This window comes from Pogona vitticeps, chromosome 5, assembly GCF_051106095.1.
Source record: "Pogona vitticeps strain Pit_001003342236 chromosome 5, PviZW2.1, whole genome shotgun sequence".
In the NCBI taxonomy this organism is placed as follows: domain Eukaryota; kingdom Metazoa; phylum Chordata; class Lepidosauria; order Squamata; family Agamidae; genus Pogona; species Pogona vitticeps.
In genome coordinates this window covers 50,365,092-50,941,807 of record NC_135787.1, presented here as the reverse complement: position 1 = coordinate 50,941,807, position 576,716 = coordinate 50,365,092, and the positions used below count along the sequence as shown (strand labels likewise).

At 40.4% G+C, this 576,716-nt stretch overlaps 5 protein-coding genes, 1 long non-coding RNA gene and 1 pseudogene across 19 annotated transcripts; 4 read left to right on the top strand and 3 right to left on the bottom strand.

Annotated features, from left to right (window-relative positions):
• Nucleotides 1-184,426: 184,426 nt before the first annotated feature.
• On the top strand, nucleotides 184,427-381,328 carry MARCHF1 (membrane associated ring-CH-type finger 1). 4 transcript variants are annotated; one of them, XM_073001492.2, is made up of 8 exons: nucleotides 184,759-185,003; nucleotides 254,592-254,731; nucleotides 289,894-289,944; nucleotides 334,115-334,194; nucleotides 334,475-335,236; nucleotides 348,060-348,240; nucleotides 375,587-375,734; nucleotides 378,019-381,328. In XM_073001492.2, the coding sequence occupies exons 2-8, from the start codon at nucleotides 254,630-254,632 to the stop codon at nucleotides 378,318-378,320; spliced, it is 1,626 nt and encodes a 541-aa protein (XP_072857593.2). In that variant the 5' UTR covers nucleotides 184,759-185,003; nucleotides 254,592-254,629; the 3' UTR covers nucleotides 378,321-381,328. The 4 variants fall into 4 exon arrangements, with proteins under 4 accessions (XP_072857594.2, XP_072857595.1, XP_072857593.2 ...); XM_073001493.2 differs by lacking the exon at nucleotides 254,592-254,731 and having other exon boundaries at nucleotides 184,427-185,003; XM_073001494.2 differs by lacking the exon at nucleotides 334,475-335,236 and having other exon boundaries at nucleotides 184,579-185,003.
• LOC140707826 (U1 spliceosomal RNA) lies at nucleotides 214,669-214,822 on the bottom strand (annotated as a pseudogene).
• A 2,296-nt stretch (nucleotides 381,329-383,624) lies between the features above and the next one.
• Nucleotides 383,625-423,049, bottom strand: TMA16 (translation machinery associated 16 homolog). Its single transcript, XM_020809931.3, has 7 exons — nucleotides 420,661-423,049; nucleotides 414,000-414,112; nucleotides 403,095-403,132; nucleotides 390,860-390,944; nucleotides 389,051-389,199; nucleotides 386,662-386,704; nucleotides 383,625-385,464 (listed from the first exon to the last, which is right to left on the bottom strand). The coding sequence occupies exons 1-7, from the start codon at nucleotides 420,736-420,738 to the stop codon at nucleotides 385,326-385,328; spliced, it is 645 nt and encodes a 214-aa protein (XP_020665590.3). The 5' UTR covers nucleotides 420,739-423,049; the 3' UTR covers nucleotides 383,625-385,325.
• Nucleotides 423,050-448,856: 25,807 nt separating this feature from the next.
• On the bottom strand, nucleotides 448,857-475,657 carry LOC140707558 (neuropeptide Y receptor type 5). 2 transcript variants are annotated; one of them, XM_078376671.1, is made up of 4 exons: nucleotides 475,520-475,657; nucleotides 474,369-474,437; nucleotides 466,108-472,082; nucleotides 448,857-452,041 (listed from the first exon to the last, which is right to left on the bottom strand). In XM_078376671.1, exon 4 carries the CDS (start codon nucleotides 452,030-452,032, stop codon nucleotides 450,695-450,697), a length of 1,338 nt encoding a protein of 445 aa, XP_078232797.1. In that variant the 5' UTR covers nucleotides 452,033-452,041; nucleotides 466,108-472,082; nucleotides 474,369-474,437; nucleotides 475,520-475,657; the 3' UTR covers nucleotides 448,857-450,694. The 2 variants fall into 2 exon arrangements, with proteins under 2 accessions (XP_078232797.1, XP_078232798.1); XM_078376672.1 differs by lacking the exon at nucleotides 474,369-474,437.
• Nucleotides 475,403-489,988, top strand: NPY1R (neuropeptide Y receptor Y1). Of its 10 annotated transcripts, none has more exons than XM_078376674.1 (4): nucleotides 475,413-475,665; nucleotides 481,252-481,589; nucleotides 488,114-488,977; nucleotides 489,333-489,988. In XM_078376674.1, exons 3-4 carry the CDS (start codon nucleotides 488,279-488,281, stop codon nucleotides 489,786-489,788), a joined length of 1,155 nt encoding a protein of 384 aa, XP_078232800.1. In that variant the 5' UTR covers nucleotides 475,413-475,665; nucleotides 481,252-481,589; nucleotides 488,114-488,278; the 3' UTR covers nucleotides 489,789-489,988. The 10 variants fall into 10 exon arrangements, with proteins under 10 accessions (XP_020665598.2, XP_078232801.1, XP_078232800.1 ...); XM_078376673.1 differs by having other exon boundaries at nucleotides 475,413-475,788; XM_073001495.2 differs by lacking the exon at nucleotides 475,413-475,665 and adding an exon at nucleotides 475,829-476,175.
• Nucleotides 489,989-509,120: 19,132 nt separating this feature from the next.
• Nucleotides 509,121-512,153, top strand: LOC144583223 (uncharacterized). The gene is made up of 2 exons (XR_013536891.1): nucleotides 509,121-509,224; nucleotides 512,022-512,153. It is a non-coding gene; the product is annotated as an uncharacterized LOC144583223 (long non-coding RNA).
• Nucleotides 512,154-548,012: 35,859 nt separating this feature from the next.
• Nucleotides 548,013-571,961, top strand: NAF1 (nuclear assembly factor 1 ribonucleoprotein). Its single transcript, XM_020809932.3, has 8 exons — nucleotides 548,013-548,742; nucleotides 557,792-557,927; nucleotides 559,612-559,708; nucleotides 563,476-563,558; nucleotides 565,864-566,024; nucleotides 569,107-569,158; nucleotides 569,782-569,875; nucleotides 570,995-571,961. The coding sequence occupies exons 1-8, from the start codon at nucleotides 548,087-548,089 to the stop codon at nucleotides 571,444-571,446; spliced, it is 1,731 nt and encodes a 576-aa protein (XP_020665591.3). The 5' UTR covers nucleotides 548,013-548,086; the 3' UTR covers nucleotides 571,447-571,961.
• The last annotated feature ends 4,755 nt before the right edge of the window (nucleotides 571,962-576,716 follow it).

Sequence of the window (576,716 nt, the reverse complement as noted above, 5' to 3'; positions counted from 1 at the left end):
CTAGAAAGATATGACTGTCATGGCAGCAGGCCTATAAGGTCCACACAATTCCTCCACTGGAAACATGAGACCAATTGAGAAGTAGCACAGGCATGTAAACTGTTGTTTTTGGCACATTCCATTCCCCTCTACCCCAACAACTATGAGGATTCCACCTAAGCTCAGAGGGAACATGGCTGCTGAGCAGGATGAATCACTGCTCCTGTTACCACTGCAGTCCTGTGAGGCCTGACACAACTGCTTGTGTGATAGGAAGATGACCAAGTTATGTTCCTGCAGTGGGAATGAGCTAAATCAGAATTCCTTCAGGAATGCGTAGAGATAGATGGAAATTGCTGAAGACATTTCTTTAGCAATTTCATTGTTCTTTTCATAACCTGCACTGTATGGTCTTATAACCATTCCTGCTGTTTTATTCTGCTTATGGTCACTGGGCATTGTGGGTATTGAACAAGCTACCATTTTTCTGTGACCATTTAATGCTTATGTGGGATGATGGTGAATATGCCTAATTAAGAAAATGAAAATATCCTGCAGAGTCATAAATACGGTGGACTATTGCAATATATTTTACTACCACACTGAAAGACCAATTTTATTTTGTGTAGCATCTGTTTTGCAAGCGCAAGCAATGAAGTCAGTACACAATCTATACTATAGAGCTATCTCTAGACTGCATGAGTTGGTTCAGGAAACAATTTCTGTGCAATGTCTGGAATTTGGTGGAGAATGGATAACTGTAAGTAGCTTGCAGTGTGCCCAGAAGTGTTTTAATGTGTGAGTGATTCGGGTGTGATGAGCAGTGCCTCCTTTTCAGATGTATTTTTAAAGATCTGCTTACTTTGTATATGAAGAATACAATTATACATTTGCATCCTAAAAGGTAATCTACACCTTTCCCTCTCCTTCCTTAGTCATCCTTGATTACAATAGCAGCCCTTCCCTATTTGTGAGGTTGGGAAGTTTAGACCCTTTTGTCCCTTGATAACTAGCTTAAGTTTGGCCAGTAACTTTAGCAGATGTTAAGCTGGAAAATAAAGCACTAGTTCTGGGGGACCCACTGTCATCTTACTTGTCCTCTCCCATTGCCCTCACAAGCAGTAGCATAGTATAACCTAAGCATGACGAGGAGTGCCATGATAGAGAGCCACTGTTCCTACGAAGAAAAGTGAGAACTGAGGCTGCCCCCCCCCCGCCAAGTCCAGCAAGGCTTATGCTGCAATTCCTCCTTTGTGTACTCAACCAGTATTTGAGGGATTGTGTTACTGCAGAAGTGGTAGAGGGAGGGGGAGGAGGAGGAGATGGCAGTACTCTGGCTCAGTGCAAAATGAGCCCAGATCTCTTGTGCAAGCAGGAACACGAGAAACAGTAGAGCAAGGGTTGGCATGAGTCAGATTGGGTCCAACCACCAGACTTCTTATCTGCCCATATTCCAGCAGTGCTTTTCAGACCTCTCTTCTTGTTCCAACCCTGTAACTCCTCAACCATCTGGCATTAGGTTTGAAGGAGAGGACAATCTAGTCAAAATCCAGACCAAGGGGTGTTCTAATTCTGCTTTATCAAGGTTTCCAAGTGTGCAGCAGATTCCACCTATGGAGATGGCTCCAACTTGTGTATCCTTGTCCCTCCTACTTACAGTACCTTGCATGTAATGGATCCTTCCTGCACACTTGCTAGAAAGGAATGAAGGTACTGAGGCTTCCCTGCTTGCTGTACTTTTGATAAAGACACTACAAGTACATGCATGTATGGGCCAAACTACATAACCTGTCAACATAGTAGTGAAATCCTTAATTGCTGTAAGTAATTGTTATAGTGGACAATTTTCTCAACTTGTGTAGTTTAAATATTAGCTTATTTTGTTTGGTGATTATTCTTCAAAAGCTGAATACAAGATTATTTTATTTTATTATTATTATTTTTTTGCAAGTCTGATTTCACAGACAAGGAGTTTGGCTAGGTCACTTCTCTGGAGCAATAATACAATTTCAGCTCCTCTCCTGATGCATCATATATAACTTTTATTTTTTTTTTTCCTTGAGACAAATGCATGTTCTGTCACTGTTTCATTCTCTGTTTCTTTTGATCCCCTTCCTTTTGCACTGTAACCCTCTCAGGGTTAGCTACTTAGTAGCTAACTGCTACTAGCCTGTTTGTCCTGATGCTGCTGCTGATAATGATGAAACTACCTATCACCCAACAGGTAAAAATGTAGCTAGCACAGCCTCTGCAATAACAATGGGAAAACAGAACCCACAAAACCTCTGCCAGTCACATAATTCTCTAAAACTCCATAGGGAAATTTCTTTAGAGGAAGCAAGTATAGATAATGCACTCAGCCCCTCCTCAATGATATTAAGTCCTTTCTTTTTAAACACAGTCAAATGTTTTAAAACCAGATGAAATGTGGTTCCAAATAGTTAAGCAAAAGTTGGCAACCTCCTTTGGAGCAGCTGGTACATAGAAGGCAGCATTTTAAGCTTGTGTTAAAAATTCAGAGAACTCTAAGCTGAACCACTGAGGATATATATTTTTTAAATGTTTCCTGTGAAATGTGCTCTCTGTAGTGACTCCTATGTATGTTTTTAAAAATATCACCCCATGAGTGAGAGATTCCTTCTGAATAGTGCTTCCTGGAATACCTCTGTGGGGAAATATCTACAGCTAAACAGCTAAATTGGGAGGGTGACTTGAGGCTGTTTGAGATAAAACTCAGTTAGCAGAATATGTCAGTTATTTCCATATAGCCACCTAGTGTTTCATTTTATTCCAGATCAAAGTCCTAGTTTTTTGTCCCTTAGGCTGGTAGAGAGCTTTATTTTTATTATTATTATTATTATTATTATTATTATTATTATTATTATTATTATTATTATTATTATTATTATTATTATTATTATTATTATTATTATTATTATTATTATTATTGTTGTTGTTGTTGTTGTTGTTGTTGTTGTTGTTGTTGTTGTTGTTGTTGTTGTTGTTGTTCTTGTTCTTGTTGTTGTTGTTGTTGTTCTTGTTGTTGTTGTTGTTGTTGCTGTTGCTGTTGCTGTTGCTGTTGCTGTTGCTGTTGTATTAATAAAAACAGAAACTATAGAGACATCACCCAGTGAGGCCCCATGAAGCAAAATACTAATTTCCTTACTTCAAATATTTTGTAACTAAAAGAAAAAGATGGGAATTGAGCGGAAGAGAACCACCTTTTTGTTGTTGCTCGAAAATATTTTATATAGTAGGCTCTTTAAGCTGGGAAAAGTCCTATCAGCAAAAAAATTGTGAGAATGTAATTTTACTCAACATCTTGGATACATTTTGGATGCTTCTCCCAAATGATTTATTCAGTCAATCTTTATTTGTGGTCTCTGACCCATCAGGACAAATTATTTATTAAAGCATCTTTTTTAGGCTCTGTTGATTCACATTTGTATTGGTATGACAGTATAGTTAAAATACTGTTAATATTTATTCATCTTTATAGGACAAAAATATAATGCATACTTCTAAAAACATTCAAGCCATTTCAAGCCTGCCTAATATTTAAACCACATATCATTTAGTATATTTCAAGAAATAGGCATATGTTAGTCTGGTATTTCCAAACATTTATATTATTCTTTTAAGTTCTTCCTTTTTGTACTCGTATAAAATGTCTAATATTGTGAAAGAATAGCTTTTTTAAAAAAGAAAAAGAAAGTGAAAACAGGTCATCAGAGTACAAAAAAAAAAAAATAATAACATGGCTGACCAAAGTAGGTAATACAATTGTGAGCGCCCTCCTGGTCCCTCTCCACAACAACACTGCTGGTGTTTTATTGAAATAAATCTAATTTAAACATACTTGGTCAATGGGCTTGGCTTAATGGTGCCCCAGCTTAGGCCTTGATGTCAGCTTAGGCCTTGATTACAATTGTGGTTCTGGCACTGGTTCTTTTGCTGGCAGGCTTCCTGGTGCAGGCTTCCTGGTGCCAATGTATGCGGGCCACTTCTTCGGGTGGCACTGGAAAATACCCCCAGTTGCCAGTATCTGGATCATGCTGGCAGAACACCTCCCAGTCTTCCTGTAAGGGTGCTTCTTGTGACTTCACCTGTCCTGAATCAAGCTACAGAAGACCTTTAACAACTTCAGTTTCTCCATTGTTAACCTTTCAGTTATGTACCGTATTTTTCGCTCCATAAGACACACCTTTCCATAAGACGCACCAATTTTTAGGAGAAGAAAACAGGAAAATATAATCTGTTTTCCTCGCTCCATAAGACGCACAGACTTTCCACCCACCCCCCGTTTTGTGGGAAAAAAGTGCATCTTATGGTGCAAAAAATACGGTAATTCTTTTCTGCCTTCCCAATATTCAACTGCAATCCTGTGTTTGCACTTTCTTCTTTAACCTTCCTCGATAGCTATTGCAAGTCATTGCTGCTGTCTGCCAGTAATATGGCATCATATTATATCATATCTTAAATTATTGACGTTTCCTTCACCAGTTTTCAGTTTTTCATGTGAACCTTGTCCAGTGAGGAACCCAGCCACAAAAAAGAGAGAAGAAGCTTGCAGATGATCGCTATTTGTTGGATTTATAGCCCTTTCTCTCACACAAACGGAGTTCAGGCAGCTCACAACAAGAGCAAACAAAGCACAGAGATGAACTCAAATATTAAAAATCAAAAGAGAGAAAATATAATTCAAAAGTGTTTGAAACATATCACTGGGGAAGAATAAAACACCTACACAGCAAATAGTTCTTTCCTCAACAAGGAGTCAATTGCCCAAATACTGACTGAATAGAAAGGTCCCAATCTAGGTTAAATTTCTTTGAGTGGAGGATGCTCATAATCTTAGGCAAGTATCCTTCATATCATCTGCTAAGATTTCATAGACTGAACATTCAAAAGACATTTTCTACTTGCTATAGTATTTCTTCTCACTGTCTTTATGGTCTTTACTTGCTCATTTATTTGTCTGGTGTGAGACTTCATGGTAGCTCCGTGAACTTCCAGCACTCCAGCCTTTTAAAAATCTACTGTACTTCTTCCTCTAGTTCAGGGGTCTCCAAACGATGACCTGCAGGCCACAACCAGCCCTCCTTTCCTTTTTATCTGGCCTGGGCATAGGAAGAGGAGGGAAGGGGGACCCAAGCGATCCCCCACCCCTGCTTTCATTGCAAAGACAGCAGGGGTGGGGAGTTGCTTCTGTCAGGCTTCACTCCTCTTCCTATCTCTGCCCAGGTATAAGAAGAGGAGGGAAGGGGGGCAAGTGACCCCCCACCACCACTGTGACACCCCCGCTTGGGTCCCCCTTCCCTCATGTTCCTATGCCAGGCGGAGATAGGAAAAGGAGTGAAACCTGACAGAAGCGATCCCCCACCCCCGCTCTCTTGGCAAAGAAAGTGGGGGTGGGGATTGCTTGGGTCCCCCTTCCCTCCTTAAGCCCTTGAAAATGTGTAAAATATATGATGTGGCCCTCACACTGAAAGGTTTGAAGACCCCTGCTCTAATTGCTAGAATCCGCAACTAAAATTCTACTTCTCCTTGATTCTTGCAGATACAACACTTAGCTTATTTCCTCTGTGTTTTTCAGTGTGTCCTGGCATCTGGACAGCCATCAGCAATCAGAGAATGTTGCTCACTAGCTCCGTCTCCTCTCCTGCAGTTTACTGATGACGCAGCTTTTCTCTGCTTCTGTGTATCAGGGCTTGATCAGACGGACATTTGTCCTGCTGTTTGGTCCACTGCAGAGATTATTTGGTTCGCTCTCCCTCACCCCATCATATCATGTAATTGCTAGAATGAATCAAACTGCCCTCAACCTCTCAGCAGTCTTTGATACCATTGACCGTGGTGTCCTCCTGGGGATTGGTGGCCTGGCTTTGTCCTGGCTCTGGTCCTCCCTCAAGGAAGGAGGCAGGAGTTGATAATCTCTCCTCTTCTTTTTAATATCTATATGAGGCTGCTAGTGGAGGGGGGTGTCATCAGGAGTTTTGGAGCTTCGTGTCAACCAATATGTGGATGACACACAGCTCTCTGTCTACCTCCACCCTTCTGCAATGGATGCTGTTCCATCCCTTGAGTGCTGCCTGAATGCTGTGCTGGGGTTGATGGGAGATAATAGACTGAGGCTGAACCTGGACAAGATGGAGGTCCTGTGGGTGGATATCCCTAGTATCTGTGACTTGGGTGCTTTTGGAGGGGCTATTTTCTCCACCAAGAATGAGGCACACAGCCTGTACATACTCTTGGACCCAGCACTGTCCATAGACTTTCAGATAGTGTTTGTGGGCCACTCCACCTATCTCCAGCTTAGGTGGATTGCCCAGCTATATCTCTACCTTGCATTAGATCCCTCACCACACTGGTCCATGCACTGGTAGTCTCAAGATTAGATTACTGTATAATACTGTCTACGTGGGGCTGCCCATGAGGCTGCTATGGAAACATCAGCAAGTCCAAAAAATGGTGGCCAGGTAGGTGTGGAGTAAATAAATATCAGCATATCTCTTTCATCCTGGCTGCCTTGCATTGGCTATCTCTTGGTTTCCATGCCAGCTTCCAGGTGATGATGTTAACATACAAGGCCCTAAATGGTTTGGGACCTCAATACCTTGCAGAAAGCCTTTTTCCAGTGAGATCTGCTCACCTATGCACTCATTCCAGGCTGGATGGATCAGGACATTGACCCCAAGAGAGGCCCAGAAAGAGAAGACCAGGAATTGGGCCTCCTTGGCAGTTTCACCACATCTTTGGAATAAATTCCCAACAGATATTTGCTTGGCCCTTTTACTGAGACTTCTAAGTGTCTTTTGAAAACCTGGCTATTCAGACAGGTATGCCAAAATATTATACCAACAGAACACAGAGGTTCTTCCAGCTCGTAAGTTACCAATTCAGCCGTCTTTAATGCTTTCATTAAATGTCTTAAGTGCTGTATTTTTTTTTCTTTTAAGTTTAATGATTAGTATCTGTTTCTTTTCTATTTTTAAATATTATTGTGATGCTTATGTTCTTATTATTTAATGTTGTTATTAGTGTTTCATTTCATTGTAAACAGCTCATAGTGGCCTTAGTAGTCAGATGGGGGTTATATCAATTAATTAATTAAATTAAATAAAACAAGCAAATACATAAGAACTCAATGGCTTCTAGTGCTGCTTACTCTGAGAGTTAAGGTCTAGTGAGGCATAGCAATTCCCTGAGGCTTCAGTTGGTGCCCTGGCCACCCTACTCATGGGGTCTTTTGTGAGGAGAAAATAGGAATACCATCAGTGTGCATGCTGCCCTGAGCTTACGGTTAAGAAAGGAAGAATATGTAAATTACTAGAAGCAACAGGTATTGATAATTAATATTGTGAGCAGTGTGATTGATTTCTTCTAAGACAGTGGCTGAAATCCAGTTGTGTAACCACACCAGTGTGCCCCAGTGTTATGTAAGTGGTAGTGCTCATCATATCAAGTGGTGGGAAAGCAATCCATGACAAATTTCCACATGCACACTTCAAAATGGGAACCACACTACCAATTATGCAATAAAATGTCACAACTCTTCTTGCCTGAGCAGAACAACTGGCACATTAACCGATGTGTACTGTTACATTGTACCTAGAGAAACAGGATTCCAGCTAATGAGTGGGCTCTTACAGGTTCAGTTTCGATATCGATAGTTAGATATTGTGAAATGGCTCCATGCATGTTCATATCGAGAATAAAGCAGAGAGTTCAGTGCCTGGAACTGCATCTGTCTTCCTCTTGGACTGAAATAATGAGATAAGCATATTTTCTTATCCATAGGAAGCTTTGCCCTCAGGTATGGAACGATGAAATAATCCCAACTCTCCTCTTTAAGTGATACCAAATAAACTAGCTTTTTAATCCCACAGGTGGCAAGCAATAAACATAAACAGTAGCAAAATTGATTTTTGTTTATTGTAGGTGTTAGTGTGGAAACATGTAATTGCTGTTACAAAACCTGGGGAGAATAATCTTCTTTCAGTGCTCCTTGTGCATGTGTAAGTCCTAGACTAAAACTACCTATAAAGAATATTATAGTCCTATGCAATTTTTCCAATTAAAATGTAAAATGTATTCATATTAGTGCTCTGCATGGATCCACCATCTGACAGGCTAGTTTTAGGGCTACCAAATTTTTCCCAATACAATCTGAGCAAATTTGTGCCTCATCTGATTCAGTTTGTGCCTTCCACATGTATTTTGTGATTAAAGCTAATCCATCAAAACCCCAAATAACTACAATTTTATTTCATTCTGTGCTAATGTGTGTGAAATCAGGAAGCATAATATACCCCTGGCAAATTTTAGCTTCAGGAGGCACTTTCAAAGTTTGTTTATTTTTTTAAAAAGGGAATGGAAGAAGAAAGGTTTCTGCCCTATCCACTTTGATATGTCCTCCAGATACAAATCAACTATAACTTTGCTTGCACTCTGAAAGTGAATCTGACTATTTCACTGATCCAGGCATTCTATAAATTGATCTGAATCAGGCCGATTTGATTCAGGATTTGTCATTTGTTGTATCTAGTGCATAGATGTACTTAGTATTGTGACTGAGAGCAAAGACCAAAGTTCAGCTGAAATGCATGCGGGACTTCCTCTTCACCGATGATGCAGCTGTTGTTGCCCATTCTGCTGAAGAGCTCCAACAACTTATGAATCGCTTTAATAAGGCCTGCCAAAATTTTGGACTAACAATCAGCCTGAAGAAAACACAAGTCATGGGCCAGGGTGTAGACTCACCTCCCTCTATTACCATCTCTACATAAGAATTGAAGGTTGTTCATGATTTCATGTACCTTGGCTCAACGATCTCTGACACCCTCTCTCTAGATGCTGAGCTGGATAAATGCATTGGCAAAGCAGCTGCTATGTTCTCTAGACTCACAGAGAGAGTATGGCTTAATAAGAAGCTGATGGCATATACCAAGATCCAGATCTATAGAGCCTGTGTCCTGAGTACACTCCTGTACTGCAGTGGGTCCTGGACCCTTTGTGCATGGCAGGAGAGGAACCTGAACATGTTCCATATGCATTGTCTCTGATGCATTTTTGTATCACCTGGCAGGACAAAGTTCCAAACAGAGTAGTCCTAGATCGAGCTGGAATTTGTAGCATGTACACATTACTGAAACAGTGACGTCTACATTGGCCAGGGCATGTTGTGAGAACAGCTGATAGTCGGATTCCAAAAGATTTCCTGTATGGAGAATTAGTGCGGAGGGAGACCGCAGCTGAGATACAAGGATACCTGCAAGCTGGATCTGAAGGCCTTAGGAATGGACCTCAGCAGATGGGAAACTTTGACATCTGAGCGTTCAGCCTGGAGGCAGGTGGTGCAGCATGGTCTCTTCCAATTTGAACAAGGCACTTGTTCAGCAGGCTGAGGCAAAGAGGCAGTCCTAAAACTAGCAAAATCAGGGAGCTGGACAGGGCACCGATTGTATTTGTTTTCAGTGTGGGAGGGATTGTCACTCTCATATTGGCCTTCTCACCCACACAAGATGCTGTTCCAAGACCTCTATTCAGAGTACGTTATCATAGTCTCTTGAGACTGAAGGATGCCTACTAAGTGATGAAACACCAGATCTCTGAGAGAGCAAAATATGTTTCTTGTCTTTTCATTATTTGCCATTTATAATGTTATAGAATTTCCTTTACTATAGTATACCTTAATCTAGAAAACTGGAAGAAATTGGGTTTATAATCTGCATCGGGAATTCTTTTTAAAAAATATATATTTTGCTTGCAAACAAAAGCGTTATTTTTCAGTAGAGGGTATCTTGTCTTTTGTTTTCTTGTTCTATACTTGAGAATGTGTCTGAACATTTATTTGGCAATATCTGGGCATCCTTTGTTTCCTTCTATCACTTTTGCTTGCTCTGTCCTAAGAGTAATTTCACTCTCTCTGTCTAGTGAAATTAAACAGTTCTGAATTATTAAGATTAATTATTTGTTAAATGAGCAAACGTTTGCCATTGCTGTATCCTCAAACCTAAGGACTTAGGGGAAAACACCACTAATTACTTTTCTGATTTAAAGCATAAGGGCCAGGGAAATCACCTATGTTTAATGGAATTGTACACAAGGAGATATTAAATAGAAAATATGGCTCTATCTTTTCTGAATAGAGGGAATGGGAAAATTAAGTCCAGTGACTGGTCAGAAAGAAGAAGTGCTTATTTTAGAGTAATAAAATAAACTTAATGTATTCTCGAAGGCTTTCACGGCTGGGATCTGATGGTTGTTGTGGAATTTTCGAGCTCTTTGGCCATGTTCTGAAGGTTGTTCTTCCTGATGTTTCACCAGCCTCTGTGGCCAGCATCTTCAGAGGACTGGAGTAGGAACTCAGAGCATGGACAGAGTTCCTACTCTAGTCCTCTGAAGAAGCCGGCCACAGAGACTGGTGAAATGTCAGGAAGAACAACCTTCAGAACACGGCCAAAGAGCCTAAAAACCCACAACAACCATCAAAATAAACGTATGTTGGTGGTAAAGAATAGAATGTGATTCTAATTTTTAGTGGACTAGCAGTTATGTAAGAATGCAAAAATAATATTAAAATGTCTGATGCATTCATACTGAGATGGATTAACCAAAACAGATTATGCAACATTCTAAAACATTATCCTGGTTTAAGATCAGAATGAAGGCTCAAGATCTACAAAGCCAGGATGCTGAATGCTAAGTCCTGTTATTCTGTGCAGTTTCACAAATTGTGCTTGGTTCCAAGTTCTACTTCTACTTTTCCTAGGTTTTTTCAGGCCCAAATTTGAATGGGAAGATGGAGTATTTTGGACCAGTGGAGGTGTTCTGTCTTGTCCTGATTCTATGTGGGTCAACCCACAGGGGTATTCTTTTAGCAGTACAATAAGTCTGAGATGCTTAATAACAATTATATGCAATCAAATCAATTTCCACTTGTGGCAGCCTTTTCCAGCAATTTTTTTTAGTTGTAGAGTATAAGAATACTGGCGTACAAGATGAATTTTGGGCCAAAAAACATGCCTCCAAGTGGGGGGGTCATCTTGTACACCGGGTGCACTTCATTTGGGCCAGGAAGGAGCCACCACCGCGGTTGAGTGACGCGGGGCCGCACTGGCCAGGGAGGAAGGCAGGCGGGCAGGCAAGCAGTCGGTCCGGATGGATGGAGGGAAGCAGAGCCGGCCATTCCTGAGCAGCCAGATCCCACCGCCGGGCTGCCCGCCGCCCCATGCTGCTGAGCCAGCGGTGCGCTCGCTCACCTGCCATCCAACTAGCTGCTTCCCCTCTTCCTCCTCCTCCTCCTCTTGAGGCCGCCCGCCCAGCTGCTTCCCCTCTTCCTCGCCCTCTCACTGCTGAGCCAGCTGCGCGCTCGCCCACCCGCCACCAACCCGGCCGCTTCTCCTCTTCCTCGCCCTCCTCATCGCCATCCTGGCCTGGGCAGAGCCATCCACTCTATATCTTGAGTGGAAATGTTGGGGGGGGTCATCTTATACAGCCAATCGCCTTATACGCTGGCAAATACGGTACTTATTTCTGCCAATGAAAAAAGATCAGTATATGGCTTTTACTTGTCTTCGTGGTGATGCAATAAAGATTTCAGGGCATCCCAGTGCAAAATAGACTCTGTATTAGTGGGGCAGCCAAAGTGGAAAGATTTGACCTGCTTGTTACTGGAATGGTAGTTATATGTCCCCTACAGGGAATGTAGCTTTTTCTCCTCCAAGGATCTAGTCATTTTGGATTGATGCAGGGAATTGTTTTCCTTGCTATTAAAACAGCTAGTTTAAGGAAAAAAAGAAAATGACGCTTTTTAAAAAATTAAATGAGTTACGCAAAAAGCCTTAATCATTGTGGGGTTGATTTCCTTTAGAATGGATAGGTTTGTTCTCCTTGCAGTCCAGGGGACTCTCAAGAGCCTCCTCCAGCACCACAATTCAAAAGCATCAATTTATTGGCGGTCAGCTTTCTTTATGGTCCAGCTCTCACTTCCATACATCGCTACTGGAAAAACCATAGCTTTGACTATGCAGACTTTTGTTGGCAAGGTGATGTCTCTGCTTTTTAAGATGCTGTCTAGATTTGTCATCACTTTTCTCCAAAGAAGCAGGTGTCTTTTAATTTCATGGCTGCTCTCACCATCTGCAGTGACCATGGAGCCCAAAAACGTAAAATCTGTCACTGCCTCCATATCTTCCCCGTCTATTTCCCAGGAGGTGATGGGACCAGTGGCCATGATCTTAGTTTTTTTGATGTTGAGCTTCAGACCATTTTTTGCACTCTCCTCTTTCACCCTCATTAAGAGGTTCTTTAATTCCTCCTCGCTTTCTGCCATCAGAGTGGTATCATCTGCATATCGGAGGTTGTTGGTATTTCTTCCGGCAATCTTCATTCCGGCTTGGGATTCCTCCAGTCCGGCCTTTTGCATGATGTTTTCTGCACATAAGTTAACTAAGCAGGGGGACAATATACAGCCTTGTCATACTCCTTTCCCAATTTTGAACCAATCAGTGTTTCAATATCCAGTTCTAACTGTTGCTTCCTGTCCGACGTATAGGTTTCTCAGGAGATAGATAAGGTGGTCAGGCACTCCCATTTCTTTAAGGACTTGCCATAGTTTGCTGTGGTCCACACAGTCAAAGGCTTTTAATGAGTTTACCAAAGTCTATTTTATTAAAAATATTTATATCATTCTGAGTATTTAATTGCCTTAGTTTTTAGATTTAATAGTATAATGTTTTACTATTTAGGTAATTATTGCTGTCATCTGTGTTAATTCATGTTTATTGCATTTGAAATGGCCTGATGACTTACATAGTAAAGCCGTTGTTCCCTTACTAACAAGATGAAAAGTAAACAAGGTGTTCAGAAGCCAGCTCGCCCTCCCCTTAATCAAGAAGGGTGATTTCTGTACCCTCTGCCAAAAATGTACTGCCAGCAGACCCCACTGCAGCTTTGTACAAAAATATTCCCTGGTATGTCCCAGAGGAAGGGAAACTGTTTAGAATAGGGATAGCCTGGGGCCACATACAATGCTCCAAAGCTGGTCTTTTTCTTTTTTCTTCGGCCCTGGACATTATTTTGGGGGGGGGGGAGCGGGGGGGGGAGAGATGGTGTTCCTGCAAGCTTCCAGGAATGGCAATTCAGCTTTCAAACAGTTCACTTGTCCACCTGCAGCTTTTAACCCACCAATACCCCACTTTTTCAAAACTGGGAGTGGACATTAGCCACTTCTGGTTCCCATCACTCTTTTCCCTCCCTGCCCCTTTTGGTCTGTGAAGATTCTGGAGGGTCCCATGGTTAGAAACTTGACCCAATGTCCCATTGCACCATCTCCACTCTGTCCTGCATGAGGACCCTTTTCCTGAAGCATCTGTAAAACAATACATGCTATGCACATGAATTATGCGTGTATCCTGTTTCCCACTAATAATAATAATAATAATAATAATAATAATAATAATAATAATAATAATAATAATAATAATAATAATAATAATAATAATAATAATAATAATAATAATAATAATAATAATAATAATTCTGTGGGTAACCCTGTATAAATCCCTTTTTGTCAATACAAATTGCAGTTACAAAGAGCCAAAAGGTTTAGAGCATCCTCTTGTTAGGAGTCAGTGCAGATGAATATGACATCCTGCATCGATGAAAGTTTTGAAATGCATCGTAGCCTAGGTCATCTGTTTTTAAGGCACAGAATGGGTGTTCTGGTCATTCCCACATACTCTGAATATGTGTCTTTCTTCCCCTTCAGTCATGTTTTCCCCATGTATCAGACTTTAAGAGAAATGTAATGCAAGACTATACCTATTCAGCCACATACTATGTGAAAGGAAAAACAAAACAAAAATTGAGCAACCCTGGGAGTGGCAGCACTGACAGAATGAGGTAAGATGGGTAAGGCTGAAATAATCACCAGACACATTTTTACACCTTTTCCATTTAGAAAAGCCTAGACATGCTCAGGAAAGTTTATTTTTCTTGCTGCTTCTTTCTTTTAAACTTGTCTGTTTTCAGTCTGCCTTCCACTAAAAGTGCTAGGTATAAGGCTTATTATTTCTCTATTGTGTTTTACATGTATGCATTTTGTTGTTGCTGAATCCACAGTTTGGTCTTATCAGCACCACCATGTCACCAATGAAATTATTTTTAAAAAATCCAGTAACACGGCACCAGCAATTTGCTGCATGTATTAACAAAATTCTTAAGTCAAATGTAGGCATCTGGCCAAATTATTGTAAAAATAAGAATTTGAGAGTCCTGGTATTACTGTATTTCCTCCCCCCCACTACTCATCCTATGACACTATGTACAGTTAGCTCAAGCTTGTTTATATTTCCTTATCAGTTCAGCCTTCCTCAGTAACCCAATGAAAAGGAGAACTAATGGGTGGATGTTGGAGCGGGCTCAGGAAGGTGAAATGTGTGGGGGGGGGCAGAAAAAGAGCTGTGTAGTCATGCTAGCTCTCCTGAAGAAAGCTTTAACCTTGTGTTCCTCAATAAATCTGACAGCTTAATCCACCACTATAGCACATTGGCAAACAGTGATGCACCCAGTGAAAACTTTCATATTTGTTTCATTTTGGGTTTTTAATTTTCATGTCTTTTCTCTACCCACCCAGATTATTTTGGGTTCTTTCAGTTTGTTTTTTTCCCCATTCATGTTCTATCAGACACTTGTTCAAAAGCCCTAAAGAACCCTTTAAAATACTCCCAAAAAAGCAGGGACAAGGCAGGCAATATAGAATCGGTTCAGAGGCACTAAAGAACCTTTAAAAACTACTCTAGAAAGAGGCAAGGTAACAGAGAAGAATTACTCTCCTCTGAAAGCAGTGCAAGAGGAAAAGATCATCAATCACCCACCACAAGACACACCTTTAACAGAATAAACAACAAATAGAATCAGAGTCCCCCCCACCTTCCTCAACTAAAACACTGAGAATCTGGTGAGATTTCTGTCCCTCCTGCCACTTGATGTCTTCTTCTATTTTGAGTTCAACAGCCAGCCAGGAACAGGCAGCACAGTACAAGATAGAGGGCTAGCATACAGATACCTACAAGAGTGATTGAAGCAGAGCACTTCTCCTTATGGAGTTCTAACCAATCAGGGCCCTTCTACAGCTTCAAAATTCCTTCTTCCTGCTCCTGGACATTCTGATTGAATGCTGACAGCAACCATTGTTGTGATGCTATGTGATGAAAAATTTCCTAGGTGATTTGATAGACTAAGGTGAAAGGAAAAATAGACAAAAGAGGGAAATTGTGAGAGAGCACAAAACTTTCATGTACCTCTCATTTAAGCTAGCCATTCATGTTTAAGAGGCCATTTTTTTGGAAACTGATGAAAGAATACAAAAACAATGAAAAAGAGCCTTTTTCATTGATTTTTTCAGGTTTACACAGAAAAAGCTCACAGGCTCTTTTGTAGATATAGAGAGCAACTGGGTGGTGTTCATATTCATTTATATTATTTATATTAATATTATTAATATAAATAATATTGAGGATAATTTGAGCTGTTGCAGTAGGTAAAAGTAGTTGACTGGGGGGGAAATCACACTTAAAACACAGTCTGAAATCCAATGGTAAATGGCAACTCAAAAAAACCCATTGAATCAGTGGGGATTCGGTGAGTCAATTTCTGCGTAAGTTCCATTGATTCAATGGGCCTGCTTTAGTTGCAACTTGCTATTGGATTTCAGCCACAATCTCTGAAGTGAAAAGAAAACAGTCTATGCTATTTAATATTCGATTACTTTTTGGCTATTTTACACACACAGTTAGTGACATGTACCTATGGATCTCTACTTATGGAGTCAATATATTTATCCCCTTTTCATAAATGCAACCGCTGAGCAACCAAGTGCTACATTAGCTTGCTTGACTTGGTTACCTTCAGGTGTTTTGAATGATAATTCTCATCAACACGGGTTCCTTTGGTCAATGGTTAAAAATAATTGTGGCCTAAAAAATCTGGAGGGCACGAGTTTTGGGGAAGCAGCACTACATGGTGGACAGTGCAATATGTCATGGTAGCTGTGCTTTAGGACAAATGAGTTCTCCTTCTTTCAAGTCAACTCCATACCTTTGAAACTGAGGGAAACAGCAACTAGCAAACATCAAATTTTAAATTATGGAATGACTGGTAGCAGGGTAAGGCAGTTTTTGACTAAAAGTCTACTTTTCTGTATATATGTATTTCAGAATTATTACTTGCTTCTGTATGTATGAATACCCATTTTCCCCCAATGCTCAGCCCATTACTCATGGTTCTGCTAATCTGTGGGTGCCATGCCTTACACTTCACCAATATCTCATCCAAAATACTCATTCACTTAAACTAAAAACAGGTTTCTTCAAACTTTCTATTAATAGAAATGCTCAAAGTGGCTTATTTAGAACAACATGCTTACTTCTTGTCAGATAACTGGCAACTACAGCCACACACTTTATGGAGACTAGTGAGACAGATGACCAATCGATTGGGAGAACAAAAAAACCCTTTCAGTGAAAAGCCCCTACCTCTCAAGCCCAAATAAACACATCCCCCACAGGACCTGCCCCATGCCCTACCCCTCCCTGGTTCTCCTCTTTCACCTTTTTACTCCTCTTGCCTTACTCCTCCATGACTCAGGTGAGGCTCAGAGGCATATTCCTACTCAGGTCCTCTCTGTTCACTGTGCCATTATTGTTGCATAGGGAAAAACTGGAAACTCAGGTGGAGCACAAGTCGCCCCTGCTGTGGCAGCAACAACTTTTCAGTCCTGCTGCCATCTTGATCATCAGTGTTCCTGGTGTGCACTGCGTGCACGCCTCTTTCAGCTAGGCTACCTGCCACTCCAGTCCAAAGGGCTAATGTCTGTCCTCCAAAAGTGGATGCAGAGAGAAACAAGCAAGAGTGGCTCTTTCCGAGGGTGTAGGAGTAATGTGCATGTATATAAGAAGAATCCACCCAAAGAGATACAGAAATAACTAAGAATTCTAGATTGCCTAAAATTCCATTTCAGATTAAAATTATCTATCTGTGGGCCAAGAGGATCAAAATAAAAGCATTGGATGCGTCATATTTAATATAATAAATATAAAAATAATTGTAACTAAAAATAGCCATGCAACACACACACACACAGACACACGCACGCACGCACGCACGCACGCACGCACGCACGCACGCACGCACACACAACTCCCTTGGGGGTCCCGACCCCCAGTCTGGGAACCCGTGTATTAAATAATCCACCTTTATGATAGGAGAAGGCTTTGGTGGTAAATATGGTAATGAAAGACCGTCCTGAAGAGCACAACCAAGTATGTTTTTTAATGGTGTCACTTCAGCTATACAGTACTTTTCAAATTCTGCCTAAGAACTTGCAGTATCAGTCTGCTGACTTGCAGGTTGTGTCTCAGGTTGAAATATCGTAGCAGTCTGTTTGTGTTCTTTTGGAAGGCGTTCAAACAAGGGGGTAACCTCTTCCCTAAGGAATTGCTAATAGGCCCTCACACAGGCTTGGTAATTTGCAATTTTCACTGGCAGAACAGAGGCAGAATAAAAAGGCCTTGTCTAAAACACCCTTTTTTCCTCATCAGAAGATGAAGAATGGTGCTTCTAGTGTGGCATTTTCCTTTTAACTATTTCCACTATTACGGAATTTAGCTGAGGGTGCTTAAAGAGAAGTGTATGGGTCCTTTTCTTAGATCCTGCTGGTCCAACTTGTTTGAAACATAAAGTACCAAAAATGGTACTTTGTCAAGACTGCCTAAGAACATGAAATAGTGGTCTTAGCCATAGTGTTCAATTTGCCAGAGGCAGGGGAAAAAGGAAGGCTGATTGGGGAAGAATATAACCTAGGAACTGAAGCAGCAGGGCCTCTTGGTTGTGTTTATGTTTCTGGCTCCTCCTCCTGCAGATATATTAAAGCAGATACCATGGCAGAGGCATGAGGAACAAATGGAGAAAAAAATAAGGAAGACTGAGGGCAAATTTACACTGGCTTTTTAGAACAAATTGAGTTGGGCTAAATAGGGACTCCTGAGGTCAGGTGGATGTGCAATATGCCATTTGGTGCAATCCTCACATCCAGGTAACCATATTTGGTTCATCTTCTTCCAACATAGTGAACAATTGTGTTCCAACACTTCAGGATATTAGCCAATTGAACACTTCCTCTGCTCCTTGGCAGAAGGATAGGGGACATGAATCCTTTTTTTAAAAAAAGACTCTGGTAGACTATTGTGGGTCCTTTAAGAGAAACTAAAGAAAATATTGTGGTTTTCTCTCTTTTTTTAAAGCAACATAGCATACCAGCAGTGGTCTATTAGAGCCTCTTAAAAATACCACTTCCCCCCCTCCCTTCCCCTGTCCCTGTCTGAGGATCAGACAAAGTGTTTAACATGCTGATATCCTGAAGTGGCTCATTCATTAAGCCACTTCATGATAGTGAAAATCCCAATTGAAAGAGCCTTGATAGCCAGAAAGGCTCCCTTTTGGTCTGTTTCCAAAGATAACACATGCTGAATATGGACTAAACCAGGGTGATCCTTTTGTTGTTTAGTCGTTAAGTCATGTCCGACTCTTCATGACCCCATGGACCAGAGCATGCCAGGCCCTCCTGTCTTCTACTGCCTCCCGGAGTTGGGTCAAATTCATGTTGGTAGCTTCGATGACACTATTCAACCATCTCGTCCTCTATCGTCCCCTTCTCCTCTTGCCTTCTCTCTTTCCCAACCTCAGGGTCTTTTCTAGGGAGTCTTCCCTTCTCATGAGATGGCCAAAGTATTGGAGCCTCAGATTCAGGATCTGTCCTTCCTGGTGATCCTACCCACACCAAAAAGTAATACTGTAGCCCCTGACAGGGGCTGAAGAAGATGCAAGTAGCAATGCTCTGGGGACTGTTTGGTTCACTCCAATTATTACATTGTGTGATTGCTAGGAAAAAAAAGAGCAGACCAAATCACCCCCAAAGTGGACCAAACAGTGGGACAAATGTCCATCTAATTGAGCCCTGAGTCGTTTGACAAGTAAGGTATCTGCTAATGGACTGTTGCTGCATTAGACCAAAAGGAGCTGAGGTGAACTATAGAGAATGCTTCAGCGTGTGCACCAAGAAAGTGGTGCTCATTCCCAAAGACTGTTACAACAGCTGTAGAAGGTTCAAACCATAGCTTATATAGGCACCGGAATTTCCCTATCCATGAGTCATATCGACCACGAAGAATAAGCTTCACTTGACAAGGAATTTTAAGGTTTTTGCTCCTGATGTTTTATATTAAAAATTAAATTTATCACTTGGCTTCCGCTTCTTTCCCTTGTTTTTATCACGTCAAGACAATGAAAAGAGGAAAAGAGAAAAACTGAATTATAAATTCATACAGAACTACTATGGCTAAATTGCTCTCGGTAAGAACATTACAAAGAGAAAGGTAATGTGTTTCTCATTCACCAGGTGTACTGTATTCCCAATTTCCCCATTAACCTTCTGCTAAGACCAACATCCCAGCTTGTATATTAAGGGCCTGGAAATCTATTTAATTATTTTTGGCTTTGTTCCTTGTGCTTCTGTACTAATTGCACAAATCTAAGAGCAGTGTCTCCATTGTGGTCAGGAAGATCCTTCTGCCTCAGGGAGTAAGCATTCCTTCCATGCAGCTTCACTTTTAGTACTGATCAGTAGCTGTTGATAGAAGCCTAAAATCTTCCTTACAGAGCAAATTAGATGCTTCAGAGTCCAGATTATAATTAGGGTTTTCACCCCACAGCTTTCAAATAAAAACAACTAACCTACTTCTCATATTTACTTATTCTTTTGTGTGGACACAGAGGAATGAAGTATTTCTTTAACTTCAATAGCTTTGATGAGCAATGCCTGAAGACCTGTTACTGAAACACATGACAGAAGAAACAAGATAACTTTCAAAATGGAGAGAGAGGGGGCAGAGAGAGACATGATGAAGTATATACTCTTATTTTTGGTCTTAAACAGAAAGAATCTGTTTAAATTTTGAATTTATCTTAGGGGAATATTTAGCAATAAATTATTTGGGATATGATCCTATCAACATTAGGCGTGTTTCAGTCCCATTCAAATTGGTGAGATGGAATGAGGCACATCCTTCAATCCCGCCCAGTGAAGCCTCTGGGATTTGAATGTGTTTTCTGTTGGCTTAATGAGACCTTTATGTATTCCATTTATAGAAAAGATGGCAAATGTGTGCCTTCCAGATGTTGCCAGAGTGCAGTTCTTATTTTTCTTAGAATCAATTATGCCAGCTAGAGCTGATGGAATTTCAGTCCGATGACATATTAGAGGGCCACACAATCCCCTCCTCTAATTCTATAGTTGTTCTGTGGGTTCATTGGGCCATGGAAAGAACACAGTCTAATTGCAGACAATGTTGCAAGGGAGCAAAGAACAACATCCTTTGAATTCTTCCAAAACTTGGTTATTAAAAGAACCAAGAGAAGACATACCTAGTCCAGAAGCACTGTATAGTATGGAATATCTACCCAAGTCTGTTTTCATTTTATGGCCAAAGTGCCTATCTCTGCTCTTTAAAACTACTTTTTGGCTACCAGATGTAATCACTAAAGCAATGAGAATTTACACTGGGTGAAAGGTTGATTACTACTTTATTCCCTATAATACCCTTCCTTTTAACTAACATCGGCTTTATCACTTAATTAGATTCCACACATACATTCTACATTTTTGTGTCTGTGGATGCTCATATTTTGGCTGCTGAAGAATCAATACTCATCTATGAACTTTAGATATATGATACAATGTAGCTGATACCACAGAATATGCCATTCAGAATATTTTAAAAACATACCATTATTCATACAATCTCTCCTTAAGTTGTTTTAGTCTTTGCATTTCACCCATATATTAAATAATCATATAGAAAAATCATAGCTGTAACATATGTATACACACACACTGAAATATGTATGTGGTTGTTGCACCCATAGCGAGAGTGTTGAAAGTTGTGGCCTTCTAGCTGTTCTCAGATTCCAGACCTTGGCAGCCTCAGCCAGTATGGCCAGTGTTCAGGAACAACTGGAATTGGACCGTCACAAGAGGTGAGTATTCAGGTGGAATGTTCTAACCAGGCCACAGTATCCCCAGGATGTATAAAGCCAGTTGAAATATGAACAAGTTCCTAGTTTTTTCTTTCCATTGTATTGCACAGAATGCTATGGAAGCAAGCAATAGCTATTATGAAGGAGGACAGACTAGGTAGAAGCCCTTAGCCTTTGAACAAATCTGTTTGTTATCTGGCCACAGTAAAATGCATTGTATAGTCACCTATCATGTAGTTGTGAGTCACAGTCCTACTGGGAACAGGGGTTCATCCTAGAGAAGTGGAATGAGATCTTCCTTCCAGACAGTAGTCTCCCTAAGATGTCATCTGACTTGATCTGACTGACAGATAATGGTTTTGGTATGTTCCTGTGGATGTAAATTCCTTTGTGGAGAAGTCTTCACTTTCAGCACGGCCAATAGTTAGGGATGATGGGAGCTGTAATTCAAAACGTCTGGAGGGTGCAGGACTGTGAAGGCTGATTCAGTTACCTCTCACATTCTCAGTTCATTCTGTTTCTATTTTAATAATTCTTACTGTGCCTTTTTAATTATACACATAGTTCCTGGGGGAAGCTCTTTCAAGTTAGACTTCATGATTAAATGCTAACATTAATTTCCCCACGTCTGCTGTGGGACAAAACAAAGAACACATGAGGACAAACAGAGCAGCTACACTGGCTTGCCATTTGCATGGGATACTAGTCTGTTTCCACAAGCAACGTGGAACGGCTTGGGACCAGTTTACCTGAAGTAGCATGTACAAGAGAGTGTTCTGTAGACTATCTTGACTGCTAATTGGTATGGTCAACATTCAAGCTGCCCTTTGCCTTGTAAAGCTTGGCATCCTTTTCCCTGTTGGCAATGCAGGCATAAGAACTAGGTCAGTGGTTTAGCTCTCTGGCTGCAGAACCAGAGACTGGGAGTTTGATTCCTCACTGTGCCTCCTTGACAAGACTACACCTGATGAACCACAGAGCCTCTTCCTACTCTGCAATTCTAAGATGATGATGGTGTTGTGTAGTAATATTGGTCCTATTGTAGCATTTGGAATTGGAAATACACTCATAAATTGAAGGCGATTGAGTTGAATCCCATTAAACTGATTCTCACAAGCATGATGGAGGGACACATATTCCTCACCCAGACATAAAGGATCCATCCTTTGACTTCTCTTTTCCTCACTGCACATTTTGTTTTTGTTGGTGAAGATCAGGAGAAGCTTTTAGACCTACCACCGGCAAAAAGAAAAACGAGAGTCGCCCATGCCAAATGCATCAATACTTGGCAGTTATTCTGAAGCAGCCTGAAAAGTATGAATTAGCAATTAGTAGCTTATTGAAAAGGCATTTGTGCAATAATCTAAACTGTTTTAATTAATTTTAATGACGCACTTACATATAGCAAAGTTGGTAAAATTCCAATTAAATTGAATAAACCCAATTAGCCACTAATAAAGGATAGAAATCTTTACAAAATTACAATAACAAAAGTTTTTTTAATGTGGTTAATTGTGCTTTTCATGTTCACTATTTTTTGAAGGAAGTCTCGTTTTCCTAGAAATATGCTTTTAAGATGCACTTTCTTTTTAGACAGAGATGTTTTTGAAAAGATATGGGAAATGACATATCAAAGCTTTAGTTTAAACTACATAATTTCATACTCTTATTTTAATAATTTAAAATATTTGCAGCAAGCACAATGGTTTATTAGCCTTCTCTACTCAAATAGATAAATAGTAGAGAGGCAGACTGAGGAATATAACAGAGATTGTCTGAAACTCAGTTAATAATCCTGAACAAATGCTTGACTATGTGAGAATAAATATATGTTCTCCCCACTGTTTTGGCATACAGTTTAAAAGCTTAGATCACACTGGTGATTTTTAACAATAAATCAAGTCTGGAATCCTGCAGCTCTTTAGCTGGAAGTAAGTCTCGCTGATCTCAGTGAATCTTACATCTGTGTAAATATATACTGGATTAATAGGTAGATATATAGAGGCTGACAATGTTGCTTTGAGTTTTGGGATAGCCACAAAATTTACATGGGATTTTTAGCATATGCATCTGAACTGCAGTATTCACCATATCTTGGGCATTCATGACACATATCTTCCAAAATGGTGACAGTTAACAGTTTACATCTTAAAAATGTGACTTGGGAAAATCTAAATAGTAGAACGTCAAATATACCATGCAAACATGCATGCTACCCGTAGAGTATACTTGTTCTATTTCCTCCTTTTGTGAAGGAACTGCTGGATAGCTCTGTGGTTTAGGCATCTGGATGGGAGCTCAATTCCCCCCTGTGCCTCCTTGACAGGGGCTGGATTCAATGATCCAGAGAGTCCCTCCCAGCTCTGCAGTTCTAAGATTTATTTTTTTAAAAAAATATGTAATCCAAATTGTCAAGCTGTCAAGAGAGGACATAGAACAGCTTAGTTCAAGTGGGAATAACGTGAATGAAATTAACATGCTGCTTAACAAACTGAAGACCTAACAAGCTGTATATGGTATCCCAGTAGCAATGGTACATGATAAAGTACATGATATTCATGGTAATTTCTAGAGCATGAAATAAACATAACAGCCCTTGTCAAAGGCTAACCTACATAGTTGGCTGATGTAAACACAATTTAGTAAACATGATGCCTAATGAAAAGGTAGTGAAAGGGCGAGTATAATTTAGAGTGACAATTATCCTGTCAGTGAAGTTGACCTTTGGGGCACCTAGTTTAGCTTGACATAGACACTTCTTATCAGGCACTAGAATCTGTTAATATCATAAAAAATAAATGCACATCATGAATGGTGCATGGATTGTTGTGGAGGAGTGTGAGAAACCTACAAGTGCTGAGGATCGGGAAAGTCCAAGGGAAAGCCCAGTATCTAGGTCAGTCGTAACCCAAGGTTAAGTCAAGGAATCTTTCCAGTCCAGTACAGAGGGAGAGCAGGAATGAAACACAGACAAACAACAAAGCAAGGGGTCCAATAGGCATGTTTGTTGGCATCATCAATTCACTGAAACTTTGAGAGGGAAATTAATAGTGCTTCCCTCTACCCTCATATGCCTTTGAATTGCAACCAGACCTCAGCTTGAGAAGAGGACCTAATTTCCCTGGCTTAAACTGGCACTCCCAAACTTCATCCTTCTTTAGAAGCAGGTGGTGGTGGTGTGCTCAGTATAATCTGACAAACAGATTATATAAATGCTTCACCATGAACCAGAGATTTATGTGCATTCCCAACCATTTTCTTTTTGGCCTGAGCCAAAACCACAGTATGAAAGACATATAGACCCAATCAGGATTGTATAAGTCACATACTTAACTTTACAAGGTGGTGTCTGAAGAATTGTTTCCCATCTATAGCCCCCTTCATATGTGCCAGGGCCCCCTAGGAGCAATATGGGCCCTGTTGAGAATGGCTGATCTACACAAAAAATTGCAGCTGTTTAGTTTCACTGTAGTTGCCATGGTTCCATCCTAAAGAATACTGGGATCTGTAGTTTGGTGAGATATTTAGAATTCTCTGCTAGACAGCCTAGTGCACTTCCCTGAACTATGACACTAGGGGTCTTTAGCAGAGAATGCTAAGTATTTCATCATACTAGAAATTCCAGGTTTCCGTAGGATGAATCATAACTGTTAGAATAGTATCAAGTTGCTATATTTTGGATTAAATAGAACCTAAAGCTACAGTGGCCCCCCTGCCCTACCACTGTCCACATGCCAAGCTTTAATTTATTATTATTATTATTATTATTATTATTATTATTATTATTATTATTATTATTATTATTATTATTATTATTATTATTATTATTATTATTATTATTATTATTATTATTATTATTATTATTATTATTATTGTAGGATGGTTTTTAAAATCCAAAAGAGGAATTCTGATCAACTTTGGTCCTAGTGGGAAGGAGTAATGTAGCAGCAGGTGACACAATGAAATTGAATTCTATGGATTATAAATATTCTAATTTGTATTATAGATGCTGTAAGGATGTAGGTGCTTATTTCCATATGGGATGGGAATGTGAGGATATAATGAAATTTTGGAGGTTGGCTTTTAATGAAATATTGAAGTTAAATGTAGAGACATGTCCAAGAATAGCGCTTTTATCAGTATTTGATAGGGAACAATGGGATTGGACAATGAATGAATTAATTACAAACTCATTAACAATAGAAAGACTAATGATGGCAAAGAATGGGAAAGCAAAGTATGACTTTCAGTTAAATGATTGGTATAACAAAGTATGGAATAGAACTATTAATTATGTTAATTTGCAACATTAAAGTAAAAAGGAGGTTGATAAGAGTATTTTTAGTAATATTTGGGGAGCTTTTATTAATAAAAGGAAAAGGTTGTGTACCTTCACAAGATACAACACAGTTTTGGAAGCAGAATGGGGCTTTGTAAATGGGGAAAATATCATTTAATATATGTCCAAATTGTACCAGTGGAGAGGTACACTGTTCATGAAAATGTATAGTTTATGTTGGTTTGTGTCTATTAATTTCTCCCCCAGGTTTCTATTGTTAGGTGATTTTCTCTCTCTCTCTCTCTCTCTCTCTCTCTCTCTCTCTCTCTCTCTCTCTCACTCACTCACACTCACTCACTCACTCACTCACTCACCCTCTCTCTCTCTCTCTCTCTCTCTCTCTCTCTCACACACACACACACACACACACACACACACACACACACACACACACACACAAAATTAAAGGTGAAGTGTGCTGTGGCCCTTACAATGCAATCCTGTGTATGTCTGCTCAGATGCAAGTACCACTGGGTTCAGTATGATTTACTGCCAGGTAAGTGTGGATAAAACTGAAATCTTTGTTATCGTAAGAACAATAATTTTAAAAAACAAAACAAAGATCTTTTACAGTTCAGGGCTCAGTGTCATTAAGGTTTCATTTTCAATTTCCATTGTAACTTGGAACAGCTGATAGAAGGCTTAAAAAAAACCAAAGCTAAATCTGAACACTTGTGTTGTGCAGCAAAAGAAGTTGCCAAAAAAAAGCTGATTTGCATCACAATATTCCTCCTTTTAAAACCTTCCCGTTTTCTCACATCAATTACTGAATTTCCTTGAGAAATGGCTAAAAATATTCCTCGTGTGCTAGCAATTGCAGATGGTATGCTGTGGGGAGCATTCACTCATATCATACTTTCATAGTCTTACTTCTCAAGTGAAGAGAAATGGAGCTAAAAGAAGGCTTCTCCTTTCCCTGTTTTAAGGCCTGCTTTTAAATGCACCTCAGGCCCAGACCTACCTGGGTTGATTGAGGAAATTTTACCTGACTAATAGAGTCCAAATTCAATAGAATCCGGGGGGGGGGGGAGTGTAACAAAATCTATCATACCCAATGCAGGCATTCCAGAAGACTTTTGCTCTGGCTGAACAAGAGGATAACAAAAAAAGGACATTTGCCAGAGATACATCAGCAATTATAACATCATTGATATTTCACCATCGCCAAGTGGTACAACAGACCACTTTTTCTCTGCAATTATTTCAAAAAGACATTATTTTAACTCTAGCATATTGGTGCAGGAGGGGGACCTTTCTGAACAGTTGCTGTGCTTGTTGATCACTTGCCTCATTCACTTACTCATTCACTGTGCAACATGAATACATTTAAAATGTCTATTTGCTCTGAAGGCAAAAATTAGAAAAGTTTGGTTATGTGTCTTCAAGTTGGAACTGACTTGTAGCAATCCTAACAATGTGATATTTAAGGAATAGTTTTACCAGTTCCAATTCCCTCAGTGAGTTTCCATGACTTGAATTCCATGGATTTGAATCCAGGCCTCCTGAGTTCTAACCTATTACGCAATCCACTACCTCATATTGGGTATTTTAGCACATATGCTATGGCATAAAACTTTCATATAGGTAAACTTTCCTTTCCTTTCTTCTTCTTCTTTGTCCTTCATCTCCCCCTCCCTTTTTTTTTGATGCATTAGAGTTAAATGTCGGGGGTTCCGGTTCCGGCTCAACCAGGCAAGACGCTCATGGCTACACAGCGGTGATTTTATCTTTATTTTATGTAATTTTATACGGTTTTTATAGCTTTTGTTTAGTTGAAGTTCCTATTCTACTTCTTGGCTGAAGGCATGATTTTAACCTTGGTAAAAGTAAACACAGAGATAATGACCACTGGAGCCATTTTTTGAACAATTGAGTTTATAATACCTCTGTACGGCAAAATTACACAACTGCAGCCTTGGGAAGAAAACAGAAGAAAATAACACCGCTATTGCGGACAGTAAGCACCTGCCTGAATCAAGTCTGCAAGAAAAACATTTACTTTGTTTAAGAAAAGCCATCTGCCTTCGGGGGTTGTTTGGCATACAGCAGGGGCTGATCCGCTGACTCCGTCAATCTACAATTGACTCACAGTGAGTAAAAGTCCTCCAAGGAACGGGTGGAACAACCTGCCCTTTAATGGTTTATGTTTGAGTGTTTACCGGAGCTAAGAAGTGTTTTATACAGCTACTACTGACCGTAACTGTGAAACCCACATTCTTCTCCCTTTGAGTGGTAGTTTGCACCTGCAGAAGTAGAAGGGGACACTAAATAAGCTTAATTTGTGGAGTACAACTATGGTCACCACTAGGACCAAAAAAACCTATGGCAAGTTAAAAAAGGCTCCCAAAAAGCGAAACCAGAAATCTATAGCAGACTTCTGTGTGGTCTCAGATCAACGTGAACATGTACCCTCCTATAATCAAAGGCCGCTGAGGGAATTTACATCAAGTACCCCACTTACTACGGACAATGTAGGCATAAGTAATGGAGAGACATACCAGGGGGCTGCAGTCGGAACTCCGCACTCCGGAGGAGAAATTGGCAATTGGTCTCTGGACCCAGAACTCCTAGAGAAGGCTCTCTCTGCCTCTATGGAATCATTCTATAAATACTTAAATCTATCAACACCGGGGCCTAAGGAGAACCATATGGAAGGAACAGCAGGCCCCCAAGATGCTCAAGGGCCCGAGAGTGAACAAACTAGGATTATTTACACCCAACTACGTGATCAGTGTCTCCTCTCAGCTAAATCCAACCAAACAATTTTCAATAATCTGCATGATCTAAAGAAAGAAATTGCTGATACTAAAGCAATACTACAATGCATTGCTGACATGATAAAGCTGGGGATTTTAAAAGCAGCACCCCCCTCAAACCCTCAGAATACTGAACAGAGAGGACTTCAGGCAAAAAAAGAGCTGGGTACAAAAGATCAAACACACAAAGATAACTCCCTAGCCTTTAAAGGTCAGAGTTACCCACAGTTATCAGAAAAAGCAACTCAGGACCGAATGCCCATCTCTGGGAAGACCCTAAAGGCCTGGGTTGATCCATATGAGCGAAATGAGGACACAGAGGACATAGAGGGACCTGATCTAACATCCTCTAATCTAGAGCTAATAACCATAGACGAATGGTGGGGAAACACCCCAGAAGAACTCTATCCCCAGCATCCACTTGCTGTGACAACATGCAAGGAAGATATACAGATTAAAAAACCCCAATGGTCAGCAACCTCAGACAGTGAAGGGTCCACCCCTGCTGAAAGCCCATCACTCAAGCCTGTGAACCACATCACCATCTACAACTGGCCACTAAGAAAACCAAATGGCACCTGGGCCTCCAACTCAGAAGTATTGTGGACAATAACAGAAATTCTGGGCAAGGATTGGGATGCTCAAATGAACACAAAATGTTACTGCATCTATCCCAGCAAGCCCGGGCAACTAAGAGGCAGGGTGCACTTGATCTTTGCCAATAGTGAACAGGCCCATCATTTTTGGAGCCTGTTGTACAAGTTTGAAAAAATAGCAGTATCTTTCAAATGGGGAATACATACAACTTACTCAAATATCAACCTAAGACCGATCACAAAATTGGACACCTACAAACTAACAAATACATCTAGAGAAATTCAGGTTCCAGAACAAAGAGATGGCCCCACAGCCGCTTCCATAAGGAGGATAACAGCCGAAAACCCTAGCTATGACCGGTACAGAGATAGGGCTGAAGCTTCCACCATTTACAACAGATCACCTTCCAAAACCAAATCAGATGGCAGAGGAAAGGAAACGCAGATCAATGTTGCAACCTTCCCAAACAATATCCCAATTAACAAGCCTCGTGATCTTACAAGCAAAATCAAAAACCAGAGTAATCAGGTGAAAATGCTCTCAAGGCCAAGGCATCTTTCAAAAGGTATTACATCCTCCAGAAAATATAGAATATACCATCCATACAAAGAGAAGTTACATCCAGCCTGCTCGATGGGAACTATTTCCGACTCCACCTCTGAGTGGCATATGGGCAATAGATATGCCCCTTTAGTAGCTTATCCCCAGAACTGACTATTGGAAGGCAAAAATTATAAACATCTTAAGAAGCCTTTGTCCAGGAATATTGCATGGGGGGAAAACAAACAAAAAGTCCAACTCCACAAAGATACCACAGTTCCAAACACAACAACGACTACCTACCTGGGTAGAGCTGAAAGATATCCCTTTAGCAGAGAGACACAAAGAAATCAAAACAACAAAGACTGGGCCCGTAAAGATTATCCTTTTCCCACACCAGTCGCTCCCCTCACCTACAGAGGATGTCAGTCATCAGATGTATCCCTGCCTGCTCTGGAGAAGCTAACATTATACAAGGAAGGGAACCCCATTAAAATGCTCTCTGCCACAAGAGGGGAAATGACCCCAAAGGCAGAACAACTGAACATTCAGGAGCGAAATGAGGCACCAGACACTCAAGAATCACGGTGTGCTCCAGAAAGCAACCAAACATCTGCATCTAAAATTGAACTTTTATCATGGAATGTGGCAGGTTGGACCAGATGTATCTCCCAAACCCATGATACTCCTTTCTTTCGTAGCAAATATGACATCATTCTTTTGCAAGAAACTTGGTCTGACAAAGATATAATTCTAGATGGTTTCAATTCTTTCATGGTAAAGGCAATCCCAGGGCGCGGACCGGGGAGACTGAAGGGGGGACTGAGCATCCTGGTATCAACGGCTCTGAAAGTGAAATCTACGATGAAACCCCCCCTGAGACAGCTGGCCATGGCAGTAGTACTTACAGGAAGTATGAAAACCCTATTGATTATTAACATATACTTACCTCCCACATCCAGAAAAGCTGAAACAGAAGGAAACTGGACAGACCTTGAAAACTATGTAAGAGAGCTTATCATGGAACATCCGGATGCTCTGGTCCTGACTGGTGGGGATCTAAACGCCCGTATGGGACCAGATGATGACTATCTGGGAACCAAATTTAAGATGATAGCCAACATAAGAAATGATAATGTGGGGACCCTGAATCAGGAGAGGGCATCTAAGGACCAACATGCAAATTATGCCGGGGCCTGTCTGTACAAATTTGCCTTCAGACTGGGCCTCTCAGTTTTAAATGGCACAATCACAGGTGATACTCCAGGAAAATATACATTTATGGCAGCAACTAAAGCTAGTACAATTGACTACATCCTGGTGTGCAGGGGGCTCCTTTCCATGGTCAAAACTCTCCAAGTACTGCCTTACATGGAGGGGGATCATTTCCCCCTACATCTAAGTTTCCACCTAAACGTCAGAAATTCAGACACAGAACCAAGATATTATACTGAAATTACAGCACTAGAAAGAGTGGGTTGCCGAGTAAGATGGTCACCTAAACTGGCACAAAATTTAAAACAACTTTTAACTTCGAAAAATCTGATTGATGCCCTTAATCCAGTAGGAAGCCAGACAGTCCACTGGAATCCCATAGATAAATATGAAATTCTCCTACAACAATTACAGCCACATCTCGTCCACTCATATAGCAGAAACCTTCAGAATTCATATAACCGATCCAAACCTTGGTTCAACCAAAGATGTAAGGCAGCAAAACAATTAGTTAATCAGACATATCAGGAATACCTGAGAGCAGAAGACCATGTCAAAAAAGAGGCCCTCCTAAAACTACTGGTACATAAGAAAGAATACAAACAGCAGATACATCACAGTAAAAGAGAACACATGAGAGAACTATGGAGGAAGGTGATTGAAGCAGCAAAAGCCAAAAATCCATCCCTTTTCTGGAAACTAATCTCAGGCAGACTATCAGAGCCCAAACACCCATTATCCTCTTGTATTCCACCAGATAAATGGGTATCCCACTTTACAAGTATGTATGAGGATGTCATTGTACCCCCTTCTCCAGTAATCCTTGGAAGCACTCCAAAATGGCCCCCGGTGACCCCAGGTGAAATAATAGGTCATATAGATCAGTTAAAAAATGGAAAAGCCCCAGGCCTTGATGGCATCCCACCAGAACTCCTAAAAGAAAACAAGACATGGTGGGGCTCCTTTCTAGCACCTCTCTTCACCCATATTAATGACACAGGCCAAATCCCAATATCATGGAAAACGGCCACAGTGGTCCCATTTTATAAGAAAGGGAAAAGGGAAGATCCAGCCAACTACAGGCCAATAAGTTTGCTGAATATTATAAGCAAACTATATGCAAGGCACCTCCTAGACAAACTCCTGGAGTGGCTCGAAGTAGAAAATATCATTGGGGCAGAACAAGCAGGCTTTCAGCCAGGGAGATCCACAATAGAACAATGCCTAATTTTACAGCATCTTATAGAGAAATACTCAGCCAAAGGAGTAACATCACTCTATGCCGCCTTTGTGGACTTTAAATCAGCATTCGATTCTATATCGAGAACACACCTCTGGGACAATCTATCAAACTCATCTATAGACAAAAGACTTCTATATCTAATCAGGGCCCTACATGAAGAAACATACCTGAGAGTCAGGTGCAGCAGACAGGGACACCTCACGGAATCTGTGCAAACGCACAGAGGTGTTAGGCAAGGCTGCCTACTGGCACCAGCATTATTCATATTTTACATAAACGACTTATCAAGCTGGCTTAACACCGCCGATCTCCATTCACCTAAACTTACAGATAGAACAGTGCCAGCCTTACTCTATGCTGATGATACAGTAATTCTATCCAGAACCCCCATAGGGCTGAGGAGGGCACTTAAGAAGCTTGCCTCATACTGTGAATATAAATCATTAACGATTAACTATCAGAAGACCAAGATAGTCGCCTTTGGACAGAGACCCAAGAGTAGGTCATGGCAAATAAATGGACACAGTATCGAGCAGGTGAACAGCTTCAAATATCTGGGGGTAGTATTACAGGCCTCAGGATCTAGGCTTCAGCATAGTAAATTTGTGGCTGATCAAGGAGAAAGATCGGCAAATAGTATAGTAAAATTCCATCTCTCCCAAGGAGGGTCCTTCATACCAGCAGCCCTCAAATTGTATAGAGCAAAGGCATTAGCCCAGCTGCTGTACGGCTCATTCATTGGGCCACCCAGTTCTCACTTTGCACCACAAGAAATAGTCCAATCCAAATTCTTAAGAACTATACTCCAGGTCCCAAGATGCGTGTCAAATGCAAGGATAAGGCTAGAAACAGGATGCCTTAAAGTAGAAGCCTGGATTAGAATTCAGTCTATATATATGTGGCTAAAGGGACAGTCAAATCCAAAAGGCCTATTTTCCTTATTATCTAAAGATAACTATCAATCTAAATGGGTTAAATCGGTCCAGGGCTACTTGGGGAAAATTGGCCTCTCACCTCAGGCGCTTATATCCTCTGGAATAGAGCAGGCAAAACAAATAGTTAAACAAAGAATAGAGGACAATGAATACCAAACAGACCTTTCTAGCATCCAAAATATGGCAGCAAGGACTTACATCAAAAATTGTATGGTACCGGCCAAATACCTAACATCTTTGGAAATTAAAGGAATTAGAAGAGCCTTTACTCTGGCAAGGTGTTTGGCCCTCCCCTCTGCTGTACTAGAAGGGAAGTATAAAAATACCCCTTTTGCTGAAAGGTTATGCTCCTGCCACCTGAGGGAGATCGAGACCATACAGCACATGTTCTTCACCTGCCCATTGTATGAAGCAGTGCGAAAAGAGACTATAACCCCCTTAATAGATAGATTGCCAGGACGTTCGGAGGGAAATAGGCTAGAGTTCCTTCTCTCAGATGTTGATGTCCAGATCACCTGTCGGGTTGCGAGGTTCTGTGTAGCAATTCTTCGATTGCGGAAGTTAAATACCAATTAGATTGCCGTTCCCAGTTGTATGTATGCCAACATGTTCTAATGGAATATTGAAAGTTAGAAATTTTAAGGTTTTATAAGGTTTTATACTTATGTGACTGGTCTAAGGACTGTAAATAAACTATTGATTGATTGAAGAGTTAAATGTCAGAACAGATTGCCACAAGCCAATGAGGTGATAAACCTGCATTCAAATTACATAATTTTGCCAGAAAAGGCTCATATGAGAGAACATTCCCCATTCTTCATGTACACAGAAGAATTCTCTATGGATAGATACACAGAGGTCAGAAAGAAGGGTGATAACTTGCTTTTCCTTTGAGAATCATCTAATTACCTATGTAGATATATAATGTTTTTCTATCTATTCGGGATGTGGTGGGGCTGTGGGTTAAACTGCTGAAGCCTCTGTGCTGCAAGGTCAGAAGGCCTGCAATCGTAAGATCGAATCTACACAACGGAGTGAGTCCCTGTAGCTTGTCCCAGCTCCCGCCAACCTAGCAGTTCGAAAGCATGCAAAATGCAAAAATGCGAGTAGATAAATAGATACCACCTCAGTGGGAAGGTAAATGGCATTCCATCTAGCCACGTGATCATGGAGGAATGTCTGTGGACAAATGCTAGCCCTATGGGTTGGAAACGGAGATGAGCACCGCCGCCTAGAGTCGGACACAACTGGACAAAATTGTCAAGGGGAACCTTTACCTTTACTATCTATTTGGGAGCAGAATTCCAACCTATGCACTCCGATCTGCAGCATATGTAGACAGGTTTACGACTTTGATAATAGTTTTTCTGAATCTTACTCTTGGGATACATCCCTTCCTGTCCTATTTAGGTCTTGGAAGTAACTAGCTACAAGTAATTGCTTTTGCAAATGTGCTTGCGAAGATGTTTTTCTCTCCATGAAAAGTATACTGTATGTGCTGCAACTGAGCTATGACTGCCTTCTTCAGATCATGCTTCTTAGGGCAGTGTTCCAAGTTCTATTCAGTTCTCATATTTTACTTGGATCCATGTTTATGATACGTTTCTTTCGTGCCTTCCCTATACTGTTTTTTCTATATAGTGGAATGACCTATCTGTGAGATCTGTATCTATGGATTCACGTATCAACTGCCTGAAAATAATAAATTAAAAAATTCACAGGCACGCACGCACGCACACACACTCACACTCAAACTCACACACCTCACACTCACACTCACACACATGTATGTGTATATGTATGTATTATAAATATGTATTTGTGGGTTTTTTTTAACTTAATATTTTCAGGCAGTGGATATCTGAATCCACAGATACAGATCTCACGGATAGGTGATTCCACTGTATATATATGTATTTCTATGGTTTATTTACCAGAACTGGTCACTAGAGATCACCAGAGAACATGTTATGTATAGTGTTTTTTATTTCTGTGTTTTTGTCATCCGCAGGGTTGGCCTTGGAACCACTCCTATTGTAGGGATAACATTTTATTTACGTCTCTGCTGTTGCTCCAAGACAGTGAACTCTAACTTCATGAAACTCAGCATGAATACTGAGAGGACCCTGAGGGTATGCATCAAGGAGTTGTTGAGGTTTAAAAAATGGATAATGAATTTTGATTAATTAAAATTTGTAGCCCACATTGAGCCACACAAAGCTTCTCAACAATAAAAGATCTTCTGAGGAGTAGAGGTTTCCTCAACAGCAGGAAGAAGATATTTTATCCAAATATTTGCAGCTGATTTGGAGCATATATTTGCTGTTGAAACCTTGTTCTCTGTGTAGGAAAGTATTCAGGAAAGAATTAGAATTTCCTGCTTCCTGGTGGAGACAACAGTGAGGAGGAGAAAGGTTGAATGAGTAGTGAGTGGTGGAAAGAGACAGTTGACAGTAAAAAAGAAAGAATGGAAGGGAGGATCATCATATTGGCCAGATAACTGGATTTGTGTGAGGGAAAAGGGAATATCTGTAATTTGTTGCAATTTATGCAATATGTAATCTGCAAACCATAACCTTTGCCTTCCACAACTTCTGCCTTTTTCTTTAGTATTGTTGTCTTTTCCTGGGCATTCAAAGTTAATCAATAGGTGAATTAATTAACTGAAAACTCATATGATAAATCACCCTGGTTTGCAATTTTATATCTCTTCAATCATCATCATATGCCATCAAGTCAATTCTGACTTAAGGCAACCCTTTTTTCTTGATAGCGAGTACTTGGAAATGGTTTATCATTCCCATCTTCTAGGGGCATCTAGGGACTGTGCAGTTTGCCCAAAGCCACACAGGCTGGCTCTAGTGTGATACACCGTGCCTCTGCAGCCAGAAACCTAACTCACTGAGCTATATCCATTTATGTGGGATTAATCCCCACTGAATTCAGTGAGTCTTACTTCTGGGTAGTTCTTTAGTTGGACAACAGCCTTTCCTCTTGCCTGCCTCCAGCTAATTGTCTCAAACTTTCCTTGGGGCTCTTCCACAGAAGCTGGATGAAGTTCAAAATATTTTATACGATATATCCTGTAACTTATTTATTTTGCTATCATTGTCGTTTTGTCAAGGTGATTTTCAATGCCTGCAAACAGAAACAGATTGACAGAGCTAGACAGTGAGGTTTTTCTTCTTGTACCTGCTTTTTAAAAAAAGCACAGCATTAGCAGAGCACGCTGGCTCCTTCGTATATCTTAATCCTGCACAAAACCATCTGCAGAGGCAAAGGAGCAGCTTGATTTCTCTGCCAATCCATTCCTTTAATTCTCTGGTGAGGCTTATGGGGGGGGGGGGAGAGGACATTTTTACCATTCGCAAGAGCTTGATTGTCCCACCATCTCATTTTGTACTGCAACGAAGCTGCTGAATAGCTGACAGATGGGTCCACCCTTTGCCTTGCTTCAAATGCATATCCACAGCCAAAAAGTGAAAGATTTTCTAAGTGAATGATTCCTTTCAGTATTATAAAAATGCCAGATTTCCCCCCAGAAAAGGTGTTTTCTCTTTTGTGAGAATGTAACATGCTTATCTGAAGGGAGGAGAAAATAGGGTCAGGGGATAAACTAGAATGGAATTACTTATCAGAAATCCAGTGTGCTACAGGAGTGTGGACACATGGGATATGTACAGGAAAGGAACAAGATGGCTGCAGGAAGTGATGGGGTTGACTTTGGAAATGTTGTTTTTAACTTATACAGTCTGAGAATCTGAACTGATAGCCCCCTACTGAGTTTGAAACTGTTATAACGCCATCAAATACTTCTAAAGCTGCAGCAAACTGGCTGGATAGCTCAGTGGTTTGGGTATCTGGCTGTGGAACCAGAGGTTGGGAGTTCAGTTCTTCACACTGTACCTCCTGTAAGGAGAGCCAGCCTGTATGGCTTTGGGCAAACTGCACAGTTTGCCCAAAGGGTCTGATCCATTGTACCAGAGATGCCAGATCATGGTGTATGAAGCTGGGCAGTTCCCAATAGGAATGCTTTCAGAGAGAGGTGGGATAATAGTGTCTAATCATATCTGTTCACATTCAAGCTATGAATGAAATATCAACTGGTTGTGGTGGGTTTTTCAGGCTCTTTAGCCATGTTCTGAAGGTTGTTCTTCCTAACGTTTTGCCAGTCTCTGTGGCCGGCATCTTCAGAGGACAGCACTCTGTGCTCTGGTGTAGTTTGCTTGGGAGTGGAGTATTTATGGCTGTGAGATAGGCTTTTGTCCTATTCAGGAGATGGGTGGTTAGTGTGTCTTGTTGTGGGTGTATTGTTGTGGTAAGGAGAAGAGATTATCTGTCACTACGACTGATGGGTGTCATTAGCTGGTCTTTTGTGTGTAGTGATCACCGGTCCTTGTGGCTCGTTGATCTTTTGCATGCTGTATTTTTCAGAGCTGGAAGCCAAGTTTTGTTGAGTTTCAAACTTTCCTCTTTTTTGTTGAAGTTCTGCTGGTGCTTGTGGATTTCAACTCTTTTTCTAGATCCTTACAATCCAAATGATTATCTGAGCAGTTCTCCTTTCTTCAGCGCTAGATATAGTGGTGGAGAACATTTCGGGCAGGGATGTTGGCAAATCTTCGGGCCCAAGTCCCAAGCCTGAGTCCTTGGAACCAAGTCCCGAGTTTCAAGTCCCTATTAAAAATAAGCTGTTTCCTCAAAAAAAAAAAAAAAAAACAGAGGGGGTGGGTGGGTCATGAGTCGTGAATTGACTCCGAGTCATTTGGAAAAAAACTGAGTTGAGTCCAAGTCAAGTCGTTGGTAAGACTTAAGTCTTTGATCTAGTCTACACTGCTTCCCAGGTTATTGAAGAGCTGTGTGAGGAGAGATTTTAAACCAAGAAAAGCTGCAGAAATTATTTACTTTTGTTGTTACTGAAATGAACATCAGAAATGTTATGCAATTAGCATCATTAGGATCTTATCTTTTAGTCACACTCATATAGAAAAACAACACAACCAAACGGCAGTTCTTGCACATATTGCTCTGAATAAAGTATGCGGCAGCAGCTGCAACCAATTACAAGTACCATTTTATTTAATATGCATAATCATTTGCTGCCAGAGGAGCACAGTATATTAACAATGATGATGTACACAATAAAAAGATGCTCTACAGTTTTAGAACTTTACTAACAAAAATATTTCTCTCCACTGTCTAATTGGGTATTAAAGTTTCTTGACAATAAGCTAACATACTGTATATTGATATCACAGGAAGACTGTTGCTAAGAGACACTTATAAGGACCCTAAGATAATTTTGACATAAACTGAACAGGATCATTACCATTTTCAAATTGATTAGACACATTTAATGAAGGAACCATGGTTCCTTTTAAAAAATTTCAGTGTTATTTGAGTGGAGAAAGTTAAATGGAATGCTAACATATGTTTCACATAGAGTCATAACGGATGTCAAGAAACCTTGAATCCTTGATTAAATATGACAACATGGATCAAGCTCTGGAAAATTCTGTCTCCAAGTGATTTAGTTAAATTAACTTTTGAGCACCACAGTTTGTGATAATTACTCTTCATTTCTGCCATTCTTCCCACCCGCACCCTGCCACTGCTATTCACCCAAAATTTTATTCAAAGGTTCAGTATCTCAGTTGATCTCTAGCCTTACTATGAAAGTCAAAAAGACAATTTTACCTATCGAACCAGTTTCTGCTGACATGAAAGATGGCATCAATTTTCTTGTTCTTGCCAACACAGCTGGATCATATTTGACTATCTTTCAGTGTGTTGATAACAGTGTAATTTAAAAATATTCAAACAACTTTTTACACTCATTTAAAAATGGCATTTCCCATATGGTGAGAAAGTGATGGTGCTTCATTTATAAGCAAGGGATTTCCTCACACCCACATGGAGCAATCATCTTTATAAAAGGACACATACATACCAGTCCTTATGGGCAGAGGCAAAGTTATGAGCCTTCACTACTTTCTAAGCTGGGCTCAAATAATGGCTGAGGGGTGAATCTTTTTGTTTCAAAATTTCCTCTATTAAAATCAATAGGAGAGGTGAACTAAACCACCTCCAGGCTGATATAGCTGGGGGTCTGATCCTAGTGTCTTTTGAAGGAATGGAGGAGTTTTGAATCCAGCATCTCCAAAAATCTCTATACCTCATCTTCAGAATACCTCATTATGGGGCCTACTAAGGTTGCCAGGCCTCTCTAGTCCACCAATTCTCCAGGAAAGGAGACAAACTTCAGAATGCAGAATGTTAGAGATAATAAAATTTACATGTGCATGTATTTGTATAAGTTGGCTTCATCTCCTTCAGTTCCATCAGGACTCAATGGCTCCATGCAAGGGTGTTCTGTTTGTACAACGTCAGTGTTCCATTAAAAGACGCTTTGATGGATAAGCCAGGTGGCTGGGCAGAGAGCTGGTGAGTGCAAGTATTTGGGCCCATTATGCCATTTAAAGCAAGATGGCAGTGGAGTATCAGCATCATGCTGTGTGAACATTTCTGTACCTGGCACCTGTGGGCAAGCAGTGAACCTTCCATAATCCCCTACAGCAACCCAGGAACTAGAAAAGATTCTTTACACATCACATAAGTAAGGCCATACAGGTTGAGATCCCTCGTGGAATAGTGGTAGCCAGTGTAACTGCTGAGCACATGTGGTGGCCTAATCACTTTTTTAAAAAAGGTTTCCTCCTCCCTAGTTCTGGATTCCATATTATGTGGTTAATTGAGTTTTGCCCAGTTTCTGGGCCTGTCTACCTGTATACTCACCTATCAAAATGTGAGACCCCTCTGGTCTCACATTTTGGCCCTGGAATCTCAGGAAATGTGATGCTACTGACTGGAATCCCTTGGACCCACTGCTTGTGGAATGCCACTGGCAATAGATTGAGATCCGCTTGTGAGTGTTCTGTGGATGTTCTTGGACAACTGTGAGAAATCCTGGCCTGCACAGCTGGTGCTGATGGCTTCTGGGAGTTTTAGTTCAGGAACATCTGGAAACCCAAGGTTGAGAACCACTGAACTAAGCTAATCTAATACAATGTTCTGGAATAAGTTCATTATGATAAGACATATTTAACAAATGTTAAAAGGCAAACTAGTAAAGTACAAATCATGTTTATGATATTATGAAAATGGTTATGTTCTTTTTAATGGAGAATATAGATTTAGAGTTAAATATGTCCAGAGATGTATTCTCAAATGCCTATCTCAGTGAGTATAGGGGTAGAATGCCTAGATTCCAAGAGGATTCCTGTAGTGCTTGAAGAGAATAACACCAAGCAAGTCAATAAAGAAAAGGTAACAGCATCATCACTGGAGAAGGGTAAAGTGAGAATTGCATGGTTGGGTGGGGGGCAAAACAGAGCTAGGTTGCCAAGGCAACTGGTCTTCTAACAGCGACTTTACCTATGACTTATAACATTCATAAGGCAGTTATTACAGTACTCTTGTGTCATTTGTGAGCAAGGTTACGATACTGAGCAAACTCAATAGAGTTATCAGTATAAATACCTTTTAAAATCACAGCTTCTGAGACCAGGCCATAGTTAGAGGTCAATTAACTGATTTGTGAGACTCTCAAATTATGTAGGAATAGTAGGTTGGATTGGGGACGTGGTGGTGCTGTGGGCTAAACCACAGAAGCCTCTGTGCTGCAAGGTCAGAAGACCAGCAGTCATAAGATCAAATCCACGTGACAGAGTGAGCTCCCATCGCTTGTCCCAGCTCCTGCCAACCTAGCAGTTTGAAAGCATGTAAAATGTGAGTAGATAAATAGGTACCACCTTGGTGGGAAGGTAACGGTATTCCGTGTCTAGTCGCACTGGCCGTGTGACCATGGAAACTGTCTTCGGACAAATGCTGTCTCTATGGCTTGGAAACGGGGATGAGCACTGCGCCCTAGAGTCAGACATGACTGGACTAAATGTCAAGGGGAACCTTGACCTAGTAGGTTAGATCTCTTAAATATTGGGACAAAGTGTATGTTAATAATGGAAAATAACTCTCTCAATTTTGAAATATTTATATTCTGCCTCTTAGCTGACAAAGTGGAGGAACAAGAGGTCACTGCTGGGCTCATATCCTGTACATGGACTTCTATAGTCACTTGGCTGTTGTCCGCTACTTAAATGGAATGTTGGACTCAATAGCTCTTTGGTCTGACATAATGTGGCTATTCTTGTTATACTCTGACACTGTGCCACAGCAACAAAGTGTGGAAGCCAGTATTTGTCTATAGTTATCATACAAACTAAAGGAAAAGAAAAAAGAAAAGAAGAGATAGATATTTGTAGGCTGAGCATTGGTGACAACCTACATTCCCAGTTACAGGTTGTGGCAGGTAATTGCCACAATGAGATAAACCTGATTCCTAATGGAGATAGACAATCCAAAAGGATGCCACTGTTTGTGGTAAAATATGTCAATGAGTCAGAAAAGAAGATCAGTATGGAAAATCAACATCAGTATTCTTTGGGCTTTTTCCTAGGGTAGGTTGTCCTGCTGGGCAACTGAGACAAATTCTGCCATCAGAGTAGACTAACTATCATAGTGATATGTATTCAGATGTAAATGGTCATTCAGAAATGAAATTGGGCATCTACTACACCTTCGCCACCCAATGGCATTTTGATGACTAAGTGAGAATTAGCTAACTCAAATGAGTATTAATGACATTTCTCATGAGAGATTTCATGGCATGCCTCTTTTCTGGCAGCTTGGCCAACTTTCTCTTTTCAAAGAAGAAGTCATTCAACCTTCCCTGGTTGGGCACTGTTCTCCTGAATGTAAATAGAGTTAATCAGCTAAATGTCAAGCATTCTGTGCATTCTTTCAACCAGCAGGGACTGAAATTTGTCTACATAACAAGGGCATGAAAAAACAAAATATTCATTCAGTAAATGGGCTTATATCAAAGCAGAGATGGCATTTTTTTCAGATAAAACCAATGAACTAAATTCAGTGTTAGTCTCACCTGGAGAAAACCACCTGAACTCACTGAAACTTAAATCAGTTATAGCTGATTCATTTCAATGGACCTACTCTAGGTAAAAACTATTGTTAAATTAATTCTACAACAGCAAAAGCAAACAGTTCCAATGGCTACTAAGGATTTCCATGACTCATCTTGGAGGTCAAGATGAAACAGGCTTTAATTATCATTAAATAATTATCATTTTAAAAAAACCCTGGACTCTGTTGAATAATACTATGGATACAATGACAATGGACTAAGACCCAAAACGGGTTCAAACACTGAGACTGAATCCCCAAGAGATTATTTCATCAGGATTCTTTTCATCATCTCTGACACCTAGCCAGTAGGGTTTGTCTCAATTATTGGGGTATTGTGTCTTTGGATGATCATGCCCCATAAAGTCATTTTTAACAGAACTTGATCAGAATTTTGATGGAAGCTCCAGCGATGTTATTTGGGAAGTCTCCTTCACTTCCCTCAAGCTATTAAGATTCATCTGATTGCACATGTAGGTCAGCTTAACTGGTCCACAGTGTCTGTTTCCAGAGACTTTACACCACTGTGGTGGTATAATAAGTTTTAGGTACACCTGGAACTATAGCTCTTTTAATTTGGTATTGACACATATATCAGGAGCATAATTAAGACTGGAATAGCAAAGGACATAAATGCAAGTAAGTAAGTAAGTAAGTAAGTAAGTAAGTAAGTAAGTAAGTAAGTAAGTAAGTAAGTAAGTAAGTAAGTTAGATAGATAGATAGATAGATAGATAGATAGATAGATAGATAGATAGATAGATTGATTGATTGATTGATTGATTGATTGATTGATTGATTGATTGATTGATTGATTGATTGATTGATTTCTGGCCATTCCTGATTTGCTTTTGTGCCATGGAGCATTTAAGGCAGTCTGGATGTTCCCCTGGATGTTCTTGGAGCAGACAATTGGCCCAGGAACCTGCCCAAATTGCTCTCTACTGTATTTCTCTAATACAGAGATAAAGCAATGCAAAGCAAATCATGCTGCTTATATACTGCTCCATAGCACTTAAAGCACTCTCTGAGTGGTTTATAATTATGCAGGCTACGCTTTCCCCCCAAGTGAGCTTGATACTTAATTTATTGACCTTGGAAAGATGGTAGGCTGAGTCAGTCTTGAGAAAAGCAAACAAACCGTGTAAGACCCTTCGGAAATGCAAAAAAAAAAAAAAAAAAAAGCAAACAAACTGTGCAAGACTCATCGGAAATGCAAAAAAAAAAAAAAAAACCCAAAGCAGAAAGCAAACAAACCATGTGTGGTGATTCGCCTTGTTGCCCCTTTATTTCCTTTGGGCTCCACAAAGATAAACACGCCTTTTTCCTTTTTTTCACCTTCGCTGCAGCTGAAGGCGTTGCAACCATCGGATCCCGGCCATGAAAGCCTTCGAGAATACATTTCCCCTTTTTTTCTCAATTAAATCTAAAGGTCAGAAAAAAGATTCCAGCCTGTTCCTTTCTGGCTTTTACCCCAACCAAATGAATTTGGAAGTATGATCCTTTCAATGAAGTCTGAAAAGAAACTAAAAAAAATAGAAGGAGCTCAACAATGAGGAAGAAATTCAACCCAGAAGACTTAAGACAACAAACATAACTCTGCAAGAGTGCATTTTAACTGGAAAGATTTGTTGGAAAAGTGAAACAGAGTATTTTCTGGGTATTTTCCTAATCAAACTGAACTGCAGATTTTCTGAAAATGATTTAAAAAAAATCATAGTGATATCTGTTGATGACCTGAATTCTGATCAAGAAAATCCACTTAGCTTCCTCGGCATCACAGTCCTGACAGATGATGAGTTTTCTGCAGCCAAACATTTCCTAGAGCAAGGGAGCAACCCCAGTTCATTTCCAGAAATCTACCAGCAAAGAGTAGCTTTTGGAGATACCAATCAGATTCTGGATGCCACAAACAACTTTACATGCAGCACGTTAACATTTTCAGTTTTAACATTAAATCAACCACAGAATTTTCAAAGGCTCTCAACATTTCGCAAATGCAGCCTTTCTGTATATGAAAAAGAAAAGCCCACAGTGGTGATTAGGATTAATTATTATGCTACTTTGTGGGAAAAGATCAAAAAGCTGTAGTTGTCAATATAGTTTTATGATTTTTGGTACGGTGTATTTTTTTTCCTCTCAGAGGGCTTTTTCAGCTATAGCACCCAGCTATGGAATACTTCCCTTCTGGACACTCAACTGGCACCAACATTGGCATCATTTCAGTGCCAAGGCAAAACAAAGATATTTTGGAGTTAGGATCTTGTCCTGAACAAGTTTTAATGTGATTGTTTTAATATTTTTATTTTAAGTATTTAAACTGTTTAATTTTAAATTGCTTAAAAGATTTTATGTTTTTAAATGCTTTAACAAGGTTTTATAATCCACTTTGAGATCTTATGATATAAGGTGGGCTATAAATGTTTTGTGGTACCAAGTATGGTGTAATAGACAAGAGTAATTGAGTAGGACTCAGAAGGCCTGCTAAGTCATGGAAGCTAACTGAGGATAGAAAACTGATAAATATTTCACTTACCTTAAAAGCCTTATTGGGGTCCCTATAAGTCAGTTCCAATTTAATGGCACATAACGTACATGTTTTAAATAAATAATTAGTGTGCTCTGACTGTCTACCCCTCTCTCTTTTTGTATTGGTATTGCTGCCATAACTACTCTGCACCAGACTTAATGTCTTAGTTGCAGCATAACACCTCTGTTTTACACTTTTTAGTATCATTAACCTTTTTCTTCTTATGAACAACAACAAAATATGCCAGTCATTTAATCCCTGGTGATTGTACCAGTTTACATAAAGCACTAGACCTTGACATAGTGCTTTATTTAAATTAACACACAGTTACCTGAATGAAAGAGAATAGTGGAGGTCACTGTCTTTCCATTCCCCAATCCTGACCCTGACATCCCATCCGCAGTGAGCAGAGGATTGTCTGGTTATGTATGTTCCCACTCCAGGGCCCCATCTAGAAATGTGGCTGCCCCAACTGAACAATAAAGATAGGGCTATAGGGGCTCCTGAATTGGTAAAGATATTTTTCAGCAGTACTGGCCAATTTTCTGGCTGTTCGGGGGTTCCTTGTTTGACAATATGGACTTAGTGGTGCCTTCCAACTTTTTTCATTATTGTTAATGCTAAGCAAAAATAATTTACTGAGCATTTGCCTAGAATCTGATGGAAGATGATAACTATTTGTATGTTACAATTCATCCCAAGGCTACCAGGGTCTGGATCTCATGTGATCATCCACTTTAGTTTCAATAGAGAAGAAAATGGTTTGACTTAGAGGGCCTGGTTTCAATGCTGTACTTGATCAATGTTATTCCTCAATGTACTTTTCTATTCTGGTCAGTTAAATCACATGCAAAACAACAGCAAAGGGCTGTGTGAGACATCAGCCTGTGCCTGTAGTGTGCCTTTTCTATTCAGAGAAGAGTAAGGTCCTATTCAGTACATATTGTCAGAAAGGACATTACAATGCAAACCAGAGCAGTACAATGGTGCATTGACCTACGAACATTCCGACATACCTCCATTTCGAGTTACGACCAGCTCCGGCTGCAAAATTTTGCTTCGACTTGCGGCTGGAGCTTCAAGTTACAAACCCCCCCCCAAAAAAAAGGGAAAAAAGGTGGGGAATTCAAATTGCTAACTGTTGGTGGCAAAGAGGCTGCTTCTTTGTAGCTCTTTCGCTCCAGCACTTAGAGAGTGTGCAATCGGAGGAGGCTTCAGATTGCCTGGTAAGGTAAGGTGCTGCTTTCTGCTTTTTAAAAACTGTTCTGGGTGGGTTTTACAGTGTGGTTTTGGGCTGGGTGGTGGTGTTTCTATGCTTTGATGGGTCTTGCAGGGTTTGTTTGTTTTTTGGGGGGGTTCCCCATTTCCGATGGGTATTGCAGGGTTTGTTTGCTTTTTTGGTTTTCCCCCCATTTCCAATGGGTCTTGTGGGGTTCATTTGCTTTTTCCTTTTTTTTTTTTTTTTTTTTTTTGCATTTCCAAAGGGTCTTGCACGGTGGCACAGTGGTTAAATTGCTGTACTGCAGCTAAAACTGTGCTCACGACCTGGGGTTCAAATCCCAGGTAGCCGGCTCAAGGTTGACTCAGCCTTCTATCCTTCCGAGGTCGATAAAATGAGTACCCAGCTCACTGGGGGGGGGGCAATGTGTAGCCTGCATAATTAAATTGTAAACTGCCCAGAGAGTGCTTGAAGCGCTATGGGGCTGTATATAAGCAGCACGCTTTGCTTTGCTTTTTTGCTTTGCTTTCTGCTTTGCTTTTTTTGCATTTCTGATGGGTCTTTCATGGTGTAGTGCAGTGGTCCCCAATCTTGGGCCTCCAGATGTTCTTGGACTTCAACTCCCAGAAATCCTGGCCAGCACAGCTAGTGATGAAGACACCTGGGAGTTGTAGTCCAAGAACATCTGGAGGCCCAAGGTTGGGGACCACTGGTGTAGTGGACTGCAAAAAGGTGACATCATTCCTGCCTGTCAATCAGAGGATAGGGCAGGAGGGGCGGAGCCAAAAGGACAGTTAAGACAGCTGGAAGAGACAGAGAGACAGTTGGAATGAGATAGGAATAGAGAGTATTAGGGACAAGAAGATGTGGAGAGAGCTAGGGTTTAGGAATAGATAAAAAGGGGTTAAGGAAGGAATTTTGAAAGAGTAAAACATCTTTTGCCATTAATTACTCAAGAGAAAACAATTTTAAAAATAGCTAGTATGACTGTGAATGTAATGGGTGCTTTCAAAAAGAAAAAGGTGACAAGATATATGTTTTTTCAGATCAGTTTAAGTTGTCTGTTTATTTCACCTCTTAGTAATAAGCGCCTACTTCCAATAAATGCATGAGAACAAGTGCAAAATAAGCTAACTCCTACATCTTGCAAGCAAATAAATAGACTTCTTTATTTCTGGCTGGGAGAAAACACAAATGAAATAGGAAAGTAGAGCAAAGGGAAGTTCAAAGGGCCAAGTCTAACTCCAGATGGTGGCACAAAGTTCAAATATTTTACTCTTCAGGGCTGGGTTTGTTTGCTGTTGTTTTAAAACTTTCAGCATCACTTGAGTCATTGGGGTGACTGCAATCATGAAAAATCCACCTACGGGAAAAATGAGTGATCAGACTTTGGGAGGGGGAAAAATCTCTTTCAGATAAGAATTTACTATGTTTCTGCCCTGCATTATTCCTTGATTTCCCCCCACCCCACAGAAAAAGTTGCTCTTTTTCTGAAAATGGGTTGTCCTTCTTTAAGTGGAGGCTATCATTTTCTTTCATATCAGAGATTAAATGACAATTTCCCCCCAAAATCCTGCGGTGGAAAGCCCATCTCGGGTGGGGCATGTGTACCCATTCCTCCCACACTAGCTGCCAGGCTGAATTCACATAATAATGTTTTGCAAAATACTCCTCTAAAGAAGCTTCATCGTTACTTGGCATGGCAACCAAGTGGGACACATAATGAGTGCACAAGCTGTTGATAAAAACCTGGTCCAAATACATCCTATTAATGTGAATATTGGGCAGAATAGCTTTTATTATTGTGAGTGACGTTATTGTGCACTCCTTGAGACTGCGCCAGGAGAAGAATCAGCTGTGTTCCAGTACACAATATAATCGTCTTCTTCAAAATCTCTGCCTTCCTCTTTTGCAAGGAAACAAGGTAGTTAATTAGCAGTGTATGACCCAATGAAGAAAGAAGTGGAAAGTACAAGCAGAGATAGCTAGTCTCCCATTTCAATTATGTCAATACAGTGAATTATCTTGGTACCAGCTTAGTATCCTGGGATTTAAATGTGTTGATTATTTCGGTGTCTATTCAAACACCCAGCTTTTAACATGGCTTTCTCCAATCTGTGTATCCACAGGATATGCACAGACTGGAAAAATGGGAGTGGAATAAAGGAAGATTCTGGCCTGGATACTAAGGATTGCAGCAGTACAGTAGTCTGCTTTATTTACATTTTGGAAGCACTGCATTGATACTGAGATATAAAGCAATTGTTCTGTTTACATAATGATATTGTTGATATTATTATACGTTTCAAGGCAAGGAAGTTGCCTTGAATCATTCTGGAATGTGAAAATCAGTCAGATTCTGCTCTTTAAATGCACTCTTAAGAGAACATATATAAAATAAAATATGTGGCCAAATCACATCCCATTTCCTGTTGTGAAGAACGAGAATGCTACAATTAACAATGATGGTGCTGACATATAATTGGACAGAAAATACATTTGATAATCCCTGAAATTAGAATCGAAATAAAGGGGTGAGAAGACTGTATCAGGGATGCAAACCCCCACAAGTTTAAGCATAAGTGCTTGGGTATATGATATATGATTGTTGATCGCAGGGGTGGGAAATGTAGGTTCATGCAACTCTATTTTGAAGCCTCCCCAGCACTCCTATTGTTGCAGGACTAATGGCTGCCATGACTAAGACATTTGCTATTGAACCTGCAGTTGCTTTCTCATTTCCTGTAACTAGCAGAGCTGAATGGAGCAGGGGGACATTCTAGCATCCACTTACACCAAGGGGAGCCACTACAGTTGCCTTCAAGTTTTTGGAGCACCTACAAGAGCAACAAGGCCTCAAATGGGTTTCAGCCAATCCTAGGTAACCCTATGACACTGCACAGTTTTCTAACCTAATTCACTGTTTTAATCTTTTCCAGATTTAATGATGGCCCACTATTTTCTTCAGAGGATAGTTGTGTTATTCTGTTGCAGCAAAAGCACTTTTGTAACTGTGAGATGAGAAGAATACCTCCCCCACCCTCCTCTAATTCCATTCAGTCCTAAAATAGCACCTTTCATTCAGCCATAGGACCATTGAATGTACATTTTTCCTTCTTTGTCTCTACCTTGACATTTAAAAAATATGCTTATATATCTTCCATCATGTCACCTACTCATAATGTCTTGTGTTCCTTTAAATATCACTGGGTATATTGAATTCTTTTGCCATCAGGAGTTAATTGTGATCTCTCTCTCTCTCTCTGTCTGTCTGTCTTTTTTTCTTCTTTAATTTACATTCCTACCCCCTAAACTGAGCTCAAATATTGAACAAAACTCTCTTTTACCAATATGGGAATGAGACGAATTCCTTGATAAAGTCTGTTACTGTTTCTAATGCAGTTGAAAACCAAACTGGGCAACAGAATAGAGGTCTGTCTGATGAGCTTATCTTCAGAGTTTACCTTCCACAATGTGTGTTTACATTTTGAAATAGCACCTACATGGGAATGGGGGGGAGGCTGCTCTGGATTAGGATGTGACATTATCACAGAGGCATTTCCCAGCTGCCGGAGCAATGGCAGATGGAGGGGGACAGGTACATGGAAAATAGTGCAGGCAAAATAATTAATTACCTTTCTTTATACTGTGGTTCTGATTTGGACTTCTCCTAGCACATTCTCACTTTGTGGCAAGTATTAGTCAACGTTTGAAGAGGCAAGAGATCTGTTTTTATATTGCTGATATATATATTGCTGATGCACAACCTAATGGGTCATGAAGTAGATGTATTGTTGGGCCTTGGATGCAGCATAGCTGAAATACAAAGCAAAAAGGAAAACACTATGTACCTCTTCTTTCTCTTTCCTTTCCTTCATGAACATGTTTAAATAGGATATAGAAGTGTTGCTTCTGAATGTAGATGGCAAAGCTCAGCAGTTTAAGAAAACCAAATTAAAGAAGAACAAATTACAAAGGAGTTGAAAAATGAACCCAGCTAGACATTTCATTCTATTAACTTAGGTTGCTTTAGGCCCGGTGAGAAAACTGGTGAATCATGGCTTAATTGTTGCACCCCTCAGTTTATTGCTTCTATTTGCCTCCCAAGGGGGTAATAATTTTTTTCTTTGAAGCCAGCTGGCTTCCAGTACCTGTGTGGTGGTTGATAACATGTTTATCTTTAGAAGGTAGTTTTCTGTTGTTGTTTTGCAGTTTCCTTCTGCTTTTCATCTGGAATAAAGGTAAAGGTAAAGGTTCCCCTTGACAATTTTTGTCCAGTCGTGTTCGACTCTAGGGGGCGGTGCTCATCCCCGTTTCCAAGCCATAGAGCCAGCGTTTTTGTCCAAAGACAATTTTCCGTGGTCACATGGCCAGTGCGACTTAGACACGGAATGCTGTTACCTTCCCACCGAAGTGGTCCCTATTTATCTACTTGCATTTGCATGCTTTCGAACCGCTAGGTTGGCGGGAGCTGGGACAAGCAACAGGCGCTCACTCTGTCGCGTGGATTCGATCTTACGACTGCTTGGTCTTCTGACCCTGCAGCACAGGTTTCTGCTATTTAGCCCGCAGCACCACCACGTCCCTTTCATCTGGAATGGTGATGCTAATAATAATATTTCTGAAGGTTCTTCCAAGAGTTACCATAGACATTTTTTCAAAACTTCAGTTGGTAACAAGGATGTGGATGGCTTTGGTCAAACTGTGTGAAAGTGTGTTTGCAAGCCTATGAAATCAAAGAGCATAGGGGAAATTACAGAATGATTTGATGGAGGCAGGAGCTCATATCAGAAATTCTAAGTCCTGAAACGCATCAACAGGTATTTTTAAAAAATCCATAGAAAGACTTCTCTGTATTTAATTAGCTATATAGCTTTGAAATCAAATCAGTGTCCAATCAAAAAACAGAAAGACCATTGCAATTATACTAACAAACCTCCACCACATGTTGGTCTGGGTCTTCTGAGCAGGGCCAGGTGTATATCATTACCATGCTCAGAGTTTTTCTTTGCACAACCAAGATTTATTGTGGGATTATTTCCAGATATGGCCCAACTTTTCTCTGCACCTGAAATTTACTTTGGTAAGTTAACTCAGAATCAAGTAAAGGAAGATAATTGGAGTGTGTGCTTTCACTAGTTATTCTGTTCTGGAAATGTCTCATTTTTTCAAACTATTTCTTTTCTTTGGGATTGGAAGTTTGGGTTTCTCTTCCGCCTAGGGTACTGAATACATTAACATGGCATGTTTCAGTTCTGCAATGATGTGCTGTTAATCCTTTTACAATGTTAGTATTAATAGAAACATAATCCTTTTCTTATCCATGTAGAGAAGATGGCCTTTCTAAACTTATTTCCCAATCTTGTGTTGGGCTGCTATGCCACATGGCTGCCGTAATTCCTGCTTAATGCCCTTCTTGTTCAACCTTTTGGTTCCTGGTCTCCTCTTGTATTAAGATTGTGGCAACCACTGATATTGTCCAAGATTACTTTGACTTCCTTAGCAATGTATTCTTGCCCCACTATGGATTTCACACAATCTGCTCCTTTGATATGCTGTCTTATTCTCACATTTGAAATCTTGGAATGATCACATTGTCTGTTTAAGGATATTCCTTACTTTGGGCTTTTCGCACTTCACTTTTTCATCACTTGCAAAAAAAAGCGCACTTTCTTCCTTTCCTTTCCCGATTTATATGAAGAATCTATAAAGTAAGAAGCAGTTATCAGATATTTCTGACTAACCCTATTAATTAGCCCCACCTAGAGTTGTTTCATTGAACGGGACTGGTTAAATCAACATTTAGGAGGTTTCATTCATTCAGTGGACCGAAGTTAGTTGGGATTTATCAACTGGGTTTAGACCCCTATTCCAAGACAGTAATGTATGACTTTGGTACTATTTTCAGTGATTGCAATTTTGACCAGAAACTGTAGATAGACAATGAAGTGGAGTGAATTCTTATGGAGCACAAAATGACTAAAGCTGAAATGATACACATATGTAAATTGAGAATAATCCTAATTTATTCGTGACTAAACATAGGATCATTCGGTTAGTGCAGAACTTTTTAAACCATTCAGTTTTATTTGTTTTGGTCATTTCCTTCTGATCGTTAATTATTTTTGTTTTATTTATTTATTTATTTGATTTCTGTACCACCCATCTGGAAAACCAGGCCACTCTGGGCAGTTTACATAATATAATAAAACAGAGTATAAAAACAAAACAATACAGTAACAGTTCAAAGTATACATTAATCAATACAATATTAAACAAATAAAAATAATATCAATAAACATTAAAATGAAAATAGGAAAAGGAAAAAGATGGCAGGGTTGAGTATTAACTGTTGAATCAAGATAAGGTAGAGTCCAGGAAGTCCTGTCTGAATAAAAACATTTTAAATAATCGCTTAAAAGTTCCCAGTGAGGGCACCAGGTGAATTTCGGGTGGGAGAACATTCCACAATTGCAGGGCTACTGCTGATAAGGAATGATTTCTAATCATTGATTTTAGAGCCTCTCTTGGGGTCAAAACCCTCAACTATCTGCAATGAATGCACAATTTTGTTTTGTAACCATACAGATTATTTGGGGCCCATATCATATGAAGATCTCCCATGAGTAGGAGAAGATTTATTCTTCAGAATCATGGTGTTGACATATAGGAGAGTGATGACAACAGAAACAGAGGGGTGGAGCTCCCTGCTCTGTGATGACTGTAAATGAGTACCTAATACCTAAACTGGGATCCATCAGTGTGCTTCATACTCATGCTGCTTTCCATGAAGTTCTGATCTATATTCATTTCCTACCCCTACCAATTCTCTTCTAGAATTGTGTACAACACTTAGTTCAGCAGAAGATAAATGAGTTATCTGTTCTTTCTCCAAAATGTCAATTAGAAGTAAACCGTATACATTTTCCTTTGCCTGCTTGTAGCCCCCAGTCTCACTTGAACTGTTTTTAGTTGTCAGCTCAGGCAACATGCTCAGTTGCAGAAAGTGGTTAAAAGAAATACACTCCAAGCAATATGTGATGGAAAACAAATGGGCACAACTTATCAGTTACAGCTGAATTGAGCTGGTTAGCGAAGAATAAGGGAGTCATGCACCACCTCACCCAACCACCAGCCAATGACACCAACTCGGCACAGGTGAGGGAGGCACACATGACCCATTTCCTCAGCTGGATCTGGCCAAATACCCCAAAACTGCCACAGGAGGTGGGCTGGGCCCCACTTGATTTTTCTTACTCCCATTAACCTAATGCATCTGTTGGGGGGGGGAGCACTAGGTTGATTCTTAACGTGTTAAATCATAAATCTGGACCAAACTCTGATAAGTGTACCTCATTTGGCCTGAACAACACTTCTTGTTTCAAAGAAATATTGCAATGATGGAGCCAATAATCCCTTAATAGTGACAACAGCCTGCCCCAGCATCTTAATGACCTTCCTTCTGGCAATATCCACCTTTCTTGGCTTTCTGGTATCGCTTCATACACCCCTTTCCAGCTAATCTAGCCAGAAACATGTTATGCTAGGGAACACATTCTGGAGTTTAGTGAGGTTGGTGTCTGCTGCTTGGATAGGTTTGAGGTCAGAGTAGGCTGAGGGGTCTAGGCAATGCCAGTGTTTCTGTTATGATCTCAGGCATTGTTACCTTTGTGTACCCCTTCTGCTTTGTCTTGGACCACCAGATAAGGAGTAGAACCTTGTCATTGCGTAAAGTGATGTCAGCTGAAGTCAATGCCCTCTTAAAGGAATCATCCTTCAACCCAAGGAGTAGTGTACTGATACTGAATATCCACCAAAAAGGCAGGGGAACAGCCATCTCAAAAGGGATGGCTTCATATGCTGTTAGGAAAGTTATATGAAAACCTTTCACCAGGAAGAGGAAAGTGATGGGCTTCCTTTCATCCAGCTGCGTTGGGGACTGTCTTCCCCTCCCCTCTAAAGCACACTGGACCCAAAATTATGTATGTGGGCCAGCAAAGCCATGGGCTTTACTAAAGAACAAATAGCCACTGGTTGAGAGTCAACTGACCTACCTGCCTTGCAGTGTTCCCTCATAGCACAGCAACATTGTTTCTGTGGTCACCCTTGTGCTGGGATCTCCCACAGTCAAGAAAAACACAGGAAATCCTGCTGCTACCCAGGAATATGAATGAATCATTGATGGGGCAATGATCAATGTCAAGGTTCCAAAGTTCCTGAAGCAATGGTTCTAGTTGCTGTGCCATATCAGATGCCAGGTGCAAAACCTTTCCTCTTAAACATGAAGCAGGCCATCCACTATATTTTTAATTACCCATGGAACATGGCATGTTGAGAAGTTAAGGTTAGCAGACAAGCACCAAAATAAATTCCTGACCATAGGCATAGACCTTCTGATGAATACAGCCTGATTGTCACATCGAAAGAGGGCCCCTTTCAGACAGTGCCTTCTACAAGTGTATGAATAACTCAAAGAAGGTGAGCTCCTAGAATAAGATAACCCCCCCCCAGCATACACACTGCTGAGCACAAGATCACAAAAATATACTGGTTTTGCACCAAACACTTGGGGCTGTCACTGGTGCTTGAATCAGTTGATGTGCTCTTGTTTTCCTGCTCTCCCTGGCCCTCAGGACTAGCTTACCCATCCCAGAAGGCTGTGCTGCTGCTGATCCAGTACCACTGGTTCTACTGCACCCACAGTGACAAGCAGATCCACTTACTTCACTAGACAGAGCAGCCCTTAGTTAGCCCTTAGGAGAGGGCTTTTGCCAAGCTCTAGCCTGCTGGCAGCTATCCTGCTGTAGGCTGGTGCTAGGAGATGGCTGGTCTTTCCTTGGGTCCTGGGCCACCTCCTCCCAGGAGTGTCCTTTGATCACTGGTGCCCCTGATACTTCCCGTGACTAATGTTGCCCCTGCTGATCTTGATTATTGTTGTTTTTTGGAAATATGGCACAAATTGATTGGATACTGCAGTGAAGCCCCCTGGCTGAGATCTATCTACAAAAAGCCTCTGCTCCCAGGCTTAGAGCTCACATGGAGGTTACCACTATACTGACTGCTTTTTTCCCTACCCATAGCTTATAAATGTGCAGCGTATAAGTGTGCAACAAGCAAGATGCTGGGGGAAGCTGGGCTTAGGAAGTTGGCAAACCCTTTATTTCCAATCCTGTTCTACCTGGCAGTAGTAGGTATTGGTTGTTGTGGGTTTTTCAGGCTTCTTGGCCGTGTTCTGAAAGTGGTTCTTCCTAACATTTTGCCAGTCTCTGTGGCTGGCATCTTCAGAGGAGGTATGTTCACCAGAATGTGTGTGTGTGTGTGTGTGTTGGACTGGAAAGTTGTCCTAACTACTGGGCTGGGAATCCTTGTGCAAAATTGGCCAGATGGGCACTAGTGGGCAGAGACCTGTATGCTGCAAAGCTGAAACAACATTCCCACTGCTGGGCAGATTTCTGTATGCTGTGAGCTGGCTGGAGGTGTGTGCCACATAAAGCACTCATTTGTTTTGTCCAAGCCCCATATGCCCATCAATGGGCCAATATTGTAGCCTGCTGCAGATAGCTAATGTTTCCCCACCACTAGTGACTCCCTGTTGTTGTTAGGTTGGCAAACTCTGCTGCAGATGACCACGGTTTCCATACTACCACTGATCTCAGCTCTTTATGGGCTCAAAGCCCCAAGTGATGGTACTCTTTGAAAGAGAAAAATAGACACACCACTTCACCTTCACCAAGACCTTGGACCTTCATTCCCTCTTCTTCCTTCACATGCTCTTCTCTTTTCTTCCTCTGGCATGACTCATCATTTTCATTTTCCTCCTTCTTCTGCTCCTCTTCCTCATCAAAACTTCTCTAGGCAATGCTCCGGAGCAGACTGATGCCACAAAAATGAACTAGACAGAAAAATTTCTCACTTTGAAATCTCCATCTCTAACCCAGTCATCTTAATCCCATTGGCTAGCTGGGCACACCTCTGTTGTTGCCACTGCTGTCCCCACCATCACCACTATCAACAAGACAGTTTTTTTATTTCTACTCCTTGGACAAGAGTTGCAAAAAGAACCCCAAGATGAGTCAAAGGACCCTCCTTTCACAGATTCTTTGGAATACAAATATTTTTTCTGGAAGACAATCACAATTTGTTGACTGTTGTGTTATGGCTATAGCTGTTGCTGTATTGAAATAATGTAAAAGTCCTGGGGCATTGTTTGACCAATTTCAAGAAAGTTGTGGGCGCAACTAATTAGCTTGTTGAGATTTGCTCCCCTCTCTTACTGTGTCACTGCCATCTTTATCTGTCAAATTATGCTGAATTTTGAAAATAATACACTATGCTGCTTTACCTCTGCTAGACTCCAAAATTCATGTAATCTATAAAACACAATTAAATCCCTCCATCCTCTTTATTCAATGTGGATATTTCATTATAAGACAGTATATAATTACATTCATTTACTCTGATTATTTAATTTTGTTACCTCCATCATTCATTTCCTTCTCACTCTTTCCCTTTAATTTTGTAAATACAGCCTTTACATCAGAACTCTGTCTCCCCTCTCCCTATAATTTCATATACTTTGAATATAGCAAAGAAATTTGCAGATGTCTGCACATGGATTCGCAGGTGAATACAGAATAAACTATTCGAATTTGCCTCACAGTGAAATTGGCAGTACAAGTACCCCTAAGCCAACTTTTTCCTCTGAGGATAGAATGTGAAATGTTCAGAAGACATCTTAGGACAAACTGGCAAATTTAAAAGTTGAGCGGTTGGCATATCCAGATAGATTACACTCAAGAGTTCTTCAGGAACTCAAAATATCCTATTGGCTAAATGTGAAGCAGTATAAACAGAAGTCATGTACGTGTTCTCTCCTCCATGCAAACCAGGCAGGTTTCCTGTTGCATAACTAGTTATTTGACTGACCTTGCAACAAATGTGAGAATAGGCACATGACAAAAGCCTTCCAGAAAAGAGGGGATGCAATATCCCTTCCCCAAGGATACGAATATGAATAGTGGCACCATAGGTGTCTTGGAGGCCCATTCCCTTCCCCCAGAACCAGCCGGCCCACTCACCTTTTGCAACAGGGTGCTCAATTCTATTGTTGTCATCATGAACACTAATCATTGAAGGAGCCTGGCCAGCAATTCTCCACCTCCCTGCACTCATCGAGATTCGTATCCTTGGGGATACGATCAGGGAGCAGGGAGATTCGTATCCTTGGGGATATGAAGATGAACAGTCCACGTCTACTTGCTATTTAGACTGCTCCAGGTGCATTTGGTTTGAATCAAAGTATGGCATCCACATCTGTTTTAACTTAGAGCACTCTGTCTTGGCCCCTTTTAGAGCTGCCCTACTGCTTTCTCACATAGCACTAGGACTTCTTTTTTAAGCATGATTTGGTGAACTCCTAATTAAGTTGTCTAGCTTGTGTGGATTGTTTTGAGGAAATATTTTGCTCCCTACTCCAACATAGTCCTTTTCATTTACAAAATTAACATTATTTATTTATTTATTTATTTATTTATTTATTTATTTATTCATTCATTCATTCATTCATTCATTCATTCATTCATTCATTCATTCAATTTATATACTGCCCAACTAACCAGTTTGCAGTATATAATATACATAAAATATCATAGGTCTGATCAAAAGTGAAGTTAAAATTAAACTAATCTAACATAATTAACGATGCATGCCTTCTCTAAAACCAACTGTACATTTAACTGTGCATTGGTTTGATGCTAATGGAAGGCTCTGGTTTTGCTGAGCATCATCTTCACGTTGAATACATATCAGTCTTAAGTCTGAATAAAATTCTCATGGTGGCTTCTCATGGATGTTGCATAGCTTAAAGACAAAAGAGAAACCTTGTGGTACTCTGTAATAACAATTCCCATAGGGCAGATCATCTGTCCTTTAGAACTATCTTCTGACAGTGATCAATCAGGTAGAAATGGAATTCTCCAGAACATAACGTAGGCAATTGGATCCACATTCCCCCTGCTCTGGCAAGCTCTCCCTCATGTTCCTGTTCTGACACTTGTTGCAAGATCAGTCAGACAACAGGCTATCTGTCAGGATTGGGGGAACGTATGTGTGACTTCTCTTCTGCTTTATGTTTAGGCAACAGGATCCAGACAGTAATCCCAATAGTACATCATACTGAAAACTTCATGGAACACAAGGAAAATTAAAAGGATTATAAAATATAACATGGACAACCATTACTTTTTTCTTTAATGATATCATCAAAACATTAGCATTAATAGGTCATTTGTATTTCTTAATATTTGTTATTGCAGTAGGGATGGGGAAAAATCAATTTTCCACAGATGATATGAATACAATAACTTTGTACTTTCTCCTCATATACTGTGATGGGGCATTTTAGTCCCTCAAGATCATATTTTCTTGTAGAATCTACACAAATGAGACCTGTATAGCAGATATTACTTTCTGTAACATCATGCCTCAACAAGAGGTTAGTGTAGTTTTTGTCCCAACCAACATATGTTTTGGGGACAATAAATGTCAAATGTCATTTTCCAGTTAATCAGAATACCTCAAACTAGACGTGAGGTGCTCTGGTTACCAGTGGATTGGCTCCACTGAGGAGGGACTGGCATTTCTTTTATGAATTCTCACTAGATCAGGAAATATATTTTCCCCAGTTCTAACTCTAACCCTCATTATACTGGAATTTTCATTGAGGATGTCAGACAATACCCCACAACTCAATTATGACCACTTTTTTTTTTAATCTGGTTCATGAAACTTAAAGAAAACAAATCATTTGTTAGAGTAAATGTACTGTTTCACTTATTTTTTATAAACTTATTAAATGTATTTTAATAAACTGTACTCTCTGCTTTTCCTTCACTACCTTTTCCCCTCTCATGTCTGATATTTTGTCAGGGACAGTTTGTCAGTTTCATATTGATTTTTCCCTGTGTCCTCCTCTTTTCAGCCTATATTTTTATTCACTAACGAATACTATTCACTTCCCCAGTTTTTCCCCTTCCCCGGTTTTTTTTTAAACGTTCTTTCTCTGCAACCTGAGGCAGCCACAAATTCAGCTTTTCTTTGTCCATATGTTCTCTTTTCTGCAGTTTCTATGACTGAGTCCCAGCTCTGTTCCTTAAACTGAAAAACTCTTTATTTTACTTCTTTTCTGTGATTCTTGCAAATCCAACCAGCCCTAAATTCATTTCTTTTCGTTCCTCAGAACTAATCCCTCCTGTGATCTAGTGCTGAGAAGGTTATTTCTTAAATTAGCAATCCAAGCATGTTAAAATTACACTATTGGATGTGGGGTTTTATTCCCCATCTGTGGAGATCTGTACACCTTCTTATTTGTTCCTAAAACCAAAATCGTTTGCCTGTCTTCTCTCCCTTCCCACCACTGAGCTGAAGAATCATTACTCTTAACCTACCTGAATTTCTCACATCCTCAGGCTGAGATCTGCAGGTTCTCACATTGAATGCTGGGACTTTCTTTGCAAGGTATTTAAGTACACAGCTCACCAATTTCCTCTGATCATTTTCTTTTCTTTTCAATAACCACATATCATCTTTATAAGCGATTCTCGATAAATCTGTAAATCAAATAACTGAAATTTTAGAATAGTTCAAATTAATTTGCCTGAAAGATCACCTACTTAAGCCTGAGCATACTTTAAGACCAATTTTGAAGGCTCTCCTCCATCGTCTGCTCCTGCTATCTGTTGGGAGAGGCAGGTGGCAGCTGAAGTTGAGGCTTACCAGGTTGTCGATCTTGCTTGTCAGAATTTTCTCGTTAGGGCAGCCTATCATACATTGATTTTGATGGCCTTACAGTGTCAAGCAAAAATCCTTTGGTTTGTAACTTTAAAACATGGTCACATGATTTCTCATACATACACTGAAGTTGGTTCTTTTTTGTTGTGTTCACTATTCATTCAGTTGTGCTTACTCTGATTTTTGCAAGTGAGTATAGGGGAAAAATTTATGAGGTGTATAAATTGTAGCCCAGTTCGTCCTCACTGCTGAATGAAAAACTACAGGGAGGAAACTTATACCTCTCCTTGCTGCAAAGTGGTATATCTCCCCCCTTTTTTGTCAGCCTCTGATAGAATATGTGTACAGTGGTGCCTTGCATGACGATGTTAATTCGTTCCACAAAAATCGCTGAAAAACGAAAACGTCATCATGCAATGTTTAAAAGCCCATAGAAATGCATTAAAACCCAATTAATGCGTTCCTAGGGGCTTCAAACTCACCGTCCAGCAAAGATCCTCCATAGCACGGCCATTTTCGCTGCCTGTGCAGTGAGGAATCCGTGTCAGAAAACAGCAGGCAGCCATTTTTTTACCCGGCAGCCATTTTGAAACCGCCAATCCGCTGTGCGAAAATCATCGCTTTGTGATGATCGGTTACAGAAACGGGACCGATCATCGCAAAGCGAAATTCCCCCATAGGGAACATCGTTTTGCAATCGCTTTTGCGATTGCAAAAACATCGACATAAAGTGATTTCCTCATCAAACGGAGCGCTCGTAATGCGAGGCACCACTGTATTTAGATTAGTTCAAATTAATTTTTATGAATATCTGTGAATGAACAACAGCAAATATAACTCAGTGAGTTAGGCGTCTGGTTGAGGATTTTGATTCCCTGCTATACCTCCTGGGAGAAGAGCCAGCTTGTGTGGCCTTGGGCAAGCTGCACAGTCCCAGAGCACCCCCAGAATAAGGGAATGGTAAACCAGTTCTGAGTTCTCTCTTTCTAGAAAACCCAGAAAAGGGTCACACCCAAAAAAATCTGAATTGAATTGACATTATTATTATTACTGCTAAAATAAATGCCTTGGATTGGAAAATGGGGTTAATCTATCTCTCTTTCCTATCCTGACCTGAGGACGTTGGCCTTATCCATGCGTAAGGTCACTTGGCAGAAATATGCTAACCTGCTTTTCTGTTTTAATTCAGGCAGCGCATAAGTGAAACTGCAGGTGCAGATCCTATGGATACAGTGATCCTATTGTAATTTAAATGTGCATTTGATGCCCATAGTAACAAACCTGGTACTGTACATCACTTTCTGTGCTGGGAGATGTTCTCTGAGGGACAGAGATTGCAGTGCCATACCCTTCCTCTGCTGTGGGGCAGCCACCTGACTGGGCATGGAGTGGATGGATCCCTATCTCAGCAGGCTGCAGAAGTGTATCATGATGGCAGATATGCCTAGTGATCCCAAGAGCCATTTCTTAACAGCCAGACAGCTTTAGGTAAAGATTTCACTGCATCACATTAAGGGCACCTTCAGCCTCACTGAGCTGAATGTGTTTGCTAGTAAATAAAGTGAATGCTACAATATAATGTGTTTGTCATAGTCTTTCAAAAGTAAATGGAGGGACATGTGTCTCATGTCTGTATGGAGGGCTCCTTTTGTCTCTGTGACGGTGAGTTAGCAGCATGAATTCTGCAGTCTCTAGTTCTTGGTAAGATACAGGGGGAAAAAAGAGAGAGAAAACAATCACACTTCCCTTTCTAGCAAAATATCTGTGCAAGAGATTTGCCCTTGCCCTGCCAAGAAACCTTCCAGAAAATCTTGTGGGATTTCTCAGAACTTCTGGGCTCTTTTTCTTTCTGGAAGAGGCACAAAGCTGCACAGTATCATTACAGTTCCCATGCAGAATGGCATCTTTCCTTGGTAGGGTTCACCTGGAAAGGGCAGAAGAAACATCAAGGTTGTGCAAGATTGTTACAGTTTTAGCATAAGGATGCATCTTTCCTATAATGAATTAAAAGTTCTCATATCCACACATTCCTCTTTTCTAGAACTCATTCACAAGAAGATTAGGATTAAGTGCAGATGCTCCCTATCCTGCTGTGAGAAATGGTTGCAGGCTTTATCCATCTAGGAAGCTATATTCCATCCACAGAGACCTTCCTTAGCAGAGGTTTGCTGATGATGGCTCTTGTGTTGGCACAAGTTAAGTGTAGGAGCTATATAACTCCAAAAAACTGTATTGTAGCCTCCACACAGTGGCAAAATTAAAGTTTGAAATGTTCCTATTCCTCAGTAAATGACACTTTTACAAGTATTTCAGTCTTTGGGGTCAGAACCGGCATGAGAGAAAAGTAAGGGGGAAAAAAAGCTTGCTGGATAAATGCCTAGGAACATAGGGTGCTTGGTCAGAGTTAAAAATAAGAAAAAGGCTGGTTTTCTAACATTCATCAAAGGAGTGAAAAAAGCTTGTCTTTTACTAGTTTCATCTGCAAAAAGAACCAATTTCCTTTTGCTTTTTATCTTGAACGGTGGTGCCTGTAATCAAATTTCTGAAGGTTCTTCCAGAGGCCATCAGAAATGTGTTTTTCCTCCCAAAACTACAATTGATAACAAAGATGTGGATGGCTTTGGCCAAACTCTGTGGAAATGTGTCTGCTGGTTTATGAAGTAAAGGAACACAGGGAAAATTACAAAATGGTTTGATGGAGGCAGAAGCTCATATCAGAAAACTGAAATTGCGAAAAGCATCAAAAGGTATCAAAAATTCCACAGAAAGACCTCCCTGCATTTTATTAGCTGTATAGCTTTGAACTCAAATCAGTGTCCAATCAAATTACAGAATAGTAGACTCTACCACATATTGGTCTGGTTGTTCTACATAGGACCATGCATATACAGTTATCATGGACATAATTTCTTTTTGCACAATCAAGTACTACTGTGTGATTATTTTTAGGTATGGCCCAACCTTTATCTGCACCTGAAATTTCCATTGGTAGGTTAACTCAGGATCAAGATAAGGGTTAGTGAGATAAATATGTGTTCACAAAACTTACATTAAAATATAAGAGTCTTTAAGGTACCACGTGTTTTTGTCTTGTTTTGTTTCTTTGGATTTTGCCTAATATCCTTTTTTTACGCAAATGATTCTTTCTCAATTTCCCACTGCTGTTCATCTTAATTAAATGCCCTGGATTGGAAAATGGGGTTAATCTACCTTTCTTTCCTATCCTGACTTGAGGAGTTGGCCTTATCCATGTGCAAGGTCACCTGGTAGAAATATGCTAACCTGATTTTCAAGGACAATGTCTATGGAGCCATGGTAGAGAAGGCAATACAGCATGATTTTAATGAAATACAATGAAATTCTACTGCATTTGTAGAGTCTTTGCTATCACATGAACAATTATGTTTCCTGAAAAAAACATACCCCTGGTAGATGGTGAGAATTCTGTATACGTACGTAACAGCAAAACATTTGACAATGTGGCCTATGATATTCTGATTAGCAAGTTAACTAGGAATGGGCTGGATAGTAGAACTGTCAGAGAGATATACGTACATTTGGTTACAGAATCATACTCGGAGAGTGCTTATCAATGGCTCCTTCTCAAACTGGGAGGAGGAAACTACTGGGGTACCACAAGGTCTGAGCCTATCAGTTCAGATTCCAGTGCTCTTCAATATTTTTATTAATGTTTTGGATGAGGGAGTGCAGGGAATCCTTATCCAGTTTGAGTAGAATAGTTAATACCCTGGGAGACAGAAACAAAATTTAAAAAGACTTTGATAAGCTCAAGCACAGGGCTGAAAACAACAGAATGAAATTTAACAGAGACAAGTGCAAAGTTCTACATGTAAACGGGGGGGGGGAACAAACACACAATTACAAAAAGGAGGATGCTTGGCTCAGTAATATTGTGAGGGAGAAGGGTCTTGGAATTGTTGTAGATTAAAGCGTGAATATGTGCAAACAGTGCAATGTGGCTGCAAAACAAAAAAGGCAAATGCCATTTTAGGCCACGTTAATGGAAGTCTAAGTCTCCAAATCCTCTGAAATACCAGTTTCCTGCATTCAGCACTGGTTAGGCCTCATCCTGAGTACTGTGTCCAGTTCTGGACACCACATTTTAAGATGCGTTCAGAAAAATTGCAGCAAGTTCAGAGGATGGCAGCCAGGATGATAAGAGGACAAAACCAAAACTGAAAAAACTGGGCATGTTTAGCCTTAAGAAAGGAAGACTGAGAGGATTTAATACAACATTTTAAAAATACTTGAATGACTGTCGTACAGAAGAAGGGCAGGATCAGCTCTTGATCATCCCAGAATGGAGGACATGTAATAATGGGCTCAAGTTACAGGAAGCCAGATTTCAGTTGAATACTAGGAAGAATTTCCTAAGTGTTAGAGAAGTAGAACAATGAAACCAATTAACTCAGGTGAGCACTCCAACACTGGAGGACTCAAGAGAAAATTGGGAAACCATCTGTCAGATATACTTTAATCTGGATTCCTGTGTTAAGCAGGGGGTTAGACTCACCTTATTTGTCTGTCCTATTTATGGTGGGTGGGTAGGGTGTTTTAATTATTGTAAACCACCCGAAGTACTGTCTTGTTGCTAGATGGACAGTATATAAATGCAACAGATGAATCAATCAATCAATCAACCAATAGCTTATAGGCCCCTTCCAACTCCATTATTCTATGAATCTATTATTTTATGAAAATTAACTCAAACTATAATTTATTTAAATTGTTTTAAACCAAGCCCTGTATCTTTGCTTTCTAATTGTACAAAATGAAAGTAAGATATTCACCACCATGTTTTTCAAATATCAGATACTGCTGAATGTCAAATATTGACTGCAATCAAATATCAGGGGTTAAATATAAAATGTTGTTGGAGATGAAACACAAATATTAAGTACTGAAGTCCAAATATTTGATGAACATTTGACCTTCGAATCTATAGTGGGAAATTTTGAGGAGGATTTACCAAGGCAAATTGATTTTAGCTTGAGAATTGAAGCTGAATCTCTTTGCTAGTCAGTGAATATTTGTTTAGAAAATGATAATAAAGGACCTATCCTGTCTCTGAAGAAGGTCACATGTATGCAGATACAAAACCTCATCTTATATCTTGCCTAAAGACAATTGCCTGTTTCAAAGTCTGAAATACAGTTAAATCTGTAATGATAAAAGAAAATGTTTATCTGTCATAGCTTTAGCTTTAAGACTATAAAACCTAGACACGTGGAATTTGACATGTCTGCTATGGCGAATTTAGGATGTGTACATGTTGGCTATATATATTTTGTACATTGAATTTAATTAATTGAATAGTGTTCTAGAGGGCAGACTCTTTAAACCAGCGCATGGGCTTACAGTCAGTAATCAGAAGTGGTTGGATATTTAGTGAATTACGACAGACAGACAGACAGACAGACAGACAGACAGACAGACAGACAGACAGACAGACAGACAGATAGATAGATAGATAGATAGATAGATAGATAGATAGATAGATAGATAGATAGATAGATAGATAGATAGATAGATAGATAGATAGATAGATAGATAGATATTGGTTGGCATGATTCATGGCTAGAGAGTCTGTCTATCTATAAGGCAGGTTTTTGTGTGAGAAAGAGTTGGACAGAAGTCTGAATTGAATACAGTAAGAGTTTCTGTTAGATTTAATGCTGTTAGAACTGAGTAAGCACTATTTGTTGAAGAAACTGTGGGTGATAGTGTGATCTTGTTAGTGTTGAGATTTTGATATGAATATGTATTAAATATACATGTTGTATAGTTAAATGTAAAATGGCTGATTTTACCTGGGTCACTGTACTGATTGTATTCAGGTGTGGGTATCAAGGATTAAGACTTAATGTTGTACAGCTGTGTACATGATGAAACTTTGTGTAACAGAAAATGAAGTAATGTATTTTCAGATTGGTCACAGAACTGTACATAAGTCATGTGTAAAATGGACGTCTTTATCTTCTGTAAGTTAGATAACTTTTTCCTATGCTGTGTGTCGCTTCTTGTCATGTTATGCTGCCAGAGGAAAGTCTATTCTCTATGTATATATGTAAATAGACTAAGTTGTTGGTTTTACTCTCTCAGTGTCATAAGTATCTCTGCTAACCAGTATCTCCTTACTCTGCTGATGTTATGAGAATACATATTATAATCAAAATTCTCAACAGTTAGCGCATCTCTCTCTCTCTCATCTAGAAAACTGTTAAGTGTTTTAAAAATTATAATGCAGGCTCATGACTGTATCATAAAGGACCTAACAGCAAGAACATTGTTCTTATAGTTTACATTTTGGTTTATAGAGCCTGCTCATATTTTTTGGGAACAGTAGTCACAAGACATTCTACCCACACATACCGTGGTCAGTCCTAGGACACATGGTTTATGTAGCATCACCTAAGTAACTAAGGCAGTGTATTGCACCAAACCCCCTCTCCCCCCCTTTTTTTTTGAAAGGCAGTATAATGTCAGCCCTTGGACCAGCTGTGTAAAAGGGAACAATGGCTCTTTGCCTACATCGGTTATAGAGATAATACAAGTGAAAGAGTCCCTATTCTCAAAGTTAAATGGCAACTCTGGGCCTAGAACAAGGATTTGAGATTGGTTGTAATTTCAGTGGTGACACACAAGGGTAGAGAAGGTTTGTGGGCCATCACAGAGTAGACTATCACAGAGTAGACTTTGGGACAGAGATATAGGACTGTCCTCTTCCCCCATTGTGGGGTAATTCTTCCCAAGATCATCAGCACCTTCCTCACGTCATGGAGCATAGCACCGTGGTTTCAGATGTGTTTCATGATCCCAGTGGCTCCAGTGAGATAGTGTCTCCTTTTCTTCATCTTCAAGCACTGCGGGATGGTAAATAAGTTGAAACAACAACAAAAATAATCCACAGGTGATGCTGTTCAAGTTCTAGATCGCAGTTTATCTGCAATTATGGACTTGACAAGGGGCAGTAAACTGAAACTCAGTCCCAACAAGATGGAGGTTCTCCTGCTGGGTGGCTCCACTGACCAGCTAGAGGGGCTGTTGTTATTTTTTCTTTTGCCTGGTTTAGATGGGGTTACATTTCCCTTGAAAGACCAAGTATGCAGTTTGGGAGTGCTCCTGGATCCATCCTTATCAATGGAAGCTCAAATTTCATCTTTGACCAGGAGTGCCTTTTATCAAATTTGATTGAGTGCCCAGCTGTGCCCCTATATGGATAGAGAATGCCCCCAAACAGTAGTGCATGCTTTGGTAATCTCAAAAATCAATTACTGTGAACCTCTCTATGTAGGACTGCCCTTAAAAACAGTACAGAAGCTTCACCAGGTCCAAAATGTGTGGCCAGACTTAATATATGTATTAATAGATTTGACGTATCACCCCAGTTCTAGCTCACTTGTACTGACTCCTTGTCTTCTTCCATGCTCAATTCAAGGTGCTGTTTTTAACCTATAAAGCCTTAAATGATCTTGATATCTGATTAATGTCTTTCCCTAAACTATTTGTCTTCTCTGTTCCTCACTACAAATGTTATTAAAAGTATCAACACTGAGTGAAGCCAGAAAATCTACAATGAGAAATCAGGCATTTTCTGCCCTGGCCCCATTGTTGTGTAGCAATCTTCTGTTGGCAGATTGCAAAGCACTGTCTCTTCTTACCTTTAGAAAGGTGTTACGAACTGAACTCGAGAGCTTTTAAATCTTACACCTGAGAAAACCTGTGAGCATTTGTCATAGGATTTGTCATGTTATTTCAGGTTTGGGTGGTTAGGGTATTAGATTGGGGTCAATGTTAATTTAATTATCTTTATTAAGCAGAGCATACTATGCCATTATTTTTTATTTATCATGTTTTGTTATTTGTTGATCATTAATATGATCAACGTAGTGGTGGTGCTGTGGGCTAAACTGCAGAAGCCTGTGCTGCAGGGTCAGAAGACCAAGCAGTCGTAAGATCGAATCCACGCGACGGAGTGAGCTCCCGTCGCTTTTCCCAGCTCCTGCCAACCTAGCGGTTTGAAAGCATGCAAATGCGAGTAGATAAATAGGTACCATCTCGGTGGGAAGGTAAACAGCGTTCCGTGTCTAAATCACACTGGCCATGTGACCACGGAAAGATTGTCTTCGGACAAACGCTGGCTCTATGGCTTGGAAACAGGGATGAGCGCCACCCCCTAGAGTCGGACACGACTGGACAAAAAAATTGTCAAGGGGAACCTTTACCTTTACCTTTAATATGTTTAATTGTCCTTTGTCATTGTTGTAATATATTTTTATAATATGATATCCTGAGCCTGTTCACTAAAATCATCATCATCTGTCACCAAGGCACTTCTGACTGATGGTGACTCTTTTTCAGAGTTTTCCCAGTAGAGAATATTCAGAAGTGGTTCACCATTCCCTTCTTCTTGGAGTACCCTCAGACAGTACACGTTGCCCGTTACTCACACAGGCTAGGTCTCCTCCCACAAGGCACAACAGGGAACTGAACTCCCAACCAAACCACTGAACTATCCAGACAGCTCTGTTCACTATGGGGTGGTATAAAAATATCATATCTACCTACCTACCATATTGAAAGAGTTGAAACATTAAGGACATTTCCACCAGTTAAACATTTCTATCAGTTAGAAAGGTATAATTCCTTTAGGGAGTGTAGGATTGCCAGCTAGTCGTTACAACAAATGGCTTGGTTGTCTGAAAAGATCTCTTTATATATTCTGAAAAAAAATAAAGAAAGCTGGGTTCATCTGTGAGAAAAATCCCCAAATGCAAACCAAGCAACACCTTTCATCAAGATCAACCAAAATGTCACAAAACAGTGAGGAAGCTGCTCTTCATCAAGCTGCATGTCAAGCAGAGGATGCAGTGAGGGGAGAGAATGAAAAATTGGTTTGACATCCAAGCCCCAAAATTTGAAGTAAGTTATAGTCTTAATATGGAGTGTAGGAAGAAAGCAGGTTTGCTTTGAACTCTGCTAGCTACGTGGTGGGATGTGGTGGTGTTGTGGGTTAAACCACAGAAGCCTCTGTGCTGCAGGGTCAGAAGATCAGCAGTCGTAAGATCGAATCCATGTGACAGAGTGAGCTCCCGTTACTTGTCCCAGCTCCTGCCAACCTAGCAGTTCGAAAGCATGTAAAAAATGCAAGTATATAAATAGGTACCGCTACAGTGAGAAGGTAACAGTGTTCCGTGTCTAAGTCGCACTGGCCACATGACCACGGAAATTGTCTTCAGACAAACGCTGGCTCTACGGCTTGGAAACGGGGATGAGCACATTGGATTGCCCGGGTAAAGAAACACAACAGCTGTTCTCTCATTTTTGCAATCCCCAACTTTAAGCCAGACTCAAGGTTCCTGCTTTACAATCACTGACCAGAGTCCATACATTCAGTAATAGGTATATTGGAGGAGTGTGAGCTTCTTCCCATCATCATAGTTGTCATCAAAAACATTTTTGATGGGATCCAGACCCACTGTGGAAACATCAAGGCAGGCAACAGTTCAGTTTATTCAGTTCTCCCTCAAACACTGTAAGATCATGCAAACAATTGCACTATCAGATGTTTACAAAAAAGTCCACTTTACATTAAGAGGTGAAACTGGTGATAAAAGGAAGGATTTGGTATTCTTCTACTGCAGTATTCAACCAGTGGTGGTCTGGAACATTTTTCAGCCCTTTGTGTATAAATGTATGAGGTGTGACTAAGTCATCTGGGCATTGCTTCTCCACATCAGCCTTCCACAATCTCATGCTGTCCATACGTATTGGACTAAATCCCCATCATCCCAAGATTGGGAAAGACTGCACTACATAAATACCAGATGACAAACAAAATTACTTCCCAAAGAACAATGGAAAAAAGAGGTAATCGCATATCCGTCAAAACAGCATTGTGTAAGCAATTGCTGACAGGCAAAGGCAGTACAAACAAAATGTTATAACTTTTCAATGAGTTCTTGAACCATAACCATGTTTGGCAAAGTGATTGTAGACAGCATTGGCTTCCTGTGTGCCAATTTTGGAGAAGGTTGGAAAAGTACTTTTAATCCGTTGGCAAATTTTTAATAGTATATTATCACCTTTCCTTGTTTACATTTTGTCAACGAAAAGGTAGCTTGTCATGAGTTTAGTAGTTAATTTTTCAATGCCTACCTCTGTTACCTTAAAACGAAATGACTCCTGCTACACACTTCTTTTATCAGAAGTTGATCTGTCATTTAGAAGATATCAGACCATAATGATGCTCATTCTACATAGGAAATTTTCATAAAGTCTGGATGCATGTCTCCACTGAAGTATTCTGTAGCCATTGCCCAGATTTCTTCATGAAATGAATGAGTCTCAGGATGTGACTAGACATGGGAATTTGGAGCAATTGGGGTCTCATTTAAAAGACTCTTCACTGAGATCTATGTTATCCAGCACTTCAGCAGTCCTCCCGTTCACATGGGAGACATTTCTTCTCCTGCGAGAAGGATTCAGACAACACTTCAGATCACTCCACTTTCTCCCCTTTTTCATTATTGATGGCCCTTCCCCTGCCCCTTCCTTCACCTTTTGTCACAGCTGTCATTCCACAGGCTGCAGTGATTGCCTCCTTTTTTGGTTTATTAAAAGGCATAGCTCTACAGCAAAACATCATCCCATCATGGATACTTATATCTGAAATAGCGCCGTGTCACTTAGAAGAATATTAAAAACTTGTGTGAAGAGGAAAATGTATAAAGGGAAAAACCTTCCAAAATCACAATGAAGCTTCCCCTCAAAGGAAAGTACTGTCCTAGACCTGGCTTGTTATTATCCACTATCATGCCCCTTCCAACATATGGCGGCCCTAATAGGGTTTTTGGAGGTTATGTGAGACATTCACAGAGTGCTTTGCCCTTGCCCTCCCCAGTGATTTTCTGTAACTGGCAAGCAGGAATTTGAATTCAGGTCTCCTGAGTTCTAGTCCAGCACTCTCCCTCCTACAACACACTGCTTCTCATACTAGTATTTTTAAGGGATATGAGAGGTTCAAGGAGTTGTTTACCACTGGTGCTCCAAATTTAGAACTGCTGCCCATGGTGAAGCAGAGATTTGAACTGAGGTTTCTTGGGTCTTGGTATGATATTCTATCCATCACATCACACTGGCTCTCAAATCCACCTTACCCACATTTTATGGAGGCGATGTCTGTGTAGATCTGTATAAAAGTACTGTTTGTATGGTTTGGGATTTGGTCGTTTACCTAACTACATATATCTGAACTCCACAGCATATGCCCTGCAATTTACAGTACATTGATGCCCGGCCTTTTCTCTGGTAAGCTTAAATGGCATGCATATCTCTCCCCTCCAATTTTTCCTCACAACAGTCTTATGAGGTAGGTCAGGCTAAGGGAGTCTGACTGAACCAATGACTATGAGTGTGTTTCGTGGTTCAGTGGTTACTAGCTGTGCATGGGTAGCTAGTGTGAGAAATAGGATGCAGAACAAAATGACATGGACTTTTGGTCTGCAGAATTATCAGGGCTCTTACAATCTCAGCCTTAGTTCCTAAGTAGATCCTTCAAGTCCCAGGAAACTGAATTGATGTTACGAGGTAAGATATTTCAAGGGGTGTTGCACTATTCTGTTGCAACAACAAAAAAAGTAGTCTTGTAGCATTTTTTGGACTACAGCCCATGATGTCAGATATAAGTTGCATCTGGAGAAGTGCCTTATAGTTCATGAAACCTTATGCCAAATAATGTCCATTAATCTTCAAGGCGCCACCAGACTCCTTGCTGCAATTAATTTCTGAACAGAATAGATACTGCATTTTTATTTGTCTCTTAATTAAGCTGTGTTAAAGGGGAAAAGCTCTAATTTTTGACTTTTATTTTATTATTTTTTTCCTGCTATATAATACAAGCAGGCACTGACCTTACTGTATTGTTGGCTGCTCACCAAGATTACATACCCACTGAAGCAGAAACATGAGCTGCCCTATCGCCTGACATCTTGGGCATAGTATAATGCTTTTCAGATGATGTCATTAATGCAATTAAAGTTTTAAGTAGTCAGTTTGTTCATGTTCTGCTTCTTAAACACCGAGATAATTGCTTCAGTGTAATTCGGAAGGGAAGGATTGCCTTCAGAAATAACTGATCTTTGGAATGAATGCATGGAAAAGCAAGGATGCTATTAAGACAGATACATTGCCTATTAAATGAAATACTGCCATAAGTTGAAGAAGTCATTGTGATCAATGATGAAATAGGTGCTTACTAATTGAAGATGTTACAGACAAACAACAACAACAACATAAGACTGTCTGTGCTTCTTTTTCTTTCCTTGTCTTTCTGCCAGACTCCATGGATCTTCTGCAGACATACACAGGTGTGGAAATGCTGATCCTTAGGAACAAACTACTCATAATTGAATATGTATTGTGTCACTGTCTACCAGGCTGTTGTTATATGCCACCAAGTCAGTTCCAGTGGATGGTGAGCTTATGAATTAGTGACCTCCAAAGGTCCTGCTACAGGACAGACAGACAGACAGACAGACAGACAGCTAGCTAGATAGCTAGGTGGATGGATGGATGGATGGATGGACGGACGGACGGACGGACGGATGGATGGATGGATGGATGGATGGATGGGTGGGTGGGTGGGTGGATGGATGGATGGATGGTCGTTCTAAGGTGACCCTTCTACAGAAGGCCTTTCCATCTATCATTTCCAGGAGATTCATGTATAAAGTATAACATACAGTACCAACATGCAGAGTTCTTGTTTCTGGACCCTACATATGACCAGACTGGCTAGGGATCCTGAGATGGTTGTCTAGAAAATAACATTTCAAGTCTCTTTGTTTTAGCAACTTTAGCAAGTTCTTAAAAACAAGAAATTGATATGTTATGTTACACAGTCTACATGGAAGTAACTTGCTGCAATGAGTTACCTGTCGTTAGCTGCTTTTTAGAACAATCAGGGTTAGACTATGTCACATTATAAAAGTAATGATAACAATTTAGAGGCTCTCCACCTCATTAAAGACAAAGACTATGTAAAAAGTGAAAGCTCAGCTTTCTGTAACTTATTAGTGATCCAATAAAAGTGTTACTTAATGAAGAACTTTGATTCTCTGAATGGATCACATGCCTATATTTTGGATCAGCTTTGGGTTATTACTGTGATGACCCACCTGGGAAATGTTCTGTTGCCATAGGAAAAAAAGTTTTTTTTATGAGAGAACTCTAGTCATCTAACTATAGTTTCATGCTCCCTGTTTTTGCTGCTCCTCTTTTAGCTCTCTGCTGTTGATTAATAGAGATCTGGTTTTGTTGTTGCTTTGCCCATTTCATTAAAGAGCAGGGACTCACCTGCTCTCTCAGGTGGCTAAGGTCTTCACCTTCTGCTACCCTCCTCCCAAACTGTCTTCATACTCAATTCAGTGTGAAGCTGGGGCTCACCTCATGTCACTTCTCTGTTCTTGTCAACAGATTCACTGCACTGCCTGTTACAAAGCTTCTTCCTCTTTGTGGATGTCTGTCCACATAAATAAGTTCAGAATCTGTGGAGTGCTAGAGCGGTGGCACATTTCAAAGCAAAGACTCAGCAGAATAGCATTAAAAGCCAAAACAAGGCAGTATAAACATAATTCAAAATTTCACTGCAGCGGATAGAATGAATAATTGCATTTGATTAGCAACAGTGGTCTTTTTCTTAATGGATTTTCACAAACTCTGATCTTATAGAATCTCAGAGAGGACATTTCTTTCATGCATGGAACCTACAAATAAATTAACAGAGGAAGTAAGGCCTCTAATCCACACAGACATGCTAGGATTCTTTTTCTGTGGGATTTAACATCATCATGCTGGCATGATATAGCAGGGTTGATCTCAAAAAAATAGTGACCAAAATCTTGTGTTTTTTCCCTGCATGTGTCATGCTTCATTGCACATGTTGTTGTTTTTTATGTCAGATGTACATGGATGTCTTCATTATTCCTTTGCATATGCACTTGTCCTGTTGTTTTTAACAGGGTGATTTACAGCTTGCATGATGTGCTTTGCCAACAGGATGCTCTGTGATTGCCAATGCATGAGCATGTCCAGGTGTTAAGATGATCAGGAGAAGCTGATATGTGTGTTTGTCTGTCATAACCCTAAGAAGCCTAGATACCTGAAAACGATCAGAGAAGTGCCCACTTCAGTGTTATTTGGTTCTTAAAGAATTATGATTAAGTGTACTTAATTTAAATATGGCTGCAGTCTACTGTACCATTTTCAGTCACAAGGTGGCAGGCATCCCTAGGCAGCTTGGATAAAATTACAGTTATTGCCCAGATTTATTAATCCAGAGAATTTCTAGGTAACTCCTTCTGTGTTAGAAGCATGATGGAAGAAATGATATGCCAGGAATGGCTGCTCTCTGTTTTTTTTAGAAAAGTATAGAAGATTCCCCCCACCCCCAACCAGGCAGGGAACAGACAAAAAAGCAGAACAAGCAACTGATTGGAAGGCAGCAAAGACTAAAAAGAAAAAAAGAGGAAGGAAGAAAAGAGAAAAAGAGTGAGCATTGGGTTGGGAGAAGATAAAGATCACCAGGCTGCATTAAAAAGAGAGAGAGAGAGAGAGAGAGGAAGTACACTTTGTTCTACAGGAGAACAAGAACAGGGAAGTAGGTGAGTACGTGAAGTGAGGAAGATTATATAGTTTGGTAGGTGGATAGATGATGGGAAAGAAAAGTGCCTATGCAGATATGAAGAGAACAGCACCAGATGGAACCAAGGGAGTTCTTCATACTGTGACACTGGAACTTCTACCAGTATGAAACACAGAATTATGTTCTGTAAAAGAAAGAGGGACTTTAGCAATTATGGCACTAAATCCATTTATAATCTAGACTAGAGTGGACCCACTGAGACAATGAAATTTACAGTAGGTGTACATTGACTTAGTTTCCATTGATTCAATAGGTTTATTCTAGTTGTAACTACAATCAGATTTAGGGTGTGATATGCACAGAGGAAGTTAAAGAATTTTTAAATTTTTCTGTTTTGAAAATAGTATGATTAAATATTCTGCAATGAAGGATTATAGAATTATTGAAATGCATAGCTGGAATGATTCCAAAGGTCACTACTCCAGGCCCCAGGAAACCCACAGCTGAAGCATTCCTGACAGACGGCCATCCAAATGTTGCTTAAAAGATCCAAAGAGAGTCCATCATCAAAATGTTCTTTATCAGCCATTCTTGAAAATCTCTTACCATCAGGAAATTCTTCCTAATGTTTAGTCAAAATCTTGTTTAAAAATTGGTGAACTGAAGGAAATGGACCAGATCACCCTATCTCCTGAAAAAAGACAAAAGCTGTTCCCACAGCTATAAATATTCAACTATCCAACAAAGAGCAACAGAGCATGGACAGAGTTCCTACTCCAGTCTTCTGAAGATGCCGGCCACAGAGACTGGCGAAACGTCAGGAAGAACAACCTTCAGAACACGGCCAATGAACCCGAAAAACCCACAACAGCTATCAGATCCCGGCCATGAAAGCCTTCAAGAATAAAATGGAGCAACATCAGAAAAATACGTGTGTGTGTGTGTGTGTGTGTGTGTGTGTGTGTGTGTGTGTGTGTGTGTGTGTGTGTGTGTGTGTGTGTGTGTGTGTGTGTGTGTGTGTGTGTGTGTTGAATTGGCTCTATTCCAGTAATGCCATATGGCTACATAGGGAATGGGGATAAGATTGTCTTATGCTTAGGCTTCTCTCTTTGCACTCTCATCTGTACAAAGCCATAGAATCTGTACAGAATCCTTGTCTTGACTGCAAAGATGAAGACTGAGGGTGAAGCTAGCTATTCTCCTGAGCTGGATTAGCTCCACTGGCAGACTGATGAAGACAAAATCTTTTTTCCCCCTTTAGCCTAGTAACAGCCTCATAGAACAATGTGGGAGTTAATTAAGTAGGCATTAAATATTTTCATACACACATCCCCTGTTTGTAAATTAATGAAACCTAGTGCTTAAAACGTACTCCAACAACTACTTTTTGATTCAAATAGGTGGAGTTGTTATGTGCCATCTAATGTGTGACCATAATAGGATTTCCAGATCACATGAGAAGTTCAAGGGGTGATTGACATACATATGTGCACACATGTTAAGAAATTTATATTCAGTCATACTTATGCCTAGCTGTACTTAGTATAAGGAGTACCATTTTGTATTAGCTCGGTATGTTAGGTATTAAGAAACATAGAAGCTCTGACCTTTACTCATATAAGAAAATAAATGTGTTGAATGAGTCGTTAAAAGAATTAAAGAAAATAAGAATGGGGCAATATGAGAAAGGTTATAGATGAGACAGCAAAGTAGCCTAAGTATAAGATAGAGGGCAGAAGTTACCTAAACCAGCCAGATAAGGAATGCAGATAAGGTCAGTGATACATTACTTTTGTTGTTTAGTCGTTAAGTCACGTCCAATTCTTTGTGACCCCCATGGACTAGAGCACGCCAGGCCCTCCTGTCTTCCACTGCCTCCTGGAGTTGGGTCAAATTCATGTTGGTGGCTTCGATGACACTGTACAACCATCTCATTCTCTGTCATCCCCATCTCCTTTTGCCTTCACACTTTCCCAACATCAGGGTCTTTTCCAGGGAGTCTTCTCATCTCATCAGATGGCCAAAGTATTGGAGCCTTAGCCTTCAGAATCTGTCCTTCCAGTGAGCACTCAGGGTTGATTTCTTTCAGAATGGATAGGTTTGTTCTCCTTGCAGTCCAAGGGACTCTCAAGAGTCTCCTCCAGCACCACAATTCAAAAGCATCAATTCTTCGGCAGTCAGCCTTCTTTATGGTCCACCTCTTACTTCCATACATCGCTACTAGAAAAACCATAGCTTTGACTATGCGGACCTTTGTCAGCAAGGTGAGGTCTCTGCTTTTTAAGATGCTGTATAGGTTTGTCATCTCTTTCATCCCAAGAAGCAGGCATCTTTTAATTCCGTGACTGCTGTCCCCATCTGCAGTAATCATGGAGCCCAAGAAAGTAAAATCTGTCACTGCCTCCATATCTTCCCCTTCTATTGGCCAGGAGGTGATGGGACCAGTGGCCATAATCTAAGTTGTTGTTTTTTTATGTTGAGCTTCAGACCATTTTTTTTGTGCTCTTCTTTTTCACCCTCATTAAGAGGTTCTTTAATTCCTCCTCGCTTTCTGCCATCATAGTAGTATCATCTGCATATCTGAGGTTGTTGATATTTCTTCCAGAAATCTTAATTCTGGCTTGGGATTCCTCGAGTTCAGCCTTCCGCATGATGTATTCTGCATAAATTAAATAAGCAGGGAGACAATATACAGCCTTGTCATACTCCTTTCCCAATTTTGAACGAATCAGTTGTTCCATATCCAGTTCTAACTGTTGCTTCCTGTCCCACATATAAATTTCTCAGGAGGTAGATGAAGTGGTCAGACACTCCCATTTCTTTAAGGACTTGCCATAGTTTACTGTGGTCCACATAGTCAAAGGTTTTTGCATAGTCAATGAAGCAGAAGTAGATGTTTTTCTGGAACTCTCTGGCTTTCTCCATAATCCAGCGCATGTTAGCAATTTGGTCTCTAGTTCCTCTGCTCCTTCAAAATCCAGCTTGTACTTCTGGGAGTTATCGGTCCACATACTGCTGAAGCCTACCTAGTAGTATTTTGAGCATAACCTTGCTAGCGTGTGAAATGAGTGCAATTGTACGGTAGCTGGAGCATTCTTTGGCACTGCTCTTCTTAGGGATTGGGATGTAGACAGATCTTTTCCAATCCTCTGGTCACTGCTGAGTTTTCCAAACTTGCTGGCATATATAACAGCATCATGTTTTAAGCTTTTAAATAGTACAACTGGTATGCCATCACCTCCACTGGCCTTGTTGTTATCCATGCTTTCTAAGGCCCACTTGACTTAACTCTCCAGGATGTCTGGCTCAAGGTCAGCAACCACACTACCTTGGTTATCCGGGACATCCAGATCTTTCTGATATAATCCTCCGTGTATTCTTATCACCTCTTCTTGATGTCTTCTGCTTCTCTGAGTTCCCTACCATTTTTGTCCTTTATCATGTCCATCTTTGCACCAAGGGTTCCTTTAGTATCTCCAATTTTCTTGAACAGATCTCTGTTTTTTCCCTTTCTATTATTTTCCTCTATATCTTTGCACTGTTCATTTAAGAAGGTCCTCTTGTCTCTCCTTGCTATTCTTTGGAAGTCAGCATTCAATTTTTGTAACCTTCCCTATCTCCCTTGCATTTTGTTTCTCTTCTCTGCTATTAGTAAGGTCTAATTGGACAGCCACTTTGCTTTCTTGCATTTCCTTTTCTTTGGGATGCTTTTTGTTGCTGCCTCCTGTACAATGTTATGAGCCTCCATCTGTAGTTCTTCAGGCACTCTGTCCACCAAATCAAGTTCCTTAAATCTGTTCTTCACTTCCACCGTGTATTCATAAGGGATTTGGTTTAGATTATACCTGACTAGCCCAGTGGTTTTTCCTACTTTCTTCAGTTTAAGCTTGAATTTTGCTATAAGAAGCTGATGATCAGAGCCACTATCAGCTCCAGGTCTTGTTATTTGCTGACTGTATAGAGCTTCTCCATTTTTGGTTGCAGAGAACATAATCAATCTGATTTTGGTATTGCCCATCTGGTGATTTCCATGTGTAGATTCGCCTCTTGCGTTGTTGGAAATGAGTGTTTGTGATGACCAGCTTGTTCTCTTGACAAAATTCTATTAGCCTTTGTCTTTCTTCGTTTTGAAGTCCAAGGCCAAACTTCCCTGTTGTTCCTTTTATCTCTTGACTCCCTACTTCAGCATTCCAATCCCCTATAATGAGAAGAACATCTTTCTTTGGTGTCAGTTCTAGAAGGTGTTGTAAGTCTTCATAGAATTGGTCAACTTCAGCCTCTTCAGCATCGGTGGTTGGTGCATAAACTTGGATTACTGTGATATTGAAAGGTTTGCCTTGAAATCATTCTATCATTTTTGAGATTGTATCCCAGTACAGCTTTTCCCACTCCTTTGTTGACTATGAGGGCTACTCCATTCCTTCTACAGGATTCTTTCCCACAATAGTTGAATTCGCCCATTCCCATCCATTTTAGTTCACTGATACCCAGGATGTCAATGTTTATTCTTGCCATCTCCTGTTTGACTACATCCAGCTTCCCAAGGTTCATAGATCTTATATTCCAGGTTCCCATGCAGTATTTTTCTTTGCAGCATCAGACTTTCCTTTCACTTCCAGGCTGAGAGTCCTTTCGGCTTTGGCCCAACCACTTCATTAGCTCTGGAGCTACTTGTCCTTCTCCTCTTCCTCAGTAGCATGTTGGACGCCTTCCGACCTGAGGGACTCATCTTCCAGCGTCATATCTTTTAGCCTTTTGTTTCTGTTAATGGGGTTTTCTTGGGAAATATACTGGATTGGCTTGCCAGTTCCTGCTCCAGGTGGATCGCGTTTAGTCAGAACTCTCCACTCTTGATGTCAGTTCTAGAAGGTGTCCCTGCCCGGCATAGCCCATAGCTTCTCTGAATTACTCAAGCCCCTTCACCATGACAAGGCAGCAATCCATGAGGGTGAATACATGACTAGTGGGGTATATAAATGCACATCATAAACTCTGAGACACATGGTTTGGAGTTTATGATGTGCATACCCTTTATTCTGCAGAATAAATAGCTGAATAATAATAAGTCATTTCATAGTGGGTGCTTTCCTTTTCTCCAATTTGTTGGCAATTGAAATTGGCCTACTAAGGTGTTTGAACTGTTAATTTTTGCAACACACACACACACACACACACACACACACACACACACACACACACACACACACACACACACACACACACACACACACACACACACACACACAAACAGACACCAACCCAGTGAGTTTCCATGGCTGAGCAGTGATTTAAATGGAAATCTCTGAGTCCTACCCTGGCAATCTATTCACTACACCACACTAGCTCCTATAATTACTAAATACAGGTTTTAAAAAAATCACAGTATTTGTAACTTGTCTTAGATAAGAATTTCTAACTTTTTTTTTACTTCCATGCTTACCACAGCTCAAGTTGTCAAGATATTAAAAACAAGAAAACATTGAAGAAAATGATGCTCCCATATACTGAAGACTCAAAAATTTTATTCTGAATAATATTCTGAAATACGACTGAACTTAATTGCAATTCCTTTTTATTGCTGTAAAATATTTAGCTGACTGAGAGAGCTACTGAAAGCAGATTTAAACTAGTGCCACTCAAACCCACTTGCATTCCAGTCCTCGAAACCTTATGATCACAACTTCTATCTCCAGATTTGTGGTTTGTCTCCCCATGACATTCCCACTGTTTAAGCCATACATTTGAGAAAGTAATGACTTCAGAATGTAATGTTCCAGCTTAAGAAACTGATCTGCATTTTCTAATGCCATGGCTGTCAAGACCTACAGAAAGATGCTTGATAGTATGACATTCATCTCAGCACGAGCATCTTAATGCTCGTGTAACTACTTATTTTTCTCCTACTATAATCAGGAAATAAGATATGTAGCATTGGCATTAAAAGAGTCTCTCTCTTTTTGTTTTAACAGGGTGATTATGTTGAAAGTGAAAAGAAGTTGTGAAATACATGCTTAGACTAAGACATTAGTATACAGTATTTTGCTAAACCATTACCATAATTTGCAAAAATAATCTGTGTTGGTTTTCACCTTCATTCAAGACCTTCCTCTTGGTTTGAAAAAAATGTGTTTCTCCTCCTCTTTTTCCCTACAACCACCACCATCACCATTACAGGAATGGTATGTCTTAAATGCCAACTCTTTTATATAGTTGTCTGAAAGAATTCACTGGTATAAAGTCAATATTGAGTTAAGACAAGTTGTTAAAGAAGGTGGTACACTGGAAAGAGGGTGAAGTGCTTGAATCATAAATAAATAAATCATTTCAGTTGATGAGGCCATCTATTTTGGTATCAGCAGTGACCTACTTAAAGAATTGTTTACTCCCCCACCTCCCAAAATGTGGACGTGTACATGAATTTGTTGCAAATATTTGTAATTTGAAATCCAGTGATAAATTCTAATATTCTTTTTTGTTGTGGGTATGTTTCAGAATGAGTGCAATGTGCAGCAGTCTATTTAGGACAAGACATTGAGTGAACACACTTGGGCAAATCAGACTATGACTGTGACATTAAAGGGACATCCTCCATACCCCAAGCACACATTTTCCCTGTGTGTGCCTCTCTGTGAGGGGTGGAAGGAAGCAAGGAAGCAAGAAAGGAAGCAAGGAAAGGTGTGAGAGCAATCCAGCAAGCTGATAAAAGCTTTTCTTAAAACAGAAGGTCTACCACATTACCAAGTTTATGGTGCTGTCTAGCACTCTCCATTCACAGTTATAGCCCTTGATTTCCCCCGTTTTCAGTGTTTCTATTCCCAATCTGGAAAAATACAAATTCATACAAATCTTTGTGGAAACAAGAAAATCAGTTCAAACCACCTCCATATCAGTGTGAGACAGATTGGTTCTGATTTCTGTGACAAGTTTTAGAATACAGTGATGCCTTGACTTACGACCATAATCTGTTCCAGAAAATGGGCATAACTCAAAATGGTTGTAAATCGAAGCACCATTTCCTATAGGAATACATTGAAATCCCATTAATCTGTTCTGGCCAAAAAAATAATCAAAAATAAACAAACAAAACCTGTCAGAATGTGATGGGGCTGAAAAACAAACAAACAGAGCAAGCCCCATCGAAATGTGATGGGGCTGAAAAAAACACACACCAAAAAAATCACAGCTCAGTAGTGCAATCTCACCACCCAAGGGGGAAAGTTTAAGCCTCAAACAACTGGCATGACTGTTGATACTCACTTTCTCACTGACTGATTTGACACTGCTTTTCTACATCTATCATTCCTGCTTTTATTCTGTGTACTAGAATAAATGACCTGTGTTCCCTTTGTTGACAGGCAGGTTATAATTGCTTAAGATTGGGACAGCTTCTTGATGAGGATGGTGGGCCTCTCCCCAAAATGTTAGGGAAGAAGTACCCTCATTTGAGTCACAATTTCACCCTGACTTAAGATGATTAAATGCTTCAATACATTCAATCACACAGTGATGTGCAGAAGTGCTCTGGAACCTAATAAAGAGAAGGTCTTGCAGCATCTAGAGACAACTCTGAATCTATTTTATTCCTATTCATTTGCTCCCTTAATATAACAAAAGGTATATATGGTGCAAAGGCAATTTGGTTTGAAGTTTAACAAGTGTTGCTGAAAGAGAGGACCATGGAGGGTGATATAGTTTCGCACAAGATAAATGAACCCTCAGTTATCAGTATGAATACAGTGATGATTCTCAGGGAACCCAGGACTGGAAACCTGCCTATATAGTATAGTGTCAGATTGGCTGTTGTGGGTTTTCCGGGCTATTTGGCCATGTACTTAAGGTTTTTCTTCCTAACATTTCACCAGTCTCTGTCACTGGCATCTTCAGAGGACAGGATTCAGAACTCTGTCTGTGCTCTGGTGCAGTTTGTTGGATGGTTGAGTATTTATAGCGGTGGGATCAGCTTTTGTCCTTTTCAGGAGATTGGGTGATTATGGTGATCAGTGTGTTTTTGTTGTGAGTGTATTGTTGTGATAAGGGGGAGACATGATCTGTCACTGTGACTGATGGGTGTCGTTAGTTGGTCTTTTGTGTGCAGTTATCACCGGTCCTTGTGGCTGGGTAGAGTTTGTTGACCTTTTGCAGACTGTTATTTTTCAGTGCTGGGAGCCAGGTTTTGTTGAGTGTCAGATTGCTTCAGGAAGGTGTGTGAGAGAGACATGTGAAAGAGCTTTCACTGACTCAGAACCAACCCTATTTGTAAGTATAGTGAGGGAGTTGTCTTTGGGAGCAGGTTTTTATTTATTATATATTTAGTTAGCTATTATATATTCACTTCTAGGGAGTAAGGTGAGGAAAGGTGCTTGTGAGATTTTTTTTTGTTTCCTGTGCCAATAGAATATTTTTGTAGAGTCAGTGGGTTGGAGCTCATGGCTGGAGAAGCAGGGGCAGGAGTTCAAATCTCATTGTTTCTCCTTGCCTGCGGATTGAGTGGTTAATGGGGTTATATGTCCTGCAACCTGTGCAGGCTTTAGCAAGTGGAATGGTCTCAGAGCACCACCAGTGGGAGATAATGCTAAACAATTTCTGTGTGGTTTATACCTGGAAACTCTGGAAGGGTCATCATAAGGCAGAATTGGCTTGATGTTACTTATAGTTATTATAGGTTACTGTGTATCTTGACTAGAACCTCTTAGCCTAATCTTGCAGTATTCCTGTATTGACCTGATGCCTATACATTCTTATAGCTTAAAAGGTAGGGAGATTTCCAAAAGTGAAATATCCCTTTGCTTTAAAGTAAAGTTATGGCTGAAGTTATATCCCCCCCAAAAGGAAGGAAATTCAGACAACAGAAAATCTCCCTCTGCATTTAAAACAGAGACACACTGATGCACCTTCCTCTACCTTATCTTTCATTTGAAGCAAACACTACAGCATAATGCCACTAGCAGTGAAATTCCCTAGATTGCACATAACAACAGATGTAGGAAGAACACAGATTAGTTTTGATAGTCGCAATATCTTCAAACAGCAGATTTGCAGAACAGCTTTATCCAGAACTACATAAGTATTTACATACTACTTCGTATTGCTTGATTTGTGGTTGTGGGAGGTAGCCTTGTTGTATTTAATGGGCTTGGTCTTAGCTAAGCCAAGCCTTGTGTTGTTGTTGTTTTTTTTAATTATCCTGTGCTTATTTAGGGAGGAAGTTAAGGTACAAGAAGTGGGCACCAGTGTGCCTGTGTTTTCAGTGAGGAATGGTTTGAACTGTGGTCCAAATCTCTTTATTTTAACCATAATTTTTGCCCACCCCTTCAATTTTTTTTAAAGGCACAAGCAAACATGTACCATAGTCTAATTCATCACATGCATGGAGTTGATAAATCTGTGTACACATTGACTAGCTACCTGAACAGGTTGTATACTTTGGAAATCGGTGAGCCCAACCTAAACCAAGGCAGTGCATATACTAAGATGCTGAAGGTACCCATAACTAAGCAGTGGGACCCAGAGCATTGTCCTACCATTGTTATGTATGACTAAAGTTAATTTTCACACACTGTCTGAATGTTGGCTGCAGTTCTCTTGGGCGGATGTGTACATTCTTAATAATATAAAATGTGAATATTCTGATACAGTTCATAGAGAATATGAAAATGTGGCAGAAAATCTTGCCTTGTTCAATGTCTCTATTTAGAGATACTTGTGGAGGAGGGATGGTGGTATTTTGTTGAGTGGAAATTACTTTTAATATTTTCTTTAGCAGGTAATTATCTTGCATTCTATTCACAGAAAGCTGACAGTCCCGTCTAACAGCATATTCCCCTGTTTCCTTCACAATAGCTTTAAAAGCATGATTAATGTAGCTCGATTCTTATTCAGAAGCTATTTGTTATTATGCTTAAAAATGAAAAATTATTTGTGGGTGGCATTCTTTTTCCCCCCGCCTCCTGACATTCATGTATCCTGAATATCTCACCATCTGATACAAACTTAAATTTAGCTAGCTGAGCCATTCAGGGCAAAGATAATTGGGCTGCCTTACAAAATAAATTTGCAACTAGGTTTAGGAAAATGTGTCTGTTACATATATTTGTAAGCAGCAGACTTGAGAATTATTCAGAACAGTTAGCAAAAAACATATTTCACTGATTCATATTTTTTAAAAAGGTGTAACATGGCCAGCATCTGGTATTTAATTATTTTTCTTCCACTTTGCTCTCCTTTCCTTGACTCTCTCTTGCTCTTTCTGTCCATGGCACCCTTTGTCTCTCTGTGGCTTTCTCTCTTTTCTCCTCTCTTCCTCCCCCATAGCCCATGAGTTTTCTCTCTCTTTCTCTCTCTGTGGCTTCTCTCTGTCTCTTTATATCCCCTCTTTCTTTCCTCTGGTCCCTGTTCCTACCCCATGGCTGCTCTTTGTGCCTGTGTTAAGGCTGAAGTCCCAGATTACGATCTCGCCCAGAAGTAAGCACCACTCACCTCAAAGAGTCTTGTTAGTTTCCTGTGGTACTGGCAAGAATTTTGGACCCTGGCTACAGAATACTTCAGTGGGCAAGCACAGCCAGACTTAATGAAAATGTTCCTATGTAATATGAACATCCTTAAGGTCCTGTATCTTCTAAATGTCAGGATGGATAAACTTCAAATAAAACAAGCTTGTAGCAGGAATTGTTTCCTTTTGAAAAATCAGTAGTAGGCATTGGGAAAATAACTATCAGGTTCACTATAAACTGACAAAAAAATGAGACCAGAACTCAGTTGCTGGGCTGGTGGTGTGAGGGTCGAGTTGGAATGTTATTTTTTAAGAATAGAAATTAGATATTTAAAGGTACTTGTCCATTGCCCCTCCCCCCCAATTTTGGCATAAAGCAAGCCTATACCATCTACAATCGCTCTGCTAAGTATAATCCTATTTATGAACCCATTCAGAAAGGTAAAACATTCTGTTTGGATTGCCCCCTCCTATCAGAAATGGCTAACAGAATGTTGCTTTGACTGATCATGCAACATCAGAGGTACACTTTTGTGTACATTTTTAAGAAAACAATCCTTTCTACAGTGGTTGACATCCCTCTGCCCACAGCCATGCTGGCTGGCTAAGAGATGCCAGAATTGCTCTGTGTATATTGTGCCCTTTTCTTTCATGACACATACTGTTGAGAAACTGGCTAGAGAATAAGGGTGTGGAATATAGACAATCAGGTATTTCACTGAAAATAGAGTGGTACAGAGCACACACCTTAACAGTTTCTGATCTGGAATGCACAATATTAAGAATTAATCCAGCTGTAAACAGGGACTTGACCTAATTATTGGACCTTAGTACTGAGAAAATAACCCTGTTATGTGCTGTCAAGTTGGAAATGACTTATAGCAACTCTAATAAGGCATTTAAGATTACTGAGATATTCTGTTCCTAAAAAATCTCCAGTTTATAAACATGAGAGACTGTGCTTCTGTATCTATGATTCATAATTCTGGGAAAGGGCCTAATAGTGCTGCACAATATCGTACCTATGTTGCCAGCAGGGAAAAGAATGCCACATTTTACCTATTTTAGCAAAGGCAGCTTAAATATTGATGACTCCAGTGTCATCAGTCAAGATGGTCTGCAAGACACCTTCTTGTGCTCACTTCCATTCACAAAGAGACACGAAGTAGGAGTAAATCCCAGAACCTGACATATTTTTTCCTCAGTTAACCACTTCCCACACAAACACAAAGCAATTTTCAAGGCTCTTTTTCAACTAATTATTTAGATATTTTTTCAGGATAAGCAAGGTCAATCTTTTCTATTTGTGTGATGTGTTTTAAATCTGGGTTTGTTTGGGGTTGTCTGTTTCTGAAAGGGGGGAAACAGATACACTTTAAAAAAAATCTTAACTCAGAACTTCCAAACTTCCCCAAATTTGGCACGGAGCAAGAGCAGATTGTCTACTAAAACTGTGCAAGATTCGGTCCTGATCTAGTTTCAAAGTTATAATTCTTTATTTGAGCTGCCCCTATTCATAGAATTGACTTGTAGAATGTTGATTTGTTCTGCTGCACAATATTATAGATGCACTCTCAAGCAGTCATAATTTGAGGAGTGGTAATACCAGTTGTGCATGCACATGCACCCGCACACAAACACAGGTAAGCTTCCATGGCCAAGCAGGGATTTCAACTAAGTTCTTCGCTGTGCTAGTCTGGAAGAATTAAGCTAGCAAGTAGCTGACTGTTGTAACAGTTTGCATCAGAAATAGTCACATAGCATCTACAAGGCTAACTAGTTTTTATTTTTCATATGCTTTTGTGTGTCTAAGCACGCTTTTTCAATTGATTGAAGTGGGCTTGTCTCTGGGTGGAGTATAAAACTGTTGGTAATTTAAAACTACAGTATTACCAACAGTTCAAAACTATATATTGAACAGGGAGTAGATCTAGTCTGTCTCTCTGTTAAACCATACAGGAACTCTACCTCGCGCTTATAGGCTTTGATTTTTGAAAGGTTTCTTTTTGGGGAGACACTCTAATTTCAGATGCATATGAGACATATCCACCCCACTATTCTGGTGGGTAAAAACACAGAGGAACGAGGGTGCATTTTCTCATGGGATTAATGTTGAAATAAAGTTCAAAATAGCTATAGTGAAGTAGAATACATATAACAATACAGTAAGTTCACTAAAGAAACACACTCATTTTAATTTGAATAAAAAATCCAAATAGTCAAAGCTATGATTTTTCCTGTAGTGTTGTATGGAAGTGAGAGTTGGACCATAAAGAAAGCCGACCACTGAAGAATTTATGCTTTTGAATTGTAGTGCTGGGGGAGGCTCTTGAGAGTCCCCTGGACTGCAAGGAGAACAAACCTATCCATTTTGAAGGAAATCCACCCTGAGTGCTCACAGGAAGGACAGATCCTGAAGCTGAGGCTCTAATACTTTGGCCATCTCATGAGAAGAGAAGACTCCCTGGAAAAGCTCCTGATGTTAGGAAAGTGTGAAGGCAAAAGGAGAAGAGGACAGCAGAGGATGAGATGGTTGGACAGTGTTATCGAAACTACCAACATGAATTTGACTAAACTCTGAGAGGCAGTGGAAGACAGGAGGGCCTGGCATGCTCTGGTCCATGGGGTCACAAAGAGTTGGACACGACTGAATGACTAAACAACAACAAAAGAAGTGTGAAGGGCTTCAGTCCTAGCAAATAAATGCAAATGATGGTGCTGTCATATACATTCTATAAGGAAGATTTCTTGTTTTCTAATCTTGCTGAGTAATTTTGTACCTAATCGCTGTCCCTGGGATTTTATATATTGTGTTTTCTTCCTTGCCTGTCTTTGGAATCTACTTAATATTTCAAGGCTCTGGTGATGAATATCACTGTGTTTAGCGGACTGGCTGATTCGTTGATTGGGTCTGTAGTACAGATGAAAAATATAATTTCATTGTAGTTTGTGCTAGATATTTATATACTTCACCAACCTCCAGGTCTTAGTAATCAGCTCTTCTGCACGTTTCCTTGTAGGAACAACTCAGACATGCATGCATTATTTTGTGGCTTCTTTCTCTAATGAGAGCAAGGTTATGCCCAGCTGCTTAGTGAACAGGAAAGGGTAGGTTCTGAAGGCTAGGGGAAGTTCACCTGCCATCACTATCCCTTCTTCAGCTTCGCTAATTAACTGGCTTCAGAACACTTGCTGGAAAAGTGACATTTTGGATTATACATTGCAGAATATCCCTGCCAGCATGGTCAGTGGCATTGTTGGGTGAGGTATTTTGGTAGCTGTACTTAAAAAGAAAACGTTTCTCATGTCTGACTGAATTTCAGAAACAAGCCCAAGTACTGGGGCAGAGACACATGCTGTTTGGGATGCAACCCTGCCCACTTTTCTTCTACTAGGAAGATCTGTTCAAGTTCCAAATAACTGGAGATCTGATGCCTTGTAAAGGAAAAGGAGGAATGAACAGTATGACATATATTCTTTTTACTACAAGCCATTGACATCCAGTCCCATCCCAGTCAGGCTCTTCAGAATCATACAATGTTCAGTGAAACTCAAAAGTCAAAGAGAGAACACAGAATATATAATAGACTGAGGCAACGAAAGCTGGCTGTGTCTCATTATTGCTGTCCCTTAACAGACATAAATTGGTAAAAACAGTCACACGTACTGTACACCAAGTAGAAAACCCTAAGAGCTAAGATTCCATCACTTACTTAATAAGCTTGCCAAAGAACATAACTTTGAACCCTATCCAGAAATCCAACAGGAAGGACTCTAAAAATAAACAGAAAAGCAAGGACCATACCAGCAGTTCTTTGGGGCAGAGTTGTGCAGCTTCACACCACAGAGAGGCTTTAATCACCCCTCTTAACCACATGGGCAGTCTTCCCCTGGCAGCTTTTCTAAATCTGGAAGAGCAGAAGCCAAGCCTGCATGTGGCAGATCTCACCTCTTCAAAAGATTTGTCTCCTTGCTCAAATTATACAAATGAAAGAAATTCAAAACAGCTGATGCTCCAAAAACTGCATCAGTGTACTTATAATAGAAATACATTTCAGTCAAAGTAACAGGATGTATTTGTTTGTTTTCTGTCAATAGGTCTGACTTACAGTGATTCTGCTGGATAGCTTAGTGGTTTAAATGTCTGGATATGGAGCCAGAGATTGAGAATTCAATTTCCCACTCTACCTCCTTAACAGGGACTGGATTTGATAATCCATAGGGTCCCTTCCAGCTCTGCAATTCTAAGATGATGATGATGATGATGATAATGATGATGATTGAGACTTCAAGGCCTGTGAGATTTTAGAGTACTATATTTTAACTGTATGTTAATTGTTTTATCTTTTTATCTTTTTTACTGCATTTAAATTGTTGTAAGCCACCCAGAAACCTTTGGGTAGTGTGAGGGGGCATATAAAAATTTTAAATATAATAAATAAATAAATTAAATAAACTATGCCACACCCAGTGAGTTTCTATGAGATTTGAACCAAGTTCTCTTTGAGTCCTAGTCTATAAGCTTGGAAGAAATCTACAGTACTATATCCCACTAGCACTCAGCTGATTATATTAGACATAGAGCAAGACCCCCCATATTGGTGGTGGATAGGTTTTAAGCCACAGCCCCTGTGGATGTATGAAACCTCAGATAATAGCAAACCCATTAAAGACAGAGCACTTCAGGCTGAGTTGCAGCAGCAACATGTGCAGACAGTGAAAGGCAGGAGGAAGCCAATATGAGAAGTTAGGTGCATATGTGCACTGTGGGCTGAATTGAGCACTGGTGAATGCAGACAGCGAGAGGCAGGTGGAAGGGTGAGAGGAGAAGGTAAGTGCACATGTACACTGCAGGCTCAGTTGCAGCAGTGGTGACTGTGGGCAGCAAGAGGTGGGGGAAGGTCAAGAGGCGGATGTAAGTGCAGTTGTGCAATGTGGGCTGAGCGGTAGCAGAACTGACCACGGATAGCTGAAATTGTGGATACTGGCTTCATGGATACAGGGGACCTATTATATGTAATAAAATAGAGGAAGCTAATGTGGTGTAGAAGTACATTGTTTGACTCAGACCTCGGATATCTGGGTTCAAAACTCTGCTCAGCCTCTTTGAAAACACTTACATATTTTGAGTTAGGGTTATCATATAAGTTAGAAGTGACGTGACAGAAAACAACAAGAACATTGAAAGAAAATAGACAGCTTGGATTGCTTATATAACAAAGTAGCACTGGGTGTATTCTAGTGGGATGTTACTGTGAAGTTCTTACAATAAGGATTTCAATTTTGGCCTTCTGTACTATGTCCAAACAGTGGCATAGTTTGACTGACTTCAGCTAGGTATTGTAATATCAGAGCTAGTTCCAAATTTAAATGCTGCAGTGAGATCAATACATCATGTCAATGAATACAATTGAATGCAACTGAAACCATGCAGAATTGAAGCAGCTTATGGACTTAAGCCTTAGAGGATCCAGCATTCTTGGACAATTTTACAAATTATTGGAAGAGCTCCAGGAGCCGAGGTCTGGCTAGGGATATTTTCTGTAGCCTTTCATGGCTTCTTTCTTCAAAATGACTTCAATATTTTATGTGATGATGAAAGTTGTGCTAAATTAAAATGCGTACTAACAGCATTGTATCTGAATTAATAAATCTTGTGTTTTAACTTGCATATTTTTCATCTAACACATATCCCGTAAACATCATCCCCCATCCCTGCACAAGGTTGCAAAGCTTCTCACTATTCGTATCACTGAAAGCCTGTCCACCAAAATAAATTGTCAGAATGTTATAGTGGGATGAGGCAGCAGACTGGAAAAGGACTACTTCTGGAAGATCATTAATATCCATCCATCTTTTCTGCAAGCATTCATTTATTAGAAATGTTTGGATGCGTAAGTCAGTCAACAAATCCTCTACTTCAAGCTTGCTGTTTTTCAGTTGTCATGCAAAATTTATTATCAATAAATTGTCCATCCCATTAGCTTGTTCAGATTGTGTACACTCCTTCTTTCATGTGTCAAAAAGAATGTGAAGCATAAGCTGCCACACAGGTATTCTGAAATCAGCAGAAACAAGCTGTGAAAGCCAGAAGGAAGATGTGGATTTATCACTGGCAAAGCCTAAACTCCCACACCTCTGAAAATAATGTGTAAAATTGTTTTCCATATCCTGTCATTTAGAATAATGTTTACTGCCTCATCGTAAACCTGGGAATAAGCTAAAGCATTCCCTGCAGTTCACAGTGAAGGGCTGAAGGTTAACACAATGAACGGAAATATAGAAACACTAAACTCTTCGCGGAGTCCTTAAATGATAAAGGTGCAGCTTTAGGAATGACCTGAAGTTGCCTTTATTGCCTTGAGAACGTGCATTGGCACAACCGTTTTTTTCCCTTTTGCCTTGCATGGCTTCCACAGAGCTTAGTTTACATTCAGGAGAAGAGTGACATGGAAGCCGCCACCACAGAGAATGCCAGCAATGCCTGATATTTATACTAATCCGGGGTAGCACACAGAAGTCTACAACCGTCACCCAAAGTGGGAAAGATCACATAAGAGGATGGAAATAAAATTAGAAAAGCAGTAAACATGAAGTTCAATTTTCACTTTTCCTTTTGGAAGAATAATCTTACATCATAAGTACGGCGCCTTTTAAGTCCAAAAAATATTCCTCAGTTAATGAATAAGTTGTATGAACTATTGCTTTCTTAACCACAAAAGGAACAAAAAGCTACAAGCCAATGACAAGCATCCCTTTCATTGACAGAACTCACATAATTTCCATTTCTTTCTTCCCAAGTGTTCAGTAGATGCCAGAAGATAAGATTTGGTGCCTCCTTATACAAACTCCTGACCCCTGTTTGGCTGTTATCTTGTTTAGTGGACTGACGTTAGGGAGACCAGACAGCAAGCTGCTCTCTGAGAGAATTGTACCATAACAGCAACATTACCTTTTGGGACAACAGCAGTAGTATTACAAACAAGTGACCATCAAGCTCTTTTCCCATCCTGACAGCTGGTGCTAAAAAGTGGTGGTGCTAAATATATTTTATATATTTATATTTTATATATATTCATTTGCTCTCTCTTCCTTAAAACTACACTTTCAATATGCAATCTAGGTATGATTGCATTTGTTTTGCTTGATAAGGATTTTAATCATTTCCCCTCCAAAACGGGCCTTCCTTGTACCTTATCTCATCATAACTTATAACAATAAATTCCTGATTGGAAAATGTTATCATCATCTATAGTGTTTCCTGTGCAATTGTAAATTTTGCTTATGCCTTGCTATCGTAACATAAAAAGACATCAAGGCTTAGATTCTTCACCAGATAGTTATATTCAATTTTTTGAATAATGGGAAATGATTGCAGAATGAATGGATGCTTATGTAGAACTGCGTCAGGACAGAGCCATTTTCTTGATCAACAATTAACCTAATCCAAAAGTCCATACTCCTGCAATAAAAGAGGGCCGTTTTTCCTCCCAGTCATTCATTTTAGCATTTCAAATAATTAAAGTTTATATAGATTATACAGTACTGAGATCCTCTTGTTATTTTCATAAAACAACCCTTTGGTTTTTCTGTGGCATTCCATATTTCCAGTGCTTTTTTGCTCAGGCACAGACGTTTCAAAAACTAGAATCCAGCAGAAATAGTGCTGTTAATGGGTTTTTCAAGTAGTATTCTGAAAAAAGTGGTATAATCTGGGTAATAATTCCCTATGTCATTTTCCTTTGCTTATCTAATGACAGCTCCATTTGCAGAATAGACAAGTCAACCTTTTATGTCACGCTGTAGCTGTACCATGTGATTCTTTTGCCACTCTCTCAATGTTTCTCAATACTGACTTGATAGGAGACAAAACAGCGAACAGAAATATATAAAAAAATGTTCTAGCAAAATTGTCATTCATTCCATTTTGAAGGCTTGTACAGCTGTTGTTTTCTCCTCACAACAAGATTATAACTTCCTAGTGAATTGTTCTATCAGTATTAGAGCTCATAATAAAAGATATAGAGTGTGGGAGCCTCATTCTTGTGAAAGAAGCAATTTCATGCCAGAATCCCCAACTTACACAACAGAATGGAGTAGATTCAAAGTGGGAGTGTTTCTAGTAGCAAAACTAGGGATGAGTGCAGTCTTTTCCCCCCCACAAAAAGTTGCCGGTCAAATTAAAGTAACAACATATACTTTCCATGGCCAACCCATTATCTCTTTAATGGTTCACCTTTCATATGTGCTTCCGTACACCAGTTGGCTTGTTCTTGAGCAAAAGTGAAATTATTTCCACATAAGGTGCTTTGTTCAAATCTACACTAGAAGCACATTAACATCACAGAATTCCTAAGGAAAGCCACCACTCTTTCATTTAACACTCCCTCCCATGGAATATAAGTGCATGTGTAGTAGTTTAGCTTAGGAGACCAGACGCTGGATCTCTACTCAGCATTGTCCATGGCCAGCCACAGTCTGGGAAACAAAGGAGACACAAAACCATTCATACAGTCGGCAATCATGTGAATGTTTCATTTTTTTAGAACATTTTTTCTCTCAAAGCAAATAACAGATGCAGGGGTCAATGAAGGTCAGAAACCCAACAGAAGGCAGAGGGTTAAATCCCTCTGTCGCTCATACAAAGGTTGGGGAAACTCTTTTCGTTTTTGTTCTTGTTTTTTATTACATTTCTAGAATACCCCAATATACATTCTGAACTCAATGTGGGCCAGGAAAGAGACAAATGTGAACAATGATAAAACAGGCAGTGGTTTATCAGGATTGTCCATAGCCTCTTTGAGTCACAAATAAAATAGTTTTGTGCTCAAAGATACCTAGCTAAGAACATCACCTGATGGCAGAATTAATCCAGACTCTCTTAGTCTAGAAAGTGCTAAACAGAATTGCTTGGGAGTGATTTTTATTTTGGGGGGGGTGATTTCTAATGTCTTTCCTTTTAAATCTTACTTCCTATTTCAGGGTGCAGTCATATGGGCAATTGTCCCATTTAAAGGAAAAGAAAAAAACAATACCATCACAAATTCACCTTCATGCTTTGCCTAAGCCACTTAATAGTCTTGAAACAAAGCTTCCTTTCTAACTCACCTGTGAAGGGGTATGGAGATGAACCTTTCAATTTCTTTTTAATTGCTGCTAATGGACTCAACACACACACACACACACACACACACACACACACACACACACACAGAGAGAGAGAGAGAGAGAGAGAGAGAGGGAGAGAAGCCCTTTCAGAGCATCAATGCATATCAGGAACAATTTAAAAGAAATACTAAACTTCCTTTCCCTTCTCCTCCACAGGCAACTAGAAAGGAAGCCTTCCATTACTCATGATTGTTAAGTGGCTTCAGCAAAGGAACAGCCAGCCAGCCACTTTGGTTTGATCCCAGTGATTGCACACATTGGAACTTAACCAAAATGGGGTGATCCAACTTGCACCAAAAAACAAAACAAAACAAAACAAACAAAAAAAACAGCACTCCCTGTTAGGGACCCAAAAAAGGTAGGCATTGATAATGTGGTTGCTGGGAAAAGGAGCCAATGATCCTGCCCCCAACCTGGACCAAATCATAGGACTAATGCCTGTCTCATCACACCCCGAGATAGGTAGTATCACTATCCAGCTCATGATACTTCATATGCAGCATAGACATGGTAAGGGATTATGTGAACTGCAGATAATGTCTGAAGTGCTCTGAGTTCCTCATCACTGATTTAGCTAAAACTAAATTTGCTTGGCAACTGGTCCACATGAATGGCAGAGTGAAGAGACTGTCCAGAGGATCTCAAGGATGTTCCATCCCCAAATCTGTTTTCATAAGGACTGTACCTTTACCCTTGATATATTCACTCAAATTATATTCTTAGTAAGTGGGCTTTGGATCATAGCTCAATTTTCTGTTAATGGCCAGAATCCTGTTACTTATCACCTGCCAGGCATAAGTCCAATGGCATACATCTCAGTGGTAAATTGCTGCTTGTTAAGAAGTCAGTGCTTGAATTTCTTGTCACACACCTTGGGGGTTGGGTGCAACTCTTATAGTTTCCTGGTAGAGTGATAAGAGATTAACTAAAATATGCAACCCAAGGGAATGAGCTTTTCAGAAATGGGGAAAAATTTGATAGATACCAAGTAATTAAAAGTAATTGTTACTATCTATTCATGATAAATAAGCTTTACTTAAAATTTTCCCCAGAAACATGAGCAAACTCTTTTCACATTACATAGAATTATTTTCTTTCCTACAGAATGTTGTTTAGGGTACTACATCAAAGTAATCTCATGCCTGCACGTCTACCAGCTGTGCCCTAGCATCCTTTTGAAGCAGTTTTGGTTATTGTGTGTGTGTGTGTGTTTAGTCGTTTAGTCATGTCCGACTCTTCGTGACCCCATGGACCAGAGCACGCCAGGCCCTCCTGTCTTCTACTGCCTCCCGGAGTTGTGTCAGGTTCATGTTGGTTGCTTCGCAGACACTGTCCAGCCATCTCATCCTCGGTCGTCCCCTTCTCCTCTTGCCGTCACACCTTCCTAACATCAGGGTTTTTTCCAAGGACTCTTTTCTTCTCATGAGATGGCCAAAGTACTGGAGCCTCAGCTTCAGGATCTGTCCTTCCAGTGAGCACTCAGGGTTGATTTCCTTTAGAACTGATAGGTTTATTCTCCTTGCAGTCCAGGGGATTCTCAAGAGACTCCTCCAGCACCACAATTCAAAGGCATCATTTGGTTATTAGAAGGAACAAATACCTATGTAGGTAAGAGCGATCATGCTACCTTTAAGTGGTGAAATATATCTCTTGCTATTCTGATTTCTTCATTAGTTCCTACAGACTTTATGTGCAGATAGATCTTCATAGGAAACCAACAGCATTTATGAATAATATCAGCCCACTTCTATTTCCTGGCTCCTCAGATGATATTCAATTTTGTTTGGACTAGCCTTTTCTGGCTGCCTTGTTTCTCTTGAAAACTTTGCTTGATCTGTCCACTATCACTTTCATTTAATTATTTAATGTACTTAATGTACTGCTTTTACAACAGTTTATTACCATTGTACCTTGCAATAGATCATGAAAGCGATACCAAGTCAACACTCAGAAACATTCACTGTAAGTCAGCAGCTGCAACCTTTTCATAAGGAGGTAAAAGCCATCAAAAATATACCTAAAATTAATGGAAATTAAATAACAGAGTGCGGGAATTTAAAACGACGTTTGTGAAATGCCTCTTTTAGAAACAGCCTCAGATCTAAATGGAGGGGCGAGGAGTACCCAGAATTTGTTTGTTTGTTTTATTTCTCTGCCACCTATCACCGGTGAAGGGGCTGAAGACAGCTCACAAAAAAATTAAAACAAGTTGGACAAAAATCCAATAGATAACACAGATTAAAAATAATTAAACAGATAATAGGAATTAAAATGGGCGTCTAAAACTTTTAAAAGTTTTGAAAAAACACTTGAAGGAATGGAGGTGTAGCATCATGGAGAGTTCTATTTAGTTATTAAAAGCCTGCCTAAAAAAGCAGGTCTTTAATTGTCCCCAAATGAACAAGGGGGAGGAGTCCAACCTAACTCCTAAGAGAGAGCATTCCATAACCTGGGAGCAACTACTGAGGATGCTCTCTCTTGTGTCCCCATCAAATCACCTCTAATGGCAAAAGAGCCAAGAGAAGGGCCTCCCCAGAAAATCTTAAGGGATGGGAAAGCTCATATAGGGAGTTACAGTCCTTCAGATAGCCTAGACCCAAACCCTATACTATATGTACAAGTAGCAAAAACGAATCTGAACAAATTTTGGAGATAATTGTACAAACTGACCTTTTATTTCTAGGGAAATGAGAAACAACCAACAAACCAAAACTCCTTCAAATGCTTCTGTTAGTAATATGTCATCCTAGGAAGAATGGTCACTAGGATCTCCCAAATATGATATTTTCTAGGGTTATGGAAGATACATTTTGGCTGTCCTGCAGAGGATTCTTGTAATATGGCTTCCTTACCACAAGACGTGCAGCCAGTTGTAATAGAAGACAATGTTGTGTCCAGCTCCAGGAAAATGGTGAAGCTACTTTCCTGCCATTGCTTCTCCTCCACATTTTCGAAAAGTTTATTTCCCCATGAAAAAGTATTGCATTTTTATGCTCCATTTTCCAGGTCCATTAGAATTTCTTTGGTTGGTAATTTGAACTTACCATAACATTGCAAGGTGAAAAAAATTGCACTCTCTCTTCCATCCTGCTTCATCATTGTGCAGTTCCCTGCTTTCCTGCACTTCCTTAGCAGAAAATGCCCTGTGGGAGAGTTAACTTATGACATCTTCCCCTGGCTTTAAATGAAGTGTCACATGATGTATTCTATCGAGTGCACCAATCTTCCTTACCAGCATCTTTTTGAACCCCTGTCAGGGGCATCTCTTTTTTGTGCAGGATGGTGTGCTCTGGTTTTGTCCATTTTCAGCATGTGCAATTTCTGGGAATGAATGAAAATCAAGCTTTGCCGCTGTCTAAGCTGCTAAGGCTCCTTTAGGTGTCAATATCTGGTATTGTGAAGTTGCTTAATAAACAAGCCACTTCGGGATACTGGCAAATTGAATGCTTCAATGGAAGAGCAAGGGAAATGAAATTATAATATTCATATTTGCCTCTGCTAGATCGCTGCTGATGTGCTGAATCACTTAGATTACATTTTATCTATCAATCTATCAATCTATCAATCTATCAATCTATCAATCTATCAATCTATCAATCTATCAATCTACCTACCTACCTACCTACCTACCTACCTACCTACCTACCTACCTACCTACCTACCTACCTACCTACCTATATATCTATCTATTTATTTATTTGCATTTGTGTGAAATGCCAATCAAAACTGCCACTGCAGATAGTTTCTTGATTGGCACTTCATAGAAACAAAGACTGTTTTCAAAAAAAAATGTAATCTAAGTGATGTAGCACACCAACGATGGTCTAGCAGAGGCAAGTAATAATTTCACTTCCCCTGGCCCTCTGTAGAGGAGCAGGGAAGTGTTCGATTTGCTGATATTTGAAGTGGTTCACAATACTGGAAATAGCATCACTTAAGGTCAGTATGCCATTTGGACCATATTAAATGCCATATTGCTCCTCCCCACAACCTCAAGCAAATTTATTTAGATCATATAGCCTGCATCAAAAAGGCCAGGTTTGTTGCATCCTTACTTGCATCCTCAGCTACTTTACAAGTAAAGTATGTACAGTATAAGAATCTGTAATCTTTCCCATGATAATTTCTTCAAAACAACTTTTCCTTAGAAATTCTTTTTCAATGGATTTTCCCCTATCACAATGAATAAGAGTGGTCAAAATTTTCATGGTAGAAAATTTTGGAACAATGCTATTAAAAATACATAAACATATTTCACATGAATGTTTTTCTATATTCATGGAATATTTAGAATTGATATTTGCTTTATTCTCTGCAATGAACAATTAGATCTCAGGATGTGGCCACATCCAGTTAGTAGTTTCAGCTAGGGCAGATGCACAGAATAATGGTTAAATGGTAAGCTATCACTTACATAAATTCCATTGACCCAGTGGGTTGACTTTCCCTAAGACTAGGAATTTCAGAGGGAATATGCTAGGAAAGACTGGGAAGGACACCATTTGACAACACTTGCAACATATTGTCAAGATTCACCACTTTTGTTGTAATTGATTGTTAACACTTTAGAAATAATTTATAAATGGAATATTGTAACGGATAACTCTTGATATTTAGAAACAGCTGCATTATTTCATTAAATGTTAAAACTCGACTCCTTGTTTTCTTCACAGAATGTGTTTTGGATCTCAGAGAAACAAGTGCTCTCTTCAGATCTGAAATTTTATACTTAAAAACAACAACTGTCATCCAGTAGTCCTCCAAACATTACCATATGGGTATTTGCTTGAACACATCTCTTAATCACTTTCATTTTTCTACTTTTAAATGTAGATGGCAGGAGGAACTGAGATCTCTTCATGTAAACACCTGCATTATTCATCATTTTGCATCTTGTTCATAGGCAACCAAGCACTAAAGGCAGAAACACTGAGCTGATGACTGCTAATTTGTGATTTTGCTGGAAGAATTAGAAATCACTAGATTTCCTATTGTGTTTTGTTGGAGCTCTGTGTGTGTGTGTGTGTGTGTGTGTGTGTGTGTGTGTGTGTGTGTGTGTGTGTGTGTGTGTGTGTGTGTCTTGAGTCCTAGAGACCTCATATTGTTTTGACTTTTTGACTTTTTATTAATAATCCTGGTCTTCTATAAATACAGTGCATGGACAGGAGCACACCAAATGGCCAAAGTGACTTTAAAGCTGACACCTTGAGGAGGTACTTATTGTTGCTGCAATGACCAAGTCTTAATTTTTTTAATTAAACATTTGAGAATTACACAAATTTTATGGCTAAAAATTGCATTGCAACATCTTGTTGTTATTGTTCTATATTTTCCTTGCAGAAATAATTCAGACCCTTATTATCATTTTTTCGTGCAGCATGCCAATGAAGCTACAATAATGCTAGTTTTATAGGGAGAATCTGACACAGCGGCACAACAATTGGATCAGAGCTACTGGTTGACTCAAACTGGAGCAGAGATGGGAGCCCAGTTCAGGCTCCAACTTCCTTTGTGCTGCAGACAACATGAAATAAAAGGAAAGACAACATTGCCCTAACATTCCTTTTCTGTTGAAGGAAGCAACCTGGTTACTATGGCAACCTTGCTTATCTGGACCTTTGTATTTTGGACATGCATCTTATTCCATCTTCACAAAAGAAACAGACTTTCCTTTTTCATGATCATTCTGTCTCAGATACATTTCATGCCACCCATCTGCCAAAAATGTGGACGCTTGGGGAGCATTGATCTGTACTGATACTGGTCCGATGCATTCTATGTCTGCTGTTGGCAGATAATATAAACACTTTCTTTCTGGCTAAACTGCATGAGGGAAGGATGCACAGTGCCAGGTTTGCAAGTCCCAAGAAAGACAATCAAATATGCTGAAAGAAGTACTGCCTTGGGATCTCTTCACATAGCATCCTATTGATGTGATTAGCAATCTACTAACAGACAATTTCCCATAACTGGGAAGATCTAATTATATTAGATGATTTTCATTACCATTGAATTTATTGTTATTTATTTAAAACATTTCTTTAATGCTTTTCCTGAAAATCTAAGGCAGCTTCCAACAATGAAACACCTCCATCTGAGAAGGTGTGCCCACCAGTTTTGGAGAGTGCCAAAGTGGAGCAGAGTTGTTGTTTCTTGGGGGCTGTGAAGGTTTGAATGAACACTCTCCCTTTGACAATAGGGTATAAAAAGCCAAGGGGGAAAAAAGGCTTTCTTCTTTTCTGGCAGTTGGCCTGTAAACAACATTTAAACCAGGTAATTTCCTTCCCAATTGTTTAGCAATACCAGACAATATTCGATACTGTCAGAACTGCTGTCCGAAAGTGGAATGAGTCTCTTTTTTTTTGTCTCATGGTAAGCACTGTTATCTTCACTGATGATCTTAATTTGGGCAAGCCACTTTGTGCCTTCTGAGAGAGTGGGAAACTTTTTCATTATCAAAACTGATAAATTATGATTCTATATGTTTCAAGAGAGGAGCCTTAAACTTGTCTTTTCATCTTGAAGAGAAACCTGGGTAGTAATTAAAATGTTGTTTGTATTTCATGTGCCTCTCATGAAGGAGGACTGCAGTGGCAAACATCCCACAACACAAAGTCTGGACAAAGTTTCCTTTAATTGGTTGATTTTTAAAAGTTGTAGATTACAATTTAAATATATTCTGATAAACAATATTTTTTGCTTGACCACTCTTTATTTTATTTCTGTAAACTTACAAAGCTCCCATCTTTAACAGAATTTATCATCATGTGCCTTTGATATACAGCCTTCAAGCACCTCAAGAAACATGAATTAAAAGAGCTGTTATTTGTATGTTTTGGGAGAAAAAATGAGAAAAGATTATTAGAAAACTGGTGCACCTTTACCAATTATTATCTTTTCATACTCTGTATGTATGGCCAATCAGCATACTGTTGTTTACTGGGTTTGGTTTTAAATATGAAAAACAGCTGTTGAATTGTAGATATTTTTCACTAGCAAGGCAAGGTTTTCTATGCCACGTGTCTCAGCAACTGATTTGAAAATCCTAAGGATACAATGGCTGTATCAAATTTAGCTAACTGTTCCATTCTCTAAGCAGGTGCTGTAAGGATGTGTAAGCATTCCAATGACAGAAAATCTAAAACCTTATTGAAATGATATTTTTAACCAAACGTAAATAAATTGGACTGCCTTTAAGTCTTGACCCGCAACACAATGGCCTCAGTCTAGTCAGCAAGTCCAACTAGAGTAGACCCACTGGATCAAGGGGATTTATACAACTATTGATTCAATTTGATGTGCTTGTGTCTTCAGTCTCAACAGGTCTCCATGCAGTTAGAGTAAGGGATAAATGAATTAGAGTATATAGTAAGCTTAGTACCTGACAAACCCATCGTAAATTACTTGAAGGAACCAAGTCTTGGGAAATGAACAGCTTTAGTGGGACTTGTCCCCCTTCTTCTTGTCTGGTATCTTTGTGGTGAACTCCCAAGAGTCATCCCACTATCAATTTTTTCCCAGTGTGAGAGTCCATTTAATTTATAGCCGTCTGGAGCAATTAGGTTAAGTGAAACAGCCTGTTGAGCAAGAAACAATGGCCAGAATTCTGTTACTTACTGTAATAAATAACACTAGAGCAGGCCCATTGAATCAGTGGGGATTTGGTGAGTTAGCTATTCCATACGTTCTATAGATTCAAATGGGCCTACTTTAACTGTGAGTTACACTGCCATAATAAGTGCCAAGAGATGGGTCTGAGACAAGGCAGTCTTCCAGGTCAACAGCAAAGAGACAGAGATTCACAGAATACACTTATCTGTAAAATAAACGGACAGCACATCACAGAGCAACTCTTCATACAAAGCTCCACATTCCACTTTAGTGTGCAGCACTTATATAGTGTGAACAACCAATCACTGGTGCATTACCTGATGTATTCTCCTAGACATTACATCATGCCTAATATACATTTTGAGTATCGCATCATCTACATGTGCTGATCTTGTCGCTGCACATCTGTTATAAAATGGATTCCTAATAGAACACTCTGGTTCATGCACTCTGGTTCATGTAGAAAGAGCAAATTCTACATTATAGGCTACAACATCCTGATAATAAGTTGCATTTAAAGTAGACCCATTTAAATCAATGGAGTGTATGGAGGAGTTGACTCACTAAATCGCATTAATTCAATGGACCTATTCTAGTGCAATTTATAAGGCTAAGCAACAGGAGTTTGCACTTTAAGAAGGATGCCAACAAACTGGAGCAAATTCAAAGGAGGGAAACAAAGATGATCAGAGGATTGGAAACCAAGCCCTAGGAGGAAAGATTGAATACACTGGGCATGTTTAGCCTGGAGAAAAGAAGGTGGGGGTAAGATATGATAGCACTCTTCAAATACTTGAAATGTAGTCATCCAGAGGAGGAGAAGGTCTTGCTCTTGGCCATCCCAGAGTGCAGAACATATAATGGGCTCAAGCTACAGGAAGTCAGATTTAGACTGAATATCAGGAAAAACGTCTTAACTGTTAGAGCAGTATGACAATAGAACCAATTACCTTGGGAGGTGGTGAACACTCCAATGCTCGAGACATTCAGGAGAATATTGGGCAAGTATATGTGAGATCTGCTTTGATTTTGATTCCTGCCTTGAGCAGAGGGTTGGAATCAATGGCCTTATAGTTGCCTTCCAACTCAATTATTTTATGATTCTATGATTAACAGCCACCTTTAAGACTTCAATTGCCTCCCCTCTGCCAACTGCATGTTTGATCTAAGCTTTGTTTTGTTTTGTTTGAAGTAGAATCTGTGTTTTAGTGTTGGTAAGGAAAGATACTTTTTTTACTTCATGGACTTGAAAAAAGAATAATGAGTTGCTCCTTTGAGTAGTATAAAACAATTCAGTGTTTTATATCTCCTAAGTGTCAGAAACGTAAAACAAGAACTGGATCCAAATTAGTGCTGCATATTCCTGTTGAAACCAGCAAATAAATTCAATAAATGACTAACGTTTTTTATTGATTTCAGTGAAAGTTACGTGTAATTAGATTCATGCAATAGTGTTTTGAAGGGGTGGAGGAAATGTATGTGGCCATACAGGTAGAAAGCTTCGCACAGGACTCATCTTAGAAGCTAGACTCTAAAGCTGTGGAAGCACATTCAAAAGCCATTGAGATACTTATCTGAAGCTTTTATTTATCTAACATGTAAACACATCTGGGGACAGATTGGATTAAAGAATGTCAATGAAAACAAAGTACTCACGTTTCCTCAGATTTGTTGCAAGTCTTCTCAAGTATTGTTGCACAGTTTACAGGCATTTCCAAGAATTCAAGTGTATACAAAACAATGGATGTATTTTAAACAGCAAAGGATTTAAACAGTCATAACTGAAAGATATACATAGTTGCTCTTTAGTCATGCGGTAGATAAAATACAGAAAACGCACACATTAGGAAAGATATGTAGAAATTGTGGAGGAATTTCTGTGTGTGAAGGAAAAAAGCAAAGTCCCTCACCCTGGTATGAAACCAGGATGGGAAGAAAATGCAAGTGGCATTTGGTGAAATTCAACAAAATTTAAATGGATAGATTTTATACATTTCAAGTGTACTATTATTATTATTTGATGTTGCTTTTTTCATGTTCTTTCAATAAAGATCTCAAAAAATTGGAAAATTTTCCCCCTTCCCTAAATCTGTAGTCATAGTTCTTAAAACATATTTGAAATGCATTATATTAATGACTGCAAGTCATGGCATTTAAAAGACGTTTTCCTTTACTAATTATCACATATTTCGATTTTGAGCAAAAAGGGCTAGAAGGTCATATGTACCTTAATGAAACGTAGGCTTCTAATCAGGCTACATGTCCTGTTAAAGTCAGTACCATGCATTGTATCTTCTTTCAAATCATTCTCTTGCTTCCATACTTAATCATTTCTTAGTGTTCTCAGTCAAAGCATCATCCATTCAAGGTATTAAAATAAAGCCAGTAATAACTGGCTGACATTTCAGCACCCAGCTTTATTATTCAGCTGCTTGTAGCATTTCCTCTTTCTTTGAGAGACCACATAAAGAGGAGCTATCCATTCACCAAGTTTACCAAAGAATTTGCAAGATTACATACGGTCTTGACAAACTGCTTGGAATGCCTATCAGCATTTCCTAACAAAGGAAATACTTTGCACCAGATGTAAGACGTTTATAACATTAGAACCATAGAATCTTAAAATAATAGAGTTGGAATGGGTCTATAAGGCCATCTGATAGACAGCTGTTTAGCTTTCTCTTGAATGCTTCCGGTATTGGAGAGCTCATCAACTCTAGAAGTAATTGATTTCTTTGTTGTACTGCTTTAACAGAAAGTTTTTCCTGATATTCAGCCAAAATCTGGCCTCCTGTAACTTGAGCCCAGTCCTGCATTCTGGGATGGTAGAGAACAGATCCTGCACCTCCTATCTATGGCAATCTTTCAAGTATTAGAAGAGTGCTATCTCCTCTAAGTCTTCTTTTCTCAAGGTTAAGTATCTCCAGATCTTTCCATCTTTCCTCATTGGTTTCCAGTCCCTGATCATTCTTGTTGACCCCTTCTGAATCTGTTCTAGTTTGTTTGCATCCTTCTTAAAGTGCTGTGTCCAGAACTGGACACAGTACTCAAGATGAAGCTAACCCGGTGCTGAATAGAGGGAAACTTGTACTTCACTATACTTCTATTGGTAAGGGTGTGACCTTGGTCTAAAGACCTACAGGATGTAGTGTATGTATGGTTCTCCAAACAGCCCATATCTTGCTCACACCTCTGTCCCATGTCAGCCATTTCACTTATTTTATTTATTTATTTATTTATTTATTTATTTATTTATTTATTTATTTATTTATTTATTTATTTATTTATTTATTTATTTATTTATTTATTTATTTATTCAGTTTATATGCCGCCCACACTACCCAGAGGTCTCTGGGCAGCTTACAATAATTAAAATTCAACTTGTCCCCTTACTCGATTCAGCTGTAAAACTAAAGAGTAGCCCGTTGTGCTCACATTGGCAAAGTTACGTTTTTGGACTATGATTTCTAGAACCTTCCAGCCAGAGATTCTGACAGTTATAAACAACAAAAGTAATTTTTTCCAAGTTTGGTAAATATAATATGCATTTATCTCCACCAACAAGTAACAGGATATTCTTGTATATCCTCTGTGCTTGGGAAGCATGTATCATCAGGACTCCCCATCATGGGGGGAGAGTGTATATTTATACAGCAAATTTCCATCTTTAGATGTTACTTATTTAAAAGATTTCTAGGTCATGTTTTGAGCAAAGCCTCCTCAAGGCATTTCCTAGAGTAAGACACAGTAAATGAAATAGCATTAAACAGTTCAAGCAACCATAGGATTTTTTAAAAAAAGTTTTATAAACAATGGTTCTGCTAAAAGCAGCCTGTAACAATCAGATCTTTCAGAGGTGATTGAAAACACCCATCTAAATGTCCTAGAGTGGGAGGATAAGGTGGCCAGGAGTGAAAAGACCATGGAAGTATGGACTGGGAGTGGGATGACAGCATGACCGTAGGGGTAGACCAAGTAGGCATACTTGTGTCACTTCATGTGATTAAAAGTATGTGGACAGTGTCGAAATATAGCAGGTACATATAGAAACACAGTAATTCCAATATATGTAAACTTGACAAATGGCAGACAGACTTTACTGATATTTTCTAGATAAGGAATATTCTTCCAGGGCTGTCAAGTTTATCTTGTTGAACATTTCCCCAGTTTCTGGATAAACAAGTTCACAATGAGAAACAACAGTGTTACGTGAAGAAAGAGTAAATATAGTTCAGGAGTGCCAGTATTCTTCTACCAGATGTTATAATGAAAGAAAAAAAATATACCCTAGTCTCTCTGTCACCATAGCCTCTTTTCAGAGAAGGACACCTGCCGTCTGCTCTACCACAGTGTCATCACTCCAAATGGCTTATTGGAAGCCAGTAGACTGAACATAATGAAACGGTCCAGACAAGACCAAAGTGCTGCTCAATTTTGATAGACCAAGAAGGCTAAGGAAGGAGGATTGAGATGTTTCTTAGATGAAGCCGAAGTCCTCCTGCAAAATCAGGTCATTAAATTGAGTGGACTGTTAGATCTAGCCATACAGATACATGCTCAAATGTTGTATGGGCAAGCTGCATCCTTCCTGGAAAATATGATCTTGTCACAGTCATCCAACATTCAGGTCAGTTTACTGTGCATCTGCTGTACTTTGTATTCAGGATATACATTAGGAGCAATTCTGCCCATAAACTTTCTTTGAAAGTACAGGATACTGCAAAACACTTACACAGAGAGTTAAATTTCACTGTCTTTCTCACGAAGCAGATTTTAATAATTCTAATGTAGTAGCCACTGGTCAACAGTTTAATCTCAAAATGACATTTTTCTTCCTCCTTTCCACCATCATGAAATTATGAAATTATTTCATAAATAAGAAATATTTCTTGTATTGAGTGAAGATGACAGGCCATCTTGCCTCCCAATGGCCAGAGAAGATTTTCCCAATTCCAGCTCTCCTATAGATATAGGGGAGCTATGTCAGACAGAGAGCAGGGAGAAAATATAGAAATGGTGGGAACAACCCCTAGGGGAGGGGGACGAAGAGGAGGAAAGAATGTGGGAGAGGCTGAAGAGACAAGAGAGATATGGAAGGACACTAAAGAAGAAAAGAAGGTTTGCCTGAAGGTAATGGATTTTCAAACAGACTGGGAATGAATGGAACATGAGGGTCCTTAGACTTGGGAATGGGGCACATTACTGCTCTGCTGAGCAAGACTACCACATAAGTCCTTCTTTTAGGGTGAGAAAAAGGTGAGAGAAGAGGAAGGAGCTCCAAGAGTGGAGAGCAAGAAGATGTTTGACTCAGACTGTCCCATTCACTGGGAGATGGCCTGTCAAATCCCCTGACACTAGGAGAGGGAGAGGGAAGGAGGGACAGCTCCCTCTTCAAACAGTCAAGCATAAACATAAACCATCTGTGTTGCAACACCTCTTGCTCAACATATCTCAAGCAGGCCTTCTGGGCAATGGAGGAACAGGGGATGGTTTAATAAAGACAGAGGGAGGGAGAGTAAGTAAGAAGACTGGTAAAGAAACTGTTTGGTTCTAGTTTGGAAGAAAGTTTTTGTTTGCCTATTCACAATGTTTCAGTTTTACAATTAAACTCAAGTTTAATAAATGATGTGGTGACGCTGCGGGCTAAACCGCAGAAGCCTGTGCTGCAGGGTCAGAAGACCAAGCAGTTGTAAGATCGAATCCACGCGACGGAGTGAGCGCCCTTTGCTTGTCCCAGCTTCCGCCAACCTACCGGTTCAAAAGCATGTAAATGCAAGTAGATAAATAGGGACCACCTCGGTGGGAAGGTAACAGTGTTCCGTGTCTAAGTCGCACTGGCCATGTGACCACAGAAGACTGTCTTCAGATAAACGCTGGCTCTATGGCTTGGAAACGGGGATGAGCACCGCCCCCTAGAGTCGAACACGACTGGACAAAAATTGTCAAGGGGAACCTTTACCTTTACCTTTACCTTAATAAATGGTATTGTTGATAAATATACTCCATCTCCACTGGTGGATTCACATATGAAAGACAGCAATGTGGGAAGTCTGGGAGCATCTGGGGGCATGCACATACTATGCTTTTTATTGTGAATAGTTTCAGGAAACTTTCAGAGGTGAAATGATGAACAGCTAGGAACCAATATTTAGTTTTTAAAATGTAGCAGATATTTGTTGGCAAGAAAGACGAAGTTCACATTGAAACTCTGTGTGCTGCATCCATTTCAGAGCATAATTGTAGAAGAATGGTGAGAAATTATTATTCATAATCCTTTTGCAGTCTCATAAATACTTGGAACAGCTTCTTGCACTGCAGCCATATATTCTCTTCCAGAATCCCTGCTGTGTGACATCTTAAACCACTCAAGTGATGATCCTACATTGACCTTTCTCTGCAGGTCCCATTATTTACCATCCAATTGCCCTTGCAGCTCAAATTTCTCCTCCACATAGATTTAGGTTTTAATATTTCCTCTTAAATGTTTGAGGAAAAGAGACATGTTATCTGAATGTTAATGTTAGAGAGTGCTTACAATTACAATTACTGCATGTGTAAGATGCAACCATACACCACTGACTCTCAAAGCCAGTATGAATGTTTTACTTGTGATTTTACTGTATTTCACTTGATATGTCTGAAGAAGTGGACCTGTCCATGAAAGCTCACATTAAAATGGAACAGTTAGTCTTTAGGTTGCACATGTTTTTGTCTTTTCATTATTTATTTATTTATTATTTTTTTATTTTTTTATTATTTTTATGTTGTTATTATTGTTTTCCTTTTACCCTTTCTTCACTTTTTAAGTAGGGTGACCATGTATGCTACAGAAGACAATCTGTCTGAAGAACTTACCAATCCACACTGAGTTTAATGATAAATCACCAGAGATGTGGCATAGCAAGAATTAACCCCTCAACACAAATCTGAACAGCAACACAGGTTGCCTTGTCAGATTATTCCCTGCTGTGCTGACATGTGCTCCTGTTGCTTTGGCTGAAATCCTGTTGCATGGCTCTATGTGTGCAATGGTGATGATGTTATCACTAGCAGCAGATTGCCACTGATCAAAGGCTTCCTTTAGGGAATTGGGGCACCCAACTTTGTCGCGAGTAAATATTGTTCACATATTTATTTCATCGCATTGTTAAATCTCTTCAGCAGTTAAGCCCCGTCTTTCAGATGAATGACATCCTTAGACTATAGTTAACATGTTTGTATATTGTTCACGATACTGTATGATGAAATTGCAAATTTAAAAGTCTCACTTGGCTGTATATTATTTCTATTATATGTTGCTAGCATTACGTTGTTTGGTATTGTACTTTGCAATGACCTATGATAATAAGTAACAAAAATATTTACATTACAATATTGATCATTGTTCCACTCTTAAAATGCATTCCGAAACTGTCATTTTGCAGAGTAATCCAAACCTGTTTGAAACGGTCCATTTTCTAGGAAATATTTTAATTTATATCTGCAGGGGGACTGGACAGGAAGGTGTTTTCAGAAGGCCCAGAAAAGACAGTCATAGCCAGCTCCCATAGTTTCCGAACAATAACACCTCCATTACTAACAATATGGCGACAGTCTTAAGATTTCTCTGCATAAGGGGCATTCTTGCAAGACAAACTGTTTCTACTAGTCAGCTTCTGAAATACAGAGAAACATTAGGCTCCTTTTTCAAGCTGTAACCTATAGTTCGGGATGGTGGTTACTGGTCATACAAATGAACAACAACAAAATACCACTTAGGCTAGAATTCTATTTCTTATTCCTGCCATAACTAAATAACTGCTGCTAGTTTTGATGACTGCAGTTGCATGTATCATTGAACACCACAACTTGGCCCATGACAAGACATACAAGCTTCAGCTTCTAGACTGGAACTGAGATTTACACAATTGGATTTGCACTGGTGAGCCTTTGTGCATATAAAGAACATCTCTTAGCTTACACAAGCAAGCCATTAGGGAGTAAGGCAAAAGTTTTCAGTGTACTCACTAATTTGATGTGTGCGCATTCTATGAAACTGTAACAAACTTCTTTTAGGTTGTGAACTATTATAGATAGATGAATATCAATAGAACTACACTAGCCTTTCTGAGGTTTTTAAGGGTTAATATGTACAGGTGAGCACAACAAGAGTTCTTCAGTCTAATTCTCACTGTCTCCACACAGAGAAGGGCAACCTGAAGAAGAGGAAAATCTGCTGCACGTGGAGCTTGTCCACACAATTCAGAATGCTGATTTTGTAACTATGTGGAGAGGCTCCATGTGTAGCTAAAACTTTCCTCTTCATATAGTTCATTATCTTGTGGAGACAATGGCAGACCTATTCATACATTCATGTTCATCCTTTTTTGAATGCCTGAACCACATATTTAGGGGACCCCTGAAAGTTACTCAGCATGGCACTTAAGCCCCAGTCTGGACATTCTGATGAAGCTTGCTCACCACTGGAATAAAGTATATCAGAACATCTATGAAACTGGTTCAAGCATTGGCTCAAAACACTTGATACATACCTGAGGTGAACTAGTAGTTGCTATGTCCAGATCTGCTTCCACCTCACTCTTGGTAATCAATAAAACCACCATCTCTGTGGTATGATAAGAACTGTCTCTCCAGGTTTTGGAGGTCTAGTCTTACATTTATACTGTGCTTGTATATTTGATAAGTGTACAGGCATTTACAGCCACTGTGAATGGAAGGCTTTATACCTTCTCAGGAGCAGCAAGAAAATAATTGCAAAGGCCATGACAACTGTGCTGATCAATGTATTTTTAAAAGGAGCCATACAACTTACATGTATCTCAAGAAACCAAGATAGTTGGAGCTTATTGGGACATCATTAACCTTAGCTTCTTGTTACAAAATTAACTCTGGCATTATCTCATCTTTGGTTCTTCATATTTTAAAACAACACAGCGGGGGAGTGGTGGTAGTGGTAAGGATAAATAATTAGTCATTGAAAGTTATCATTTCTCCATATGGCTGCAAATTATATGAGGCAAGTTTTTAAGTAGCTGCTGCACCCACTGTCTGAATTCATTGACTCTATGTGTACGTTCAGCTGCTAAATACAGCAGGCATGGATGTCTAAGTGGACATTTGCATTATTTTCTGCTTAGAAAGAAAGATGTTGCAAGAGGTTCTTCCTTTGGAAGGCTATACTGAGAAGTAAATCCCATTGAGTTCCATGTCATTGTTTATTTTAGGGCCCATAGGGTGTTCTTGTGAACTGTGTAGAAATTTGACTTTTTAATTAGATAAGTCCTGGGAGATTTGGGCTTGCACACCATGCATTCATTAATCTAATTGGAGAATATTAAAAAATAAGTTAGCCCTCATCTAGGTAGAGAAGACATGTTAACAGAGTCCAATTTTGTTGCAGAACTCTCACTGAACCACACCTACATGGTAAGCATTTTCACTTGAAGAGCTATATAAACAGTGTCGCCTGGTGTGAGCCACTTGCTATGTACAGAAGGAGGCATTTACAGGTGAAAAAACAGCTGAAACAAAATTGTTCTATCAAATCCATTGCATTTTTCCATTGAGGTATCCCCCCGCCCCCAGTCTATGTAATGTAAAGGATAAAACTGTCTTGTGCTATTTTTCAATGAACAGTGGTATCAGGGAGCAGAAATTGTATACTCTGGTGGTCAGTATGGTTGGCTCCACTGGGGGGGGGCAGCGGCAATGGAATCTTTGTTGGTTTAGGGAAAGAAAAGATCCTCTAACCCTAACCCCAATAGTTCCAAACCTCTTGTTTTCCCTCAATACACTGGAATTCCCATGGGAACAGGAAACACGCCAAATTACTCAGTGGTGAGTAAAAAAATGTACCTCCATGCAGATTAAACATGGTATTCTTATTATTGTAAAGCAGGGCAAATCAACATTCCACAAGGCAATTCTGAAAATGAAAGCAGCCCAAACAAAAAAAATGTAGCTTTTTCTTTCTAAATAAATACATATATACCTTTAAACATATTGTACGTAATATAACATTATTTCCCTGCTGTTAGGTATTAAATTCCGTTTCCAGATACAATAGCAATAGATTACGCAAAGATTTCCTGACAGAGCAAGAATAAGTATAAAATGTAAAGCTAGAATAAAATAAATAGGTAAAATTCTGTATGGTTATCCTGATTCTAATTTCATTGCCCTGTTAAAAGCTATTCATTGTACCAAATTACATTACAAACTGGATGGAGATGTGCAAATTTTTCAGCAACTCTTGAATGCAAATTTTATTGAGAGCAATGTAGTATGCAGGACCCTGGCACTAGGATTCACTTTCTAATGAATATCTGAATATATATGTGAATGCAGGTTTACTCTCACAGTTCTTGATCCAGCAAGAAAATATGTTTTACGGATTTCCTTAATGCATCTAAAAAATAATAACACTATATTTTAAAGTAAACACTAAACAGACTCATAAATAACAGATTTTCTCCCTTGTATAACCTTTTGCACAGAAAATATCACTCCTAGACGTCTGATGGATAAAAGTGATTCCCCCCCCCCCGGCCTTCCTCTCTGTCAAACTTTCATAATCTTTTATGTTTATTTTCTAAGATCAAATATTAACAATGTGATAAAAGTCTTCTGTTTCTATAGATTTCAGTGGATATTATGACAGCAAGAGCTATGACTATGCCACATTTGATATAAGGTAACATTTGTATTTAGGGGGTTCACTCAAAGGATGAAAAGGAAGAAAACTTGGTCTAGCTCATACTGACTATTTGGATGTCAAATTTATCTATCACTATGCAAACGGTGGTTTACACTCATGTTATGCTTGTGATCAAGTAAATAGGCCTTTCAAAGTAAGTAATCTTCTGCTCCATTATTTACTGTTCGGGTAGGACTGTCATTGACTACATAGCCAAAACAACACAACACTTGTCCAAGAGCATGTTATCGGCAGACTCTCAGAAACACTTAGGTTTGCTGTGGTAAACCTCCCTCCTGTAAAACCTTCTAAAAAACTGAGGGAGAGATAACCTCCAAAGCAGCTAATGTGGATTTTCATATGTAATACCCTTGTACTTCTGAATGTTGGAGCTGTAGTATATATATCACTCTCATATGTTACTGAAAGACTACTAATACAGAATCCCACCCACCACCCACCTCCAGCTAGATCCTTCTATTTGGTCCTTCTTCTGTAATAAGACATTTCAGACCAGATAGATCCCAGTTTGTGAGGAAAATGTATTATGATGAGTGAACAAGTTACATGTGTATTATATTAGCTCTTACATAGTGACATTACAACATGAAACATATGCTTCAAAACAGAGTGTAGTTTCCTTAGAGCTAAATTATTCTCCACACAGATGTGGACTTCTCCAAGGTGCTGAACTTCCTAAATTCATGTGCTTGAAAATGACATTCCAAGGATATTCACCAGCATGTTAATTTTTAATATGAGTATAGCAACTTAATATGTTATTTTTCCCACTGCTTTAAATAGTTTGACAAGCTTTGTTCCCGTCAAAAACACTCCTTTTCCTACATCAAGAAATCTCTACTTGAGGCTCATTGTACCCATTCTTTTCTTTATACCAGTTTTGTTGCTTGTTTAAAGCCAAATACGACATCTGTACTCTTAGAGAGTGGTCTGGAGGAAAAGGAAAATACTGAACACAGACCTAAGCTGTGAGTATCTTAATGTTCTTTAGTTTTTTTCCCCACTTTTCCTTGATTTTTATGGTATTCAAATAACATTGTGTATTAGAGTGGGTAAGCTGGATGGATAGCTCTGTGGTTTAAGTATCTTGCTGCGGAGCCAGAGTTTGAGAGTTTGATTTCCCCACTGTGCCTCCTGCAAGTACAGCCAGCCTGTGTGGCCATGGGCAAGCTGCACAGTCTCAGGATACCCCCAGAAGAAGTAAAAAATATTTTCCAGGTAAAGAATTTTTGGAAAACCCTGAAAAGAGTTACCATAAGTTAAAATTAACTTGACAGCAAATTATTATTATTATTATTATTATTATTATTATTATTATTATTATTATTATTATTATTATTATTATTATTATTATTATTATTATTATTATTATTACTACTACTACTACTACTACTACTACTACTGCTACTACTGCTACTATTATTATTATTACTATTATTACTACTATTATTATTACTATTATTATTACTATTATAGTGGCTAATTTGGGATGTATGGACTGAATGAAGCTAAGGAGGGATTTTTCCATTTCTCCTATTTTTAATCATCATATCTGAAATGTAGAAACTCTTTTATTAAGAGAATTTTGTTCCATGATTGCTTTCCTAACTACTCAGCATGTGTTAGCAAGCTTTCAATCAGGGATGTGCAATAGCCCCCGAATCTTGGCCTGTGCCCAAACAAGGACACATAGATTGATCCCCAAGCCATCATGTGTCTTTCTGGAGACACTCCACAACTACACAAATAAGAAAACAGAAACTAAAGCAGGGAAGGGAGAATAAGACAAACCCTAATATCCTAAAGCGAACTACTCAATGTTTGTGTGTGTGTGAAGAGGGGATTGGATCCACATGAAGATTATTGAGGAAAACACACACACACACACACACACATACACACACACACACACACAGAGAGAGAGAGAGAGAGAGAAGGCACATGTATAAAGGAATGAAAGTCAGCATTTGAAATTAAGCTACATATAAAAACAAAGGTGTCAAGAGAAAAGCTTCATGTGAAAGGAGAGATTTGAAGAAAAAGAGTTCAATGACAACAGATGGAGAATCAGTTAATTATAAATGGAATAAACTACTAGACTGAAAACGTGGACCCCCACAGCCTGACACGGAGGGATTTATATCTCCTTTACTTAAATGAGTACTTAGCATTTTTAAAATCCCCATGAGTGAAAAATCCCACTGCAGTGAGAGGCAGGTGTCATCCTGGAGGTGGGGCATTACTGTAACCTTCCCCTAATTCTACTGCAAATACAAGGCAGAGAGAGAAGGAAACAGGAGGTGCTCCTTTTTTGCAAAGAAAATAGTGTTCTATGAGATTTTGACCTATTTCAGAGGGTTCCTCAACTTCAGAGCTAAGAACTATTCTGTGTTGCTAAAAGTTTTATGGTATTTTAATAATAAATCATGGCTGCATGGAAGCCGTGCTTCTGAATTGTGCCAGCATGATCATATATATATATTCAGCCCATCTTTATCTGTTAAGCATAGAATGGAATGTGTCTACAGCCTCAAGGCAGAAAGAGCCCATATTTTATTAAACTATCTAATATTAGGTACAATATTAGGAAGGAGGGTATATTTTGCTTATTCTGTTGGTGTTAAAGCTATAGCAATTGATAGGCATATGCACTGTGTTTGGACAAATGTGCAAAAAGAGGACATTTGGATTTTGTTCAAGTTTTGGGTGACAACAAAGACTTGCTATTCCCGCTTGGATGGACCCTTTGTGTCCCATTTGGCATTCATAATGTTAACAATGCCATGCTCAATACGCTAGCATTTTTCTGGATCATTTCTCAGCTCTTTTTGCACAGTATGACTTCCTCCATCAGGGAGACTTCCTTTTTAATTCCTCTGTAAAGGATTTCTCCCCATTCAATCCCAAATGCCTACTGCCAGGAGTTGTGCTGCATCTGAAATCTCCTACTGTATTACCTTTTTTGGACTACAACTCTAGATTCGTCCCAGTCAGTATGGCCAGCGACTGCTTCTGTATGGTCTGTGCTCTCAGTGCACTTCATGATGCCCTTGTTTGATTCAAGGCTAGGCAATGAATGAATGGGGATGGAGAACAGAGATGACAGTAATAAAGTGATGATTTGTGAAGAGTAGTAAAGAGGCCTGAGTTAATATATGAAAGGCCAATAATGCATTGCTAGGGCAGGAGTGAATTTGCATGGAGTAGCTCAAGGGCTTGGCAAAACTACTATACCAGTAACTAGTATGGGTTTAGCCTTATTTAAATCAGGGATGGGCAGATTTCAGCTTTTGTAATCTATTTGGGTTTGTCCATGTTGTGTTTTTTTTTAACTAGAAGTCTGAGGTACAGCAACCAGAACCTAGCATGAAAGGCATACACATAGATTTCAAAAATGCGAAGCTCAGCCACTTGTTTTGAATAGCTAAATTTATAGTCCTTATAAACAAAACTCCACTAACCCAAACTTTCTGTCTTAGTAATATAATTTAGCAATATAATGTTTTGTTGCTGCCACTGATATACAATTGGCCATTGGAAAGCCTTCTCAATCTATTGCACGATCAGACAGCTGCTATTAGATCTAGAATAATCCTCTGCCCCTCATCTTGATTCCAAGTAATGGATATTGCATTGTGAACAAACATTATAGTAATTGATAAGACCTCAAAGCATAAACACTGAAATAATTGCAAGAATGTGTGTTTTCTTCTTATACATGCATCTGCACAACACAGCAATAAAAAAATTATATATTGACTCTAAAGTTGCTTCATAGTACATCTTTGCAAATGCAGTACTTCCTTCACCATTAGATGCAGCTAACCTGAAAGAATTGTGAACTAGATCGTGCTTAAATCTGTACTGCAGGTCACTGAAAAAACCAACATGATTATTTTCTCCAAATTTAGAAATAGTAAGCATAACATTGGCAATGAGGGGTGATCTGGTTACTTCTCCAGATAGTGTTCTCTTGTTACCATTGAGGAAGGCACCTAAAATATATTCTGTGTTCCACTGTTACTTTTTTGTGGAATACATTAGCTGTATTTTCTCACAAAAACCCTTTGGGACAAATAATGTCCTTGTACAGAATAAGTAAAATGGAATGCAATGAATCAGCATATATGGGGCTCACAGGATTCCTAATGCAAAGTAATTCCGTTTTGTATAATTGTCAGGACTACTATATATTCTCCAGCAAAAATGGCCAATTCAGTCCCCAAATTACCAAATCTTTTATGCACTGTGAAATGGGTTGCTTAAGGAGATATATTTTTCATCTACAAATTCAGCTTAGAAAGGAAATGGGCTTTTTGATAAAGACCAGAGCTTGAAAAAATTACTTTCTTTTCTTTTCTGTTCCTTTCTTTTCAGCTACAACTTCTAGGATCATTTAGCATTCAGAATATCCAGTTATTTAAGCTTAATTACAGTAGTGCAGCCTTCTGCGCTTAGGTTTTCCTCCCAGAATCTGCTGCACAAATGTGCATCTTGCCTAGGTGTATGGCTACAGTCCTCAACCTTCTTCACAAGGGAGTCAGTCCTATAAAACACAGTGGGACTTTCTTCAGAATTCACAGTATAACAGAGGTACAGAATATGTGACCCTCTAGATGTTGAATTGTACTTCCCACCAGTCCTATTTTATTTATTATTTTATTTATTTTATTTATATCCCACCTATCTGGTCAGTTACGACCACTCTAGGCGGCTTTCAATGGCTTATCCAATGGTGAGGGATGATGAGAGTCCAACACCTTCTTAAGGGTCACATTCTCCATTGCTGAAACAGGACTGTAGTGTCTACAATTGTGATTCTCAATTCCTGTGTTATTTTTCACTGCCTGAAAATGCAACCCATTTCCTGATGCCATTAAAAAGTATTGTAAACCAACCAATCAACCAACCAACCAACCAGATACAGTACAATCCACTAGTTAGGGTAATTCCAGGAGGTGAACCTGAGTCCATATATTCCATAGGAAGCCACATTCTTGGGAATGAGTTCAATGTCTTGTAGTGTTTTATTTTGTAGCACCATAATAATGATGTTTTCCCCATACTAAGAATTGTTTTGAGGTGAAAAAAATGTCCTTGTACAGGATAAGTAAGATAGAATGTACACAATGTATATGCCTCAATGAGTTGAGGAGAAGGTGGCACTGTGAGTAAAATTTCACAAACAGGAAAAGTCTGCCTCCCTTGAAAAGAGAGGTGAATAAAAATTTATGTTTGAAGTATGAAAGCATTTCTATTAGAAGATCTTAGCTACTGAGAGTATTCCAAGTGCAATAAATATTGTTCTGCATATTCTATTATAGAGTCACTTTGCAGAAGCACAAAGAAGGCATTTGCTCAAAGTCAAAACTGAATAAATAGCAAAAAAGAGTGATTCAAAATAGAAATTGTGGGTAACCAGCTCTTTTCATAACAGCTACTAACACAGAGAATGTCAGCATTTATTTTTCTGCTTTAGAAAAGAAATATATATTTCCAAGAAGTAGAAGGGTTTGCACTTCATCTCAATTTGCTCTAACTCCCTTTTCTAAACTTTGCCTTGATCAAATTGTTTATTCAATATTGCTTTCTTTCACATTTCTAGCTATTGAACCATAAATGTTATCTCCTTACCCCCCCCCAAAAAAAGAAAGAAAGAAAAAGAAATTCCCTTGAATTCACCAGGGCATCTATGTAATGTGTTTTCGATCAGAGAGAAAGATTTACAAGCTCCTCCCCGTTTTATGCCATTTCAATATCAGTTAACGCCTCCTCCTAGCATTCAAAAACCACACTTTCAACCGCTGTGGTGCATTTACATCACCAAGTGCGACAGAAAATCAGTGGGGGTGGGATAGAGAAGAGGAGACAGCAGAGGTCAGATGGGAGCACCAAGCAAGAAAGAGAAAGGAGGTGTGAAAGTGAAGTGAGAAGACAGTAAAGGAGTCTCCAGTAAGCAAGCCTGAGAGAAAGAGAGGGAGAGAAGAGGGAAGCTACCAGAGTTTGGAGGGAAATGTGCAGCAAACAAGCTAGAGAGAGGCAATGTGAGGGAGAAGTGAGAACACAAAGGAGGTCAGAGGAGAACATCCTGCAAGCAGGCAAGGGAGAAGAGATGTGAGGGATAAGACAGCAGCTGCTTTATACAGTACGTAAGGCACAAAACTCTCCAAGAACCAGGCTCCTATTTTAACTTTGAGGCTAATGAGAAACTTACAACAGCTAGCATTACAACCATCATTGGGGAACCAGTCAGCTCGTAACAGGGGTTTGTTGCAGTCAAAATGTGTATTTTAAAGAACAAAATGAAGATCAAGGTCTTCATTTATCATTACAAGACTGATAAGCCAGAAGCGTGGGGGTCCACAACAATGCAGTGGAGACAAGGTCTATCAACCTCGGTAGGGACAGGACTGGGTTGCAGGGGGGATGCTACACCACTGCTAATCCAATTCTGTCCTATTGGTCTGCAGACAGGTAGAGGCACTCCAACCAGGGCAGGCCAAGGCAGTAATTCTGCTAATCTTGATGGAATTTTTAAAATACAATGACGACTCCCTCTCGCTAGTTTTCAGTATGCCCCAATGTTGGATGGAATAACCAACTGGGCAGATCTGGGAGGGAAAACCCCTCCCTTAGTACACACCCAAGTTTCTGTTATACATGCCAGGTCAGCTCTTTCAAACACAATCAGATCAGAGATCAGCTAGGGCTTGTTCTGGCTCAACCTGATTTGCTCCTTACAAAGGCCAGAATCCTATTGGTGTTTCTGTAAAATTTTACAAACCACAGTTAATTGTGGCTTATTGACAATGTGCCAAGGCATATATCAGCCATGTGCCTAGTTGTGTGCCTGACTATGCAACCAAGATGTGCTCCTGTGCATCATCAGACAGCCACAATCAATTGTGGCAAATTGTGCCAAATCTATAGGATTCTGGGCAAAATGTGTGCAAATTTACAACCTATTATGTTCTTTATAAGCCTGTATAACATGTATAAGGATATAACATTGTTATTGTTGTTTAGTCATTAAGTTGTATCCAAATCTTCATGACCAGAGCACACCAGGCCCTCCTGTCTTCCACTGCCTCCCGGAGTTTGGTCAAGTTCATGTTGGTTGCTTCGATGGCACTGTCCAACCATCTCATCCTCTGTCATCCCCTTTTCCTCTTGCCTTCATTCTTTCCCAACATCAGGGTCTTTTCCAGGGAGTCTTCTCTTCTCATGAGGTGGCCAAAGTATTGAAGCTTCAGCTTCAGGATCTATCTTTCCAGTGAGCACTCAGGGTTGATTTCCTTCAGAATGAATAAGTTTGATCTCCTTGCACTCCAGGGGACTCTCAAGAATCTCCTCCAGCATCACAATTCAAAAGAATCAATTCTTCAGCAATCAGCCTTCTTTATGGTCCAGCTCTCACTTCCATACATCTCTACAGGAAAAACCATAGCTTTGACTATGCAGACCTTTGTTGGCAAGGTGATGTCTCATTCCAAGGTTCCTTAATTCCTCCTCATTTTCTGCCATCAAAGTGGTATCATCTGGATATCTGAGGTTGTTAATATTTCTTCCGGCAATCTTAATTCTGGCTCGGGATTTATCCAGTCCTGCCTTTTGCACGATGTATTCTGCATTTAAGTTAAATATGCAGGGAGACAATATACAGCCTTGTCGTACTCCTTTCCCTATTTTGAACCAATCAGTTGTTCCATATCAAGATCTAACTGTTGCTTCCTGTCCCTCATATAGATTTCTCAGGAGGTAGATAAAGTGGTCAGGCACTCCCATTACTTTAAGGACTTGCCATAGTTTGTTCTGGTCGACACAGTCAATGGCTTTTGCAAAGTCAATGAAGCAGAAGTAGATGTTTTTCTGGAACTCTCGGGCTTTCTCCATAATACAGTGCATGTTAGCAATTTAGTCTCTAGTTCCTCTGCCCCTTCGATATCCAGCTTGTACTTCTGGGAGTTCTCAGTCCATATACTGCTGAAGCCTACCTTGTAGGATTTTGAGCATAACCTTGCTAGCGTGTGAAATGAGTGCAATGGTATGGTAGTTGGAGCATTCTTTGGCACTGCCCTTCTTAGGGATTGGGATGTAGACTGATCTTTTCCAGTCCTCTGGCCACTGCTGAGTTTTCCAAACTTGCTGGCATACTGAGTGTAGCACCTTATCAGCATCATCTTTTAAGATTTTAAATAGTTCAACTGGTATAGCATCATCTCCACTGGCCTTGTTGTTAACCATGCTTTTTAAGGCCCACTTGTCTTCACTCTCCAGGATGTCTGGCTCAAGGTCAGCAATCGCACTATCTGGGTTGTCCGGGATATCCAGATCTTTCTGGTATAATTCCTTTGTGTATTCTTGCCACCTCTTCTTGATGTCTTCTGCTTCTGTTAGGTCCCTATAATTTTTGTTCTTTATCATGTCGATCTTTGCCCAAAATGTTCCTTTAGTATCTCCAATTTTCTTGAACAGATCTCTGGTTTTTCCCTTTCTTTTATTTTCCTCTATTTCTTTGCACTGTTCATTTAAGATGGCCCTCTTGTCTCTCCTTGCTATCCTTTGGAAGTCAGCATTCAATTTTCTGTAACTTTCCCTATTTCCCTTGCATTTTCTTTCCTTTCTTTTCTCTGCTCTTTGTAAGGCCTTTTTGGACAGCCAGTTTGCTTTCTTGCATTTCCTTTTCTTTGGGATGTTTTTGTTGCTGCCTCCTGTACAATGTTACGAGCCTCCATCTGTAGTTCTTCAGACACTCTGCCCATCAAATCGAGTTCCTTAAATCTGTTCTTCACTTCCACTGTGTATTCATAAGGGATTTGGTTTAGATTATACCTGACTAGCCCAGTGGTTTTTCCTAATTTCTTCACTTTAAGCTTGAATTTTGAAATAAGAAGCTGATGACCAGAGCCACAGTCAGCTCCAGGTCTTGTTTTTGCTGACTGTATAGAGCTCCATCTTTTGCTGCAGAGAACATAATCAATCTGATTTTGATATTGCCCATCTGGTGATGTCCATGTGTTGAGTCGCCTCTTACGTTTTTGGAAAAGACTGTTTGTGATGACCAGCTTGTTCTCTTGACAAAACTCTATTAGCCTTTGCTCTGCTTCATTTTGGACTCCAAGGCCAAACTTACCTGTTGCTCCTTTTATCTCTTGACTCCCTCCTTTAGCATTCCAGTCCCTTATAATGACAAGAACATCTTTCTTTGGTGTCAGTTCTAGAAGGTGTTGTAAGTCTTCATAGAAATGGTCAATTTCAGCCTCTTCAGCATTGGTGCTTGGTGCATAAACTTGGATCTTGGATTACTGTGATGTTGAAAGGTCTGCCTTGGATTCGTATCGATATCATTATATCATTTTTGAGATTGTATCCCAGTACAGCTTTTCCCACTCTTTTGTTGACTATGAGGGCTACTCCATTTCTTCCATGGGATTCTTGCCCACAATAGGAGATATGGTAATTGTCTGAATTGAATTCGCCCATTCCCGTCCATTTTAGTTCACTGACGCACAGTATGTCAATATTTATTCTTGCCATCTCCTGTTTGACCACATCCAGCTTACCAAAGTTCATAAATCTTACATTCCAGGTTCCTATGCAATGTTTTTCTTTACAGCATCAGACTTTCCTTTCACTTCTAGGTGCGTCTGCAGCTGAGCGTCTTCTCGGCTTTGGCCCAACCATTTCATTAGCTCTGGAGCTACTTGTCCTTGTCCTCTGCTCGTCCTCAGTAACATGTTGGATGCTTTCTGACCTGAGGGGCCCATCTTCCAGCCTGATATCTTTTAGCCTTTTGTTTCGGTTCATGGGGTATTCTTGTCAAAGATACTGGTGTGGCTTGCTAGTTCCTGCTCCAAGCAGATCGCGTTTAGTCAGAACTCTCCACTATGTCCTGTCCGTCTTGGGTGTCCCTGCATGGCATAGCCCATAGCTTCTCTGAATTACTCAAGCCCCTTCACCACGACAAGGCACCAATCCATGAAGGGTATAACATACATTTCTTAATACAAGCACCTTAAATGCATTTTGTTATATCTCTGCTATGATTTAAAATATAATATGTTATGCATGCTAAATATGCAAGATGTTTAATTTCCAAAGGAAATGCTTTGATGTACACAATGTATGATTCAACTTGAAACTTACCTATGAGTAATCTTTAGTCTTGGATGCTGCAGGAATTGTTTGGAGATATTAGTGCAACTTGATCATATAATTAAATGCATATATTCACACTGAATACTCATTTTAGGAAAACATATTCTCTGCAATAATGTTAAACTTGGCATATCCAGTTTTGACATTATGACTGGAATATTGTCCTTTGATACCTGTTTAATTCTTGCTTAGAGCAACCAGTATTATTATTTTTTAGATCAACCTTTAAAGTAATGTTTTTCCTAGTAATCTTTGTTATAAATTTTAAAACTACTTTTCAAAAAAAATCTCTTGGCTTTGATTTTATAGTCGTACTGAATCCAGCTAATGGATTTTAGAGTGAAAAGACTGAGTTACTATGGATACACTGCAGCTTGAGAGCTTAAAAGGACAAAAGGATAAATGAATACAGTACTGGTTGCTTAGCCATTCTTTGAGTGGTTTCTAATAACTCAGTGAATTACCGTCTTTGCAAGAAAAATGGGGAAAATGTTATTTTTTTTACAAATGTATTTTCTATCTTCAGTCACTGCTTATGGAAAAAGATATTTGAAACGTGTGTTGTTGTTGTTGTTTGCAACATCCTCTTAGTCTGGTTACTATTTTGATGTAATTGTATTTTGGCATAATATAAAGTCACCTAGGAAATGTAATTAAATCACAATGGAGAAGAAAACACGCTTCTAAAGACTGATTGCTGATTGCTAGTGATTACATTATTAGCAGGTTTTTGTCGATTTTCATAACCATTATGACTATGACTCTTTCTTGGAAGAGTCTGATTAATATTTTTAGACTGCATTTTAAAGCAATTAGCTGGAAATAATCATGACTGCAGGAAACGAAATATATCTCTACTAACTCAACAACTTAACTTTGCCTACACAAGATGGTAAACACTTCAGGAAATAACCCATTTTAAAAACCAGGTACTATCAGAACAGCATGAATACAGCCATTACTTTATGGCACTCTCTAGGCTGACCCTTGAAACTGTGTGTATTGCCAGAGGTATATTACCTGTAGGGTCAGGAAAGAAAAAGGAGTGATGGATTGTCATCTTTCCTCACCCACAAAATGTGTTTGCTTTCTGCTCCTGAGCAGAGGAGTCCGGGATGTTGGCTGACTCTTGTCTGTGACCCCAAACAGGAAGCTGGTCAGGGCATTGTGAGTTTCATCACCTCAAGTGGTCACCTCATCACCTCACTTAATTACTGGTGGGAGAGTGATTGTACTTTTATTGTGCACTTTGCCCACTTGCATGCAGATGCCTTGTGGTAGCAGGGCCATTCTGAATCGAAAGTGGGGACCCTTGAACAACAAGAACTATGAACTTCTAGCTTTCCAAAGAAATCTGTTAAGTACTTGCCTGGCTGGTTTCGTTGCTTTAGCTGCATTAGATGTCACTTCTGTTTCCTGTATATGATTATGAGATTGGAGAAGTCTGAGAGGTAGCTTTTTTACCTCTGAATACAGATGAAGTGACTCCTTTCTAGACGTTACTTGATTTTAAGTTCTCCCTGGCTATCAATGACACCATAGCATGTAGCATATGATGTTGACTTTTTAATTTCACTATTTCCTATGAGGGTTTCAGAATTTTATTTTCATTTTGGTTTTTTGGTTTTCAAAGTTCTGAAGGTCATGGTGTTTTCTAATTAGCAATATGTTAAAAACCTTTCAAACACAGAAATTAAGAAATCTCGGGACCTACTTGTGTACCTTCAAACTGTTGCTGAGTGCATGCTGATCACTTTGTGTAGAAAGACTTTCAGATTTTATCTAAGATATAAAGTTCAGATAAGTATAGCCACTTTTAGTTCCACTTTGTCAGTGACTTTGGTTAGCTATATTTGTGTCAATTTGTGGTTTTGATTGAGGGCACAGGCAGGGTGAAGTCCTCTCCAGTTGCCATAATCAACAACCAATTAGAGCTCATTTTTTAAAATATATATATATATTCTAGAAAGATCAAGTTTCAATAATATAGCTTTGAGGAATGTTGAACTTGTGAGAAATAGATAATTCAAACCACAAAAACAGACATTAGACAGAGCCCATAATTAGAGCTGAACACACATTAACATTTCCTATTTGTGAAATTAGCTGGTTGGATAGTTCAATGGTATCCAGCTGTGGATCCAAGGGTTGAAAGATTGATTCCCTATTGAGTCTCCTGTGAAAAGAATCAGTCTGTGTAGTCATGGGCAAACTGCACAGTCCCAGAGCACCACCAGAAGAAGGGAATGGCAAACCAGTTTTGTAAAGGGTCACCATAAGTCAGAATCAACTTGACAGCACACAATTATTATTTTAACCTGGCTGGATAGCTCAGTGAGTTCAGTATCTGGTTGTGGAGCCAGAGGTTGGGAGTTCAATTCCCCACTGTGCATCCCAGAAAAACCATCCTGGGTTGCCTTGGGCAAGCTGCATAGAGCTAAAAAGAGAAGATATTTCATTCTATACTTATCTCTCATAATATTGGTAAATCATTGTTACTTCTTTGCCCTGTGCCTACCAATTAACATTTGAAGAAGTATGGGTTCCACCAAGGCAAAAACTAGCATGGTGCAACTGGGACTTTGCCTCAGGGTGCTAGAGTTATATGACCGACTCTTCACCCAGATTTGACTGGCCCAGCAGCCTTTTCTGTCACCATAGGGATAGGACACTGGTAGGCAAGCCTGCAGGACAGATGGCTCATTTTCAGCAGGCTGGGTGTCCAGTAGATCTGGCCACTGGGGACAGCAAGAAAAGTGGTGCACATACCAGCCCTAAAGGCAGTGGGTAGCAAGTCTCCTTAGGGCTTGGTAGAATGAAGTGCATTGAGATGTAGGGCTTGTCTACCTGATGTGTGGGAAGACTAGGTATCTTCCATCAGAGGGCATGTCTTCTTGGGGTTCAGTAGTCTAGACCTCTGGGGTGGACTTATTAATAAGCTGACTTTTTTTTACAGAAAGTCAGCTTATTAATATATATGGTATGCTAAACAATATATATTAAACACACCTTTGACTTTTCTCTGTAGCAATGACAGTGCTAAAAGTGAGAGGCTGGCAAGGTTCTCCGTGCCACAATTACTTCTTGTATTGCTTTTACATCATAAATCACAAAGTTCATTTGAGAGTGCATTTTGCTCTGCTTTTTCCAGGTACCCAAAGTGCTAGGTACACCACTACTAGTTATAATACTAAAACACTGCTGAAGTAAAAACAATTTAAATACATTTAAACAAGAAAGCACCACACAGATCTACTAAAAGCCCTCTTCTCCTTCTTGGTAATTGATCTCTGTAATATGTAACAGCTCTTCTGTTGTTTATTTACAGCTTTGAGGTTAGTTTATTTTGCTATTCAATTTGGATGCAGTGGTATTTGGAAAACTACCTAATTCTCCCTATGAACAGTTCCTTACATGGCAATATCTATGATTGGAATAGAGGTAATCTCAACTCCATGTGGTAGCAGAAGCGTTATTGAAACTCTCCAGGTGTATAACTATCAATTCCCATGTGTGCAGAGCATTATTTTAAACAAAGTGAAGCTGAGTAGCATGGAAAAGAAAGCCTGCTTGAACCTCTGCACATTAAGCCAATATGTCTAGCATAGTGTGTGATTGCAGGACTGCACATTCACCAACACATCTGCATACGGACAAAAGGCACAGAGGTAAAGGTGTATTGCTGGAAAATGTACTTTTGCAGTACTCTGACCACAATTCTCAGGAGGTTCACTTTTTACATATGGGTTCACACATTGCAGACATATGACTGAATGTACATAAAGCAAGGTCATCGTTGGCTGAAGATATCACATCGTCCCTCATTTTCAATGACTTTCTATTTATAGGCTGATAACAGCAGTTTAGGTATCTGGCATGAGGCCAGAGGTTGGGAGTTGGATTCCCCACTGTGACTCCTAGGGGAAGAGCCAGCCTGGGTAGCACTGGGCAAGCTCCACAGTTCCAGGATGCCCCCAGAAGAAAGGAATGGTAAACCACTTCTGTGCATTTTATACTAGAAAATGCTGGAGAGAGTCACCGTAAGTCGGAATTGATTTGATGGAACACAATTATTATTAAGAAGAGGTCAACAAGGCTATTAACAGAAGTTCAGCATTTGCTAAAACCTGATACACTCTGTTGTACTCTCATGAACTCTGTTGATGCACTCTTTTTCCTTTCTTTGAAAATAGAGGTTAAGTGTAACTGACAGAGGAGTATACTTTTGAATTCCTGGATCTCAGTTGGCATTGCTTTTCTTCTTCTTCTTCTTTATGAAATGTCACTAAAGACAATGGTTGAACTCCTGTAGCTTAGTGTAGCAGGTTGCCACTAAAATAGGCACATTGAATCAATAGAATTTGAAGGAGGAGCTGACTCACCAAGTCCTCACTGATGCATTGGCCCTAATCTAGCTATGATTTACTATGCTAATCACCAGGATTTCAAGCTGAAATATAAAAAAGGAAGGAGCAAAGAATTTGTCGGAACGATTTCATACCCTTCTTGTCATTTTAATATGAAACATGCTTCCTGACAGGCTTTCTAAATAGTGAGATATAGCAACAGCAAGTACAGGGGCAGCAAACCAGAATGAAATATATAATTAGCAATCTGTTTAAATGTGTTTAATAGTGCTAATGATGAAGTAAATTGTTTTAAGTTCACAACCTTGTGCATACTGATTTCAAAAACAATGACCTTATTCTGCATAACATTTTCATTCATTAATTGTACTGCACTCCACATAAAATGAATATTCTGCAAGATTAAACAAATGTACAATCTATGAAGGAAATGCTTGTGGCTTATGATACACTAGGCAAAATCCTGTTGACATTAGGTTCTGCTGTGTAAACCAGTTCTGGTGCCAGAAATATTTAATTTAATGTAATACAAAGTTTGCTATTCCTCTCACTCCAGGTTATGAGGCACCCGGAGGCTCCCTAGAAGTGGGGAGTGGAAAGACTTTAATAATCAAAAAGCCTCAGAAACTGAAGGGAGGGATAGAAAGCTTTCAAACAATTTAAATTATTTCTGACACCAAATCCAGATTATGCTGGTGTAAATTTATGCAACAGAATTTTTCCCATTGCCTAATCCTACTTTACACATGATGCATTTCTAAAATGAAATTAACCAACCATAAAAAAAACTGTGTTGTTTACAATACTTAAGCTTCAGCGTTTGCTTCTTGTAGGACAATATGTTACTTTAAGACTGTGGTCCTATACCTGCTGACTTGGAAGTAAGCATAGCTGAACTAAGTGTAACTTCCTTCTAAGCAGATATATAAATGATCAGTGTTGACAAAGAAATGTGGTATGCTATTTTTAGAAAGGAAAAAAAAGTACTTTTTAAACACAACTGCTCTTACAATCTCCCAGCCACTAGCCATGTTGCCTGGGGCATTCTGGGGGCTATTGTCACAGATAGCTTGTGACTGAGCAGCGAGGGTGCCCAGTCCTGAAATGTTGAGTTGAAGGGCCATCTGTTTCAGCCAGACATCAATGGGCTGTAGTCCTAAAAAGAAAATGTTTTCAGCTCTGGTTATTTTTATTACTTGTCAGCATGATGAAGAAAGGTGGACATCAAACAAAGAAGTGAGTTACATTATGCCCTTCCCAGATAAGCTTGTATGCAGCTACCATTATTATCTTTAAGGTGTCAGCTGAAAACTTCTTATTCACCAAATGCATTTTAAATACAATACAATTGTAAACTATGTGGGTTAAATCTCCTAAATCCTCTTAGAGTAGACCTATTGAATCAATGGGATGATTCAAGTGTCAGTTTAACAAATCCTGTTCATTTAGTAGATCTTCTCTGTTTGACACTAATGATGGGATTTAGCTGTATGTACTAACTTAGGCTTTATATTCTGTTGACATTGTGTTTTTTTTAAATTGTGCTGTTGTGAACCACATAGAAAATCACTTTTTGCTAAAGAGCAGTATGGAAATATTTCTGGCAGGTAAATAAATATGTTATAAAATGTCATTTCTTTCTTTTTAAGAGAAGATACAAGGCAGCTTACAACAACCAAAGTAAAACCAGCGCACCTTATTTTTAAGCAGGGATCGTGATGTTATTCAGTGTTGCTATGGGACTTGGGAGATAGCTTGACAAGAACATTTGTGGAACAGATGGACTAAAGCTAAATAAACAGTTACCGGTCCTGGATAAAAATTATGTAACTTTCTTCAGAAAGGGAAGATACATGATAGCTTAGAACAAAGGTCATCTCAGCTTATAACACAATTGCATACAAGACATTTATAATGCAATTCAAACTGTGGGAGTTATACATGTGGTATAATGAGGCAAGCAGTCACTGGGATCTGTACTATAAAGTTTGGTAAATCCTAGAATAAAGGAATTTCATACGTTGCAACTATGATTAAGATGATGTAATAATGTGGGAGGAAATGTTAACAAGACCTCGTGGGAACTGAAGGTATTACAAGGTCCCATTAAGTCTTACCATGAATAAAAACAACATAAATATTTCCATAAACTGATGATGTCAAAGAAATTCCTAAGTCATGTACTTGCATGTTTGTACCTCTCTAAGTCTATTATAAATGAAGACATAAACAAGACTTTCAGTTTTAGTTTGAAACTGCAAGATTCACATCTACCCTTTCCCTACAGCTACCATTAGCGCAAGTTCTAAACATATGGAAATGTGTTCATGCATTGTTGTTCTATTATATATAGTTCCATCTGAAGATACTGTTGTGAAACTTGGTCTTGAGGTACTTTGGATTTTTTGCTATATTAGAGACACAAGATTCCTATATGTTTTGACTACAGTAATTCCTCTATAAACAGGAAAGCTGGCTCTGTGCTAATGCAACAACAACCATTCCTCTACTAATTTTTTTATTACATTTGTCTAAGACCCAAAAGCTGGTACTCTCTGGTTGGCTTGCCACATAGAGTTTAAAATGACAATGCAGAATAACATAAAAAGTGTAGTTGATCACGGAACAAAGGAAGGTTAATTGCCTTAGAGAGAGAACAAAGGAGTTGACAGCGAATTGTCCGAGCCAGCGGAGCCTACAGGCAATGCCCTGGAGCTCTTTTATTTACTTAACATGATTACATAGTATGTTGTTAGAATTCAGATAGGATAAAGGTAAAGGTAAAGGTTCCCCTTGACATTTTAGTCAGTCGTGTTAGACTCTAGGCTCATCCCTGTTTCCAAGCCGTAGAGCCAGCATTTGTCCGAAGACGGTTTCCGTTGTCATGTGGCCAGCGCAGCTAGACATGGAACGCTGTTTACCTTCCCACTGAGGTGGTACCCATTTATCTACTCGCATTTACCTGCTTTCGAACTGCTAGGTTGGTGAGGAGCTGGGACAAAGCGATGGGAGCTCACTCCGTCGCGTGGATTCAATCTTACGACTGCTGGTCTTCTGACCCTGCAGCACACAAAGGCTTCTGCGGTTTAGCCCGCAGCGCCACCACATCAGATAGGATACTAGTTACCTAATTGTAACTAGGATTGACTAAAATAACCCTTGGATCTTATGCTCTACCTCTAAGCAAAAGGGCAGAATAAGGGATTACCCCCACCTGCTGGCAGCTGCCATTTCCTGCCAGGAGTGTATGCACATCACTGGAACAGAATGCAGCTACAACCTTAAAGCAGAAGTTTCCCACATTTCCCTTTTTTCTTGTTTGTGAAGCAAAGGCACATATTCTTTCACATATTTGTGAACTACATATAAATCTTTTCAGCAAAGGCCTGAGGGCAAAGCTTTGAGACAGGTAGTTATTATGGAAAAGAAGGTTGGTATACATTGAATAAAGCAACAGCAACTTATAAGGAGTATGAGAACACAACACAACAGCGTCATGGAGTTGACATTCAGCTGTGAGATAATGGCTGCTAGAAAAGTTTCAGGATTTTCCGGGATCTGCTGCTGATTTAGAGTTCTTTTTGCATCAGCACTCAGTTTCTTTATCATCCCCCAAGTAACTTTGGGCTGAGTGCCTTCAGGTCGGGCCAGGTGCTTCCGGTGACACGCAGTCATCTGGTCCCACTATAGAGCCATTGCTGGGTTGAATTCCAGAACCAGGTTCTGCAGGTTGTGATGCCAACTCATTCTTCCTACAATATGGCCTCACACATGGAGACGGTATCCACAAAGGACCTGTGGGAGTAAGCACAGCAGCATAGCCGTAACCCCTTAGTAAAGGGGCTGGACCCTCCCACTGAGGGTCAGGAGGTTGCTTATAAATTTTCAGTGGCCGTTCCATGGGGATTTCTTTACAAAAGTGGCAACAACTTATGCTGACCTGCAGATACAGTTAAATGATTTAATGTGAATAATGCTATTGATACTACATCTGGAACATCTTGGGGCTTAATCCCTCTGTTTTTGTTTGTTTTGAAAGTACAAATTTAAAAGAGTGGTGTGCTTGTTCTACAATAGCCTGCCCTGTGCAGTTATAAGGAATACCATGGGAAAGTCGAACGTCCCATTCATTTCAGAAAGTGGTAAAGGTGTGAGAGGTATAGGCAAGGCCGATGTCTGTTTTTAAGGCTTGAGGCTGGCCCATAATTGCAAATGTACGTAAACAATGTTGTATGACATGCTGAGAGGTCTTGCCACGAAGAGGGGTAGCCCAGATGTATCCTGAATACGTATCAATAGTTAGATAAACATAAGAAAGAGGAGCAAGGGTAGGAACATGAGTGATATCCATGAAAATGCACCTCTTTCACTGCTGAAAAAGTCCCAGGAGGCTTCTGAAAGCGGTGTGAGGGGGGGCTCTGGGGGGTGGCGGGGTGGCACCAGGAACCAAAGAGGATGTGAGGACACATCTGGAGCGATTTGAGCTGCTCTGATTGCCTCAGGCAATGTCCCTGTTCGGGTGCCCAATGTAGTTGATCACGGAACAGAGGAAGGCTAATTGCCTTAGAGAGAGAATAAAGGAGTTGAGAGCAGATTGTCTGAGCCAGCGGAGCCTACAGACAATGCCCTGAGAGCTCTTTTATTTACTTAGCATGATTACATAGTAGGTTGTTTGAATCCAGATAGGATACTAGTTACCTGATTGTAACTAGGATTGGCTGAAATAACCCTTTGATCGTATGCTCTACCTCTAAGTGAAAGGCCAGAATAAAGGGTTAACCCACCTGCTGGCAGCTGCCACTTCCTGCCAGGAGTGTATGCACGTCACTGGAACAGAATGCAGCTACAACCTTTAAGCAGACGTTTCCACAAAAAAAGCACAAACCATGTTTGCCATTTTAAAACTACAGCTGCACTTCAAATAGACTACTTTTTTTTCCCTCCAAGCCAGCTAAATGTTTCCTTTTAATAGAATAGTTTGCTTCCTATAGTTCTTCAGCCTTGAGGAAATGTCTGATTCAGCCCTATTGCCTTTACTCCATGTGAACTGATTCTTCTCATTTCCTGAATCCTGTGTGCAGCACCAGCAGCTACATCAAGCCAAGAATCATAGTTATAAGCCAAGAATGAAGTCACAAGTATGAGGATGGAATCTGTGAATGGTTCTTCATCTGTGGCTACAAGTATAAACCAGTTATAGGTCATATTTATCTCTCATAGCTGACTTTTGCTCTTATGCTGCAGCTAATCTCCACTGGATAGCTGTCACTGGATTGAGCTGTGATTAATGTCACTGTTTTGTGATGAGGTTGTCTTTGTAATCTCAGTAATGGATCCATTTCACAAAATACTTAAGAGGCACTGTCTCTCCTGGATTTCTTCTGTGTAACTGTCGTTATTAGATGAGAATGGACAAAGAGCATAATCACTCTTTTACATGTCCCATTAATTGCAAGAATTCATGTGTTACAGAAACTTTTAGCAGATTGTATCTGTGAAAAGCTAGTCGAATGCTAGTAAAATATTTATATGGGATCACAGATAGCATTCTTATAATTAATTACTGTACATCAAGACGTATTTCTTTTCTGTTGCATTTTGCTCCCTTTCTGTGTCATTTTAACTGAGACAACATATAACTAAGTTTCAGGAATCACTTGGAATAATGAAAAGGTAATATACGTATCATGTTTATTGGCTGACCCAGCATAATCACAACTGAGCTTTCTGGCACTCAGTTTATAATTTGGTTCTTTAAAAACCCTGCAATTTATGAATGTAGGATATTGTTTTTCAGTATCCATGATTCAAAAAACTAGGAAATGACACAGTATAGCCTCTTTCCTTGAAAATAAGCCCTACTATGATTTTTCAGAATGCTTGTAATACAAGCCTTACCCCAAAAATAAGCCCTAGCTAAGTGAAATCCTGCCCTCCACCATTGTGCAGCAACCAGAAGAAGATGAGAGGACTGTATTTGAATAAATGTTGATCATTGTGCATGAAAAAATATAAAGCATCCCCTGAAAATAAGCCCTAATGCGTTTTTGGAGCAAAAATTAATATGAGACCCTGTCTTATTTTGGGGGAAACAGGGTAGTATCGTGTCCATGGTGTCAGTAGGAAAAAGGATGCCTAGCTTTAGATAGCAAAACGGCAGTCTGAATATTGACAACAGTGTCTTTGCCAATGGCAGCAGTCAAGATGGTCTACAGGATACCCACTTGTGTTTACTACTATTCACAAAGAGACACCACAAAAAGGAAAATCCCAGAAACTAACTCCTTTTTTTCATCAACTAACCACTTCCCACTCAAGCACAAAGCAACTGTCAGGGCTGTTTTTCAACAAGTGTGAATGATAGTGAGAACCACAGGGTATTTGTAAACAGTGCTGACTGATGTCATTGGTATTGACAATGTTGCACTTAATAAAATGAACTTTGAACAGCTGTGTGCTAAAAGTCACTGCAAAACATAGCTTTCCATCCAAGCCATCACAAGGAAAGCAAAAACAGTGTAAAATAACATTGCACCACAAAGTATCTCTTTCTTAACAAGCCATACTTGAGCATGGATATGTAAACAAAAAAATAATGGAGGAAAAAACTCCTAAACCATGAAACTCCTAGTCTATTGAAACGGAATTGTAGCAGATTGGTACCTCAGCGAACTTGTTCACAGCAATTTGGTCTCCTGGCTTTTTACTCTCCAAGCAGTCCACGTTCCCAGTGTTTTACTGGATTAACAAAAGTAATGTAAAATCCTAAAGGATTTTCGAATGATGTATTTCATAGTGCAGCAGTTTGTTCTATTAGTAGACTTCAGTTATTTATTTTGGTAAGTTTCTATCTCTTTCAGCCTGTGACGCCAGATATTGTAGACAAAGCACTTGACCGCTGCTGGGCCACCACCTCTACTCTTGATCCTTGTCCACCCTGGCTAATCAAAGCAGCCAGCCCTATAACAACAGAATGGGCCACAGCGATAATTAATGGGTCTTTCTCGGAGGGCAGGGTTCCCCCCGCCCTCAAGGAGACACTCCTTAGGCCCATAAGAAAGAAACTAAATTTGGTGGCAGACGATATTGGCAATTATAGGCCTGTTGCCAATGTTTCTTTCATTAGTAAAGTGGTCAAGAGAGTGGTGACCGATCAGCTTCAGGCGCATTTGGATGAAACAAATGGATCCATTCCAGTCTGGGTTCAGGCTGCACCATGGTACAGAAATGGCACTGGTTGCCCTGTTAGATGACCTATTGAGTGAGGCCGACAGAGAGGAAATGTCTCTGTTTGTTCTCCTCGATATCTCAGGCACCTTTGATACCGTCAACCACGGTATCCTCCTGGGGAGGCTCTCCAAGCTGAGAATCAGTGGCCTGGTGTTGGCCTGGCTCTGATCCTTCTTGGAGGATTGTCTTCAGAGAGTCCAGCTTGGGGACGAGGACTCAGCCCCATGGAGCCTCAATTGTGGAGTTCCGCAGGGCTCGGCCTCCCCAATGCTGTTTAACATCTATACGAGGCCACTAGGTGGGGTCATCAGGGGGTGTGGAGCATTGTGGCATCAGTATGCTGATGACACTCAGCTTTACATCTCCTTTTTTCCAACTACAGAGGAAGCTGTTCTGTCCCTTCAGCGCTGTCTGGGGTCTGTACTGCAATGGATGCAGGAAAATGGGCTGAGGCTGAACCCGGACAAGACAGAGGTCCTGAGGGTGGGCGGACCCACTGTCAGCAGTTTGGGAAACTCCCTCTCTTTCAGGGGGTGACTCTCACTGCTAACAATGGGGTTCACAGCTTGGGGATACATCTTGACCCAGCACTCATCATGGAAACGCAGGTGGCATCAGTGGTGCTGGATCAGGCCAAGGGCCCATCTAGTCCAGCTTCCTGTATCTCACAGTGGACTCACCAGATGCCTCTGGGAGCACATGAGACAATGAGATACCTGTTTTCTGATACCACTCCCCTGCATCTTTTCCAGTTCCACTATGTCTTTTTTGAGGTGCATAAACATAACATAATTAAGTTAAACATTAAAAACAATTAAACTATACACTAATTAAAATAGAATACCACATTAAATACCAATAACAAGATAGCAAGTACTGGGTACCAGATATCAAAAAGCAAGAAGCAATGATGCAGCAGCAAGCTTCATTTCCAGAAGCCATCAACACACATAGATAAATAGATCATGGATTTCCCTCCATGAATTCAAGCTGGCGGATGGATGGGTGAGCACTTAGACTAATTTTCTTGTGTGTCTGAGTATGCTTAAAAGCTAAGAAATATATTTTACATTTTTTTCTTTTAATAATTTTAAGGGATGCATTTTCTGCTTTTGATTGTGTCTCTTAAGGCTATAAACTCCTGCAGTTTTAGAATGCAAATAAAATATTCTTTTATGTTCCTGCATTTCTGGATTGAAACTTGCCTTAAGTATTTGCCTACAACTTGAGTTCTGTTTTCATGTATTTTTAAGCACTTGCACCACAGTTTTTTATAAGTTTAATTTTTGTGCAACTGAAATGTGCCTCTAACTTCTCAAGAATGTATATGTCTTCAATAACTTGAATGCATGAATAGAAGCAATGTAGATGAATAAAGACTGTAGAAATAGGCAAGCTGATGTTACCTAGAATCATTCCAACAAGGGAACTACTTCTATCTTGATAACCAGATGAACATTGATAAAATGGATAAGATTATCTGATTTAACTCTGGAATTAATCCTTTCAGTAATAAATGTCAGCTGTGATGGACTGCCGCGGACTCAAACTACCAAAGGGTGTTACAGACTTTTATCATGTTCAGAGCTCATTATTCTGACTTTTTATAGAATAACAAAGAATATGACAAAAAGAGATGCACGAACTTCAGAGAAGTCCTGAGTTTCTGTGGTCACTTCACCTGTTTGCATTTTTTATACCGGAGTATGCCCATCTGAAGTAAAAAATGGTCTGTCAAATCAATGGCTTTTTAAAATCATTAATGCTAATGCTGTGTGACAGAACTAACTCTGCATCATCTGCTCATCTTGATGTGAGGAATGTATCATTTTTTTCTCCTCTTGTCAAGCTTAAGTAGAAGATTTTTTTTACTCAGCAACAGCACTGCAAACAAGTTTTTCTCCACACATAGCATAAATTCGATGACCTGCTGCCTCATGAGTTCAAGTACTGACTCATACTGTGCCTCATACTGCTGTGTTCTGTTGTGGGTGTTGAAGTGATGATGTTAAGATGGGTGGGAGAAGAATGTTGGTTCATCGCCTTTACCAGTGATCACACAACATAAGTGCCAGTGTGAACCAGTCCATTCCTACCTGCACTTTTCTGGTTCCCTGTCAAGGACTACTGTTTGCCAAAGTAGAGCTTGCCACTTTTAATTTCCCATCTGGTTTCAATTTCCTGATATTGTTAAGCTTAGACACTTAATGATATTGGGAAATTAAAGAATGCCTCTGCTTTGCTAATATCATTAAGTGGCTAAGCTTAACAATATTGGAAAATTGAAACTGGATGGGACACAGGGAGAAAGCAAAGGTTTTTTTATTATTATAATTAAGCTTATCAGGCCAGCACTGATGTTCTGTACTTTTGAGGGGGGAAATTGGAAGCTTCCTCTTGCAAGGAAGAGGAGAGATGGGGGAGCAAGGAAGGGGAATTTTTTTTATTGTTTGCCTTCTTTCTTTTGTTAAGGTATGTGGGACAAATAGGTTTGCTTGAGGTATGTATGCCATGTGGATGCAAGGATCGTGCCAAATGGCTCACCAGACCTCTATGTGACCTACGCAACCAAATTTAGCTTGTTCCAGGCTGCTCCAATTTAGCTGTCTAGCCAAGCCCTTAATCAATTACTTTGCAGGAAAGCAAGGAAGTTTCATTTTTAAGGTAAAGAGCTTCCTCTCCTCCTCCTTTGCCACAAATATAGCATATTTTGCATTTTAGTCCATCTTTTTCCAGATCTAATTGTGACGCTATCATGAAATGGATGTCAAGAGACGGAGGTGAACCCCTTGATATAATTTTGATTTCTTGTATAAATGATAGTGACTTGGATTGGCATTAGTTTTTCCATGAGAAAGGAATGAACATCACAGATCAAAGAGACTCCAGGCTTGTGACTCTGATTTTTGTTTTTGTGATATGTTAACCTGAAAGGGACAATGGAGTAAATTAGGCTGGCTTGATGACCTGGGGGACCTATTGACACCTTATTTATTCTAAGGTTCAGTATCCCAGATATGGGTTTCCTGAAAAGGCATTGATGCACAAAAAACAAAGGTGGCACCGAAAGTTAAAAGATAGCTCTCTGAAGAGAGAAGTTAAGGAAAGAAGCGGAGGAGAGCAAGATAAGGAGAAATGTAATAGAGGACATGTTTTTAGTCCCAGCAAAATAACCATGCCTTGTAAGGAAGGATATGAAAGGTAATGTAAGGGTTAGGACATCATGAGGATTCCCTCATCACTGAACAGGTTTATTACTTTCTGTGTGCCATTGCCTTGTTTGATGTTTACTGCCCAGAGCCTGTTTGTGTACCTTTTCTTATTATTTTGCAACCACACCACCTCTGGCTCTGCCAAATGTAACTTTCTGATTATTTTACTTTTCTTACCTTGATTTTCTTTAATAAAGCTTTTAGTCAGATCTTTTAGTCTAGAAACTGTTTTAAGAGAACCTCAGATTAACTAAATCTTGTAAGTCTTATCAAACCTTGAGCACTGGCTACCTGGAATGCATCTGAGCGTGTTAAGGGTGCTCTGAGCTCTGATTCATTGGAGTATGGTGACAGCTTGTACCAGAACGAGGAAAACCCAACTCTGGAGCTTCAGGGGGTAAAATACCCAGAGAGGATGCTTTTCAAGAGTTTCCCCACCTTGAAGTAAAGGTGCTAGTAGGGTGGTTCCACGAGGAAAGGGAACAGAGGAGGTGAACCTCCACAGAAGCATCAATATTGGATTTAACAGGAGTTTCATAGACATGCTGCTCTGCCCCATTGATGCACCTGGGCTCTTTGCTCCATCTCATGGTCATCCTAGAAATGCACAAATGCCCAATTCATTTTTATATATTTTCTGAAGAGGGTGTACATTGTTGGCTTAAGATAACAAAAATCTATTTTTGAAAAACAGGAAATAAACAGCTGCTTTTAAAAAATCACAACTGTAATAACAATTCACTATTTTTAGGCTCTTAGAACTATTTAAAAAAGCTTTTAAAGTTTTAACTATGTACAAGAACACAGCCAAAATCCTCCAAAGGAAGAACTGATTTCTCTTATTAAAACTGGTGATGTTGCAGAAATAGCCAAGGAAAGAGACAGACCAACTTATTATCCTTGCATGGTTCCTTTGTAAATTTTCATCAAACAAGAAATATTTGTGAGCAATAATGATACAAGCCATTGGGGTTTCTTCTCTTCCTCTTCAATACTGAGCCGTGTCTGAGAGGGTGAACGTTGGTAGTGCTATGCTCCATTGAACTGCATTTTAAGAAAGAGCTCTCCATGAATTTTTTTCTCTCTCTCTACAATAAATGACAAATGAACAAAGCCCTTACATGGCACCTTGGGATGTTTCATGTAGAAACTCCACAAAGAGATCCAGCTATCTAATTCACAAAATACATTTCATAATTAGACTTGTGGAAGATGTGTACAGACTCAGCAGTTGGAGACTGAGAAACTATAGGGTAGAGTAGCAATAACTGTGCAAAAGGTGTAAAACAACAACAACAGCAGCAACAACACATGCATGGCCAGGATCCAGGGAATCTTTTCCATTCATCATAATATTCACCTTCCAGAACAGCCAGATCCAGTTTCATCGTCATTTGTGATAGTTTTTCATAAGCTTGCAAATGTTCCTTACAAATGAAACAACCAGAAATATTGTGACTTGCTTCTGTAGTTCTCTATTACTTACTGCTCCGGAACTATTGGAGGCTTTTAATTTGATAATAGTTCTTTATAACTCTTCTAGCATAAACAGCCTAAGAAAGACTTCTGATATAACCTAGTCATGGTTAGTCACGTAGAGTAATTGCTGTAGAATTCTGCTAGTTTCCCTTCTAAAAGGCCTGAGGATCTGTAACAGGTTGAAACATGCTGAGTTTTCAATAAATAAATGTTGTATGTACTTTTCAGCACCTTGAGACATGGTCTCTTCTGTTGTTGGTTCAGTTATACAAACAAAGCAGAACTAAGCTAAACAAGCCAGAGACTGTATTGGCCTATCTGAATGAATCAGGGAACTGAACCAATCACAGTGGGAGCTTAGACAAGTTGTATTTTGGGGCTAGAATTCCAAGAATCCTCCAACCAGCATGGCCATGTCACACAGACGAGGATTTTGGAGTTATGGTCTAAAAATGAAATGCATCTAGTTCTGAAGAGAGCTAGTATGGTGTAGTGCAAAGATACATAGACTAGGACTAGAGATGGGAAGGTCGGGGGGGGAATGAACAATTGAGGGGAAAAACATTTTTCTCCATTTTTTACCAAATCTGTTTCCCCACCAGAAAAATTAGGGGGGGGGGGCTGGAGTGTGGAATGTGTTATTTTACAATAATAAATAATATATCTATGTCATGGTAGTCAAACTATATAACATGAAGAGCATAATGAAAGACTTCTGAGACTTTATGTATTTAAGAAGGCCTGAGCTGAAATTCCTGCTTTGCTCTGGAAAGTCACTGGAGGCTAGCAATGATAAAACACCACCTCACATACCTGAAAAACCCTATTAGAGATGCCCTAGCCTGGAAGAATTTCAAAACAATTTGACAGGATTTCACAACAACCAAGTTCTGATTATAGCTTACTATTGTGCCTGAAGAGATTCCATATGGCAAGCTTCTACAAATTCAGATTCAGTGGAGTTCGATTTGAAATAGTTACTATTTCATTGCTTTTCCCCATGAATCATACGCAGAATTTCCCTCTGGAATTGCAGTCAGAAAGCAGTGATAACATGACAATTAAAAATAAATTGAAAATATTTCTGTTGCTCTTTAGTAAAATCATATATAATTTCACATCCATTATCTTCTCAGGATTAATCCCAAAAGCTCTCTGAGGAAGGTCATGATTATTATTGCTGTACAGCATAAGAATGGCTGAGGGTAAGAAGCATGTCTATGACCAATTACTGAGTTCATGGCAGAGTCAAGGTTTGAGCCAGAGCTTGGAAAAGTTATTTCTGGGCTCCAGCTCCCAAAATCCCCCAACCAGCATGGCCACTGGTGTTTATGGAAGTTGTAGTCCAAAAATTCTAATATTTCCAAAATTTAATTTGAACTAGACATGACTGTCAACAATCCATTTTACAAAAATCCTTGACAAGCTAATGTAAGGTACTTACTTCCACTCCATGTTCCTTTAAAGAGCTATTATGCTACCTGGTGCCTTCTAATTTGTTGGCATCATTTATAATAACTTCCAGTGTCGAGATGTACATGGTTAAGGGCAAACTCTAAAACACATTGAACAAGTGCTATCCATTTTGTGGAATTTTCATATTCAGTCATGAATTTTTTAGTCATTTCACTGAATCTAGTCAAAGGTTCCTGCAAATTACTCGGGTGACATTTGCTTCTCTGATCATAATTACCATCATTTTGTTAAAATGTTTAAACTTCCCTCTGGCAAGTGAACCAGCAATTTGTAAACCTCAAAGATAAAAGCGCTTGACTTCTGGAGGTGCATGTTCATTCTCATGTTTCTAAGACATAAGTTTAATTTAGATTTTCAGTAATGTACTGTGTAATTGTATGCCTTTGCCACACTCCTTAAATTCAGATGTTTCTAATTATGAAAAGCCTTAAAAACCTATGTCAATAGGAATGTTCATTCCTTGAGAATCTGTACAAAAACCAGTTTCTATCACTGGTATTTGCTTTAGCAATCAAAAATAGTTAGTTATATTGGTCAAGTGGGAAAAACAATGCACCAGAGCAAGAATGATGGTCCTTTAGAACCAAATGAAATATCATGAAGTAATGAGTAATCTTTTAAACTCACTAGAAGTCTTCTCTAGATTAAATGGCAAGCAAACAAAAGGAAGGAAACAAGGAAGAAAAGTAAGGAAAGCATATTGTTAGACATGATGACTGCAGATTGTAACAGTTTTAATCTGAAATGGAGCCCATGCTTTGCAAACTGAATTTGATTAGACTAGTTTAGATTAGCTGATGGAAAAAGATCTTAGGTTGTGGAAAGGCATGCTCCTGTAAAGGAGCAATTGCTACTCATCTTTCAAGTATATAAAAAATATCTGATATCTTTTCTTTCATCGTTAGAGGGTTTCTTATTTTTGGAAAATACTTTAAGATATGTACCACCAGTAGAAGGAGAGGTTGATCCACTGGTGATCTGGAGCATCTCTCTCTCTCTCTCTCTCTCTCTCTCTCTCTGTGTGTGTGTGTGTGTGTGTGTGTGTGTGTGTGTGTGTGTGTGTGTTTGTGTGTGTGTGTGTGTGTCACACACACACACACAAAGAGAGAGGGGGGAGGGAGGGAGAGAAATTGAGAGAGGGGGAGAGAGTTCTAATGAAGGCTCATTAGAACTTGAAAAATTTACCTTTTGGTATTCAAGTCCACCAATCCCAGAATCCATCATCCAGCATTTCTTAAAAAAATAAGTAACTTTTCCAAGCTCTGGTGAAGGCACAATTATAAAAATAACATATGCCAGTTCTGGGTTTTCCATTCACATTGTGTCGAAGTTCACTAAGTTTCTATAAAAGAGGGCAAAGAAAACATGGAAAGGTTTAAAGGCCTGTGATCTTCTAATCATGCTGCATCAAAGCAGCATTGAAACAATGTAAATGTTACTTTTGCATCACTATAAAGTATTTCAATGTCTTGTAGTTCAGAATATTTTCAGTTCTATTTCATTTATACTGGAAATAAAACAGATAAAAACCAGAGATTAAAGATCCAAGTGCCAAATGTCATCCCAGGAAAAAATAAGAATCTGCTGTCAATCTGTCTGCTTGATATCTTTAATAGGAAAGGTTCTGGATCAGATGATTAAATAGTTGATCTGTGACCATCTAGAAAAGAACACACTGGTCACTGTCCAGGGTGCTGAATCTCCTCCCCAAAGTAAGTTTAGCAATTTGGATTTTTCGAAAACAAATCATGCTAGGCTAACCTTTTATACTTTTTGATAGAGCCACAAGCTTGGTAGATGATGGGAATGCTGTGGATGTGGTGTATTTGATTTCACTGAGACTTTTGATACAGTCTAACACAATATTCTTGTAGCTGTGCTGCCTGGGATTTCTGGTATCACAGTCCTTGATTAAGCACTGTCTCTGAATTCCCATGTGGCAGAATTGTTAAGGACAGCCTTTGCACAACTCCTATTAATTTCTTGAGTTCGCCTTATTCAGCAAGTCTTCCCCGCATATTGAATACTGCAATACACTCTTTGTGGGGCTACACTTACAGAGGCTCTGTAAGTGCCTCTGGATGCAGCAGCAAGGCTGCTAACTAGTGAATGGTATAACAATTATATAAACTTAGTATTGAAAGACCTGCACAGATAACTTACTGGGTCTAATTCAAGGCACATATTGTGTTTAATCTTTAAAGCTATGGTTCCCAACTTTGGGTCCGCAGATTTTTTGGACTACCATTCCCAGAAGTCCTAGCCAGCACAGCTAGTGGTGAAGGCTTGTGGAAGTTTTAGTCCAAGAACATATGGGGATCTGAGGTTGGGAGCCACCGCTTTAAAGTCTTCAGCAGCTCCAAGTCTTGTTATCTAAGTGCCATTTGTCTTGCTATGCCCTTCAAGAATCACACTGTGTAGCTGCCTTTGACCATCTGCACCCCCCCATAAAAATATCTCACCTTTATATTGTTATTGGATATCTTAGTAAAACCTTAGCAGGTTTAGAGGGCAGACAGAAATATTTTGGTTCTAAATAAAATAAAAACAAATTGAAAAAAAAAGTACTGATGACTCTTTCTTGGAACACAGATAGTTTCAAAAGCCAAAGTACCACTCAGCTATTCTCAGAACTTCTCCGTTATTTGAGCAGGTTTTCCATTTCAGTGCCATTACCATTTCCTCATGGAAAGGTATGAAGGATTTGTTTTGTTTTGACAAAATTGCTTTGAACCCTTGGACTTGTTTTTGAAGTATCATTGCTTTTTATTTATAGAGCAATTATTTGAACCACAGTTTCCTACCTTGGCATTGTTTTTATAGGAGGCTCATCTTGTTCAAAAGGAATCAGAGTTTTGGAGACAAATATTATATTGCTCTGATTTTTTAAATAACTCCACACATGCTAATTTTTCTCACTTTTATTGCTTTTTATTTAACTAAGTACCAATTTACCACTTTTTGTTCAAGCAGTAATTTGGTATTAGCGTACAGTAATGCAGGAAGTATCTAATGGCAAGGGGATGGGAATTATTGACTCTCTCCACCTCCACTTTTTTTTCAGGGCCAAACACTATGTCATGAACTAGCTATGAAACAAAAAGCTTCTCTCTCTATTTACAGAAAGGAAGAGGAAATGTGTATGTGATTATGGGATTTCTACATCAGTATCACGTGCTCATGCTGAATTTGAAAAATAATTTCTAATTTGACAGGGTTGTCTATCATAAATTTCTGGCAGGTGGGACATGGAGTTTCATGTGTATAGTGAAGACTGCAAGAGTGAGGCTCAGAGAAGGGGAAATTATGTCCAGTATTTGCCTTGAAAGCCAATGCAGTGTAGTGGGTAAAAAGGACTAGGGGTAGGGCTAAGGAGACCTGGGATGAAAGTCCTCCTTGGTCATGGAAGATGGCAATGGTAAGCCATTCCATGGTTTAACATATACAGTGGTGCCTCGCTGAATGAGCGCACCGTTTAACAACGAATCTGCATAGCGATGCGTTTTTTGCAATGGCTAATGCAATCGCATTGCGATGATTCCAATGGGCAAAAATCGCATTGCGATGATCGGTAAGCGTTTCGCTTACCGATCTTCTCATTGTGATGTTTTAAAAACAGCTGATCGGCGGTTCCAAAATGGCCGCCGGAAAAATAAAATGGCCACCCGCTCCGCTTTCGCACCCTGCCCTTGCTTACTGGGCAGCGAAAATGGTGGCCGGATGAGGGAATCTTCGCTTACCGGTAAGTTTTTCCCCAATAGGAACACATTAAACAGAGTTTAATGCGTTCCTATGAGGTCCCCCCCCCCCCCGCATAGCAACAAATCCGGATAGCAACGTTAATCCTGGAACTGATTAATGTTGCTATGCGGGGCACCACTGTACTTTAAAAAAGTTGATAGGCCCTCCATAAGTTGGAAGTAACATGAAAGCACACAAAACACACCATTACCAAAATGGTCTGAGCCATTTCTTAATTTTAGAAAATAAACTCTGGGCCTTTTATATAAGCACTTAATCAAATGTAAATAGCTGTTGATACCTTTGAAGGCCATCTGAAGATTTAAGATAATGGCTTCAAATATATCCTAATTTTAAGACATTGCCTACTATTTATAGCGGGGCGTGGTGGTGCTGCGGGCTAAACCGCAGAAGCCCCTGTGCTTTAAGGTCAGAAGACCAGCAGTCGTAAGATCAAATCCACATGACAGAGTGAGCTCCCATCGCTTGTCCCAGCTCCTGCCAACCTAGCAGTTCGAAAGCATGTAAAAATGCGAGTAGATAAATATGTACCACCATAGTGGGAAGATAACGGCATTCTGTGTCTAGTCATGTTGGCCACGTGACCACGGAAACTGTCTATGGACAAATGCTGGCTCTACAGCTTGGAGACAGGGATGAGCACCGCCCCCTAGAGTTGGACATGGATGGACAATATGTCAAGGGGAACCTTTACCTTTACCTACTATTTATACATTTGCTTTCTTGTCATGGAATTAATTATCTTGAATGAAAAATTGGCTGACATCTTGCTACCTAGTTTAGTACGTCAGAACTAGAAAAGGCCCAGTGAATCAATAAGGATTTTGTGAGTCTACTCCTGTGTAAATTCCACTGATTCAGTGGGCCTGCTCTAGTTGTGACTTACTGTACTGATAGGATTTCATCCACTATATGCTACAATGTTGATATAACGCTGCACTTTTTTTTTCTTGTCTACATTTTAACAGTAGGTATCAGTGGATTTAAAAAAAAACTGCTGTGGGAATCTTTCCCCCCAAGTATTTTAATAACATTGCAACACTTCCAGATCAAGATTATAACTGGTTCATTATGTATGACTATACATACGGTATATTCTTCCATGCAGGAAAGACTGATATTACTTCAGCAATTTATAATGGAAGAGCAAATTTGGGAGAGAAAGCAGCTTGATTTTTTCGTTCGCTTACTAGTCTAAACTGGTGCTGAGTTGCAGATCAACTGTTATGGCCTTGCTTTACTAAGAGTAATAAAAGCATATTTTCTTAATCAGCAAAAGCTTATTTCCCCACATTTTGACACATAGAAGCAGGCCTATTTAGCAAAAGAAAAGCTTACAATGCTTTTAGACAGAGAATACTCTACATTTACACCTCAGAGGCATCACATAGAAGTTTTAAATTGACTTGACATATCTTCTTATGTGGAACAGGGCTAATTAATAATCTATTGCAAGAATTACAGAGGTGTGGTATGGTATTCGCTAGTTAATCGGGCTGTGGGAAGAACACTGTTTTTGTTTTTAAATAATTGTATATAATCTAGTTGTGGTGGTTCTAGTTGTGGTGGTTCTAGGAGTTGGTGTGATCTTTTCTGGTAGGCTGACCCTTTGACCGCATGGTCTGAGGGGGCGTGGCTTTGCCTTTAAATTAGTGCCTTTAAATTAGTGCCAGCAGGAGCTCTAAGCCCCTTTCCTGAAGAGGAAGTGGAGGCAGGAGGGAGCTGTGCTTGGGGGCCATTTTAGTTGGTGTGATCTTTTCTGGTAGGCTGACCCTTTGACCGCATGGTCTGAGGGGGCGTGGCTTTGCCTTTAAATTAGTGCCAGCAGGAGCTCTAAGCCCCTTTCCTGAAGAGGAAGCGGAGGCAGGAGGGAGCTGTGCTTGGGGGCCATTTTAGTTGGTGTGATCTTTTCTGGTAGGCTGACCCTTTGACCGCATGGTCTGAGGGGGTGTGGCTTTGCCTTTAAATTAGTGCCAGCAGGAGCTCTAAGCCCCTTTCCTGAAGAGGAAGCGGAGGCAGGAGGGAGCTGTGCTTGGGGGCCATTTTAGTTGGTGTGATCTTTTCTGGTAGGCTGACCCTTTGACCGCATGGTCTGAGGGGGTGTGGCTTTGCCTTTAAATTAGTGCCAGCAGGAGCTCTAAGCCCCTTTCCTGAAGAGGAAGCGGAGGCAGGAGGGAGCTGTGCTTGGGGGCCATTTTAGTTGGTGTGATCTTTTCTGGTAGGCTGACCCTTTGACCGCATGGTCTGAGGGGGCGTGGCTTTGCCTTTAAATTAGTGCCAGCAGAAACGTGCGCCTAACGGCGCGCGAAATCCTCTCATTCTATTTTTTACTCTAATCTGCTAAATGGGATAGCCAAATAGCATTTCACACACTTGGTGGGAGGAATGTTTCAGGAGTAGGGTCATACTTCCACACTATTAGGGAGCAGAGCGGGTAGGTGGGACTCGTCAGCCATGTAAGGCAGCCCATCTAAGAGAAGGAAAACTCTGATTTCAAACCTCCACTGCCTTGTGGCTATATCCACTGATGGAAAAGGCTTCAGGAGATAACCTCGAGGCAAAATCAGGAGCCGGAGTCCCGTAGACAGTTCGTGTTGTTCTGCCAACTCCTGCGACGTCGCTGGAACCAGTTGTATTGGCTCTTGCCTCTCCATTGGACTATTTCAGTGACGTGGAGAGGGGGGATTTGCTGCTTGGGTAACAGCCTATCCTCCATATTATTCTACCCAGGCTTCGTGCTCTGGAGAGGACACTCCAGCTTTGCATACAGTGTCGAAATAACACAGGAACTAGCAGTTACTGGTTATACGTTTTGCTCGATTGGCATAGAGCATGATGCCAGGGGCTACTTCTGATGGTGGGAGAGCCGAAAAACAGATCAATAACCCTGCACCATGCAACAATCAGAAGAAAACATCTGCCCTAAAGCTGGGAACCTGGAATGTTCGGACAATGACCCCTGGCTTTTCTGACAACCTGCAGGAAATAGACGACGTGCGCAAGACAGCTGTTATCGACATTGAACTGAGTAGACTGCGGATGGACATTGTTGCCCTGCAAGAGACGAGATTGCCAGACATGGGATCTGTCAAGGAAAAAAACTTCTCATTCTTCTGGCAGGGAAAACCATTGAACGAGACCAGGGAATATGGTGTTGGCTTTGCGGTCAGAAATACTCTGCTGAGATCCATTGTTCCACCTACTGTGGGGAGTGAAAGAATCCTGTCTCTGCAGCTCCAGTCATCAGTGGGACTGGTCGCCCTCATCAGTGCATATGCACCAACACTGTCATCCACAACAGAAGTCAAAGACAAATTCTATGATGATTTGGCAGCTGCTATCAAAAAAGTCCCTGAGAGAGAGCCGCTGTTCATTCTCGGAGACTTTAACGCTAGAGTTGGTGCTGATCACAACTCTTGGCCCACCTGCCTAGGCCGTTTTGGCATTGGTAAGATGAATGAAAATGGCCAACGCTTGCTGGAGTTTTGCTGTTATTATGGTCTTTGTGTCACCAACACGTTCTTTAATACAAAGCCTCAACACAAAGTTTCCTGGAGACATCCAAGATCGAAGCATTGGCATCAGCTTGATTTGATCCTCACTAGACGTTCTAGCCTATCTAGTATTACGATCACACGCAGTTACCAGAGTGCTGATTGTGATACTGATCATTCCCTGGTATGTAGCAGAATAAAACTGCAAACAAAGAGATTGTATCGCACTAAAAAGGAAGGAAGGCCACGTATAGATATCAACAAGATTCACAATCAAAGAAAAGTGGAGGAATTTGCCCAAGCGCTTCAGGAAACCCTTCCAGGCCCGGCTGATGCGAATGCACCTGAACGATGGGAACACTTCAAGAATGCTGTTTATAACACTGCCCTGTCCACATTTGGCAAGAAGACCAAAAAGAAGGCTGACTGGTTCGAAGCCCATTCGGAGGAGCTGATTCCAGCCATCGAGGATAAGAGGAGAGCTCTAGCAGCATACAAAGCCTGTCCTAGTGAGTACAACTTGCAGGCTCTTCGAGCTGCTCGTAGCCAAGTCCAACAGACTGCCAGGAGATGTTCAAATGATTATTGGCTTCAGCTCTGCTCTCAGATACAGATAGCAGCGGACACAGGTAACATCAAGGGAATGTATGACGGTATCAAGCAGGCTTTAGGTCCAATACAGAAGAAATCTGCTCCCTTGAAGTCTACTACAGGCGTGATCATCCAGGACCGAGCACAGCAGATGGAACGCTGGGTGCAGCACTACTCTGAGCTATATTCTAAAGAGAAAGTAGTAACGGAAAAGGCACTAAATAACATTGAGTGCCTGCCTCTCTTGGAAGAGCTGGACAGTGAACCAACTTTAGCAGAAATAAAAGCGGCCTTGGATTCCTTTGCCTCTGGCAAGGAACCTGGAAAGGACAACATCCCCGTTGAAGTTTTGAAGTGCTGTAAAGAGATCATCACCACTGAGCTGTATGAACTCTTTTGTCTTTGCTGGAGAGAAGGTGGAGTACCACAGGACATGAAGGACGCAAACATCGTCACATTGTATAAGAACAAAGGCGACAGGGGTGACTGCAATAACTACCGTGGTATTTCTCTTCTCAGCGTGGTAGGGAAGCTGCTGGCCCGTGTTGTGCTGAAGAGACTTCAGGTGCTTGCAGACAGAGTGTATCCAGAATCACAGTGTGGTTTTCGAGCTAATAGATCCACCACCGACATGGTATTTTCCCTCAGACAGTTGCAGGAGAAATGCAGGGAACAACAACAGCCACTCTTTGTGGCCTTCATAGATCTCACAAAGGCCTTTGACTTGGTTAGCAGGGATGGACTTTTTAAAATACTTCCCAAGATTGGATGTCCACCTCAACTCCTTAATATCATCTGGTCCTTTCATGACGAAATGAAGGGCACTGTAGTTTTTGATGGCTCAACATCAGATCCCTTTGACATCCGAAGCGGAGTAAAACAAGGCTGTGTCCTTGCGCCGACCCTGTTTGGGATCTTCTTTGCTGTCATGCTGAAGCAGGCCTTTGGAACTGCAACAGAAGGTGTCTATCTCCGGACTAGATCAGATGGAAAGCTCTTTAATCTCACTAGATTGAGAGCAAAGACCAAAGTCCAACTGAAATGCATGCGGGACTTCCTCTTTGCTGATGATGCAGCCATTGTTGCCCACTCTGCTGAAGACCTCCAACAACTCATAAATCATTTTAGCAAGGCCTGCCAAGACTTTGGACTAACTATCAGCCTGAAGAAAACACAAGTCATGTGCCAGGGCGTGGACTCACCTCCCTCTATTACTATCTCCATGCAAGAACTGGAGGTTGTTCATGAATTTGTGTACCTTGGCTCAACATTCTCTGACACTCTCTCCCTAGATGTCGAGCTGGATAAATGCATTGGGAAAGCAGCTACCATGTTCTCTAGACTCACAAAGAGAGTATGGCTTAATAAGAAGTTGACGGCATACACCAAAATACAGGTCTATAGAGCCTGTGTCCTGAGCACACTCCTATACTGCAGCGAGTCCTGGACCCTTTGTGCACGGCAGGAGAGAAAGCTGAACACCTTCCATATGCGTTGTCTTCGACGCATTTTTGGTATCACCTGGCAGGACAAAGTTCCAAATAGAGTAGTCCTAGAACGAGCTGGAATTTTCAGCATGTATACAATATTGAAACAGCGCCGTCTACGTTGGCTTGGGCACGTCGTGAGAATGGCTGATGGTCAGATTCCAAAAGATCTCCTGTATGGAGAATTAGTGAAGGGAAGCCGCCCCCAAGGGAGACCACAGCTGCGTTACAAGGACATCTGCAAGCGGGATCTGAAGGCCTTAGGAATGGACCTCAACAGATGGGAAACCTTGACGTCTGAGCATTCAGCCTGGAGGCAGGCGGTGCATCATGGCCTCTCCCAATTTGAAGAGACACTTGTACAGCAGACCAAGGCAAAGAGGCAGTCCCGAAACAAGCAAAACCAGGGAGCTGGACAGGGGACAGATTGGATTTGTCTCCAGTGTGGAAGGGATTGTCACTCTCTAATTGGCCTTCTCAGCCACACAAGACACTGTTCCAAGACCTCCATACAGAGCACGATACCATAGTCTCTCGAGACTGAAGGATGCCTACACAAGGTGGTTCTAGATTTGGGACAAGACTTAGCAAAGTTTCCTTTAATGCATCTTTGTCTCTTTTTTATGGACATTTCCAGCAGTAGCAAAAACTCTGTAAACAATACTGGATAGCTTCCTAATAACTGTTTCATCTTATTATGAAAAAGAACCAACAATCTCAGAATTATCTCTGCTGGATTATAGAATAAATAGTTTCAACTGGAGTTGATTTAGTTATTTTGCTAAATTGATACTTAGCTTTACTAATCTGCTTGACTAGATGACAAACACACTGAGTGGTGTCAACACCAACAAGGAGAAAAGGTTTGAAAACTTCTTATACATTATGTTTGTTAGGGTCCTATATTGGGTCCCCTGTACTTCACAATTTTAAAAAAGAAAGAAAACAAGCAAGTACTAGCGACTTCTTTAAAGTAGCATGTTGGCCAAGATCCTTTGTTGCTTTGTGTAGTAAATTGCACTACAGTAGACCTATTGAATCAATTGGGAACTGGTGAGTCAACACATCGAGAAGTTTTATTGATTCAAATGGATCTGCTGTAGTTGTTACTTACAGCAAATCCCCATTGATTTAGTTGGGCTACTCTCATGTGATTTCCTACACTAAGGCACAGGATTTTGCCATGATTTGCTCATCAGTGAATGGTGTGGAAGGAATAGAATGTACAGGAGAATGAAACAGAGGGATCAGGGCCTCACACAACATCGCACTGTTCACTGAAAGTAGGAGATATTGCACTTCATTTGTGACAAAAGGGAAATTAAAGAAAGAAACATGGAGACATATTCTCCCATGCAGATCTTCCAAAGGAAGGAATGCATTAGAGGTCCCCCAATCATTGCCATTCATTGCTATGTGGCTGCAGTGATACAGTAAAATTTACTTGCTTCATAAAACAACACAGGTATATGTTGGAATAGCAACCAGCATATTGCACCTTTTTTTAAAAAAAATTATTTTTTATAACTATAACAAAAACATATACATAAAACATATAAACTCAAATACAATAACTGTGTTCCCCACCACCATGTACGGGACCTCTAGCCTTCTTCTTCTTCTTCTTCTTCTTCTTCTTCTTCTTCTTCTTCTTCTTCTTCTTCTTCTTCTTCTTCTTCTTCTTCTTCTTCTTCTTCTTCTTCTTCTTCTTCTCCTCCTCCTCCTCCTCCTCCTCCTCCTCCTCCTCCTCCTCCTCCTCCTCCTCCTCCTCCTCCTCCTCCTCCTCCTCCTCCTCCTCTTCCTTCTTTTCCACTCACTCCAATAGGAGGGTTTGACAGATGGTTGTAGGTTGTGGAGTCTTTCTGCCTCTTCCTTAGGCACTCTAAATTGGACTAATACTTCAGTCCTTGAGTCTTCCTTATATATATCTATTCCCATTCCCATTGGAGTTTGGCATACTCTAACTACTTTTGGATGTGGTCAAATAGGAGATGGCAAGTATAAAAGAATAAAAGACATCCTGGGCGTCAGTGAACTAAAATGAATGGGAATGGGCGAATTCAATTCAGACAATTACCATATCTTCTATTGTGGGCAAGAATCCCGTAGAAGAAATGGAGTAGTCCTCATAGTCAACAAAAGAGTGGGAAAAGCTGTACTTGGATACAATCTCAAAAATGATAGAATGATTTCAGTATGAATCCAAGACAGACCTTTCAACATCACAGTAATCCAAGATCCAAGTTTATGCACCAAGCACCAACGCTGAAGAGGCTGAAATTGACCATTTCTATGAAGACTTACAACACCTTCTAGAACTCACACCAAAGAAAGATGTTCTTGTCATTATAGGGGACTGGAATGCTAAAGTAGGGAGTCAAGAGATAAAAGGAACAACAGGTAAGTTTGGCCTTGGAGTTCAAAACGAAGCACAGCAAAGGCTAATAGAGTTTTGTTAAGAGAACAAGCTAGTCATCACAAACACTATTTTCCAACAACACAAGAGGGACGTGAACATCACCAGATGGGCAATAATGAAATCAGATTGATTATATTCCCTGCAGCCAAAGATGGAGAAGCTCTATACAGTCGGCAAAAACAAGACCTGGAGCTGATTGTTGCTCTGATCACCAGCTCCTTATAGCAAAATTCAAGCATAAAGTGAAGAAATTAGGAAAAACCACTGGGCTAGTCAGGTATAATCTAAACCAAATCCCTTAGGAATACACAGTGGAAGTGAAGAACAGATTTAAGGAACTAGATTTGGTGGGCAGAATGTCTGAAGAACTACAGATGGAGGCTCGTAACATTGTACAGGAGGCAACAACAAAAACATCTCAAAGAAAAGGAAATGCAAGAAAGCAAAGTGGCTGTCCAAAAAGGCCTTACAAAGAGCAGAGAAAAGAGAGGAAAGAAAATGCAAGGGAAATAGGGAAAGTTACAGAAAATTGAATGCTGACTTCCAAAGAAAAGCAAGGAGAGACAAGAGGGCCTTCTGAAATGAACAGTGCAAAGATATAGAGGAAAATAATAGAAAGGGAAAAACCAGAGATCTGAAGAAAATTGGAGATATTAAGGGAACATTTTGTGCAAAGATGGAGATGATAAAAAACAAAAATGGTAGGGACCTAACAGAAGCAGAAGACATCAAGAAGAGGTGGCAAGAATACACAGAGGAATTATACCAGAAAGATCTGGATATCCCGGACAACCCAGATAATGTGGTTGCTTACCTTGAGCCAGACATCCTGGAGAGTGAAGTCAAGTGGGCCTTAGAAAGCATGGTTAACAACAAGGCCAGTGGAGGTGATGATTTATCAGTTGAACTATTTAAAATCGTAAAGATGATGTTCTTAAGATGCTACACTCATTATGCCAGCAAGTTTGGAAAACTCAGCAGTGGCCAGAGTTGGAAAAGATCAGTCTACATCCCAGTCCCAAAGAAGGGCAGTGCCAAAGAATGCTCCAACTACCGCACAATTGCACTCATTTCACACGCTAGCAAGGATATGCTCAAAATCCTACAAGGTAGGCTTCAGCAGTATGTGGACCAAGAACTCCCAGAAGTACAAGCTGGATTTCGAAGGGGCAGAGGAACTAGAGGCCAAATTGCTAACATGCACTGTATTATGGAGAAGCCAGAGAGTTCCAGAAAAACCTCTACTTCTGCTTCATTGACTTTGCAAAAGCCTTTGACTGTGTCGACCAGAACAAACTATGGCAATTCCTTAAAGTAATGGGAGTGTCTGACCACTTTATCTACCTCCTGAGAAATCTATAGGAGGGACAGGAAGCAACAGTTAGATCTTGATATGGAACAACTGATTGGTTCAAAATTGGGAAAGCAATACAACAAAGCTGTATATTGTCTCCCTGCTTATTTAACTTAAATGCAGAATACATCATGCAAAAGGCTGGACTGGATGAATCCCGAGCCAGAATTAAGATTACCGGAAGAAATATTAACAACCTCAGATATGCAGATGATATCACTCGGATGGCAGAAAAGGAGGAGGAATTAAAGAACCTCTTAAGAGGAGAGTGCAAATAATGCTCTGAAGCTCAACATCAAAAAAACTAAGATCATGTCCACTGGTCCCATCACCTCCTGGCAAATAGAAGGGGAAGATATGGAGGCAGTGACAGATGTTACATTCTTGAGCTCCATGATCACTGCAGATGATGACAGCAGCCACGAAAGTAAAAGACACATGCTTCTTGGGAGGAAAGCGATGACAAACCTAGATAGCATCTTAAAAAGCAGAGACATCGCCTTACCGTCAAAGGTCCACATAGTCAAAGCTATGGTTTTTCCAGTAGCAATGTGTGGAAGTGAGAGCTGGACCATAAAGAAGGCTGACTGCCAAAGAATTGATGCTTTTGAATTGTGGTGCTGGAGGAGACTCTTGAGAGTCCCCTGGACTGCAAGGAGAACAAACGTTTAAATTTTGAAGGAAATCAACCCTGAGTGCTCACTGGAAGAACAGATCCTGAAGCTGAGGCTCCAAAACTTTGGCCATCTCATGAGAAGAGAAGACTCCTTGGAAAAGACCCTGATGTTGTGAAAGTGTGAAGGCAAGAGGAGAAGGGGACGACAGAGGATGAGATGGCTGGACAGTGTCATCGAAGCTGCCAACATGAATTTGACCCAACTCTGGGGGGCAGTGGAAGACAGGAGGATGTGGCGTGCTCTAGTCCATGGGGTCACAAAGAGTCAGACACAACTTAACGACAAAGCAGCAACAATCTACTTTTGGCATCCCCTGGGTCCTCAGTGTCCACATGACATGCCTCTTTTCTGGTGTCTTCTATAGTATTATCTCAGATTTCCTCATCTTCCCACTCTCCTTTTCTCCATGCCTTAGAGGGCGTGCCCCCAGACTGAACAGCTGTATCCACCTTACCCTCATCTTTTCTTCTCCTCCCTCTGCTGCCTCTAAGTCCTCTTTTATAGTACCCATTTACCAAAGGTATTTCCCCTTTACGGTGGGTCACTCTTCTGTTCCCAGGCTTTCTTCATTTCCCAATGAAGCTTTCTTCAGTTCTAAGGTCTTTTCTTTGAACCACCCCTTCTAACATTTCTATATATATTCTCTCCCCCATGTTTCCAGGGACTTCCTGGGGAGTCATATTCCAATATATAGTTTCTCCCAGGTCTACTTGAGAACTTGTGGTGAGCAATTCGGCATGTCCTATGGAAAGGTGCAATGGCCCCATTCTTATAGGCATCTTATAATTGTCCACATCTACCATTGGTCCTGAAAGGCCAATAGGGACCATGGAGGCTTAATAAATATCATTCATGGTCATGGGATATGTCTGTGAAGGAATTTTAGTTTATTGAATTAAGAAAGGGTATAAGAATAGCTTGCCCTGAATTTCTATGCAGGACACTACTGAAGGAGAATCAGATTTTAATTTTACCATTTTCTGCATTCTGGAAGCATCTTTCTGATCATAAGGTTGTATAAAACTGTCTACCACATCAAGAAAAAGAAATATTGTAAAGGTCTCCCATCTATTGCTTCATTATGCATTATGTAGATTTTTATACAAGATATAATGGAAGGTATAAATTGATTTCTCTAAACTAATGACACTTGGAAATGCAACATCTGTCCCCAATGTTCCTAAGGATAATTTACTTTATTCAAACACAATTTCATGCTTTGTTAAAATGAGAGTTAACTATGACTTCCTGAAGGTTAAATAAGTGGACAGATTCCAATAGAGAAAGCTATTTGTTTGCTTACTTTGAGATGATCTTATCATTAAGTGGAAGTGTGTTTGAATGTTGAGAATGATGGGAATCTTTTTAATGTTGGAAAATTCTTATTTGTTTTAAAAATACAACACTTGCCTTCTATTTCAGGCAAATTGGTTCTTACGGCCAGTGTGACTGCGACCTAGGTGTATTTTGCTCACTACCCATTAGTTTTGAGCTAAGAAGTAATGAGCAAAATACAACAATCTGTTTTTTTTTTAAAAATACACTTGGGGTTAAAAGGTATAAAGATATCAAAATGTTCAGAGGAAATACTCTTTTGAAGCACTTAACAATTGTTTTTCTTCTTTATAAATCACAGCAGTTATAAAAGTCCTGGCAACAAAATATCAACAAAGTGTTTATTTCTTTTCTTTTTTGGGGGGTGTTTTGTTTTGTTTTGTTTGAAGGCATTAGTGTCTATTGGATTTGGTTCATGTTATGACTCAAAGTGTCCATTGGCTGCTCAGTGATAAAGCAGCTTGTGCAGAACACTATTATCTGTGGTCTAAAACAGTGGTTTTCAAACTTGGGTCCCTAGAGGTTCTTGGAGTGCAATTCCCAGAAGCCTTCAACACTTGCTGTACTGGCCAGGATTTCTGGGAGTTGCAGTCCAAGAACATTGCAGTCCAAGCTTGAGAACCACTGATCTACAACACTGAATGTAATTAGATTCACCTTCCTGTAAAAAGTTCCTATGCATGCAGCAACCAAGGTTAGGTGGTTTGTAACATATCTCATCAGGACAATCCTGATGAGCATGCGGGAACTGTAGTCCAAAAGACCTTATGAGTCAAAAACTCCCTCGTATGCTATATTCTAATACCAACTTCTATTCTCCAAGTGCTAATTCTTATGTGGCCAGATAATGGCACCATCTTTCCATAAGGGAATAACAGGCATGGGAAAGAGGTGGCGATCAGGGCTGCCTCATCCAAAAATTTCAGAAGGGAGACATTGGTTTAGGTATATCAGTTCACGCTATTGCTGTATTAAAAAACTTAGTACAATGGTGCCTTGCTTTACGATTGCCCCGCATTACGACAAATCCACTTAACAACGATCTTTTTGCAATCGCAACTGCGATCGCAAAATGATGGTCTAAATGGGGGAATTTCGCTTTGCAATGATCGGTTCCCTGCTTCGGGAACTGATTCTTCGCAAAACAACATTTTTCTAACAGCTGATTGGCAGCTTCAAAATGGCCGCTGGGTAATTAAAATGGCTCCCGGCTGTGTTTAGTGTTGAAAACTTCTGGGAGTTTTAGTCCAATAATATCTGGGGACCCAAGATTGGGAACCTCTGCTCTAGAGCGAATATTTGGGTTTTTGACACCAACTAAGATGTGCAACCACTTTGGCCAAAGTATAAAGATATCCCTATGGAAGAAGAGAAGGAAGTGGTAGGTTGGTGAGTATAAAAGAACAATACTAAAGCTTTATATAAAATGATGAGAAAGATTAATTAGAATGTGGGACATAATATGCAGGGCAGCACTGAAATATATCATGTATACTCACTGTTCTCTGTCTAACTCCTGTCCTTTGAAGATGCCAGCCACAGAGACTGGTGAAACGTTAGGAAGAAAAATCTTCAGAACACGGCCAGACAGCCCAAAAAAAACTACAATATCTAAGTGTCCCATCTAATTGAACAAATAGGAAGAGAATTTGTATGTATGCATTTTGGGCATTTTCCCAGTCAACCCAAAGGCTTTCTGCTATCTCTTTTCTCTCGATGAATACTATAACTAATCAGGAGTCAAGCAAGGGCAGTTAGGATAACTGCAAGGAATAAGTACTGTCTGGGGGAAAGACTGATATTTCAGAGGATTAGTTTAAGAGTGCCTGTAAAGGGTATGGATGTAATGGCTCTAATGGTCCTGGCATATATTACATAACAAAGCATAAAATCCTACACTGACTCCAGTGAGAGGAAATGGTTCTAAACCAGCAATTTGTAAGATAAAAGAGATGTCTCAAAAATATGAAAACAGGTGTTCCTTGGTGTTTTAAAGGATCATAAGATTTTTTGACTTTAATATAGGTCTTTGAAAGACTCAGTACCTACTGAATCAAGTTGGGGTGAATGGGAAAATGAGGCAGGAATGCAACTCAGATCTTTGAAATATGAGTGATGAAAAAATCAGCAAAGAATGGTAAGAGATCAGAAGAGCAGCAGATGTTTCAGAATATTCAAGTAAAGTTTGCATGGAAAGGTTTAGTCATTTGAGCTTCTAGTTTTTGTTCAGGGTCGTAATTTGATCCAGAACTCCTAAATTTCTTTTTTTTTTTCTTTTTCCTGTCAGCTTTCCTGGTCCAATTTTCACAACTATATGTAGTAATTGGGAATACCATGGATGATCTCAGCCTTGGTTTTCCATTATTATTAATTTTCTTATCAGGGAAATCTATAATATCCAAAGAACCCATGATTCCACTTTTTGAAAACCACCAGTATATAACATACTGCTGTATGCCATTTGAGATGTGATGGCAAATATCACAAGTGCAAAAACACCAGTGCATGTGTAATAGCACTGATAAATCTCAAATGTTACTATGTTCCAACTGTCAAATACTGTATGCTATACCAGTAGTTTTCAAATGGAAATAATATGTTCTTTGGATGTTTTTCAGGAGTTTTTCCATGAAAAGGTCGATAATGGCAGCCCCATAATAATAGCAAACAAAAGATAGCTTGCCTACTACTACTGATATTTGTATACAATGCAGTCACAAAGGTATATTTTGTAGGCTCATGTGCAATATTTATTTATATGTTGTAGGCTTTGAGGCCAGAATAGATATCTGGTCTGGTGTAGTGGATGGACTCTGGTGAACAGGGTTCAAATCCCTGCTCAGCCATAGAATCTGGACAGGGGAGTGGAACTGGTAGAACCACTCCTTAAATATCTCACTTACTTGAAAGCCTTGAGAGTACACAACAACAACAACAACAACAACAACAACAACAACAACAACAACAACAACAACAACAACAACAACAACAACATGCTTTAAGGAGGATTGTCCATTACTTGCAAAGCTCTAACCAATAAATTTTCAATGCATTACATACTGCCACTGATTAAACTTCTTTTTAACCTTCCTTTTTTAAAAAACAACAACAAAACTCTTCCTTTTAATCCCTGTGGAAAATTTTCTTTGCAATATCCAGTGATAGACAATGGGTAGCCCTAAATGTATTGTTGGAATACAACTTCCATTGCCCCCAGGCAAGTTATCCACTGGGAATTATAGTCCAGAAACATTTGGAGGACTATATTATATTTATCTTTGAATTAAATCCCATACTAGTCCTACTTAGAGTAGATCCACTGCAATCAATAGGACCCAGCTGTGAGTAATAAAGTCTCATTTGTTTCCATGGGTCTACTCTTAAGTGGGACGGATGTTGGAGTTTCTGTACATAAATTGTGTTCTATGGGCATAGTAATTGTCTAGCCTTTGTCTCTGGATTGGTATCTTTCAACCTTTTGAATGTGCTCCAGAATCTACTGCAGCATACAGGGGTTCTTTGGTAGACAAGATGACGTGGAAAGTGCTATTAAAAATTGTAAGTCTGAAAAAACAGCTTTCAAGTATATGAGCTTTCAATACACTCAAATAGAACTATTTTATATCAACTATCTGATGTGAAACACTGAAATAAAATATAACTATATGTGAAACACTCAAAATAGTCAAAGAATATGTGTCTGTCTATTCAGAGAACAGCTGGAAAGATTCAGCATTACATTTTGCCAAAGAGCATTTCAAGGGAAAGTTTCTGGAGCAAATTCATGGGAAGCTATCAATGATACATGAAGAGGAATGTTTTCTGATGATTCTGTTAACTAAGCTTTAAATGCCTGTAACAATACACAAATTAAAGAAAATGAATTGAGATACAGTGCCCAAACATAATTAACAATGCTTTAGTTGCTCTGTTCCAGTTGTCCAAGCGGGGAAGATATTTCTGAAAGCACCAATAGTCCTTTAACACAGTAGATCCAAATTTACTCAGGTCCCACCTTTCCTTTAGAAAATTGTGCTCCTTTTCCTTTCCACCTGCTTCCCTCTGTGCCTTGTAGGCTTCAGCCTGCAAGTGCCTGCCAATAGGCTTCCAGAGGCAGAATCCTGGTAACACTCTGTTATTGGCCTTTAAGTTCATCATTGTGTCTCCACATTGTCTATGTCTCTCGCTCACACACAATATTTTTCAGTTGTTACTTAAGAGTCTGGCCCTATGATATCACAAGGGCATATCATCTATCTGGTCTTGGGTTTTGGTCTTGAAATATCAGGGAGTTGTGAGGTGCAGACCTCACAACTCTAAAAGTAAAAAATGTTAGGACACTTTTCTCTGTTAGGATAAAAAACCTGACACTGATAATTGGGGATTTTTCTTTGTAATCAATTAGTTTCTAATTTATAGAAATGTTATGTTAATGTTATGGAGTTTTTAATTTAAGGACTAACCCTGAACACTTCGTAGACAGTTACACAGGAGACATGTGATTGTTCTTACACGGGAAGGTTCTGGAGGTTCTGCAGAAGTTATCATTCAGCTAGTGTTCATCTTTACAAAGCCTAAAACACTGCACTCTCCAGCTATGACAATTTAGTAGCAGAATTTAGAAAGATAAACAACTCTAGATGGTGAAGGACAGGCAGATGCTCAGTTTGAAGTAGTCTGTTATTTGAATTTATAGAGACTTAGCAGCTAGAACTGGACTGAATACCTAAACTCCAGGATGTGGCAGAACAAGGACATCCCAGATAACCACTTAGAGACTAGTAAGGGATGGAGGAAGTTGCAAACAATTTTGGCATTCGTTTCTGGCCAGACAGGTGCAAGCTGAGACCTGCCAGAGCTGATGCTCTCCACTTCACCATCCTTTCTTCTGATTTGTTTTTAAAGAAGCATTTTTAATAGGGGATGGAATAGCTGGGCATGTTGCAGATGTTCATATTATTATTTCATTTAAAATCATATTACAGTGGTGCCTGAACTTATGAACATCTGTACTTATGAAATTTTCGAGATATGAAAAGCTCCGGCTGCAAAATATTGCTTCAACTTGCGGCCAGAGCTTTGAGTTATGGACAAAAAAAGCGGGGGAGGTGGGGAAAGCACGATATTTGAACTTTCAGTTAACTGTTGGCCAGCGAAGAGGCTGCTTGTCTGCTACCTTGCTCGTCCCAGCAGTTAGAGAGTAGATAGGGAGAGAGTCTCCAGACTGCCTGGTATTGCCTGGTACTGTACAGTACTGCCTGGTACTCTACTGTATGGACTGTATTTTTTTGGCTTTTTTAAATTTTTGATTTTTTGGATTTTTGACTTTAAAAAAACAGAGAGACCGCCTGTTCTGGGTAAGTACGTATTTACTGTACTGTACAGGGTTTTTTGCAGCTTGGTGAGGGCTAGGGGGGTTGGTTATTTATTTATTTATTTATTTATTTATTTATTTATTTATTTATTTATTTATTTATATCCCACCCATCTAGTCAATTGAGTACTCTGGATGGCTTCCAACATATATAATAACAATTTAAAATATGATAAGATTTTAAACATCAATAAACTAGTTGTTCAAGATGGAAAAATAAGGAAAAAAGAGGAAGAAAAAAAAATCAAGTGTTAACTTGAGGGAAGGCCTTCCTAAACATCCAAGTTTTCAGTTGGTTTTTTAAGATGCCCAGCAAAGGGGCCGCACGAATCTCTGGAGGAAGGTTATTCCAGAGGCGAGGAGCTACCATCGAGAAGGCCCGGTTTCTTGTTTTTTCCTTCTGGGCCTCCCTCAGCGTCAGGCTCTCCAGCCTCACCTCCTGACTGTGCTCTGGAGGGTCTTGAAGTGTGGATTTAAAATGTGAAAAGTGGACTATAATATTAAATTAAAATTAAATGTGAAAATTAGACTGTAATTTTAAAATGTAAAAATTATTTATTTTTGCATTCTTTAGCTCCTAGAGTTTGTGTACTGTGACATCTCTTTTGTTTTAAAATGTGTGGGTTTAAAATGTGACTCCAAAATCTTTTTGTTTTAAAATCAGAACATTTTCTGTGAGGGGCTGTAGTGCTCGTTGATTCAGGCAGGTTTTAAAATGGAATTTACTGTAGACTCAAGGCTCCCTCCCTATTGTCTTCTCTCTCTCCCCCTTTATGCTCTCATTTTGTGATGAGGAGTTCTGTGCCAGAATAATGCTTTCTGGATTCTGTGGCTCCTAGGGGGGGTTGTGTACTGTGGTGTGCGAAACAGTCATGGCTCCAAAGAAAGAACAGAGCAAAGGGGGGGGGAAGCACACAAACAGCACAAACCTTTGTCTGAGGGATCTGTGTGTCCCAGTAATGACCTTCTTTCTTTCTTTCCTCTTTTCCCCATTGTTCCTTCCCTCCATCCCCCCTCCTTTCCTGCCCTTTTTTAACCTAAAAGGTGCTGGTTTTGTTTAAAAGGTGCTTGAGTTAGAAGGTGTTCTGTTTAGAAAGTGTTCCCTCCCCCCTCCCTCCTTTCCTACCCTTTTTTTAACCTAAGTTCATCTCACCCTAGTGGTAGAGTACAGATTAACCGGCTTTGCATTATTTCCCATGGGAAATAATGCTTTGACTTAAGAATGGCGCCTTTACATAAGAACCAAAAACAGCTGGGACGGATTAATTCGTTTTCAATGCATTCCTATGGGAAATTTTGCTTCAACTTATGAAAGTTTCGAGTTGTGGCCACCGGTCCAATATGGATTAATTTCATAAGTCAAGGCACCACTGTATCCGCTTTCTCACATGGAGAGTAACAGTCTGAAAAAGATTGTCTCCATGACTTGTGGGCTGTTGATTGCATGCAGACACCACACATACATCTGACTCTCCTCTTCAGGCTGTTGGGATGATGGAGCCAGATACCTAACACACTGAGCTAGCTGGCCAGGTGTATTAATTTATTAATTAATTTATAAGCTTTTAAAATCCATTCAAAACTAATAAATTAATATCTGAGTATTCAAGTTATATGTCATTTAAAGAAGCCAAAGAAAGTTTACTCAAAACTTTATTCTGATCATAAGATGCACGGTGTAATTATTTAATAATTATCTGAAGGCACAGAGTACACATTTATTAATGAATGGAACAGTTGCGAGATCTCTCTCTCTCTCTCTAACTACACCTAAAATCTGACAGCCAGCATGGTAATCCAGTTGTGGTCCATAAAAAGTAATATTTTACACCTCTGATGTTACTTTACAAGTGATCCTTGGAATGAGAGGAAAAATGAAAGATAATGGAAATTCTCAGAGCTATAATGTGACTGGCTTCTTATCATTTTGGAGCAGAACTGTTAGATATGTACAGTAAGAAACAAATGGTGGATTAGGTATCAATCTTCTTCCTCTTCCATGCTTCAGAATACTGCTGTCTCCTTTCTCGTTCTCTTAAAAAGATTTATGAGCACATTTGTCATTTTCACATTTTTGAAGAAATTTGGCTTAAAGTGCAAAATTTGTCCAAAGATTAGGAAAATTTTAAAGTAATATAATGCGGAGGGAACCAATCCCAGATAGCTTCCATTATATATTTTTTAGCTCCTAGCTTTGCAGCCCCACCTTCCTCAGTGTTGCATTCTGATATGCACTGGAATTCAGCGTAACAATCTATCTGTTGAGCTTCAGTCAGGGTGTGACTACATTGGAATGCTGAATTGGAAGGACTCAGATTTGCTTTGATTTGCTTCAGAGCCTGTATTGCATTTAAAGACCACACAGGGACAAACATTTCAGGAGTTCAGTGTTTGCACTGGATGCACTGGAATTGGTACACACAGTCCCCGTCTTTCCTTCCTCTAGTCCCTGACTTTTCTTTTATGGTTTGTTGTAAAGCAGCATGTTTTTCAAATATACACATTCCATGGCATAGTCTGTCATTTTTGTCGATTGTTTCTTTTTCCATTCACTTTTTAAAAAATCTTTATATCTGTGCAGAGGTAAACACTTCCTCCCATGTTCTCTCCTCTCACTGATTGTCCTCTGTTTTTTTTTTTAAACACCTTTATTTTCTTTGAGTTTAGCACTGGATCACAGCTACTAAATCAATGGAAGCCTGAACTCAAAAAGCAAAAATGATAAAATGGAGGCTGTTATAGCCAAGCTTGTCCCAAGAAGACAAGACTCATCAGAAAAGACAGTAATGCTGAGATAAGCTGAAGCTGGCAGGAAAAGAATAAAAAACATGAGATGAATTGACTCAACAAAGGAAGCTATGACATTTGGTTTGCAAGAGTAGAGCAGAGCTGTTAAAGATAAAGCCTGACAACACATAAAAACAATATCCAGGCAGTTTAGTGTCCTCAGGCCATAGACTGACCCCATACATCCAGACTGGTCAGAAAGGACTATAAGAGGATTTCATGTTCCATTTAAGATTTATGTGAGCAACAAGTAGTTCCTGAGATATGGTAGTTAACCTTCAGTCCTGGATTCTGGCCTGTTCCTTTATCTTTTTGTATGATCTGTCCTTCAGTTCTCTTGAACTTTGGCTTACATCTTAGTTCTGTTTCTTTTTTTTTTGTCCTTCAGTTCAGATTTATTTCTTGTACCGGACTACTTTTTTCCCCAATAGCCTCTCTTCACATGGACCAACCATGATACTTATATATTTGGAGGAACAGAATTCCATCTATTAAAATGTGGCTAGACACACACACACACAAATCCTCTGATGTTGCAATTGATGTGGAAGGTTCATATGAAATTCAGCATGCATTGGAGCTTGAGAATGAAATCTTCAGAACTGAGTTAAATCATTCAAACTGAGGATTATAAAATCCATACATAAATGTGCTGTGAAAAGAATGTAAAAATTATGTTAATTGCATACAACTTCACATGAAAATATAAGTCATAACTTCTTGTTAATAATCCATTTCTGAAGTAATTGTTAGTGCTGACCAAGTCACACACTCAAAAATGATGATCATCATTTTAAAACTGCCATAGTTTAGTGGTAAACATTACTACTTACTTTTTTGGGGGGGGGAAGGGAAGTGCAAGAAGCATAGCATTGTTTTCAACCCACAGGCTAGTCTTAATGCTAATTGACTTGGACTATATTGTGATTTTAGTTCAAAGGACAGCAACGCTCGGCAGCAATAATTTAGCTCAGGAGTCCTGTCCCAGGGAAGAATCCAATGTCAGATAAGGGGAAATTAAAATTTTTCCTTAAAAGCAAAGAATACCAGTAAATGCATCACTGGAACAAGGGAGTTAGTATGGCAGCTGGAAGCCACATTTATAGCAAATTCACACCTCAACTACTATCTGGACTCAAAGCAAGGAAATATTAGAATCTTGCTTCCATCTTACAACCACAATAAATTCTTTGGTCTAAAGCCTAAACCTCTAGTGTGTTTTCACTTTTCAAAGTGATTTTGGAGATAGACATGTATCTGACACTGACTGGTTTTCTGTGTAGCCACAGAACATTTATAGCACAAAGCAAAACTAGATTGTTTATTTCCCAGCAACATTTTGCTACTGCCAACATGGACCCATTTTTCACATACTTTGTATTGATTTAGATTTCAGCATACAAGTTTGTAACTTCTTATGCTTCCATTTGCAAGAAAAAAAAACCTTTTTTTTTTAAGGGAATTTTTTTAACTGACAAGCAAGAGCCATTATGAAATGTTGTATTTGTTGAATTGAGGTAGACTTTTTTTTAAAAAAAAATCTGTTTAATTGTTTTTAATTCTATATTTTACTATGTTTTAAATTACGTTTACTATGTTGCTTTAACTGACTGTGAACCACCTTATGTTTCCTGTGAAGAAAAATGGCACATTGGTTAGACAGACAGACAGACAGAGAGACAGACAGAGAGACAGACAGACAGATCTTATACAGTACTACTAATTGGCCAAAGCTGTAGATAAATCAAGAAAGCTGACAGACACTAGGTTTTAACAAATCTTTCTCATCAGCATATGTTACTGCCTTGTTGCCACTGATCTCATTTTTGTTTGCATTGCTTCTAATCTTTCTTACGCAGGATTTTTTGTAAAGATCAAAAACATTTTTTCTGCAAGTCTTCCATGTTAGACACCTGAAATGAAATAGAAAAGGTACAATTTTTCCTTCCTTCCACAAGTAGAAATATGAGAATCGTTACAATATAAGCTTATTACAGCTCTGCTTAAACTGTAAAAAAAGTTCTTGTGATGTGCTTGTCACGAATGCATTTTTTTCCTAACATTCATGGTTATTTGGATCAAAAGCTTTAGGGCAGTGGTTCCTAACCCTGGGTTCCCAGATGTTCTTGAATTAAAACTTCCAGAAATCCCAGTCAGCACAGCTAATGGTGAAGGCTTCAGGGAGTTTTAGTCCAAGAGGACCCAAAGTTGGGAACCACTGCTTTAAGGTAAAAGCACGTGCTCAGTGGAAGGTGTATTTCCAGCAATGTTGTTGTATTTCTTTCCAGCAGTATGATCTCCTTTATTTTACTTATCTCAGCAACTGGCCATGCAAAGAAAGCCCGTGTTTAAATTTCAATTATCAATTATAGTTCTGTGCTTAATGCACTTCACATTTCTGGGTTTAATGTGTTTTTACCATCAGATATATTTTACAACCTCTTCTAAATACTGGATCAGTGTCTTTTCTAATCTGGGCCTGAATGTCTTTCATTTCATAAAAGGTGTTGTTTAGATTATTATTCTAGATTTTCCTTGTTGCTGTTGTTTAATAATTAAGTCGTGTCCAACTCTTCGTGACCCCATGGTCCAGAGCACGCCAGGCCCTTCTATCTTCCACTGCCTCCCGGAGTTTGATCAAATTCATGTTGTTAACAGAAACAAAAGGCTAAAAGATTTTCTTACTTTTCATTTTAAGTTGGTTTGTTCTCTTTTTCTGGTGCAACATAATTTGTAAGTGAAATATGGCATATATTAGATAATATGAGATTTCTGCCAGGGAGATAAACTGCAGGCTATAATCCTATCAGACATGGGAATAAGTTCCATTGACCTCAATGGAGTTGACTTTTTTTCTGAATAGACATTTATAGGATTAACTGGCTGGATAACTCAGTGAGTAAGGTTTCTGGCTGCAGAGCCAGAATTTGGGAGTTCAGTTCCCCACTGTGCATTCCAGAAGACCTAACTTGTGTGGCCTTGGGCAAGCTGCACAGTTCCAGGATGCCCCCAGAAGAAGGGAATTGTAAAGTACTTTTGAGTACTCTCTATCTATAAAACCTTGAAAGGGTTGCCATAAGTCAGAATTGACTAGACCGCCCATGATGATGATGATGTGTAGGATTGCACTTTAACTTAGGCATAATAAAGTAGTTGAATTAGATCTACTTCATTAAACCTTTCTATTTGTTTTAATACATACTGGAGGTAGAAATGGAGTAGATTTAAAAGCTTCTTCCTCACAACTGGAAAAAAAGACGTATTTTCTTTCCTGTTCATCTACAACCAATTATTCTATTACTTGATGAGCATAATATATGAATATTTACTTCTAGTAGTATGATATTGAACACAAGCCAAGGGATCCAGAGGATGAGTGTTCTCATAGGTTTTATTATTCACAAATAGCTCAGTTGAAAGTTTCATGCAAAACTCAGAAACTGGGATCAATGATGTAAAAAGCCACAAGCATATAAATAATTTTCTACATCATATATTAAAACAACACTAAAATCAGTCTTGCATGGAAAGTATGAGAAAATATGCCCTGAAGCTTTATTTTGAAACCTTAGTACAGTATATATCTAAACATCACACAGCTTTCTGTGCTAACCAGTAATATCACAAAATGTCTATTAAAATAATAAAGTCCCAGACTCAAACCTCTTGTTGTGGATTCCAGATTTATTTTGTACATATTTGATTCACAAAGCAAAAAGACTGTTGACATTTTACATATTATTTTAAAAAACTTCGCAAAAATTACATCCAAATGCAACAGATTGCAGCATCATATGCTATGTGCTTTCATCCATGTGTGCAGAGAGCATTGGGTGAAGTAAAATAATGTAACTTGGTGCCCATTCTGAATCACACTCTGATTCAGTATTGGTAGTGTAAATGGGAACATAATGGGGCCTAGACAGCTACCAACAAACAACTGGGAGTCAGTTGTTTTTGGCTCAAGTATTCGCAAAACCTGGAAAAATTGCTTTTGAACTACAATTCCCAAAAACCCCTAGCCAGCATGTATTCTAAAACCTGTACCTCATAAAAGTAACTTTCACCAGTTCCTGATATTTGTCAAACTTTCTTTGGTCTAAACAAAGCAAACCTTCTACATTGTACCAATTAATTAAATAGTCAATGCCTTCTATGTCCTGAGTTTAGCATTCTCGTTTCTAAACACATTCCCTTTCTGGAGCCTACAGTATTGTGCTATGTTTAATTAAAGAACCAATATGTCGGTACGTTTGGCTCATTTTGGTGCAAATAATCACTAGGGGGCCTCATGAATGCAAAGGTCTTCTTCCTTTTGCTTCTCTTATATACTGACGTGACCAGGTAAGTGTTGGTTAACATGGATTTGGTTTATTGTGAAAAGTACTTTTGAATAAAGATAAAAGGATTTAAATTTTCACCTCACTGTTTCTTTTAGGGGACATGCAAAAGAGAAAAGAACAAGATGTATTGTTATTTCATTTGTGCATCTCTGTCTGCCTGTCTGTCTATCTATCACTGCTATAAATTGCCCATAGCAAATACCTCTTAAAGGAATATACAAAACACAAATAAAGTTCATATAATCTTCATATAATCTAACCACAAGCAGCCAGTAAAACAATTAAAAACAACAATGGGTTAAAAGTAGTAGGTGCTAAAATAATCACAAGAGGATTTAAAGCTACTACAAAGCTAAAACTACCTCAAAACACAACCTCACAACTGAAATGTAGTGGATTTAAAAATCTACATGTCAGGCTATGAAAATATAATAAAGTGGCTGATGAAATGGCCTCTCTAGGGAAGATATTCCATAGCTATGTAGCTCTTACTGGAAAAGACCTGCTCATGAATAGCCAATGCCACCTCCTTGGCTCTTTGAATAGGACTTTAATGATGGTGCAAGTTGACGACGACAGCAACAACGACAAACACAACAGCTGCTACTGCTGCTGCTGCTGCTGCTGCTACTACTACTACTATTAATAATAATAATAATAACAACAACAACAACAACAACAACAACAACCACCTTTGAACCACCTTTGAATTGCATAGCTAGAAGGGACCCTATGGATCATCGTGTCTAGCCCCTCTCAAGGAGACATAGTTGGGAATTGAACTCAAAACCTCTATCTTCATAGCCAGAGATCTAAGCCACTGAGCTATCCAGCAGTTCTATATTAGATGGGGACATGTGGAAAAAAAGTAATCATTTAAATACCAGAGCTCCTTCTGTGAAATCTTGTATAGGTTGGCCCCAGAAAGAAACAGGCAGCTAACAAATGTAATAGAACACTGGTGTAACAGTATTGTAATGCACCCAGTTCCAGTCAGTACCCAAGCTAGTGTGTTCTATAATGTATGTATCATCTTCAAAGGCAATTACAAATACGAGACATTCCTGTAAGCTTACGAAGTGGTTGCTGAAACCACATTATCTCTATGCAAGTAATGTTATAGGTGGCTTACTTAGCTACGCTGATAAAATGTATTTTATTTCAAAGCAAACTATTGTACCTCCAATGACAGAGATAGATCTACAAAATCTCCCAAGACAAAAACACAGTCTTTTAGGCGGAGTGTAACACCTTTCAGTACAAATGGAACACTACTTATATGCACTGATAAATTCACCCAATAGCAATTGCCTTCATCTTGCCTGCATTGAGCTTCAGGGTGCAACAAGATGGCGAGAAAGGTGTGTGTTCAATCACACAAGAAAGGGTCACTTTGCAGAGAGAAATCTCCCTAAAGTAACTGTTCCATCTGCTGGGGAATAGCTCCACCACCCCCTCCAGTTGTAGCCTTGCAATTGGAATGAAAAGGTCCAGCTTAGGCACAATTTGGGTTCAGCTGGAATACAATTTCCCAAATGTTGTGATATAACTGGGAATTGATTGTAGTGGAGCACTTCACAAGCAGTCCAAAATGAGATCTATTTGCTCATATGATCACACCTTAAGTCATCTTCAAAGGCAACAAACAGCATATACAAGTTTACTCGAGGGTGTGTCTAAACTGGAGAAAGCATCCCAACTTGCCATGGACCAAATGAGGCTCAAGAGGAATGCTTGCAAGAAACCAAACTAAAATGCAGCACTCCATTTAGCTTTAAATTAGCTTTATGCCATGTGGTTGCATAAAGCAGATTGCACTTCACTGTGCTGTCAGTGGACCAAACTGGGGGATAAATTGCAGCCCTGTGACTTTCTTCTGTCCATCGTCACAGCTAGGGAAGGTTGAGCATTTTGATAGCCGATTTGTGAGTGCTAATAGAACGCCTAACTCAAGTAAATGCCTAGAGTAAGGAAGTTGCAGTGAGTTGTGAAAGTACTCGTACAATGTCTGCAGAAGGAGAATCAACATGCTGGAATTGGCATTTGTTCAAAGCCAAAACTAGGTGTTTTTGTTTTTGCTTTTTTAAGCAGTAAAAGCTTTGGGCTAGTTAGTACAAGGATGCATGGGCTGTTGTTGTTGTTTACACAACATTTATACATAGCTCAGTAGTACGTAGGTCACTTGTGTTGCATGCAAAGAATTCCCAGATTCAATCCTGAGCACCTTCAGGGAGTGCAGAAAATTAGCCTTTAAATTTTGGATTGCTGATGCTCATCAATGTACTTTATGAAATACTGAACCGAATGTACCACTAGTCTCACCTTGCTGTAAGTCAGCTGTCTATATTCCTGTACTTAGTAGCCTGCGTTGCACAGAGAAGCTGAAAAGTATGCAGAATTAAAATTCACTGTAGTGTCTTAGCTATGATCTAACAAATTATAGCAAATTCTACTTGCCATTCTTGGAACTGGAGCCATTAGCTTCATGTTTGAACTTTGTGCTATACGTTAACCATTTTTACACATGTCAAAATCACTTTGCAAGAAATATACGTGCTCAAACTTAAAAAAATGTTTGTGTGGTGTCATGAACATCGGATAAAGTGATCTGATTTTTGTTTTCTAAAAAGCAGTCTTTGCAAATCATATTTCATCAATCAATCCAAATTCAAATACTGTATTACTTGCTTGGCATAGTTTGAACATATAAATAGTGCTATGATTTTTTTTAATCTACTAAAGTCTATTTAGTTTTTCTTCTATTGTTCATATAACACTGAAATATGTCTGCTGAATTTAACAATCTATCTTTAACAGTGGTGGGTTAATCCACTTTTCCTTTCTGGATAAAAACATTCTTCAATGAATAATCATGTAGTCAAGAGATTATATTGAGTTTAATGGAGGTGGAGGGGAGTAGTAAGGAAAAATTGTAAGAAAAGGGTCTACTGGAGGAAGAGGCAAAAAAAAAAAGAGATTAAGGAGACAGAGGGAGATGGCTGGGTGATTTATAGTAACACCAGGAAGTCGCCTGGAGTAATGCCTGGGAATTCTCCATTCAGAAGCATTGTGTACTCAGCTTAAGAGGAAGTGATGTGTTCTGAAAGCTACTGAGAGCAGTAAGTAGCAGCTGTGAATACTAGGGGTGCTCTTCTGTTTGCTGATTCCTAACAGAGCACAGCAGAGGAATAAAACTGAGACAGAACCCAGGGAATGAGTGACCAGAGCAAGCTAACAGTAGTTTGACTGGGAGGTTTAGCAGAGAGGCCAAGGGTAAGCCCCTAGCAAATTATTTGGTTTCTGGATATAATTAGTGGATCTTCCCAGCATCCTTCAAGGCAGATAATATAAAGAAAAGAGCACCCAGACAATCAGAAAAAAATAAAAAGGCAACGGGGATTATGGAGGGAAGAGACACTTCAGTTATGGTCACCTGCAAAGTGTGTACATTGTCCTGGTGCCTGAGAACACCACTGTACAAATGGGGCAAGTCCAAACTGGCAGTACTGTTGAAAGAAAAGTGAAAGAACTGGTGCAGCAGATGGCTACACTTAAGACTACAAAAGAAGATGAAGAGTATATAGACAGAATGTTTGAGCATCAGCAACAGTCATGGGAAATACTGGAGGTGTAAGAAGAGCCTGACCACCTGAGAAATCTATATGTGGGACAGGAAGCAACAATTAGAACTGGATATAGAACAACTGATTGTTTCAAAATCGGGAAAGGAGCACAACAAGGCTATATATTTTCTCCCTGCTTATTTAACTTATATGCAGAATACATCATGCAAAAGGCTGGACTGGAGGAATCCCAAAACGGAATTAAGATTGCCGGAAGAAATATCAACAAGCTCAGATATGCAGATGATACCACTCTGATGGCAGAAAGTGAGGAGGAATTAAAGAACCTCTTAATGAGGGTGACAGAGGAAAGCACAAAAAATGGTCTGAAGCTCAACATAAAAAAAACAAAACTAAGATTGTGGCCACTAGTCCCATCACCTCCTAGCAAATATAAGGGAAAGATATGGAGGCGGTGACAGATTTTACTTTCTTGGGCTCCATGATCACTGCAGATGGTGACAGCAGCCATGAAATTAAAAGACAGCTGCTTCTTGGGAGGAAAGCAATGACAAGCTAGACAGCATCTTAAAAAGCAGAGACATCACCTTGCCGACAAAGGTCCGCATAGTCAAAGCCATGGTTTTTCCAGTAGCAATGTAAGGAAATGAGAGCTGGACCATAAAGAAGGCTGACTGCTGAAGAATTGATGCTGGAGGAGACTCTTGAGAGTCCCCTGGACTGCAGGAGAACAAACGTTTAAATTTTGAAGGAAATCAATCCTGAGTGCTCACTGGAAGGACAGATCCTGAAGCTGAGGCTCCAATACTTTGGTCATCTCATGAGAAGAGAAGACTCCTTGGAAAAGAACCTGATGTTGGGAAAGTGTGAAGGCAAGAGGAGAAGGGGACGACAGAGGACGAGATGGCTGGACAGAGTCATCTAAGTTACCAACATGAATCTGACCCAACTCCATGAGGCAGTGGAAGACAGGAGGACCTGGCGTGCTCTGGTCCATAGGGTTACGAGTCGGACACAACTTAACGACTAAACAACAACAAGAAGAGCAAGACAAAGCAGAGGAAGAAAAAACTGAGGACAGAAGAAACGTAATGGAAGAAGTACCATGGAAAAGAGTCAGAGTCAGTAGCAAAAGAAGTTAATCTTCACCAGTAGAACTGCAAAACCAGATTCTTGAAGAGGAATCTGGCAGACAGCTTGCTGAGGAGACATTTTGGGAGGACGAGAGATGCTGAAGCTCAGCCAACCAGAGTCACTGAAGCCACACCCTACAAAAAGAAGAAAAGAACAGTTTTAGTAGGAGTCTCCCTACTAAATGTAATAGAAACTTGAATACGCCAGGAAGATGTATGGATAAGACAGGTATGCTGTCTCTCTGGAGGATGGATTACGGTATGTATGTGATGGAAGTATTGCCAACGCTCATAAAATCCATGGATGCATATTCCTTTCTCCTCATCCATGTGGGAACAAATGACACAGCCAAGAGGAACAACAGTGGTGCCCCGCTTGACGATTACTCCGCAAGACATCGAAATTGCTTTTTCGTTGAGTTTTTTGCGATTGTTATTGCAATTGCAAAATGATGGTTCCAATGGTTTTTTTCGCTTGACTTCGATTAGGAGCCTGCTTCCCAAACCGTTTGTTCGCTAAACGATGATTTTTCCAGCTCCGCAAAATGGCTTCCCTTTGTAAAATGGCTTCCCTCCCTTCTCAAAATGGCTGCTTTCCGGACCTCTGCTTCAGAAGACAGCGTTTTTAATCAGCTGATCGGCAGTTCTCTATGAGCAATCTTCGCTGGACGATGAGGTATTTCCCCACTGGAATGCATGGACAGGTTTTCAATGCATTCCAATAGGGTTTTTTCCGCTTGACAACGATTTAGCTTAACAGCGATTTTCCTGGAACAGATTATCGTTGTCAAGTGGGGCACCACTGTACAAAGAAGACGCTACTTGGATGAGTAGTGAAACCTTTCAACCTAATAGGAAATAAATCCAGTTGCCATGACTTAACTTCCAGATAAATTCAGAGGATGGGAACAGGAATGATCAAGGGACTGGAAACCACACTCTATGAGAAAAGACTGAAAGAAATGGGCATGTTTAGCCTTGGGAAAAGAAGACTGAGGGGAGATGTGATATCACTTTTCAAATATTTGAAAGATTGTTCTATGTAGGAGGGGCAGGATCTGTTTTTGACCTTTCTAGAGTGCAGGGCACGTAATAATGGGCTTAGGTTACAGCAGGGGTCTCAAACTCAATTTACCTGGGGGCCACTGGAGGCAGAGTCTGGGTGAGGTTGGGCCGCATCAGATTTTCCGCCAAGCAGAGCAAGAGCCTGAGGAAGCTGCCCAGGAGTTTCCTTAGCCTGGCTGGGGCTCCGAGGAGGAGGAGGAGGAGGAGGGGCGCACAAGCCCTCATCACCAGCCACAACCCCCTCCAGCTCCTTCTTCACTACTACCACCACCAGCAGAATGAAGAAGTGGAGAAGGGAGGGAGCACCGGCAACCGCCTAGCTGGGGGGGGGGGGGAGAAGGGCACAACATAATTTTTTTTTAAAAAAAAAAACCCTCACAGAATCGCCTTGCCAAAGTAGAAAAGCCCCCACAGGTACCTGCAAAATTAAAAAGTACGGGGAGGGCCCCCCACAGGTGCGTGCACATGCACAAAAGATGCATGCACACATGGAGGTCCAGTAACCTTCATCTGAGGGCCCCCTCAAAAAAGGCGCACTCAGTAGTGGCAGCAGCTACCCCCACCACGACAGAGGAGCAAGCTTTGTTAGGCGAGCCCAGGCAGCCTCCAGAGCCGAGGTGGCTGAAACAGGACGAGGAGAGGAGAAGGAAGCATTGCTGGGTGCTGAGGCGGCCGCTGGCCAGGCTGGTGCTGGGGTTGCTGAGAGAGAAAGAGAGCCAGAGAGCCACTTCCCTGGAAGAGGTGGCTGCTGTTGGCGGTGTTGTTGGCGGGCTGGCTGGCAGGCTGGAGTTGTGGATGGAGGGTGCAAGAGGTGCTGTCTTGGGAGAGAGCTGGTGAGTGAGGCGAGGCTTTTTTTGACTCTTGACAACAGAGGACACGTGGGCACTTCAAGTGGGGCAGGCAAGGCGGGGGCTGCAAACTATCATTCGGCGGGCGGCAATGCCCCCCGGGCCGCATGTTGGAGACCCCTGGGTTACAGGATGCCATATTTAAGTTGAATATAAGAAAAAAAAACTTCATAACTGTTAGAACAGTACAACAGTGGATCCAATTACCTTGGGAAGTCATGAGCACTGCAATGCTGGAGGCATTCAAGAGAAGATTAGAGAACCACCTGGCAGATACCCTTTGCTTTGTATTCCTGCATTGAGCAAGTGGGCAGTTGAACTCGATGACATTATATGCCCCATTCAACTCTTTTATTCTATGAATTTGTGATCAAACTATTATTAACTACTGCCCACAATAGATGAGTCAGTGAAGGCTGTTCTCATACTATTCTGGGTATTTTTCAGCCACCTTAGCAATGGGAATTCTACCACTTCAGTTACCTACAGTTTCTCAGGCAGCCCTATATAACCAACTGTTTAGCTGTTTTCTTCAAGTGGCTGTGCATTTGCTTTTCTACAGTTTGTTTGTTTCTTCAGTCAGTCATAGAAGCACAGTTAAAGAGTGAAATGTTAAATCTGGCATTTGAAAATATTGTTTTTTGATTATTTTATAAAGCAGTCCTCAGCATTGTTCTACAGTCCTTAGCATGTTTACTTAGAATTGCTCGTGATTGCAATGGGGTTTAGTCCCTGTAACAACAACAACTAGTACTACCACCACCACTATAATAGTGAGCTGTCATGTTGATTCTACCTTGTAGCAACTCTTTCTGGGGTTTTCCAGCTGCAGAATATTCAGAACTGGTTCATTATTCCCATTTTCTCCTTGTGGGGACACTCTGGGATTGTGCAGCTTGCTCGAGGCTACACAGGCTGGTCCAGGGAGGCACAGTATAGTGTTTAACTCCTAACTAGAGATGGGGATGAACCACTAAAATGGTCGTTTGTCCTGGTTCGTGGTCCATCAAAGCTGACGAACCACAAATTTCCTCTGCATGAACCCCCACTCCCACAGCCTACACCCCTGCCCCTTTCCCACTACTCCTGTCACCTCCCTACCTTGGCTGCTGTCATTTGGGCCTGCAATCATGCCGCCACTGCCACCATCCATGGCAGCCTGTGCCACGACTGCAGCCACCAACCACTTACTGCAATGGCCTCCACAGCTATGGCCTGCTTTAAGGGAATCCAGGCTGCCCTTTGCAAAGATGGCTACTACAGCTTCTCTGCCCTAAAAGAAGCTGCAGCTATCATCTTTTAAAAGGGCAGGCAGTGTCCCTTATGGCAAGCTGTGCCTGCAGAGGCCACTACAGTGGGTGGTGATGGATGGCCGTGGCAGCTGTGGGGGTGGCTAGCTGTGGGGCTAGCTGATTGGCGGGCTCATAGGAAGAGTGGGAAGGTCTTTGTATGGGGGATGAATAAAAACGGACAAATATTCATCCCTTCGTATTTGTCAAGGTCTCTGGAACTCACGAATACTAAGGGACAAATATTAAACGAATCAGTGTTTTTTAATGAATGTTGCAATTTGGTTTTTTTTTTTATTCATACTCATGTCTACTCCTAACCTCTGGCTCTGCAGCCAGTTACCCAATCCACTGAGCTATCCTGCCAGCTATTTTACGATTTCCTATAAATAATGAAACCTTTCCAAATAAGCCTGCCTGCTCATTTGCTCATTAACAGACCTGTATCTCAAAAACTCATGAAATAACTTCTGATTTGAACCAGGGACAGGGATTTTTTGTCTGTGCCCAGGATCTGGAACTTTTACCTAAGCAATTCCCACTTTGATGTCTCATTAATGGCCTTTGTGTCATTGTAGAAACCTTTCCAAGAAGACTTTTGGTTCAATATGTTTGCTGGAAATGATCTTAACTAATTGATTAGTCACTTCTGGATTCTTTGACTCTCTTCTGCTCTTATGTTTTGTGGTCATTTATTTATTTAGTTACTGCTCTCTTAGCTGATGTTAGCTGTCCAAAATGTCTTAAATAAGTGATAACTGTTATTATTGTATTGCAAATCCCAATTAAAGGAGAATCATTGATGAAGTGCCACTTGCACAAGTGTTGATTTGCCATTTAGCAATTGATTCAGTGGGTCTGCTCTCAGTTGGGACTAGCAATAGCATATTGGGCAATAAATAATTATTAAATTATCTCAGAATTCTATCCTTCTAATATCTCATTTTAATTCTTTTAAAAGTCATTCTTGGACTTTCTCCTTGGGTTCTCTCCATTTGGCAGCACTTCTGGAGTTTTCCAACAGGAATAAATGGATAGCCTAAAATTTCTGCTCCTGTGCATTTTTTAAAAAAAGTTGTAATGTGTTATAACTAGAGATGGGGACGAATATAAAAATAGATTGGTTTTTCCAATGAATATAACCAATTCTTTAAATATTCATCAATCTGTATTTGTGGGTTCCAGAGACCCCCACGAATACGAAGGGATGAATATTTACCTGTTTTCATTCATCCTTCATATTAAAAAGAAAAGAAACACAATTCTGCCTACTGGCTGCTGATCAGCTGATTGGCGGTAGAAAGGCAGCCACCACCCCACACAGCCACCCAATACCACAGCCCCCCCACTCACTTCCTTTCCCTACCTTAGGCCCCATGCCATACCATCCCACTCCCACCAACATCCTCTTACCTTAATTGCTGCTGCTGAGGACTTCTGGCCTCGGAGCCACACATGTAAAAATGGAGACTGGCCGCCCTTTGCAAAGATGGAGGTTGCAGCTTCATTTAGGGTAGGGAAGCTACAGCTGCCATCTTTCCAAAGGGCAGCCTGGATTCCCTTAGCCTGCCTTAAGGTGTGGGGGCAGGCTGTTGGGTCGGCTGGCTGTGTGTGTGTGGGGGGGTGGCTGCCTATCAGCTTCTGATCAGCTGATCAGTGGCTGGTAGGCTGAATGGGCTTCTGTGCCCTGTGATAAACTCTCCTGGAGGGACCCAATTTGTGGGTGAATAACTTGGAGGTCTGATATCCAATCTTAACCAAAGTTGCCAGACATGTTAGGGAAAGATATAGGAAGCTCCATTGTGTTTCTGGAGTCTCTATGGACCTGGGGTGAGCTTTCCTGGGGGTTTCCTCTTTGTGACTATATACCTTGGGGGCCCGTGATCCAATGTTCACCAAACTACCAGGAGTTGTAAGAAAGCATCTGAGGAAGCTTCCCTGTGAATTTGGTGTCTCTAGGTTGTCGAGGCCAGTGTTATAGCCATTTAAAGTGCAGATGAATCCATGGATTGATTTGTTGATTCGTCAAATAATATTTGTATATTCTTATTTATTGATCCGTTCTATTAACCTTGACGAATAATGGATCAAAATGAACCACCATTTTTTAAAATTTGTCCCCATCTCTAGTTATAACAACTGAGACTATTATGGCTGTTTTTCCAAGGAGGGCTGGGAAAACATGGTCATAAATGGTTCCATACTGGAAATCTACTCCACCTATACATTAATGTGAACATTTAGGTATCTATAACCAGAATCCTACTACTTAGATATGCTGCTGTTAAGTACAGTAGTGCCACTCTTAGGAGCAATTACCACTGGTTAAAGAGTCACCAATTGTAATTATTTGTTGTAATCCATGTCACATGACTGACATATGATGGGGAATACAAGCAGCGACTCCTTAACTAGTGGCAACCAACCACTGAGATTTACATTACTGCACTTGTGCCAGCGTAAGTAAGTAACAGGATACTGGCCAAAATTATGTAAATAATTAAAATTAGGACAATGATCACATTCCTGATCAGCACTTGGGAATCTCCACTGTAAACCCATTTGTAACTGGAGTTGTTCACTACACAAAGATGTGTGAATTCTGATTCATAATGAAGACATAACTGATCAGAAATTGGAAGAATTCAATATAAGAACTCAAAACAAGAGAAAATGAGAATCTGAGCTTCCTATGTTAAATTACTCATCTTGATAAACATGTGAAAAGGGGATTATTATTTTTTTTCAGTTTGAAGGGACCTGTTATTTGAGATACAGTGTATATGCAAAATATTGTCAGTTCTGATTTATGCATCCTTTTTTCAGGGTTCTGTAGCTATAGAATACTCAGAAGTGGTTTACACACTCACTTCTTTGGGGTCCACTCTGTGACTATGAAGCTTACCCAAGCCTATACTAGCTGGTTGCTCTCCTGGGAGCTACAGCGGGGAATCAAATTCCCAGTCTCTAGCTTCACAGCCTCATATCCGACTCATTGAGCTATCCAGTCACACAGCATTTAGGCACATTCTTAAATATATTACAAAGCTATATAGACAGCTATATATAAACATACAGATTTTTATAGAGACTCAGAATTCTAATGATGCTTACTGTGATGATGTATGCTTTTGCCAAAGAAAAGAAAAATAATTTACCAAGTCTAATATTTTGGTTAGAATATCAATACCTCCTGGATATTTAGATAGTATTTACTCTAAATTCTACAGCACTGTGGAAGTTGGGTCTATAGATCACATTTAGCACTCTTCCTGAATTTCATGTGTCAATCATCATTTGAAAGAGCAAATGTTCATCAGCGAGTCTGAAAGGTGTTAACTTGTTTTTTGCTAAATGTTTTGATCGAACTGCTTTTAAAACCTGGCAGGCAGGGAGACAGCCAATTTAAACACCTACTGCTTATGTGCTATGCAGTTCTAACTCTATTTTGTCATTTGCATGCCTAACCTGTCAAATCCCAGATCAGCTAAAGAAAGGATGGTGAGATTTTCAATATTTATATTGAATAATAACATAGATCTATGGTGTCTTCTTGGTAGAAATGTATTAAGGTACTGTTCCCATAATAATGTTTGGAGTTGTATTAGGAAATATATTTACAGACTGCAGCTCTCAGCATTCCTCACTTCTCATTTTTATACCTATCATTCCACTCTCTAGACCAACCAGGTGTTGAATCACCTTGAACCTTCTTGAGAAAGACAGTAACTTCTCCCCCCTTCTCTTCAGCTGAAACAATTATTTTATCTCTTCACTAAGACATTCCACCGTACTTAGTGAGACATAAGTCAGTATGTACAGAAGTACAGCCTTATATAAATATGCTCATGCATACATGCACACATGCACATTCAATCAAGAACTAAAAGAAATATATGCACTTAATAATCATATTTTAATATACAGAAATTAATAGACAAAACCCAGGTTTTGAGTATGAAAGTTTTAATATTAAAAATTTAGTGTCTCTAAAAATATTAAAGGTTAGAATACTGTATATATTATTAATCTAATAACAACTGAAAGTATAACAGTGGAAAAAATCTAGAATATACAGTATATCACAGAAGTGAGTACACCCCCTCACATTTCATACATATTTTAGTATATCTTTTCATGTGACAACACTGAAGAAATACCACTTGGCTACAATGGGAAGCAGTGAGTATACAGCTTGTACAACAGTGTAAACGTGCTGTCCCCTCAAAATAACACAAAACACAGCCATTAATGTCTAAACCGCTGGCAACAAAAGTGAGTACAACAATAGTAATATAGTTCAAGATGGGGGGAAAATATTCAAGTGATGACAGAAGGGAAAGCCTACCTAAAGAACCAGGTCTTACGTTTGCTCTTAAAAACACTCAGCAAGGGAGCCATACAGATGTCTGGGGGCAGACTGTTCCAAAGGCGACGGAGGGACCACTGCCGAGAAGGCCCGGTTTCTTGTTTTTCTCTCTCTGGGTCTCCCTTGGCATTAGGCCCCTCAGCTGCCCTTCCCAGCTAGAACAAGTGATTCGGGTAGATCTACTGTAGGTAGGAGGAGGCCTTCCGCTAGATACCAAGGTCATAAACCATTTAGGGATTCATATGTCATCATTAACACTTTGAAATCAATGCGGAAACAAACGGGCAGCCAATGCAAGGCAGCCAGAGTGGGGGAAATATGCTGACATTTTCTCATCCCACTGAGAAGTCTGACAACCACGTTCTGCACCATTTGAAGCTTCTGCATCAATCTCAAAGGTAGCCCATGTAGAGTGCATTGCAGTAGTTTAATCTCGAGATTACAGGCGCATGGACCCAAGTGGTGAGCACCCCAACATCAAAATAGGGACACAGCTGGGCAATCCGCCACAGATAGGCGGAGCAGACCACTGACGCCACCTGCATTTCCATGGTGAGCACCGGATCCAGATGGACCCCCCAAGCTGCGAACCTCACTCTTTGTGGTGAGAGTCACTTCCCAAAAGAGAGGGAGTTTACCAAACCACCAATGGAGGGGCCACTCACCCTCAGGACCTCCGTCTTGTCTGGGTTCAGCCTCAGTCCATTCTCCTGCATCCATTGCAGTACAGCTTCCAGGCAGCGCTCAAGGGACGGAACGGCATCCACTGTGGGTTGGAGAAAAGAAGAAGCAGAGCTGGGTGTCATCAGCGTACTGATGGCACAAAGCCCCACACCGCCTGATGACCCCACCCAGCGGCCTCATGTAAATATTAAACAGCATTGGGGAGATAACCAAGCCCTGCGGAATCCCACAACTGAGGCTCCACAGGGCTGAGAAACTCTCTCCAATCTGCACTCTTTGGGGATGGTCCTCCCAAACCATGCCTAGATGTTAAGTACTGCAAGGCCCAGACCCAGTTGTAATTGTCATAGATACAGGAAAACTTGAAATAGGCTGCTTAGAATCATTGTGGCCAAAAGCCACTTAAATATTGGATATTAATAGTTCATAAACTGCTCCTGGTATTATTACTTTTTTGTTTTTAAAAATCATTTTATTGGGTTTAAATGATAGGCATGCAGGCCAACAAAAAAATATCAACATATAAATATTTAAATAACTAACAAACTAAACATTAGTTTGGGTTCCATAGTTTTTTTTAATTGTTGGAATGCAGGGGATATTGTATTACTTAATAATATTTATTATTTATAAGGTACCTCACAAAAAACTAGGCACTGTACATGATTAAATTAAAAAAGAACAAACTCTGCAAGAGAAGACCATATGGAAAAGAGAATAAACAGAGGAGAAGCAGAAGTAATTCCCTCACATCTGATTTTGAAGAGATCTGTGCGTTAACTGCTTTGAGTTCTTTTTAAAAAAACAGATAAAAAGAAAAACTATTATTCTTATTGAAAATACAACATAATAAAAGTACATGGGGGTATGAGGGCAGAGGATTTAATAATATTTTTGGAAAAGCTATTTTTCTAAAATAAGGTACTGCTTATTTAAGGCAAAAAAGAGGAAGTGTCTTTATCTTCCTTGGGTTAAAAAGAAAGAGCAACATTGCCTTTTCAAAAATTAAATCATGTCCTCATACATCTTCACTCAGATGTACAGCCCACTGAAGTTAATTCTGCTTCCTTCAAAATAGATATGTGCACGTGAGGCCAGAGTTTTAGGTAACTAACTTCTCATAACCTAAATAAAGCAGTCGATCTAGTCCAAGGCAAAGGAAGGAAGCCGGCCTGATTTTTTGTTTGTTTGTTTGCTTCACCTTTTAATCTCCTTCATCTTCCTCACTAAGAGAGACATGGGTGGATTAAATTAATTAATGCTTAACCCTGAAGTGTTCCCTTATCAATAGAGAAAGAAGTAAGCAATTGGTATGATTCCCAAAGTGACAGCAACACATTTGCTTTTAAATTAGAGGAAAGTATATCTGATAATAACATCCACGTTCAAGGCAGTTAAATAAAGAATTTTTGCAGATATGGCAATACCTCACATTGCAGGAGCCAGAGTTAACACTGGTCAGTATCACAGGTATTTAGGAGGTAAACAAAGACATGTTGTTGTGTAGATGGTCTAAACAAGTGACTCTATCCCGAAATGGGAATGTCTCACATTCTGAATGTTTATAATGAATAGAACAATTTTCAAAGAGAATAATTTGGTGGTGGTTGGGGGTTTTTTGGGCTGTTTGGCCATGTTCTGGAGGTTTTTCTTCCTAACATTTCTCCAGTCTCTGTGGCTGGCATCTTCAGAGGACAGGAGCCAGAATTCTGTCTGTGTTCTGGACAGACAGAATTCTAGTTCCTATCCTCTGAATATGCTGGTCACAGAGACTGACGAAACATTAGGAAGAAAAACCTCCAGAACATGGCCAAACAGCCCGAAAAACCACAACAACCATAGGATCCCAGCCGTGAAAGCCTTCAAGAACACAGAATAGTTTGGCCTTTAAAAACTCATTCAAAGTTGGACTATCTCTAGTAGACATCTTATGCACTTGGGTCTAGTGTTTAATTTCTGAAGTGAGGGTTATTGGAGTTCACAACTGTTTGGAAAGACTGCTTCAGAATTCTGCAGAGTCCAGACTAAGATATTCTAGATCAAAGTTAGGTAACTTGTGCTTCTCCTTATGATGTTGGACTGAAGTTTCCAACATTCTGTGGCATTGGCTAAGGTAACTAAGGTTGATGAGAATTGCAGTGCAAAAGCATCTAGGGCTCCATATGTTCAATTGATTGAATTATCCATTTAGTCATATCCAACCCTTAGTGATTCCATATGTTGCAAAGTCCTAATCCTAGAGCCACATAGTTTCTTTGTCCTAGGATCTTGGAATAGCATGATCTAAAACAAGGGAGACGCTTCCCACTCTCAAAAAATAAAATAAATCCTGTAGCTGTCCCTTTTTTGCATCATGCTGTCCAAAGGAATGAAATTAAAATTTCCTGTTTTGTGTCACTAATGTATATAGAGGTAGGAAAGTGATGTGTATATAATTGAGGAAAGCTGTTGAGGAAGCACATCGTTCTTGTGGGACTCCAAAAGATGGCCCTGCCTGGAAATTATATCCTATGACTCCTCTACCCATTTCTAAGGGTGTGGGTAGCTATATTATTCCAAGTTTAATTCCTAAACCCAGATATTCAAGGGTTTATGTAATCCCAGTTATTTGTGGACTGATTGTGAGTACTTAGTGCAATTGCATGGAAAATGCACTCCGCACTAGTGTAAAGGAGCCACAGCTAGTGCAATTGAAGCCCTAGTATCTTCTGAGCAGTAAGAGCCATGATATCGTTTGCCACCCCCTCAAACTTTTCTGTTCCCTTTGAAGTTACCTGCAGTCCTCAAAGTAGTTGGGAAAGAAATGGATTTTCCCAGAAACAGTATATTGAAAGCTGTCCCTGTTATAGTGCAAAACATTTAAGGTAGTTTGGTCTTGAATAAGTGGTTAAGAGCCATTAACTTTATAAAAAAAAGACCTGCTCCTCACTTGTTATGTCAAGCTCCAGATAACTGAATTTTTTGAATTTCTTTATAGGGGGGAGGTTGACTGGATATGGCGACTGCTATGATTCAGTGTTCCAGATCTCCCAGTGCTGGGCTCTGTCATTCTGAACAGGTTCTGATGCTCCAGTTTCAGTAATGAATTCCAAGCTGAACATTCCCAGGGACAAAGTTCTATTTAAAACTAGGAAACCACTGCAAAATAAAACCTCTTCAGTTATTCAGGTGCCACTAGATTCTGCTTTTTCTACAACAGACTAATGTGGCTATTGGTTGTTGTGGGTTTTTCGGGCTCTTTGGCCGTGTTCTGAAGGTTGTTCTTCCTAACATTTCGCCAGTCTCTGTGGCCGGCATCTTCAGAGGACAGCACTAATATGGCTATTCTGCCGAAAATTAGTATATTTAAACAAACAACCGAATTTAGGCCTTTATGCTGGGTGACGCTGGCTGAAAATGAGGTCCTTTCCCAGAATCAGGAGAGCTACCTCCACTGAACACGTGTTCTCGGCATGTGAACATGCTAAGGCTACTTGCTTTCGTGCAAAACAACTATGCGGAGAGAAAAGGAGTGTAGCAGCAGGAGGATCTCCCCCCCTCCACTCCGTAGAAGCGGCAGGGAAGGGGTTAAAAATTCCTCACAGGCCGCCCCGGGCAGCCCCATTTGCAATGGCTTGCTTCTTTCTTTCTTTTTTATTTTATCCTTAAACCGCCGCTTTTCCCTCCGAGGCAGCTCCTTTGAACCTAAGCAGATTATACTGGAAGCGCATGAAGGACACCGCGAGCTCGCCCGCGTGTTTTTTTTTTTTTCTTTCCCGAGGAGGAGATTTGGCTCCAAAATAGGACGCTAAGCCGCCTTTCAGCCTCGCGCGTATAATTTTATTAACGGAGGGACCGGCGCGAGCGCGCCAGGCGGCCTCGGCCCGGGCAAGCCTCCCCGGCAGGAAAGCGAAGCAAGCGGCCGGAAAGCCCTCCAAAGCCCGGTCGTCGTCGTCGCCGGCGCCGGCGCCGCGAACCTGGAAAAAGCCTGAGGAGCCATTAAAGGAAGGAAGCGCTTTTTAAAATCAGGGCCCAAGCTCTTTCTTGGTTTCCATGACAGTTATTAGGTAACAGAAAAAAAAAATTGAACTGTCTCCCACAATGCTCCGGAGAAAGAAAGGGGGTGGGGGGAAGAGGTTGCTCCAGTGACAAAGCAGAGGAATCCTGACTCGCGGCAATTCGACTCAGGAGAGAATTTGAAAAACTCTCTGGATTATGATGTCAATTTTTGGGTGCCCGCTCCTCGGCGCTCTGTTTAGGCTGGTGGGCGGTAGGGGTGCCTTTTATTTCTGAAGGAAGAGCCTGCGCCGCTCTTGCTTACCTCGGCGCACACACACCACAAGCACGCGCTCGCAGACACGCACACACACGCACACCTATCTCTGGCAACGCAAGGATATGAACAATTATCCAGGTGGGCTCTTCACGGGGAGCGAAGCTCGAAGGCGGCCAATCAGGCGGTGGCAACCTGCAGCCCTGTCAGGATGCCGCTCCAGCGGATCTCGGTAGTCCCAGCGCGGGAGACGGCCAGCAATGGGAGAAGTTCGATGGGCAGAAACAAAGAGAAGAACAAGGAAGTCGAGGTAAGCAAGGGTCCGCGGGGCTAGTGGTCGCCTACCACGACGGGGGGGCAAACAGTTTGCTGCCAGTAGCCCCAAAGGGTGGGGTGGACAGTTTACTCCAGAGGAGGGAATTCGGTTGGAGAATTGCTACACACACACACACACACACACACACACACACACACACACACACACACACACACACACACACACGTGTGTGTGTGTGTGTGTGTATGCATACAGGATGTGTAGCGTGTCGAAATGCAATCTTCGCAAATGCCTGAAATGCAGCCTTCCCGAATGCGCCCCTCTATAATGGGAGGACCAGGCGCTTGGTGCAGATAGGGGATGATGCTACAAAGAGGATGTGCATTGTCAGTGCTGTTTGTGGCTCGGAAAAAAGGGGCTCCTGTAGAGGGGTGTGCGCGGAGGAAGGGTTATGGTCCACTGACTCTACAGACAATGGCCATTGTTCCTTCTGTACTTTCCTATGGTGTGCTAAAAGGCAACAGAGCATCGTGTGCATGGGCAGGGGGAATTGTCAGCAGGAACAGCATAGAAACACACCCTATACAGGAAAGCCCCTAATAAAATAGCCATCAAATGTGGATGTGCAATCCTTCTGACATACAGGCACACACTCTTTTACTCATTGTCCATTCCCATGTCAAGCCCATCTGTTTTGTTCTCATTCCATTGTTATCTGTCTTTCCTTGAGTGAAATATTTATGAGAAAGAAACTATTCTATTATTGACCAACAGGAAATTCTAGGATCCTAGGTGTGCAGGATCCTACGGTTGACACTGTAGTAATTTATTGTAGATCTAGTTTCTGAAACTATTTTCTAACAGAGATTATCCAGGCAAAGTAAGATTTTGCAAAATTTTGCTTGGAGTGTTTGGTATAGGGGAAATGAAGCTGCAACTGTTTTAAGTCTCTTGGTGCCTTTTAAATATGTAGATTGGTTAATATATTTAGTTAACCTTTAACACACTTTTTCAGTTACAAATAATTGTGCCTGAGAAGACGAAATATTTGAAGGTTTTTACTTGGAAAAGTTTGCTGTATTTCCCAGTTGGGTTTACCCCATAGCTCGTTTTTGCATTTATTACCTCTTTTTATTTCATGCATTAATAGCTCATTCATCATTTGCAATTTATGTACTAGTGTAAAATATCAGTAGGTTTATTATACTTGGCTGAGACCCTGCTTCAGCCTTGCAGTTGGCTTATAACTAATGCAGTGATTATTACTCCCTCATTTTCAGCTACACAATGTTATCCTTCTAAAAAAATTATAATTTTGCACAATGATCTTGTTCAACTAGTGATATCTAACACATCAGTGAAAATTATGAAGTATCAGATTGGAGTTTTCTTTGGTAGGGATCAACTTAAAGTGACAGTGGTCCAAAGAAAAATGTCAGGCAAGAGAATGGGAAGTCTAATACAGTATTGGCAGAATGATGGCTTAACTGCATAATTTGTCACTTAGGTAAGCTATACATTAGTCTTATAACCACATTATACCCCTTTAGGCTGAGGGAACTAGTTCCTGTCTTGAGGTCCTTACAGAAACACCTCCCAAAAGGAAAGCTTCTCTTAATGTAAGATTTCCCCCCTTCCTATGAACTCGTAATTTGATAAGCCTGGGTTGTTTGTTGAATGAATTGTACTTCAGTAGATTATTGTAGAAACGAGTATGCATGCAGATTCAGAAAACAATATAAACTTATAATTTAAGAAAAAGAGAAGAAATCATTTTTAGTTAGATCTGTCAATAAAAACATGCATAGCAAAATGGTCTCCTGCTGTGTAGAAGCCCTTGCTTGGTCAGTTGTTCATATGTTTACCTTCAAAGAACCTCCCCCCCCCCCAATAATATGACATTATTAATACATAAGAGTGAGTATAATTAGGTAGTTCCATTATGGTTTTGTTCAGCTAGTGGAAACCAGAATAGAATTTGTTCTATAATGTGCAGCCTAGAGTAGCAATGCACAAAAGCGAAATACTGTACAGTATTACCAGAGAGCAAGTTTTAGGGATGCATGCAAGTTTGTGTAATACTTGGGTTGTTTCAGGCACCTGCACCTTTATTTTGATAGTTGTCAAGGTTTGTCTCTCTCAGTCCCTATGTCACCATCAAGAAAACCCTATCATCTCTATTACCATACTCAGACAAGATGTAGACCATTATTATCAAAGATGCTGAACAGAACTCTTTCGATTTTTCATGCTTCTCAACTTTAGGCCAGTTGAATAAATCCTAACCTTGGCACTGTCTGATACCTTATGTAGCTGTTTTTTTTCTGCTGAATGTTATTTCATTGAGTGCTCAAATGGATACTACTTATCACTGAGTGCTTGCTACAACATAGCAGTAGGGTGTGCTACACATGCCATTCCCCCCCCCGCCCCCATGGAACTGAATTTACTATAAATTTACACGTCCCCAACCTCCCTCTTACCAGACCTAGCTATTCTCTGTGCTCCATGTCCTCCATTCTTTTCAATTGGATTGCTTCCCAACTCAGTGTTTCTAATCGTTGCCCAATGAAGATGATTTTACAACTGTTCTTATTTTTTTTAATCAGAGGGAAAGTAATGTCTGGTTCTTGTTTTCAGTAATAAATTCTGGATGCTAGGGTTCTACTTCATAACTGTTTTAAATTTTGTTTTGTTTTGTTTTAAGTAACTCTTTCTGATCCAAGTGAGGAATGCCTTTTCTCTTCCAGGAGTCCTTGCATGCTGTTCTGAGATTTGCTCAAGGCCAGTCTTCCCTAACTCTTCACATGTTTTAGAAGACAGTTCCTATCAGACCATGGTGTCAGGGCCAATAATTGGAGTTTTAGTATTAAACAATTTGCAAACACTGTGATAGGGAAGGGTGTTTCAGTCCCAGATTCTATGGCCTAGAGTCAGGTCTCCCAGATCCTACTGTGTGTCCAGTTGTTGCCCAACTCAGGCCTTCAACATACTTAAGTACTCACCTACAAAATGAAATCTATCATGGTCTGCAAGCTGATTTCCAAGAAAATTCACCTGCGTGAACCTGTCCTTTCATTGGGGAACCTCTGGTAAGTTTTCATGAAATTCTAGAACTCTGTTTGAAAACTACTGTACCATCTGAGCAACACAGGTTTCATAACATATGGTTCATTATGATATAGAATAAGGAAATTCATAAATCAGTCATCTGCATATTTATTTGGAAGTACAGTGGTGCCTCGCTTAGCGATTGCTTCTTTTAATGATGTATTCGCTTAGTGATGAGGTTTTAGGAGCAATCCTGCACTCCGTTTAGCGATGTTTCCAATGGGGGAATTTCGCATAGCGATGTTCGGGACCATGCTTCGCATAACGATGACAGTATGGGTCCCCCTGTTTCGCTTAACGATGTCAGTTTTCGCTATTTTTAAAGTGTCTTAAAATGTTTAAAAACTGTTCAAAATGCTTGGAATCATTAGTGCACCTTGTAAAACCTTTGCAAACTTAATTTGGCTTTGTTCTGAGTCTTCGTTAATTTTTGGTGAATTTTTTTCCCCCCATTGGAATGCATTGACAGCTGTCAAACCTACAGTTCAATGCATTTCAATGGGGGGAGAAAAAATTCAACAAAAATTAATGAAGACTCAGAACAAAGCCAAATTAAGTTTGCAAAGCTTTTACAGGGTGCACTAATGATTCCAAGCATTTTAAACAGTTTTTGAACATTTTAAGACACTTTAAAAATAGTGAAAACGGACCTGTCAAAACCATTGAAATGCATTGAAACCTATTCAGTGCATTCCAATGGGGAAACCACGTTTCGCTTAGCGATGTTTCCTATGGTGATTTTTGCTTAAGGACGGTAATCCGTTCCCATTGGAACGGATTATCCGGTTTTCAATGCATTCCTATGGGAAATGGTGTTTCACTTAGCGATGTTTTCCCATAGCGATTTTTTTTGAACCAATCAACATCGCTAAGCGAGGCACCACTGTAAGTATAATTGTCTTCAATTGTAGCTATTCCCAAGAAAGAATTGATTGTGGTCCTGGTCTGCAAATGTGTACAGTGGTTGCCTCACAAGACGAATGCCTCGCAGGACAAAAAACTCGGAATGCAAATGGTCTTGGTGATGGGGGTTGATGACTCGCAAGACAAATGTTCCTATGGCCGTGCTTCCCAAGAAGAATGTTTTCTGTTTTATGTTCCTGCCTCATGTTTGCTGATTTTTAAATGTTTTTCTATGATGTTTAAAAAGTTAAAGTTTTTTGATTGAAATTTTTGAAATCATCTGCACAATATGTATGGCTTTAAAGAGCACTTAATAAACCCTTTGTAAACCAAATTTGACTTTGTTCTGACTTTTTTTGCCCATAGGAACGCATTAATTAGATTTCAATGCATTCCTATGGGAAAATGCGTTTCGCAAGATGAATTTTTTGCAAGACAATATTAACTGCGGAATGAATTTAATTCGTCTTGTGAGGCACCACTGTATTAAGTTCCCAGTTTGAGACTGGCTTACATAGACATGCCTTCCCTGCAACTGTGTGCTCTGATCTATGTGGACATGGAGATGGAGTATTGTGAATCCAGCTGCACATGTGTAAAGCTAAGAGGCTATTGTAAGGACTCCAGTTTCATTGTTTTCAAGACTGGACATGGCTGGCCATCTCCTGATGTGTACAGACCAGTTTATCTTAGCATTTCTCCACGTGATCATGTATGAATGCACAATTGTATAGTGGGGATTTGGCAGTGCAAGCTAGCCCAGCTGTTGGGCAAAATAATAGGACATAACTTTTTGTGCTAGTTGTTAGTGAGGATGTTAATGATAGGCAGCTGACTGTTTATGGATGTAAAAACTTGTGCTATATCATGGCTAAGAGGCTGAGTTAAAAATTCAGAAACTGTTTGAAACTCATGACTTTAATGAACTCATTGTGTATCTACAAACAAGCCCCTTAGTCTTCCTTTTTCATCCTACTATCCTGATACTGCAGATGATAACACTAACCTACTTTACAGGATTACTATAAATATCACAATGATGTGTAAAAAATGTTCTGAAACATTATATGAATGCCAAGAATTAATTATTATGAATTAATTATTATTTCACACTATACTGTACTTCATTTGGATATACTTCCTCTCCTTACATAAAATGTTGTGCCCGTTTGGCATAATGAACTTGTGTGACACAGGGGTGGACAACTTTGTGGACCTGTTTGTATTTTAGTAGCAAGACTTTGTATCTGTGCTGGTCTTTGCCCAAGATAGGGAGCACCCATCCTCTTCTGTTTGGACCATGGACTGTCCTTGTCTCTCCTTTGTATTAGGGAGAATTTAACTTCAGTTGAGGACTAAAGAAGTTAAGGAAGGAAGAGAGAGAGAATACTTTTCGTTGATTTAAAACATTTTGGGAGTAGGAGTATCTTATAACTTGGACTAAAGCAAGTAATTAGAAGACTACATCCTCTGATTTCTTTGTTGCTGCTTATAATTCCTGTGAAATGCAAATCATTTATTTAATGAAGCTGAGGTAGAAGAAGCTTAATTGTGGCTCTTGCTTCAGTTTAGTGTTGAGCTACTGCAATTTCTTACTGGTTGTTTTTATTAATAACGAGATGATGTAAAGTGATGGTAGGCTATGAAGAGCAAATGATAGAAGTACAATTCACCAACCTGAGTAGCAAGGCAGTTCAATAACTGAGAGAAGTTGCAGGCATTACATTCTCTCATCTAAACCACTGGGGGAAGTTATCTGGAGCTTTGGGCTACAGAACCATCAACAAGTTGTTGAGATGTATTTTGAGGAGCTGCTGCCTGTCCTGATCATGAGCCATCACTGGCTTCTGAACAGGTATTTAGAGGCAGTGTTGGTGTGTATGTGTGGTAGTACTGTGTGTGAGGAAATCTGCTGACCTGTAAATGTAGCTGGTGTAGAATGGGATTGTGTTGTTCCTGAAGGACAAATGTCATAGCTGAGGGGGATGATTCCAAATTTGATGCGGTCTATGGAAGCACAGGTTACCACAGTAGTCAGGCATTCCTTTATCGATTTTGGTCAGTATATGAATTGCATCCCTCTTTAGGCAAAGTGGGCCTAGCTTCTGTTATGCTTATATACTAGATATATCAGATCAGAATACTGCAACATTCAATATTTGGGGCTAGCTTTGAACATAACTAGAAATTTTTTGGCTGGTACAGAATGTGGCTGTTCAAGCCCTTGTTGGAGCTGAATGGTTAATTCATATTGTATCAACTCTGCACCAGCTGCACTACTGTGTTACCCTAAAAATAAGACAGGGTCTTATATTAATTTTTGCTCCAAAAAAAATCATTAGGGCTTATTTTCAGGTGTTTTATTTTTTTCTGGTACACGAATCTACATTTATTCAAATACAGTCATGTCATCTTCTTCTGGTTGCTGCTCAGTGGTGGAGAGTGGGGTTTCATTTAACTGGGGCTTATTTTTGGGGTAGGGCTTATATTACGAGCATCCTTGAAAAATCACACTAGGGCTTAGTTTCAGGTTAGGTCTTATTTTTGGTGAAACAGGGTAGTTGTTTGTGTTTCCAGGATGAAATTCGAATGGTTTAGATGTAGGACATTTGTAGATAGTGTAGGACAGCCTCTACCTCAGTGGAATGTCTTTGCTTGGTGGTCTACTGATAAGATATGTAAAACTAACATGCTGTAGAAATAAGACATTCCCATGGGGAGTTTCCTGCCCCTTGGAATTCCCCCTCATGAGACATGGCTGGTTCCATCTGTTGTTTCAACATATATAATTAACATATTAAATATATATGTTAATTTAGATAACTGGTTTGTTTTTAATGTCGCATTAAAATTGATTATTTAATTATTTTTATGCTGACATAGAATTCCATGTATTGTATTGAAAGATTGGGTGAAAGGTGATGAGAAATGGGAAAACCCAGAAAGAAATGTTGTTGCTGTTTAGTCGTTAAGTCGTGTCCGACTCTTTAGGACCCCATGGATAGGAGCACGCCATGCCCTGTCTTCCACTGCCTCCGGGAGTTTGGTCAAATTCATGTTCGTAGCTTTGATGACACTGTCCAACCATCTCGTCCTCTGTCGTCCCTTTCTCCTCTTGCCTTCACACTTTCCCAACATCAGGGTCTTTTCCAGGGAGTCTTCTCATGAGATGGCCAAAGTATTGGATCCTCAGCTTGGGGACACCCTAATTCATCCTCGTTATCACTGCAGTGCAAACATTTTCAGAAGGGGGGCTCCACATGGACAGTTATATATGTGAAGTTTTCAGTGTGACCCAGAGCCCTGAAAACATTGAGTGCCCTTAATGTAGATGTTGCATAGCCACATTGTGTAGTTGAATAGATCTAGTCATTTAAACTTTCTTACTGGGTCTAAAGCAATTTAGATTTTAGGCAAATTGATTTGATGGAATGAGGGCTGCTTTTCAAGTTGGTTGGCAGCTTGGAGGCTGCATTCCCAAAAGGGCATGGTTACAGTGGGAAGCTAGATTTTTAAATTATTTATTTAAAATGAAATTATTTATTAATTAAATAAGGAAATTATTTATTTGCTTCCTTAAATACAGTAAAGATCAAGAACTGCCCTCCGAAAGCATAGGCATGCAAACCTAAGATAACTTAAGATATATGAAAGATTATAATTTTAAAACCACTTTTATTAAAATATTGCTCATTCTTTGAAAATCAGTTTCATTCCTTCAGGGCTAATACATTTATTTTTTAATGTATTAACACTATTCAGATATTTTGCTTAATTTTTAGCTGTAGTAGCAGCAACGGTTGTGTTGAATTGCAACATAGGGCTTATGCACGCATCCTATTTGCTCCTGTTTAAGAGGTGGCTCGGTTTCCATTGATTCAAATTAGATTAACAGATCCACATTATATTACTGGAGACTCGACTCAATCTCTTTCATTTTCCTTCCATTCCAGGATTACCTGCTTAGAAGTTAAAGTCTGTTTTGCAGCCTAGGCCCTTCCAAATCAATTATCTGTGTCTGCCCCTTTGTCTCAATCAAGCTTGGTACTTATGGGTACAGAATACAGTTAGAACTTTCCTGACATCAGTTGGTTTGTCATCTGTGGAATGTTCTCCTCAATATGGAGTAGGACTGTCTCTCACTGCCTTGTGGGTTGTGAATGAGTGTGTTCTCGCCAGCACAACTGCCTCTCACTCACTGCTTGATTTCTGGAAGGATCAGTATAGTACTCTATTTTACCCTGTTAAAAAAAAGAGCCACCTAAGGTAAATTCTCCTTCTATGATTTCCCCTCCCCAAATAAAATAATCTGTCCAATTTAGTTGTGTCAAGGGATTATGTGCAGTTTCCCCTCTGCTGCTCTTCTCTTGCCATGGATGCTCAAAAGTGGCATCAATCAATGAAAATGGTGTTAAACATGAATGAGTCCTCCCACCTTCAAATTCTGCAAACTCTTTCATGTTAGGAAGAAACCAACACTCTCTTCTTCACAAAATGAAAGTTTCCACTAAATAACAGAGATGCAGACAAATTTTGAGCTACAGTCCACTGGCATGGGGAGGAGAGGGGACCAGAAGATAGGAGAAGGTAGTGGAAATGGCTTTTCCATCTAATAACTGTTCTCTCAGGCATGCATGCTGCAGTAGACAATACAGATATGTACAGCATACTATTTAGCTTCAACCACAACTATTGGGTATGGGGTTATATTAATAATGACTCCCTTTTTATGTGTTTTCTCCTTCTCCCCCTCCTCGCCAAACTGGTGTATTATGCAGACTTCTTCACAGGTTGTTTTGATGATTTAAGAAAGGGAAAATGCATATATCGCTAATATGATGATCAAGGGTGTTAACTAACAGTTATTAAAGCTTGGGATGAGCAATTCCAGATCTGTGGGGAAAATGGATCACAGTTTTAGGCCACATCAATCTGAGCCACACTCCTCATGCAAATGAGCTCATAGAGATGCTTTGATATCCCATATCATAAAGACATGTAATAAAAAGAGCAAACAGTGGACTTGAGGAGGTCAGCAGAAGCAGAGTTTTGAACAAGTGCAGAGGCACTTGTTCAAAAATGTTCAGTTAGCTCTCAAACATATTGAAAAAATGAATAGTTTAAGAAAGAAATCTCCAACAGATGCATTTCTAAAAAAATCTCAAAGATTTCTAGAGGGGAAGTGGTTTTTAAGGATTGGCTTTTTGCAGTTTGGATGTGTATCTCAGTAAGATGTTCCTCACATCTGCAACCAGCTGTGGTCAGCTAGGATGAAACTTTAGCTGCTTATGGAAATCCCTGAATTCCACGAATTTGTTTTAGCTTTTGAGTTTAAAACATCGATTTATAATTTAGTTTTGCTTTAACATTAGGTTCATGCTACATGTTGACCACAAAGGAAATTTTTAAGAAACAGAAGTTTCTTAATGTAAGCCCAGGTGACATAGCAGACTTAAAGGTGCATTTATTTAACATTAAAAACTATTATTTATGTACTCTAGATTTCTTACTCCACTTGCCAGTGAGATATAATTAAAAGAATGGATAAATTAGTATATTGGTTTAAGACAGGGTGGGCAAAAAGCATTTTTTTTAAAAAATCTGCTTTAAAATATAATTAGATTTTCATGTGTATTGATTATTCTTTTAAAAATAGAACACTAGGTTTCACTAAAGTTGTAAATTAACATACATTATTAATCAGATATGCATCATTGTTCAAGGAATATAAGAAGAAATATATTTAAATCAGTGACTTAAGTTGGGGTTTTCTCTTAATGGTTTAAATTATAGTTTAAAAGAGTTATTTAATTAACTGAATTAATCTACCCTGCTTTAGGATAGTTGTATGATTGAGAAATATATGCAATTGACCTCTGTAAATATGTTCTGTTGAATTAATGTTTGGAGCAAGAGACCTTTACTCCAACAAAAAGTTGCTGTGTTTTTAAAAAGATTGCAAGATAATTATCTCCCATAATCAAATAGAAGCAGGCAGATTTTGTCGAACATCAGTGATAAGTAGAATTCCTAGTTAGGTGCCAACATTCATGCTGAGTGCATGCCACTGCTAAGTTGCAGTGTCTCGGCCTAACATACAGTATCTTTGAAGGCTGTTGGTAGGATTCAGTGGGAATGGACGGGCTGTGTATACCACCCTGAGATTGCTGGAAAAGGGGTGAGATTGAAATATGATAAACCTGAGCTGAGAAGTCCATGTTTTATTTTTGTTAATGTAATTGGAAAGGTCTGTGTAGTAAACAAATAAATATAGGCCAAAATCCTCTTCTAAATGTTGTAAGGGAAGTGGTATCACCTTGCAGCACATTGCTGCTAGTTGCAGAGTCCCTATTTCAGTTCCTCATTGCTTAAATGCGTTCTCACTGTGTGTGAGTCAAGTGCCTTTGCATGGGATCTGAAACAGAAGCAGAGATATTTGATTAGTTGCAGTCTAATTCATGCAAGAATACAAAAGGAGTGTTCTCATTTGGATTCTTGTATGAATTAGATTGCTGCTAATGGTTCTAGATAATCCGTTTCATCCAGGATGAGCGGAGCCTGGCAACAGTCACTCATGCACTGGTAACAACCAGATTGGACTACTGCAATGGGCTATATGTGGGGCAACCTTTGAAGACGGTCCGACGACTGCAACTGGCACAGAACCGGGCTGCGCGGCTGGTAAGTGGTGCCACTGCATGGACTCATATCACGCCAGTTCTGAAAAATTTATACAAAATTATTACTGGCTGCCGGTTACTGCTCGGGCCCAATTCAAAGTGCTTATTTTGACATATAAAACCCTAAACAGCTTAGAACCTGGTTATCTAAAGCAGCGGTCCCCAACCTTGGGCCTCCAGATGTTCTTGGACTTCAACTCCAAGAAATCCTGGTCAGCAGAGGTGGTGGCGAAGGCTTCTGGGAGCTGTAGTCCAAGAACATCTGGAGGCCTAAGGCTGGGGACCACTGATCTAAAGGACCGCCTTCTTCCATATGAGCTTGCCCATCTTCTAAGATCAGGCCAGGAGGCCCTTCTGGCTTTTCGGCGCCAGGCAAAGACCTTTCTGTTTAGCCAGCATTTTAATTAAACAGTATTTTTTCCTGGCCACATGAGCAGCAGGACTTATTAATAGTAATGTTTCAAGAATTGTTTTAATATAGGATATTTTATATTGTCTTTTTAATATTTTTAATGTTTTTAAGTTTAGTATTGTTGTACGCCGCCCAGAAGCCACTGGTAATGGTGCAGCTAAAAATACTGTAAATAAATAAACGAAATAAATAATTAAAGATGCCTTGCTTTGATCCTGGGTTACATACGAAGCCACCTGACTAATGCACAGTGAGATTATTTAGGTATTGATGGATTGATTGATTTGATTTGATTTATAGACCTGACATGACATTGAATTCAACAATGTGGCTATTCACAAGTATAGATCTAAAACTCATACAAAAAGTAAAAGAAAGAACAAGGAAATAAATAAAATTAAAAATTGATATGAACAGCATCCAGGGGATCAGTTATTGAAGGTAGCTTTGTATAATTCTGTTTTCAGCCATTTCCTGAACACTAGGAAGGAAGGAGCCTGGCATATCTTAGTTGGCAGTTTATTCCAAAGATTGGAAAAGCTTGCTTCCTTATCGTCACCTTTTCGGTCTCCCATGGTGTGGCTGCTTTTAGCCACATAGGGACGAGCAGGTGAAATGGGTAGTTGATTTCTGAGAGAGATGTTCTGACAACTATCAAGGTCCTAAACCATTAAGGGCTTTATAGGTCGTAACTAGCACTTTGAATTGAGCACAGAAATTGACAGGAAGCCAATAAAGGTGTGTCAAAACTCTGTATGTATTTCTGTATTTACTAGTCCCAGAAATCAGTCTGGCTGCTGTGTTTTGGACCTGCTGAAGTTTCCATACTGATTTCAAGGGCAGCCCTATGTAGAGAACATTACAGTAGTCTATTTTTGAGTTTAGCAGTGCACAAACCTCTGTTATTAGGCTTTTCTCATTCAGGCAGGGGTGCAACTGGGTAATCAACTGGAGTTGGTAAAAGGCACATCTGGCCATGACCAATATTTGAGCTTCCATAGAGAGTGCTGAGCCCAGGAGTGCCCCCAAGCTGCAGACCCAGTCCTTCAGGGGGACTATAACCCCATCAAGGAGATGCTTTTCTGCAAAAGGACTCAATCCATAAGGGAGAGTGTAACTCCATCAAGGAGATTATGTTTAAGCAGCGAATAAAGTAAGATTCATTAATCAGTGACAATGTGCCATTGCAGGTGACATTGTTTTCCTTACACTAGCATCATATACACAGCAGTATTTTGGACACAGTAAAAAAACTGCCCATAATCCTATTGCAAAGTATTGTGTACATAAGGAATTGAATAGTTTTCTGGGTATGTGGTATATATACCTGGTGCACAACTGAGTGTGTGTCTGAGCAGAAAAATGACACATATCAGTTATGCTATTTTGGGTTTTCACCAGGGTGGATTTGATTTAAATCATGATTTAAATTTAAAAAATCCATTTTTGTATGGTTTAGGTGATTCAAATCAAAAATCAATTTTAACATAAATCATGATTTAAATCATGATGTAAATTGATTTTTAATATATATTTTAAAATATACCCTTGTTGCACTATGTAAACCTAGTGGGGTGGGATTCTGGCTGTTGTTTCTTTCTCAAAAACCTTAGGCATCCTTCAGTCTCAAAAGACCATGGTAACGCGCTCTGTATGAGTGTCCTCTCCAGAGCACCAAGCCTGGGTAGAATAATATGGAGGATAGGCTGTTACCCAAGCAGCAAATCCCCCCTCTCCACATTGCTGAAATAGTCCAATGGAAAGCAAGAGCCAATACAACCGATTCCAGTGAAGTTGCAGGAGTTGCCAGAATGGAATTGGAGTTTCCTAGATGGGCTGCCTTCCCAGGCTGCCGAGCCCCACCTGCCTGGTTCTCAAAAACCACTGCTTTACAAACAAGAAATATTAATACCCTGCACCTTTTTCTTTGGGATATTCTTTGCTAAGATCCTGTTGCTTAGTGTAGTAAGTTGCACTAGAGTAAGACCATTGATACAGTGGAGATTTGATGAATTAACTCCTCCATAAATGCCATTGATTCAAACAGACCTATTCTAGTTGTGACTTTGGCTTGGTGACTTACAGTTCGACTGGGACCCTTCTGAATTGATGAAAGTTACGGACAGTTGACTCATCAAATCCCCACTGTTCCAGTGGGCTTATTCCTGTGCAACGTATTACACTAAGCACTGCCCATCTTCTCTATGCAGAGGAGCATAGACACCTAATAAAGGTAATGGCTTGAGATTATTTCTCTGTCATTAAATCCTCTAGTTGTTTTGAAATATTTGCCCAATTTAAATATAGTAGAAGTGAATTACAGTAACTTCGTGTCCTGGTGCTTTCTGCCCATCCTTATCAGGAATGATGACTCACTTAAATGCTGTAAATGCATGCAAACACATCAGTGGAAGATTACATCCATATTTTATTGATAGCTCAAACTTCTTACATTAAAATTGAAAGGTGAAAATTCATGTGCATTGAGAAATGAGTGGTCAGATAGAATTAAGAGGTAATGTTCACACTCTGAAGAATCATTGTGTAGTATTGTGAGAGAGGAGGTGAGATGGAAACACCTCACGCCTGAGCACCACCCATTTCAGTGGAGAAAGGGGGAAAGAATAAAGACACAGAAGCGGTTGAAAGCAGAGGACTAGGCTGAAGAGAGCCCCCTAAGGGAGCGACTGGGGAAGAAATGGCAGATAGGTTACGGTAGAAGAACTGAGGGAACAGTTAGAAAAGGTGGAAAGAGAAGGAGGGGAGGAGTAACTGCCAAAGGAAAGGGAGGAGAGAGGAGTTGGTGAAAAGAACCTAAAAAAGGAAGGGGTAACTTTGAGGAGGGGAATAGTCAACACCAGAGAAGGGGAATACCATAAGGAAGAGAAGACCCTTCCCTCAGGGTGGGAATAGATCTGGTTAGAAAATCCCTGGATGCAAAAGCAGAGATTAATGGTACTTAGAGAAGAGGCAGCATGGAGGAGAAGGGCAGTTGTCTTACAGAAACCCTCTTACTGGGGTGAGAAAGAAGCCCATGAGTGGGGAAGGAGGGTGAGAGAGGAAAAGGCCAAGGTGGAGAAAGAGAAGAGACAGGGCAAGATGGAGGACACTGCATGGAACTGGGAGGAGAGGGTTTCGGAGACTTGGGAGTTCTGTGAGCCGGGGGAACGAACCAGGAGAGGAGAATACCTGGGAGAAGCAACTACGCCTGTGCTGTCAGTATCACCAGGGGCAGCAGTGAGAGACTGGGAGCAGTCTGGAGTACTGGGACCTTGGGACATTAACAGTGACAACCTGTATCTTGTTCAAGAGTGGAACCCTTTCCTTACCCTGTTGTACAGGGAAGAGATAATGTTGAACTTGATGTAAATAGTTTTATTGAAGTTCCAGAAATAAATGTTAATGTTTTGTATCTTGTCCCTCAGCCTGCATCTGGTGAAATTAAGGGGGAACCTGGAATAGAACAGAGGGAGCCAAAACTAGAACCCTCACAAGTATACCTTTCTTAAGAGTGTATTACTGAAACATGCTGGTGAGGGAAATCATATAAATGAATGAGCCCAATCTTACAATCTTCCTGTCAGCAAAAATGCTAACATATAGAAAGCCTGTAGCCTTATTTTCTTTGCAATGATTCACAGACAGTGGCCAAATACATGCTTCTGGGAGTGGGCTCTTAGGATCCCTTATCCTTCCTTTGCATGTTCCATTACTCTCCATTAGCTTTTGTTATGCCAGCTTTCTTTATGCTGGGAGCTTTTGATATACTGGCTCTTCTCTTATGAATGCCTATACTCTTCAGGATGAGTATATATGCTTTAACTTTATGAAGAGTTTTGAACTAGGCACTGGACACCTGCAACTTAGATTCTGTCTTTGATTATTTGAAAAGAAATTCCCCCAATATTTTTTGAAGATAATTTTCTTTTTTTAAAAAGTGCTGTGCAGTATTTTGAGTATGTGAAACAGCATTGTTTCTAAATTTCCTTAAAGATTTGCTTGCTTATACCTGTAATAAAAGGTACAACAGCAAAACAAAATTGACCTGATAATGGCCAAAACTATGTTAATTTATGCAGTATCAGTAGGCTGGTACGCAAGCAAGGTTGCCTCTGCTCCTGGCTACCTGTTGAACTCTTCAGTTTCCTTGGGCCAGGGAAGCAGTTGCGCATCCAGTCATGTGATCAGTCATGGGATGGACAACAAACAAAGAGGGGAAGACCACTACTAACTATTCTCACGCATGTGGTTTTTCCTATTTGGGGTATGCTTAACACGCTTTGCACTGTGAACCATATAAAACACAGTTTATCCTTAGCTGGCTAGATGGAATAGACAAATATGAAAATCACTTCTAGACATCATCAAATGTCTTAATCTGTCATTTTTTAATTTTGATTATGTTTATCAGCAGTTTCCCAGTGAAGTCAAATATGACTTATGGTGACCCTTTTTAGAGTTTTTTTTTAAAGTAACGAGTACTCAGAACTGGTTTACTGTTTTCTTTTTCTGGGAATTGAACTCCCAGCTTCTGGCTCCACAGCTAGATACCTAACTCAGGATGTGGTTATACTATGAAAATGAACTGGGATATGAATTAGGTTTTTTGAAGTCTATTTACAGTCTTGTGGTACTAATGTGGTTTTGGGGTGAGCATGGGCTACATGGGCTTTTAGAATCAGGGCATTGGAAGCTTTGTACTTTGCTTGCCTGCCCTCACACTGGCTGCCTCCTGCAGCCAGTAGCTACTGCTGCTATTGTGTTATTTTTAATATTATAAAAATATGTTGTATTTATTGCAATCTGTTACAGCAGTAGTTCAGTATGACAGATAGAAAAAACTAAAACATAGGTTTCTTTGGAGCCTGACACACATATACACGCCACTCTCCTTCTCCCTTTCTTCCCCCTTTCTCACAGAAGGAGAGGGCTGGTGAGAGGGAAGGCACACCAGTAAATTCAAAAAGTAACTGACCAGAGACATTAACAAGATAGCAGTTTTTGGGTTTGCAAGGGAGAGAGCTCTTTCCCCCATCCAACCATTCTCTCTCTGCTGGCTTTCTTTTCAGATTGGACTGCAAGGTTTCCCTGCAGCCCAGAACCCATGATCCTGGCATCCATTACTTGACAAATCCTACAGACACAATTTACACCAACAGAGTTAACATATGCCAAAATGATTAAAAGTAAATTGATTTCACAAAGCATTAAAATAAACAACCCTCTTGCAGCTGAGTAAAACATCTTGCTTTCACACACATAAAAATTCTTTCCAGGCAAAATAAAAATTAAAGCTTCTCTCTGTGTTGTTTAGCTGGAATTTTTAACACTGATTTTAAACATGATAAATCTGATTTAAAAATAGTTTTTTCCCGTCATGGAACCGAACCCTCACTGATCTATCTGGCCAGGTCTCAGTTTCTATAAATGAGTAGAAAAACATAATAATAATGTTTGTAATTACATGTTCAGAGTGAAGTAAGTGGTGGGGGCTAGCTGGACTGACCAAGAATTTGCATTTATTTTAAAGGAGATTAAAATAAAATATTTGATCTTATTTTCAGTTTTTTATGTGACAAATACTTTAGTCTTGCCATGTCATTAGCCTGTGATAGTAAAAAAATCTTGCAGAGGTGGTGTTATAGGTAGAAAAGTTAAGGCAAGGAAGCTGGAATATAGAGTAACTGCTCAGTGAATTAGATCCGACTTTTATGTTCCATGGAGGCAAGGTCTGGAGCATGTAGCTTTAACACTTCTTTATCTGAGTTTTCTGAACTCTGTGGGATTGCAAAATAGCTTTCTCCCGGAGGGTCTATTTTAAAGAAGTCGTCACAGGTATTTTTAAAGTACTTTGAAGTTCTCAAATAAAAGTGCAAAATGTGACTTTGTTAGTTTAAGGTGAGAAAGATTCTGTACAAAAATATGTGATGCCTGTTAAAGACCTCCTGTTTTGCTCTTAAATAAATAAGAAAGGTTTGTTAGCTCAGTACAGAAAGTTTGTTGAGAATTTTGATTATAATGTGTATTCTCATAACATCAGCAGAGTAAGGAGATATTGGTTAGCAGAGATACTTATGACGCTATAACACTGAGAGAGTAAAACCAACAACTTAGTCTATTTACATATATACATAGAGAATAGACTTTCCTCTGGCAGCATAACATGACAAGAAGCGACACACAGCATAGGAAAAAGTTATCTAACTTACAGAAGATAAAGACGTCCATTTTACACATGACTTATGTACAGTTCTGTGACCAATCAGAAAATACATTACTTGATTTTCTGTTACACAAATTTTATCATGTACCAGAGCTGCATGACATTAAGTCTTAATCCTCAATACCCACACCTGAATACAATCAGTACAGTGACTCAGGTAAAACCAGCCATTTTACATTTAACTATACAATATTAATATGTAATACATTTTCATATAAAAGTCTCAACACCTCTCCTTAAATGTAATTGTTGTATAGACCAAGCTTACTGCATAGATAAACATGTTTCTGCATTGGTAATGGCATTGTGAAAATGTCTGCTATATTATTTTCACTTGGACAATATTGTAAATCTATCAGCTTGTTATCTACAGCAGAGGTCATCAATCCCCGGTCCGCAGCCATGTGCCGGTCCGTGGCCTGAGCCGGACCGGGCTGCAGAGACAGACCTCCTGGGGGCCCCCACATCCACTCCCCTTCCCACAGCTGCTTTGCGCATGCACACGTGTTACACAGTATTTTTTGTAGTCAAATTTGATTGTAGATACAAAAATATACTCAAATGGCAATCTGTGATTTATGGCAAAAACACAAGTTGTAACCTAGAAGAGAATTTTACCAGCCAGCTTTTTTAAACCACTCAAATGAATACAGTTTTAAAATGTACTCATCATTTTATAAATTGTGCTGTTTTTTATAATTAAGAGTTGGTTGCCAAATATAGGGAAAAATAAATATAAGGGTGCAAAACCAGCACACGTAGAACAGTCAGATTGCTCCTCTTAGAAGATTGCTCTGTACTTACGGTATATTTTGAAAATTGTCCATGGTGAATCATTTGCCTTGGCTAACTTTGTTGAGTTAATACTGAAAATTCAGTTAATACTATCCATTAACAGAGTTCTTGAAGATCAGTATACCACCACTTACTTACTTCATCCTGTTTGTAAAAGCCTGTAAAACGTATACAACTTGCCTTAAAATTCAGCCATCCTATTTAGCCAGATACATTGATTAAAGAACATGTTTGCAGGCCAGGCTCCATCTTGTTTTTCTGGGCAAGGGACTGGCCTAGTTTCCCTTGGACTTTGTGCAAAACTTGAGGAAAAGCTGTTGGCAGTAACTTGCAGTTGTATTAGGGGTATTTTTTCTGGGCCTGTAAGTAGTACTTGTGATAAATAATGAAAGTTTCCATGATTATCTTAGTCATTTTGAAAATGGGGCCATGCCACTATAGCTAACCTCAGAAAATGGAAATCAAATGAGTGATTTACTTGCAGGAAATTGATCTGGGGAGTAATGCACTGATTTTTTTCTGTTACATTTCTTATTCAGTATCTCTGTGCAGGAACTGGAAGCAATAATTATTTTTTCATTTGAACAATAATATCATCATCACTTCTGTCACCTTGTGTGGGTACAAACTGAAGAAGAGAACCTCCTCCATGCATGGAGTCTCTCTCCTTCAGTAAAAAAATTATGCCATGTGTAAAGAGCAACAAGAGTAATGGATGGTGTAGAAGCGATGTTGCACACCGCCCCCAGAGAGTACAGCTTGGGGAGAGTTTCTCGGCCCTGTGGAGTCTCAATTGTGGGGTTCCACAGGGGTCGATTATCTCCCCAATGCTGTTTAACATCTATATGAGGCCGCTGGGAGGGGTCATCTGGGGGTGTGGAGCTCGATGTCATCAGTATGCTGATGATACTCAGCTCTACATTTCCTTTCCACCTTCTGCAGGAAATGCTGTTCTGTCCCTTCAGCGCTGCCTGGCGACCGTACTGCAATGGATGCAGGAGAACGGGCTGAGGCTGAACCCGGACAAGACGGAGGTGCTTAGGGTGGGTGTCCCCACAGTGGGGGGTTTGGGAAACTCCCTCTCCTTTGGGGGGGTGACCCTCCCTGCCAAGGGTGGGGTCCGCAGTTTGGGGATCCATCTGGACCCGGCGCTATGGAATCCCAGGTGGCGTCTGTGGTCCGAACCGCCTTCTATCATCTTAGGCGGATAGCCCAGCTGCGGCCCTATCTTGATGTGGGGGCCCTCACTACCTTAGTACATGCGCTCGTAATCTCAAGATTAGACCACTGCAACACGCTCTACGTGGGGCTGCCTTTGAGGCTGCTGTGGAAATTACAGGTGGTGCAGAATGCTGCGGCCAGACTCCTTAGTGGTGTGAAAAAATACCAACATATTTCACCCACTCTGGCCACACTGCATTGGCTGCCCATCCAGTTCCGCATCGACTTCAAAGTGTTGATGCTTACGTATAAAGCCCTAAACGGCTTAGGACTCGATACTTGGCAGAATGCCTACTTCTACCTAGTTCTACCCGTGTCACTTGCGCGAGTCAGGAGGTGAGGCTGAGGAGCCTAACGCCGAGGGAGGCCTGGAAAGAAAAGACAAGAAATCGGGCCTTCTCGGCGGTGGCTCCTCGCCTCTGGAATAACCTTCCCCCTGACATTTGCACAGTTCCCTCGCTGGGTATTTTCAAAAATCAATTAAAAACACTGATGTTTCGGCAGGCCTTCCCCTCAGCTAACTCCTGATCTTCCCTTTTTCTTCTCTCCTAGTATTTCCCCCATCTTGTCTAACATTTTCCCCCTTATTTAAAATTGTTTTAATTACATTGTTATATGTCTGTTGTAAGCCGCCTAGAGTGGTCCTGAGGGACTAGATAGGTGGGATATACATATATAAATAAATAAATAAATAAATAAATAAATGAATGAATGAATGAATGAATGAATGAATGAATAAATGAATGAATGAATGAATGAATGAATGAATGAATGAATGAATAAATAAATAAATAAATAAATAAATAAATAAATAAATAAATAAATAAATAAATAAATAAATAAATAAATAAATAAATAAATAAATAAATAAATAAATAAAAATATTGAAGAGTGGCAATAAACAAGCATTTATTAATGGAATTAAATTGAGGTTTCTTGAGACAGTCCTTGAAGAGTGTATAGATGAAGTGTTCTTTATATAGGTTTGAATACACTGAGGAAGTAAAAATTATGTTTTCGTCTACATGCTCTTAAACAAACAGAATGAATAATAAACACACCTGACAACAAAGTATTATTTATAGATACAATAACAACCATTTGAAACATTCTTGTAAGGCATAGATAAGAACTCTTAGGCAGGTCTGACCCCACTGCCCACATACATTTATCAACTCACATACTATACTCAGTTATAGAGGTCAAACTGTACTTATCCATCAATTATTTCCTCAAAGGGGCAGCAATGTAGTACAGTACTAGGTAGAGTGACCCCTTTCACTCACTATGTAATCATATAATGAGTGGGCAAAAATTAGCGAATAACTCAATAATACCTCAGGTTTTATTATTTTATGTTGTTTGTAATCAATATATTGCTGGGGCAATGCAGCAAAACATGTTTGGTGATAAAACAGTATTGCCAAAAATATTTCAGTATTTATTCAAAAGGAAAAGTTTCAGAAAAAACCATTGTGTTGAAATGAGGCTTTAGATAGATGAATGTCTCTGTTTCACATGATGTATTCTTATCTTATCAAGCACAAATTCAATTTCATCTTATTTCTTCTTCAATATGCATTTTGAACATTTTAACAAAAAAGTTCACATGAATATTTGTATTCATTTTGTGCACAATTTTCCTATGTTCCCCTTTTTTTCCAAGCAGTTTCTTAACATATACCTTCATATATGTTACTTTCCATAATACAATCATTTTATATGCATGTTTAATGAGATAACTACATGATGTTAGAGATGTATGACTTGCAAAGGAGAATTCCATTCTCACATTAGTTAGGTAAGTGTGAAGTAGGTCAATTCATATAGAAATGTAAACCAAACAAATCTTGTCCCATCCTTAACTATGGTTCAACGTGTTTGAAATGTGTGTGTCTTGAATATCATGCATTTCTTTTCATCAGGGTAGATTAAACCACAATTTAAATTTTAAAAATTGGATTTTTTGGTCATTGTAATTTAAATTTGATTTTTTTAAAAAAATCATTGATTTTTATCTACCCTATGTTCCTTTCCTGTTTCCTTTGGATCAGTCATCACTGGGTTGCCATATTGATTTCTTTTTCTGTTCTGACCTAAGCCCTATTCAATTAGATTTTCTAAATTTCTTTTTCAGAAGAAGTGCATACGTGTAAGTAAAAACCACTCTAGACTTCTTGGTGATGAGGTATACCATATTTTTCAGTTTATAGGATTCTCCCATTTATAAGACACCTCCCCTTTTCTAACCTAAAATTAAGAAAACTTAGCTTTTCTTAATTTGAGTATTCACCCTCTGGGCTCAGAATGCTTGGATGAGTTCCTGTTGAATCAGAGACTAAACTTCTAAAACACCAGGTTGATCCTATAATTATCAGCTCTGTGCAAAATACCACAATCATAAGCTAAAGATAAAATTTATCATCTTAGGTCACGATACTTGGTTAGTTGACTGTGACTGTTTTCCTTCTACAGTGGGCAAATGCAGCTGAAAAGTATGCCTTGCCTCTTGGTTTCAGAGATGGCAATTCAATGCCAGTTATCAGGTACTCCTTAGGTGGCATAGTTGAAGAATTTGAAGAACAATGAAAAGAGCTGATAAGAGTGAAAATAGCAGGGAGAGGGAAAGTATTCTTAGATTAGACCTGCTGGGTGGGATGGAACCACTCCTTTAAGAAGAGGAACACCCATGCAGAAGCAAAACACTGCATGGTTAAAAATACTCCCCTGACTTCCGATAGTCAGGAAGAACAAATTATAATAAACGAGTGACACTTGTCAGAATCTGTAAAAGTGCTTTGCTTCTGAACTCCAACACCTCCCTTCTCTGGATACCTCACCTCCATTTCTGCAGTTGAGCCTGCAGGTACAAGGTATCCCAAATAAGTAATGTAGGAAAGAGTCCGAGAATGTGTCTTGAAGAAGAACTCTGCCCAGAGTAGTAGCTTTGCTACTAGTTGGATGGGATAAAAATATAAACAAACAAACATGGAGTAAATATGTGGTTTGCATAAAAGAACCCCTGCTGGTTCCTCCTCAGAGTCCTACCATGTAGTAGTGAAGCCTGGGATCTTGCCCCCCCCCAAACACCTGTTACAGCTTCTGGCTAAATCTCTTGACTTGTTTTCCTTGCAGGGTCAGAGACCATGCATGTATAGCTTAATACACAAAAACTTACCATAGTGTTGCAGGTTAGCTGATCATGTATTTGGTATGACTTTAAAAACTGGAAGAATATCTTGCTCTGCATGGATGCCCTCTCTGATTAAATTTCCAGGTAAAACTCAAAACATGATCATCAGTGGACTGTCACTGTCAGAGCAGGAGCTATGCTAAGGCATGCAGACTGGAAAGACAGCTCAATAACTTAGCAGCCTCCTGGATCTCTGTGTGACATTCGCAACCAATATTCATAATTAACTTTACATTTATTTTGTCTATAGTAAGGCAGTCAGGTAGCAATTCATCATAAAAGGCTAGGGTGTTCACTGCCTATAATTTCACAGTGCCATATAGACCAGAAGCAAGTGGACAGCTGGTTGCCCCTTTTGTACAGACACCATATTGATTGTTCCAGGATTCCTTCTTTCATGCTTAGCTTGTACTATCCCAGAAGATTAAGGAGAACCCTGGCGGTACTGAGCCTGCAGATTTATAGGCTCTATTACTGGGAGCCCTCCCATAATCTGTGGCTCTTGGATCAAGTAGTGGTGGTGCTGGGGGAATCCAATGCCACATGTTAAGATGAGACACCGTCCCTGTTCCCATGGAAAGTGTAGGCTTGGTTTCAAGGAAGCTAAAATGGCTCTCATGTTCCATCCGTCCATCCATCCATCCATCCATCCAATCTATATGCTGCTTTTTTCCTCTGGGGAACCAATGAAGCTCATAAGAATTAAAATAATCAATTATTTTAAAAATATTATATAAACTGTATTTAAAAAAACCTGAACACTTATCAGTATTGATCTATGGCGCTCCCAACCCTAGAGGAGAAGGCCAGAATTCTGATGTAAGTGTCAGAAGGATCCTGAATATATTTTGTGGTAGGGATATTGCATCTTCCTGGTGTGCAACTCTAATCTCACTATTTGTCTCTTTCATTTTCTTTTTTCCTCTGGTCAGTTCATAGTTCTACATTCTGTCAACTTGCTTCCTGAGTATGTGATCAGAACTATGTTTTAGCCTCATTGTGGCGGCTGTTCAATGTACTGGGACCCGGGACCATAATAATAATAATAATAATAATAATAATAATAATAATTTATTGTCATTGTAAGTATATACACGTGCAACGAAATTCACAGACACCCAGAGACCAGACACATCATAGGCATCCTTCAGTCTCGAGAGACTATGGTAACATGCTCTGAATCGAGGAGTGTCCTCTCCAGAGCATGAAGCCTGGGTAAAGTAATATGGAGCAGTGATTCTTAACCTTTGTTACTCGGATGCTTTTGAACTGCAACTCCCAGAAACCCCAGTCAGCACAGCTGGTGGTGAAGGCTTCTGGGAATTGTAGTCCAAAACTCCTGAGTAACCCAAGGTTAAGAACCAGTGATATGGAGGATAGGCTGTTACCCAAGCAGCAGATCCTCCCTCTCCACATTGCTGAAATGGTCCAATGGAAAGGCAAGAGCCAATACAACTGGTCCCAGCAACGTCGCAGGAGTTGGCAGAATGACACATGCTGCCTTCGGGACTCCAGCTCTGGATTTTGCCTCTAGGTTAACTCCTGAAGCCTTTTCCATGAGTGGATATAGTTGCAAGGCAGTGGAGGTTTGAAAATTGGGAGTTTCCCTTCTCCTAGATGGGCTGTCTTCCATGGCTGACGAGCCCCACCTACCCGGCATAAAGAATATAAAGGTATGCACACAAAATCAATCACTAAATTTAACTGCTATGAGTTTCTGGTGGAATATAAGTCTCATTTTTATTGATATAATCAATAACAAGTTCAAGCCTAAATGTAACTGTACACATTTGCTTACCTTGAAGTCTTAATCTAGCTGTATCCAGAGGAAAGAACACAGTCATTGCAGTCACACTTCCCTAAAATTTTTAACACAGAAAGTCAGATTTTTAACACAGAAAGTCAGATTTACTATATCACATGACATTTCATACATTTATAATGGGCTAAAACACTGTGTTTTCTGTATTTGAACAAACTTTTAGGTTTTGAACAAACTTTTATTAAAAAGTAGAATTCTGCAAAACTGTTTTGACTCTTTCTATGTTTACCATGAAAAAAAAAATAGTCCCATTTCATGACAATCGTACCTGCTTTCAAGATCTTCTGTACACTCAAGTCATACTGAATTAAATCAAGACTGAAACATTTCAGTTATATAATTTACAGCCCACCAGAGTGGAACAGCTTGGCACAGATTACAATATGTTACTGACATATAACTTCCTGCATCACTGAATAAACTTCTCACTGTGCACAAAAAATAAATAAATAAATAAAAATTGCATAAACAGAACACTCCAAGTTTCAGAGTTTCCAACAAAGGAATTTATAGAGTTGTAGAGCAACCACTTGCAATCCTGACGTGCCATGACACATTCCAGTCATACATAAAAGTTTAAAGCAGGGATGTTGCCAAGTCTTTGGGTCTGAGGTCCCAAGTCCAAGTCTGAGTCTTTGGTACCAAGTCCCAAGTCCAAGTCTCTATTAAAAACAAGCTTTTTCCCCAGAAAAAAGGAAGAGGTGGGTCAGAACCCTGGATGCAGTTTTCAGTGACTTGGGGGTTCCAAGTACGTAAACTGAGTCTGAGTCATTGGGGAAAAAAAAAAAAAAACAACCCAAGTTGAGTCACAAGTGCAACTTAAGTCCAACTGCACAGCAAGTCCCACAACTCCAGTCCCATCCCTGGGTGAAAGTGAACACTAACATAATATATGCAGTTGAGTATTATAAATTCTGATCTATTGTAAGTAATATATATACCCATAATACTGTATCAGTGTTCAATATGGTTATACTATGTATATGGATAAAAAAATACCAACATAATACTGGCAGAGTAAAACATCCTATTAGTGCAGCTGTCTTGGGTTACACCAATGCATCAGTGGTTGTACAACTGCTTGCACAACCTCTAGTATAACAGAAACTGTATTAGCTACCTCTCTTGTATTAAATGAACATATGCAGCTACTAGTGTAACAGGTTTGGCACAAGAGGTGACACCCATAACTACAAAAATAAGAGCCAGTCGCTTATTTTTTAGTGGGCACTTTATCACTTGTGTATTATTTCAGCACAACACCTTTTAGCAGCAACAGTGTCCTCGATACTAAAAATGGGCTTAACGTGCAAAGCAGAACTATACAATACCTATGTATATGGCTTAGACTTCAAGTGCACATTTTTGAATTCTTAAAGCACCTCATTAAACATGTACAGAGAGTTCCCCAATTTTTCAATTCATTAGGGTGAAGAAAAATCAATGGCCAGAATTCCTCCTGGGATTTGACTCTGGAGTATGTGAAATCATGTAAGCCATAGTGGTAATTACAGCTAATTAAAAGGGTACTGGCTACCTGCCTTATCAGACAACCAGGCACACAACAATCACCTCATTAATTGGCAAATTGCCACCACAACTTATGTGATTTCATTTACTCAAGAATAAAATCCCAATAGGAATATGACCAATTTTAAAAAATCAGATGTACAAATCAATGTTTACAAAATATTTCTTTTTAAAATGGCTGTTTTTTAAAAGCTCTATGTGATAATAAATTTTAATTTAAAATGTGTTACCACTCTAAGATCTCATTATGAAATAAAGACTGTCATTCTAAAGCTTCATTGTGAGACAGTGGCTGAAATCTTATTGCACAGATCTACAGTATGTGCATAACAGTATGTGCATAACAACTACAGCAGCAACAAATTGCCACTGATTAATGAGGATTTCATATTGTGTATAAGTCGTGTCCTTCTGAAATTGCCTTTAACCAGTGACAGTTTCTCTGTAATTAGCAGCAGTTTGCCCCAATTATGACATCATTTCTACTGAACATGCCGAGCTATGCAATAAAATTTCAGTCAATACATTCATACAATAATTTACAAAAAAATCAAATAGTTATTGGATTGTGGTCTCAATTTCATGGTACTTCACTGGCTTCTACATAGATTTATTTTACTATTTCAAATAGTAACTACTCAGTCTGGTAAGATGCCATCAGAAAAATCTGCATTTTGTAAACCTGTTTTGCATATACAAATATCAACAGCATATATATATATATATATATATATATATATATATATATATATATATATATATATATATATATATATATATATATATATATATATATATATATATACACAGTATATGAAATGAGAAATAAAACACCTATTCAACCTCCTTTTCATATATAACTAGTTATTCCTGGAGCTTTTGCCTCTTTCAACATGGCATAATGTTGACAATTCTTGGAAACCATAACAAAATATCTAAGAGAGCTTTCAGTACAGTAGTTTCCTTTAGTGATTCTTATTGTTTTAGAGTGGCAATCCTAGTTCCTGTCCCTCTGCAGTTCCGTAGACAAAGTCAAAACCTTACTCTGAGCCCTCTGTCTTTGAATAGAATACAAGATTAATGGACAGGGAAATAATCTGGAGAAAGAAATTTAATTACTATACAGTATGCATCTCAATACATATTCATAAAGTGGGCATTTTTGTGAAAAAATCACGATCAAATCAAGTTTTTCTGAGATATGATTAAATCAAATCCACTCTGCCACTGATTATCAGATTTTTTCAGTCATATGGCTAAAGAAAAGTTTGATTTTAAGCCATCTTAATGTCTTTAAAGTTTTTTAAATATATTTTTGCAATCCAGAGTGACGAAGCATATCATAATTCTCATTCACTTCCATATCTGCTCCACCTTTACATGTCTAAACAAGTTATGAATGTAAAGAGTTGGTAAACACTAATACTGTAACAGTTTCACATATAAAACAGTCCTGGGCTCCTTCAGTCTAAACACACATTACTAATCTTCTGAGTGGAGCAACTATATACTGTACATGCAGAATTCTAAAAAAAGTTTCAAAATTAGCAGAAGTACAGCATTTGATAAATAGCATGAATCATCTCAGTTCTATTGAAACTGGCGTTTGGTTTATTCACAGTTTTGATCAAGTTCTGATACAGGAGTTTGCAATGGTCAGCATTGTGCATAGGACTATTTTAGTATCTGTGCTTTTTCATCTGCATACACCCTCTTTTCTTATAGAACACAAGTTAAAAATTTATATTTTAAAATTATATTTATTATCCACTGTCTCAGAAGTGAGTGAAAAAAGGCAGACACATGCACACACATAAAATTCCCCAAACACTCCCCACCCACTAAAAGTCCCCCACTAAAAATAATGATTATTTAGGAAGAGGTAAAGGTTCCCCTTGACATTTAGTCCAGTTGTGTCCAACTCTAGGGCGTGGTGCTTAGAACCAGCGTTTGTTTGTGCTGTAGAACCAGCGTTTGTTTGTAGACAGTTTCAGTGGTCACATGACTAGCGCAACTAGACATGGAATGCTGTTACCTTCCCACCGTGGTGGTGCCTATTTATCTACTTGCATTTAATACTTTCAAACTGCTAGGTTGGCAGGAGCTGGGGCAAGCGACGGGAGCTCCATCGCGTGGATTCGATCTTGTTGGTCTTCCGACCTTACAGCACAGAGGCTTCTGCAGTTTAACCCACAGCTCCACCGCGTCCCCTGTTTATTTAATGATTATTTAATACATTATCAAATTCATGATGATTTCATAAAAGATGTCACGTGCTTGTTTATAGGGATACAAAATTCACATCTAAACATAGTGGTGCCTTATGTCCTGTTATTGTAACTACTTCTGCCATTAATTCATAGGCATTTGTTTTCTCCATGGTGCACTTAAAACTGAAATGGTTTTAAGCAGCAAAATTTGAGTTATAAATCTAGTTATACAATCATACTTAGAAGACATTAAAAGTCTATTCTTTCTAATAGCGGAACCAGCAGTGCCTATTCAGGCTGATAAGTTAATGGTACCAAGTTCAAAATGTGCATTTTAAAATAGAAGAATGGACCCTGCTGTATGTTTTGAAGAAAAAATGTCCAATAACTTCCTGTGCTAGTTTGAAATTTATAAACATGGAAAGTTTCCACTAAATCTCTGATTTATTGTTGGAATCTCAACACTTTTGAGTTCACATGTGACTTTTGTGGCGTGTATATATTAGCTCCTGGAAATCACAATCTAAGAGGTAATATTTTTGTTTATTTTGGAAAAAAGATATCAATAGGGAGTTTTACTTCTATTCAAGAAACCAGTGTCACATTCATTGCTGCTCAGAGAAACCTGCTTTTCTCCTTGTTATGTTTGTGTAGGGATGGAATTTTAGTATTTCAAGGACTACCACCTCCAAGAAAGAAAGGAGTGAATGAACAAGCTGTAGACAGAATGTTCTTATTGGCCTTGTAGAGAAGAGGAAATAATGTTTAGTCAGTCAGTCCAAAAGTCTACTACCCACCCAACCTTACACCTATCTACATATTTTGGAAAAAAAAGTCTAGAATGAAATAAGCTATGGAGCAAAGGACCATTTTGGGATGAGATGCAGATTTGTGGACCAGTTAATGTCAGTAAGCATGGCTAAAGCACCAGGCGTCTGCTCTCAGATTTTTTTTAAATCTAGTGCTTCATCGAGGAATCAGGCTTTGCTCCTTTGCACTTTCACATATGTGGAACCAAAGTAATCTCAGCCAGTCCTTTAGGAGTTCCTGAGAGTAGTTGAGCTTCATGTGAGAACAGGAAAGTGAATCATCTTCTCTCTTAATCCTCCCTTTCCAAGAGAGCACATTCTTTGGAAGTGTTGGAATACTTGAACAGAATCCTCTGTAGTCCACAGGTTTTGTCCACACTTAAATAGGTTCTTAAAAAGTAGAAATGATTTCCTTGATTGATTTGTGTGAAAAAATCAAAGTAAGCATTCACTAAATTTGTTAGAAGCATCTCAAACATGAGATTTTTTCTCCATAAGACGCACTCCCCCCCAAATAGTGGGGGAGAAAGTATGTGCGTCTTATGGAATGAATACAGTAAAAAAAGGGGCTCAACCACCACGACCCAGAAGCCCCCCACTGCCATGCTGGGAGGCCTCTGAACTAGCACCAGAGACTGCTTGTTGTTTGAACCTCACCATTCTGCACTGCTGGCTTTCTAGGATCTGCTTCCTGGAGCCCACCTGGAAAACCAGCAAGGCTAACAGGCCTATGGCAGCAGGCAGTGAAAACAGCCAAGGACAAAAGGGGAAAGAGTAATTCTAGAAAATCAGGGGAATCACATACACAGTCCCCCACTTAGGCAGTTGATTTTCCCATATTTGGGGAAATCGCAGGGGTCAGCACATCCAAAGTGCAATAGATGAGCCTCACTCTGGGAAAACCACTTTGATGATCATGGTATCTCCCCTGCCAGGTATGAGTTGGAATGGCCTCTGAGCCTCCTGCCCCTTTCTGTGCCCTGTCCCCCAAAGGCATGGTGACCCACCCGGCTGCACCTCCCACTCAGTACAGGGCTGCACAGCCCCAGTCCCAAAAGAGGCCAAGAGAGCTACTCAGTGTTTTGGGGTGCCCCACAGGACCCCCATCAGGGGCTGGATGTTCCTCCCACAAACCTCCAGTGCGCAGATATTAGCATACCTAATATGCGGGGAAGGCAGGGAAAGCGGGGAAATTCAAACTTTCAGTTAGTGAAGAGGCTGCTTGTCTGCTTCCTTGTTAGTCCAAGCAGTTAGAGAGCTGGGAGAGAGATCTGGGACTGCCTGGTATTGTTGATTTAAAATGTAAAATTTAGTTTAAAAGCTGTTTGTTTGGGGTTAGTGCTTGGGTGAAAAGGTGCTCCGTTTGGGTTGAAACCTGCTTGTGTAGAAACGTGCACACTTGCTTTAAAAGCTGCCTAGGAAGTGTTCAGACCAGTGCCGATCAGCTGTTAGGTGGGGAGAGGGGAGGGGAAAGGAGCAGGAGCAGAGAAGAGCACAAAATGGCTGCCGTGTGCTGGCTGCCTGCTGGCATTTAGCTGTTTGGGGCTCTTTTTGGCTGTTCTGGGGTCTACCAAGGCACTGTGAAGAGCAAGGCTCAGTCTACAATACCTGGTAAGTGACTTTCTTTTAAGTTTTTTAAAGTTTCTGACCTCCCCCCCCATAAAAATGCATTAATTAATTCTCAGTGCATTTCTATGGGAAATTTGGATTCAACTTGCAAACTTTTCAACTAGTTCTGGGCATCTAATAGAGAATGTATTTCCAAAGGGTGTTGCAGCAAGGAAACTAACTGTGCCTCATGACTTCTAACTGGATTACAGTACCTGCTTCCTGATTTCAGCTACTATAGTTTGTATTCAGTTTTGTTTTTTTTTTGGCTCATCAAGAACATTGTTTATGGCTTTGTGTGGCCTAACCTGTTGTGCCTTGGAGCTATAAACGTTCAATTATGTCAGAAAATGGAGATTTGGTCTTATGCTGAGCATGTGCTACTGCTGGTGAATGGGATCAGGTTAAGCTTTGTGTTGCTGTTCTTTTGCATAACCTAAAGTAAATAAGGAAAACCAGCTGTTAAATAGTTTAATTCCACTATTTATCCTCCACACAAATAAAAGGGACCTCTCAATGCAGTGCCAAATCAGACAAACCATTTCTAACTTAATATAGAGCTGTAGCTGGGCAGAGTTGCACAACAATCTCATTGAGACATTTCTATAAGCATGGGGAGGAGGTGGATGAAAGGAAATGTAAAATATAGGTAGAGTGGTATAGGTCATCGCTGGCTGATAATGGTCTATATTAATGCCACTGTTGACTGCTGTTCACTTTACATGGTTCAAATGTTATTCTGTTATAGTTTATTAAATACTTTATTACACTATTTGGTTCAGAATATATTTTCCCTGTGTTCCTCCTCTAAAAATTAGGTGCGTCTTAAGGTCAGGTCCGTCTTATGGAGCAAAAAATATGGTACATTATTTATATTCATCCTCTTTTGTCTAGTAGGACCTTGTCTGTTTTTATGAATTCAAAATGACACTTCAGCTACTCTTAGCTTCAGTAAGGTTGTCTTAAATTTCTCGTGTATGACAGGCAGAAATCCAAAAGGTGAGGCCTTTTAATTAGTGTATGTTCCTAGGCACATGATTTTTCCCCCTAGAAAAAGGTTGGTATGTGAATCTCCCAACCTTCTCTGCCAGTGAAGTACAGCTGGATTTGCCAAGTGTGATTTTTCAGTAACATGTTTCTTAAAAAATTTAGTCCTAGTCCTAAAACCAAAATACAAGTAAGGCAAGATGTTTGCAGAAGAATGAGAGCAGACATTCCAGCATTAATAATGGAAAGCAAAGGCCACAAAATAATTAGCTCATTACAATGCAATTGTGCATCTTTCTGAATCTCCTGCTGTTCACATATGCTGCTTTGGTAACAGCAGCTTCATAAGACAATATCTCATTTTCTGCTTATTTCATGTCTAAATAAAAATAATTGTTGCAAGACCATACTTATAATCCAGACAGATGTAGAACTGCCTTTTATTATATTTTGTTCATTCATCTTTTGAAACCTGCAATCTTATACAGGCTTATATGAAACTGACTTCCATTGAACACAGTGGGACATACAGTGGTGCCTCGCTTGACGACAATAATCCATTCCGTTGAAATCGCTGTTAAGCGAAATCGTCATCAAGCGAATTTAAAAAACCATTAAAATGCATTGAAAACTGTTCAATGCGTTCCACTGGGCTAAATACCTGCTCGTTTTGCGAAGATCCTCCATAGGGCGGCCATTTTCTGGTGCCTGTAAAGCGAGGAATCCGTCCTAAAGCACAGCTGGGAGCCATTTTGCACAGTGGGCGGCCATTCTAGAGCCGCCAATCAGCTGTTTTAGAATAATTGTCTAGTGAAAAATTGGTTCCCAAAGCAGGGAACCAATCATTGTCAAGTGAATTTTCCCTATCTAAAGATCGTTTTGCAATCACTATTGCGATTGCAAAAGCCTCATCATAAAGCGGATTCATCATTTAATGAGGTAATTGTTAAGTGAGGCACCACTGTACTGCTAAGTAGTCATGTAGTTTGCACTATGTATACATGCACCCATCCCTGTGCAAGCTTAGGAAGGAGAAAAGCATGTTTCTCAGAGCAGAAATGAATGTGACATTGACTTCAGGAATAGAAGTAGAACTCGCTTTAGAGGTAAAGAACATTTGTCCTTTTCTTCCCATAAGGTTTCAAAGTTTTGCATGTTGCAAGTTAGCTTGTTTTTGTGTAAAAACATTTTGAGAATGGCCTTTCTTCCCTGGTTTTGCTTATTTTCTATGCCTTTCCACTTTTTCCCCTTTTAATTTCTCTATCTCTCTGTTCTAACAACACATGCATCATGCCATGGTGCAGAAACCTGGATTCGTGGCCCAGATCCTCATCCTCAGTGACCAAAAGTACATTGTTACTTTTCTCTTATGGATGAAATATGACATGTAATCTGATGGTGGTGGTGTCCTATGCAAAAATTACTAATATCTGTGGGGATCATGCTGCTTTCTGCTTCTGGATGAGTACATTTACAGGGTTTTGCAGGGTGGGTTTGGGTTTTGGGGGGCTATGTTCCTGTGCTGTGATTTTTTTTTTGGTTTTTTGGTTTTTTTCTCCCCCAGCCCCATGGTGTTCCGACAGGGCTGGCTGTGTGTGTGTTTCCTCCCCTCCCAGCCCCATTGGATTCCGATGGGGCTGGCTGTGTGTCCCCCCTTCCCAGCCCCATTGCATTCTGATGGAGCTGGCTGTGGGGTGGTGGTGTTTGTTTTGATTTTTTTCCCACCCCATGGCGTTCTGGTGGGGCTGGCTGTGTCTGTGTGTGGGGTTTGATTCCCCCCCAACCCCATGGCATTCCAATGGGGCTTGAAGTGTTGTTGTTGTTGTTGTTGTTGTTGTTGTTGTTGTTTGGTGATTATTTTTTGGTGATATTTTTCCAATGCATTCCTATGGGAAATGGTGCTTCGACTTATGACCATTTCGAGTTATGCCCATCTTCTGGAACAGATTATGGTCGTTAAGTCGAGGCACCACTGTATTTTAATGTGAGCTTTTGTGGTCTCTCTCTCACACACACTCTCTTACTCTCTCTCTCCCCCCCCCCACCTTCTTTCTGTTTGTGTACATGTGTGTGGGAGAGACCAAGGGAAGCAGCAGAGGGAACAGAATAATGGTGGGGCACTGCATTGGAAAACATGAGTGAATGCCTTCATATACCTTTGCAATATTTAGTGCACTAATGGAAGAGTGATCTGTGCAGGCAATATTTTGCTGTAATCACATTGCTTTTTACAATTTGAACAGTACCTGAAAGACAGGATCGGGTGAGCAAAAACACTAAATGTTATGGCTTTGCAATTGTACTGGTTAAGACATCCTTTATTCTCTGAATTATATGAGTAAGTTCAATTTCCTTTCCCCGCCTTGACATGCACCTTTGCCATTGATTCTGTTGCACACATAGGCAAGTCAGGGCCAAGTGTACTTTATCTTGTCATTGTTGGACAAGGTACAAAGATTGCTGTGAGAAAGGTTTGTCCAAGGCCTATTGAAGATACTGTCATTGACAGGTAATTGTAAAAATCAAAAGATTTATATGATCTGTAAGAGAAGCCAGAGTATTCTCTGACAGGCAATTGTAATAGAAGGAACAAAAAGACAGGGAAAGGATATTTGGAGTGTGTTAAAGTTTTTCACCCCTGAAGTTTTCCTTTTAGAATGAAATGACTGATCATTCTACCACCAACTTCATTTGGGGATAAGTTTGTGTGATGTCCCAATTCTATTAATAAAGACAGAATTTCATTCATTTTAAAGCCAAGAGAGCTCATCTTGTTAATGTTATGTTTTTCTCCTTTGTCTTGGTTTTCAAACTGTATTCAGAAAAAAAAATTGAATTTCTTATAAGCTAATTAGGGTTCCTCAAAGAGATGAACAGTAATGAGATGATGAATAGTGGCCAATCCTGTGAAAGAAGTTTGTCATCCGCTGCTGGTATAATATGTAGCTATGGGGAGACAAATATTTGTTGTGTCGCATTGTACATAGCCAGTTCATACAGGATTACAGAAAAGTCATTGACTACCTCCTTTGTTTATGTTGAGTGTCTACCTTGGTCTGCTTATGAGAATCTTTTGAAGAGGCATGTTTACGGCAAGGGTTTTCTGATGGCAGACATTTTGAAAAATACTACTATGAATAATGTTGAATCAGTTTAGCATCCATCTCTCCATCTCCAGTCTAAATCTTGGAGTATAACATTTGATCAGTTCAGGTTCTAGAACAAACATATAAATTGATACAGATCACATGAAGGCTCAGCCGTGTAAAGGTAGTATAATAATAGGCTTTTCAAGATAAAATGCTGATTAGATTTCAGTTCTGCTTTGATTATAAGCGAGCAAAATGTTGAAATAGAAGAACAATTCTGCGGTATTAATTAGCAGTGGAGATATAACACTATATAACACATAAGCCTGGTGCTAATTTCAGAAAGCTATTTTTAATGCTGGCATGCTCATCACAGCAAGTAACATGAGGGGGACATTATTCTTTTTCCCCAGCAAGCGAGCTAATGTGTAAATGTATTTTGCGTGGTGTTTGGGGAGCAAGATACTCTTAAAAAGGAAAAGCTAGTATAATTGGTTTTCAGTAACCTATTTCCAGGAAATTAGATTATATATAATTATCCTGGGAGGTAAAGCAACTCTTTATCCTCATTAGTATACTTATATAATACAAAATTTAATACCTTCACACAGTAGGACTAGGTTCACCTCCTTTGATGCATTGAAGCACTTGGTATAGCTTTTGTATCTTGTCTGCTAAAAAGCCCATCGGAAATGCAGCTTCCTGTGGTAACAGGAACAGAATTTATGTCACTTGTGTCTCCAGCATGAAGTGTGGCAAAGCACTGCAACAATAATCCATGTGCACGCTGATGTGGGTTGCAAATGGCTACAGCTCTTATAGGCTACAAGTTAAAAGGTTTGATCTGGTATAGGGCAGAGTTCAGTCACTGGGCAACATGATAGCAGGCAGATAACATCATCTCTGTTTGCATGCTGATGTGAAGGGAGAAGTTGGAATGTTGATGTGCTCAACAGATTGATAATATAGGTCCATCTTGCAAACTGGGTATGTGGTAATAGTGTTGAAGCTGCAGACCAAACCTGTATGTGGCCTAGGAAGTTTCCCTCTTAAACCTGTCCTCAAGCCCCAGCCGCAGAAACCAAGTACAGTGGTGCCTCGCAAGACGATGTTAATTCGTTCCGCGAAAATCACTGTCTTGTAAAAACATTGTCTTGCGAAATGTGGTTCCCCATTGGAATGCATTGAAATCCATTTAAAGCATTCCAATGGGGAAAAAATAGTTGTCTTGCGAAAATCGCCCATAGAGAAACCGTTTTGTGAAGCATGGACCCAGCTGTCAAAATCGCTGTCTTGCGAAAAACCATCCCTAAAAAATTTTTTGCGAAACGCGGACTCAGCTGTCAAAATCGTCATCTTGCGAAAAATGGTCCCCCCCAAAAAAGTCTTGCAAAGCACAGACCGAAACATCATCTAGCGAAAATCGCCCAAAGGGAAAACCGTTTTGCGAAGCGCTATAGCGATCGCAAAAACCCATCATATTGTGAATTAACCGTTTTGCGAGGTAATCGTCTAGCGAGGCACCACTGTACTGTACTGTAGTATTGCTGACTGGCTTTTGGGATGGAATCCTAGCTCCAGCATTAGGTGGTGAAACACTCAGGAATACATCCAAAGGATGAAATCTGTTGTTTTCTTCTTTTCCCATGGCAGTTGCAAAAGTGGGCCTCACATAAGGAGGGAAGATCGTTTTCTCTCCTCTTGTCACTAATAATTACCATAGTTTATTGGCTTATGCCATTGATGTGCATTTGGGAAATTACATGTTATGTCCTGAGTAATTAGTAACATTTGAACTTCATTTATTATTTGAAGTAGAAACAGGACATGTTTCTAACATTGCAGACCAGGTCAAGCAATGTAACAAACCCGCTGAACTGTAGATTTGGCTATAGCCAAGAACTTGCAAATTAGATTGCAAACAGAAATTAGATCCTTAGAGATAATTTCATCTGGAAAAACATACTTTTCTTGGGAAAGGTTTTATAAAAAACATGACCTAAGGATCTACTGTGTGAGATACTGACTTATTCTCTATCTGGAAGAAGTGACGCCACTAACAAAAAAAGACTGCCAGTGTGTTGTGACACATTACCTTAATATGTGATCTGGTTTCCAGTGCAGATCTTTGGTCATATTCTCAGTTTATGAAAGTTTTCTGATATCTTTTGTTTATATGAGACATTTGTTGCATTTGCAAATTAAGATTTCCTGGATTGCTTAGTTTTGTTGTTTTGTAGTATTGCTGTTATTTTTGTCAGTTTTGATGTAAATTGCTTAAACATTACAGTATATATGGAAAAGTGTTATATAAATGAAATTGAACTCAACATGATTTAATTGCATCATTTTTATTTAGCTTTACAGAGCATGAAGATTTGGTTGTTTGGTAGCCTTGAGAGTTGGCTGGCTTTTGTTTTGTTTTGTTTTGGCAAACCATTTTCTTCTCAGAGTAGTTCCTTGCTTGACAGGTTCTTCTCTTTTAGATTTTTTTAAATGAATGGCTGAAAAGGGAAGGTTTGATTTTTGTTCTTCCTTGGTACAGTTTATGGCCAAAAATGAACCCAGGAAAATTGTTGTGTGTTTATTTAAATAACACACAGGGAAAATAAAATGATCAAGTGAATAGGATACAGTAACGTGGCTTAGTCTCAATCATACATACACCAGTTTGGTTCACACAGAACACCTTTAAATAAAGCACAGACCCTGAACCTATCAGTTCTGGCTACCCATACAGACACCTGAACCTATCAGGTTGGTACTGACTGACACACAGTAGTACCCTGTCTGACACACAGACTCCCACACCAGCTTCTTCTTCCCAGCTTCTCCTTCAGGTCTCCTAAACTTCTCCACACACGCTCCACATATATATACAGTACAGCCCCTCCTCCTGATGTCCCGCCTTCCACTACCCATAGGATGGAACTTTCCCTCCAACCCATGACAGACAGGTAACATCAGTGCTGTATGTAACACCTCCCCTCTTTATAAGTTGTTTTGTAGGGGGAAAGCTAAAGTGCTTTTCTCCAAAAAACAACCTGGATCCAAAACATACAAAAATAGTTATACAATAACATACAATACCATACTTACTTATACTTACACACCCTTTCACTAAGCTGCCACCAACCATTCCCTGTAAGGAGTCACACAGACTAGGAATGGATTTTTAACAAACAAAGGAATAAGGTTTATTTAAATAACACACAGGGAAAATAAAATGATCAAGTGAATAAGATACAGTAACGTGGCTTGGTCTCAATCATACATACACCAGTTTGGTTCACACAGAACACCTTTACATAAAGCACAGACCCTGAACCTATCAGTTCTGGCTACCCATACAGACACCTGAACCTATCAGGTTGGTACTGACTGACACACAGTAGTACCCTGTCTGACACACAGACTCCCACACCAGCTTCTTCTTCCCAGCTTCTCCTCCAGCTCTCCTAAACTTCTCCACACAGGCTCCACATATATATACAGTACAGCCCCTCCTCCTGATGTCCCGCCTTCCACTCCCCATAGGATGGAACTTTCCCTCCAAACCCATGACAGACAGGTAACATCAGTGCTGTATGTAACAGACAGGTTCTTCTCTTTTAGATTTTTTTAAATGAATGGCTGAAAAGGGAAGGTTTGATTTTTGTTCTTCCTTGGTACAGTTTACGGCCAAAAATGAACCCAGGAAAATTGTTGTGTGTTTTTTTAAGTACAGTAAAAGGTATATTCCCTAAAAGCTATATATTGTGTGCTTCTGGCTGGCTTATTTCGTTCAACTTTTTACTGCACGGGGCATGTCATGGAATATGTATTTTGTTTTCTTGTTGCTGTTGTGCATCACTATGGACTGAAGCACACACATATATGTATATGTGGACACACAGACACATTGTGAAATGAACTGTGTTAACAAAATAGGAGGCTGGATTTCCACCTCCATGAGAATATCCTTTTGAACTCAAACTCTTGATTTTCAATATATATGAAATGTAGTAAACTTTGTGATAAAATCAGTTTGCTCTGAGCAATTGATTCCTTAGTTACTTCTAACCAATTAATTAGAACAGATTTTACTCAACTTTCTCTTTAACAAGAACCCAAGCCCAAATGGAAAGTACAAGTTAGTTACACTTGTTCTTGTCTAATCAAACTGTGCACAACTTTTGTCAACATTTGGTACTTATTTGAACATGAGCTCATTTTCTATCATTACTTCCCACTGAGCTTTTGCATTTTGAATGTATCAGGCACAAGTTGTAGAACGTTTTCTTGCACTGCTTCTGAAATACTACCCAGTATCTAGATTAACAAACATAGGATTCATGACCTTTCATTGACCTGTTGCTGTATAATACAGTGGTGCCTCGATTTACGACCATAATCCGTTCCAGAAGATGGTCGTAACTTGAAATGGTCATAAGTCAAAGCACCATTTCCCATAGGAATGCATTGAAATGCAATTAATCCATTCCGGACTAAGAAAAAAATCACCGAAAGAAATCACTGCAAGACCGGTCGGAAACATGATTAATCCCTTCCAGCTGAAAAGGGGGAGGGGGAGAAAAGCAATCAACTGTGCAAGACCCATTGCAAATGCAAACAAGAGAAGGCAAAAAGCAATCAAGCGTGGAAGACCTAATGCAAAGAAAACAAACCCAAAACCAATCAAACGTGCAAGACCCATTGCAAATGCAAACAAGAGAAAGCAAAAAGCAAACAAGTAGGTTGTGCAAGATCGGAAATTGAGGGGGGGGGACTAAAAAGCACACATACTCCCCAAGACCCATCGGAAATGGGGGGGAATCCAAAAAGCAAGGAAACTCCCCCCAGAAACATAACCGCTCCAGCTCGAAACCATGCTGCAAAAACACCCAGAACTGTTTTTAAAAAGCAGAAAACAGCATCTTACCTCTGTGCTGAAAAAGCCTGTTTCATTTCATGAGATAGGATAGCCTTATAGATCTGAGGCCAGTTTAATTATCCTGTTTTTCTAAATGAGTGTTCCTAATGTTAATATTACTGAAATTTGTAATTATTGTACCTGGGTTGGAATACAAATTTGGTTCATATGTAACGCTTAGAAGCAATATAAGATTAATATTATTTTCTTCCAACTTCTTATCTAGCTTGGAATGGAAAGTGACAGCCTGCACAGCCACAGATAATGATACCCTTCTCTCATTTTGATTACAGTGGTGCCTCGCTTAACGATGTTAATTGGTTCCAAAAAAACATCGCTATGGGAAAACATCGCTAAGCGAAACACATTTTCCCATAGAGATGCATTGAAAACCGATTAATCCGTTCCAATAGGCACGGATTGCCATCCTTAAGCAAAAAAGCCCATAGGAAACATCGTTAAGCGATACAATGTTTCCTCCATCGGAATGAATTGAAGCCTATTCAATGCATTTCAATGGTTTTGCGATGTCCATTTTTGCAAATTTAAGTGGGTCTTAAAAGATTCAAAAACTGTTTTAAATTCTTGGAATAGTTTCTGCACCTTCTAAAATGGATGCAAACTTAATTTGGCTTTGATCTGACTTTTCGTTAATTTTTGCTGAATTTTTTTCTCCCCCACTAACTTTTGACAGCTGTCAAAATTTTACAGCTCCATTGTTCCCTATGGGGGAGAAAAAAAATCACCATAAATTAACGAAGACTCAGATCAAAGCCAAATCAGGTTTGCACACGATTTAGAAGGTCCTCTAACGAACCGAGCTTTTAAAACAGTTGCTGACTTTTCGTGAATTTTTTGAGAATTTTTTCCTCCCCCATAGGAAACAATGGAGCTGTCAAATGTTGGGCTCCATTGTTTCCTATGGGGGAGAAAATAATTCACAAAAAATTAACGAAAAGTCAGATAAAAGCCAAATTACGTTTGCACACGTTTTAGAAGGTGCACTAACGATTCCAACCATTTAAAACAGTTTTTGAACATTTTAATACACTTTTAAAATTGAAAAAACGGACATCGTTAAGCGAAATAGAGGACCTAAAAATCCATTGGTTATGCGAAGCATGGTCCCGAAATCGCTAAGCGAAAATCACCCATAGGAAACATAGTTAAACGATGCATAGAATTCTTTTAAAAAACCATCGTTAAGCAAAAACATCGCTAAACGAGGCAATTGTTAAGCGAGGCACCACTGTATCTCTATTTTTAATTTAGATCTTGTACATCAATTGTTGATCACATAGAACCAAACAAATATGTCCAAAGGGATATTAATGGACTAATGGATAAGCTCTTTGCTGCAACATCTTGAGCATCACTTTGCTTCCAAGAGAAATTAGAGCAATGATCCTATAGTTACTGCACTCCTTATTATCTCCTTTCTTGGGAACTGGAATGTATACTGAATGTTGCCAATCTGCATCATTGTTTTTGTTTTTCCATATTTTTGTTAGGATTTTGACAGATTCTCCCAAGAAAAGAGATGCCAAGGAGTGCAGCAACTATAGGAGCATTGCTACAATTTCCCTTGCAAGCCAAGTCATACTCAGGGTATTGTAACAAAGGCTTTTACCTTATTTGGAGTGAGCAATGCCTGATGTTCAAGCTGGAGTTTGAAATGGAAGCAGCTGAAGCAGTATATTCAATATCATGTTGCAGATATCTGCTGGAAAGGAGTGTTCTAAAGAATTTCAGAAGAAGATCAATCTATGCTTTATAGACTACAGCAAATCCCTTGATAGTGTAGTTCAAGAGAAACTATGGGTTGTTCTGAAATAAATGGGTGTCCTTCGGGACTTCATTGTCCTGATGTGTAACCTGTATTGTGGACAAGAAGCAACCATTAGGACAGAAGATGGAGAGACAGAATGGCTTCCTGTAGGCAAAGGTGTCAGTCAAGGATGCATTTTATCCATAGGTTTGTTTTTTAAAAATAATTTTAAAAAGGAATCTTAAAACTGAATTAATTTAGATTTCTTTTTTCAGTGAAATTTTCTTTAGTCTTTGAGACTGACTTGCATCTAAAGATCCTCTACAGGTCAGGTTTTGGGAGATATTCAGTATATGTTTTATACAGTACTTTCTTTCTGCCTCAGGGTGGACTTACATAGAGCAAATGTGAATATAATAAAGTTATTAGAAGTGTGTGGTTTAAGACAAATTCCAGTGGTTGCTTTGTCTGTACTTCCTGCTACCTTTATAGAATGTCCTGTTCTTTATAACTATGGCTTCCAGTTTATACCATACAGAGCTATTCCATGTCTAGTTTTAATATATTTATTTATTAGTTTTATTTATTAGTTTTATTTATATGTAGCATTTCTCCCAACAAGGGACCTAAAGTGGCTCACAACATTGAAATTCACACAATTTAAAAACACAATAAGTTAAATATTAAAAGATAAATTAAACAATATATGATTTAAAATACAGTTAAAAGGTTAAAACATGAAGACATAAAAAAGATGAAAATTATCTGCTAAAACAGGGTTCAGGGATTCAGTTATAATTGTTAAAAGCCCGCCTGAAGAGATGGGTCTTTAGCTTTTTTTTTGGAAGGATAAAAGGGAAGGGGCCATCCTGATCTCCCGAGGGAAAGTGTTTCATTGCCTGGGAGCTGCCACAGAGAAGGTCCTCTCCCGTGTTCCCATCAGCTGTGCTTGTGCTGGCAGTGGGACTGAGAAGAGGGCCTCCTCTTAGGTGTGCCAGACCTCTGTGCAGATCAGAATCCATGTATAATTCTTATGCCCTCAACAACATATCTGCAAAGCATAAGAATTTGTGACATTTACCACGTGGCCCCTACTTGTTTCACCAGACAATGAGCTCACGTTACGTATCCCACCACGTCCTTTACTATGCTGCCACCAGTTGATCTATTTACCAATTACGTTTCCTGTGAAAGACTGAGGTCCATTCAATACTTAACTTTGAAATAAGAACAGGTTTCTTGGTTACAAGTTGTTTCAGGAATAGTTCTTAAGCACATTCTTAAAGTTACACAAAGTGTTCAGTATTTTCCTTTAACCTCTTCTATGCTTAACTCTTCAAACCTCTCTCATCTATCTATCCCTTCTCTAACTTCTCCCTATCTACTCCACACTCTGCTTCAGCTCCCCTTCTGTATAGCTGGCTCCACCTCCCAACAGCTTCTTATTGGTTTATGCAGATACACTGCTGAATATGCATGCCAGCATGACTGCTGCAGAATTATACATGACTTTTGACCTACAAAGGGGTCTGGTGCACCTACCCCCACCGTTGTTGAAGGGAGAATTGTGTATTAAAACTTAACATGGAATAGCTATGCATGTCATTCATGTATGTTGTTCATTTACAAACACACATGCAGAATAGTTCTCTATATCAGGCTCTCTTCCATTGACAATCCTTTCTGTGCAGCACCATCTGTAATGAGCATTAGAGATTTTTATGACCACCTGGATCTAGAGACTGAATTAAAAAGACTATGTTTGGGAGCAAGTAGACCACTTCATCACCTTTGGTGTCAAACTCATGGGGTTCTGGGTGGCCTGGGGCACAGTGTTTGTTTGTTTGTTTGTTTGTTTGTTTATTAAAAAAGAAATCTGTGTATAGCCGAAACTGCTTCTCAGACCCATTCAATTCAAGGGAGAAATGTATTTTTTTAATCTCTTGGCATTTTGTTAACATATATTCACAGACTTTGTTCTTGTGGTAACTGGCCAGAGAGTGTGTTAAGAGACTTTGCAGCTATTTTGCATTCATTTTAGGGTGCTTTAGATTTTTTTTTTTTGGCGTAATATTATTCCTTCTTCTAGGGATGTGGTGGTGCTGTGGGTTAAACTGCAGAAGCCTCTGTGCTTTAAGGTCGGAAGACCAGCAGTTGTAAGATCGAATCCACGCGACGCAGTGAACTCCTATTGCTTGTCCCAGCTCCTGCTGATCTAGCAGTTTGAAAGCATGCAAATGCAAGTAGATAAATAGGTACCACCACTGTGGGAAGGTAACAGCGTTCTGTGTCTAGTCGTGTTGGACACATGACCACAGAAACTGTCTACAGACAGACGCTGGCTCTATGGCTTGGAAACAAGGATGAACACTGCCCTCTAGAGTCAGACACAACTGGACCAAATGTCAAGGGGAATCTTTACCTTTATTCCTTCTTCTGGGAGCATCACTGAACTTTGTGGCTTGCTCAAGGCCAGACAGGTGGTTCTTCTGAGATACACTCTGGGAAACTGAACTCACAGTCTCTGGCTCTGTAGCCAGAAATCTTTACTCATTGAGTTAGTATTCAGCCAGCTTCAATTGTATATACCCAGGCTAAAACCATTAGCTATGTTTTTCTTTCTGTTCCTGCCTCTTGTATCAATGCTGAAAACTTAGCAAGCATCTCTCCTTTCTTGTTCATGGTATGGTTGTGTGCATGTCTGTGTCAGTGACATTGCTGTTCACAATGAATTCTGACAATTCTGGACAGATTCTGTGGAAAAACTCTGAATATTGAGAATTTTCCAAACAAGATCATCAGTATTCACCAGTTTATGCCCAATAAATAGGAATGAATGCTGGCATTCACAAAATTTCTCATGTCATCAGTATTCACCACACTTCATTCTGTTTATTAAATGTAACATTCTGTCCCGGCTTTGTATAATAAATGGCCCAAGTTGATTGTATAACAATTTAAAAAGGCAGTGTACCATAAAATTGTATTCATAAAAGGGAGATTAAACAGGGCTAAAAGAAACAGGACAAGCAATACTACAAATAACAGCCGTCAGAAAATGATAGATCAAGAAAAATGCTTGGCAAAACAGTAATGTCTTCCCTCTTATTTTGAATGCTGAGAGAATGACAGTGTGAAAGTGAAATTGTTAACCAAGTCTCACAACTTGTGTGCCACTGTTGCTCTGTCATTCAGCCTAGGTGAGCATCTGTAGGGAACAGGACATGTAACAAAGCCACTAGTGATTAACCCAGTGGGTAGAAAAAGTTAAAGGGTAGAGGTAATTTCTTCTGTAGCTGTTCATCTGCATAATTTTATTTATTTTTTATTTATTTATTTAATTTATATCCCGCCTATCTGGTCGGGTCAGGACCACTCTAGCCGGCATAAAACTTGAGGCTTAACTCCTAAAAGGAAAATTATTTGACACCAAAGAAAGAAAAGACAGATAGGTTTACTGGTATTATCTTCTTCCTGTTTAAACTCAGAAGATTTTTGCTAAACTTTATTGAATGAATTACTTTTTAGTTTAAGAAGCAGATGTTTCCAATTGTCTGTTGGAGAATTTGAAGTAATTTGTAGGATGTGCTTGAAAAGATGAAATCTATAGTTTATTTTAAAAATGGTCTCAAAATTATTAGCTGTATTCTCATAGGTGTACAAGTCAAATGCCTTGCTCTGCATACATAACTTCGACAGCCCTTAGAAGACAAGTTTTATTACTGAGTATATTCTCAGGTTGAGTAAGATACATTTGTCTTAATTATGCTGGATAGGATGCAGAAATATGGGACACATTATTTTGCCCCTTAAAGGCTTTTAGAAATCATTAAATAAGCACAGAGACCCAAGTGTCTCTTTATTCTGTGTAAAATTGATCACACTAATTCAGGCAGAAAGGCACACTGCATTACAGTGGACCCTCTCCTTACAGAATTAATCCGTATTGGAACGGTGGCTGCAGGTCGAAAAGTCTGTAGGTTGAATCTCCACTGACCTACAATGCATTGAAAACCGATTAATCCCGTAACGTGTAGCTCTAGTAGGGCTGATACCTCTTGCTTAAATTAAAATTGCTTCAGTTAAGGCAGGACTGAGAACTCTACAAAATTTCTGTCTCATTATAACCTATAGTTGATTGTAGGATGTAACTATGTCAGCATTGATCAACTTCCAGTTCATCCTATTTAAATATTTTTGCAAACCTGGTCATTGCCTTTGGCAGATAAAATAGAAGATGATTGAAAATTTGGCAGCTTTAAATTTTGCTACAAACATAGTCACAGTTCTTGCAGGAGAAATGATATAATTGAATCTTCCATATAATCAGTGAATCAATCAATATCCTGCATAGAGAAAATGAAGGTTCTAAAATAGGGGTTCACTTACATGCTCAAGCAAAAAGCAAAGCATGAATCTTATACAGTGGTGCCTTGCTAGACGGTTGCCTTGTGGGACGAAAAACCCGCAAGACGATTGGTTTTTTCCAATCACTATGGTGCCTCACAAGATGTTTTTTTCTATGACTGTGCTTCGCAAGACTTTTTTTGAGACTGATGCATAGGGAACCTCGCAAGACGATTTTTTCACAAGATGACGATTTTCGCAGAACGAATTAAAATTGTCTTGTGAGGCACCACTGTACAGAACCCTGTATCTCTTAAAAGTAAATCACTCTCTGGGTGATTTACAATATACTTATGCAGGTTACACCTTGCCCCCCCCCCCCGGGCTGGGTACCTATATTAATGACCTTGGAAGGAAGGATGGCTGAATGAATGGCTGAATGAACCTTGAACCGGCTAGATGGGATTAAATTCAGGTCATGAGCAGAGTTTTGGCTGAAGTACTGCAGTTTAATCACTGTGCCATGAGGCTCCTTTTCTAAAATATTTATGTATAGGGACTTTTAAAAAAATATGGAGGGCTGTTCTGTCATGAATATCTTTTATTGGTCATTTAAGTGGTTCCAGACAAGGGGTTTACTGCCTCCTCTTTTATGTCACCTAGAAGATGATGGAAGTATAATAGAGGTTTATAAAATGAAATGAGGGGGATCTTCACTTGCCATAATATTTATTTATTTATTTATTTATTTATTTATTTAATTTATATGCCACCCACACTACCCAAAGGTCTCTTTAGAATTTAATGCAATTGAATATTTAACTATTAAAACACTTGTCACCTACTAGATTTCAGTGTGAGGTACAACATAAAATCAATACAATAATAAAACACTGAACAAACTCAAAATTTGCCAAACATCTTTCACCCTTTACATAAGAGAGAGGGTAGACACATGTTAAGAGATTTTGGCTGTGGGTTTACCTGTAAAAATAAAGTAGTTGAGGGGTTTTATTCTCTTTTCTTTTTATGCATTAAAAAGCTTGCTTTTTCTAAGAGCACCCAGATTCCATTCACAGAATACAATGTCCCTAGCAATGATACATCATAATTATTAGGCGTGCTAGCTAAATAGAGCCATAGTGTATAAGTGCAGTACTGTATGCCCCTGAATACAAGTTGCTTGAGAAGACATATACAGTGGGCAAAAGATGGCCCTCTACAGGGAGAAAAGGTGAGGAGAAAATTAAATGGATAATGCTTCTAACTTTCTTGTAAGACACTGGATAGCCATTGTATAAAACAGATTGTAAGTCCTTTTTTTAAAAAAAATTGTTAAAGAAAATTAATAATAACAACACTAACATAACATGTGTATACATACAATACAGTGCAACTATACAGTGTTTCCCCACCTGTGCCACCCTCACCCTCAGGACTAGGTAACCAGAAATCCATTTTAATCCCTTTTCACCTCATTCCACTCCAAAAATACATTAATTCTTCTGCTGGTTTATGACCTTTCCCTTTCTAAAAGATGTATTTCAAATATAAATTCCATACCTCTTTAACATTGTTATATTTTGTCATTCCCCTTCTTACTTTCATTTCAAATGTTAGCTTATCATTAATTGCTAAACTTCGCATTTCTTTGTACCAATCTTCAAGATTAATTTGCTTGTCACTTTTCCAATTCTTTGCAAATATTAGTCTTGCTGCTGTGACCATTATAACAATTAATTCTTTCTGTTCTTTTTTAAGAGGGTCATTTTAAATTATATTTAATAGGGCAATAATTGGTGATATTTGAATATTATATCCAATGATTTTTCTAATTTCTTTAAAAATCTGTGCCCATTCTTTCTTTCTTATTTCAGAAGTCCATCACAAATGCATATAGGTCCCTTTTCTTTTTTACATCTCCAGTGTTGAGATGGTACAGTTTTATTTATTATATTCAGTCTTGCTGGAGTAAAGTACAATCTCCATGCAACCTTATGGCAATTTTCTTTTACCCTTATAGACATATTCTTCGTTATTCTTTGCAAAGGGCAGCCTGGATTCCCTTAAGGCAGTCTAGGCTTCCCTACCCTAAATGAAGCCACAGCTGCCATCTTTTTAAAAGGTGGCCAGTTTCCCTTTCTGCAGGCCATGGCTGCGGAGGCCTGATGGAGACCTTGGCAGAGGTGGTAACAGTTACAGTAAGGGGGTGTTAGTGGGGGTGGGCTGGGGGCTAAGGTAGGGAGAGGAAGGGGTGGGGGTAGGCTGTGGAGGTGGGTGGCTGCCTATCAGCCCGCCAATCAGCAGAATGGTGGAGTTTTTTTATTATGAAGGACAAATAAAAATGGGAAAATATTCATTGATCCGTATTCATCAGGACTTAAAATTTGATAAATATTGATCGACAAATATTTAACAAATTGGCTGTTTTCATCAGAAAAGCCGATCGGTTTTATATTCGTCCCCATCTCTAGTTAAGAGCTGTGAGATGGTAATAATATGCCATCACCATTATACTATAGTAGTATTGGTTTATGTTTCACTTGTGATGGAGGAGGCCAGAAAATTAATTCCTACTAGCTAAGTGGCATACTAATCAGCCCACAGAATGAGCAAAGGGTTATGAGAAGTATTTTTAAAGTCAGGAGAACAGCACTGAATACTGGTCACCTGGGATTAGTCTGTTTCCTAGGCAGGTGCTTGTAATTCAAGGGCCCTTTTTGTAAATGAATGCAAATTGTTTTATGATGGGAATTGTGTTTCAGGAATTTTCTCATTAAGAGGAGGACCAACAATCACTGAGCAGTGTAAAAATACTTCAGAGCCTGTCTGAAATATTTAAACACTTACCTTTCACATACACAACAGCCATAATTCTATTGAGATTTTGTTGTATAGTATATGAATCTTGCAAATTGCAAAGCAAATTGCAGCTAATTAACATGGTTAGGAACACAAACAAGATTGCATGACTGGCACGTGACCAGGCAAGTAACTGGCACCTTGCTAATTACCTGCAAATAGCCACCACAACTTAATGTGATTTCACTTACACCAGAGTAATAGAATTCTGGCCAATGTACATGAAATCATTAGCCTAAAACTGATCCTACCCAGATCCTGTCTAAACTACCTACACTGCAAAGCTACGCACAGTTGAAGTAAGCCCAGTTGAAACTGGTGAGACTGTGAATTAACTAGCAGAAGAATAGAAGTTGGAACATTGCATTTTAAAAGGAACTCATTGCTGTACTCATTACTTCTTGGTAAGCAAGTTGCTTTTATTCTTGTCATTGTTCCAATTGTGCAAGTAATTTGTTATTAATTTGTTGCATTTTTATCACTAGCACACCAGAAAATTATAGGGCAATGACTTTATGGCCAATTCTGATTGCCAGTATCTTGGAAATATAGCGGGTAAAACAGTACCAAAGAATATTTCCCTTACTGCCTAGGGATGAAAAGGGAAAGACATAAAACCTGAAAAAATAGTATCGAAATGCCTTTAAAAATGCCTTCAAGTATCCATTAAAAATAAAGGTTTAAAGTAAGTGCTGTTTTTTATACCAGGTAACAGGTGTTATTTATTGCAACTTACAAATTGAAATTGTTAACTACTGCATACATGTCACTTAGAAGTTATCTGTATACTTACAGATAACAAGAATCATGGAACTAGAAGGGGCCATCAAGTCCAACACCCTGCTCAGTGCAGGCATCCAGCTACAATAGTTACTCCTAATTACTTCCAAGGCCTGCTTAAGAGGGAGGCTTTCCAATTGTTTCATGTAACTATAAGTCTCAAGCATCTCTTGTCATACTGTTTTTACATATAGTGGAAAACGCGGTGGCTGACATTACTATGAGGTATTAAGGCACTTCTGTGGCCAGGGCAATATGTGAAGATGTGAAATAGTTTTCACATCTTGTAATACCTTTCATTATGAGCATTATATAAACTTCCAACAGCACTGTTTGCCCGGTCAGAATTGCTAGAGATATACAGTGGACCCTCGACTTACGGAATTAATCCGTATTGGAATGGTGGCCGCAGGTCGAAAATTCTGTAGGTTGAGGGTCCATTTCCCATAGGAATCCATTGAAAACCATTTAATCCGTTCGAACCAAAGGAAAAAATCCCAGGCTTCTAAAGCTGCACCCGCTGCCCTCTGCCTTCTGTCCCTGCTGCCCTCTGCCTCCCGTCCCTGTGGGGTCAGGAGGCATAGGGCACCGGAGACAGAGGACAGCGGGTGCAGCTTTGGAAGCCCGGGAAGCCGAAAGCCGCTCTGCACCCGCTGCCAGCTTTTGGCTTTCGGGACTTAGAAAGCTGCACCCACTGCCCCCAGAGGGCACCGGGGACAGGAGAAAAGAGGGCAGTGGGTGCAGCTTTTTAAGCCCCAAGAGCAGGCGCAGAGCGGCTTTCGGGTGGAGCGGCTTTTGAGGCTTAGAAAGCTGCACCTGCTGCCCTCTTCTCTCTTGTGAATTTCCCACCCTTTCCCCCTGTTTTTCATAGGTCAAAGGTCCAGCCGCAAGTGGAATTAAAATTTTGTGGCTGGAGCTTTTTGTACATCGAAATTTCCGTAACTAGGGGCCTTCGTAAGTCGAGGGTCCACTGTAGCCTTATATGAATGCTCTTCCTTCTTGTTATTAATGCTGTCTCAGAAGAAAGCAGGATTGTGCCTGCTAGTGTTTCCCCCCTGCTATCCACACACTGAAGGCAAAACTCTGAATAAGTAAACATGCTAAATGCATGTAGGCTCTCCCTGCTTTTGGAAATTCTCCACTATCAAGATTGAGGAGCAGGGCAAGAACCTACATGAAAGCTTCAGGACTTCTCCACAATACATGGATGAGTGGTTCCAGGGACACAGTGGAAAGCTGTGCCCTCCATGCTATGTTAATTGTGTGAGGGAAAACACCAAAATAAGACTGTGATAATGAGTACACCACACTTTAAGAAGCATGCCAACAAACTGGAACATGTTCAAAAGAGGGCAACAAAAGATGTTCAGGAGATTGGAACCCAGGTCTACTGAGGTCTGGTTCGACATTACTGATGACTACACCACACCCGGTCAGCATTTGTTCTTTCAAACACAGCATTTGTTTTTTCTCCTCCTCCTCCTCCTCCTCCTCCTCCTCCTTGGTAACAAGAGATATGTGGACCTAGTCATACTTAGACATTCCTGTTGCTGTGTGATGGAGTGGCAAAGGTGGTGAAGAAGACATTGTGGCTCCCATGTGGTGCAGCTGGGAGCCTGGGCGATGGAAGATTATTGGGGAATTTCCTCTCTCCTTAGCTTCTCATTGGCTAGCAGGGAACAGAGCTCCCTACTGGCCTTACATTGGTCAGTATTGAGAACTGCAGGGCTGGCAGACTGAGAGTGGGCAGTTTTCACTCCAGTCTACCTGCTCAGAATAAAAACAGAGTGCTGGGTTTTCATTTGCCTACCCTGTGTCTGACCAGCTTTTCCCCTTCTCCCCTTCCCTTTCTCATGGTGGTGGGATGATGATTTTAACTAGGTTTTGGGGGAAGGTAGTTTTAGCCAGGGTTGCATGGCATGGGATATTGGTTGGGTGGTTTTGTTCCTGTGGATATAGTTGTCTAACATTTTCACAACTTTGTTGGCAGTTTGGTGGCATTGGGGTTGGATCCAGATGGCCTGAGAGTGAGTGGTCACCTGGGACAGCAAAAGGGGCCAAGTGTGGTTCACCTAGGAGGCCCACTGGCCTGGCCCCACCCTCAGGCGGCAGAGAATCTTTGAGTAGCATACACCCATTTACTCTCTGGAGGATTGTTGCTCTTGATTGAACTTTCAGTGGCTGCTGAAGCTGATGGAGGTGGACATAAGATGACATTCGAGCTTCACACTGCACTGTACAGTGGTACCTCGCTTAACGAGCGCCTCACTGAGCGATGAAATCGCTTAACGAGGCGCTCTGGGCCATCGCTGGAGCATTCGCTCAGCGATGGCCCCATGGGGATTTTTCGCTTTGCGATATTCGCTAAGCAATTCGCTTAGCGAATATCGCATAACGAAGCGGGGAGAACAGCTGATCGGTGGTTCCAAAATGGCCGCCGGAAGGTCCGCGCCGCATTTTCGCGCCCTGCCCTCGCTTACCGAGGGCGCGAAAACGGCGGTGCTATGACAGAACCTCGCTTAACGGTGAGTTTTCAAGCCATAGGAACGCATTGAACGAAGATCAATGCGTTTCTATGGCTTTTTAAAATTCCGTTTAGCGATGTTTCGCTATAGCGAAGGTTAATCCGGAACGGATTAACCTCGCTATGCGAGGCACCACAGTATTTGTTCTCAGCAGCAGCAGCAGCCAAGACTAAAATCAGGGGCAACAAACAAGAGAGAGCAGGGCAACAGAAGGGCCTCATGAAATCCAAATACCATCTGTCTGTGTCAGTATCTCCAGTTGTATGCATGGGAGTGGGAAAAAAAATCAGGTAGAAATGAAAAGTGGAGGGTGGAAAACGGTAGCAGCTTGCAGAGCAAAAGCAGCCATAGTCAAAGGTGGGGAGTAGCAACTAATTGGGAAAATGGGCAGTTTGGCTGGTGGCACCACTCACTACCTGTATTGAACATGTTTATTGTTTGCAAACCTTCTTGCTGACATAAATAGTAAACTGTTTTGGAAGTGCCATAATGCAAAACTCCACCCTTTTCGAAAAGATGAAGCATTTTGCCCCAGGCAAGTTGCACAGTCCTTGATAGTCAGCAGAAAAAGGGATTGGTGAACCACTTCTGGGTATTCTATACCTAGGAGACCCTGGCAAGCATTGCCATAAGTCAGGATTGACTTGATGGCACATGTGCAGAAATAGAAATGGAACAGACAACCCCAGAGAAGCCTTGCAGGCTTCTGTCCATTCAGCATTGAGAAAATAGCTATTAATGGTAACTTTCGTCCAAAGCCACCAGAATGAACTATTATACTGTTCAGCTATTAACCAGCAAAAGTTCCCATTTCTCCCCTTAGTTGCTACTAAGAATGAACTATTGTTCACTTGTCGCTCTGTCAGACTTAAGAGAACCAAGGGAAGCCTAGAAGGGTTTGCAAAGAATGCAGATATGTTGGATGCAGTTAGCGGTGTCAGCAGCCAAACTGTCCATTTATATTTCTGCAGCTATTCTCTTATTATTGCTACATCTGCTGAGAAAAATCCTATCTTCTGAAATACAGTTTCCCAATCTACAGATGAGGGTGTTTGTATTATTCATCTGTGAATACGAATATCCTTGCACAGGTGGAAATAACGAGGGTCCGGTCCCATGGGGCTGGACTGTCCACCCACAATTTCGCCGCTGCCGCTGGCTCCTCAGAAGCTTCCTATTAAGCCATTCTCCGCAGTGGATTAGCCATTCTAACCTAGCAGAGAGACTTATCATCCCACCCCCTGCCAGGAGTGGGTAATCGATTGTGGACAATGGCGCGATAGGAAGCTTCCGTGGAGCCGGCAGCAGCAGCGAAATAGTGAGTGGAAGTCTGGCCCCATGGGGCCAGAACCTCATTATTTCCACCTGTGCGGGGATATTCGTAGACAAATACAATTACCCCATCTCTATCCCAATCTTAAACTAAAGACTGAAAAAAAGGGGGAGGGGATCAAGACCTCACCTTATTTAGAGTAGATCTGTTGAAAGAGTAGAGTAGATCTGTATATTGTCCCCCAGCTTATTTAATTTATATGCAGAATACATCATGCGGAAGGCTGGAGTGGAGGAATCCCAAGCCGGAATAAAGATTGCTGGAAGAAATATCAACAACCTCAGATATGCAGATGACACCACTCTGATGGCAGAAAGTGAGGAGGAATTAAAGAACCTTGTAATGAGGGTGAAAGAGGAGAGTGCAAAAAACGGCCTGAAACTCAATATAAAAAAAACCTAAGAACATGGCCACTGGTCCCATCACCTCCTGGGAAATAGAAGGGGAAGATATGGAGGCAGTGACAGATTTTATTTTCTTGGGCTCCATGATCACTGCAGATGGAGACAGCAGTCACAAAAATAAAAGATGCCTGCTTCTTGGGAGGAAAGCGATGACAAACCTTGACAGCATCTTAAAAAGCAGAGAGATCACCTTGCCAACAAAAGTCTGAATAGTCAAAGCTATGGTTTTCCTGTGGGGATGTATGGAAGTGAGAGCTGGACCATAAAGAAAGCAGACCGCCGAAGAATTGATGCCTTTGAATTGTGGTGCTGGAAGAGGCTGTTGAGAATCCCCTGGACTGCAAGGAGAACAAACCTATAAATTCTAAAGGAAATCAACCCTGAGTGCTTACTGGAAGGACACATCCTGAAGCTGAGGCTCCAGTACTTTGGCCATCTCATGAGAAGAGAAGACTCCTTGGAAAAGACCTTGATGTTAGGAAAGTGTGACGGCAAGAGGAGAAGGGGACGAGAGAGGATGAGATGGCTGGACAGTGTCTGCGAAGCAACCAACATGAATTTGACACAACTACAGGAGGCAGTGGAAGACAGGAGGGCCTGGCGTGCTCTGATCCATGGGGACACGAAGAGTCGGACACGACTAAATGACAAAACGAAACGTTGAAATCAGTGGGATTAGGCTATTACAGATATGTATCTTTTGTACATGTCATACAATGCGAAGTCTGTAGCTCCCTACTCAAAATTCTGTTACCTCTCACATAATATAATGGCAGATGTTGGAGTCTGAATTTTTCAAGATAAATGGATTTTAATGATTTAAGCTTTTATGGATGATTAATGTGCTGGACCAATAGGGTAGTAATTACCTGTGAAAACCTAAATAACTGGGAAGAACTATATAAGTAAACTATGGGTCCTTACATAAAACAATTTCCTATATTCTTATTTGTAACAATATTATTCCTCAACATGCTGTAGTTGAAAATAAATTTTAACATCTGCAAGGAAAAGGGATTATTGGAGGAGAAAATAGGCCTGCTAATGAAATAGAAGGGGAAGGAGCTTAATGAGATTATGATAGCAGAGATTTTCAAATTGTTGTTTTTAGATTTAATTAGTGGGGGGAAAATTACAAGGGCAGTTTGAATATAATTTAAACTTGCTTCTTTAGTTATTATTTAAAAACAGATTGAAGAAAAGCATAGAATAAACTGTGAATGAATGAACAAGCCAAGTTTGTATGGATGGATAATCTCCCCTGCCAGCATCTCTTATTCTTGGAGCTAGTGTTCTCTAGATGTCAAGCTGGATAAACACATTGGCAAAGCAGCTAACATGTTCTCTAGACTCACAAAGAGAGTATGGCTTAACAAGAAGCTGATGGCATATACCATGATCCAGGTCTATAGAGCTTGTGTCCTGAGTACACTCCTGCACTGTAGTGGGTCCTGGACCCTTTGTGCATGGCAGGAGAGGAAGTCGAACATGTTCCATATGTGTTGTCTCTGACACATTTTTTGCATCATCTGGCAGGACAAAGTTCCAAATAGTGTAGTCCTGGAATGAGCTGGAATTGTTAGCATGTATACATTGCTGAAACAGTGACGTCTATGTTGGCTCGGGCATGTCATGAGAATGGATGACGGTCAGATTCCAAAAGATCTCCTGTATGGAGAATTAGTGCAGGGAAAGCACCCTGGAGGGAGACCACAGCTGCAATACAAGGATATCTGCAAGTGGGATCTGAAGGCCTTAGGGATGGACCTCAACAGATGGGAAACCTTGACATCTGAGTGTTCAGGCTGGAGGCAGGTGGTGTATTATGGTCTCTCATTTTGAAGAGACACTTGCTGAGCGGGCTGAGGCAAGGAGGCAGTCCCAAAACCAGCAAAATCTGGGAGCTGGACAGGGGACAGATTGTATTTGTCTTCAGTGTGGAAGGATTGTCACTTTTGAATAGGCCTTCTCAGCCACACTAGACACTGTTCCAAGACTTCTATTCAGAGCATGTTACCATAGTCTCTTGAGACTGAAGGATGCCTACAGTGTTCTGGTAACATTTTTTGCCCATGGTTTTTCTATAGAACTACAGATAGATTGTTAAGTCCAGAATGTTGAGAGAAGCAAGTTTGGCACCAGTTTGAAAAAGCTTCCAGCTGCATTCTCTGTTTGAATCTGAACCTGTTCTTTTATTTCTTTTTCTTTTTTCCTCTTTTTTGAAGTAGTGCCCTAAACAGAAAGTGAGAGAGAAGAGAATGTTGCAAAAACATTCTTAAAAATCAGAATACGGTGGTACCTCAATTTACGAACTTAATCCGTCCCAGAAGATGTTCTTAAGTTGAATCAGCATTTCCCATTGAAATGCATTGAAACCCAATTAATCTGTTCTGGGTGGGTTTTTTTATGTAGAGGTGCTGGTTTGTAAATCGAATCATTAGTTCCCATAGGAACTAATGCCAAACCAGTTGATCTGTCCTCTACCACTTGGGGGAGAATATTTTTTTAACCTAAGATGACTTAGGTTAAAAAAGGGCAGGAAAGGAGGGAGGGAGGGAACAGTGGGGAAAAGAGGAAAGAAAGAAGGTCATCACTGGGGTACACAGACCCCTCAGACAAAGATTTGTGCTTTTAAGCAGAAGAAGAGAGAAGAAAGAGAGAGAGAGAAGACAATCGGGGGGGGGGGGAGAGAGTTTGGAGTCTAAAACACATTTTAAACCCACACATGCTAAGCCCACACATTTTACACCAATATATTTTAAACTAAACCGAGCAACTTTTAAACAAAACAAAATTTAAACCAAACCGAGCAACTTTTAAACCAAACACCTTTTAAACAAAACACATTTAAACCAATCCAAGCACCCTTTGAGCCATGAGTACTGATCAGCACACCACAGTACACAAACCTTAGGAGCCACAGAATCCAGCAACCATTACTCCAGCAAACAGATCCCCTCAGCATAGGGGGGAGCATAGAGAGAGACAGAAGACAAAGGGGGGGGAAGACTTGAGTCTAAACTCCATTTTAGAGCCCATCAGCCAGCATAGACCTTTCCAAAAGCATTTCTGATATTAAAACCAAAAGACTGAACTCCATTTTAGAGCCCATCAGTCAGCATAGACCTTTGCAAAAGCATTTCTGATATTAAAACCAAAAAGACTGAACTCCATTTTAGAGCCCACCAGCCAGCACAGACCTTTGCAAAAACATTTCTGATTTTAAAACCAAAAGACTAAACTCCATTTTAGAGCCCAGCAGCCAGCACAAATCCTTGCAAAAAGTTTCCCCCCAAGCTGCAAAAACCCCATATGTACAGTAAATACAGCGTACTCACCCAGAACAGGCAGTCTCTCTGTTTTAAAAAAGAAAGTCAAAAATCATTTTTTAAAAGCCAAAAAAATACAGTACGTACAATCCAGTACCAGGCAGTCTGAAGTCTCTCTCCATATCCACACTCTCTAATCACTGGGACAAGCGAGGAAGCAGACAAGCAGCTGGCCAACGGTTAACTGAAAGTTCAAATTTCCCGCTTTCCCCGCCTTCCCTGCATTTTTGTTCTGTTCGTAAGTCGAAGCTCCATTCGCAAGCCGAAGCAAAATTTTGTGAATGGAGCTGTTTGTAAGTCAAAATATTCATATGTAGGGGCGTTTGGAAGTCGAGGCATCACTGTATTAGATAAGTAGGATTTCTGGGAATTCTAATGAGGCATTTGTTTTCAGTAAGCTTTACTATAACCTATTCAAAATAGATCAGCCTTTCCCCAAACATAATTCAAAAGAACTAGCATTGCCTTCAAAGCCTAGTGTGGCATGGGATTAAGAGCTGGAGACCTGTCCATAAACTCTGCCCATGTGCTGTGATCATTCTCCAACTCTCTCCTCTGAACATCCCCAAGTTGAGAAAGGTGATGAGGAGGATGCCTTCTCTGTGATAGCACCTGCTTATAGAAATGGCTCTTTCTTGGGAGCTTTACTTGATACCTATTTTATCATCTTTTCAGTGCCAGACAAATAGCTTTTTATGCTTTGAGGCTATTATCTCTAGGGCAGTGATGGCAAACCTTTTTGAGCTCAAGTGCCCAAACGGCAACACAAAACCAAATTATTTATTTTGAAGTGCCAACACTGCAATTAAACCTGAATACTGAGGTTTTAGTTTAGAAAAAACAACTCATATCATTTACACATTTTGTCTATCTGGTTCTTTATTGTTTCCTACAACTGACAGCTCATTTAGAAAAAAGTCAAGTGCAAAATGCTACACTGAATTAAAGGCACCCTATTTAGAACGCTTATTAAGTACATTGAAATCCTGGACTTGTTTCCTCCAAAGTAAGCTACCCTCAGAAAAGCAACTTTTTAAGTGCAAAATTTTTAAGTGTATACCTACACTTTATACACTACATAAAGTGTATTCACACATTTAACATTTTAAATGTAGTGTTGGAAAAGAGATTTACAGATATCATGACTTGTCAGAAAGATAAGTAAAGCAAATTATGAGTGGTCTCTCACCATAAGCTAAAATAACCAAGCAAAGGGTATTGTACTACAGTGGCATCATGAGAAGACAAGCTCACTGGAAAAGGCAGCAATGCAGGAAAAAGTCCAGTGCAGTAGGAAAAGAGGAAGATTGCACATGAGATGGATTGACTCAATAAAGAAAACCACGGTCTTTTGTTTGTATGACCTTTTGTTTTGTGTCAAGTCAAAGCAGGACCAGGAGCAGAGAGACTGGAATTAAGATTTGGGATATAAACTATGATACTTTTGCCTGCTTTGGGGATGAGAAACAGAGCAATGTGATTGCTACACACTTCAGAAAGCTAGTTCCAGGTGTGTTGGTTGTCTTTTCCTAGGTGTTTGCTGTTAGTGAGACTCTGCTAAATATTCCAGTTCTGCCCAGTTCAATTTAGAGTCTAAACAGAATCTTGAAATACTGTACTTGCTGTTCTTAGCAAAAATTGCAGAGCTAAATGCGGTGAACTTTGGAAGGTTCCTTTTTAATGAATTTATTTATATTTATTTATATTTAACTTATATACCACCCCATTAGTCCCAAGGCACTATTCTGGGCGGCTTACAGACAAGTACAAACCAGGACAAACAAACTATGGGCACTAAAATGTAACAGAAACAGCAATGACAAATCAAAACCATAAAAGCCAATGGCACCAACAATTTTTCACATTAAAGAGGACCAGATGGGAGGTGCTCAGACAGGTTGGATTGAAAAGCCTCCCTAAAGAGTAGTGTTTTTTAAAGCTCAACCCCCATCTCTGTTGTATGCTTTTCTTAGAAAAGCTACTTTTGTTTTCACTTCAGAGTATTACTCTGCAATACTCTGTTTTGCAGAGTATCCCGTGACTGGTCACATCTATCATGACAGTGTTTCTCAATGTTCCCAGTTTGGGGACCCTGGGAATCAAAAACAGAGTCTAGGGACTTTGCTGAAGCCTCAGATGATCGGGATCTAATTTTTATTTATTTATTTATTTAATTTATATCCCGCCTATCTGGTCAGTTATGACCACTCAGTTATGATCTAACCAGCATCTTAACGAAGATCACCTAAGAAACCTGATAAATGGCATAACTGAATTCAATTAAAGATAGGTTGAGGCATTCTGAATATTATACTTAATCAATGAATGGATTAAGTACTTATACTTGTTACTTCATCCTTTAAAAATCCAGAAAGATTAATGAATATTCATTTATCAAGCATGTCTTCCTATAAACACTCTGGGAATAAGCACCATTGACTACAAGGGACTTACCCTTGTATAAACATGGATAGCATTGCATTTTAGAAGTTTTACATCACAGAATTGCAGAGCTCCATCCCGTAACATAGGGTGAAGCTCTAATGATATATTCCTTCCTTCCTTCCGCTACCCATCTAGCCAGGCTATTTTGGGTGGTTTACAACACAGTCAAACAAAAAAACATAATTACAAGTATAAAATAAATTCAGCATATAAAACATCATAAAATATAACAACAATTAAATAATTACATAATAAAATATTAGATATTTAAATATTTCAAATGGTGCAGGGGACAAATCTTTTCATCAAAAGCTGTTTTAAGACAAACATGTTTAGGCTTCTTTTGTTAATTTCCCTACTTACTAGAAAAAGACATTGCAGGGCCATATTTTGGATTAAAAATAGAACTTCGTGGAAAATACCTTAAAATTACTTCCACCTCCCACTCTGTCAAACAGAAAGCAATTTGTAAGGCTGGCCAGAAAAAAATCAAGTGTGTACCATAATACAATCTTACCGAAATCCTTTACTGGGTACTTTTGAATGCAATGCAACCCACTAAATGTGATTAGCTTTTGATGCCTTTTTAATTCTGGTTTTATGAGTCAAGAGTTTCTGTGTCTCTCTTTCTCTCTCTCTCTCTCTCTCACACACACACACACAAGCACTTTGGAAGGTTCCTTTTACATGGTTTTACGAAAGAGTCAGTTTCTCTCACACACAGCCTCCCTCCCTCCCTCCCTAAATTTTCAGCAATCATTTGCATGAGTTCAGTATGTCCCTGTTTCCTCTCATTAATTTAAACAAGCTGATGAATTCACCTGTCCCTCTCTCGCACCTTCCTTCCTGCCTTAATTGGAGCCTTCCGTCCTTCTTGCATCAGTTCCTTTTTTCATAGTTTTGAGCCAGTCTGTCTGTCTCTCATACACACACATATACACCCTCCCTCCCTAAATTTTCTATAATCTTACATTTAAACAAGCTTGATGAATCCACCCGTCCCTTTCTCACACCTTCCTTTCCTCCTTTCCCTCCTGCTTCCAGTCACCTCCGGCAGAAGTAGTAATTCACAAGCTGGATTGACTGCCTCAAGCTATTCTACAGCAGTAAAAATAAAGCAGCCTTATCTCCGACCACTAAAAGAACTGATTTACAAGTGCTGCAACCAAGGAAGGTAGCAGGGATTGGTGGTTTACAATCATGCAGTTTGAGGTTTGGCTGTGAGGGGTGGGGGTGGGTGGATAGTGTTCTGCTCGCGTAGCCAGGGAGAGGTCTCCGTGTGCCAGCTGTGGCACACGTGCCATAGGTTCTCCATCGCTGCTCTAGGGTGTGGTATTTTTATTGCTGCCAGTATTTATGTGCTGTTTATACTTTGTTGCTATCTTACTACATTTGTTTTACAAGCTGGTTTTGTTTTTGTTTTTTTGATCTTTCATTGTGCAAGTTCTTGTACAAGCTTTCAAGAAATGGTACTTATTTTCCACTAGCACATTTTATTTATTTCTTCTTGGTGCAGACTTTGCATCTTTTTAAGAGTAGACTAGAAAAGAAAATGCCACATGCCTTCTGTCTCCATAGTACCTTGATATGAGAAGTGGTGGAAATTTCCTCTTATGTAATTTCAAAAGGTTATTGGTTCTTTAATGATATAAAAAAGGTGTTACTCAACCCTAAGTTTTGTTCCTTAGAGGTTGCACAACTAGCAAATCTAGATGTGGTGAAATGCCAAACATTCTGCTTTGCATAAAATGGATAATTTTTGCTATTCTGTATATATTGGAATGGGTATCCAGAAATTTAAATACAGTGGGGTCCCTACCTGCGAACAATTCAATTTACGAACCCGCCCTATAGGGGTAATAAGGACTCGACATACGAACTTCCCTCGAGTTACGAACAGGAAAAAAAGTGCCCCCTCCCTCCCCTTAGAGGCTTCTGGAGGGGAAAAAAGGGTCAGAAACTTTAAAATAAATAAAAGAAAGTAACTTACCAGGCCTTGGTAGCCCCCAAACAGCAGGAAAAAGAGCAGGAAACAGCTAAAAGCCCATACCAGAAGGGAGCCTGGCAGCCATTTTGTGCTCCCCCCCGCACCCTCCTCTCCCCGCCTATCAGCTGATCGGCTGGCTCTGAAGAGGCTTGGGGAGGCTTCCTCAGCACCTAAAAAGCCTGCCTGTGTGTCTTTGTGCTGAAAAAATTAGCACAACATGCTTTAAAACATGATTTAAAATTGGCTTCAGTGAAAAAAAAAAGATTTCTAAAGTGCTTTGCAAACTGTTCCCTGCCTTTCTCCGTTTCCTGAACCTAAGGGAAAAAAAGAAACAAATATCCCCCTCTAGTGGCAGAAGGCGGAATAGCAGCTTCCCATTAGTTTCTATGGACGGAAAAGAGCAGATACAGATTAAATGGTTTTCAATGTATTCCTATGGGAAATGCAGATTCGACCTATGAACTTTTCGACCTAAGAACCACCTTCCAATACGGATTAAGTTCGTAAGTCGAGACCCCACTGTATTATATGCTGAATGTATTCTTGAAGGCTTTCACGGCCAGGATCCGATGGTTGTACATTTTTTGGGCTGTCTGGCCATGTTCGTGAAGTTGTTCTTCCTAACGTTTTGCCAGTCTCTGTGGCCGGCATCTTCAGAGTACAGAAGTCAGAACTCTGTGCTCTGGTGCAGTTTTGTGGTATAGTTGACTATAGCTGTGGGATAAGCTTTTTGTCCTTTTCAGGAGATTGGCTGATTATGGTGATCATGGTGCTTTTTGTTGTGGGTGTATTGTTGTGATAAGGGTGAGAGATGATCAGTCACTGTGATTGATGGATGTCGTTAACTGGACTTTTGTGTGCAGTGATCACTGGTCCTTGTGGCTGGGTAGAGTTTGTTGACTTTTTGCAGGCTGTGTTTTTCAGTGTTGGGAGCCAGGCTTTGTTGAGTTTTTGACTTTCTTCTTTTTTGTTGAAGCTCTGCTGGTGTTTGTGGATTTTAATGGCTTCCCTGTGCAGTCTAACATAATGATTGCTGGTGTTGTTCAGTACTTCTGTCTTTTGAAATAGATTTTCATGTCTACCTTGTTTCAGGGCATGTTCAGCTACTGCTGATTTTTCTTGTTGTTTTAGTCTGCAGTGTCTCTCATGTTGTTTGATTCTGTTGTGGATGCTGCGTTTTGTTGTTCCAATATGTACTTGGCCACAACTGCAAGGTATCCAGTATACTCCTGCAGTGGTGAGGGGGTCCCTTTTGTCCTTTGCTGACCATAACATTTGTTGTATTTTTGTGGTGAGCCTGAATACTGTTTGTAGGTTGTGTTTTTTCAAAAGTTTCCCCATGCGGTACATGAACCTTTTGATGTATGGCAGAAATACTTTATTTGTGGGTGGCTGTTGTTCCTCTTCAGTTTGGTGTTTTTTCCTTGGTTTGATGGATATCAAGAACACGGCCAGATAGCCCGAAAAACCTACAACAACCATTATGTGCTGATTTCAGGACATTTGTAATGTTGACAAATGTACTGATTATTAGAAAAGATCATCTCCACACACATACATTTTTGGAGATAACATACATAAGGCAACTAAAAAATGCGAAAGATAGTTGGCCTGCAATCCACTGTATTCTTACTTAATGGCAGCAAGTCCCATTGAATGTAAAAAGGTCTTACAGTATTTGAAAATGTTTATTGCATAGAACTTTACCAATAGGAGATGCTCAATGGTAGTGTTAATTTTTTTTAAATCACTTTTTTATATTAACTGATAATCATTCTAAACAAAACATAGAAGAAACATAAAGAAAACAAAGATATTAAAATTACTGATTGACTTCCACAAGTAGAGAAGAGTACCTATAAATCATGAATGGACCTTATATTAGGCTAAAATGTAAACAAAAGCTTTTTGAAACATTAGATGTCTATCTTTGGTAGGATTTTTATTTGGATATTTCATTATGAGATTTACCATTATATCACACTTTGTAGTAATTGTGTCACTGAAAGTAACATATTGCCACTAATTAGAGAGTTCCAGACTGATTTTGGGATGTATGCAAGAAGGCAAAGTAGAATGCAATCCAAAAACAACTCACAGACTCTTGATTTAGTGGCAACCAACTATTGTTGGTGGTATTGTTCCTACCTTGGCGGCATAGCTTCATGAGAGGATTTTGGTATGTCTGTGTAACTTTCACTTGTGATAGAGTTACATGCTTTGTGTATCGTTTGGGCATTGTTTTGCATACCAGATTCTTCTACACAAATTGTTAACAGCAGGTTTGAAGGTGTTTTTTTTTCTCCCCTCCAGTTTTTGGTAATTGGCATCCTTACTGCTGTCAAGAAACTGCTAGGATACAAGATGTCATCCTTCTGTATTTCCTCTCTCAAACATTGAATAAAGGCCTGCAAGTTCTCCAGTTTTGACTTCAACTAAAACATGAATTGTTTTTATTGTTTTCTCCTAGTACTGAAGAATAACTTTGAATTAAACATATAAAGAAAATAAATGTGTGGTATGAGAAAACCAGTATCACTTGCATATGTTTTTTGTATTTTACACAACATAGAATTAAGTATATTACGCAATATTAATATATCACTTTAGAAAAGTTTTCCCCCCTCTAGTGATATTGGAGGCATGGATGTGATTAGTACTTTAAAAAAATCTTGTTCCCAGTGTTTTCCCAAATCTTGCCATACTGAGGTTTCCCAGAGGGATATTCCCCTATATCAGGAGTACTTCCTACCATCCCACAAAAATGAGACCTCATTCTTGTTGCAGAGATCTCACTATGCAGACAAAGAAGATCTCTTTTCTTTTGTTCTTTCTGGAAGAGACTATTTGTGAAATTCCCTGATTGGAAGATATATAGTTCTATTATTAGTTGCCCTTTTCTGTTGCGGTCCTGATATGTGTTTTTAAACGTTTCCCCCCAAATCTGTACTTCTAGCTGAAGTTAATCGTGTATTAATCACAGTCTTTATTTTGAATTTGGGCTCTTCATCCTTGTTTATGACAGCGTACAAAAAAGGGCATTGACTAAGTTCTCAAAAGACGTTTCCCATTTCTTTATAAAAGTTTCTCTAAAATTAGTGTTCTTTGTTACTGCTGTTCTTGATTCATTGATGACAAGTTTCAGTAACAAATATTAAGCCTTTGGAAATGAAAACCAATTATTTTAGACATGCAAGTCAGAGAGTTAGGACTTTTGTCAAGCTGTCTGAAGTGAAGGCTGTGCTAGTACTTGATTTTAGATCTTTTGTTTGTTAGTAACCGTCTGAACATAGACATCATTCAATAAATATAGGCCATATAGCATTAACTCAAGTGCAACACAGAGCAAGGATCAAAGGAGCAATTTTCTCTTGAAGTAAGTATAGTATAAATTAGTGACAGACAAGATATAAAAATGGAATAGGGTTTTGGAGGGCAGGCTTTAATCTTGACACACCTATTGAATTTTATTGGAGTCTATGCAACCATTTGGAGCAGCCCAATCTATTTCAGGGCTTCTGATTTTGCAGTATTGGAACAAGAGCAGCATTGCCAAACTCCCCAGAATAACATGGAAGACTTTGTCCATCCAGATGCCCCAAAGAGGGGGAAAAGGAAACATCAGGGGATAATTGATGATTGGAACAGAAAGAGGAAGATTTTTATATCATCATGGGACGCTGTGGTAGGCTTTTTGCATGTATGTGAGATGTGATGGAAAGTTAGATAATACTCATGAATTCTGCTGAACATGATCCCTTCTTGCAGGTCTACCTGGGAACAAATAGTATAAAATACATAGTTTTGAATATATTGAAGGTGAAGATGAAAGTCTAAGCAGAAAAGTGAAGCTCTGTGGAAGCTGGGTTACCTCTTTTGCAGACTGAGTGTGTATTTGCAAGATTTTCTAAAACCTGATAAGGTGGACAGGAAGGATGTGAAATCCTGGAAAAGAATCTGACACCACATCCTGCAAACAGCATCAGTGAGGCTGGAATGAGAGGGTCATTGATATGTCCCTCTCTGAAAGAAAGAAAGAAAGAAAGAAAGAAAGAAAGATCTAATATGTAAATGTTTAAGATGTACCACTCATGAGTTCTGATGTCTCTCTAATAGTGTGTGGAAAACAGAGGAAATAGGATCAAGCTACAATTTTTTTAATACTAAACAAATCTAATGTAAGCTGTGGGGTATTGGAATTGAAATAACAGTGATGTCGTTGTGAGTGTGGTACAGATCTCCTAGCCAGACAGAAGATTTGGATGATCCTTTCCTAGATCAAATTAGCAAATGGTCAAAATCGGAAACATGGTAATTGAATTTTTCTGATTCTGCTATCTGCTGAAAACCACAATCTGTAAAGAATGAATTTGTAATAATTCATAGAATCATAGAATAATGAAGTTGGAAGGGGGCCTATTAGACCATCAAATCCAACTCCCTGCTTAGTGCAGGAATACAAATCAAAGGATATCTGCCAGTTGGGTGTCTAAATTTCTCTTGAATGCCTCCAGAGTTGGAGCACTTACCACCTCTTGAGGTAACAGTTAGGAAATTTTTCCTGATAAACCGAAATCTGGCTTCCTATAACTTGACTCCATTGTTGCTTCTCTGTCCTGCACTCTGGGATGATCAAGAAGAGATCCTGCTCCTCCTCTGTATGTCAGCCTTTCAAGTACAGTGGTGCCTTGCTTAGTGATCACTCAGTTGAGCGATGAAATAGCTTAGTGATGGGGTTTTGGTCATCGCCAGAGCGATCGCTTAGCGATGGCCCCTATGGGGAAAAATCGCTTTGCGATGACCACGGGGAAGCGATCATGGCAAAGCGACTCTTTTTGCAGAGCTGATCGGCGGTTCCAAAATGGCCGCCAGAAAACAAAATGGCCACCCGCTGTTTTGCCTCGCTTTAAAGGCACCAAAAATGGCCGCCCCATGGAGGATCTTCGCATAAGGTCAGTTTTTAAGCCCATAGGAACGCATTAAATGAGTTTGATTTTTTTTAAAAAAATCACATTGATTTTTATCCACCATGCAAGATGGAGGATAAAACAATGGGATCAGATAACATACATCTCAAATTTCCTAGTATAGAAGAACTAGTTGCTAAAGTCAAAAGTAGTAGGAACCTTGTGTAGAAGTGACCATGTTATCTTGAGGTACATGATCCTGAGGAACGGGAAAATCATGTGGTAGGGACGTTCACCTTGGATAGCAAAGGCTGACAATTTTTTTAAAAAAATGAGTGTAATTCCATATATAACAGTTCTCAAGGAGAAAGGAATTCAAAGTGGATGGGAGTTTTTAGAAAAGAAAGTGCTAAAGGGTCATTTTTTGTTAAAAGCATTCTAAGAAGATACCAGTGTTGTTCAAGAAGTATTATATTGCTAGCACATGGGAACTCAGAAATAGCTCTCCCCATATTCCGGTATAGGGAGAAAGCATCTGGCCATCTTTGTTAATCTGATTTGCTGGCCTATTGCTGAGCAGGCTTTCTCCAGTGCTCTATAAACTACGAAGGAATACAATACACATATTGGATGAAAGGCCACAGCTTTATTGGTTACAGAAGTCCCTGGCCAGCATTGGGGGATTGTTGCATCAGGAGGCCCAATTGTCACCCAGTGCCCACCGCTGAAGGTTCCACGAGAATTAGCCATCTTCTGGAAACCCTGTGGGCATATGCCACTCAGTGATTCTCACACATCTGGGGCAGGAGTTGAATCTGCGGGCCCCCAAGCTGGACCAGACCCTCTCCCTGACTCAATCTCCCCATACAGGGAGGTTTCTTAACCTTTCTGGGTGAGTAGACTCCTGTCTTTACCCTTAAGCTGTCCAGATCCAACCCCAATGCCCCAGCCTGCCAACAAAGTTGAGACAAGATTGAGTAAACCCACATATTGCAGTAAAAACACGCTAACCATCCCCCATGCAACCTATGCAATAACAAACAACACTTCTTGCCACTGCTGTAAAAGAGCGAGAGAAGGAGAGAAGAAGAAGAAAGGGGATGGGTGCTGGTGAGCAGCAGACTGGATGGTGGGTGGCTGTCCACCACTTTCAAGCTGAGCAGGCAGACTAGGGAGAAAATCCTCCTTCTGGTCCTCCTGCGCTGTTTGAATCTCCCCCTGCCAGCCAATACTAGGCCAGCAGGGAAACCCCACTCCCCATTAGCCTATCAAGGCTGCTAAGGCAGTCTCTAGTAGCTACCCCTCCCCCATCCACTAGACTGCATGGCTGGTGCAATGCCTGTTCTAGTGCCCTGGCCTTGGTCAGCCCTTCTTGGCAGCAACTGGAGTGCCCAGCTAAGTCTGGGCTCCTATTTTACAATGTACAGTGGTGCCCCGCATGAGTGCACCGTTTAATGACGAATCCGCATAGCGTTCTATTTTTTGTGATTGCTAATGCAATCGCATTGCGATGTTTTGAATGGGAAAACATCGCATTGTGATGATCGGTAAGCGTTTCACTTACCGATCTTCGCATTGCGATGTTTTTAGAACAGCTGATCGGCGGTTCCAAAATGGCCACCGGGTGCCCAAAATGGCTGCACAAGCATTTTCGCGTGGTTTCCTCGCTTACCGAGGTGGCAAAAATGGCGGCGCTATGGAGGATCTTCGCTGAACGGTGAGTTTTCACCCAATAGGAACGCAAAGTTTAATGTGTTCTTATGGGGTTTTTAGTTCCGTTTAGTGACGATTCCGGATAGCGACGATTAATCCGGAACGGATTAACGTCGCTATGCGGGGCACCACTGTATTTGATAGTCCACAGTGCATGTATTGGAAAAGTTCAATTTGTGCTGACAGGAATCACGTCAGTAAAGAGGACTCCTGTCTCTCTAGGAGCAAGTTATAATGAAATAATTCAGACTTTGAGAAAATTTGTATTCATTGTATTTGAATGTCATTTAGTTTATTTGTAGGAAGTGTTATGTGTTTCTTTTCTTTTATGCAATTCATTTGTCTCATTAGAAATGATGAGGACAGCTGCCTTCAACCTTCTGAGATAAATTATCTTTAATTAGCTTTTGATAAGGTATTTTAGTTTGACTCTTCTCTTGAAAGAGGGCTGTCATTTCCAGATGAAACTGGGACCAACATTGATTCCACAGACGGTAGCTCATATTCATTTCTCTTCCATACAGCATATTCCTTAAGTTGTTCAAAACACTACTTTGAACATAGTTGTGCTTCAAAATGCTTGAGCTTCACATTCCAGCAGAGCCACTGAGGATGTAAAACACTGAGGATGTGGGGCCATAATCTAACAGAACAGTGGTGAGAGTAGTTTGGTTCTGGAGTATTTGTTGGAAGGAACAAGCAAGTAGCTTATTTACCCCTGATTACTGAGTTGTGGTTAGGAAAGACAAGTGCTTGATATGGGCAAAGTGCTACTTCCTGGATCTGGAGGTTGAGTCATGGCAACTGGACTTCTTTCTTATTAGGTTGAAAAGTTTCGCTACTCATCCAAATAGCTTCTTTAGTCTGAAGAGAGTTGGTAGAATACCTGTGATATATCCTCCAGTTGGTCTCACTTCCCCGTGGTCTGAATAGGCTCATTAAATGTTCATTGGACGGGGGGTGGATGGGGGGTGAGTGAAAATCCTACTTCTGCAGTCCTTCTCCACCCATTATCATGGGCCATTAACAGTGGCCTTTCTGGTTTGTGTGATCTTTCTGGGAACAGATGAAAAGGCAGCATGATAAATAGGAGACAGATTGTATCTAAGGCCTCCATCCCTGTCCAGTGAGGGATTTTCTATATGCACATGTACGGCCTCTGACCCCTCTCTCAAACCACCTATCTTCTCATTCAAAATGAGTAGAAAATGAGATGTGGAAATTTATTTGGAAATAAATCTCATTGTATCTAGTGGAGCTTACTTGTAATGTTGACTGTAATGTGGTTAATAATTCTGGGAAGTATATATTTTTGTATGTAATGATTTTTTTAAAAAATTCTGTTGTAATGTCCTTGGATAGATTAAATCCTTTAGTGTGATATTTTAACATGCCATTTAAAATCTGGTAGGGAAACTTTCCTTTGTACATTAATGTTGTGTGTTGTAGTCACAAACTGCATTCATTTAACCATCCTTATTATGCATTTCAAGTAACATTACAATTCCTTAAAATGTTTCTTAGAATAAGGTATTATTTGTTTTAATCTTCAAAAATTTTGCAGAAATTCTAGTCCCACTTAGCGAGAACTGAATAGAAATGCATATAGATTCTGTTCTCCACCCTGGAAATACAGTTCGACCATTTGCATGACCAAATACATACATGCAAGAGATTGCAAATACTATTGTTTCAGGGAATGTAAATTATTTTCAGGAATTCAGAAATTGAAAAGGGATAAGTGGAAGGAGAAAATGTTGGGCTGGTGCCAAGCAATAGCTCGTAATCCTCACAGATTCCCAAACAACACAAGAACCCCTGAGGTCACAGTTGATGCTCCACAAATCTCTGCCTTGGTGAGTGGATGTTCTATTTCATGATGATGGCATGCACAAAAAAGAAATGAAAAACTCTTTGAAAGCTATTAAAATCGACTTGTGAAACAAACCTGTGCCTTATACTTTTTTTTCTGAAACCAGTTTGGCTTTATATGCTGCTTTGTTATGTGCTGCAGCTATTCTGTGTTTTAAGTTTTCTAATTTGCTTGTCTTTTGTTGCACCCGTCAACCCCTCCGGTCTTGCATGCAATGGCTATTGAAATAATTTTCCTGTCCTATGGGGGAGGGGAGAATGTAGAAGTGTATTCTGGTTATTTTACTAGACCTTTATGCATGGCATGAATAGTGATGCCCTATTCAAAAGTAGTATTTTGCTTGATTTATAAATCTGTTTATGAAATAATCTCATACACCCCTTTCTGGAAATGCATTCTTTTCACTTCTCCCATATGGTGGATGGTTTGAGGACTTAATTGTGTGTGTGGTAAGTTACATCTCGTTTTAGTGTCCTTTTCTGAAAGCAAAATGTATTATTAGAAGAAGGACGATTTTTCAAAGTAACATTTTTTTTTCTTAAAGAAATGTGCTGATATAATCATGAAGCAGAATTAAGACAGATTATATTTTACTATCCTGGATGATTGTTCTGAAATAAGAATAATACGGTTTATTTTGTCTCTATTATTTGCACTTTGTGCTTACATATCCAGGTTGTTAATAGTTGTTCATAATTTGTATATTATGGGGCTGGTTCTTGAATTTCTATTTAAATGTTATTTTGATGTGAGCTGCTATCAGAAAGTTCTTTACTAGATTCAAATCATTCTTACTGATAAGTACCATTATCATAGAGTTCCTGCAACTGTTGTGTGAGCAAATAATCCTTCTTTTTGATGAAACTGATTGAGATTATTCTTATAGAACCATAAAAGTGTTGAGTTGGAAGGGATCGCTGGTCATTGAGTTCAGCATGTTGCCAAAGTAGTAAATCCACAGCTGAAGCATTTCTAACAGGGACCGTCTAACTTCTCTTTAAAAACCTCCAAGGAAGGAAGTCCACCACCTTCTGACGCAGTCCATTCCACTATGAAACAGCTCTTGTTATCAAAACGTTCTTCCTAGCGTGTAGGTGAAATCTCCTTTCTTTTACTTTGAATCCTTTATTTAGATCCTATTCTCTGGAGCTACAGAAGACAAGATTGCTCCTTATGTCCATGTAGTAGTCCTTCAAATACAGTACTTTAGGATGGCTATTATATCACCTCACAGTCTTCTCCAGACTAAGCATGCCCAGCTCTCTCAACCACTCCTCATAGTACTTGGTTTACAGAATGTCTACTATTTTGGTTGCCCTTCCCTAGAATCCTAGCTGTAATCACAAATTTCATTAATTTCTGCTGTCAGGTTCTTACATGTTTTGAAAAAAAAAAAGTAAAGCCAAAGAATTTGTCAGTCACAATCTTATGCCAGGAGCCGCACCTTCGGGTTCATGGCTACTTTTTGGTGCAGTCATGTACATGTCACCTCAGAGTTCAGTAGCTTTGCTCCTAGAGTTCCCAGTACTGTATATGAGTGCAGAATTGCAGCCAACATTTCTCAGGATGTTTTGTTAACTGCCTATTTGTCCTAATTGTGTATACAAAGGAGTGTACTAATATGCCACATACTTAATCCACGTGCAGCAGTTTTATTTGTTGGATTTTTTGTTCCCCTACTTGCAACATGAAAAGTTTAGTGTGAAGGAAAAGTGGCAGTGGAAGAATCAGTGTTGCTCCAGTTACTCACATTTAAGGAAAAGGAGGGAAAAACCCTCACAACTTATTAGACCTAAAATTGGGGGAGGTCTTTAGAGAAGCCATGAGGTGCTACACTGCCTCTTGACACAGGGTCTCTGGGTCGTATACAGAGCTGAGTAGAAGAAGGGCTTGCCCATTCACACTTGTTTTAATGTCTGTGTAGATATGCAGTGTGACAATTAATCATAATTCCTTCGGTAATTTTAATGTCACATATACAGTACGTATTTTGGTTATTTGTGAGGAAAGCCATTTATTCTAAGTGAAATTGTTAGCTAAGTCTTTTATTAGAATAATAGAGAATCACTGCTTCAGTCTAAACAAATGGTACATCAGTTTTTATACTGTGTTTTGATTTACTTTCCAGAATATATAACATTTTCAGTGTTTTACATGAGGCAAGTGAAACATTTCTAAAGAGCTGCCAAGAAGCATTGGAAGAGGGAATGAGAAAAGAAAGGAACACTCCTTCAGTATTTAAAAAATGGAGCTGACATTAGAACAGAGGAGACGTGAATAATTGTTTAAAATCAGTTTCTTCTGGGAGGTGATTTTTTAGCAGTATGGGCTGAATGCTGAAGATAGCAGAGACAAAACCTTTAAATCAGTGGTCCCTAACCTTGGGCCTCCAGATGTTCTTGGACTACAACTCCCAGAAGCCTTCACCACTACCTCTGCTGGCCAGGATTTCTGAGAGTTGAAGTCCAAGAACATATGAAGGCCCAAGGTTGGGGACTACTGCTTTAAATGTATGTCTAACATTTATCAAGATATTTTCTGCATCTCAGCAAATTGCTGATCAGCAAATAGTTTTTTTCCCCGTAAGGCATTGATAACTAACTCTTAGTATAGAAAAGCATAGCTAGCCAGATCCAATGCCTGCAGAAGAGGTCTGATAGTGGTTCCTTAAACTCTCCTTTCCCTTTGTCTGGATTCTACAGGGTGAAAAGAATGATTAACACATGAGGTCTCACGTTTGTATATGTATTTCAGGCCTCTGAACATTTCTGGAGGTGTAAGAGAACCTGTGCTTGTATTAGAAAAGAGAAGGGAAATGTATGTGAAGAGAGAAAGAAGTAAGATGACTAGATTCACTTAGTCATGTGGTCTCCCTAGCTCCCCTCTCCAAAACATACTGTTTTCCAGGAATGTGCATTTTAAATTTTTTGAAAGACAAATGTCATAATTCTGGGAGTCCTGCAGACCTAGACCTTACAGACACCCAAATTGTACTCACCTGAAGAGAAAGTTCAGCTGGCAGCCTTAATGCCTTTGCATAGATCAGACTTCTTTTTTGAAAAAGAATATTCCCAGCAACCATTGGGCAGCTTCCTTTTTCAAACAGGAAGTTAGATCTGTCCAGGGCATGAAGCCTGCCAGTAGGGTTTTCTCTCCTGGTGAACACAGTTCTATGTATCTGTAAGGTCTGGGTTGCGCAGGTGGGACGTCCAGAAAGGAGAATTATGGGATATGTAATCCAAAAAATCCAAAATGCACATCACTATTATTATCTAGTCTTTTCTTATCTTAAAAAAAAAACACTGCATATGTACGTACATTACCTGTATTCGGGGAAGTGGACTTTGATCTACAGAAGCTCACACTGAAATAAAATTATTAGTCTTTAAATTACTGTAATATTTTCTGTTTTTCCCCTTTTCTTTTACCAGCTCTGCATGTTCTTATTCTTCTCAAGCTGCCCAAACGAGCTTATTGGGAATGCAAACATGAGACATTGAAGGTAGAAAGGAGAGATGGGCAAAACTGAGAAAAGAAGTGTTCTCTTATTTAATCCTCTTTGTTGAATCCTCCCCTCTCAATCTCCAAATCATTTGGAGCAGTACACAAGAAGAAAGAAACGTGCTTCATGAAGGCATCGGAGTGTTAGTAATATGGCTAACCTTGAAAATACTAATTAAACACAATTGTGTATCATTAATGGTTTACTTTTTCACAGAATCCATATGTTGACATCCCAACTCTTTTGCTGATTTCCTGAGAAGAACAGAGTTATTTTAGAAGTCAAAGTCAAGCAGCAATACTAATGTTTCAGGGTCATGGCTAGTGTAAAGATGGAGTGATCTTTTTATGTGTAATACTTAATGATCTAGTGTCTGCATCCTACTGCATTTCACACTTAAATCAAAGTCTGACAGTTTGCTAAATCGTCAAACAATCTTGTTATTGCACTCAAAGCTGACACTTTGATTCCCCCTTTTGTAGGTTTGTGATTTTTAAAAAATTACTGCAGTACCCAACCTGTTCATTCTAGGAGTGATATACAGTGGTGCCTCGCAAGACGATGTTAATTCGTTTTGTGAAAATCACTGTCTTGCGAAAACATCGTCTTGCAAAACGCGGTTCCCCATTGGAATGCATTGAGATATATTTAATGCGTTTCAATGGGGGAAAAACCCGTCTTGCGAAGCATCAGTTAAAAAAAAGTATTGCGAAACGCAGTTCCCCATTGGAATGCATTGAAATCTATTTCATGCGTTCCAATGGGGGAAAAAGCCGTCTTGCGAAGCATCGGTCTAAAAAAAAAAGTCTTGCGAAGCATAGACCCAAACATCGTCTTGTGAAAATCATCCATATGAAAAACTGTCTTGCGAAGCGCATCAGCGATCGCAAAAACCCATCATCTTGCAGATTAATCGTCCCATGAGGCAATCTCTATGTAGTCTATAAAAGTAATTGTTCTTATCTCTGCATATATCTCTGATGTAAATCAGCTTTCAGACTGCAGAAGTCTTTTGGCTTGTCACACAGGAACAATAAGGGTGTATAGGGCAGAGTAGTCACTCCCTAGCTCCAAATCATGGGTCTGAGAGAGGTATTAGATGTTTAGTTCAGTTCCTTGAGCTGTACCATTCCCCCATGTTATCCCATACTGTTGAAACAGACATTGAAAGACAAGGCGCTTCAGACCAAGTAGCTCCTTAAGGTTAAAAAATTTGCTGCTTCAGTGAACCATTGTAGTGCTTAACTAATTATTTTCTTGTTTAAATTAATGTGGATAACGTTACATTAAATGCACTGTAGAACAAGATTGTAACAAGAGTTATAAAAGTACTCTGTTGTAGTAAAAGATCAGCAGAATTCTATGCCAAGAAAGTCTCCTGAAATCTGGTTAAGGGTTTATTCTAGGGTGGTGCAAGATCTTTACTGATACATTTATGCAAAAGAATTTAACAAGCCAGTAATTCTCTAAGGAAAAGAGATCAAAGATTTTTGGGCCCCATAACATCCCAGCTCATGCCTTTCTCACACAATCTGCTATTCTCTGTGAATCACATTATCTCAGCTGTAATAGTAAGAAAATATTACTATGCTGGAGTTACAGGGCTGAATTGTTATTATTTGACAAATCAGTCCAAATACTACTATCATAATAAAGTAGTACAACATTTATCTTTTTTTGTTGTTCAGGATTGTGTGCATCTGTATAGTTAAGAATTCAAAAATGTATTTTGTTGCCTTGGGAACCACATTATTCAGGACTGCTATTTGGTGACATTATGGTTTGAAAATGCCATGATTAGCTGAATCTGTCAGGACAAATTTACACCTTGCCTTCTGTTGTGCTGCTGATACACCCATCATGCTGCAAGTGTTAATGTTCTGGAAAATGAAGAGGATTAGTTGGTTGTTCACTTCTGTGCGATTTATTTCTGTTGTATATTGCTCTGCATGTATTGATGCTCATGCAGATGAAGTTTTTACTGTGGAGTCCTATATATATCTATTGGGCTTAATCTGCCTTTCATCTAGGTAAGTGGATATGGAATTACAGCTTTTGTGTATTTTTTGTACATTTTTATCACTCAAACTGAACGAGGGAAAACCTTTTTCAGGTATACTGGGACCATACAACGCACTTTATTAATCACTGTTTTTCTGTCCCTTACCTGCCTAGTTTTGGTATCTTTCTGTCCCTTACCTGCCTAGTTTTGGTACATTTTAATAGGTATAGGAGTATGAATCCTAAACCAAGGTCTTCATTTTGGTTACTGACCTGGAATTTCCCCTCTTTCCTTGGGGGACTCCTTAAGTGTCATTAATCTTGCTGTACATACTTGCTTAAAGACAGTGTTGGCAAAGAAGCTTCCCTTGTGGATTGATTGTCTTTTTAACTATGCTGTGAGAAAGAGGGAAATGTTGTGATTTCCATCTTGATCATCTACCCCCCCCTCCATGGCTACTATTTAGACTGCTAAAACTGAGTATGTCAACTGTACTCACATTATCAATATAATGTGCTGTTTCACACTATTTTAACAGTGATCTATAGGTGTGTTTGTATGTTCATTCCTCAGGCTCATTTTGTAATACAGTATATGACAGCCTCTTGGTCTCTGCTAGGACCAATGTTAAATGCAGACATCATCATCATCATAATCACCATCTTGGAAGTGCAGGAGCTGGAAGGAGTCCTGTGGATCATCAAATCTAGCCCTTGTTAGAAAGGCACCGTAGAAAATCAAACTCCCAACCTCTGGCTCCTCAGCCAGATACCTCACTGAACTATCCATCCAATAGTGCTTATAGCTCTAAGCTGAACGTTCTCAATTTTGGGGGTCCATGTATACAGACCATATGTCTAGGGCTTGAAATAGACCCCTTGAACATTGTTTTACCTTCCAACTCAGGCAATAGCTATATTAAAATACTAGACATGTAGGAGGATAGATTATAATAGATAACAAATAGGTTGGTAGTGCGGGGTGAGTTATACAATATAACAATAGGTATCTATATCTAAGAATTTCCTATCAAGACATCTGTGGATCCATGTAGGTGTTTATAGGTTAATGTTCATAACTATTTCAATTAATATGTTAGTAACATAACTGAAGGAGGGAAAGAAAGGAAAGGAGATGAAGAACCAGACATATCTAGCAATTTCTCTGTAATATTGTGGAAGGGTAAGGGATCACAATCTTCCGTTTATTTGTATAAATGTGTTCTGGAAAATTAGTAAGTCAGGCAGGGCCAAGCAATTAACCTGTCTCTTGGAAAAGGTGAAAAGGGTTATTCTCATCAGAGCTCACTGTAACTTTCTGTCTCATTGTACATGCTGTTAATTTGAGCCAATACATTGTTATCTATTCCCACAAAAAATATAATTTTAATTTTTATACTGAAACACTGAAGATAACTTAACAAAATACAAGAAAAGGAAAAATCCATGTGATGACTAGAGTGTACAAAACACAACTAAAAGAAAGGGCAGATTGCTTCATCAAATAATGTTAATTTCAGTCACAGAACCAAATGACAAAAACAAGAATACTTCAGTGGAATACAGTATTTGTGTGGATTCCCCTAATGTCACTGCTGCTTGCAATGTTTTGGGTTTTTTTAAAGAAATGTATTGCAGCCCCAACATAGAAAGTGTGTGAGATGAGAACTCTGCCGAGATGCTGAGAAATAAAACAAAACAAAATCTCAGTTTCTTTGTGCTTACTATGGTCAAGTTCCTCTAATGAAGCTGTACTTCTCATACAGTCCTCAAGGCTTTTCCTTGTTGCCTCTATTAAGACTCATGAACTTGAATCGAACCTTTTGTTGCCGAAACATAGAACTAGGTCTACAGAATGAAGGGATTCCATTACATTGTAAGTTGAAGAGTTTTGAACAGTTGGCCCCAAGTTTCAGCCAGCAGCCCATTTATGTGTTTGTTTTTAAAGACAAAGTACCACTTGGACAAAAATTATTAAAACAATCTATTCCTTTTCATCATTTGGATATTTCTTTTGTCCTAGCCATTGTAAGGTATTTGAATAAAAGATAGTCTCCTGCTTTTTTCCCCATCAAACTATGATGCCTAGAGACAGAAATGTTGTAGACTGCATATTTCAAGCTTGATCAATGGGAGGCAAGGTCACAGTAATTTGCAGTGGAATAGGGAAATATGTGTACAAGAAGCTTAACACAGCGCAAAGGCTCTTGCCTACCCTTGATTTATTGGAATTATAGTGAGTTCAGAAGATGCCCTAGAATACCTTCAGTGAGACAGAAAAAATTGGCCATGTTGCATGATGTTTAAACATTTTAATTGTCTCTGTTATTTCTTTTGAAAAACAAAGCAGTTTGTAACATGCGTATCATACAAAATATAGTTCAGAGATCAAGGTAATTGAGAAAGATGGTTCCACAGAACTTTTCCCAGGGGAATTGTTTTGATTTATCACTTGTCCTGAAGTTTCATTCTCTTTCACAAAGCAAGGGAACTTTTCTACTCCTTGCTTTTGTTCCATAGCTTTCTAATAACTTAAATATAATTACTAGCATCTAATTTCACTGATTTTACATTTCTGTTCCTTGGATTTTACATTGCTATCCTTCAAATTCCAGACATTCTTTTAAATCTTGACTTTTATTACTCACTTAACAGAGATGAGACAAACATGAACACAGTTTGCTACCTGAGAACAAAGGCTACCTGCCAGCAGCCTGCAGGCAAAATGATCATATTGTTACAACTTTGTAATTGTTTGGGGATTTGGGGAAAACTTAGATCAAAACTTTTGAGGACAAAGGAGAGCTCTTTTGAGAAAACACCCTGTATATATGTATAGCTTTTAAAAATGCAAATGGAAAAGAATTAATTTGCTTCCTAAATGTTATTTTGTATACATCCCAACTTGTTTCCTCAGCAATATATATAGTGCTTTTCTATTATAACATGATAAATGGAATGATGATGGTATCAGCATTTTCTGAGAACCATACTTGTTCATTCCTTATATATTTCCTCTCCAGGCTCCTGTAGGAAAAAAGAATAACAACACATAGGTTGAACCTGGCAAATCCATTAGACATTGTTTCAGGTGGTAGATTTTGAGTTACCATTGATGGGAAGCCAGCAGTTCATTGCTGGCTAGATAGCTCAGTGAGCTGGAGCACTTGGCTGTGGACCCAGGGTGAGGAGTTTGATTTGCCATTATTTTTTGTAGGAGAATAACCAGCCTATGTGGTCTTGGGCAAACTATATGGTCTCAGATCACTCCCAGAAGAACAGAAAGGTAAGCTGCTTCTGAGTATTTTATATCTAGGAAACTTAGAAAACCCATACAGTGGTGCCTCACTTAACGGGTGCTCCGTTTAGCGACGAAACCGCATAGCGACGAAGATTTTGCGATCGCAAAAGTGATCGCATTGCGATGTTTTAAATGGGATTTTTTTACTTTGCAATGATCGGTTACCTGTTTCGCTTAACAATCATCGCAAAGCGATGATTTTTTAACAGCTGATTGGCGGTTCCAAAATGGCTGCCGGGTAAAAAAAATGGCCACCCACTGTGTTTAGGGATGGATTCCTCGCTTAGGAGACAGCGAAAATGGCCGCCATATGGAGGATCTTCACTTTAAGGTCGGTTTTTTGCCCATAGGAACACATAGTGACAAAATCGCTTAGCAGCGATTTTTGCTGCACGGATTAACGTCGCTATGTGAGGCAACACTGTAATTTGGAAATGGATTTATGTCATGTGACAAAAACAAAGTCAGATCTTACCTGAATGATTGTGTCTAATCCTGGCTGCCACTGTTTGAAAAGGATGCAGATAAGATGGAAGAAGTTGAAAAGTGAGCAGTGAAGATGGCCGGGGTAAGAAAAATAAGTCTTTGCAAATAGAAGCTAAAAGAGTTGAGGAGACAAATGGAGAATTTCATTATTTCTACTTCTGAGTTTAAATTCCCAGCTTGAGCAATTCCAACAAGTTCATGTCCCCATCAAATAGAAAAAGCAGTTTTCATATCTATTCATTAAAAAAAAAACCAGATTCTTTTTGGGTAGTGTCTTCTTTGGGTCACTAAAAAAGTCCTGCTGTCCAGCTGTCAGAACTGGGAACTGCTGAACCACAGGGCCTCCATCTTCTTGGGATTCAGCTTTAGTTTATTGGCCCTCATCCAGCCCATTCCAGCCTCCATACATTGGTTTAGCACCCACACAGCCTCAGCTGACGCTAATGATAAGGCGAAGTAGAGCTGAATGTCATCAACATATAGATGTCATCCAAACCCAAAATTCCTAATGATCTCTCCCAATGACTTCATGTGGATATGTAACAGCATGGGGGATAGAACAGCTTAATTGTCACCAGAAGTTCCCTAATGCCACTCTCTCAAACTGGTTCTGCAGTTAGGAGTGGAATTGTTGTGGTACAGTGCCTCCTACTGTAATTCCACACCAAGATCAGTGGTATCAAAAGTTGCTGAGAGGTCCAGGAAGATCAACAGGGCTGCACTTCCCCATCTCTAGCCAGTAGCAGCTCATCAGTCAGGACAGCTGTTTCAATATCAGACCTCAGCCTAACCAGACTTAAATGAATCGTCAGATTCGTCTGAGAATAAATGATGCTGCCCAGCCACCATATGCTCAAGCAGCTTGCCAAAGAAAGGGATATGTGCTTTGTATCAGTAGTTGTCATATACCTCTGAATCTGGAGAGGTCTTTTTCAGTAGAGAAGTGATTGCATCACTATCCCTTTCAAAGCATATGGTACCTTTCTCTACTATAATGGGGTATTCTCCATATCCTGGACCAATCTGATCAATCCATCCCTGCTGTATCTTAGCCACAGTGGATAACGATTAAGCAGTGTGGCGACACATTGTCCAACTCATCAGGTTGCAACAACTGAAACTGATCCCCCCCCCCCCCAAATCTAACTAGATGGTAAACTAGACATCTTCCTAGATACTGTAGCATTTGTGGCATCAAGTTCAAAGTGTAAATAAGTAACTTTTTCCTCAAATTGCCTAGACCAGGGGACCCCAAGCCCCGCTCCGCAGACCGGTGCCGGTCCGCGGCCTTGGCAGGTCCAGGCCACAGAGACAGATCTCCCACCCACCTCTGCACACACACACACCCAGGCATGCACGGCCCGCCCCCCTGCCCCCATGAGTGTGCCCCACCCCCATGAGTGCACCCTGTGCCATCCACACATGCACATGAGTGTACTCCGCCCCGCAAGCATGCCCCACGCTATTCGCACAAGTGTGAGATGCACATGAGCGCCCCCAAAAGTGCACTCAGTGCCATGCACACATGCATGACAGCACCTCCCACATATGGACCCTGCACCCCCAATTGGTCCACGGGTCGAAAAAGGTTGGGGACCACTGGCCTAGACACTTTATCACTGCAGGTGACTGAGAGTTCTGCTGATAACATCTGTGAGCCAGATGCCAGCGAGCTCTTCACCACTTGAAATAATTCTACTGGGCAGCAGGTTAGTATCAAATAACATAGACAAAGTAAGATTTTTTTGCCCTCCTAACTGCAACACACTGAAGAGTTCTCGCTAGTTTCCATCATACTCGCTTTTAGACCTGTGCCACCTGCACTGTTGCTGTCATCCGACTTGTTTCATCGTCTATAGATGTTTTTGTAAACCAAGTGGAATTATGGGCTCTACTGCACCATAGTGGGTACTTGGGAGCAGTTGTAGTGACTATTGCCCTTTCCATCTCATTATTCCACAGTGAGACCACTATTCCACCAGCCGTGTTAGCCAGACACTCCTGTAAAGCATTCAGGAATACTTTGGATTCCCTAAGTCTCTGAACATAGAACATTTTAATGAGTCTCCCATCCCTTCAAGAAGGGTCTGCTGCCATAAAACCAAACTTTACAAGGAAACTTTCAATTTTATTCTATCCTTTTGAAGAGTAACTTGGTTTTGCCCAAATTACACTCTGATCAATCTTATATGAAATTAAAAACAAAGCGTATATCCAGTATTCAGATTTATTCATTTAATTCATTTAATTTAATTTTTATACCGCCCATTTGGCTAACAAGGCCACTCTGGGCTGTTTACAAATACCATCATTATAAAACAACAATTCAAGAATAATCAATTAACAACTTAAAAACAAAGTGCAACAGTTCCTAGTAAGGAGTGCTAAGATAAATTTAAAGACATCCATTTTGAAGTTTCTGTATACACTCAGTGGTCCCATCAACAATCCCTCAAACCAGGAGTCTCCAAACCTTTTTCACCCCACAGACTGGCTGGGGAAGGCAGGGCACCCCCTCGCTCATGTGCGCAGACGGTAGTGTGGCGCTTGTGCGCATGTGTAAATAGTGGCACTCACATAGGCATGCTGGAGCACACACAGATGCGCAAATCAGATTTGTGTGGGGTGAGTGTGTGGAGGGGGGGAGTTCTGTCTCTACAGCCCGGTCCAGCTCAGAGCACAGACTGGCATCGGGCCGTGGACTGGGGGTTGGGGACCTTTTCATTCAAATAGGCATTATAGAAGTCATTTTTAAAAAAAAATACCCTGCAGAATTCCCCAATGGTTTAACTTTTTACTCCATGTACCCAGACAGGCCAAGGGGTAACCCTTCAAATAGACTGACCCTTTGGATTTTTTCAGAAAAAATGGAAGATTGAAAGAATTCCACTTGCTCAAAAGGATTATTTTGTAAAGGGAATTTTTTCAAAAAATAATGGATTATAGTATAACTATTTGTTTGCATAATAGTACTTGCTTTCTTGTAGATAGTTGCATAGTGAATTTAGTATCCTTACAGCGGTATACATCTGGGAGGTTCTTCAATTAGATGCATGATAATGTTGCTGTGGCCAAATTTATATTCATATAGTTGTTTGAAAGTAGTTCAGAATACAGTTATGCACACTTTGTGGAGTGAAAAATGATTTCCATTTTTAGAACTGAGTGCTCCAGTCTGTCACTGAGGCCAGTACAATAAATTGAAAAATAGTCAACTTTTTTTTTGCTGTACCTACCTTGATCTTATAACAATGCAAATGACTGTGCTTCTTTCAGTGTCCTGGAATAATAAAAATGTCATTGCAGCCATCTAGCCCAAGATCAATATATCCTGTTTCTGAACAATCATGAGTGAGATACAGGTTCATGTTGGGTTTTAACCAGGAGCAAAAGACCATTATACAGCAAAATGATCTCTTCTCCTTCCATTATCACTTTTAAACCTTCCTCAGTTCATGTAAGAACCATAAAGGGTGACTGGGTGTCTTATGATGAGTTCTGTGACATTTGTACTAACAATGACATTGACATCAGTTCAAGAGAGTTCTATTGAGGTGGTGGTTATTGAGCTGGAATAAGATTTTAGTAACTAAAGTTTGAGTTAGATTCTTGAAAAATGTAAGGGTTTCAGTAGAGAACAGAATGTGAGCTTTGCGTGTGGATTCAAAACTTACCTTAATTGCATAGACCTCCACATTACTTGTCTCCATCATGAGAATTGTTTAGTCTTGCTGTCTGCTTGTTTTTTAAATCTGTATTTTGCTTCCAGTTTACTACAGGCACAGGGGGCTTTGGAGCAGCTAAACTGAGGGATACTTTTTAAAGCAATTTCCAAAGATCAGCATCAATCAGCATTGCTTCCCCTTTGCACATATTGCAGGGCGAGTATTGGCTAATGGAAGAATTTTGGTCATGAAAATAGCCTACAGAAAAAAGCCTAAGTATTTCCTCAGCTCTTGCTTTCGGATTAAAATGAGAGCACTAGACAGCCGCATGATTTTCCAAAAATAAAGATATATACTGTCTCTACTGGATCACCTTTTCTACCAATGGGTCCTGGAAGGCACTCTCGGACCCTTTGGAGGCTTCCCCCACCCTCACCCCCGCTGGCCCAGCAGGCCGAATTTCCCAGATTATTTTTTCCTATTTTCTTCTCCTAAGAATTTGGTGAATCTTATGGAGAGGTCCGTCTTATGGAACACACCCTAGGACCCTTTGGAGGCTCACCCAGCCCCCCCCCACGGGGGCCAGAGGGGGCGAAATCGCCACCTTCAGGGACTCTTCTGAAGCTTCCCAAGCCTTAAAAGAGTCCCTGGAGGTGGTGACTTTGCTCCATAAGACGCATAAACTTTTACCTGACTTTTTTTTGGGGGGGGGGAAGTGTATCTTATGGAGCAAAAAATATGGTACTTCTTATAAATTTATCATTTATTACTTATCAAAAAAAAAAAAAAAACCCCGAGTCTAGTGGTTCATTAAGTTTATAATTTGATAGTCACTGCAAACTTCCTTTTGGGCAATGTAGTAAAAATCAATCAGAGCCGGATTTCAGAAATGATTTTGGTTCCATTGATTTGGTTAGAAAGATTCACTGAAAGATCTGTCATTTAGTTTTAATATTTATGTGAAAATATTAAGTCCAGGAGCCTTGTCATTTTTTGTTATCATATTGCATGTTTAATATTGGTTTTCTGTATTTCCTTTCTAGTGTCAACATCTGATACAAAATTTTTTTGTTGGCTTGTTATTTTCAAACTGCTACTAATTGTAGTTATTCCACACTGTGCTTTTGCTCTTGAATATCAGATACTTTTTTCTACCCATCGTTGTTGGTTTTGGGCATTGTTGTTGTTTTTTATATGCCTGCTACTTGAATTGTTTTGCACATTAAGGACATTATGAATTTTCTCTAGGTTTCCTGTTTTTTAGAGTTCTCTACTTTTTTTCCTGTTCTTGTATAATTTTCTGTATTTGACTTAGTCCTTAGTTTTGCCTTTCCTCCATTAGCCTTTTCCTCATAACCCATTTTTTTTTAAAAAAATTCTACTTATGCTTCTGAGCTTGCTATTCTACACTTGGTCCAAGAATATTTTCATTTCTTTTATTGTAGTGTGATCTTTCCTCCCTTGTACGAACTTCTATATACAGTATTCTAAGTTCTTAGTCTAACTTTCAGTCCAGAGATTCTTAAGACCCTATGACCTTTGAAAGTCTGTTGGAACAATAGTTCTTTTCAAATTGTTATTTAGCCATGAGGAGTGTTCTTGAAAGATATAATGTTGTGGCTTTTTCTTGCCTTCCACATGTCCATGCTACAGCTGATTGCAGCAGCTACCATCATGCCTGTAGCTTTCTGTACTTGAGCCTGATTAGCATAGATAGCCAGAGCACAGAGTGCTGTCCTCTGAGGATGCTGGTCACAGAGACTGGCGAAACGTTAGGAAGAACAACCTTCAGTACATGGCCAAAGAGCCCGAAAAACCCACAACAACCACCTGATTAGCATTCTTTGGCTTGACCTCCTTTGGTACTGATATTGCAGCTGTCCAAGGTCAAGTGGGGTTTAAAGGTGATTTAATATCTTAAGCCTTCACAAGCCTCCTCCTAGTCAAGCTCCTCTGGTCAAAGCTGTTGGGCTTTTCCAGGAGCCAGGTTAATTAACTGCCAATTGTTATGACTGAGGTACAGGTAGTGCTACTTATGAGAGTTCATTCAAAGACCTGTTCCTCTGTATGGAGCATTCTAGTTAACAATTCTTCAAGGATTTCACAGATACAGCCCTCACTGCCCTAGTTGCAAATTTCATCCAGTGGGTATTTCATATGCCTTTTACTTTTCAGTGTACCAAACTCCTCACAAGCACATTTTCCCTCCAGTTCACTTCAAGTCTGTTCAAAGCTGTAGGTGCAATAATCTAGCTACCTGAGAACATCATGTTTTTTTGTTTCACATGGTGGAAGTAAGCAGTCAAACAACTGAGCTGACCTGTGCTGCTGTCCTTCCATTGGACTCTTTTCTTTCCTTGGGTCAGGGAAACAGTTGCATGCCTGGTTGTGAGATAGAGAGCAAGCAAAGAGAGGGGAAATTGCTGCACAATTGTCCTTATACACAGCTTTTTCCCAACTTTTTGTGTGGCTAAAATGTATACTTTATGTGAATCACATTCATAGTAGTTATCTCAGCAGTGACATTTCTTCCTAGATTCCAGGTCACTCATTATATATTTGGTGCAGTTCATACTCTAGCCCGTTCAGGTGTTAATGAATTTCTCAAAGGATAAATTTGTGATGGGCAATGGAAACATGATCATGGCAGCTCTGCAAACACGTTCAGCCAAATATTCTTACAGAGTCCTCTTCAGACTGTCACATTCACATGGTTTCCAGATGGTAGGGACTGTGACAGACATCACTGGCATTCACACTCCCCTGAATCTATTGCAGCCCTCAGAAGCAGGTTGAAGAGTGGAGTGGCCATTACTGCAAGGACAGGGGGTGTTATTTCTGGGATGCTGTTGTTCACAGCATCTGTGACATCAACCATCTGTTTCACGGTACTGCTTTATCCCCATCTTCCCTGTGTGCTTGTTTCATTTACCAAGTTTCTGAACTTCCAGACCGGAAATCTGCAAGCTCCATCTGATGATAATGAATACATCCCCTGTAAAGACGCTCCATGAAATGGCCGAGTGGAATTTCTTCGCTTGAAAACAGATTCCAATATAGGGAGCAAATGACAATGTAAGATAAGGCATTGTTAAAAAGTTTATTTGTTTCGCTTTGAATGAGCAACTAAAAGGAAACAGAGATAAAGCAGAAGGTTGCTGATCAGCCTCTCCCAGCTTGCAGCCAGAACTGGAAAATCCATCTTTTTCTTGTTGTTGTCAAGGGTTGGGAAGCAGAGAGTAGACAGGGGAGGGGAACAGCATGGTGTTAAAGGTAAATTGAGCTATTGGGATTGCTTAGGGAAAGGTAAGAAGATATGCAATTGTAATACAAATTTAATGTTTGGCAGAGGCCATAACATTGCTTGTGCTGTGCTCAAGCCTTTAAAATAAACAGCACCATAACAAGAAAGGATAGAAATGCTATCAAGTCCCTAAACTCAGATCCTGACATTATCATTCAGCCAGCTGACAAAGGCAACGCCACAGTAATCATGGAAACAGAAGAATACAAGGACAAAATCAGGGAACTTCTAGACCCCACCGCCTACAGAAAACTGAAATGGGACCCGACCAACAAAATCACAAAACAAACAAACATGCTGATCAGGACTTCCTCCCTGAACCCCAACATCCTTCAACAAATCTGCAAGACAGAAGCTCTTTCACCAAGACTATATGGACTCCCCAAAATCCACAAAGACTCAATCCCACTCAGGCCTCTTGTAAGTGCCATTGGCTCCCTGACATATGAATTAGCAAAATACCTAGCAACCCTCCTACAGACCCACATTGGACAAACCCCATCCTACATCAAAAACTCAGGACATTTCATAAACAAGATCAGCACCCTAAAATTCAAGCCTGGCGACAGACTGACCTGCTTTGAACTAGTATCCCTATTCATCAAGGTACCGATAAAGGACACTGACACTCATCCAGCAGATCTTTCCAGAAGACATCACAATCCTTTTTCAATACTGCCTAATGACCAGTTATTTTCAGTGGGAGAATGATTTCTAGGAACAGACAGATGGAGTGGCCATAGGGAGCCCCCTTCTGCCCACTTATAGCAAACCTCTACATGGAACGTTTTTGGAAAACAGCTCCTGGTTTAGGCACCATGGTGAATTAAAACTGGAAGAATTTCTAAACCATCTTAACAGCATCCACCCAAATATACAATTCACCATGGAAAAAGAAATAGAGGGCCAACTCAATTTCTTAGATGTCATGGTCATATGCAAACCTGACCCTATTGGGACACAAGGTCTACAGAAAAGCCACCCACACAGACTGGTACATAAACAAAAACTCCAACCACCAACCACAATAAAAAAGAGGCATAATCTAAACACTGGTAGACCGTAGAAATCGGAACTGTGAAGCACATTTTTTCAGCACTGAACTCAACCATCTCAATTAGGCCCTACAGGCAAATGGCTATTCCAAGAATGAAATCACAAGAGCCATCAAATGGAGAAAACAACACTGAAATGAAGAAAAAAACCTGTCACCCACAAATAAAGTATTTCTGCCATACATCAAAGGGTTCACAGACCGCATTGGGAAACTTTTGAAAAAACAGAACCTATGAACAGTATTCAGACCCACCACAAAAGCACAGCAAATGTTACTGTCAGCAAAGGACAAAAGGGACCCCTTCACCACTGCAGGAGTCTATTGGATACCTTGCAGTTGTGGTCAGGTATTGTGAGTGGGTTCTCTGTTACCTTGGGGAGTGATTCTTCCCGGGGAGACAAAAGAGGAGTCAGAATTTAAAATTAAAGTATTTTTATTAACAATTGTGTTCATTTCTTCTTCTTGGTTGCAAACAACAGAACCTTGAACTGATAACTGGGGAGGGGAACTCTCCAAAAACCATAACATAGATTTTTCTTCATTCAGATCTTTTAATAGTAATTTTTTGCTTTTTCCTCCTCCTCCGTTGGTTGTCTCATGAAGTTGTTTCGTATTGCACACAGAGTCCCGCAACAAGGGTGGCGGGCCCAATCTCCCTCTCTCTGGGCTTTTCCCTCTATTTCTGGTGGGATGTGATGTACCAGACGTGCTGGACCTTGTTTCATCGGGTACACCAGCACCTTCCATTCCTCTGGACTCAAACCAGGGATGATGGGTCTTATCTTACTGCTAGCTCGGTTTTCTTCCTCTTCACTCGTTAGATTCACTGAGGGTCTTTTAACTGGAACTGAAAAGACTTGGACATCTCTCTCTGTTTTCCCGGATTCGCTCTCTCTAAAGACAGACACCTTCTCCGTCTCTTTAGAAACGTTTCCTTCTTCAGTTGTTAAGAATATATCTATATTCTCTCTCTCTTTAAACACCTCGGGTCTTTCTACTGGCTTCTTCTCCCTTTCACCATAAACCGATCTCCTGTCTCCTCCCTCTGGTCTATCTAACGGTCTCAACTGCTTCTCTTTCGCGCACGCTCCTTCCTCTCGAGCTCTCTCTACTTTTGTCTCGCGACTTTCCTCTACCTCTTCTGCTTGTCTTTTTGCCTCGGGTTTCTTTGATCTTTCTGATTCTACCTCAATTACTTGAGGGGACGGCTCACTCTTAGTTGTTTCTCTATTCTCCTCCTCACAGGTATATATTGGGACCACAAAATGCAGCATCCACACCAGAATCAAAGAACATGAAAGACACTGCAAACTAAAACACCCGGAAAAATCGGCAGTAGCTGAACATGTCCTGAAACAACCTGGAAATGAAATCCTATTCCAAAATACTGAAGTACTGGACAACACCAGCAATCATTATGTTAGACTGCACAGGGAAGTCATTGAATTCCACAGACATAAACACAGCTTCAACAAAAAAGAAGAAAGTCTAAAACTCAACAAAGCCTGGCTCCCAGCACTGAAAAATACAGCCTACAAAAAGGTCAACAAACTCTCCCCAGCCACGAGGACCAGTGTTCACTGCACACAAAGGACTAGATAACAACACCCATCAATCACAGTGACATATCATCTCCTACCTTATCACAACAATACACCCATAACAAAAAAACACCTTGATCACCATAATAACCCAATCTCCTGAGAAGGACAAAAAGCTGATTCCACAGCTACAAATACTCAACTATCCCACACACTACAACAGAAAGTTCTAACTCCTGTCTGCTGAAGATGCTGGCCACAGAGACTTGTGAAATGTTAGGAAGAAAAATCTCCAGAACATGGCCAAACAGCCCAAAAAACCCTACAACAATCACTTTAAAATAAATTTTGATTGTTTGGTGTTTGAATCACTACCTAAGCTTGTTTGGACAACAGAACTGTTGGATGCTAGTCATACACCAATTAAACACAAAACCTTCATCTTAGGTGGAAATCCCTTATTTTTTTAGGAGCATTGAAGTGGATTCCATGGAAGAGAAATGAATTGAGTCATCACAGGGACATTCTGGGATGTGGGGTGGAGGCAGAGCAAGAGGCTTACATGCACACTCATGTCTCCATAGTTAATACAGCCCTAAACATGAACAGGCAAATGCTTGCATATGGCTCCTGTTCTATCAGTGACAAATCTTTGTATTCATATTATAATGCTCCATTTAAGAAACAATGAGGCATCTTGAAAACTTCATGTTATCTTGAAGGGAGAAGGAAGGAACAAGGACAATCCTGATCCCTGCCAGTCTTAGCAGGGAGTTCCTCCCCACCCCCTGCCTTGTCCAGGCAGGCTGAAAACCTGGCCTGGCCCCAAGGAATGGATGTTTAGTACCAAAGAGTTGACTGGTCACCCACAGTTAAATGAAACGTAGGTATTGATCCAGCGGATATGGAGATCCTTCTGTATCTCAACAGGTACTATGGGAGATTTGATGATAGGTACCCAAGATGGTTTTAATGTTGTCTGTTATTGGGAGAAAACATTTTCTATATTTATTAACTGTACTATCATGCTTCTGACATGAACAAAGGAAGATTTCTATTAATTAATGGTGGGTGAAAGGTTCTGGGTTTAAAGCACTCCTTATGTGATCTGAGAATTCTAAAAAGAAGCAAAGAAGCTTAGTCTTAGTTTGAATGTATAACAAGACATATCTTTTTTTTAAAAAATTTGTTTGTTTATTTTAGTGGTGAAAAGTGCTCCAAAGATTTCATATGGAAATCACTCATGTTGAATGGAGAAAACAGAGAAAGCTATTGCAACTAAATCAGCTCAATAAGAGTGGCACAAGAAATATAGCATTTAGGGAATGAATTACTCGTGATATTTTGTAGTGCAATTCAAACTGTAGGAGAAGAAAAACTCATTTGTGACATAGTAAAGGAATATTTCAACAGCTAATTAGTCTTGGATTTTGTTTCCTGGTGCTGTCACCAATTAACCAGTGTTTTTCTTGTGATGTCAAGGATGATTATAAAAATGAATGTTTGTGAAATAGTTTCACGGCTCCATTATAGGAGATACAGAAAATATGTTAAATACTATACATTTTTGAATATCTATGTGGAAGATGAAATGGATTATATGAAATGATTACTTTGGTAGTCCAGGTTATCATTTGCTTGAAGATTAACAGTTTTGACTGCTTAGAATTAATATGTTTGTGTTTAGGAGAAATCAAATTACTGTTTCAATGGAAACAACTTGTAATATCTGCCCACAGATGCAAGCACACCCAGTCTAATGTTGTGTAGCAGATTAGAGGTCAAATTAGACAAAACCTTTTTTGTTTACTATTTATTTATTTATTTATTTATTTATTTATTTATTTATTTATTTATTTATTTATTTATTTACTCACTTCACTGTGTTTTTTCCAATTATGGGACTCAATGCAATTTACAAATTATTAAAAAAAACATACTAGTAAGAAACAGAATAAATTATTGCCTTAAATAACAATTACATATATATTAGTTTTTAAAATAGTGTATATATTAATCTTATATATAGTGTATGTATTAGTGTTAACACCTCAAAGACTGATTTAAAAATACCTAAAATAATGATATTCAATTCCCAAAACTAAAATTCTTCAGTGCCCTTTTCATAGTTAAAGGCATACCTAAAAAGTATGGCCTTCACCTGATGCTCGAAGGACAAGAAGGAGGGAGCCAAACTAGCCAGCTGATGGAGGGCATTCAGCCTGGTAGCAACCTTAGAGTTGACCCTCTCTTGCATCCCACCAAATGTGCCTAAGAAGGTAGTGGCACTGAGAGAAGGACCTTCCCTGAAGTTATTAAGAACTGAGAAGGCTTATACGAAGAGATATAGTCCTTCCAATGTCCTGGATCCAAGCTGTTATAGGGCTTTATTTATTTATTTATTTATTTATTTATTTATTTATTTATTTATTTATTTATTTATTTATTTATTTATACATACATACATACATACATACATACATACATACATACATACATACATACATACATACATACATACATACATACATACATACCCCGCCTATCTGGTCTAAAAGACTACTCTAGGTGGCTCTTTACAGATCATAACCTTTTAGTTGGGCTCAGAAATGGACCAACAGCCAGTGAAGCAGCCTACTTGCAACATTTTAAATCAGCTGAAGTTTCTGAACTGTCTTGAAAAGCAGTGCTGCATTCAGCATGTTACTGCAGTCCAAGTTGGATGTCAATCTAAGGCATTTGTCACCATAGCCAAATCAAACCTCTTCAGGAAAGGACACACCAGGTATACCAGGTATAACTGTACAAATGCAACCCAGGCCACTGCAGAGACCTGAGAATCCAGGGTTGGGGATGAGTCCAGGAGTACACCCAAGCTGTGAGCCTGAGTTGTTGAGGGAGTGCAACTCCATCTAGCACAGGTCGAATCCCTATTCTCTGATCTGTCATTTGTTTCTGTTTTATTTATATGCTACCTTTTTCCCTGTAGGGGACTCCAGGCAGCTCTTTTGTTGTTAAGTCATTAAGTCATGTCCGACTCTTCATGACCCCATGGACCAGAGCACGCCAGGCCCTCTTGTCTTCCACTGCCTCCCGGAGTTTGGTTAAATTCATGTTGGTAGCTTCCAGGCAGCTCACAGAGAGTTAAAAGTACACGAGAATCACAGTTAATAATTCTGTAAGATAGAACATTAAAAAAACAATAAATATATAACAGTATTTTAAAAATCACCATTATAAAAACTTCTAAAAGAATTATAAAAACATGTTTAATAAATCTACATTCAGTAGATGCGGGGGGAAAGATTTTTCTGCCCTATCTAAAGGACAGTAATACAGTGGTGCCCCACTAGACGATTACCTCACAAAATGGTTTATTCGCTAGATGATGAGTTTTTGCGATCGCTATAGCGCTTCGCAAAACGGTGTTTTCCATGGGCGATTTCCGCTGGACGATGTTTCGGTCCGTGCTTCGCAAGATGGATTTTTTTCCAGGACCGTTTTTCACAAGATGGCGATTTTGACCGCTAGGTCCACGACTCAAAAATGGTTTTTAGGGACCGATTTTAACAGCTGATCCGCGATTCACAAAACGGTTTTCCTATGGGCGATTTTCGCAAAACGACAATTTTTCCCCATTGGAATGCATTAAATGGATTTCAATGCATTCCAATGGGAAACCGCATTTTGCAAGACAATGTTTTCGCAAAACAGCAATTTTCGTGGAACGAATTAACATCGTCTTGCGGGGCCCCACTGTACTTTGGTGCTTTTATATGCTTGTGATGCTATTGTTCTGTCTTATATTCTAACCAGTGGCAGTTAGCAGCTGTAATGTTTTGAACCAGCTAAAGATTCCAGACACACTTCAAAGGCATTCTGTGTTGCAGTAATCCAGATAAGAAGTAACTAAGGCATGCATCACTATAGCCAGGTCAGACACCTCAAAGAACAGATTTAATTGTACAAGTACACTGGGTGTCATCAACGTAGTGATGATGACACTGATCCCCAAACCTCCTGACAATCTATCTCAGTGACTTCATGTAGATGTTAAATTCTATGGGTGACAGAAGTAAATAGATAAGTAATAAGTTAAATAGGCATTGTGACCCTCTCCAACTTTGGATGATGAATATGACAATGGGGAAAGAGTTAATCTTTCTCTCCACACCGGGATACGAATCTAGAGCCCCTTTACAACATCTATTTAATAAACAGAACGAAACTCAAAGATCAGTAACGTATTTTAGATCTCATTTAGTTTGTTTTAAGAACTCCTGATTATTAACAATTAGAGTTAAAATTTTAGTACTGTGATGTATGTATGTAGGCAGTGTTCCATTTATGCTCTGTTGGTGAACTATGAGCTGGTTTAGCTGATATCTAGATATAACAAGGTTCCCAAATGATGTCTGACTAGTGTTTAAATGTCAGTCCCCACTGAGTAGACAAGCACACACAGACTGTTGCTGCTGTGTCATACAGCACCATTTATTTTAACTTATCATTTTGGAAATCCTTGTGTGTTCTATTGGTTTTTCCCTCAAGGCTTTGGCACACGTGTTTCTACAGTGTTCAGTGACCTTTTTAGAACAGTAGTTTGCCCTTTGGAGCATGGAGAATAATTATTCTCAGGAGTCATGGTGTACAGAGTCTGCCCTGATATTGTGTAAATCACGTATTTAATTTGCTCCAGTGATGGCAGACTGCAAAATGATATTCCCATACTATCATTCATCATCTTGTCTAATTTCCAAAACATTTAACTGTACACTGTTCTTTCCAGGCTTTATCCTGTTCCCTAATCTTTTAGCACAAATTTTACTTGTGAATGAATGAACTCCAGTCTTCATGGAGGTTTGGTAAAGAGTGAGTCTCGTTCTTTGCTGGCATATTGCTGAGCAGACCTCCGGGCCATCCCTGGCATTTAACTCAAGGAACACTACACACATTGGAGATTAAAGCTCCCCCTCCCCAAATTGGTTACAGCAGCAGCCCCTGGCTTAGCAGTGGGGAACTGGATTCACTGCATTGAGAGGCCTGCCTGCTTCTCAGTGTTCACCCCCATGCATTTCAGTACCCACTGAAGGTTATACCAGGAGCACCAACAGTCTCCCAAATCTCTGAAGGGTCCAGTAACCTTCTGAATCAAGTGTGAAAGATGTGCAGGAGGGGTTTCCATTCCGCTAGCATACAGACATCAGTAGGTACACTCTTTATAGATAAACTTTGGACCCTACAGATGTTTGTTTGTATTATGGTCTTCATTTAGAATCAGCCTGAAAGATATTTGTATTCCAGCTGAAGCACTGAATTTGGCTATTCTCCAGGCTATAATGCTATTAACTATAATTTACACCTCATTTGAGGAACAATTAATATATTTTGTCGAGGAAGTTTCCTTTAATCTCACCATAATCTGTTTTTAGGCAGGCTGCTTGAGCACATAGTAGTGTATCAGCTCCAGGATCTCTGAATGATGACAATGGCTCTTAATAGAGCTTTGAGCCCAGTTTTCAGATGGAAACAGTTCTAATGTGTCATGCTACTTTGCTTTCTCAGTCTCATTCCAGAGTAAATTATTGGTCATAGTTAAAGAATTTACGTTGGCTTGTATTTAACAGCAACATAGAAATAAGATATGTTGTTCATAAAAATATTTAATTGTATGTGGTTTATATAATTTTTGTTATTCTAGTAACTGAACCTAAGCTTTTAATCAGATATTTTGAAAATTACACATGTAGGAAAAGATAAGCATCATCTGTGCAGACTCATGTATTGAATGGTTAATGGAAAATAAAAACAAGATGATAGCTTTCTAAAAGCTTTTATCTGAAAGCTTGGAATAAATAGGGAAGTGCTATTTAAATGACAGTAGATTGCTGATCAGATCTTTAAACTAATATCAGGTCACACTAGAATGCAATGTTTGATTAAGGCTCCCTAGAAGTGTAATGGTCAACACAAAGCCAATTTGTGAAGCCAGTTCTAAGCATATAATTTTACATCTTTTCCCCCTAGCACAGCTATGCAGTTATTAGATTTTATTTCTGTTTGAAAAGGCTCTGTAATTGTTAAAATTGCATTTTGCTTAATTTGATAGGTGAGCCTTTGATAAGGACAGTATACTGTAATTTAGCTTCTTTCAGAAGAGCTTGTTACATAGAATAGCTTAGCATGCATATTATTCTCTAAGCACTGTTTTTCTTTTTCCTGCTTGATAGAGGTTGTTATGTCAGTGTGTTTCTTTATAACACTTAAGATTTTAATGCAGAAACAGACATATGTACTCGCTGTGCCACAATCCCTTGATATGGTTTGGGACCCTGTTTTGCAGTTCTGTGTTTTGCAATTTTGCAAACCTGTGCTGATGCAGACATGATGGGACTAGGTTTGCAGCCAAATTCAAAAATTTGAAATCTGAATGTTTGGAATGTCAAGTAATTTGCCGAGAAGGGTTGCATTTTCTGACAGAATTGCGAAGGTGCCAATATTTTTGGCCATGACTGTATATCACTTCCCATATGCCAATGTATATTGGCAACTGGGTTCTAGTTATTAATAAAGTTCTTTTTTATCACAAATTTCCTGGTCATGAATAAATATCTTGGAAAACATGCTGCACCATGTAAGGTAGTCATATATTTAGATTGGTCACAAATAATAGTGTCGTTGCAAATTCAGAAGTGCAGCCCCCTCCCAAGACGCACACGCGCGCACACACAGAGGGAGTTCAGCGAGAGGGAAAGAGAGAAGCAAAGTTTTCTGAGCAACCTGATGAATGAGTTGCAAGATGGCTCCTTTTCTGGGTTTTGTTTGACACCTTACATCATCATAGGCATCCTTCAGTCTCGAGAGACTATGGTATTGTGCTCCGCATGGAGGACTTGGAACAGCATCTTACACTACTGCAAATAAAGATTAGGGCACAGAAAGCCAAGCAACACCTAGGCCATCCTAATCAGACAAACAGTTCAGGCAAGCAAGGGGAGAGTAAACAGGCTTTTGATGTCTTGGATGGAGCATAAGATGAGACAAGGTTCTTCCCCCACTAAAGGAGAAAGAGATCTGGTGTCAGAAGAAATGCATATATCCCTATGAAAAGTGAATAGAGATCAGTCTGAAGACAAATGAGCTACTGTACTTGACAGAAGGGCTTTGACAGACTGATCTGACAGACACAATGAGGAACGATTTCCCTAGCCACTGGTGGTAGGAAAAATGCTAGAGCACCAACACCTCCCCCAAAAGGATGATGTAGCTACACCACTAATCACAAGTGTTAAAAGGAGGCACACTTTAGTCAATGTTACGACATTATCTACCAAGCTATAGAGCCGAATTTTCCTTTTCCTTGAACTTGAAGAAACGTTAGCTGAATTTCTCCTTGTTTGGAGAGATTATTGGAAATGTTATAACATTTCTATATTTCTGTATTTAATTTTTGTAACACAAGCACTTACCTTTTCCTCTCATGGAAGACCACATTTCCTGCTTCTCAATAAGAGTTGTGTTAATATCTTGTGGGACTTTTGGTTTCAAACGGACAGACACCTTGAGCATAATATGCCAGACATAACAGTAATAGAATGAAGAAATGTCTGGATAACTGTCATTGCAATTCTATGGGATCCCAGAGTTGAAGATAAAGAATTGATAAAATTAACAAAATACAGAGATCTGGCAATAGAAACAACTTGTTTGTGGATGAAACACGTTTCAGTGGTTCTCATAGTCATTGGGGCATTGAAACCAATGCCACAGAATTCTATAAAATGTTATAAACAGCTGCAAATGAATTTATACTGCAACTTCCAATCTCCCCTTTTCCCTTTACAAAATATCAGACTGTATGAACAGTATGGTCACAATAGTTCATGCACGTGAAGGCATGCTATGCACTGATCAGCCACAACATTAAAACCACTGAACAGTGAACAGCAGCGATTATATCAGTACAGTGGCACCTGTCAAGTGGTGTGATATATTGGGCAGCAAATGAATGGTCAGTTTTTGGATTTCATGTGTTGGAAGCAGGAAAATATGGGTGAACAGATCTGAGTGACTTTGATAAGGGCCAAATAGTGATAGCTAGAGGACTGGGTCAGATCATCTCCAAGTCTTGTGGGGTGTTTTCGCTGTGCAGTGGTTAGTGCATACCAAAAATGGTGCAAGGAAAGGTAACTGGTGAGCTGGCATCAGGGGACCTTCACAATATTAGGCAGGTGGTTTTAATGTTGCGGCTAATCATTGTAGGTTGCTGTTATATGCATTTCCTGTATTATCAGACAGATTATCCAAGAGTTCACAATTAGGGAAAGAGGAAGTCCATCATAAAGAATATAATTAAAATGAATATGATCACAGGAGTTAGTAGAAGTAAAATGCCTTAATGTTTTATTTAATTATTTTTAAGTTTGTAGACATTTTGTCATTAAGGCTGATCTGAGAAAGAAGAGCTAATCAGAGCAGGTTGAAATCTCTCTTTTCATTATGCCAGTTGTAAAGGAAGCAGAAAAAGAGGAATAACCTTGGACTTAGGAGTTTTCATTGCTAGAGTGTATAACCCTGTTGCCATGGAGATCAGCATGCAGCTCACTTATATGACTGGTTTGCTGGCGTAACTCTAAAGCAGAATTCTTAATAGAGAATGAGTTCAATGTTTGATCATAATAAATGCCTTTCATAGTGCATGGAGAAGGAAGACAAGATTCTTTATTTGCATATATCTTTCAAGCATACACTTTGGAAATGCACATGTGCACATGCATAGTTCATATAAACAAACAGCAAATTTTTGGCTTTCCTGACATCTCACTTTAAAAAAAGGTTGTTGCAGAATGTCAAGTAGATTTTAAGTGGCTAGTCTGACTATGGATCACAGACAGGTAGAAGGTAGATTGGGATCTATAGGTAGTCTTCTGCATTAGTCATATGCAGGCAAGGTTTATAGTTGTCGTTTGTCTAACAGTTATAATGGGAAAAAAGTTTCTGCCATTACTTAAAACACTGTTTTGCTCCAAAGAATATTCTGGAGGTAACAGTAACTGGTCTGAGTTTGACCTTTGATTTTGATGCAGGCAACAAGTTCCTGGGTACAACTTATGCTTAGAGGCGCTCTCCTCTTTGATTCTTAGTCTGTGTTCACCCTCCTGTCTGCAACCTTGTACTGTACATTGCTTTTTCAGTTTTATACTCCATCCGTACAGAAGATATAGATGAGACAAGTACAGTGGTGCCTTGACTTACGAACGTCCTAACATACAATCATTTTGAGTTGAGACCAGCTCCGGCAGCAAAATTTTGCTTGAAGTTGTGGCCGGAGCTTCGAGTTGCAAACAAAAGAGGCAGGGAAAAAGGTGGGGAATTGAAATTGGAGGGCTAACCATTGGTCGGCGAAGAGCTTCTTTGTAGCTCTTTCGTCCCAATAGTTAGTGTGCACACGTTCGCAGAGAGGCTTCGGACTGCCTGGTGTTGCTTTCTGCTTCTGGTTGGGTACATTTACAGGGTTTTGCAGGGTGGGTGTGGGTTTTGGGGGGGGTTATGTTTCTGTGCTGTGATCTTTTTTTGTTTTTGTTTTTTGGTGTGTGTTTTATCCCAGCCCCATCGCGTTCTGATGGAGCTGGCTGTGGGGGATGGGGGGTGTTTGATTTCCCACCGCCCCATGGCATTCAGATGGGGCTGGCTGTGTGTGTGTGTTTGATGTTTTTCCCCAGCCTCATGGTGTTCCGATGGGGCTGGCTCTTTGTGTGGGGGGTTGATTTTCCCCCCAGCCCCATCACCTTCCGATGCAGCTGGCTGTGGGGCGTGTGTGTGTTTTTGATTCCCCCCCCCAGCCCCATCGCCTTCCAATGGAGCTTGGAGTGTTTTTTACAACCATTTCGAGTTACGCCCATCTTCTGGAACAGATTATGGTCTTAAGTCAAGGCACCATTGTATCTGTTTTGAGGTCTTTGATTTGTAACTATTTTTTTTCATGGTGTGTGTGCTCTTCTTTCCTAAATAACATGAAACTGTCAAATGCAGTATGACCTCCTGGTCCTCTAGAGCAAATGGTAACTATAGTATGAGAGGTACACGAGGAAGACCCGTCTTTGGTGTACTGAAAGTAAAATAAGCAAGGAAGACTGCTTTTTTTGTTTGTTCTGTAACTAAATGAGGCACCTTCATTCTGTATTTAATTAATGTTATTTTCTCTTTGAAATGTGCTTGGCTGTTAATCAAGTACTTGGCTTGTCTTTCATCTTGGATGTTAATTGACTGCTGTCTGCCAATTAGCATGACCTAATGGATTTCAGTGTAAGTTATTCTGTCTCCTAGAATAATTCAATTTGTTTTATAGATTAAAGAATCTAAACATTTATATTCTGTAGAGGGTGGATAAATATCTGTTCTCCTGAGAAAAGAGATATGGCTGTAGCTGTGAATAAGGTACCAAGAATACAAGAACAAATGTTTGGGTCCCCTCCTCCAACCTATATATGTTATTATCACTACACAAGTGTGTAGTGATATTATTTTTCAGCAGAGCAAATCAACATTCTACAAGATAGTTGTTGTGGTTTTTTCGGGCTCTTTGACTGTGTTTAAAAGTAAATACTCCACTCCCAAGCCAACTACGCCAGAGCACAGAGTGCTGTCCTCTGAAGATGCCGGCCACAGAGACTGGTGAAACGTTAGGAAGAACAACCTTCAGAACATGGCCAAGGAACCCAAAAAACCCACAACAACCATTAGATCCTGGCCGTGAAAGCTTCGCAAATACATTCTATCACAAAGATATTTCTAAAAATGGGGGCAGCCCAAACAAAAAAGTGCAACTTTGACACCGGACTTTGGATCAGTACCACATTTGACATAGGTATAGCAGGCAGTCTGCTGTTGCTTTGTGCCCAATTTGGGGACTTTTGGGCAAAGGCTTTTCAAGTTATAATTTCTTAAAAATAAAACTGCTTAGCCCCCTGTACAGAAACAAGTGACCCTAAACATCCTCAGATTTGAAATAGTTCGTTAAAAAAAAAAATGAAAAGGCCAGTCTTGCTAATCTTGAAAGAGAATGCTTGGGCTCACCCAATTTTTTTAATTGAAAAATAATAATAATCCAGGTTTCAAGGGTTGCAATAATAATCCTCAAAATACCTTTCCAAAGAGAAAAACAGCTATTTGGGTATAAAACTGAGCATGCCTGGTACAAACCTGCTAGCAGGAGCTTCACGAAATGAAACATTCTATACATTTTTAGACAGGGAGAGATTTATATTTGGAGAAAAAGGTCACAGAAGTAGACTGAAAAGAGAATTTTCTTCAAAGAGGTGAAAAACCTGAGATTTTTTAAAAAAAAGAACGTAATGGAGTGACTATCCTCCAGAAACAGGGATATTTTGTGATGTATATTTGGGTAATTAGCATACAATTTTGTAAGGAATATTCAAAGTATTTTCCCCTTTCAGAAAAACAGGTGATAGCTATGTTTTGTTTTAGCACTCTGAGTAAACATTACCTCTAGGATTCTGAGACAAGTCTCCTCACATAAGTGTTCGAAAGGGAAATCTGCCTGGTGACTATATGTGTTAATGACCTCCAAACTGTCATGTGTAGACATGGGCACTTCATATTCATTTCCCTTCATATTCATTGGGCCCAATCCTGGCCCCCAGAACTGGCTGGGCCATTCAGCTGATGAGTGGTTGGTGGCATGTGGAGGTGGGGGGAGGGCCAGCTGGGCTGCTTCCATGATCAGTGCAACAACAACAATAGAGCTGAGCATCATGTGGGGCTTGGTACTGTAAGTGGCCCTGGCTGGTTCTGGGAGGTGGAATGAGGTGGAATTGGGCCACTGAAGCATCTGTGGGTGACAGTTCACATTCATTTCCCTGGGGGGGGGGAAACAAATAAGAAATTCTCATGTCTAGTCCTAACATTAAAAGGTCTGCTCAGTTCTAGTGTATCTCATGGCCTTTAATTTTAATTTTGAGTATAGGTAGGCAAGAATAGAGAGATACACAGTGTGGTGTAGTGACTAGAGTGATGCAGGCCTGGGTTCAAATCCCCACTTATGTCGTGAAAGCTTACTCGGGTGTGGAACTGGTAAATCCACTCGTTAAATATCTCACTTACCTTGAAAGACCTGTTAGGGTCACTGTAAGTCAGTTTCAGCTTAACGGTATGTAGCAACAACAAGAATAGAGAGAGAGAGAGAGAAATCCACAAGATTGAGTAGACCATTCTATATGAACAAGTATATAGAAAATTTTGTTGGTGATATTCAACGTTGTTGACTTTAGTGTTTCATGAAAAAGAGCCATTTCTCTATAAGTAAGGAAGTTTATTATTGTGATAAGGGGGAGAGATTATCTGTCACAGTGATTGATGGGTGTCGTTAGCTGGTCTTTTGTGTGCAATGATCCCTGCTCCTTGAGGCTGGGTAGAGTTCGTTGACTTTTTGCAGGCTGTATTTTTCAGTGCTGGGAGCCAGGCTTTGTTGAGTTTGCAACTTTCTTCTTTTTGTTGAAGCTCTGCTGGTGTTTATGGACACCAGCAGACAAATGTGCAGACAAATGTGCACAAACAAATGTGCAAGTTCTCTTAGCTAGTCTCTAATGTTAAATAAATGTAAATCAAATAGTGGACATATCTTGTTGTTTATTTGTAATTGCCAGTACAGTAATTTAGAAAGGAAGCGTTAGAGGATGACCATGATACACAGAGATATATCACAAATTAGATGGTGACTTATTATAATGTTGACACAATCATTATATTGCAGGATGCCATAGATATGGTAATGGAGGAATAAGGGAGGCATCTGATACAAATGGTACAGTGACAGCAGTGCTTGGATATTTGCATATATCCTAGACATGAAACAGTAGTTTGTTAACATATGCAAGTATTTGAAGAAGATTACATTTCAGAATAATGTAAATATAAATAATATTTTTGTTTACATAGTATGCATACATATCGTGAGAGTTACCTCTACCATAGCTAATTGGTGCACACTGATCTTACACATACAGGATGGTCAGAATTTTATAGTTACTTTGTTCCTTTTAGATAGCAATAAATTCAGCACTGTCCCAGATTATCATCCCCCACCCCAAAGTATTCTGAAATATTCTTAGGACAATAGTTGTGTTCAGACATAAACTGCAAGAATGAGCATAAACTCCCCAGAGGCTTGCATGTTGCCCTCCTGATTTTTGCAGCTGGCTCCTTATTCTTCCCACAATCATGAGTTTGGTGGAAGATTCTGCTTGCATTTACGTTCACCATGATATAGCATGCCATCCCACTCTAGGTCAAATGGTCCCTCAGACGTTGAACTACAACTACCAGCAGCACTAATGAAGAGCCTGTCCACACTGGCATATAGATATGATATATGGTTCCCTGGTAGCATTGTTTGGCACAGGAAAAAAGACCTAGTCCGCTTATGTTTCTACTTAAGACAAATCACTTTATATTGAAAGGATCTGTTCTTGATCATCTCAGAGTGCAGGACACATAATGATGGGCTTAAGCTACAGGAAACCAGATTTAGGCCTTAATATCGGGAAAAACTTCTTAACTGTTAGAGCAGTAAGACAATGAAACCAATTACCGCAGGAGTTGGTGAGTGCTCCAACACTGGAGGCATTCAAGAAAAAAATGGGACAGCCATCTGTCATATCTACTTTGATTTGGATTCCTGCATTGAGCAGGGGTTTGTCTCGATGGCCTTATAGACCACTTCCAACTCAATTATTCTATGACTGTGATTTAACAGCTGGCCCATATCTTCATAGCACAGGACTGGGGCATGCAATCTTATTGGTTCAATTCATTGAAATACGAAAAGGTTCTTTGTTCTGCCTTTGCTGACTGGTACCAAACTCCCGGATGCAGTGGAATACAGGAGGGCCTGTCATGCTCTGATCCATGAGGTTACAAAGAGTTGGACATGACTTAATGACTAAACAACAAACCAAGAGTTAAAATAGATTGAACAGAAGATAAGATCCTTTTAAGGATTAGCTGGATCACACCAAATTTCACAGGATGGTCAGGCCCTAAGTGTGGGCAAAAGTGAGGAATGTTGAAAGTTGTAGTTGTACTTTATTCAGCTCTCATCTAAGTGGTGATTAATTTTAAATTTTTTAGTTAAAATGAGACTTTCATAGGTACAACATCTTAACACAGTGGATAAACTAAGCAGATAAAGGGTAAGCTGCATGTTAAAGGCAGTATGGAACAACAGGAGAGTATAGAATTTGTACACATTTGTTAAGCCACCTACTGTGACTTTGGAGCCTTTTTGTACTTGAACAATTGGTTTAAATCACATTTACTCTTAATCAGAAGTTAAAAATCAAGATTGTACCAGATTTTGTAGTTGTGTGTTAATGTAAAGTCATTTGAACCCATGCCGTTGTGTGCAATATTTTTGACCTTATAAGCTGCTTGTTTCTTTGGTTTGGTGTGCGAACGAGTTGTGCATCTTGCATTACCATTTGCAGGCTGATTAGCAGAGTATGCATGTATAGGATGGTGGCATTCCAGAGATTTCTGCTGAAAGGAGTCATGCTCTTCCAGATCACTGTTTTTCAATATATAAATTGCAGCTGTGGTGAGTCTTATCCACATCAGGATCATAGGAGATGAGGAGTATTACATCTTCTCTGTCCTTTCAACTCAGTCGCATTCTGAATCAGGTCATTGTATGTACTCAAGTCTAAAGCAGGAAAGAGGCCATCATGTCAAGAATAATTTCCAGGCCTGAGCAGAACAAAGTGTATTAATGAGCAGCCATGATGAACAGATGTGTGGTAATGCTGTGTTATGATGACTCATGAGTGCTGACTCGTGCATGATGCAATATCCAATGTGATTGGCCGCAGGCAGAAGTGCATATGTATATATGTGAGAAACTGTACAGTAGATGTATCTTCCTACTTTGTGATGAATGCTACCTGTTACACTGCCAGACTGAACTACTGTATATATCCTGTAAATACACATTGGTTTTGGGAGAAGCTTCTGGTGTGTGCTTGATTTATTTGGACTGCCTGGACTGGACTTTACTCTGCTGATTTTGCTGAATTTCTCCTATTTTGCACTAACACATAAGTAGATTTTTATAATTGTTCAATATTCTAATGGGACTAAACAAGTCACATTTAAGATTGTGTCTGTTACCTATATTAAAATTGTGAGATGGCGAAAATGTGCATTTCTTCATTTAGTGTGTGCATATACACACATGCTTATATAGGTACAGGTGTAATGAATATGGTCACCCCCCTTATTTTGGGTTTAGGTTGCAGTCATATTAGACATATACTGTACAACCTTTCTAGCTCAATTATGTTATGAAAAAGTATTGACCAATATTATAAGGCACGTTTTAACTTCATCTGGCTATAATCTCTTTTGAAGCTGGTCATAACCTTGTGTGACAGTTTAATGAAGAAACAGCTATGTTTTTTTAAACAAGGAAAAAGTCCTTGTTGCTGAAGGTAAAGCATTGCTATAAAACTTTTTTCCATAGTATGCTGTTGATTCACCTTGAACTTGAAAATAAATTGGTTTGAATCCTATTTACTTTAAAAATAAAATCAAGACATATCAGATTACGCTGACTTGGTTTTTATAAATTAAAGCTTAATTCTACAGGTAGGCTTCACAGAGGCAGTTTGAGGAATATATGCTACTTAATCTGAGATGAATGTCCTAGTTGTATAGTTTGGCTTTTCCACCTGCACAGAGCAACAACATGTAATATTTCCCTTTCAGTTCCTTCTTGGCCACTGAAATAGATCTACTACTGGAACTTTCTCAAGTCTCCACATTTCCTCTTTGAAGACCTGGGCATTCTTTCTTTATTCATGTTTTCTTATTCTCTCTGTCAACAGCCTTTCATTCTCCCAAACCAAATGTTGTGTTTATTGTAATTCTGAATAGAATATGCACAACTAGTTCCACATGCCTAAATGGGTTATGACTTAATGTGTCTTTATCAACAGCGCCTCATACAGTGTGAATTCACTTGTGAAACTATCGGGATTTCAAAATGCAGTTTGTAATACATCTTAAAAATCTGTTGTTGAGGGACTACAGAAATAAACATCCTTCTCAATGCTTTTAAGTTCTTCAGCATGCTTTTGTTTGGGTTCCAAACAGTAATTTTTAGTAACATTATCTTTGCAGCCGAAAGATAAGACAAAAATAAATCAGGTAATTTTAAATTTTCTCTGTGGTTATTACATCCAAATTAAGCAACCTATACAATTTTTTTTTGCAGAATGAAAAATCGCCAGGCCGCTCAACAAGTCGGTCGAGTAACATTTCAAAGGTAAGTGCAAGTTCTTCTGACATTAATACTATTTTGAATGGCAAAAACAAAAGAAAAAAAAGGAAAGACAAAAACGTCTTTTCATATTTTCTCCTTAAAAACTGTTATATTTTAATGTGAGTTTTTTTTAAATCAAATCCACTTCCTCAGATGTAAGAATAGGACTACGTGGTGAATAAATGTATACATGTCCCAAAATAAGAAGACTGGTTGGTTGGTTAGTAGACATAAGTTGCGAATTGTGTGAGTCAATGTGGGTTTTCACACCTGGTCCTTTGCTTGTTATATAGGACACGGACCAAATGGTTCAGTAATTTTTTTGGACAAACTGCATCATCTGAGTAATATCTCCCATTATTCAGCCCTACATTTTCTATTTCTTGTCAGTGCACTTACAATCTACCTTTTTTTAAAAAACACCCTGGTTATTTTTTCCTCTGTGCGCTCAGAAAGGGAGCTCTCATTTTCTCAGTGTGCAAACAGGAGAAAGTAGAATAAACTGCTTTCTTCTTGTATCCTCAGCTTGTTTTGGAAAAGATTGCTATGAGGGCTTGTTTGTGAGGGAAAGTGTTGTCTGCTGGGGTGAGGGGGAGAGCAGATAGGGAGTCCTGACATGTGTGAATATGTGTATGCGTGTGTGTGAATGAACAACTGAGTACATAGGAGTTGGTGTGTGTGTGTGTGTGTATTTAGATCTGCATATTATTTAAAAGCTTATTTATAGATATCTGCCTTGGATTTATATGTGGTATTGCTATGAAGTAGATTTCATACTATCTGGACTGCAAGGAGAACAAACCTATCAATTCTAAAGGAAATCAATCCTGAGTGCTCACTGGAAGGACAGATCCTGAAGCTGAGGCTTCAATACTTTGGCCATCTCATGAGAAGAAAAGATTCCCTGGAAAAGCCCCTGATGTTGGGAAAGTGTGAAGGCAAGAGGAGAAGGAGACGACAGAGGACGAGATGGTTGGACAGTGTCATCGAAGCTCCCAACATGAATTTGACCAAACTCCAGGAGGCAGTAGAAGATAGGAGGACCTGGCGTGCTCTGGTCTCTGGGGTCACAAAGAGTTGGACACGACTAAACAATAACAACGACACATGAAAAAGTCACATTTAACCCAAACTACTAAATTATTTATTTATTTATTTATTTATTTATTTATTTCTTTCTTTCTTTCTTTCTTTCTTTCTTTCTTTCTTTCTTTCTTTCTTTCTTTCTTTCTTTCTTTCTTTCTTTCTTTCTTTCTTTCTTTCTTTCTTTCTTTCTTTCTTTCTTTCTTTCTTTCTGAGTTATGATCATCTTCCATCAGAAATATCAGTTCCTAAGTAACTTACAGCACACACACAAAAATCTTGTGTACACATGCAGAGAAATCCATAATTAATATAATAAATAAAAACCGTAACAGTATCATTTAAAATTTTAAACTCTGCCTAATCTAATCTAATCTATTTTCAGAAGTATTCTAGTTCAGGAATTGCACGTTGAAGCCCCCACTGGAATTAATTTTTGTTTTTGGTCAAGAACAGAGTGTCCTTGGAGACAGAAATGTTCACCCAGTGGTTTTTGAATACTGCCATCAGTGTGTGTAGTGGTTTATACCTTTGCCCAGTTCAAACAGCAGAAAGGAATTGGTGGTGGGTGGTGCACTGTACTGAGTTCATTTTAGAACATCTATATCCCATTTTTAATTAAAAACATAGCACTCATGTTTGAAGATGTGCAAGTGAATATAAGCTATTGCTTGCCAATAGTGATGTGCTGGGTCCCCACTACACCTGCCTAATTACACATGGAACTGTTTAAATGTGATTGTTGAGTTTAAATTCTCTCGAGAATGTTATTGTGTTTCATATGGCATAAAACAGTTGTTTTTCTTTTGTGTTAAATTGGCACCTCAAGAAAAAAAATGACATCTTTAGTTACTGCTGCTGCAAAGGGGTGACTCTCTTCTTATCTTTTCTACTTTGAAGAGGGTGCAGAAAAAGGCATCAGATCTCATCCTTTGTCTTCTGTGTTCAGGCCTTTTGCTGCATACTCAATTTCTGTAGTTGTGCTTATGTGTGCAAAGAAGTGTTAATGTTATCTGCTAGCTGATATCAATTTGTGTAGCTGACCAGCTTCATTTTCCAGACCACAAAAGTTTATGCTACAGTGTTAGTGTTAGGCATTAAAGCGTCTCAGGACTCTTTGCTTATTGTACAACAAATTAACTGAACTATTCCTCTATGCTTTCTGTAACACCATATGATAATAATATTGGCTACATTCTATCTTCAGCACTATTTGCTGCTGCACTAAGATTTACAATTTTAAGATTACTACCAATATTAATATAAGAAAGAACAGCCAGAGATACAACACAAAATCTTGAGGCCTATCTCTAATTTGCCATACTGAGCTTCAGTTCTTTGTATATAGTGCAAGGTAAATAATAGTTTAAGAGTTATAGCAGAGGTTTTGCAAGGCTTAATTAAAGCTTGTAAAACACCGCTGAGATACTGACATGAAACAAGACACAGAGAGCAAAGAGCTTTTAACAAAAGAGAGAGAAGGACAAAAATCTGTGTTAACTTTCATGGGGAATGGGTTTAATTAAATTCAAAGCGATAACCTTGATTCTGTTAGTTTAATTCTGATGGTCAGATTGTGTGCAATTATTGCTAACTATAATTAAGAGTAAATACATAATCTCTGTTGGAGTTAAACATGGAGATATTCAATAGAGCTAAAAAGCTGGAGAAGTGGAGAAAGAAGGTGTACAGGTAGAAGAAAATTTCGGTAAAGGAACTCAGAATCTACCTTCAGGCATGTGCAGTTCGTGGGCCAAGCAGGGCAAATAGCCCACCATTTCCAGAGGGATTACACCAGTTCTTGGTTGTATGTTATGAACACATTTTGTTCAGGATTCAAACACCTACTTCTCTTTGTTAAGTCTGTATGCTGTTTTGTTCTCCAACCTTTAAATAAAAGAGGGGTGCCTTTCCTTCCCCAATTGCAGTGTTCCCATTAGTATCTCATATGTCATAAATCGCAATGTTATTGGACCCCTAGTTACATGATTCTTTTAATCCTTACTGTTTTCCTGGTAAACAGAAGGCATATAAAGGAGAAGTGAACACTTCAGAACTCCTCCAGGTGGTCATACTGGAAATGGAGAAGAAACGTGTAACATGTGGTACTTATTATTTTGAAAACTTGGTTTAGCAATACATCCGAAAGGTCAATGTGCATCTTTATTTATTAACAAGCCAAGTATTATTGAAATCAACAACAAAATGTCAATTGATTTCACCTTATCTGAATATTAAGCTTCTACAAAGTTTCACTAGGGAAGTGCATGGAGATGACTTTTGGGTTTCATTTCTTTTTGGAGTTGCCTCATTCATTTTCATGTAATTCATTTCACAACAGCTTGCCCCTGTCATTTCTTTAAGTATGACAGGGGCAAGAATTTCCAGGCTAAAGGCAACAGACAGTCAGTACATCCGCTGCGAAAGCTGGAGACAGCAACAGTACATGAGAAAGAAAGATCAGTCATCAGACTTACAGGCACTAACAGTACTTCAAAGTTCACATTTATCATCACATCACCATCCTCCTCCTCATCAGTTCATCAGCAGGAAACATACAGATGGCAAAGAAAAATCATCATAATCACCAGCATCGGACCTATGTAGGCTGGCACTACTTTATATTCATCGCCATCATCAATTCATCATTATCATCAATGATAATGGCAACCCCTTGCCCATGCCCAGTGCCACCCACATGAACAAAAAAAGTTTTTCGGACCATGTGAATAACCTGCAAGAGAGGATGAGGCAATTTTTCATACATCTGTTAAACAAAAGTAATCCAGATGTGAAAATCTGAATGAAAGCTGACATTTTCAATTTTCTATAATCCTTTAAAATAAATGATTTATATTTCAGAGGTTCTTTTTCAGAAATAACTAGAAGAATCCTAAAATAAAAGGAGCCTCTTTTATATTGTTTTTTGTTCATTACAACCCCCAAATCCCATCCCTAGATTTCACTTTGATGAACATTCTTTCCCAGTACATCTCACTTCATTTTATATACTTTTGATAAACTGCAGCAGTATCTGTTTTAAGTTTTCCAAAGCAGACCACATAGATAGACATTCAATCCACTGAGTTATGTACTAGAGCCAAAGACACTTAAGATTGGGGACAGAGATTAATATGACTTGTAATAATAGTCACAGGAAGCGTGAAGATCAGATGAGAAGGAAACGCACACATGCACACATTCTTCTGAATAAATAGGAAAAGAAATTAATTTCCTGAGGTTCCATGAAAATAAAGGAATGAATAAAGGAGAAATAACTACATTTTGATGTTGCAAAACATCCCTGACGAGGTTGCTGAGCAAATGTGAGGCTGTGAACACCACATCAAAGGGTAACATTATAGTAACTTATTACATCTGGGAGCATGGTACAGTAGTTGCTAGGTGTTTGTGAAAGCAGCAGTATTCTAGAGTAAACCTGCCATCCCAGGCAAGTAACTATAAATCTGTTTCTCTTGCATAAAATTTACTGCTTCTCTAGAAATTCAGTTATACAAAGAAAGCAGACTTCAAAAGGGGGCAAAAATGGTAATACTTTCTTTTGAATTTCTTTCCAATAGCAAAAGTACCTTGCTTTTTCATTTCTTGAATCTGCGCTGCAAGTTGCAGAATGGAGAAAGTGTCCAGTTTATAGCTCTCCCTGCCTAAGGTCTGGCTTTTGTTACTACAATACATGGATGGCCCATTCTTCTATCTTCTCACATCTTTCTCTCTCAGAAACACATGCACATAAACACAAGCACTGCATTTTTAAAGTAACATTTTTGAAATAAAAAATGTGCAGCTCTGAGAGCATACAAAGTTTCTCATACTGGAAGGTTCCACACACATCCATCTCTCCCTATATACTCAGTTGTTAGGCAGATATGTACAGTAGACAAGCTATTGGATCACACTCAGACCTCTTTCAAAGTTTTCTTGCATGTATTGAAAATACAATAGTTGAGAAGAATATTCCAGTTCATAAGAACGTCTTTTCTTGATGGAAAATAGAAATTCCTCATTTAGTTTTTACACACCTTTTGAAATTTTAATGCCCATCCTCCTGCAAGAATATAGCTCAGTTATTGTTGTTGTTTTTGGGCTCTTTGTTTTCTTCCTAAATAGTTAACGTTCTCTGAAACATTTAAATAATTTGAGATCAATTACAGTCCGAGAAATTTGATAGATTTCTTGTCGCTGTGATTATCTGGTGCAGTAAATCCTGTGTTTTTGACATAATCTGCTCTGGATATGTTGACGTCTCAGGAACTGTCTGCTTACACAGAAGGTGTCTTTCATGAAATGCTACTGATGTTATTGCAGTTTTTCTGCATGTAAAACATCATTCAAGTGCTTTCCCCTTTTCACTGAGAAATAGGTAGTAAGTATTCAGATAAAGCCATAAAATGTCTTTATGCATATTTTAATGGATGATTTTCAAAATCTATACTATGTTGTCTGATATTTTTCAGAACTGAAGCAAATAGGCATTTTTTTCAGAATTCTGAGAGTAGTTACTGTTACAGTAGTTATTATGGGAGAGAATACCTTAAAATGACCATTAAGGTTTTTATTGCACATCTTTAAAATTTAGCACATAGTTAGCAGAACAAGTTCATTTATTTTTAACTTGATTCTTTTTGTCAGTTTGTCACACTGACATTTCTCCAAATGTAACATTTCTAAAATGGTCTTTTCTAGCAATTAATAAAGAAAAGAAAATTGTCTGCCAGTAAAGTTCTGAGTTAAAATTTGAGTTAAATATTAACTTTCAAAACATGACAACACTCAACAACACTCAACCTTCTAATAACTATCCATTCAAGAAATGAAAAATGGTCTTGTAGCTATTGCTATAAAATATCAATAGAAAATAGCAATAGAATTGTTATAGCCATGGCATCATTATTATTTAAAAATATATTTAAAAATATATAGTAGGTGCTTTTGTTTTGACCTATATGCCACCCTATAATGTTAAAGCACTTTCTGGGTGGTTTACATTACAACATAATTATGCAAACAACACTTTGCTTCCCAGTGGGTACTCATTTTACCAACTTCAGAAGGATGGAAAGCTGAGTCAACCTTGAGCCTGAATTCATCACATGTGGTATCTGATATCGCTATTGCTTGGAATAGTTTTTTTTAAATTGCACCTCCCAAAATCCTTTAGCCAGCATGGCCATTCCCCCCCCCCCCCACTGCCACCTAATCTCATCTTCCTTTCTCTGATAAGAGAGATGAAAAATGCCTCTAGTGCTGTAGGTCTGTTGAGGACTGTCTTTTCCCTAAGCTATTTCGGATTTTTCCTTCTTCATGCTTGTCCCCTGCACATTTAAAATGCACTCTTCCATCTCCCTCAGACATAGCAATATCCAGTTATATAGTGTTGTGCCCACTGATTTTCATGAAACCTTAAACTCACTGAGTTTTGTAGCAAGATCAGGAATATTATTCATATCCAACAAGTGATAATTTACAAAATATAATCACTTAATATAGTTACTATGTTTCCGTAAACAGGAAAACGATAGTCAACAGTCTCCCTGTAAGCATATCATTATTCTTCTGCATAACAATAGATGTCACTAATTTGCACTGAATTCTTCATTTCAGATCAGTTTTTTTTTTTACTTTCACAATTGTAGGCCATTTCACTTAAGTTTGTGACTTGATTGACAAATGTTCTGCTTTGTAGTTTTCAGTTCTCATCAGTGTGTGTGCTGAAATCACTAGAAAACTGTAGGGGGGCTGTTATTTTGACTTCTGATATTATACAAATATGATGAAATTTACCTGGACTGTGAGAATTTCAAATAATGTGTAATCACTGCGAGTAGTGTTGGCTAGAGCGGAACCTGTTGCTATGGCAGAAAGTGCTTTTCTGGTACAACATCATGTTTACAACTACCACTTCTGCCCAGTAGTTGCCTTTAAGAGGGTGGGTACATCTAATTCTGGTGTCTCAGCTGTGACCATTCTGCCTTGGGTGATCCTGCCAGGAGTCCAGACTCATAATGGAGTCTGACATTCTGATGGTCTTGCTCTCAGCTGCACTGACACACTCAAACTGCTGCACCATATTAAAGTAGCCTCTGGTATAAAGTAGCTATTTTATCACAACCTTAGTTATGGTTCTGCAGTATGGAGGAAATAATATTGGCCTAAATTCAGTGGCCAGCATCTGTTGACAGAACTCCTTCCGTTAGTGGACTCAAGAGGAAGCAAATATATGTTCCCTGATATAAATGATGACTTTGCATATATATTCCCATTCACAGACATTCTTGTGTTGTATTTTGTCCAGTAGGTCAGCAACATTTATTCAAAGTCATCAGCTGAAGTCATGGCTCTGCTCTTTTGTGTTTTAAATGTCAAAACTTAGATTCAAAACATGAATTGACAGCAGAGGATAAAATGCCTCTGATTTTATTCAGAAGTATGTTTCTGCCTACTGCGTAAGCCCACCTGGGCTTTATAATGAAGCAAACATTGATTTGCCGCCCAGAATAGACCTTTGGTCTAGATGGGCAGGGTAGAAGTCTGAATGAATGAATGAATGAATGAATTATTTGCATCTTTTGAATGCCATACTCTACTTATGGCAGTGTTAGCATATTGTCACAAGTCCTCATGTTGAGAATCTTGTTCAGTTCTGGGTAATCACAAGGTTTTGACTGAAGGCCTCTGTTCTAAACTGTAGTATAAATGCTAATTATCAAAACATTTAGAAGATGAAGGAGGGGATCTTTAACGACTTCCAATATGGCAGAACTAATCTGGAAAATTGGTACAACCCCATCCATAAAGAGATGAGCTGATTTGATGACAAGTGGGTTGCTATAAAGCAGGGGTCTCAAACATGCAGCCCGGGGGCCATTTGCGGCCCGCCGGATGATAGTTTGTGGCCCCCGCCTTGCCTGCCCCCCCGAAGAACCCATGCGTCCTCTGTTGTCAAGAGTCAAAAAAAGCCTCACTTCACTCGCAGGCTCTCTCCCAAGGCAGCACCTCTTGCACCCTCCTTCCGGAACTGCAGCCTGCCAGCCAGCCCGCCGTGGTCACTGGTGCTCCCTCCCTTCTCTGCTTCTTCATCCTGCTGCTGCTGCTTCTAGTGGTGGTAGTGAAGAAGGAGCCGGAGGAGGTTGTGGCTGGCGACGAGGGCTCGTGCGCCCTTCCTCCTCCTCCTCCTCCTCCTTCTCGGAGCCCCAGCTGGGCTAAGGAAACTCCTGGGCAGCTTCCTCTGGCTCTTGCTCCGCTTGGCAGAAAATCTGATGCAGCCCAGCCTCATCCAGACTCTGCCTCCAGCGGCCCCCAGGTAAATTGAGTTTGAGACCCCTGGTCTAACCCGTCGACCTTTGTGGGACACTCCCGTCTCGATATCCGGGCGAAGGAGGGTGCTCCTTTTGGCAGAGCGATCTTGACATCCTTTCCGCTGTGACATCCCCCAACGGTGTGCCTTCACATGGGCCTCGAAGAAGAGGAAAGAGAGGTTTACCTACCTGTAACCCTGGTTCTTCGAGGGGTCCTCTGTGAATCCACGCCTTCCGCCCGTCCTCCTCGCTCTGACCATCACGTTGTCCTTGATCGAAGGCCTTGGACCCCAGGGGACTCTTACAGGAACTGAGGGGACCTTTGGAGGGTCGAGCATGCCCTCCATGGGGGAACGTCCTACTAATCACATGTCTTTAAGCTCTAGAAACTTCCGATACATCCTGTGCCATGGTCTCTGTGAATGCAGACCATTGGGTTGTTCTGTGCCTGCACAGGAAGTCCTGTCACTTCTTATTGCTGAGAATGTAATCTCAGTGAACAGAAGAGGAGGAATACAACACAGTCCACGTGCCGGCTTGTACATGGACCCTTGTGTGGCGGGGGTGGTGGTGGTGGATATAAGAGCTGATGAGAGAAAAAGTATATATTTTGCACCAGCAGCTGCTGGTTTGTATCATTCCACATATGTGTTTTGCAAAGTACCAAGTAATTTGTTTAGATTACTGTTGTGAAATCGGATAAGGAAGAGTTACTTTTTAAACAATTGTATTAAGTTTGCAGGGTTTTCTATTGTAATTACAAGAGATTGCTTTTCAAAAAGCCGATGAGGATTAAACCTTTATATACTGGTCAGGAATACGTTGTTTCCTGAGCGTGTTATCTCTCTTTCGCCTGGTTCACAGAGCAAGCCAATGGCCATATTTATTGCATTTTTATTTCTTTTCTCTGTTCGGTGCCAAAGTCGGGACAGGAAAGTTTGCTTTCCTAGGAGGGGTGGATAGAACTGTTCCTTTGGAAATGAATTTTTTTTAAAAAAGTGTTTGGCTCTGAAGGCAGGTGGAGAGGTTGAGCAACGCCTATTACTGTATCCCGGCTCCTTGCACAGAATGAGTCAGGTCGAAACCGAAATAAATAACTGGAACAGGGAAAAGGCTCGGATCCCATTTCCAACTGAACCAGGAAGATCTTCTCCAGGTAGTTCTGGAGGCAACACACGCTTGATCCCCCTGAGGGTGTGTGTGGAGGACAAGATCAGTTCTCCCGCCCCCTCCGAAAAGAAAACCACACCCTGCTTCTGTGGGTCATCAAAACCTAGCTTTGTGCGTCCTCTGAATCAAGCGACTTCCTGCGCCCTAGAAGGGGCCATTTGGGGCCTTGAGGGAAGCTTCAGGAGGATTGCAAGAGGGAGATCAGAAGGCATCAGAGCATGGCCTTGTGTGTGTGTGTTGCAATTTGTGAATTTGGAGTGACTCTTTTGGGGCGAGGGACAGAATAATCAGAGGGTCCCGCCTTCCAAACCTCCAGGAAAAGAAAAGAAAAAACATGAGATTTTTGCCTTGAGTCGCCCACCTGTCTTAACCAACGCCCACCGAAATCCTGCACCTCCTCAACATTAATGGGAATATAGGAGGTTTTTCCCCCTGCATCCCTCCCACACCTTCTTTAATTCCCACAACCAGATGTCTGTGGTTTTGGAAACAGATGGTGCTAACATTTGCTGTCAAGCTGGGGGGGGGATGCTATTTTAGAGTCTGGTGGTTAGCATTCCAGTTTGCCTTTAATCTGTTTCTAGTATCAGATTTAGTGATGATGATGATGATTTACGACCTAATGGTGGCCCTTCAAGGGTTTTCTCAGTTGACTCAGAAGTGACTGTTTCTTGCCCCCCCCTCCTGGGGGCGCCCTGGGTCCCCCATGCGGCTGGCTCAGGGCCATCCGGGTGGCAAGCCAAGGAAACCCATCAGCCACCCTCGCGCTGTGTGGTCTCAGCTGCCTCCTCTCTCGGGAGGCGTGATGGTGGTAATTCAGATTCTTTGTCCAACAGAAGGAGATAATTAATAGCGTCTCTGAATGTGCCCCGTGCAAACGGTGACAGGATTTCCTCTCCTCTGAGAAATCATGGCTTTATTTATTTAGTTATTTGAGCATTCGTTTTAAAATTCTGCCTCTCTCTCTCTCCCTGATAGTCGATGCTGCTCTTTTCCCTCATAACAGAAGCCCTGCGGGCTAGGTCAGCTTGAGAGGGAAGGGCTGGCTCAAGATGAGTTTCACAAATTTGCAGAGACTCGAACCCAGATCTCCCAAGTTTCAGCCAGATTCTTCAAGTCCTAAGCAAGGCCGGCCTCAGTTTTGTATATATGAAATAAATCACAATTCTGGTTATCTGTGCTCTGGGGGAAAATATGTCTTTGCTGAGGAGTGGAATCTTAGAAGGGTGGAATTCTTGAGAGTTAAAAATGGGGACATGTTGGTAATTTATCTCTTTTTTTATCGTATCAGAAATGGTCTTGTTTGCCAGCAAGGGCCGGCATTCAAATTGAGCGAAGCAAAGCTGCCAAGGTTCTCCAGCCTTGCCTTGCTAAGCGTTCTAACGGCCCTTCCTGTCCCATCAAAGAACCGAACTGGCAAAAGATTTTCTGCAGCTGATGGAGGCCGTGCTGGCTGTGGATGATAGGAGCTGTAGTCCAAAATCCTCTGGAATGTGCCCAGTTGGGACCAGCTGCTCCAAACCCAGTTTTGACCCCGGGGTGGGGAACCTTGCTTTTATCTCCAGTTATTGATCGGATAGAAGAACAGGGATCTTTTTCTGGGCACCTCCTCGGGAGGTGGGTGGGATTTGAGAAGCACCCCCGTCTTCTCAATTAGGTGATTCAGCTGCAGGGTTTCGGGTGGAGGTCTTTGTCAGGCCCAGACTCAAAGCCACCGAACTCTGTGGGCCTCCTCTGTGAGTAGAAATGTGTAGGATGCCTATGGGTGGCTGGTAAGTGGCGACCCGCACGCCTGTCTTAGCAAAACAGTGTGGATTTTGGTCGGAAGAGGCTTCCTCATGGTCAGTTCCAAGATGACCAGAGAGGTGGTAGCAGAGCGTGGGTAGCAGTTTTGTCTCTCCGTTCAGGAAAGGAAGGGATGTGCCGGAATCGTGCGTTGTAGATTTTATCTTGTTGAGAAAAGCCACCCTGACCATTTCCTGAGCTTGCTTGCTCCCTTCCAATCCCGCCTGTGTTTCAGTTAGCTTGCCGTTTGAGTATAGGGGAAAATTAAAGCAGAACCTGGACTTGAGAGAGGTGGAACAGGGCCAGGATCCTGGGGAATAAACCATTGGGGGGGGGAGAGAGATAGAGCGCCACTTCTTTGCCATAGGCTTCTGAGCAGCTTCTGGCTGTCCTCTCTCTGAAGCAGGAAACGGGGTTGTTCACAGCCGTTGATGCAGGAAGATAGAGGTGGGTTGTTTTGGGGTACATTCTTAAATCACACCTTCCTCCCCCCCCCACCGAAGGAAAAAGTTGGGGAAACTTGACTTCATAAAAATCGAATCAAAGCAGCAGGACTCTAAGCATCTTAAGCTGATTGGGGGTGGGTGGGAGAGAAATACAGATCCCATAATCCCCTAGCACAGGGGTTTTAAACTCAATTTATCTGGGGGCCGCTGGAGGCAGAGTCTAGGTGAGGCTGGGCCACATCAGATTTTCCGCCAAGCGGAGCAAGAGCCCGAAGAAGCCGCCCAGGAGCTTCCTTCGCTGGCAGACAGGTGGGCTGGCTGGCAGGCTGCAGTTCTGGATGGAGGGTGCAAGAGGTGCTGTCTTGGGAGAGAGCCGGCGAGCGAGGCAAGGTTTTTTTTTTTTTACTCTTGACAGCAGAGGATGTGTGGGTGCTTTGGGGGGGCAGGCAAGGCGAGGGCCACAAACTATCATCCGGCGGGCCGCAAATTGCCCCCGGGCCACATGTTTGATACCCCTTCCCTAGCAGCCTTGCCTCCTGATTTTATGGCGTATTCATTCTATACAAGACGATCATTAAAGTATCTGGAGAGACTTGCATGCTTTTAAAAGCCTGTTTTCAATGACATGTTTTTATTTTGGAGGAGGGGCTTATGATGATGATGATGATGTCCGATCCTGGTTATGTCCTGAGATTCCTTCATGTACTCCTTTCTCTTCCCACTCGCTCTCTTTTTTAAAAAAAAGCCATATTTTTTTCCTAAAGAGGGACGAGAAGTATAGCTTTTGAGGTATTGTTCCACTTCATCCCTCATCCTCCCTTTAATTTGGCTGATGGAGTTTGTAGTCCCACAAGATCTGAAGGGCAACAGACTCCCTACCCCTTCCTAGATAAATTAAAACGTTCCCTCTTATTTCCTGAAAGAAAAGGAGCAGTTGTTGTTTTTTCAAAGGAAAATATGGAATTTTTAGTGGAGATTTCTCCTAACTTTTGGGAACCTTGTTAATTTTTTAAAATCCTAATTCCGACATCTAGAGTTGCATCTGGGAGATCCTGGAAACTGTGGACCCCGGAAGGAATTATTGCAAGCCTTGTGCAAGGTCGCCGTGCCCCAAACGCCGTGTCACCTTGCCTCCTGCAGGGTGCGGAAGGCCTTCCCCATGCGAGGAAACTGGGCTTCCCTCTTGCTTCCGGGAATGCTCTCCGCTTCGGCCCCGTGGAACGCTCGCTGGCAGTGGGGCCCGTGGGGTTGGGTGGGGCCCTCAGGTTTAGGGCAGAGACCGGCAATTGTAGAGGGAAATACATCCGGTTTGACTTCAACAAGATTATGGGCTTAGCCACGGAGGAGATTGTCCACTGGAACTGAGTTCAGCCGCCACAGACATGACGAGAGACGAACTCCGATTGATTGATTGATTGATTGATTGATTGTATTTTTACCACACCTATCCGGCCAGACGACCACTCTAGGTGGCTCCTGATGGTCTATATCCCGCGGCCTTCAAACATTGGCCCTCCTCCTGAATTGCAATCAGACTGACCAGTCAGTGGGGTTGTATTAAAGCTCAGGAAAACAGAAAGGTGGGCATGAGATGGACAGACTCCCCTGGGGGGGGGAGGAGGCGCCGCCATGGGGGGGGCTTGCTGGAAACCCCTCTCTGGCTCAGGGACGGATCCAGGCTGCGCCCTGAGGTTTCCAAGGTGAGGGCGTCCCCCTCCAGCCCTGATCCCTGGGCTGACCCAGGGCACGCCCCCTCTCCCCCTCCCTCTGGTCTGGACAGCTCCGGGGGGGGAAGGGGGGAGGGACAATGGAATGGGCGGAGTTACCTCCAGCAGGTTCCTCCTGAGCCCCCCCCCCAAAAAAAAACTCCTTTGGTTTCCATGTCAGTTCTGGGGGTCAGGACAGATGGAAATCAAAGAAATATATATTTTTTAACTAGGCCACAGATTTCCTATGATGAAGAAACATTTTGTCTTCTCGTTCCTTTCATGAAGATGATTATTTCCCTGTGAGTTCCCTTTGTTTTTTATTCCTTTTTAAAATATGGTTTTATTTTTATTGTGTTGATGCCTTATTTGGTGCTTGATTTAAAACATCAAGTCCATTTCTGGAATCAGTGGAAATCAGTCCGATGTGGAGACTCCCAGCCTTTCTCTCACCCCCCCCCCCGGGGTGCGTCTGAAGAGTCTGAGCAAGACCCGGGGTCTCCTTCAGCCTGACCCACCTCAATGGAAAACACGAGTGTTGCAAGGGTGGCCACAGCCAAGGAGCCTTGACTCGAGACCTGCAGGTTCTGAACCTCTGGACTCCAGGGGACTCTGAGGTTTGCACTCTGTACATGCTCCAGAAAAGAGAGACACCCCCCCAAGCCACACAGATCTGCATCTTCATAAACATAGATCACAAGAAAGATTTTTATTGAAATACATGAGTGGTTAATGTATGATTACTGTGGGAAAGTAATAATAATAATAATAATAATAATAATAATAATAATAATAATAATAATAATAATAATAATAATAATAATAATAATAATAATAATAATAATAATAATAATAATACGATATGGATTTGGTCCAATCTTTGGTGTCATTTTTATCGCCCCTGCAAGGGAACCTCACCCTGTGTGCAGGCAGGGGAAGGGGTCGTCTCCAGCAGGGACTGAATAGGCACCAGGAGCCCCTCCTTGATGTGCAGCCCTGATGGAGATTCTGGCACATCCACAGACAAGCAGCAGAGACAGCAGGCGATGGATCTCCTTTTCTTTTCCACCCGCACTCCCTGCTTCCGGGGGGCGTCCTGCTGGAGTCTCTATTGTGGAGGGCTCTCCAACCACAGTTCTCGGAAACCTGCTGGAACGTTTTCTCATGCCTGCAAAGAACGATGGCAAGGTTTGTTCTCAGTCAAGCCGAGGGAATTTCAGAGAGAGAGGGAGCCCTGGGAGGAGCCTGTCAGCTGAAGGCCCGTCTGTTTGGGACCACGAAAGGTTTGGGTGAGAGAATCAGCCAGTTTCCAAATAGAGGAGGAGGAAAAGACGATGGCTTGACTGATGGTGTGCCTGTTGCAGATGACCAAGAGATGGGACAGCGAGAACTGAAGGCGTGGAGAGAGTAGGCAGAGCTCAGAAGGAGACAGGGACTGAAATTTGGCAACAAGGCCAGTGGAGGTGATGGCATTCCAGTGGAACTGTTTAAAATTTTAAAAGATGATGCTGTTCAGATGTTCAATATGCCAGCAAGTTTGGAAAACTCAGCAGTGACCAGAGGATTGGAAAAGATCAGTCTACATCCCAGTCTCAAAGAAGGGCAGTACCAAAGAATGCTCCAACTACTGTACGTTGCACTCATTTCACACGCTAGCAAGGTTATGCTCAAAATCTTCCAAGGTAGACTTCAACAGTATGTGGACCGAGAACTCCCAGAAGTGCAAGCTGGATTTTGAAGGGGCAGAGGAGCTAGAGACCAAATTGCTAACATGCGCTGGATTATGGAGAAAGCCAGAAAAAAGTTCCAGAAAAACATCTACTTCTGCTTCATTGACTAAGCAAAAGCCTTTGACTGTGTGGACCAAAGCAAACTATGGCAAGTTCTTAAAGAAATGGAAGTGCCTGACCACTTTATCCATCTCTTGAGAAATCTATATGTGGGACAGGAAGCAACAGGTAGAACTGGATATGGAACAACTGACTGGTTCCAAATTGGGAAAAGAGTACAACAAGGCTGTATATTGTCCCCCTGCTCCTTTAACTTATACGCAGAATACATCATGTGAAAGGCCGAACTGGAGGAATCCCAAGCCGGAATTAAGACTGCCGGAAGAAATATCAACAACCTCCAATATGCAGATGATACCAGTATGATGGCAGAAAGTGAGGAGGAATTAAATGAGGGTGAAAGAGGAGAGTGCAAAAAACTGTCTGAAGCTCAACATAAAAAAAAAAAACAAGATCATGGCCACTGGCCCCATCACCTCCTGACAAATGGAGGCAGTGAGAGATTTTACAGTGGTACCTTGACTTACGAAATTAACCCGTATTGGAATGGTGGCCGTAAGTCAAAATTTTCGCAAGTCGAAGCACCATTTCCCATAGGAATGCATTGAAAACCGATTAATCCATTCTGGCCAAAGAAAAAAAAAATACCCCCCCCCAAAAAAAACGCTGCAGGGCCCTGGGCCTGCAAAAAGCCAAAACAAATCCAAAAATAAATATTGGAGCAAGTCCCACGCTAGTACTGCAAAAAAAAATCATCAAAAAACAAAACAACACATAAACATACACCTCAGCCCAAACCTACCTGCCAAAATCCACCCAGAACAACTTTTTTAAAAGAAAAAAAAGCAGCAGCGATCACGGCAGTGGGGGACCCCCAGGAAGCTGAGCTCAGACGGGATGGTCCAGCGGCTCGCCTCCCAGCGATGGCGGCAGCAGCGGTGGAAGCCAGGGAGGCTGAGCCTCCCTTTTCCTAACCGTTGGGGCAAAAGAGCTACTAAGAAGCAGCCTCTTCACCACCAATGGTTTGAATTTCCTGCCCTCGACCTACGAATGTCCCTACTTACAGACATTTTGACCTACGCACTGCTCCAGCTGGAAAAATTTACATCTACTTGCAGCCGGAGCTGTCTGTAGGTCAATATATTCATAAGTAGGGATGTTTGTAGGTTGAACTACCACTGTACTTTCTTGGGCTCCATGATCACTGCAGATGGTGAAAAAATTAAAAGACGCCTGCTTCTTGGGAGGAAAGTAATGACAACCTTGACAGCATCTTAAAAAGCAGAGACATCACCTTGCCAACAAAAGTCTGCATAGTCAAAATTATGGTTTTTCCTGTAGTGATGCATGGAATTGAGAGCTGGACCATAAAGAAAGCTGACCACTGAAGAATTGATGCTTTTGACATATGATGCTGGAGGAGACTCCTGAGAGTCCCCTGGATTGCAAGGAGAACAAACTTATCCATTTGGAAGGAAATCAACCCTGAGTGCTCACTGGAAAGACAGATGCTGAAGCTAAGGCTCCAGTACTTTGGCCATCTCATGAGAAGAGAAGATACCCTGGAAAAGACCCTGATGTTGAGAAAGTATTGTAGCCTCAGCTTCAGGATCTGTCCTTCCAGTGAATACTCAGGGTTGATTTCCTTCAGAATTGATAAGTTTGTTCTCCTTCCAGTCCAGGGGGCTCTCAAGAGTCTCCTCCAGCACCACAATTCAAAAGCATCAATTCTTTGATGGTCAGCCTTCTTTATGGTCCAGCTCTCACTTCCATACATCACTACTGGGAAAACGATAGCTTTGACTATGTGGACCTTTGTCGGCAACGTGATGTATCTGCTTTTTAAGATGCTGTCGAGGTTTGTCGTCTTTTAACAAAATTAAAAGACGCCCCTAGCAGGCGTCTTTTAATTTTGTGGCTGCTGTCCCCATCTGCAGTGATCATGGAGCCCAAGAAAGTAAAATCTGTCACTGCCTCCATATCTTCCCCTTCTATTTGCCAGGAGGTGATGGGGCCAGTGGCCATGATCTTAGTTTTTTTTATGTTGAGCTTCAGACCGTTTTTTGCACTCTTCTCTTTTACCCTCATTTAATTCCTCCTTCCTTTCTGCCATCAGAGTGGTATCATCTGCATATCGGAGGTTGTTGATATTTCTTCCGGCAATCTTAATTCCAGTTTGGGATTCCTCCAGTCCAGCCTTCCGCATGATGTATTCTGCATATAGGTTAAATAAGTCGGGGGACAATATACAGCCTTGTTGTACTCCTTTCCCAATTTTGAACCAATCAGTTGTTCCATATCCAGTTCTAACTGTTGCTTCCTGTTCCACATATAGATTTCTCAAGAGATGGATAAAGTGGTCAGGCACTCCCATTTCTTTAAGAACTTGCCATAGTTTGCTTTGGTCCACAAAGTCAAAGGCTTTTGCTAATCAATGAAGCAGAAGTAGATGTTTTTCTGGAACTTTTTTCTGGCTTTCTCCATAATCCAGCGCATGTTAACAATTTGGTCTCTAGTTCCTCTGCCCCTTCGAAATCCAATTTGTACTCCTGGCGGTTCTCAGTCCACATACTGCTGAAGCCTGCTTGGAGGATTTTGAGCACAACCTTGTTAGTGTGTGAAATGAGTGCAATTATACGATAGTTGGAGCATTCTTTGGCACTGCCCTTCTTCGGGATTTGGATGTAGACTGATCTTTTCCAATCCTCTGGCCACTGTTGGGTTTTCCATACTTGCTGGCATATTGAATGTAACACCTTAACAGCGTCTTCTTTTTAAACTTTAAACAGTTCCACTGGAATGCCATCACCTCCACTGGCCTTGTTGTTAGCCACCCTTTCTAAGGCCCACTTGACTTCACTCTCCAGGATGTCTGGCTCAAGGTCAGCAACCACACTATCTGGGTTGTCCGAGACATCCAGATCTTTCTGATATAATTCCTCTGCGTATTCTTGCCGCCTCTTCTTGATGTCTTCTGCTTCTGTAAGGTCCCTCCCATTTTTGGCCCAATCTTCTGGCTAATATTTGTCACCCTGGGAAGGGAATCTCACCCGATGTGCACACAGGGATCCTCTCCAACATGAACTGAATGGGCAACAAGAGTGCCTCCTGGTATGCCACCGTGATGATTTTCGGGCACACATACAGATGCTGCAGGTACATTTGGGGGAGGCCCCACCGTCGGTCTCCATGGGGGAGTACTCATCAGTCTCCATGGGTTAGTACTCCTCGTCAATGTCCATTGGGGAGTACTCCTCGTCAATGTCCATGGGGGAGTACTCCTCGTCAATGTCCATGGGGGAGTCCTCCTCGTTGGTCTCCATGAGGGAGTACTCCTCATCGATCTCCATGGGGGAGTCCTCCTCGTTGGTCTCTATGAGGGAGTACTCCTCATCGATATCCATGGGGGAGTACTCCTCGTCGGTCTCCATGAGGGAGTACTCCTCGTCGATCTCCATGGGGGAGGCCTCGCCATCAGTCTCCATGGGGGAGTACTCCTCGTCAGTCTCCATGGGGGAGTACTCCTCATCAATCTCCATGGGGGAGGCCTCGCCGTCAATCTCCATGGGGGAGTACTCCTCATCAATGTCCATGGGGGAGTACTCCTCATCGGTCTCCATGGGGGAGGCCTTGCCGTCGATCTCCATGGGGGAGTACTCCTCGTCAATCTCCATGGGGGAGTACTCCTCATCAATCTCCATGGGAGAGGCTTCGCCGTCAATCTCCATGGGGGAGGCCTCGCCATCGATGTCCATGGGGGTGTCCCCGCCGTCAATGTCCATGGGGGTGTCCCCGCCGTCAATGTCCATGGGGGTGTCCCTGCTGTCAATCTCCATGGGGGTGTCCCCGCCATCAATGTCCATGGGGGTGTCCCCGCCATCAATGTCCATGGGGGTGTCCCCGCCGTCAATCTCCATGGGGGTGTCCCTGCCGTCAATCTCCATGGGGGTGTCCCCGCCGTCAATCTCCATGGGGGTGTCCCCGCCATCAATGTCCATGGGGGTGTCCCCGCCGTCAATGTCCATGGGGGTGTCCCCGCCGTCAATCTCCATGGGGGAGGTCTCGCCATCGATGTCCATGGGGGTGTCCCTGCTGTCAATGTCCATGGGGGTGTCCCCGCCGTCAATGTCCATGGGGGTGTCCCCGCCGTCAATCTCCATGGGGGTGTCCCTGCCGTCAATCTCCATGGGGGTGTCCCCGCCGTCAATGTCCATGGGGGTGTCCCCGCCGTCAATCTCCATGGGGGTGTCCCTGCCGTCAATGTCCATGGGGGTGTCCCCGCCATCAATCTCCATGGGGGTGTCCCCGCCGTCAATGTCCATGGGGGTGTCCCTGCTGTCAATGTCCATGGGTGTGTCCCCGCCGTCAGTCTCCATGGGGGTGTCCCTGCTGTCAATGTCCATGGGGGTGTCCCCGCCGTCAATGTCCATGGGGGTGTCCCCGCCGTCAATGTCCATGGGGGTGTCCCCGCCGTCAGTCTCCATGGGGGTGTCCCTGCTGTCAATGTCCATGGGGGTGTCCCCGCCGTCAATGTCCATGGGGGTGTCCCCGCCGTCAATGTCCATGGGGGTGTCCCCGCCGTCAATCTGCATGGGGGTGTCCCTGCCGTCAATCTCCATGGGGGTGTCCCCGCCGTCAATGTCCATGGGGGTGTCCCCGCCATCAATCTCCATGGGGGTGTCCCTGCCGTCAATGTCCATGGGGCTGTCCCTGCCGTCAATGTCCATGGGGGTGTCCCCGCCGTCAATCTCCATGGGGGTGTCCCTGCCGTCCATGGGGGTGTCCCCGCCGTCAATGTCCATGGGGGTGTCCCTGCTGTCAATGTCCATGGGGGTGTTCCCACCATCAATGTCCATGGGGTTGTCTCTGCCGTCGATGTCCATGGGGGAGGTCCCGCCATTGATCTCCATGGGGGAGGCCTCTTCCTCCTCTTCCTTTTCCCACTTCTCTTTTTCATCTTGAGCAGTCAGGATCTGCGGGGACTTCTGAAGCCTTATTCTGTGTTCCAGATCTTCTTTGCCAGTCGCTCCAAGAGGCAGCGGGCCCCCCAAGGGTTGAGAAACCCATTTGGGAAGCCGCCGCCTGTGCTGGGCTGTTCTTCTCCTCACGTGAGCTTCAAGGTCTTCTTTTCTGGGGAGGTTCAGGAATGGGAGACGCCATTCCTGGATGGGGCTGGAGAGACATGCCCTCTGTTCTTTTTCCCCAGTCCTTGTTCCCTCAGGCCCTTGCCCCTTTGCTGGTCTTTGCTCATACACCTACCAGAAAGAGAAAATGAAGAGAAAGGTCCAGCATGAATGAGAGTAAAGAATAACTAGTTCTGCTTCATGGCCTCTGTGAATGCACCCATATGGGTTTAGTCTGTGCCTGCGCTGACGTTCTCGGAGCATTCTAGAGCTAAAAGTAACAATTTCATGGGATGATTCCCCCATGAGGCGCCCATGCTCTTCCCACCCAAGATTCCCCTCAGTTCCTTTTTTCCGCCATGCTGTAAAGTTCTACAGAGAACCAGAGCGATTTCTACATAGTTTTTCCCTTAACTTATTGATCACCTCCCTCTAAATCAGATACTTTCCCTTCTCAATTATCTAATCTACGATCCTCCATGAGTTGTTTTCGTTTTCCTTTGCCAGCCGTTTGGCTTGCCCCCCCCCCCCACACACACACGTCAACCATTTACTTCTTTCTCCTTTCCCGCCTTTTTTTCGGCCTCCTCTTTTTGACTCTCGGGCACCTTAATGATTTTCTGCCTGAGTAAGCTACATCTTACCCAGATAGGTGCAGCCAGTTCGTTAGCCCTGCACCCCCCCTTTCTTTCGGATCCTGTAATAGCTTAAGTTTTATTCTTGGTTTCTTAGTCTTCCATACAAATTTTGTTGTCAGGTGGTCCAATTCTTCGAAATATTTGAAATTTAGTAATATTGGTAGATTTTGAAAGAGGAATAAAAGTTTAGGCAAAATCATCATTTTTATCGTTGCAATTCTTCCCATCAATGACAGTTGTAGCTTACTTCTTATTCTAAGATAGTTCTCTTTCATTAAGTTGCTGGGTTTTTTGGTGATGATGACTCCTAAATCATCCTAAATGATTTTTTGTACTTCAAAATTATTTTCCTTCACCAGATTTCCTTCTTCTTTCTTTATGTTTTTAATCATAACTTTTGTTTTTTGGTAATCGTTTTTGAGACCTGCCACTTGTCCATAATCTTCTATGATTCTCAATACTTCATCTAGGTCTTCATGAGGATTTTCAAGTATTATCACCAGATCGTCTGCATAAGCTTGTTCCTTGAATTCTTCACCTCTAATTTTTAGTCCTTTAACTCTCTCATTAGCTCTTATCTGCCTATTTAAGATTTCCAAAGTTAGTATAAATAAAAGAGGGGATAGCGGACAACCCTGTCTTGTGCCTTGTTCAATCGATATGCTCTCCGTTAAATTCCCGTTGACCTTAATCATGGCTTCCTGCTTAGAGTATATTGCTTTGATTATTTGTAGAAATTTCCCTTCCACTCCCATTTTCTTTAGTTGTAGCATCATAAATTCTCAATTGACATTATCGAAGGCTTTTTCTGCATTTAAAAAGATTAGCATCATCTGCTTTTCTGGATGTAATTCATAATATTCTCAAATGTCTATTATGGTCCTTATGTTTGATGACAATTTCCTTCTAGGGAGGAAACCTGTTTGGTCTGTATGTATTAGTTCTCTCAATATTTCCTTTAATCTTGATGCCCAGATGGTTGTAAAGATCTTATAATCAATATTTAGAAGAGAGATTGGTCTGTAGTTCTTGATTTTATTCTTTTTGGTCCCCTCTTTATGTATTAACGTGATATGTGCCTCTTTCCATGAATTTGGTATCACCCCCTTAGACTCGATATCTTCAGTTAACTTCTTAAATTGAGGACTTAAGATTTCTTCAAACGCCTTATAATATTCAGCTGGAAGTCCATCTGGTCCAGGGGATTTCCCACTTTTCTGTTTTTTTCCAAGCCTCTTGAATCTCCTCCAATGTAATTGATTTGTTTAATTTCTCCAGTTGTTGGGGGTTAAGCCTCCATTTTGGAGTTTTGTTCAAGTATTCAATTTGCTTCTCCTGCTCAACATCTCTTTTCTTATAGAGGCCAGCATAAAATTTTGCTCTTTCTTTTTCCATCTCTTTTTGTATGTAGATTTCCTTCTCTTGCTTATTCAGTATTCCCGTCATTCTTGTTTTTTCTCTTTTTTTATTCTATATGCTAACCATCTTCCTGGCTTATTTGCATTTTCGAAGAAGTTCTGTCTCACCAATTTTTTTTTTTTCTCCGTCCCTTCTTGTTCTGATTAATTTTATGCTGTAAGATAGCTACAGTATTTTGTTCAATAAATTCTTGTTAGTTGGGGACTTCTTTAGTTCCGTTTCCTCCTTTTTAAAGGACATTATTAAGGTATGGTATTGTTTATTCCTCTCCTTCTTCCTTTGTATATTATATTCTATTGCCCAAGCACGAAAAAAAATGCTTTCACAGCGTCCCATATCACTGTCATCTCTGTGTCCTGGAGTTTGTTCGTTTGGAAGAAGAAATTTAATTCCTTTCTAATTTTATCCAATAATGGTTTTTCTCTCAGTAGGTAGCTGTTCAGCTTCCATGAGCTTCTTCTTGCTATCTGTCCTAAGTTCAGCCATATTGGATAGTGGTCTGCGTATGTGTTTGGTAGTATTTCAATTTTGTTCACTTGGTAGATGAATTCCGCTGAGATCCAGCAGTTATCTATTCTTGACCAGGAGTCGTGTCTATTTGAACAGAATGTGTAGTCTTTTCTTTTTGGATATCTGGTTCTCCATATGTCTATTAGACTTGATTCTTCTGCCATTTCCAGAAATACTTTGGGTATCACATTCCTTGTTCTTTTCCTCTCATTTCCATTTCCCATGGATGTATCCTTTTCTTTATTCACTATTGCATTAAAATCACCCATGATGCATATTTTCTGTTCTGCCTTCGGAATTGATTCCTCAGCTGAAGATAAAATTTATACTGGGTATTACCCCTACACCCAAAAATGGCAGGGCCTGTTGCTCCTGCACCCCAAAAATGGCATGCATGCATAAATGCGCAGTGGCATTTCATAAATAAATAAATAAATAAATACATAAATAAATAAATAAAGACCAGTTTATTACGGTGATGAATTGCATCACAAAGATGTTACCCCTACACCCAATAATGGCAGGGCCTGTTGTCCCTGCACCCAAAAATGGCATTAATCAATAAATAAAGACCAGAAGTTTATTAAGGTGATGAATTGCATCACAAAGATGTTGTCCTTACACCCAATATTGGCAGGGCCTGTTGCCCCTGCACCCAAAAATGGCATAAATCAATAAATAAAGACCAGAAGTTTATTAAGGTGATGAATTGCATCACAAAGATGTTGTCCTTACACCCAATATTGGCAGGGCCTGTTGCCCCTGGACCCCAAAAATGGCATCAATCAATCAATCAGTCAATCAATAAATAAAGACCAGAAGTTTATTAAGGTGATGAATTGCATCACAAAGATGTCCTTACACCCAAAAATGGCATAAATCAATAAATAAATAAAGACTAGAAGTGTATTAAGGTGATGAATTGCATCACAAAGATGTTGTCCTTACACCCAATAATGTCATAAATAAAAAAATAAAGACTAGAAGTTTATTAAGGTGATGAATTGCATCACAATGATGTTACCCCTACACCCAAAAATGGCAGGGCCTGTTGCCCCTGCACCCCAAAAATTGCATCAATCAATCAATCAATCAATCAATCAATAAAGAGCAGAAGTTTATTAAGATGATGAATTGCATCACAAAGATGTTGCCCCTACACCCAGTAATGGCAGGGCCTGTTGCCCCTGTACCCCAAAAAGGCATAAATAAATAAATAAATAAATAAATAAATAAATAAATAAATAAATAAATGCCTTTGTATTTATACTTTAAAATGTTATATATCTGCTACTGTTGCCCATTAACCAGATGATTCTGGTCCAGTATAACTTTTGTCTCACTCTATGGTCCCACATCTTCTCAGAGGACTCAGTGCCACCCGTCCTCCATGTCAACGCTTTGTTCCTCTATGGTCGATGGATAAGTCTAAATTCACTCACGTGCCCGCCATTCGAGCCCATTTTCTCTTCAAATGCAAAAGTACTTACTTCAAACAGCCTTCCTAGGGGCTGTCATAACACGCGAAATAGCCGGATTGTGATCCGATCCACCTGTTATTCAATTTTCCTGATAAAGTAACTTCCTACTTTAATGTCTCATTCCTAACCTATTCATGTTCATCTAGGCTTCATCTTACCATCATTCTTTAGATCACCATCATCTCCCCTAGAACACATGCTCCACCATATTAATGTAAGACCCTCACCAGGGGAATCGGGTGGGAGGAGCATGGGTGCCTCATGGGGGGATCATCCTATAAAATTGTTACTTTTAGCTCTAGAATACTCCGGGAACGTCAGCACAGGCGCAGCATAAACCCTTACGTGTACATTCACGGAGGTCCTCTCAAAGAACCATGGTTACAGGTAAGCAACCTGTCTTTTTCCCATTCTTTTTTTCTGGAGAACGGACACCAGATCCGCTTCCTGTCTCTATGCATTTTGCTTACTTATGGAAAGCAAACCCATAACAGTAAAGCCGAAGCCTACCTTCACCTGGGCGCTGGAAAGCTGGGGTGGCGTTTGACGGACCGCAAAGTGGCGCCTGGAGCATCTCTTGGTTGAGTTGCAGAGGTTTTGAATTAAAGTGAAACTCTGGAGGATCTTCAAGAGGATAACAATCTGGTAACAGAATGTTATGACCAAGACGAGAAGACTTAAGATGAGGTATCTGATGAAGGTTGCAAGGAGAGTAACCAGAAGCCTGTGCTGGGTCTGCTCCATCCTTGGATCAAGACCGATGCCAGAGAGCAGGTGACCCACCAAATAGATGGTTGTAACCAAGATCATCATGGATTCCAAGGTGTTCCGAAAGAAAGTCAAAGTCTGCAGGAGTTCCCAAATGAGAACAAACTGAACACATAATGTCATCAAAGTGATAAGAAGAAAAACAATGAGATAGCTGACTGCGGCTGCCAAGATTCTCCCGGGAGCAACCGGGACCTTGCGCCGGGTCTTCGCCATCACTGGATCAAGACAGCTGACTGAGCGCCTGTCACTCACCAGATGGGTGGCTGCTGTCCTGGACCAGAGGTTTTATTAGGGTGATGAGCTGCATCACAACATGACCTCACAAAGAGGGGTCAGGGTCCTGTTGCCCCTGCATCCCAAAAATGGCAGGGCCTGTTGCCCCTGCACCCAAAAATGGCATAAATAAATAAAGACCAGAAGTTTATTAAGGTGATGAATTGCATCACAAAGATGTTGCCCCTACAACCAAAAATGGCAGGGCCTGTTGCCCCTGCACTAATAAATAAATAAATAAATAAATAAATAAATAAATAAATAAATAAAGAAAGAAAGAAAGAAAGAAAGAAAGAAAGAAAGAAAGAAAGAAAGAAAGAAAGAAAGAAAGAAAGAAAGTTGGAAACAAGGAAACTAGTTGACAGAAAACCCCTTGTCTCTGCTTTGGAACCCTTGTTTCTCAAAATTCTTTGGACTCTTGCAATGGAATCCTGCCTGGGTCAGGGCAGGTTGTGAGAGACCCTGGTCGGATGGTCTCTGAAAGAGGAGTCCAGGAAATGTTTGTAACCAAAATCACAGTAGAGACATATGATTGTATGCTTGTTTTGTGTGTGTGTGTGTGTGTGTGTGTGTGTGTGTGTGCGCGCGCGCGCGTGCGCGTGCGCGCGCATGTGGTCCCACTGGAGTTCACATAGTTTTGTCGGAAGTTCTTTTGCTATCAATAAAAATGGATACCAAAAACCAGCATCCATATTATGGGATACCTACCTAGCTTTTTGACTGTGCAGGGATCTCAACCCGTATCCTCCTCTTCCAAATGTAATATTCAAACAATTATACTCAACGCTGGCTCGGTCAGAATGTATATAGGCAGAACATCTTGGCACGTATCCTGTTGCAAAGCTATATGGAGAACACGGGGAAAACATTGACCCGCCAGGAGACTGCCGCTGAAAAGAAGTCCCTACGTCTGTTTCGAGGTCCATTCAGCTTCATCTCATTGCACACCCTCTGTGCCCATCCCGAAACCCCAAGGAGCTATTCTTTCATTCATAGCAAGTTAGTCAGACGTTGGGAGTTTGACTCTCCACTGGGCAGGGGCTGATAGGAGACGTTCCCCCCCCCCCGGGTATTTCAGACCCACCCCAAGGATCTCTGGAAGTCACTTCTCTGGAAGAAGCGAGCCCTTTCCCTTGCACTGGAGAGAGGCGTTTGGATTCTCCTGGAGGGGACCGTCAAGGAGTCAGGCTGGCGGGGTATCCCCCGGGCCCAAGTGTTGGCGGCAACTGTTGGCCCCTTACGGGCAGGAGGGCCAGACCACACAAAAAGAGACCACTTTAGCACTCTCAGGAACCCAAGCTGGGCTTTTCTGGACTGTACTTCTGAAGGGCAGATTTGCACAAAGGACGCCGCTCTGCCAAGGGAGAAGTGTCTTCTGGAAGGAACGGCAACTAGGCTGACAACGAGAAGGGCCTCCTGCGAAGCAGAGAAGGAGCGGTGCAGTCCTCCTGCCAAGAAAAGGGAAGCCTCTTGCCAAAGGAGGGCACCCAAGGCTGAAACCCAGGAGGATCAAGGTGTGGACAGTTCCAGAGGAAGCACCTCTGGGGACAGGCAGCTGAAAAAGCCACAGGCCATCAGTCAGAAGGCTGGACTCGCTGAAGAGATTTTTTTTTATTTTTCTTTTTATTTGGATAACTTGGGTTGGGGTATGGGATACAGAAGGTAAAAGGAAAGGGAAGAGGATTTGGGTTAGGGGGAGAGGAGAAACAAAAATATACTAACATCCATTCTATTCATATTGCAGTATCAAGATTCACGCTCAACTATTCTACTATTTTTTGCCTTCCATATTTTAGTTCACATTTAGATCCCCACCTCTCCCGCAAAAGTCAACAGCCTCTGCACCCATGGGTGTGTTTTTCTGCTTAGTGTTGACTCAGGGGGCAGGGGAAAAAGAGATAATTGGTTGGAGCGATGATTAGGGCCGGGCTCCAGAGCAACGAAACAGCCGCCGCACCCTTTGGGTATTATATAGGGATGGTGTGTTTTTCTCAAGCATAGGCCAGGTGGCTGAGAAGCAGCTCTCCGCAGGCGGATCCTTCCCTTAGCCAAGCCATAAGCCAGTCAGCAAGGCTGTAGCTCCCCCCCCCCCCCGTGGTTCACCCTTAAGATCTTTGGCTCTTCCCCTTGCCACACGGTCCACACCGTGGCCCTGTGGGCTAGCTGGACCAGCTGAAAGGGAAGGAAAAAGGAGATGCCACCCAAGTTCGCCTTTTGCTCTGTTGGCAATGACACCCGGTGCAGCTGGGGCCAAGGAGGTGGCAGAGATTACCAGAACTCCCTTTGGGGAGCAGGCAGAAATTCAAAGGGTAGAGTAGTCTCGATCATCTCCACCTCCTGCCTGCCCAAAGGATGCCGTGGATCCCTTTTGATCACAAGGTGGCGCTGGAGGGCTCTCCAAAAAATGGGTGCTGGGATGGGGTGCTCAGAGGGATCCTAAAATTGGCAAGGTGTTTCTCTATCTCTGTCCTTTTCATTCTCTCTGCAAATGCTAAGGGTTTTGAGAAGGCCTGGCACAAAACGGGGGAGAGGAAAGGAGCCTTATTTGATGATGGCGCTTGTTTTTCTTCTCCATCAGCTGTGTGTCTTCAGCCCGGGATGTTCTTCCCTGCTTGAAAAAATCTTCCTTTGCTCTTCTTACAACCAGTGCAGGAAGGGACGGGGTTGTGAAAGCAGGCCGGCCAGCCTCTGAGCATGCACAGAGGGATGTTTGCTGCACCGTCCCCAGCATCCTTGAGATCATGGCTGGCCTGGGTGTCACACACTTGAAACGAGCAGGGCAGTGGCTTGTCCTAAAATCTATTTCTGGGGTTCAAAATAAAAAGCTCTCACTGCATATAAAACAAGTCAAGGTGCCTCACAATGGCTGGCTGTGGCCCTGAAGCTTTCTAAAGCACAGTGGGCCATTAAAAAAAATCCCCCCCATCTCAATGTGACTCTATTTTGCCTGCACTGCCTGGCAGCGGCTACTTTCCACACCTGGGGGGGGGGGCAGTGTGGAAGGTGTGTGTCTTTCTCCAGTTCTGTCCAGAGAGAGAGGTGTCACAAATTCGAACCCAGGACCTCCTGTATACAGGCAAAGCACTCCCTTCACTGCGGCCTGGTGTTCTTTCAAGGTGATGTGTGTGGCTTTCCCTGCCCAGGTTCCCCCCCTTCCGTGCCACGACGCACCAGTGGGGTTGCCAGACCCGTCACTCGCGTGGGCACCTTGCACCGTCCTTGCCGCTGGGTGGTTTGGGTGGCCATCCCTGGTTTGTGCTAAGCAAGGATCAGCGAGGCTTCGTTCGCTGATCCGAGTGAGGCCACTTGTGCTTTTCACTTGCACGTAATCCCGGGGCTAATTTTGGTGTGTTCTCTCCGCCGCTCATCCTCAGTTTCCCACCTTCTGTTCGTGACTCACCGCCTCCTTCCCTCGTGAGTCATGGGGGCCGGAGAACAAGGGAGTGAATGGGGAGGGGGCTGCGCACTGGGGTGGGGGAGAGAGAGCTAAGTGGGGGGGGGTTGAGTTTTTGGCCCTGGGGAGATGAAATTAGTCAGCTGGGGGTTAGTGTATCCCCCCCCCCGGTCTTCCACCCTTTTCTGACAGCATCTGGCATGACAGGTCTGCGTGTCTTTTTGCCCGCTTCCTGGTTCCCTAAATTCTCATCGTGCAGGGTTTTCGGGATGCCGTTTGACATCCAAGATATCTGGAATTTGGGATTTTAGGCAGGGAGCCGTGCATCTGAAAAAAACTGGGCTCCCGTCCAGGAGAGCATGTGCCAAATGAAGAAGCATGTGCCTTTTAAGTTGCCACAAACCTCTTGGTGGTTTTTATAGTAAGAAATGGTGCAAGGTGCCACGCATGAGACACACCGTGGTTGGTACTGCATTTACTGTAATCTGTAGTCTTGAGATTTTTCACAATAGGTTTGTATTGAGATGACCTGGGAAGTTTGGTGATTTGATGGTTTGCTTGCTTGCTAGCTCATTAATCTGTGTATCTGTTTATCTGTTTGCCTAGTTGTTTCTCACGTCCCCTCCTGTTAGGATTTAATTAATTTGTCGGACTAAAACAGTCGCAAATCGGATTTGAAATATGAGTAGAAAACCCAGTGAGGACATTTGTGTTGCAAGCCGACGGGAAGAGGTTTTCGAGGGGAAAAAAACCCACCCATTTAAATCCTAGATACTCCCAGGCCTTGCTTCACGAGAAGGGACAGGGTGTAAGATCGTGATCACGATGACAAGCGTAATAATAATACAACTTTGAGTTCAGTTTGGGTTTTTTTTATATAATTAAATTGAGTTGATTAGCATCAGAGTAGCCTGAGTTGTGTGAACAATCCTTTAGTCTAGAGTTCATTTGGGGGGAAAGGAGCAAAAGTGTGGAAAGTCTTTTTTTTTAAATACAAATCCAAGAATGCTTAGCCAGCTGGGGGATTATGGGAGTTGTAGTCGATGAAGTATGTCTTCTCCCAGGCATCTTGCGCACTTAGAGCTGGAACTGCTGATGGCTTGAAGGGGGGGGCCAGAAATATGTGTTTGGTTTGTTATTATGTGCGGTCAGGTTGCTTCTGATTTATAGAGACCCCTTGGATAAGCCATCTCCAGAATGTCGTGTCCGGTTCTTGCAAACTCAAGCCTGTGGCTTCCTTTAGAGAGTCTGTGCATCTCGTATTGGGGCTCCCTCTTTCCCTGCTTCCTTCCACCTTTCCCAGCGTGATGGTCTTCTTTTCCAGAGCCTCCTGCCTTCTTACGATGTGCCCAAAGCTGGGCAGGCTCAGCTTCAAGAAGAGAGTTCAGGCTTGATTTGATCTCGGATCCCCCTTGTTCATCTGGCTGGCAGCCTGGAGTATGCAGCAAGCTCTCCTCCCACCCCACCATTCCGTCCTCGTGGTGTTTGGTTGATGGGTGGTGTTGCCTGCGATGTCAGCCGAGGGGGGCAAAGGAGTGGGTGGGAAGTCGAGAGGACGAGGCAGGGGGGAGGAAGGGTGGCCACCTGCCGCGCCGCCACGATGCCCCCCAGGGACGGACCAGTCGGCAGCACTCAGCGAGGGCCGCCTCTCCGCTTGGCTGGCGCGCTGACATATTGGGGTTGATCTCCGCATTTCCTTTGGCTAAATGTTAAAACAAAGTGAGGCGAGGGCGGTGGGGGGGTGGGAGCAGAAGGAAGAGGGAGGGAGGGTGCCCCCCACGTTCTCCTTCCTCGTGGCCTTGGCTTCTGCCTGCCTAGAGAAGAAAGAGAAGAACAATGAGGAGATGGAAGAACCCCTTCGTATTGCGGCACAGAGACCTTTTGCCTCTCTATTCACGGCTCGGATCGGCAGCATCTTCCCACATTTTGAGGAAAGAATGAGCCCCCCCCCTCCCGACTGTGACCGACCATCAAGCCCTTTTTTGAATCTAGAGGGGCCAGAGTTTGAACCTGGAGCTTTTTGGTCTACCAAGCAGAAGCACTGCTATATCGCTTTTGGCAAAATAAGGTTCTAGTCCTCATGAACCCAAAGATAACTCTGTCACTCCAGGGTTTTAGGTGGGGAAGGATCTTCCCCCATCCCCTCTTCCCCAGTCCCTTTCTAATCGGAGGTAAAACCTAGGGCTTTGTCTGTCCAACACCAGTATTCTAGAATTTTGCAGAGAAAGATTGTAGTCCTCATGTTTTGGAACAAATCTTTGATTTTAAAGGTGTGGTTCCACATGTGACTGTCTCTCCTCCGAGAGCTATTGTATGGAAAACCAGAAATCGCCTCCCAAGAACTTCCAGCATTTGTATTTCTTTCTTTATCTTGTCTGTTCTGGATGGATGTTTCGCTTATTCCCCCCCCCCCACTTACTCCTCGTGCCCTCTGTTATTCAGAATTTGAACTCAGGCCATTCTGCACCCAAAACATGGGCCGGGAGCTATCGTTCCTCTCCGGAGGAAAGAACAAAGCAAAAAGCTTACTGCCCATCTTCAGTCAATGGCTTTATGATAGGCGCTGAGCTGAAATCAGAAATTATGTGTTATAGCAGAATAAGCAATTTATTCCTGGGGCCTAAAAGGCCTCCTTGTATTTTGTCAGATCCTGAGATTTGGAGCTTCTTAAAAGACCACAAAATTGTGGTGACACCCCTTACTTGTCCCATATGGATTTATCTAGTCGTGCACTTTTCCATGCAGTGGTCAAGTCTTGCTGAGTTCCACAGGCTTTACTCCAGAGCAGGGTTTGGAAATAACGTGTCAGAAATTTATTTATTTATTTATTTATTCAATTTATATGCCGCCCAAACTACCCAGAGGTCTCTGGGCGGCTTACAATAATTAAAATTCAATACAGCAAAAGATAAAATAATTAAAATACAATTAAAATACAATTAAAATTGCCATCAGACCCACAGCTAATATTATTTCAGTTAAAAGCCTTCTGGAACAGGAAGGTTTTGACCTGGCGCCGAAATGTCATCAGCGTCGGCGCCAGACGAATCTCAGTCGGGAGGGCATTCCATAGTCTGGGGGCAGCTGCCGAAAAGGCCCTTTGTCTACAAGCCGTCCCTCTTACCTCCTTAAGGGACGGCTCTTTCAAAAGGGCCCCCTGGCTAGATCTTAACTGCCGGGTAGGTTCATATGGAAGGAGGCGGTCCTTCAGGTATCCAGGGCCCAAGCCCTGGATAAAATAAAAACCTCCCTTGTAGTTACTTTCTTTTTGCAGCAGATGTAACCAAGTTACATGATGATTGCAGCTGAAGATGGGACACCGTTTTTTGGTGTAACTCTTAATTAACTCATCCATCACCGTTACAAGGAGTGTGTAGCCTTGTTTCTCAAATCCCATGTTGTACTACACACTAGTGGCTTGTCGCCTTTATGGGCGTAGGGGAAGAAGTAACTAAATATAACAGAATAACTTTTGAATCAGCAAGAAGAGACAGAGTTACTTTGTCAGCTGTCGAAGTAATTGGTCCATCTCACACAGGGTCCTCCTCTTTCCCTACGGCCTCCCCCTCCCCCCTCCCCCCCAGCATTATTGCCTTTCTCGTGAGGCCCGGCTTCTCCTCGCGTGCCCAACGCCTCCCTTCCCTTGTTTTTGCCTCTTTCAGCCTTGATTCGATCCAGCTGCCTCCCTTCATTCACCTCCTGGGAGGCCCAGTGCCCCCCCATCCTCATCCTCCTCTTTTTCTTTTTGCCCTGTTGGCTTCCTTTCTGACCCGGCAGTCCCCTCTGTCCATCGCAGGAGGGTCAGCCTGCCTGCCCCCGGGGGTCGGCCCTCCTCGCCTCCGCCCCGCCTGGAGGAAGGCGGATCCCCTCCGGGCCCGGCCAGGCCGAAAGGGCGGGCGATCCGAGAGCGGAAGCCGCGAACGAGGCTGGAAAGTTTGGTGGGGCGCCTGGGGCGTTTTTGCGCCCAGGCGGAGGGGCTGCGCGGCGGAGGAGGAGGAGGAGGAGGGGGGGTCCCGGGTGCTCTGCTTCCTACCCCCGTCTGCAGCCCTCACTCTCTCCAGCCATGGGGGAGCCGGAGGAAGAGGAGGTGGCCGATGCGGCGGACTTTGAGCGCCTCTGGCGCCTCGAGTTCCCCGGCGAGGCGGCCCCTCCGCGGCTGCGGCGCTTGGCCTCGGTGCCGGCCCTGGAAGAGGAGCTGGGCCGGGCCCGGCGGGCGCTGCAGGAGCTCCAGTGGGCCCTGGCCCGGGAGACCGTCACCGTGGCCTTCCTGGAGGCGGCGCTGGCCCGGCGGTGGCGGCGGCGAGGCAGAGGAGGAGGAGGAGGAGGAGGAAGAGGAGGCAGCGCCGGGGAGCCCCGCGCCAGTCCCTGTGCACCCAGGGCGCGTTTGGAGAGGCCGAGGGGGCCCCCGGTGGTGCCCAGGACCCCCGGCCTCCAGCCCCGCCCGCATCCTTCCCCGGTCCCCTCGGGGGCTGCCCGGGCCCTCCTGTCGCCCCCGCCGCCACCACGGCCCCCCGGCCACCCCCCTCTCCGCGGGGAGAGGCGCCCCCGGGGGGACCCGCTGCCCGACGGCACCAGCTCCCCAGACCACCAGCAGGATGCCGAGTTGCCTGGCGGCGGCGGCGGCAGCAACCCAGAGGGAGGAGGACGAGGAGGCGCTGTCGGAGGAGGCAGCAGCAGCGACGAGTGGCAACAGCTCGGACCGCGAGGAGGATGTCTCCTCCGTCGGTGAGGCCCCCCTCAGAGATGTAGGTAGGGGGGCGAGAATCAAAGGGGCTCTGGCCTCCCCGGGTACTTTCTTTTTTGCTCTCAGAAGGGCTGCAGGCCCGCGGGTTGGAATCGCAGGGGAAAGAAATCCGGACAAGCATTGTCAGGTAGACTGCACCAGGGAATGGAGGTTCTCCTGAGCCATCCCTTGTGGATCTGGCCAGGGAAAAATAGCCGTTTGGAGCAACGAGTTGTTGGCCTCTGGTGGACACCCCTGGTCATGCCGGCCGGGGGAGCGGGGAAGAAGTGCAATCCATAGATATTGAGGTCTGAAAAGAAGAAATCTCTTCCTCAATTTTGCTGCGTACTTCCTCCGATTCGAATGTGTTCCGTGATTTCAAAAGAAGCGAATGGTGACCCCCGGCCTTGTGGCAGTGAGTCACAGGTGGAGTCTTTGGCCTTTCCTGGCCCTGGGGTCCCTCTTGCTAGTGCGTTTGCAGGCTGAGGCTGATTCTGACTTTGCTTTTCTTCCTTCTCCTGCTAACCCTGGAGATGCTTTGGATTGGACTTCTGGGGGCAAATCCAGGTTCCAGCAAACTAAGGTCCTAGTCCTCATGATTCTTCAAAGTTTGATTTTAATAAACCCTCACCTGGATCCACCTGGTCCTTTTTTCAACCTGGGGAGTTTACAGGTTATATCTTGGAGACCTTCTCCACCCAGACTAGATTGCCCTGCCGCTGCTGCGTGAGGGTCCCCGATGATCTTTCCGCTCTACAAGGTTACAAGGGCTGGCCCTGCCTTGTGGCAAAGTGAGGCGGCTGCCTCAGGGAGGCAGATGCTTTGGGGGGGAGGCGGGGGAGGCCAGCTCCTTCAAAGGTCCTTGTCTCTCATATTCTTGGAAAAGAGGATGGCATCTGCCACGTGGCTGGTCTTGCACCCACCAAACATTCTCCACTGCAGTGGATAATGGGGCATGTTGTCCTTTAGCCTCAGGCTGCAACAGGTCTTGGCTCAGCCCCAAAATTAAATTTTGCTTTGGGGTGGCCAAAGCAGTTTCTGTTGTCCATTGTTGCCTCTTTTTTTGCCACTCAGCTTTCATGCGTGGCCAGGAAAAACCTACCTTTGTGGGCTGGGAAATAATTATTTTCTGCTCTGTCTAATTTCATCGTCCACTCTGCCTTCCTAGGTGCCAACCACCCCCCTTCCCCCACCCCCTACAGAGATGTCTCTCCTTACGGCCAGGTCACGTTCATAGACCAGGGCCTCAAGCTTATTAATGTTTCATTCCTCGGCCACCTGGAAGCTCTCTGCCTGGGGGCCCTTGCTGCTTGCGGAAGGCGTATGCCTGCTCCTCTATGAAGACCAAGCCCTCTGTACATGCTCAGGGAGGACTGTTGGGTTCAGCGATGCGAGAGAGGTTTGCTCCTGGAGGGGCCCGGAGGGGTTTCTGGTGCTGAGTTGCAGCACGGACGGGGCCTGGACACCTCCGCTGTTGATTGTGAGGCTTTTGTGGCGGAGAGAGAGAGCCTCCGATTTAGCTCCAGAGGCCAAGAATAATCTTGATAACCCCGCGTATACTCCTTGAGAGAGACCTGGATCGATGAGGATGTCTCTCTGGCAGGAAATCTTCACATAAACAGGGCTCTAAACTGCGAGCCTCCCTTAGGAGGCTTTGAGGCAGGGAGAGGCAAAGATTCCCTTCGAATCGCGAGCCCGGCTCCAGAGGCTGAAGGTTCGGATCGACGGCCTTGGAAGTGAGGTGGATTTTAGGCCTTTCTCGGTCACCCGGAAACAGGTTCTCCATTCAAACCGTGGAATTCCCTACCAAGGGAAGTCCCTTGACTGAGACGTCTCTCTTGAGAGGGGGAGAATTTTAATTATTTAATTGTTGCGCCTACAGGCTGTTACAGCAAATCCTTGATTTTAAAGTTGTTTTGTCTCTGAATTCGTGTGCCCCTTAATGAATCTACGATCCTATCAGGGGTCACTTTTACATGCCCCGAGGCATCCCTTTTTCCAGCAGCAGGGTAAAGCTTAATGATTGTTTGTTGTTGTTGTTGTTGTTGATGATGATGATATTACGTACATGTGGTGTTGTGTTGTGTTGGCCATGTAGTTCACTGGGTAAGCTGTGAGGCTGGTCCCTTCCTGTCCTCTGGCCCTACCTCGTAGGGCAGTTATTGTGAGGATCAGATGGTCAGAGGAGAGCTATGTTGGGGAACAGATCACTGGATTGAGGGTTTCAATATTCACATTTTAGTCTGGAGAGGGGTGGAAATGAAATTCACTATCTATTTGAGGCCAGTCCTACATCTATAGTCTCTGTCTCTCAGCCTGGCCAACCTCACAGGACCGTTGTGTGCCAAAAAAAAAAAAAAAAGAAATGGAAGGGGTGATAGATGAAGACAAGGAATAAATAAGAATGTGGTTTGCTGGAAATGAAGAGTGGCTTGTAAATTTTACAGACAAGCAGAAATAAACACTCTTATCAGACATGTAAACCTGTGGGCTTCACAAGGAAGTGTTTTGTTCAAGCCAAAGTTAGGAAGAGCATGGCGGTAGAGACTTTGCCGTGCCCTGGTGGGCCGGTTCATGGATGTGCCTTTGGTTTCTCAGCTTTGTAGCGCCGGCGGGAGGCGAGGTGACCGGTGGGTGTAAAGGAGCCGGCCGCCTGTGAAGTGACACCAGATCAAGGATCTTGCATGGTTAGAAACTACGGTCAGTGGTGCAGGTAGCCTGTGAGGGCAGACAATGAAATAAGGCTAGACTCCCCCGTGCGCAGTCCGTTGCTGTAGCCTCTCCTTCCTCAAGAAAACTTCAAAAGCACCGACTGCCCTGTCGATCCACGTTCAGCGAATCCACTCTTGCCATTTCCTGTCTCTGCCAGGAGCGTGTCTTTTGTAAAGCCAACGGCTCTTAATTGTCCTTACGAGAACAAACCATCCCCAAAGACTTTTCATCCCGGTATGGGGAGTTCCTGATCGTTTATTATCTTCTCAGTAAAACGGAACTGAGATTCTCCGGATACTTGCAAAAGGCGGTTTTTCCATTCATGTGGGGGCAATCGCCTGATGAGAAAGCAACAGTTTGCCATCTTGTCTTATCCTTTGTCGGTTTAAATGGCTCCATTGAGAGCTGGTCTCAGCTGGACAGCAGCCTCTGCCCGGAACCGGAGGCTAGTCCGAAGGTCTTTAGTTTCTCCTCTTGCGTTGCCAAATCTGTGACGGCCTCGGTGAGTGTCTGAAGGCAAGGCTTCTTCGAAAACTTGGTGCATCTTAAATCTTATTGCTTCCACCTCCCTCCCTTTTTTAATTAGCTAAAAGCTCTCTTGGCCGCTTCCCTTTCTCCTGCAGTTCAAAGCCAGGCCCTGCTTAAATTTCGCTGGCGTTCTGTAGCCTCTCTCGGCGACTCCTGGGTAGCGTTGCCCTTCACTTTCATGAAACATCGGGGTGGGGGGGCCCTGCTGAGCCTGGGGAGTGGAAAGAACGATTGCGTTGGCCTATCCGCCCGCGGGCAAAACACCCCCTGGACATTTAACGGCTCATTCCACCAGAACGCTGTCAACTTCTCCGGCCTTCCAGTGTGGAGTAGAACTTCCTCCCATCCGGAGGGTCTAACCCAGGGGTCTCAAACATGCGGCCCGGGGGCCATTTGCGGCCCGCCGGATGATAGTTTGTGGCCCCCGCCTTGCCTGCCCCCCCCCGAAGAACCCATGCGTCCTCTGTTGTCAAGAGTCAAAAAAAGCCTCGCTTCACTCGCCAGCTCTCTCCCAAGACAGCACCTCTTGCACCCTCCTTCCAGAACTGCAGCCTGCCAGCCGGCCCGCCGTGGTCACTGGTGCTCCCTCCCTTCTCTGCTTCTTCATCCTGCTGCTGCTGCTTCTAGTGGTGGTAGTGAAGAAGGAGCCGGAGGAGGTTGTGGCTGGCGACGAGGGCTCGTGCGCCCTTCCTCCTCCTCCTTCTCGGAGCCCCAGCTGGGCTAAGGAAACTCCTGGGCAGCTTCCTCTGGCTCTTGCTCCGCTTGGCAGAAAATCTGATGCAGCCCAGCCTCATCCAGACTCTGCCTCCAGCGGCCCCCAGGTAAATTGAGTTTGAGACGCCTGCTATAAAGCATAAAATTGTACTACCGTCTTCAGTTATGCTACTGATATCATCTGCTTTGATGAATTTTCTGCAGCTGCCCTCTGGTATAACTTACTTCCACTGAAAATAAAGTAAAGCATATATTTTTAGTAAGCTTCAATTAAAGGAACATGCCATTTTATGTTTATTATGCTGTGAAATAGAACTCTTGGGGATAGCCAATCAAGAAAGAAATCATGATTCACTAAATGGAAAGATTGTGACAATATTCAGGTTTTTAAAATGACATACTTTGCTGTTTGCTGCACTTATTTTCCTTAAATTATACAATAATAATAATAATAATAATAATAATAATAATAATAATAATAATAATAATAAGAAGAAGAAGAAGAAGAAGAAGAAGAAGAAGAAGAAGAAGAAGAAGAAGAACAACAACAACAACAACAACAACAACAACAACAACAACAACAACAGCAGCAGCAGCAGCAGCAGCAGCAGCAGCAGCAGCAGCAGCAGCAGCAGCAGCAGCAGCAGCAGCAGCAGCAGCAGCAGCAGCAACAACAACAACAACAACAACAACAACAACAGCTTAGAACACTAGCTGGAAGGGACCCTATGGATCATCGAGTCCAGTTACCATGCAGAATCAAATTCCAGTTGAATTAGAATAATGCAAAAAATATTTATCCTTTCAGTTTGGCATGTTTTAGCCAGCATATCTAACAGAAATTTGAATAAATATAATGTATCTTGTGAAACTATTATGTCATTTTACACTAAAATTAGGCAGGTGAAAGGGCAAGATAAAATTCTCCGTTGTGGTCCCAGATCAGATACTTTTTTGCCTGATACAACACTCTAGGAAAATACTAATTTCTCTCTCATCAGTTCTGTGGGAAGAAATGAACCTTCAGTCGATGTTTAGGTAAGTGAGCCAGGTGAAGTTTCACCAGACATTGTTTCCACAGTTCATAGCCACTTTTTATTCAACTTACACGAGTCAGTCACTGCTCGTACTCACTGCTCAGATTGACTTCAGTTGTGCTAAGGCAGCATTCAGAATCTCCTTACTCTGGTTAATTTATGGTAACCTGGTGATGTGGCATTGAACGGATGTCAATCTTCATGTACTATAAGCAGTCTTACTTAGAATAGGACCTATTAAGGATGAAAACAAATATGCTGTAGCTAAGCATTTTCTGGCTTGGTAGTGAGATCAAGAGATGCATTCTCTGGCTTGTTGCAAGAGGAACGAAATGCATTTCTCCTTTGCTTTTGCCCATAGGACCTGAATGCACAGTTATCCAGGAAACAGACACATTTAAAATGAGGGGACTTCTAGCTAGGCACAAGTTACATTGTGATGTTACTTACCAGCATTTTTACATCAAAAGACAAGCATTTCCATAAATTAAGAAGTTTTGTGTTATGTTAAAAGCAATTATATGTGTTGGGAGGAGGCACACAAGTAGAGAGAGATTATTATGAAGAAGTGCTGGAGGTAGCTCAGTGGTTTAAGTATCTGGCTCTGGAGTCAGAATCTGGAGTTTGATTCCGCGCTGTGCCTTGTCTTGATGATTTATAGGGACTTCCAGCTCTGAAGTTCTAAGATGATTATCATTATCATTTGATATTTTACAACTAGATGTGTTCTCAGAGTAAATTCGGTACTATTCTCTGTGAAAATATGCTTCTGTGGATTGGAGTTCAGTGTGAATAAACCAGATGTGCAAATTAGTTCCATTTCTGTTTGGAACTCATGGTAAAGATGGACAAATCATTATTTCATTCTGATTTGCATAGGTTATAACTGTGACTCCATGTAATTAACAACTGTCACTTTAAAAAAGATTTCTTTGAAAATCCATATTTTATGCAAGAATAAGTTTCAGAACTCTTACATGTTTTATACATGTTATCTGTATGATTCACTAAATATATGCCAAGATTGATAGTGTGAATGTGTAAAAACTACTGGGGTTTTCTGTTTGCAAAACATAAAATACTGTTAAGTTTTTCTTGGGCAAACCTCCATGCATTTTTATATGTGCAAAGAATAGCTATAAGAACTGCAAAAGTCTGGGGACTACATGAAGGGGACTGAAGCAGCACCTGCAGATTTTAACCTGGCAGTTGCCTGACTTTCCCTCCTAGGTGTTTGCTCAATACCCATCTTAGTTATTTAAGATGAAAACAAGTGATTCCTCCTTTCCACTTTTCATAGAGTAACAGTAAATAGTCCAAAAAGTGCCTGGAGGCAAAGTGGGTGTGCTTGCTTATGCAGCTTGTTTTCCAGGATGGAAACAAATAACAAATTAAACATATATGGAGAAAAGGACAATAGAATGAAATAATTATTTCCTTTTGCCTCTCAATATGTGCCTCACTTTTTACATCCTACCACATACACTTTAATGAGGCACATCTGACTGACTAGAGTTTTCAGTTTATACATTGGCAGAAATCTATAGGATCGCAGTCACTAAAAGAGCATACTGCATGGAATCAAGCATATCAAACATACATGTCTTGTAGGTACTTTTAAAATGCAGTCTGAATGTCCATAATTTTCAAGCTTATTAAGTTCATGATGGAAGAATGCTGTTCTTTTTCTTCAGGGGCATCAGTGGCCAGTTGGCTGAGTAGGGGAGCAGTCTTCCTTCCACTGGGATGAGGCCCCCATGTTTTAGATCTTTAGGCTATAGATGCTGAAGATTAAGAGATATCGAAGTGACAATTGGTAATAGACCTGAAAAGCCAATAAGGCTGCGTGTTCTTTTCAGCTTTAGAAATAAGATACGTGGAGTACAGTAGTACATTACACAATCCACAGCTTGAAAATATCTCCATGCATAAAAATTGTATTTTATTATACCTGTATGTACATAACCATCTTCATTCACTTCAAAAGATGCATACAGTCAGCTTGGTAATGCTCAGGCAACCACTGTGATGGGAGTATGAATGTGCACCCAATTTCATCTGGATGTACATCTTCATCAGTGACATGTAGAGAAAGGTGGCCAGATGCATACATGTTTTCTTATAAAATGCAGATTTCCCTGAGCGGACTGGTAAAAAAGGATACAAGTATCCTGGTAGGAGGCAATGCCTGGAGCATACTCCATGTATATGTAAACACACAGTTTGTATACTCTACTTTCTGTGTAGAAATGCATTCCATTGAAGAATGTGGGCATGTTTAGATTTTATCTGCCTGTCTGTCTTCTACTTCACCTTTCTTCTTTTAGGGGAACTCAAATACTAAAACAATTACAAAGTATGTAAATGACCTTATTAAAAACTAATCCTAGTAGTTATTAAAAGGCAGATTTAAAAAAAAAAAAACAGTTAAAATACATATTTTAAAAAGATAAGACTTCTCCCCTTAACAATCCCTTCCTCAGCAGCAATTTGCAAACTGTGTATATTAAAAGGCTTTCTGAGAGGAAAGATCTTTGCTGGCTAGCAGAAGAAAGAAGGGAGAGGGCAGCCTGGTCTCCTGTGGCAAGAGGTTCCATAGGCCAGGAGCAGCCACCAAAAAAAATCCCTCTCCTGTGTCTGTACTATGTGTGCCTGTGAAGGGAGTAGGATTGAGGGGAAAAATTTCTCTGAAGATATCAAAGCCCAAGGATGCTGATATAGAGAGACATGGTCTCTCAAATAATGTGGATCCAAGTTCATTGAATTATCCAGATTCATCACGTGCAATCAAGGTCCTTACTTTAGAAACTGGCATTAATGTTAAAGGCATTCATGGTATCTAGCAAAACAGAATATGTCAAATTGTCCTCAGGGCTCTGCCTTTGATGAGCAGACTAAGTAATGGTGAGATTATACCAGAAAGAACTAATGTGAATTTCAAAGCTTACAGCATGGTATGTTTATCCATTAAATGGGCACTCAGGTAATTAGTACAGTGGTGCCCCGCTTGACGATGACCTCGCTTGACGAAATCGCTATAGCGATCGCAAAACGATGTTTCTGTAGGGTTTTTTAATTTTACATTGATTCAGTCCCTGCTTCGGGATCCGTTTTTTTGTTTGACAACGATTTTCCCGGCTTTGTAAAATGGCTTCCCTTTGCAAAATGGGTCTTTTCAGACGGAAGCTTCGCATTACAGCGAATTAGAACAGCTGATCTGCTGTTCTGTATGGGCGATCTTCGCAAAACAAGCAGGTATTTCCCCTACTGGAATGCATTAACCAGTTTTCAATGCATTCCAACGGGTTTTTTACTTTCGCTTGAGGACAGTTTCACTGTACAGCTATTTTGCTGGAACGCATTATCATCGTCAAGCGGGGCAGATAGCCACAGATTACAAAGCTTCTCTTTGTAATCAGTTACCGTATTTTTCGCTCCATAAGACGCACCTCTCCATAAGACGCATTTTTTCCTCCCCTCATTTTTAGGGGAGGAAAGAGGAAAAAAAATTCTGCCAATTTCATGAGGCAGTAGGAGTAGATAGATGTTGTCACATCAGTTACCTCAAACTTCTTGCAGTGTACAACACACCGTGAGCTTTTGAACAATTTGTAGTTGGCAAAGTTATTCCAATAGCCACAGACAACAACACTACGATGCTTTATATCAACCACCAAGGAGGAACAAAATCCATCTCTTTCTTGCTACTAACAATACAGTTTTGGGGCTGGTATATTCTCAAACATATCATTTCACAAGTCATACATGTACCAGAAGTGGAGAATCATGAATCATCTCAGGTTTTCATACTTATAATGAATTGTTATTGCATTGAAAGAGATGAATAAACAGATTGTTGCTGGGTAGTCAGTAACAGCGATGATGAAGAAATCACCACCAGCACAGGTGTAAGCAAACAGCAAAGCATGCCTCACTTCCCCTCCCTCCCTCCCTCCCTCCCTCCCTCCCTCCCTCCCTCCCTTCCTTCCTTCCTTCCTTCCTTCCTTCCTTCCTTCCTTCCTTCCTTCCTTCCTTCCTTCCTTCCTTCCTTCCTTCCTTCCTTCCTTCCTTCCTTCCTTCCTTCCTTCCTTCCTTCCTTCCTTCCACTATAAGAGATAACTTTCAGAAATATGCCAGAGAGCACTCAGAAGTGGTTTAACATTCCCTTCTTCCAGGGGTATGTCTATGATTGTTCAGCTTCCCTTGATTATACAGGGTGGAATCTGAGGATCAGCTCTAGTATATCAGCAGAAAGATCCTGGAAGGTCGCAATTTCGCCCCTGTTGGCCCCGCAGGGGTGTGGGAGCCTCCATAGAGTCCTGGAAGGCACACTCGGACCATTTGGAGGCTCCCCCTGTCCCCCCATGGGGCCAGCGGGGGCAAAATCGCCAGCTTATTTGCTCCATAAGACGCACAGACTTTCCCCAACACTTTTTCCAAGGGAAAAAGTGCATCTTATAGAGCAAAAAATACAGTACATTGCTGGAAAATTTCTAGGCAAAATGCAACAATCTGTTGTTCTCAGATAAAATAGGCTGTGTATCCAGCAACTTAGTCTTCAAAGTGCTGTGACAGCCTTGTGATGGGACTAGGTTATACAGTGGAAAATGTTTCACTTTAGATGTTTGCGCTTATAATAGAGTGTACTGCTTCTGAGCAAACTAAGGACTTGCTGAGGCTCATCAGTTTCACATTGCCTGGGATGTTACTGGTGTTTTGTATAAGGTTTGCGCAGCTTGCTGCAGCTAATTGCAGCTAATTGACTAGGTGTTGGAGTGTATTCCAATTGGACAGTTGGGCACACACCCAGTATTTCATCAGTTGTCTAGAATTAGCTATGGTACGTTAAGTGAGCCCCAAGGTGCATTAGTTAAACTACAGCACTGCAGTCAAGCCTCTGCTCACGACCTAAATTCAATCTCAATGGATTTAGGTAGTCATCTCAAGGTTTACTCCATCTTCTATCCTTCCAAGGTCAATAAAATGAGTACCCAACTTGCTGGGGGGCAAAGTATCATTTGACAGTATGTAAATCAGAAAAAAAACATTAAAAAACCTTACACATGCACCAATAGGATTCTGGTGATTCATTCAGTTTCTGGGAAGCTAAGTGAACGGCTTTGGTGGAAGATTTTGAAAATAGACTTCCATATTCATGTGGCTTCTCTCCATCCACAAGGTAAATGTGTGGCAATTCATAGAGATCACCCAGTCAGTGTGTTTGTGTTTGTTCTGGTAAGAAGCTGTTCTTTTTCTTCACATACATACACAGTCATAGAAGTAAACTGGGCTGCAAACTGAAACTCCAGCCTCTGAAGGTTTGTTCCTCAAAAAACAAACCAAAGTATATGTGATATGCAGCTATAGCCCTTGGAACATATTTAGTTCCTCAAATGAGTTTTGGTTTTGCAGTGGCTTCCTGTGTTGCAAACTGTGCACATATGAGGGCACTGTGTAGAAGTCATCTTTTGTTTTAATAATGTGGAAAAGCAGTAAAATATCTATGCTTTATTTCATGGACAAAGATTCCAAATTATCTAACTTCTTTCAACAGGCAAGCAGCCCTACCACAGGGACAGCTCCCAGAAGCCAGTCAAGGTTATCTGTCTGCCCGTCTACTCAGGACATCTGTAGGTATGTGCTAAATGAGAGTTCCTGATCTGGTTGATATGTAGTTATTTTTATCAAATGATCAGTAGATCTTGCTTTTGCCTAACCACCTTCATGAATTTACACTCAAATCTAGTTTTTGTTTGTCATTTGTAGTGCTGTGTTCTGTCTTCTCCATTTTTTTCCTATTTAAATCACATTTCATTTTGATTTCATTTCAATATCATTTATTTTTTTCTCTCTTTCCCTCTCTCCTTTGTTCTATCATTTTCCATCCATTTCCTTTGCTTGCTGCTTTGTTTAGATCTCCTACCTTGCATGATATATCGGAAGATACATTTGAAAAATCAACTCCTGTCATGGTGCTGAGCCCTGTTAGTAAAGAACCTGTTAAAAAACAAGTGAAGCGAAGGGTTAGGCGGAGGAAGGAAGTGGAGGAAAGTGATGAGTGTGCAGAAAAGCAAAGCAAAGAGAAAGATGGCAGGTTGCACCTCAAAACTACAAATTCAAGATGGAATGTTGTACGGAAGGCGTCGTCTGATTCTTCAACTTCAGATGAAAATCATTGGGCCGTGATTAGAAAGAGAGAGAGGGCCAAAATGCCCAAAAGAATGAGAAGGCGAAGTACTTCTAATTCTCGGCCGGATGGATATTCCAGTAAGAATGCCATTGAACTTGTTCCTATGGGTCCAGAGGGAGAGAAGAAACAAGAGCAGAAAACTGAGCCTGGCAACCACACACTAAGTCACCGCAGGAGAAAGACTTCCAGATGGAAAGAGACCTGCCCTTCACTATCTTCTGTGGTCTCTGTGGAGGCAAAGAGCTCTTGCAGACAATGCAGAATACAACAGGGCAAGTGCAGCCACAAGGATCCAAAGCCTTCGTCATACATTAGCCAAGGCAAAGCAATCCAGGAGGAGAGTGGTTCAGAGAAAGGCTCAGGCAGCGATGCTTTGACTGTGCCAGAGAATGGAGTACCTGCTGGGACAAGGCCTGCTGTGACCAACGCAGTTCAGAAACCTCCTGTGTTTTATGATGACTTGTCTGATGATTTCGAAGTGTGCAGGTTTGTCTTCTAATACAAAAGGAATTGCTAAGTGCCATGAATTGCATAGAGGAGGTTGTTTGGATTTCCTCCTCTCCCTGATTCATGCTGCTATTCAGAATCTAGATCATGCTTGGCAACTAAACAACAGCAGGTAGCTTGGGTTTGATATAGACTTCAGCCAGAAAATCAGGGGGAAAAAGTCTGAGACATGAATATTGTGCTGTTCTAATGCAGTAAAGCTGCAATAGGATGTATATGCCTCTTCAGAAGGATAGATTAAATTCTTTTTCATGTGATAAAAATGTAGATTGCTGTGTGCAGAGGAAAAATATTTGCACATTAAAAAGACTTGCACTATTCTGAAAATATCTATGATAAACTTTATATGATGCCTGCTTTTTAAAGCTCAAGTCGTTGATCTATAACTAGTTTCAATTAATATTATCTACTCAGTATTCTGATAATTCAAGAGAAGCCTTCCTTTATTATATATGTAATGTCTTCCATGCTGACAAACTCAGCATTATCTTCTTAAATGTGTTCTTTCCCCTACAAGAAATATCATATTTGCACTGTGGTTTTTGTTGTCTGTTATTTGTTTAAAATGTTTTGGCATAGAAAATCAGTGCTCTTTTAGATCTTTTACATAAGGCCTGTAAAACTTGATGGGTCAAGCTAAAGATGCAACTTACCAATAACCCACTAGAAGTTAATAAACTTCTCACTTTGGCAGAATTACAGGAATAGTAAAAAGACAAAGCAGCTGCTGATTATTTGGCACTTCACTATACAGGACAGGAAAGCTGTCTTTTGCTTGTTGGGCACAAACTGTGCAAGTCTGGAACAAATAATGTCCACTTCTTTTCTAGTTCTGCCATTGAGATGTCTTTTGTCAGGTTTCAGACATGTTTACCAGAAGCCCCAGATTGCTTTGCATTGTTTAATTACCTCTGACAGGAGGGGGGAAATATCCTGTATGAGGAAATTACTTCTTTCAGACACTGGGAAAATGTCATTGTGGCATCATCTGTTGTTGGAATTCATACTGCTGCATATCACCTAAATGAAGTAATTCATTTTTCAGAGCTTAATTCTCTGCTTTTTTATATGACAGGCCTTGTATACGTGTATGGCAGTTAATTAAAAATGTATAGGTTGTACTTATAAGTAGGTATACATGGCTATAGTAGCTGAGACATAACAGTGTCTAGAAACCTTTTCCAATTCATTAAGCAGTGTTCTCTGGAGGTGAGAAACTCCAAGGAGCCCAAAAGCTGCATCTATCCCTGGGGACATCTGAGGGCCATACACAGGAAGGGCCTCCTCCTACCACCATTTTAACTTGTTTTTTAAGATGGCTCCAAATGATTGTCATTCTGGGCAATGCCTCTTCACATTCTGATCTCCTTTAGGCCCATGGTCACTTCTGGTTTTGGAAAAAAAGGTTGTTTGCAAGCCTAAGTAAAGTTGGGGTGACCAGAATTGACCAGTCATTTGAACACCACCCACACCCCCAAATATTTTAGACAGGGTGTTTTAGTCATTTGAAGGCCAAAAGAAAAAAAGAAAGAAAAAAGGGTTCCCATTTCCTTCTCTTTCTTTCTTTGAAATTGTGCTGGGTTAGACATGGACCTGCAGCCTGTACTCTGCCTACTCCTACCCTAGTAAAACCATTAAAAGAAGAGAAGTTTCAATCTAAAATCAGAACATTAAATTAATAGGCAAATCACTTGTAAATATTTGTGGGTATTTTTTCTCTTTGAAAATTGGAAGTGCTTCCCAAGGGTAAAATGCCAGAAATTATAACTGTTGCAGCTGTTGAATGAAGGGCTTTACTCCCGCTTTACTTCTAAGTTACCTTTGCTCACTTGTGGCATTGAATTATTTCATTCTATCAGACTTTAACAAAAGCCATACACAGTTAATGTATAATATATAATGAAACACAATGTATTGTATCTGAAAGACTTATTAGCTTCTTGTTATGCCTCTTTGTTATGGCATATATCTTTGTGAGTGGAAGAAAAATAAAGATGTGCTTTATATGCTTTGAGCCTTGATAAGGCTCAAAAACATACATGAGTTTTTTAAGAATTGCTATACCACCAGCAATTGCCATTTGAAATACTGAAATTTTGATGAACTCCTGAGATATCATGCAAATAGAGCTACATTATAGAAAAATGATTTGTTTCAATATTGCTATACATTCATAGCTATAAAAAACCTTAAATCAGCTTTCCAGAGCAGTCCCTCCAGACAGCAAGAATTTTTTGTTCCCAGGTTGTAGGTCATCCCCTTAGCTATGCACTTCCTATCACCAGAATAGCTACATGATTAAATTCCAGAAAGTTGAATACAGCTCCCTCCACCCCAGAGTCAGCCTTCAGTTTCCTGAGCAGCTTTGTGGTTTTTTTTTTTTGGGGGGGGGTTGGCTTGTTGAAGACACATGAGCAAAAACAAACTATGAGTGGGGTTCTTTGCAAGTGAGATCGTATAGAGATCTCACATCTCTTGGTGATTACTTTAAAAAGTACTCGCAATTCAGTGAAATTAGCTGTATTAAACAGCCTGTATAATTATTGGTGCCACAGTTATGCTCATATTTAAAGTAGTATAAATGTAATGATGCCTGCTGCCTAATACCTTCTGGTCTTCATATGGCGTGAACTAAGGGACTAAGTTGCAACTAGCAATCCATATAAATAAAATGATGGAGTCAATAATACTTCCTCAGATGGTGAAAAATGTATGTACGTTGATGTAGAAAAATACTTTAGTTTGGTGTCATTGGACACTTGGCAGGCACTCTAGCAGGGGATCAGTTGGCAACCTCTTCTAAATACTACTGCTAATCCTTCTAACTCTTGCTACTGTTTAACCTGCACTCTTTCAGCATACAAGCAGTGTCAAAAATGGGAGATGCAGGATCCATACTTGCCCATCAGTCCCCCTTCTCCTGAGGGGCACAAAAGGAGAGGACAAATAAATAGGCAGCAGCAGAGAGAAAGCACCTCTACCAAGAAGCCTTGCCCTAGAACCGTTCAGAATGTATAGCCTGCCTTTCTTCTGTATTTGAAAGAAGTCAAATACACAACATACCAAGGAGGGTGGAAAGCAGTGTGTGGTACTACATCCAGAAAAGTAATCCCAAAACTAAGCCAGAAGCTGAACTGGAATAGATCCACATAATTAGTGATATCTACCACTACTTGCAGCTAAGAAAACACTTCTCCTCTCAGAAGTCTGAATTAGATGTGAGGTTGTAATTATGCCATTTCTGAGGATCTAAACTTGATTAGTGCAGGCCTCCTCACTGTTTCCTTCAAAGCAACAGCGACCATGCCAAGGACACATTGCTCAAATATCCAGTACAACATAGGGAGGTTTCACAAGCTACAGTGGACAGGGATCTAAAAACCAAGTACCAGGCCTCAATCATCCATATTACATGTCCTTGTCCTCAGGCTGCACAAGGTGAAAGGTATCCCTACCATAACAATAATGGTGCATTAGACCTCCACATCTCTTAACTGGAACAAGGGTGGCCAAGTCAGCAAAGAGTATGAACAATAGTCCAGCAGACTATTCACATTGGGTGTCACAAGGTTCAAAATACGGTATTTTGAATTATCCCCAAATATTTTGCTGGATGGTACTGAATGGACACAGTTGTGGCAGAGACATAACTTTTGCAACTATCACCATCACATAAGACAAAAAATGTACTTGATCTGTGTTTGATTGTACATGTTACAGATTTTCTGCCTTTTTCATTCTATTGGATAGCCCTTTGTTTGATCATTCTTATCTCCTCAGAATACTAAACAGCTGACACAGCTATATGATGGTTTATAAACATTTGGAAACAATCGTATTTATTGCTCAGGGTGTCCCTCATTCCAAATAGAGTCTAAAGCCTGAGCAGAATCTGAGAACTGGTCTATTTTTGTATGTTAGCACACAATCTGGGCTCTCCAGGGCAATAGTGTCATTCTTTTCACCATGCCTACATGTATCACTCTGAAGATAAGTGCAGATAAGGAAAATGCAGCTAGATCTGATTTATGCTAATTTTAGGGCCATTGTGTCATCTTACTTGCTAAACTATAAGAGAACAAATAAGAGAAAGATTTATGACCCAGTAATGCTGATTCTGCTGAAAAGAAGGCTTACCTGTTTCACTGCAGGGAAATTTACATTGCTGCATTGGGTCAAAATCCAATTTATAATTTATTTTCTGATAGTCATCGTTTCCTTTGAGAAGAAAAAAATGCATTAAAATATTTATTGTGAAAAGAGGATCTCTACGACTCAGCTTCATTTGGACATTGAGTGAATAAACTTGAGTACTAATCTTAATAAAAAGTTACATTCTTTCTTTGGTCAGGTTTCTGAAATGTCAGGACTTCATGGATAGATGTGTAAAAAACAAAAGAAAATTCTGGTACTATTACTACTGCATCTCCTTCCCCCAGATGCTGCACCACTTCAATAGAACCAATCAATTAAGTAATTTGTGCAGATTTGAAAAGAATGTTGGATACTAAACTGTATTATAACAGTGCCAAATATTTAAGTAGCTGTCACTATCAGTTACTTTATTCACTTCTTTGTTGTTGCTTAGTCATTAAATAATGTCCGACTCTTCGTGACCCCATGGACCAGAGCACGCCACTGTCTTCCACTGCCTCCCGGAGTTGGGTCAAATTCATGTTGGTAGCTTCGATGACACTGTCCAACCATCTTGTTCTCTGCCGCCCCTTTCTCCTCTTGACTTCACACTTTCCCAACATCATGGTCTTTTCTTCTCTTCAGATGGCCAAAGTATTGGATCCTCAGCTTCAGGATCTGTCTTTCCAGTGAGCACTCAGGGTTGATTTCCATCAGAATTGGTAGGTTTGATCTCTTTGCAGTCCAGGAGACACTCAAGAGTCTCCTTCAGCACCACAATTCAAAAGCATCAATTCTTCGGCAGTTAGCCTTCTTTATGGTCCAGCTCTCACTTCCACACATCACTACTGGAAAAACCATAGCTTTGACTATGCGGACCTTTGTCGGCAAGGTGATGTCTCTGCTTTTTAAGATGCTGTCTAGGTTTGTCATCGCTTTCCTCCCCAGAAGCAGGCGTCTTTTAATTTCATGGCTGCTGTCACCATCTGCAGTGATCATGGAGCCCAAGAAAGTAAAATCTGTCACTGCCTCCATATCTTCCCCTTCTATTTGCAGGACGTGATGGGACCAGTGGCCATGATCTTAGTTTTGTTTTTTGTTTTTTGATGTTGAGCTTCAGACCATTTTTTGCACTCTCCTCTTTCACCCTCATTCACCTAGATATTTGCAAATCAGAGCAATGCTTGCAGCAGCAATCCAGTATATATGGAAGCTAAATGAACATGAAATTTGTTCAGGTCTGCAGATACACAGGAAAAATTTAGAATTCAGAGGAAAATCAACAAGTTTGATCTCAATGATAATTAGAGTATAATATGAAGTTCATTCTTAACACATTGATATCGTGGCTAGAAATTTAGACTATGATTTAGGAAATGTGAATTTAAATCTCCACTCAGCCATCAAACTCACTGAATTACTTTGGACCAATTATACTCTCACAGAGTTGTGAGGATAAAGAAAAGGGTAGAATCATCCATGCTCATTGGAACACCTTGAGGAAAAGAAAGAATATAAATGTAACAGAGAAACACAAGACAATTACAAAATCAGCTACATCTATCCCTTTCTAAAATATGACACCTACTCATGTCAACCAGTTCTATAATTAAAGGTTCCTGTAACCCTAGCTGTTCAGCCTAAAGAAAGAAAGACTGAGAAAGACTTACAGGTATCATTCTATTCCAAGGAAAAGGTTCCTTTAAAAAAAAGATGAAACATTAGAAGAAATTGATCTGCTATCTAAAGAGCAGTTTAAGGAAGATTCAGATGAAATATTTGTCAAGGGACAAATAGAAATAAAATATAAAATAATGTAATCTGAGTGAGATTTTTTTTTTCAAAAGGAAGTGGGAAAGGATAAAGGAATGGAAACTTAGTAGCCCAGGAGAAAGCTAGCTTTGATAAGCATCACAAAGAAATATTCTGATTATGAATCAGCAGAGTCTTTCAAAAGAAGGAACAAAAAATAATCAAAACTGCATAGAAGTTCATTGTTAACGTGCCAAAATGCTTTTGTCTTCTTTATTTTTTTTCTTTTACCCTTGTTTCTGCTAAAACTGCACAGATAGTCTGTGGAAATACCAGCGCTGAACAGCACAGTGCATTGTTGTCCAGATTATTCTAAAATACATAGAAGGCTGTAGTGAAAAAAACTGTTTTATGAAAAGACAAAGTACAAGAGCTAAGAGGGAAGTCTGTACAGTTTCCCAGCACTCTAGAACCTTTCCAATTCCTGCTTGTTTCCTTCTTGTTTTGATAATTGAAATTTGAAAGATGTATTGATAGATGGCAATTCTGCATTCTTTGGAGACTAATGCCATGATCAGTGGCTTTGGTTGTTTGGGGAATTTTGCTTGTTGTAGTCCAAAAAAGTAATGTTAAGAAGCTCTGAATTCCTAGAGTCTTACCAGGATTCATATTAAATACACAGACAATGAAAGTGTCCAGTGCATGTGCCCAATAAAAATATTATAGCTTTTCTATACTGGTCTATTCGTACTGTATGCAGCTTATCCATGGCTTGGTCACCAAAGCAACCATTTTCTTTTTTCTTCTCAGAATCCAGAGGTACAGTTCAGAAGAAAACTCTGTCCTTTCTTCCAAGAAAAAATAGACATAGTGTCTGAAATCCTGTTGCTTACTGTACGTAGTATGTCACAACTTGAATAGGCTCAATAAAGCAGTGGGGATTTGACAGGACAGTTCCTCAGTCAAGTCCATGGATTCAGTGAAAGTACTCTAGCTGCTAAGACGTAGAATTTCAGCCACTGTTTACAAGGCAAATCAAACATTTGTTTCTATTCTCGTCCATACCTTAGTCCTTAATACCCCTTGGCCCCAAAACATGGTCTGTGTAACAATTTTGAAATGTACAACTTCTTGCTACAGCATCTAATAAATACAGCATCTCAGTTAATGAGTGCTGCAGTAGTCATGAAACTTCTAACCACATTAAGTGTCAGCAAACGAGGAATCAGAAACTGTGTCCAGACCCTGCCTTTAGACTCTGTTTTGTTTGGGTGTAACAGGAAGCAGTTCACTTCTTTCTCTCTCTCTCTCTCTACTTCTCTTTATGCCTCAGCAAGTTTAGAAGTTTCTGTTATTTACTTTCCATATTTTCATTCTTAATTTTCCTCCATTAAAAAAAGGAGTGCCTTATTAACCCCTTGCTTGTTAAGTACTTCTAAAAGACATGACTTCAAAACAGTTCATGTATCCAAGAAAGTAAGTGCAGAAACACTTCCATTTGCCATAGAAACTGTCAGTGAGTATTTGAAGTTATGTGATTCATATCTGTCAGGTCTTAGAATGTTTCAATGTATTTTGTCAGCAGTAATTTGCTGTAAGTGACATTGCTTTTCTTCATATTGTGCTTTTTTTGAACACATCTCTTCATGTCTCAGTTACATTTTAGTAAACATGTTATTCTGGTTACGGAAGGAAATATACGATGAAGCTTTGTCTCATGGAACATGGCATTGTGTTTTCTAAATGTTTCTTCTCAGACGTTTGCCAAGCTTAATTGACAGGTGTTTTGGTTATTTTAAACTTCGCTGTCATAGCCACAGAGATGTTTGAAGATTTTATTTGACAGATGTTTTGGTATTTTAGGTTTAAGGTGTCGTAGAAAAGTATTCTGGTTCTTCTAGACTTAGCCATTACGAGTATAAACATAGTGGCCATGTTACTTGTGCTATCTGCTAAAACATTATTGTAATTTAAGGACTGAGTCAGTCTCAACTACATAGTTTCTAATTGAGCTGAATTTTGAGAATTCAAATTCTAGTAAACAATTTCTACAGTGGACCCTCAACTTACAGATGGCTCAACTTACAGACTTTTCAAGTTACAGACTTCTCTGGCTGCAAAATTAAGGTTCGACTTGCAGCCAGAGAATTGACCTACAGACCAGAAAAAAAAACCCAAAATGGAACAAAAACGGAACAAAAACAGCCGGTTACGGATTAATCGGTTTTCAATGCATTGTAGGTCAATGGAAACTCGACCTACAGACTTTTCTACCTACAGCCACTGTTCCAATATGGATTAATTCTGTAAGTAGAGGGTCCACTGTATAACCTTCCTATATCCCTTAGTGATTGCTTAGCTTGGAAGGAGGGCATTTAATTATATGTTGTGATTAAAGAAAACATTTTTGTACCTGAAGTACCTCAGGTCTTTATCAGTGATAAGAAAGAACTGAATGTAAAAGCACAACAAAATTCAGGGTCTCCTCACAGTTTTCCCCCTACTTCTGTGCACTGCATGCATATACTCATTAACTCCCAATGTCTGTGGGCAAACTATCATTCTCAACCAATCTTTTTATGGGTAAATAAATTACCAGCAGAGCAAAAATAAACAGAAGACAAGAGCACTTAATATGTTAAAGTTGTTTCCATAATCATTTCCTCTGGACATTATTTCTATTCCTGCAGCATTCAGTATTCTCATTACGTGTTTTTAATTTATAATTCAGTCAGTGTTTTGTGTTAAGTGTTTCTGCTAAAGAATCATTGTGTTTCATTCAAAGTGGCTCTGCCATTTTCCTTGCCTATCCCAATGGATTTTTAGAACGATATTTTAGCTTTTAAAATAATTTAAAACAATTCTGACAGTGGTTGAAAAGGACTCCTGGGTATCCAATTTATTTGTTTAAATTCTAAATGGTTTAAACAGTGGAATCTGTAAAATAAATTATATTGTGCTAGAATTAACGTGGAACGAAGTCCAGGATTTCCCTTGGGGGAGATGGCTTTAATTTAAAAAGAAAATGATGTTATTTTCTTCATGTAATATTTTACATTGAGATAAAAGTTTTATCTAAACTGGCAAAGGGTATGATTCAGAAAAGTGCTACTGAAGCACTGAAAAATCATAGAAATGTTCAGAAATTAATGAGCAGCTGAAATGTTTCTGTTTTACATGTGGCTATTTTTTTCCACTCAGAACTCCTTAAAACATCAGTTTTCTTCTACAGAAAGCATTTTTATGTAGGAAATAAAGTAAAATCCACATGTAGATTGATCTGTGAGATCATCTTATATGACCTTCATGCTGTTTCCTAAACAGAAAGAAACTGTTTTCAGACAGGAAATCCATAAAGAACAATGTTTCCTGTAAATGACAGGAGCTATAGGAGAGACTATGAGTACTAAAAAAAAAGTTATTTGGAAAGGATGCAATAGCTGATTTTGCTAGGATTATTTGGGAACTCATTCACTTACTGTCCTTTTTGATGGATTTACTTCAACTGATTATATACAGGTTCAGCAGCAGGGGTACAATTTATATGTTACAAATTTCTTTTCCTTTTCCATTTTTGGCTTTTTGGGTGTGTGTGTGAGAGAGGGTATGAAAGAGCCCACCTTTTTTATTTCATTATCTGGATTTACTTCTTGATTAGAAAGAGGGAGGTCCAATGACATTTGCTATAATTGCAACACTAACAATAACAAGCAGCAATTAATCTTTTGGGAGATTCTCTACAACAGAGGTCCCCAACCCCCTGTCCGTGGCCCTGTGCCAGTCCGTGGCCTGAGCCGGACCGGGCTGCAAAGACAGACCTCCCACCTCACCCCCTGCATGCACTCACCCCCACAAAGGCTGTTTGCACCTGCTTGTGCGCATGCACGAACAGCAGCGTGGCACTTGTGCTGGTGTGTGCACGCACGAATGACGGTGTGGCACTTGTGTGGGTGCACGAGAACATATGTGCCCACACAAGCACCACACTGCAGTTCATGCATGCGCATGAGAGCGCGCCCGCCCACACAAGCGCCACACCACCATTCGCGCATGCGCACAAGCGCGGGGGGTGCCCCACCTTCCCCAGCTGGTCCACAGGGTGAAAAAGGTTGGGACCACTGCTCTACCAGAATGTTCTAGCATGTAGTTCAGGAGAGTATGATAGAGTAATTCAGCATATAAACACCAAACTACAAACTAGGATTTTTTTTTTAAAGGAATATACCATGGAAAAGCAGGCAGAGTTGGAACTAGAGAGGGACATGAACCACTGCTTGGTGGTTCAGTGCTACTCAGAGGGAACATCAGGAGGGGCAAGGTGGGGTGCTGCCACCAAGTGGGTACCCCACTGGAGGAGGTGGGGCGCTGAACTGCAAAAGCAGCTGCTGGGCCAGGAAACAGACTGCACTGAACAGCGCTTCTTGCCCATCTCTAGTTGGAACTTCCAGAATAGCATATCTATTCCTGGCTGGCTTGCTCTACAGTGAAAATTGTCCTTTTATTCTAGATCGCTTTTACCACCTTATCACAGTTTTAGTATCTTGGCAACAAACCATAGTGGAACAAAGCCCCCAAACTCCCCAGCAGTACTCTGACCTATGTTTCCCCACTTCACTCACTAGTTACCTTTGTTTTCTAATTGTGTGAGAGTCTGATTTAGTTTTTAAGGAAAATGGGCAATGACATAGCCATGACTTGTGCAAAGAAATCAGTTTCTTTGCAAATAAGTGTACTGGGCTTGTAGAAGCCTTAAGCTGCAATCTTGCACAATTAACAAAAGAGTAAAAGTCATTGAGCCCAGTAATAATTATTTCAAACTACATTTACATAGAATTTCATGCATTTTAAAAAGTTCTTAGATTCTTCAATGTGCTACAGAACATATTTTACAATATATTGACTGAGAGAAAAATTATACTCTGTTCTGCAAAGCTTTTCGTATTTTAAGCCACTAATATTTCTATGTGTATCTCAACATGAGGTGTGGACAGACATCCCACATATGACTACAGTTCACTAGCCCTGGATACAAAGGCAATGAAAGATAAGGAAAAGAATTCACAATTAATCAGTGGAATATTCATTTAATAAAAATGCATTCAATAAATTTTATATACAGTACATTTAGCAGAAACAAACAAAATTAAATATTTCTCTATCCTATTAACAAATATTATTGGTATATACATATTCAGCTTCATCATCACAAAAATAATTCTTAAGTATTGTGTTCACAATCAAAACAACAAAATGCAGAACAAACGTCCATGTAGCTCAGATGGTTCATTCTGGCAGTTTGGATCCTCAGTTTGTCACTCACCCAAGAACCTGCAACCTGACTCTTTATTCTTGGGTCCAGAAAATGTTTCTGGCTAATTGTACTATTTTCTCCATGTTCATATGTCAGATCTTGTCATGGATACCATTTAAAGCCCAAAGTTGATGTCAAATTAGAATCAGCAATTGACTGGTGAATTCCTCTTTTCTCCAGACTCTGTGGCAGAACATACCTTCAGTTAGAAGAGGTTGAGTCCGCTCTCTCAGCAATAGCTAGACCTGAGGGAGTTCCTGTTTCTCATCTCACCTACCAGGCATTTTACCCTTCGGCATTGGGTGGATTAATCCTAGACATAGGACAGCGAGTTATATAGATTCAAAGAGCAGAGCAAAGTTATCCTCTGCTTTTTGGCATAACCTAGGCATCTGCCCTGGTAATCCTGTTAAGACAGCTGTAGTTACTTTTCATAATGTGCCTCTCTGTTTGACTAAGAACACAGGAGAAGTCTAAAGATTATCTGACTCTTCTGTAACACAGCTTGCTGGAAATTCATAGTCTGTTTCAATCTTCAAAAACTGGAGAGACTGACCATCCTTTCTTTAAGTGACATTTTGTTTGAAAGATCAGTCACATGCTTCACACCATTGACATGACCTGCATTCAAGTCACATCTTGAGAAGGCTCCCCTGCTTTTTGACACACACTTTTTGCAAGATATTGCTTGTGTGCAGAACTTCTGGACAAGTCACTAAAGTCTCAAAGAGGTGAAAAAAATTCCTTTTCATATACATATGGCACAGTCTTGATCCAGTCTGCTACTTCTTCTTTTGTGATGACACATTCTTGGGCTTGCATACTGTAAATGTACAATAATTGTATTACAAGAGGCAGCAACTGTGGTAAACTCAGTCCTCAACACAACCTTCCATAAAAATGTTTGTTTCTGCATTCTCAAATAGCGTTTCAAGTGTTTTTCCCCCTGGCAGTACCCTTATATTTCCATCAATAACTTCTTTGTCTTCCTCTGTTCCTTGCATATATATGTTATGTTTTGGTCTATATCTTATTCACCCTTAATTTCCTCAGGCATCTGTTCATACAGCTTAGCACAGTAAGTTACAGTTAGAGGAGGCCCACTGAATCAGTGGGAATTTGGTGAGTCAACTCTTCTGTATATTTCCATTGATTCGATGAAACTACTCTAGTTGTTATTTATTACACTAAGCAACAGGGTTTCAGCCAATGAGACCGATGGAACATGGATTGGGCAAGCCAAGGGACAGAAACCAAACAATAATGCTGTTTTGAATGTCAGCTCTTAGCATGAAAAAGCCCCCGCTGGTGACTTCATCATTCTTACACAGGAGTAATTTATGTAACTGAATTTTGAGCACTGAGGTGGGAAAATAGTATTAACTAAGTGTTGTCAAAGGAAAACTCAAATTATTCTGTCTCTGGATAATGCTAAAAATGGAACACACAATAACTAAGTGACTAATGAGTGAAAGAAGCACATTTCTAGGATATAGCCTGGTATATGTTGAGTGTTTTGAATATCAGCTCTCAGCATGAGTATCTGAAAGGCATTTCAAATGAGATTTCATCTTGCTCACTTGCTGTTGTTATTTTTTCTGTCAGGATCTGTCACTGTGAGGGAGATGACGAAAGCCCCCTCATCACACCATGTCGTTGTACAGGGACCTTACGTTTTGTTCATCAAGCCTGCCTGCATCAGTGGATTAAGAGCTCAGACACACGTTGTTGTGAACTCTGCAAGTATGACTTTATAATGGAGACCAAGCTCAAACCTCTTCAAAAGGTATGATGCTAGAAATTAAATCTATTCAATGAAGGAACACCATAGCTGAAGGCATAGATACATTTTTGTTTACTATTACGTTTCTTGCATGCAGCTCTGTGTAGGTTTTATTTGCTGTTATTGATAATCTGTGATTAATCTAGGTTTTTTTTTTCATGGGCTGGGGGGAGAGAGTACAAGCCAGTATCAAACTGCCTCCTGCTTTCATGCCACCACCCTGTCCCACATACACAATCTTGGGAGTTAGTTTAAAAAGCTTTCTATTTTAACACTAATGTTACATTTTCTACATTTCTGACATTACATCAGAATGTCCCATAGTGGATCTTTCCTACCATATTCCTCCCATCTTGCTGTGTTTAACATTACATCTGGCCTAAAGAAGAGTTCTTCAGCATTTGCTGATGGAACAGCCTTTGGCAGAATTCAGAAAGATCTTGTCTGTTTTGAAAAATTGGAGGAGAGATTAAAAACTGACCAATTAATTTATATCTTTTGCTTTTTTAAAAAAAGTGCCTTTTGTTAATCTCCTCAATTTTATTTTTGCCTAATTTATATTTAAAGCTAGACATGGGACATGTGTGTGTGATTCCAGAGTAACTAGAATAACTGTCCTTAATTCGTATGGAGCTTTGAACCTTTCATTAAATAATTCTGCTCTGCACCTATGCACGAAGAACTCGGGCTGTTAGTTCTTGACAGAGTAAGTCCAGAGCTTGAAATATTTTTGTTGACGGTACTTTTAGGAAAGCTTATATAAATGTCCTGCTGAAGAAGTGCAATTAAGGTGCTTAGATAAATACTGACTGTGAATCAGCAACCTTCAATTGTGGACTCCCTGATGTCGTTTGGTCATAGTTTCCAGAAATCCTGTTCATTGACTGAAACATCTATGGCTTCTAGAAGTCCAGAAATATCACATTTGAAGGATGAAGGTGGGGAATCACCTGTACATAGCTCACCTGGAGAGGTGTATGAGTACTTTTTTTGGGGAGCCGGAATACCAACACACAAATATCACATAGTAACAATTTTAGCAAATAAAAAATTTATTAACTTTACTTTTAAAATATCATTTAAAAATACTAAGTACTTTGCTGCTTTTACTCCCATTTAATGAGAACAGTAAATAATTTAATATTAACACATTGATGTAAATGTTTTATTTCCACATGTCACCAAAAAGTACACATATCTTTCTTTGTCTCCTTGGCTACAAGCCCTTCTGGCCCCATTTTCTGTGTTGTAGAGAAAGCCCCAGGCTAGCAACTGATTATTCGTTTTATTGCTTACTCTTTTTTAACACTGCTATGATTGACATCAGTCAGTCTCACAAGATCTGGAGTGTAAAAATCCCATTTCAGGGAAAGGAATTTCCCTGAGTCTTCTCAAACATGAATTCCAACTTATCTTCAATATTTTGTTAATGGGCTTGCAGCCTGGGGCAGGGTCTTCTGGATCTCCAGACCCTGACTGACAGAACTTTTTCCTACTATCCCTCTGCTACAGAAGTGCCTATGTCCTGTTTATAATGTCTTCAATTTATTTTAAATTCTCTTCCTTGATCTGAAATGTTACAATGTGTGCTTGGCATGCATGTCTTGTACAGTGTATAAAATGTAAGATATCATATTAAAGTGCCCTGCAGTGTGTCATTTCTTACTTGAGTTGTTATTTGAATTGACTGATGATCTGTATTAACTTATATATGTGTAGTTACATATGTCAAGTATATATGGGCTGCAACTGGAGCTTTTTTGTTGCTTAGCTGAAATCAAATTTTAAATATCACCCTGACATAATACGTGTAGCAGAAGCAAAGAATATTATGCAAAATAAGAAGCAATATCAGGTCAGGTTACCAAAAAATCATTTTTCATGTCACAGAATGTGTCATTCTGTAAGAATTGCTCAGAGTTTCTATTGCATTTGTTTCTTTCACTAGAGTGTTCAGACAGGTCTGCTTGATCCAAATAATCTGCGGCATCTATCTTTTGTGCAAGTGCTCTTCTTTCTGTGAGACCATGTTACAAAATTAGTAGAAACTCATTTTACAAACTCAAGTTGTCATTGCAGAGACAGAACGTGAAAGATTCATATGTTGATCAAAGTGTTCTGCATTTATAACAACGTCTGCATTAATAACCATGACAGTTACACAAGCTGAAATCTGAACCTACATGAACTTCAGATGTCCCCGATTTATCTCAGTAATCTTTCTAAACTGTGCACTAATCCCACTCAGCCTTTTGAGCATATCAGATGCAGACATGGGCCTGTGCCTTCATCCGCTGTCCTTCCATAGCACATAACTCACCAGACTCTCACCTCAACACTGCACAATAAAGGGAGAATCTGTTCCCACTTTCAGTAACAGCTTATTTTAAGTGTTTGTTGCTTGTCTCAGTGGGAGTGAAGATTTCTTCAGTTTTTCCTTCTCTGTCATTGCATTAATCTCACCTACAAACTGATTACAGGCATTTAGTAATACTCAAATAGCCTAGTGGAATCGCAGGTCACAGAGAGAGTCCTTTGGTCCTTGCAATAAATTATTTTTGCCTGTTCCAGGAATTACCTGCAGGTAAAATTAATCTTGCCTTATTCAGATGAAAATGTTGTAGCATAGATTTGGATATATAGCTTTATATTCTTGTCATAGATTTATTATTTTTGAGAATAGCATCATAATACAGAAGGCTAATTTGTGAATGACAGTTTGGCTTGGACTGTAATCTTGAAGACGCCCTCCAAAACTTGCAACCCTTCATGGGTATTATCATGTGGATGAGTAATGAATGAAGTCACTTAATGACCAGAATCCCTGGCTTGCTTCCTGATCAAATAACCTTTTGCCTTAAATGACTTTGAAGATGTAAATAAAGAACCCCCTGCCAATTATTGCAGATCCAAGAGCTGTAGTTACATATGCAGTCTAATAAGAGACAACAGCGCTTTAGAAAGACCCTGTAGTCAAGGGATGAAAAATGGACCAAGACACAACAAACCATATCCTTGTTATTACATATTAAGCTATATGCTGAAATGATAACAAGGATGAACCCTATCATACAAATATATATGATTTCTTGTTCTTATGCTATATGATGCCTTCTGTTGAAGATAGGAATAGGAAGGAAACTTACAGAGCACTGAAACTAATTCCTGGAAATCTTGATCATCAGTTCTTCTAGCTTCCGAGATTTCATCAGGCATGTAGACTTTTGAGTATCATTTTTTTAGTATAATCAGAAGTGCTTGACCCTTGCACAAGAAAGAAGATACTGTGTTTTATCTGTGCTTGTATGGATGTATAATATCCACATTGCCATTCATTGACTCTTTAATGCAGCCTTATCTCGCAGGTTGCCACTTTCTGGAAAGTCAGGGAAATGGAAATTGGTCAGGGAAAGTCTGGGAAATTGGTCTGAAGTCAGGGAAAATGTGATTAAAATGTATTCTAACTGTGGATTTTTGACCTGCTGCTGCAAGAGGATGATCTTGTGGCAACTGGGATAGAGAAGTTGTTGTTGTTCATTAAGTCATGTCCAACTCTTCATGACCCCATGGACCAGACCACTAAGTAAAATAGAGAAGTAGCAGAATACAAGTAAAACTTGATGATGCCCTTTCCCAGCTCCATCCCCAGCAACCAGCCTAATGTGTTTGTTGAACTCTGTCTCTCCATGGTTTCCAAAGTTTGCTTGTAGCATTTGCAAAGCAAGACTGGTCTAAGCATTTAGCAAGATACAAACTTTAAACATCTAACTGTTTTCATCCCTACCTGCTAGTACTGCATTTAACTTACATATAAAGATAAACATGTTTTTGGGTCATGCTTGTCTATGAAATGGACATTTTGTCTCCTGCTAAACCCAGCACAGAGTTGCAAATGAGTTTTGCTGCTGTTGGATTTCACAGTTCACTAGCGTTTTCTACTTTGCACCATGCAAAGTAAATTTTTCAAATGTGATTGCTCATTCTTGCTGGTGTTTACAGAGTACCAGCTCTCTCCCCCTCTTCCATGACTTCTCTCATGCATAAAGGTTGCAAATGAGGATTATCTGCTTCTCTAGATTGCAGAAATGATCTACAAGCATTTACGCTCCATCTCCTTCTTGCTGATGATCTTCTCATTACAATTTCTGGAACCAGAAAGTGAAAGTGAAACTTTTCCAGCGTTGGAAAGTTCCTACTTGCCAGAAAACAAATCTGCTAACATTTTGGTGTCAGGCAGGTGGTACTGGGTACAGCTGTATCTGAAACCACATTTTGAAGATGGCTCCTAAGAGGACAGTTTTTAATATGCAGTGGCTGGATTTCAAACTTCATCCTGATTGCGTTCCATGACTATAACCAGTTGCTGGAGACAAATGCAAAGGTTATAGTAAAGTGTGCTACAGAACCTTTGGACTAAGTAATGTGGGAAATAGAGCTGTGGAGTTTCATGCACAAGAACCATTACATCCGAAGAACCTGAAAATTAAATAAAATCAACAGTCCATCACAATATGTTTAGATTCAAAGCCAAGTACAAGTTCAGATAGTAAAACTAGAGAGGGTGAAGAGACAGCCCCTGCAAAAACTGGAAAACATGATTAGAGCGATGAAAATGGCAAAGAATTACTCGCCACACAAACGAGTATGGCTGCCTATGTAATCAAGGATTGTGTTAGGACTGCGGAGTGCCTGTGGGCTTTGTAACTGGTGATAAGATGTCATTGGACTCTTGTAACAACATCAGTGCGTTATGCAAGCGAATGTTCTCAGATAGCCAGATACTACAACAGTTTCATCTTGGAAAAACAAAAGCAATGTATGTTGTTGCTTTTGGCTTGGTACCATATTTCTCTGATCTTTGACTGAAACAGCTGAAACAATGCCAAATGTTTGTTATCAGTTTTGATGAATCTTTGAATAAGGTGGTTCAAAAGGGACAGATGAATTTGATGGTTCATTTTTGGGATGATTACTGTCATAAAGTTTCCACATGGTATTTAACCAGTGTTTTTCTTCAAACTGCTATTGCTGAAGACCTTCTTCAAAAGTTTCAAGAAGGCATGCCTTTATCAGTTGCAAAATTATTGCAACATTATTTGGATGGGTCAAATGTAAATCACCTTTTTCTGAAAAAACTAAAAGAAGAAATTAACACCAACTTTGACTGTAAAGGAAAAGGAAAAGAATTGTTAGACTTTGGAACTTGTGCCCTTCATGTTGTACATGGGTCTTTTAAAACAGGATTGCAAGCAGTGAAATGGGACCTGAATTCAGTCTTACGCAACATGTATGATCTATTCAAAGATTCTCCAGCTAGGAGGGCATCATACACTACTATGACTGGAAGCATACTATTTCCCTTGAAGTTTTGCTCCACTAGGTGGTTGGAGAACATTATGTGCCTTGATAGAGCTATAACTGTTTTTGACAACATCAGGAAGTATGTGGAAGAAGCAAAACTCCCCCACAGTAAACCTGCAATTTATATAAAAGCTGCAATGCAAGATCCACACATGAAGTGCCAAATGGCTTTCATGAAAACAATTGCTGGATATTGTGATCCCTTTCCACAAAGGTTTCAGAGCCAAAAACTATTGGTACCTTTTTTGTATGAAGAACTTTGTAAGCTAATCAAGAAGCTAATGAGTCGTTGCATAAGATCGGAAAAACTGCAAAATATGTCTTCTGGTTCCCAGTTGCTAACAATTGACATGAAACTGCCGGAGAACTTGCTTGACAGAAGCAAGGTTGACCTCTGCTTTGAAGCAAAGAAGCTGTTGAAAGAAACTAAACTGAGTGAACGTAAAGTGGCCGGGTTTTGCCTAGACTAGAGTGTAGAAACATGGTAGTAGCTGTTGTTGAAAAGTTGATTGAGATAAGTCCTTTGAAGTTCAAGATGGTGTGTGGCCTCTCAGCATTAGATCCTACTATCATTTTATATAAGCCAAATCTTGGAATCAACAGAATAGGGGCTGTTCTTGAAGCTCTACATGCAACAAATAAAATCAATGACACAGTAGTGGAAAAATCGAAGCAACAGTACACTGATTTAACCACAGCTGCTCACAATGAGTTCAAGGCTCCATTTCAAGCATATGTTGCAAAACAAAATGAAGAAGTTGGACTGGATATGTTTTACAATGGTATTTTGATGTCCAACAAAAGTTTCTCAGACTGTGGACTGTTGTCAAAATGTGCCTTAATCCTGGCTCATGGTAATGCTTCTGTTGAAAGTGGATTTTCAGTTAATAAGTCAGTGTTAATTGAGAACTTGTATGAAGAATCTGTTGTCTGACAACGTCAGATTTACAATACTGTCTTGAACTGTGGAGGACTTGCATCTGTTGTAATTGATATAAATCTGCTGCAGTCAGTCACATATGCTCATGCATGCTACACAGAACACTTGGAGGCTAAACACCAAAAGCAACAAGAAGAAATTCAAAAGAAAGAAGAAACAAAGAAGCTTGAGGGACAAATTAAACATCTTGAAAATGCTAAAAGAAAGGCTGAGAGAAGAAGCCAAAATGGAAGAGGAAACAATTGATGAGAAACTAAAAGAGCTACAAAATAAAAAGAGAAAACTGTAGAAATTATAGTTTTATATTTTAAATCTTTATTCTTTAAAAACAGATTACTTGTATTTTGATTTCTAACTTGATTATTACTGCAATTTCAAAACTATAAGTTTCATAATGTGGCTTCAGAGAAACCATTTTAGATAGAACATTTATATAATTTTTAGTGTACCTTCAAGACAATAATAAAAAATGTCGTGTCATTTGTTAGCATTCAGAGTTTACTTGAATTGAAGTTTGTATCTTGATATAATTTTTGGTGCAATTGCAAAACAGATGTTGCTGTAGTTAATGTTGAAAGAAGCTGATATTAAATCTCTCACTTTGACAAACATTTTCTCAGTTGAGACTTAGTTGTAGAGTAGAACATTTCGTTAAGACTTGCATTAATGCAACACGACCTATTCATTTTTTAAACTTGTGGTTATAGTTGAATGTTGGTCAGGGAAAGTCAGGGAAATGAAAAATCAGTCCCAACTCTGATATGTAATCAGGAAAAAAAAATTTCTTGAGCAAGTGGCCTTCATTGATCCACATTCCCCTTTTTAAATCAAGCATAGCACAACACTTCCAAAGTGAGAGAGTAATGGAAAATCCTAGAAACAGTCAACATGCAAATTCCTAGCTATGAATCCTGGCTGTTTAGATATACAGTAGTTCTGCAGCTTCATTCTTGGACACTGTGGATGAGAAATGTATCATGAACCCATTTCCATGCTCATCAACTTCCTCCCTCTCATTTTGACTCCCCAAACAATCTACATCCATTTATACTAACAAGAAGCCTGCTTGTAATACAGTGGTGTCTCACAAGACGAATGTCTTGCAGGACGAAAAGCCCGCAAGACGAATGGTTTTAGCGATCGCTGTGGTGCCTCACAAGATGGCTTCTTCTATGGCCGTGCTTTGCAAGACGAATGTTTTTCGCAAGACCGAAGCCTTGCAAGACAAATGAATTATTATCCATTCCTATGGGAAACTGCTTTTCGCAAGACAAAAATTTCGCAAGACAGTGCTACTCGTAGAACGAATTACATTTGTCTTGTGAGGCACCACTGTATACTCGTCTGCAAACATAGGCCGAGGAAGAAAACTTACAGAACAAACTTTTTTTCTGATCAAGAGAGAGAGAAGTGTTTATATGCAGTGCTTAACCACAATATATTTTTTTAAAAAAATACTGGAAATGAATATGCTATTGTCATGTTTAATATGAAATTGCCATAGATTAAAAGTAGTTGCTAGCTATAGAAAAGCCTCTTTACACTTTTTGATGTTCATTAAAGCGGGAAGGTGGAGGTCACATATTTTATAACATGTATGCATAATTTATTGTAGGATTTCAATCTGAGAAAAGTTACACATTCAGTAACATTGAGCAGAGGGCCATGGTATCTATTTTAGCTGCTTTAAGTCATGACATAGCTTCTGCTGTCTTCTAGAATATATATATATGTTCAACAGTAGAATCTGAATAATGAATAATTGTTATTTACTATTCTTATTTACTTCACCAAGGAATTTACTAACTAAAATTCTTGCTATTTACCAGCAGACATGATCTCCTCTGATATAGTCACAATTCTTTGACAGCTCAGATCTGAGTTAATAATGATGTGCCTTTTGTAATAAGATTGTAGACAGAAATTAGCTAGTCTCTGAGTTCATCTGCAGCTTCTTCTGCATCCTCCTTCAGGTGAAAAAAGTCTGAAATTTGAACATTGGATACCTGAGTGCTGAAGAGGCTGCGATATAGATAATAACATATTTCTGATTGTATTGCACACTTTATGTAGGGTTTAACTATAATCTGGGGAGGCGGTCTTGGCTGAAAAGTGTGGTATAACTTTTTGTAGTTTTGCATAATTGTTCAGTTCCTGAAGTATAAGAGTTAGAGAAAAGTGTTTTGTCTGCTTGGAAGCACATCTTTAAGAACACACTAGGTAGCTAGAATCCAGAGGGGGTTTGTCACATCTAAACCCTGCTTGAATCAAGTAGGCCTAAGGTGTTAGTGCTAGCAACAAATTTAAACAGCACTGATTTTAACAGGATAAAATGCTTTTGTTTAGGCATGCTAACTGTTGCTGGATCAGGGTCACAGAGTACAAAAGCTTGTATGCATGGACTTTGCTCTGTATCTGTTCACATCAATAAAATTTTCCAAGGGCTAGAGATTACTAGTGTTACATATTTGAAAATACTGTTTTTCAGCTTTGAGGCCTATACATATTTCTCTATTTAAATTGCCCAAAAAAAATTTGCACCAGAGTTCAATTTATATTTTTATGAATAGACAGTATGTTGCCTACCAACTCCATGTTTGCAACAGTGTATGGAAAGTGAAATATTGCATGTCTATTTGCCTCTGATAACCACTATCTTTGCTAAATTATTGAAGTCTGCTCCAACAGCAACTGATTTTTGTAACATCCTTGTAATGTTCCCAGTTCTGCTCTCTTCTACCTAGTAATTACATTGAACCCAAGCTCAGATTGTTATCAAACTGTCTCCCTTCATAGTTATCACAGAGCAAGCATGCCATTAAAAGATAATTATTTTGGCATGATTGATGGATGAAAAAACTGTAAATTCTGAGCTTACATCTCTCAGACCCCAAACTCATGCCTATCTCATTTAGCTTTAACAAAACTGAATACATCGGAGCTTATCAAGTAAATGTGTACATAATAAACATTAAACTGAGTTATGTCTAGGTCAGAGTATTGGGCAGTTCAGCTGCTGTTTGAATCAGCATTGTCCTGATTCAATAGGCCTGTGTCAATCAACCTCTTACTTGCGTATAGTATAGAATAAAATGTCTGGATTAGTAATCTTTCATTTAAAGCATTTCTACTTCACCAAACATATCTCTTACTTATCAAAATGTTGTTATCATCCAACATCAAAGGCTCCCTAAACAGGGTTGGAAAAATGGTTCTGCCACCTGGATATTATGACTAGAAAGTCAGTGTTCCATATTCCTACCAATTATGTTCCTGATGGCAAAGGGAACAGGTTCTTAGATCAATAATTCCTAACTACTAGCTATGCTGGCCAGGATTTCTGGGAGTTGTAGTCCAAGAACATTTGGGAACCCAAGGTTCGGAAACACTGCTCTATAATAATAGGTTAATGTGTTTTGTTGTTTTGCATTTGAGAATTTGTAACTTCAGTTGCCACCTAAAAAGTTTATTTCATGCTTTCCTGTTGACCTGAACCATCTCAGCATATCTGAACAACCTGGAGAGAAATCTTTTTCTTTTTCTCTTGAAGGATTACTCAAAGGATGTAAAAAAGCTGCATTTCATGCATATTTGATCCAGGATTGAAGCACGAAACAGAGTAAAAACACAGATAATCCACATACTAGTTTGTGATCCATATGGGATGGATGAGAAAATTAAAATGTGCATAAATACAACCATATATCTTCAAACAGAGATTTCCCCAAAGCTTCTTGATATGACTACATTTCAAACTATTTTTCATATATCATTCTTTGATAATGTTTATTTAAAGACATTTGGCTGTGTGGGGTTTTTTTAACATCCCCTGAAATAGATTGTTTTCATTGGCCTGGGGTGATGAATAAGGTCATATTTCTTTCATTGAAATGATGGCATAGACAAATGAGACTTGGTTTTGAAATGTCATTGTTCCAATGTGCATACAAAGTGTCCTGTCAACAAACGTTTTCCTCTTCATTTCTAAGGTGCAGGTCTATGTATGTAATTAACCCTTTGAATGTTTGATTATCTGGTCTTCATTGGAAATAATACAGATGATATGTCCAGGAGCTAAAGAAAGCAGTTGCATAAAACATGGACAATATTTTGAACTAGATAATGGTCAGTATCCTGCTTGTGTTGGTATAATGTAATTTTACACTGGTGTAAATGTGTATGCCTTATGCCCAAAGTAGATTTGACATAAATCAAATTGATTTAAATCATGATTTACATTTTTTAAAACTGATTTTTTTAACAATTTAAAGATTTTTTTAATTTAAATCATTATTTAAAACAATTTGATTTAAAAAAACACACATTTTTATCCTTCCCTACTTAAGCCCAGCAACAAAGAATTGTGCTGCACAATTGCGTGATCACTCATATGTCCCCAGCTTATAGCATAGCTTGCACATTGTGCTGGCAGAAGTGCTTCATGAATAGTAATTCTGTCTCAAAGGTAGCCAAATTTCCATGCAGGCAACTTAGAGTAGTGTGCATGCAGTTGCACAACAGGATTCTGGTCAATAAGTAGATCAGTAGAATATTGTGGCAATTTCCTCTACGTAATACCATACCTTATATGCATGTAAGTGGTAGGAGTAAACAAGGAGCTAAAACAATATACAGAAATGAATGATATCAGATCAGAAAGATAATGTTGTAGAAGTGAAAGTAATCAAATAAGCTTCAGACTCTTCAGTTGCTGCTTTTAAAAAATGCATGTTGGCTTTTAATTTTTGAAAATGTCTCACACTTCCACCTTCCCTTTTAAACCATATTTTAAATCAGTAAATTTAAAAATAAGCACATAGTAATTTAAAAAAAAATTAAAAATAAGCACAAATAGTTTTTCTTGTCACAAAAAAGTGTCTCCTTTTCGTTATCATGGTCATATCAAAATAATTTTTCTGGCATGCAAATGGAATTAATTAATTCAATGGATAAACTATTGTGAATATTTATTTACTGTTGCTAACATATGGATTAATTCATCTTGTATACACTCCAACGCCAATTTGCTACCATTATTAGGATCAATTACAATTATAGAATTTGTCATCAGGTTAGGAAGCAAAGTAAAACAAACATATATCATGGAATTATAGTTAGTACTAAAGTTACTCTCCTCCTATGGAGTTTGGACTTTATATTGTTCTGGCCACCTTTGTTTTTTCCATCTGAAAAGACACAGCAAGCTTTCAGGTTCCCCAGAACACTGTGTCAAGCAGAAAATGAGAAGGATACAGTGTCTCCATGTAGGAGGTAAATCTTTATGTTCTTACAGGTACAAATAAAAAACTTCAAAAGTTTCTCTCCCACTGAGTGAGATTAGAAGAGATTTTGTGCATTTTTCATTGTTTTTGTGAAAAAATAGTGCAAGTAACTTTTGTGAAAGATTGTGGTTTACATACAGAAAGACAGGTTTTGTGCCAAAAACTTTAGTATTCTGAACAAAAGTCAAGATTTGTATGTGAAATACCCATGTTTACATTTAATATTTCTGTTGTGCACAAAAACCATAGTTTTTGTGAACGCTTCCACTGACAAAAAAAACCTGATGATCTTCTTGTTCTGATGCAGGATGGAAAAAAATCTTTCATCAGTTGACAATTTTTTAATAGAATGCCTTTAGATTTTTTGGTGAAAACTAGAAAATTGTATTTGTTATATATCTGCTCCCCAAAGGCTCCTTCCTTGTTTCCAACCTGCTTTGCTTAATGTTGAGGGCTTACTGTGAAATATAAACACAATGTTAATGCCTTATATTAGAATCTAAATGGATTCTCTCGGCATTTGAGCACACTTTTATCATGTAATGAGTCCCTGATTTCTAGTCTTTATTGGACTGGAAACTGGAAGATGTAGATCCAGTGTCTCCTGAGGCATAAAACTGTACGTAAACATGATCCAGGCGCAGGGCGCATTTACATTAGTGAAATACATCAGATTTTGGATTGGGGTTTCCAGTTGGTGCAAAGTCACATGGGTTTTGTGTTTGTTTGTTTTTGTTTGTTTGTTCCACTTCTATACCACCCATCTGGGCAGTTTACACTAAAAAAATAAGACACAGTGTGCATCCCCTTGTTGTGTGCATCACCTTGGGACAACTTTTAATTTGGTATTAAGCTTAGTTCAAGATTCATCTAGGAATTTCATGGGAATTCCTTCTTTTCCTCTTTCTCACCCTTGTGCTGACTCTCTTTTTCCCACTCACTACTGTTGCTGTGGTGACATTTTTTAAATTTCTTTCAAAGTGGGATAGCACTAGTTCAGTATTACAGATAAGAAAAAATGAAACATACATATGGGTGTGTGCCTTCACACTGCACACACTGTTCAATACTGTTGGAGTCCTGTGGGGCCTTAATTTTTTAAATACAGTGGTGCCACTTAATTTCTTCGTGAAGCGGAGTAATTGTCAAGCGGGGCACCACTCTGTGTGTGTGTGTGTGTGTGTGTGTGTGTGTGTCTTGAAGATATTTACCCTGCATTCTGAAAACCATGATCCTGACATCCAAAACTTGACAAACCCCCACAAACACAATTTACTTTGACAGTGGTGTTCCCATCTACTGAAACCATGCAAAACAAATCAATTCCATGAGCAGGTTAAAACAGAATAACCCTCCGCATCTGATTAAAAAGCCTGAATTTAAATCTAGTCAAAATTAACACCACACATTCCTGTGCATCTTGTAGTCAGCATTTTCAAATAGGTTTGAAACGTGCTAAACCTGTTTCAAAAACAGTTCTCCCCCCCCCCCAATGTGTAACTGAGCTCTCACTTGACCTGACATAACCTCACAGGGTTGTGGAATGGGTAGAGGGGCAGCACCCCTGAGCTCAGGAGAAGAAAATATGAAATAAAGAATACAAATATAGATGTTGGTGTTTCATCAAGATCTTTCTATCCTTTACCCAAAAAAGATCAGGACTTAGCTTGCCTCCTTTTTTATAACCCTTCTTCAGAATTTCTCAGAAATTTCACCTAGGCACAAACCTCTGCATTTCCTCAAACTCACCATATTTGTTTTGGTGGCAGCCTGCAGATTTATAAATCAGCAGCCCTGATCACATGTTGCTCTCTGTCCAACGTGCATTGCACATTAACATCGCTACGGTGGCAGACACCTGCAAGCTTCCTTCCTCTACTCTTGATGCCAGAGATGGCTGTTTCCTGACATGCTTTTTAGGGATGGGAGTGGGAGTTTCTGCATGTGATTGTGAGCAGCAGGTGGCTGGCATATGGCTGCCACTTATCTTCATGTAGAATCATGGAACAATGGAGTTGGAAGGGGCCTGTAAGCTCATTGAGTCTATGACTTTTTTTCACTTCCTGTCCCCCATCCCAAATATCCCCATGTCTTTCTTCCACCTCCTCACAGTCACCCTTTGAATTTCTTCGCATGTGTGCCACGAGGTTCCCAAGCAAGAGAAACAGAGTAGGGAGATTCATTCATAATGATGTCTACGTGGTAGCTTGGAGCGCACCACCTGTGGCTGAGATGAGCGTTGCTGCATTAAAAACAGTTGGGCTCCCTATTGTTTAACCATGATCAAACCATCAAGCAAATTGACGTGGAAGATAGCCCTTTGGTCAGGTGGAAAATTCTTTTAATTCAAAAGAAGCAGCAACATCAGCAACTGTATCTGCTGTCTCAATATGATGCTGCCAAGATTACAGAAGTTGATATTTGGTTATTAAAATTCTGGGAGTTCCGCATTTCGTTTTTGACGTGATTAATATTAAAACAGCAAACAAATGAAAAATGCAAGGATTTATTGGTAGGCTTGTTTCAGTATTCAGTCTTTTCAGAGGAAATTAAGTCATGGGTACTGGGAGCTACAAAGTAACAGGCTTGTTGAATGGTATTGATGTCTTGTTTTAAAATATAGCTTCACTTTGATCACTCTCATTTACTCTCATTATTTAAACCACGCAGTGCAGTGTTGGCTCTTGAAGGCATAATTCCCTGCAAGGAGAGCTGCTTCTGAGAAATCAAACCAGTCCCTGTTGGAAGTTTCTCCTTTTCCCTCCCAGTATTTTAGACTCCACACAGGAACCTCAAGTGACCTCCTCCATTTCCTGGAAACTTTGAAGCCGTCATCACCATAATTTGTTGCTGGTGTTGTTCTCCCTGTTAACTTTGGAGCGACTATAAATCATTCTGTTTTCTCATCCAGTTTGTAACAAAGATCATGATAAAAAGTGATGGCGAATATTGACAAGGACAGCTGACACTGATTTGCAGTAGGGTTGGCTTTCTTTTAATCTAATTTGGTGGTTGTTTTGCAATCTTTTGCCATAAAAGAGCGGCCTGTGTTTCCTTTAATTTTCAGTGTGGGTAAGGCATATTGTCAAGGCAACCGTCTTGAGTGTTGTCATTCCAGCAGTAAGCTATGCCTCAGACATGGCCCACCTTAAATCACTGTCTTTTCTGGTAATATGTAAGGTCAAATACTTCCCTAGTATAAACAAAAGCATAGAGCTTTGTTTTATGCCTTTTATTGGCTATCATGTCATTGTAGAGGACAATTTAGTGCTCAAGGGAAAATATGTATTTTAAATTGTTTAACTTCAACAAATTCTGCAGCATTTATGTCCAGGTGTAATGCCTAGCGGAAACAATATTTCTTTAGACTGAACAAACAGTTGCATTGATACATGCATTTTAAGAATATATAGTTATTGTAAATATGTGTGTATATGATCATACCTGCTGGCTTTTCCTATGGTACCTATTCAAATAAAAATAGGTCACAGAGCGTATCATCTTATGGCAGATTCACACTTCACTCTGGCATATAGAGGATCTCTGTTACGCTCCAAGTTTGTGTATAGCGCTGGCATGTCTCAGTCCTGGGCCTGTGCTGGGTTTGGGGAATTGTGACTCTGCAAAAGTTGAAGAACTGCTGTCCTTTTTTCTTACCATTTGTCTAAGCTGTCTGGTGAGAATAAGACGCCAACAATTTAAGAATATAAGAAGAATAAGAATAAGCAATTTCTGAAAGGCCTCTGCCCATGTAGATGTCAGTATGACCTGTCTGCTACCAAAAGAAAGGTTGAAAATATTCAACAAATAATATCTGTGTAGAATCCAGGTCACACATGACACTTTAGGGATAGTAAGAGCAAAATAAGAATATAATGGAAGCTTTGCTGTTCACAATTGAACTGCCACAGTTTCATTCATGTCTTGAATAATAAGAAACTTGAGTCTTGTCTTTCCAGTAGTAAGCTGTGCCTCAGACATGGCTCAGTATTTTTCCCCCCACAAACTCTCCTTTCCTGTTAATAATGAAATCAAAATGAAATATTGCTTATCAACCGGCATCTACTGTCCATGCTGCCATGGTTGATTATTCCAGCACTTAAAGGAAATATAGTAAGAAATGGGGTGAGCTCCCGCTCCTCCCTGCCATTCTTCACCTCTGATGAAAACTTGAGGATGTCACAAATTCTTCACATCAAGAGCAAAAGGCCTCTTGTGTGCTTTACGAAACAAATGAATGAAAGACAGTAAAATATGCAGAGCCCAGTTACTTTTAAAAAGAATTATTAATGCATTCATTTTTCAAAAGTGTCTTGTTTGTATGGAGGCTGGCAGCTATTTCTTGGTAGCCTTGTAGTTCCATTGAAGTAAAGAGTAGCCATGTGGTCAAAACAAAACAATACACAAATGCAAAAATAGGTGATATCTTTATAGACCACTAAAAATCACCATACAATAAATAAGCTTTCATGGATTAAAACACCACTTCATCAGATTTGTACCATGTGAAGACCTTAAAGCCCAAAAAGGTAGCAATATTGCCAATCACTATATTATTACATAAAATGAGTGCCACTTACCTTCTTGTTATCTCATAAAGTACTATGTCATAGATACCATTTCTTGTAACATGTTGCTTCTTATTTCAATCAGCATGAATGTGGGGTTCACAATGAAGAACCGTATCTTTGTCGTAAAAGAAAAAGGAAGAACTCTCATCCAATAGGTCATCTGATAGCAGAAAAGAAAGTATAAATCCTAGGGCTAGTTCTTCTAATGCTTAGAGAGGCAGAAAAAATTAAAATCATCGATCCTTTGAAATTATGCCAGAAAAAAAAGGGAATTTTGATAATAATGAGCCTCGGCATGGGCTCCCTTCAAGTAGTTCAGGGCATCTCACTCTGCTTCCACAAGCCAAAGAAGAAGGAAGCGCATGTAATGTCTGTCAACAATCACAATATGAAAAGAGAACCAGATGTGCGAAATAGCTTAGCAATACAAACCTTATAGTGGTGGCTAGCACCCAGTGACGCTGGCGTGAAATATTAGCAAGGTTGGAGTTTACAGGTTAATTGTAGCATTTAGCCTAGTTATAGAAAATGTGGTAAGCAGAAAGTACTTTCAGTTTCTGCATTTTCAACCATATGGCTGTGAAAGATGATTGCATGTTGGAGAGAATGAATCCACCCATCCCTACAGCAGGAGTTATGAGAATGCTGACAGTTTGTGCTTTTTTTTAGCTATATACAGAATGTAGCCGGAAAAAAAACAGATTTTAGAGCATTGAAAAAATAATAATCTGTAGACATCATTTTGTAGTTCAGCACCCTCAGATTTTCCCGAACAGGATGTTGGGGGAAGATATGACCCAATGCAGAGGCATTTGAAAATAACAGAATCTACAGATGCCATTCCTCACTGTGATCTTTTGCCCTTTCTCTTTGCAATCACATGCTATGTTCTCAGAATGTCCTCTTTGAACTCTCTTTCTCTGACTGGCTTCAATGGCACTCACATCCAGGATACTAACTGACCTGGACGTTGAGCTGTCATTTCTTTTCTGCTAGCAGATGACTGCATTTCTCATCCTTAGATGATCCTTCTTTACCTTCTTTGTACTTTTTGAAGCTCACTACAAAGAAAAGTTTTCACTAGTTGCAAGCATTTCTAGGATGTCATAAATAGGAAAAAAAAGTTTCTACAAGTGTACTTTCAATTATATACCCTACCCTGCCCCACTCTCTCACCCCTATGTTGTTATGTTCTGTCAAGTCAGAACTGAATTACACTGAATATTGTTTTCAGTGTAAGTAGAGGTATTTAAGGATTGGTTTTTGCCAGTTCCACTCCACCCCCCACCCTTGTCCTGTTGATTCTCCACAGCATTGCTGGGGAATCAAACCCAGGTCTCCTGCGTCCTAGTCCATTGCTCTGTATACTACACCCCTGGGTACCCTGTCACTCATATACACAGAGTAAATAGGTAAATGACAAAATTGTCTTATGTAAATAGTGTATGGCTTTTAAAGTCTTGCAATTATATGCAAAATTATAGGGGTAAATTACTATGAAACAAACCTTTTAGCTTTGCTGGAGATAATTGGAGGCTTTGATGGAGACAGTGTGAGTTAGATAGGAGTTTTCATAATGCTGGGTGGAATCACACCTGGGTGGAAGTGCTGTTACAGAAGCCCTCCTGACCCACACTTATGCTAATACAAAGCACATTTAGAAGGTAGGGATGCCTGTATTGTCCTGAGGAAATGTGTTCAATAAATCAAATTCAGATTGTTTTGGATAGCTCAGTAATACAGTACATGTTTTTCATGTGGAAGATATTAGGTTCAACCGCCAACATCAAGTTCAAAGGCTCTTGATAACCAAGCAGGGGAAGAATTCTTCTTAAGTCTTTGAAAAGCTTGCTACTCCCTTTCCTTATGAAACAGGACTATTTAACATATGATTAAGTGCACTTTTCCAAGAGTTACTACATGACACATTACAACATAATCATTCTGAGCCAGTATTATCTAGAAAGCTACACGGAGGGGAGGGGGAACCCCCCCCTTGTCACAGAATGTGTGGTGATGAAATGATGCTTTCACCAACTTTGAGGGAACAGTTAATCTGAAAATGTACATCTTCCGAAAGACTGGCACTAAGATACCATGAGTCTGGCAACATAATATGCACTTAAAAGATACAGATCCTTAAACCATTACTAATATTACCCACAGTGCTCAAGACATATTTTAAAATCATTCTCAGTTTTTCTTTCCTAACAAATACATAAAGTAGGCTAGCATCATTATAGCCATTCACATGCACAATGAAGACTGAGAAATTGTAGCCTTGCTTGTGTAAAATAAAATGCATGGGAATGCACTGCCCCCTCTGCCATTTTTGCCATTTCAGTTGTTGTCTTTATCTGAAGGTTTTGAAACTGCATGTTTCGTATAGATGTTTCATATAGAACTGCATGTTTTATATAGAAAGAGGAAACTATCACAGAAAGGTACCCTCCACATCTAGAGGGCACTGGAGAGGGGGTGGGCATGGTGTGTTCCCCCTCCTTGAGCATTTGTTTTTCTAAGATTCTGAATGCCTAAATAGAACTACAGTGGTGCCTCGCATAGCGATGTTAATTGGTTCAAAAAAAAACATTGCTATGTGAAACCATCGCTATGCGAAACACCATTTCCCATAGGAATGCATTGGAAACCGGTTAATCCGTTCCAATTGGAACGGATTGCCATTGTTAAGCGAAAAAACCCATAGGAAACATCGCTAAGTGAAACAATGTATCCTCCATTGGAATGTATTGAAGCTGACTCAATACATTTCAATGGCTTTGCGAAGTCAATTTTTGCAATTTTAAATGTGTCATACAAGGGGCAAAAATGGTTTTAAATGCTTGGATTAGCTTCTGCACCCTCTAAAACGGATGCAAAAGTTAATTTGGCTTTGATCTGACTTTTCGTTAATTTTTTCTGAATTTTTTCCCCCCAACTTTTGACAGCTGTCAAAATCTGACAGCTCCATTATTTCCTATGGGGGAAGAAAAAATTCACAAAAAATTAACGAAGACTCAGCAACTGTTCTAAATGCTTGGGTTCGTTAGAGGACCCCCTAAGTCGTGTGCAAACCTGATTTGGCTTTGATCTGAACTTTCGTTAATTTATGGTGAATTGTTTTCTCCCCCATAGGAAAGCATGGAGCTGTCAGATTTTGACAGGTCCATTGGTTTCTATGGGCCAAAAAAAAAAATTCACAAAAAATTAACGAAAAGTCAGATCAAAGCCAAATCAGGTTTGCACATGACTTAAGGGGTCCTCTAACGAATCCAAGCATTTAGAACCGTTTTTGACCCTTCTAAGACACTTTTTTAATTGAAAAAAGAAACATCGTTAAGTGAAGCAGGGGACCTAAAATCGCATTCGTTATGCGAAGCATGGTCCCAAACTTCGCTAAGCAAAAATCGCCCATAGGAAACATCGTTATGTGGTGCATATTATTTTCTAAAAAAACGTTATGCGAATTCATCGCTAAACGAGGCAATCGTTAAGCGAGGCACCACTGTATTGATTTTCCAATGCTATGCAGTGAATTCATAGCTGAAGAAAACATTGAATTGTCAAAGTCACAGTTAATTATCACAAACCAAAAATTCTGGGTTAGGCAGTACCCCTGGGAACCATTAAATTGCTGCTTTCATTATCCATGTCTCATGTTGAATCTCGAACTCCATTTGACTGCATGAGCTATGGCCATCACATGTGGCCCAGTTACTAGACGTCTTGCGTGAACACCAACTTTGTGATGAGGGATTCTATAAAGCTGGACAGCTCACCTTATTTGTAACTTTTTGGTTAGCCTGTTCCAGAATTTTGCTTCTATGGATGGTTCCTACAACTGTTTTTTTTCTCTTTAGCTCATTATCTTTTTTCTATAATGCAGTGATAATACGTTTGGCAGCCAAACAGAAGATTTTATCTCATCGTGGTCATCCTCATCTACCAATGGTCTGAGATCACTTTTTTTACCACTCGGTGTGGTGTGAAACCATAGAAGAATCTACTTCGCTACTGCTTTCCTAATGTCTTCATTTAAATTTATAGTACATTTTGGGAGCAAATTCCTTAGGTCTCTGTGAATCCAAGCCAGTACCTGTGTGGTAGCTCCTTGCATTTAATGTAGTTTGGGGTTGAGAGTGGGGGGGGGGAAACATTCTGGCTGCAAGGATGTGTTTTGTTTCGTGATTATTGTTAAGTACTGTTAGAAAGAATTCTAGTAAGAAATCTAGTTAGTAGAAAATCTGGTATGAATTAATAGATGTTATAAGTGGAACCTGCAGTAAAATATTGAAATATGGAGTGCTGTTCTGGTTAGTTAACTGTGCTATCTTTTGTTATATGCCATTCCACTTCCTTTAACATGTAATTTTCTCTTGCCTTCTTCCCATTCAGTTAACATAACAGTATGCTCAGCACTTGTTGAGTTGTTTTGAAGGGCTATGCCCCTTTAGAGGCTTATTTCTAAAGATTCCTTCTACTGCTTTGGATTTTAGGGCTGCCCCCAGACCTGCTGATATCTCCCCTTTGCTTGGGAGCAGGATCATTTTGAACACATATGTAGTAATACTTGAGACTGCTGTTAGTACATACAGTCTTCAAATTTTACTTTTTGTCATTGCCAAGAATCCAAATAAAATGTACACCTATGTAAGGATGGTGACATAACTGTGGGCAACAAATAGTCACTACTCAGTGAATTAAATTTCTAATAGGGCCTCAGTTTTGTGACATTGCTACAAAATTTGTCCATGGTCTCATTAATTAGCAGCTGTTTGATGATCCAAGTTATGCCATTGTATTTACACGGATGTCAATACAGTACTCATTTGGATTCTAATAGGTTTTTAGCATTATGTTGCATTCATTTCATATTTAGGAACTTTTGAAAAGGAGGAGGGCCTGTATAACTGTCTAGTAAGACAGACATTTTATCTTTATGCTAGACATATACATGATTGTGCTTTCATGACTTACTCAATTGGGAAAGGATATAAAACTTCCTTTGTATGCAGTCCTTCACTACCCTCTAGTGTCTATAAACCTGCACTTCTAGTTTGTGTCTGCAGTTCAGTGTTACTCTATGCAGAAAATATGTCTGGATTATTATATTCTTTATGGTGGTTTTGGATGATGACAATGAGGAGGAGCTAATTCATTGCTTTCCACACATTTGAAAGGGTGCTTCATCTCAAAAGTTGTTCAAGCTTTCAAAACTAGTTCCTTGTTTCAAACTCCTTGTTCCTTTCCTCTTCCACAGAAAGCAAGAGGATAACATCACTGATTGACTCTGAAGCGGTTTATACAGTTCTGTCATTTTAAATGTTTATATAGATATAGTGGAAGTATTACAGTATTTGAATTCAAAAGATGTGCCATAGCAGTCGTGGTGTGCTGCCAACAGAGTGGGGAGAAATTGGGGGAGGGGGACCTGCAACCCTAAAACTTGTTGCTTTAAATGGAGCAATCTCTGACTCGTGTAACTGCATCCTGCACAGCCATTGGATCCCTCATTTCTAAAGAGGATTTTTGCCCCCAGGTGATTAGAGTTAGGATAGGATTTGAGAGTGGCAAATAAACTGAAATATAATCAGACCATCGGGGTGTAGTGAAGGTGGTATGTGATCTGTTCTAAATAGGTTTTCCTACTTCCCTTAAAGAATCCATTTCTCTTTGTGATATGATTATATTTGGATCCATCCTTGCAGACAGGCATGCAAGCTGCATCTGTGGCTCGTAGTGCATTCATCAACTTTGTGGGATACGTATGCAGTAGCTCTCCAAGTGGAAACAGGACTTTGCTATTGTCATCTCTAGCTTCATAATACCCACCATTTATTACTATTGTGCTTCTGGTGAAGAGCACTTAGAAAATGTGGTTGGTTCAGAGTACAGCAGCTAGCTTCCCAGCCAGAACCCACAAAACTGATTGCATCATCTCCATAATTAAAATGCAAATGTCCACATACAATTCAGAATGCTATTTCTTTGCCCCAGATACCAGGGTCTGATACCAGAATAACTAAAGAGTAATTCATTTCCATCTGCAGTATATATCTATTGTATTCAGAAGTTTAACTGCACCATTCTAAGAATGAGATGTGAGGAGTAGGGATGAAAAAAATCTTGGTTTTAGTGGCTTTCCAAGTTCAGAATGCCAAAACTCCTCAACAAGACTTCTTCCTGTATTACCACAGTTTCCTGCCTTCCATGATCTCATTTCCCCCTTTATTTAATTTTTCCTGTTTTCCACCTCTTATTTCACATAGAAAACTGCCAGATGCTGGATAGTCTGATGCCTTCCTCTGAATCCTGCATAAGAAAATGTTGTTCTGCACAAAAATTGTAAAAACTATGTGAAGCTGCTTCTGCTGTTTCTAAGCACATCCTATGCAGGAAAGACACTGTTTTGCACAGAAATTGCAATAACCTTGCATATCTTGGCATTTTCTTCAGAAAAGAAATATACATGAAATTTCTGAGAAATCCTGCAAGATATATCAAGATTGCAAGATTCACATTCCTAAGAGAGGTATTACTAGGAATAGAGGCTTTGCCATCTCCAGCATCTTGGCCAGACTTCAATACAGTTGGTCAGATACGTTATTTAGACTCAGCTGAGCTTGCAGGTATATTTTCAAATGCCTGCCTAAGTAGCCAGGTTTTTAGTGGCTTATTAAATATGGCCAGCAAAGGACAAAGTGAATTGCGGGGGAGGGGGGCGTTCATTCCATAACTGAGGAGCAACCACCGAGAAGGCCTGGATTCTCATCTTCTACCTACAGGCCTCTCTCAAGGTTAGCATCCTCAGCGAGCCTGCTTGGAATGTTCTTGTATGATGGGCAGATCTTATTTATTTTATTATTTTATTAGATTTCTACCTCGCCCATCTAGACCAAAGGTCTACTCTGGGTGGCAGATCTTGTTGGAAGTAGGCATTCTGTTAAGGTAGTGAGGTCCCAAACTGCTTAAGGCTTTATAGGTTAAAAACATCACTTTGAAGCTGGAACAGAAATGGACAGGTAACCAGTGTAAGGCTTCCAGAATTGGCATGGTATGTTGATAATTATTCACTCTACTCAGTAGTCTGACTGCCGTGTTCTGGACCTGTTGAAGTTTCCATGACAGCCTCATAGGTAACCCCATGTAGAGAGATTTGCAGTAGTCTAATCTTGAGATTACCAGTGCATGGACCAATGTGATGAGGGACCTGGTATCAAGGTAGGGACACAGCTCGGCAATCCACCTCAGATGGAAATAGGTGGAGTGGACCACAGACACTCTCTGGGACTCCATTGATAGTGCTGGGTCCAGACACACACCCAGGCTGCGAACCTCATCAGTAGTGGAAAGAGTAGTGCCCCCCCCAAAGAGAGGGAGGCACCCAACCCACAGACAGGCGGGGCACCCACTCTATAGTTAAAACCAATAGTTTTGCAGCACTTAAAAAAACTAGCATAATATTATAGAATAAATCAGCATTTGCCAGATTGCTGCCCTTCAAGTATTTTAAATTACAGCTTCCTTCAGCTCAGGCCAGCATGTCTCAGTGTTCATGTTTGCATGAATTACAGCCGAAAACATCTGTGATGAACTATACTGGGAGAAATTTAAACCAGCTTTTGTGGTCTGAGGTCATCACATACATGAAGTGTTATTCTGAGTTACAGGTGTATAGAAATGCAGTTGATGTGGAGTTTGTTAAAAGGGAATTTAAATTTAGAAAATGTGAAGTGATAGTTGCATTCAAAGTACAGCACCCTTGGTGATAGCTTGCAATTGTCAATGTCTTTGTTATCGTCAATTGTTTTGTGAATGCACACTGTGATTATACAATGGTCATGCAATTATTACTCTGCTTTCTGCTTTACATTCCTTTTAGTGTTACTGCTTACAATCTTCTGTTCCTGAGCCATGAAAATTGCAGATATGTGTATATGCAAAGACATGCAAATATGTGTCTCTGTGTATCAGGGTAAAACTCCCTGCATCTGATAGATTGTGGTGAAAGCTTTTAGATTAGGCATCCTACAGTCTCGAGAGACTATGGTAACGTGGTCTATGTAGAGGACTTGGAACAGCGTCTACTGTGCCTGAGAAGGCCAATTTGAGAGTGACAAACCCTTCCATACTGAAGACAAATACAATCTGTCCCCTGTCCAGCTCCCTGATTTTGCTGCTTTCATGACTGCCTCTTTGCCTTGGCCTGCTGGACAAGGGTCTCTTCAAATTGGGAGAGGCCATGATGCACCACCTGCCTCCAGGCTGAACGCTTAGACGTCAAGTTTTCCCATCTGTTGAGGTCCATTCTCAAGGCCCTCAGATCCCGCTTGCAGATATCCTTGTATTGCAGCTGTGGTCCCCCTGTGGGGAAATTTCCCTGCACTAATTCTCCATACAGTAGATCTTTTGGAATCCGACCATCAGCCATTCTCACAACATGCCCAAGCCAATGTAGACGTTGCTGTTTCAGTAATGTATACATGCTAAAAATTCCAGCTTGATCTAGGGCTACTCTAGTTGGAACTTTATCCTGCCAGGTGATACCAAAAATGCATCAGAGACAACACATGTGTTCAGTTTCCTCTCCTGCCGTGCACAAAGGGTCCAGGACTCACTGCAGTACAGGAGTGTGTTCAGGACACAGGCTCTATATACCTGGATCTTGGTGTATGTCGTCAGCTTCTTATTGAGCCATACTCTCTTTGTGAGTCTTGAGAACATGGTAGCTGCTTTGCCAATGTGTTTATAAACGCATTGGTGAAAGCTTATGCCATAAAAAATTGTAAGACTTTTAGATAGCCTAAGATCCATTGTTTGTTTTGCTGCTGCAGCCTGGTGTGGCTAATATGTTTGATGACTATTTTAAATTACATTGTAAAAATTCTGAAAAGACAGTGTGTGCATCTTTGCAAAACAGTAAAGAAACTAGAAGTTAATTTATTTGTGTGTGCAGCATACTATATTATAAACATCAGAACACTGTCTTCCACAAACCAGTTTGAAGATGGATAGAATTGTGGCCGTTCTGTACAAATTCTTTATGACCTAAGGACCAAATTCACAATGCCCCTTAAGTCCAGCTTGCTCTCCATTTGTTATTCCTTACCTACAGGGGTGCTTTTATTTCTGTCATGATTTTATCATCTGTTTGAGGTTACAGTGATATAAATGTGCCACATCGATTAAATATTATTTCAGACATACAGTTTAGGCATGTACTATTAGAAATAACAGCAAGATGGCAGTGTGAAATTATCACTGCCAACCAGCCAGATATTTTAATGAGATACAAAACTAATATTCAAAGGTTGCTGCTTTTCAACAGCTCAGCTTTTTAATCTGCTTACAAAAGGAAGAAAAACATGATTACATAAGGATAAAAACCTACATTTGATCTGATTTGATATACAATAGTAAAAGGTTTTCTCTGAATGTGTTCTAGTCAATAGTTGGACTTACTCAGCTCCCCTCATATGAACCATAGAACCAAACAAGATGTGACATTAATTGCATGATTGGTCTTTTTATGTTTGGTGTTTCTTTTCTCTTATTAATAATAGCCGCAGGATGAGCTTTTCAGTTTGAAACTTTGGAAACATCAAAAGTTTAAAGCTCCCATGATTGTTGACCAGACAGTCCATGCCTCTCCACTGTGGCTTTTTTTAATTGGGACTGGGTAACTGGGATTATCTCAAATGGCCTGGGACATGTTTACCATCACATCTTGTTTTACCTAAGCTCCGCTAATGTTTATGATAGCGTATGTTACATAGGAATGTAAAGGAACCATTTTAGAGGGCAACAAAACTGGCCATTTACCCTGCAGTTTGTGCTGGATTTGGCATGGATGGAATCAGATTAAAAACTGATAACTACTCCATGTGAAGTTCTGTGAGAAGCCTGGTTGGGAATCATCTGTTTTCAGTTGGAAGTATTCTCAGTTTTTTACAGCTGGCAGGAATGGTTTATTATACTCCGCTTCAGTTGGTGTAATCTTTTTCTGCTTTCTCTCTGTGTGGCTGGCTAATCTGATGAAAAGATGTGGTCACAGAGGTGTCAGTTCCCCTCAGCTCAACACCTCTTGGCACCAAATAATCTCTTTTTTTCAATGCTTTCTGACGTTTGTAGTGCTGATTTAAATATGCACAATGTCACCTTGGAAATTTTTAAAAATAAAAGAAAGGGGTGGTCTCATCTGGACAATTACAGTGATTTAACCCATGGGAAATAACAACTCACATTGAAAAACTTCACACCAAAGCAAGTTAGTCACACACCCTTTTAGTAGAATAGGCATTTATCACTAACATTGCAAAATACAGATTTTTATATGATAAGTGGAGTGAATTTTAGGTTGTGGGATCTACTTTGATTTTTACTAGAAACGGAAGAGCCACCAATGGGACGTGGTGCATACAAATGGCATACATTTTAGAACTACTTAATTGTTAAAAACTGTAACAGTAGAAGAGAAAAACAGGGACATGTGCAGTAGTTTTAACCCTTCTGCTGCCGCCCCCCATCCCCATTCTCCAAATTGATCAGAAAGGTTTGGAAGGAAATAACTCCATTTGGTTTTGGCAATCCTGGCAAAGGAGGGCTCAGTAATGCGGTGGACAGAAGTCTAATGAATGTAAGATTGCAGCTGTGTCATGTCCTCTCTTTGATTGCAAATTCCACTTTCATCCATACCATAATACTTATTGCCTTCTGTTGTTCCATTCGTCCTCCCCCTGTCCCAGTCTGACAATGACCAGACAATGTGAGCAATAAAAAAAGCAGCTTTAGTTATGGTATATGAATGTACATGGTTAAGTCTTTTATTAGGTTCTACAATATTCAAGGTAATTCCAGTGGAGGTATTCGGGAAGATCTGGAAAATCAACATCTTTCTTCTAAGCCAGAATTACCACAACTTGTGCCTTCTAGCTATGATAGGCTACAATTCCCATTATACCCTGCCAGTATTAGCCAATATATCTGGAGATCATTCGGCTAGAGAAACCTGCCCACAGGCACTACTGCACCATAAAGATCCCCCCTGAATACACTGTAGTTTTGGGGAATGTGGCTTTTACTGTTCTATCTCTATGCAAGAGATATCAGCTGCTTTGCTACTAATTACAGGGGAATGGTTCAGTGACATGTTTTCTTGAGGTCCTGCATACCCATTTTTTTTTCCTCGTTTGCAGTGGGAAAAACTACAGATGACAACAAGTGAGAGAAGAAAAATAGTCTGCTCAGTCACCTTCCACATTATTGCAATTACCTGCGTAGTTTGGTCACTGTATGTACTAATAGATCGGACTGCTGAGGAAATTAAGCAAGGCAATGACAACGGTGAGTACGTCTAATGTTTTTTTCTTTGTAGGTTTTCTGCTGCTTCAGAAGCAAATACAGAGCAAAAGCAAGACTGTTAAGGGGATGAGTAGCAAGCAGGGAAATATACTGGCTAGTAGGTACACAGAACCAAATGAAACATGTTTGCACTGGAAGCTTCAGCATCAAATCCAATCTTGCTTCTCTTCGCAAGAGTGCATTGTATGGCCATTCAGTGCTATTACTGGAAGAGAAAGCTGTGTCCCTCTTAAGGTGATGAATCAAAGGTGTATGTAAGACACTGCTCACTTTACTGGAAATACAACACAATTCTATACTTGCTCATGCAGATGTAAGCCCCAATTCAGCCACTGTGATTTAACATGAGGAGAGAAGGAAAGAGGAAGATAGGAGATGGAGGGATAGAAACTGAAAGAGACTTTTTGAGTGTATAGAACAGGAAAGATTCAACTTGTGAAGGTTGTTGTGGGTTTTTCGGGCTCTTTGGCCATGTTCTGAAGGTTGTTCTTCCTAATGTTTTGCCAGTCTCTGTGGCCAGCATCCTCAGAGGACAGCACTCTGAAGCACAGAGCACAGGGTGCTGTCCTCTGAAGATGCTGGCCACAGAGACTGGCGAAACGTTAGGAAGAACAACCTTCAAAACACGGCCAAAGAGCCCGAAAAACCCACAACAACCATTAGATCCCGGCCGTAAAAGCCTTCGCGAATACATTAAGTGAACATTTTCCAATCTTATGTTTCCAGTCTTATTTTCTGAAGGCAGACCAGTCTTTCCTGCAAACACTGGAACTATTAGGCATATTTTGTGGCCCCTGGGATTTCCTTAATCTCAAAAGGATAAAAACATTTATAATTTATAGTCTGAACGAAACCATTCTCATTAGAAAGACTTTTTTCCTTTATAAATACATGTTAAAAACACAAATGAGCAACTTACCTTGTCTTCAGCCTCTTTAGTTCCAATGACATCAACAGGACCAAAGATCAGTTTAAAATCAGAACAATATTTTGATGATCCTGTACAAATAGGTTGTCTGTGAAGATCTCTGTAGAGATTGAGGGTCTCCCCACCCCTAATCTCACAGAACTGAATCCTTTCAGTTAATAATCGCTTAGGTGTCACTTTTTTGAAGCTGCTGCAGTATTTAACCTTCACGCAGGTGGAAAAGATGCCACTTACTAATAAATTTACAACAAAATCCAGCTTATGGTTGTTGTGGGTTTTTTGGGCTCTGGCCATGTTCTGAAGGTTGTTCTTCCTAACTTTTCACCAGTCTCTGTGGCCAGCATCTTCAGAGGACAGGAGTAGCGCTGCTTCCACCCCAGCTTCCTCCACTCTTCCCACAGAGGGGGAGACAGAAAGGGATGTGGGAGGTTTGGTTTTTGATCGGTTATAATCCAGCACTGAATCAGTTAAGTTGCTAACAAATTCAGTTATATGCTACTTACGTTTCTTTTTTTAATTGTAGCTTTCTCCTGCTCCCTCCACAGAAGGAAAGTGAGGAGGGAACATAGACGGGAATCCTCTTCATTATTTTTTTTATTTCCCTTTAGAGGGAAGAATGGGCTAGACTTCTTGAGGTATGGTGTGGTTTCCTACCCCCAACCACTCCATCCTTGCGTGTGGATGAAAGGATCACCCCCAAATGGCACACCACACTTTAGAGCGATCTTGTTTGGCCTCTTCAAGCTCAGGACGACTTGTTTGTCTAGTTGTACTCTTAATACATGGAAGCATTTAGGAAAGAGAAGGAAGCTAAATAGCAAAAATGATTTTCTAAATAAGAAAATCTAAATACAGTAGAACTCAGCAGGAAGAATATGCAATTATTGTTTTACTGGATGATCGCTTTCACTTTAAGTAAGCTTAGGCATCCCCTGCCAGATTTCCCACAGCTAGTGCTTACCCTCATGAATTGGATTCTTATTTTTTACAGATTAGTAGCAGTTATATATTCTCACAGATGGCTATATTTATTCATCCTAGCTCTGTGTATGTGTATCAAGCCTTTTAATATCTTCCTAAGCAGCATTCATTATCTTGCTTACCGAAGTCTATTAGACACATGTGATCTTACAGTACACATGTAGTAGTGGCCCTACTAGGAGGTAACTGCTAGCTGGCTTCATCTCTAAGGAGCAGAGAGCAAGTAAATATAGCTGAAAATATAGTTAAAATAGCTGAAATTCATTTCTTAAGCATATTGAAACTGCTTTTCAAGAAGCATGTACAGTACAGTAATACTAATGCAATCTTTTTTGTTTCTTTTTTTAAATTCAAAAGGTGTCCTAGAGTGGCCATTTTGGACAAAATTAGTTGTGGTGGCCATTGGGTTCACTGGTGGTCTCGTCTTCATGTATGTACAGTGCAAAGTCTATATTCAGTTGTGGCGAAGGCTGAAGGCCTACAATCGCGTGATCTTTGTTCAGAACTGCCCAGATACTGCCAAAAAACTTGAGGAGAAAAATTCCTCTTCCCTGCAGAACACTGAAATCAAAGACAGTGTGGTGGTGCCAGTAACACAGACAAGCACAAACTCTCAGCAATCTGGAGAAGAAACTGCTTCTGACACTATGCCAGTTTGATGGAAGTGGCATTTTCTTTTCCCCAGTGAAGAATAAAGGAGCGTGCTTTCTACTGTCCAGCCACACTAGAATGGCAGAACCGCAAAGTGTTTTTGGTGAAGAGCAAGGAAAAAAAACAAGGAAAATTGATCAAGAGAAGATACACATTACCTCTGGAATGTAACTGTGAAGCAATTTCTCACCTGTCTTGCTAAGCATAATCAAAAGTGGCAAAGAAGAAAATACGACAAATGACAACTTCTAATGGGCAAGCAAATATAGCAGCACCACTTTTGATGGCTGAAAAACCCCGCACTTGCAGATGTACTGCCAGTGTTCTGTTTACAAGGGGAAAAAACCCTTATATGTATTTGCTACTATGGTCTTTTTGCTAATGATTGTAATCTTGGGGGGAGGGAGGGTACCTTAAAGCAAATTTTTAAAGATCCACATTAAACTTTAAAATCATGTAACATACATACAGCAAAGCACAAATTATCTAAGCTTCACAATCTGGTGGTTTTATATTCTGAGGTGGCTAATGGAGTCCTTATAGCATGTATAGTTTGGAAGCGATGAAAAACAAAAACTTTTCCAAAAAGTAAAACTGAAATTTATTTTTAAATTGAGTTACTGTACATGAGGTAAAATATTTCCCTTAGTCCCCAGTAGAAATAGGTAAGAAAAACCCTCCCCCAAGATTTTCTTTCAAGGTATACTAGTGACCCAGAGCAACAATTTGGTTGCTTCTCATCCTTCAAAGGAGAATAAAGTAAAGAACTAAGATTTAACAGAGTATCCTTGCCACCTCTAAAATGGTTGTGCTGAAGGAAAGATAATATGTTCTATAATCAGATGTATTATAGACCAGAGAAGTACTTTAGTTCAAGGCAAAAGATTTTCAGTACTCATTTATTAGTGTATGAAATATGCAAAGAAAGGAAGATTAATATGTATTCTTTTGTTGTAAGAGATCAGGATAGAACAAACTCAGAAGCTGTTAGAGCATTCTTGAAATAATTTAGGCAGTATTACAACAATGCCAGTATCTCTCCAGTGTTCATGTAATGAAAAAATACATATGCTATCTTCTATACAGGAAAACAGCTTAAGGTATTTTCTATACAGGATAAAGGCTTAAGGGTTGAATAGTCAGTTTACTATTATGGTTTTAGCAGATAAATGTAAAACTGAAATGTGATTAAATAAGACAAGGAAGATACATATCACAATAATGATATTCCCAGTAGGATATAGAAAATGAAAAAAAGAATGTTGGCAGCCCATTTCAGAAGGCAACACAATTGAATTCTCTAAACAGTAAGAAGTTTCTCCTTTATTCCACTGTTAATGCTTGTTGAATGTATCGTGAGTTGTGCCCCAGTAATGTGATTTATACAAGAACAGTGTTACTAATAAGGAGGGGGACTTGTGAAGGCAAAATGCAGTGGCTTAAGTAATTTTACAAGAATACTACTATTCCATGCTTGAAACTTTAAAAGATGCAGTAATCCGTTGAGCCAGAAGATTCAGAAAATAAGTATGACAATTCTGTAAAAATTAGATTGCACAATGATACCAGTAGGTGGCATAATTTATTGCAATGCTGGATTCATGGCTTGGTTGATGCAAGATGATGAATTTGGCAACAACTGCAGTGTCAGGGATCCTTCTTATGTAGAAGCTGCATAATTGACCTATCAAAGAACTGTTCATATAAAAAGAGAAAATGCACTTTTAACATTAAAATGCTGTGTTGGAATTACAATCCCAAGGCATTTCTGGGGTTTCAGTCACATGTTTCAACTCAGATGATAGGCCAGAACAAACCAAAATGTAGGCTCATAATCCGAAACCAATTTCAAACTGGGTAGTTTACATCCTTCCTGTTTTGAGACACAGATCTGGATCTAATCTAGTTCATCCTGCCTGACTATAAACATTTGAGACAATGCCACTGATGTGCATAAATATCTTTGGTTTAAATACGATTGTAGATGTAATAAGTTGAATAATGCAAGATAACAGTAGAGTATAAATTGGCTAATATATTCTGCTAATGTAATTGCAGACTCAGGCAATTGATTTCCCAAATTAACATTTTTGCAATCTTTCTACAATGAATTCATATAACAGGGCTTGTGTGTTTCAGACTGCAGGTCCTATGTATATGGCAATGCTAGAAGGTTCCAACTAAATGCTTGTCCAAATTTCTATTAAGTCTTGGATTCACCTTGGTATGACAGTAAATCAATGTGTTTTGAGGGAAATTGGTCTCTATCATCCAAACCTACGAGTCAAAAGGAGCTTACAGAACAAGCATATCAGACCATATTTTCAAGATGAGTGGTGATTTTGGTTTCATTACTGAGATGCTGAGAAAAGTATTCAACATGATGTTTCTGAAACTCAATGCAGGCAGCTGAAGGAGCTATGAAGAAATACTTTAAAAAAACATAACTGTCACTTAGAAATTGCAGTGCTTCTCTTCTTCAGTCCCTGTTATATATGGACTACTTTTAGAAATTAAAGATGATATATCAAAGAAGATTTTTACATGGTGGAGTAAGATATCCCCTAAGAAAGCATAGATAATGCAAATTTAACACATAAGGTAGTTAAAATATCAAAATAACTGCCCCAAAATAATTGTCTATGGGGGAGACATTCCTTTTGTTAGCTTTATGAGCTTATTTACGCAGTCCTCTGGTGCTACTGCTACAGCTGGAAAGCAGTCAACAGTGTGTTTCGGAAATGTGTACCTGAGTACATACATCCTTTACCAAAATTAGTTGTCCAGTTCTGAAACTTGCACTGCAATGCAATCTATGATGCAAATACTTTACCGTGTATAATTGTCACACTTACAAATTTGTTACTTGTTTTACCCAGTTCTCTTTTGCAAAAGAGCTTAGATGCTTTTGTGGGTGACTTGTGTGTTAAAAAGGTATTTGGGGTGGGGGAAAACTTAATATAATTACTAATTGTTGTGGAACAAATTTGTATTTGTATTAAACAGATGCCTCAAAGATAGCAGTAAGTTATTTGCTTTTGAAATGCAGTAAATGTTATAGATATCCTACAGGAAGTGGCAAGCTTTCAATAGGTGGGGGCCCTTCATTTATATAATGGTCTTAGTCCAGCAGTGACTTCTAAGGTTGTATTAAAGCTCAGCTTCAGCAATGCTCCCTGAACAAATTATATTTCCATGCAACTGAAGAGTTTCTGGCAGCACATAACTAATCTCTAAGTGGATTTCTCTGAGCAGTGGTCTGATCTTGTAAGCCCAAAAGAGCAACATTCCTGTACATTTGTTTCTCTCCTCCTTCCCTTGCATGCTAGCTTCAGCATTTTCATCCTGGCCTAAAAATAAATCATACTTTCATGTCAGTTTACTAATAAGAATCACATTAGTTTCAAATAGAGATGGGCATGATCCTGAGTCGTCAGATCATGCCGGATCGTTGTACCAGCACCATAGGTGCTGCACATTCCCTTCCCCCCCCTCCCCAGCCAGGTTCCCCCACTTACAAGGCAGTGCACACTCTTCTTCAGACCTTTGAACAGTCGTGGCAGGAGCACAGATTTCCCTTCTCCGCCTCCTTCTGCAGCTGGCCACTCAGATACTGTGCAGCAGCAATCCCTGCCCCAATTCCTTGTCTCCTAGCCAAAATCCTATTGCCGATTGACACATGCAAAAGGGAAATAGTGTAAGTCCTGATGGCAATTTGCTGCTTACTAATGAGATGCTATTGGTGTTCTTGACTGCACCCAACTGCATCACTGGGCACACACACAAGGATGGGAAAAGCATCTAATTAACGAATGTAAATTACTATTTAAGTGATTTTCCTTATGCAAGCATAAATCAGTAACAGGATTCTGGCTACTAATTTTGAATATAACAGCTTAGCTGCTGAAACTTGCAGATATATCAATGTTACTTTCAACAGCAGCTTTTAGGTCCCATAAAAAGGAGAGAATTTTATTTTAACTTGTTAGTTTAACTTGGTATTCCTTATTTTTACTCATAGATGTGGGGAAAGATGCTTCAGGCATTTTGTATCTTGTACAAAAATGTTCTGCCTCTTAATGTGGGAATGAGTCAGAGATGCCACTTGCCACTTTACCTCAGATAGCAAAATGTCTCGGGCTAGCACAAACAGTAGCTGCTTCATAATTATTTTGGCCTTTTTTTGTTTAGGAGCTAAGATGAGAAATAGCTTTCTAAACAAAACAAAAACGTAATGTTGTAAATATAAACAAAATTAAAATTGCACAGCCATATGTGTAACTGAAGGGGACTTGAACACTTTCATTGCTTTTCTAGTCCATGTACTTCTGCATTTCCTTCCCTATTGATAGAAATATTTTGAAGGTGCAGTATTAGAACTGACTGCTGGAGAATATTTGTATTTAATGCAAACATATAATGCTAATGCATTCATAATGACCAATGCAACACTTTTAAATGTGCAGCCAAATATTAACAATAGCAAGCTCCTGCCTTCACCACTGTAGCATGTATGACAAGAAGTTCTGCAACTGTTACATTGAATACTGCAACACAAAAGCAAACAAATTTAAATTTTAAAAAGGAAATGTAGGGTGTGACTACACTGCATTTACCTCATGGTTTGTGTCAAAGGTGGTACAGTGTGGCTAAAATCGAAATATTTACCATCAACTATACCTGATCTTTTTCCACAGCCATTTGTTGCTGTTTTTTTCAGCCAACAAGGAGTGGGGTTTTTTTAACTGATTCAACTTCCATTGCTCTTCTCTGTTGTATGTGCTCTCTTGTATTGGTCCAAAGGGGCAACCTCAGCGTGTCTACAGTGATATGGATAGTGCCATCTTCAGTGAGGTGCAGTATTACCACAGGATAATGTTATGATAAAACCTTGCTGAATTCAGAAATATGCAGTATTTGTTTACTATTCTGTGTCAAATCAACACCTATTTTTTGCTTCTGTTTTTGAAAATGAAGGGCAGGACAGGTGGACTGAGATATGGTCTATCAGTTATTCTTCAACTACCATCCAGTTAAAGCCATTCTTTCCCTCTTAGTAAATAGAATCGTTTTCATGCAGTCTATAATAATATGTATACATGGACTTAAAAAAAAAGAAGATGAACAAAAATGATAGCAAAAAGGCATTTGGTCACACAGGCCCTCATTTATAAAAGAAGATTGGAGTCTTGCATACTCTTAGCTGAAAATTTAGAATTTAAGTAAATTTGGATGCAAGTACCATGTGCACAATTGTACTCCCAGACAGTAAGAATATTCACTAATATGCAAATTAAATTATAACTCACAAAAGCATTAAAGTGAGCATTTATTTGTTGAAGACAATAGTATGAGTTGTAATTAATTAACAATAATAATCAGCACAATTTTCCAAGAACTGAAGCAGTCAAAGTTAAACTCCTAAAATATAAATATATTCTCAATACTTTTAATTTTAATATGCTTGCTTAAAGGAATAATAAAATAGTTTTCCTCACAAAAGTAAAAAACATGAAAAGTATACCAATTTTAATTAACTAAATTCAATTGTTACTCTGAACTGAATCTTATTGATTCAATACACTCACTGAATCAATCAGATCTGATAAGTCAACATCACTGATTCAATAGGTCTACTATATTGTTGGGAATAACAGTGATGAAAGGTACTTCCACGTGTTATGATGCAATGCATCTTGTACACCAACCAATTCGATGATTTTTTCCCTCCCACTATGAAAAACTTCTTATAAATTTTAATTTGCTGTCTTTCTGAAGTCATATCAGTTATATAGAGAAGATGCAATGATAAGTTGTTCTATAACACTATTGTTTTTTCCGAAATGCCACCAAAATTGCCCTTTTCTCTCTCATACGCACACGGATGTCATTTTAATTTGAAGGATCTTGTTTGCCAGTGAAGCAAATCCTGAATGGTAGAAAGTACTTCAATTTTGGTAAAAAGATGCTTTAAATTGGTAATATAATTCTGCACCCAAAAAGAAGAAAGAAAATGCTGAGACAGTGATGTTATATTCTTCCTAGGGTTATTCTCAGTAACCTACTTTTTCAGTTACTTAATCTCTCCCTTGTTTTTCCCTTCCCAGAAGCCAAATCTTCTTGGAGATGTCAACCTAATGTTAGCTGACAGCTAGAGCGCATGCCTGGCTTTCAGGCCATGAAAATTGTCTTGCCACCCTTGGTCTTTTTAAGGAAACAAGAGAAAGCTAATAGGAACTACAGGCTGGATTTCTCACAACCAGGGGTAACCAAGTGGAAGTGGAAAGGGGAACCAGACAGAGTGGGGATAAAAGGTGGGTTGACAAGATAGCAACAGTGCACTTTAATGCTCAAAAGTGCACTGTATGCTACCATAGCATATAAGATACAGTCCTGACTAGGTTATTGCTAACCAGCCCCAAACACCTGCTGCACTGTGTCCTGAAAGACAGAAAGTACAAAAACATCTATAAAGGCTACATTAGTCATTATGGCAACCAACCAGAGTCGCCATCAGATTCACGTAAAGAGAAGTGCATTTAAAGCATAGCACAGGCAGGAGGAATGGAGGGCTTAATCGTGCCATACCTATATTTTTCTCCCAAATTACTTTGTCCTATCAGTTTTAATGACTGTGAGACTCCCAAATCAGAAGGCATCCTACCTTGCAGAAAAATAGGTGAGAAGAGCCAGGGAGAGGGAAATCAGGTCCTTTTTCCTAGGCTTAAAAACCTACCCTTTCCTGCTACTTCAAATTAACTGAGCATGATCAGAATAGGAGTATATCCCAAAATCATTGTCTTTATGTACTTTACTCTTCTTTTTTACCAAAACAATAGAGTAGGTGTCAGGATCTCACATCAGGCCAACGTATAGAGCGGGACATGTTTTTTGAAGAAGGTGGATCTTCTCACATCTGATTAGCAATGAAGATTAGCTTCACTCCCACTGATATTTAGAACATTAAAGATAGGCAATTTATTTTTGTTGTTGTCTTCCATACAAACTAATACTCAGTCTGTGGTTTTTGCTGCACATAATTCCGTTTCAGCTTCAGCAGTTGTCTTCTCCGTTCTACTACCAAGTGCATCTTTACTGGACACCTTTCTCATTTTAATATTTGGCAGCTGCTTCAGGTCACCGTCCCAGTTTCTTTGAAGGAAGGGAAGAAATGACAGTTTAGGTCGTAAGAAATATCACTTTTACATGGCTATTCAAACATTTTTTTTCTTTCAAATTGAATTATAATCTGTTTAGATTAGAAAAATCTGATGGTGCCCCAATTTCAGGAAACTCCACGTCACTAGTTGCCCAATCAAATTCTTTAGGTTTCCAACAAGTGCAGTGGAGCAGAGCAACAGTGTGGCTGCTTGACTAAACATTTTTACCAAGAACTCCAGGTCATCTTCCAAAAGGCAAATAACTGCTATATTTTGAAGTGAGCTTTTGTGGACAGGTCCACTTCCTCAAACATAAGAGTTTGAGGACATGGCAAATATACATTTAAACATGACATCAAAATAAAGCAACTAAACATACAGGGAGGAGCCTCGTAGTGCAATGGATAAACTGCAGTACTACAGTCAAAACTCTGCTCACAACTTTCATTCAGTCGCAGTGGCATATAAGCAGCACACACTTTTGGGGTTTTTTTTGTTTCTGCCCTGTGTTTTACTATCACACACGAGGTCTTAGGTTCACACATTCAATCTTCTCCTGCAGCTGAAATGAGAAGCATCCACCTCTGCTAAACAGAGCTCCTCCATACAATCCATTTATGCAGCCTTTAGTGATCTTGCACCCTCCAGAGGTGTTGTGCTACAACTTCCACAATTGCCAGCAAGTAACACACTTGGTCCGGCTACTGTAGGTCAGTACATCTGCAGGACACCAGATTAGGGAAATGTGCTTTAGAATTATAACTATATCAATGTAATTAACATATGGCAACCATTCTCATTTCTGTAGTGCAGCCTTAATACTTGAGAAATACCGTATTTTTCACACCATAAGACGCACTTTTTCCCCACAAAACAGGGGAAAGTCTGTGCGTCTTATGGAGCGAAGAAAACAGATTATATTTTCCTGTTTTCTTCTCCTAAAAAATGGTGCGTCTTATGGAAAGGTGCGTCTTATGGAGCGAAAAATACGGTAACTTCAAGAAACCAAATAAAAGCAAAACACCAATTTGCCTCAATTACTGTGCTCACACATAAGACACACTGGTAAAGTTTACTTACTTGAGATTGGTGTGACATGTCTCACACTATTTCAATATGAAGAGATAATTTGTTGGATGAACAACAGAATACAAAGAATTAGATTTTAAAAATTTTAAATGGCACTTACCTGAAAGTTTTAAGGTGTTTAGCATTTATGATATCAGGAATATCTATTGGAAACAGAATTAAATCCTAGGTTATGAAGCCAAAATATATTTTCATATTGGACATTTTAAAGGTTAATAACTCCTGATATGGACTGCATGAATTGGACTTTTTGCTTTAGAACTGAGTCCCTTAGAAAAATGCACACATTTTCCATTAAAAAAGATGCTCACCGAAATCCTGTAGCCATGCGTTACACTGTGTAAGGCTGAAGATGTCATCAGCCTTGTACAACATAACATATGCATATGGGATTTCTGCCACTGAAATGTTACTTTTTTGAAGGAGGAAATTCTGACAATGATTTCTAGCTATACATTATGAAGAAAACACAAATATTAGAGCACACAGGCATTCAATGCTTTTCCCTCTCTTCTGCACTATGAAACACTGCAAGGTAGCTGTGTACTCTATGGGAAGGATGCAGAATTTTGAGAGCTTTTAAAGATGAATGTAACTGGACAAGTAGTTACGATTTTATTGCACATTTCAGACTTCACTTGGCTGCCCAATAATAAAACATTAGGCTTATCCTGTATCTCTTTTGTTGAACCATTTTCAGCTCTAGTTATATTACTGGGTACCTATTAAATCTCACAGGATCCATGGATGTCCCAGCATCACAACTAACAATCTGCATTGATTTTGCTACTTACATTTTATTTATTAAAATAATTTATAAGTCCATCTTCATCAACAAAAAGTTTTACACAGGATCTATAAAAACAGACGATCCTTACCTGCATGCTGAGATGCTAAAATGTCTAGGAAATGTAAATGGCACACTTATGAATATAGATGTTTTGCCTCTTTTAAGAGTACAGTGACCCTTCAAATACTATATGTGGTGTTCTTGCTTCAGTTCCACAGACAACACTGAGAACACAATTCACCCTTTCCCCTTTATCATTTATTTTCCTAAACATCAGCAGTGCACTATAATGATATTGTGGACTGAAGATTTTTATGGTAAATTCTGTTTGTTCATTTCTCTTAAGTCGCTTGATCACCTCTCCAATCTGATTCTTCGGGATATAGAAACTGGACCTCTGAAATTCATAGCAATGGCACTGCAGTGGTCAGAACTGGAACTAAGTAGCCCAAATCGGATATCCCAGAGGCTCACCTTCACTGGAATACATAGGAGATGCTTACCCACGACAATATGAGCAAGCCTCAGTTTTTCCCTTGCCTCCTGACACACAGCAGCCAAGTTTGCAAATGAAAATAGTGGAAAAACAAGAGCATGCAACCAAGAACCAAAAACATTCAGGGAGTATATCTCTGCAGCCAGGTAGACACAGAAATCCAGGAAAGCTTGAAGAGAAACTGCATTCCCTTTTGACAATCTTGAAGCTATTGCTGCCTTAACGTTTTATCTTAGAGATACTGTAACATCTGCTGATTTGCTTGGAAAGCCGGCTTGCCTCAAAATTCTCTTAAAGAACATACACAGATGAATGATTGTACAGGGAAGTTCCACACACTGCCTAATAATCACAAACTCCACAAGAAGATACCAACTCCACTATTTCTCTACTTTTACAACATCAGACAATCTTGTTCTTCTCTTTTTAATATAGAAGGTATACTTCCACCAAGAAAAGCCAAATTCAATGAAAGCAGTAGTCATTCTCTCATTAAGGATAGGAAAGGGGAGGGATGACTTCCTAGCAATGCTAATTTTTAATAACCATATTAACCAAACAGTTCAGTAGACTCCCTAGCTTTAAAACTCATGTCTCTAATTACACCAACTTTTAGTATCAATTTTCCTTAAAGTGAAGTTCTGAGTTTAAAAACAGCAGACATTCAGAGCAATAGTGCTAAGAAGAAAGGAATGATTTGAAGCTACTTTTCAATAAAGTCACATTAAATGCAAGTCATACTTATGTCTAGCTTGTGTACAGTTTGCAACATTGCAAACATACAGAAAAATTTTATGTGGTGATGGGTACTGTAGTCCAACACAGATGAGAGGGCACCAGGTTGAGTAAAACTATACTATCACATAGTGATCACAAAGCAGAAGAGGGCCTAAGCAGCAGTTTTCCATCCATTACCTATTCACCAGTCTTTCCCAATCAAATACAAAACCTGCATCAGTGCACGGATCTGATGGGCTGGAACGGAAAGACAAAGTCCATGTAACGTGGAGTTGTAGAAGAAAAAGCACACCATAAAGGCAGGAGAAATGACTGTAAAAATGTTCAAAAGACTGGATGCAGAAAGTTTTTTATTTCTGTAAGCACTGTTACCCTGTGTACAGTTCTGATATGCCAACAATACATTATACAAAAGAGACATGGAGCTTTGCTTAGATATGCAACATGAGTGAACAGCAGTCCTACCTAGCCCATATCCTTCGTACTGCTGCCTTTCCCGTTCCATGGTCTGCCTGATTATTGCTTCCCTGGAGCTGTGCTGCCGGGCTTGTCTTCCTTTGACGCTGTTCCGCAGTTGAATCTGCTCCAGCTCATCATTAAATCGCTGCAAATAACTGATCCATAGTAAAACAACAGTGTTAGAAAGTTAGTCACTCAAAAGTTACATCCCTACTTTTTGTTTTGCAAAGTCACTGAAATCTTTGTAAAATACAGTCGTGCCCCGCTTTACGATTGTCCCGCATTACAACAAAACCACATTATGATGACGTTTTTGTGATCACAAAACGATGGTCTGAATAGGGTTTTTTCGTTTTACGATGATCGGTTCCCTGCTTCGGGAACTGATTCTTCGCAAAATGACGATTTTCCAACAGCTGATTGGCGGTTTCAAAATGGCCACCTGGGAAATAAAATGGCTCCCCACTGTTTTCTGGGACGGATTCCTTGCAAGACAGCCACTGAAAATGGCCGCCCTATGGAGGATCTTTGCTGGACGGTGAGTTTCCAGCCCATTGGAACGCATTGAAGGCGTTTCAATGGGCTTTTTATTTTCACATTACGATGTTTTTGTTCTACAGCGATTTCGCTGGAACAAATTAATGTCGTAATGCGAGGCACCACTGTAAAGGTTTTAGAGAAGTATTTTTGACAGAAGGGGCTAAGTGACAGAGCTCTTCCAAAGCTGAGGTTCTATATTTATGCCTGCTAAGTGCAGCACTGCTGCAATACAGCAACATTAATGCTTTTGATTAATAATTATTTGCAGAGAACATCCTCCAGGAAACTCATATATAAATAAATCCCTCCCAAAGGAATAAGAAAGAGCTATGAAGCAAATACAGTCATGAAACACATCTGGATATCAAGTTTTCATGGATCATCTAAAATAAAATTTAAATAAAATTTATATATTTTAAGGATGTGAACTGATTGTGTTACTTCTTGTTTTCTTCCCCATCCCATGGCTCTGGCTCTTTATTAATGTTTCATTTAAGTTAAATCTGCATATATTTGCAAAAATTACAAGGAGACAATTTAGAGACAAGATAAAATTGTGCACAGATGTCCTAATTTTTATTTGATTTATATCCCATTTGTTTTCTCCAAAATGATGCCAGTTCATAAGGAGATGAAAAATAATTCTGCAGAAATGGGAGCAAATTAGATTATTACTACTACTACTATTTTTTTAACTAATGTGGTACTTTTAAGTCTAATAAGTTATGAAAACCAAACATTCATAAAACATTAAAATAAGATTCAGTAAATAAACACTAAGGATAATGTGTATATGTGTACACAGGCACACATATACACATAAACCACTAACACGATAGTGTAACATCACCTAATAAGACATACTTTATCATAGTTAAGGCATGGTTAAGGCATGCCAAGCAAACAGTTTCTAGCAGAGAATATTAACTCATCTATCTTTAAGCCCTGTCTAATCATTAAGGAGTATGCAAATCCTTCCTCATTTTGTAGTCACACTCAAAACAATCACAATTATCTCAAGACAAGGTACCTTCTATATCCAAGTAGCCTCTCTATGCCAGCCAAGCTCCCTGGAGCTGGTTTCTGGCTCTCGTGGAGTGATGCAAAAGTCTTCAGACTCTTGCATCACAGTGTTCAATATTATAACTAAGGGGATTGGACTAGCACGCTCCCATCAACCTGTAAGTCCCACATATTACCTAAACAACAAAATAAGAATAGAGGGCTGACAAGACTAACACCAAAATTCTTGTTACTCATCTGCTACATACATACTTTTCGATGAGTTCACAGGCTTCTTTTTTTGTGTATTCTGCTTTACTCAGATCAAGATGACTTTGAAACCAAAGCAATTTCTCACCTATAAAAGCAAACAAAAAATTACAGAACTCACTTCACATACCTGGTCTAAGAACACAAGTGAATTAGAAACCTGATCATTGTTTTCTTCAGAAGTCATATATTAATAATATTGAAAGGGAACAGTTAAGCCATGAGAAACTTAATTTCACATACATATGGGATTCACAAATTAATTCCAAACCTCTGGACTTACACCTCTGTTGTCAATTTCCTGAGCCTCCATAAACTGGCCACAACAGTACTCTTTTCTATAACCATCACCTTCTTATAAAATGGTAACAGGAATACCAGATATTCTTTGGAGAATCAGCAAAGAAACCAATGGCTTAGTCTAGACAGAGAACCCAATTAAGCAATGGCAATTAAAAACAGTGGGATTTTTGCACCAACTCTAAGAACAAGTGATTTGGACATATATAAATGCAACACATTTCAGATGAATGGTTAAATAGAAATAAACTGAAAGAGTGACAATCTGTTTTCTTCATCCATTGTGAGACAAGTAGGAATTAGATTTTTTTTTTAATGACTTACTTAACCACTAAATCAAGATGTATGTAACAGCCTAGCAATCATAACTATAGAATTTGAAACACTCATTACCGGTATATCCATAGTGTTATTACAAATTCTAAGTATACTTGGTGCTGGCTGGAAAGCTCATTGAGTTAGGTATCTGGCTGTGGAGCCAGAGGTTAGGTAATTATTTATTTAATATTTATTTATTATTGGATTTTTATCCCGCCCTTCTAGACAGGGACGTGGTGGCGCTGCGGGCTAAACCGCAGAAGCCTGTGCTGCAGGGTCAGAAGACCAAGCAGTCGTAAGATCGAATCCACGTGACGGAGTGAGTGCCCATCGCTTGTCCCAGCTCCCGCCAACCTAGCAGTTCGAAAGCATGCAAATGCAAGTAGATAAATAGGGACCACCTCAGTGGGAAGGTAACAGCGTTCCGTGTCTAAGTCGCACTGGCCATATGACCACGGAAGATTGTCTTTGGACAAAATGCTGGCTCTACGGCTTGGAAACGGGGATGAGCACCGCCCCCTAGAGTCGAACACGACTGGACAAAAATTGTCAAGGGGAACCTTTACCTTTACCTCTAGACAGAAGTCTACTCAATTTAGTTCCCCACTGTGCATCCCAGAAGAGCCAAGCTGTGCAGTCCCAGGATGCCCCCAGAATAAGGGAATGGCAAACAACTTCTGAGTACTCTTTACTTAAACAACTCTGAAAAGGATCGCCATAAGTCAGAATGGACCTGACAGCACACAATTGTTATTCTTAAGTACACTTGACCATACAAAACTGAAAGACATTCTCCAATCAGATGACTTATCTGCTCATGAGCACAGAAGGCACCATTTCGATATGCAAGTATATTGTACCTCAATCCTTCAACACAATAAACAGATCTGTGAACTGAGTGCCACATTAAAAGATTATGGAAGCAATCTTATATTTCCTTGCTTGGGAGGAAGCTGGATGGAACTCTGCAAGATTTACTTCTCAATAAAAAGGCATAGGAGATTTAGAACAAACATATAAACTTCATCTTTATCACACAGTATACTATTCATGGATATCTCAGGCCAAACAGAAGTGTTATGCCTATTAATGGAAACTGATAATGGAAAACAAATGTTCTTTTTATGGCAAAACATGAGAAAAGCAGAGGGTTTAAGATGGAGGATAAATGGGACAGACAAAAAGAAGGAGAAAATGTCTGAAGCACATTACAGCTACATACCTATTATATACAACTGGGAAAACAGAACACTTTGTCCAGGATTCAATGGTTTATATCTTGTGGTTTTCATTAGAATTGGAAATTAACACACACGCAGAGAAGGACTAAAAAGCCCTTGAGAATAGATTTTTGGTGTCACAAAGGGCTGTGGATGGATAGCAAGAGGAAGAATAGTGGTGGATACCAAAATGCTCCCCCCCAACCTAGCGGTTCAAAAGCATGCAAATGTGAGTAGATAAATAAGGACCAGCTCGGTGGGAAGGTAACAGCGTTCTGTGTCTAGTTCGCACTGGCCATGTGACCATGGAAGATTGTCTTCAGAAAAAACGCTGGCTCTATGGCTTGGAAACGGGGATGAGCACCGCCCCCTAGAGTCGAACACGACTGGACAAACATTGTCAAGGGGAAACTTTACCTTACCAAAATGCACAGTTGAACCCAATGGAATTTAATTCCAAGCAGACAGGTAAGCACACCACTTTCTCTGCAAATCAGGTACACCTCAAATGTAACTAGATCTCCAGTGGAGGGACCATCTAACTGTAAGACCAGTCCAAAGACTATTTAGGGAGGTAGCACCTCCCTCAGCTTACCCATATTTGATTGTGAGTTTTAGGTAACCAAAATTCAACTGACTTGAGGCCATCCTCTGATTCAGATCTTTGAATTAATGTAAAGAAAATTATACCTAGTCAGGATAAGTAAAGTACCAATTCCCATTTGTAATTATATTTGATTTTGATTACTGCCTTTTGGCAGGGCGCATGGCACTGCTGAAGTCACAAAGTTCTTTGAGAAGTTTGTCACATTGTGCTGACCTCATACAGCCATCCATGAACTTGTAAAGTGGCTACATTTACAAAAAAAAAAACGCTGACTAAATACAACCAAATGGACAACCTGCTGAGAAAAGAAATGGAAGCTATTCTTTTTATGACTTTAAATCTCCCTAGATCACGCAATAATTTACAGGCATTCTGCCTAGCAAAGCAAGCTGTTATTATTGCTCTAAACAATCCTTTTTAGCCAGATTTAAAGGAGAATTTCCTTCCCTGAGTTCCTTCAAAATGATTTGAAAAGTGGATTGGCTATTTGGAGCTGAATGTTACTCTGGCAGGAAAATGCATAAGGAAGAAAAGAAAAATGGGGAAAAGTTGAATCCTACTCTAAATTACTTTTTTCTATGATCAAAATTTAATTTGTGCATGATTTGAAATGCAAACTGTTATAACAAGACAAGCAGGATATTACCAACGCACTTTAAGGCAATCAAGAGTGAAGCACTTCCTAGAAGTTTAAAATAACAACAATATTCAAGAAATACAATATATTATTGCAATCTTTTGTCGACTGTTCTGTCATCTCTCAGGAACAGCCTAAATTCTGTAAAAGGCAATCTAGAATAAACCCCCAAAACGAAGTAGACTGATTACAGAAAAAAAATAAATCTAAGTTCAGTTGCTTTATACATGGATCAGTTCTGCTGTCTACTTTTCTTTATCCAGTTATTCTAAAATAGCATACGGGGGGGGGGGGGGGGATATATGAACAGACTGAGCAGAAAGCGGTAGATCATTGACCTTACTGCCAGTCTTGTTGAGGCTACCTGTCCTGCTCCTGTCATGAGACGACAGTGATGTCAAGAGAGATGTATAGAAGTTTCTACAACCACAGAAATCACTTTCTGTCTACATCTATATTGTATCACCCATTGGTGTATCACCTATTGGTGATACTCCAGTTTGGTTTCTTATTTTGATCCAAGAACACAGAACAAATTAAAACACTAACCCATGGAGAGAGTGACTAGCAAGCTGTACTTAAATGATTTAGAGTATCCTGAAACCATAAGGACCTTTATATTATTGTGCATGGACTTGCTGGGAAGATACAACAATACCCCCTACAGGAGTCAGTTGTGTGCATGTGGTGAGGGAACTATAGCGACAATGAGTCATGTCATCTTACAGTGTAACATTTATAAGCAAATCCGAGAATGGCTCATAAAACCTAGTATACCTCCCTTGGAAGACATAGAAAGGAGTGCCTACAGAAGCTTTGGGAGGATAAGAATAATGGGGTAACAAACAGAGCGGCCAAATTTGGACAGCTGGCAATAAAACTAAGCGATAACTGACTAAATAATAAGGATAGAATAGGAAGTACTAAAGATATGGTATGGGATATAAAGCTGATTAAAGTCTATATAGTTTATCAGATGTACAACCTTACTATTGTTATATCATTCTGTCATGGTTTTAACGGCCAGTGGCTATAATAAATGTTTACGTGGTGAGAATACCTCATATAACGACTCTTATTTACTTCATTCAGTTCCTAAGAAGCTGTAATAAAGTAATTAGAGAAGCACAAGTAGGGATTTGATAAACAAACAAAGCAATCCCCTCTCTCTGCTGTCCGTCAGCCCAAATACAAACAGTTAGGAGCTTTACTCTTGTCTGTTTCAAAAAGCCCACTTGATTTTAAATAACACAACACAGACATATAAGATTTTAATTGGTTGGGCTGAATCATCCATTAATTAGGTAGCGTAAATTCAGTACTCAAAATGCATTCGGTTTGGTCAGGAAAGAACATAATTTTAAACTGTCAAATAGACAGAAGTATTTATTAAAGAATTAAATCAACATAACTCTAATATAATATAAATAGATATTTGTACAATTTTTTACTCTAAGCAGTTTCCCTCCCCTTCATTGCATTTCTCTAGAAAAATACTTAAACACATTCTCTAAATAAAAAAAAAAATTATTATCTCACGTCCTTGAATACAGCTGGTAAAGCACAGAAGTTTTTTAGTTGTAGGGATATTCCAGCAACGACTATAAAATCAATCATGTAAATGTTTCTTCAGTCCATCATAAATCTCCATCTTGTCTTCTTCCTCTCAGCAGCAAAAACGAACTCTCTCCTTGCTGTTTTTTAAACTGTCTTTTTATCTAGGGAAACTCCCACTCCCTTCGGCCAGCTATATTATTTTTTTTTCCCAGTTACCAGATAAGCAATGTGCAGAAAAAACTAGGTGAAAGTTCTTGCTGCCTAACTTAATTCCTCACACGCCCCCCGAAATTACACAGAAATTCAGATTAGTCTACTTATCTAATTTATAGTAATTTGATACAAGGAATTAAGAAAATATAAAACATGTTATATATCAAAACTCTACTACAAAAGTATATATGAGATAATGAAACACTACATTCTATGAAATTACATCAGATATCTAAGTCAACGCTCAGTGTTGCATGAGTTTTCTTCTTCATACATTCTAGAAAGACTATCTGCTACTATATTCAATTTTCCTGGAATATGTTGGATATTAAAATCAAAATCTTGTAATGCCAAACTCCATCTTAACAATTTTTGGTTATGAGATTTCATACTTTGTAACCACACTAAAGCTCGGTGATCGGTTTGAAGCGTGAATTTGCGCCCCCATAAATACGGTCTCAAAAGATTCAGTGCCCAAAAAACTGAAAGTGCCTCTTTTTCAGGAATAGCATAGTGTTTCTCGCGTTCCAGAAGTTTTCTAGAGAAATAGGATATCGGATAAAGGTTTCCATCTTCTCCTTGTTGTAATAAAACAGCTCCTAGACCTAATTCAGATGCATCAGTTTGTAATACGAAAGGTTTGTTGAAATCAGGAGATTTCAAAATAGGCGCATCAACAATTTTAGCTTTTAAGGCATCAAAAGCCTTTTGACATTCAGGAGTCCATTTTACTTTGACAGGTTCTCTTTTTCTAGTTAGCTCTGTCAAAGGTGCTGCCAAATTACTAAAATCCGGAATAAATTTTCTGTAGTAGCCAATTAGACCTAGAAACGAGCGTACTTGTTTCTTAGTTTTAGGAATAGGCCAATCATTGATAGCTTGAACTTTTGCTTGTATAGTTTGAATTTCTCCTTGCCCAATCAAATGTCCTAAATACATGACTTTTCCCTGCATCCATTGACATTTACTGGCTTTTACTGTCAGTCCTGCTTGTTGAAGTCTGGACAAAACAGTTTCAATGTGTGCCAAATGAGATTCAAAATCATTACTAAAAATCGCAACATCGTCAAGATAAGCATTAGCATAAGGTAAACCTTGCAAAAGTTTATCAATCATCCTTTGAAATGAAGCACCTGCATTTTTCAAACCAAATGGCATTCTGCGGAACCGGAAAGTTCCCACATGTGTGATGAAAGCGGTCTTATCTCGTGATTCTTCTGCCATATCTAATTGCCAATAAGCATTCTTTAGGTCAAGGATACTTATAAATTTAGCCTTAGCAAGGTGTTCAATCAAATCATCCATTCTAGGCAAAGGGTAAGGATCCGATTTGGTAACACTGTTCAACTTCCTATAATCAACACAAAATCTCACTTCTTCTTGAATTTCACCTGTAGCAGTCTTTTTAGGGACTAGTACCACAGGTGAAGTCCAAGTAGGGCTGATTGCCTCTTCAATAACTCCTAGAGATAACATCTTTTGAATCTCTTGCTCAATTTGTTTAGCATGATTACCAATTGCTCTGTATGGGCTTGACCGTATAGGTTGAGCATCACTATCTGTAGTGATTTCATGACTGACTAAATTTGTGTAACCTGGTTTGTCTGAGAACACATCTTGATGTCGTTCTAGGACCTGGTACAACTGATCCTTCTGATCTTGATTACCTGTTAAGATAATATTATCAGACCAATCACCCGCATCTTGCAATTCTGACAACATATCAATTGGTTCATTGGAAGAATGGAAATATTCAGCATGATATTGAAAAACCATTGCAGATCTATCTTTGTAAAGTTTCAGTCTATTGACATGGTAAAGAACAGGTTTCTTTTTAGAATCCAGCATTTTAACAAGATAATTAACATCTCCAAATCTTTGAACAATTTCTCCTGGACCTTCCCAGACCACTTCTAACTTAGAAGGTCTGAGCGGGTTCAGTACTAACACCAAATCACCCACTGCAAATTCTCTGTGTCGGGATTTCTTGTCATGATAGTATTTCTGTTCAGCTTGAGCGTTCATCAAGTTGTCTCTAGCTAACTCTTGAACAGCTAAAAGTTTCTCTTGAAGTTGTCGGACGAATTCTGCAACTGGTGCTGAACTAGATTTGACCGCACCTTCCCATTCGGATTTCAGGATATCCAAAGGTCCTTGAAGATTTCTTCCAAATACCAACTCGCTCGGGGAAAATCCACCTAGTGAAGAATGAGCGGAACTTCTATAGGCAAATAAAGCAAAAGGCAAGAGTTCGTCCCAAATGTTCCCATACTCTTGGGTCATCGTCTTGATCATACGAAGTAAAGTCTGTTGACCTCTTTCCACCATTCCGTGTGATTGAGGATGATGAGAAGTACTGAAGCTAAGGGTGATACCACTTATTTCGCAGATTTTCTTCATGAGTTCACTAGTGAAAGCTCCTGCTTGATCGCAAATGATTTTGGATGGAACACCAATACGTGAGCATAAGTCCACGATGATTCTAGCTATGGTGGTAGCTGACAAGTTGCTGATTGCATAAGCTTCAATCCATCTGCTTGCAGAACAAATGAAAGTGATGATGTACTTCTTCTTGGTCTTAGTAGGGATGAATGGTCCTAACACATCCATTTGTAGATACTTGAACACTTGGTCAGGTATCTCCATAACTTGCACTTCAGCCTTGGTTTGGTCTGTTTGGTGTCCTACTCTTTGGCAAACATCACAGGAACCAACATATTCCTTTACGGCTTTGGAAAGACCAGGCCAGTAAAAATGTTGAGAAATTCTCTTGAGTGTCTTTCTCATACCTTGGTGTCCACTGGAAGGATGATCGTGTGCCATTTCAAGAATTCTCAGTCTATAATCTGAGGGCACTACTAACTGTCGCACGGGTTGAGCTGCCATAAAATCCTTGGGATAGTACTCACGGTATAACAGTCCATTTTCTCCCCATAGAAAATATGCTGACTGTTGGACAGGCTGTTGAGCGTATTCGTTTGCACGGGTTCTTAAAGATGTTAAAGAGGGATCATTAAGTTGCTTTTGTCTAAAGACCTCCGATCCTTTAGGAACGATTTCTTCTATTCCGGCCTCAATTGTAGTTGAGTCATCAGATTCGGTCTCAAAGAGCTGTTGCGGTGTAGACTCTTCTCCTTGAATATCATCAGGAGTAGGCTCTTCCTCTGGAATATTATCTGGAAATACTTGATCTTGTTCATATTCTGAATCTTGTTCCTCATCTGGCTCATAACTTTGATCTGGCTCCTCCTCTTCTGGTTCTAAGTCTAGTTCTTCTATTGGTTCAACTTCTCGCATCTTCTTGCTCTGGGATCGGGTAACTACTTGAATTACAGGTGGACCTTGGCTTTGTATTTCGTCCAACACAGCGAGATCATTTCCTAGAAGAAAGTCAGGTTTCCCCTCATGGGTCAAAATATGTTTTACTCCAGTCCAGGACTTGTATGTAATTTTCAGATACGCGACAGGAATATGTTTTAGCTCATCTCCTTCGCTTGCATAGGTTCTTATGGGGCATCTCAAGTTATACAAGACCAAAGCTGGATCAAGAAACTGACGGCTTATTGAAGAAAGTTCAGCTCCAGAATCTCTGAAAGCACATAAAGCTACATCTCCGGATGGTGTATGCAAAAAAACAGTCTCGGTGAACTTCCTTATAGTCCAGTTCCTTTGGTAATCTGGTATTATGGTGTCAGGATCCAAAATAGAGTATTTTTGTCCATCAGCAGTTTCTCCGATGTAGTCTGAGGTTACAGAATCCATTCGTAAGTTCAAAACACGAGGTACACCATAATTAATTTTGGCTTGAGCCCCATTAGCTTGAGTTGAGGTTCTAGTTGCTCTTCCACCCTCTTGACTATGTGAATGTCGGATGCTTGACTGGAAGGGTACTGATGATGTAGTACTGTGAATATGGTCTTGAACAGTTCCTATTGACTCTATACTCGTATAAGCCATCTTAGGAGCACTAGGTCTGCCTTTGGGTTGTACTGGAGCAGATGTTCTTCTCCCAGGCTCTTTCTCCTGTTTAACCGGAATGTTTAACTTCGGACAGTCTCTTCTCAAATGAGAACCACCACACTCGAAACATTTGAGAGGTGGTCTTGTCTGTCCCGGAGCTATACTCTTACGTGTATCTTCTGTCCTTCGTCTGGGATCTTGCTCAAAAGACTCTCTAGTTTGAAATGAACTCTGTTTCCTGGGGAACGCTGGTGCAGTCTTCGGCCTAACCATCGGGTCAGGTCGTTTGAAGGAAAGTAACTCATCGGTTCTTAAGGCCAATTCTTGCAGATCCTTGAACCTCTTCTGCATCAAGACACTTCTGATCTCTGCAGGTACTAAAGAAAGAAAATGTTCTTGGTACATCAGTGTTCTCATGTCTTGGAAAGTACTGGCGCCTACTGAGTCTAGCCATTGATCCCCAAGTTTTTCTAACCTATCAGCCATTGCAGAGTAGCACTCATTAGGTTGTTTTTTCAGTTTCCTGAAATTTTGTCTCAAAATTTCTGGAGTGTATCCAAATTTTCGTTTGATATATTCACGAAAAATCTCCCACTCGACGTCCTCATTAGGTACAGTTGCCACAATCTCAGCAAGAAGTCCACTACATTGTGTACGAATCAAAGGTATGTACCATTTCTGAGGGATCTTCAAATCTTGGCAAACTTTCTCATACAAAGATAGGAATGATAAAACGTCCATACCCTCGTGATAAAAAGGTAGGTTATTTCTATTCACACTGGCAATCGATTTGTCATATTCCTCTTTTCGCTTCCTTTCCTTTTCCATTTGCTGGAGTTTTGCTTCTCTGTACTGTTTGGACAACCTTAACTCCAATTCTCTGATTCTCTTCTCTTGATTTTGGTTAGCAATAAAACTAGCAAACATCTTGGATAGTTTGTCAATTGGGTCTAATTCTTCATCCAGTTGGGATGCTGCTGCTGCTGCTGCTGCTGCTTCTTCATCATCTAACCTTACTTCTTCTCCTCTTTGGTCTTCAATATCTTGATCTTCTTGAACTCCAGCCATCATCTCACTTAGTTGCAACCGTCTGCTTACTGGAGATAGATGAGCTGCACTTTCTGTATCAGCTTCGTAAGAATCTGAAATGTCATGCTGCAATAATGTCTGAAGACCACCAGGTGTCACTTCGACATCTCCTCGGAGCAATGTACCCCGTAGACCACGAGATGTCGCCCTTCTCCTTCTCTCTGATGCCAAAAAAGATGCAAAACTGTCCATGTGCTTTAAAAATGAAATTAGCACATAGGGAAAAAAAAAATCACTGCAGAAATGCTTGTGAAGTTCAAGGAATTCACTCAGAGAAAAATGTACATTTAATAAGCCAATTTAACTTTAAAAACGTTCTTTCCTACCAAACTCCTGCATGGCTAATGTTTTTATCAAAGAAAACCCATTAGCTTTTCACTTACTCACACAGCTCTGCTTTAAGCAGACACTGCTTTTAATGCCATAAATCAAATATATAGTAGGCTAACGTCTTACTTTTACGATCGTTGCCTAGCTATAAATCTTCAAACTGTTGCCAGCAAAAATAAACAAAGCACGTGTTTCATCCCACCGCTGCCACCATATAACGACTCTTATTTACTTCATTCAGTTCCTAAGAAGCTGTAATAAAGTAATTAGAGAAGCACAAGTAGGGATTTGATAAACAAACAAAGCAATCCCCTCTCTCTGCTGTCCGTCAGCCCAAATACAAACAGTTAGGAGCTTTACTCTTGTCTGTTTCAAAAAGCCCACTTGATTTTAAATAACACAACACAGACATATAAGATTTTAATTGGTTGGGCTGAATCATCCATTAATTAGGTAGCGTAAATTCAGTACTCAAAATGCATTCGGTTTGGTCAGGAAAGAACATAATTTTAAACTGTCAAATAGACAGAAGTATTTATTAAAGAATTAAATCAACATAACTCTAATATAATATAAATAGATATTTGTACAATTTTTTACTCTAAGCAGTTTCCCTCCCCTTCATTGCATTTCTCTAGAAAAATACTTAAACACATTCTCTAAATAAAAAAAAAAAATTATTATCTCACGTCCTTGAATACAGCTGGTAAAGCACAGAAGTTTTTTAGTTGTAGGGATATTCCAGCAACGACTATAAAATCAATCATGTAAATGTTTCTTCAGTCCATCATAAATCTCCATCTTGTCTTCTTCCTCTCAGCAGCAAAAACGAACTCTCTCCTTGCTGTTTTTTAAACTGTCTTTTTATCTAGGGAAACTCCCACTCCCTTCGGCCAGCTATATTATTTTTTTTTCCCAGTTACCAGATAAGCAATGTGCAGAAAAAACTAGGTGAAAGTTCTTGCTGCCTAACTTAATTCCTCACACCTCATACCTCATATGAAGAGCCACCTGAAATGACTTGGCTTTTAAAATTGAAATTATGAGTTCATATTAATCCTGTTGTATCTTGTTTTTAACTCAGCATTTTGCAGAATGTACATATTTGTATTTGTACTTTTTAATTTGCTAGCAATGTGATTGTTCAGCTGGCAACAAGCTTATGTATATATTTTCATTTATACTTATATTTTATTATATTGTTTTTATTCTGTTAATTATTGTTAGCTGCCCAGAGTAGACTTCGGTCTAGATCGGCGGGGTATAAATTTAATAAATAAATAAATAAAATAAATTATGTTTTAAATTTGTGGAAGTTGGATGACCAAAGTGGTCAAAATAATAAAGACTGACTGACTGACTAGCAAGCCATATCATTCTCTGAATTCTTCCCATCTCAAGATCTTCTCAATTGGCCTTTTGAATGCATGCAGAGCATATATTCTATCACTTGGCCCTTTCCCATTTCATTCATCAAAGAAAAAGGAAAGGTAGCTACGGTATTTTCTATCATAGCAAACTGATGCAAAAAATACTTATCGCTAACTGGAGCCAAAATGCAGATGTGTTTGATGTATTTACTGTTGGTACAGAGCTTTAAGCATATAACACTGCTCCTTCTCTATCTTCCCAATTTTCCCCCTTTCTTTCATTTCCACCTCTTTCTTTCTCCCAACACACTTTACATTTGAAGCTAAAAAGCTAATCTTCTTAACTATCCAAGTGTGACCAAATACTCTTCCGTAAGGGAAGGCTGTGACAAAATGGCCATTGCCACACAATGCAGTAATAGAAAACTTAACAAGTGTTTCAGAGAACAGACATAAAAAGAAACTAAGCCATACCAGCTTCAGAGACATTGATGGAGTCAAGAACAGTGCCAGTATCGAGCTATAAAAATGCTGCACTACTTAGGCTACTTTCTTCCGAGAAAGACTTAGAGAGCAAGGATTATGTTACCAATAAATTAACTGTCCAAAACCTGGAACTGATTTTTTTTACACTCACCTACAATGCTGAGACGAAATGCCTTTTCATTTTTCAGCCTGCAAAAAAGGGATAGCTACATTTAAATTCTTCCTGAGATTAAAAAACAGAACACAAACTGAAAAAAGGAGTCAGAAATGGAAAAGTATAATTAACAATTGTAGCCTTTATAAACATGTCAGCAAGTCACCTACTCTTGGACTTCTATGATTAAGACAAGTTGGTTTTATTCCACATTAGGAAAGCATGGGTGGCAACATGAGAAAACGTGAGCTTGTTCTTCCTAAGTTAAAACTGCTTATAACAACAAAATATACTGCAGTATATTACATATTACTTCATACTTGCTCTATAGTTAGAAGAAGTCTCACTATTAAAAATTAACAAGTATGATGAACAACGAGCTATTTCAGGATATCCTCACTTCTTAGAAAAAGAGACCAGTGAGCTGTATTCATCACCATTCCCAAACCTGCAGGACTACATCTGCCTTTACACTCCTCCCTGTGCTCCCCAGTCACTCACTGGCAATGTCTGAGATGCTGTATGTATAAAATGCTAAAATAACAAAAGGAACTGTAAAAAAAAATGCAATTCAGAAAGTGTACATTCTGCTTAAGGAAATGAGGTTTGAATGGCTGTATATGAGAAGTCACTGCAAAACACTCACTAAACTCTCCATCCAAGCCATCACAGAGACACCGTGGCCAATGTAAAATAACATTTATCCCTAAAAGCAGCTCTGCCTTAGCTAGCCAACTGCTGAATGTGTAAATAAATGATAAAAATTAGTAACATAAGGAAAAAACCCTCCTCGGTTGCCATATTCCTGACATGGCACCACCATTTTTTAAAAGGAGAAATCGCAAAGACTGTCTAGTGCAGTGATGGCAAACCTATGGCACGCGTGCCACAGCTGGCAAACGAAGCCCTTTCTTCTGGCAGCTGACAAACCTTTTGAAGTGGCTGCAGCTGGGATTCCCCCTTTCTCTTCCTGTCCGTCCCCATGATTCCCCCTGAAACTGCTACTTCCTATTCTGGTTCTGGTCTTCTGGGTGGCACGGCAGCTACTGGTTTCTTCCCCACCCCCTCGTTTTGGGCACTCGAGCTGAAAAAGGGTTGCCTCCACTGCTCTAGTGGGCATGACTAGCCACGTGGGGGCATACCTGATTTAGGCCCCTAGGGATCTCTTTCCCCAAAAGAGGAAGCAATCTCCAATTTAAAAAAGGCCTCTAGAAGCCTATACAAGGAATGGGGGGAAACTGCCCAAATGTCAAATTGCAGCTCCCTGCCCACTGATGATGCCATGGTCATTTCAGGCCATAAAAAACAAACAGATAAGGGCCAGTGGGGCCACACACAATCCACAGACTAGGCTGTGACCAGCCTTGCCCTATACAGGACTTACAGGCTTTCCCCTCAGTACCGGAAAACCCTCCAGCCCATTCCATTTTTAAAAAATATATATAAATATTTTTTTCTGGGCAGCGAGACATGCTGCAAAGCAAAGTGCTCTTTTCCAGCTTATGTCCTTCCTGGGCTCAGTTGAATTCTTACATATTCTTATGGTGCAAAAGAGATCAGCTGATACTAGGTATCTTAACAGCTGATTTCTACTAAAGTATTTGGCAAGGTCAGCAGTTTAAGTAAGTAATCTCTGTTTGGGCACACCTCCTATCAAATATTGTTCTGGAAATTGTATTGCACATGTACAAACTGAACAGTGGAGTAACCTCACAGTTCTGTGTTCATCAACTGAACCACTGCCTGGGGGCATGGGTACAAATGCCTATTATGTGATGCATTGTGATGGATTAGGTGTGACCATCATGTCTTTATCTCCCATACTATCTTGATAATCCATCAGAAAGAAAGAGAGAGAGAGAGAGAGAGAGAGAGAGAGAGAGAGAGAGAGAGAGAGAGAGAGGTCTCCTCTCTCCAACCTCTTATTTATTTATTTATTTACAATATTTTTTAGCCGCACCATTGCCAGTGGCTTCTACACCAATATAAAAACATTTAAAATAAAAACAATTTCAAGCAGTATATTATGACTGTGCAAACTTCTTAGGATCCTTTTCTATAAAATCACTTGCTCAAAAAATTTGTCACCTCCACTTTGTTCTAGTTGTTGAAGCCCTGAGCTCCCATAGAGTAATAATGCTAGGATCGTCGTCGTTTAGTCGTGTCCGACTCTTCGTGACCCCATAGACCAGAGCACGCCAGGCCCTCCTATCTTCTACTGCCTCCCGGAGTTGTGTCAAATTCATGTTGGTTGCTTCGCAGACACTGTCCAGCCATCTCATCCTCGGTCGTCCCCTTCTCCTCTTGCCGTCACACTTTCCCAACATCAGGGTCTTTTCCAGGGAGTCTTTTCTTCTCATTAGATGGCCAAAGTACTGGAGCCTCAGCTTCAGGATCTGTCCTTCCAGTGAGCACTCAGGGTTGATTTCCTTTAGAATTGACAGGTTTGTTCTCCTTGCAGTCCAGGAGATTCTCAAGAGTCTCCTCCAGCATCACAATTCAAAGGCATCAATTCTTCGGCGGTCTGCTTTCTTTATGGTCCAGCTCTCACTTCCATACATCACGACAGGAAAAAACATAGCTTTGACTATTCAGACTTTTGTTGGAAAGGTGATGTCTCTGCTTTTTAAGATGTTGTGAAGATTTGTCATCGCTTTCCTCCCAAGAAGCAGGCGTCTTTTAATTTCGTGGCTACTGTCTCCATCTGCAGTGATCATGGAGCCCAGGAAAATAAAATCTGTCACTGCCTCCATATCTTCCCCTTCTATTTCCCAGGAGGTCATGGGACCAGTGGCCATTATCTTAGTTTTTTTGATGTTGAGTTTCAGGCCGTTTTTTGCACTCTCCTCTTTCACCCTCATTACAAGGTTCTTTAATTCCTCCTCACTTTCTGCCATCAGAGTGGTGTCATCTGCATATCGGAGGTTGTTGATATTTCTTCCGGCAATCTTAATTCCGGCTTGGGATTCCTCCAGTCCAGCCTTCCGCATGATGTATTCTGCATATAGGTTAAATAAGCTGGGGGACAATATACAGCCTTGTCGTACTCCTTTCCCAATTTTGAACCAATCAGTTGTTCCATATCCAGTTCTAGCTGTTGCTTCCTGTCCCACATATAGGTTTCTCAGTAGATAAGGTGGTCAGGCACTTCCATTTCTTTAAGAACTTGCCATAGTTTGTTGTGGTCCACACAGTCAAAGGCTTTTGCATAGTCAATGAAGCAGAAGTAGATATTTTTCTGGAACTCTCTGGCTTTCTCCATAATCCAGCGCAAGTTAGCAATTTGGTCTCGAGTGCCTCTGCCTCTTCGGAATCCAGCTTGTACTTCTGGGAGTTCTCGGTCCACATACTGCTGAAGCCTAGCTTGGAGGATTTTGAGCATAACCTTGCTAGCGTGTGAAATGAGTGCAATTGTGCGGTAGTTGGAGCATTCTTTGGCACTGCCCTTCTTTGGGATTGGTAGGAGACAACTGCAAATTCAGCTTTTGTGGTGGAAAAAAACTTCAGAAAAGGCTGATAATAAAACTTGGCAGAAGCAGAGAACAGTGGCAAAAGAACTTAAAAAACAATACATCTGAGGGAGAGAAGAGATAAAACAAAGAACAGCCTTCTATAACTCTGTAGTTGTCAGTTCACAGTTTTCCAAAAAGCAATTTAGGTTTTCTTATCTTCTTTTTCAATACACAAGGAAGCCAAAACAAAAAAAAAATTACAAGCCTGCAAATGGCACAAATATTTTCCCACAAGTTGTCAAATAGAAGAAAAAACATCACTGCTCAGAAAGAGAAGATGCAAGCTCTGAAATCTGAATGGGAAAGTTCCACAAGCCAACCTGAGTGCATACATTTCCAGGATATAAATGCAGGATATAAATCTAGTTAGAAATCAGTTGTCACACTGCTGCTAATGAATTATAGGAATGTTCTAGAACATTAAAGTATGTACAAAACCTGTGATTCACCGGTAATAAAAATTCTATTTTAAGAGACATAAATCGAAGCTGTTTAACAGAATGGCATATTTTTCAAGGTCACAAAACTTTTACAAAAAGGTTGATGTCCAAGAGGAGATGCACAAGAAACAGATAGGTTCCATCTTTTCTCCCTGCTTCCCTCAACTCTACTTATACAAGTGGTGCCTCGCATAACGATTTTAATTGGTTCAAAAAAAAAAAACCATTATGTGAAACATCGTTATGTGAAACACCATTTCCCATAGGAATGCATTGGAAACCGGTTAATCCATTCCAATAGGCATGGATTGCCGTCCTTAAGTGAAAAAACCCATAGGAAACATCGTTAAACGATACAATGTTTCCTCCATTGGAATGTATTGAAGCTGACTCAATGCATTTCAATGGCTTTGCGAAGTCAATTTTTGCAAATTTAAGTGTGTCATAAAAGGGTCAAAATGGTTTTAAATGCTTGGATTAGCTTCTGCACCCTCTAAAACAGATGCAAAAGTTAATTTGGCTTTGATCTGACTTTTCGTTAATTTATGGTGAATTTTTTTCCCCCAACTTTTGGCAGCTGTCAAAATCTGACAGCTCCATTGGTTCCTAGGGGGGGAGAAAAAATTCACAAAAAATTAACGAAGACTCAGCAACTGTTCTAAATGCTTGGATTCGTTAGAGGAGCCCCTAAGTGAATTTCGTTGTATGGTATACTGTGTATATACTTACAATGACAATAAATTATATTATTATTATTATTAAGTCGTGTGCAAACCTGATTTGGCTTTGATCTGACTTTTCATTAATTTATGGTGAATTTATTTTTGGCCCATAGGAACCAATGGAGCTGTCAGATTTTGACAGCTCCATTGGTTCCTATGGGCCGAAAAAAAAACTCACCATAAATTAACGAAAAGTCAGATCAAAGCCAAATCAGGTTTGCACACGACTTAGGGGGTCCTCTAACAAATCCAAGCATTTACAACCATTTTTGACCCTTCTAAGATACTTTTTAAATTGAAAAAAGAAACATCGTTAAGTGAAGCAGGGGACCTAAAATCGCATTCGTTATGCGAAGCATGGTCCCAAACTTCGCTAAGCGAAAATCGCCCATAGGAAACATCGTTATACGGTGCATATTATTTTCTAAAAAAACACATTGTTATGTGAATTCATCGCTAAACGAGGCACTCGTTAAGCGAGGCACCACTGTATCTCACTTCTGTGGTGCTTCCTGCCCGACCATCTCCCCTCTTTCTACACATTCTTTCTCACACATATACCTGTAAGATATTCTTGACCAGTCCTTTTCAGCCGAGAAACAAGAGAAAAAAAATAGCTGTGGTTGCCTCAGCCACCAATGACCTCTATAGCCTTTTCTTTTTCCACTTTCTGTTAGAGAAGCTGATCATTTCAAATAATGCTATTACTACGTACAGTACAGTATATAGACATGGGTAGTGGAAGAACCTCACTTTAGACTCACCAAAAGCACAGTGACAGCAGCTGAAACAGAGGGAGAGGGACGATGCCTTCCTTCTACATGTGATAAGTGTACAGTAGTACCTCGGTTTACAAACCCCTTGATTAACATAATTTTCAGTTTACGAATGGAAATCCATTGAAAATAATGCCTCCGTTTATGATTTTTTTTTTTCACAGTATGAAGCAAGTTTCCCCAGGATACATCGTACCTGGAGGTTTACAGTGCTGCCCCCATTCCTATGGCAAACTACGTTTTGGTTTACGATTTTTTTTTTTTGCATTACATAACGTCACAGAGAATGCATTAAATTTGTAAACTGAGGTACGCCTGTACCTTATTTAATATTGACTAACTAGAACTACAAAGCCTCAGTCAACCTGCACTGACAGAGTGACTGTGGCACCATCACAACACCATCTCCAAGAAACATGTGGTTTTCTGCCCTGCTCTACCCCTGGTACGAATATTCAGCAGTGTATTGGCATGTACCAGTGAGAGCTGTTGGGAGGCTGAGCCAGAGCAACTAGAAGGGTAGGGTGAGTCAGAGTCTGGGGAGTTCAGTCAGAGAGACAGAGAAGAGAGAAAAAGTTTTGGGGCTTGAGGCAGAGAGAGTGTTTAAGGAGTGATTAGTCAGAGTGTGACCTGTATTAATTAAGACAGAAGAGGTTAAAGTAAAATGCTGAGGCTTTTTATAACTTTAAGAATGTGCTTAAGAACTAGTCCTAGAACGTGTAATCAATAAACCTGTTTCTGTCTAAAAGTTCAGTACTGAATGGGCCTCAGTGGCAGCATTTTAAAGGGCATGTTGGGATACCTTTGGGAGCTCCATGTTTGGTGAAAGAAGCAGGGGCCACAGGGTAAGCGTCACACAATAGAGGAAGTCAGTGGAGAATTGTTGATGCATTTCACATTCCTTTGACTCATTCATCTTAATTTTCACTGTTGTTGCAAGACGTTGCCTGGTTTTCTTTGCCCTTTACCTTGTGATTCATGGTGAGAAACACAATAATTGACAGATGACGGAAAGACCACACACCAGTCTGTAATGTCTTTTGACTTTATTGTTGCAGTATTTAATTTAGTATTACTTCTTTTCATCATATGTTTCATGGCTGACGAGCTTGTTGGTTATCAGACATTTACTGTTCATGGCTTTCAGCTTTGGAGGCGTAATTAACAACTCTGACTTGCCAGATATTCCTGCAGATGCTAAACGGAAAGCCATGTACATTGAAAGTAAAATAATGATCTAAAATTAATGGGCAAAAAACAATCAAATTCCAAATCTTTTCGCACCTGCTGTCATGAGAGGCTGCTGCAAAAGGACAAAGACAGGAGCTGAACAGAAGTTTTCTAGCAGCCACCCTAGGTATAGAGCTCTTTGCCTTCAGCTGCAGCCCTACAAAGAACATATGAATCCAGCCAGCGGGGAATGTGGCTGCAAACACAAAAAACCTTACCCCCTGCCATGCTCCTGCATGTTTTAGACCAGAGATAGACAATATGCAGCCCTGTTGTTAGACTTCAGCCCCCAGCATTCCTCATCTGTGGCTCTAATGAGGACTGATGGGATTTGCAGTCAAAAAAGCATCTAGGGGGTAACACTTTGCCCAGCAGCTTTAGATCTTCATGGACTCGAGGTCAGCGAATAGTTCTGTAGTAGCACTCAAATGAACACACAGCGTTCCCATGAACACAAACCAGGCCTTGGCAAACTCCAGAAGTCCAGGGGCTACACACCCACCCCTGGACCACAGAAGGCTGTGCCAAATCCCACAACCTTCACATCTATTTTTAAAGGGTGTTTTTAATTTTAAAACATCCCTCGCACTCTTCAGTGGCCAAAACTATTTTATCACTTCTTTATAGAACTGAGGATGTGAGCAGCACAAGCAAGCTAGGAGGCCCTCAACACCGGGGGGGGGGGGTTGTTGTTTCCTACTCCCACCCCCAAAAGGGTAAAGGAAAACCCTGAGCCAGTTTTTGTCCTAAAAAAAGATCTTTTTAGAGTGTTTTGGTGGACACAAGGTGCTGAGGAACTGTCATAAACCCTGATAAGGCAGACCTTGTGAACTGTTAGATGGCTTTGCTTACAGCGAGACCTTTGAACCCAACACACAAGCAGCGGTAATGACGTACATGGCCATGTTATCGTGTTCATCTGATACAAATGCCTGCAAAGGGCTTATGCCACACCAAAATCACTATATGGCATACTAAATAAAGAAAACTGAGATGCCATGTAACTAGGCTATTCTGCACAAAAGACGAAAACTTTACATCCTTAAAACAATATACTCTTATAAGTAAAGTAAAGAGGAGCTTACAGGCTTCTGAAAAACACATCTGCTAAACACAAAAAAAGAGAAAGTAAGAGATCCCCTAAAAGTTGCTTTTACTGGTGCATGCATGACAAAACTAGTGAGAGGAAGTTGCCTTAATTCAATGAATTATACCGTGTTTCCCTGAAAATAAGACGGGGTCTTATATTATTTTTTGCTCCAAAAATGCATTAGGGCTTATTTTCAGAGGATGTTTTTTTTTCCATGTACAATGATCAACATTTATTAAAATACAGTCATGTCATCTTCTTCTGGTTGCTGCACAATGGTGGAGGGTGGGGTTTCACTTAATTGGGGCTTATTTTGGGGTGGGGGGTGGGGTTTATATTAGGAGCATCCTGAAAAATCATACTAGGACTTATTTTCAGGTTAGGTCTTATTTTCAGGGAACTTGGGTATATCTGGCTACAGAGCTGGAGGCTGGGAGTTCAATTCCCTACTGTGCATTCCAGCAGAGCTTATCTGTGTGGCCTTGGGCATGCTGCACAGCCCCCAGAAGAAGGGAATGGCAAGCTATTTCTGAGTACTTTTTACCTGCAGACCCTGAAAAAAGGTTGTCATGATTACATGCTGCCACTTGACCGCATGTAACTACTGTATTAGCTGCCTTACTTAGTCTGCCTCCCCAACAACAAAAACAAAAATGAAATTTTTAAAAAGAGCAAAAGTATTGTGGCCCCATTAAGACAATGAAGTTAATTTCACATTGAGCTTTCATGGATTACAATTCACTTCTTCAGACACTTTTCTTTCAGCCATGGAGAGAAATATGAATAATATTTGTGTGGTGATGATCAAAATGAAAATATTTTTAAATGCATTTGCTTAAAATATTTATGTGCGGCCTTTCTCCTAAAGGATGCAAGGCAGCTTGCAGTATTAAAAGAACCAACATTACAAGAAAAAATTAGAATATTAATAAAAAAATTAAACATATGCCATATTTAAACTTCAAATAAAAAAGCCAGAGCAATATTAAAAGCACCCATTAAACAAACCCAATCCCCTTGGTCAGCCGTCATTGAAAAGAAAGCCGGTCTAAAGAGAAAGATCTGCTTGCAAAAGGACAGCAAAGATAAGGCCAGCCTGGTCCCTCATGAGATGGAGTTCCAGAGTCTTGGAGCAACTACAGAAAAAGCCATCACCCAGCTCCCCAACCCCAAGTGGCTGTGAGAGGAATGGGACTAAGAAAAAGGCTGCCTCTGCTGGTCTTAATACCTGGGCAGGCTTATGAAGGGAGATGAGGTCTTGAGATAGCTTGGACCCAAGCTGCTTAGGGCTTTATAGGTTAAAACCAGCACTTGGGATTGTGCCTGGAAATGGATCAGCAGCCAAGGCCGCTTCTGTAACAGGGGGGTTATGTGAGCCTTGTAACCAGCCCCAGTTAGGAAACTGGTTGATGCTTTTTGGACTGGTGGAGTTTCGAAACACTTTCCAAAGGCAGCCCCACATAGAGCGCATTACAGTAATCCAGCTGAGATCTAATTAAGGCATGCATTACCATGGCCAGATCAGATCTCTCAAAGAACAGGCACAGTTGATGCACTAGGGTTTTGTTGTTGTTGTTGTTGCTTTTTTTAGTAAAATCAATCCGTGCTTATTAAACATTGTGGTACATGGTTTCAGCTGTTTCTATTAGGTATAATACCAGAAAATTTTGATAAACAAAATGTATAGTGGTGCCTCGCAAGATGGCTTCTTCTATGGCCGTGCTTCACAAGATGAATGTTTTTCACAAGACCAATGCCTCGCCAGATGAATGAATTATTTTTGTCTTGTGAGGTTCCCATAGGAATGCATTGCTATGCATTCCTATGGGAAACTGCTTTTCACAAGACAAAAATTTTGCAAGACAGCGCTACTCGCGGAATGAATTACTTTCGTCTTGCGAGACACCATTGTATATTTAATACTGCATATTTTTGACAGCAGCTAGGATTGTACTGGCACAACATTGGAAAAATGAAGGAATACCCTACAGATGAAGAAATAATTAAGAAGATTTTGGACTGCACGGAAATGGACAGACTTACATTGAAAATTAAAGAGAAGCAAGATTCAGAATATTTTCAAACGTGGAATCTGTTCTATCAATGGTTAGAAACGCAGTGTAGAGATTAGGTCCTAATCTCTACCAACAAATGAATATGGTACACTAGTTTTAACTGTGCAAGGGCACTCCTGGGCACTGACAAAACCTGGGCATCCAGACTCAGGAACAAATCTAGGAGCACACCCAAGTTTTCCACCTGTGTTTTCAGAGGGGGTGTAACACCATCCAGCACAGGCTACATCCCTATTCCTTCATCTGCTTTTCAGCTCACTAGAAGCACCTCTGTCTTGTCTGGATTAAGTTTCAATTTATTCACCCTCATCCAGTCCATTACTGACAACAGACATAGATCTAGAACTAAAACAGCTTTCTCAGATTTAGATGGAAAAGATATAGTTTGGTGACACCAAACACCAAAACTCTGCAGAACCTCTCTCTCTATGGGTTCATGTAGATGTTAATTAGCATAGGAGACAAAACAGAACCCTGAGAAGAACGACAGGCCAACAGTCAGGGTGTCGGACAGGAATCCCCCAGAACCACCCTCTGAGTTCTCCCTTCCGGAAAGGTCTGGAGCCATCATAAAACAGTGACTTCAAGTTATATTCCAGAAAGACAACTCAGAAGGATACTGTAACTGATGGTATTGAAAACCACCTCAGAGGTCCAGCAAAACAAACATACACTCCCTTTGCCAAGTTCCCAGCATAGGTCATCTGCCAAGGCAACCAAAGTATTCTCCATAACCAGGCCTGAAGCCAGACTGAAATGGATCTAGGTAATCCATCTCACCCAGAATTGGCTTGAAGGAATTCTTTCTATCAATTTTATGCTCTCCATCAGGGCATGTCAGCAAACCCTGAAGATCATGTTTAAGAAACTAATAGTAACTGGCTGTCACCAAGACACAAACTCTGTAGATCCATCTCATTTTTAACATGTTTAAGAAAAAGTTTTGCCAATTCAGTATTTCCTGACATTTTCAAGGCAAGAAAAAAATTCTCAAGAACACCGTAGGTCAGTATTTCCCTTTCTCTGCTAATGAACAGTACACATACAAAGGACTCACTTGTCTTTTTTTTCTTGTTTGTGTGCTTCTTTCGTAAGTTGAGCAGCTTTTCTGCTATAAGGATGGATGACTTTCTTCTCCTGCCCTCCTCCTTTGTTCTTTGCTGCTTTAGGCTGAAACAATGAGGCAGAGGAAAGACCACAGTAAGACATTTTAAAATGCTTCCTTTCAAAGCGTTCTTGTAAGGTGTGAAGTTTAGTCACCATATTTCATCTCTTGAAGTGCTCATTTGCTTACATGTAAAAGCAAGTTAAGATTTCCTGTAGAAAAGATACAAACAACAATCAAAAACTTCAATGGGCTTAAATAACAACAACAAAAAATAGAACAGCACAGCTAGAAAGGATCGAGTCCAGCTACCGTCAAGTAGGCACAGTGGTGAATTGAACTTCCAACCTCTGCAGCCAGATATCTAAACCAATGAGCTACTCAGGAGTTCGTTTTAAGGACACTGTTGTTAGTTAGTTATGAGCTGCCAAGTCAAAACCAACCTATAGCAAAACTAACAGAGCTTTCAAGGTAAATTGGATATTTAAGTAGTGGTTTTACCAGCTCCACTCCCCAAGTCAGTTTCCATGGCCCAGTGGGGATTTGAACCTTCTTCTCCAGAGTCCTAGTCTGTCACTCTGTCCACTACACCACACTGGGTACCGACAGTGTTGTTAAGGCTGCAGAATTAGTGTAAAGATGTTTAAAAATTCTATAATTTCAAACTGAAATGTTCAGGATAACAATGGCACAATAAAAAAGAGCAAACAGGACAGCTCAGGGCAGTAAGAGCAGAGACAGAAAATTTACTCAATGTTATTATTTAGGTAGCTAAGATTACTTCCAATTCCACATGAGCAACTGATCGAGACATTGTCCTCTAGCTCCAAAGACACATCAGGTAACATCAACTTCCTCGACCCTAATTGTTCTGGCTGTCATACTGAAAGAGCAATGAGATGCACTTCTAGCTTTAGTCAATAATCTCTACATAGATACTGACAGGTGGACAGCATTCTAATCACCCGTCTCAAGAAGAACATCAGAAGGCTCGAAGAGGCTCAATCAAGGGCAGCCAAGGGCTCAGAACACAATATAAAGAAAAGCTACACTGTTGAAGTTTCTTAGTTAAAGCGGGGGGGGGGGGGATAACGAGAAACACAACATTCATTGATAGATCTATACGTCATATGGGGAAGGACTGGACAAAGGTTTTTTCTTCTTATCCAATAAGGCTAGAACTCAATATATTAATCAGAGAAGGTGACTTATTATAGATTCAGAGCAGATACAAAGTGCTGATAGCAATTCCTTCTTTCCCTGTGACATTTCCTGGAACTATTTCTAACTCTACAACACAAATATTACTACAGCTTGTTTCCGTCTGTACACTGACGAAACCCAGGGGACACACCACCACCTGCTGTCTTGATTTCCAACCACAATTAGGGACTGCACAGAGATAAGAAAAACTGAAACAATACAGGTAATGAAATGAAGACACCAGCTCAAGAGACGCAGCATCTTAGTATGGTTCTCCAGATTCATCAGTCATAATTTGCCACTGTTATGCAGATCTGTGGCTTTTCTTGCTCTTCCTGGGAGTGCTGGCACCAGAAATCTTCATCAGAGGCACATCAGAGCCACAGTATATTATTTATTTCACAAGCCCACTCAACAAGCTACACAACTGCAACCTCATGTGACTTTATATTTTCATCTTCACCCGCTTCCTTTTAAAAGGCAGGATAGGTTTCCATGCTTTCATGCTTATGCACCTTATTTAAAATAAGAACAGTAATAAAAAGTAAATGAAAGTAAGAACAAAAGCTGCTGGCTCCTTCCTCATCAATGTCTCTTCATTTTACCATGCAGGTTTTAATTTTGTTTTGTGCTCTCTTTTTAAAATTCTCAGTCCCATTTCAGCACATTCAATAACAAAAGTAACATGCACCTACAAAGCTGGACACCTAATATCTAGAAGAGGGGTGCAGATTCGTTGTTGGGCTTCCAGGTAGCATAGGGGAGTTCTGGGAGCTGTAGTCCAAAAACAGGAAGCTATTCTGCACCCCTCTAGTAACTGTTTTTCTTTTCTTGCCCTGTTTTTCTTTTTCACTATTATGAATTTTAGATTCATATCGGTGCACTGTCATATTGATTGTGCTGTTACTCAGCATCATATGGGGTTCTGAATTTTAATTTGTAAACTGCCTAGTGTAGTGTTCCACTAAAGAGATAGTATATAAATCTGCTAAGCAAGTAAAACAATTACTACACACACCTACACCTACACCTACACCTACACACACGTATGTATGTATGTATGTATGTATGTATGTATGTATGTATGTATGTATGTATGTATGTATGTATGTATGTATGTATGTATGTGTGTGTGTGTGTGTGTGTGTGTGTGTGTGTGTATGTGTGTATATGCATATGCATATGCATATACATATATACAGTATGCTACAAGCTGCTGGCCTGCAGTATAAAAGTCAGAGTCTCCACTGTTCAACTCATCACTACAACAACCACTACAACATCCACAACACCGCATGTGGTAGCAGCTGCCAGAAACTGAATCATGTGGTCTTTCTCCTCCACCATTTAATGAAGTCACACACCTTTCTGTTAATTTCCCATTACGGGATTAAGTTACGGTGGAAATACAACGCATTCATCCTTCATTCTTGGAAAAAGGAACTAATTACAATTTAACTTGCTACCTTCAAGCTCTAAGCTTGCTGCAAGAATTCCTTTCAGACATATAGGGTGATTCCACCATAATATAATATAAAGTACATTTCATTATCTTTAACCTGTCCACAGTTTCCCAAGCACAATTCACAGGACAGTGTTGACTAAATAGCTCTATATACTTCCCCCAAGAACCAAGATCAAACAGAAACACCTCTATAAATATTCATAGACTCTTTTTTTAAAAGGCACACCCTCCATATGCTAACAGAGTCTGGCTGCTATCACTTCCAAACAACCAATAGTCATGGATGATGGAAACTGTAGTCCAATCTCTGTATCCACCCCACCCCTCCCTAGCACTTCCAAGGCAGCTTACGTAGTAATAGAAAAGATAGGGTAGAATTTACATTTTCTGAGAGTAGCATAAAAATGTCAAAATACAGGTGAATGAAAAAGTTAAAAAGCAACATGATACAGTACATGAAGTTCAAAACTACAACTCAGGTACAATTAGATTGTATCACTGACAATCCCGAGTCTCCATAACATCCCTTTCAAGTCATACAAGTGTGTGAATGTACAAGACAGAGAACGAGAGAGAATATCTTCGCATGTATATAGAAACCTATGCAACTCAAACATTGCTACCAGGAGAACCGCTCAAACACCTCCTGTCCAAAGGAGATCTTGAAATAAATGAAATGGAAATAGGCTGGCCTCATGGGTTCATCACAGCAGACTGCACATATACAAAATAAGAACAAGCAAATTTTGCTCTAATTAGCTACTGCTGTAGATAAGGCTGCTCCTAAGGCTATGGAGGATGAGCCCACCAATAAGAACACATCCAGCCACAGAACCTCATTTCTCCAGTATGTCCCTGGGAAACAGGTCCAAGACTTTGACTACATCTGAATGAACTTTTTACTCAACACTTCCAGACCTTAGACTTTGATCTTTTATGAGTAGGAACACTGGACTGCACATATTTATATTGGAAAACTTTATCAAATTATTTACTTCCTTAGTATCAGACAGAACACTGTTGACATATATTATTTGATGGTTTGATATAAGTTGTTGATACACTTTTGTTGATATTTTTTGCATATTATACACTAATGTTTTAAGTTTCGTTTAGCTGCAATATGGAGTTTCCAATGTTTGTTTATCTACAAGGACAGGGTGTCAGGTCTATCAGACTTTTGGTGTAAGAAGCTATCTTGCCAAGACTGGCAATTCTTAGCCACATTTTGTTCTGTTTGCCCTGCACACTCTTCTGTGTTGGTGTAAAAGCTAGATTCTTCCCCTTTAAGAAATCCTATAGCCAGCCTTGGACTCAGTGTCCTTTGTTCTCATGCACCTGTAGTGTTTATGTTCCTGATGGTCCTGCATTCAACAATCTTGAACTCTTAACATTACCAACATCCTGGCTGCTCCCAGCCACTTCTTTACTGAGTTAAAATGATTGCTAACATAGAAGCTCATTCTTGTTATGTCAAATAATTTTGAAGGAGTTTGCCAAGTTATGAAATGCACTTGTGATTTTTGTGAGGATGACTCTGGATCTAGCAGGTTCCTAAGTGGAAGGCATGAATAAGCATATCTAAAGTTTCCTCAACTGTCTTACCTTACATTCTGGCCACTATATCCCAGTGTTCAAGTAGACTCCGGACTCCTTTCCAATTGAAATAAGCCACTTAGAACCCCCTTCCTTTACCCATTCTTAGAATTGCTTTGTCTCCCTCCTCCTCTCAGAAGACTCAAAGCCCAAACCAGTTTCACCCCAAGTCCTATAGCTTAGTGGAATTGACATCCAATCACTGAATCCTCACAATCCCAGTTCTTATACAAAGTGCACTCTTTTGAGTTCATTCATCTGCCACTCCACAACAGAAACTCCTATTCCATAGTGCAGGTGTTGTGCATTCTATAATTCCTGTACGCTGACCAAATAAAACCACACACCCTAAGAAACAGCTGAGTTACTGGACTCAAGCTGCCAAGCTGCTAGCTTCCAAGAAACACCATATAGGTATATTCTCAGAATGTGTGTAAGAACAAGGAGATATGCAGAGCACTGAAACTCCACTTTCTGGACCACTGAAATGGTAAGCTACCTAGGGAGAATCCTCTTTCTATGCTCCCAAAAGTCTCAACAGTGCTCTTCATGGTCTCCATTTATACAACAGAGACTGATTGGACCTACCCGAGCATTACATTGTGCTTTGCCAGCTTTAATCAGGGTTGTAGCCTCCAAATTTTAGTTTTATACGGTATATCTTTGCAAAAACCAAAATCTGGTTAAGGAACACGTAACATCATAGCAATAAAGAAAGGTGCATGACACTGAGACTCTGGTCCATCAACCTAATACTGATGACTCTAAGTGGCAGCAGCTTTCCATCATTCCAGGATAAACTCTCTTTTTTAAGCCTTATCTAGTGCAACCTGGTGGTATCCCACTCAAAATAGGCCTAACACTGCTTAGCAGCTGAAATCAGACAAGAATGGGTATGTCTGAAATGGTATGGTAGTAAACTTCTTTCACAACTGTGTAAAGATATTTTGTCTTTCCATTTGAATCATGACATTACATTGATATCCATATTTAAATATATTTGGGTTAATTTTCAGAGCAAGTCCCTCACAAACATTCAAACATTTCATATGCCTATGTAGTTCTACTATTTAGAGCAGTCCTATGAGTCAGTATTGGGGAAGATGACTGTGCAGAGCATTTTTTAAAAAATGTTTTGCCTGTTACATAAAGAACACAGGAATACTGTACAGACTTCCACTTTACATGCAGTCATTGCGCCATGATAATACAGAACTTTAGCAAGGGTCTTCGTGTTGTTTGAACATAGAAAACTACAATTTATTTTAAGCCACAGAACTCATTCTTGGGGTTGCCATAAGTGGAGGCAATTTGACAGCAAATTACAACAATAAATAACCAACAGCACATGCAACTTGGGGCGAAATTCTTCCAAAAACAGGATCTAGGCTCAAGTTTCTCTAAGAAAAGAGAGCAATCAACAGTAGTGCCAGAAAGGGTGCTCACATGTACCCTTACTACGAACAAGCATTTACTGCAAGATAATTAGCCAAACTGTTAAATCACAGCTGACACCATCTTGCTGGCAGAAAGCAGCAATGACTTGAATTGACTTCAAGTAAAAGTGAAAGAAGAAAGTGTCAAAGTAAGACTGCACTTGAGGATTAAAAAGGCAAAAATCATTACTACAGAAGAACTACACAACTTTAAAGTTGACAATTAAGAAATTTAAATAATTAAAGATCTTGTACATCTTGGGTCAATCTTCAATTCAAATGGAGAGTGCAGCCAAGAAATTAGAAGACTACCAGGAAGAGCAGTAATAATAGAATTAGACAAGCTCATCAAGTGTAAGGATGTGTCACAGGAGACCAAGACCATCCACACTCTTGTACATTCCCAATCACCACCTATGGATGTGAAAGCTAAACAGCAAAGAAAGCTGGGAAGAATAAACTGATTCGTTTTAAATACGGTGCTAGAGGAGAACTTTGCAGATACCCTGAACAAGCAAGTCCTAGATCAAATCAAGTCTGAACTATCTCTGGAGGCAAAAATGTTGAAACAGAAGCTGTCCTACTTTGAGTACGTCATGCGAAGGCATGATTCTCTGTAAAACAATACTGTTGGGAAAGGCTGAAGGCAACAGGAAAAGAGGAAGACCAAATACGAGATGGGACTGACTCCGTAAAGGAAGCCACAGGCTTGAGTCTACAAGAACTGAGCAGGGCTGTGGAGGACAGGACATCTGGGGGACTGATCATGCATAGAGTGGCTATTAATCGGAGGCGACTTAAGGGTACACAACAACAATGCAAACCACATACAAGCATTGTGATTTAGATTTACTGTTCCCAACAACAGGCAGTTTTAGCGTTGCTTTCACTCCCACCACCGTCTCGCACTTACCATCTTTACGGAGAAGAAAATCAGATCCAACGTCGTAACCCACAATTTGGCAGCACGTGTCCTCCTGTACATGCGCATAAAAGGAACCACGTACGCCCCCGTAACCCTCTCGGGTGAGCACCGCCACTCACGAGTAATCAGTTCCGTTTCCAGCAGCCAATAAAAGCAATACGTACAGAAGGAATGCGAGCTCGTTAATTCTTCCCTCCCGGCTAGGAAAGCGAGCGAAGGGTGTCGATGCCAGAGTTAGCTCTACAGAAAGGGATCGGGTGGGGTGAAAAGAAGTTATCGGTATGATGCTTCAGGTGGCTAGAAGAGCGTGGAAAGCTGTTACTTATCTTGTGAGAGTAGGAAGCAGGCTTCTTTAGCTAAAGAAAACACCGTTTGGAAAGAGGGTCAAATGAATGGACTGTTTAAAATGCGCACACGCACACACACGTGCGGAGGGATGTGACCCCGTATTACTGAGACGTGGTTCTTCTCTCCACGTTCCTAACAATGCAGGTCAGCATCGAGTCAAATATTGAGAGGATCCCAAATAATTATTTCTATAGCTTAAATTTTTTAACGTAGCATTTGTATTTATAATTCCACGCCCAGCTCTCTTATAGTCTAACCATCAGAATAGAAAGGAGTAATAAAAAAAACCTCTTGAAAGTGGGCAAAGAGATCTGACAAAAGATGAAAAGAAGAAGCTGTATGGTTTGGTGGTTCTTAATAAACTTCTGGCTTAATTTGTTGCAGGTTTTCAATTTTGTTTTTGTTGTTTTTGCCCTTTCTTGTACAATCTTACCTCTTGGTGGCACCTTTAATCTACAAATCGGTCTAGAAGACTGCGAGATGTTTGCCTTCACACTACCGGGTGAACTGAACTAATTCAGAAAAATCTTTATTATGCAGTTGTGAAACAGACAGCCCAGTCCTATTTGTGTTTATTAGAAGCTACCCAAGCTCATTCATGGGGATCTTCGTCTACAGAGAACCGTTCCTAGAACTTCATTCATTGCAGAAATATTACTGCCTTGATGTCTATTGTGGGTTGAAAGATAAACAAATTAAATAAATAAATAAAACCATCACACTCCTTACAGAGATTCAGGAGCTGTTTCCAGTCTTCAGAGAATGCTAGCAAACTGAAATAAGAGTTGAGGTGGGAAATATGGTTGCTGGATCTAACGATGCCAGCTGAATTCTTGTCCTTTTCTAGGTCTTCGGAAAGAGAAACACATCTCAGGTCAGGCAGATATGAGGGAGGTGAAAGTATTAGCTTTTGTATGTGAGACATGGAATTTAAAGTCTGGACACCCATTTCCATTCTTTCCCACTTGGTGCCAAGTTAAGCATGAAGATATTTTTGTATGTGTGTTGCACCAAAGGGCACAACAGAGAACCCACTGGTTCTCTGATCAAATCCTCCCCTCACACTTGGCTTTTTGGTGTGTGTGTTACATTTGTGTCATGTGTGGTTTGAAGACAATGGACTAGTACTGTCACAACTAACACTGTCAATGTGACAACTATTGTATTAGTTCATTTGTTTGAATCAGTATTGTCATAAAACCTTTATCAACAGAGGTTTCGTGCCTCCTGAACCTCAGTGGACTCAGTGGGACTTCCTTCTGATTAAGTATCGTTGGGCCCCAAGTCTACAAAAACAGCAGTCTTGCTTTTCCAGTGAATATGTATTTTTACATAGTGACCTATGCATGACTGCCAGCAAAAGAGGATCCCATTCGAAAGTCTTGCTGATTTCAATAAGATCTGTTTTCTGATCTTTTACGACATCCTTAAGTGACTGGCTGAGGCAGCCACCTTACTTTCCCTAATCATAGGCAAGTCTCATGACAAGCCAGGGAGGGAAAAGGGAAATTGCAATTGCTTTATTTCCTGTTATAAATTGAGATAGGCAGTGCAATCCAAACTCAGAGATACACTAGTTATAATGGGTCTGGAATAGAGAGAAGCGTTTTCTGCCAATCCCACTGTCCTACTGCCAGCACAAGGTGCTTGGTGCCACCAACAGCTATGCTTGCCCGAGATCAGCCAGCATGCTAGTAGACCCAGAAAAAGGTCAGAGAAGGGGAGCAGTGGGGAATAAATTGTGTTATGCCAGATCCAAATCTTTCTCAGCCAAGACCCACAACTACTATTTTGACACAAAAACAAGCCAAGGAGGGTGCACCCCAAGTAATTTCCAACATCCCTTGGCTGAGAAGGGTTTGGATTCAGTATAGCCTTGGGGTACGACTACACTAGAAAGCTGAATGGAAATTTGATAATAGGACATTTTGAATCGGACTATTACGAAGCATTTTATGCTGGAAATGACAAACTCAAAAAAATGGTGTGGCTCCAATAATGAGGCAATATGTAGCACAGGCAGTTTGTGGCTACAATGCAGAGAATAATAACAGTCAGACTTCTTGGAAAACCTGTCAACATAACCATCATCCAAGTCTATGTTCCAGCTACAGATGCTGAAGAAGAAGAAATTGAAAGCTTTTACACAAGTGTCCAGGAGGAAATTGATCATACATCAAAATGAGATACTGTATGCTAATAAGCATAGGTGAAGGGAACACAAAAATAGGAAACAAAGCAGATCCAGATGTTGGAGTCAGAAATGATGCAAGAGAACCCCTCATAGAATTCTGTGAAACCAACAATCCATTTGTTGCAAATACATGCTTCAGACAACTGATGAGATGACTCTACATGTGGATGTCACCAGATGGTCAATCACCATCATCATCATGCGCTATCAAGTCAATTCTGACTTATACAGTAGCTAACCTTTTCAGGGTGGTCCAAGTAGAGAATAGAAGTGGTTTACCATTCCATTCTTCTGGTAGTGCCTTGGAGTGCAGCAGTGGAGAATCAAACCCCCTCAGATGGTCAATATAGAAATCAAATGGACTACATGATCGGAAGTAGGAGATACAGAAGCTGGATCATCTCTCTTAAAGCAGGAAAATATTGTGACTGTTACCCAGTCCGGGCTACCTTTTTATGGACACACTATTCCCTTGTTTATCCTGGGATGAGTGAGCCCCAGGAGGAGTCAGATATGGTAGGTTTAGGCCATGGAACCTGAGTGGAATTGCATCAATCCCAAACAATGCCACCAACTGAAATCTGACACTATCTGCAGAAAATACAAAAAATTCACAAGGCTAGGCATTTAGCAGCGACATGCCCACCTTGCAAAGTAGCTAACACCACACCCACAAAAAAAAAAACAACTAAATATTCCAGTACCTGGTCAAGGCAAGAGCTGGTTTTAATACCATAAACTCTCTGAGCCAACAACCCAGACAATTGGTTGAAGAGATGTTTATATTTTAATAAAAGAAGCAAAAAAGTCAATATTTCCAAAAAGTTCCAACATATTTAAAAAAAATAATTGGAGCAAAATACAGAGATTGTCTAAGGCAGCTCCAGAATTCACAGCAGAAAACAGTAAAGGCCAAACTTTTCTACCTGTACTCACACCTTAATGCAGGGTCAGTATAGTTCTTGGGTATCTACAGAGTCTCAGTCTTTCAATTCTATGAAGTCGATCAATTCTATGAAGAAAGCAACACATCTATCCCCCGCTTTCAGGGATCCTACCTAACTCGTCGGAGGACCTTGTGATCCTGTGAAGATGTGCTAGGTTTAGCCTCACAGAGGGAAACCCAGACCTACTCCATCTCTCTGCTTAGGTCAAGGAACTCTACCCAGCCTAAAAGAGATCAACTAAAGTCACCCATCAACCACAGTGACTGATAATCTCTCCCACTTATCACAATACATCCACAACAAAAACACACTGATCACCCTATCTCCTGAAAAGGACAAAAGCTGTTCCCACAGCTATAAATACTCAACTATCCAACAAACAGCAACAGAGCATGGACAGAGTTCCTACTCCAGTCCTCTGAAGATGCTGGCCACAGAGACTGGCGAAACGTCAGGAAGAACAACCTTCAGAACACAGCCAGAGAGCCCGAAAAACCCACAACAACCATCAGATCCCGGCCGTGAAAGCCTTTAAGAATACATTGGCATTTCTTTGCAGTACAGCAACAATGAAGAAAAAAGGATGGGAAAAACTATGATATTGGGATAAAACAGTAGTACAGGAAAGCAGGAAGGAGGTAGTTCCTAACGCTTTTCTAGCCTATGCAATCAAAGCCCACAGGAAATAGCATATTAATCAATCCCTTTTTTGCCCTCCACACAATCCTGACAGTGTAGTGCAAAAGTATACACTGGTTTTAAAATGAAAAAGAGGAAGAGAGATGCTCCAGAAGGCAACTACTAGCTAACCTAAAAGGGACACAGAGCCCTGCCTAAATGCAAAATGGCTGCATTAATATAGCCAAAGTGAACTTGTATGATCTCTTGGAGTATCCTAGCAATTAAATCCCTCTGCATATTATCTTTCATGATTTAACTGTAAGTCAGAGATAAGCATACATTTAAGGAAAACTGAAGATTCCTTCAAGGACATAAGCATAGTAAATCTCATTGCTCAAAGTCATACAATTAAGGTGAAGAGATAAGCTTTGTTGTTGTTGATACATGCCATCAAGTTGACAATTTATAGCGAAGCCTATGAATGAGTGACCTACAAAACATACTGTTCTCAACAGAATTGCTCAGTTCTTAAAAACTCAAAGCTGTGACCTCCTTTGTAGAATCAATCTATCTCATATTTCACCTCTCCCTTTTAAGTCTGTCTTTTCCTAGTATTATTATCTTTTCAGATAATCTGCTCTTCTTGTGATGTGTCCAAAGTATGATAGCCTCAATTTTGTCTTTTGTTTTGTTTTTGCCCCCAGAGAAAATACAGGGTTGATTTCACTTAGGATCCACTTGTTTGTCTTCTGGGAATCCAGGGTACCTGCAAAGCTCTTTGGAAGGAACAGATTCTTTTTTTTTTTCTTGTAGGCATTCATCTGTACATAATAATTTTAATGACCATGGCCTTGGTCTACAGTGACACATCCTTACACTTAATGATCCTCTCCAGTTCCTTCATAAATGCCCTCCCAATTCTTCCTTCTTCTGATTTCTTGGCTGAAATCTCCATTGGATTTGAGGACTGAAACAAAGTACTGTATACAAAATCTTTAACAATTTCAGTTTCTTTATTATCAAAATTAAAGTGATGAAGTTTTCCTATAGTCATGATTTTTGTCTTAATGTTCAACTTCAGTTCTGCTGTTGCACATTCTTCTTTTACTTTTGTCAGAAGTGTTTGAAGTCCCTGCTGCTTTCTGCCAGTAAGACAATATCATCCACATATCTTAAATTATAGATTTGATCCCACCAGTTTACATTCCTCCTTCATCTGAATCTAATCCACCTTTCTATATGATATGTTCTATGTACAGACTGACCAAACAGGGAAATAAAATACACCCTTGGCTGGCACCTTTGCATATGGGAAACCGTACTGTTTCTCCATATTCTATCCTAATAGTAACTTGTTCCCGACAATACAGGTTGTGTACCTGGACAATCAAGTGCTGAGGCATGCCCATTTCTTTCAGAAAACTCCATAGCCTCTTATGATCCACACAGTCAAAGGCAACAAAGCCTTTGACTGTGAGAGTCATAAGGGCTACAAATAAAGCATAGAGTGATCTCCTCCTGAAATTCTATTTTGTTGTTACTTAGTTAAGTTGTGTCCAACTCTTCATGACCCCATGGACCAGAGCACGCCAGGCCCTCCTCTCTTCCACTGCCTCCCGGAGTCAGGTCAAATTCATGTTGGTAGCTTCAGTGACACTGTCCATCCATCTCATCCTCTGTTATCTCCTTCTCCTCTTGCCTACGCACTTTCCCAACATCAGGGTCTTTTCCAGGCAGTCTTCTGTTCTCATGAGATGGCCAAAGTATTGGAGCCTCAGCTTCAGGATCTGTCCTTCCAGTGAGCACTCAGGGTTGATTTCCTTCAAAATGGATAGGTTTGTTCTCCTTGCAGTCCAGGGGACTCTCAAGAGTCTCCTCCAGCACCACAATTTAAAGGCATCAATTCTTCAGCAGTCAGCCTTCTTTATGGCCCAGCTCTCACTTCCACACATCGCTACTGGAAAAACCATAGCTTTGACTATGCGGACCTTTATTGGGAAGGGGATATCTCTGCTTTGTAAGATGTTGTCTAGGTTTGTCATTGCTTTCCTCCCAAGAAGCAGGTGTCTTTTACTTTCGTGGCTGCTGTCACCATCTGCAGTGATCATAGAGCACAAGAAAGTAAAATCTCTCACTGCCTCCATGTTGAACTTCAGACCATTTTTGGCACTCTCCTCTTTCACACTCATTAAAAGGTTCTTTAATTCCTTCTCACTTTCTGCCATCAGAGTGGTACCATCTGCCTATCTGAGGTTGTTGATATTTCTTATGGCAATCTTAATTCCTGCTTGGGATTCCTCCAGTCCAGCTTTTCGCATGATGTATTCTGCATATAAGTTAAATAATCCGGGGGACAATATACAGCCTTGTCGTACTCCTTTCCCAATTTTGAATCAATCAGTGTTTCCATATCCATATGTTGCTTCCTGTCCCATGTATAGATTTCTCATGAGATAGATAAGGTGGTGAGGCACTCCCATTTCTTTAAGAACTTGTCATAGTTTGTTGTGGTCCACACAGTCAAAGGCTTTTGCGTAGTCAATGAAGCAGAAGTAGATGTTTTTCTGGAACTCTCTGGCTTTCTCCATAATCCAGTGCATGTTAGCAATTTGGTCTCTAGCTCCTCTGCCCCTTAGAAATCCAGCTTGTACTTCTGGGAGTTCTCGGTCCACATACTGCTGAAGCCTGCCTTGTAGGATTTTGAGCATAACCTTGCTAGCGTGTGAAATGAGTGCAATTGTACGGTAGTTGGAGCATTCTTTGGCACTGCCCTTCTTTGGGATAGGGATTTAGACTGATCTTTTCCAATCCTCTGGCCACTGCTGAGTTTTCCAAACTTGCTGGCATATTGAGTGTAGCACCTTAACAGCATCATCTTTTAAGATTTTCAATGGTTCAACTGGAATGCCATCATGTCCCCTGGCTCTGTTGTTACCCATGCTTTCTAAGGCCCACTTGGCTTCACTCTCCAGGATGTCTGGCTCAAGGTCAGCAACCACACTATCTGGGTTGTCTGGGACATCCAGGTCTTTCTGGTATAATTACTCTGTGTATTCTTGCCACCTCTTCTTGATGTCTTCTGCTTCTGTTAGGTCCCTAACTTTCTTGTACTTTATCATGTCCATCTTTACACAAAATGTTCTTTTAATATTTCCAATTTTCTTGAACAGATCTCTGGTTTTTCCTTTTCTATCATTTTCCTGCATATCTTTTCACTGTTCGTTTACGAAGGCCCTCTTGTCTCTCCTTGTTATTCTTTGGAAGTCTGCATTCATTTTTCTGTAACTTTCCCTATATCCCTTGCATTTTGTTTCCCTTCTCTTCTCTGCTATTTGTAAGGCCTCGTTCGACAGCCACTTCCATTTCCTTTTCTTTGGGATTTTGTTGCTGCCTCCTGGACAATGTTATGAGCCTCCATCTGTAGTTCTTCAGCCACTCTGCCCACTAAATCTGCTGTATTCTTAAATCTGTGTATTCATAAGGGATTTGGTTTAGATTATAGCCCAGTGGTTTTTCCTACTTTCTTCAGTATCAGCTTGAGTTTTGCTGAAGCAATTGTAACATATCTGCTTATAAGTTAAATCCATCAAGCTATATGAGCCTTACTCCTAGGTCAGTGGGAGCTTTACATTCACTTCAATCAACTTAGGTTGTGAGTACACAGCATAAAAAATATGAATGGATCTGCTGTGAAGTCATACCCGGGAAGTCCGGAAGCCAGCAGGGAAAGAGAACTAAATTGGCAGTCTCCCTTATTTACATCTTGTTAAAGTAGTTCTCGTATAGGGACGTGGTGGCGCTGCGGGCTAAACCGCAGAAGCCTGTGCTGCAGGGTCAGAAGACCAGCAGTCGTAAGATCGAATCCACACGACGGAGTGAGCTCCTGTCGCTTGTCCTAGCTCCCGCCAACCTAGTGGTTTGAAAGCATGCAAATGCAAGTAGATAAATAGGGACTACCTTGGTGGGAAGGTTACAGTGTTCCGTGTCTAAGTCACACTGGCCATGTGACCACGGAAGATTGTCTTCAGACAAAACGCTGGCTCTATGGCTTGGAAACGGGGATGAGCGCCGCCCCCTAGAGTCGAACATGACTGGACAAAATTTGTCAAGGGGAACCTTTACCTTTACCTTTAAAGTAGTTCTGTGGTGACCATCAGATTTGCAGGAGGTATGGTTGCAGCAGAACTACCTTAAGAAGGTACAAAGAAGTGCTGATTAGTAATGTCATGCTTGGTCTCTGCTGATTCCTAGCTTTTTCCCTATGTTGATCTCCTAGATGTCTAGTGCAATAGCAATAAACCTTTTAAAAAGAGAGAGAGAAATGGAAGAGGAAGGAATCTGGAAAACAAACAGACCCAGGAGAGGGTATTGGAGAGGAGAGGATTCAAATGGCAGCCAGTTTCTCATCTGGATGAGCCCATTTCATTGCCTCACTGCTGTTGTAACAGTGTGGAATGGCTTGAAACAGAATGGCTATAAAACCCTCAAACTACATGCAATGATAAAGGCAATCATATCATATCATCTGAATTAATGTGCATGCATGCACTAAAAAGGTAGAAGCCCCAATAACAGAGTTTAAAAGAATCAGACCGGGGGGGGGGGGGAACTGAAGATGGATTTGCACATCATATGGAAAAATAACAATCTCAGAGCAATTCTTATACTATTTGCTAAAGTAATTGGCTCCTTGCCAAGAAGGGGGTGTTCTATAGATTCTACAAGGACCATTAGGACTGAAAACATAAAGGCTGTTTGACACTTTAAAACTGGCAAAACTGTAAGCTTGGAAGTTTCTGCATTTTATTTTATATTGCTATTGTAAAGTAGTCTCTACAGTTTATTATAGAAACCACTGCATTGGATGCCAGGCCATTAAAATTGCCTCCAAGGCCCACTCCTTGTTTATGGACTTATAGGGGAGGGAGGAAGAAGCATTTGCAGTGCCAATCCATATCAGTGCTTTACTTCTGCAGCTGCAAAACTAAAACGAGTTCCCACCTGCACCAAGAGATGGATGTTCCCCTCCCTTTTTCAGTTCAATTTCACTCAGACAAATTTGCAGGTACCCCCGGAGTAGGTACGCCAAGGCCTCCAGTTGTTGGCTTTTATTATATATTTATTTAAAATATTTTTATCCCACCTTTCCCTTTCAAAAGGACCCAGCAAGTCACCTCTGAGTTATGATGACCCTATGGATGAGAGACCTCTGAAATGTCCTGTCATTAACAGTCTTTATCAATTCTTGCAAGCTTGCAATACATCTCATATTTGGTCTCCCTCTTTTCCTGCTACCTTCAACTTTTCAACGTTTGTTGCCTTTTGCAATGCAAAGAGTGAGGAGCACAGGAGGTGGAAGGTAAGGTATGTGTCATTCAGAAACTTAACTCCTAAGAAACCAGGTTATATTTAAGGAGAAATAAAACAAGTACAGTAGCACCCCCATATCCACTGGAGATTGATTCTAAGCCCCCTATATGGATACTGAACACCACTGATAATAGCAAACATACGTGAAAGAGAGTGAGAGAGAGGGAGCATGGTAAAAGAAAAAAACAAGGAAAAAATCATCACACACTTTACTAGAATTGTCCACTAGAGGGTGCCAGAGACAATGCTATATATTCTTCAATAACAGTATTCATAGTATGTTCTCTGGCTCCATCCAGTGACCTGTTCTGGTAATACATGAGAAAATAGTTTTTTCTGGATTTTGTTTCTTTTAATATTTTAAACATTTTCAGACCATGGATAAGTGAATCATTAGATACTGATCCTGTGAATGAAGTGATCATATTGTATAGATTTTAGAACGAATGAGTCTAGATGTATGGGGGCCATTTGTACACATATCAGTCTGATATGGATAGACCCTAAATCAAGATTTCACTTTAAAATGTGAAAGTCTGTTCTCCATCTCATGGTTTTTCTTTTTTTCTCTCTCTCCTTGGTGTAGTGTTATCATCTGCAGGAATTAGGTTTTTCACAGAGATCCAAAAACACACAAATATTGTCACAAACATAGACAAGGATCATGTATCTCTATAAGGAGTACATCTACAAGGGCACAGGGTCAATCTGTCTTCCCTTATGCAGACACAGACTGTACTGAGAGAGACCAGTGCATATCACTGTCTCTTAACAACCCAAATATGAGCAGGCTGCAGTGGAATGCTGACGGGAAAGATATGTCTTCCTATAAGACACATAAGTCATATAATGCTGAATATTTGCTATTTCCTTAGCAATTTATAACGGATGTCTGTTGTGCATGCCTGAATATTTTCTATTTCCTTTTATTTCTAATGAGACAATTTACAAAGGATGTCTGTTTATTCCCATCTTGATGTCCGTTCCTGGTGAAATTTTAAAGAAACATACCCTGTTCTCATTTCTATTGCTGCCTTTGGAGAAAGAGCTTCCATATGTTCAGTTGGCTGTTACGTACAGTTGCAGAAGAAAACTATCTGACGACCATCTTACAAGCTTTGTTCTCTCTAAAACAAATTCCTCATGAAGGTCAGCCCCTCCTCCTGCCAGAACACTCCACTGGAAAATTTTTATTAGGTGGGGATGGAAAACACCATGGATTGCTCTGTGTGATAAATGTGACAAGTTAATGACATTATGGGAAAGCAGACTGGCTTGAAGCCAATGGCTAGGCCCAGTCAATGGGATATACATTAATATTGACTTAATATTCAGCAGATGGTTCCGTGGGTCTGTTCTGATTAGGACTAGCAACTGGAAGTCCGCTATTGTTGCCACAGTAAGTAGGTTAGGTATCGTTTTCTTCATTTCAATCTCAACTCATTTGTTTCCCTAAATACAAGATAACATAGCCTAGGCAATTAATAACAGTCTGGGAGCAGAGAAGATAGGACGCAGGGAGAGTGGGTTGACCATTTTAGCAAAAGGAACCAGGCCTCTTTGGCATGCCATTAAAATGTAATGTCATTATGGCTGCTGCTGTTTACTTGCTGCTCTCTGTTGCAGCACACTGACTCTATCTGCCTGTGTGATTCTTATGCAGTATTCCCACTGAGTGATCTCGTTCTGTCCTGCTTCAGATAAAACTACAGGAAGATGGAACCGCAATGCACTCAGTGGGAGGAATCCTAGACAAGATTGATTCATGCTATTCAATACTGTTGGTGTCATAATCGGCTGCTGGGACAAGATGAACAGAAAGCAGACTGATTTAAGCACAGATCTGTCATTAGCTCTGAGGAGCATGGGAGGGTTGTTGAAGAGAATACATTTTCATTATACCATCCATATACTGTATTGTATTTATCATGCCATTCATTTTATTTATAGCTCTTACACCAAGGTCTTCACTGTTAGTTCACCTAGGGTGAAGCTAACTGAGATTAGAACCAAGGAGATAATATATTTTGTTTGTCATTTGCCTGTCTGCCAGGCTGAGAAAGGGCTAACAGCAAACTCCCACTATGTTTTTCTGCTGTTCAGTTCTTAGAATCTGGAAAGAGTACCCTCTGGATTCGAAAACATGATCAAATTTTCCAGCAGTGCTCACTGATGTGACATTCTCCTGACACATTTCGGTAGGTCCATGAGTCTTATTGCAACATGTCTCTGGATGAATAATTGTGTGCGTCATGCAGACTGCCTTATCAAAAGTGCTTATTGATCTTCACTCTGCTTAGTGCCAGAATGTTTTTCATCTTGATAATCAGATAACTAAAGCAAATTGTCCCAGATGTTTATCATAATATCCTTTAACTGAGTCACAATGAGCTGTGTGGGTTTCTATGGTTAGCATTTATAGGGCTTGTTGAGATGGAACACTAGCTGAAATTCCGTTGCTTTAACTTACAATACATACATTTGATTATGTCACCAGCTGTGGTGATCTGAAGTTCTGGAGGCTACCCTGGGATCCTTTTTCATCCTGGGGAAGGTCGTTTAATTTCTCAAAAATGCTGTGAAATGATTTTTCTGGGTGTTGCGATTTTCAGAAATTAAAGACTTCCCCTTATGCCGCGGGCCCAACAGTTATCCCACAATGAAGAGGATCATAAGGGAACCTCAAAACTTGGCAGGGGATAAGAAAGTTCTAATTGCATTAATTGATGTCATCAGCCTTATGCAACGTAAGTTGCACAATAGAATTTCTTCCAGGGATTCCATATCTAGAAAAAATACAGTACACCTTTAAAAGAAAAAGATGACTTACTCTGACATGAGCTTGTCTCGGTCTGCATTTGGCAAATTAGCTTGCCTTTGTTTTATATATTTATAATATTTTATTGGGAGATAGCATTGTTTCCACATCTGATATCTCAGATTCACAGTACTAAAGGTTTTGCAACAAGCTGAGTAAGATAACATTATAAGAGAAGAAAAATACACATTTGCCTTAATGTGTGAGCTACTGGACAGTGAGGCAGTGATTACAGGCTGAGTTCCTAATATAGGTATGAAATTTAAAGGATACACCTTCCTTTGGGCTTTTCAGTTACTCTGATAAAAGATATTGTAAACTGGTAACTTTATAAAGCATAGCTAAATAATATTCACATGTACTACATTTTCATTCAGAGGAACTGCTCAAGTCCATGTGAAGGTAAGTAAATTGCACTGTGAAAAGAGATGATAATAATGTAGCAGTCAAGGAACTGAGTGCTCCTCTTTGTGGATGAACACCAGGTACAGTGGTGCCTCGACTTATGAACGTCCCGACTTACAACCGTTTTGAGTTACGACCAGCTATAGCCACAACATTTTGCTTCGAATTGTGGCCGGAGCTTCCAGTTATGAACAGAAAAGGGCAGGGGAAAAAGGCAGGACATTCAAATTGCCAACTGTTGGTGGCAAAGAGGCTGCTTTTTTGTAGCTCTTTCACCCCAGCAGTTAGAGAGTGTGTGATCGGAGGAGGCTTTGGACTGCCTGGTTAGTTGCAGCTTTCTACTTTTAAAATACTGTTCTGGGTGGGTTTTGCAGCGTGTTTTTGGGCTGGATCTCGCAAGCTTCTCTTGCTTTTTGCTTTGCTTTCTTTGCATTTCTGATGTGCTCTGCTTGCTTTGCTTGCTTTTTGCTTTGCTTTCTTTGCATTTCCAATGTATTCTTGCTTTTTGCTTTGCTTTCTTTGTATTTCCGATGTGTCTTGCATGCTTCACTTGCTTTTTGCTTTGCTTTTCTGATGTGCTCTGCTTGCTTTTTGCTTTGTTTTCTTTGCATTTCCAATGGGTCTTGCATGCTCTGCTTGCCTTATGCTTTGTTTTCTTTGCATTTCCGATGAGTCTTGCATGCTTCGCTTTTCTTTCCCCCCCCTTTGGCTGGAAGGGATTAATTGCGTTTCAGATGGGTCTTGCAGTGATTTTTTGAGGTGGCGTGGGGGTGATTTTTTTCTCCTTCGGCCAGAATGGATTAATTGGATAACAATGTGTTCCTATGGGAAATGGCGCTTTGACTTATGACCATTTGAAGTTATGACCAGAGTTCCGGCACCAATTAAGTTCTTAAGTCGAGGCACCACTGTACTGTGTCCCAATCTTGAGCCAATCCTTTTGGGCCCTCTTTTCCTTGAAGACTCTCCACTAAAATGAAGGTCAGGCATTCATAGTCCTCCAGATGTTGTTGGAGTGCACCTCCCATAATCCCTGACTGTTAGCTATGCTGGCTAAGATTTATGGGATTTGTAGTCCATGAACATCTGGAAGACCACATGTAGCCACTCCATAATCTTATTTCTACTAGCAATGTTTGCACTCTACTTTCAGATCGGGGATTCTGACACCTAAACATTTCCCCAAGAGTCCTACGGAACTTTATAAACCTCTAGGGAAAAACCAATAACTTGTGTTCATTGTAGCTGGCATTTATCCCAATTAAGGATTAATTCCAGAATTAAACTAGACAATCATTTCCCATCATATCAAAATTCATCTGAGCGTCTGGGTATTAAATCTTTTCATTGTTCCAATAACTCTAGGCAACATCAGCTTGTCTTAATTCTACACACTTTATTTATCTGCATTGCTTCTATGCTCCATAAGCATAAAAATAAATTCCTGAATAATCAAAGTCTTACAGCTATGCAAAACTATAGGCACAAGTACTTAAAAATCTTTGAAAGTTAAACTTAAGTTGCAGGGAGGTACTTAAGTCAAAATTCAATGCAAAATACAATATAAAAATATTTTAAAAGTAAAAAAGAACAATAAGAATGTTTCAATTACAATCTAAAAATACAAGAGCTTATACCCCAATAACAGATATTTAAAAACCATGGAAAAATATCAGAATTGTTGAATGTAAGAACATATAAAGCAAAAGGCATTTCTTAGCCTTTAAGCACACCTTCCTTTCTTTACTCATACCAGAGCATTGCACAGTTAAAACGTCAAGATAATTTTTGACCAGAAGCAGTCAGAGCTTGAGATGTGTGCTGTATTTACTTGACTTTAGCTGTTGCCCATGAAGTGGGTGGGTTCAATGCTCCTGAAGCATAACACTTCTGGAAGCGAAGTTTTGCCAGCTGCATGCCCAGGGGATGTCCAAGTGCATTTACAATTTTTTCCACTCCCCAGGGAGGACCCATCTAGGTCACCCTTTAAGTATATTAAAATTGCTCATAGCCAAACCAGTCTTGTGCCAGATTACACCTATGCAAGAAAATACATATTGGTTGTGTTGCTGGCTTCTGGAAATGAAGCCTACTGCTGTTCTGCTACATGATTGTTGATGGTATCCAGTACGTGTGGCATGATGTGAAGCATTGTTGTGATGTGTTGAATTTGTTTCTCTCTGTGTTATCTCCCTATATTTATAGTTCTTTCACTTGTTTTCCTTTCCCTCCCAACTATAAACAATTCTTTCTCCAGAGACTTAGAGATCCAGTGGCATGAAGCACCAAGAAAAAACAATAATAGAAAATTATGTTGCCTCTACAGTCTGTGTAACTCCAAAGGCCTGTATCTCAGAATCTGGCAAACTGCTACTGTCATAACATCATTTTTAAAACTAAAATATTTGCAAAGCCTGACAGAATAAAGGTGTGTAGCATAAATCATTTGATGTACCAAGGCCCTGGAATACCACAATATTGTAATACTAAGATGTTGGAACAACAAATAGTGCAAGTTATAAGTGCTGCACACACCACCTCCATATTTACACATTGCAACATAAACTGTCAAGAATGTTATATAGAGTGATCTTGTTTGGCTGGAGAGTTGGGTAATTGTTCTGCAGTGACTGTAGTCACCTATTGTTCAAGTTTCAATTTAAAAGCACTTTCATTTTCAGAGCAACTTTTTTATACCCCCCTTAATTATTTCAACACTCTATACACACACAATTTGACATCTGGACACTTCTCTGTTACTGAAAGTATACAACAACAGCACTATGGCTCAGGACTGGCTCAATATATTTTTGCTACTTAAGGTAAGAGGCAAGAGGGCATCCTCTCACTAACATTGATGGGAATGGCATCTGACAGCAGGGGATTCTCCACCACAAAGGGCACCAGCAGACTAATTTAGGTGCTCAGGACAGTCCAGATGGAATATATTGCTCTTCCTGCCAATAAAGAAGAACAGCTGGAGAGCTCAGAAGCAACAACCTTACTGCTACCTGAATCTGTTGCCTCACTCTGCCTAATGGTTGGGCCAGCCCTGTTACTAATGTAATTCTGACAGAATGATAGCATGAAAGCTGCCATTATAATAGAACCATCAACTTGAAGTGGCTCCTTATTTCACATTTTACTGGTGCCCATGCTGGATGAGGGTAAACAAATGGATACTTGATTTTAATTTCCTGGACTACAAATTGACTTTGAGTTTGCATCCTGTCCACAGAAACATATACATGCTATAAAAATATGAATGCAGGCCAGATTGAAATAATGCTACATTTTATCTAGGTATGTACTTACAAGTACCTTACTACAGAACAGAAGCTCATTTTGGATATTCATCTATCAATATTTTTTCTTTAAAAGCCTAGGGATTTTAAAAAATGTCTTACTTAATGAATTTATACTCTGCTCATTGCTATTGGGTCTGGCTGCTCACTCTTAAAGGTCAGTTTAATCTTCTACTAAGACCTTGGATCAACTGCCACTTTTTCATGTTGGTATTTCTTATTTACCAAGATTTCCTTTATACTGGATTCCATGCATAAATACACCCTTTTCTGTGCAATGAATACAGCCTGCTATATTGGTCAATTTTTATTAAAAGTCCCTACCCCAATCTGTGTATCTGAATAAAGGACACAAACATTGAGTCCAAATGCCCTGTACATTTTTGGTGACACTCCAATCTGATCCTTTTCTGGGCTGACAATGGTGTTTGTATATTTCCAGTTCTCTTTGAAGACCTTATTATTCCTAAAGAAGAAATGCACATTGAAATAGAACAGTAGAAATAGCAGGGGCAAATCATAGACTGAATGGTGCAAGCAGAATGGATGGACAGCAGTGGCTGTCTATAGAGCTGGGTGCTCCATTCTATTTTTATTTTTATTTGGTTTTTCTACCCAGTCAGATTCCTAATGCAGTCATTCTGGACAAGGCGAGTTAAGAACTTTAAAAGAGCAGTAGTGTCACGTTACCGGGGGTTACAACAGCCAAAGTCCGATAAACCAGTCCAAGGTCAGGAATACCAAGAATGTAAAGCCGATATCCAATTACCAAACCAACTCACAGAACGTAGTCCAAGGTCAGAGTCCAGAGTCAGGAGTTCAGGAAAACACGGTTCAAGGTTGTAGGAGCGTGGATGCAAGCCAGATATTTTTACTTGTTGCTTCCACAAAATTCTAGCTGACTAGGAGCTGTTTTTATAGTAAAACAGCCCCTTGAGCTGCTGGAAACCTTTCCATCCTTTCAGTACTCAGGGCTAGTTGAACGGATGTTTCTGTGAACAGCCTTCGAGCGATCCTCTGACCTCTTTGCCATAAGTCTTCCCCGAAGCCTGGCCCAAAGCTTGTCTGCTGGGGAAGGAGAATCTGGAGGCGATTCAGGTGTTTCTGATTGCTCAGCATTCTCCTCAGCCTCAGTTAACCCTTCTGGTTCCAGGTCTTCAGCTGCACTCATGACAAGTGGGCACAGTTGTGTTTCATTCTATCATAAAAGGACAGTGCAGGGAATTGGCTGTTCTATACATTTCATCCTTTTTCTCTGCTCCCACACCTCCTCATTCTTGCTCTATTCCTGTGCCAAATTTAGGAAAATTTTGGCCTACGGTTTTTAAATTATGATTTTTAAAAGTAAAACTGTTCTCACCATGGAGAAACCAGTGACCCTAAGTTTATATCCCAGATTTAAAATAGTTCATATACATTGAAAAGACCAGTTCTGTTTATCTTGAAAGAGTGATAAACATCTTGAAAAAATTTATCGTGAAAGAGTGAAATAAAGAGTTGGTCCCACCCACTTTTTTTTTTGAAAGAATCCTGGCTGCTGGGGCTGAAATATTGATCCTTGAAAAAAGCCTTTCAAAGGAAAAACAACCACATAAAACTGAGCATGCGTGGAACAGGCTTACCAGCAAGAGCATTCCAAGTTACATTGTTGTAGCTTTGTTGGCTGGGAAGCGAAATGTTTTGAGGGCAATGAGAGATCACAGAAACAATGGCAAGTTTTCTTTGAAGAGTCAGAAAAATAGGTTTGCTTTAAAGAATGCAGTGGAGTGACAGTCATCCAGAAATGTGACATTTTGCTACATACAGTATATCCTGGGAATTAGCATTCAGTTTTGGAAGGCATATTCAAAGTGAAGTAATGTTTCTCCCAGCCCTGAGTGTTTCACTAAACATTATCTCAGGATTTCTTCTTGTGATTGTACATTAGTCTCATAATTAAGGAAAAAAACCTCTCCAAATATGTTATGTGCCCTCAATTTCAACAAGAAACACAAATACAAAATGAAATGGGTGGGGGGAGACCTTATGGCACCTTAAAGACTAACTGCTATAATTTAATGTGAGCTTTCATGGAACATGTCCATTTTATCAGACACAAGTTAGAATAAAGAGACTAAAGCATTGATGAAAAGCTCTAAGATAAAGGGGACAGGAGTGTTTGGTTGCATTTTGAATAATGATTGGTGACCTGTTTAGTATTCAGTTCTTTTGAAGTCTGGTTCTGTAAACAGCAACAATGATTAAAGGAAACATCAGAGGAACAACATGAGGTAACGAGAAGAATGACAGATTTTACTTTTGAGCCTTGTGCTGAAATGGGGTCTGGTTAATTGGAAAATAACAGTAGCTAACAACATAATTATTACATTTGATGATGACATGAGAAACCTTGGTTAATATTTAATTAATTGAGATGGTGTCCAACATATGTATATATTTTATCTCAGCCGTTTCCCTCTGGATTCTTGTTCTATAGTTTTTCTTCTCCAGAATAGCAATTTTCATATCTTGTGATGAGCGCCATGGTAGATTGAAGTGATTCAAGGCAGGTTTCTGTGTATTGCAATTTTTTAATGTTTTTCCAACATCTGGAGGACCACCGTTGTCCAAACATGCTTTAAAACAAGTTGGTAGCTGCAAATCTAAAGAAGATCTGGAATAGAGTAGGGAATCTGGTTGAATTGCTGGTCAAAGACTGCATTAAAGTCTCAGAATTTAGCAACCCATCACTCAGGGCCTATCAAGGCCACAGTGACCTATTATCCTGGGAAAGAATAGGCCAAAACTGAAAGTGTTTTTTGACCAAGGTTTTTGGGGTGGAGGAAAAATATGCATGTTAAGTGTTTTATTAGATATCTGGAAGCAACAGAATGTTGAGGAAGACCTTAACTGTACCAGCACCATCCAGACCATAGTAATGGAGACTATTGAATTTTTTGTTGAATTTCATGTGAAGCAAACCTGATGACAATAGCACTGTAGGTGCTGGTAGTTCAGAAAACTTTCAGGATTTGGTTGATACTGTAGGATACAAGCCAGCCAAATTTAAGAACTTTTAATTTTCACTAAGTGTGGACAAGAGATTAAAGCATGTGTTGAAGTTTCCCATGGAATCAATGGGTCAAAAATGGTCCATGTTGACTAGAACATGCCCAGAGTCCCCCCACCCCATCCACTGGAAACAACTAAATGGTGTACAAAAACCCCTAATCATTTTTAGAGTAAATGGTCTTAAGGGCCATACTCACAAATATGCTCTTGTTGCCTTTCTTTTTTCCGCTCTAGCCAGCCAGTTTCAGCCCTGTCTCTTCCTTTGCTTTGACTGTGTATGCCTGTTGGTTTTTTTTGTGGCATGTGTCAGCTGCCCATCGCTGCTGGGTTCTCCTGCATACTACATCAGTGTTCACAAGGTGTGTGTCAGTGCACAAAGGCTTTTCTTGTGCTGGCTGTTTCCTATTGCATGTTCCTCCTCTGAACACACCCACATCCAGGTTATGCACTCATACACAGCTGCCCACCTGCCTCTCAGAATTCCAGCCTTGAGTTGGAGAGAGATTGCAGGTGTCGGCTGAGAATGTCCCATCAAAAACACTGAATTATAAACATCTATTCCAAGGGAACGCAAACACCATATGACTTGGAGTTAATATAACTCAATTTCCCTTTACACCGACACATTCTAAACTATTGCTTTAATGGAAATGAGTCCTTTGATAAGATAGATTTTTTAAGCTCAAGTTAAAGTGGGAAAATGGAAAATATAATTGCTGAAAGATTTTGTAATATATAAAGAAGAAGAAGAGCGCTGGCTTTTATCAAACATTTATTAGAAAATATCTTAAGGAACAAATGCTCTTTTTTTAAAAAGGAGAAATGTAATGTGTTTTAGCTTCAAAATATTGCCCTGTAAAACATGGGTGGATGGGTAGAAATATAAGAAAAAGGATTTCTGTTCCCATTTAACAAAAGGGCTTATTTGCACACAGGGTCTGCAAACTTAAAAGGAAATATAAACAATGAAAACCTTTATTTAAGTAACATTGGCTTGCTAGGCAGTCTGTCTTGACGATTGCAAATGAAGTCCCATGGGCCAAATTTGACCCTCTGAAGATGGGTCCACAATTACCAGCACAGAGGCAAATAATATACAGTATATGCCAGAAGAAACCACCAAGAGCCTCTTTATATCTTAAAAACTACTACATTTTATTACAGTACAAGCTTTTCTGGAAACTGTTAACTTTATCCACAAACATTCACACCATAGTAAAATGTGTTCAAAGTGCCACAGGATAGAAAGTTTTGCTGGAACAGACTAAGAGCTCACTCACACATTCCTTTATTTAGATTATTCCAAAATTTTCCATTCATATAATGCACAGCTAACATCGATTCATTTGCCTGGCAGTTTATTTCCTCCTCACCAGTGGGATTGTTTTGAAATGTACCAATCATGTATTGATGTAATTAATTTCCATTCTGCACATGGTGTTGATTTATTTACAATAGGACCCCCATACCCACGGGGATCAGTATCCACTGATTCACTTATCCACAGTCTGAAAATATTAAAAGAAAAAAATCCAGAATTTTTTTTTCAAATGTATTATCAGAACCAGCCATTAGAAAGAACCAGAAACCATGCTATTAATACTTGTTAGTGATGAACACATAGCATGTCCTCTGGCGTCCTCTAGAAGCCAGTTCTGGTAATGCATGTGAAAATATTTTTTTGTTTTTTCTATGCTATATCTATATAACTTGCTATGACCCATGCTTTTCAGTATCCACAAGGGGTTGGAACCAACCCCCAATGGATATCAGGGTTCTACTGTATTTTGCGAAGTGGTCAGGTTGTTGTGTGCTGTGGCACTACATTTGTACCTTTTTTAAAAAAATCTTTTAAAAAATGTATTATTGGTAAATCGAAAGGGCCAGATCCTGCTTGGAATTGTTTGAGGGGAAAAAGAAAGAGGCATAGGCATTTATGAATGTATTGATAAACTTTTTTAAAAAAAATAAAAAGGGGGTGCTAGGGCCTGCATTGCCTCAGAATCATCATGATAAAAGAATCTATTTAAAATACTTGCTCAGTGTAATCTGCTAAAATGGTTCAAATAGCTGGAAATGAAACAATTATGTTCACAACAATGTGAACGCACCCACCAATATATATGCATCACATGGCTGCATTTAAAAATGCACCGATTCCAAAAAGGGTCGAAATAAAACCATTATTTTGGAACATGTGGTTGAGAATGGTCACAATTGGTTTTCTTGTTTACTACGTATACATTTTTCAGTGCGAACATAGACAGAAAGCTATAAACAAAGGAAGCTGGAGTGAAAAGAGGAAGACAGTTTATCGTGCCCTGTTTCTGGAGTACAAATTTGCCTTTCTCTCTATAATCCTGAACTGAAAAACAGTCAATTTATACAGCCAATTGGACTGGGTCATGCAGTAAAAACCTAATATTCAGTGTCTGACTCCTCCTCCCTGTATGGGCAGCATGAAGAACTTTGTAGTTGTAGACGAGATAGTCATGTTAGTCTGTGCAAGCATTATAGCTAAAACTAAATAAAAATAAAAGAACAAATAAAAACATGGTGGCACCTTAAAGACGAATTATAATATTTTAATGTGAACTTTGGTGGACAAGTTCACTTCCTCAGACATAAGGGACTAATATGACATGGCAAATGCTTATACATCCAAATACAGATATCATGGTTGGTTGGCTGCTGGGTTGCTAAGAACGTCAATGCGTATTTAAGTGGGGTGATTGCCTCTTTGAAAGACAAGATATATTCCTCCGGAGCTTGTAATACATCTGTATGCATATCAGAGGCTATCAACCCACTGTTAAATACTTATTAACCTTCTTGCCAACCAACCAACCAACCAACCAACCAACCAACCAACCAACCAACCAACCAACCAACCAACCAACCAACCAACCAACCAACCAACCAACCAACCAACCAACCAACCAACCAACCAACCAACCAACCAACCAAAGCTTACATTAAAATATAAGTTAATCTTTAAGGTACCACCATGTTTTTGGCTGTTTTGTTTGTTCTTTTATTTTTACTTTTTTACTTATAATTGACACATGCCTCTTCAAGACATGGCAAATGACTTCCGGTTGGGTGGTGTCAGCGTTTGGCGGTGTTGAGACAGAGCTCCGAGAAGTTTTGAGCAATAGCTGGTGATGCAAGGTAAATCCTTTGAGAATTTTTATTAATGAGAGAGCCTCTTTGCTGATAATAAGCTCAGAGAAGAGAAGAGGAGTTTGTGCTGCAGACACCTTCTATCTAAGAGTTGAGCAGCACTTTATACTCCCCCTTGCATAACACCAGACAAGGAGCCAAGAAGTCAAAGTGCCGGCTGCTGGAATGTTAATGTCTATCTTCTTTCCTTGTTATTAAACACTCCTGCAAGAAACTCTGATGTGAGGCTATTAAGGAACCATTTGTGCATACCAGTTTTAAACCCTGTCGAAGAATATATTTTAAAGAATTAACCAGAGGCCAACTGCAAATCACTAATATACAAAATAAGACTCTGACCAGCTAACCGCTAAGACTTCAGCTGACCACCAAGAACGTAAGGGGTGGATTAAGAGCAGGCACGCTCCAAGCTCCACTCCCTCTATGTTTTTTACTTATGTTTTTATTTTTTATCTACTTTTTATCTATTAAGCTTTTAGAAATAAGTTTTTTTATTGCTTGCAGCTTTTATTATTCAAGAGTCAGCTGCTGTCACCTGCTTATTGTTTTACTGTGATTTTAACTGCCTACCCCATTAACAAACCACTTTCGTCAAGTTGCTCGCCGTCAAAATAAGCCTTTTTATGAATGCTGAAGTTTTTACTTTCATTTTTTAAATATATTTTAAAATTTTTATATATTTTTAAATCCTGTTTTAAATATTTTATATTTTAACTGGAGATTGTCGTCAGTGAGAGGAGTAATTTGCGTTGAATCTGCAATCAGCAAATTCCCAAACTCCTACCGAACTAAAACACAGGGTAATTAGGGAGAATGGGAAACAAGCGTCATAGATCAAGCCCAAGTTACCATCCAGCCAAAGCAGCGAAGCAACTGAAAATAGATGAGCTTCTAACAACCAACTGCTCAGTGAGTAACTTAGTTGCTGGACCCTCCATAGCCCTAAGCAACCAATTTGCAACATTGGAGGGGCAAGATGCTGAATTCCCCCTGCACACCCCTATTAAGGCTGTTTCAGACGCTGCTATCAAACACTTGCCCACCCATCTAGCAGAACATTGCTTGCTCACAGCTCAAACTGTTGACGCAATATTTAATAATCTGCAAAGGGTGTGTCACAAAATGAATGCAGTTGAATTTGCTTTGGGGAAACTCACAGAATCACTGACCAAGGCACTAAGAAATCCAGATTTAAAGAGGAACATGCAAAGCAACCAGATGGGGAAAAACAACAGTACTGAGCCACAAAAGAACCTTCAGCTCCAACCTGCTCAGCACATAAGGGAGGCTGCAAGGAGTATGAATATCTTTGAGCCTACTCAGATTTTGCTGCAAATTGCACCTATCTCAATCAACAGGAGGAGATGGGACTCACATGAGACAGTTTTAACTTCCTTAAGCCAACTGCTAGTGACAGATGCACACAAAATAGACCTAAAAACCATTAAATGGCTTCCTCAGTCCAAGGGCCAAAAGAGGGTACAACTCTCCTTTGAACATGCAGTGATCCCACTCATGCTATCCAAAATGAAATCCTTTCTAGCTAAATTTCAGATTACACCTATTAGAGTCTTCTCAAATACATCTCTTACACCCCTGCTTCAGAGAAACTCAACACAAAGAGAACCTAGCACTAACAGCCGGGAAACCAAGGCAGAAGCCCCGAAAAGTAAATTAATGTCACCAGCATCTTTGTCAACTCTGCAACCAAGGGATCAAGCACCTAAAGCTAAGAAAGGGACTTTTCAGGAGACTGCCCTTACTCATTCTGAAGCCCCACCCTCCAATAAGGAAGTCTTAGCTACTCTTACCGAATTCAATACCAATTGGGAGGAAACCAAAATCAGCTTGGCCTCTCTACAAACTTCAGCTGAATTCTTGAGTGACCACACTGTGATGCCACTCATTCTTACCCCACCCAACCATGAAACTCATTTCCAAGCTTCTAGGAAGATGGGCCAACAGAAGCTGGCAAATATCTCTACACAGTTGATGGACTGCCATCCAGTGGACTTGATTCTTCTAGACCCAGAAGACCCAAAGGGCAACTCAACTATTAGGCATACACTGAAATCACCCATGAAACCTAAGGTGGCAACAACCCCTCTTGTTCCTGCACCCACAAGATTTAGCCCTATTATCAATCAATCTCCAAGGGATCTGCAGCTACAGCTCGATATTGAAGATGAAGCTTTATCAAAAGAGGCCTTGGACAGCTTCACCTCTCTCCCATGGGAAGAGCAGGTATTGACACTTAAAAAGATAGAGGCTGTAAGGCAGGAGCTTGTGACTCTCCTTGAAACTCGCCGGCCCAACATTACAATCCAGGCTGAAGTACATTCAGACCCGACACCCTCCGCCGATGCGCCAACCCTTTTATGACAGAACTGCCCTGACCCACAGAACAGCTCCAACTCCCAGTGCCCACTTTCAGTTTTATCATGGAACATCGCTGGGTGGCAAAATAAGTTGGTGGACCAGGGGTTCGGGAAATTTCTTTCAATGTTTCATATCCTTTGTTTGCAGGAAACCTGGCTAATTGACTGCTCTCCCCTGGTGTTACATGGGTATACCCAATTTTTGCTTCCTGCTCTTAAACCATCCAGGAAAGGGAGAGCTAGAGGAGGCTTAGCTATTTTGGTCTCTGTCAAATTGGACGTGGAACTGGAAGTCATTTACCGATCGGAAAGTAATTTTATTCTGTCAGCATTGGTAAGGGGAACATGGGGAAATGGGTTGGAGGCACTAATATGCATCAATGCCTATTGTCCACCTGGTAAAACAGAAAATCTCACCTCTTTTTGGCATGAATTGGAAGAAGCCATCAACCACTGTGAGTTTTTGCACCCGAAAGCAGCTGTAATTTTGTGTGGAGACTTTAATGCCAGAGTTGGCCCTGGATCAACTGAGACAGCAGTTGATTCAGACCTAGAGTTTAATGAACCCTTCCTATCTGACCGACACTCTTTGGACAAAGTCCTCAACAAACAAGGTAGGAAGCTAGCCGAGACAATGTCTGGCCTAGAACTAATTTGCCTACACGGCAGCTCTCAGGACGACTCAAAAGGATATTTCACCTTCCTTAATAGTCGGGCAGGGAGTGTCGTTGACTATATATTTTGCTCCCCTAGGCTGGTGTCCCAGGAGACAAAATATAATATATTAGACCGACCCGATAGTGACCATCTACCCATCTGTCTCTCCATCCCCCTGACAACTCCACAGTTGCCCCCACCACCGGCTGATTGGGCAGAGAGAACTATGATTGTAGGGAAACGCTTAAAATGGTCCCCCCTTGTTGACCAAACAATTCGGGAACAGCTAAACAACCCACATCTGCTGAGTGCACATAGGGATATTGTAATCGGACATAGGGATCCAATAGAAGGCACCAACTATATCAATTTTAACTTAAGACCTCTATTAACTAAAAAGCCACAGGAGTCTTCCCTAGCCCCACATAGACGGGGATGGTATGACCAAGAATGTAGACTAACCAAAAAGCATCTAGCCCATTTAACAAGGAAGACGAGGAAGATGCACTCAAAATCGAATCTGGAGGCGCTGGCTCGCTACCGCTCAAAATATAAGGAACTTTTAAAACAAAAGAAATGGGCATTTATGTCAGCCCAGTGGGAGGAACTAGGGCAGGCTGTGCTGGAAAAGAAAGAGCGAAAATTCTGGAGTATGGTCTCAGCTATGGATATAGGTCCCAATCCTGCACCAAATGGTTGCATCACAGCAAATGCCTGGTGCCACTACTTTCAAACTATTTTCAATAGTGATGCAAACACTGGGCCACAAAAAGTGAGAACCCTCCAGACTCTACTAAACTCTACACCCGAATGGCCCCCAGTTTCAGAACGGGAAGTGTACAAACTTATCGATGCCCTAGCAACAGATAAAGCACCCGGCGAGGACATGATCCCACCAGAGGTGTATAAGAATAACCCAGAATGGTGGGCCCCAGTCCTAGCACAGCTCTTCTCCCACATTAATGCTACAGGAATCTTTCCTGATGGGTGGAGGCAGAGCATAATCTTCCCAATCTACAAAAAAGGAGACAAATCTACCCCCCAGAATTACCGCCCAATCAGCTTACTGGATATTAGCTCCAAGCTTTATACCCGCCTTCTTTCCCAGAAGCTGACTAAATGGATGGAGGAAAATAACATCCTTCATCAGGAACAAGCAGGTTTTAGGAAGGGGCATAGCACAGTAGATCAAATCTACGTGCTACATCATCTCGTGTGCAAATACACCTCCAGGCCATTCAAATGGCTGTTCACGGCTTTTATTGACTTCTCCTCTGCATTCGACACAATCACCAGAAACCGCCTGTGGGATAAGCTCACAGAGACCAACATTGATAAGAGACTCCTAGCTCTAATACAAGAACTATACTCCAACACAACATTGAGGGTAAAGATTAGCACAGATGGAAGGCTGACAGAGGAAATTCACACCAACAAAGGGGTAAAACAAGGATGCTTACTCGCACCCCTACTTTTTAACTTTTATATTAATAATATTGTAACAGCCTTAAACCATCCAGACCATTTCCCCCCCTCAATTGGGAACTATAAGATTGCATGTCTCATATATGCTGATGACATTGTTCTATTATCAATGAACAAAAAGGGATTGAAACGAAGCTTAAATAAGCTCCAAGAGTTTAGCCACCTAGAGCAACTAAAAATAAATTACACAAAATCTAAAGTGATGATTTTTGGAAAGCATCCCCCCAAATTCAACTGGACTATAGGCGAAAACAAAATAGAACAAGTCCAGACCTTCAAATACCTGGGAGTGCATTTCGATGAGAAAAACTGCTGGAAACCCCAGATACAGAGCATGAAAATATCGGTTCAGAAATCTAGCCATGCTCTGGTCAAATTCTTTCATTCTAAAGGTGGCAAACTAGTAACCCCAGCTTTAAAAGTATTTTCCGGGAGGGTCATCTCACAAATGCTTTATGGTATTGAGATCTGGGGTATGAATCAGAACAACCTACATCATCTTGAAGTAGGACAGAATAAATTTCTCAGACACATCCTCGTGGCACCCCAGGGGACCCCAGCAGCTCACCTCAGAACAGAGACAGGTATGGTATCCATCAAAGCCAGGGCAACTTTAGCCATATTCTCTTATTATAAGAGGGTGATGGATATGCCTGACCACCGCCTACCCAAACGCTGTATGATAGAGCAATGGAAGAGTGGCGGCTGGGCAACTTCAGCTCAAAACCTACTAAAATCTAAATCCCTCTCTACAGACATTTTCATTTTTTCTGAGGTTAAAAGAATGTTGAGAGATTGGCTCTATAAATCGGATAATGACCAGGACTTGGCCTTAATCCACTCTTCAGGTTTCTCCCACTGGTACCGCCTGTTGAAAACAAACCACTCAAGGGCGCAATACCTAGATGCACTTACTTTTGCCCCCTTGAGAACTGCTTTCACAGAACTCCGCTTCCAAACGATGCCAACCGCTGTCTTAGATGGCAGGTACATGAATGTCCCTAAACATCTAAGGGTGTGCATCTGCGGAGCAGGTGAGATAGAGGATGTTCTCCATTATTTACTCTATTGTCAGCTATATCAGAACCCTCGAGAAAAGCTCCTGGGTAACATTCTGGCTGCTCTACAGGAGGAAAGCCCTCAGACAAAGGTGGTCAGGTTGCTCTTGGATTGTGACCCTTATGTTACGTATAGAACAGCGCTATTCGCAAAAGCGGCCAGAAACATCCGGGCTAATTTTCTGAAAGCCATTGCGATCAATTGTGTGGGAGATTCTCAGATATGAGGGGTCTCTTATTATTTTATATGTCTATGGTTTTATCATGATTTTAATTGACCATATCTGTATTTTAAACAATTGTGACGGCTTTTAGCTAATACAATAAACTTGACTGACAAGACATGGCAAATACCTAATTTTATCATGGGGGATATATTCAGAAGAAATGACTCAGTGGGTGTAGGGAAAACTATTATCATTGTGAAAAGTGTCAGATGAACATCTTGTTTAATCGATCTTGAAATGCGATTGGCAGGGGATTCTGTGACCTGTAGCACAAAGAGTTATGTTCCAAGTTCTCCTACAGATCCACTTCTTCCCTATAGTTGTTGCTTCTTTTGTTGCAAGCTTGTGTGGTATAAATGGAAAAATAAACATAGGGCAAAAGGGGGAAAGAGCTTAAGGACAACTGACTATCCCTGAATTCAATCTTTTCTAATAACGCTTCCATTGGAATCTCCAAAACTGGTCCTTGTTGTGGAATAAATTAACTATCAAATGCTTGGTGACAAAATAGTGATAGTCAGGTGCTAACAAGAACATTAATCATTAGAACTCCTTAGAATTTGGGAGCACTCCCTGCATATTCTATTTGGAGGACATACAGTACATAGAAGGGACAGAAACAAACAATCCAAAGATCTTTGGAGTAGATGCTTTTTCTTTTTCTTTTCGAAACAAAACTCTTATACTTGTTTCAAAGCATTCTTTAGACCAGAAATGTACATACAATATGACTATTTGTTAAAAATGGTATAATAATTTATTTTCTGTGTCTTCTCTCTCTCTCAGTTCCCAAAGTTTGCTCCCCAGATATTCTTGGACTAAAATTCCCAGAAGCCTTGACTACTAGCTGTCCTAGCCAGGATTTCTGGGAGTTGCAGTGCAAGAACATCAGAAAGCCCAACCATTGAATTAGATTGATACTCTGCCTTTCTTCTGCAAAATGGCACTGAAGGCAGCTAACAATAAGAAAAACAAATAAAGCCAATACAATTAAAAGCACTGCACATATTAATTAAAATATAGAACACAATTTAAACCACCTATGTGAAAGGACAAACAACAGTCACCAGATTAAGGTGTCCTCTGCAGAAACATAGTTTAACTGCTACAGATTTGTCTGAATAAAAATATCTTTATCCATCAGAAGAAAGACCATAAGAATAGCGTAAGCCTAGCTTTCCTCTTTAGGGACTTCCACAGCTTGCCAGAAGGGACCAAGAAAGCCCTATTACTCCTAGCTAAACTTTAGACTGTAAATGTCTAGAGAAATTATTATAACACTATGAAGCGTTGTGCACATTTTGAAGGAAATAGTACTAAACAAGATTGACCCATCCTTTCTGAATAGGCTTTGTTTCAACCAAGTTTGTCCATAGTTTTTACTTTCTTAAAGCAAGCCCTGTATGTTAAATAATAAAGAAAATGTCAGATTCATTCCATTCCCATGTATAAACTAAGTCTTGGGGGGGAGGGGAAGAAAAACAAAACTATACTTGGGAGCAAGGAGTTAACTTTGTACATTATTTTACTAGCAAAATAACAATTGTTTATTATTATGAATATCTCAAGCTAGCAATGCATTGCAAATCTTGCTAATAAATATTTAAAGTAATCTTGATACCTTCAAATACTGCCCAAGAATTTTGCTGCCATACTATGAGGCTGTATCTGCCTGTGCTGTGAATATTAACAATGACATCTCTTCTGTCCATCAAACAGAAGTTTGGTGATACAATTCTCTGGCTTGAAGTCCACTGTGATGGAAGAAAATTAGATGACTTTGGAATATCCAGTCAAAACTTGATGTGAGGCATCTACCTGTGGAGAATAATTTAGATACTGTATTGAACACTTTCGCATTAAATGTTCAGCAACTCCTGGCCATCACCCACTGTCACAGATTAAATATTCCATGGTCCAGTGAATCTGTGAGCATAATAATTTGTTTTATATTTTACTGTTTATTAATAGAGCATCACGATATTTGTAAGCATGGCATAAGGGCTATCAAATCAGCTTTTATACCATTGTTAAGGAATCCATATAAAATGGGATTTAAACAGCAAGACATCATCCCTAGCAAATGGCAAACGCAGTAGACCAATTTAAAATGCTTGTTTGAGATTACATTGCCATTGAAGTCAGTCACAACATGAAAAACATGAAGGGGCATCCAACTGACTGCAAAAACTAAGATCAGCACTGTCAGTCGGCAGAACACCTGGCGAGACCTTTTCTTGATCTGAATGGTTGGTCGGGCTACTGCTGCCACTCTGTGCATTTCTGAATGTTCTGGTTTGACCTCAAAGCAGATAGGTATTCCTGGTATGAATTTGCTAGATGAAGAAAGCTGGCTTCTTTCCTCGCCAGACATTTCTGGTAGATTTCCAGAATTACCATCCTGTGGATGCCTTAAGATTGCTGGCATCACACTAGCAGTCTTCTTACTATACCTCCTTCGGTGTTTCCTGACCAAAGTATAACTCCACCTTTCAGAGCTACAGAACTGTCCTTGAGACCCACGACTCTTGGGAGCGTGAAGGGTTAAGTTGATCATCTCATTCTCTTCTAGTCTTCTTTCTTTGCCTGACAATCTGGAACTGACAGATCTGCAGACTCTGGTATGACTTACCGTTAAGCAAACCAAAGGCAAAATGTACTGCATGAGTAATAAAGAAATAGTGAAAGCAATTCTGTACCAAGCAGATGGCCATGACTCCACACACAAGTGCTTGCTTTTGAGTGCTTCTAGATTCAGTGTATCATGAAGATCTACAATCTTGTGAAAAACAAGCAGAGGAGAGCAAATGGCTAAACCAACGGTCCAGATGATCAAAATGAGGTAACAGCCATGCTTCAGTGTCAAGTTGCTAGAAAGAGGGTGACGGATCAAGTAGTATCGGACAATAGCAATAGAAATTAACACCCAAGTGGAAACTAGGACAGACATACACTGGAGGAAAGGAATCACGTGGCACATAATTTTGCCAAACATCCACTGATCAAGGAGAACAGATGTCAATGTGAAGGGAGAACAAAAAACTACCACTAAGGTGTCTGAAAAGGCTAAGCTTCCAATGAGGAGATTTATTATTGTTTTTTGCTTGCACTTCACTAAAGCCACAAGAATAAGCAGATTTCCCACAAAGCCAGCAAAACTGATCAATGTGTAGAGCCCAATCAAAAAGAACTGTATGTCGTCAACACTGTTTTTATAGTCTTCCCACGTAGGGAAATGGGAAGCCAATGAAAAAACAGAGTCGTTCTCTGAGGCAAGTGTTCTGTTATTATAGTCTCTGAGATTGATGTCCATGTTGAAATCCTGTGAAGAACCAGAAAACAGAATAGTTATCAAAAGCAGCAACAGTAATATCAGGTAAATCAATTTCAAAAGTAGTTGTTCTTGTCTTAGCATTTTAAAAAAATATGACGGTGTAGTTTTACTCATGCTAATTACAACAATGACAATTCTCCCCACAAACACACACAAAAAATCTCCAAAATCATTTTATCCAGCCTATTCCTAGATGTTCCAAAGATGAGAGATTTCTTAGTCATCTCCAGGAAATTACTATTTATGTATTTCTTTTCAAACCTATATTCCACCTTCCTACAGAATGTTCAAGAGGAAGTACAATAAAAAGCATTTAGAACCATCCAGCAAAATAAATGAAAATTAATTAGTAGCAGGATAAAGTCAATTTCAGGGAAATAATCTGCAAAATCTGCTGAAATAAAATTGTTCTTGCTGATAATTTAAAAGTGAACTTCCTTTGGTAGCAAAGATAGACTTCCAGAAAAGCTATTCCAGATCTTAGATGTCGCAGCTAAGAAGCCCCCATCCCAAGTACCCACATACCCAACTGCTGAAGCCTGGGTGGATTTCAAAGTAGGACCTCTGAGGAGAATCAACATTCTTGGCTTATATGAAGACACAGAGACCTCACGTTTTCTGCACCCATGCCATTTAAAAGTCACCATAAAAAGGGCTGAAAAAGTCAAAGGGACTACCATAAGCAAATTAGCAGTTTTCAAAGCTTTTGTCACAAGGTTGAGGTAATATGACTTGACTGCCTGGCTTCATTCAAAACACCAGTAATTTCATTCTAAATGAGCTGGAACTTCTGCCTTGTCTTCAAAGGCAGTCACATGGACAGCACTTTAGAGACCCCACATTAATTTGAGCTTTGTTAGGCCATCCTAAGAGGCACACCAAGTTCGGCAAGCTTCCATGATTTCCACCTGTCTTTATCAGGGAAGATGTTATGAAAAGCAAAGTCGGGAGAGGTTGATTTAACATACAACTCAAGTTGTTTGCAATGAGGCCTTGGGAGAGCAGAGGTATCTTGTCACCTAGATTTCATATTTTTGAAAGTGACTGACTAACTTTTTCTGTTTTCTTCCTCCCAGAATTCCTAGGTGTTACTCCAAGTGAAACCTAAAACCAGTACATCATTTGCTCGAGCCTCACTTGAATGTCTTTCAGATCCCTCCTTCCCTGTTCTTTCTCAAGACATCACATAAACAACAGAGCTTCATCATCAGTGCAGTCCCCCCCTCCCTGATGTTGCCCCATCTGCTTCTTGCAACATCTTTTCTGATGCAGAGATCTGGAGAGCTCAAAAACTGGCACACATTTTTGCACCCTTTTGGTAAGTTACTGTAGCTTTTTGTAGCACACATTATATCTAGAGGAAATGAGAACATGAACTGGATTCAGGAAATTAGTCTGCTAATTCCACTTATCTCCCTAAATTCAGGCAGCTCCTCCCGATCCACATGCAGTAGTCAATACAGTGGGGTCTTGACTTGAGAACTTAATCCGTATTGGAGGGCGGTTCTCAAGTCAAAAAGTTCTCAGGTCAAATCTGCATTTCCCATAGGAATGCATTGAAAACCATTTGATCCGTATTTGCTCTTTTCTGTCCATAGAAACAAATGGGAAGCTGCTATTCTGCCTTCGACCACTAGAGGGGGATATTTTGTTTCTTTTTTTTCTTAGGTCAAGAAAGGTTCAGGGAAGGCAGGGAAAATACAGTCCAGGCAGTACCAGGCAGTCTGAAGACTCCCAATCCACTCTCTAAACGCTGGGAGGAGTGAGGAAGCAGACAGGCACCCTTTTCACTGGCCAACAGTTAACTGAAAGTTCAAATTTTGCACTTTCCCTGCCTCCCACGTGGTTTTTTTCAGTTCTTAACTCAAATCTAAGTATGTAAGTCAAGTCAATATTTTCCTATGAGAGTGGTTCTTAAGTCAAAATGTTCTTAACTCGAGCCGTTCTTACGTCAAGACCCCACTGTAGCAGTAATCTGCTACAATAAGTCACTTGGGTTATGATGCATCCATATCCTTTGGCCAACTTTTTAAGTAGTACAAACACCCGTATTTTACTTCCTTGTGGACCAGTGGATCTGGAGGACAACAGAAGTGGCTTATAGAACATGGAGATAGTAAAACACGTAAAAACTATTTCTATTAAAATGTGTAACCTTTCAGATCATGACAACATGGGCTTATTTTGTGGCAAGTAATAGAACAAAATAAAATGTGATATTCTCACTGAAGACAGATACAGTACTGGTGATGACTATAATTGAAACAGCTCCCTTACACCCTTCAGAAGACCTTTTGTTAATTCCTTGGAACATCCAGCCACCCTCTCCATGCTATCTTACCATTTCAAAGGCAAAGTGCCATGAGATGCTGTTGCTAGGCAGCAGGGATGGAGGTGGAAGGAATGCTGCTGCTTAAGAAACAGCACTTCAGAGCCCTATTAGGTTCACCAGGCACATTAGTGTTGAGTATACAATGGGAAAAGTTAATAATGAAAATATTTCATTGAATTCTGTGATTTAAACATACACCCACAATCCTGGATTGTGTCCTATATAATGCATCTAATTGTCATGTAGTGTGCAAGATTGTAACTGGAGAGTCAGATTCAGCTCCTATCCAAGCCACCAAGCTCACTAAATATCAAATTACATGATATGCCACCTTTGCATTTGGAAGGTGATAAAATATTATCACATCCAAGATATGTTCCCTCAAAACTGCCCTAGTAATGCACTCAAGTTGCAAATGAAGCCTGTTGTTTATCTCCCAGTGACCAATCAGTCACCAAATAAAGTGAATTTGTTAGCCACTTACAGAACTACAGAAACCTTGTGAAGAGATTATTAAATGTTTTCTACACATTAAGGAAGTTCTCTTTCTAACTGTGATGCTGCTGTCTCAGTTAGCCTGACCCTACATGTCTACTGGCCTACAACTATTTCTTTGCCCAGGAAACCTCACAGAGCCATTGTTCGGTACAACTTCGGGTGGGGACATACACTGCTCTGAATTCCTTGCCAGAAAGATAGATTAAAAATGTAGGAAACAATCTTCATTTCTGTAAGGTTGCGTGTGGGCCCCTTGCCCCTTTTTAGGCTTCCACTCAACCACTGGGGAAAAAAACCCAACGCGAATCATGCTTCTAGAAGTCTCCAAGAAGACAATCTGTTGATGACAGAAGCAAAACACCCCTGCCCCTGTGACAGTACATGCTATTTCGCTGTGGGAGGGAAACCCAAATTTTTCTTAACAGTTTTGTTGTAAAGAAGGCATGAGCATCACATTAGGCAAAGGTGTTCCTCATTTATACTGTGCCACCATATCAGCCGATCCAAACAGATGGAAGAGTGACATATGCCCCCTGTGGTTTCCTCCACTAATGCAAAAAATGTCTTAATGGCATCAAGAGATAGCTCATGATTTTGATACTGGAGTCAGTGCAGGCACTTTGCTGATTAGGTAAGGGATCTGGGGTACAATTAACATGCTGGCTTTATGCTGGCTCATTTCCTATTCTGTTTCTATGCTTTTGTTCCTGACATTGTTCGGTAATAAAAACACCATTGGCGTTTTCTTTTCCAAGGATATCACACATTCCCTAAGGATTGTTGTCCTACATTTGATAATTAAATCTCACAGCACTCTTGAAAAACAAATAAGAGATAAATGGGATCAGTTCAGGAACGTCATTCCTCTAGCAGAAGGCTATATTTTAATGGCACGAGAAAAGCTATTGATTGCATAAATCTAAGCTTAACTGGCCCTTTACCTGCTGTGAAATAATCCAGACTTCCTACATACAGTAGTTTAAATAGGCAGTGATAAATTTTATGATTGTCCCTCAAAGAGAAATAATAAACATGCATTAGCAAACAAGTCCTTCTAAATCTGTTGGAAAAAAAAACAAGGCTGGTCCGAAGGAGAAAGAGAGGGCAGAAACAGCAAATCATCTTGCCCTTTTTCTTACATCTTTGACACATGTGCTCGAGTTTCCCTCATTACATTTGCAAAAAAGAAGTGTACATCCGAATGTTTTATTCATTCAGAAATTCACCAAAGAGACAGACATTGTAATCACATCATGAAATTCTTCCTGGTCTGAAATTTTACAGAGAGGCCTTTGCATTCTTGTTAGTGACCTAAGGAATAATCATGATACCTGAAATATGTGTGGTTAGAAATAACAGATTGTTCCAAACTGGAAGCACCCTTAAGGGTACACTTAATTAACTGTTAACACAGCCAAAATCTTCTTGCAAACCTACACCTGTGCAACTCAAAGTTGTACAAGCCATTGTGAAATTTGCAAAAAGGTGGGAGTCTTAGGAAGAAAGGCCCACGGGCAGAGTTACACAGTCACTTGCGTGCTTAGCTGCATGGTTAAGTGCATGGCTTGTTACGCAATCAGACACTGGATAAAATTCTCTATGAACTTATGTAGGCGTAACGTTATGCTAAATCTAACCAGCAATTAATTACTGGTGATTTTCAGTAAATAAAGACATGTTTCTCCTATTCTTCTGTCCATGTGGGTACCTGACAATGAATGAGATTATTTGGAACCTGTGGTGGCCTCCGAACAGGAGTGGAAACGACATCATCAGCGTTACACTGCAGAGCTTACACAAACAGGATTTCAGCCACCGAGTTAGACTTCAGAAGGAATGCAGGAAGAGCCTGGAAATGCTTCTCTCCCACAGAATCCACTTTGTATCTAAATATTTGGTGTACAAACCAACCATGAGCTTATCTGGAAGTGCTCTGAACTGAAGGTGCCTTGTGATGCAGTAGTTAAACTGCACTACTGCAGTGAAAAATCTGCCCATGACCTGAGTTGGTTCAGGTCATGAGTTGGTTCTCAGTACAGTATCTGGCTCAAGATTGTATCTGGTTCAGGTATCTGGCTCAAGATTGACTCAACTTCCTGAAATCTGTAAATTGAGCTCATGATTGAGGGGGCAATGTGTAGCCTGTATAATTAAAATGTAAACCACCCAGAGAGTGCTTTAAGCACTATGGGGCAGTACACAAGCAGAACACTTTGCTTTTTACTTTGCTTTCTTCTTGCATTTCTAAAAACATTTGTGTATTTGTATGTTTCTGGGGTAGAGGACTGCAAAAGGTGTTACACAGTGCCTACAAACTTTGGGAATGTGGTGGACTGCGAATGTGTAAGCAACATTTATACCAGCTTGCTTGCTCACCCCTGGGAGGCATGCTCAGACAAAGCATGTGTTGGCATTGTGGAAGATGTCTCCTTAGCGTCCCCAGTCAGTAGCCTGGCTTGCCCAAGTACAGTATACCCGTTCACTACCTAGTCCTAATCAGAGGACTTTATGGTTGGCATTCACATACCCTGAAACATGCATAGCCATGCAGAGAAAAAAAAATAAAAGAAGAAGAAGAAGAAGAAGAAGAAGAAGAAGAAGAAGAAGAAGAAGAAGAAGAAGAAGAAGAAGAAGAAGAAGAAGAAGAAGAAGAAGAAGAAGAAGAAGAAGAAGAGTTTCTCCAAAGGACAAGAAAAGTTTCTGCAAAATAAAATAAATATAGCTGGTCCAAATATGTTGGTGCAAACTTCACCATTTTTAACCTACAAAATGCTGGAGCAAACTTGAGATTTGAAGACATGAGAAAGCCAATCCAAGCTCAACAGATGGCTTCCTGAACCACCCTATACCTGATCCAGAAATGTAAAAATATCCCTGCCCTTTCTTATTTGGACACGTTCCTACAAACATTCATAAGCTAGATTCAACTTTTTAAAAACATTCATAAGCTAGTAGCCATTTTCATTCCAAAGGGAATTACAACCACATTAAGACTCTGGACTAGAGATGTGCTTCAGTTTCAGAAATTATTCAGAATCTGAAGAGGTACAATTTGTCCGTTTCTTAAATGATCTGAAAAGAAACAAGGAAGCCTGAAGTGGCACTTAAATTAAATTGGGGTTCTCTAAAGTGCTGAATAATTGCGCCTGTGATTTGGTTTAAAAAGTTGAAACTTAAGAATTAAAAAACTTGGTTCCAGAGAGTCTCACTCAGAAAACAAAAGTAATATTTTAACAGAACCAGGAAGCTGAAAGCAACAAGAGAGTGACAGCTCAGGCAACAGTGAAAAGCCCAAGCTACTCTGGAAACTTAAACCATGGAATTCTGGGCGGGGGGGGAGGGGGCTCAGATCAACCATAGAAATTCCCTTGTCGCACGATAGGTGGCCATTTCATATCTTGGAAGGGTGAAAGGATAGTGTTGGTCTGTTAGAGATTGCTATTTGCATTACATTCATTTTCATTTTCAGTAGAATGGGTACATATTGGAGAATTTTTCCCTTGTTTTCTTTTAGATAGCTGCAGATCTCATTTTGAATTACACTTTAGAATTCAGTCAAGTGCTTGTGTATGCAAATATAGCCTATATGTTTTAAGTCTCAGCACTGGACATTAGCATTAGGAATAAGACCTAAAATTTTCCCTACCCTCACTACTTTGTAATTTGCCTTTTTATGCCTGTTGCTGGCTTTTATTTTTGAAGATCTTGGGCTTTTTCTTTTTTCACTCCACTTGCCTGTATTCTAGATGGGGCAAGTGGCAGACATAACACACAAAGCAGTGAAACTATTAACTAGAGGTATTAATTCACCCTTCTAGAAATATTTTTGCTAAGGAAATGTGAGAATATTCCATGGTTCCTGGGGAGGGGAAAGGAAGGAAATTGGTGGCAACTAGACTGGAAGCAATAGTTGATGGCATGAAGTATTACCTCCCATCCAAGATCAGAGCCCCTTATTTCCTCCATTTTCATGTTTTTCACTATTCACACCCATACAAATACATAAAAATATTTTCAAATATTTGGATATAAATTGACATAAAGTGAATTTGTTCGATAAATAATTCAGACCAAATTGAAAGGGATGGTATTCACACACACCTATTTGGAAAGCTGCCTTATTTCAGATCAGATGATTAGTCTGTATTAGCATCATCCACACCAGTGTTCCCTGATCTGGTGACCTCCAGATGTATTGCACTTCTTTCAGTTCCATGCGCTAGCTTATGACGATGGTGGTTGTAGTCTGCATATATGGAGGGCACCATAATAGAAAAGGGTGCTCTATACTGACTGGCAGATACTCTCCAGGGTTTCAGATAGGCGTCCCTAGCCCTACCTGGAGCTGCCAGGGTTTGAATATGACATGCAGTATTTGTGAATACAGCGTTTCCTTTGAGCTACAGTGATGCCTCAACTTACAAACATCCCGACATACGACCATTTCGAGTTACGACCAGCTCCGGCCACAAAATTTTGCTTTGACTTGCGGCCAGAGCTTCAAGTTACAACTAGAAAAAGACAGGGGGGAAAAGGTGGGGAATTCAAATTGCTAACTGTTGGTGGCAAAGAGGCTGCTTCTTTGTAGCTCTTTCGCTCCAACAGTTAGAGAGTGTGTGATCGGAGGAGGCTTCGTACTGCCTGGTAAGGTAAGGTGCTGCTTTCTGCTTTTAAAAAACTGTTCTAGGTGGGTTTTGCAGCATGGTTTTGGGCTGGGTGGTGGGATTATGTTTCTATGATGTGATGGGTCTTGTAGGGTTTATTTGTTTTTTGGGGTTTTTCCCCCCATTTTCTCCCCCCCCCTTCAGCCAGAACGGATTAATCACATTTCTGATGGGTCATCTTTCTGGTGATTTTTTTCTTCGGCCAGAACAGATTAATTGCATTTCAGTGCATTCCTATGGGAACTGGTGCTTCAACTTACGACCATTTCGAGTTACGTCCGGAGTTCCGGAACCAATTAAGTTCATAAGTTGAGGCACCACTGTATTCTGGTGCATTTTATGGCTGCTTCTTTCTTGCTGCTTGAGTCTGAGTGAGAACCTGGTCTTCTCCTCATTCAGCATACCATTTAGGAAGGCAATGTAGCCATGCATTCAAAATCCTAGAAGCAGAGGTTTCAGGTTTTTTTCATTAGCTTTGCAGATTCTAGTTAGTTCCCCTAATCCAGATGTCTATATATATACTACATTCTATTTTTTGTTTTGTTTTGCCATAATAAAGTGTCAATCTACAGATGGAAGCTGCCCCAAAACTACAGAATACATGGTGCACTTTGTAACAAGACTTTAACAAAGATTCTGGGTAAATTACGGAAATGTCCATGTTTGCTAGGGATCCTGAGGTGTGTACTCTAAAGAAGTAACTTTTCCCAAGCTTTGAGAGCATTCATGTAAGCACTTCTCTCCAAACTTCTCACTTTGCCTGAGCTGTAGATATTGGGGATTGAACATGCAAACTTATGGAAGTGAAGGAGATATTCTACCACTGAGCTAACACAGCTCTCCTGGTTAATAATAATAATAATATAATTTATTGTCATTGTAAGTATATACACAGTATACCATACAACGAAATTCACAGACACCCAGAGACCAGACACATGCACACACATAACATTCCCCAAACACTCCCCACCCACTAGAAGTCCCCCACTAAAAATACAAACATCTACACCTCAGGCCAAGTAACACAGTCCAACTAATTATTCACTACTGGTGGTCTTTAAGCTCATTATTAATTGCAATTATAGCTCTAGGATAAAAACTATTTAGAAAACGTGTGGTCCGAGTCTTAATTGTTCTATATCTTCTGCCAGACGGTAACAGTTCAAAAAAGTTATAAGCAGGATGGGAAGAGTCTCTCAGGATGCTGTGTGACTTCCTCAGACAGCGGGATGTGAAGATGTCATCCAGGGTTGGTAGCTGGAGCCCAATGATATTCTGGGCAATTTTAATGGTTCTCTGTAGAGCTTTTTTGTCCGCTACAGAGCTACTCCCAAACCATGCCAGAATGCCATAAGTTAGGACACTCTCAATGGTGCTACGGTAGTAGGACAGAAGTAAATGCTGTGATAAATTTAACTTCCGGAGCATTCTCAGGAAATACAGCCTCTTCTGTGCCTTCTTTATTAGCATGTTGGCATTTATAGTCCATGAGAGGTCCTCTGAGATGTAAGTACCCAGAAATTTAAAACTACCAACTCTCTCCACTTCCTCACCGTTTATGTACAGTGGTAAATGTACATTTCTCTTCCTCCTAAAATCAATTATGAGTTCTTTAGTTTTTTTGATGTTAAGTGTGAGATGATTTTCTTTACACCATAGTATCAATCGTTGTACTTCCTTTCTATAAGCAGACTCATTGTTCTTATTTATGAGTCCCACCACTGTTGTATCATCCGCAAATTTAATAATTGCATTGGTGTTATATAGTGGGGTGCAATCATGTGTGTACAGGGAATATACAGGGAATATACATTGCTATACTGAAACAGGCTGGAAACAAAACAATTGGCACAATGGATAAAATTCATATTTCATCTAGAGTAGACCTACTGAACCAATGGAACTTACTTGAGTGTTGACTAACCAGCTTTCCATTGAGTCACTGAGCCTTCTCTAATTGTGACTTACTACTGGATGTAAGCCATTAAATCTATGTTTTATGTCTAACGATATACAATATGTAAGCACTTAGAAATGCAGTTGTAACAAGAACCTGGAAAAATTGCTTTTAACTAAAGACTGAAGTTACATGCTAGTTAGCAGATTCTGAGAGAAGCAATTAAAAAAGTAACTTTTCCAAGCTCTGGTTATAACACTAAAAAGGTAAAGGTTCCCCTTGACAATTTGTCCAGTTGTGTCCAACTCTAGCTCATCTCCGTTTCCAACCCATAGAGCTAGCGTTTGTCCGAAGACAATCTTCCATGGTCACGTGGCCAGCGCGACTAGACATGGAACGCTGTTACATGGTGGTACCTATTTATCTACTTGCATTTTTTGCATTTTGCATGCTTTCTAACTGCTAGGTTGGCAGGAGCTGGGACAAGCGACGGGGCCTCACTCCGTTGTGTGGATTCGATCTTACACCTGCAGGTCTTCTGACCTTGCAGCACAGAGGCTTCTGCGGTTTAACCCGCAGCTCCACCATGTCGCTGGTTATAACACTAACTCCTTTTTAATTAAGTCCATGTGACCTTAGTGATGAGAAAGCTGAGGAATAATTTCTTGGGTTTTTGTTTTGTTTGAGTCGTTATTCTGCCTGCCTGTTTTAGACTTATGCTTGGTCCCTTCTATTCAGATATACTGTCCCACCCACAGCATTTTCCTCTATGGTTCCTCCATTGTAACTAGAGAAGAAAATAATCTATATGCTACATCATACATCTAGTTAGCTACCATGGGAGGAAAGCATTGTTTTTACTTATTATGTGACATGCCTTATGCATGGGAAATGATGTGCTTTTTTCCTCATATTCTTTGCTCTGCATTTCCTCATGGAAACTAACAATTAATCTATCATTTCAGGATGTAGGGCCCTATTACAGTTCACCATTGCTATACTAGACTCAGTAACTAAAAGCTGTCCTGGTGGGATTTAAGGACAGTTGGCAGCAGGAGAGGAGAAGTAACCATGAGCTGTGTACAGTAATTTTGAAACAAAACAATGCCCCCACTCCCGCAACAGGAGAGAAAGAAATCCAGGTATTATGGCTCAGTAAATTCAACCCCAACAAAATTGCCTTAATAAAGTATTCCTCTTTATTCTCTTATCACTAATTGAACTGACATTAGATTGAGTTTTTTTCCACCAGGGATTTCAATATTATCACATTACCTTTGCAGACGATAATTAGTTCCCCTAATCTATTCGTATACAGGCATACTGCATTCTAATTTTCTGTTTTGCTGTAATAAAGTGCCAATGTACAGATCGTGCCATTCATGTGTAAGTTACCCTTCCAAAATGCAGAACTTTTACTGTCACTTTGTAACAGGACTTTAAAGAAAGAGTCTGAGTAAGTTACAGAAATGTCAATGTTGACTAGGGATCTTGAGATCTGTAATCCAAAAAAATGTAACTTTCCCAAGCTTTGAGAACATCCAAGTCAGCACTCTAGACACAGGTAGCTGTGGTATAAAAATTCTGCACCCTTGACAGAGGAATCTTATGCGCGGCTGTGCAAAATGTTACAAGCAAAAGACAGACACTGGAAGCACTGCATTAAAGCTTTTTCAAGGGACCTGGGCATGGCAGAAGTCATCAATAGACATGTCTATCTAACTAGATTTGTCTCAAAGCAAACCATGAAACATCACATCTCCATCTTGATCCACAGTGAACAGTACCAGAACAAAACAAACAAACAACCCCCCCCCCCGTTCTTGTATGGCACCCAACAGCAATCTTAGAAGTGCAGAGAGAAAAACCTAACAGTCTTAGACTCCACAACAGTTGATATAAGGCAAGTTTCGTCCTAATTGGTCAGAAGAACCTCCCAACAGCAGGATCTCCATCTTGTCAAGATTCAGCTTCAACTTGTTTGCATTAGTCCAATATATAATCGTAGCCAGGCAGCGCTCAAAAGCCTGGACAGCATCCACTGCAGATGAAGTAAAGGTTGTGTGTCATCAGCATATTTATGGCAATGAACTCCAGATCTCCACATGACCTCTCCCAGTGGCTTCATATAGATGTTAAACAGCACTGGGAGATGATTGACCTATTCCATTGCAAGTATATTCATGACTAAGTACACAGTAGTAGATAAGGGAACATTTGAGGCTCTATAACAGATCAAATTTTAATTGCAAATTAGTCAAATAGATTGCACTGTGCTAAAGTATTAGCCTGTTCCTGCACCACCAAATATCAAAGGCAGATTTTCCTAGAATTCAGAAAGTGCCTCCCAGATATTCTACAGAAGAGAAAGAGTTTAAATTAGCTTTGTAAAACTTTAGAAGTCAGAATAAATAATTGGAATCCAGCAGAAAGCCAAGTCACACACAGGGTAATTAGTGACGGTTTACTGCATTAAGCCTTCACTGATGGCGGAACATTTTTTTTTTTAAAATCCACTTTCAGTTGAAAAAAGCACACACAGAACATTTGTTATCTGAAGGTCAAGGTGGGTAAGAGAAAGAGATTAGCATTTGCACCAGGCTGAGAGGTTGCTTTCTTAAACAGGAGTGGGGGAATGGAAGGTCCCCTGGATGTTGGTGAAGTGCAGCTGGCAGAGTCAATGTTCCAACTGCATAGGAGTTATAATTCTGCCCCACCCCTACCCCAATGGCTCTGTCATTAAACAGATGTAAGGCAACCATGTTGAATAGCAGATGGTACCAAGCTGCAGCTGGGAGCACCCTGGCTTTGGCTCCCTTAGACCGATCCCATGGACACTGACCTCTCCTGGAGGACAGAACTGTCTGTGACACTCCGGATGCCCTGCGCTCCCCTAAGTTAGTCTAATGTCATCTGGCATTATAGAGGACACCATCCTGCCTTCAATACTGACAAAAGATTCAACTTCTAGTCTGTCCATACATGAAAAGGGAGAAACTGGAGAGTGTCACCAGGTCCTCTGCCTCAGGCAGCCAAATGTCAGGGGTAGGCTCTGTCCCTGCAGAAGTCATTAGCTTCCCCTGACTTGGTTGGCTGGGTATTCCCTATTTACTCTCAGGCACAGCAATGTGTTGGAAATCTTGTCCACTTTTCAAGGGCACCTTATCCTTCGTGCACGACCAAACCGAGTGGAATCCTGGTGGTCCTGCTATGGGCAAGGAGGGTCCCCCCCCCCAATTTGGTGGGGCGGACATCACTGCAGCCAGTGGTGGTGGTGGTGGGAGGGAACAGGCAAGGCCAAAGGCAGAAGTGCACATTAGGCAGAAATAGGTATATCCACATGCAGGATAATCAAATATGTGGGCATTTACACATGCACTGGCATACACAAGTATTCACACAGGCAGGCATTCATATTCACACCACAGCAGTGGTTCACAACCTTGGGCAACCCAGGTGTTCTTGGACTGGAATTCCCAGAAGCCTTCACCACTACCTGTGCTGGGAGTTGCAGTCCAAGAACACCTGGGTTACCCAAGGCTGGGAATCACTTCACTACAGGAAAGGAGAGCTTGGGCTTGCGATGGGGCAATGCTCCCTTTGCCTTAATGGACCATCCCAATAGCTCCTGGTGCCACTTGCAGTTGGTGGGGCAAAAGAGCCAGCTGCTGGGGTAGGTGGAGTCAAGGCCGCATCCTGGTACTACTACCTGCTAGGGCTCCCCCTTCTCCACACCTCATGTCCTAAGGGTGGGTGTTCAGGGGTGAAGTCTTGACCTGCCAAGCAAGGGGGCTGCGTAGCCTGAGGAAAAGGCTGGCCAGCACCCCATTCCTCCCAAGGCAATAGTCACTACTGGAGCAGCCTCCATTTTGAGAAGGAGCGAAAGGAGGAGCTGAAGCAATGATTTACTCCCGCCGGCTCCAAGTTTTTCCTTAGCTTACACACTGACAGCCAGTATGTGGTAGTTGACAGAAGGAGGGACTAGAAGACTAGAGTTCAAATTCCACCCCCTCAGCTCCCGAAAGTCACCGGAGCGGCAAACCACTCCTTCAATGTATCCTAGACCTCAGTCAACCCTGTCAGGGTCCCGACAGGAGGGCGTGAACTCCACCGGGCGGTGTCTTTGGCGCGCACGGATCGCGGTTCAGCTCGTCGATCCGACGCCTCCACACGTTTCAGCCCCGCACGACTAAGGAAGCAAGGAGGGCGACGCTTCGCCAAATGCCCGCCCGCCAAAGGGGGAGCCGCGCCCTTCGCACGAAGCCGTGCGTCCAATGGCCGGGGGATAGGACACCGGTTTAGGTGCGACTCCTAGGACGCCGATTTGGGGACTTAATCCCGAATCAGTCGCGCAAACTGGGTTGCACGTGCGCGCCACACAATCCGGGGCTGACTTTCCTTCGAAGGCAGTTCCCCCTGTGGAGTCCTCTCCCCCCCCCCGCCCCCGGCTGTTTTCTCCTGAGTCGAGCTTGAGAGAACTCGGAACTTCTTTATCCCGAGGACGACAACGTGCCACCGGACCCCGGCTTTTGAGCGGCTCCCATCGGAACCGGACACCCCCAGCCGTTCTTATTGACCGCACAGCCTTCCCGCAACAGTGTCCCCCCCGCCCCCCTCTCTTGCCCTCGACCTCTTCGCCCTGCCCCGCATCGTACTGTACCTGCTGCCCGCTCCCGGAGGATCGAGCGTCTCAGTCCAACCGAGATCTCCCGCTCCCTGGGGAGGGGGGGGGGGCTGATGAAGCTGGAAAGCGCCCGCTCCGCTCCGGATCCGCAGCCTAGAGGTAGCCCAGCGCGGATCTCCGCCAGCTCTCCAGCTACTACGTCGCGGCCAACTTTGTCTCCGATCGATCTCACTTCCTCTCCTCGTCGATTTTCTAATTAAGGCGGCAGAGGAAGCGGGGACGGGGGGGGGGGGATGACGGTGGCCGCAGCTCGCCTCGCCTCGCCTCGCGGGTTCTTCACCCGGGCGGACGCGGGGTTTTCCTGAGGTCTTGTCACTTCACACATTCGAGGCACTTATCCGCAAATGCGCTGCAGCTGCACGAGGACGGCGTTTCTGTGCGTGTGTGTCTACGGTGTGGTCTCTAACGATGCCCGGGAAAACGACCCGGATCATCGAGCTTCTTTGCTGGCGCGTAGACCTGAACGTGTGAAATCTGCCAATAAAGAACCGCGCGAACGTTAACGTGTTTACTGTGAGGACTGGTGATGGGCTGCTGTGTAGCATAAAACCGGCACCGGCGATTTCACAGTGGACTGGATTACTTCATTAATACTCTTTTCTAATTAAAAAAACAAACAACAAGAAGGTTGGTGTGGGTTTTTCCGGCTCTTTGGCCGTGTTCTGAAAGCCTTCGAGAATAGAAGAAGAAGAAGAGTAGGGAAAAGGTTCTTGCTCTGCTGTTTACGTGTTGCCCTAATTTCGCCCCGGCAGGGAAATGTTTGCACGGATTTTTATTTTCTTTTGAAATGAAAGAATGGGGGGGGGGGGGTGTTTGCAGTGAAACATACTGCAGCCAGAAGCCGTACAGTCTCTTCCCTGAGGACTCTTACCACTTCATTCACATACTATCTGTGCTTGGCCTAAGGGTACAAACTGAGAGCCTGGAGACCCCACCCTTCCTATCTCATCTAGATGGCCTTCGCAGAATTTTTTTCCAGCCGCAGTTTCCTAGCTGCAGGAAGACAATCATAACGCTGACCTGTCTTTCAGGGCTGTTGTAGGGATGATGTAGCACTCTGAAAACTTGTGACAATATATACCATAAGCTAACCCATTCTTTATTGCATAAACCTTTGTGGACTGCACCAATGTGTAAGTGCTGCCTTGCCTCTGGTGCCAAATAAAACCGGGAGATCTTCAAGGTGCCACAAGAATGCTTCTTGACTGCACTGCAAGAGGCTAACCTGGTTTCCACTCCTTCCCCCAGGAATTATTACAGTGACAACTGCATTAATACACAACTGGTGTCCCAAGTTCAGACAAATAAACAAATGGGGGTCCTATAAATTGAAATAATCCTTTGGACCAGTTCTTGTTATAGTTTTAATTACTGCCATCAGCAGGAAAGCACGAGAAAACCACACATCTGTGGTGTGTGATGCATTTATATATGTTGTTTGTTCATCTTACTTCTCCAACATGTCACTATATGCTTTCTGAAAAGTTAACATCCTGTGTTCAGCCAAAAGAAAGAAAGAAAGAAAGAAAGAAAGAAAGAAAGAAAGAAAGAAAGAAAGAAAGAAAGAAAGAAAGAAAGAAAGAAAGAAAGAAAGAAAGAAAACCATCACAGTTATTACTCTGGGGGTACTGGGAGAAGTCCACAAAAACATACATTTTCAGCAAGCATTTATATGCCCAACCCTGGCTGCTTCTGCAAGTGGTGTAGAGAAGTGGTGTAATGTGCATGCATTCAGCTGGAAACCATGGCCAAGAGCAATTTCCTAATAGGTGTACCCATGAATTATTACTGTACACTAGTAGTTCCAGCCTTGGGCCCTTACATGTTCTTGGACTAAAACTCCCAAAAGCCCTCACCTGTGCTGGCCAGGATTTCTGACAATTGTAGACCAAGAATATATGGGAACCCAGGTTGGGAGCCACTGATTTACACCCAAACCACATTTCAGTTCCTACAAAGAAAATCATTCCACATAACAGAACGTTACCCTGTTACCAGCCCTTATGAAGCAGCATGTTCACCTCCATCCTCAGTCTAGCGAAGGGCATTTACTCTCCCCTACACTAATGGTCCAATTATTTTGAAAGGCAACTGTTCGCTAAGGAGACAGAAGAAGAGATCAAAATCACTCTAACACCAGCTTCAGATTTACTTGTTCATTGAACCACTTGCAGGATAGCTAAAAAGAAATTAATAGCATTACTTTGTCCAGAATGGCATTAGGACCACAAATAAGGAGCTCATGTAAAAAAAAAAAGCATTCATATTCAGCATGTTTGTAGCATTATGAATAATAATTATAGGAAAGACACATGTCTCTCATTTCTGCTACATTAGTGTGATGCAGAAAGAAGCAAATCAGCATCATTATGGGACTGTGCAATTATGACTGGGAGCCTTATTCACTTCTCTGCACAAGCCATTAAAGAGGATACTTTCTCTAAACTCTGCTGAAATCAACATTTGTGACATTATTAGAGGTGACATCAAGGCCAGGGTGTGTGTGGGGAAACCCACAACCCTTTCTAAAAGAGCAACTCTTGGGAACATTGTTAGAAGTGCAAAAATGCTAGTTACATCCTCTGCTCCAGTGCCTGTCTCAAGGACTTGTGAATCTTTCATGCCGAACTTGCCCTGAACTTTAGATTCTGTGTTCCACAACAGCGATGCCATTTCTGCCAAAGTAGAGCATCCCCAGTGGAACTTTCTGGGCTTAACATTTTGTTCCACAGCCAAAGGAACAAAAGCAGAACTTGCTTTAAAGGGAGAAACACATTTTTAAAAACAACCTGTATTTCCCCATTTAAGAAAAGGCTGTGTTTAAAAAATATTTCCAGAATATATTGCACTGACGTCCCAGCTTGTGCAAAGCAGCACTATACAGGCTTACTCAGAACTAGGTCCCACTGTTCAGTAGGACTAACTCACATGTAAGTATGCACAGGTTTGCAGTTTCTATTCATAGCACAACCATTGCTTTTTCCTTGTTTCAAATGAAGCATTTATTTTTCTTCTTGCTGCATCTGGAGAATATGGGAGCAGGTAATAAATGTTAAACCAGGGACAAAAACCAATAAAACAAACATATATGTTAAAACATAGACAATATTATAGTATATGATAATAATAATAATTGTATGCCAATTCTGACTTACAGCAACCCTTTCCAGGGTTTTCTAGGTGTATTGAGTACTCAGAAATGTTTTACTGTTCTTTTCTTCTCGGAGCATTTTGGGACTGTGCAGCTTGTTTGCTCAAAGCTACACAGGATGGCTTTTTCTGCCGGGAAGCTCAGGGAATCAAACCCCAACTTCTGGCTCTGCAGCCAGATACCTAACTCACAGAGCTATCCAGCCAGCTTGTTTAGTATCCTGTTTGTTGTTGTTTAGTCGTAAAGTCATGTCCGACTCTTTGTGACCCCATGGACCAGAGCACGCCAGGCCCTCCTTTCTTTCACTGCCTCCCAGAGTTGTGTCAAATTCATGTTGGTAGTTTTGGTGACACTGTCCAACCATCTCGTCCTCTGTCGTCCCCTTCTCCTCTTGCCTTCACACTTTCCCAACATCAAAGTCTTTTCCAAGGAGTCTTCTCTTCTCATGAGATGGCCAAAGTATTGGAGCCTCAGCTTCAGGATCTGTCCTTCCAGTGAGCACTCCGGGTTGATTTCCTTCAGAATGGATAGGTTTGTTCTCCTTGCAGTCCAGGGGACTCTCAAAATCCTCCTCCAGCACCACAATTCAAAAGCATCAATTCTTCGGCGGTCAGCTTTCTTTATGGTACAGCTCTCACTTCCATACATCACTACAGGAAAAAACCATAGCTTTGACTATGCGTATTTTTGTTGGCAAGGTGATGTCTCTGCTTTGTAAGATGCTGTCTAGGTTTGTCATCATTTTCCTCCCAAGAAGCAGGTGTCTTTTCATTTTGTGGCTGCTGTCACCATCTGCAGTGATCATAGAGCCCAAGGAGGTAAAATCCATCACTGCCTCCATATCTTCCCTTTCTATTTCCCAGGAGGTGATGGGACCAGTGGCCATGATCTTAGTTTTTTTTTATGTTGATTTTCAAACCATTTTTGGCACCCTCCTCTTTCACCCTCATTATGAGGTTCTTTAATTCGTCCTCACTTTCTGTCATCAGAGTGGTATCATTTGCATATCTGAGGTTGTTGATATTTGTTCCGGCAATCTTAATTCCGGCTTGGGATTCATCCAGTCCAGCCTTCCGCATGATGTCTTCTGCATATAAGTTAAATAAGCTGGGGGACAATATACAGCCTTGTTGTACTCCTTTCCCAATTTTGAACCAATCAGTTGTTCCATGTCCAGTTCTAACTGTTGCTTCCTGTCCCACATAATATAGTAAAATCCCCACATGCCTTCTTGAGGATACCAAGGAACTTCTGAGGTATTTAAATAACAAAGTTAACAATGTGAGGGGTAGTGGGTTGCTGAGGGCTGGCATGATGGTGGTCATTTGGGCCCCTAGAGATATCCAAGAGGCCTTTGATCTGTGTCTTGCCCACCTTTCCTTTAGATATTGCTGTTGCCTGTCACACTGTTAAAGCCTGGCTTGTTGCATTGCTTACTATTTTTTGCAACTGAAAAAAATATTTTATAAAAAATTCTAGTATTAGAATTGGATCAAAACTAGAAAAAATAATTTTAAAAAGCTTCTGAAATGACTAAAATGTCATGTAACCTTGCAGTGAAATAGACAGTAGATATCTGGCGTCAGCTTGCAAAGGGGGGTTTGCAAACTGGCCTCAAATATCTGCTGTCTAGTTATGCTTCATAAAGGCATTTATGCTAGAAGAAAGATTCTGCCAACAGAAAATTGCCCTCATTTGAAATCCTCTATAGACAATGCACCTTTGAACTAGGATTGCCTCACTGGACCAGAAACAGGAACATTGGGCAAAATGTGCAGTGCCCACTTACCTTGGAATAAATCCCATGGGACTTATTTCTGAGGTGATATATGTAGGATTCTTCTGCAAGTGACACCAGAGGGGAGAATGGAGTTCTGTTACACCACTGGTTCAATAGGTCAAGTGGGGGCACTTTCAGCTCTCAAATTCAGGTCACCCCCTGCAGCCAGCCCTGTCCCGCCTGACCTTTTACCACAGGCACAGAATTGAAGCCTGCCTGTGTTGCTTTCCTCCCTAAATCCCAGCCACATTCTACTCTGTGAGAATATGGGCATGAGGAAGAGAGAAAGGGAGCAAGGAAGAAGGAGGAAAAGGACAGAATGAATGTGAGTGAATGAGCCTTTGAAGCCCAGCCGGGAGAGAAGCAGCAGCAGGTAAGATTTTGCCAAATTTGGAAACAAAAGTGCATTCTTCAGCTCCCCAGTCAAGTTGTGAAAGGAATACATAGAGTAAAGTAGCATTTGAGTGTATGCCTTTCTCTCTCCTTCCATGTCTGTATGTTCATACACACTTGCTGTTGTGCTCACCGGCATGTGTATAGAAGAGAATGAATGCCTGCATATGTGTATGTGTGTCTTTGTTTGCACAAGTGTGTGTGAACACCCACTTTTGCCCTTGTCTCTGTCTGTCACCCCTGGCTGTGCTCACTATTGGCTGTTGTGCCCTCGGCTCTACCAACAACACTGAGCACCAGCAGCCCATTGCTCACTGGCATCTCTGTTTTGCCCATGCCAAACCACATGCCTTAAATGCACACAGGATTGTATCAAGATCCCCATGTGTCCTTTTTTATTCACAAGTGACAGAAATAAAATAGATATTTATTAAAATAAAACACATTCATCTGTTACTGAAGACATGTTGAACTTCCATTCAGGGCAAATGGTCCAGAAGCACCAATGGTTTCTTTCTTTTTTTTTCTAAATGGTGATCTTATCCTGCTTTTCTACCGAGTCAGCAGTTCGCGTTTACTTGAGATCTTCGGCTTCAGCAATTCAACATTTGTCCATGGAACGCTTGTCTATGAAGTGCAAGTAGCCAGAAATGAGAAATATTACTCTCTTGGACTGCAGCGCCCAGAATACGCAGTCTAGCATGGCCACTGCAGCTCAGTGACTTGCCCTGGCCCTATTAGATAGTGCAGTTACCCAGGCAAGGATAAAAAGAAAAAGACGTGCTGAAATCCCAGCCATTTGTGGCATGGGTCATTACTCCAAAATGTCCTCTGTGTGTCTCACCTCTGTGTTCATACTGCTGTCAGTTTGACATTTTCTTTCCTTCCCAGTTACCGTTTAGTCAATAATCTTTCCAACAGCACTGTGATATGTACTATTAGTTTAGCAGTTGTTTGTTGTGAATATGACTGATAATTATTCATTGCATTAATCTAGCTGTTTAATTTACAAGCAGGCCCAGTGCTTTCACCCTGTTCTCTCCCCCTCTCCTCCACAGAGATATAGCATTGCTTTAGCCCTGCAGGTTTGAAGTAAGAGTCATCCATAAGAAAGGATTCTCTTCTTTGTTGTGTCTGTCAGAATCTAGGGGTTGTTTTTTTAATGCTGTATTTGCACACTTGGTTCCAGACATGGCTTATATTTCTCCTCCATTAATAGCAGTAACCAAGTATTCTCCTACTTGGTTGTTCACATAGTTGCTTCTACAAAACTTTAATTTCATTCCTGCTGTTCAGTTTTGTTTCATCCCTAAGCCAGTGGACAAGGGACACTTGTCAGTTCTTGTACACATTTATTGTGCCATGTGGTTGAAAATGTCCAGGTGTCATTGCTTGAACCAGAACATTGGATGGGGTCCTCCACTCAGTCAGGATCTCATGACCAATCAGATGTACCTATTTCAGGCTACCAAGAAACAGGACCAGTGGGTGCATGGATTGTGTGATGGAGAGGACGTGGATGGTAAGAATTGATTCACTGAAGCTATCTAATAAAGCTCACAGCAGCCCTGCAAGGTAGGTGAGCATTACAGCTGAACTAAGCATGACAGTGGCAGAGTCAGCTGTAGAACTGAGTTTGTTTTTCCATGGCATATGAAGCAGATGTTATGAAACACAAGACTCATAGGAGAGAGGGGAAAAATGAATATTTCACTAAAAGTCCTCCTGCCTTTAGGATTTCTTCAGCTATCTCCTCTTTCCCGGTGGAAGTCTCAAACTGGAATGAATGCCTATCAGGAGAAAATGCAGTTTCAATTGAAATACCCCCCCCCCCCGCCTCCATTCTTTTCACCCTATTTTCTTTATCACTTTGTACAGTAGGAATGGAAGTTTCATGTGTAAAGATTGGGAGCTGGGCATCCATTCCCTGCAGACTCTTACACAGGTCAGATGATGTCACTATGTTGCTGCCGCCTAGTGTATGCTGCCTGAGGCAAGCATCTCATTGTGTCTAATGTTACAGCCAGAAATCTATACTTCTTCATCTTCCCGACACATTCTCCCTTCCTTGGCAAAACAGTTTTACAGTAGCTCTATGCCTAGCACAAAACATTGACATCAAAGGTGTTAGAAATGAGAAAGGTTCAATGACGCACACATACAGTTGTATGCCTAGAGGGGGCAGTAGAGATATGCACATATACCCCTGAGCCACCTCATAATTAAGTAAGGACAAGAATTCTGAATGTTCCTTCTTGAGCATTTCTCCATCATTTTCCCTCCTCTGAATAGATAGATCTTGGACCTTTGTTCCAGGAGGTCTGGGGGGTACCCTAGGCCAGGGAGCCATGCTGATGCTTCCCCACATACTTAGTTGTCTTCTCTCCTTATCTCATCTGCCCCTGGGAATCTTCTGCTTATGAAACAGTGGTTGTTGCAAGAAGCACCTGGGAACTCTGAACCTGTAGGGAAGCCTGGGGCCTAACTGCCAGGGTCATTGCTAGTGATGCCTTATAAAGAGTTAGTTTGTTTTTGGACTACAACTCCCAGAATCTTCCAGCTAGAAAAATTCACTAATGAGCTGTCCCAAACCCAGCAGTGGGCAAAAACTTTATTTCCAAGGAGGGGGGGGGGATTCCAGCAGGCCATAAGACCCATTTTGTCTGCCTAGGAGTCTCTGTGGGCAGGTCAGACTGCTAAAATAAAATAAAATAAAATAAAAATTAAAAAAAGTGAAAGAGAATAGCAGAAAGTCTGGTAGCAGGCAGAAATCCACTTCTGATTTTTAAAATGTTGTAGTTTTAAATATGAGTGAGCCTGCTGGCCTGTTTTAAAGGAGAATTGCTGCCCTTTTTCTGAGTGGGATCAGTCTGATAAGGCCACAAAATAGCTCCAGGGGCTGCAGTCCCCTACCTCTTCTGGAACCAGCTGCAGTTCCACAACTGTGTGGAAACTCTGCTTTCTTTAGAATTCTTCATCAGCCTAGGTGATAAAAAACATATGTTTGAAAATAACAATAACTACTACAACCCACAATCCAGGGCAAGCTTCAGATACAAGGTGAGTCCCGGGTAGTGGATACCAGACCAGTTTACAGATATGTAGGCTCACAGCCATTATAAATAGAACCCTTGAGCTGTCCCAAATTTAGGTGGCAGTGCTACCAGGGGTTTGGGCATCCAGTATGTGGCAGGACCGTACCCATTAAAAACTGAAAACAGTGCCCAGTGATGGGATGGTGATATGGCAGGGCAGTATCACCATCAACTAAGTGCTGCCCCCATTGCCTTGTGGACAAGAAAAAAGGTCCCCAGAGGCTAAAGGAAGGAAAACAACAACAAAACAATTGGTAATGTCTAATGTATTTATCGGCCCACCTCCATTGGATCCCACTTTTCTGATGTTTTCAGAATAACAGTTACATTTTTGGACCACAATTCCTAGAAATATCTAGCATTGTATGGCCAACTGGTCCAGCTCACTGGAGGATTCTGTGAACAGTGGACCAACAAAGTAACACTTTTGAACTCTGTGGGAGAGCAGATCAGGGTGCTCATAGCAACAGTGGCCCTTATCTCACTTTCCTTTCTGAGCCAGTTAGTTCTGCAAGTGAAAAATGTAATTCTTTGTCATGGTTTTCCATTTTTCTTTTTAAATACTTGGGCATCTCCACCAGCTGCATGTTCTCATTAGGAAAAACACCACCAACAACTGTTTGCATTTGGTAAAAAAAAAACAAATCAGAAAGCCAGATGGTGCGTCTCATCATTAAACGCCGGTCGCCACTCGAGCTAAGGAACGTTTTTTTATATAACCCACCAGAGCGGAGAACAGTACGGTACTGACTGGCGTCGGCCACGAGGTGGCGCTCGCTCTCAAACCACGACGCCGCCCCAAAATAAAATTAATTTTAAAAAAGGAGAAAGAGGGGGGAAAAATCCCGATTGCACAAGCATTTTAGAAACGGACTCCCACTCTCCCGCGCTCTCCCAGCGCGTGGCCCCCACCCTTCCCGCAGTTCCAATACTTAATCACATTTATTTCAGAATCGCTAAGCAACCCACCTCCAGATGTGTAGTTTAAAGGTGACGAGCGTGCGCCGGGATCTTCAGATTCCTCCTCACACACCCTGTGACAGTGGGGGATAAGAATAAGGTGGACTTCGGCTTTCAAGGGTATGCCTCTGCCTCGCTCGGCCGCTCGATCTCTGGTGGGTAAATGCCCCCCAGGTCCATCCCCGCTTCCTCCCCCCCCCCACATTTTTCTTTTTTGGCCGTGCCTCCCGCTTCATCCCCTATTATGGTATCGGGAACTGGACGGGAGAAAGAGCCAGGTGAGAAGCGTTCGTGGATTCTTTTGTTTGTTTTGTTTTTAATGTGCCCGTCGTCTTCCAAACTCTCTCGCGCTTCTTCTTCACACGCACCCACAGGCACGGGCTTCTCAAAAGAGGTGGATGGAGGTGTTCGCCCCGTTTGACTTAGACGGCGGTGCCGGGCTGGACGGGCGCTCCTACCCCGGGCACGGGTTGGCCGTCGCAGGTCTCCTACGGTTGGCATCACGAGGACGAAAATAATAATTAACTGTAGTCAGAACTGTAGGACCCGACGGATAGTCCTCTGTCGACATTAGCCAGCCCCCGACCCTGCTTGGGTTACATCTTCGCCAAGGAGCTCTCGCCTTCAAACTTCGGAACAGAACCTCAGCGGCCGGGTGAGTGGAGGTGAGCCCGGGAAGTAAGCCAGAGGTAACGGGACGGGTGTTGTTAGGTGCCCTCTGCTCGTGCTCGACTTACGGTCGTCCCAAATGGGTTTTTTTTTAAAGGTACGTGAGATATTTAAAGAATGCTTCCCACCCCCATTCCCCCGTCGTTGTATTTCCACCGCCCAGACGGGGATTCGAACCCAGCTCTACTGAGACAGTCCGTCGCTCTACGCGCTCTACCAGTGATTTTCTCTAAACCGTGTGTGTGTGTGTGTGTGTGCCGCCCGCCGGTTTTAGGTCTTTTAACCCCCCTTCAGGGAGAGCTGGACGTGAGAGGACGGAGCCCAGTTTTCTCTCAGAGGAAGAGTGGTCCCGCGCGCGGGTTTGGAAAGGCGGGAGGGCGAGAGCCGAGCGCGGCCTCGCGTCGCTTTCCCGGGCCCGACGGGGCTCTTCCAGCCTGGAGGAATGTCAACTAAGGCGGAGGGGCGGGAAGCCAGGCGCTGGCATCCGGAGCGGGAGAAAGAGGTCGCCCCTAACAAGCGACGCCCCGCGCAATTGGTCGCGGGGAGGGTGTGCGCGGGCGGGCGCGTGAAGGCACCCATCCTGGTGACCTGGATTCCTAGTAGACTCCGAGACGTGGGGATGTCTCACCCCCCCCATATTTCCGAGGGGGGGTCGTTTCACTCTGCTTAGAAAGAGGAAGGAAAAGATATAAGGCGCGCGAACGGGTCGGCATTTCTCCCCCCCCCACACACACAATCCATTGTTTTCTACCAAGGAACGGCAACGAGGGAGGGCCAATGCTCCGAATCCCCCTCTCGCAGTGTACCTTGAGCCGCAGTAACCTTCTGGGGCCCCGCGGCTTTGGCTGCGAGGATCGTCCTGGAGTTAATATTTAAAGGGGACCAAGTCCCGTCTAGGAGAGCTGTGCAGATGCCCCTGGACTGCCAGCAAGTCGAACGAGTGGTCTTAGAGCAAATCAAGCCTGAGCTCTCTGTCTCTGGAGGCAAAAAAATGATGACACTGAGGGGATCCTACTTTGGGCACAGCATGAGAAGAGGAGGTTCTCTGGAAAAGATGGGAAGGGTGGAGGCCTGCAGGAAAAGGAGAAGACAAAATACGAGATGGACTGACTCCCTAAATTGCACAGGTTTGAGCTCGCAAAAAGCTGAGGAGGGCTGTTGAAGACATTTTGGAGAGGTGGCTCATTCGAAGGTTAGCAATAAGTCTGGGGTGACTTGATGGGCACATAACAATCACGACTCCCCTCCAGTCAGCCCAGATTTCTAGGAAAGGAAAGAGGTGGAGCTGTAAAGTTACATACAGTAAGTGGAAGGAATTGCCTAGTAGATTTTAAGAAGGCAAAAGGACATACTTTTTATATATAAATACTGTACAGGAGGGAAAGGATGGGGGAGCTGTTCAAATCATCACATCAAGAATACAAAGCCTTCTGTTCGTCTAATCTCTGGCATTGGAGGCTAAGGGCTGCTGTTACAGTGCATTTAAATTGCTTCTGACTTATGGCGGCACTAACAGGGTTCTCTGAAATATGTGAGATGCTAGTGTCACCCACCAGCGAGTTTCCATGACTGAGCAGGCATTTGAACCCAGTTCTAGTCCATCATTCTGCCCAGTATACCCCACTGACTCTAAATCAGAAATATCATTGATGCACACTAGAATTGGGGAGTGGTGGGGTGGGGTGGGGTGGGGTGAATAGAAAGGAACTTGGGAAATCTAGGGGATTGTAGCCAGAAATAAGTCAGAGTACTTTGGTTGGGATGAGAGACAGTGTGGGGTCATGGAAAGAATGTGGGACAAGGATTCCAGAGACCTGGGTTCAAATCACCACACAGCCATGGAAAATAAAGGGAGATGGCAATGACAAATCACACCTTAAATATCTCACATACCTCAAAAAAACCCTGTTAGTGTTGCCATATCAGCTGAAAGAGACTTGAGGGCAGTTAAAAAAAAAATACTTCGCTCAGGAGTCTCATATATACCTCTGAAAGCATGTAAATGAGAGTAGATAAATAGGGACCACCTCGGTGGGAAGGTAACAGCGTCCCGTGTCTAAGTCGCACTGGCCATGTGACCACGGAAGATTGTCTTCGGACAAAATGCTGGCTCTATGGCTTGGAAACGGGGATGAGCACCGCCCCCTAGAGTCGAACACGACTGGACAAAAATTGTCAAGGGGAACCTTTACCTTTACCTTTAAAGTGTTAATTTCTGACTACCTGCAGCTCCTACTTGTGCTACTTTTTATCTAAGGAACCAAGGTGAGAGAACACCATGTGCCCAAGGCTGCCCTATCAGCCCTGTGGTTGAAGGGAGAATATCTAAAAGTCTCACAGCCACCCAATCCCCCACCCACCCACATGCATTTCAGTGAGTTCAATCACTTATCCCAGATAAGGGTAGATTGTATCTCAGCCTTACATCTCCTCCTGAATACTGTTGTGTGAAATGAATTCTGCTGGCCAGCAAGGGAGCAGAAATAATACCAAAGTACCCTGGATCATACTCAACTGCCTAGTAATTCTGACAATGTAGCCGATAATGATATTCAGAAGCAATTGCCATGGATTTCAATGGGACTTTTCTTCCAAGTGAGTTCCCATTGTCCTACCAGGGTTTGAGATTAGTGGGCAACTATCAGACAATCCCTTTAATAGGATGAACCAAATTATGCACAGCATTGTAGCCGATCCTTAGAGATTTCCACGTGTCTTCAGGAGGGGGTTTGTGGCCCTCTAGATATTATTGGACTGTCAGTCCCATCAACCATAGCCACTCTAGTCACTGGTGAGGGATGGAGGGAGTTGTAGTCCTCGTAGACCACAATTTCCCCAAAGAAGCCTTACATGGGACTGTTGGGACAAACAAATATAATGGATGATTATTTCCTTCCTCCCTATTTTGGAAAATGTAAAATAAGAGTTCCTGGATTTATATCCCACTGCAGGCAAAACACACAAGTTCCTGCTGAGCAGAGAATGGGGAGTTCACTTATCATCTGAGGCTCTGGCCATGCTGACTAGAGATTCTAGAAGCTGATATGTAAAAACAAAACAAAACAAAAAAAAACTTCTCTCTTTGTAACTCCCTCTAATTCCCCTCCCTCCCTTCACTTTTAAGGAAGCTGAAGCTTGGCAGGTTGCTGCAGTCCTTTGGGGTTGCATGTGGTGTGGGGACTCTCTGGTGACTCGATGGATGGAGAGGATCATTTGCTAGTGGTGCCTCTCAGGATTCCCCAGCCAGAAATCTTGACATGTTTGATTTGCCTTTGAGGATGATTTCTTAGCAAAAGTTGGATAGCTTAGAAACTTAGGGATGTTTTGGCTGATGGAAGAGAACGTAGGGTGGGAACAAAAATAAGAGTAACAAACCATCATCTATTCTTAATCAGACTAGTCCCTAATAAACTGAGACACTTTCCCCATTTGCCTTGGAATAAGCCTTACTAAAATCAATGGGACTTTCTGCTGAGCAGTTTAAGACTGCACATATTGGTATTTTTGGTGTTGCTGTAGTTGTTGTTTAGTCATTGTGTCCGACTCTTCGTGACCCCATGGACCAGAGCACGCCAGGCCCTCCTGTCTTCCACTGCCTCCTGGAGTTGGGTCAAATTCATGTTTGTTTGTTTGTTTGTTTATTAGATTTTTACCCTGCCCCTCTAGCTTCAGTGACACTGTCCAACCATCTCATCCTCTGTCGTCCCCTTCTCCTCTTGTCCTCACACTTTCCCAACATCAGGGTCTTTTCCAGGGAGTCTTCTCATGAGATGGCCAAAGTATTTGAGCCTCAGCTTCAGGATCTGTCCTTCCAGTGAGCTTTTTAGCTTAAAAAAGGATTTTTATTTTTGGTGTTGCTGACCGATTCCAAATATGTTTGGTAAATAAATCCTTCTGTTTTCATCTTAAAGCTGCAATCTTCAACACATTTACTATGAAATACCTCACTCCAAACAATTATAGAATTTAACGGCATATAGTAACTGAACTGTCTGTCAGTTAAAGTACTCTTTGTTGTTGTCTCTGAGTTATGATGACCACCTATGATGAAGTACTCTCAACCAGTTAATGATATATTTTAGTTGATTGATCAAACAATTTAATATGCATGGATTTTCACATAAAATTGTTCCAAGAAATCAATATGCATGTGCTGCTGCAGCTAAGAATTTGGAAGGGAAGGATATTAGCTCCGTATGTTACTGCAGAAGAACATCAAATAGTCTTGTGGTGTCTTTAATAATTAACATGTTTTATTTGGCATAGGTTTTCATGGACTGCAGCCCTCAAATCACATGCCTGCACCAGAAAAAGTATTCTGGGGATGAGGAAAGCTTGTTTTTTGGGAGGCACATGATTCTTGTGGAGAGATTGTCCTAGACTACAATGCTACTTCCAAGACAGTGTAGGCCATCTGTTGAAAAAAAAAATTGCTTTTCAAAAAATCTCTTCACTTATTAATTAATTAGAGAAACTGTCAGGAGAAGGAAAACTCCGATTTCAAACCTCCACTGCCTTGTGGCTATATCCACTCATGGAAAAGGCTTCAGGAGTTAGCCTAAAGGCAAAATCCGGAGCTGGAGTCCCGAAGGCAATTCGTGTCGTTCTGCCAACTCCTGCAACGTTGCTGGAACCAGTTGTATTGGCTCTTGCCTTTCCATTGGACCATTTCAGCAACATGGAGAGGGGCATCTGCTGCTTGGGTAACAGCCTATCCTCCATATTACTTTACCCAGGCTTCATGCTCTGTAGAGGACACTCCTCGATTCAGAGCATGTTACCATAGTCTCTCGAGACTGAAGGATGCCTATGGAGAGGAACTGTCTCAGTTGACCAAAATGTTTTATTCTGTCTGATTGATTAAGCTGATAAGCCTAATCCTATGCATATCTGCTGAGAATACTTCAATGGGACATAATTACTGGTAATTTTCAAATACATGTCTGAAGAAGTGAATTGAAATCTGTAAAAACTCACTGAAATAAATCTGGCTGAAAGGTGCCATTAGATTTTGTTTTTATATTGTTTTTCCTTGTTTAAAATATTTTTAACCTGTCTTTCTCCTTTAACAGGACCTAAGGCAGCTTACAACAACTAAAAGACAGTATTGGGGAGACTGGCTTGACGCCACGACGAGACAGCACCAGGAGGACGGAGCTCTGTCCCCTGGGCTGAATTCTGACCTGTTGGGGATACCCCAGGGTGTTGAAACCACCCCAGAGAGGTGGTGAACTGGGGGGAAAGCCTGTTGATCATGGGGGACAGCCGGCGGTCATCCCTGTTTGATCCAGGAAACTCTCTAATCAGCCAACGGGCAGAAACAAGCAGCTAGGAAGCTTGCTTGCAAGTTGTCGGCAGCCGGCAATAAGAGAAGCAACAATCAGCTATTCAACATCAGTGTTATTATCGGGTGAGATATATTTTTTACAACTAATTGCTTATAATTACCCCTGGAGAAGACAATTCCTATATACAGAAAAAAGAATCTCCTATCAATCTCATCAATCATAAAGCAGCAGAAAATCTGGAGAGAGGAATAGTTGATGCAAAGAAAATAATTTAAAGATTAATGGACATTAACTACTAAGTTAAATACATTTAAAATATACTTTAATAATATTATAATTTGGCGTTATAAATCTTAAGAAATTTTCTCGTAAGTTATTACTGACTAAGTCTGGAGTTATCTTATGTTTTGACTACTTGAAGTCTTTTGGCATAATGCCCAGAACAGTGACCTTGAGCACTCTACTGCTGTTTAAAGCTTGGAAACCTGTTTTTTTATTTCTTTTAGATTTTTCATGCCTGGCTAGAACATAGACAAATTAACCCTAAAGTGGACCTTTTTAAACTGTACTTTGGGAGTCAGTATATTGGGCCAAAGTGAACTTTTTGGAACCACATCCAGGGACTTGGAATTTCAACTTTGGCTGATGCAGAAATGCGGGAACTAGGCTACCAAGACATGGATACAAACACTGAATTGGACTGTGATATATGGGGGTTTTGAACCTCGGTTCAGGCCTATTTGGCCAAAGTAGATCCTCTGAAACTGCCCCGGGAGCTGGAAGTGTTTGTGTTTGACTAGCTGACATAAACCTGTGGGAATTAGACCATCAGGCCGCGGATACAACTATTGCATTGTACCTTGGTACTTTGGGGGTTTAAATCTTGGTTCAGGCCTATTTAGCCAAAGCGGACTCTTTGTACTGACTCTGGAGACTTGGAATACTGTATCTGTTTAGCTGGCATCAATTTGCCAGGGATCAATTAGGACAAAGATGCAATCATCGAACTGCACTGTGAGACTTGGGGGCTTCAAATCTTGGCTTAAGCTCTTGGGCAGCTGGAACAGAATGGCACAACAAGGACAATTTTGGGATGAAACAAAATCTACCCTTCAAACAATACTAGAAATCGCAAGATCCCACTACCAAGAGGCAAAATTATTCAATGAACATCTGAAGAATTATAGTCAACAAGAGACAGGGAATAACAAAGAAGGAAATGAGAGTGTGCCGGATGATGTATGCCAATCTAAAGAGGAGCTGGAGGAAATTAATGGGGAAAACCTAAGAGAAACAACTTCAATCTTGTATCCTAGGAGAGTATTAAGGGAAGACAAGGGGAGAAAATCAGCAAAATTAATTTTAAAAAGCCTAGAAGATCTATTGAAGATAGACCAAGTGCATAAAGATCTAGTGGAGATAAATCAGATGCACAAAATGGTTTCAGAGGTCATGAAAGATGGCAAAATGCTTTGAGAGACAGAAACAAAAAGTGAAAAAAGAGAAATAAGAGAGGGAATTACTTAGAAAGATGAAAAGGGGAAAAATAGGAAGGGGGTCCTTAATGTTGAAAAACATGTACAGTGGTGCCTCGTATAACGAGTGCCCCGTTTAACAACGAATTCGCATAGCGATGGCAAAAATGCCATCGCTTTTGCGATCGTATAACGAAGGTGCCTATGGGGAAAAATCGCTTTGCGATGTTTTCCCCATAGGCACCATTTTCCCCCAGCTGAGCGGTGAGAACCTCCAAAGGAGCGCTCCCGCCACTCAGCTGGGGGAAAATGCCTGCGGTGGCCTTCGAAGGACCCTTCCGAAGAGTCCTTCTGAGGCCACCGCGGGGGGAGGGTGGGGGGATCCGATGCCTGTCAGGCATCCTGGGCTCGGATCCCACCCGCCGGCGGCCTGGGGTGCCTGAAAGGCATCCGGATCCCCACTCTCCCACCCTCCCCCCGCGGCTTGGATCGGACCCGCGGGGGCTAGCCCTGCCATGGCTGGACTCCCAAGAGTCCAGCCATGCCCGGGGTAGCCCCCGCGGGTCGGATCCAAGCCGGATCCAAGCCGCGGGGGGAAGGTGGGGAGACCCGATGCCTGTCAGGGGACAGGGTGGAGGGGTCCCGAAGGCTTCCAGTTTTTAGTCCATTGGAACGCAATAACCAGGTTTTAATGCGTTTCAATGGGCTTTTAAATTTCGCTTTACGATTTGTGTTTCTGGACTTTGAAGTTTTTTGATCTGGTGGCAAAATAACTAGCAGGACTTTCTAAACTGAGCACTTTAACTTAAAGAAGAGGCATCAATTGATAACCTTCTTTCAGGCACCGATGTTTCTTGAGCTGGCCCTTAAACTCAGAGCCAGATACTGAGCGCTCAAAATAAGTGTCTCAACTTGTGGCAATTCACATCCAAAGTTTACACTGAGAGGATTAGTACTATGATAAATATGCAACAGGTTGCATTTACAGTATCCTAGTATGTAGCTTGCTTTGTTTGCAAATAGATCTGGCACTGGGTGGACAATAAATTTACCCTATATTTTACAAATCTAATTGGAAGGAGGAATTATTTGACTGTTGAAGATGCATCTAAGGATGTTTCAGTCAAAAAATACTGTTTTGTCACTGAAGTCATTGGTACTTTCCTGCCATTCAGATGACATAAGGATTATCTTGGTATGTACGTATAAGGTACAAACTCTACGTCTTTCCCTTCTAAGCTGCTGCCTGGGAAATTTGGGAAGTTACAATCTAAAAACAAAAATCTGCACACCTCTAAGCCAAACCACTCTGTTAATTTTTTTTTCAGTCATCAGGTTTTTCTCCTTCCCGTGCTTTTCTTCCCATTTATTTTATTCCTAAAGGTCAGCTGTAACAATTTGTACTTTTCCTTTCTCATTTTGTGACTGAACCATTTTAGCTTTCTTCATTTTGCTTGTTTTATAACTTCTTGGTCTTTAATAATTTCTCTTTAGTGCTTTTTTATGTTGGTCATCACATCAGCCCAATAAATTCTTAGCTTCCTGAGATAAATCTGTATTCCAAATGTTTCTGGCTTTTAGATAACAGCATTTTTAATGAAACAAAGCAAGCCAATTTGAAAATTTAGGGTAGTGAAAGAAGTACCTGCTGTGACACTGACATACAACCAGCTTTTAAGAACTTTCCTCATCTATTGACAAGTTATCTATAAGAACTGTTTCTGCCCTGGGTTGTTACCCTTATAGCTCTTTAAGATTGCATGGAACATTTTGGAGGGGAGAAACTTTGCTATCTGCAGGTTGACCCAAATGTGGAGCAGTTTATTGTAGTTAATGTTTCCTTCTGATTCTTGGGAGTTGTTTGTTTGTTATGTACTCCTCTTCCTTAAATAGACTGGTTTAGTAGAAAAAGAAACTGCTCAGTTGTATGTGCGTATTTGATTTCTCCAGATAAATATTGATTTGTCCTCTCTTAAAACATTCTCTGCCCTTTTCTTTTTATTCCTCTCTCCTACATGGTTGTTTTTCCCCTGCTAGACATCAGTTCTGAGCAAAATTTAAAGCAATCAGGAGAGTTTATGTCTGCTTGGCCCCCCCACTGCTTTCTCAGGGGCCAGCGGGAATAATAACTAGGGAAGGAGTTTGCTCTGTGTAACCTTTGCTTGGGAACAAAGTTGCTCCACTGTGTCTGCACTTGTCCTTTGGCTTACTTCATAGCTGGAAGTCTTTACTGAAAAGCAAAGGCAGCGGTGGGGAGAGCGAAAAGGAAAAGGAGTGTGATTATTAGAGCGGTTTAAAGGGAATTGCCAGTCAAAACAAGCATTCAACATCAACATACAAATTTCTAATTAGATGTGCTATTAGCAGAAGAAGCCTAGATGGGTTGACTCAGAAGTAAGTGTCAGGGAGTTCATTGAAACTGACTCTCAGGTAACTGACCATTGCAATGGAGTCCACATACTGTATGGCTTCAAAGCCTTTTCTTGAGATTTGCTGCTTAAAATAAAGGGAAGAGAATAAAGAAAAGCTGACAGCACACCGCTTCTTTTAAGAAACCAACCAACCAAATGGTGCAGAAATGGTCCTGATCCTGATCCATGGCAGTTTAAATCAAAGAACAATAATCTCAAACACGGGATTCAAATATGCCTTTAGCATCTTCATAATCAGAGCTATCTTAAAATCTGCAATTTTAATTGTAATCCTTAATTTCTTATATTCCTGAGGGGCCATTAAATCAGAAGTAGCCCATCACCCATGATTTTTATTTTTAACAGTTTTAGGCAGGCAGGGAAAACAAAAAACAAACAAAAAAGCAAGAGCAGACAACTAGCGGGTGGTGTCAGTTTTTCAGTGTAATTTGTCACAAGTGTTTTTTAACTTCTGTAATGAAGAACCAACTTTAAATTTGTTTGGTTTTGTACATACAAGGTCAGACTAATTGTGAGATGAGTTGGTATGTCAGAAACGAAATGCATGGCTGCCCAAAATAACCCCAACTCCACTGAAGGTCTAGATACACATCCTTTCTCTATTGAGCATGATGGGGGAACATTTGACCTCTCAGATGTTTGAGTTACAGCACTCATAAATGCTTATCATTAACCATACTGATTGGGACTGCCGAAAGTCTCAGTTTTGCTTTAAAGGACCTGCTTTGCTTTACCATAGACAGTGCTTCTGCAAAGCACCTGATCTCTCATGCCACCTCCTCAAATAGTTTTGTTGGTGCCAGTGTCAGAATGTGGCACCAATTCATGTTTTAAGGGATCTCAACTAGTGGTGAGGCAACAGACAGATAGGCTTTTCTAGATCTGGGTCCGGAGACATCTGCTTCCTTCTTTGGCCTTTCTAAAGGTCACTTCCTATTTCTTGCTGCTCCTTCATTTTAGCTAGAGAGAGGAGGAGCAGTCTGTACATGTGGAAGGTACCTCTAAGGGCTTCTGTAAATAAATGTAAAGCCCGTTTTCTTCCTATACTATTCCGAAAGTAAATTTCTTAATATAATAAAACAAAAGTTTCCTTTTTGTCTTATTATCAGTCTCTTAAAACCATTCTTCATCAATAGTCACATTGCACTCTGTAATTTAAAACTGCAAAAAAATCTTAATAGCCAGATACATGCATTGAATTCAGACACCTTATAGTACTTGTGTTGGTGCTATAAAGTGGTACATACTGTCTAGAGCAGGAGTGGGGAGCATAAGGGTCTCCAGAGGATTTTAGATGTGTAGCTCCTGTTTTCAAGGGCTATGCTGGTTGATGGGAGCTATTTGACAACAATGCACATGTTTCCGTTGACCTGAAATTCAGTTTTTTGGGGGAATGAAGTTTTGATTCCTTTGTTTTCTACTTAAGAAATTGTTTTATGAAATACTCTCATATTTACATACTCCTGCAAATCAATTTCACTATACTTTATTTACTCCTTCAACTTAGCAACCATTACATATCTTGGCATGGAAAGGGGGTGGTGGTAGTACATGGCTTTTATGTAGCTACATGGAATAACAGACTCTCTTCCATGAATTTTGATTCGATAGATCAAGGGAGAGCTAAGGATTATTCCTCCTTCTCTCATTTTTCTCATCTTTTTTTAAAAAAGTCTGTTGTTGACATTTGTTTGCAAAGCCATTTCTCCGTTTGCTATAGGTTTAGCACAGGAAGAGTGGTATCCAACATCCAGCATTCTGATTTGAATTAAATAACGAGTGGGCATAGTTTGGCAAGCTAGACTACTGACTGGCGACACTAAGGGGACATCTTCCACACCCTAACACATCCATTTTTCTAAGCACAGCTCCTGGGAAGGAAGGCAAGAACTGAATGAGTGGGCAAACCAGCAAGCTAATGGGAGCTTTACCTACAAACTGAAGGTTCACCAAATCCTTGTGCAGTGACTCTCATCCTTTTACTTCCCACATTTTCAGAATTTTCCCTTCCCAGACTAGAAGTGCCTACAAAATTCAGCTGCAAGCAGTGGATCTTTAAGACAAGTGGGGAAAAAGTGAAAATTTGCCGCTTGTTGCCCTCTCCTGTCTTCTGGGAAGAAGTTTTCTATTTTAGTAAAAAATATAAGTAAGGCAGTGTTATCTTCACTGTCCTAATAGAGTATTTAAAAAAATGAATTTCACATCCTCTGTGCTTCCCTGGAGGCTCAGAGGAAATGTTTAATTTGCCAGTATCCCGAAGTGGCTCTCTTCTTAAGCCACTTCACGATATGGCAAATTGACAGTGGAAGGAGCCAGATCAAATAGAGTTGCTCGAGCTCTGTATGTTATTTGGATGTGACGATCTCACCAAATTGCATACCAGATCTTGACCCCACCTCTAGCAACCCTATTTAGCCTGCTCCAGCCCACTCCAATGGCCACTTGTAAACAAGCCCATGATGCAAAGAAGAAAATGTGGATTCTTTCTCTGGATGTTTAAGAAAACACAGATTGAGTATTAGAAATAATGTGAGTCTTACATACACATGGAGGAGATGAATGTTAACTGAACACTAGTAATTTCTGTATGTGTATTTTAGACTTCCATAATTGAAAGTGATGGCATATTCCTGGCAGGAAGAAATATTCACAGGACTATGATTAAGTAAGGTGTCTGGATTTTCTACGAATATTTGTTAAACACCAATGAGATAATTATGTTTCTTTTTGCCTCTGTAGATTGTACAAGATTACCTGTGACATGAATATATCTGTGGCAACTTTTGCAGGGGGCCTGTGGTTTGTGTGATGAGAAGAAAATGGACCTCTGGGAAGTGCTTTTGAGAAAGTGATTACAGTTCCAGATTATCTCTCAGTGTGGTTCCAAATTGAGAAAACCCCAACATGAATACATCACTTCTCTCCTCCTCTGTAGGAAATTATTCTGTTCAGAATTTCACAAAGGGGACATCCGGACTTCTGCGCTTTCCAGATGATGACTGTCCCGTGCCTTTGGCCATGATTTTCACGTTGGCCCTGGCTTATGGTACTGTTATCCTTCTTGGAATTTCTGGAAATTTGGCCTTGATCATCATCATCTTAAAACAAAAGGAGATGCGCAATGTGACCAACATCCTCATAGTCAATCTTTCCTTTTCGGACCTCCTGATCACCATCATGTGTCTACCCTTCACTTTTGTTTACACCTTAATGGACCACTGGATTTTTGGGGAAGTAATGTGCAAGCTGAACCCTTTTGTTCAGTGTGTCTCTATCACAGTCTCAGTTTTCTCTTTGGTCCTCATTGCTATTGAACGCCATCAGCTCATTATCAACCCTCGGGGCTGGAGGCCAAATAACAGACATGCTTATATAGGGATTGCTGCTATCTGGATTGTAGCAGTGGCTTCATCGTTGCCTTTCTTGGTTTATCATGTACTAACAGATGAGCCTTTCACAAATCTAACAATAGAGGAGTACAAGGGAAAATATGTGTGCTTGGATTCATTTCCAATGGAGTCTATCAGGCTTTCGTATACCACAGCTCTCTTGGTGATACAGTACTTGGGGCCCCTTTGCTTCATATTCATTTGCTATTTAAAGGTAAGCAAACTCATCTTTTGCCATTTATCTTACCTGTTATGTTTTGCTGTTTCCAAACTCATATTTCTAGGGCCAGCAATAGACATTAGAGATAGTCCATGACTGGAAGAGGGAAATTCTTAACTGATGTAGACATCTCAGTGTCACAGCAGGAACTTTTCCTATCTCTGAGATTATGCAGATTAGCTTGTTTTGTTTGGTGATTGGTCTTCAGGATCTAAGGGTTTTTGAAATCTGGCTGTCTTCGTTAATATGCTTTCAGCTCTAATTATGGGCTATCTCTAAATTCTGTTTCTGGCCAGGGATACACAGTTTAAGGTGACAAGCCTGTTGTTAAATTTTTGTTTCCTTACAGATATACATACGTTTGAAAAGGAGATGCAGCATGATGGACAAGATGAGAGACAATAAGTACCGATCCACTGAAACAAAAAGGATCAACATCATGCTTATTTCTATTGTGGTTGCATTTGCTGTGTGCTGGCTGCCTCTCACTGTGTTTAATACGGTCTTTGACTGGAATCATGAGATCCTCCCAGCAGCCTGCAGCCACAACTTGTTGTTTTTGATTTGCCACCTCACAGCTATGATCTCGACTTGCGTGAACCCTATATTTTATGGATTCCTCAACAAAAACTTCCAAAGAGATTTGCAAGTTTTCTTTCGTTTCTGTGATTTCCACACAAGGGATGATGACTATGAGACAATAGCCATGTCCACGATGCATACTGACATTTCAAAGACCTCCTTGAAGCAAGCCAGTCCGACTGCATTCAAAAAAATCAGTGATAGTGATGATGAAAGAGTGTAATTTCTGAAACTCTTGTTGTGGGTGATGCAGTTTCATGGACAAGCACAATCTTTTTTTAAAAAAATATTGATCTCTTTCTTACCCTAAAGAAGCTCAAAAATGTTGCTTTCATATCTGTATTGTTCAGCTACTGTTGTGTGTTTTTGTTTTGCTGCTTGTAAGATCCATCCAATTTATATATAATGAACAGTGAATCCCTTTCTGCTTTCTGCTTCCATCATGTGTCTATCCCGAGTTTATTTGATCACTGATGTATCTTTGTACTAAGATTTATTTACTGTATTTATTTACAAGAATATGCTTTTTACTGGGAATACAAAATGTTTGGAAAGCTGTCTCCAAAGCCTTAAAAAATGAAGACTCTTCTGCTACAGAAGTAGGTCATTCTGCTTTGAATTGCTGCTTTAGTCTTCAAAAGTCCTACATGCCAGAGGCAATTGACTGTCTTGAAAGTATTATTCCAAAATATGCAGATTAAATTTATATATATATATATATATATATATATATATATATATATATATATATATATATATATATATATATATATATATATATATATATATATATATATATATATATATATATATATATATATATATATATATATATATATATATATATATATATATATATATATATATATATATATATATATATATATATACACACATCGGAGTTATTGAAAGATATAAATAATTCAAAATGAAAAGTCAGTTTCATATTAAGAATTAGATTAATAAGGGTCAATTTTAAGATTAATTAAAACAAATAACCAGCTGTGGAGACATTCCAGGCGAACATTAACTCTTTGAGGCTGAAGTTTTAAAAACACATAGAAGGGAGCAAATCTCATTGAGCAAACCACCACTGACATTTAGGTAAGTATGGCTAGGATTATATGGCATGATCCATAAAAATAAATACAATTGTTAAGTTATTGTCTAAGAGCCTGATATAGTGAGAGAGTATCTATATATAGCAGTTTCCTACTCATTTTAACTGTTTTGGTTCCATCCTATGGAATTCTGGGATGTTTGTTTTAATTGCTTAGAACACTGGAGAGCTGAAGTGTTGTAGCCCAAGGGAGTGTAGTACAGCTGTCTGACAGAAGGTCCCAGGATTCTGTTGGATAGCTCCAAGGAAGTTAAAGTGGTGTAAGATACATATGAACTTGTATACAAATATACTCTTGACCTTTGAACGCGTGTAGTTTCTTGATCATCTATTCTGTAACTAGGTATGGTTGAGCAATACTATTGTTAGATGTACTGTATCTACAAAAGTATTTGACTGTATTTTGGGTATAAATCCTATGTTTTGGGTACAGAACCTGTAGTGTTGTGCTTTTCCAGCATGGAAATTATTGGAAGGTTATGTTTATTTTGGCAAACGGTGCATGGCAAAAGGATCAGCAGCACATTTCCCCCAAGTGCCACATTCTCACCGCTCTACCCTTCCACTATAAAACAATTTTAAAAAAACATAAATGTATCACAGCCCTTTAATGACCCTTCCAGACATTTTCTAAGTACAGGAACTCCGCTTCACATAAGTGAGCTTCTCCTGACACAGACAACAAAATGTTACTGACTGTTAGTTAGGCCTTGTCAAACTACCATGTTTCCCCCAAAATAAGACAGGGTGTTATATTAATTTTTTGCTCCAAAAAAGGCATTAGGGCTTATTTTTCAGGGGATGTTTTATTTTTTTTCATGTACAACAATCTACATATATTCAAATACAGTCATGTCATCTTCTTCTGGTTGCTGCTCAGTGGTGGAGGGCGGGGTTTCACTTAACTGGGGCTTATTTTGGGGGTAGAGCTTATATTACGAGCATCCTGAAAAATCATACTAGGGCTTATTTTCAGGTTAGGTCTTATTTTTGGGAAAACAGGGTACTAATTTTGTGGCCTTGCAGTTGATTAACACAGTTACAGTATGTGGGCTGATTCTAAATCTAATAAGCAATTTTATCCTTTCTTTTAAAAAAAATTAGGTTATAAAATAAAGTATGTTCCTGGTGATCTCATCCTATTCATATAATATAACTGAGCTTCATAACTGCAATATGAAGTTATTGTTTCTGTTTAGATTTCTTAATATATCCATATTATAAAGATAGACTCAGCTAGTATATAGTTTCTAATGCATTGTTCTAGCATTTGTTAATTTAAGGTTAATTCAAATCATCAAAAAACTCTCCATTTTATGAATGTGAGATATTGTGCTTTTGTATCCACAATTCAAAATTCCAGGAAATGGCCCAATATTGCTGCACAATTCACAATATGACACAAAGCAAGGGGAAATTCCAGAAGCTGACTCCTTTTTCCATCAGTTAACCACTTCTCACCCATATAGAAAGCAATTAGAGCTGTTTTTCAACAAGTGTGAATGGTACTGAGCATAAGAGGGTATCCTGTAAATCAGGGATCTCCAAACTTGCCTTTTTATCCGGTCCGGTTTGGACTCTAGGACCTTTCCCACTGCACCACCACCTCCCTTCCTTCGCTAACAGTACCTGGCAACAGGATTGGTCTCGGGCTCATCCCCTGCCCTAACACACACACTCTTAGAGAGGATGGGCAAAGCATGGCAGTGCCCTCGCACTATTCAGGACGTGACCACAGGGTATGGTTACCAAGAAGGCCCAACACGATGCATGGTTTCATTTGCGACTCTCACCTGTCACCTCACCCCTGCGAGGAGAGGTGCTCGATTTGAGCACGAATGAGGAAGAATGGGAAACCCAAGCACTCTTTGATGGCTGAGAAACAACCTGGGTGAGTGAAGTTCAGCTCTGCGTGAGAACTTGGGGGAAGTACTCCTTCCTCCTGATCAGCCACAGGTTCAAGTCCCACTTCAGCGAACTCCGTTTTGGATTCTGAATAAGCCTCTCTCCACACTTCCAAAGACCATCACCTGGCACAGGAAGGACCGGGGTGGGAGGGCAGGATTGCCTCCTTCGGTGGCGAGACCAGAGGGGTAGACGGTGACCATTTCATGTGGTTTCTGCATCTTGAACACGGGCTGTTCATTCCTTTTTCCACCCGCCTCTCCTGACACCCCAGGTCTTTCACAACCTCTTCCCCAAGTCCTCATCGCTGACCTCCACCCTTGTCAGCCCCACCCGTGTCCCAGTGATAAGCGAGACCCTAGGTGCCCTCTTGCAGTGAGAGGAACCTTTGCACTCCTGATTCCCCCTCACTCACCTCTTTCTCTTCCTCTGTTCTCTCCCCCCGCTGCTGTCACTACTCCACTCCCACCCCCCGGGGCATTTCTCCCAAATAGTTTGTAGGATTTTATTATGTATCCTTATTGCTGTGTTTTATAATTCATGTAAGCTGCCCCGAGTAGACTTTGTCTAGAGGGGCTGGGTAAAAGTTCAATAAAAGTAAAAAGTAAAATTCCTTCTCGACCGTGGTGTTGTGCTTTTCTCTCCCTTTCTGCCAACCCCTCCGCCAGCCTCTCTGGATTAAAGTTGCTTGCTTTATTCTAATGATTTTGTTCTTACAAATTTTGTAAGAATAAAGTATGTCAAGTCCAACTATCAAGCAAGTTTATCTGATGAGCATCTTCAGTCTATTCTAATAATTGTCTCCTCAAGCTTGAAACCTAAGTTCAGCAATATTTTGAAATTAAACAAGCAGTTCCATCATCCCCATTGATATTGTAGTATACAAGTACAAGTTTTTTGATCCAAATAAAACCTATTCATTCATTATAAAATTGTTTTTTCTTTTTTTCCCCTCCCCCCTGTTTCTTTTTTCCCCTTCGGCCCTCAAAAATGTGTCAAATATATGTGGCCCTCATACGGAAAAGTTTGGAGACCTTTGCTCTAAATCATCTCAGTTGCTGCCATTGCTATTGTCAACGATCAGGCTGCCCTTCACTATGTAAAGCTTGTCCTCCCTTTTCCTGCTAGGCAATGTGGGCACAATATTGTGCAGCAATATCGGCTTATTTCCTGGATTTTGGAATCATGGGCATAGAAGCATAGTACCCCACATTCATAAAATGGAAGGTTTTTTTTAATGAATTGAATATCCCGCCTTTTTAAAATAGAAACTTAAGTATTGATACACTACACACAAATTCCAACAGAAATTTCCTTCATGTAGAATTACCCAGTCCTAGAGGATTCCGAAAGATGATCACATGGTCTGTACTGTGGTTTCTGGGAGAGGACAGAAGCAAAACAGCTGGGATGTGGCTCTAATCCTTCTGTGCCAAAATAATTTGAAGGGCTGTTCTGGATTTAATGAAATGGTGAAGCAAAAGTGTGAGTGAGTGCAACACATATAACACAGAAACATACCTCTCAGGTGAACTTGTTGCCATGGCCATGCTGTAGGATGCAGACTAGAAAGCTATGTTCCAATTTCCAAACCCTTTCATTGGGTTAGCTAAGCAGCAGCAGAAAAGCTATATCAGACCGAAAGCTCTACAAACATGTTGTGTGCATGTTTTGTAAAAGGTATTGCTCTGCCTTTTCAATATTTTTTTAAAAAGAGGGAAAGCTGGAAATTAGCAAAGACTGTCGCTAGAAACCAAATCCAAAATCATGTATTCTATGTGAAAGAAAGACAGTGGAGAAAGACTGGGACAAAAAAGTCAACTCATTTAAAATGTGGTGTTGGAGGAGAGCCATTCAGATACTACAGGCAGCCAGAAAAGCAGAAGAGTGCTCAGTCAAGTCAATCCTGAAATTTCTCTAGAGCAAAAATGAGTAAATTGACACCATCCTACCATGCACATATAATGAAAATACAGAACTGACCAGAAAATACAATATTGTTAGGAAAAAGTGGGGGAGGGAGATATATTGACTCATTAAAGGTTAGTTTATAGCTGTTAGTTTGCAAGACATGAGCAGAACTACTGGAAAAAAAATATTGCTAAGAAACAGGGATGCAGTAGGAAAAGAGAACAACCTAACATGAGATGTGGCTCGTTTGCAAAATCTAAGCAGAGCTGCTAATGATATGACATTTTGTCATTAGCTCATGTAGTCATCATACATCAGAAGTGACTTGATGGCATATAACATCTTTGGGGTTTTTTTCTTAATTGCCAGACAATTGTATAGTGACAAGATGAGTGGAAAGGTTGAAGCTATGACAGCATATAGTCACTGAAAGTTTGCTAACATCAAATACCATATCCAGCCACAAAGCACAAAACAATAATTTTACAGCTTAAACGAGTGAGGTTCTGGATATTTGTTCTCTATTCTTTTTAGAATGTCTTTAAAAATCTTTTTTAAAACCAGACATAGAATCTATTTGCCAGCCATGAATGCCTGTCCAGGAAGGAGTTTAAAAGTTCTCTTCCAGAGAGTCAGCTGTGTCCTGACTGACAGGGTCAAATTTCAGATGTTCCTCCTCTGCTCATAAGTTGCAACAATGTTTCTAACTTTTGGCATGTTAGTGCTGGTAAGCCTGTTCTATGCAGTTTATAAGAAAGTCACTGATTTACCCTTTTTGAAGGCCTTTTTTGAGAATCAGTATTTCAACCCCTGCAGCCTGGATTCCTTCCGAATAAAAAAAGCAGTTGGGACCAACCATTCTCTTTCAAAATAAGCAAGACTGATCTTCTCAATTTATTTTCATTTTTAAATCTGCATGGATGGGTATATCACATCTATACTTAAAAATAAGAAATTTAAAACGCTCCGACCAAATATCACCAAATTTGTCACAGAGCAACAACATACTCTCTATTACTCTGCCAAATATGGTGTTCTGAAGCCCATTTATAGCATTATTATATTTTGTTTGGGCTTTCTCATGCTTTGAATGTCTTTTAGGATGCTGATTTGCTCTGCCAGTACAGCATCATTACTACACTCTCATGCAACCTTAATTTGAATATTGAATATAGTGCCCAACATTAGTAATACAGCAACTCTTTAGTGCCTCTTAGACAGAAGGCTGATCCAACTGGGAGAATGTTCAGAGTTGTAGCCAAAATGGGTATATTATCTTACAAACTCCCTCACATTTCAGAAGATAAATTGCATAGTCTATCTTGCTGGCTGTTTGTTACCTTTCCCAGGGATTAATGAAAAGTAGTAGGCACATACCTACACATAATGGCACTTAATAAAATTTTAAAGCAGATATGACCTTAGACAACAGATACACCCATAGACCAAAGCTTAGAAACATTTATGTTAAAGCTGAAGCATTAATACTAATTTGAAAATTAATTTATTCATATTAATATTTTTAGTCAACATGGAAATATTATGCTTATCAAAATGCATTACTGTTAAATAAAAAAATTAAAATGACTAAAAATTGCAAAAATAATCTCATCCCAAGTAAGAAAGCTATGCGCCACACAAACCATTAATATTATTAATGATAAAACAATAACTAACACAACTTTTAAAACTGTTGTCTACCATTTCAAAAACTTACAGGACATGAGTTACATTTAACAAGCCTATCTTCAATACTGGTTCAGACTTCACTGCTAAATGTCTGGCTGTGGTCCTGACCATGTTCAGTGCATGCACAGGATCTCTCCTTCTCTAGAAGGGATGAGAACAAAACACAGCACACAATTTGGCTCTTGAATACTTCTGTTTTGTAGGGAAAGGGTTATTGTTTATTCTTGTAGAAAACAAAAATGTATTAAAGATTTTCCAGCTCTGGGCATATAAATAAATCATACGCCATCAAGTCAATTCTGATTTATGGAAACCCTTTTCAAGGTTTTCAAGGTAGAGAATACTCAGAAGTGATTTAGTATTCCCTTCTTCTGAGGGCTTCCTGGAATTATGTATATTGCCGCAGGCCACACAGGCTGGCTCTTCTCCCTGGAGGCACCACGGGGAACTGAACTCTCAACCTCTTGCTCCACAGCCAAATACCTAAACCACTGAGCTATCTAGCCACATCTGAGTATATAAAGCCCCTAAATTAGATTTTGGGATTTGTAGTACCAGAAATTCCTTGAAACAAAGAGGTTATGCTTTCACTGAGCACTACAATTACAATCTATTTCTACAAATATTGGGGTCTTACAATGCAATCATTTGTCGCCTCTTGCACAGTCTTTACTGTTTTTGTGATCCAAGTAGTGTCCGAAGAGGAGTAACAGCCAGCCTTCAAATCTGTATAAATTGACTTGTTTTCCCCTCCTGTATTGGGGAGTTGCCAATAATAAATGCCTATGAGTTGAAAATGTTTAACATTCCTCTCATGTTTTGAAAGGTCTCAAGTTAAATTGTGCCTCCTGAACTATTCTCAAGAATGCAAAGTGGAGCATGAAAATAATGTTTCCTTGCACTAAGATGAAACTTTACTTTGGATTCTTTCCTTACATTTGCCATATGTTCTTTCTAGAGTAAGCAAAACGAATGCCATATGTAAAATGTATACTCATATCAGTGTGTGCATACTTTATAGGTGTGGCTGTTATTTCTTTGGCTTACACATATAGTGCAGAGGCCATAAGTCTAAAAAAACAGCAATTCATTTTATCCTTATCCCCACCCAAACTCACAAAATACAGAAAAAAAAACAAATAATCACCAAGCAATGGTGATGATAATTGATCATTTCCATCAAAACATGAATTTTCTCACTGGATGAGTCTTTATGCTTTTTAGTTTTTACTGGTTCCTACTCAATTGCTTTAAGTAGGGAGGTGGGCTTTTCTTGGGACTTTTGAAGGAGGGAGGGAAAGAGCTGAGGGATTTGGATGGATGGATGTGGTTTGTTATGGAGGGTGCACTATTTTGCACCATGGTCCATGGAAAATTTGGCACTGAAAAAAACTCTGTGGTGCCCCTTCCCTTGTTGATGCCCTAAGCACATGCTTAGTTTGCTTAATGGTTAATCTGGCTAACATGCAGCAGCCAGAGTCTGCTTTCTATTTTAATGGAGAGCTGTTTGGAAGATCCCCACTGCTCTCCTGTATTTTGAGGGAAACTTTCTTCTCCCTGAAAGTATATATGGTTTTTCTTCTTTTGGTTGCTGAGTGTAGGTGAGCAAAGTGTTAAGAAATCTGGTGGGGGTGGTTGAGGTTTGGTACTCCTTCACAGTTTTTGTCATGCCTTGTCACAACAGATGGTGATGTTGTCTGTGGGGAATTCTGTCTTTCCTGGGAGAGCTGGATCAGAGGAATGTACATACAGGGCCTTTTTTAAAGGGTGTTACCGCTCCTCAGTCCTTTCTACTGCATCTTGCCCTGAAGCCAAACCAACATTGTTGAAAGTGCCAATCTGCTCTAAACATATAGGATGCATATTAAATCTCTCAACCAACATGAGAACCTCAGAGAGGAAGATGTAAACAACTGGTTCTCAGATAGATCTGTGAATGTTTATTTATTTGTTTGTTTAATAGGCTGCTTTTCTCCCAGTAAGTGGTCTTTCTCCTGTTAAGACTTCTTTAATTATTCAAGCTATTTGTAAATTTAGTGAGGGCTAGACATATGCAATATGTCTAGAACAAGTTATTTATTTTCTTTCCTACAAATCCTTGGAAACAGCCCCTAGGGAATTAAAGATGGGATATTGCATTTGAGTTTTACAGCATATGTCACAGTATTAAAGCATGTCCATACAATGTAGATTATTTTTATAACTTAATAGAATTAGGTTGGATGCAGAGAGATGATAAGGAAGCAATGTTGCATTAGGCTCAGGTTGATAAACTGCAGTGGAAGATCTTTGTCAGACCTAATACAGATCAAAACCACAGGGCATTATCCCACTGCGGGAGTCTTTTATAACCCACAGAACTTGCTCTGTCAAATTAAAAAAATAAAATAAAATCACACACCAGAATTATCTCTAGATTGTGTTGAAGAGAACTCCTGTCTCCCTTTTCAGCTGAACACAGCAGAGAATGGAAGTTAAAAGCAGTAATATTTCGCCTACATGTGTTTAGCATTATCTGTACTGCTTTTAGTCAAAGCAGGAGACATGATAAGTAAATTACTTAGGTGACAAACTACATTTTTAAAAAATATACAGTTGACACTTATTTTTAAAAATGTAACAAACCAACCAATTTTGCATTAATTAGCTCTAAAGCAGCTTAGTGGGGCTATGTTATCATCTTACCCCTTGCCTATCACGTAATCATATTGATTGTTCACCTTATATGAAGCAAAGCGTATATACTTGGCAAGTTCAAATCAGTTGCTCGTGGTTGCTATGAGGTTGGTTGGTTTGCTTGTTTTTCAATGCAATAATACTGGTTCAGCACAAAAATGAATCACACCATTCTTTTCTTCTTGAAGAGAAAGATGAGTAGTAAATGATGAAGCTGGATGTGGAAAATACAGATGCACTGTAATTTAAATCTTAAGGCAATAACCAAGATGATAAGCAATGTGCAAAAGGGTACTCAGTTTTGACTACTGTGGAATAGTGGCAAAAAATATTTCCACATCTTGATTTTTAAGCAACACATTTTGTTGCCTGATCTTGACACTGCATCAAACATTCATGGAAGCCTGCTGCCTCACTTCTAGAAACATTATGGCTGTGAGAAGAGCAGCCTGGAGCCATTTGTCAGCCAGAAAGGCATCTGAAAGGAACTTACTTCCCTCTTCCCAATGAGAAAGAACATTGACGATTCAGCCACTAAGAACTTGCACCTGTATTTGCAGTTTTCCTCTCCTTTTCTTTTTCTGTCATGGTTTCTCACCACAGTGACTACCTTGCTTTGTGAGCTGCTCAAAGAACTTCTTTTACTTACAGAGTAGGGCAAAAATACATGGAACAAATGAACAAACAAACAAACAAACAAACAAACAAACAAACAAACAGGGTATATAATTGAAATCAACAGGGAATTGGCATATGTGGAAGGTTCGAAACTGGATCCACTGGTTGCAATCTAGAGAACTGCATGGTCACAGAAAAAGCACCAGGCAAACGAATGAACGAATAAACAAACAAACAAATAAATAAACACACAGGGTACATAATTGAAATCAACAGGGAATTGGCATATGTGGAAGGTTCGAAACTGGATCCACTGGTTGCAATCTAGAGAACTGCATGGTCAGACACAGAAAATGCACCAGGCAAACAAGCACAATTATAACCAGCATTTAGCAGGACCAGATTCTGCAGGCACAAATCACTTGTTTGAACACATTCACTGTGGATTTTTTTTAAAAAAAGAGGGATGTATTGGTGCCACTTCATTAAGAGGTTCAGCTCTATTACTCTACCAGTTAATAAGCACAAAGCTATCCCATCAACTTGCACATGTAAGCATTGGGAAGTCTTTTTCATTATTAATTGCTGTTTTCTCTGCAAAAGAAGACAAAAGAGAAACTTAATTATATCCACATTTTATTAAATAAGTCCTGTGTGAGGAGACAAGGACATGCATTCTAAATGAAGATAGATGTCCTCTAGGTTACTACTGGCTACGATTCTCTGAAATACTCTCTGAAAACAATCCTACCAACTTCAGGGAAGTTTGTTATCATTAGGTTCAAAATCAGATTAAGATATGTTTCAATGTATTTGTTATATTTCAGTCAGATGACAGCTACAGGCTGATAACTGCTCTGTTGACTTTGTAAAATACACATGCACACTGCTCAAAAGCTATGAATTTTTTTTCTAGTGCTGCCAATATCTTCTTTTCAGATTTCCCCATATCATACCACCCTGAGCACACCCAATGAGTTTGTTCATTTCAGAAGAGCAGATCTGGTAATCATTCTGTTTCCCCGAAAATAAGACCTAACTTGAAAATAAGCCCTGGTATGATTTTTCAGGATGCTTGTAATATAAGCCTTACCCCCCCCCCCAAAGTTGAGTGAAACCCCAGCCTCCACCATTGTGCAGCAACCAGAAAACATGACTGTATTTGAATAAATGTAGATTGTTGTACATGAAAAAAAAATCTCCTGAAAATAAGCCCTAATGTGTTTTTTGGAGCAAAAATTAATATAAGATCCCGTCTTATTTTCAGGGAAACATGGATCAGCATTGAACCAGCAGGGAATACTGGAGGTCTCCAGGCATGGCTAGAAAACAATGCTACAGTGCAGAGTCACCAATAGCGAACTAGATAGATCTATGACCTGGTTGAGTTTAAGGTAGCATTCCCAGATTTGTGCTCCTCTGCCATTAATAACAGCTGCCTGACAGGAAGAAGTACAGCAAATGAATTTTACCCAGGTGCGCTGATAAAATGATGGAGAATATATCACCTGCTCAAATGAGAAATCAGTAGAGCAATTCCTGTTGTGGAAGAATAGCAGTTTAAGCATTTGAACTGGTCTAACAGCAGTTCTATTATCAAACAGCAAAGGGGAGTGACGTTTGCTTTCCTTGGCTGATTTCTGCTGAACAGGCAGGAGTAAACAAGGTCAGTAGTTTTCTGGCCAGTTGGCAACCTTCTCGGTGGCTTAGTTGGTTTGCTGTCAGCATTACTGATAAATGCTGCAGCTACATGTCTACTCATTTTAAGAACAGCAAATAAATAAAAAACCAGGAGCCAAAGTAAACCAAAAGAAAACACAAGGCTGAGAGATACAGAAATATTACAGCAATGGTATAGTGAAGCTACAGTCCGCAAGGTCGACACCCCAGGACTTTGTGAGTAGTTGGGGCTATGACATCATCTGCTGCCTCCACCACAAGGATTCCTTGATCCTTCTGAGTTTAACTGCCATTAGCTATACCAGCTGTAATGCAAAGTATCTGAGGGTGGATTGCTCTTGAGTAGACAAATGACCTGGAGCTGATTGTGGATCTGATCATCAGCTTCTTATAGCAAAATTCAAGCTTAAACTGAAGAAAGTAGGAAAAACCACTGGGCCACTCAGGTATAATCTAAACCCAACCCTTTATGAATACACAGTGGAAGTGAAGAACAGATTTAAGGAACTAGATTTGGTGGACAGAGTGCCTGAAGAACTATGGATGGAGGCTCATAACATTATACAGGAGGCAGCAGTGAAAACCATCCCAAAGAAAAGGAAATGTAAAGTGGCTGTCCAACAAGGCCTTAGCAGAGAAGAGAAGGGAAACGAAATGCACATTGGGAAAGTTACAGAAAATGGAATGCAGACTTCCAAAGAATAGCAAGGGAAGACAAGACGGCTTTCTTAAATGAACAGTGCAAAGAAATAGAGGAAAACAATAGAAAGGGAAAAACCAGAGATCTGTTCAACAAAATTGGAGATGTTAAAGGAACATTTTGTGCAAAGATGGACAAGATACAGGACAAAAATGATAGGGACTTTACAGAAGCAGAAGACATCAAGAAGAGGTGACAAGAATACACAGAGGAATTATATCAGAAAGATCTGGATGTCCTGGACAACCCAGATAGTATGGATGCTGACCTTGAGCCAGACACCCTAGAGAGTGAAGTCAAGTGGGCCTTAGAAAGCATGGCCAACAACAAAGCCAATGGAGGTGATGGTATTCCAGTTGAACTATTTAAAATCTTAAAATATGACGCTGTTAAGGTGCTACACTCAATATGCCAGCAAGTTTATGCTCAAAATCCTACAAGGTAGGCTTCAGCCCCCGCATCCTATGAGCATGGCTCAAAGCTTGTGTGTGTATGTGTGTGTGTGTGTGTGTGTGTGTTTGCTTTTGTGTGTTTGGTGGTGAGTTGCATGTTTCTTATTTTAAAATATTTTATTGTGTTGACAATATGCTGTATACGTATATCGCTTCGGGTGGGGTCATTATGAGCCAACTCTGACAACTGAGGCTCAAGAACCCTCAGTGGTTAGGAGTGCTTTCTATGAACTTCACATGGTGCACAACTGCAACTGCTCCTGAACAGTTTGGCCATTGTTGTTCTTGTTCTCCACATAATTTGGAACTCCATGGAATCAGAATTCTGAATTGTGTAGAGAACTTTCATGGATAGTGGAAACCCACCTCTTCAGATTGTCACACATCACATATAAGCTCTTTTTTAATTACCCCATGTACTACAGCAATAATACTTCTGGTCTAACCTACAAGTCTTTTGTTGAAATAATGTATATGAAGCACTTTTAATACTCTGGCACGTCATATATAAGATAATAGTTATTATTTTCCTTCCATTCATAAATTAAAAAGATTCTTTATCTCAGTTTCAGTCCAAGAACAGAGAACTTCCACTACACCCTCCCACTACCAAATTAACAGAGATTGTACCTTACATGATAGATTGTATAGTGATGTATATTATACTATACACTGATGCCAACTCTGTTCTCAGGTATGACCTTGAGCAGGTTTCATCTGCAATTTGTGGAACTCAATTTCCCTTTTTATATTCTCATTTCATGTTAGCCTCTTAAATTACCATTACTCTCTTTTGTGCTTTTTATTATACTGTCTGGGTTACTCAATGTGTCACTTCCGTTCATTCGCCAGTTATTAGATGAATAATATAATTAGTTATATGCGTTATGATTTCTGTTTCAAAGGGCTATACAAACATCATTTAATTAAACCTCATAATACTTGTGTGAGTAAAAGCATTATTATTCCATTTTTCTAAGTGAGCAACTGACATTCTAATGTTGATAAGAAATGAATGTTGAATTATAATGGGAATTATCGGACGTTGCTGAGGTAGCCGTGCAATGTTTGTAGATCTTGTATTAATCACAGGAATTGGGCTGTAATTAACCACTGTAAAATTGTTTAAACATGAACAGTTCTATGTTATGGCAAAGCAGGGATCCTCTCATGCAAAAGGGATTGTATTCATTATTTCTCACAGAAAAAAAACATCAGACTTGCTGCTTCTGTGCCTGATATTCAGAAATTTTCAGGGTGATTTCAGATGGCTACAAAAGTCCGTACCTGATCACACTGGGAAGGGTTATTTTAATGGGAACAATTTCCCTTCAAGCAACCTTTCTGTCTGCTGGAGAATTGTTCCAGCCTGGACCCAGAAAAGCAATAGCCTTCCTGTTGGACTGAAAAGGTCCAGCTTGGGCACAGATCATCTGAGTAGGGCTGGAGCACATTTCCCTGTGTGGTCACTCGCAAATGAATCACAGTGGACCCCTCCACAAGCAGTCCAGAATGCCATCTATTTTCCCATGTGATCACACACTTGTATGTATGAAATATATCATCACAGATTAAATAGTATAGGCAGAGCTTTCAAACGGTGGGAAATTATTTTCTGTGAAGACATGAACCAGTAGATAATTCAACTCCTTTTTTAAATTTGAGTAGATCTGAGTTTTTCAGTTTTGACAGATGGATTGAAGGACACAATTATATGTATTTTCTACTTTGGTTCTGATTTGTAAATGCAAGAGAGGATGAAAAAAGAAAACATGCTTATTTTTCTGATAACATTTATATCCCAGTGTTCCTTATTTTCTTCACAAAAATACGCTTTCACGGAAGTTTTTGTGATAAAGAAATGTATGCAAATGAATGGACAAACAAGTTTAAATGGATGGTTGTGCTTCAGCTGAAGATGGCTGAGGTTGGTTGACAGCTCACATTCTTTTAACACTTTCCTTAAGATTTAGGATATGATGAGCAAGCTCTGTAATTGAGCCACCAATCCCATTAGCCCTGACTGGTGGTAAAAGATGGTGGAATTTGCAGTCTAACAACAGCTAGTTTGATTGCCCAACCCTGATTTAGATTTTTATTTCAATCTCTTCATTAATCAACTGATTGGGCAGTTTTATATGTGCCACAGACCCCAAGATGCTTCAAACGGGGACAGAGCCTCTGTGTGAAGTATCCCAAGATTGACAGTAGGGCAGCCTGGCCAGAAAGCTGGGTAGGGGAAAGACAGAATGGACTGTTCATTTTGGCTTTATGTGGGAATTTGTTGCTTCTTGAATTCAGTATCATTGAGAAGAAAGTTTTAATTAAGGACATGAGCATGTTTGGTAGATAGAAGAGGGTGGAGTCTATTGGGTACAGATTACATGACTGAGAGGAAGTAAATTTAGGCCTCAGCAAATTCGTCTATAGGCAAGGAAATGATAAATTAGACAAAATAAATAACACTCCATGGACCTACTTGTCCACACTTCTAGATGTCCAGCTAGTCCAAGAGCATTGTGCAAGCTATTTTGCGTTTTCTTCCTTAATGTGTTCTTGGCAGAATGGCAAAATATGGAAGAAGCAATGGGAGAACACAGGACAGTTACAAATAGAAGGCACTTATGTTTGGACTCCTTAACAAATTCCATGCTTGGGGCAGAGTGACTACACAGGTTATAAAGCTTCATTCAGATGTGCCCCAAGCTTACAAAGAAGAACAGATGCATTATCACGGGGAAATAGGGGATGGGATGGAGTAGAAAATGGAAAGAAAAGCCAAACAAAAAAAAAGGTGGCAAGATGGAAAAGCAGATGATAAGTTAACATCTAAGCAGAAGGAAAGGAGAACTGACATCCAAGTGGAGAGAAGAAGGAAGAGGAAGAAGAGGAAAATAATGGAAGTAGCAATTCAAAGCCAGCAGCAGTACTTCTGGCAAATCAGTAAAAATGAACAGGAGCCAGCCCTAATGAGCCCTGCTCTGAAAATTATTGCTATTTGTCCTGGGACTACTATGTTGAATTTCATCAGGGCTTGGGGAATTTATGACAATTGCCACAATCCAATCCCTCACTCCACCAGCACAGCCATTTACCTTAAGGGTAATGATGCTGAACTTTAATAGAGTTTGCTTTCTTTTTTACCACAATTCCTAGCATCTCCAGCTACCATGGACACTGACCATACTGGGTTAGGGATTCTGGGAGTTAGTTTCCCCCTCCCCCCAAAAAAAGAAAGAAAGAAAGAAAAAAGAAAAGAAAAAGTGGAACTTTCTTCTAGTCTGTCAGATCTTGGTTGGCAATGAAAGAGTTGGGGAATGATGGGCTTTAGTTTTTGGACTGGCCTCAGGAAAACAGTGATGGGGAGAAGCTAGGAGAACAAAGGCTGCCAGCTCTCTCTCTGCTAGATGACAGCAAACACTTAATTCTTCAGTAAAGCTAAAGCTCCTTCATGGATTGCTGCCTTGTCGTGGCGAAGGGGCTTGAGTAACTCAGAGAAGCTATGGGCTATGCCGTGCAGGGACACCCAAGACGGACAGGACATAGTGGAGAGTTCCGACTAAACGCAATCCACCTGGAGTAGGAAATGGCAAGCCACTCCAGTATCTTTGCCAAGAACGCCCCATGATCAGAAACAAAAGGCTAAAAGATATGACGCTGGAAGATGGGCCCCTCAGGTCGGAAGGCGTCCAACATGCTACTGAGGAAGAGTGGAGGACAAGTACAAGTAGCTCCAGAGCTAATGAAGTGGTTGGGCCAAAGCCGAAAGGACGCTCAGCTGTGGATGTGCCTGGAAGTGAAAGGAAAATCCAATGCTGCAAAGAAAAATACTGCATAGGAACCTGGAATGTAAGATCTATGAACGTTGGGAAGCTGGAGGTGGTCAAACAGGAGATGGCAAGAATAAACATCGACATCCTGGGCATCAGTGAACTAAAATGGACAGGAATGGGCGAATTCAGCTCAGATGATTATCATATCTACTATTGTGGGCAAGAATCCCGTAGAAGGAATGGAGTAGCCCTCATAGTCAACAAAAGAGTGGGAAAAGCTGTAATGGGATACAATCTCAAAAATGATAGAATGATGTCAATACGAATCCAAGGCAGACCATTCAACATCACAATAATCCAAGTTTATGCACCAACCAGCATTGCTGAGGAGACTGAAATTGAACAATTCTATGAAGATTTACAACACCTTCTAGAACTGACACCAAAGAAAGATGTTCTTCTCATTCTAGGGGACTGGAATGCTAAAGTAGGGAGCCAAGAGATAAAAGGAACAACAGGGAAGTTTGGCCTTGGAGCTCAGAACGAAGCAGGACAAAGGCTAATAGAGTTTTGTCAAGAGAATAAGCTGGTCATCACAAACACTCTTTTCCAACAACACAAGAGGCGACTCTATACATGGAAATCACCAGATGGGCAATATCGAAATCAGATTGATTATATTCTCTGCAGCCAAAGATGGAGAAGCTCTATACAGTCAGCAAAAACAAGACCTGGAGCTGACTGCGGTTCTGATCATCAGCTTCTCATAGCAAAATTCAAGCTTAGACTGAAGAGATTAGGAAAAACCACTGGGCCACTCGGGTATAATCTAAACCAAATCCCTTATGAATACACAGTGGAAGTAAAGAACAGATTTAAGGAACTAGATTTGGTGGACAGAGTGCCTGAAGAACTTTGGATAGAGGCTCGTAACATTGTCCAGGAGGCAGCAACGAAAACCATCCCAAAGAAAAGGAAATGCAAGAAAGCAAAGTGGCTGTCCAACGAGGCCTTAGAAATAGCAGAGAGGAGAAGGGAAGCAAAATGCAAGGGAGATAGGGAAAGTTACAGAAACTTGAATGCAGACTTCCAAAGAATAGCAAGGAGAGACAAGAGGGCCTTCTTAAATGAACAATGCAAAGAAATAGAGGAAGATAACAGAAAAGGAAAGACCAGAGATCTGTTCAGGAAAATTGGACATATTAGAGGAACATTTTGCGCAAAGATGAACATGATAAAAGACAAAAATGGAAGGGACCTAACAGAAGCAGAAGACGTCAAGAAGAGGTGGCAAGAATACACAGAGGAATTATATCAGAAAGATTTGGATATCCCGGACAACCCAGACAATGTAGTTGCTGACCTTGAGCCAGACATCCTGGAGAGCGAAGTCAAGTGGGCCTTAGAAAGCCTGGCTAACAACAAGGCCAGTGGAGGTGATGGCATTCCAGTTGAACTATTTAAAATCTTGAAAGATGATGCTCTTAAGGTGCTACATTCAATATGCCAGCAAGTTTGGAAAACTCAACAGTGGCCAGAGGATTGGAAAAGATCAGTCTACATCCCAATCCCAAAGAAAGGCAGTGCCAAAGAATGCTCCAACTACCGTACAATTGCACTCATTTCGCACGCTAGCAAGGTTATGCTCAAAATCCTACAAGGTAGGCTTCAGCAGTATGTGGACCGAGAACTCCCAGAAGTACAAGCTGGATTCCGAAGAGGCAGAGGAACTCGAGACCAAATTGCTAACTTGCGCTGGATTATGGAGAAAGCCAGAGAGTTCCAGAAAAATATCTACTTCTGCTTCATCGACTATGCGAAAGCCTTTGACTGTGTGGACCACAGCAAACTATGGCAAGTTCTTAAAGAAATGGGAGTGCCTGACCACTTTATCTGTCTCCTGAGAAACCTATATGTGGGACAGGAAGCAACAGTTAGAACTGGTCATGGAACAACTGAGTGGTTCAAAATTGGGAAAGGAGTACGGCAAGGCTGTATATTGTCCCCCAGCTTATTTAACTTATATGCAGAATACATCATGCGGAAGGCTGGACTGGAAGAAACCCAAGCCGGAATTAAGATTGCCGGAAGAAATATCAACAACCTCCGATATGCAGATGATACCACTCTGATGGCAGAAAGTGAGGAGGAATTAAAGAACCTTGTAATGAGAGTGAAAGAGGAGAGTGCAAAAAACGGTCTGAAACTCAACATCAAAAAAACTAAGATCATGGCCACTGGTCCCATCACCTCCTGGGAAATAGAAGGGGAAGATATGGAGGCAGTGTCAAATTTTATCTTCCTGGGCTCCATGATCACTGCAGATGGAGACAGCAGCCCTGAAATTAAAAGGCGCCTTCTTCTTGGGAGGAAAGCGATGACAAATCTTGACAGCATCTTGAAAAGCAGAGACATCACCTTGCCAACAAAAGTCCGAATAGTCAAAGCTATGGTTTTTCCTGTCGTGATGTATGGAAGTGAGAGCTGGACCATAAAGAAAGCAGACCGCCGAAGAATTGATGCCTTTGAATTGTGGTGCTGGAGGAGACTCTTGAGAATCCCCTGGACTGCAAGGAGAACAAACCTATCAGTTCTAAAGGAAATCAACCCTGAATGCTCACTTGAAGGACAGATCCTGAAGCTGAGGCTCCAGTACTTTGGCCATCTCATGAGAAGAAAAGAGTCCTTGGAAAAAACCTTGATGTTAGGAAGGTGTGATGGCAAGAGGAGAAGGGGACGACCGAGGATGAGATGGCTGGACAGTGTCTGCGAAGCAACCAACATGAACCTGACGCAACTCCGGGAGGCAGTAGAAGACAGGAGGGCCTGGCGTGCTCTGGTCCATGGGGTCACGAAGAGTCGGACACGACTAAACGACTAAACACACAAAGCTAAAAGAGTGTTTCCAGTCAAGGTATGCATTGTGCAACTGTTCTGCCTCATTCACACAATTTTATGGGAGTCCAGATTATATTTTCTTGCACTTGTAACCCTCCCATGTTTTTTGCCACTTCTTCTGAACTCTTTACAGATCTCTTCAGGAGATGAAGAACAGCCAGACAGTGTGCTAAGAACGCTTCAGCTTGATGTATTTTAGGATGCAGCACCTTGCCTTAAAAAGGAGGTTTTGTGAGGGTGAGTGTCTAGGGACGTAATGAGCTGTAGTCAGTAAATTGTACTGCATTGTATGTTAGACAATGGAAAAAAAGAGAATGTTTCGACACTCCCTTCTTGGAGAAGTAGTAGACAAAGTTGCACTGAGTTCAGTTAGGCTTACTTCCAGGTAGAACTTGAAAATATGTGAAGAATGAATATAATGATGTACTAAAGTTGTCCATTAAATGAGCAATGGTAGGACAATGTTTTGGGATCTCTCAATCATTCTCTTCATTCTTAAAAATAAATTTCCAAGCTCTGTTCTCAGGTAATGTAGGTATACGACTTAAGAAGGAGAATCAGTAGGTGTTAAATCAAGTATAACACTTTGTTTAGAATGTTGATAGGTTTAAAATCTTCTGGATAGCTCAGTGGTTTAGGTATATGGCTGCAGAGCCAGAGGCTGGGAGTTCACTTCCCCACTGTGCCTCCTTGATGGGGACTGGACTTGATGATCCATATGGTCCCTTCAGTTCAGTAGTTCTAAGATGATGATGGATGATGATGATGATCTGGTACACAACTGGAGGTTGTTCACATGCTCAGATACAAGTCATCAAGTGATAAGTAATTGAGTGGTGAGCTCCTGAGTGATAGATAAATCAACAGAATATTTCTTCATTACTTTGGAAAGAAATAGTAACGAAGGGTGAATTTTCTGCTACTTGGATCTATTTAAAATAACTAGTAAGGGACAGGAAGAGACACCTCATGGCTGTGGTACCTGTTGGGACAGCAAGGGGCATATGAAGGCTTCTGAAGCTGGATGGACAGAACATCTGAAGCAGAAAGACATGTAAAAGAGTGACATTACCTTACTTTGAATCCTTGTGTAGGTTTCTGCTCTCGTGTCATTCTGAACTCTAACTTCCCCTGTAGACTGCTTCTGAGGATGCCTTTTTCACTTACCCTTTTTGGGCATGGGTGTGGAACAATGAGAAATACTTAACTGCAGAATAGAGAAAAGCAGCTGGATTGCTCAATGAGTTATGTATCTGGATGCAGAGCCAGAGGCTAGGAGCTCAATTCCCCACTGTACATCCGAGAAGAGCTAGCCTGTGTGGCCTTTGGCAAGCTGCACAGTTCCAGAAAAAGGGAGCAGTAAACAATTTCTGAATAATCAATACTTAGACAATCCTGCAAAGGGTTTCCATTAAGTCAGAATTCATGTTCCTTCCATAGCTAAAATATTTCTGTTTTGTTGTAGCCCCTGTTTCTCCTTGCCTGCTTAGCTGTTATCTTTCATTTAGTGTGCTTTATTTCAGGCCTGTGATCTGATGGGACATCGGACGGAAAGCATAGATTTAATAAGTAAATCTGATTAGTTAGGCACCTATCTGTAAGGAAATCCCATTATAGGAGGAAAAATGGAATAATTATAGGGGATATATGCATTCTGCTTAATGTTTAATTTGATCCTCAGTCTCCTCCCATTCAACCTCAGGTTCTAGCAATATGAGACAGGACTTTTCACTTCCTCTCACTGCATACATAATATAAACTTTCCTTACCTTTTACCTGAAACTGAAAAGGCTCAAATCAGGGCTGGCCCTACCATGAGCCACTTCAGACAGAAGATGCTGTGTACTACACTGTACAAGCCCTTCCACACCTATTCTTGCTTAAATACCAGATTAGCTGCTTGTCAGAAGTTCAAGAGAAATGGAACCAGCCTGACTTCCTTTGGGAAAGAGTTCCACAAATAGGATTCGGCTACAAAGCCCTCTCCTGTGCACCCACCAACCTAAACTCTCAGAGTAATAAAACATGCAACAGAGACTATTTTGGAAATCTGAGATGCCAGAAAGGTACTTAAGGAAATAGGTGATTTTTTTTCAGATATCCTGGCCCCAAGCCATATGAGGCTTTACTGATAAAAACTAGCACCTTCAGCTGGAGAATAAACTGAAAACCAATGCAGTTGGTTTAAGACCAGTGTTATACAATCTCTGAAATGGATGTCAGACCAGTCTAGAAGCTGCATTTTGTACTAGCTGCAGCTTGTGAAAGGAAGGGAGGCCTATGTAAATAGCATTACAGCAGTCCAATTAACTATGAATTTTACAACCCATTTTTCTGCTCAGGTGCTACAATTTCAGATTCCCTCAATGTGCATAGTTTAGGGCTCTTTCCCCCCCTAACTTTTATGCCTTCATATGCATAACTTATTTAGATTTATTTAAATAGAGGCACAGTTATGATTTCACTGCCCATTTGCTCAGTCTGACAATATCTTTTTGGACACCATTTCTATTTTTGCCTTCACCACTCCGAAGAATCAGATATTGTTAACAAATCTGAAAACTTCACTGTTCACCTCTAACAAGATCACTTATATCCAAGGTACAAAATTTCAGGTCCTCCAATACATATCTTTTGGGAGGGGCACACGTACGCCTCCCCTCTGCTGTGAGAACTGTCAATATATTTTTATTCTCTGTTAACGGGAGTAGGGGCTTCTCTGTGACATTTCAGCTCCATGCACTGAGGAGCTTCAGCAGTTGTGCCATAATATTGCTTAAGGCTGACATTATTTAACTTAGAAAGAAATGATGGGATGTGAAAATTGAAATGCAAACCAATGTTAAACAGGCTGTTAATGGTAATTTATTAGTCCTCTGACAGTAATGTATTGCAGCCTCAGTATATGGCAGATTTTACAAAATTTCAGTCACCAGTTATTTCACACACACAAATTTGAAGGAAAGATGTGAATCAAAATTTTGATTCGGATATCATGTATTTCTTTTCTTCTCTTCCTTATATCTCTCTGCAGATGTCGTTCCAGATGATGAGAGAACTCAAGCAGCAAATGAAATATTTTCCACTTTACTAAAACATACAGCAAGGATCATGAATGCACTCATTAGTTTGGTGTTTATTTCGAAATAAAATGGCACATCCTTAAGATATTTTCTCAATTATTTTCCCCCAAGCTCAGGGGAAAGGAAACAAAACAACAACAACAAACTGATGAACTTAGAATGACATAAAGAAGTTTTCCTATTCTCCTATAAATGACCCCATTTGCCTACATTGCCTTTTCCTTGATTGGATTTAATGGATGAGATAATTATTAGTTGAATTGATTTCCAGTTGGGAAGATCAATTTTTCATATCAGCAGACCAAGCTGAGAGGTACATATCTTGCTGAGACTTAATATTTCTAGAGACAAATGCTTTTAAAACCATATCAGTTTGCCTGAAACATACATTGATTTGCTAGAAGGAGCATCTTGATAAGACTAGTGTCAGTGTGCTGTCAATATCAGAAAAATTGGCACAAGTTCAGATATATGCATATATTTCAAACTCATGTGCATGTATGCATAAATATACACACTCATGGATAGGTTACTTCTCTGAATTCTGAAATGCATTGGCTAGGGGGGTCAGGTCTGTTACAGCTGCCTACACTTCCCTGAATCATCACCCTAAGGCAGTTGTCTCACTCTGCCTAATATCTAGGACAACCTTGCTAAGCACATCATTTCCTCAGTGATTAACAGTGATCCTGTCTCCAAATTGTGTTTTTAAACAAATATTCAGACAATTTCTGGTTCAGGATCCGTTCAGGATTCAAGTTTTTCAGGCTGGAGAGTTGATGAAGATTTCGCACAGCAAATGTATGGGACTGTGCAAATGCAATGTGATGAATACCTCAAAGGGCCTCTGCTTGTTTTTATGCTGTGGCTGCAGAGGTGTTTTTCAGTGGAATCCCGACTGTGGCCATTGAAAAGTAAGTCTGACTGAATTCAATGGGACTTATTTCCAGATAAAATGTGTTTAGGGTTGCTATATTAGTCCTGGCCTGCTTTTCTGAACTAGCAATTTGGGCCCCAGAAATCCTTTTGCTCTGTTCTGTTATCACTAAAGAAACATGCTGGGGCACCTGATGAGTAATTGCTCTCCCTTTTTCTCCTAGAAAATGTTAACACCATTCACTGTAATACCATCCAGAAGTAATAAGTAAACCCCACTCCATTACAATAGCAAGAACAAGTGCATTGCTTTTAAGTGCAGAAGGGCCGCTAATAGCATTTTAATGAACATGGGTTTCGGATGACTCTTTGCTAAAAGCAAGACTGGGAACAGTTCCCAGAATTATTTCCTACCTAATTTCCAAGCTGACAAGAAAGCTTACATGTTCAAGTATCCATTTACACTTCTAATATCCTAGGGTAATTCTTTAAAAATTACAAGTTAATATGCTTGTAATTAGAGGCTCTTTGGAATGACTGAATCCTCCTGCCACATTTGTTTGCAGAACATTACAAAAACTGCTGTTCCCTCCCCACCTCCCCAGAACAGTTCCATAGAGTCCAACAAATGGGGAACTTCTGTACATGGGTCCCCTCCTGTATATAGCAGTCCTGCTTGTTTTGAAGATGTTAAAACAACTGGATCACATATAAAACATGTTAACTCCTCATTGGTGTTCACGGTACTAACTCACAATTAACCAGTAAAAATCCTTGCTAGAGTGGCCCCGATTCTGGAAGCAGCAATCCAGTGGCATTTTTAACTACTTAAAACTCCCCCCCCCGCCATGTCCTAAGACTCCCAAAAGCTTCCCCAGGACAAAATGTAGCCCTAGGGGGAATAGGAAGCTTTGAATTAGTAGAAATCAAATGTTTCTAGTACCTGATCTGGATTACACAAGCTAAAAGTTATGTGACAGGATTTTGCCAAATATTTTGTATACAAAATAGGTTTGATGGGTTTGATGCAGTGTTTGATTTTTTTAAAAAATAAATTAATTTTTTTTTACATTTTTGGACTTCATTTCCAAGGATCCCATTTGTGGGTGATCATGGAACAAAGGAAAGCTAATTGCCTTAGAACAAAGGAGTCGACAGCACGGGTGTCCAAACCAGCGGAGCTTACAGGCAACACCCTGAGAGCTCTTTTTATTGACTTAGCACGAGTTACATAGTATGTTGTTAGAATTCAAATAGGATACTAGTTACCTAATCGTAACTAGGATTGGATGAAATAACCCTTTGATCTTATGCTCTACCTCTAAACAAAAGGGCAGAATAAGGGATTACCCCACCTGCTGGCAGCTGCCACTTCCTGCCAGGAGTGTATGCACGTCACTGGAACAGAATGCAGCTACAACCTTTAAGCAGAAGTTTCCCACACACCCATTGCCAGCTTGTGGGAGAAAACTTTCTGAGTTTCAAGCTCCAGGCTTTCAAGGTAGGACTAGGAAAGACTCCTGCTTGAAACCATGGAGGACTGCTATCAGTCAGCTAACAGAAAGACTAGCAATGTGTCTCAGTGTAAGAAAGTGTCCTGTGTTTCTTTCTTTTAGTTGAGATATTCGGGATGTGTGAATGGGAAAATTAAAATTAATATTCTCATTTTATTATTTCCATTATGTTACTAATCAGATATGATCAGTGACCTTGTGAGGCAGATACAAGAGATCTGGGAGTGCTGAAACACCATTGTACAATGCTTCAAGACTATTTCCAAGGGCGACTGACCGCCCCCCTCATTAGAGGCTCTATGGGAAGAATACTCATTTCCCTGGGTGGACTTTCTCTATTGTTTTTACTCTAATGGATTCCAAATGTGGCTATCACACCACAATCACACACTCAGACTGCGGGTAGGGGTATCTGCCTTGGATATCAGGGTGCTGATTCTGAGATCTTGCAGATCATCGGCATCAAAGCCTAGCTGCAAGTTTGTGTCGCCCTTCCTGATACCAAGACGAAGGAACCCTGGACTACCCCGGGAATATTTGTGGAACACACAATCTCAGATTCAAGCCACCAAAACAAGATCTTTTCAGGCCTCAGAATACTCACCCAAAACACCACCACCTCTGGAGATCCAATGGTCCCTCAAGCAGGTGAGTGGTTTGTTGAGTCTGAGAAGGAGGTCCCGGGTCAGGCTGTCTGGTGGACTAGACACATCAGGAGAGCTCCACGTTCAAACAGGAACAATGCTGGCAGGAGGTCTGCAACCACGTCATCTCTCCCCGTCGTCAAACACAACCTGAGAATCTTGTTCAGTCAATCATCAGAGGGGTGATAGAAAGTGGTTTTGAAATCACCTCCTCAAGCCAATATAAATGCTGCCCACATTCCCCACCATTCTGTGAGCCAGATATAAGAGATCTGGGAGTGCTGAAACACTATTGTACAACCAGGCAGTTGAGATTGACCACACACAGACTCAGCACATTAAGAACAAGCACTGTTTTATTTCGAGTGATATTGCTTGGGTTTCTCAAGGAGTGAGGGACCCCAAGACAACAGTGTGACGAGCTTTTATGCCTTTTAACCACAAGGAAATAAAAGTACAAAAAATCCTCATTGGCTGACAAGTAGGTCAAGGGGGTTATCTTATAGGGTCTCTACCTAAGGGACAGCAAAGGGGCAGGTATTTCTAAGTATTCAGGAGGCAGGATATCCGTGGTCACCAGACATAAAGCACAGGCTAGCAAGCTGGTACTTTCCAAGCACCAAACTCAGAGAGACAGAGAAAAGCAAACTATTTCTTATATTTTAGCACAGGCACTTATTTTAGAAGAATACTGTTTTGGGGTCTCGTGGAAGCGTCCGTCAGCATCTTGCATTTTCATGCTTACAACCTAATTGCTGCCTATCAGAGATGAAAAACAAAATACTGCTTTGGACTACAACTAAGCATTAGATTTTCAAAATTCATAGACTACACCCCGCAGAAGTCTGCAGGAACTCAATCTCCATCCACACTTCTGGGAGCTTTAATTGAGAAATCAAGGTGTTTCCAAGTTTCCACTTTTAAACTGTTAAAAACCTTTCCCCCCCCCCCATATACATTGTGAGACTCCCAAAGCCTTCCCTGAGACAAAGGGGAGCCCTGGGGAGCCTTGGAACCTAAAATGAGGGGATAGGAAGCTGTTAATTAGAGTAAATTAAATGTTCCCAGTGCCTAATCAAAGTTATGCTGGGTACAAAGTTATGCAGCAGAAATTTGCCCCGTGCTTTAGATGCAAAATAGGTTTACTTGGTTTGACCCAGTGGTGTAGTACAGAAAAGTTTAGGTGAAGGGTTTATTTTGAAAAAGCTTTTTAGTGTTATGACATGAAAAGGAGTACAACCTGAATGTTTTTACCTTCTGCTGAGCTATTTTGGGTGTAGGCATAAGGTCACCCAATTTAGAGGTGTGATCTTTCTGTCATTATGCAGGAACCAACTTGTGTTTTGCTAGGAAAAAGGCTTTTCATCAAATTCTGTAGAAGTCTCAAGTGAAAACCTGTAAGAATTACCAGATGAACAGACTATACAGATTCTAAGGTTGCCCAAAGGATGGGTCCTAGTCTGCTACAATGGGTTATTATCCTGTTTCTCTCAATAATTGTTTCGGGAGTTAAGGCTGCACTATTAAATATATCAGTGGAACCAGTTGCATCTGCTTGAGATCTGAACTGTGCAGTTAATGCCGTTTTAATGATATTTGGTTTGTCTCAAGAGGTGATACTAAATGTAGAGTAATTACAAAGAGGGAGGCAAAGCACTCTGCTCTATTTGTATGTTCGGCACATAAGCAGTGAGTCATATGAACAATTCCAAATGAACTTTCAGTATGGGGGGAAAACCAGATATGTAAATGAGGATAATCATGATATATATTTTTAATTCCTATTTTTTCTTTAGGTGCTCAAAGTGGCATCTATGATTTCCCCCTTTTATCTACACAATAGCCTTATGAAGAGAAGGAGGGTTATTAGCCTATAATTACTCAATAAGCATATTGGTTTATTTCTTCTCAGCCTCAACTCTGGCACTCTAATCATTACACTGTGCTGCCTTTTGTCTGTGTATATCACTGTGCAGCTTTCAAAACTATTCAGAACATTTCATGTATATTATCCTGTAATATACAAGATAAGCTTGGAAGGTAGGTCAGTATAATTATCCACAAGTAAATAAATTACAGAAAATTTTAAAAAAGCTTCTGTATCAAAAAGACAGGTGCAGAATGTGTCAGGCTTGCTTACAACTGAGGACCAGTCCAAAAAATGTCACTGTCATGGCTAAAGTTTCCATATGAATCAATTGGTTTTAAGTATGGAATTCATGAAGCTGCTTTTCTGTGAACTCATGTTGTTTGAGAGCTGCACAAGAATGCTCAAGTATCAGAGACTGTGTGGGTGTTTACAAGCAACAGAAGGCTAAATCCAATTTAAGCTCCAACTAGAGAAGACATATTGAATGAATGTGACTTGTTAAGTCAACCGTTATGTAATTGATTCAGTGGATCTATGGTATTTACGGCTAAGAACTGGGTGTAATCCAACCTTGCATTTTCCAAATGGTTTTTCTTCTGGAATTTTTTCTCTCCAAAAATATTTGCCTGGCATCTATATGGAGTATTTTGGCAAATACAAGTACCTTGGAATTTGGCTACACAAATGGTTAGATAAAACCATGTAATAAAAGTTAAAATAGAGAAGGCCTGGAGCAATTTCTTTGAGATGAAGGAAGTACTGGGCAAAATCCCATTACAAAAAGCCACACTGGCATAAACCAGATCTGGTGCTGGAAATATTTAATTTAAATAAATGGAAAGCTTTCCCTCCCCTCTTTTCAGGTTCCAGGGCTCCCTAGGGCTCACTTTTGCCAGGGGGAAACCTTTGAAAGTTTTGGGACAGCATAAAGGGAGATTTTAATAATCAACTCAGAATTCAGTTTATTGCATAGTACACAGGCCTTTGCAGAATGCACAATATAAAATCAACACAGTACAATACAATATAAATTAAATTGAATTTTAATAATCAAAAATCAACACTAGATCTCCACTGGCAATCCCTATGGGAAACCTTCAGTTAGTTTAAGGTAATTATTTCCAATGCTGGATCTAGTTTACACCAGCATAACTTTGCACTGGAAAGCTTTGCCCAATAAGTAACAAAAATGTACAGTTGCTGTTGCGAATGTGCATTGTATGATGTTATGAATTCTCTGTTCTGTTGTACGGCACAGAATGCTGGACTACATAAATAAGACAGAAGCATTTGAAATGCAGATTTATCACACATTGTTAAAGACTGAGACAATGGCCAACAAAGGAGTACTAGAGCAAAGAAAGATAAAGAGTCTACTCTTCTGTAAGGTCCAGTGATTCAAATGGGTTTACTCTAGCTGCAGTTTACTTTAGCACAAAGAGACCCATTTAAATCAAAGGAAATTATGCATGACTTACCAAATCCCCACTGATTCAATGGGCATACACTAGTGGACTTAATACATGGAGCAATATAACTTCATATTATATATGATATAATAGAAGTAGACACAATTGAGTGGAATGTTTTTACTCATGTGAAAGAGTAATTATGAAGCAGATTAAGAAAGTAGTCTTAGATATATCTACTAGGAAATACATCTAGAGTGGTCGAAATGACTAGATAGGCGGGGTATAAATACAATCAATCAATCAATCAATCAATCAATCAATCAATCAATCAATCAATCAATCAATCAATCAATCAATCAATCAATCTTACAATGTTTATTAGGGTTCCTTCCAGCTATGTGGCTGTGGGGCTACCTCATTGCTTTTTCTAGACCTTAGGCTTGGTCTCTGTACATATAATTCAGATCCCCTTTTCTACATTAATGTGTCTTCACTGGCTAACTGTAAATGACAAATGCTATAAATGACAAATGCCACATTCAAAGAGAGTGGCATTCAAAGAGAGGCCACCTCCCCATCTTGCTGCCAGTTGCCAGGCAGCAGTTTCAGAGAAGCTGGTTACTGTAGCAGAATGAATGAGGAGAGCCTTAGAAGCTGAAAGCACATTCGCATTCTAGCGATACAACACCTTTTGAATTTTGTGCCTGTTTCTAACACCTGCTTTGTGACCCCCTTCTCATAAAATACTATCTGCAACCATTCAGTCTGATCTTCAGATTATACCCCTTTGGACAATTGTTCATAGATTTTACATATATCTTCTATGTTAAAAAGGCCCAATAGCATGAGTAGGAATCCTGTATGGAAAAAAAATTACAATAGGGATTGAGCTGCAATGTCCAGCAGCCCTCAGCAGAATAGCCAATGAGAGAGGACAAACACTGCAGCCCAACATCATCCGGAAGCTCTCCCACCCGCTGCTTTATGGAAAGTATTGGGCTACCCATTCTGTTCTTGATTAAAGCCCCCTAAGGGGCAGAGCAAACCTATGTCATCCTATGAACACTTTTTGGGATGGTGCTTTAAGAACAACATTTCAGGATTGTATCATAACAGACTTCAAAGTCCATAAAACCATTTCACCACCTGGTGAATCTTAACTGATTGGAAGATGGGAAACAATCCATAGTGAGGAAACTGGTACTTACTAAGGTCAGTAAGGACAGAAAGGGAATGACAGCCACAATTTTCTCTCCCTCCCCCACCTGTTTTGCCCACAGTTTGCCTTTATTAGTAGTATTTCTCTCAAGGGTTTAAAAGCCAGTGAATCACCATTGTCAGTGCTGGATTACTGGAGTTCCTCCTATCTCCAGAGTAATATATATTAGGGTATATGTACTAATATGTACATATATGTATAATAGGCTATATGTACTAATATATAAAATGTACTATATATTAGGGTATATTAGTGCATATATTACTACAACACAGAGACTATAACAGTATCAGGTTTAGTGGGATATTCTGTTGAGTTGTAGCCTAAGAAAGTACAGTTGTGGAGGAATTGGAGGTTGATGGGAGAAATGCTGGAGGAGATAGTACAACATGTATTTAAGTATACAAAGCTGATCTCTGAGCAAATGGGGAAACAGGGATGTTGCTCCCTAGACAAATTAATCTAATAATTAAGTGGCCCACTGGCATTATCTAAATGTGTCTAAATGCAGGGTGTGGCCCAGGGCCATCATCCTGTTACAAAGTGGGAAAAGTGCTCCACAATGGGCAGCCCAATCATTATGCAGTGCCTCTCAGCCTAGACAGAAGCCAGTGGTGACATGCCTGACCTTTCTGAAAGGCTTGCTAGCAGGGAAGGCCACGTGGGCTTAGAGAATCTTGTGAGACCTCCCCCAGAAACGTTCAGTCTGTTTCTTTACACTCCCTGTAAGAGCTCTCACTCCATAAAGTTTCTTGGGAACACCCTTTCCCATCTCTGCCAATTTCCCTGGTTCTTCTCTTAATTACTCCTTTCAGAACATAGTCTCATAACGACTTCTGTGAGGACCAAGCTTTGGGAAATAACCTTCTGCCATCCTCCAGCCAGGGCCCAAGTTGATTATAAACTGCTTTTACAGCAGCAACAGTGGAAGAATCTCACACTGCTTAGCGGAGGGGCCGGCCCTGAAAGCTGTCATTTATCACCTTTGACTTGTCTGTTTTTATCTGTCATGTCAACAGGCAACTGCAGGCATTATTCATTTCTTTTTCATTAAGCAGAGAAGTGCTATCTGATATATTTTTCTTTAAACATCCAGTTAGGATCCTGGGGGTTAGCTAGCTTCATCATTAAATTTATGATGTCTTTATTGCGACTGATGAAATTACTGGGTGGCATCATTATTATTACCTAGGGTATGGCAATGTGATACTCCCCTGCTAAACAGAAGAGAATTTGTGTCATTTTCTGAAAGCTCTGGGGGTGAGGATGGGAGAGGCAAGGAAAGTATGTGACTCGCAAATTCAAAGCTTATGTCTAATTTGTCAAACTGACCCACTGAGAACTCTTACCTTTTGGAATGCAAATTCTTTCTTGCATACTCTGTTTTCAACAGTGTGCATGTTTCCAGAGGTCTGAACAAATAAACCTGTTTCAGATTTAGAGATAATAACTTTATTTAGAGATAATAACTTTACAGTGCCTTCAATACTTTGGGATTGTATCACAATAGACATCAAAGAGATACAAAATATATACAGTGGTGCCTTGCAAGACGAATGCCTTGTGGGACAAAAAACCCACAAGATGAATGTTTTTTGCGATCACTGTGGTGTCTCACAAAATGGCTTCCTCTATGGCCGTGCTTCGCAAGATTAATGTTTTTCGCAAGACAGATGCCTCGCAAGACGAATGAATTTTTTTTGCCTTGCGAGGTTCCCATAGGAATGCATTGCAATGCATTCCTATGGGAAACCGCTTTTCGCAAGATGAAAATTTCGCAAGACAGCTCTACTCGCAGAATGAATTACTTTAGTCTTGAGATGCACCACTGTAATACCATTCTGTCAGCTCTTGCTGGTAATTAGCAGAGTCTTGGTAAAGAAATAACACGCACACACACACTTCTTCTTGCAAGACACATGTATTTACAATATGTACAAATATACACAGCAGCAGTCCTTTGGCGTAGGAACAATATAAGCGGAGGCAAAGTAATGGATAGAGGAGAAGGTAGGAGAATAGAAAGAGTACATCATATACACACAGTACACAGGGACATGGTGGCGCTGCGGGCTAAGCCGCAGAAGCCTGTGCTGCAGGGTCAGAAGACCAAGCAGTCGTAAGATCATAAGATCGAATCCACACGACGGAGTGAGCTCTTGTCGCTTGTCCCAGCTCCCGCCAACCTAGCGGTTCGAAAGCATGCAAATGCAAGTAGATTAATAGGGAAGGTAACAGCGTTGGTGGGAAGGTAACAGCGTTCTGTGTCTAAGTCGCACTGGCCATGTGACCACGGAAGATTGTCTTTGGACAAACACTGGCTCTATGGCTTGGAAACGGGGATGAGCACCGCCCCCTAGAGTCGAACACGACTGGACAAAAATTGTCAAGGGGAACCTTTACCTTTACCTTTACACACAGTACACTTATATACATACAAGTAGATGCTTCAGTCCAATCAGGACAGGTGTTGCATCATCCTCAGACACACCTCTTCAAAGTCACTGTGACTCAGCACTTCTGAGTCTGCACAGGTGAACATTATGGCAGCTTATTATTTCTACTGTCTTGACCTGTTCAGGCCTGTAAAATTATCAATGTTCTGACACTTTCCCCCTAACCATACCATTCAATACTAAGCAATGTACTCTCTTATAGTTAAAAACTTGGTTACTGTATCTCATGACCTTTCAGCCTGTCTTCATTATAGTGTGCTACTATCTCAAGATCTCATTTAAATACATTGACGGTTATTTTGACCCAATCAAAGTTTATTGGAGACAATGAACACTGATGTTGAGGGGGTCAGAGAGAAGTCTAATGACCACAGCAGATTCCTATTTAACAATACATTAATTTTACTGATGCAACAGTTAAGATGAAGAGATAAGGGCCTTTATCTTTTTTGTAGTTTGTTCTTCACACCTCCAGAAGATTTTGCACTGAAGGGACAAAAAGAGTAGGGTATTAGTGGTGTATGAGATCTCACAGAAATTTCTCTGTGTTGCTATCAGTTACTAGTACTACCACCTTTTAAGATAAGCTCTGAAAATATGGCTTAAAATAAACATATGAAAAAGCTCAGTAGAATTTCTAAAAATCTTAAAGATCCACTTAGGAGTCTTGAGGGAGGGGATAAGGAGGCACCCTTGGGAGAAGGGGCTCTACATGAATGCGGAGAACAAGAAAAAGTTCCTGATACTTGTCAGCCTCAGAAGCTTTAGCCATGGGCCAGAGGATAGCATTCTTGAGGCTGGTCTTATGGCCAACATTGGGGTTAGGGTTAGGTTAAGGGTTAGGGTTTGGACAGGGGCCCATCTAAATGACCAGTATAGTAGAATAAGGATTAGGGATAGCATTTGGTTTTAGGATTGAAATTAAGGTGAAGAGTAGAAGGGAGGTCTTCTAAATCAGAGGTCGTCAACCCCCGGGCCGCGGCCCACTGCCGGGCCGTGGCTTGAGCCTGACCGGGCCGTGAAAATAGACCTCCGCCCCCCCGCACGCACTCCCCTCCCCACAGTTGGTTTGCGCGCACTCTTGTCAATGCCTTGTGAGCGCTCCCTCACCGCTTTATGCAAGCCCCCGCGTGCACAAAGCAACTGCGGGGTGGTGCGTGCATGTGGGGGGATTGGGTCTGCCTTTGCGGCCCGGCGGCAGCGGCGAATGGGGTGGGGGGAGAGCCAGGAGGCAAGGCAAGAGCCAGCTGCTCTCCTCCCGGCAGCGGCAGTGGCGACGGGTTGGGGGGTGGTTGAGGAGGAAGAGGAAGGCCTGGGCACTCTCCCCTGGCAGCGGCGACGGGGTGGGGGGTGGTGGAGAAGGGGAGGAAGACGAAGGCCCGGGCGCTTTCCCCCTCCCCTGGCAGCGGCGGCAGCAACAGGGTGCGGGTGGTGGAGAAGGGAAGAGGAAGGCCCAGACACTCTCCCCCTCCCCCGGCAGCGGCGACGGGGTGGGGGGTGGTGGAGAAAGGCCGGGAGGAAGAGGAAGGCCTGGGTGCTCTCTCTCCCCCACCCCCCCCCCCCCCGGCAGCGGCGGCGGCGGCGACAGGGTGCGGGTGGTGGTGAAGGGAAGAGGAAGGCCCGGGCACTCTCCCCCTCCCCCGGCAGCGGCGACGGGGTGGGGGTGGTTGAGGAGGAAGAGGAAGGCCCGGGCGCTCTCCCCCTCCCCCGGCAGCGGCGACGGGGTGCGGGGGTGGAGAAAGGCTCTCTCTCTGCCCCATATCTCTTTTTCTCTGTGCCCCGTTTCTCTCTCTCTTTGCCCTGTGTCTCTCTCTGCACCCTGTCTCTCTCTCTCTCTCTCTCTCTCTTACTCTCTCTGCCTCATCTCTCTCTCTCTCTCTCTGCGCCCCGTTTCTCTCTCTCTTTGCCCTGTGTCTCTCTCTGCACCCTGTCTCTCTCTCTCTCTCTCTCTTACTCTCTCTGCCTCATCTCTTTCTCTCTCTGCGCCCCGTTTCTCACTCTCTGCGCCCCGTGTGTGTCTCTCTCTGCACCCTGTCTCTCTCTCTCTCTTACTCTCTCTCTCTCCCTCATCTCTCTCTCTCTCTGCGCCCCCTTTCACTCTCTGCGCCCCGTCTCTCTCTCTCTTACTCTCTCTCTCCCTCATCTCTCTCTCTCTCTGCGCCCCCTTTCACTCTCTGCGCCCTGTGTGTGTCTCTGCACCCTGTCTCTCTCTCTCTCTCTCTCTCTCTCTCTCTTACTCTCTCTGCCTCATCTCTCTCTCTCTCTGCGCCCCGTTTCTCACTCTCTGCGCCCCGTGTGTGTCTCTCTCTGCACCCTGTCTCTCTCTCTCTCTCTCTCTCTTACTCTCTCTGCCTCATCTCTCTCTCTCTCTCTGCGCCCCGTTTCTCACTCTCTGCGCCCCGTGTGTGTCTCTCTCTGCACCCTCTCTCTCTCTCTCTCTCTCTCTCTCTTACTCTCTCTGCTTCATCTCTCTGTCTGCGCCCCGTTTCTCACTCTCTGCGCCCCGTGTGTGTCTCTCTCTGCACCCTGTCTCTCTCTCTCTCTCTTACTCTCTCTGCCTCATCTCTCTCTCTCTCTGCGCCCCGTTTCACTCTCTGCGCCCCGTGTGTGTGTCTCTGCACCCTGTTTCTCTCTCTCTCTCTCTCTTACTCTCTCTGCCTCATCTCTCTCTCTCTCTGCGCCCCCTTTCACTCTCTGCGCCCCGTGTGTGTGTCTCTGCACCCTGTCTCTCTCTCTCTCTCTCTCTCTCTCTTACTCTCTCTGCCTCATCTCTCTCTCTCTCTGCGCCCCGTTTCTCACTCTCTGCGCCCCGTGTGTGTCTCTCTCTGCACCCTCTCTCTCTCTCTCTCTCTCTCTCTTACTCTCTCTGCTTCATCTCTCTGTCTGCGCCCCGTTTCTCACTCTCTGCGCCCCGTGTGTGTCTCTCTCTGCACCCTGTCTCTCTCTCTCTCTCTTACTCTCTCTGCCTCATCTCTCTCTCTCTCTGCGCCCCGTTTCACTCTCTGCGCCCCGTGCGTGTGTCTCTGCACCCTGTTTCTCTCTCTCTCTCTCTCTTACTCTCTCTGCCTCATCTCTCTCTCTCTCTGCGCCCCGTTTCTCACTCTCTGCGCCCCGTGTGTGTCTCTCTCTGCACCCTGTCTCTCTCTCTCTCTCTCTCTCTCTCTCTCTCTCTCTCTTACTCTCTCTGCTTCATCTCTCTCTCTGTGCCCCGTTTCTCACTCTCTGCGCCCCGTGTGTCTCTCTCTCTGCACCCTGTCTCTCTCGCTTTCTCTCTGCTTCATCTCTCTGTCTGCGCCCCGTTTCTCACTCTCTGCGCCCCATGTGTGTCTCTGCACCCTGTCTCTCTCTCTCTCTCTCTTACTCTCTCTCTCCCTCATCTCTCTCTCTCTGCGCCCCGTTTCTCACTCTCTGCGCCCCGTGCCTCTCTCTCTTTTCCTCCGACTCCCCTTGCCCAACATCTGCTCTCTGCCTGCTTCCTTCCCCTTCCTAGCCTCCTCCGTTGTTCTGTGCATTAGTTCAGGGTGGATTAGTTTAGTTACAGAGATGACAGAGACACAGCCTGAGTTATTCCTCTTTTAGGTATTGTGCTCTCTTAATTTTCCCCCTCCTCTCTTCCTTTATGTGTGTCTGTAAGTATGTGTGTGTCTGAGGGGGAGAAAGAGAGAGGAGAGTGTGTGTATGTGTGTGCCCCCCTCTCCTTCCCCTCACTTTTCTTCGCTTTCCTCCTCCTCCTCTTTCCCCTCCCCTTTCTTGTGATTGTGCACAAGCAGAGTGTCTGCATGTGAATGGATTTCTCTTTTAAGGTGGGGGGGGGGAGAAGAAAGAAGAGGCTTGTTTTTCTGTAAAATAGGTTACTTGTTAAATTCTGAAACTATGGATTCAAATAGGGGGTTTGGATCCTGGAGCTCAGGCTACATATACAGTATGCTTTGTATTTCAGATTACAGGGCAAACTGTTTTTAATTCATCTCTAAAGCTGTCTTTCCCCACCAAATGAAGGTTGCATCAGATCATACACAAGAACTACACAGCAGGCATGCATAAACAATTGTGTTCTCCCCTGTTTTCTCTCTCCTTCAGTCACTATCCTAATTAAACACGATGCTCTGGATCATTACTAATCTCTTTTTCATCTGTACCTCACTTCCCATCCTGTCCATGTTCACCTGCACCTGGGAAGGGGTTTCTAAGTGCCCTGTTTCATATATCGGACATCTCTGGGGCTCTTGTCTTTGATCTCCCTGTGAAGGCTGCAAACAGGACCCTTAATCTGGAACCAGGAGAACAGGAACTATTGGCCAGAATCCCATTGGACTGTATGTTTTGTGTAACTTGCCAGAGCTAATTGTGGCTAGTTGAGGAGGTGCCAGGGTGGGTCTCAGGGTTGGTTGCATAATTCAGAGCATGAACAGGGCCATGACCAAGACTTGTCTGAGCACCTTGTCAATTAGCTGCAGTTCGCTGTAGCAAGTCATGCAGACCTTGCCCACATACTAGTAAGATTCCGTCCATTGGCTGAAATCTTGTGCAGTTACACAAAAGGCATAAGTTTTAGATACAAACCCAAAATGTGGAATTTTCTGTAGACATCTGCTGCTTGCAGATAACATCTATGGAGATTTCTTAATTAAAGGCAATTTGTGTCTAAATGTTGTAATTTTGCATTGGTGTGCAACAGAATTTAAGACATTGACATATTTTACTTAACATTCCTGAGCTTAGTGGCACAATGTGCTGCTGTGCTGATTTTTAAATTAAGAGCTACAGTGGATATAAAAAGTTTACACACCCCTGTTAAAATGTTAAGTGTCTGTGATGTAAAAAATGAGACAAAAATAAATCATTTCAGAACTTTTTCCACCTTTAATGAGACCTATGAACTGTACAACGCAGTGGAACAACAAACAAATCTTTCAGGTGGAGGGAAGTAAAAATAAAAACTGAAATAATATGGTTGAATACGTGTACAAACCTTAAATTAATACTTTGTCAAAGCACCTTTTGATTTTATTACAACACTAAGCCTTTTTGCGTTTGAGTCTATCAGTATGGCACATCTTGATTTTGCAATATTTGCCCACTCTTCTTTGCCAAAATGCTCCAAATCTGTCAGATTACAAGGGCGTCTCCTGTGCACAGCCCTTTCCAGATCACCCCATGTATATTCAATTGGATTCACGTCTGGGCTCTGGCTGGGCCATTCCAAAATATTAATCTTCTTCTGGTCAAGCTGTTCCTTTATTGATTTGGATGTATGCTTTTGGTTGTTGTCATGCTGAAAGATGAAGTTCCTCCTCATGTTCAGCTTTCTAGCAGAAGCCTGAAAGTTTTGTGCCAATACTGACTGGTATTTGGAAATGTTCGTAATTTCCTATACCTTGACTAAGGTCCAGCTGAAGAAAAACAGCCTCAAAGCATGATGCTGCCACCATTATGCTTCACTTTGGGTATGGTGTTCTTTTGGTGATGTGCCATGTTGTTTTTGCACCAAACATATTTTTTGGGATTAGGGCCAAAAAGTTCAACCTTGGTTTCATCAGACTATAACACTTTTTCTCCACATGCTTTTGGGAGACTTCAGATGTGTTTTTGCAAAATTTAGCCAGGCTTGGATGTTTTTCTTCGTAAGAAAAGGCTTCTGTCTTGCCAGTCTACCCCATATGAAGGATACGGGTGATTGTTGTCACATGTACCACACAGCCAGGACTTGCCAGATATTCCTGCAGCTCCTTTAATGTTGCTGTATGCCTCTTGGCAGCCTCCCTGACAAATTTTCTTCTAGTCTTTCCATCAATTTTGCAGGGATGTCCTGTTCTTGCTAACGTCACTGTTGTGCCATATTTTCTCCACTTAATGATGACACTGTCTTCATTGTATTCCATGGTATATCTAATGCCTTGGAAATTCTTTTGTACCCTTCTCCTGACGGATACCTTTTTAACAATGAGATCCCTCTGATGCTTTCAAAGCTCTCTGTGGACCATGGCTTCTGCTGTAGGATGTGACTAAGAAAATGTCAGGAAAGACCTACTAGCATAGCTGATCTTTATTTGGGATTCCTCAGAGGCACTTTAAATGATGGCATAACATACTACTGCATAACAAGTACTCCCACGCATGGATGCCCCCCCCATTCATGGACACCGGTGGTGGCAGCCCCCCCCCCCCGGTCCTTGGAAGAATGGTCTTCAACAAAACCGGTCCCTGGCATTAAAAAGGTTGGGGACCACTGTTCTAAATGACTGGCTAGATTTAGTGTTTGAGTCAGGGTTCGAAGGAGGTTTTTCAAATAACCAATGCAGTTATTCCTCCATATGTTGTAAATGGAAATTCACATTTTTATGTTAAATGGGAGCCATACATATCATGTTTTAGAAAATGTCTGCATCTCTCATAAAATATACCGTATTTTATATTTTTAAGAGGATTAAGAATATAGTTGTAAATAGAAAATTAAGTCTCCAAGGGCACGATGATGCTTACTCCTTACTTATGCTTACATATTTAACAACCAGCCCCATCTAAATGTACTGTTATAAAAGAGTTAGGTTTTAAATATTTGTTTGTCATTATCATAACCTTTATTGGCATAAAAGCGTACAGCACGCAGCAGTCCTGAGATAGGTGGGGGAGTATATACCCTGTATGAAACAGATCAGAAAGTTTCAATGTGAGCAGAGTATAGTGGTACATTGTTAGTTAGTACACGGTTAACACCTAGCCATTGTCCATAACCTGTATTTTATACAGAAAGGAATAATTAATTGCATCCAATAAGATTAGACAGGTCGGTTTGTTAAAAATTGAGTTCTATGCCGCTGAATTAAAACCTAATAAATGTGGCCCTCTGTCTGGTGTAGATTTTATTCACATTGAACAGAAGATTGTACAAAATTGACTCCTCCACCCATCTGGCAAAACTAACAAGGATCGATTCCAGGTTTGGAGAGGGAATGTTACTGTACATTGCACAGTAGAGAAGCATATGCTCCAAGAACTCTATGAACCTGGAGTTAAAAGGGAAGAGCTGTGTTTCCAGAGGTTGCAAATTAAATCTATCATATAAGACATTGGATGGAAGTACATAAAATCTGGCTAGGATGAAGGCCTGCTGCTCATATGGGCTCTCTATGAGATGTAAATCTGGCTGATTTATTGACATATTATGACACTTTTAGACTTAAAGGTGAGCATACTTTGTGGGCTGATGCAAAGAGCTTGCCTTTCGATGTCCAGGAATCTGTCTTTGAGCAGTCTATAAGACTGAGCAAAAGGTAGAGCACCCAGCTGGTTAGGGAGATACCTGTGGTCCGCGTGCCTTTTGTATGAACAGTTTTAAACTGGGAGAATGTAAAGAATCTGACAAGGGACCCCTAATTAAGGGGTCATTGGAGGCCACAAAGCATATTCTCAGTCAGTATTTAAAGTGTCTCAGCCACAGTTGTGTCCCCAATCTGATTAAGCCAGGCATAGAGCTGCATATGGCACACAATAGGCCACAGCAAAGATATTATAGAGGAAAGTGGCCTGGAGCCTTTCCACGGAGGAGCTGAAGACAACCAGCCAGACTGGTGAGCCATATAACAGCTGGGAGACAGCCTTGGCTTTGAATACTCACAGGGCAGCCGGGAAATGTTCACTGAAAATGTGAAACCTGCTGGATCGCGCCCCCACGGAATATCTGAGATTGAGATTTCCAGCTCTGACTGAATATGATTATTTTAGATTTGCCATAATTAAGAGTTAGTTTGTTACGGGAAAGATGGCCAACATAGTTTTCAATTAGTCATCTACCATAAGGCCAATCTTAGTATGGGAAAGTAGTACCATATTGTTGGCATATAACAGGATGGGAACTGCCTGGGAGCCCAGTCTAGGACAATGACTAACAAACTCCGACAAGGAAGGAGCAAGATCATTAATGTATATGTTAAACAATGCGGGGGCAACGACACGACCCTGTTTAACACCCCTATTAAAAGGGACCTGTTCAGGGAGGATGCCATGACTGGATAAACAAATGTGACATGTGTTATCCATATGCATTCTATGGATCAATAGTAGCAATCTCCTGTCTAGACCGGCATCTTGTAACTTTTCCCAAAAAAGTTTGTTTGTTACTGGGTAGGAAATTATAATGTATTGCTATTCCTTTCAGGTTTTGCATTCTTATTCGCACATAGTGTTATCTGAAAATGTCACAAATTGATACAAACATTCTCCACATGCAAGTAGCTTTGGAACAAACATTCACACATTCTGGAAAACGAAGTGTGGATGAAATGAAACAGGTTCATTTCTTAAAAGGAGAGAGGAAACTGGAGAACATTATGAGGAAAAAGACTGAAGCAGTTAATTTGTGTAACCCTTGGCCCCAATTGATCTTAATTCCTTGTGACATCCATTCCTGTTTGACTGAACTAATATGCAGGGAGAAGCTAAACTATTTATTGCCATCCCATGCTTCAGATTTTTGGACATACTGCTGTTATGACAGAATCTACCAAATCTCCTTTGGTTTCAAAAATCTACTCAGATATTAAAATGAAATGACTCTGAGCTTCTGTAATGATCTGCATAGAAATCCTCCAGTTAATTAGCTAATTTATGCAGATGATAATGAAGAATCTAATATATTTTAAGTCATAATCATTACACATGTTATGGTCTGCATATTGCTCCATCCATCAACATAATCCAGATGCAGGCTAACCTTTTCTTAATTTAAAACTGCACTTTGCACATTAGGAACTGCCATGCCTCCCATTTCACAAGAACAGCAGCATTCCTAATAAACAATCCTTAAGTCAACAAACCAGGTGCTCTAGATTTAAATTTCCTCATCGTCTGCTTCTTATAGCCCTCGGGTTCTCCTCTGGGAACACTCATTTTATGAGAAAGTGAGAAACACAGTTTTTTAATCATGCCGGAATCTACAAATTATCATTATATAATGTAAGCAGGCTATTTTCTTTTCAGTTAATTGTGAAAGGGGAATCATTTCATCACTTGGTTTATTTATCCATTAGCTAAGTTATGATTGCACTTTTCCTCCAATGATTATGAGGATTCTCCTGTTCTCCATTTTGTCCTCACAACATCCCTTTAAGACAGATCAGGCCGAGACAGGCTCACTGTCACCCAATATGTTTTATGGCTGAGGGAGGAACACCCAGACCAACTCTTAAATCACTGCATTCCACTGGTTACTTCAACGGGAAAGTTTATTTTTCAATGACACTAGAAAAAGGTGGACAACAAAAATATCCATGGTCTCATTAAGAACTCCTTCTAACTATGTTGGTTGTGATGTAGGCAACCAAATCAGGCTGACTGAAGGTCTGAACGTGTTCCATGTAACAGATTTGACCTCCCACACCCATGAGCTTGCCGACACCTGGCTCTTGGCACCTTATGTGACTGTGGTTATAAAATGCCCATCTAGGACTTCCATTTCTGTTTTCACTGCTCTAATGCCTATGCCTATCATCAGTGTAGTTGGATGGGGGAGGATATCCCTTCCCTTTACCAGGAGCCATGGATGGCAGTAATAGGAAGTTCTGGGCTGGGATTGATTATCTATCCAGCACTAACCAATTGTTCTTTCCAGTCTTTGCTTTCAAAGAGAGCTCTGCCCCTCTGCAAAGTGTTTACCTCTCTGTAGTCTGTTGGTTTCAATTGTTTGTTTGCTGTTGGTGGGTAGGTATGTGTGCAGTAAAGAGAGCAGCATACACACCTCAAGTAACTGTAAATAAACCATTAAAATCTTTCTCCTAAAGATGTCTCAGAGTGAGTTGCTGAGACTTTAAGTGCCAGTTAATGAGAAAGGGATGGGACTCTGAGGAACTTGGAGCTATCCTCCTTTATGAATCTCTGTACTACTTTCATGCAGCAAAGGGAATTTTACCAGAAATTCAAAGCTCTGTAATCAAAACGGCTATTCATTCACTGGTGGGGAAGAAGGCCAACCCAGAGTGCAGGTAGAGTCCAAAGAAACCATGTGATTGCATACACTTACATAGAGGCTAAATGAAGGAAGTTCAACAACAAAAAAGCTCTGAAGACCATTGTTTGAAGGATGTTTACAAAAGATTATGGAGATGCCTACAAACAGAACATTTTGAAAAAAACCAGGCAAGTGTGGCTTCCATAGGAAATTAATATTTCAATACTTGTTGTTTACATTCAAAGTGTGATCAGATAGTGCCTTATCTTGTGTTCTGAACCACCTTTAGCTCAACCAGGTTCAGTCTGTTTTCTGGTGATTGTATGATATTCTGGTAAATGTGAACCAGCCTGATCCTTTTCCATGGCTATCTCTATCTCCTAGTCAGGTACTAAACACCTTTGATGACTATACTTAAAACAGGTAGTTACCCCAAGTGTTGTTAACTACTAATCCTTTTGTTATGCAGAGTGAAAGCAGAATATGTGATCATCCTACTTTCAGTTCATGGTAGATTTATCTAGAATATATCTCTATATGAAGATTATCTCAGTGTATTCACTCCTGTCTGATTTTCTGTCAGATTTCATTTTAACCGAAGAAACTTGAGTCTTTGGATATAACAAATATTATTGATTGATTGATTGATTGATTGATTGATTGATTGATTGATTGATTGATTGATTGATTGATTGATTGATTGATTTGATTTGATTTGATTTGATTTGATTTTTATCCCGCCCATCTGGTCTGGTCGACCACTCTGGGCGGTAGTTCTTTCAGTTCTTTGATGCTGTTGGAGTAAAAGACACTTAAAAACTGTACCTTGAACTGACTCAGTAGGAAACTGTTCGCTATGCAGGAATTTATCATTTTCATTCCAAAGAGGCTGGGATATTGGGGGCTAACTTGTCAAATGCCTGACACTTTTGATTTAGCAACAAATTGGTGTTTTTTTGTTTTTGTTTGTGTGTGTGAAATGTCTTTGGCTGGGGGGGAGATGAACTGGACTTGGGTTTCATGCTGTTTTCTTCTCTTATAGTGTTCTCTTATGTCTAATCTGAAAATGTTAAATACTTTCTCCTCCTCCCACTGATTCCAGGAACCTAATGTGAAGGGCTAAACAGAGTTTATAACTAATCCAAACACACTGGTTTGTGGGAGGTGATGAGATGCCCTGATTATTCCCTTCTTTAGATTTAGATAAACCTATAGATTTATATGTAAACTAGTACTGATCTGTATTTCTTATAATACATAAGAGGAATTCTGTATCAAAAGCATGTAGGTTTGTGTGGAAAGACTTTAGTCTTCTACTGGTTGCCATTAGCTTGTTTATTAGCCTTTGTGAGATGGGATTAATCATGACAGCTGACATACAAATGTTTAAAACAAACTCACTAACTCATTAACTTCCTCATATGAATCCACAAGTTACAAACTAAAGGTTGTTTTTCAGATATGGGCTTCATGACATGTAACTACATATAATAAATAGCTTATCCCTGGACTACCGAGGAAGAATCAGGGAGTTGCCTATTGCTTGAAAATCAATATACAGTATATATATTGATTTTCATATGCATATACATATACAGTGGTGCCCCGCATAGCGAGGTTAATCCGTTCCAGATTAACCTTCGCTATGCGAAAACATCGCTGTACGGGGCAGGAAAAGCCTATTGGGATGCATTAAACTTAGTTTAATGCGTTCCAATAGGCGCCAAAACTTACCCCTCCAGCGATGTTTTCGCTGGTCCGGCGGCCATTTTGGAGCCGCTGATCAGCTGTTCAGCGGCTCCAAAATGGCCGCTGGACGACTCGAAATAGCCCCATCAGTGTTCTCGCGCCCTCCCCTTGCTTACCGAGGTCACGAAAACGCTGCGGCGGGGCAAAGCGAGTGCGGCGATTGGGGCAGCTCCGTATAGCGATCCCCAAAAAGGGATCGCTATACGGATTCTTCGTTATACGGTGCGCTCGTTAAGCGAGGCACCACTGTAATACAATCTAAATGCAACAGTGTCAATTAAAGTAGACCAGTAGTTCCTAACCTTGGGTTCTCAGATGTTCTCAGACTACAACTCTCAGAAATACTGGCCAGCAAAGCTAGTGGTGGAGGCTTCTGTGAGTTTTAGTCCAAGAACATCTGGGAACCCAAGAATGGGAACCACTGGAGTAGACCTGCTGAATCAATGGTAATTTGATATGACAATACTTAATGTATGTTCTGCTGCTTCAGTGGCCAAAATCCTGTTGCTCAGTGAATTGAACTCAAGGAGGTCCAATAAATCAATGGGCATTTGGTGAGATACCTCCTCCGTAAGTTCCATTGATTCAGAGTAGGCCCCTTTTTGAATCAATGAAATGTACACAACAGTTGACTTACCATTTCTCCATTGATTCAATTTGCTTACTCTAGTACAATTTACTATGCCAAGGAACAGGATTTTAGCCAATGGTTTTACTCTAGTTGGGGCTTTATATTTGTACCGATCAACTTATTTATACTGATCTAACTTTATATTTGTACTGATCAACAGCTGTGATCACTCAGACCTGTTGTGTGCAATATGCAATTCTATGTACAGATATGTCTGAAAAGTTAAATTAAAAAAAATACCCACTTATAAGAAATGTTCATCTGTCAGGCAAATATACTGCACATCTGCTGCATGTTTAACACTTATCTATTTCAGTCTTTAATTTCCTCTACTTAGAAAGAATAATTTCAGCCTACACCCAAACTTGTTGACATGTTTGATTTATTATTTAACTATTTACTGTGTTTCATAACATATGTAAGTAATTAATAGCTTATTTTGAATCTTATGTGTTTATATTATTAATGATTTGTATAAATATGGCTAAACTACTAGAGCTACTCTGAATTAATATATGTTTTGCATAATATCAGCTAAATAAAAAACTGTCGTATTTATTTTATCAAGCAGAATGTTGAAAGTTTTTTTCTTGTTTGTGTGCATTCAGTGTAAAGGGGATTATTTATTTCTACAATGCTTTGATTCTCTTTTGTTAAACTGTTCTGTACCATGACCAAAGAATTGGTTTTGCATAATATTCCAGAGGTTAACAAAGAAGAAGAAAGTAAAAGCAATGAGGACTGTTGTAAGAATAATCATTAATCACTTTTATTTTGCAGTAATTACATCAGTATGAAATGGCCCTGATCATGTCATAGAATGAAAAGATGGCAGTTGCACTTATTTGTATGCAAAAATAATTCACATACTATCATTTTTTAAAAAATAGTCTGTAGGAAAAATTATGATAGTGATTGTGGTGTTTGTCCTTGTGGCCCCTGCTTGTTTTTTCCCTCACAAAGGCTCACATCACGTTTTCTTCTCGCAGCCACCAGTGGATTACCTCAATCCACAATTTAAATGACACATGTCAGAACACTTGTCTTGTGAACAGAAACAGAACTTATTTATTGTAGTGAAGCAGACTGAATAATAACAGACGTTTCTCAGATACACATTGTAAATAAGCTAATCATCAACAGTCCTCTCAGTACATACTTCTTTTCTCTTGCTATATCATTACCACCTTCTCTACCTATTTTCCTAACCAGCTCTATCTCTCTCATTATCTGTTCCCTCTCTCTCTAACTAACCGTATCTGACTCCTCCTTCTCCCGCCAAGCCTTATGTAGCTGCTGACTAGGCCTCTCCAGTCCTCTCATAGATTCAAGCAAATCAGCTCATGAATATGAATGGCGTAAGTGATGTGAGCGATCGCCACAGTAATTATTTGTTGTTCTTTTTAAAAGAAAACCAAGGATATAATATTATGCACAAAGCCCCATTAACTCTCTCTCTCTCCTCTCTCTCTCTCTCTCTCTGATTTTTAGCTTTTATTTTATTTAATTTATTTTCTTTTATTTCCTAATGTTTTGACTCCATTAGTTCAATAATGAAAGGACATCCAGCTATGTCATGCAAGCAAATGTGCCATAATGGGCAACCATGTATCACTCCTAAGGTTGATTCGAGATTGGGCGGTATAACTAAAAGTTAATATTCAAAGTTTGCACAAAGATGGGTGCTCAGTCTGTGACTGCAACCCTCTACACACTTCACTGGGAACAAATCTCATTAAAATCAGTGTGATTTTACTCCTGGGTAAACTTGAAGAATAAGTGTGGTCTGGTTTTCTTTTCTGTTCCCTTGACAACCAGGTTGTTACATAAATTCATGCAACAGCAATCTTGTAGCAGCTAAAAATTTTTTCCAAGGAGATAACTATATTAGGCTGTGGCAGTTTTTTTTCCCAGGCACCTATAAGATTAGCAAATGTTAAATGCCACAGTCTTTCACTGATAAAGTCCACTTTTTCATATGCATAAAATAAATCATGTTCAACCCATAGATTTATATGTATACTAGAGATGGGGGTATTTATATTCATATACAAATATCCCCCCACAGGTGGAGATAACGAGGGTCAGCCCCCCTGGGGCTGGATGGTCCACTCACGATTGTGCTGCTGCCACGACCGCTGCAGAGTCTTTGCATATGGCGAGTCTTCGCATTTGGCGAGCCAGTCTCCAACCTAAAAGAGAGGCTTGTCGTCTTGCCTCCTGCCAGAAGTGGCGAGCCAAACACTATCTCCAGAGCCATTGGAAGGCTCTGCAGCAGTCGTAGCAGCAGCACAATTGTGAGTGGACCATCCGGCCCCATGGGGCCAGACCCTCGTTATCTCCACCTGTGGGGGGGATATTCGTATTCGAATACAAATGCCCCCATCTTTAATGCACACTAGTAGTGGGTATGGGGGTGGGGCTAATTGAAATGAGATGCAGAAAATGAGAGATATGATCATGAAGTCCTGGTTTCTCTGCACTGGTTGCCTGTAAACTTCCATGCCAAATTTAACATTCTAAAGTTGACATACAGAACTCTCAACAGTTTGGGACCTTATTACTTACCAGAGTGAATCTCCCTGAGATCTACTATCCATCTTGCTGGCATCTCCCAAGCTTTGATGCTGTGGGTGGCCACCCTGAGTGAGGACTGCAAGTCTATGATCAAATGCAGTCATGTCATCATCTTCGGGTTGCTGCACAATGGTGGAGGTCAGGGTTTCACTTACCTGGGGCTTATTTTGGGGGGTAGGGCTTATTTCACGAGCATCCTGAAAAATCATACTAGGGCTTATTATCAGGTTAGGGCTTATTTTCAGGGAAACAGGGTACTTCCTATGTAGACTCAGGACAAAGTTGGCATCTGAATCTGCAATAGGGTCTTGTTCCCATGTCAGTATATCTGGTATAAGTTCTGTTGTTACTTACTCACTTACTAGTGACTAGTGAGTAAGTTGTTTGGGCTGGGCAGTTGTCAGTATATAAATATAACACACAGACCCCCCAAGAGGCAAGGGAGGTGTCTTTGGCCAAGATAGACTTGCATCAGATAAAACTTCTTATCATTTTTTTTCTCATTAAGTTACCTTGAATTGAATGTTAATACAAATGTTTTTTTTATTCTTCAAGTGGAAATAGCCCTTTACAGAATAACCACATATGGGGGGGGCAGTCTTATATGAGCACAAGAGATGCCTGGTTCTGCTGCTGGTCTGCTAGTTTAGTTGGACAGAACAGATGTATGCAAAACTCACTGGATCAGACTACAAGTGTGAGCTCTTTATCTATAATGCCAAGAAGGAAAGTACATGATTGCAAGATGAAAATTCTTTGGGATTTATTTGAATGATCCACTGAAATTTGTTCAATGATTCAATTTATTAGTGATTTATCTATTGCAATTTACATATTGCCCCTTTCCTTTACAAGCTGGCAGTGAAGTTTAGGATTCTTTTATTGACAAATAGTCCTCATAATAAAAAGTAAATAGATTCTATTTAAATTAAGCCGCTTTTTATATATTATATATATTGGATTGGATTGGATTCCAATTTAACCATGTTTAGAATATTCTCACTAAAATGACAATAAATTGTGAGTAAAAATCAGAGTTAATTGTGTCATTAATTTCAATGGATCTGACCATAGTCTGGCTAAATCTGGATCTAACTCAATATACACATACACATGGATTTTAGAGAAGGAACAATGAAGCATTCCCACCAGTTTATTCTCCAAAATAACACTTCTTTATTTACCAGTAACTGTGTCTCACCCCATCTTAATTTTAATCTCTAGTGTTTGTCAAAGTCTATCTAAAGGTTAAATTGCTAAATTGCTTCCTACTGTTCTCAGCAGAGAAAAGAACAAGTAAATAATCACAGCTGTGTCAAGATGGATGACAGAAAAAAATGCATCGAGATTACTTATATTTGGAGACAGCATCTGCAACAAATGAAATCAGTTCCGCTTCATCTACATAACCTTCAACAGCAGCATGGGGAAACCACATAATTTCAGTATCATTTTCACCAGTTCATTTGAAGAAGAACTGTGGAGTGAAGGTGCATAGACAATAAAAGATGTACTTTTTTCCTTAAGTTTACTGAGGTAAACTGACCTGCACAGTAGCATATTATTTCTTTCAAGTTGGTAGCAAATTGACCTGCACAGTAGCATATTATTTCTTTCAAGTTGGTAGCAAATTTCGTAACCTAAAATGTGAAATGACAGGCAAAATCGTATTGGTGATTTATGCTCACATAAATTAAACTATAATTCACTGTGGGGGTTTGTAACCAGTGTGGCATATTACAAGGTGCATACAATTCTAAACAAGCATATGTCTATTAATGTGATTGATACCTGGTAACTTAGTTATGTTAACTAATTTAACTCACACATAAATTACCTGTGAGATCCTAGCCAACTGCTATTTTAATTAAACTGATTTTCAGAATAAAAGGTGCATTCATGGCACTACAGATCTCTGGGCTTGAGTTATAGCACAAGAACTTGACTTATAGCATAGGGAACTGATGTCTGTCATTGACTTTCAATCCAAATGGTTGGCAATGACTTTTTAAATACCCTGTCAACATTTGCACACATACACTGTTTGTGTTCTCATTGGAGAAAGCTGGATCTTGGTTGTACAACAGATATGGTTTCTTTGTGTGATGTGAAATAATATAAGGAGCTGGAAGAGAAACCACACCATCTTAGTAAAGACTTTGGAAAGCAATAGGTTGGATTCAGATGTAGTCAGAGGATATTTGTTCAGTTCAATGGGTTTGATTCAGCAAGTTCTAATCTGCGTACCATTGAGTTTAGTGGGCCGAATCCTGTAGGTCTGAACATACTTACCTGGGAAGTAACACCATATGTAAAATTGCTGTTTAAGGAGTTGCCACAAGATGTTGTTGATTTAGAACTTCAGTGCCTTCCTCATGTCATTATTTGCTGTCAAGAAATGGGTTTTAAACATGCACTGATCAAGCAAGGTGATGAGAGTACAAGTTTGGAGAAAAGAAATTTAAATACAGAATGCTGTTCGCTTTAAACATGGGCTGATTGTTGATAACAATTCCTGCTTTTTTAATAGCATTGTATGTAAGAAACAGAATGCCTACAGTAATGAGTTCCTTTGTGGGCCATTCATGTACTTTACAGGGGGGGCTGCTGGTGATGGAAAATTATACCACAATGCAAAAGTGATGCTTAAATTGCCCCAAATAAATTATGAATCATAAAATAATTATTTAAAAATCATCTTTTATAAAATGAACAAAACAACTACCTGTCAGTGAAAAAAAAAAACCCAGACATACAGCATGTATCAGAAGATTGGCAAGCAGCTTGTATTATGAATTGAGATGTCATTTTTCACAGCGCCAGAACAAAGTATAATAAAGCAGCATGGCACAGTTGGCTTTTTGAACTACTGCTGTCTAAATAGGTTCTAGCTTTTCTTCTGCTTTCTCAGTGGGAAAATGCAGTCTTACCAGGCAAAGATATTTCTCCAGAACATTCCTCCCACCTCAATAAATGTTAGGAGATTTTAAAAAAACTAGAATACATAAAGGGCATATTTCCAATTAGTTGTATTGTTTCTTGAAGATTAACTGTATGCATAAGATTGAATGCCCACTAGGATATGTTTAGAGCATACCTGCTAAAATCAATGAGCCTTAATTTAGTCATGAGTCTAACACAAGTGCAATTGATTTAAATGCTCTTCTTTAAAAGCAGCTAAGTGTAGATGTAACCTGCTGTGTTTAATTTGCATTTAAAATATGTAGGCTGAAATCCAGTAGCAACTAGGGTAGGTCCATTGAATCAGCAGGGACTTGGTGAGTCAACTCCTCTGTAAGTTCCATTGATGTTAGTTGCAACTTACCATTGGATTTCAGCCATTGTTTTCACATCCCTTTCCTGTTTGTTGGGGGCTGAAAGAAAACAGAGAAAAAAGAAAACACATATGCAGCAGAGGTGGACAGCAATTGTTCCATTATTTGGACTTTCCAAGTAATGAAAGACCCCAACATAGAAAGTGCTGCCAATGTTGTGTACAATTTAAAAAAAAAGTCAGTGGTTGAATTTAATTCTTTTAATTAGGCAGGTTAGAAGTACAGTAATCAATGTTGCTGTCTTACCTTTTTTTTAACTGCACTGTAGCAAGTGTTTAGCACATGTATTGATTCTGATTTAAACCTTAGTATGAAGGAAGGGACATGGTGGTGCTGTGGGCTAAACCGCAGAAGCCTGTGCTGCAGGGTCAGAAGACCAGCAGTCATAAGATTGAATCCACATGACTGAGTGAGCTCCCGTCGCTTTGTCCCAGCTCCTCGCCAACCTAGCAGTTCGAAAGCATGCAAATGCGAGTAGATAAATAGGTACCACCTCGGTGGGAACGTAAAACGGCGTTCCCTAGTCATGCTGGCCACATGGCAATGGAAACTGTTTTCGGACAAGCGCTGGCTCTACGGTTTGAAAACGGGATGAGCACCGCCCCCTAGAGTCGGACACGACTGGACTAAAAATGTCAAGGGGAACCTTTACCTTTACCTTTTTATGAAAGAAGGACAATCCTTTGATGTCTTGTAAGATATTGTTCTGCTTCCATGTTAGTTAGGGAGCTATGCCAGTACTGTCATTTATACACTTGGTAGTTTCAACTGGAGTAGATCCATTGGCCAGAACCACTTGCTTTATGTAGTAAAATGCACTGGAACAGGCCCATTGAATCATTAGGGATTTGGTGAGTCAGGTCCTCAGTAAGTTCCATTGATTCAAATAAGCCTACTGTAACTTAGTCTAGTACAGTATGTCACAGTTAGAGTAAGCCCATTTGAAGCAACAGAACTTATGGAAGAGTTGAGTCACTAAATCCCCATTTATTCAAATAGCTTAATGTAATGTGATTTACTATGCTAAGGAACAAAATTTTGGCCAGTGAATCAACAGGATTTATATTAGCATTGACTCACCTTCAAAATGGCAAACAGCTCCAGGTCTAGGGCAATCTGAACTTTTTATTTAACTAATGGTCAAAATCCTGTTAGATAGTTATACCAGTGTAAGGGAAATAGTGTAGTTGAAAATTGCTGCCAATTAACAAGTCCCTGCTTGGATTCCTTGACAGGTGGCTTGGCATGCACAACCAAGAATCCAAGCAGAAATTCATTAATCAGCAGCAATTTGTTGTTGTGCTCCTTGCTAACATTTCCAAACTCTGATTCAGATATAGTGAAATCACACTAAAATTTTGTATAAATGAAACAGAAAAATTTGACAGGAAAGAATATACAAGTTATATAGCAACGAGAAGGAAAAATATTGTGTCAGATCCAAATTACAGTAGGGTCTTGACTTGAGAACTTAATCCGTATTGGAAGGCGGTTCTCAAGTCAAAAAGTCTGCAGGTCAAGTCTCCATTGACCTACAGTGCATTGAAAACCGATTAATCCTGTAACAGGCGGGTTTGGTCCATTTTGGTTTTTTTCTGGTCTTTAAGTCAATTCTCAGGCTGCAAGTCAAACCTAAATTTTGCGGCCAGAGAAGTCTGTAACTCAAAAAGTCTGTAAGTCAAGTCTGTAAGTCAAGCCGTCTGTAAGTCAAGGGTCCACTGTAAGTTCAAAATACTGTAGTCTGGTTGAAAACCACTGAATTGTCAACTTATATTAGTGGGACATGAGCAACTGTGGGCCATTCCCACAATCTGTGGAAGTCTTCCTATGCCACTGGTTATGATTATGTAATGCTTTAAAAGGCAATTTGAGCCTCGTTTAAAGGCAAAGTGTTGTGTTTAAGGAGAATGCACTGACATTTTTCACCTCAGTGCCCCCAAACATTGGTGAAAAAATTGGCAATGCAAGCCCATGGGCTGGCTAGTATCCACCATTAGAATACAGCATGACTACGTGTGAGTGAATGTACAATCTCTAATGCCTTACATTCTGTACAAGAGAGAATATATTTTGCTAACTGAAGGTAGAATTTATGATCAGTTACAATGCTGTTTTGCATGTCCTAACAGATTTGCAGGGGATATGACAACCATCTCACACAATTTCCTGAAATTTTTAAGCCTTCTAAAATGATTAGAGAACACACAATTTGCTTCACTTATCTTTCCCTTTGAAACAGTAGCCTGGAGTTAAGATGACTTTGTTTCTCAGTAGAGCACACAGAGACCTACCAAATTAATCCACAAAGCATGTGTCTTCCCACTTGGCCAAGGAAGCACGAAAACATTCCTCTTCATTCATCAGTGAACAAACTGTATTCATGCAGACCTATGTATCATGGTTGAAAAACAGAAAGCTTTAAAAAATTTCACTCTTTGTGGGGGCGAGGTGACAGACCAGCTGTCCTTTAAATGAATCATTGAGCTGATCCTGCTGAAGTCACTGTTTCTGACTTCATGATCTGAGGAAAAAAAAAAGAAAGAGGCAGACAAACATCTGTATGGATCATACATTACAGTGCTGTTTACTGAGATTTGATAAATATCAGAAAGTGTGAGCTTTGGCATAGAAATTCTTGCTGGAAAGTTCTTACTAGAATTTCTAGATTTTGTTTATCATAAATGGTAGGTGATTAAATGAAATAAACAAATTAATTGTCTTTTACCAAACTCCACAATAGTATTTGGATAGTACATATTTTGTGCCTTTCACCTTGAGAATAAAAAATCAGTGGTAAGAGGTCTTAATGTCACATGGAATATCTGTGGAAAATTCCTAAAATATGCGGGTTAGGCACCCCAGTCCAGCTTGACCCATGGTCCATCTCTGATCTACAATATCTGGTACACTATAGCTTCCCCAAACCTCATGTGACAATGTGAAATTTAATGTCCTTGAAAAACAGCTTTTCCAATTACTTTTCAAGAATTATATGTATTAAGGTGGTGAATATTTCATGATGGCAGCAAGCAAGGCATGTGAGGAAACAGGAACAAAGGACAAAGAAAAGGGTATGGACCAAGCTAAACGAGAAAAAAAAATGATAAACACTCAGCAATGACAGTGCCAGAATTAAGCAGTTTATTGAAACAATAGTTAAAAGGGAAAGCAAATATATAAATATAGTGCAACTATGAAGTGATCATCCTGTATTCTCTGAATCTTCTTGCTATTATGTTAAAGTACTAAATAAATTTCTCTATCTCTGCACATAGATCAGTTTAAGCATATAGAAATTGCAAAATGAATTAAATGGTTCAATGCAATTCCACGTTAATTCTAAACAAGTTAGAAAGCAAGATCTGGGGATCTTATCAGGAATTATATTGTAACAGAGTGGTACAATAATGTTAAGACTTTGGTGCATTTGATGATGGAGGAAAGAAGATAGAATCAGCAAAGGCAACAGCATACGTAAGCTACTCTTACATCAGCCTAGACTTTTATGCTTTTGAAAACTCTATGAATCAACATTTCAAACTACTTGCATTTCATACCTGAAATACTGGCTATCATTTTGTTAAAAAAAAAAATCTACAGGTTCTGCTGCTAACAAATCTGACAGTTATATTAATTGTTTTACTTAGGTGCCTTTGTACCACCATTGTATGCTGTTTATTAATTATTGTTTTATGCTTAGATATAGGAGATGTTAAATATCATGGTTGATGTTAATAATTTTTTTAGGCTCTTCCTGAAATGAAAGTTGATGTTTGGCAACCGGTTGGCTATTTGTCTTTATTTGGTCCCAAAGAGGAGGCAATGGAGAGACAACAGCTTGAGAAGATAGAACCCTCAAAGTGGGGTGCCAAAATTACTTGGCTGGTTAAGGATATTGCATATTGGCCTGAATGGGTAATCACGCTGTTTACTATGCGCCTAGGGCAACCAAATATCTTAGACGAGTCCTTTCCCTAACATAACCAACTGTGTCATTTCTCCCTTTCCTTGAAGAGATCAAAACTACATTAACTGGTATGGTTGTGGAGGCAAAGTATCTTGTAGGTTTCTGAAGGGAGTCAGGAAGAGGATGGAGGACTTATTGAAAAATATTTAGCCTACAGGTAAATTGGGCTTACTGCTTTATGTCTTCTCATTTTCTCCCCAATTTCTATGTCTTTACCTCCTTCTCCAGCCTCATCATTTATGATGCAATAGGGACAGGGAAGGTCTGGTCTTGATGCTGTTGGACCACAGTTCCCATGATCCTACCCTGCTGGCTAGGGCTAATGAGAGCGGCTGTCTAATAGCATCTGGAAGCCCACACATTCTTCACTTCTACAGTATAAGATAAAGATCACACAGCCTATTCAGACTCAGGAAATCTTCAGAGTGGTACAGCCTGATGGACACAACTGCATGGTTATCCAGACAAATCCACAATTAAATGTGCCAGCTATGTGACCTCAGTTGCCCATTCTTCAACCCCTTGAATGCACCACTTATAGGAAACAGACAACCTCTAGCTATGGATGTTGCAGGTCAGATATAATTTTTTGTATAGACCAGTGTCAACAGGCTGTGTGACGCAGCGTACTTTCAGACTCTTAGTGAAGCCACGGCGAGCAGCAAATATCTTGCTGATCAAATTCATTCCAGGATCAAGTGGTACTTATTTTTTTCCCTGTAATAAACCCCTTGCCAGAGCCATATTGTACTTTATTCCATCTGCCTTCTCATATAAACCTGAGATGTTTTGCACTCTCAGATTAATGAGATAGAGTCAAGTCACCAAGTTCAAGCATAAAGGTTCAGCCTTGAGCATTCCTATGCCAGAACTAGGATTCATTTCAGGAACATCTGCAGCATTTGGCATAACTATACTACTGTCCCTCTCTGAGAAATGATATAATCTTGCCAGTGAATGGAACAAAAGAAAGGGACAATTTTGAAAAATTCTTGGTATGATGTGGAATTAGAATGATGTGGATTTTGATTCATAATTATAGTGTGTCGTGGAGTCAATTCTAATTTATGGAGACCCTCTCCAGAGTTTCCTAGGTAGAGCATACTCGGAAATGATTTATTATTCCCTCCTTCTGGGGGAATCCTGGGACTGTGCAGCTTGATCAAGGAATACAGGCTGGCTCTTCTCTCTGGAGACACAGTGGGGTATTGAACTCTCAGCCTCTGCCTAGCTTACTGAACAATCCTATCAGCTAGAGTCTGATTATCCCGTATTACCTGATATTAAATTAATCTGAGATTGTTTAATGTTACCTTTGACACTGTGATGGAAGAAACATAATGAAAATAGCTGTTGAACCCATAAAGGGTGAAAGATACAGTCTAGTAGTGTCCTAGATGTAATGTAATAGTCTAGCAGAATCAAAATAAAAGTGATACAAGAAAAGTATGCTGCTTAATAGAGTCCCAAGAAAGGACTCTATTAAATCTACACTACCTACAAAACAATTATGTGGTTCACCAGACAGTTCATGAACTACCTTGTCTTTTTCCCTCTTTCCTTTATATACAATTTTAATCCATTAATTATTTCATACCAATTAATGACTCTTCTCATATGTTAAACATAATCCTATTTGTTTTAATCCATGCTGCAATTATCATATGATTAAGGCATCAGAACCTTTAGCTTATCTAGTTATTACTTTAAACAATGGGAACTGTTCTCCCAACCACATCAATGATTATGGCATAGCAGGCATCTTCCTATTCACATGGATGAGTCTTCTTGACATTGCTGACAATGGCGTTCTATATAATATAAATCAGGAGTTGGAACTGTGACTCTGGAAGCAAATAATGTGAAAAGCCCTTGCAGACCTTTCTAGTCAGGAGGATCATTTATATTTTTCTAGCCTTGCTCCAAAGTCTGTGATGATTAACTTTTCAGTTTATTGTTAGGCTGCCTGCAACATCAAGGACATCCTAAAAAGAAACCTGGGCAACTACTAGAAATAAGGGCTGGGGAGGTTACTTCTTTGAAAAATACTGCTCTCTGTTTATTTCCATGTTGCTGCCATTCTGGTAGGCTATGTTCTTTAAATCACTTTACACATGTATGAGCATGTAGATACCAAATGCTCTTGTATCATGACTATGGGCAATCCTGAAATTACAAGTTATTTGGACAACTGACCACATGCATCTATATTGCAATGTGCTTGTGGGGGCTTGAGTTTGTTATCAATTGCCCATGGTTTTGCACAGAAAAAAGTAGATAAAATGTGCAACCACTTCATAGTCGGTATTTCTTTTCATCATTAGAATGGCCTGTGCAGGAGTAACATCTTGAAGCTGAAAAAAAGATTTAATTATAGGTAATTGCCATGGCCAGTGATGTTATTCCCATTGTGCAGGTGGGACTTTGCAATGACACCAGCCCATAATATTTAATCATCATATAAATGTTACTCATAATAAAAACAAGCTCAGCAGTAACAGCAAAGCTGTGACACTGGAGCTCCACCCCAGGCCTTCCAGTATGCTTAAAGACTAGGTTTATCTGGCAGGCTTTTTGGCCTGCATTGATACAGTATATATCTAGGCTACACGATTCTAGCATTTGGTAGTGTACTTCAGTGGTTCTTAACCTTTTTGAAAGAAACGCCCCCTTGAGTCATTGAGGAAGTTATCATCGCCCCCCCTCCCCGCGGTGATGATATCTTATGTATGTATGTATGTATGTATGTATGTATGTATGTATGTATGTATGTATGTATGTATGTATGTATGTATTTATTTATTTATTTATTTAAAGACACTTAAATCCAATGACCCCTGAAAACAAAATTCAATTACAAGAAAATGAAATGCCCCCCAAAAGTAACATTTAATGATTTAGTTGCAAGCGAATTTTAAGACGCAAAAAGAAATATAAAAAGGGCATTAAAACCGCAATGCAGGAACTAAAAATGTCAAGACGAAAACTCTGAAACTAAATTAAGATTGGAGGAAAATATATATTCATGCACATTGTAAAAAGGCTGCAGCCATCTTCACAGGTTTGGCTTGCTCCAGCGCCCCCCTACCGCCCCCTTCTGCTCCAGCACGCCCATGCCGCCCCTTTTCGTGCTACCGCCCCCCTGAAAAAAGAAATCACCCCCTGGGGGGCATTATCGCCCACGTTAAGAACCACTGGTGTACTTGAACAGCCATGGCTCCCACCCTACATAATTCTGGATTTCTAGTTTCATCAAGTGCATAGCATTCTCCTACGGAGAGCCCTAAAGAACTATGACATAGGTCTAAATTCTTCCCAAATTACAAAACTCGTTAACTCAATTAGATAACACTGTGGCATTTAAAGCGGTATCAAATATCAACACTGCTGTTACTGTGTTGTATAGATACACTGATATAACTTCTATCCTTTGGTGTTCACTCGCTATTTGAAAAGCTATTTTTCTACTGTTCTCCCTCTTATTTATTTTTCATCTCTTATCTTATCTAAAGGCCACGATATTCTTTTGAATACGAGTAGAAAGCAACATACAGCCGATAAAAAGAGAGTGAGTGAGAATGTGTGTATGCGTGTCTGTCTCGAACGATACATATACTGCATATAAAACGAAGGAGGCGGGGCAAAGGGTGACTGCGACGTTAGCACCTGCGCGCTGAAGAAGAATGAAGTACCCGGAAGTGAGCCAGGTCCCTGCGCATGTGCTCTGGCCTTTGGAAGGGTCACGGGACCGGAAGTGGCGTCGTCGGCGCTCGTGTTGCCGTGTTTTGTGAGCGGCTTTCGGTTGCCGCGTGCGGGCGAGATGGATGAAATGGAGGGGGTGTCGGGCGCCCCGCTTCAGGGCGACGTCGGCCTTACGGGGCTGAAAGTCTTGGAGCACCTCCAGACCCTCAAAGTCGCTTGTGAGGGGACCTGCCCGCCAGGACTGGCCCGGGAGGAAGGGGCCTCGTGTCCTCCTCCTGAGGGTCGCTCCGCGGCATCGACTCCTGAGGGGCTTCCCACGTTGCCGGAGGCCGCCCTTCACGGGGGCGACGGGCAGGAACGACTCCCCCTCCTCGGGTCAGGAGACGCTGCGATGGAAGAGGAGCCGCCCCTTTTGGGCAGCCGCCGCTCCTCCTCGGAGCGGGGCTGGACGTGGCCGGCTTTGAACTCTGGAGCGGGAGTAGAGCCAGTTCCCGGGTTTGGTGAGGGAGGCCCGGAGACGCCGGCGGGAGGAGCGCAAGAGGTCAAAGAGGAGCTGCCGCCACCACCTCCGAACTCCTGTGGCGGCTCCTCTTCCCTTCTGGTTTCGGACGGAGATCTTACTCAGGGGGAGTTGGCGGGAAAGTCCGCCTCACAGACCAGTGAAAAGTTGCCGGAGGCGGTTCCGGCGGCCCCAGGGAAGGAGACGGAGGAGTCGGCCGTGGGAAGCAGCGGCAGCACTGCTTCTTCTTCCGAATCTGAATCCGAGTCCGAAAGGTGGGTAGCCTTGGCATCCCTTCAGTTTCTCGAGGAAGGGACTTCCGCGTCTCTGCCCCACTCCTTTCTCTGAAGTTTGCTTGGGTTTTATACGGCGCGCTGGAAGCGTTTAGTTAGCAGGCAAGGTATGTAAACCTCAGAAGTGCTGTGTAAACGAACGGTTTATTTCTTGAAGTTGTCTCTCTTAAAACGTAATTCTAGGCTTGGGATTTTACGATTTGCTGACTGTTGGCAGAGGAGTCTTAGAATTGCAGAGCTGGAAGGGATCCTAGGGATCATCGAGTCCAGCCCCTGTCAGGGATGCACGGGGGAATCCAACTCCCGGTCTCTGGCTCTGCAGCCTGATAATACCTAAACTACTGAGCTATCCAGCAGTTTTTCACGGGGATGTATGACTATGTTGGCTTGTTGGTAACGGTAGGAAAATCAGTGAGCCAAATGCTTGGTTATTCAAAATGTCAGAATAACAGAGTTTTTTAGTATTTTGTATTTTTTTGTTGTTGTAGGGTACTAGGGTTATACGTTTTAATTCTGTGTAAACTGCCCATTGTTGTGCTTACACTAATGCAGCCATATATAAATTGATAGAATGAAGAAACCAACAAATGTAGCACCCTGGAATTTGGTATTTTGCTTAACTTTCAAGGCCCTTAGATTGCCTGACTATAGCATTTTTGGGCTAGAACTCCCAGAGTTAGAATCTTTCTTCTGAGAGTCTAAAAAAGTACAGTTGTGTTCAAAATTATTCAACCCCCACTGAAATTGAATGTTTTGGCCATTTTGACATTGATTTTGATCATTCAGTCATCTTGCTTACATTTACATGAAAGAGGCACTTGTAGGTCAGAGAAATATAACCTTAAGTTTATAATGAAATAACCACAAATGTCTTTTCTGTGCTCACATCATTATTAGTTTTTATTCAACCCCCAAGTGACATTCAATCTTAGTACTTAGTACAACATCCTTTTACAGTTATAACAGCTTTTAAACATGAAGCATAGCTTGACACAAGTGTCTTGCAGCGCTCTACGGGTATCTTCGCCCATTCTTCATGGGCAAAAGCCTCCAGTTCAGTCAAATTCTTAGGCTTGCGCACTGCAACTGCTTTCTTTAAGTCCCACCAGAGGTTCTCAATCGGATTTAAGTCTGGTGACTGCGATGGCCACTCCAAAATGTTCCAGCCTTTCCTCTGCAACCATGCTCTAGTGGACTTGGAGGTATGCTTGGGATCATTGTCCTGTTGAAAGGTCCAACGTCTCCCAAGCCTCAGGTGTGTGACGGACTGCATCACATTTTCATCCAATATCTCCTGGTACTGAAGAGAATTCATGGTACCTTGTACACGCTGAAGCTTCCCTGTACCTGCAGAAGCAAAACAGCCCCAAAGCATTATTGACCCTCCGCCATGCTTCACAGTAGGCAAGGTGTTCTTTTCGTCATATGCCTTGTTCTTCCTCCTCCAAACATAGCGTTGATCCATGGGCCCAAACAGTTCTAATTTTGTTTCATCAGTCCACAGAACACTATCCCACAACTTTTGTGGTTTGCCCACATGACTTTTGGCATACTGCAGTCGACTCTTCTTATTCTTGGGAGACTTGGGGGTTCTGGCATGGAGACCTTCATTACGCAGTGTGCGCCTTATTGTCTGAGCTGAAACGTCTATACCCACATCTGTCAAATCTTTTTTCAGTTCCTCAGCAGTCACACGGGGACTTTTCACCACTCTACGCTTTAGGTAGCGCACAGCAGTCGAAGTCAGCATCTTCTTTCTTCCACGACCAGGTAGCATTTCAACAGTGCCCTTTGCCTTGAATTTGCGAATGATGCTTCCTATGGTGTCTCTTGGTATGTTTAACTTCTTTGCAATCTTCTTATAGTCATTGCCCTTCCTGTGAAGACAAATCACCTCTTCTCTTGTCTTCCTGGACCATTCTCTTGACTTCACCATGTTTGTAACCACACCAGTAAATGTCTAGAAGGAGCTGAGTATCACAGTCATTTTAAAGCTGCCTAATTGGTGCTTATTATGCTTGATTGGTGCTCGGTGACATCCACAGGTGTTTTCAATACCTGATCGAAAACACCTGAATGAACCTCTCTTCTTCAGAGTGGTAGTCTTTAAGGGGTTGAATAATTGTGGCAATGAAGAAACCACAAAAGAAACATTTACTACTGTATTACATAAACAATTGATGTTATTTTAGTTGCATTTGGTTCTTTAAAACGTCCTTGTAGGATTTCATTCTGAATACAATTCCAAATGTACACTATAGTCCCTAAACCCCTTTACAGCATTGGGGGTTGAATAATTTTGAACACAACTGTAACCTTTCTAAGTTCTCTTGGACCTTTCTAAGTTTTCTTGCTAAAGGAAGCCCTGAACTCCACAGAAGCTCTTTGTGTAATGTTTGTAGTTCTCCAACAGGTGATTGAGAAACAGAGCAAAAGAGTACAGATGATTTTCAAATTATATTTTCACATATATTTCCTATCAAAGTTTTGCTTGTTTGTTACCAAAGCATAGAACTTTTCTCTTATTTTATGTTATTTTAACATAACTATTTTATATTAAAATAACAAAATAGTTTTTAATAGGTTAGAGAAAAATACTGCACGTGTATTTGAGGTTATATGTATCTGCTTGTAAACCTTATTTTCACTTTGTAATGTGGACTGCTGTGAATAGAGCTCTTTGTGCTCTTTATGTTTTAAGCTGAAAGATAAGGAAACTGCAAGTTTGAAATCCATGTTACATTAGTGTGAGACTTACTAGTACTTGTGTATCTTGTTTTAGCATGAATTTTCAGATATTGTAATGGAGGAAAGAGCTACACAGAGCATTGGTATTTTAGCATTTTTGTGCTGGAAATCTCAGTCACACTTTGATGTTACAGATTTCAAAGTAGGAATCATGTTAGTCTGTGAGGATAGTCAAAAACAAAATGCAAAACTGTATTCATGTTGTGTAGTGTGTTGTATGCTAGTAGCTATTTGAGATTAACACACAACAGGCTACACAACAGATACAGAGATGGATTGGACTATCCATAGGCAAGGGTGAGTGATCTCACTATTAGACCACTAAAACAGTCAACCACTCCTGCAAGAGATTGGCCCTACAAGAAACTTTATGTTGCTTTCATGCTAGACGAGTTAAAGCTATTCAGTACATGCAGTTGGGATTACCTCAGTTGATAATTTGTATCAATAGTTATGTATTTAAAATAATTTTATCCCATTTTTCTCCTTAAAAAGGACCCAAAATGGGTTATGTCATTGAAAGACAATAATTAAAGCTAAAAAGAATAAATATACAAACATTAAAGAACAAACAAGTACCACCCAGAGAAATGGTAAACAAAAGCAATACTAAAAACACATTCAAAGCAGTAAGGCATAACAGTCCATCAAAATATCTCATTCAGGCAGCCATTCACTCACTCAGGGGAAAGCTTGCCTGAAAAGAAAGATCTGCCTGCTTGTGGAAGGACAGCAAAGATAAGGCCACTCTGGCCCTGTGGAAGGGAGTTCCAATGTCTGGGAGTGGCAGCAGAGAAGACCCTCTCCTGTATCCCCAGTCAAATGCACCTGTGAAGGTAGCGGAACCAAGAGGAAGGCCTTTTCTGATGATCTTAATATCCAGTCAGGCTCATAATGGAATTTGAAGAGTTTTAGACTCATTGAAATTTCCTGACTCCGTTGGCAGCCCCACATAAAGCGTGTTACAGTAATCCAGCTTGGATGTAACTAAGGCGTCACAGTGGCCAGATCAGATCTATCAAGTGGTTGCAAATTCATTCTTGGCCTGTGCGGAAGACTGGGCATCCAGGCTCAGAGATGAATTCAGGAGCACACCCAAGCTGCACACTTGTGTTTTCAGGAAGTGTAACCCCATCCAGCCCATGTTGCATCCCTGTTCCTTGATCTGCCTTTTGACTGACCAAGAGCACCTCTGTACTGTCTGGATTAAGTTTCAGTTGATTTACCCTCATCCAGTCCATTACTGGTGCCAAACAATGATCTAGAGCCACAACAGTTTTCTTAGATTTAAATGGCAAGGATAGATAGATAGAATTGAGTGTCATCCGCATACTGGTGACACCGAACCCCAAAACTCTGAACAATCTCTCCCAGTAATTTCATGTAGATGTTTAATTGTGCCTGCCTACATGCACATATACTTGTGTTTCCCTCTATTTAACATGTCTGATAAAATGGATTCAACCCCAGAAGCTTACACTGAAATGTAAAAGTTAGTTTTTAAGGTACTACCGTATTCTTTTGCTTTGCTTTTTATTTTGTTTTGGTTTTGTGTGACTGAGATTTCAGCAGGTATTAATGACATGGTGTGGTATATCTTTGCACTTAGAAGAACTATAGGCTTAAAAGCTATGCAGATGGAACATATTTCTTTAGTTTATAATGTTCTACCTTTCAGGGGAATTCATGTTAGCATGTTGGATGAGGTAGTAATTCTGTGCTAGGGAAGCATGTGATTTTGAGTTTCAGATCTTACTGCCCATTGTCTGATATCCTTGCCATAAACTGCATTGTTGGCCCCACATGCTGCTTATGTATTTAACAATGAGGGGTTATGATAATTTTGAGTGTTTAATGGCATGAGAAGGTACTTATTTTTGAGTTTTCAAATCAGAAAGAAAAATTGTTAGTGACAAAAAATTTCTGATAATAGGAATTTCTGTGAAGATTCTCAATCATCCAGATATGGTTATCTGGAAGTTGAATCATGGCAACTGGACTTCTTGTTAGGTTGAAATGTTTCACTACTCATCCAAGTAGCTTCCTCATTCTGACTGAAGAAGCTACTTGGATGAGTAGTGAAACGTTTCAACCTAACAAGAAAGAAGTCCAGTTGGCATGATTCAACTTCCAGATTAATATAGATTATTCTGAGTATTCATTGTTCTTTGAAAGGACCCTAAGTTCTTTCTCAGTTTGAGTCTCAAGTTTCACATGCTATTCAGTTAATGGCATCCAAAGATTACATGAAAGTAACAGTATTAATTGGGAGGTGGCAACTTGGCATAGTGTTAATTATCCCCAGGACTGTTCATATGTTTCCCTCAGCCTCTGAAGACATTTGTGCTTTCTTAATGACACTTTCAGCAAAGGCAGTCCTGAAGACCACCTTCAGTACCTGTCTGTAAAGGTTGTGGTAGGGTTAGGATTAGACCTATCCATTGCCTTAATAGAGCAGACTGTGCAATCAATTGGAAGGAATGTTTCCTGATTCCCACGTGATTCCTGTCTTGCAGGGAGAATGGAATTGTAAATAGTCCTGTTTCATGATTGAATGTACCCATGAATGTTCCTTTCTTTCTAAGCCTTTGCTCCTATTTGTGCCAGTATAAGGCATTACACTATAATAAAAATTTGAAAAAGGTCAAATTCCTCCAAGGTATTGGTGTTCTCACTTTTACAGAATGCATGACCATTGAAATTGTCTTGCATTCTTAATCTGGGATGTCCCAGCAGTCCTTCTGTTGGTGGCCTCTGGCATAGCAAAGAACTCATCCTTTTTGTTTCATTAGTGTAATAAGAAGTATTTACTATTCTGTTGTTGTTATTACTACCTGAGTCATCAGATTTTAATGTAGAGTGGATCATCTGATCTTTGACTTCTTAAAATTCAGTGAAATTGCAAATTATGCAAGATCTTTGCTTCATTTATCTCCTTTGGCAGGTGATGCTAAGTAATCCATTCTGTTCTGTTTGGAGGCTGTTGCAGAATACAGTTGTATTAAAATGAAGTAAACAATCTTCAGTTTCACACTGGTTCTGCTACCAGAAGTTATAATTTTTGTTCTTACTTTGAAAAAAAGTCATTTGGGCTTGAAGTGGAGTTCTGTATTTTTCAGTATTTTAGATACAAGATTTTGCATGTCACTTGATTTTAAGAGTATTATTGTACATATTATACATGTTTTGTCTTTCTTTTCAACAAAAACAACTTCACAACAAGGTCCAGCCTTTGCAGTAGTAGCACTTTTTTTGGATTTTTTGTTTGCCATCTGTGTGGGTTCACGTTTGGCACTCCTTTCTTTCATCCCCCCAATAAAGGGTGACACTTCTTCTGCTTGCTCAAACTTTTTATTAACTTCCAATTGAGTGTCATGAATAATTATTTCTGTAGGACCAATGGGCCCTTCTAACTAGTGCATAATCCAAACTGCCTTTAAACCCAGATGTGAAGAATGGTTTCACCAATGAGGGTTCACCCCAAAACGCTCTTGATCGGTTGGTTTCCTGATGGGCTTTGTGAAACTGGGGCATATGAATACACAAAATGTGTATTCCACTTCAGTAGGTGCTACTGGTGGGGATTCATTCCAGTCTGGCCTCCCTTCTTCCAGCGATCTTCCTCCTTTGGGTACTCATAAACGGTCCATTCTACATGTTCAGTCTCTTTTAACTGGACCGTGATTCCCCCATGCCCTCTCCTGTATGAATCTCTTCTCTTCTTCTATCCTTTTTACTGTCTAATGGATTTATTTTACTTTATTATTGTCTTCTCTCTCTCTCCTCTAGCGGTAATTTCATCTTAGCTTTCTCTTTGGTCCAGGGATCCTCTATTTCCATCCACCCACCCATCTTACCGATATCCCCTCCCCCTTCAGCTCATTCTGTTTTATTTCCTCCTCCTCCTCCTCTACCTCTTGCCCACAATCTATCCGTTCTTTTATATATCCCTCCATCTCTGCCACTAGAAAAGTCTCTTCTATTGGTGCCTCCGCTTTTCCCGTCATTTTCATACTCTTTTTCTCTTGTATCTCTAACTGTTCAACTGCTGGCAGTAGTGTATAGACTGTTTCATAACCCTTCATGATAGGTGTTTGAGGGGATGGCTCACTCTCCTCCTTTTTGGTGGGTTTTTGTTCCTTCTCACAGCATCTCTGTGTCCTGCATTTTTGAGATCTCTCTCTGATAATCCATCCCCTTTCAAATGACTCCTGAATATATGTGTGGCCGGCCCAGTCTCATACCATAACATTTTTGGTAATGCCTGGTGACCCAGCCCTAAAACTGGCCCAAACAGTCACTCACCAACAGGACACTTAGCTTCCATCATGCTACAGTCTAGCTCTGACTTGGCTATGTTAAATAGAAAGCAAAAATCCACAAAGTAACTTTATAAACATACCAGCCTTGTGAGATAGGTCACTGGGACCATCCATACTTAAACTCAAACACTTTCTCTGATAAGTAGTTGAGGAGGAAAAGATGGATTTAGTTTAGTACCTCAGTGACCAGGTACAATGTAGGATTTTGTGTTTATTGAGAATAGGAAAAAGGCAAAAATAAATCAAAGTTCTAAAAAGACAAAAAGGCATAAAACCTATAGCATCAAGAGGTTTGGGGAAAAGCAGGAAATCACAATAATAACAAACAATAAAGCTAGCACTCTACAGTGGGGTCTTGACTTAAGAACGGCTTGAGTTAAGAACATTTTGACTTAAGAACCACTCTCATAGGAAAATATTGACTTGACTTACATACTTAGATTTGAGTTAAGAACTGAAAAAAACCACGTGGGAGGCAGGGAAAGTGCAAAATTTGAACTTTCAGTTAACTGTTGGCCAGTGAAAAGGGTGCCTGTCTGCTTCCTTACTCCTCCCAGTGTTTAGAGAGTGGATTGGGAGACAGTCTTCAGACTGCCTGGTACTGTCCTGCCTGGACTGTATTTTCCCTGCCTTCCCTGAACCTTTCTTGACCTAAGAAAAAAAGAAACAAAATATCCCCCTCTAGTGGTCGAAGGCAGAATAGCAGCTTCCCATTAGTTTCTATGGACGGAAAAGAGCAGATACGGATCAAATGGTTTTCAATGCATTCCTATGGGAAATGCAGATTTGACCTGAGAACTTTTTGACTTGAGAACCGCCTTCCAATACGGATTAAGTTCTCAAGTCAAGACCCCACTGTACCTGATACTGACATTGTAGAGTAAAATATGTCCTAGGTTCAGAGCCTGCACAGCACACATTTCACTACAGTGGCATGACAGCATAGCAGCTGAGCATAGAAATGAGCAAGCTAACTCTCTAGTGTATTGTTGCCCTTTTTATATATTAATCTTAACTTCCAGGCACTTCTACACTTTTAGCCAATCAGGTCTCATCCTTTTTCAGAGATGCATAAGTACAAGCAATACCTCATGCGCCCGCGCGCGCACACACACACATCTTCCCAACTGGAGCTGCATTTTAATTAGCACAGTGCTAGTCTGTGCTTGATTCCCAGGTTCGATTCCCAGAAGACAAACCACAGGTGATTTCCCTCTTGTTACTGGGGCAGAAAATTACAAGTGCTACCAGCATACAATTTTTCTCATACAGGCCTGCTCTAAGATGAATTCCTTCTCCTGTTCTTCTTTGTATTTTAATTTCTTGACACACTCTCGAGTTTGAAAAGGAGTTCTTCTTAGACTTGCTCTGCACTGAGCCTTGAAAGAGCTTATTAAAGTGCAAGGTAGCAGTGGAGAAGCTCAGAAAAGTTAGCTTGTTCCTTTTTTAGCCTTTCCAAGACTGAGAGGTGACCTCACCCCCCACAATTTTAGAGAGTGGAGACATATTCTTCCCCATAATCTAAAGCAGCCATTCTCAGTGGGGGCCATATGGTCCCCTAGAGGGCTCTGACACAGTTGATGGAGGCCATGGACTGGAAACAATTCTTTGCACACCAGCTTATAAGGTTTGTAACATGATTTATATAATCTTGATTTGGCCTATATCTCTTTTATATTGTGTCTATGACTTTGGCCAAAGACAGGTTAAGAATAGCTGATCTAAAGTGTCTCTTAAGCTCCAAATACATATGATCTGCCCTAATATATATATAAATTGTACAACATCAGCCTCTCTCCACTTATGAGCTAGCATGGTGTTTAGCAAGCTAGCAAGGCTCTACAATTACTGTTGTAATAAATCTTTTCTCAGACATACACTGAAAAAAATGTCTTCCCAGAGAATTGTTTGAACACTGTGAGAGAACACAATTTGAGAAATAAAATTTCACTCTTGTGCAGTGATACAGATACAGACAGTTCATCCTCTGTCTCCTCCTCTTCCTCCTGTCTTCCATCGTTGTCTGAAGATGATGAACAACAGTGTAAGAAAGAAAAGAACTCTGGCAATACTAGGAAAAAAGGTGAATCAACTGAAGTAAGTATACCTGAGAATTTTTTTTATTATTTTTTGCTATCATGGGGCAGGTTTAGATATTTTCTTGAATGGTTCAGTTCTGGTTCTGCCAAGATAATGGGAATATTTGGAGAGCAATATTTAGCAAGGGATGTATGGTGGAAATGAGGAGTACTTACATACTCCCATGTTTGTTTATCATTTCTTGCAATTTCCTGTGCCACAGCAGTTTTCCTCTCAGCACTTTTTACTTCGCTTTTAGAGACTGATTGGAGAAATTGTAAGTGTAAATAGCCATGAGAATATACACTAGGGTGTTGTCTTTTGTGTTTTGGATTACAGCTCCAAGAATTCCCCAGGAAGAATTTTGGAAGTTGCACGCCACAAACATGCAGATGTCTAGATTTCAGCCTCTTCCTAAGAAGGTTTCTTATTTACACCTCATTATGGCATAATTTTGTCTCACTCACCCATTTTTGCTGTGGTGCTTCCTGGGAGTTGTAGTTCTTATAGAGGAGAGGTGTCCTTTATAGAGCCAAGTGGGCAGCCAGATGATAACTCCACACCTATAATATTCTGGTTCCTTGTCAGCAATGGTAGGGGTGATTGGCTGACCAGTAAATAACATGAAAGGCCTTCTTGGGTCTGTGGGGATGTAGACATCTGCAAATTTGTGTTTATGAGGTATTGTTCACAGAATTTTTCCTGGGGAATTGTAAGAGTTGCAGTCCAGAAACATGAAAGAGCACACCCCAGTAAGCACTTGGCAGATGAGAATATGTGAGTGGAAGTCTCAGTTTAACTTGTATATTCAAAGGAGAAGGAGAGCATTGCTTTGTGAATGATATATCTGTGAAGATTCTCAGTTATCCAGGTGAGGTATCTGGAAGTTGAGTCATAGCAATGAATGAATGATGTTTCTTCTTTATAACATTTGGTTGTACCTTCAACTACATTACTGTTTCCATAAAGTGGAAGTACAGTGGTGCCTCGCAAGACGAAAATAATTCGTTCCGCGAGTAGTGCTGTCTTACGAAATTTTCATCTTGCAAAAAGCAGTTTCCATCTTGCGAGGCATTGGTCTTGTGAAAACCATTTGTCTTGTGAAGCACGGCCATAGAAGAAGCCGTCTTGCGAGGCACCACAGCGATTGAAAAAAACATTCATCTTGCAGGTTTTTCATCTTGTGAGGCACCACTGTAATGGTAAATATATAGCTTTACTTAGTTTCCTGTCTTTATTTTACATGCTTTCCCTATTGTTGAATAAGCTGGCTGAACAGCTTTTCTTTTGCCAGAAAGGGCCTGTGAGGCACTTTTATGTAGTCATTTCATCTTTGGAATAAACAAGGCTGAGAGGACTCAATTTATCTCAGTATCAACTGTCTCTCTTCTTTTCTATTTTGATCTTTTGGAGTTCTACATTTAATGTTGGTAAGTGTTAAGCCACATATTGTGCACCTATTTTCCCTTCTCTGTATCCCACATCTTTATGTTTATGGTAAGATCATACTATGGTTGCACAAGGTCTTCCAGTTGTGGAGACTGGAGGGAAAGACTCCTTGAATAACTCTTCTTGTACACTGCCTTCTTGTGGGTATAATGTGTGTGCGTCCACACAGTTATGTATAGATTATTCAGAATGTGCAGTACTGTAGTAGTATTTGTACTTTAACATGAACATCTTTTGAAAACTATTTATCCAGAAGGATTCACCAAATATTGAAGAGTTGACAATAATTCTGCCTGAATCTGTTGAGCTAATGCCTTTTGGAAAGGTTTCCAGCATCATTGAGCACCAAGGTAATCAAGATGTCTATGTTGTCTTCCCCCCCCCCCCAAAAAAAAACATCATCTTGTTCATACAGTTAATTGGTCTCTATCTGCCTTTTGGACCAGTATGATACAAGGCTAAAATCCTGTTTCAGTTATTAGAGACTTCCTGCTTCTCTCTTAACTGATCTGTCTCAGGTTTAATCAGTCATTGCATGGAAAGAGTGTTATTCATAATACAGTTGGTGTTACACAGGTTTTATTGCTGACATAAGCTATAATTAAATTATTTTTTAAAAAATAAATTATTTTCAAAATTCCATTAGAAGAGATGCTGAATGTGGGCTACAAGCAGAACAATTAAGCTGAAGAAGCAAGACAGCAGAGAAGGTTCAGAGTACAGTGGTGCCTTGCATTACGACGTTAATTCGTTCCAGCAAAATCGCTGTAGAACGAAAACGTAATGCGAAATTTAAAAGCCCATAGAAATGCATTAAAACCCGATTAATGCGTTCCTAGGGGCTTGAAACTCACCTTCCAGCGAAGATCCTCCATAGCGTGGCCATTTTCGCTGCCTGTGCAGCGAGAAATCCATCCCAGAAAAGAGTGGGGAGCCATGTTTTTTACCCGGTGGCCATTTTGAAACAGTCAATCAGCTGGACGAAAATCATCGCTTTGTGAGAATCGGTTCCCGAAGCAGGGAACCGATCATCGCAAAGCGAAATTCCCCCATAGGAAATATCGTTTTGCGATCGCAAAACCTTCAACGTAAAGTGATTTCATTGTAAAACGGAGCGCTCATAATGCGAGGCAGCAATGTATTCCTATCAGAATTTTTTTTAAAAAAAATCCACACACAATCCCTTCCTGTTTTATTATTTCACGTTTTGGCCACTTGAAGCCTTTTCCAGGCCTGATGTCAGTGGGGATTAAAAGGGCTTGAAAGCCCCACCAACATCAGGGTCTTTTCCAGGGAGTCTTCTCATGAGATAGCCAAAGTATTTGAGCCTCAGCTTCAGGATCTGTCCTTCCAGTGAGCACTCAGGGTTGATTTCCTGCAAAGTGGATAGGTTTGTTCTCCTTGCAGTCCAGGGGACTCTCAAGAGTCCCCTGCAGCACCATAATTCAAAAGCATCAATTCTTCGGCGATCAGCTTCCTTTGTGGTCCAGCCCTCACTTCTATACATCACTACAGGAAAAACCATAGCTTTGGCTATGCTGACTTTTATCAGCAAGGTGATGTCTCTGCTTTTTGAGATGCTGTTGAGGTTTGTCATTACTTCTCTCCCAAGAAGCAGGCATCTTTTAATTTCGTGGCTGCTGTCACCATCTGCAGTGATCACGTAGCCCAAGAAAGTAAACTCTGTCACTGCCTCCATATCTTCCCCTTCTATTTGCCAGGAGGTGATGAGACAAGTGACTGAGGTTGAGGTTGAGCTTCAGGCCATTTTTTGCACTCTCCTCTTTCACCCTCATTAAGAGGTTCTTTAATTCCTCCTCACTGCCATCAGAGTGGTATCACCTGCATATCTGAGGTTGTTGATATTTCTTCTGGCAATCTTAATTCCGGCTTGAGATTCCTCCAGCCTGGCCTTTCGCATGATGTATTCTGTATATAAATTAAATAAGCTGGGGGACAATATACAGCCTGGTCGTACATAAACATAGTGGACCCAAACAGCAATATCACCAGGGAAGACACCACAGACAACTAACTAGCTGGCTTTCCTGGACTGTGCAGTTATCATAGGATCCAATGGCAGTTTAGGAATAGAAATCCACAGAAAACCTACACACACTTATCAATACCTGCGCTTTGATTCTCATCACCCATTGCAACACAAACTAGGGGTCATCAGGATGTTAAAGCACAGAGCAAGAAACATCCTCACCTCTATACAGAGGCCAAGAAGAAGGAAGATGGGCATCTGAAGACAGCTCTTAAGGCCTGTGGATATCCAAAATGGGCCTTTAACAAGGCAGTGTCCTAAGCCAGCAGGACAATGGAACAGTTTGAGAACCTTGGCAATGGAAGAACCTAGGCATTCCTTACATGGCAGGTGTGTCTGAAAAGCTCAAAACGATTTTTGGCAAACACCACATACCAGTGCACTCCAAACCCACAAAAACCATAAGGCAGAAGACTTGTCCACCCAAAAGACTGGACACTCGAACAGAACAGGAACACTATAGTATATGTGGTCCAGTGCAAAGAGGAGTGTTTGGAGCTCTGTATTGGAGAAACCAAACAGCCACTAAACATGCTGTCCTTTCATCAGTCCCCAGAAAGATCAGGACCACACATGAGAAAGACCACTGTTAATGACTGTTAACAACCGATGACAATGGGTGGAGGAGGACTGCAGAAGTGGGATTTTTACTCAACCCCCCCAAGTCCTTTGTCCATCTAAGGAGCCTATTCAGACCAGGGGGAAGTGAAACCAATGTGGAGGATATATCAGGGATCTCCTACCAACTCTCCTTAGATTGAAGAAGCTACTTGGACGAGTAGCAAAACATTTCAACCTAATTGGAAAGCAGTCTAGTTGCCATGAATCAGCTTCCAAATAACCTCACCTGGATGACTGAGAATCTTCACAGATACCTTGGACATTAGGTACTTGGGTAGCATGCGGTTGGTAAGAGTGGTTTGCTGCCCATATATGCAGTCACTGTGTACCATAATGCTACCTTAGACACACTATAGGATGATCTTACCTTATGCAGCTCTAGGAATGGTGAAATTAGACTACCTCCTTTTTATATTAATTGTACTATACAGCTTGTATTATACTTAGCATGTAAAATATTGGATATTATGCTGCCTTTAATGATTTTCTTTCAGGGAATAATTGTATTGACAAATGTTACAAGCACATCTTCTTGCTTTCCCAATAGTGAATGTTAAACTTTTGCTGGATAATTAAGAGCAATTTACATTTTTATGAAATAGTCCTTGAAATATTTTCATTATGTGTTTGTGTTTCTTTGAAAATTGAGTCATTTTTAATAGTGTTAAGTAAGTATAATTTCAGGTATTGAAAGGGATGTCTGTGAGAACAATATACATTACGTAGGCAAGGTTGATTACAGTTCAGTTTAATATTATTTCCCATTAATTGGATTGGTACCTAATTATTTAATAAAGTGTTATAATAGCTTTTCTTGACCTTTAATTATACTCTCCTCGGTCTATGCCATCCTTAATGGAGAGTTATCACAGTCTGATAGGCATCTAGTAATTTCTGATAAAGGTGACTACAATTTTATAAAACAATTGAGCTTCCTAATTTGAAACAACAAATAAATGAAAAGCAAGAATAGAAACTGGCAGATTATAATGGCAGGCTAACAGTAGTTTTCTGTCAGCTTTACCACAGGAGTACCTTCAGAGAGGTTCTGGCATCAGCACTTCTGTGATAAGTTGCTGTTTGCTGTAGGGAGTCATTTCAATATGCCTCCTGCTTGCTGATCTTTTTCTCATCCAGGGAATTGGAAATGGTATAAGTCATAAAATCTGGCTGGTTGTGAAATCCTTGTATGTTTCATTGCCACCACTGTTGAAATTATAGGAGGAAAATGTGGGGAGGCTGAATGAAAGTGACAGACCTCATCTTTGAGTTGCCCAATTGTTGTGTGTCTACACTTTTGTGTTCATTTTTGTGAGGAAGTTGAATATGTTCTTGGCATATATTTACATATCTTTGTCATAGAATGATCACAAGAATAACTAGTTTCCTTTAGTTTTCTTTTGAATTTGTAAATTTTTTTCAGCATTTTTAATGTTTCACTTTTAGTAATAATAGAGTCAGAGAAGGGACTTCCACCTGTGAATGAAGATACTGTGTTTTTCAAAGATGATCATCATTCAATAGGAAAGGTAAGCAAATCACTTCCATGCAGTCTTTGCCTGTTTGTGCTCTGTGCATGGTACAGTCTGCATATTTTTACTCATTGTTGCTGGTGTTGTGAGTACTTCTGAATGGCAAATGAAAATTTAAAATGTTACTAGCATAAAGGTATTACTTTTATATGTATTTTACAGGGTACATTTTTTGGAAGATAACCAAATCAATGTATCAGTTCAATAGGCATGCTGAGAAAGGGTTAAATCCAATATTAGCCCTATCTAGAGTAGATCCAGTGAAATAAGTAAGCCTTAAGTTATTTCTGACTAACAAAGTAGTATAACTACTTAACAAGAGACATACACTTTTAATTAGTCCGCTTTAGGAAAGAAGAGAGAGAAACAAGATCAGAGTTCAGATGGACATCTCTGGTTGTAGATGTTTCATAACACTCTTACCAGCAGTTCTGACAGGTCCACGTGATTGTTGTGTGGCTTTCTGCCTGTATGCTTCTTGACTCATATGGGTCAGTTGGACAGTATCTTAGAGTAGACCCCTTGGGCCATCTAAAAAAAGCCCCAGCCCCCACAGCCTTCCTATGCTGTGAGGCATAGGAAGAGGAGGAAAGGAATCAAAGCGATCCCCCAGCCTCGCTGACTTTGCAAAGATAGCAGGGATGAGGGATCGCTTCTGACAGGCTTCTCTCCCTATCCATGCCATGGCATAGGAAGAGGAGGGAATGGGGACCCAAGTTATCCCCCATCTTCACTGTATTTGCAAAGACAGTGGGACTGAGGGATCGGTTAGGTCAATCTATGCTCCTCTTCCTATCCTCACTTGAGCATAGGAAGAGGAGAAAAGGGGGACCCAAGCAATCTCCCACCCCTGCTGCCTTTGCAAAGACAGCGGGGATGGGGGATCACTTTTGACAGGCTACACTCCTCTTTCTATTCCCTCTGGGGTATAGGAAGAGGAGCAAAGGGGGACCCAAGCGATCCCCCAACCCCCTCTGTCTTTGCAAAGGCAGCGGGGCTGTGGGATGGCTTGGGTCCCATTTTCCTCTTCCTATGCACCCGCAGGGGGATAGGAAGAGGAGGAAAGTGGAACCCAAGGCATCCCGCAGCTCCACTATCTTTACAAAGGCAGCGGGGCTTGGGGATCGCTTTGATCCTTTCCCTCTTCCTATGCCATGTGGGTATAGGAAGAGGAGCAAAGGGGAACCAAGCCATCCCCCAACCCCAGGGTTGGGATTCTGTTTGGGCAGGGTTTTGCAAGCTGCCCAAAGGGAAAATCCCTCTCTGCTTATGCCCCTGAGAAACAACTGATCTGCAGGGGCATAAGCAGATAGGGAACAAAGGGACATAAAAGTGTTATATTTGTTGCTTCCTATTTGTTGGGGTCTCTGGGCCCCAAGAATATGAGCAACAAATATCTGACGAATCAGGGATATTCCTTGAATATCCTGATTTTTTAAAAAAATAGTCATCCCCATGTCTACTTTAAATACCTGGCAAGTACGGCACTAGTACTGTGTGACACAATCAGATGTGTGGTTGGTTGCACCATTCTTTATATAAGTTTTATAAATAGGTGGACCTGCCTTTTTATCTCCTGTAACTGCATCTGAACTCTTTTTGTAAATGTATTCTTTTCACACTGGCTGGAATCTTGTGGGTGTTTTATGTATATATAGGTTAAATCGGCGGTCCCCAACCTTTTCCCAGGTGCGGACCAGTGGGGGTGTGTGTGGCATATCTGCAGGGGGCGGAACTTGCACGTGCACATGTATGCAACGGTGCTCATGGGGGGGCACTTGCAGGGGGTTAGGAGATTTGTGTCCACGGCCTGGTCCTGGATAGGCTACAGATTGCTGCTGGGTTGTGGACTGGGGGGTAGGGGACCTCTGGGCTAAACTACAGTACATAACATAGCAGTAAATTGCTAACAGCCAGTGAAGTGTCAGACATTACAGTGTACATATCTGATTGTGTAAGAGACATGCACCTACTGGTATAAGTCACAATTAAAAGAGTTACACAATTTAACTTATGCATTTGTAAATCACCAACAGGAATCTGGCCTATGTTTTTAAAATCTCTTCCTTATCTTTAGCATTATTCAGTTCTTTATTGGAAGAGTACTCACATCCTTTAAAAATAAAAATAAAAAATTTCCTGGAGTAGTTCCAGGACTATTACATTTGAAGCTGTGTTTCAGAATTTTGACAAAAAATGCTTAAAAGCCATTTTATGTTCCTGCCTCAGTTCACTTGCTGTCAATCTTGTAATTATAGAAAACACTTTGTTTTTTAAAGCTACAATATCCATTATTTTGCAGGTCTTTGAGGTATTTGGTCCTGTATCTCATCCATTTTATGTACTGCAGTTTAACAGTCCTGAGCATATTGAATCTAAAGGTATTAAAATACATGATGCTGTATACTTTGCTCCATCAGTTGAGAGCTTCACCCAGTATATATTTCCTGAAAAATTAAAACAGTAAGTATTATATCTTCAAATGTATTTTTTACTTGAAAAATTAAGTTCTTTCAGAATTAGAACCACATTGCTTAGAAAGATATATTTATTAAGCTTTCCAACTTGCCTAGATACACCTTAAAATTATCCCTTGATATTTATATACTCCTGTATGTAAGCAATACTTGCCTCTTAAAAGACTAATTATCATTGTAGTTGGTTGCTTTCTACTTTTCTGAAAATTCCCTCATTTCACCTGTGATATGATATGGAAAGCTTATGTATTTGACCTGATGTCAATTTCATTTGCTCTTAAAGCCATCTCCAAACATAAGTATCCTAATCTGTTTTATTTTTTTTTTCATGAACAATTTTAACCACACTGAAGGAATACATTCAGAAGTTTAAACTGTGTGTCTTCCCCTGAAAAGATAACTAAACCAATCTGAAATAAAGAGGAAATTTCAATATGGAATCATTGAAGTGTTGCTGTGTTTTCAATCGCCCTTTCCTTACTTAAACACTTCATCACATTAACCTTGTGGTTTTGTTTATAGCAGAGATGGAGCCCTCCAGATATTATTGGATTGCAGTTCACATGATCCCCTGCCTTTGTATGTGTGGTCTAGGACTGATGAGGGTTGCAGTGTGACAATGTCTGGAGAGCCATACCCTATCTGTGTGCCAGGGATTTCATTTATCATCGGGACAGTCCAGAGTTTATCTTTACCCACAGCTCACATGCACACAGGCATGTGCAGAGAAAGCACAAGGGATTATTGCAAGGAATGAGGCATCTGTATGCACTTTCTTTCATACAGATGCCTCATTACTGCATTTTCTCCCTTAGTAATTTCATGGTGCATAGAATGTGGGAGATAGGTAGGGCCTTGAGGCCTGTAGGATGCTTTTGCGGGAAGCGCTGGGCTTTGGTTCATGCTGGATCATACCCTGATTGTTTCAGTTAAAATCTATTCTTCTAGAGAGAGTTGATGTTACAAGTTTCTGATTAACATTGGTTCATTAGTGCTTTGACGATTTGTAAAGTGCAAATATTCATTTAGATGCATAGGCTTTAAACTCACAACCTACTTCTCTAGAAGTCCTAATTTGTCTTGATTTAAATGTGAGTTAGAGTAGACTTGATATGATTATTGTGTGCTTGAATTTAATGTAAACCTCTTTGCTTCATTTTGACACAGTGCAGATTTAACAAATGTCTTACATTCCTTACTCCTAGGAATTTGAATATATTTCAGATATTCTGAGAAGGGGCTTTAATAATTGTTAATTTATCGCTCATTTTCTAACTGCTAAGTTTCAGGATGGCTAAAGTTTAGAAATGAGTAAAGCCATGTTTAAAAATTGCTTAAAGGTTTTTAAAAGTCCTATTTCTCTAGTGTTCAGTGTCTTGCCTGTCAGCTTCATCTCATGTGCTATTCCTTATATACTTCTATAGCCTGTGTGAAAGCTTTAAGACCTTATTCAAACTTGACAGATCTGACATCCTGTGACACACAGAGAACCACTGTCATAAAATATTTATATCAGGTGAGGGAAAAAGGCAACCCTAGGGCCCCATATGGCCCTCTGAGACTATTTTTGGAGACTCATCAGACTCCCTTGCTTCTGGCTTTAAAATATTTCACATAAAAATATGAGGTAGTCTTTTGGAACCCTCCAAGAACTGTGTTTCACCTTTTAAATAGGAGGGCCTCTTAGAACCGTAAGTTCCTAACAGGTTCTTAGGGATCTTAATCCTTGTGGTGATGTTGAGAACTGTACCTTGTATTGGGCTTTGTAGTTTAAAGTGGTGCCTCGCTTAGCGATGTTAATTTGTTCTGAAAAATCGCTGCTAAGTGATTTCATCACTAAGCGAAACACAGTTTCCCATTGAAATGCATTGAAAACCGGATAATCCGTTCCAATAGGAACAAATTGTCGTCCTTAAGCGAAAATCACCATAGGAAACATCGCTAAGCGAAATGCGGTTCCCCAATTGAAATGCATTGAAACCTATTCAGTGCATCTCAATGGGGGAAAAATACAACAACAAATTTAAAAAGAGTCGGAACAAAGTCAAATTTGGTTAACAAAGGGTTTATTAAGTGCACTCTATGATTTCAAACATTTTAAACAGTAAACTTTAACGTTATAAATAACAGAAAAACATTTAAAAAACAGCAAACATGAGGCTGCTTAAACCATCGTTAAGCGAAACGGGACGCAAAATTTAATCGCTATGGGAAGCATGGTCCCAACCATTGCTAAGCGAAAATCGCCCATAGGGACCATCGCTAAACAAAGCGAAAAAACGCTCCGAAAAAGTCATCACTAAGCGATTTCATCGCTAAATGGAGCGGCTGTTAAGCGAGGCACCACTGTATTTTTTTAAGGATCTCTTGAATACACAGTACAGTGGTGCCTCGCACAGCGAGGTTAATCCGTTCCGGATTAACCCTCGCTGTGTGAAAGCATCGTTGAACGGGGCAAGAAAACCAATTGGAACGCATTAAACAGTGTTTAATGCGTTCCAATTGGGCTGAATACTCACCGTTCAACAATGCTTCCGGGCGGCGGGCGGCCATTTTCGCGCCGTCCCCTCGCTGAATGAGGGTGCGAAAATAGCTGCGATCAGCTGTCCGGCGGGTCCAAAATGGCCGCCGGAACAGCCGAAATGGCCGGCCGCAGCGTTTTCGCGCCCTTGGTAAGCGAGGGGAGGGCACGAAAACGCTGCGCGCAGCCATTTCGGCTGTTCCGGCAGCATTTTCGCACCCTCCCCTCGCTTACCAAGGGTGCAAAAACGCTGCGCGTGGCCATTTTGGGGTCGCACGGTGGCCATTTTGGACCCACCAACCAGCTGATCGGCGGGTCGCAGAGCAAAGGTCGGTAAGCGAACCGCTTACCGACCTTTGCTCTGTGAATTGTGCCCTATCTAGGTGCCGTTTTGCGATCGCTTTTGCGATCGCAAAAACGGCACCATTGCGCGGATTCGTCACTCTACGGAGCGACCATTCTGCGAGGCACCACTGTAGTTACTTAACCTAATATTGTTTAGCCTGTAGATTCTTTTTTTTAAAAAACCTCTTGTCTTGTCTTTTAGAGAGAGAGGATCTGATGCATCATGGAAGAATGATGAAGAGCCTCCTCCTGAGGTAAGTCACATCCTTTGAGTTCTGATTTTACATTTGAACAGTTTTAAGTGGTTCTGATTTAAAATGCATCTCAGTATTTGAGCGAATATTACAGAAAACATTTCTTAACATGCATCTGTGGTGTTTCACTTAGGAACATGAATAAATCATCACTATAGTTTTGTCCAGCAGCTCTTGGAACCGTCTGAAACGTACACAGGAGAGTTGGGGAACCCTTTAGAATGGTTCTCTATGGCATACAGAGTTGAGGGGGAAAGGGGATCTCTGGAGCAGGTAGTTCCAGTGACTGTAATTCCATCTGCAGACAATAGTACCATCTGATTTAGAGGGATCCCTTTTCCCCTCTAAGTCTTCTGATACACAGTCCATCCTATGCAGGATGGTCCCTTAACCTTTAGTACCATTTTCAGTAGGTTGGTGGGAGAAGGTGGGAGTGGGAAATTTCCATTCCAATAGCCTCTTCAACCAGTATGATGGTGGATGCCACCCAGTATCCCAAACCTGCCAGTGTGTGACTGAACCATCAGGTATTCTGATATTTCTTACTGTGCTCGCTGGTAAAATTGAAGTATTGCTGTTTCTCAAAGTCATTTTCCAGTTTTAACTTAGATGTTCTGATCTAGGTTTTAGATTTTAGTGATGATGAAAAAGAGAGAGCAGCAAAGCAGCAGAAAAAATCTCAGAATATAAGAAGAAAGAAGTTCAGACAAGATTATAGTAAGTAGCTGCTATTGTCTATGTTGGCCCTCAAAGTATGAAAAGTTAAAAGACCAATTAGTCTTTTTTCTTTATTTGTATCAGAGTGTTGCACAATTTAAAATTATGGATGTATGTGAAATATAGGTAAAATTAAAAAGAAATTAAAATGTTAAGATGATTAGACTATTTGTAGAAAAAGGAGATCTAGCGAATTTACAGTCCAGTACTTCTGGAAGTGAAGGATTGGTTGGCTGTATGCCATTGCTCAGAGGATTCCTGAGTGTACTTGCAATGCTTTTCCACTCTTCAGGGAGACTCCTCCTATGTCCCCCATTCCTGTAGTGATTATCTGTCCAGTTTATCAGATGCAGTGGGCAATGTCCATGAGAGCACATGGCATAATATAATTGCTAATCTTGAATATATCACAGGACTGTTTGTTTTTACTGCAGCAGACTAAATGGCTAATGATCTAGAAGCTGAATATCAGTATGACTGAATCTGTGAAGATTTTCAGTCATCCAGGTGAGGTTATCCGGAAGCTAAGTCATGGCAACTGGACTTCTTTCTTATTAGGTTGAAATGTTTTGCTACTTATCCAAACTGAAGAAGCTACTTGGATGAGTAGCGAAATGTTTCAACCTAATAAGAAAGAAGTCCAGTTGCCATGACTCAATTTCCAGACCAGTATGACTGATTACAACTTTTATCTCTTTGAGCTCAGTATGTTTTTTCCTTTCCTTGAAAAGTTCCAAGGTAATGTTGAACAAACAGATGGAAGTACTTAAAGCCTTGTCCAAGACAGTTGCATATACTCAAATATTTTGTTTAATGTTCCAGTGTAAACTATCAAATACAACTCTTCATTTCATTCCTACCTTTCCAATAGCCTTCCAATTTCCATTTTCCTATGATAACATGATTTCCACTCAGCTGTCCTGGCAGATGCAGGAAAGACAGAAATAAATGAACAAACATGTGGCAGGCTACATTTGGTGGAACTCTAGTGCAGAACAGCTTATGCACTAATATATCTTCCAATCGCATCCTCACTGAAGACAGCAACACTGGTTTCTATGCATTTGTAAACAATCTAGTAGCATTAATCTTTCTCTGTCCTCCCCCTTTGTTCCTCAGATGAAAATGGAAGTAATTGTCAGCCCAGACAACATCCTTCAGATTATTTTGGTGGATACTGTAGGGGAGAACCTAACCCCAGGTTTTCAAGGGGAAGATTTCCACAGTCATCTGTTCCTCCACGTTTTTTTAGACACCCAGCAAGGACTCCACAACACTACCCTGATTACACTGAACCTAAGAAGCCTTCAAGTTTTTATCAGCAGCGGAGGCAGGACAGTTCGTGGAGACATCAGTATTCCTTTCCTCCCCCATCTTTTGAAACTGTTAATAATGAAGCGAATTTTCCACCTCCACCCCCACCTGTAACTTGGGGATGGTCTCGTGGATGCTCTCAGAATATATATGATCCATTGTTCTCATTGCTGTCTCTGCCGCCGCCGCCACCTCCTCCACTTCCACCTCCACCTCCATCTGCTGCTACTTCTTCTAAGAGTATGAATCCTCCTTAGCAAGCAGTACCTGAATTCTTTCAGCGACCCTGAAAATGTCAGACTTCCTACCTGGACACTGTATATGGTTATATTTTCTAACAGAGCTGGAAGAGTGGATGGAATGGTTATGAATAAATTCAGAGTTCTAGTTTGTGTATAAAGGTAGATCTTTTAAATGAGGATTGAAAAATTGAAATTCATGTATGCATCCTTTTTGAAAACTGGTAAGAAAATAGCTAATGCCTTAATTTTTTGAAGGCATACTTAAATCTTATTGAAATATTTGGATATGGCTATATTTTTACTTCAGACTTCTATTATTTTACTTACTAGATATTGTGTAGGTTTCTATACTGTTTCTGCAGTAACAGATTTAAATACTATGCAGTGTAATAACAATAAAAAACTATGTGTGGATCTGTGGATGAAACTAGTATGCACAAAGAATGTATACTATATTGAACTTTCAGATCATATGTTCACTGTTATATATAACCAAATACCAGTTCATAAAATAAAATTGTGCAGTCACACCAAGTCTAAGCAGTTCTTAATCCTACCAGGTTCCGTGACTATGTTTGATACTCTGGTTTTAAATCAGTAGACTGCTTTGCTTATCAATCAAACTGCAGTTGGGTGGTATTTGTATGATTAGTTCACTTTTATGAATAAGTGACAAAGAGAATTATAGTGGGATAAAACAGCTTGATTTTTTCCTCTCTGCTGCATTATGAATATATTTAACCATAGTAAGGTTTAATTTTGTCCCGTGAGTTCACTGAAGAAGGCTGTGTCACTACTTGAAGACTACTGGTAGAATTTTTATTGGGTTTCTGTAGCTGAAAATTTTGCATGAAAACTTAAGTGCCCGAATATAACTGTTCAAGGGAGAAATCAAATATTCAGGTTCACTTGCCATCTTTTCATATTATGTAAAATGGAGAATTCTTTGTTCAAATTATATCTTAAGTAATTGCTAGTTTAAAATTCTTTGTGATCTCTGCAGTCATACAGTGGTTCTGCAGCTATCTGTATTAATGACAGAAGCTCCCTTCCAAACAGAAAAGTGGAAATTATATTTAACATGAACAGAAACAGTAGATTTTTGTTTTGGAAGGGGTGGGAGTTGGGGTAACACAGCAAGATACTTCAGGCAAGTGCTGCACTTAGAGAAGAGAAAGCATCTATCCTAAATTAGCGGCTTTCAGAAGATTCGGAATGAGTCATTTGGTGCTATTGTGCTGTTTTTAAAGAAACTACCAAAATATCTGAAATTTCTATTTTCCTATGAATGCAGCTTGCTGTGAAAGCCAGTAACTTTCTGTTGCATTGAATGGTGATTGAGATTATTGTTATCTCTGTAATTAAGCAAAGTAAGGTTAATCAAAATTTACTGTCATAGAAACATTGTTTTCTTCTAGCATACTCAGAAAATAATTTACTGAGAGCACCAAAGCAGCACTAGATACTAAAGTTTTTTTAATGTGCTCTTGAAAATAATACCAAATTGCTTTAATTTTTTTATCTATCATTGTCTCAGTGTAATCTTTTCATATAATTTAAAATAGAGAATTCCTTTTTAAAATTATAACTTAAGTAGTTGTCAGCTTATAATTTTCTGTGATCTCATTTGGGATTAGGCAACTGAGCTGAAGCAAAAGTATACTGCATTTTTTTTCATATAGATAGTTTATTTGTAACTAAATATGCTTCTACGACCCCTTCATGGATTGCTGCCTTGTCCTGGCGAAGGGGCTTGAGTAATTCAGAGAAGCTACGGGTTATGCCATGCAGGGACACCCAAGACAGACAGTTCATAGTGGAGACTTCTGGCTAAAAACGATCCACCTGGAGCAGGAACTGGCAAGCTACTCCAGTATCTTTGCCAAGAAAACTCTATGGACAGAAACAAAAGGCTAAAAGATATGAAGCTGGAAGATGAGCCCTTCAGGTCGGAAGGAGTCCAACATGTTACTGAGGAAGAGCGGAGGACAAGTACAAGTAGCTCCAGAGCTAATGAAGTGGTTGGTCCAAAGCCGAAAGGACGCTCAGCTGTGGACGTGCCTGGAATTGAAAGGAAAGATCCAGGTCTATAGAGCCTGTGCCCTGAGGACACTCCTGTACTTCAGTGAGTCCTCGACCCTTTGTGCACGGCAGGAGAGGAAGCTGAACATGTTCAATATGCGTTGTCTCCAACACATTTTTGGTATCACCTGGCAGGACAAAGTTCCAAATAGATTAGTCCTAGAATGAGCTGGAATTTTTAGCATGTATACATTACTGAAATAGCAACGTCTACGTTGGCTTGGGCATGTCATGAGAATGGCTGATGGTCGGATTCCGAAAGATCTCCTGTATGGAGAATTAGTGCAGGGAAATCGCACCAGAGGGAAACCACAGCTGCAATCCAAGGATATCTGCAAGCAGGATCTGAAGGCCCTAGGAATGGACCTCAACAGATGGGAAACCTTGATATCTGAGCGTTCAGCCTGGAGGTAGGAGGTGCAGCATGGCCTCTCCCAATTTGAAGAGACCGTTGTCCAGCAGGCCGAGGCAAAGAGGCAGACCCGAAACCAGCCAAATCAGGGAGCTGGACAGGGGACAGATAGTATTTGTCTTCAGTGTGGAAGGGACTGTCACTCTCAAATTGACCTCCTCAGCCACACTAGATGCGGTTCCAAGTCCTCCATACAGAACATGTTACCATAATCTCTTGAGACTGAAGGATGCCTAATCTAGAGTATAGAGGAGGGAGGGAAGTTTCCACTTAACCTTGGAGGAGGCAGCCGTTTTCTGGGCAAGCCAAAGGGGTGGGTGGAGTATGTAAGCTCCACCCCTTCATTAGTGGCTCCCTTTTAAGATTTCTTCACCTGCTCATGCAACTGCAGCAAGAAGGTGAAGGGCCTGTCCGTTCTTCATCTTCCTTGGGCCTCTTGGGGTAAGGAGGAGGAGAAGACAATGGAGCCCCCACTGAGGACACAGCAGCCCCAGCACAGGTAAGGGGGCATATCACATGAAGGCAGTGGAAGTGGCTTCTAACAGCTGCAGAAGGGGTCTAGCTGGGGGTGGATTCTAGCAGCAGTGGATAAGGTCTTCCTAGTGGCAGTGGAGGTGGTCCTAGTAGGGGGGCTGGCCTGGTGGTGGCAGAAGATATAGCAGTGGGGTGCGTGTGGCAGTGGCACCATCCTCAGAGGCTGCGGGCCAACTTCGCTTCCAGGAGCTGAGCCTGCTGTTTCCAATCTTTCACTTGCTGCCCAGCTGATAGGTGAGCATCCACAAAGGCAGAAGCCAGCTTCAGGAAGGGAAGTTGGCCCGCTCTTTATGTAAGTCCCTGTCTATCAGACCCAAAGATTCAGACTTGGGACTTGCCAACATCCCTGCTGTTTTGTATCATTAAGTGAACACAGTGTAACCATGTATTCGCAAAGGACAGAGTTCTTACTCCAGTCCTCTGAACATGCCGGCCACAGACTGGCGAAACGTCAGGAAGAACAACCTATAGAACACGGCCAAAGAGCCCGAAAAACGCACAACAACCAGCAGTGTAACCATGTTTGTAAAACTGGTCGAGAATCTGGACTGACTGGAAATCTGGAGTAAGTGGTTAATACTGCAATCTTAAAAAAGAAAAAAAGGAATCTCCAGTCTCTACGTTTGAAAATGATTTGCAGATGTTTCACACCCACCCTCTCTGCATCCCCTTCTTGTGGAGGCCAGTGCTAGCAATTACACAACTTCTTGATTGTAGAATTGCCTTGTACAGTCCCCAGACATCTGGAAATTACTCACTCAGTAATACTTGAAATGTTTTAGTGTGTTTATGTAAATTGGTGGTGCTCTTATCACACGAGGCTGCTGCCACGAACAGCAGATACTGGAATATAGTGCTAGCAGCTCTGCAACTATTCTAGACTAGTGGTTCTCAACCTTGGGCCCCCAGGTGTTCTTGGACTGCAACTCCCAGAAATCCTGACCAGTACAGCTCATGGTGAGGGGTTTTGGGAGTTTTAGTCCAAGAACATCTTGGGATCCAAGGTTGGGAACCACTGTTCTAGACCACCACCACTCCACTCAGAAGACATACCGTATTTTTCGCTCCATAAGACGCACCGGACGTTAAGACGCACTTAATTTTTAAATACCAAAAATTAAAATAAAATAAAAATATATAAACAGAGCAAGTCCCACACTGGGACTGCCAAAAAAATCACCAAAAAACAAAGCAACATAGAAACATGCCCCCCAGCCCAAATCTACCCTCAAAAACCCACCCAGAACATTTTTTAAAAAGTAAAAAGCAGCAACTAAATTTTAAATACCAAAAAATAAAGTAAAAATAAATAAACAGAGCAAGTCCCATGCTGGGACTGCAAAAAAATCACAAAAAAACAAAGCAACATAGAAACATGCCCCCCAGCCCAAATCTACCCTCAAAAACCCACCCAGAACATTTTTTAAAAAGTAAAAAGCAGCAACTAAATTTTAAATACCAAAAAATAAAGTAAAAATAAATAAACAGAGCAAGTCCCATGCTGGGACTGCAAAAAAATCACAAAAAAACAAAGCAACATAGAAACATGCCCCCCAGCCCAAATCTACCCTCAAAAACCCACCCAGAACATTTTTTAAAAAGTAAAAAGCAGCAACTAAATTTTAAATACCAAAAAATAAAGTAAAAATAAATAAACAGAGCAAGTCCCATGCTGGGACTGCAAAAAAATCACAAAAAAACAAAGCAACATAGAAACATGCCCCCCAGCCCAAATCTACCCTCAAAAACCCACCCAGAACATTTTTTAAAAAGTAAAAAGCAGCAACTAAATTTTAAATACCAAAAAATAAAGTAAAAATAAATAAACAGAGCAAGTCCCATGCTGGGACTGCAAAAAAATCACAAAAAAACAAAGCAACATAGAAACATGCCCCCCAGCCCAAATCTACCCTCAAAAACCCACCCAGAACATTTTTTAAAAAGTAAAAAGCAGCAACTAAATTTTAAATACCAAAAAATAAAGTAAAAATAAATAAACAGAGCAAGTCCCATGCTGGGACTGCAAAAAAATCACAAAAAAACAAAGCAACATAGAAACATGCCCCCCAGCCCAAATCTACCCTCAAAAACCCACCCAGAACATTTTTTAAAAAGTAAAAAGCAGCAACTAAATATTAAATACCAAAAAATAAAGTAAAAATAAATAAACAGAGCAAGTCCCATGCTGGGACTGCAAAAAAATCACAAAAAAACAAAGCAACATAGAAACATGCCCCCCAGCCCAAATCTACCCTCA

Bases quoted from the DNA above. Each gene is read 5' to 3' on its own strand.
- MARCHF1 (XM_073001492.2), top strand. From the start codon at position 254,630: ATGTTGGGCTGGTGCCAAGCAATAGCTCGTAATCCTCACAGATTCCCA. The intron at 335,237-348,059 runs GTTTGTCTTCTA...TTTTTCTGTCAG, and splicing joins GATGATTTCGAAGTGTGCAG to GATCTGTCACTGTGAGGGAG. The intron at 375,735-378,018 runs GTGAGTACGTCT...TAAATTCAAAAG, and splicing joins TAAGCAAGGCAATGACAACG to GTGTCCTAGAGTGGCCATTT.
- TMA16 (XM_020809931.3), bottom strand. From the start codon at position 420,738: ATGCGCATGTACAGGAGGACACGTGCTGCCAAATTGTGGGTTACGACG. The intron at 414,113-420,660 runs GTAAGTGCGAGA...TCATTGTTTCAG, and splicing joins TTTTCTTCTCCGTAAAGATG to CCTAAAGCAGCAAAGAACAA. The intron at 390,945-403,094 runs GTGAGTGTAAAA...TTGCTTTTATAG, and splicing joins ATTTCGTCTCAGCATTGTAG to GTGAGAAATTGCTTTGGTTT.
- LOC140707558 (XM_078376671.1), bottom strand. From the start codon at position 452,032: ATGGACATCAATCTCAGAGACTATAATAACAGAACACTTGCCTCAGAG.
- NPY1R (XM_020809939.3), top strand. From the start codon at position 488,279: ATGAATACATCACTTCTCTCCTCCTCTGTAGGAAATTATTCTGTTCAG. The intron at 488,978-489,332 runs GTAAGCAAACTC...GTTTCCTTACAG, and splicing joins TATTCATTTGCTATTTAAAG to ATATACATACGTTTGAAAAG.
- NAF1 (XM_020809932.3), top strand. From the start codon at position 548,087: ATGGATGAAATGGAGGGGGTGTCGGGCGCCCCGCTTCAGGGCGACGTC. The intron at 557,928-559,611 runs GTAAGTATACCT...CTATTTATCCAG, and splicing joins AAAAAGGTGAATCAACTGAA to AAGGATTCACCAAATATTGA. The intron at 569,876-570,994 runs GTAAGTAGCTGC...TTTGTTCCTCAG, and splicing joins GAAGTTCAGACAAGATTATA to ATGAAAATGGAAGTAATTGT.